Source organism: Choloepus didactylus, chromosome 9, assembly GCF_015220235.1.
Source record: "Choloepus didactylus isolate mChoDid1 chromosome 9, mChoDid1.pri, whole genome shotgun sequence".
NCBI classification, from domain to species: Eukaryota; Metazoa; Chordata; class Mammalia; order Pilosa; family Megalonychidae; genus Choloepus; species Choloepus didactylus.
Genome location: NC_051315.1, coordinates 89237683 through 89753596, shown reverse-complemented (window position 1 = coordinate 89753596; position 515914 = coordinate 89237683). Strand labels below are relative to the sequence as shown.

Genomic DNA, 515914 nt, shown 5'->3' with positions numbered 1-515914 from the left:
ATGGAGGATATTATTGGGACAACTGGAGAAATTTTAAATTGGATATAGAATAATATAGACTATAGGATGATGATATTATCATATCAAGTCAAATTTATTGGCAGCAATGATGATATGTTATTTTGGGGTAAAAAGTGAGAAAGAAATGAACAAATAAGGCAAACACTTAGTGAACGTAATGAAACTAAATAAAGAGTACATGTGTTGTACTATTCTTTCAAAATTTCTGTTGATTTTTTAAACAAAATTATGGAGGAAAATGTATGCACTCCAGAACTAAAATACCCAGACATAGTGGGCCTATTAACATGTTATCCACCTATGAAGCCCTCTTGCAAAGAGAGAAAAAAAAAGGGGGGGTGGTGGTAAATAGAAGCTGAATGTAACCAAGTCTCTAGAATTATCATCCACTCACAGCAATTATGGTGAAAGAGGAAGGAGCTACCTGACACCATAAGGAAGCAAACAGGCAAATCCAGGTTGGAACATCCCTCAGGACAACTGCAATAAGACAACGGCAGGGGATAGTGGTGGGAGGACTGGTCTACATTAAAAGACATAAGAAACATAACAACCAAACAATGTTTGTACCTTCCTTAATCAAGATATGAACAAACCAACAGTAAAAATGATAGCTTTGAGACATGGAAGAAATTTGATCGTAGCCTGGGTATTGGATGATACTAAAGGATTACTGTTAATTGCATTGGTGTGATGATGGCATTGTGGCAAGAAAATGTCCATATTTTAAAGAAATTCCTAACAATAGATAGAAGGGTGAAATGACCGAGATTTGCTGTCAGATTCTTCAGGGAAAAAAAGGAAGAAAAGCAGGATGGGTGACACCAATACGGGAGGGTTTTACTAATGGAGTGATGCTAATGTTGGTAAGCTGGGCAATGGATATATTGGGGTCCATCGTAAATTCTATATTTGTGTCTGTCTGAAAATTTTAACATAAAAAATTGAATACAGTCTACTCAATATGCATGCCACTTAGCCCTTACTCAGCCTTTTTGCCTTATTGAAGTTTATTGTTTTTCTTGAATGAGAAGCATCAACATGAGGGTTGTTGGGGAACATTCAGTATCCAACATCAGGAAAATAAAGTTACTTTCAAGATACTAATATAAAGAGGGATGAAAGATAATCCACCAAAGACAGAGTCTTTTATGGGATTGGAAGTGGGAATGGGCTCAGAAGTGGGAATGGCCTCAGTTTAAAGAGAATGAAACCGTTGTTGACACAAGAACCAGGGTAAATTATCACTTGTCTTTTTCAAGTGTTAGTTAAATAAATCACCTTTAACAAACATGAGTCTTGTTACAGGTATATTATCTTGACTTTTTGGTACTCGGAACCAATTGATTTAAGTTGGGCAAGAATTACTATTGGCAGAAATGCTGCTGGCTGCTTTCCCTAATCCATGTCAGAAATGTGCTCATTTCTGAAACTGTCCCACAGACAACATAAGAGGAGTAGCTTTAAGATGCTGTCTCAGCATTTTAAGGAAAAATTTCCTCTAAGGTGAGAAAGGCAGCCAGATACAATGGAAAGTGTATACAACTAAATTCCAAGCCCAACTCTCCCACCAAGCAGTTCTGTGACTTTGGACACATCACTTATTCCCTCCAGGCCACATGGTTTTTTGTTTTGGTTTTGATATTTAAAAAAATGGGTTAGAAGAGGGATTGTACAGTACCTTCCTACTCAATGTCTCTAATAGAGCTCTCTCAGGACAGAGACTTTGTCATACTTATTGGTCATTCCATACCCAGCATCCAGCCCACTTCTTGGAACACAGGGGTCCAATTTATGTTTAATAAATAAAGAAAAAAGAATACAACATAATTGGTTTAACTTTAGAACAATTCTAAAAAACCTAGTGATCCAGAAAATTTTTGTCTATCTCCTTGCCTTGGATCTTTTCAGTTTTAATCATCTTTCCCCCCAAAAGAGACCAAGTGAGGAATTGCTTATATCACAATTGTACCACTAGAGGGCAGCATGAACCTACCACAGAATCCAGGGATCTCAGACCTGCGGCTCCAACCAGAGCCTGCACAATTGTGCACAATTTTGAGTAATTACTGCTATCCCGGAGGTATCTTTCCATATTCCGCTTCCCTTTGTTTTTAATTATAAGGAATCTATAGGAGTTTCTGCTATTAATGGGAACATAAATGTTCTGTGCTTTCAGCCCTAGGCTACTGATAACTGTATTTTAAATGTCAGTATCTTCACCATGGATTTTTTCCATTAATTTTGATTTTTTTTTAAATATTGCATTAAAATATTATTTTGGTTATTGAGTATTAGGCACCCCTTTTAAGTTTTGCAGAAAAGACGGACTGCTCCAGTGGCCTACAAAATCATTGTACAAAGAGACCAGGCAGTAATAGGGTGGGACACACTGAAAACATTAGTGCACATCAGTGACCCCAATACACTGCACAGGTGTTCAATAGTAAGTGTTTGTGGGACAAGCGAGAAAAGAGGTACTCGTGTCTGGATACACAATAAATGAATGCATGAGTAAAAGATGAGACCTTCCTTTGTTCACTCCTTCTACCTGTTTTCTTCCCACTGCTCCACAATCTTTTAAATTACCTCTCTCTTTGCCTTTGATAGCTTAATCTGCTTCACTCACTTCCACCTTCCAAGCTAGCTCCCACCCTTTTAATAAAATTTGATTTTATCTCCCTTCAATCCTCTCTCTGATGTCCCCTCTTACACAGAGAAGTCTCCCTTAGTTCTCCTTCCTGGACTATCTTACTTTTTCTTGGAGTCCAAAGGAAGTAAAAAGATGGGGTGGTCAGGGGAGTGAATCTCCCTGGCAACGTGGAATATGACTGCCAGGGAGGAATGTAGACCTGGCATCGTGGGATGGAGAACATCTTCTTGACCAAAAGGGGGATGTGAAAGGAAATGAAATAAGCTTCAGTGGCAGAGAGATTCCAAAAGGAGCCAAGAGGTCACTCTGGTGGGCACTCTTACGCACACTTTAGACAACCCTTTTTAGGTTCTAAAGAATTGGGGGAGCTGGTGGTAGATACCTGAAACTATCAAACTACAACCCAGAACCCATGAATCTCGAAGACAATTGTATAAAAATGTAGCTTATGAGGGGTGACAATGGGATTGGGAAAACCATAAGGACCACACTCCACTTTGTCTAGTTTATGGATGGATGAGTAGAAAAATAGGGGAAGGAAACAAACAAACAGACAAAGGTACCCAGTGTTCTTTTTTTACTTCAATTGCTCTTTTTCACTTTAATTATTATTCTTATTATTTTTGTGTGTGTGCTAATGAAGGTGTCAGGGATTGATTTAGGTGATGAATGTACAACTATGTAATGGTACTGTAAACAATCGAAAGTACAATTTGTTTTGTATGACTGCGTGGTGTGTGAATATATCTCAATAAAATGAAGATAAAAAAAAAAAAAGATAGGGTGGGGAAAAAAGAATAAAGAGAGAGACTCAGAGAGTGGGAAAAATCTGTGAGCTGTGCCTGGAATCCAGGTTACAAGCTCCCTGGAGCACACTGGACCTAGCCCAGTACTTTGCACAGAATGGGTGCTCAATGCATGTTAGTCTATATGGATTAATAATGCATTCTTAGAAATAATGAAAACTCATAAAATGAAGTAACTTTAAACAATGCCCTATAAATGACTGCTTCAAGGGCTTAACCAAGTGACAAACATCCATTAATATTGTAGTTTACTTCCTTTGTGCCTCTCCCACCTCCCAGTGACTACAAGAGCTCAACCCTTGAAAGGTGCAAAGGTCAAAGGCTCTGCATTTTCCAGGCTCCCCTTGGGGCTTTACCTAAGGGCCGGTCAACATTAGGCCATGGGTACTGCCACTTTCTTCTTTTTTGTCATTGGCAAAGCATTTACTGTGGATGAGGTCAGCAAGCTGTCTGTCCTGCTCACCCATGCATCCTGTGCCCCGTCTTCCCTTTGCCCCTCCAGATTCACTCTGCACCCTTTCCCCACCTGCTCTCTGATGTAGGAAGCCCCATCAATGGGCTCCCATGCCCTCTGGATTTTGGTGAGGTTTAGCCAGTGGGGAGCCCTGGCAAGCATCAGAAGGAGGAAGGAAACCTATGGTTTCCCAGACAAGTTTGTTTGGGGATGACTATGTCTCTATAAAGGTCACTCAATCAAATTAGCACACTCTACCCATCTCCCTCCAGGCCTAGAGTTGGCACAGGGCTGCTGCTACTAGTAGTATGGCCTTAGATTTGGGCACAGGGGCCCCTGAGCAAACTTTACCCAATCTCCCCAATTCTTGACCACATGCTGTACCCTCAGGGACCAGAATTCCCCATCCGAATAGACCCAGAGCTGGCTTCCAGGAAAGGGAGGGAGGGAGGGAGGAAGGGAGTAAGAGTGGCAGAGACAGAGAGAGGAAGGGAGCTGACTTCTCTGCTCGGCCTAAAGGGTCTTCTCCAGTTGCAATACAAAATTCTGTGGACAAAGAACAGGCCTTGGCAAGTTTGCAGGTTGTGAGGAGTTGATATGCCTAAATGTTTTCATTCAATTATCTTCAACTCCTTTAGTATCTTCTGCTAAATATCATTACTAAGATATTGGTCTTTTTGGCAAAAAAAACAAAAATGACTATTTAAATCTCCATAGTATAGAGCCATGGCTCTAATATAATGAAACAATTCATGTATCAAGAGATTTCTCAGAGAATCTGTTATCTCCAAGGAAGTGAGGGAACAACAAAGTTGAAAAGACATCCTTCTTCTGGGAGCCCATGGCTTTGAAGGAAGATTGGAAGTGCCCGTCTAATGCCCTGCAACATGTTAGACAGTGTCTGGGCCTAAGAGGATTCCTACAGGGACTTTCAGCATAACAAGAACAGGTTAATTTGTAAAAAGTTACCATCCATAAAGGGTATATGGGCAGGAGTTACATTTATTTAAATTCCCAAAATATGTTTGTTAAGCCTATAGGAGCCTATTGGATGTGAAATAAGAAAACACATTTCAATAGTTCATAGACACTTTGGTTTTAGATTTTACAAACTTTGGACAGCATTTCTGCTGTGTCAAGGACTTCAGGAGTCCTAGAGATCTGGCTCCAGAATCTTTGGTGTAAGCGAATTCATTCCAGAAAGGAGCACAGAACACCAGGCAAGCATCAGACACACCTGCCCGTGATTCTCGGCCACTGGCTGACCTTAACCCTGAACGAGCTGTTTCACTCCCAGAGCTCGCCATCCTCACCTTCAACTGGTGTGATTAACTTTATTCCCTCAAAATATCATTGAAGCATTATTATTGAGAAGATCAAATGAAAACGGAGTTACACAAAAATCTCTGTAGATTTTACAAAGTACTATTAAAGTTTAATTATTGTAATTTTATTATTAACATCATAAACATGGATTTGAATTTTGGAAAAAATACACAAGAAAGCAATATAGATCCATATTGGTGTGATTATTAAGGTGATTCTGAAAATGTTTTAGGGCAATGGGAGCCTACTTCAAAATGGAGGAGTCAACTCTCCTTTGGAAGTATCCATTCTGTTTAAAATCCTATAATTTGTATTTGTTTTCAGAATTTATATGTTCAAATCCCCTGCTGGTCACCCTCCACCCCACCCCACCCCCAAAAATTAAGTATCAATAGATTTCACAAACAGACAAAACATGGATTCAAGTATTTAGACTGGAAATACATTAGGAGATTTAATTGTGAAGCAAGGGACTAAAGATGTATAGACCTAGAACTTTATCGCCATAAAAGTCTCTCTCCACCACATGGGAGAAGTGGAGGGCTACTCCCTACATCATCTAAAACTCAGCTTATGTTCTCTACCAGGAAGATGTGCGCACGCACACACACACACACACACACACACACACACACTAGGCTGGGGTACATGCCTCTCCCTCAAAACCCTGTGCAGATCCTTATCTGTGCATGTTTACGATAATTTTCTCTGTTTGTGTCTGTTCCCCCACCCTAGACTGAGAGCTCTTTGAGAGAATTCTAAATCTGATTTGCATTATAAATCCATGATCTCACACAGTGACTGACACAGAGTACATGCCAAGAAAATAATCAATGAATTGACTAATTGATGAATGAATGATGAGAAATAGGAGTCGAGATGGGACAGAGCTGGAGGCAGGAGTAGCAGTGCACTGGCAACCTCTCTACAGTATCTTGGTAATGATGCAGGTTGACCTCTTTCTTACCCCATCTGAAGTAAAAAGAGAGCTGCATGGCCCAAATCCTGTGCCTCTACCAGGGAATGCACTAAAAATATGTATTGATGCAAGACCCTTGGGAAAGCTTAATCACAGCCATCAGGAATAGATGTTGAACAATTGTAACTTGAGAAGTCCGGTTTGTTAAAGTGTGTGTACAGAAGAAATGAAGAATGATCCAGTATGAGCACATTAAAAGGGGTAAGAGGTAAGGGAAATGAAAAAGAGAGAGGGGAGATAACTGTAAGGGGCAGAAAAAGGGAAGAGAATTCAGCCATATTGAACCAGTTGAGCAGCCAGCAACTACACCACGACCCATAATTTTTGCAAGGTGGCAGAGAGGTGACTGTCCTGTTGAAGCCAATCTAGGAAGGTTTCCACCTCCAAGATATAACATGACTGTGAAAGAGTTTGTCTCAGGGAAGTTTCAATCATCATGAATCTGGCCAGGAAAGAGGTCAACTCATGCACTGGTAAATTGTGGTATCTTAGACTGAGCATAGGAACCAACACACCACAGACTCCCATAAATTCCCCTGGGAAAAGAGTGGAATGTCACAGTAAGCAAAAGGTTGAGGGCACCCAGGAATCTCAGCCTATGAACAGTCCATTTGATTCATGTTTGAAAAGTTTTCTAAATAGAACCTTGTGGTAGAAATGTTACGACAGATACTCCTCAAAGTGCTCAGGAAGGGGGTTGGGGGCTGGAAACATCCCACCCACCCACCTACCTGAGAAATTCACTTTTATAAGATGCAGAGCCAGGAGGACTACTATGTTATGTTTGTAGAATGCGATGAAGGGGATTTGCCAAACTCCAAAGTCTAAGGAAATAGTTCCCACAAGACTTCTGTCACTTCAGACACTAGTTGCAAGTTTGGAGGTCTCCAGGACCACCCTCACTTCAGACCAGCTGACTACAAATTTGGAAGTTCCAATGGACTCCCTCAGGTTCAACAATTTACTGGAATAACTTACAGAACTCAGGAAAGTGCTATATTTACAATTGCAGTTTTAAAATAGTAAAAGGATACAAATCAGAACCAGCCAAGGAAGAGACACAAAGGGTGGAATCTCGGAGGGTTCCAAACATGAAGCTTTCATTGTCCTTTAGGAAGTGTTACCCTCTCAGCATCGGAGGGTAAATCCTCATTTCCTCTGTATATTTATCACCAAGATAAATAAAAAGAAGACATACATCTAGATACCATGCAGTAAATGTGCAAAGAGATAGTTCTAAACTATTCCATCTAGAAAACATTTTTTGCTCAATGATCCCAAGGCAATTCACTTATTCCTTTTATATATAAACCGCCAAATTGATGCTGGTAACTTCTAACTTCCCCTGGCCCCCCAAGATGAGTAATGTGGTCTTAAAGTGAGTATAGATTAAATCCTATCAAATCATTTTTTAAACCTGTTTTGGCAAATTATTTGGTGTTTTTACATTTACTGAAGAGTGCTGGAATAAAACAGGTGTGACCTCAGATAAAAGTTACGGTTTACACTTTTATTTTCTTTAAGAGGCAAAAGAGTTTGAATTAAATGTTACTTAGGAATTTTATCTTTTAAATATATCAATCAGATTTTTTAAAATAGAATTTTAATTACCAGTTGTTCGAATGCAGCCAATCTAGCTATAATTTGTTTTGCTGTTTTGAGTCTAGTCATGTAAGTATTAAACTATGTAGCTTAGTTATTAAATGTATGTACATCAAAAAAAAAATGTTACCAGGTTTTAGACAACAAATTTAGTATCTGAAGCCTTTTATCTTGTCATAGCTGAGAAACTGGACATGTATTTCATTCATAGAAGGAAAAATTATAAATATACGAGGATTTTTTTTTAAACCTTTTTGCAGTTTGCTTATCAACTCATTGTGACAATTCCAAAAGTGTTGAGCACTTATCCTAAGCCTACCAGGCTCTGAAGAGCCATCAGTGAAGCCAGTCAATATTTTTGCCCTCATGGTGTTGAAGGCAGGAGGGAAACAAGCAAGGAAATAAAACCGTTACAGATGGTGATAAGTATCACAAAGGAAATAAAGAAGATCTGGAGGGAGGAAATAAAAGTGGTGATGGCGGGAAGGGCTTTACAAAGAGTGGTTGGCAAAGATCTCCCTGGAGATACAGGCCCAAAGGATGATAAGCAGCTGCCCATGCAAAGTGACAAACAGCATTTCCCGGCATAGGGAGGAACAAATGAAAAGGTGAACTGGGAAGAGAAAGAGTTCCCGGTGCACCAGAAAGACAAAAGATAGTGTGTGGCTATAACATACAGGGAGTGGGAGAGGGGGAGGCGCAAGCCTCATTAGAGAAACACCTAGGGACCAGATAGGTTCAGGCCTGATTATCAAGGTAAGGGGTAATGAAAAGCCATTGAGAGTGTTAGGCTGAGATATGGTACTTGTTTAGAAAATATCACTCTGCTGTCACATGAAGAACAGGTTGGAGGAGGACAAGAATGGAATGGGAAGACCAGCTGGGAGACTGTGGCAGCAGCTGGCATGAAAGAAGATGAAGGCTTGGACTAGAGAGTTTTCCATGGAAAAATCACCCTTCCCACTGGTGAGGCTTTGTAAGGACACTATGAACAAGTAGATTGACCAAACGTACTTGCGTTCCTCTTGCAATGGGTTCCACTTTGAGTCAATTTAATTAAAATAAATTAATTAATTAATTTGTGTAGGATGTGGTGTGTGCCTGCAGATCTTTTGCAGAGGAGCTTAGAATCACACTCTAAAAAGTGGAGAAATCCTCATGTGAGTCCACATATGGTGTTAGATAGGATTTCAAGCTATTTTTTTAATGTAAATGATATTTTTAAATCACAAAGAAATTGGAACAAAATCCAGGCCCCTCAGTTCTAAACTTTGATATGACAGACGTTGGAATAGTCCTCAAAGATTAGTTTCTTTTTATGACAATACCAATATTAACCATTATGAATTTTATCCAATAAATGTTTTACAGTATAAGTGAATGGACTTCTTATTCAACTTGTTTACTATATACATACAGAAAAAAATTATTGTGATTACTTCCATTTTAAATATTATTTGTGCAAAAGATCCTTTCTCTATGTTGAACATTTGGAAATGTACTAAATTCTCTCTACATGTTTTTCTTTTTATTTTCAGATTAAGTTCCTCTGATTTCTACAGTACTAACTACTCCCTGATGTCTTGTAAAGATGTGAAAGCAACTTCTATACATAGCCTCAGCTCTGTATTTCAAAGTGATGTGACATGTCATAACAACAATAAAGGATTTTTTCAAGAGTTTGGTTGACAGACAAGCAAAAACATGCAATTACCGTCTTTTCTGATACATATGTGCAATATTTGAATATCCTCTTTCTCTCTTCGTAACCTGTTTAGCAATGATTTCTTTATGTTAAAAATAAAGGCTTGACCTAAGGAATACTTTTAGTCTTTACTTTGGCTTTTCTCACCTCCCTTCTACAGCCTGTGAAAACTTGTAAGTGTATTACTCGATGAAAAATTTCAGAGGGTAGTATTTAATTCTGCTCTGTTCTGAAAGGAACATCATAAAACGATTCCCACCGGCACATGAACAAATAGCTTCCATTTGTGAAACAATACCCTTCTGGTTTTTAATACTCTGACGTCCTAAAAGCTATTTTCCAAGGAAACAAATCTGAAATGTTGCACTCTATTTGTTCAGATTGAATCACTATTTCCTAATGAATAAATATTCAGAAATTTTTACATCTTGTTCAGCAGCCAAAGTTCCGCAAACTGTCCACGTAATGGCAGCAGAAAATGAGAAGACAGAGGGAATGATCTCCACAAATCCTCTATGGACCACTGTGCAACCTTGGAACGCACATTGGGAAAATCTTGCTCTTAATTGAAAGCATGCACACGCTCAATGCTTTTGCCAGCTGGGAAACTGAAGCTTTTCAAATGTGAGTGGAAAAATGTGCTAGATGACTTGTCAGTCGAGGAGTTTCAAAAAGTTGTATTTTCACATGGCTACTATTACACAGCAAATAACTAATTAAATCAATAGTTTCCAAGAGCTCTAAAATGAAACAAATTAGAAGTCCTTTATTGTTGTTGTGAAGTTAACTTCTTATCTGTTTTCAAGGTGAAAGCAGTTCACTTCATTATAATCTTCTGCAATATGAAAATCAAGAACAGGACTTTTTTCTCCCTGTATTTACTTGTGTTTCCAAATGAGACTGATACCGATAAGTATATCCCACCTATGCTATGAGTAATAGTAGTCCCTCTTCAAAGACCTCATAGTCATGCAATTTTGTTCTCAATGAATCAAAAGCAAAGGGAATTTTAGTTTCAAATATATATAAATTGCTTGAAGACAAACTATCTGATTTAGAATTTTACACTAAATATTTGTAAATACAAGAGATGATGTTATATTAATTTTTAAAACCACTAAATTAGTATTTTAATTTTCTATTAAAACAGTGTGAAAATCATGGATTCTGTAGTTCACTTAAGCAGAGGTAAAGGATAGCTTTTGAAGACATCACATTTTAGGACAGCATTTTACATTTTGGCATCAAGATCACATTAATAATAAAGCTAGCTATTTCAAAGCACAAATTAAGTAGCCATATAAATTTCCAGAATTGTGTTTTATAGCTTTTCCAATGAAGAAGAAATAAAAATGGCTCTTTGGCTCTTATAAAAGCCATATAAAAGTTGTACTTCAGTGTGTCTCAGACTCTCATGTGCATATGAATGTCCTAAGAATCAAAAGGCAGATATGGATTGATTAAGTCTGGGACAGAGTCTGACAATCTGCATTTGTAACAAGGTTTCAGAGCCTGCTGTCCACCACAACCCATTATCCAAGTAGAAAATACTATGTATCACTCATGATCTACACCTTGCACATGTTTTAACATACAGGATCTTTACCACAGATTAAGTGAAGAGAGTAGATTCTAACCAGTGTATGAATGCCATTTTTGAAAAAAAGGGGGGGAGGGAGGGCATTTGTATGTGCCAAGAAGAGCTAAAAAAAAAAAAAAAAAAAAAAAAACCACTGCTATTTAAAAAGAACTGTTTCTGCCCACTGGAAAACTGGTGCAATTCTTCTCCAACCTAAAATGCTCTGTTTAGGAAAGATGTCTGAGTAGGCTTGAATGTGGAAGCTAAGACCCCTCCAGATCACAGTCTGGAGAGAACCATCAAAACAGACAGGACATTTTGTTGCTCCCCATAAGGAAAGCCTCGCGATCTAGGGCAGTTGGAGAGCTGAGTGAGGAGACGCAGTGGTTGGGGGAGAGAGGTTTTCCCAACTCGGCAGGGCAGCGAGCAGCCTGGGCTCTTGGATGGTAAGGCATCCTCCGAATGAAATAACTAAAGGACTTTTGAAAATGGAGATGTGTTAAGAGCATGCTCTGTTCTTGTGTAACATTCTCCAGCCCCCCAAGGCTTCAGTAAAGGTCTACTACAGACAACTCCTCTGGATGAGTTAGGGGGCCGGAGTAGGTGTGTATGTGGGAATCAAGGGTAAGCAGCTGTGTTCCATATTGGTCTACATAAGAGATGGACACGAGGCATAACAGCATGGCAGTGGTAGCAAGACATTGAAGCAAGACGTGACTAGGAGAACCTATGTCCATCCCCCCACGAATCCCTAGAGATATTGGGAAATACGATAAGTTTTCTAATGTAAGGGGTAGACCCCAGGTGAATTATATGTAAATTTTTCAGGATAGCATGGCTCCACCAGACTACAGGACTTTGGGCTATCTAAGAAACAGATATTCATGCTATCTAGACAAAGAGAAGTTCTGGAAAAATATACCTCAAAATGTAAATTATATTTATTATTGAGTGTTGGCATTCCAGATGATTTTTTTTTTGGCTTATTTAAATTTTCTAATTTAAATAATACAATTGATTACTTCAGAATTGGGGGGAAAATGGTTTCTAGGTTCCCTCTTCCCCCAAAATGATGCTTAATTCCAACGGAAGTGATAATTGAGCTGAGATCTAAAGAATGAATAAGATTTATCCAGGTTATGAGTGGAAGTGGGTAGGGGAGCAATCCATGGACCATGGCCCTGGGACAGGGAAGAGCTTGAAGGACTAGAAGATCTCAGATAGTGTGGCTGGGGTGTGGTGAGGAGGGGCAGAGTGACACAGGCCGACCCAGGACCAGCAGTCATGAGAGAGAACACCCAGAGCTGTGGAAGCCACAGAAAGCAGTGTGATTTTATTCTGAGTGCAATGGCAAGAAAATGGCAAGGCAGTGATACGATCTCATTTGTGTCTTACAAATATCAGGGAGGGGGATTGGATAGGAATGGACAGAGGTGGTCAAGGGTGGAAACTGAGAGCCAGTTAAGAGCCCTTCACAGCTCCTAGGACAGTGGTTTTGACCACAGTGATGAAGTTTGCAGTGACAAGTCTTCAAGGTAGATGAGTTGAGGGATAGGAAATTATATTTAAACAAAAAGTCTCCGGGGCTTTATGGCTTGAGCAATTAAGTGGATGGAGGTACCATTTTCTGAGATGGAAACTGGGAGAAGCAGGTTTTGGAAGCATAAACCAAAGTTCAATTCTAAAAATGTTAAGTTTGAAGTGCTATACAATATCCGAGGAAAGAAGACTAGTCAAAAATTTGATATATGAGAAGTCATGGAAGAACTACAAGTCATTGGTATCTAGATAGGGGGAATACATACTTTATCAGCCAAACTAGTACACTTTGGGAAGTGAAAGGGGGTGCTATTAAGAAATTTGCTGGGACAACAGGCCTTTAATAGGTCACTTATGAATGAGTGTAGAAGGAGAAGAGGGAGAGGCCTAGCACCAATACCTAAGGAATTCCAATATTTAAAAAACGAATGGAGGAGGAAGAGCTGAATTACAGATGGAAGAGGAAACCCAGGAGAACGTGGTAACATAGACGCTAAAGAAAGGAGTGCTCAGCTACAACCAACAGCTCTAATAAGATTGCTGAGAAATACCCATTGAATTTGCAACCTGGAAATCAATGGTGACCTTAGCTGAAGTACTTTAGGTGGAGTGATGGATGCAGAAGTCAGAAGAGAGTGAGGTTAAGAGTGAGAAGTAGTTGAAGAAGTGAAGAATATGGATATCCAACTCTTTGAAGGGTCTGGGCTGGGAAGGAGAACATAGAGATCAAGCAGTAGTTGCAAAGGAATGTGGGGTAAAAGTGGCGACAGGTGAATTTAGCATAGTAGAAAGTAAAGCATGTATGTGACTATGAAAATGATCCAGTTACCCAAGAGAAACTTTCTTCTAATACAAGAAAACGATTAGGATGTTCATAACAGTATTGTTCACAATAGGAAAAACCTGGAAATAACCCACATATCCACCTACACATGTGAAGATGAATAAACTATGCTATATCCACACAATGATATATTATACAGCAGTGAAAACAAATGAACTATAGTAATACATAGCAATATGTATGAATCTTGACAATAAAAGTGAAAAAAAACCCAAACAATACCCAAATTACACCCATCACAATACTCCTTAGAAAATTAAAAACAAAAACAAAAAAAACTAAAAATTAAAAAAAAAATTGAAATATACCTTTTAGGATTCTAAATACATGCAGTAAATCTATGTACAATAGAAAACAAGGAAATGATTAATGTGGAATTTAGGATAATAGTCAGGTCAGGGAGGCAGGGTAATCAGAAAATAGAGTGGACCATGGGGTAAAGATGACGGTTATTTCAAGTTCCCAGTTTTTGTTTCAAATAGTGTGTTTTCAGGTGTTTACTATATTGTTAAACAATAAAAATTACTACATATTAAAAGAAGCCATGAGTATAGCTATGCAGGGAGTATGTTATGAATCATATTTATGATTATCTATGTCTATGTACCTGAGGTCAAATGATGGAGGAAAGAGTGGGGAGGGCAAAAATTTAGTTGTTCAGTTCAGTTCTACAATGATCTACAAAAAAGATAGGATAATCACAGGATGCTTACATTTACACACTTATCTCCAATATAACAGGTAAAGCAGAGGAAAGGCACTACTTCAAAGGGAAGTAAAAGCTAGAGAGAAAAGTTTGTCTTTATAGGTAAGGCAGTTCCAGGCATTTTCTACAAACAGAGAGACATTGTGTCATCCTCATTTCTGATATTTCTTCCTACTCCTTTTTTCTAGGCATCAGAAAATATTCAATCCATCAATATGAGCTGTTTGGCAGCTATTGTTTTTTTTTTCAAATTTATTATTCTTCTTGCTTCATTTATAAAAGCCACTTAATTGTCCCACATATAATGCAATGTTCTTTCTAAAGCAATTTTATTAGTGATATCTCTACTGACATAAAACAATATACCATTTTAACATGTTCACATGATTCATAATCATTTCACTAATAGCCAAATCCCCAGCCTGTTTGGCAATATTACTGAAGCTAGATTTTGTCCAGTTGAATACTACATTTTTATTTCTCCCTACATGAGCTCCTTTATTAAATTTCCTTTCACTGATTTTGGTCCATGTCTTCCATTTATCAAGATCAAATTCCATCATAAGAACACCTTCTAAACTATTTGCAATTCCTCTAAAATTGTTATCATCTGCAGAGTCATTCCACTAAAATACTTTCCACTTTCATTTCTGAATACCTCAGAAACATATGGGGAAAACATTGCACGAGACACTCAACAGTAAGCAAGTAAGAAATTCGTTAAAAACAAAAGTAAATAGGGTAGGACAGCTTTAAACCACTCATTTCTCACTGCTTGGTTAGCAGCTGCTATGCACACTTGTAAGAAAACTCCCAGTAGCTTGAATCTGGTTCTGTTTTCATAACAACCCCCAAACACTATTCAGACGGGGTGGAGGGACCACTGGTTTCCCAGGAGGTATATTAACTACATGTTTTCCCGAAAAACAGACCTGACCACATTTCTCTCCTCTAGGAATACTTCTGAGTAGAATTAAGGCCACGCAGGGCGGCACTTTGATCGGCATCAGCAGCACTGTTACTCTTCAGACTTTCATCAGACTGCACAGTACACGCAGGGTTGGGCAGGACAGCTGTCAGCCAGATTTTCAACTTTTCTACTGGATTTTGATGAAATCATTGATTTATTTATTAATCTCTTGATTTATTTAAACAATTACAGAGTCTATTATGGGTTAGAAGACACAAGCAAGCTGTTTAAAACTATGATGATTTCACTGTGGTTGTTATCCTCCCCTGTGTTGACCACACCCCACCCCGCCTTGTTCAGAGAGGCAATAGTCTTGAAAGTGAAGACCTGTGATTTTCAAGGTCCAGTATTTTGGAATATTAAAGGCTAATAAGAGAAAAGCTTAGATTCTGTGTCCTGCCCCACACTGGCTGAGGCCTGGGGGAGGAGGAGCACCATAGAACTCCCTTTAAACTTGAGAATCAGAGTAAGGCACCACCTGTGCCTTACCTCCTGGGTGAAACCTAGGGAATGGCAAGCTTCAGAGAGAAAGTATCCTACACCAACAAGGCGTGGAAATAGACCACTTCCATCTGGGACTTTGCAAAGGCAGCAAGCTCCTCAGAATTCCCCATGCTGCCCAGTATGGGAAAGATACGGTTGCTTGGAGTTCTGAAGCTTTGGGAAGTTACCTGGGAAGTCCATGTGCTGGTGATGGGATGTGAAAGGAAACCAAATGTTTTGCCCCCACAGCCAAGAGCAGTGGGAATGGGACGCTGAGAAACAGCAGTCCTTAATGGGTCTTGTGTTCCCAGTGAGGGGTCAGGTCCCAGTGAGAGAGGAGAACCCACATGACACTGGTCTGTGTGAGTCAGGCTCAAAGGGAGATGTGGCTGCCTTGTTGGGTACTAGTGGGGGTCGTTGATTATCATCACAACCACTGGAACAATCACGCTGTCAGAAGATGCCAGGGAGACTGAAAGGACCCTCCAGGCCCAGAGTCCTTCCCACCAACATGGCACGATACCAAACGCCCCTCCACAAGGTAGATGCAACAGAGAAAGAGTGGAGAGAAGCACTCCCAAATTGACTGAGAACATCTTGAATTTGAATAAGAGAAACCACTGAAGGGATGAAGTTTGCCTGGAAATAAGGAGGATTGGTTTTCTGCTTCTGAAATAATGTAGTCCCAAGACAGAAATTAGGTCACTGTAGATAAATAATGTAAAACATTCCACTTTTACATCTCTGGGTGTCTGACTCATTAAACAATAACCACTACACATATAAGAAAAGAAATATTCATTGTACTTAAGGAACCCACAGTCTAGCAAAGAGATAGAAATGTTTTTTCCCAGTACTATCAACATTATAGTTAAATAATTACCAGATCATATGCTTAGTGCTGAACTTGACCATAAACTCCGTAAGGGTGGAGACCACATCTCCCTCGTTCACTGCTGTGACCCTTTTGTGCATGCAAGGTGCCCAACACATGTAGATGCTCGTTAATTCCTAACCATGTTTATTAATGTAATGATTTATTTAGATATATCAATGTTAATTATTGATTATTGAAATCATTATTGACTAGTTAACATTATTTGCAAGTGCCGTCTATGTACTAGGCATTAAACCAAGTCCTTCACACACATTATTTAATGGGTGCAAATGAAGAAACAAGCCAAGAGAAGGAAGAATACCAAGCTGAGTATCTACCATTTGCACCCCTAACCCTTTTCCATGTTGCTCTGTGCCCCAGAAGGCTGTCCTATGCACAGGACATCAACAATTTCTTTGCCCTCTGGTTCTGATGAAGTTTAGCCAGTTAGGAGTCCTGGAAGGAGATCTAAAGAGAGAGGAAACTGAGGTTGGGGTGGGTAGCTCTGACTTCCTGGCTGCAGCGTCACCTGGGTTGTGACCTTCAGCCAAATGTTACAATGCCTCTCAAGATGGCCTGCTCCACATGACTCTCCTTCTGGGTTCCTGTATCTTCTCTCTTTACTCACCCCCATCAGGCTTAGCTGTGTCTAGGTCTAGTTTACCTAGACCCTGTGCCTTTGTAAATAATCCCTTTGTTAAGCCCTCCTCAGGTTATCCTAATTTGGGTGTGCCATCTCTTTCAAGTTGGGACCTGGGCTGATACAAAAACCTCCAAGGCCATAGCTGGTAAGGGTCAATACGCTAGTAAGCACTAGAATTGAAATCCAGGTTTGAATAAGCTATGTCGAGGAAGCTCCTAGCACAAGTTATGTCATTTATTATGTGAGCAAATGGTTGACTCTAAGGCCCATGTCATTTCTACTTCCCCACAGTTCCATAAGTGTTTGCAATGCACCATGAGAGGGACAATGGAAGAGAAAAGAAAGAAGTGACGATGGAGGGAGAGGATGGTGATAGAATGGGAGGAAGGAGTCCAGGAACTAGAAGTTATGATGAGGTCAGAGAAGAGAATAAGGGAATGAGAGGCCTGGAATAAGTTATGATCAGAGAACTGTATTCTGTTTAATATTTCTGAGGTGGAGGAGCAGATAGGGATAACAATATCCAACTATTGTTCTTGGCAGTGGATGACTCCAGGTAAGTGGGAGTGAAAGATATAGAGGTTGAACAGTTCAGGAAATGTGAAGCTAATTTATCAGGAGATTTAGCTCCATGAGCATCAAAGGTGACAACAGGAGCTAAGGTAGGGAAGGTATGAATCTAGTGCCAAAATGCTTTTACAAACCCAAGAGCAAACCATGAAGTTAGTAGATGAACATGTCAAGGATGGCTACAGATGTCTGAAAAAAACAAGGTTTGTTGTTGTTGTTAGAATGGAATGTGGAATGGCCTAGAACTAATAATATAACACAAGAAGCTACAACTCTAACCCTGGACCTCATGGGAGAGCAAATGTTCACTGTCACTCGAGAAAGCAGGCAGCAAGGTTTTTGATCAAACAGCAATTGAGTCCAATGATATTGATAAAAAATCGTAAGAGATACAAGCCCAGCCCTAAGGAAAATGAGTGTAACTATGACATGCCCCATGTCTACAGGGAGGTTGGCTCACTCCAAAAGACTATTTTAGATACCCTAAATCTAAAAATGGGGACATTTATTATGTGAGCAAATGATTGACTCTAAAGCCCATGTGGGATAACTGACAGCCAACAGAACATGTCTCACCTTCCTTCCTTTGTTGTTTTTTATTTTTACAAAATATAATTTTTAGGAGGAAGCATGGAAATCATGGCTCTGCTACCAACTACCTGCATTGTCCTAGGAAATCTCCTTACCTCTCTCTACCCAATATCCTCATGTGTTAGGAGTAACATGGTTACTTCTGTTTTTAAAGTTCTAGTACAAATTTATTTACAAACCCAGTAGATAACAACACCCAATTTTCTCCTCAGGAGCAACATAATAATCACTCATTCAGAAAATGTTTATTGAGCAGCTACTTTTTGCCAGGGCTACTGTGTACCATGTTCTATACTAGATGCTGGGAACAGAGACAGGAAAAAGGAAAAAAACTGACACACTCTATGCCGGCAAGAACTTATAGCCTTACCCTAGTTAGAGCAAGTTAGAAGAAATGTAAATTCCCAGTATCCACTGAATAATCTGTTCATTATTACCCACCTGCTTTCCTCCACTTGCAGAACAAGGCTATTACAGATCTGCAGTAGCTATGGTGAGTTGTCCACTAACAGCCATTCTCCTTCCTTCTTCTATTTCACCAATGAATTCTGAGTTTGTTCAGGAAGGCAATGTGCCAGTTTGGATGTATTATGTCCCCCAAAATGCCATTATCTTTGATGCAGTTTTGTGGAGGCAGACATATTAGTGCTGATTAGACTGCAATTCTTTGAGTGTTTCCATGGAGATGTGACTCAATCAACTGTGGGCAAGACCTTGATGGGACTATTTCCATGGAGGTGTTGCCCCACCCATTCAGGGTGGGTCTTTATTGGATCACTGGAGTACTTTAAAAAGAGCTGCGTAGGCCTTGATGCAGAGCAACTGAGAGTCACATTTGAAGAGGAGCTGTAGCTAAGAAAGGACAAAACACCCCAAAAGCAACACTGTGGAGAATACCATTTTGAAATGCAACCTGGGAGGAAGCAGACGCCAGCTACATGCCTTCCCAGCTAACAGAGGTTTTCTGGATGCCAATGACCTTTCTCCAGTGAAGGTGCCTTTTGTTAATGCCTTCTCTTGGACAGTTGATGGCCTTAAGACTGTAACTTTGTAACCAAATAAACTCCCTTTATAAAAGCCAATCCATTTCTGGGGTTTTGTATTCCAGCAGCATTAGCAAACTGGAACAGACAACAATGTGTCTAGCTTCAGGAGGCAAATAACAATTAGACTAAGTCCATCATGGTTATGCCATTATTGTTTCCCAAATATTAGACTTCCAAACACCTTGAGACAGGAAGAGACCATGTGATCCAAGATGAGCCAATGATATATAAGGTGTGGGCTTCTGAGAAGGCTTTCCCTTCCTGGTAAAAAGAAAGTTCTGGGCTTCATCTCTTAGCTTAGCATCTCCAAACTTCCTTCTGTCTACATTTCCAAGTATCCCCAAGCATCAGCAAGCATCTGGGTCAGCTCTTAGCTTCACCTGGGGGCAAACTCTGGACCACATACCTAGGTTCTTTCTCAGATTCTCTTGGGGCATTTCGTCCACTCTGCTCTCTGTGTCAGCTCTTTAAAGGACTCCAGTGATCTAATTAAGACCCACCCTGGATGGGCAGGGTCCGCACCTCCATGGAAATAATTTAATCAAAAGATTCCACCCTAATCAACAGACTAAGAAGTCTGCCTCCACAAGACAGCATTAAAGAACATGGCTTTTGTGGGGGGGTATAATATATCCAACTGGCACACCTACCCTATTAATTCAGAATAATACCCATACTTTAAGGTCAGCTGATTAGCAATGTTAATTCCATCCATAAATGGAAATGCCATGTAATATAACAAGTTACCGGGATTAGAATGTGGATGTCTTTGGGGAGCTATTATTCTGCCTACCAAAATGTTAATCCCCAAAGAGTAGAAAGTCTTATAATCCATTTATTCTCATGTCTAGCCACTCTCACTCAACTTCTCTTTCCTCATATAACCACAAAGCAGGCACCTCCTGTCTTTCCTCCATACTGTTTCTAACTCACCCTTCAAAGCTTTCTTAAGGAGTCTCTTTCTTATGCACTCCCATATTAATAGTGAACATTTATTGAGTGTTAACTATGTGCTAGGCACTGTTCTAACTGCTTTACATGAATTAACTACTAAGCCAATTAACCATGTGGCCATATTAGAGAGGAGAGAACTGAGACATGCAGAGGTTAGGTAACATACCCAAAGTCATTTGCTTGAGCAAGTGGCCATTGCTAGACAGAAGCAAGCTGGGTTCCAAACACAGCTGCCTCCATAGCCCTGCTAGCAACTACTAGTCTAGAGCATTCAAGCAGGGAAATTACCTGTGGATTCTATCACAATTGCTTGTATTCCTCCCATACTTAATGCTGGGCTGTAAGTAGACTGCTAATGAGATCTGCCCATAGCAGAGTATTATTAGACCTGTTCAGCATTTTTAAACTTTTTTGAAACTCAGTGCCTTTACTGAGCAACAGCCTCAAATTTAGCAGCTGTCTCCATCTCTCCTTAATTATTTTACTTCCCTCCTCTTCAGGCATTTATGTTACCTATCTGATCTATGAGAGCAATGGAATTTTCAGCCTCCACTTCAACTTTTATAAAGGCCACATCTGCCCTTATCATGTTCACCATTGTCTCCCCATTGGTACATAGTGGTAACTGGTCATCAAAATAGAATCCAGCTAAAAGTGATGATGAAAAAACTGAGGGTTAGAGAAGTTACATACTTGCCCAGTGTCTAAGTTTGCCAGGGCTGCTGTAACAAATACCACAAATTGTTTGGCTTAAACAACAAGAATTTTTATTGTCTCACAGCTTTGGGGGCTAGAAGTTCAAAACTAAGGTGCCATCAGGATCAGGCTTTCTCCAAAGTCTGTAGCATTCTGGTAGTGGCTCGATGGCAATCCATAACTCAGTCTCTGCCTCCACCACATGGCCATCTCTCCTTCTGTCTCCTGCTACTCCTGTGTCTAAATTTCCTCTACTTATAAGGACTCTAGTCATGCTGGATTAAGGCCCATTTTGATTTAGTTTGGCCTCATCTTAACTAATGATGTCCTTAAACCTCTTATTTACCATTGGGTTTGCATCTGCAGGACCAGAAGTTAGGACTTGAACATACCTTTCCAGGGGACGTGATTTGATCCATAACACCCAGTTTCATAAAGTTGGAAAGGGGCAGGCTTAGGACTCTTTAGTCCTCAGACTCCAAAGTCCATGCCTTGCTCACTATGACATGATGTGTAGATGATGTTTCTTTCTGCATGTTTATAGATTCAGTCAGTTATTTCAAATAAAGCAGTGATATATAATTAACAATAAGAGACTGGCTTAAAAGAATAACTCAGCTTTGACATAGTCAAACTACAAAATACATCACCGTGATATTTGGCATTTGGAGTCAGGAGAACTGCATAGCTCTGTTCCCTAGGAATTTGTTTCTACAGAAAGCCAGTTGGATAACTTAAAATCCTGTGCAATCTCAATCACAAATGGAATTTCACAGAACAAGGCTAAGAGACCCTACACTCATGAGATTTCAAAGATTGGAAGTCTGCATGGGCTTCCTGCTCTGCATGCACTTTCCCAGGGAACTGACCTTATGACAGAAACAGATGCAAAACAAACCAAGCCACTGACCAGACCATTGCCAGTTTGCTGACCTCGACTACGAGTTCTTAGAGAAAAAATCGTGACAGTTTTACTCAACTATGGGGCTTTCTCTGCCACTTTTTACTGGGAGGTAAAAAGCCATACATGGAGGCAGGATGAGAAAGGAAAAATGGTGACGTTAATGGGGTCTCAACACATTTTTCAGTTAAGTCACTCAAGAGCTTGCAGTAAAATAATGGACTATGAAGTCATCAAAATGGAAGTAATACACATATAAAATCATACAAGCTAACAAGGGCCATTTGTCTCTCTCAAAAGCATTTTAAATGGCACATGCAATGGATTTATACTCTTTTAATCCCAGAATCTGGCATACTCTTAAAAACACAAATTATCTTACAAAATTAGGTCTCCCATAGGATGCTCTACTTCACAGCATTTTGCACAAATGTAATGATTTAGACATTTAGATTTTCTCTTAAATGTCTGTTTGCTTCATTGACAGAGACCCTCAATCCATTCACCTCTTCTTCCTTAGCACCAGAACCCCAACTTTATTCGGTTCATCAGTGCACACAGCTAAAAGATTGCCACTCCAGCCTTCCTTGCAGCTATGCATGACCATGCAACTAAGGGGTCAATGAGATGTAAGTAGACTTCCTTCTGGGAAGGCTGCTTAAAGGAAATGTACTCATCTGGAAGGAGAAAACTTGGTCCTCTCTCCCTTCTTCCTTAGACACTATGGATGGAGACAGAATGGGTGGAGAAGCAAGTAAGATGACAGGGCATACAGGAAGGAGGCCAGAATGCTGATGGCCAGGGAGCTGCTAGCCCTGAACTCCAGACTTCTTGTTTCTGAAAGAGAAAAAGACCTTATGTTGTTTAAGCTAAGGTTATTCCTCAATCACCATAGCTGAAACATTTCCTAATTAATACACCCTACTGGACCATAAGTTTAAATATCAAAACCAAATGTAAGCTTGAATACATCTTTTAACTTGTTTTGCCATTTTTAAGCAATTCATCCATCTCTTTGCTTTACTTGCTGTAATCCAACCACAAATATTAGCTTAGCAAATTGTTGGGAGACTAATCTGGTGGATTGGAGAGAATAACCTCAAAACATGCATCAACTTTCTTCTTTGTCCCTGCACTGATTTCTGACAAGAACCCAGAAATCAGAAAAGTCAGTGTGTGAGCAGAAGCTCTGCTGGGTCCTCTATTAGCAGATGAATCTGTCTATGAATCTTTCAAATTCAGACTCTACATTTTGTTATGTTTTGGTTTGCAAACTCTGGAATTTATAAATGTTGGTATATAGCAACTAGCAATTTTTAAAATATATAAACCTGTGGGACCATAGTCAACTTTTTAAAATCAATTTACTCAAAAATTGAAACTGGGTCAGTTAACACAGAAAATGTTCCAAGTCTGGGTTTGGCTGATGACTTTTGCCAGATATTGTTTAACTGGCTCTATCCCCAGTGTTTCCTATGAGTTGGAAGTTAGATTCCTAATAGCCTAATTAATGTTAAGTCACTTTAGATTTGATTGTCTGACATGCATATTTTGTGGGTGGTGGCATGAACTTCACCCTGCATCCCATCAGGAAGCACATCATGTCTGATTTTCTCACTTTGGGTGATGCTAAGATTGATTAGAAGGTTCAGTTCCCCATCAACACTTTCCTTAATGGTTTTGCCATCTGTTGATGCCCATTACCTCAAGCAGTTATTTCATAAGGGGCTGAAAAACGGTAATTTTCCCAATTTTATTATTCCTTCTACATTTATTAGCTGAATCCTTCTGTTCAGAAAAACTTGCCCTTGACCACCAAGGCTATTAGATTACCTTGAAAAATAGTTTATACCAGAAACCCAAGAAGAATGCTCCTTTTCCTTTAATTATCAATTTTCAAAGTAATGAGCTATGCCCTGGCTCAAACTGCTCTTAGTCAACCTAAAAGACCCCAAGTGCATAATATTCATCATTGCATTTGTCATGAATATTAATGAGTTGTTCAACCATAGCACTTGCTGCTCTCTATACAACCTGTTTCCTGATTCTGTCAAGCTTTTATTTATGCTTAAGGAGTACAGCAATGGAAAGCAAAACAAAAGGCCAAGCCAGGGCCAGTCTTCAAATTGTGAAACAGGTGCCTAACTTCTTCCCCAGCTAAACACCCTACCTGGCCATTCCCCTAATTCTCAGCTCTTATAAAACACCAGTTGGCAGCCCAGAGTTGTTTGCATCATCATCCCTTCCACATTTGCTTCACTATATGATGCCTAACACCAAATTATTGCTCTCCCCATCAGCTGCAATCTCCTGTGACGCCAGCCTCCTTCTTCCAGCTGTCAGCCCATATAAACTCACAGTAGGACTTTAGAGTAGAGTCTTGAAGAAACATGATGTTATCAACATAAAGTAGTCAGAAAAAAACAAAAGTTGTTGGGCTGACTGGTATAAAAAGTCCTTTACCATTACACTTTTGACATCACATTGCAATGATGGCAGGTACATGTTTCACCCTCAACTAGACTGTGAGATTCCCAAGGGCAGGATTTAGTCACTCCTCTTTGTATCCTCTAGCACCTAGGATGTGCTGTATATTATACATATACCAATCTGTTCTAGAGTTTGGGATTGGAAATAAAGGAACATTTACCTTCTTCTCACTAATACCTCAGCCATAGCAAATCTAGGCCACACAGAAGGAAAGGAGAGAAATCAAGGTGTGTCTCGGAGTGTTTGCATCTGTTTAGGATCTGAGCGGAGGAATCATAGCTATCAAAAGATGATGTGTTTAGTACCATATGTACATTTATTTAAAGAAAAATAACATATCAGCTAGCATTCTAATCCTTGAACAGTGGGAAAATTCAAAGTAATAATTATTTCCCTAACTTTAGTGCAGATTTATTATTCTTCTAAATCTCCCAAACTACATAATCCTGTAATACAAAACCCCCAAAAAAGATGCAAGAAAAGTGATCATGCTAAGGCTCAGCTATTAACATTCAACTTCCTTTTATCTCACAGCACTTTTAACAATAAATCTTTAACCTGATTGGTTGCACATTTGCCCTGAACAGGTGGACAGTTTGGGGAAATTTTTGTTTAATTTAGGAAGCATCTAATATTTTTAGCCAATGTAGATGTATGCTGTTTTATGTTCATTCTCAGTGACACTTGGAATCGTTACTAAACTAAGTTTATTGCAATTTCTAGATGTTTGAATCAGCATCCAAGCTCAATATTTCAGTTTTAATTGAGGTTGGTTATCGAAATCATGCAAATTTTTGTTGAATGTACTAATATACACACACCTAGACATTCAGCTCAGCACTAAAACATGTATGGCAGGGATAATATCTCAGCAAATAAGCTGTTCTTTTATTTATTCTTTTTAATTTTACTGGGAGGTCATTTCTCCTTGTGCATGTAGATTTAAACCCTTAAAAAATATTCAATGTCACTTTGAATGGAAAACAAGCATTTTTATCTGTCCATACCCTGAAAATACAAATATACAATTTTCCAAATATTACTTGATTTCCTACATTTCGGACATATCCATAAGACAAAGCCTTGTGGGTCTTAATTTTAAGATCTTTATAACTTATCTCTTCCCCTTACACTCCCAATACACTAGCCAATCATCCTACAATGTCCTCAGTACCAGCTAGGGAACAATGTACAGACATTCCCTGGGAGCACTTTTGCTAAGCACTCCATGTAGGGACAATCGGGACCCTGTCACAGCATCTGCCAAACTGAGATTTGACTCCTTTCTCCAGGCCACATCTGTCTTGATGATTTTTTTCTTTTTTTACATCAAAGTGAAGCAAAAATTGCAAGTTTTCAAGAAAGAGACCAGCCAAAAATATTTCACTTTCCTTTTCATCCCTATCAAAGTCAATGCCAAGTAATGTTTATGTACTTTTTAATATTGCTAATAGGAAATTTGAAATTACATATGTGGCTCACGTTTGTGGCTTCCATTTATTTCCATTGCAAATGCTGGTCTCAATGTTACTTGTCTTGCCCTTGCCCTGCCTTCGCCTGAAGGTGGGATTCTTTCCCCATCCAAATAGTCTTGGGCTTTAGAATTGGCCTTGTCACTCAGTTGTCGGAGGCAGATAGTAGAGGAGTTGCCCACAATTTACACCTGAGCCTGGATGCACACATGCATGCTCGGACAAATGTTCCAGGTGAGGAGGAGGGGGCTGCTCCGACTCCTTTGACTACTTTTCCTGGGAAACTGTGGCCCCATTATGATGTCCCATCACATTGGTTACATCATTTGGGACACTGAGTCAGGCTTCTTTTTTAAAAACATAAAAAAGCAAATGAGCATGCTCACTAAACAAAGAGAAAGGTTCAGGTAGGAACCTTGCCAAAGTCATATGTATTCCTCCTTAACACAGATAATAATGGGTACATTGGAAGAAGACACAGACCTAGATAAACCTGGCCAAAGAATAATAGACCATCTCCACTCTGGGCTAATGGCACTGGTTCCCACTAGAAGCAAAAGAGGCCATGTGGTGATGCTAGTAAACTCAGACACCACATCAAAGGGGACTTTTCCAAGTGTCTTCTCTAAAAGGCTCATTAACTTAAGAGGCCAGTGCTATGCCACCTGCACACTAGACTCTAAATAGCTTAATGAGGAGAAAACAGCACATCCTTTCTCAACTGTTTCCAAAAATAGCTAATCACCAAGGTTACCTGGGCTTGCTTCTCAAGAAACCCTGCAAATCCCCAGGCTCCACTGCAAACCCACTTATTCAGGATTTCCAGGGGCTGGTTAATATAACACGTGGGCAGAGCAGGCATGACACACATGGACTTTTGTCCAGGCAAAGAGAAGTTCTTAAGGGAATAAAATGAGAGGTCACTCTGTCTCTTGATCCTCTGATGAGTCTTTTTCTTATATGGAAAAAAAAACAAAAAGGGAGAAATATTTTGCTAAGACCTATAATTTGGAAATATGCCAAGGAACATGTATACCATAGAATGATTCATGATTTACACTCAATACACTTTTGGTATATAATTTGCCCAAACAATATTAATTAGATACATTTAAATACAACCTGTTGTACTCATAGTGTTTTAAAAATATACTGGTGTCACGTTATGATTTTGTCTTTCAGATCAATGCCTGCAAATGTGGTATCATTTCTGGGAGACATCAGCTCCTTCTGGAGGGGCAGAAAAACTGAACACAAGCTGGAGTGAGCATCTGTTGTTTTTAATCCATTAGTCTCCCTCTTTCTATTTGGAAAGTGCACCACCCTGATCCATGTGATTTGGGAGGAAGTGTCAATTACAGGGCCTCTCCTGACCTCTGGCATTGGAGAGAGCTCATGACCCAAGCCTGGCCAATGTGATTTTCCATACTCTGATTGGTCCATGGGTCAAACAGGCTCAACAATGGCAAATCCCCAGCAAGGTCAAGTCCCCTTGGGTTATTTGATATATGGGGCCTGAGTGACTATTTCTCTTCCCTCTGGAATTGTGACCGTCAGGAACCTTCTAAACCTAGAGCTCCTCAGCATCCTTCTCACCATTTGCCAATTGAGTAGCAGCCAGTTTAGAGGAATTGGCCCAAGTCCCAGCCTGTCAGTGTAATCTCGTCCTCCTGGCTACAGTGACCAGTCCCTGTGGAAAGTGCAGGACTTCTGTTTGAAAGTGCTAGTCTTTTGACTACCTGAGAGAATTCAGCAAAAAAATACAGTCAACACATTAGGAGGACAGAGCCAAAAAAAAAAAGAGAGCTGAGATAGAACCCTGATCAAACCTCACCTGAAAACTATACAAGCTCCGAAATCAAATGCAACCTCTAGTTTTATAATATAAATAACTATTTTATTATACAAGTCAATTTCATTGTATATTCTATCACTTGCAACTCAAAGCACTCAAACTGGCCCAGAATTTGGTGCTCAGGATGAAGAAATAAACCCCTAAAAAGTAGAATTGGCTGAGAGGAAGAAGGCCAGCAGAGGGCAGTGTGGAGTCTAGTGTTCCAGCATGAAGGCTGGTGATCCTGCTCCAAAGGCAAAGCATCCCAGTAGAGAAGCATTTTCATGTACCACTGTCTCTATCAAAAGTAGAAAACTAAAGATAGAAGAAATTACTGCTGGTTTCAAGAAAGAGGAAAGAGGGATTCCTGCATCTGATTTCTTCATTTTATCCTGGTCTGATGCCTATAGGTATTTGAGGTTACAAACCCTGGAGAAGCCTTACACCTGCTGAGTCAGGGAGGCTGCTGGGGAAAGGGCAGAAGCAGAACTACAGTATCCCTGAGGTCTTAGGATTCTATGACTTAAAAAGACTGTGTCTTAATAGCTTCCATTCATTTCTTTAGACTACATTTCGTCATTTTAGATCAAGAGGGTACTTCCATGTGAAAACACCTTTAAAATTATTATCATTTAGCTAATTCAAATCTTCTCATTCTCGAATTATATAGGCTCTATCAAAGTGGCTGTTACTTAGTGTTCTGATTTTTCTCTTTTATTACGGTAACTCTGGACATTACTACATCAAAGCCACCAAAAGTTGTCAAGATCTATATAAGAATACTGTCAAATACAGCACCAAGAAAGAACATCACACAAAACCCTGCTTCAGACATATTGGTTACTATAGAGGTTTTGCAAAATGAGTAGTATGTGACAGTGAGACATAAGGAAATGTAGATTTATTTATGTTTTTATTTAACAGCATAAATTCTAGGAACAGAATACTCAGAAAAAAATTAAGTATACAATTCTCCCCCCCAAACTAAATTTTACAAGGCAGAATATTCAAGTCTAACACAATATCCAGGAGGTGGAATAATGAGGGTTCAGTGTAAGAGCTGCAGTTCTCTGCAGCACATAGTGAGTCAGAATTTCTAACAGCCTGTGTTTCCAATACTTCTTATCTCCTGAGCTAGGACTGGACTGAATCAGTTTTTTTAAATAACCAGCATTAAAATCAGGTGTTTTCAAAACCTTACTAAGCAAAAATCTGTGTGATTTTATGTGGGAAACAATGAAAATCAATCAAATACAAACACAGTTTAATTGATATTTTCTCTTGAGTTGAAAAGAAATAAAGATGAGTACAAGTCTGAGGATGGAGAAAAGGGCCCTCCCAAAGCCGAGCTCAGCTCTGTATGATGAGGCACAATGATAACTGTTAATAACATAGACTTGGAACCAGACTGTCTAGTTTGAGTCCATCGCTATCACTTACTACCTATGAAACTTTGGGCAAGGTACTTAATCTCTCTTCATGTCTAAAAATATGTAATAATAGTATCTCAAAGTTGTGAGCCTTAAATGGATTAATCATGTTAAAGCAGTTAGAACATCTGGTGTACGATACGTTCTCAATAGATATTTTTATGGCCCTGGCACCTAAATGTTGTCATTTTGCAAGATGTCCTGTTATATTATGCTAAATCATGGGTTTCCATAACTTGTTATTTCAATAAAACTGATCATTTTTTTAGAATCAGTTGACTTCTGCTGACCTAGAACTTTGAGGATTTTGAACAATGATTCCCCATACTAACTCTCCACAGTATTTCCTAAAGACGGGTTTCTAAGAATGTCTGAACAATACTTGAAATTTATAGTTCCGCATATTAAGATAATTACTCTTGTTAAACGATTTCATTACTGGACACTTGTTGGCACATGACACAGTATACATGGTTGATGGCCACACTTTGCCCTTTTGCTTTGTAATAAAACTCTCCTTACGATTGTATAAGGAGCTGCTTCCTCAGGCTGAGGGATTTTCCTGTACAAACAGGATATATGTCAAGGCCAGAAATTGGGTTACTGTGTAAATAGGGGAAAAGCAATCAGCACATTACTTATCATCCTATTTTTAGTTCCACTGCCTTCCACACTGCTGCCAGAATTATATCTGAAACACAGATGGGATTGTGTTATTCTACTGCTTAATAGTCTTCAAATGGCTCTTCTCTGCCTAGAAAATGTCCAAATTCCTTAACAAGCCCAAGGCTCTAAACAATCTGGTCCCAATCTGCCTTTTCTAAGCTCATCTCCACTCAGTCTCTCCTTTACACCCATGCTCTAGTTCTAAATACATCATGTACTGCTCACTTCTATTCCTTTACTCATGTGGCTCCCGTGAATGGGACACCTTCCTTGTACGGCATATCATATTTAGCCAACTCAAGTGATATGCTTTTTGTGTTATGCTTCATGCTGGTTTCCAGGCAGAATTAACCATTTCCTTCTGTGCCCTTGTAGCGTACTATGCAAGTATACAATGTAAGGTGAAAACAGGCACCATCCCTGCCCTCATAGAGCTTACAGTCTAGTGGGGAATCGGACATTAATTAATCTCACAAATGCAAATTTAATTATTACAAGAGGAATATGGTGCTATAAGATCATTTAGGCATAGCTCAGAAAAGGCTTTCTGATAACATCTGAATAAGAGTAGACTAGGTGAAGAGGGGCAGGATGATCATTCTAATAAAAAGGAATATCCTGTGGGAAAGTCCTGTTGCAGGAAAAGCATCCAATTGCAAGGGTTGGAAGGTAAGGGTAGCTGGAATGGAAAGATCATGGAGAAGCATGTTACTGGCTGACTCTGGAAAATCACAGCCTTTCTTCTAGAACCTTTATAGCATCTATTCCAATTAATCCCCTTCATCAGTGAGAGAAAGATAATGTGGAATTTCAAGGAAATTTGCTTTCTTCATGAGATGGCTAGAGTGAATCATTTGTGGTAGACTGAATTGTGTGCCCCATTTTGGATCCCCATTCTGGTGGATGTGGATCCATTATAAACAGGATCTATTTATAGCCCAACTGAGTCAGGTTGGCCTTTAATCCAGATTATTGGAGTCATTCATAAACAGTGAAATGTCATGGAGAGAGAAAACCACGAGGTAGGAGAAGCTGAAATTCAAAGGATTTGGGAAGAGGAAGGAAAGGACGCAGCCATGTGCACTGCCATGTGACAGAAAAACTAAAGCCCCAGAACCCCACAGTCTTTGGGAAGAAAGCATTGCCTTGCTGATGCCTCAATTTTGGACTTCTAGCCTCAAAACCATGAGCCAATAAATTCCCTTTGTTTAAGCCAAGCCACTGAATAGTGTTTGTTTTAGCAGCCAGGAAACTAAGACATCATCTTAGAAAACTGAATATACTGTTCTGAAAATAAATTATTTCAAAAATTCCTTTAGAGTTTTATTTTCCAGAGCTTTTTTGTAGTAAAAATAAGACAGGTAGTTGATCTCTCAGGGTTCATTACAAAAACAAGGGATTTTCTGTGTGGTGGGTTGTGGGCTACTTCGTGTATATACATGTGTTTTAAAAGAAGCTCTTTATTTGAACCCTATGTGTATCGCAATTCAAGTTAAAAAATGCAATGGTTTGAATTCAGTTCACTCACTCAATCAACAGATATTTATTAAGTACTGTTGAAATAAAATTCAGGAGGCCATTAGACTGGGGTGACTGACCTTGGCCAGTCCCTGAGAACAAACCCAAGTAGCAAGATTGAAACTTGAGAAAGGCTGCCTTTCCTAAAATGCCGTAGTAAAAAATAAATTCTTAACACCAGATAATTAAAAATATACACCTTAAAACAGGACTTTCCACCAGAAAACAGCCCAAATAAGACAATACAGCTTACATATCCAGAGAATTGCCTCACTTGCTTCCACATTTGCCCTGTATAAGCTTCCCCTATCCACCCTCTCAGTGCACCGCCTGGCCACATTCTGTTGGCAATTGCCTGATTGACGACTCACTTATTGCCCAAGTAAAATTTACAAGGTTTTTAATTGCCTCAGTTTATCTCTTACAGAATCTGGCATCAGAAGCAGAGTCTCAAGGACTCAAACTGCAACATCAAGAATGGTGAGTAACCAAGCGACGGTGCTCAGGGAACCATCTGGCACTCAATGCTCTCTCACTGCGTGCGATTTTGATTCACTGCTTTTTCGTTGCATGCAAGGACATGGCTAAGCTCCTCTCAGATCCAAACCTCACAGCCTTGTGTTGAGTTTGTTTGGACACATTAAAACTACACTGGGTCGAGGGGAGGCCTCAGGTAAGACACCCACCCTTTGGAAGGGAAAGCAAGTGCGGGCTGTGTACATAAAAGAGCCAATTTGAAATGGCTTCCACATATGCTTTCTAGTATAAAATGCCTGTTTTTCTAAAAGATGGCTGGGAGCCTCAGTGGCCGCAATGGAGAAGTTTTAGTTTAGACAAGGTTATACATTTGAGAGAGGCGCTTGAAAAAAGAGGTTCCCGGAATCCACCAAGCAGTGGGGTGGATTCAAAAGCTTCTAAAAGATATGAAATGATTGTAAAATAGGCTTTTAAAAGATACCTTTAAGCATGCTTAAAGAAAAAAAAAAAAAAAAGTGGTACAAGAACAAAATTCCAGCTCTTTTATATAAACTGCTGAGTTTTGTATCTGTGTTTTGTCTTTCTGTGTTTGAGTCAGTTTGACTCACGGCTGAAAATTTTAAGCTACAAGTGTTCTATTTGCTTCTGTCTGTAATATACATTATGTGTATGATATTTTCTTACCTCCAGATGGTATTATCAAATTCACTTATAAAACTCCTTAAAGGAGCTCTATTCTATAGACTTAAAGATAAATAAGTGCTTATACAAATTAAATACTCCTAAAGTCCCAGAAATTAAGGAAACCAAACTTCCAATACTTCAAATGTTCTTAAAAACTAACCCAAATATTTTAAAAATTCAAGTCCATATGATTTACATAAATCTTTGGCAAACAAGACTAATTTAATAGTGTTAGTTTAAAGGAAAACAGCTATGTTTTCTGAGTTACTGTTAAGTGCAAAACTAACATTTTTGGAACATGCATTTTTGGAAATGTTCTTCTAAAACATGTACAGGTTTACTAATCAAATAAGTGAGCATTACATCTACTGAGTGTTTAAAATTATGAAAAATGTAAATTTGCATTTAATCAAAATGAGTCATTATCCTGAGAAGGTTTATTTTAACAGTAATCGTATTTTGCAGGATGCCAGCTTGAAGAGTTTCCAAAATCGTTGTAGTAACTTAAAAATGTAAGGTATACAGTATGTATTGTTATTAAGGTAAAAGAAAAGTTTTACCCTAAAGAAAAATGACTGCTTGGTGCAGAATGAGAAAGAGGAAAATATAGGACAAAGCCTGAATGGACATAGAAAGTTGTAAAATGTTTGCAGAAAAGGAATTTTATTTCTTGTGGTCAAAGATGGATAACATTCGATGGGTCTATCTATGAGACTTTTAAAACCGTAAATATCAAATAGTATACTAATACAAAACTAGAGTTTGATTTTCTCTCTGTTAAAATGACAGCAAAAATTTCTTGGATTATTGGTCTGTTCTTAGTAAGAGGTTGTAAAATTTTTTTGTTTGTTTTGTTTTTGTTTTGTTTTTCCTGAATAATCAGTGTAGAAGGCAGAGTCTGTGTTTTATCAGAATTAATTTCTTATTCTCTATGTTGCCTTTATCATGTCCTTGATTGTTTGAGAAAAACAGGTCTTCCCATTTTTGAGGAAAAAAAAGCACTAGTGTTTTGTTTTGTTATTATAAATTTATCTATGCCTATTTTTATAAATCTTTTATTGTCACTGGTTGAATAGAGACCACGTATTGCTTCCCAGTGACCCATATTCCTAATTAACCAAGTGTTCAAACCTCGTGACAACTTTTGACATTTTGCCTTCTCAAACCCTAAATGATATCTTTTTTTATTTCAAACTGTCTGTAGGATTTTCCAGAGGGCCCCTAGAAGACAACAAAGGATTTTTTCTTTCCTTTTGTAAAAAGAAAGGGGCTAAAAATAGTTTGGTTTATTTGATATATTATAAATTGCACTGGAGGGGCTGTCAAAAGGGGTTTTCTAACCTTCTTTTGGTTGGATTTATATGGATAAAATGCTAATATAATTATTTCAAAAATGATAAAGTTCTTGGAGATGTATCAATGTCCTCACTGTCCATGAGATGTCCTGAAACTGATCTGTTTGCTATTAGACAACAGAGTAGGGTTACTGGTTTACTGGTTGCAGTTTCAGTTATTTAAAAAAAAATGTTACATGCACAAAAATAACCAAGTACCTTGGTGATTAAATTGTTGCACTCTGATGCTTCCCTGAAAGTGCTTGCAATTAGCTACAGGGCAGAGCTTCAGCAAAGGCAAGTGTAAGTCATGCTCCATCTGTCAATAACATAACCCTGATAAAACTGAAAAGGAGAGTTGGGGGTCAAATACCTCAACAGACAGGGCCCTTTAAACATCTTCAAATGGATTTTATACAGTCCTTGCAACCCCCAACTTTAAGCTTAACCAATTAACAATGTAACTTTCTCATTGTGCATCAAAATCAAAATCAAGCATTATGAGTCCTCACTCAAAGACACAGGGTCAACAAAGACCCATAACATAATTCAGCCTTCAGTTGGATGCAGTGGCTAGAACATTCCCACATTGTCTAAAGGCATTAGCTGCCACTGCCAAATTACTTGAGGCATTGGCTAATTTAGGCCAAGGACACATTTTGCAGTTAAAAGCACCACACACTGTTCACCAGTTTCTAATCTAAAAACAAACAAACAACAACAACCACAACAAACAGCATATGTCAGTTGGCAGAAGATTTCTTACGAAATCCTGTTGCTCTCCCTTTCAAATACCCAAATTCACCGCTGGAATATTTTAAACCCCACAACTCCGTTGCCCTGCCTGAAGGAGGTGTGCTGCATGATTGCAAGGGTGCAGTTTCTCAGTTATCCTCCCCACCACCAGATTTACAAGAACCCCCTTGACTAACCCAGACTTAATCTTAATTGTATACAGATCTTATCTTAAAACAGAAACTGGAAAATATCAGACAGCTTTGCAGTAACCACTACAGAAAAAGTAATTGAAAGTTAAACCAACTCCTGAGCACACTTCTGCCCAGCTGAGTTAAATACTTTAAAGAAAACCTGTAAATTAGCTTTAAAACAAAAACAAAAACAAAAAAACTGCTAAATACTGACAGGAGACATGCATTTGGAATAGTTCATGATTTTGGAATGTTATGGAAATCAAGTTAGGAACCCCAATAAAAAAGGGTAAACAAGTAATTGAACTGCTAGAAGATTATACCTGAAGAAAAAAAATAGCCATGATAAAAATTGAGGCTCACACTCACAAAGTTGAACCAAAATATAATGGAAAGGCATTGACTGATCATTATGCAAAATCAGCAGCTCAACAAATTGTACAGACACAAAAATTTGTACCTTGAATATGGTCCTTCATAAAACCTTTCCAAATTATTAAGCTAACAGTCAACTAATGCTTCTAAATTTGAAAAAGACAAGTGGCGCCTGTAGGGTTGTAAAGTAAATTCTGGGAATGGACTCTGCCAACACCCAGATGGCCACCAGGCCCTAAAAGAACCTATAATAAAAAATACTCCATAAAATTACCTATCAAGGAATACAAAAAATGAAAGACCTAATGGCAAAATATTGGTGAGGAGATTGTTCTAAGGTGGCCAGAATGATTTATAATCAATGTCTGGTCTGCCAAACTCACAGTGCAAGAAAAACTATTAAGGACTATTAAGACTGTTAAAAGCGGCACATTTTCACCACCTGCTGGTCCATTTGAACGTTTACAGATGGATTTCATTCAACTGCCCATTTCCACCAATATATACTTGTTACAGTCTGCCTATTTTCGGGATAGATGAAGCTTTTCTTTGCAGGAAGGCATGTGAAATCACAGTGGCAAAGAATCTATTAAAAATAAAATGTGTTCATGTTGTAGGGAAATATCAAGTGATTGAGGAACCCAGTTTGTGGGCCAAATAATTAAGCAACTTAATAAAGTCCTCCTGAAACGCACTGCCCTTACCATCCCAATCATCTGGGAAGGCAGAATGAGCAAACAGTAAATTAGAACTAAAATTAGCAAAGTTGACAGAATCCACAAGATTGCCTGGTTCTTTCCTTAGCTTTAATGGCTATAGGATCAAGTCCTGTGGGAAGCATAAGCTTACTCCTTATAAAATAGTGACTGGAGACCAATATCCTTGATGATAGGGCCTCATATATCACCTGCTCTGATAAACTCTAATATGACTAATTATTATAAAGCCAAAACACATTGTGCCAAAAAAAAAAAAAAATATATATTCCCATCAGGTGAAAAAAACCTTCAGGGATCTACTACTTCTAGAGATTTGTCAAGTGCCTTAGAGCCTGGAGAATAGATCTTCTGGAAATAAAACCAACAACCCTACCAAGTACTCCTCCCCACTCACACCATAGCAACTTCAAGAAACAGATAAAATCATGAAGTAGATGGCTTTCCCAGATCACAGATCAAGTACCTTTTCTATCATCATAATTACTTTTCCTCCAATACTCTCCTTCCCTTTTCTACTATTACCTACCAATATTAGGAAAGATAATGCGGTTATTAACATTTCACAAGCAAGAGCTACAGCAAAAAGCCTAACTGTATGTTAGCTCTGTCATAAAAGACCAAGTCCATTCATGACCTCAGAGACCCTTTCTTACATCGACCTGATTACTAATTTCTCCCTCATTCGAAATGTTTCAATTTCTTTTAATTGAACTGCAACAGTAATTGCATATTGAGTATGAACATACTAGACTCTAGGTCCCTTTTACCCTGTTTTGACCTCTTTTGGACTCATAATCTTACTTTAAATATAAATGGTCTAAAAAATTATCTTAGCAAAACCAGGAGACCATTCTATAATAGTCCACATGCCTCCAAGACCTACAATTTTTTTTTTTTAACAACACATGTTCAATTACAGGCCCCAAATCCCAATTATGCAAAACATTTAAAAGGCTAATATACTTTGGTCAGCTTTGGGTTTGTACTCCCAATGCCACAGACTCATGGTTACTAAGGCATATGATAGGATTCCCAGTATCCCCAGCAATGAATCTGTAAACACCACCACCCTGGCTAGAATTACATGTGACCTACCAGGCTATGTTTTTACTTGCAGAGGCTCTGAGAAAACAGTTACCCCATTTGCCTGGGCACTAAATTTCCTTAATAGTTGGTAAATGACTAGACAATGTGCAGTTAGTCTTCTCCCTGTTCCTTTATCCCTATATAATAAATAAAAAACAGAGCACTGAATTTCTCCTTTAAAGTGCAGTTGAAATTTGCCTGGGGGCATCCACAATTCAAAATTTGCTTCCTTTGATGAGGCTCTTCTCCCTTGGCTAAAAATTAATGCTAATAAAGCTATAATTAAAAATTTATCTGCAGTCCTAAGTGCACTTGCTGATGAAACCTCTAAAAGCAACAGCTACCCAATAAAATGTCTTGACTCCTTTGCTCTGTAGTGTTGCAAAACAAGACAGTCTTTGATCACTTATTGGCTGAATAGAGTGAAGTCTACGGTGGCTAAACACTTCTGGTTCTGTAAAAACTCAATTTCACAAAATACTGAACAAGCCACCTGGCCACAAAAGGTCCCTATCTCCAACTCCTTCTTTGATCTATTCAGCAACAATTGGTTTGGAAGTTTGGGATCTTGGTTAAAGAATCTCCTTCAGTCCCTTGGTATGATCTTCCTTGTAGTCATCATAATAGTTTTCCTGGTGCACCATATTCTTAACACCAGCCAATTAAAAATAGTTCTCTTAAAAAGGGGGCTTTCCACCAGAAAACAGCCCATAAAACAATGCAGCTTAGTATCCAATCAGAAAGACCATTTCTTTGCTTGCTTCTGCATTTGCCCTATATAAGCTTCCCCTTTCCACTCTCTCAGTGGTGCTTCTTACCACGTTCGGTTCCATGCTATCTGATTAACAAATCGTTTATTGCCTGAGGAAACTTTGATAAAATATTTAATTGCCTCAGTTTATCTTTTACAGTAACTTCCATGGCTCTAACACTATGACAATTTTACTTACAAATACTTTGATCTAGATATTTTATTTCCCTAACTCAGATGACTGAAGTGTCATGGAAATCAGAGTAACCCCTATGAGACTCTTTTTATCACTTCATCTTCAAATGCATAAATATCAGATATTAATTTCCACTTTGTGATTGAGGACATTAGCCATGTAGTAACTAATTATAGTGCCATTCACAGAAATGATAGATTGGGCAGCAGGACTTGTGCAGATAAGTCTAGAATCAAAGCACTCCATCACTTTTGATAGAATCAGAACAAGACTTTCCATTCTGCTTATGCAAAGTAGGTTGCAGAATGAAGCATAACTGTAATGGGTCTCTCTAGATTCTAAAAGTAGGGATTTTGTGTTTTTACGAAACGCCTTGTTGGCTGTTCCCTCTAACCACTCAGTACAAGAAGTCCCACAGTTTAAGTCTTAGAAGCAAGGAGAAGATGAATTTATGGCAGCCAGAGCTGTGCCCCATTTGCACAGTTAACTCTGCTCATTACTATAAAAGGAGCCGTCACCTGTTTGCTCACAAGCAGACTGTCCTCGGTTGGACATCAAAGCTCATTGCAACAATGTTCTCCACTAAGTTCAACACCAGTCATCTCTCTGCTGGTTTGAAAGGGTAATTTGGAATATTGCTTGGATACCCAAGACTCCAACTTGTATTGCAGTAGTTCATACTTCTGTCTCCATCTGTCAGGTGTTTAAGTCCTTATAATATCAAACACTCAACCTGGAATTTACAATTATGGGAGAGCTGAATTCCCTCCAAGCAGAAATAGGAGAGCACGCAGTATTTTTATCCCCATTAAATCACTGTTTTAGAAATAGTTGTCTTTGTGATTTTGGAGAACATAAATTCAATATTTGATTCTCAACCAAAGGTTACCCTCTGCTTGTGTTTGTGTGTGTCTAGATTAACTTTCTGAAAATAGTGCATTTGTAAAACCCGATCCTTAAAGGTAGAAGCTGTAAATAAACTAAAAACTCCATTTAAAAACTGCAAAAATACTCTGTCTTGCAATTATAGATACACAGTAACTGAGATTTGTTATTTCTTTGTTCTTGATAATAAAAATATTTAAAAATATTAATCCATTCTCTTTGGGGACAACTTTGCAGCCCCATAAACCCTTATGCTGGCATTATAAATAAGAAGCTAGCAGTTCAGTGTGCTAATGTAAACTGAGTGGAGTCTGAAGACATCGTTGCTTTCTGTTGGGCAGCTGGACAGAAAAATGTTCCTTTTTCCTGTTGGGATATAGTGTACAGTCTGCCTAAAAACAGTCTCTAGGTTTTTTTTCAAAGCAATTTATTCTTATTTGAGCAGAGTCTCTTAGACAAGGTAAGGAGTTGAGACCAAGAAACCTGCGAAAAGGATACTCAGGTTTCTTCAGGTCAGATTGGAAAAGGGATGCAAAAGAAATTGGAGAGAACCTAACACAATTCAAGCATGAACACACTATTAATGGTCTCCATGTGCTATTTCACATGAGACAACCCAGACTTTTTTGTCCATTATGTTCTGAGGTGGTTAACTTATTGAGGCCAAAGTATAAGGCCACACCCTACAGGTAGGGTTGGGACTTTCCTGAAGAATGAGGATATTGCCATTGTCCATCACCTGAGAAAAGGCAGTTCCAGGAAAATGGGAGGAAATCCGTAAACTTACGTTTAAGTGGTAGCACAGGAGATTAGCAGGAGGCAATCTGTGAATGCGTGATGCAGTGACCTAGTGGCAGCAGCAGAGAGGGTGGCATGAACCAGAGTGGGAGCACATGTGCAGTTCTTTTTCTCCCTTGGATTTTGAAGGAGAAAACTTTAAAAAAGGGATCTGATCCTCAGACCTGGATCAGTGACCAATCCAGAGGAGGCTCTGAACCTGTGTAATTTAAGGGCTTAATGATAATGTAATTCACTGAAAGTCACTTACTGGTGAGATCCCAAATTATCCATCACACTTGGCTTGAAATTATTTCTAAATTATTTCTAAAATAATACATTTGCCAGACTAATGAAAAAGCTAGCTCATTTTTAAATGAATATATTTAAGATAAAACTCTTAAGACAATGGATCTGAGCTTAGTCTGAAAAGAGCTTTATTTTTCTGTAATTCAGAACTTTTTTTTCCACATGTGGATGCAGTTTAATGTTTCTGTCATTTTAGGTATGACAGGATACTGTCAGACTTTTGGTCACTTAGCTCTATTTGTTTAAATAAACTTTTAATTTTTGAACACATTTTAAATTACAGAAAAGTTTCAAAATTACAGAGTTACTGTATACCAGTCACCCAGATTGAAATGTTAACATTTTGTATTCCATGATATATTTGTCAAAAATAAAAAAATAACATTGGTACATTAGTGCAATAGGCATATCTCCCCAAAGATGCCTATGACCTGATACCCAGAACCTGTAAATATGTTACCAGATGTGGCAAAAGGGACTCTGCAGATGTGATTAAGGTTACAGACCTTGAGATGGGGAGGCTAATTTGGGTAGACCCAATCGAATCACAAGCCCTTAAAATCAGAGAACCTTTTGGACTGTGGTTGGAGAAAAGTGTCAGAGAGATGCTCTGTGAGAAGTCATTGACCCACCATTGCTGGCTTTGATGATGGAGGAAGGGGCCATGAGCCAAGGCGTGCAGGTGGTCTCAACAAGATGGAAAAGCAAGGAAACAGATTCTCCCCAAGAGCTTTGAGAAAGAACACATTGATTTTGGCCCAGTAAGAACAGTGTCAGACTTCTGACTTACAGAACTGTAACATAATAAATTTGTGTTGCTTAAGCCCCTAAATTTTGTGGTAATTTGTTATAGCAGCAAGAGAAAATTAATACAAATACTATTAACAAAACTCTAGAGTTTATTCAGATTTCACCAGTCTTTCCCATAATATCCTTTTTCTATTCCAAGATCCAATCCAGGCTTTCACATTGCATTTAGTTATTATCCTCCTTAGTTTCCTCTGGTCTGTGGTAGTTCCACCGTCTTTCCTTTTCTGTCCTTGACAGTTTTGAGGAACATTGGCCAGATATTTTATAAAATGTCCCTCAATTTGGATTTGTCTGATATTTTTCTTATGATTAGGCTGGGTTAGAGGTTTTTGAGAATTTCACAGACATGAAATCCCATCTCATATCCTTCTCACCATGTCATATTAGGGGGCACATGATATCAACACAATTCATCACTGGTGATATTAATATTGATCACTTTGTTAAGGTAGGGTTTGACAGTTTTCCACACTCTATTCTTGGAAATAAGTCACTAGGTCACTCAAGGCGGGGCATTGAGCTCCACTACATCAGGAGGGATTATCTATGTACATTATTTGGAATTCTTCTGCAAGGCATATTTATCTCCCTACCACTACTTTTGACAGGGGTGTTACTCAATTAGGATAGACAAAATGAGTTTGGATCCATGACATCAGGCACTGAGCACTTTCCATGCAGTACAATATCATCAGACCTCTGTTGGCTAGGTGCTGTTTTTATTCTTATTTTACAGATGAGAAAGTAAGAATATGCCCAAGGTTAATCTGCTGGTAAGCATAAGGACTGGAATTCAAACTCAGGGGGTCTATCTGATGACTAACCATTTGTAAAATTTACGAGTTGATTTCACCTTCTGTAATCAGTGGAAAACAACTATATCATCAATTACTCATGCCTGCAGTGGGTGCAGAAATTGGGGTATGGCCTGTGTCTGCTGACCCTATTAAGAAATTTGAGATTAGAGATTCCTAGGATTTTGGTAATTGCTAGTTGGTTCATGGCCAACACCAACCTACTTTAGATTATTTACCCTTCACAGTCTAGTGGTTGTCTTTATGTTCCCATTATTGCTCTTCTAAGAACAATAGACTTGAAAAACTTGGTCCTGACTTTTTATTCTCAACTACAAATGGGACTACACTCCTGAATTTGTTTAGAATATATTTACACATCAATGAAAATACAAACTTAAAACAATAGCAGAGTTAAAAGTACACCTCCTACTCTGGGGTTGAAATGTGCATGTAATTCTGCCTTGCTGAATCTAGGAGCATATCAATAAAGTAATTCATATTCTTGCCCTAAATGTACTTCTGGACCTAGCAGTTGAGAATCAAAGGAGGCCACTAGAAAGCTGGAAAGAAGGAGCTAACTATAATCGTTTTCCAAAACTCACATCAAATTTTCGGTAACTCCTAACAGTTGGTGAGTCTACTGTGCTTCAAAAATATGTTCATTATTTGAGAGCTAAGAATGATCAAACACTGTATTCCAGCTGCCCATCTGGAGGTGCTCAGACTCTGTCTCATTATCTCTGACAGTTGTTTTCAGACCAACCTCACCCCCTTCCCCAAACACTGCATGCCACAGAGCTCCTTGGATGCATCACGTTCTTTCCAGCTCAGGGGCTCCATTAACCTGGCCAGATTACTTGTTTTCTTAACACCTAAATACCCCCTCTTCTGGAAATAACTTTCTGATATTCTGGGCAACTGGTCACTCTCTCCTCTGCAATTCCACTTCAACCTTTATTTCTCTGAAAGCACTTACCACATTATACAGTAATTATCTACCCACATGACCATCTCTATCACTAGATCTTCCCCAGAAGTGGCACCTCTTGTGGATCTCTCTTTCCCTTACCTCCTTCCCCCTACCATAGTGACCATCAGGGAAAGGACTCCAAGAGGATTAGCTTAATATATTCTTTGCATTAGGTGACTTAATTTTACTAATGAATTTTGTGCATAAAATCTTGTAATGGGATAGTTAGGGGGCCTAACACAACAGTTTCTAATACCAGCTACCTACTTGATAAAATACTCTCTGATAACCCACCAATTAAGGAAAATCCCCTTTTCCATGACCACTGTTGGTATAGAAGGGATGTGCATGGTCAGTGCTCACATCAAGGACACTGTTTTATTTGAATAAACACATGGAACAGTACCCATGAGAAGTGATCATTGCTAATGTCAGCACTTTGATCACTGATGCCCATCTATGCTTGGCAGCCTCACCTCCATACTGCGGGTACCCCTCAGCATGTCTGAATCTGAGGACGAGTAACGCAGTGTATACAACACAAGTAACTTAGCACACCTGAATTAATCCTCTTTATACCCTTACCTTGCACAATGCTAGGCATATGGACGATCAATGTGTATGTCAATTAATTAAACAACTGTCAAATTAAAATAGTGTAATTCTCTCCTCCATCTTTTCCAAGATTTTCCCTTGCTTCCACCGCTGGGCAAGGCAGCATTGTCTCACTCAGCACACCTTATCACTGACTTTCTGTAGTTATTCATTCTTCTTGAGATCAATTCAGTCTCCACTGCTAGCACTTGATGTCTCAAATAGAAAGGCTTTTCCAGTTTCCCATTTCAGAATTTACTCTGAAATAGTAACAAGTTTGATTTCGTCACACAGAAATAGTCCCTTCTCCTTGGGCTCATAGTCCTCGTGAACTTTGAGTTCACTCTCAAGGTTTTTCTAAACGGTATCTGTGTAAGACAGTCATAAAACTTCTTGACCCCACCTCCTCTCCAGTTTTTTCTTTTTTAAAACCCTTAATATTTTCTTTTTCTGCATCACTTCTCATTAATGTTTCTTCCCCTGAGAACCACTTCTTAGCCTGAAGATCAGTCTCAGTAACGTCTTATGATCAACTTTTACATATTACGGAGTCACCTTTTGTTCTATACTAAAATAATCTTCAGTGTAATCAAGAAATTGGAAAGAAAAATTCTTCATGCTCCTCTTAATGATGAGTCATTTGGAAAGAATCATACCTAAAATATGAGAAATAATTCTAAATATATTTCTCTATGGAGCATTTTAGAGGAATATATATTGGTAGAAAACCAATTTCTAACATAACCCTGTAAAACAGAATAAGTTCTAGATTAAACTCATACAACTCATTCTTCATTTATATTATGTATCTTCATGATTCTCATTAAAATTTGTTAATTTCTGAAATGATAGAATTTTAGACAGCAATATGACTAAGGATAACATGATGGATTTCTTTTATTGTGAGACATTGCTTTGTGAATTTCATTTAATTGCCGTGGACTTTTGCGTTATTTTTCTGTTGAAAAAATAATGGCCTCATACCTATGAAGATGGTTGAAAGTAGAAAGAGTGACATTACAAAGTCTTAATGAAGATATAGAGCAACTGGGCTTTTCATTTTATTGTGGTGATTCTACAATTGGTAGAATCACTTGGAAAACTGTTCAACAATATTTACCAAAACTAAACATATCCCTTCCCTGTCGTTCAGCAATTGCGTTACATTTCTCTTTGGTCAGTATGTCCACCAGAAGACATGTTTAAGATTATTTGTAGCAGCTTCAATTATAAGAGTAAACTGGGAAAATTTAAGAACAAAAACCATCCACAGTAGAATGCATAAATAAATTGTAGTACAACCATACAATGGAATACTGCAAGCAGAAAAGGAATGAATTACTGATACATTCAGAAACTTGGATGAATCTTACAGATGTAATTACGAGAAGAAGCCAAACAGAAAAGTACATATTGTATAATTTCATTTTCATGAATTACAAGGACAGACAAGATGAATCATGACTGATGAACATCAGAATAGTTATCTTTGAGGGCGGCTTATTGACTGGGGGAATGATGAAGGAGTCTTCTGAAGCTAGAAATGTTCTATATCTTGATGTGGGTGCTAGATACACAAGTATATACATATATTAAAATTCCTTGGTTTCTGTACTTAGGGTGTATACACTTTATGGTACATATTATTCCTCAAATATTTTTAAACACTTCAAAAGATTTTTAAAAACATGGTTAAGAAGCTGACCCACATTATGGCCCTGACAAATGCCTGGACTAGGGTAAGTCCCAGGTTTCTCAGGACTAACCCACAGCTTTGACAGTTAAAAAGGAACACCATTAATAACTATTCAGGGGCAACAAGCTTAAACTGGGACTGTGTCGGGTGAACTGGAACACATGGGGTCACATTTTGCATAGGTAGCAAACTAAGCTAGGAAATGATTCACATTTCAGGACAGTTGTTAACTTGGCTAAGGGTGGGGTTGCCATGAGGGAGGGATACGGGAATCTTCTGTTTCTCTTAATCTGGGAGATTTATATACAGGTGCTCATTCTATTATTACTTTTTAAACTTCACATTTTTTTTTTAATTTATGGTTAAAAGCAAACACAAAGCACAGAATTAAGATAAGTATAAGTATAATGTTGGATTGTGCTTGTCATCATGGTCGAGTTCAAATCACTGATTGGTCTTTGGTTACGTTCATATTTTTAGCAATGACTTTAGGGAAGAACACCATTACATGGAGCCACCAGGTGTAGTAGATACGTGGTTATAATTTTATAAGAATAAAACACACTTTTTCAAATAAATCAGGAGTTGTTCTTTGGGCATATAAATGAGAAGTTTTCAGCTTACATATTATAAATTACATATATAATGTCACAAGTGATACTCAGGTAACATTCAAAAGTAGGGTTTTTTTTTTTTTTTCCTCTTCCTTTTCTCTTTCATCCCTTTCTCTTGGAGGCAGTGTCATGGCCCTTGAAGGATGTGGCAGGACCAAGGATGTGGCAATGTGGTTGGCAAATCAATTATATATGAGCAAGTTTAAGTTCATGGATCATAATGGGAGACAGTTTTCTCACTGCAGGATATTCTCACAAATATTTGGAAAGGGGGATGATTAGAAAGAATTTTGAGATACAGGATAGAGAGGGTAGTTCCAAGTGAAAAGCTCATTTCTAAAAATATGTAAACAAATACAGGTCACAGAATAGACTTACATTCGTGTGTGTGTGTGTGTGTGTGTGCATATATTTCTTGACTTTACAGCAAAGGTCTACAAAAAATGAAGCAACCCAATAATAATGACCACTGGGTGGGTCTTCAGAATGTGAGCTCGGACTTCATTAATTAACAGTCCTCTTTGCCTGTCAGGTAGTGGGCAAGCTAGTCACAAATATCCATCTCACTGCCTGTTTTCTGAGACCTCTCCATTTCTGTTAGCATCGTATTAGTTTGGGTCCTTCAGAAAGTAGACACAGGGCAGTTCCAAGAAAGTTTTTCCCAGGAGGATGATAAGTCCTTGAGCCAAGGTCACCCATTAGAGGACTCTGATGCTTGCACTCGTACTACCACATGCTCTGCCATAGGCTAGGGGCCGCCCAGGGTAAGCGTGGGCTCAGTATGGACGCAGTGACAAATCAGCTGGGCTTGTCAGTCAACTGTTTCCTGCAATGGGAGATCTGAGTTGTGCTTTTTTCTGGCTGCTACAGAAGAAGAGTCCTTGCTGAGGGGAAATGTACCCTGGAGTATTTTGCGGTATCGGTCATTATGTTTGCAAATTGTTCTGAAAAAGAAAAGTGTGTGTGTGTGTGTGTGTGTGTGTATGTGTGTGTACAGAAAGATAAAAATGGAAAAATGTGGTAAAATGTTAATTATGGTTCATTAATTTCTTTTGGTATGGTAGGTGTGTATTGGAAGGAATGAAGTTATTTCGGGATATTTGTTTTTCCCATTGCTTTGCTTTGTCTTATTTGGAAATGTTTTTTATTTAACAATTTTACATTAAAAATATGGAATACGGGTAAGAGAAGCACAGTAGTTCTTCATTTTTCTCTTGCAATTTTCCTGAAAGTTTAACATGATTTGAAAACAAAATATTTTAAACATTATTTTAAAACTATTGTCTAAACCCCGAGGAAAAATTAAATGTCCCATATTCAAGGTTAACTACATCATATGAATGAGTCTGTGTTCTCTTTGGATATAAATGAAGTTGGAGGAAGATGCAGAGAGAAGGAAAGACTTTCTTTAATAGGAAAGATTCTAAAGTGTATTTATATGCTAGAAGGAAAGGTCCTGTAGAAAAGGAATGAAAGATAGTATTGGGGGAGTCGTCTTCAGGAAGGCAAGAGGAAAGTGAATCCATCACACATGAGGAAGTTGGACAGTTTATTATAACTAGAAACAAAGCAGGCCCTGATAAGTTACAGTTTTGGTGGTGGGTAGATAACAATTCCTAGAAAGCTCCTATTTTCTCTTAAGTATAAGGCAATGTTATCTGCTTGGGTGGGGAAAGGGGTTAGAGGAAATTTGAGAAGAGATAGCCCTGAAATAAATCATTCGAGGAAGTAGAAAAGCCAGCCCACTAGGGAGGTATAGGACAACTGTCAGATGGTATACAGTAGTCATTTGAGATTTGTACTGTGCATCTGCAGTGAGAACAGTCAGTAAATTTGTGCTTTATTCCAGCCACTGGGTGGGGAAAGGCACAGAGGAAGTAGAGGGTTTGCTTTACCAGGTTTGTAGCTCTGCCAAGTCTGGAGGGAGAAAGGGGTAAAGAAGGCGAAAATAATTACAGTGATGGATCTTAGGATCCAAGTTGGACACGGAAGGAAGACAGGGCATGGTGAGGAGGAATGATTGGTAATGAGCAAGTGGTAAGTCCAATGGACTAAAGGTCTCAGTGAGGTCAAAGAATTATTGGAATGGAGTGCCAAGAGTAGATCAGTGGGTGCTAGAAGTGTGCAACATGTGCATGAGTTCAAAGATGTGACCACGGGAAAGAACGGCTGTTGCAGAGTGAAAAAACACTTAGTGGATGCACAAGAGTCACTCTTTGATTGTTTTATTTAAAATAGCTGAAAAAAGGGAATCCATTGAATAAAAGGGGGTAAGTTGATACTAATCATCAAATGCAACCCATGTAAACCATGGTTAAACTTTTTGTTTTAAATGACTTTTTTCTAATCCTGTAGCTTTGGCTTGTTAGAAAAACCAAAGAACAATTCAGGGGTATTGTTAAATAGAAAAGAAAGTCATTCCTATCCTAAACCTCTTTGATAGACTGCTAGTCGTCTAGGTTATCTAGTTTCCTTTTAGAGATTTTTAGAAATTGTTCCTAATTTTAACACTACTTTAGAAATATAATCTGGAAGGTTATTTCTCTTTAGGCCCTCAAAATTCATTATTCTTACTTAATCTTGAGTTTATGGAATCCTGGTGAAGAGGAAGTGAGAGGTATTTATGTGAGCAGACGAGAAAGGGTAGCTACTTCCCATGACAACCTGGCCTTTACTTGGATCTGCAGGGAGGCCAACTTTTGGTATATGGAAAATGTGCCTGTGGAAAGCTCATCAGCAAGGACATGCAACCAAGTCCTTTCCGTAAGCTGTGCCTGGAAAAGTTTGTGTGAGAGCTGGCAGTAATCAGAAAACACTCTAGGAGTCCAAGTCCTTTCCCTCCTGGTTTCACCACATGTTTTTCTTATGGCAACTTGTTTTCCATTGGCAGGCAAAGAGATTTTTTCATTTTTGAATTAAGGTGTTTCTGCTAAAATATCAAAAAAAAAAAAAAAAGGCAGGAGAAAGAACTTGTATAGTTCTAAGTGGGTAAAAAGTAAAACATGAGAATTAAGAACCTTCTGAAGGATGGCTTGGCAGATTGACCCACGTTCTACTACAAAAGACATTAAAGAGGCAATATTTATCTATTTGGAAATATTACAACAGGAACATAATGTGTCCTTGTGCCGTCCAATTCTTGCTTTTTAGCTACTGTGATGATTAAGTTCATGTGTCAACTTGGCTAGGATATGGTGTCCAGTTGTTTGAACAAGCAAGCTCTGGCTTAACTGTTACCGTGAAGTTATTTTGTAGATTTAAATCATTAGTTGATTGCATCTATGGCAGATTACATCTACAATCAACAAAGGAGATAGCCTTCAACAATGAGAGAACTCTCATCTAATCTGTTGAAGGCCTTAAAGAGAGAACTTATGACTTCAGCAAACAGAAAGAAGAATTTCTATCTTTTCAGTCCGTCAGCTTCTTCTGGGGAATTCATAGAAACCTTTGTCAGAGTGCCCAGCTTGTGGCCTGCCCTACAGAATTCAGACTCACCGAACCCCACGGTTATATGAGTCAATTCCTATAATAAATCTCATAATATTTACATTTATCTATCCTCTTAGTTTTGTTTCTCTGAAGATTCCTGACTAATGCAGTTACCATGACATTAGTTTGTGATAGCTTTCTACCCTTTCTGGTCTTGAAATATTTATGGAAAACACCAAGTTTTTGTCCACCAAGTACCTTGTTGAGATCCTGTAGGAAAAAAGTAGAAGTTGGTCAATAAACATAGCCTGGTGAGAGTCTTGTTGTTTTCTTCCCATCATCAATATGACTCATCATTGGCAGCAAAAGCCTTTTTGAAAACAAACAAACAAACAAAAAAAACCACCACCTGATGTACTCAACTGAAGCAGGCACGTGTGTGGAGAGAAGGCAGGCCCCTGTGACGATGCTGAGAGCAGCCTTTGTGGCACCCATCAAGTAGCACACTCCATCTTTAACTTGCCCCTATAAGGCCTCCCTGCTGTTCTATCAGTCAGTACAGCAGGTACAGGATGGACTCACTCATCCCGAACATGTCTGGATTCTATAATACTCCATTTGACACCCAAGAGGTTGTATATAAACAATAGTCCTGTCAGAAATGCCCACCATCACCAAAAACACATGGCAAGAGTAGAGCACACGTTTGAATGCATACAGCACAGAGTGGCACAAGCATGTAATTTTAAACAGAGTTAAATCTTCCCTTTTTTACTAGAGTCTCCTGCCCTGTTAGAAAATGACCAATCTTAAATGTGTTTCATGAAATCCTAGGACTCAAGCCCCTCATTTTATAAACGAGTCCCAAACAAGATTTTGCTAAAGGTCACATAGAAAATCACCTTGTTTTCCTAATATTTGATCAATCATGTTTGATAAAAGTTCACAGGTCCTATGTCCCACAGGTTCTTGTACAGCAGGTCTGAGCCAGGGCCCAGGAAGCTGCATTTTAACAAGCCCCCCACTGGTGATTCTAATGCAGGCGAGAAATACTGGGATAATTAGTGGTAGGTCTCAGCCAATGCTTTCTCCAGTGGCAACAAGCTACCTGTGGCCTCAATAGCCTGAAGATCTCTTAAGTATAGCTTCACAATAATATTCTTGTCTTAAATCATAAATTTAAGTCTTTGGAACTCATGTTGGGCCACATCTTCTAAAACATGGCTTACAGGTAGTTAAAGAGATTGCGATTATTTATTCAAGAAGCAGTGAAGAATTACTCATTCTATAGTATTTAATATAAATAATAGAGAAGAGATAGTAAAATATCTAGCACTTGGAAAATTAAAACACCTAGGTTAAAGCGACTGCCTCTTAAATAGCCAAAGCCCAAGTTCAGAAGAATTGCTTCCCCTACTTTCTCCAAATCCCCAGATTTAAGCTGTCAGTTGAACAGCAAAATGGAGGTGCAGCAGAGAAGAAAGGACATTGGAAAACCACCAGCCTGGGAGTCAGGAGATGCGACCATTGGCTCCAGCCATTCCCTTGCTAGGTAGGCGGACTTGATAAAGTCACTAAAAATGCTTAATCTTGGCTTCCTGTCTGAAAAAACACAAAAGTTCAGTGTCTTCCAACCTGATAGCCCATGAGAATCACCTTCGGTGAGCTTCAAATCACAGGTTCTTTGGCCATACTCTCGGAGACTTTGATATGGTAGGTCTCCCGCCCCATACATCTAATGCACAAAGAGATTTTGGGATCCAGTGGATCCCACAACACCTCAGTTCTATGTGAATGTTCAAACATTCCTCCGTAGCCCCAGCCTGAAGGTGGAACGTGGGAAACACTTGAGAAAGGGCACCAGAGAATCGCGGCAGTGAAAAATTGTCTGATTCCCAAGCTGAGAGTGAGTCAGGTTTGGAAGGGACCTCTTCTGAAGGGGGCTTTCTGCATTGGCTAAGGATCCAACATTAGTATGCCAAACACTGTGAATTACCTGTATATTTACACATATCTAATTTACCTTCGAAATTATTCATCATCCTCATTTAAATGTGTTGATCCTTAAAGCATCCCAGAGCATATCCCATAGGGAGGTTCTCTTGAACAGAATTCAAGATGTGGAAAACTTGGGCTTTGGGTCATTTGTACCTCAGTTCTTTTCCAAATTATTTCTATATGAATGGACCTTAAACTAAAAATGCACTTATAAACTGCAGTTTCCATTAATGAGAGAGCATCTGATGTTTAGGCTTGTATAAAATTATAATGGCCAAAATAATACACACAACAAATCCAAAAACAAGGGTCAGCTTAAAGAATCACTGACACAGGGCAAATATTCTATACACCAGAATCACTAGACCTTTTCTATAATGAAGTAGACAGACATTCACTGAGCAAGTACTATGTGCAAATCTCTGTACTGTGGGTGGTATAGGAGAATCAACTTCCTCAAATATTTAAGATATTTGAACAGGGGGAATGGATACAGATAGACACTAACAGTGTCCGCTTCACTCACCCAGGTTGCTTATAAATCTTGGGAACTATTTTAATACCATATATATGGTAGGGTAAGCAATAGTGTGCCGAATTTAGCCTGTTATCAACTTGCAGGATTCCGTTGTTAAATTTTCAGGAATTTTGCAAGCCAGTTGTTAAACATAGCCATAATTAAAAATTAAATTATATAAACTTACAATTAAATAAAATATATTTAAAATAAAGGTTATACTCGGGCAAGATGGCAGCATAGAGAGGAGTGGAAGCTAAGTAGTCCCCTTGGAACAACTGAAAAAAACCAGAAACAACTAGTAAATAATCCAGAATAACTGCGGGGGGACAAACGAGACCATCCATTCATCATACACCAACCTGAATTGGGAGGAATGCCTGAGAACACAACATAAAAGCTGTAAGTAAAACCTGCGGATCCAAGTCGCGAGACCCCCTCCCCCATAGCCCGAGCTGCAAAGCCTCGTGGTGCCAGAGAGAAGCTCTCTCCCAGCAAGTGAATATAGCTCAGCTGAGCTCCAACTGGGGTTTTAAGTAGTGAGTGTGAACTGCTCACTACAGGTACGCATCCCCAAAAAACAGACAGAGGCTTTGGGTGACGACTGACCTGGGAGAGCCAGAGGGTCGCCTTGGACTAGGTCTGAAGGGGACTATCTGTTTCTTTTTTGGCTCAGTGGAGAAAGCTCCAGTCATATTCAGTTTCCAGGGCTGTGACTCTGGGAAGGGTGGAGACAGCACAAGCAGAGAGCGAGACCATTGAAATGCTAATGACCTCCACCTGGGGGCTCTGTCTTCTCTAGGAGGAAAGGGGTGGGGCCCTTTCCATTCAGAACCAGACCCCAGAGCCTGGGGGAACACGGCCATACCTCCTCACACCAGTCAAGAATTATAGGCCAACAGGCATCACCTGCTGGGTAGAAAAGCACAGTGACCGGAGGCATCAAAGGGTGGAGCAATTTTCTAAGACACACCCACAGGGAAACCAGATACTGAATATTTCTTCCCTCTGGGACCTGAGCCTGTTCTGATCTGGGAAAACCTGATTTGAATAACCAAGGAAACCATGCCTAGACAACAGAAAATTACAACCTACACTAAGAAAAACAAAGTTATGGCCCAGTCAAAGGAACAAATGTACACTTCAACTGAGATACAGGAATTTAAACAACTAATGCTAAATCAATTCAAAAAGTTTAGAGAAGATATAGCAAAAGAGATAGAGGCTGTAAAGGAAGCACTGGACATGTATACGGCAGAAATCAAAAGTTCAAAAAAACAACTAGTAGAATCTATGGAAATGAAAGGCACAACACAAGAGATGAAAGACACAATGGAAACATACAACAGCAGATCTCAAGAGGCAGAATAAAACACTCAGGAACTGGAGAACAAAACACCTGAAAGCCTACACACAAAGGAGCAGATAGAGAAAAGAATGAAAAAATATGAGCAACGTCTCCAGGAACTCAAGGATGAAACAAAGTACAATAATGTACATATCATTGGTATCCCAGAAGGAGAAGAGAAGGGAAAGGGGGCAGAAGCAATAATAGAGGAAATAATTAATGAAAATTTCCCATCTCTTATGAAAGACATAAATTACAGATCCAAGAAGGGCAGCATACTCCAAACAGAAGAGATATGAATAGGCCTACGCCAAGACACTTAATAATCAGATTATCAAATGTCAAAGACAAAGAGAGAATCCTGAATGCAGCAAGAGAAAAGCAATCCATTACATACAAAGAAAGCTTAATAAGACTATGTGCGGATCTCTCAGCAGAAACCATGGAGGCAAGAAGGAAGTGGTGTGATATATTTAAGATACTGAAAGAGAAAAACCACCAACCAAGAATCCTGTATCCAGCAAAGCTGTCCTTCAAATATGAGGGAGAGCTCAAAAATATTTTCTGACAAACAGACAGTGAGAGACTTTGTGAACAAGACACCTGTCCTACAGGAAATACTAAAGGGAGCACTACAGGGTGACAGAAGACAGGAGTGTGTGGTTTGGAACACAATTGTGGGAGATGGTAGCACAACAATGTAAGTACACTGAACAAAGGTAACTATGAATACGGTTGAGAGAGAAAGATGGGGAGCATGTGAAATACCACAAGAAAGGAGGAAAGATAATGACTGGGACTGTGTAACTTGGTGAAATCTAGAGTATTCAACAATTGTGATAAAATGTACAAATATGTTCTTTTACAAGGGAGAACAAGCAAATGTCAACCTTGCAAGGTGTTAAAAATGGGGAAGCATTGGGGGAGGGATGCAATCAGCATAAACTAGAGACTGTAACTAATAGAATCATTGTATTATGCTTCCTTTAATGTAACAAAGGTGATATACCAAGGTGAATGCAGATAAGAGGCGGGGATAGGGGAGGCATGTTAGACACTTGACATTGGTGGTGTTGTCTGACTTTATTCTACTTTGATTTAAGGTTATTTTTCCTTTTGCTGCTTCCTAGCTGTCATTTTTTTTTTCCTCTTTTGCCTCTCTACCTTCTTTGACTCTCCCTCCTGCCTTGTGAAAGAAATGTAAAATAAAGGTTATAAATACTAGAAATGCAATGCTTCCTAATTGTTTTACTACAGTTTACTGTTCTCTATGCTCTTGAGGTTCTTTATGTCCATGTATCTTATCTATACGGAGGAAATACTAAAGAATAGTGTACATCTCTTTCCAGCTTTGTAGTCAATGACATGTTGATAACTCGAAATTAGCCGTGATGGGAATATTTACACCATAGAAATCAGCAAATGTTACAAATCAAAGCTTGATTTACTATTGTGTAGACTGTTTAGACCAGTTGGTCAGCAAACTTTTTCTATGAAGATAGGCTTTGCAGGCCAAACAGTTTCTGTCACAACTACTTTACTGTTGTAGTGTGATATCAGCCACAGAAAATACGTAAATGAATGACAACTCATTCAAACTTTATAAAAACAGGCAGCAGGCCAGATCTGGCCCACAGGCTATAGTTTGTCAACTCCTGGTCTAGACTTAAAGCAGTGGAGGAAATGTTAATGCGTATCACTGACACTCTTGTGATAATCTTCCCGTTATACTTTACTCTGACAGAGTACAAATATTTGAACCATTAGAGCTGTTGAACCATTAGAACCATTAAATGTTAAAAGCATGTTGTATGTAATGTAACTGTTATATTGTGAATAGCAAAAAAAAAAAAAAAAAAAAAAAATGAAGACGTGTTCTTCCAGTATTTGAAAACATTATCCAGTTCAGCAAATAAGCCTCTCATCTCACTGATGAACCAGTCGAGTTCCAAAATACATTATTGTTGTTTCACTTTGCCTTACTTGTTAACAAAGGAAAATGTCAACCAACATTCATGTCAGAACTACACTTTAAAAAAAATCTATTCTGAAAATAATCAGTGTCCTTCCAGCTTTTTTTGTCAGGTGACTGGTAATATATAAAAAATGACTTAGAATTGACTGGCATATAATCATATAGTGTTTTCCTTTTCTTCTTCTTCTTTTTAACCACTGGGACTTATAACACTTACTTCTAGAACTTATTTTGCTAATTTGCTCTACAAATTAGAATCCTTTGGACAAGAGGAACAGAAAACCCAATTTGACCTGCCTTCTAAAATGAGGAAGTTTCTTGGCTTACATAACTGGAAGTCAAGAGGTTGAGCAGGTTTCATGTTACTGTCATCTGTGGCTCTGACACCATTAAAAAGAAAGTAATTATTGCAAACATTTGGCCAACAGATCCCTGCTGCCTTCATTAAACTTTCTGTCTTCTCTTTCACGCCTTTGTTGCCTGGGAGAGCATGTAGGTACAATCCTTCAGGAAAAAAAGTCAGATTCTTCAGAATGGATTATTTTCAAGGACAGACAAACCTTACTTTTGCTGCTACTGCCTGCCTCTCATAATAAAATTTCAATATACTACTGTGCTAACAGGCTGACTCTTTTCTCAGCACGGCTTCCATCTCTTCTAGGGGTGAGGAGTAGAAGTAAAGAAGTGGCTAGAGAGAAAAATCACACTCTACCAACAGCTCTAATGGTTCAAATATTTGTACTCTGTCAGAGTAAAGTATAATGGGAAGACTATCACAAGAGTGTCGTAAGCAATTGACAGAAAGGTCTTGATAGTCTAAAGTTCTTTAATATATAGAAAGGAGACCGTTTACTACACATGAATGCACACATGGGGAAGCTTCCATGGCAGCATGTCCAAGACTTTTAAGTCCCCATGAATATACCATGATATGGGGGAGGGGGGGAGATGGGGGGAGAAGGGATGGAATCCAGTCAGCTCCTTGGAGAAGTTGGCCTTTACCATCCTCATCAAAGTTTTTGTAACTTTGTGGCCTCCCTGCTATCTGCAGACTCAGGCTACTTGCTTGACTTTTCAGTACATTCAGTGCAGACAAGCAGCTGCTATTGATCACAACACATTCCCCAATGCCTCTTGAGAGGGTGAATTGACTTGAAAGTCAGTTTCCCTGGCATACCACCTCCCTGGTACAATACATCTCAACCTTGATTAAAATCACTGAGGGAGCTTTTCTTTAATACTCATATCTGAGTTAATGACTTGTGTGGAACTGCAGTATCAGCAGTTCTAAATACTCCTCAGGGGCAGCCAAGGTTGAGGATCACTAACTGAAGAGAACCAAGCTCAAGCTCACCAAGGGTTTGTTTCTGAAAGTGCTTCTTAATATGCACACATGGATCTCCCCCTGGTAACCACATCACAGACACTTTGCCTCTCTTCCCCAAAGCAAAGACTAAATGGAATTTTCCAGTTGTTTACTTTAGACACTTTTAAAAGCCATCATGTTTAGCTATTACCCCCACACAAGAGGAGAATTGAAGGAAGCCAGGTCTACTTTGCCTGTTGCTGGGTCCTTTTCTCCCCCACACAGAGTAAGGCGTAGGATTCCACAGATGTGTTGGCATAGTATAGCTTTAATTTTGAGTTAATTTCCAGATAAAACATCCATATTAAAATTTAGGCACTAAATCATAATACAAAAATTAAAAAAAAAAAAGATAAATGAGGGATTATCTGTTGGTTTTAGCCAAAGTTCTGCTTCGAACAATGGGCCCTTAGCTACATCATTTCCCTCATTTCACTAATGGAGAAACTGAGAAGGGGATCACTTTTGTTTTCAGCTTCAGTGTTTCTTCTCCCAGGAAGGAGTCCTGGTTCCCCCAACTTAAATTAGCTACCCTTGTTCTACAGTCCCATAACCCCTCTCTTAGACCACATTTACATTGTCTTACAATGTCTTGGTATTACCCATTAGACTAAAGCTTCTGAGGGCAGAGATTGTGCTGCCTTGCACATCATTATATCCCCAGCGCCAGGTACTACACTACATTTTAGGGGAGATTATAGTTAAATATTCTTTCATTTTCATCAAGTGACTAATTTTTTCTATACGTGGAACCAACTACCTAATTTCTTTTTTACATAAACACATTCTGGTTTAAGGAGCATGATAGGGACTCGCACCCACTCCTTCCGATTTCAGATCCAGGTCACTGCCATCACACATAGTAACGCCTGTGGAATGAACTTGGAAGTTGGGATTGAGTCTGATATTTAAAACAAAAAGTACTAGCAGGCAAATGAGTAGGTCTTTAAAATGTTTTTCAAGTTGTGTCAGAGAGAAATATCAAGGTTTTTACTTCTAGAAAGAAAATACAAATAGAAAAGTAAAGGCAAGTGTGTTGAAAAGTGAGTCTAGGCATTGGGAGCAAGTTGAAGGAAAGCTTGCTGGCTGGGATGGAGGAGAATTTTTAGATGATTACAAGCAGTCTTGGCAAGAATTTACATACTGGTTTGTGAGTGCTTGGAAGAAAATCAACAGTCTTATTACTAAAAAAATAAAATTATAAGATGTGAGCCAACAGCACAAGGTATTAATCTTAAATATAAAATACCTAGACATCTGCCTAAGCTTTTCTGTTAAGAATATTGTGAAAAATGTCTAGTGAAGTGCATACTTTCAAAATCCCATGTTTTCTAATGCTGTCACTTTCTCTGCAGCAGGGCAAAAGTACATTTAAGCCATTAATTTAAAGGAAAGTATTTTCTTGTTAAAATCCTATGTTCTTTCCCAACTTCCATGTCAACTTTCTATACTCTTCAATACATGCATCTTTGGCTTTTGTTTTCTCGTTTTTTAAGAACGACAATTATATTGGTTTTTTAGATACTAAGGGTCTCCACTAGATGACTTGTCTTTAAAAACTATTTCCCCTTTTACATGAAAATAAGGAAAAAAGACCCCTACCAAGTCTCTTTAAAAGAATTCTGTAGAATTTTCTCTTTTTTTTCCTTGTCTTCTTTGTCTCATGCATTACTCCCAGCACCTCCATCTGTCTTGCAAAAATGAAGTTCTGGTATTGCAACTTCAGGGGTTTACCAAAATTACACTTAGTTTTGATAATTCTCTAAAAAGACTCACAGAACTCATTGAAAGCTATTATATCTATGGATATGGTTTTTTACAGGGAAAGGATACAAATTAAAACCAAACAAAGAGACACACAGGGCAGTGTAGGAGGATTCCAGATGCAAAGCTTCCCTTCCTCGGGGTGTGGTACCCTCCTGGCATGGATGTATGACCATACACCCTGGAGTGTCACTGTCTAGAATTTTCACTGGGGCTTCATTACATAGGCATGACTGCTTGATTGCCCACATGGTTGAGATCAGTGTCTAGGTTGACAGACCCAGAACCCCCACTCTAAATCACGCAGCTGGTCTTTCTGGTGTGGCCAGCCCCATCCTGAGTCACTTTGCTAGCACAAACACTCAGGTGTGGTCTGAGGGGCCTACCAGGAGTAACAAAGGCATGTCTACCACTTGAGAAATTCCAAAGGTGTAGCGGTTACCACCTAGGAGTCTAGGACAAAGGCCAGACCTCTCCTTTCCTAGGTATCTGGCAAAAGAGAGTAAGCCACACCTGTCTTCACTTTATCTGTTCTCTGCATTCTCCCATGGGCAGGATGGGAATGCTCTCCCAACTTTCCCCACTCCCTGTCTCACCAGCTGGTCTTCCTGTTCAGCCCTCCTTGTGGGTAGAAGAGGGAAAGAAGGCTGGTTTCTTCACCTAAAGCATTCAGTCAGAAAGAAAACCACTATCAGCAGAGTGCCGTGTTGGTGATAGGAGAGGCAGGCAACTGAGAGGTAGTACTGGGAACAGAAGATTAAAAAACAAAAATAAACCAGAACACTCAAGCATCCATGAGGCAAGTTGGTGGGTTGTGGACCAAGTTGAATTAGGAAATAAAGAATTAGGAGATAGTATGTACAACAAGCTGTTGGGCTTAACCTTGACAGTCAACAGCTGCAGGGCCAATCAGATCAACACCAGTTTATTATCAGTTCTGACCCCAGAAATCCTTTAAGACAAAAGTCTGAGGTTTCCTGCTTAGCCTGGGAAATATGCAGATATAACCAAAGGAATGAACAAGCAGAAAAGATCTCAGCTGCCTTATATCACTATAGTGGGATAACATTTTTAGGTATTAATTGAGGTTCCTCCCAAAACTGACTGTTTAAACAACATAAAATAGCAAAAACTCTTTAAACAAGATAGTTTATCAAATTGGGAATGTATCAAAATTTTATTAAGTCTCGCTGCAAGGGAAAAGGCCTATCGTAGGCCAATTCAAAGATTAAATAGGATAATTTAATAAGGAAAAGAGAAGTTTGGATCAGGGTTTCTCAATGTCACCCCTACTGACATTTTGGACCTGACAATTCTTTGTTGTGGGAGGCTTTCCTGAACACTGTAGGATGTTTTGCTGCATCACTGGCCTCTACCAACTAGATACCAATGGTAACCCCTTCCCCAAGTGGTGACAACCAAAAATGTCTCCAGACGTTGGGGAGCAAAACTGCCTGTTGTGAGAACAATGAGGTTAGATTATCATTTTCAGACTCAATCAGAAAAGAAAAGAATGGTTGGCTAAAGTTTACTGAATTCTTGACGGTCTGCTGGGTAAGTGGGTGACAGGGTTCTCATGACAATTTTTAATCCCATTCAAGTTCCTCAGGAATTCCTTAACTATTTTATCAGGAATACTATTTTTCCCTCAGAAGACAGTTGTGAAGCATATCATAGAAAAGGTTCTGTCCCAAATCAGATTTGGGACAGTTTATTTTATAGTCTCCTTGGACACAATTCTATATATTCATTTCCCCTTCCTCAACTTTGAGACAATAACAATGACAGCTTTACATATGTGCTCCCCTTGGGGAAGGGAGGTGGGGCTGGAAAAAAAAAATAGATGAATTTCTAAATATTATTAAATGCCTAGCAAGAACAATCATGAGAAACTCTAAATACAAAAGCCAGACCTCCTATTGTAAGAGCCAGACCTTTAAAGGACAAAACGTGTTGAGCTCAAGTTTGAGAATCTAGAGCATTCACAGTAAGACAGGATGCAAATTATTTAGTAATAACAGTATTCCCACCAAAAATAAAATGTTTGGAATGCAGAGAGATAGAGTTAGACACAAGGAATTATTTCTGAATGAGCTTTATTCCTGATCCCAACCAGAGTTAAAAAATGGAGATGGGGGAAGGTGAGATTGGGATGGCAGGGTCCATCGAGAGAAACACCTAAATCCCCAAAGCAGGAGACATTAGGATACTCTTCCATCCTAGGACCTTAGTAACCAGCCTAACATGGGGAAATTCTAATTGAATAGCAATAGGATGAGGGCAAGACTGAACAGAGGATCTAGGAAAGTTGACAATGCCATGTCCACCCCTACTTTGCTGCTTCAACTCCCAAGTTGTCTGAAGCAGGGACTGAAGAGAGTGGAGACTGCTGGTGGACGAGGAAGGCATTACTGAATAGAGACAAAGTAAACCTGTAGCAGAGGTTTGACAGCTAGAGGATTGACAGCCACAGCAAGAACTCGGGGGACCTCCATTTCCTACCAAGAGCCTGGGTCAGCTGAGTTAGCAGGTTGAGACCTCTGGCCGTAGGCCATGCCAAAAGAATAAGTGAGCTGTGGACACTCCACCAGCAAGAACAGAGTGGGAGAGAGAAGAAAGGTGGAATAGAGGAGGCAGATCACAGGAAGTATAAGGTCATACATTTTTTTTTTTTTTTTAAACACCATGATAAGAACAAAAAAGAAAGCCCTAGAGTCATGAAGCTAGACAAGCTATACTGATTCCTCATCTTCCCCTCTTGAGGAGTTCATGAAAACACATTTCACTTGGACATTAGCAACAGAAAAGGATTGTAATTGAATTCCACATAATATTGTTCAAGCAGAAAGTGAGGAGTGATTAGAACAATATTGCTATAAATAAAACATCCGGAAAGTAATGCATAAATTAAAAGATTTTAAAATTAAAAGATTTAAAGAAAATTTTAGAAGTGATAAAAGAACAGCACAAAATATTTTTTAAATCTCAAAAAATGTGATGATTGAGTGAAAGAGAGCTGACAAGAAAAATAAGACATAATGTGTCAGAAATTAAGGCAAACAATAAGGAACACAAAAGCTAATAATAATGCCATAAAAGAAACAGATGCTGGAAAGGGAGAAATTCTTAAAAAAAAAAAAAAAAAAAAAAAAGGAAATGGAGAAAAATAAAAAATATTTAAAAGGATTTGAGACAAGTGATATAGAAGATAGGCATACAATTGGAGTCAAAGACTATAACTCAATAAAAACTTTCTCGAAATAAAAGAAAACTTGAACCTACATACTTCAAGGGCATATTATCTACTAGTCACTGAAAACAAAAACCCAGCTGTCAACATTGAAACACTGTCCAGCAAAACTCTTGGGAATTGAAAAAAAGCTGGTGGGGTGGGGGTATGATGGTAAGGTTGAGAGATCCAGGCAAAAATATCAAGTCACCTTTGAAGAAAAAAAATCAGACAGACATTGAAGTTCTAAATAGCAGTGTTTTATGGCAGAAGACAATTGAATAACATATCTAAGTTGCTCAAGAAACCATGAGCCAAGCATTTTATATCCAGTCAACCTCACCTTTCAGAATCAAGGCCACAGAAAAATTGTAAACGTGTAAGAATTGAGTAAATATTGTTCCCATGAGTACTTTCTGAGAACTCTTCAAGAAAACAAGCTTTTCCAGAAGCTGAAGAGATACTGAAAAATGAAGAATATTGAGCACTGAATATATATTTAACTATAGAACTGGTTTTTGTTTGATTTTTACATGATGATTTTGTAAATTTCTACTTTACTAAATCCTCTTCTGTTTACAGTTTTCCCATTGATTCTTTTGGGCTGTCCAGCTATATAAACATGTCATCTGCAAATAGAGATAATTTTACTTCCGCATTCCTATTCATATACTTCTAATTACTTTCTCTTGTCTAATTTCATCACCTACTACTTCCAAAATAGTGTGGAGATAGACAACTTTGCCTTGTTTCTCATTTTAGCAGGAAATCCTCAAATACCAGCCAACTGACTGAAAGTAGTTTTAGTCTGAGGCATATATATATATTTTACCTTGTGCAGAAAGTATCCACCATTTTCTATTTCACTGAACTAGCATTGAATTTTTTCAAATTATTTTTCTGCATCTATGGAGATGTGATCATATGAATTTATTTCTTATTCCTATTAATATGATAGCTTATATTAGCTGATTTTCTAATGTTGCACTTTTGCATTTTAGAAAACCAACTTCCTTTGGTCATAAAGTATTATGGATTCCTTTAATATTTTAGAGTTTTTAAATTAATAGTTGTACTGGTTTGTATATATTATGTCCCCCAGAAAAAGCCATGTTCTTTGAAGTAATCTTGTGGGGATTAAGTTGGAACTTTTGGATTAGGTTGTTTCCACGGAAATGCGCCCCACCCAACTGTGGGTGATAACTCTGGATAGTTTCCATGGAGGTGTGGACCCACCTATTCAGCGTGGGCCTTGATCAGTTTACTAGAGCACTATATAAGCTCAGAGAGAAGGAGCAAGCTTGCTACAGCCAAGAGGGACACTAAAGAATGCACAGGAGCTGAAAGAGGAACTGCAATTTACAGAGACATTTTGGAGACAGGCTTTGAAAGCAGACTTCTGCTCCAGAGAAGGTAAAAGAGGACAAATGCCCCAAGAGCAACTGAGAGTGACATTTTGGAGAGAAGCTGAAGCCTAGAGAGGAATGTCCTGGGAGAAAGCCATTTTGAAACCAGAACTCTGGAGCAGATGCCAGCCACGTGCCTTCCCAGCTAACAGAGGTTTTGGCCACCCTCCAGTGAAGGTATCCGACTGCTGATGTGTTACCTTGGATACTTTATGGCCTTAAGACTAACTGTGTAACCAAATAAACCCTCTTTTATAAAAGCCAATCCATCTCTGGTGTTTTGCATTCTGGCAGTATTAGCAAACTAGAACAACAGTGATAAATGAGTTTAAAATGTAGTTTTATTTATTGGTGCAAATTTTGTCAGGTTTTGGAATCAAAACCTAGGTATTTCTTACTTCATAGAAATAATTGGATTTTTTTAAACCATGCTCTGAAATGGTTTAAATATTATTAGGATTGAGTGATATTTAAATTTTAATAAATTCCTTTGTGAAACCATCTGATCTTGGAGCTTATAGTGGAATTTTCTTTGATTTTTCTTTCTCCTTTCTTAATTGGTCTATTTAGGCTTTACCGTCTCCACTGGAAGTTGTATTATACCATAAAATTATCCATTTCAAATTTCTTTGCAGAGTTGTGCAGTGTAGTTTTATGATTTTTAAAAGTTTTTCTTTTGAACTTTCATCTTGTCATTCTGATTTTACATGTTTGAGATATACCCTTTATTTCATTAGTTTAGCTAATGGTTTGTATATTTTGTTGATTTTTTTCCCCAGAAATACGCGACTTTGGACTTAGTTATTAGTTCTCTTTTAGTTTTTTTTGTTTGTTTGTTTGTTTTCTAATTCATTATTTTCTATTTTTATCTTCATTAATTCCTTCCTTTACAACATTTTGAGTTTCCTTCCTAGTTTTTCCCCTGGTTTCTTTGTGAAAGTTATATCATTCATTTACTTTCATTTTATTTGCATACCTATTAACACCCTCTGGATCTCTTTTGTTCTGAGATATCAATGGCTATGGAACTACCTTCTGAAAATCTAATCTTATTTAGCAATTTAAAAATACTACAAATGCCATGGGGGACTGGTTGAATTAACTGGGTTACAGTCACACAATCATTCAGCCATGAAAATAAATGAGTTAAATCTATACAGATTGCCTGGCAGGGATTTCTATAAAAACTTGTTTAGTGAGAAAAGAAAGATGCAGAAAAGACCACATAATTTTCTCTAAAACAAATGATAGGACAAGCCTTTAAATATATACTTCAATATGAATATATGAGCATGGAAAAGGAAGGAAGTATAAATACATTAGTAACTTGAGGGAGGAGGAAGAGCAGATGAAGATAAGGATACACAGAAAAATGTTTTTAAAATATGACCAATAAAAAGAACATGGATGATAAGATCACATTTAAATTAAATTAAAAGTATGTGAAAGTAGATCAAGATGGTAGAGTCAGAAGCTTCAGGGCTCTGTCCCCCAACAGAAGCTTTAAACAACCAGCAAGAACAGGCAGAAACATCCAGAAAACAAGTAAAGGACTTCAGTGACAGAACAAGTGCCAAATCAAGAAAAAGACTTAAAATTTTGGTGACGGAGGGTGATGATAGCACAATGTTGTGAATGTAACTAACTCAACTGAATTACATAACAGAATGTAGTTAAAAGTAAAAATTTTAAGTTGTGTATATGTTACTAAAATATTTAAAATCATAGTACTGTACAACACAGAGAACCCTAATGTAAACTATGGACTATAGTTAACACTGTAATTATAATAACAGTCCATAAATTGTAAAAAAAAGGTGCCACACCAATGCAAAATGTTAATAGGCAAAACTCTTTGTATGTATGTGGGAGGGGATACTATATGGGAACGCTATTTTCTGCATGATTTTTCTGTATAACTTCTCTAATAATTTTTTTTTTAATATAGTGGTAGGATCCCATGGTGTTCTGGCGGGCACTTCCCCACCCCTCATGGGTTCAGCATGGAGCTGGCCTGTGCTCCTATGGGGATCCCTGATCCTGATTCCAGAGGGAGCACAGTAACTCTCATGTACATACTGAGAGCCTGTATTTCTAGCTCCATCATCTGGTGGTGGCCTGAGGAGCTCACTGTCTCAGAACTTGCTCTGCCTGTAGAAGATGACTCACAGTACTGCAGAATGCTGTAGGAAAGCAGTCAAGTCCTGCTGCCTGGGGCAAGGTATTACCTGGCTGTAGGAAATACAGTGAAGAGCTTCAGACCATGAAGAAATTGTTTCCTAGGAAGAGAGGACATTTGTACCCCATAAACAGGGGAATTCCTAGGGCCAAAACATCTATACCCAAGAAAATACACATGCAGAAAGGACCAGGGAGGCCCCTACTCTTTGGTCTGGAGCTGTTCTTTAAACTCATTGTATGGATAAGCTCTAAAAGATAGCACTCACACAGGTCAGTATGCAAAGACTGGGAAAGGGGCTTTCTTTTTTCTTTTTTATTTTTTTGTTAGCTCCTGGCATTTGAGTGAAGCTCTGTCATAATTTTAGCTGGATACAAGCTTAAGGAACTGATGACTTCGAGTCTAAATTCCAACAATGGCGAATTACAGCTCAAAATGCCCAGGTTACAACAAAAGATTACAGGAAGTGATGACCCAGGCAAAGGAAAAGATTAAAGCATTGGAAACCATGAATAAGGAGAATCAGACCTGGGACATTCCAGGCAGACTTTTAAAAAAATAGTCCTAAATATGCTCAAAGAGCTAAAGAAAATATGGATAAAGAATTAAAGAAAATCAGAAAAACAATAGATGAACACAAAGAGAATATCAATATAGAGACGGAAATTATGAAAGGGAACCAAACAAAGCTGAAAACCAAAGCAACAGAAATTTAAAATTCCCTAGAGGAATTAATGCCACTGAATGGTATTCTTGGAAGGAGTTGGGATGAGGAAGTTTAAGTTGTATATACATATTTCTGCAATTAAAAAATAAAAAAAAAGTTTAAATAAGGAGATATTGATAAATGTAACTAGATGGGATCTAAGAATGGAGGAAAAAGGCTCAAAAGGATTTATAGGGACAATTTTTTTTTATAAGATTGGAATATAGACTGAACTTTACATCAGTGTTATTTCTTGAACTTTGTATCTGCCCTTAAGGTGATAACACAAGTGAACATCCTGGTTTATAGGAAATGGAAATGGAAATATTTTATGTTCAAGGAGTATGATGTGTGCAACCTGCTGTCACATGTTAAGAAAATGAAAGGACTTGGGGATGGAAGGGGAATATAAAGAGAAGTAGAAAGGAATGATCACTGAAATATTAAATCCTGATGCCTCAAACTAGTATGATTTCAGGTGTTTTTAACTCCCTAATATTTTTTTAAAAATAAGAGAATCCAGCCAAAACTTTTTTTTTTTTTTTTTTAATTTTGGGAGAGCTTCTCACAGTTATTCTCATCCCAAATGATCCTCATTTCCACCAATATATATACATATATTTTCTATTATCTCTATCATATTGCCAACTTAGATGAAAAATCTCTCAAAGAGAAGTTTATTTTCTGCTTGAGTTGATGAGGACTGGTTGCTGGTTTTTTGTCAGCAAAACCATGAAGATTTAAGAGGTGACTGGAGGCTATTTATTTTTTTAATGAATACTGTAGAAAACTAAATAATCCTTTCATTAACAAAAATAAACTGTTCAGAAATACATTAGAGTTCAGTGACAACTTGAATTCTACAATTTTAAAGCAGGATGGTAAGGCTTACAAAAGGTTCAGAGAGGCAAAAAAGATAATTGAAGTACCAGAAAAATAAATTTATGGAGCAAAGTTAGAGGAAAGTATTGTGAGCAAAGTAGCTGAACAAAGATGGAATAATCATTTTCATATATATATATATAAAAGTCACATATATACAGAAGGAGGCCAGCTGGTTCCAATCTTCATTAGTGATGTAACAAAAAGGGGATCAGGGGAGGGCAAAATAGTAACAGATGAGACACGGGTTAACTACGAAGTCTCTGATGGCAGGATCTGTCACACAGGGGATGAGTTACTGAGAGAGGTTGTGGGATTACCTCTTCCCTCTCCTAAAGGCACTTCCCTCATCTGTCTGGAATGGTTTAAATGCAATCCTGCCTCAGGAGGGGTGAGCACCTCTGGCTTACAGGCTCTCCTTGTGTTCCATGTCTAAGACAAATTTGGACAAGGGTAAATTTAAAGCTAAAGTGATTCCATTCCCTTGCACCACTCTCACCCCAGTGCCCAATGGGATGTTTACTGTAAAAGTTTATGAGGCAGCATGGCAAAGATTGGCTCCAGCAGGCAATTTAAGAAGATGGACCATGGGACAGCATAAACCTGGCTCCACTATACATGGATTTTCACAAAGAAATTTTATTGTGTCCTGTAAAACTAATTAAAATGTTTTTGCTCATTTCCAAAACAATTTGTTTTACTTTGGGCTATTCTATTGATATAGAATCTTAAGAGGCCATAACGCAGAGCCGTTTTACAAGATGAATGTCTAATTTTGCAAAGATATTTCATAAACAGTTGCTTTTTATGAAAAAGCACTTGGATCCTGACCGTTGCAAGCATCAAACCAACACTAGTCATAAATTAACACTGGAGATCAAGGATTATCACATAGCCCTGCACAAAGCAACATAGAGAAATCTGTGGAAATCAGGCTGAGAAGTTAGCAAAGAGACCTAAAATGTGTTGGAAATAGCCAGTACCTACAGGCCCTGGTTTTTCAAACGTAACAGTCTTTTAAGAAATATGTGAGTTTTTATGCTATTGTCTGTTGGTTCTGAACCCACCCTTTTATAATCTATTTTATGCTTTTGGGGGCTGAGACTGTGAATCAAATTTCTGCTTTTTACTTGACTCCCTTGGATCAATCAGGAGCACTAGAGAGAGGTTGCTAGGCTAGGGATGGAGGAAGGAATTTGCTCCTTCCAGTTTCTTACTGCTTTTTGTGCACCTGAAGTTCCTCTGTCACCCCAGCAGCATCCTTCAGCCCTGCAGGGCAGTTCACTCCAACCCAATAGCAACAGCTGAATGCCATTCCTGGTTTTTCTAACTTATGCAGGATCATAGCAGGTGCTTCTGCTGCCAAGCACTCTACCAAAGACGCTTGCTTTTGCTGCGGGGGCTTCTTGGTCACTCTGGCCTCCTGGTCCTGGCACTAGGATCTGTAGGAACAGTTTCCCAATTCAGCAGCTCTTTGGTGGCCTAGTTTTGCAGTTTGGGCTCCTACAGCAGTTCTTGGAGGCTCAATCTTCAACTCTCCCAGCAAGAATCTGTAAGTCATTTATTATCCTATAATAAATCTATTTCTGCTTAAACTAAGTTGAGTAATTTCTGTTCCCTTCCCTGATCAAAAACACCATAAAAGATACCTTGGGCATAGCTTTGTCAGGACCCAGGAAAGCAATCTCCATTTCTGTGGCAAAGTAAACGGTGTGAAAACACACTCTTTTTGTTTTGGATTTGGGAGTGGGGAAACGGCTAAGAATAAGTCTTTAGTGCCTAACATGTTTCATGAACAATAAATTTGGCTTAAAAATTAAAGATTCTTAGGAGACATCATCTAACTATATACACAAAAGTGTTTAGAAATATTACCTATCTACTTCACCATACACAAATATGACTATTTATACCAATATGATTAGTGCAAGACTTGCAGGCACCTCAAGGGAAACCTTGAATCATACTGTTTATTTTTATTTTACTTTATAGCCTAAGCTAAAATTGAATACACTTTCCTTTGTTTGTCTAGTTTTACTTTAGCTTATGTGAAAGTAACTATGGAATTTGAGGAATCTTAAGCAAGCGTCTCAGATTCCTTTGCAGCTAACCAACAGACATAGCACTATACAGAATACATACAGTACCCCCTTTTTTTTATTTAGGGCATTTTCTGTTGTCCCTTTCCAGACAGAAACATCAATTTTTAGTATCTGAGGAAGACAGGAACAGAAGTTAAAGCAAAGTTCACAGAAAGGCACAGTTTTATATAGACAGTGCATCCCTTAATACTGCCTGGGCCAGTGTTGGGCCAGCTGGGACCCAAAGATGACCGGGAGGCTGGTGGAGGGAGGCCACCATCGAAGGGCTCCAGTTCCCTAACCACTGTACCTACGTGCAGAAAACTGTGGCCCCAACACCCGCAATACCCGTAATGTGCTGGAACTTTGGCCAGGAGGTACCACGCTTCTCTCACCTCCATCCTAAAAGCTGCAGCCAGGAAGGAACCAGTGGGGGAGGAGTGGAGGGCCAAGAACAAAAAAAAAAAAAAAAAAAAAGCAAAAAGCTGTTCTCATTTGCCAAAATTACATATGGAAAAGCTTAACTCTTAATATTATAGAAAGGAAAGTAACAATACTGAATTCTTAAAACATTGCTTTTAATATTATTTTGTTAAAGGGTGAACTTGTGAATGAAAAACCTACATATGAGTGCCCACACTACTGAGACCTTGGGCAAGGCACTCAATACAGGTTTGTGTTGCTTTGCTGTGGGGATTGTTTCTTTCTGGTCTACTTCCAGGACGGGGGCTGGGGTAACATAAGATCATGTGCATGAAACCTTCTTAAGAACTTGAGAAATTCATGTTAACATCAAGTGTTAGAGCAGATACGTTATATATCCTTGTCATCCATGTAATGACAACCAAGTTCAGAAAAATAGCATCTGTTCCAAAAGCTGTTGCTAATCAACAATGATCATGCTTCTCTTACCAGGCATAAGCATTTGTTGAATGAATGTATGTATGAATGAGTACAGTATGCTCCTAGAAAGTGTGATTGATCGTGTGCATAAGAGTGCTGCACAGAGCCGGGAAAAAAAAGAGCAGATGCTTCTTTGCCTAGTCATCTGTACTTTCACTCAAAATATAAATAATGTAAGAACTTTGGAAATCCCTCGCAGGTGTTTTACTTGGCTCCTTTGCTCTAGCTCTACTGACTTTCCACATACTAGAATCTGTGGTAATGGTTAATGATAAGTGTGATAGTAATTAAATTAGAAAAGGGAGGAAAATGTGTGCCATGGCCATTCTCAAAGACTACAAAACATAAATCTTGCATCTACTCTAATATTAGAGCATTTCAGTACTGGGTGCTTTAGTAATACCCAATATCCTAACACATACTCACTGATGTTTTTCCAGTGTCACCTCACTAGGCTCATCTATGTTATAACTTGCACAACCCTCTAATGCATAGCATGATTGTCAGGCCTATGAGCAGCATAAAAACACTAAACAATGGGGAAACTGCTTCATAAGATGCATATCAAGCATTTTCTCTTTTACTTCTTTTTCTAGGGATATTGATACGTTTGGCTTTAAAGGCAGAAGATTCTCAAATGACACTGAAATGTGAATTCAATTGTATATTTTATACTCATCAGAAATAACTATTTAAATTTAATTACAGTAGTGACTATATTTGTAATACATTGCTTTTTCTTATATACTTGAAACACTTTACAAGTTCTTGAGGTTATTTTTTAGTATTAATATTTTATAAAAGATTTCTTAAGACTTCACCATCCCAAAGCAAATAAAATTAGAATGAGAAATCTTGTCCAATTTATAATTTCTGTATTTTGATTTAAATTCTGTCTGAAAAGTGTCCTTCTAAAGATCGCATGAAACAGATGCTCTTTCACTAGTCCAAAAAACTTCTAACACATTTACCAATCTTTGGTTGGAAACTATTTTTTAAGAAAACTTTTTCTCCAAAAGCATATTCTTAGCCTGTACCCCTGACCTAATAAATCAAACTCTGGGAGTTAGGGCCCAGCAATTGTGTTTTAACAAGAATCCAGATGATTCTGTTGCAGTGGTTCTCAAGAATTTGCACATCTAAGAAGTTAGCTGGTGGCGCTGCTGCTGCTGATCTGGGGACCAAACATTGATAACCACAGTATTTTTTAAATCCCATCATCACTCTAAGAGCCTGACAAACCAAACACGCCTTTCCAAGTAATTTGATTAAACTCATCTGTCTTCTAAAAATTTGTTTGTGGTTTTTCTTTCTTTCATAGAGACAGTATGTAGTCAGTAGACAGCACAACAGTGTTGTGCTTTACCAACATGGCTGGGTTTTGAAACTTCTAGTCTGTTGCCATTTTGGTGTCTCTTAGTGAGGTATGTCTATAGAGAAGTTACTTAAAGCCATTCAGCTCTATCACCTTCTCTGGGTAGGTACAGAGAGAGGTAAAACTTAATTTCAGGATCACTCCAGCTTTGTGATACATGATTGTTAAATGCAATATGAGTTATGCCAGGGCAGAATAAGTCCTTAAGCAAAGGTGAAAACAAGGCTGCCACTTAGTAAATCTCCAAGGGAGCATCATTCCAGTTGTCATGGATTGGCAGTGCCTGGAGTTGTGCTACACACAGCCTGCCATGCCCTCCCTTACTCAATAAGCCTGATTGTGAAATAGACAAAGGTTTTTCCACCACTTCTGTGATGGTTAGGTTCATGTGTCAACTTGGCCAGGTGATGGTGCCCAGGTGTCTGGTCAAGCAAGCACTGGCCTAACCATTACTGCAAGGACATTTGTGGCTGGTTAATAAACCAGAAGGCTGGTTTATTAAATCAGTCAATTGATTGCATCTATGGCTGATTACATTAACCATGGGAGTGTCTTCTGTAATGAGAGAATTCAATCAGCTAAATTTAACCCAATTAGTTAAAGACTTTTCAGGGAGAAAAGAGATAACTTTCACTTCTTCTTCAGCCAGCCTCTCCTGAGGAATTCATCAAAGACCTTCATTGGAGTTGCCAGCTTGCTGCCTAATCCATGGAATTTATACTCATGACTCCCCACAGTTGCCTGAGATACTTTTATAAAATCTCATGTTTACAGATATCTCCTTGTTGATTCTGTTTCCCTAGAGAATCTGGACTAATACAACCTCCGTATACATATTTAGTATTTTTATGCCGTAGTCGACAGTGTCTAAAGTCGACCATCTTACCCTCTCTCCTAAGGAGAGAGCTCTGATAGTGCGCTAATAGCTTCATATACTATAGGATAACTCATCTTACATTTGAGTAGATAGCACCTTTTAGAGAGCCTACCCAGCTAAGGCTCCCTCTCTGAAACTGCCTTCTAACCCAAAACAGTGGATCCCTACAGTCACATCCATAGGATGTGATCTTAGCCGCTGCTCATGGATAATTAAACCAGGGGTGGCACCTGACCAGGGAAAGCCAATTAACTAGCTGACCCACAGAAAATAAAATTTTTGCCAAGAATTTGAACTAAGAGATTTGGAGAATGAGAATATTAGTGCAGTAGTGGTAAAATTAAATGAAGTGCTAAGGTTGCTGAGACTGGCCTGATTTCTACTTTCTGAACCTGGTAGTTCAGCTTTGGTTCTATTAGATACCCATTCTGCTGTGCTGGTTAATTTCCATTTATCCCCATTCTCCAAGTCCATTTTGCTTGTTTCCTCCCTTAAATTACCTGCTCTGAACTCCAGGAGCTGACCCAGACACACTGCATTTCTCTGGCCCTCTTACTGTCTGGTTTCCAGTGGGAGTTGGACAATGGGAAGCACATGTAGGTCAAATGGTGAAGGAGAGAAAAGCAATAGTATTTCTTTCCTAATTTCCTCCTCCACACTTCAGTGCCCTCTTTATTCTGCCAATAGCTGTACCCTCCACAGCTACGGTTCCCACCAGGCATTCCTTCCTCTAAGGTTTCAGCTCTCATCAGTCCCTGACAACACTATATTGTTTATTCTTTTAGTCTAAAATACGATGGCTTCCCACTGCTGCTTGTCACTGGGTGCCTCACCAAACCTTTTAACCCTGTCCATACTTCCTTTCATTAAAGTCAGTCTATTTGAACCCTCTCTCGGGATGAATTCTGTTGCCTGCTAGAACCCTGACCTGCATGTTCAATAAATTTTCCTAGAAGTAGTATTTGTTTAAATTGGTTGTGATTGGACTTGTGGCACTTGTAAACAAACAGTACTTAACTAAAATATGCTAACCCTTATAGGGGAATTCATAATTCAAACAAAAGATATCATTTTCAGGTAAACATGGTAGATTACCCACAGGCATTTATCTTCTAAAATTCCATTGGATGGCAAAATTTTAAAAATTTAAAGGTTAAAAAAAACACAAGAAAAGAGGTATGGGAGAGAAGGCAATAGCGAACTAGAGACGGCAAAATACTAAGTTAGAGGAAGAATGATGACTAAATTAACTCAGCAGAGGAAATAAAGTCTGGCAGAGGGGAATGCCAAGAAGAAAGCTGATGCCACTCCCCACCTTCCCCCCTCCCCTGCCAAAAGAAAAGCTGAGGACTTAGAATTACAGGGAGATATGTGGGGCAAGATGGCAGCATATGGAGGTGTGGAATTCAGTCCTCTAGAGCAACTAGTAAATAGCCAGGAAAAACTAGGAAATTTTCTGGAACAACTGTTGGGGGACATCCGTGACTGGACACACATCATACACCAGCCTGGAATGGGTGGAATAGCTGAGATTGCAGCAAAGAACTGTAAGTAAAGCTCCCCAAGCTGCAGAGCTGGCACCCGTCCCCCACCAACACAACAGGCTGAGTTGGGACACTTCCCTGTGGAAAAAAGAAGCAGTCTACTAGGAGCCAGGGAAAGTAACTCAACCAAGCTCCAATTTTGGTTTTAATTAACAAATTTGGACTACTGAATACAAACTACAAGCACAGATAAATTCAGAGCAAGCAGGAAAGGAATCCTGAGCTCTCTCATGAGAGAGAGGAGGCAGGAATGATGGAAAAAAAATAATAAATAGAGGCTTTTGGAGACAGCTGAGCTCAGAATACTGGAAAATGGCTGTGTCCCAACAAAAGGGACACATAAAACTGAGTACCAACCCTAGTCTACTGGCAAAACTGGGGGCTAGGGACTGGCTCTGAAAAGGGGAGTTAATTATTTTTTTTCTCTCATTCAAAGTAACTCAATACAGAAAGCCTCGGGCATTTTCATTTGTCAGTGTTGACCCAGGCAAGGCTGGAGATAAGAGAATCAGAGACAAAGGAAGAAGTCAAGTGTAGAAGATAATTCCCTAAAGGGCTTATCTTCCTTAGGAAAAGGGGGTGGGGGGGCAGCTCAAGTGGCTGCCCTCCCTCAGAGAATTCAGACCCAGGGCCTGGGGAAAATCAACAACCAGAAACAACTTAAGCTTGGCTTCTGACATGCTCAGCCCCTGACCAGGAAGGGTCTGCTGAGAATTAAAGGGACCACACTGCTTTACACCAGTGGGAAGTTATGGGCTGACAAGCACCTCCTGCTGGACAGGATAGGAAAAGCACAGAGTCTAGAGGCCTCACAGGAAAATCTGACAATCTTCTGGGTCTCATCCTCAGGGAAACTTGATACTGATTACACCCTGAGACCAGGGCCCATCTGGTCTGGGAAAATCAGATTGGGGTAATCAAGGAAACCAGATGCCTAGAGAACAAAAAATTATGAGTCACACAAAGATATGGTCCAGTCAAAGGAATAAACTTACACTTCAAATGAGATACAGGAGTTGAAACAACTAATTAAAGATGTTCAAATAAATCTTCTAAATCACATCAATGAGCTGAAGGAAAAATGTGACAAAAGAGTTGAAGGATATAAAGAAGACACTGGGTGACCATAAAGAAGAATTCATAAGCTTGAAAAAACAAATGGCAGAACTTATGGGAATGAAAGGCACAATAGAAGAGATGAAAAATATAATGGAGACCTACAATGGCAGATTTGAAGAGGCAGAAGAAACAATTCATGAACTAGAGGATAGCACATCTGAAATCCTACACACAAAAGTACAAATATGGAAGAGAATGGGAAAATATGACCAGTATTCTCAGGGAATTGAAGTCAACATGAAGCACATGAATATACATGTCATGGGTGTCCCAGAAGAAGAAGAGAAGGGAAAAGGGGCAGAAAGAATAATCAAGGAAATAATTTCTGAAAATTTTCCATCTCTTATGAAAGACAAAATTTCGGATCCAAGAAGCACAGCATAGCCCAAACAGTGTAGATCTGAATAGACCTACTCCAAGACACTTAACAATCAGATTATCATATGTCAAAGACAAAGAGAATTCTGAAAGCTGCAAGAGAAAAGCGATCCATCACACACAAGGGAAGCTCGATAAAACTATGTGCAGATTTCACAGTAGAAACCACGGAAGTGAGAAGGCGGTGGTATAATATAGTTAAGGTACTAACTATAGTTAAGGTACTAACTATATTATACTTTGGTTTCTATGTAAGACCAAAGGAAGAGATACTTATTTGGTGCCAAAATATATATTTTCTGTAGCACCCTCTATAATTGAACTTGTATGGTCAGTTTATTCAAACACTGGAATTACATGGAATCTTGAATGGGGAGTGAGGTCTGGTTGGTTTGTACAAGCTAGTGTGAAACCTGATACATCCTAGAGTAATTCTGGCAGAGAGTAAAAATTATTTGCTAAGCCCCCTTGAGGGACTGGGGAAAAATGTGGAAATAGGAAACTTCCCCAGCTGATAATTGCTGATACTAGCAATTATTAGTAGGCTGAGCCCTCAATTTTAGAGCTTGCCCTTTTGAAGCTTGTTACTGCAAAGGAGAGGCTAAGCCTACTTATAATTGTGCTTAAGAGTCACCCTCAGAGAACCTCTTTCATTGCTCAGATGTGGCCTCTCTCTAAGCCACTTGGCAGGTAAACTCACTACCCTCCCCCCTAAATGGGACATGACTACCAGGGGTGTAAATCTCCCTGGAAACATGGGACATGACTCCTGAGGATAAGCCTGGACCCAGCTTCTAGGATTGAGAAAGCCTTTCAGACCAAAAGGGGGAAGAGAAATGAAACAGAATAAAGTTTCAGTGGCTGAGAGATTTCACATGGAGTCGAGAGGTCATTCTGGAGTAACTCTCAAGCAGTATATAGATATCCTCTTTTAGTTTTTAGTTTGTTAAAATAGCTAAAAGGAAATATCTGAAAGTATTAGACTGCAAAACAGTTTCCTTGATTCTTGAAAATGATTGTATAGCTATGAAGCCTATATGGTGTGACCATGTGATTGTGAAAACCTTATGACTCACCCTTCCCTTTATCCAGTGTATGGACAGATGAGTAGAAAAATGGGGACAAAAAGTGAATGAATAATAAGGAGGGAGGAAGGGTATGGGATGTTTGGGTGTTCTTTATTTTTTATTTTTATTTTTTGGAGTAATGAAAATATTCAAAAATTGATTGTAGTGATGAATGCCCAATTATATGATGATACTGTGAACAATTGTACAGTTTGGATGACTGCATGGTATGTGAATGTATTTCAATAAAATTGCATTTAAAAAAAGAGTACAAGGAGTACCATGGAAGGTAGGAGTGAGCCCCAGGCTCCAAACAAGATGACTGGCAGAAAGTCTATGTAAGCAGTTATTGAACTCCTTTCATACAACTGGGCAACACCCCAGAGGATTTCGCTCTGAAGAAATGTAACCAAGAACAGTGGAGGATGGGTATATAAAGTGGGGGTGAACTCAGGGGGATTATGTGAAAGTCTAACAAGCTCACCCACTCATCCTGGCCCTTTTACCTTCTCTGACTTCCAGAATGCTAGAAACCAGAGGGATTGAAGAATTCTCCTCTAGAGAAAATGACCTACCAGGAGAGTAATGTATGAGTGCTGGCAACTGTGGATCCAACAGAAGACCAGATTCATGCCTGTTCACCATAGAGAGGAGCCTACAAGTTGACAAGCCCCACTCTTACACATAGAGCTACCACTTGTTTTTTAAAATAAACTTATTTTAGAACAGTTTAAGATTACAGAAAAATTGCAAAAGTAGGTTCAGAGTCAACACGTACCCCACACCCAGTTTCCCCTATTATTAACATCTTGTATTAGCATGGTACATTTGTTACACTTAATGACCCATTATTGATATATTATTAACTAAAGTCCATACTTTATTTGTATTTCCTTAGTTTTTACCTATTGTCCTTTTTTTTGTTCCAGGATACCATACTGCATTTAGTTGTCAGGTCTTCTTAGGCTCCTCTTGGCTGAGACAGTTTCTCACACTTTCCTTGCCTTTTGTGACATTGGCAGTTTTGAGGAGCACTGGCCAGATATTTTATAGAAGTTCCCTTAATCAGGATGTTCTTCTTGTGGTTAGAATAGGATTGTGTGTTTTTGGAAGAAGACAGAGGTAAAGTATCATTTGCATCACATCATATCAAGAGTACATACTATTAACATGACATAACTGTTGATTTTAATCTTAATCACCTGGCTGAGGTAGTGTTTGTCAGATTTATTCACTGTAAGATCACTATTTTTCCTCCACGACATACCGTACTCCTAGGAAGAAAGTCCCTATGTGCAGCCCACACTTAAAGAGTGAGGAGTTAGTTATCCACCACTTCTTTGAGGGCAGAGAATTGACAAGTTATTTGGAATTCTCTGCATAAGAGGTTTGTCTGGTCTACATTTATTTAATCATTTATTTATATCTGAACATGGATATGTATTTTATACTTTGGGTTATAATCAATACTACTTTATTGTGTTGCTCAAATTGTTTCAGCTTTGGCCACTTGGAGTTTTTTTAGATTGATCCTGTGTCCCTCTGATATCCTCTCACCATTTTTTAAAAGCACTTCCATACTTTCTGGCTCTGCAGGATGCTCCAGGATCAGTTTGTATATTTTCTGCTTCAGTTTTAGAAACAGCTATTTCTCCAAGCAGCCCTGGCTCCATTTTTAGAGAGTGGTATTAAAAGCCAAGAACTTGGCACTAGCTGTGCTCTTTGCTACTAGGGTGACATTATTTCCAGGCCTTCTCAGCTGACGTAGTATTACATGTATGTACATACTAACTTGTATATATATGCATATTAATATTTTGTTATATAACCATCTGTATCTATATTAAGCTAAACATGAGTGCATACTGATGTCTCCAACTGTAATCCTTTACTAAATGGATTATTCTAACCTCTTCCTTTTGTATATCTAACCTGTCCTTCCAACAATGCAAAACCTGGTTCCCATCAACTGCCATCCACTTCCTTTTTGTTCCACTCCATTATGCATATATAATGGTATCAGAATTGTTAACCCAACTAGAGTACAGAATTATGTACCCTTTCTTTTGCCTATAGTCTAACAGTCCTCTCATTTCTAAAGTTACTTAGATCAGCATCTTTTTCTTTCACTTCTTTCTATGAGGTTGTTTCATACATTTATAATAGTTAGACTGTTTTCTCACATTCTGTATTCCATTCTTGGATCTATTGACCTATAAATGATTTTGTTAAATTTACATACACTTAGGAAGACTCTAACCTATAGGTTTTGACAAATGCATGGTGCCATGTATCCACCATTGAAGTATCATACAGAATAGTTCCATCACCCTAAAATAAAATAAAATCCCCTGTAATTCTACTATTCAGCTCCTCTCTCTCTCAGCTCCTGGAAACCATTGCTGTGTTTACTATCCCTCTAGTTTTGCCCTTTCCAGAAGGTCAAATATTTGGAATCATAAATTATGTAGCCTTTTCAGATTGGATTCTTTGATGTAGCAATATGAGTTTAACATCCATCCATGGCTTTTTGTGGCTTGATATCTCAATTCTTTTTTTGCTGAATCATATTCCATAGTTTGTCTATCCATTCACCTATTGAGGGACATCTTGGTAGATTCCAGATTTTGGTCATTATGATTAAATAAATAAGCTATCAAGTCATGAAAAGACATTGAGGAATCTTAATGTATATTGCTAAGTCAAAGAAGGCTACATACTGTATGATTCTAACTATATGACATTCTGGAAAAGGCAACAGTATACAGACAGTTGCCAAGGATTAAGGTGGAGATGGGGTTGGATGGAAAGGTGGAACACTGGGAATTTTAGTGTAAGAAACTATTCTTTAAGACACTAATAGTAGTTACATGACATTATGCATTTATCAAAACCCATGGAACTAGACAATACAAAAGTTGAATGTAAATAATGGACTTTAATAATAATGTTAATATTGGTTCAATTGTTACAGAAGTACAATCAATTGTAACAAACAAAAAGGGAAACTGTGTACAAGGGGATGAGAGGGAGTATATGGGAACTCTCTGTACTTCCTCCGTATTTTTTCTGTAAACCTAAAACTGCTTGAAAAAATGAAGTCTGTTAAAAGAATAAAATTTAATTTAAAAGTCTCACATTAGATTATCAATGTCAAGAGGTGTAAAGGATGTGAGCCGTACTCTACGTACAAGCCAACAAGTAAGCCTAAACTTGTTTCATAGATGCTGGCACAAGATACAAGACATCTGGGTCAGAGACAAAAGACTATTTCTCACAGCATCTAAAGCACCACGAGCTTCATATTAGCATCAGTTTCCTTTGACATCCACTTCCTGCAGCTGCAATACAGAGCATCATAGGTGGATGCCACACATGCACTGGTTTGTGTCATACCTGAGGGACCCTGAGCTTAGGAAATCCCGGTGTTTTATAACCATCTGCAAGCAAATCTACCCAAACATTGCCTGGAGGAATATATTATCTTTATCATACTAGACAACAAACAAACCTAACCTTGTTCCAGAGGAAGATGGTTTATCTTCCAGGCTGCTTCTCTATACAAATATCTTTGAATCCAAAACAGAAGGCTTTCAGTGCCTCTGTTCACAAGACATGCAGAGATGTTAGAAACCCACGGAGAATTGTCTCTATTCTTCCTTATTTCTGGTTGTTAAAAAGAAAATTCCAAACACTTCCACAAGGAAAAGGCAGGTCTAGTCAGAATTTAACACAAAACTTAGAAGCTAGAAGAAAATGAAGCAATGTCAAAATTGTGAGAAAAATTATTTTCAACTTAATTCCATACCCAGCCAAAGTATTAATCAAGTATAAGATAGAATAAAAACATTCAGATAGGCACAGATTTTTAAAACTTAACTTGTTTGAACCCTTTCTCAGAAAACTGTCACCACAGCTATGCACGAAATCAAAGGAATAAAGAAAGAGAAAGATATGAGATAATACATGAGATACACAGATTATAAGCAAAGAAAAATCCAAAGTATGTGGTGAAGAAATCTCCGAGTACTTGTACAGTAACTGTGCAGCAGGAAGAAAGCAACCAGCCTAGCTTGGGAGAAGAGAAGAGACGACTCTGAAGGAAGAAATTAGGGTTGGGGAGGGGATGGATGGAGATAAGTTATTTTTAATAGGCCATTTGGAAAATAGTATTGATAAGAGTCGACCGATTTGTTCAAATTTGGAGCCTAATTAGTAATAAGTATATTTTAGAAACCAAGCAAGTGGGGAAAATTAAGCAGTTATTAAATCCAGGAAAAAGCAGAGTTATGAAAAATGTAACAGTACTGAACTTGATTAGCAGAGATTATTAAATTGGCAGAGTAATTCAAGCACACACTGGCAATTGAATAAGTGTGTTGAACTACATTGGGAATTTGGGTAGAGAATAATTGGAGGTGACAGTTATATAAATGTTCAAATCTTATCTACCAGTAAAATTCAACAAATGTCTAAAATGAACAACTAGAGAACTAGCAATTCAAGCATATATTTTAAAATGTGAAGTAATGTAAGAATAGATAAAATGTTGACGTGGTTTCCGCAAAAGGGAAGAGGACTGGAGGGAGGGGGCGAGCATGGGTGGGGCAGAGAAATGGTGTCTGGGGACAGAGGTAGTAATAGTAAATTTTTCCCTGACTTCAAACCTACTTTCGTTATTTACCTTTAAATTCTATTTGACTTTTAAAAACATGTGCTTATTTGACAGTTAAAAAAAAATGAATTAAAAAAAAAGATACCTAAAGACCTCTAAATAGTCTAAATCCAGTGGTTTCTAAACTATGTACCATAGATCTTGAGGTTTATATGGAGGTGTCTTAGACCCCACTGTTCCCTCAATCCACCAGAGTACCTCTGTTCTTATTTTATATACCATGGATCTATGTAAGTCAACTTCAAGACAGTTCTAATGTAATGGATAAAATGAAACTCAATATAAACAAAATTAAATAGTGAAAATAGAATAAAATCATAACACATTAAAGTACATTTGGGGATTACTCTTTAACCTAAAATAAGAGGGGGGAGAAACCCAACTGGACAGATTCTTCATACTTTCTCATTGGATACTGATAGGATTTAGAGGTGAGCTGGGCGAGGTGAGTCTTTCAAGGTGGAGAACTGGCTGAAATTGGGCAAAGTTTTTGCACAATTGTTTTGATTTATGGTCACAGCAAAATGCAGGTCTTGAAGTGAGTGTTGAAATAATCTACGTTAGTCTTATCTTTTAAGAGCAAATGTACCCTAGAATAAGCAGCAGAGTGTTGTTTAACTTAGCAACAAAATAGTATGTCTAGTCCCGGTACTGTTTAAACCAGGGACAAGGAAGATTGGTCTCAACTTCCACCTCTGATCAGTTCTGTTAGTACACAGTAACTGTGATGGGGAGACAGGAGGGTAAAGATGGAGAGAGGAGAGAGGCAGCAGAGAGAGACAATGAGGAGGAGGCAGAGAAGAAATTGAAGGCAGAGAAAGATAAGAAAAAGTTTGTAAAAATATTAAAAACAGTCATCACTGAGGTAGTAACCACTGTACTTCCTCAAGAGGATCTTAAACTCATCCTGACCACAGCAGGGGTTCTAGAACCTCCCATCCTATTTCCATCACCTTTCCAATCAGCATCCAGGGCCTCTACTACAACTGGATTATAATACACAGAAGCAGCATGTGCCTGGCATGATTCTCTTCCACCTGCCTTAGAGTGGACAATTGAGAACTAGCAGTTAACCAAGAGGGACTAACATGTTGAAATATTTTGGCTATTGAAACCAGAGATTTGATCATGTAAGAGCAAGTTCCTACCTTTGGCATGTTTCCAAAAATGTGAGAGAACTCTGGGATTGGAGAAGGGAGAAAGACACATCCCAGTTCTCTTGTCAGCTTTATTTCATTTTACCTACTCCCTTTTAAATCTATGGAAGCGACCCTTGAATAACCTTTCATCTGGGACATTTCTACTCCTTTTCTCTTCATTCTTACCCTTCCAAAAATCTGATTAGTAAGCAAGGAAGAAACAAATAGAAGGAGACAGCCTGAATCTGCCCTGTTTTTTCCCCTCCTTCCAGCTCCGATTTCTTCACATGCAGCATGCCCAACATGGCTGAAGTTAAAAGGTTTATGTTTAAGTGGCCTCCAGTAAGCTCCTATCACTACAGGGTTCCTGAAACAAAATGAGTAACCATGTATTGTAGTTAGGATTCTAGTGTATGACCCACCCCAAACGAGAACTCCAAATAAGATATGGTGCCTATTCTCGGAAAATTTCTCCGAAATTAAATTTTTCTGAGCACAGGAAAAAAAAATTACAGCCCATTCCTTACTTAAATTGTTGTACTATTACGAACATGCTCCCCTTCATCCTCAACAGGTCTGTGACTTTTCTGACAATATTACTGAAGCCAGCTGGGAATAAGGAGAGTTGGAATGATGCTAGATAAGAAAAGGTTAATAAAATTAATCATCAATGTAAGAAGAATAAACAGTTGATACCACCACTCTGGCTGCTGCAGCAAGTTCCCCATGGTCACTGAGGCTGTGAGCTTTCAGGTATCATTGTTTTAGTCAGGTATCATTTTCGTTTTCTGGCTACTAAAACAAATACAATACAATGGGTTGACTTTGACAATGAGAATGTATTGGCCCACAGTTTTGAGACTAGGAGAAATCCAAAATCAAGGTATCAGAAAGGTGATCCTTTATCCCCAAGACTGTGGCACTCTGGGGCTGGCTGCTGGTGATCCTTGGTCCCTGGCTTTTCTGTCACATGGCAATGCACATGGTTGTGTCTTCTTTCTCTTCCAGGTTCTGTTGACTTCCAGCTTCTGGCCGCTCCCCATGGCTTTGCTCTGTGTCTAATTTCCTTTGCTCATAAGGACTTCAGTCATAATGGATTAAGGCCCACGTTCCTTCAGTTTGGGACACCTTAACTAATAACATCTTCAAAGGCCTTATTGTTTACAAGTGGGTTCACACCCACAGGACCAGAGTTGGGACCTGAACATACCTTTTGTGGGGAACATGAGTCAATCCCCAACAGGAGCTTTATGTTTGTGACTTTTTCACTTCTCCAATAGTCTCATTTTGTAAGGGAAGTACGATTAGCTCCAATTTTTAAATAAGGAAACCAGTGTTCAGAGAGGCCAATTAATTTGCACAAGATCAAATTACTATATGTAGCAGACATATTACCTTATCTATGCTTTGTCTACTATACACACAGACACACACACACACAGATACTGAGTTATAAGGTAGTCTCCAGAATATAAAAAAAAATATTTAAAATCATTAAAAGTACGGAGAAATAAATATGCAAATCAAAGATTTACCAAATACATGAAACTAAATGACTGCAGAATATATTTTCTAAAGATCACAAAATTACTTGGATAAATTAAGAGTTGAGTTAAGGGTAAGAGTGGGTGTGAGGACAGAGAAAGCTAGAAGCTCATTTTATCCTTTGGCAACTTAAGTTTGTCTGATGTTAGCCATAACTAGAATAAAAAACAAATTCCGACAAATACTCAGAGTCAATGGGTCTTAGATTACAATCAAATTAGATTTACATATTAATTGTCCATTTTGGCAGTGACTTGTGCCACATAATTCCTCCTACCATAAGCTCAGTAGCCATAACATCGCATAGCACCGTAGGAGGAGACAGAGGAAAAGACGATAAAGAAAAGAGGGCTGATGATCTCTTTGAGGACAGGGACTTTGCCCAATATTGGGAAATAAAATAACATCTTTGCCCACCACACAGAGTCATGGAGGAAAGCAACAGCATCATAACCATTGGTAATGTTACTTGCACACTTACTGTGTGCAAGACCTTCTATATGACTGTCATTATTCTGATTTTTATAAATGAGTACACTAAGAAGCAGATTAGGCAACTAGCCCAAAGTCAGTGAGCCATCCTTTAAATCTTGGCAATCTGAGTCTAGAGTCCCTATGCATAACCAGGACTTTACTGCCTTGCAAATAAACAGGAACCATAGTGCTCCATGCAAACTGCCAAAGGAGCAAAAAGAAGGGATATTCTGCACCGGTGGGAGAAGTGAGGTGTGTGGGTGGGGCTCAAACCTGTTGGTTGAGAAAGGTGGTTTGTCTTAGTTTGTGAGAACTGCTATCACAAATACCACACAGTGGGTTGGCTTAAATGGGATGCTTAAACAATCTGGGGCCCCTTAACTTGCATCTATGTCTCACACCACATAACCAAGTCCCTTCTTCTTCTGGGGTCCCTCTGACTTCCTGCTTCTGGCTCCTCCTTGTGACCTTTTCTTTATAAGGCCTCCTGTATTCCAGATCAACGCCTCCTCTGGCTCAGTTGGGCAACATGTTAACTAAAAATAACATCTTCAAGAGGTCCTATTTGCAATGGGCTCACATCCACCGGAATGCAGATTAACATTAAGAACACATCTAAATTAGGCACATAATGCAAACTATCACATGGCTAGAGATGAGGTGATGTTTGGGCTTCATCTTGAATGACAGGCAGGGATTTGCCAAATACTTTGTGGGATGAGAGAAAGTTGAGGAAAGGCAAACAGGCAAAAGGAAAAAAAATTGCCCCAAATTTCAGGAATCTGGAAGTATATGTAAAGAAGGTAGTGGAGGCTGGGGAAGCAAGGAATGGCTAGGGAGTCTAAAAGAAGTTTGAGAACGGATTTTCATTTTCACTGAATCAACAAATATTTATTTATTGGACACCAACTATATGTGGGCATTCAGCTGTAAATAAAACAGAGAGAATACCCTTTGTGATACTACATCCTGGAGTGCGGGGTATGAGATGGTAGACAAACAAATATATACATCATGTGGTAACATTAAGAAGGAAAATAAAGCAATATAAGGGGGCACATGGCAAAGGAGTGGGTGCTATTTGAGACAGGTAGGAAAGGGAAAACTTTCTCTTAAGCATTTGAGCAGAGATCTAAATGAAGACTTCTAAGCAGGAAATTCCATGAAGAATTTTAAGCTCAGTGTGACTTGTTCAGATTTCCTTTTCTTAAAGCCAATTCTGGCAGATGGTTTGGGTGCAGGGTAGAAGGAGTTAAAGCTGACAGGAGGTAGAGTGATCACTTAGAAAACTACTACAATAGTTTAGATGAGAAGTCATGATAGACTAGACTATAGCAGCAGCAGGTGTGTAATTTTAAGGTAAGACTCAGTTCCAAGTGTGACCTAGAATGCTGAAGAAGTCTCTTTCCAGTAACTTGGACCAGAGGCAACCGTAGATGTGCTAAAAGCCAGAGGATGTTGGGAAAGCTGGCAAAGTGGAAAGCCAAGAGTTATTTATTGCTCAGTCTGCAGCATCAATGGATATGGACCTGAATAGCCAAAGAGAGAAGCTGGACCATTTCCTGTCTTCCAAAGGCAAGTCGTCTTTAGCTTGCAAGAGTGGTATCATCCAATGTCTTTATTTCCATGAATGAAAATGGGAGATAATTCTATTGACTCCTAATTCTATCCCACCCTCACAGACATTAAGCTTCCTATGCGATCCCAAGCCAGTGTTTGTGTGCCTACCACGGGGGTCAGCAGCACACCTCACGGATACAGTGAGGCTAAGTCCTACAAGGCAGCACAGACAAGCATGGGCTGATACATGGCAGTGGAGTGAAGGAGGGGGGAAGATGTATGCTATGCAGATGGAGAAAAGGGCAATGTTGGACCTGGGGTCGCCCTGAACTGGCTTCATCAGTCCTACCATTAGAGGATGAAAAGAACTGAGAGAAAACAACCCACGATAAAGGCATGCACCAAAGACCACCATATAGATGGGCAAGAGGGGTTTCAAGACAATGCCCAGTTTGGAATTAGAAGGTGGCATGAATCCTCTTTCTTTCCCCTTCCTTAAAAGTCACAGGGCTGGGGCTGGGGGTGAGATTCGGGAGAAAAGTAAAGAATTAGTTAGACCAGAACTTCTGCAAATAGATGACAGGTATGCCACAAGATACTGATGACTAGACATCTTTTTAAAGAGTGATAACCAAATTAAATTTTAAAACAAGTGTTCACAAATTTACAACAGTTGAAATCATGCATGATGAGTATTTTTAACACTCTGTATCAATTTCCTGAATTCATGGACTCTTTTTTCCCTTTATTAGAGAAATTGTGGGTTTACAGAACAATCATGCATAAAATACAGGATTCCCATATACGACCCCACCACTAACACCTTGCATTAGTGTGGAACATTTGTTACAATTGATGATAACTGTACCATTCAAGTCCATGGTTTAACTTAGGACTCACTGTTTAGTGTTGTTTTGTGGATTTTTAAATTTTTATTCTCTTACTATATATACACAATCCAACATTTCCCTTTTAATCATATTCATAGACATCTTTTTCAGTACTGTTAATTGCATTCACAATGTTCTGCTACCATCACCACCATCCATTACCAAAACATTTCCATCATTCCAAATAGGAATCCTGTATACTTTTTAAGCCTAAACTTTCCATTCCCTATTCCCACCCTGTCACCTGGTAACCTATATTATAGATTATGACTGTTTGCTTATACTAATTATTTCAAATTGGTATATCATACAATATTCGTCCTTTTGTATCTGGCTTATTTCACTCAACATGATGTCCTCAGAGTTCATCCATGTTGTCACGTGTATCAGGAATCCATTCCTTTTTACAGCTGAATAATATTCTATTGTATGTATATACCATATTTTATTTATCCATTCATCGGTTGATGGACACTTGTGTTGCCTCCATCTTTTGGCAATTGTGAACTGCTGCTATGAATATTGGTATGCAAATATCTGCTTGAGCTCCTGCTTTCAGTTCTTTTGGGTATATACCTAATAGTGGGATAAAGGCTTAAGATGTACCATCATATTTAGTTTGATATCAACTTAACTTCAGCAGCATGCATATACTTTTCCTATACACCACTGTCACCCACCTTTATTTTCTTATGATATTACTTATTTCTGTACATTGTATGCTCAAAATCATAGATTTATCATTACTTTTTATGCATTTGCATTTTAGCACCATAGGAAGTAAGAAGTGGAGTTACATACCAAACAAGACACTGCAATAATACTGGCATTTACAATTACCCAAACGGTTGTCTTTACAGCAGGTCTTTATTTCTTTATGCTGCTTTGAACCACTGTCTAGTATCCTTTTATTTCAGTCTGAAGAACTCCTTTATCATTGCTTGTAGGGCAGGTCTAGTGGTGATGAACTCCCTCAGCTTTTGCTTATCTGAGAATGCATTAATCTCTCCCTCATTTTTGAAAGAGTCTCGCCAGATATAAAATTGACTGGCAGTTGTTTTCTTTCAATATTTTAACTATTTCAAGTCACTGCCTTCTTGCCTCTATGGTTTCTGATGAGAAATCAGTACTCAATCTTTTTGGGATTCCCTTGTATGTAACATGTTGCTTTTCTCTCACAATTTTCAGAACACTTTCCTTGTCTTTTCCATTTGATAATGTAATCAATATGATGGGATGTGTTTTTCTTCATTTTATCCTGTTTGGTGTTCTGAGCTTCTTGGTTGTGCACATTTATGTCTTTTACTCAGTTTGGGAAGTTCTCTGTCATTATTTCTTTGACTATTCCTTTTGCCCCTTTCTTTCTTCTCCTTCTGGGACTCTCACAGTGCATATATTGGTGTGCTTGAATATGTCCCATATCTGTCTGAGGCTATTTTCACTTTCAATATTTTGTTTCTTTCTGTTCAGTCTGACTCATTTCAGGTTCACTGATTCTTTCTTCTGCCAGCTCCATTCTGCTCTTGAAACCCTCCTGGGCATTTTTCATTTCACTTATTGTGGTCTTCAACTCCAGTAGTTCTGTTTGGTTCCTTTTTAAAATTTCTATCACTTCAGACTTTCATGTTGTTCATTCATTGTTTTCTGATATCCTGTAGTTCTTTCTCTGTATTTTCCTTCATCTCCTTAAGAATTTTTAAGAACTTTAAAGGCTTTGTTTGGCATGTCCACAATCTCTTCTTCTTCATAAGTGATTTCTGTATTTTTATCTTCTTTCTTTGGAGGAGTCATCATTTCCTGTTTGTCTGGTACTCTTTTTGCACACTGTACATTAATATTTTTAAATGTACACTCTGGGATTTACTCCCTGGGATGTCTGCTTCCTGGTTTTGTAACCAGCTGGTGATAAGATAGGGGGTCTGAAGCTCAAGAAAATCTATGAGAAAGTTCTGCCCAAGGCAAATACACTCTGCCGGATTTTCCTCTCTTACTTAGCCTCTGCCTTATCCTGGGCTTTTGCTTGTTATTTTGGAGTTCCCGTTTAGAGGAGTTTGGTTGTCCCTTCTGTTTCCCAGAAGATAAACCCCCCAATCCCAGGTACCTGAAGCCAGCAGCCTTTGTCTCAAGACTACCCGCCTCTATAGTTTTTTACACTCCTTTCGTTGTCTCACTTTGCTTTTGCCTGGAAGGCAAATTCTGGAAGGACTTTCCCAATTCCATCTTTCCCAACCAAAACAGGACCAGGGACCCACGAAGGGGACACAGACTGGCTCCAAAATGCCCTGTGGAGGGGGTTAGGAAGGATGCCAAAAACTTTTCCAAAAGTTCCCCAAAGCTGAGCTTTCCTGGCCTGCCCAGCAAATGCAGCCCCCACAGCCCTGCAGAAGCACTGTGTCTTTAAATACCATTGCCTCCACCCTTGTCTGAGGAGGTTTGAAACAATGGCTGCCTCATCTGGGACAGGTTGAAAAAGTAGCTGCCCTCAGAGCCGGGACCCAGCAATCAGAATTGAGTAGTCAAGAGCTGTAATCAGTGATCAGCTGTGCACACCCCGGTTCCTGGGGAAGAGGATTTTTATATCCAACTGCTAGCGAGGGACTGGACTGCATGGCAGCCTGTCACAAGAGTGGGGAATGGGTGCTGGTAGCTGCCATGCAGAGAACAATTTACACTTCTTTACCGTAATTCATCAGCGTCTTCCTCCCGTTCTTCCCTGGATGCCATGCCGAGTTCTTCTGGACTCTGGGTTTCAAAATAGTTGTTTCAGACAGTTCCTGCCTGTTTAACATGTGTTTTGGTGGTGGGACTGTGTCCTGGAGCTCCCTACTCTGCCATCTTCCCCTGAAGTCCTGGCCTGCATTCTTATTTTGCTGGTTAGTTTGTATGCATAGAGCCCTCTGTAAAGGCTATACCATGGAGCAATTCTCCCTAAGTGTATAATACAAGCATAATTTTTCTATGTGTGCCATGATATGCAAAGACTGGTGGCATTGGGTTCAACTTTTGTTTGAATTATAGCCAGGACATGATTTGTAACTAAGTTTTGTTTATCACGCTGCCCTTGTCATGTAGTACAGAGCCTGGCACCATAAAGAGTACAATAAATGCTTGCCAAGTGTGAAAAAGCTTATTTAAGTGCCCTGGGAATTGGTTTTAGGGTCTCTAGTGGCCACTTTGGTGGCTGGAGGCCCACTGAAGGCTGGAGATTCCTTCAGTTTGTGAGGTATTTTTGGTCCTGTAGCCTTAAGAGAAACCAGAGCTGGGCAGAGAGGAAGGGAAGCTGGCTGCTTTCCAGACTCAAGAGTGCTCAAGGGACTTGGAGAGTTTTCCTTGAACATGTTCAGCCCAGGCTTTCCAGGCAGGAAAGATACTTGGGGGTCATAGCAGGGTTTCTGTTCACATTTGCTCAGAATGCCCCCTCCAATACAATAGAGTTGAATCATGTACACATTTTACTCCCAGGTATTCACCTATTCCAGGGATCAAAGGAACTGGTGGGGAGAATGATGAGAGATAGAGGAGAGGGATGATGAGAGATAAAGGGATGGGGGTCAGAAGGAGAGAGGAAAAAAAAAATGAGAAATAACCACATTGTTTTCCCACAAATAAGAGAAAAGGGTATGGGGGGTGGGGGTGGGGGGTAGGAATCAATTCTTTCCTTAGACAGTTGATACCTGCATGCCCCTCACATTAACATATTTCTCAGCTGTGCTAGTCAAATGTGTCATTTTTTTTTCTAGAAAGACAACTAAACACATACCAGTGACTTTTATCTGGTACTCAGTTAAAGAAACAGAGATTGGTTCCAACACTTTGTTAGACCTATGAGAGGTAGTATATTAGTCCCCACCATCTAGCTTTTCAAAGGTTATTTGACTCGATTTTTTGTCTCATGGGCTACGCTTAGTAACTAACCCCAGGAGAGGTGTGACATTGTTGTAATGCCAAAGGATCTGTTCCTGATGAATTGATTAAAAGCAGGGAGTAAGTACTGCCATTTTGAATAATAACTAAGTTTTACATTTTAGCACCATGATAAAAGGCACATATGTGACAAAATGGTTTACAGCCAGATTTAGCCTGGAATTCCTACTAGTGAAGAAATGAGTATTGTTTCTTCTTCCAATTAGGAAGTCCCAAACTTTTGCTTCTACTTCATAAACCATCTTCCTCATATAGTCCTCCAGGCACAACTTGTCTAGCTCCAGACCATTTTCCTTTATCATATACTTTCACGTTCTGGAAACATTATCCATGCTGTTCCCCATGGTGTGGAAAATTCACACCCCCTTGCCCTCCTCCCCCCATCCCCCCCACCATTTCAACTTAAATAGAAATCATACCGTCCTTCAAAGCTCTGCTCTAATAGCCCTTCTGTGAACATCTACCTTGCTCTAGCCACCTTCTATATTTGCCTAGTTGCCTACTTAAAATTCAGAATATAGTTATCTTGTTCTTTGATGAGATAACAAAATGGAAAGGACCCTGAACACAATTGCTAGATACATTTACATCAATTCTACTTTATATTAAAATTATGTCTTCCTGTATTAATTTCCTTTTGCAGTTGTAACAAATTGCTACAAAACTTAGTAACTTAAAAAAACACAAGTTTATTAACTTACAGTTCAAGATCAGAAGTCTAAATGGTTTGGTGGGCTAAATATCAAGTTGTCAGTTGGCCTGGTTCCTTTGGGAGGCTCTAGGGGACAATCTATTTCCTTGTCTTTTCCAGTTTCTAGAAGCTGCTTGCATTCCTTGTCTCATGTCCCCTTCCTCCATCTTCAAAGGCAGCAGTGGAGCATCTTCAGATCTGACTCTGAACTCCACTTCCGTTGTCACATCTCCTTACATGACTCTGAACCTCCTCTCTTTCCCAAGGAACTTTATGACCACATTGGGTCCACTGGGATAATCCAGGATAGTCTTCCCATTTGAAGTTCCTTAACTTAATCATATCTACAAAGTTCCTTTTGCCGTGTAATGTAATATACCTGCAGGTTTCCGGGATTAGGACATGGACATCTTTGGGGCCATCATTCCGTCACATTTCCCTGTTTAGTTATGACTCCCCAGGAGTCAGAGACTGTGCCGTATTCATCTCTGTATCCTTAAGAGCACACACTGCAGTGCCTGTCAGATGCTGGAAGCTCAGTAAAGGTGGGTGATGGACACTGCCCTTTCTGCTTTTCCTATTGATGCTAACCATACTATAACCATACTTGCCTATTAAAGTATAAATTCAAGTAAATAAAGTTAAATATACATTGGCCAAAAACAAATGCTATTTAGTAATCAGATGTTTAAAAAAATATACTTGAGGAAAAATTGTGTGTTCCTCACCCTCAGCAATGTTTAAAAAGCAGTCAGAAAAACTTCTAATCATCTAAGCTTGAAGACTTAGGTGCTGACCAATTAAAGGAAGGATCAGATATGATATGAAATACCTCACTGACTGGGGAGCAGACATTGGTCACAGACCCAATAGGCTTCATTCTCGCACACAGGGTATTGTTAATCGTCACTAAGCCTAAGGGGCTTGTCCTTCAGTAGAGGTAATTCCCAAGCCTCAGGCAGGAATCATGATTCATTCTTGGTCATTTCATTCTCTCGCCAAGTAACTGATTTAGGTATGGACGTACAGTACAATTCCATCCAGTGAGAAGTGAGGGGAAACTCACTAGGATGCTTCTAGGGAGGTTTCTTCACTCTTTCAAAAAGCCAAAGACAGGGACATTCCCTTTTTCTACCTCTCTATATTGTTGTCTTTATAAGACTACCTGGTTCTGTGGTAGTCACCTTGGGAATCAGCAAGAAAGGTTGGAAGAGAAAATGGAAGGGTATTCATTGACATCTTTGAGCAAATCTTAGAACTGTCATACCCTCAAACTTCTAGATATAAGAAAGTAAGTAGTTTTATTATTATTTTTCTCCTGTGGAAAGGTGTTGTCTGATTTCTCTCCCCTTAAATCTGAGCTGGCCCTGGGAACTTGCTTGATTAATAGAATACAGTGGAAAACTTATGGGGTTAGATCCTAAGAAGCCTCCAGCTTTCACACATTCCTCTTGAAATGCTTGCTCTGAAGGAAGTTAGCAGTGATGTGAAGTTGGATTATTCTGAGACCACCATGCTGTGAGAAGCATTGAGAGGCACTGTGTAGGCACTCCTATGGATAGTCTCAGCTGAGTTCCCAGCCAAAAGTCAGTGGCATGAATGACCATCTTGGGTGTCTAACCCAGTCAAGCCTTCAGATGACTCCAGCCTCCACTATCACTTTTCTGCAACCACAGGAAAGATCCTGAGCAAGAACCATCCAGCTGAGCCTAAACTCATTGAACCTTCAGATAATAATTGTTTGAAGGCACTAAGAGTTATGGTGGATATTAAGCCGCAATAGATAACCAGAACACACCAAAAGCATTCCAAATGGTACAAAGTTTTAGAAGCTGAGAAAAAATTTCTTTGTACACAGTGGGTTTCTGAGTAATTCAAGTGTTGAAGTGAGGTAATGGAAAGAATGCCAGGACCATGGAACTCAAAGGGCTTGTTCTGCCACACGAAAGATGGTACTCGTGGTGGTTTTGAGCTGTGCACACCAGAGAAACATGTTCTTAAACTTAATCCATTCCAGTGGGTGCAAAACCAGTTAAGATGGGGCCCAACTCAATCAGTATGGGTCTTAAGCCTACTGAGTCCTTCTTAAGCAGAATGAAATTCAGACAGATAGAAAAATAGCCCTGGGAAGCAAGAATCTGAACGTCAATAGAACCTGGAAGAGAAGGGAGAGGCCAGGGGAGGCTACCATGTTCATTTACCATGTGACAGAGGAGTCCAGGACCGAAGATCACTGGCAGCCAGCCCCAGAACATCAGCCCTTGAGAAGAAAGCATCACCTTGATGATGCCTTGATTTGGACTTTTCCTAGTCTCAAAATTGAGAGCCAATAAATCCCCATTGTTTAAGCCAACCCATTGCATGATATTTACTTTAGTAATGAGGAAACTAAAATAGCACTGATAAGACTTGAGACAAAAATCAGGAACCAAAGGGTGGCTAGAAATTAAGATTAGGCATGTTTTTGGACCCTCCCTGGCATCATACAAGAATCTAGAAGCTTTAAATAGCAGCTGGAAAATTCACTGACTCATTTGTTTTATCTTCAAAAAATGCATATTGAGAAATTTACTAGGGGAAGGAGACAATCAATGACTAAGTGAATACAACAAAACAGAACAGGAGTTTGATAGTTCATGGTTATTGCTGTCAGACTCTTTGTTACCCATCATAGTTGTGTTGTGCATTGCCTATTGCAATCCCTCTTCTGAACACACTTAAGTGGCACCCATGGTTCTCTCCTCAGTATAAGGTTTGTCCATAGAGACCCTCACTGCTGCTTTCAGGGCTCCACCACCTAGCCTACAATATCCACAGCCATTGCCCTGCCATCCCACAACAGACCACCGCACGCAAGTCAGCATAGTGCTGCCACTTGAGGAAACCCTCAACCTCTGTCATCCATCCTTCTTCAGAAGCTGCTTTCTATCCCCTGCGTCTGTCCACTTCTGCCTTATCCAGTTCCCCAAACCCATCTACTGCTGGGACATCCAAGCTAATCCCTCTCAATGATTTAGAAACTGATTATTCTACCCTGGAGGCTAGAGGTGAGGCTAGGGGAAGGAGGTAGAGAGGAAAAAGGAGATCAGCCTCTAGGAACACAGGGTTGGTCTCTCTTTCCTGGAATGGAGGGTGGGGGGCAGCGGTAAAGGAAGATATTTATTTTTCCCTGGTGAGTCCTCATGAAGGAGAAAAATGGGATTTATTTTCTTTTTGTAATAGCTCACCCTATTGCAGATGGTATTTGAGGAAGGAGAATTTGGCATTCTAGTACAGGGGGAAAAATTATTCTGAACTTTCATAGTATATATAAATTTTTTCTTGTAATAAAATGATGAACGCCTATATCAGAGGAAATATTTGAAGGTAAAAAGTTCACAGGAGAGATTTTATTTATTTATAGCCCAGCCTTCTCTTGAAATGAACAGTTTTCAGTTCTTATCAGGGCTAATAGACTTGAGAAAGCAGTATTCCTAACAAAGGTGATACTTAAAAGTGCCTATTGCATTAAAAAGCAAATTATATTACATGGCATAAAATTGTCCTTTTGTCCATTTTATAAATTCAGTCTTTCCAAAAAGATAAAAACATCTTAAGGCCCAGCATCTTCAGAAATTAAACATGAAACTAAACGTGAATTATCAACTAAACATGAGAGTAGGTCTCAATATTGAGATTAAAATGTCAATTTGGAGCACTAACATTTAACAAAAAATGTGACAGCAACTTGAAAGGGGTCATTTCCAAGGTATCATCCATCAGTCAACCAGTTTCTTGCAATATATAGAGAACAAACAACATGGGAGTTGTGACTCCTCTTTCCATCACTAAGGAGACACCTGTGGGGAAGTTCCTTGCAATTAGAAAATGACCTGGCTCATGATCTAGTACTGCAAACATTATGTTGTGTGACTCTGGGCACATCTATACCTTGAGGATAATTTCACCCACACTGCCTGCTTCCCAGGGGCTCACATGGGAAAAGTGTGAAAAATATGTGCAAGACCTTTTTAAATCTCTATGCAAATGCTAATTATCATTGTTGTTGTTGTCAGTGGCAGTCTTGCAGTAGTTGAGATTAGGTTCTAGACAGGATAGAGGAGATTGTGCTCCAAGAATTTAAGAGTGCTTCACATTACAATGATGTGTGTGTGTGAGAGAGAGAGACAGAGAATCATGTCAAGATAATAGAAAAGCAACACTTGCATGAAGATATACACAGAATCATTTGTTTGGCCGGAATCTTTCCCCATGTTAGCTCAAGTACCTTTATCCTCTTTAATATTTTAACTTTTTCATTATGGAAATGTTCAAACATGACAAAAAAGTAGGGAAAATATATGGTGATCTACATGTGCCCTTACCAGCTTTGCAATGATCAACATTATGCTTTCCTGTTTCTATCTCCCTCTATTATTTTATTATTACCTATTTAGAGCTCTTTAGTAATTTGGCACTGATAAAAATACTGCCCTTTAGCTCAAAGGCACCCTGTGCCCTGGCCTGAAGAATTATTTAAGGCTGTGTTCCACAAGAGCCATCTCTGAGGCCCCAGGGCCACACAAACAGCCAATGTCTCATGGGAGGACCTGAGGTTGGTACCCGGAGAAGCAAGCGAGCACAGCCACTCATGTTCATCCAAGGGGACAGGATCCTGGGTCACTCCTCCTTGACCAGGGACAGCACCTCCATATTTTCTACTTCAAATTTTATCTTTATATATTATTGGCAAATTTTTACAAAATATATTTCTGCAAATCTGGAGGCACACCATCATAAATTTGGGGCATCCTTGAGCTGTGCTAAGAAATATTATTTTAAAGCTTACACTAAAATAGAAGGTAGAGCATAACATCTCCCAAAAAAAAAACAAAATACACTTGACAATAGGAATCTGTTCTCTTGTAGGGATGTCAGCAACAGGAACACACTTGGTCAGCCTGGATTGGAATATAGCCAGGCAGCCACTTCACAGATGAAGGTCAAAGTCAGAGTGAAATGAAACACCATAGCATTAGTCCAGACTGGAAAGTTATATGCTGCAGGAGAGTTGGCACTCACCAATCTTCAGCTGTGCAATCCAGTTAGAAACATTCCCAGGGGCTATGGGCCTGAGACTGTTTCCCCGAAGTCCTTCGAATTCCAGAACTACGAATATGGCAGAATTCAAGAAATATGGGTTGCAAGAAAAAGAGGAAATAGAAAAGAAATGGGTCCCAAAGAGGAGGACAGAAAATCCTCAAAATTAAAAAAAGGCCAACTAATGCAAACAGTATCACCAGAGTGTGATTAATGGTCTCAGGAGAGGTGTCGCCTGCAGTCTCCTTGGGGTCCACCCAGCCTTGCCAGTGTGACAAGGCAGAGCCAGCAGGCCTATGTCGTTCCCTGTGGGGAGGTCGGGAGTTGGTGCCTAAGAAAGCCCATCCCTGCCATCATTTTCCTAGGTAACAAATGTGTGCTCCAGCTAGCCTGTCACAGGAACTCCAGCTGTCTGCTTCCTGTCTTTCTAGCTCCAAAACCAGCAGAGGAATTACCATCAAGTGGTACTAATTGGTTCCGCTACATATTAGAACTCTCAGCTCAGTTCACGCAACTGCTTGTATATCTTTTTCTTTCACTTTTATTGTGATATAACATATACAGAAAATTGATAACTTTCAAAGTACGATTTAACAAGTAGTTAGAAAGCAAATTTCAAAGAATGTTATGTGTTACAGTTCCATTGTTTCAGTTATTGCTTGTGTATCTTTTTCTGTACCTCTTAGTTACATCTGATTACAAGCCCTGCAGCAGCTTCTTTTCCCCTACATGTCAAGGTGGTATCACCCTCCCCCTCCTCACCCACCTCTCCCTTCCCCCTTCCTCTCCAGCTCTTAAGACATGGGACATTTGGCAACACAGGACAGTGATCTCTGAGAGACTGGATGTAAGTGAGATGAGTGAATGCCCAAGCTTACTACCTGGAGTAAGTTTTCTGGCCATGATGTAGGGAAGACAAACCCAGGCAGAACCCAGTGATCTTCCTGAGCTGAAAATACAGAGCTCTGAATCTAGGGAAGCCAAGGTAGCTTAATTTTTCAGGACAGAGTACTAGTGAAGTGAGAACTACACAGAGAGAAAACCCTAAAGATCTGCAGGGTGTTATCCACCAACTATTCATTTGAGTCCTGATCAGCCACATGCTTTTGAAGAAACTGAGGCCTGTGGTGGGGTGTGGGTGGGGGATGTGGAATTGATTGGAGGGAACCACATCCAGAGATTACACAGGACAAAGAATAGTGCCTGGTATTAACAGCTAGAGTGGAAACCTAATAATTCATGGAGCATTGGTTAGAGAACTAATGAGGCTCTTGCTTAAGTAGTAGGGAACATTTAACACTTGACTAAATACTCTAATGAAGCTTAAAGGTAGGGTACAAAAAGATGAAACTCTAAGTAATTTAACTGCATTACAGAACACAAATCAAGACTATTTAAAGGAATACAGAAATATCTGGCACCCAAAGTATACTGTACAATGTCTGGCATCCAATCAGAACTTGCTAGGCAGGCAAAGAAGTGAAAACTACAACCCATAAGGGGGTGGGGGGTGGGGAGGAATCAAAATTTACCATGAAATAATATTGGTAAAAATAGTAGATAAGGACATTAAAACAATTATTGTAATTGTATTCCATATATTCAAGAAAACAGAGGAAAGATTACACATGTTAAGTAAAGACATGGAAGATATGAAGATATAAATTGAACCTTTTAGAGATACCTGAGATGAAAAATACACTAAGTGGGATCAACAGCAAATTATACACTGCAGAAAAAAGGATTAGCAAACTTGAAAACATAGCAATGGTAACTGTCCAAAATAAGCCCCTGAGAGATAAGACTGGAAAAAAAAAAGTGAACAAAGCATCAGTGAACCGTGAGACAACTTTGAGTAGCTAAATAGATACATGTGTAATTGGAGTCCCAGAAAGGTAGAGAGGAACAGAAATTTATTTAAATAATGGTCAAGTTTCCCTAGTTTGATGAAAATTGTAATACTAGATCTAAGAATCTCAAACTTCAAACACAAGAATTGGGGGGGGGGGGGGGCATTATACCAAGACATATTAAAGACATTAACACATTATAATCAAATTCTCAAAATCACTGATGAAAAGAAACCTTAAAAGCAGCCAAATTAAAAGACATGTTCAGAGGAAAAAAGTTAAGGGTGATAATAGAAATCTTATGGAAAACAATGCAAACTAGAAACAGTGGAGAAACACCTTAAAAGTACTGAAAGAAAAAACAAAAACAGCAAAAAAAAAAAAAAAAAAAAGCCATGGGCAGCTTGGAATTCTTTACAAAGAAAAAAATCTTTCAAAAACGGTGAATGACACTAATCCTACACAATATCTTCTAGAAAAAAAGACAGTACTTACCAATTCATCTTACAAAACTTGCAATATCAAAACCAAAGACATTACAAGAAAGACATATATAGGCCATTATGCTTCATGAACATAGATGCAAAAATCTTCAGCAAAATATTAGCAAATTAAATCTGGCAATATATAAAAGAAACAATATATCACAAACAAATGGGGTTTATCTCAGCAATGCAAGCTAGTTCAACAATAAAAAAAAAAGAAAAAAAGAAAAAAAAAATCAATGTAAGCCACCATAGGAACTGAATATAAAAGAAAAACTACACGATAGTATCAACTGAATCAGAAAATGCATTTGAAAATTTTCAACATTCATTCATGGTAAAACTTTCAGCAAAATAGAAATAGAAGGAAATTTACTTCCTTGATAAAGGACAGCAATAAAAACCACCACCACCACCCTACAGCCAACATCCTTCTTTCCCAATGCTTTCTAAGATTGGGAAAAAGGCAAGGATGTCTATTTAACTCACTCCTATTCAATATAGTGCTGGAAGTCCTAGCTAGTGAAATAAGGCACACACATAAAAAAAATAAAAACATACAGATTGGAAATGAAGAAATAAAACTCTCTCTCTTTGCAGATGACATGATTGTGATACAGAAAATCCCAAGGCATCTACAAATAAGCTCCTAGAACAAACGAATTTATCAAGGTCATAGAAAACAAAGTCAGCATATAAAAACCATATTTCTATATACTGCTGATGAACTATTAGAAATCGAAATAAGAAAACACTTTATAATAGCTCAAAAGATGAAATACTTAGGTATAAATCTAACAAATCGTGCAGTATCTGTACATGGAAAACTACAAGATGAATTTAAGAAGACCAAAATAAATAGTGAAACATACCATCTTCATAGATTGGAAGACTCAACATAGTTAAAAAGTCAATTTTCCCTAAATTGACCTATCATGTTTAATGCAATTCCAGTCAAAATCCCAACAGAATTTTTTCTATAGATAGAATCAAGCCATTTCTAAAATGTATATGGAAAGCCAAGTATAAAAGCAAAAACCATTTTAACAAAGTTAGAGGATTCATACTACCTGATTTTAAGACATTATAAACTTACAGAAATCAAGACAATGCTATATTTGCAAAATGGTAGACATATAGGTCAATGGAACAGAATAGGAAATCCAGAAATAGTCTTGCACGTTTACGATAAATTGATTTTTGACAAAAGTGCACAGACAAAATGGCGAAAGGATAGTCTTTTCAATGAGTGGTGCTGGATCCTTGACTTACACTTCACAACTTACACAAAAATTAACTCAACTGATCACACTTCTAAATGTGAAATGTAAATCTATAAGATTTTACACTAAAATATTAGAAAATCTTTGATCTTTGGTTAGGCAAGGAATTCTTAGCCATACCAACAAAAACAGCCTGTAAAAGAAAAAGGAAAAAAAAAAAAAAAAAAAAAAAAAAAAAAAAAAATCGACAAATTAGACTTCATTAAAATGTAAAACTTTTGCTTTGCCAAAGTTTGTTAAGAAATGAAAAGACAAGCTATGTATTGGAAGAAAATATTTGCATATCACATATCCAACAAAGAACTTACATTCATGATACATAAAGAGTTCTCAAAATGCAACAAGATTTTTAAAAATGGGCCAAAAATTTGAACAGACTTCAGAGAAGGTATACAGATGGCAATTAAGCATATGAAATATTAGCCATTACAAAAATTAAATTAAAACCACTGTAAACCTATTAGACTAAAATTATAAATAAATAAAACCATCAATACCAAGTTTTGATGACAAAGATCAACTGAAACTCCCATATGTTGCTGTGAGATTGCAAAATTGTAGAGCCACTTGTGAAAACAGCTTAGCTGTTTGTAATAAAGTTAAACATATGTCTCCATATGACCCATCAGTCCCCCTTTTAGGTATATACTCTAGAAAAGCAGTCAGCAAATTTCAGCTTGTAAGCCAAATCCTACTTTCCATTTTTGTAAAACTTATTTTAATGGAACACAGCTACATATATTCCCTTGTATAATGTCTATGGTTTGTTTTCTACTTAAGTGGTAGGGTTGAGTTGTGACAGAGATTGTATGGTCCACAAAACCTAAAATAGTTATTATCTGGCCCTTTACAGCAGAGGTTTGCCAGTCCCTTCCCTAGAGAAACTAACACACACGCTCATGCATAAACATGCACATGAATGTCCACAGCATCTCTTAATTGCCAAAAATTCTGAAACAATTCCAATGCCCTTCAGTGACTGAATGAATAAACAAACTGTGGTAAATCCATACAATGAAAATTTACTTGGAAATGAAAAGTACACGGAGGAACACGGATGGATCTCCAGATAATTATACTGAGTGAAAGAGGCCAGACAAGAAACAAAGAGTATACGCTGAATGATTCAGATTATACAAAGCTCTAGAAAATGCAAACTCATCTATAATAACGAAATGCAAATCAATTGTTGCCTGTAGATGTGGAATGGGGCGGGGAGGGGCAAGAGGGAAGGGCTACAAAGAGGCAAGAGAAAATTTAGAGGATGATGGATATGTTAATTATCTTGATTGTAGTAATGGTCTCAAGGGTAGATACATATGTCAAACATTTTAAATATGTGTAGCTTATTGTATGTCAATCACATCTCAATAAAGCTGTTAAAAACTCAGACCTGCTTGAGTGGGACACCCATACTTGTAATCACAAATGCTCTACCTTCTCTCTCCTGAAAGGAAGGGGCTAAGTCATGAAAGCCTCAACCACTGACACCAGGTTGTAAGAAAATAGTCTTTTACTCCTAAAGGCTCTAATCATGGGGATGGAGCTAGTCAGGAAGACTCAGGCTGTCTCCTTAAAGGGCTCCTCTGCTATCATCAGAGCCACAGATGCCCCCATGAATCAGCCTGCAGGGCTCAACCCCTCCTGAGTGCCCCACTTCCTGGCCCTGACTGCCTCACCTGGCCCAGGTGGACCCACTCAGAAGTCCCGAAAGAGGCTTGGGTACCTCTATCGTTTTGAGACTGGAAATAGTCACTGAAAGAGCTGGGGTACAAGAAGTTCATTCGGGATCAATCCATCTGAAAGGAAGAGGAAAGAACTATGATTCTGACAGAGGGAAAAGTTAAACCGCAATATAAAGCGCTGGTCAACGCGTATTGAGAATTGTCCCTAGTCAGGTTGAGGCGGATGGTGTTTGTATCCTTCCCTCCCTCAGTCCCTGGATGTGGGCTGGGAAGGGTGGGGCATTGGCAGAGCAGCTCTCTGCAGCTGCAGCAGACCCTGAAGGAGCTAATAATTGAATGCTGTCGTGTCTATCACCTCATCCTCATAGTCACAAGAGTGACTTAAAATAGATGTACGACACTCATTTATCATTTTTTAAAAGTCACATGTAAAAAGAAAATCAGTATGCAAAATATAAATCTAGCTATTATATCGTTTTGCTAAGTGAAAGCAGGAAACCCAAGAAGCAAGATAAGAAGTGAGAAATAAAATCTAGTAGGCCCAACCAGAGGCACCTGAGCTCAGCCCCTTGCTAGCAACATCAAAATCTAAATAAGTTTCTATTCCCTGTAAATGCCCAGCTTGCCCAGAAAACAGAATTTAAAATCAGCCAGTCAGCTATCATCAACTCCCTATTCTTACTATTCTTACTCCAGCTAACTTCCTCATTGCTAAGCAACTGCACGCACTAACCAGATTAGGAAATGTAGTGTGCATTAACCAATGGAATTTCTCCGAATGTACTCCCTTTTTCTGTCTATAACAGCCCGTTGCTCTCTATGTTCTATCTCACAACAATTGGAACCTCCCCAATTCATGAATTAATTTAATAAAACTGAGATCTGAGATCAGTTTTATTTTGACATTAGTTAGGTCCCATAATTACAAGAAGATCAGCATCATTGATTCACCTCTTGTGCCAACTGCGCTACCCAAGAACTCCAGTCCTCGTCTCGTTGTGAGAGGGGGGACAGGTTTCACAGCTAGCTAAAAATGATTTTTTAGAAAAGCAAAACCAAATACTTGATCTATTAGGAAAAAATAGCATTGTGTATTCAGAAAGAGAAAGAAGAGAACTTATACATTAATTACGAGTATGTTTGATCGGTTGTAGGAATTCAGATAGGTGTAATGCAGTAAGAAATTGGATGAAGATAATGAGGCAGTCAGCAGGAGCTGAGAATCCTATTTATGGTGCACTGAGCTTGAAATGGGTATCAGCAAAAGCAGCAGGAGGAGCGTGGGCTGCCAGCTCTGTGACTAACAAAAGGAGAATTTCAGGGAACATTTGTTGCAGTAGTAAGGTTTTGCCAAATACCGAGCGCAAAAAGTTGGTATGCTACAGGGTCAAGAATAGAAACAAGTGACTATGAGTTGGTAGTTCTCAAAAATGAACTGTCAGGAGTAAACTTTTATTAATCAAGTGACAATATTTTGCTATTGAGCGATACTGTTTGCAGAGTGTGGAAAAATAAATCGGAACTCTCAGAATATTTGAAATGCTGGTCTATGAAAATAAAATGCATTGCTTTTGTTGAAGGAAAATGTCTAGAATTTCCATGGAAACTAAATCAGGGAACACATATAAATAGTACTGGCAATGGAACACATGATGAAGTTAATTTGTCTTCTCCCCTTTACCTGTCTCTTCCAGGGCCTTTGTGCTCTGGCATCGAATGGTTTCTCTACCTCTTCGGCTCCTCTTTGGCTCACTCTCCCCTGCTCAGTGTCCACTCACCAGCCCCTTTCCAACATACCTACTGTGTATATTTTATTCTTGATGACCTTAATGGAGAGCTGGAGGGCGTACTGCAGAGAGCCACAGGGTACTGTTATTCATCTCCAGTGAGAGAAATGAACCCTAATGAATATTATCTTTCTGGAAGTATCTGGACTTTTCAAAAGGACTCCAAGACACAGTTTTCAAAGCTTAATGGTGGGGGAAACATGTTTTTAGATTGTTTAGGATTCTTTCAAGGATTCTCAAGTCACACCATGCAGACAGCAACCTCTCTGCATAGGTGTCAAGCACACCCAAGATTTAACCTTCACTGAAGTTCACTTAAGCATAAAGAACTTCCTGTCTTCTCCTATCCTAAAGGCAGTATTTTCTTTCCATGATTCTTTCTGCATTCTCCCAATGTTAGATTCCTTCCAACACACTCAAGAGGAACTATGATATAATGGAAAAAACAAGATGACCTAACTCTAAATCCCGACTTTCCCAGATGAGGCCTTGGGCAAGTTACTTAAACATCTTTGAGTCTGTAATTCATCTGTAAAAATTGGTGATCATACCTACTTTATAGGCAACTTGTAACAGGGACTACTTGAACATGTCTGGCATGTGATTGGCACTCAAAAGTTCGTTTTTCCCCTCCAAGCAAGAAAACCGTGAGCAGATATCTAAGACAGCCACATGTTCTCCTTTGCTTGCCAGCCTATCAGTGGCAACCAAATCTAGCTATTCCTTTAGAAATAATCCCAGATATTGAGTATATAGGAAAGAGGCCACTGGTTCTCCCATTACTAATGGCTACCCAAGGGAAAGCACCAGATTTGGAACCCAGAGTCCTGGCCACAAAGCTCAACTCTGCTACATACAAGCGGCGTGATCGTGGACACTCGAGGGCCTTCCCGAGCCTCGGGGTCTTCAAATGTAAAACAAAGGTAACATCAATGGCTCTTTCTATTTCAGAGGACCATATAAAGATAAAAATATCAATTAATGGCTTTGTAAGAAGTTATAAAATGTGACACTACATGTCTAGAAATCCCTTGAGTAGCATAAAGAATTTTACTGAACTCTAGGAGCAGATATGAGAAATCATGGTCCCAGGGTCAATTACTTGATTTTTATCTATCCTACTTTCCTCCCGATATAAAATTTAAGCTGGCTTCAGACACTACTAACAGTTACAGGGTTGACTTTCCTATTTTAAGTTTAAAGAAGGCAAATAATTTAATAATTTTTGAAGAGGAAAATATCAAATATTGAATAAATTACTGGTACTTTATTTATATACACATTCAGCACCTTACAACATATAACCCTGATTTCTTAAATTAGCCAAAATACTTTTAGATGAAATCTACACTCATACCACATCCTATAACTCAAACTAAGTTTTGTTTTCCAAAAAGAAATCCGTACTGAACTGACCATGGTCATTGTGACTGTGTTTTCATGTGTTCCACTATGTCATCTCATGCTCCCAGAATGCTTGAAAAGAAGTCAGAAAAGACAACAATATGAAAAAGGGATTTATGAGCATGGGTGAAACCCCTTGAAGACTCCCAGAATCACTGGGTAAGGTTTTCATCAAAATGGGACTGCAAGTCTCATGAGCTATGAGGGCAAGAGGCCGGGAAGCATCCTGCCGTCTATAGATATCCCAAACAACTAGAACGCAAAGAAAAACTACCGATCAAAGTACTCCCCCCCACCCCTGCAAATTAAACATTTAGAAAGTCACCTGAGGTTCCTTAACAGAAGACATCGAAAGAGATTTGGCTCAAATCCTTTCAGTTGCACTTTCCTTGAATATATTTTAATCAGGAAGAAAATATCACTACCAACTCTGAATCTTGATATGATAATTAATACACTAACAGAAAAACCTGTACTTTTTGAACTCACAGCATTATCTTAAGTTTTCATTTGGTTTAGATTGTCTCTAACAAGGCTATTAAAAGGACACCATTACAGACAAGCGGAAACACATGTGCAAATGAACATGCAAGGGGAACTCGGTAGTATGGAATCTTACAGGTGGAGAGGTATGTGGCATGGGAGGAGAAAGATGGGTGAAACCTTAGGAAATGTAGACAAGTTAGGGTATTTCCTTAACCGTGACTTAAGTCATGAGAACATCACTGGTACACAGAAACAATCTGTAATTGCTTGACTTCTAGTTAAATAAAAGGACAAGACCTTTTTGAAAGAAATTGTATTCTTAAGTTATTTTTCCCAACTAAAATCTTTTTAAAGCAAAATTTTTGCTTAACTTGAAAAAGCAGAAGGTTTTGAGGAGAGAGAATTGTGGTACACAAACACTTCTGTTCAACTGCAGAATGGAAAAAGATCACCAGATCCAGACACAACTGGTTCACATCCATGCCCTGTACAACTACTGATAAGCTGTTGGAACTCCCTTTGAATCATCACCATCAGGTGGTAACCTAACCTTACCTAGCAATTGGTGAAATTATGCCTTTTGGGGTTTATAGGTCTTGGAGGACATTCAGTCCTATCTCAAACACAGCATTTCCAATTAGCCAGAGCAGTTCCACCCCTCTCCACCTTCATTACCTCCCAGCGAACACCTGTCTTCATGGAGCAGCTCTTCCCCCTGAGGATGGTAACAGATTTCTTCCCACCCACCAACACTGAGTCCCTCCTACACTCCAGGGAACAAGGGACTTCTCTTACCTCCTGTATAATCCAAATCCATCCTTTGAAGGAAACTTCTGCAACTACAGAGCTTAAAGTCCCCAGGGTGCCTTGACATTGTTTTTTTTTTTTTTAACCTGGTCAAAATCTTTATCCCTGCCTCACTTTCTTTTTCTGTTGAGGGGAAGTAGAGGCTTACCTGTAATTAGGATGATTCTGAGAATTTAACAAGGTAATGTCTACAAGTGCTTTGAAATATTTAAAAACTACCCAGTGCATCTTCATTAAAACAAGGAATGTAGTAGACCCATGTCAGAGTGATATGATGCAAAAGGAAACATTTATCAAATTAAATCCTAATAATCTTAAAGTCATTAAGCTGATCAGTCTTGGTAGCATATTGAAATCACCTAGAGGGCTTTGTAAAAACACGTGTCCCATCCCAGACCGGCCTCCAGGGCTGAGGGAGGCTTTGTGCTGCTGGTATTGTTGTGTCTAAGGCCCTCTTTTTTGCAGCCTTTTCATATTTGTTTCCATTTCCCAAGACATGATTCTTTTAATAGATTATGTGCCAATAATTTGCTTCTCTCATGTCACATCACAGAAAATGTGATAAAAGAATGAGGGTTCACTCAGAAAAATAGTCATATGCCAAGCAGTGACCCTTGCTAATATCCTAATAGCACAGACACTTGGGATCGATACCACTGATGATGGCTTCCATCTCCATTACGCATTTCACAGTCAAGATGACTGAAAATAAACTCTTCCACGTGCTTAACTATGGAGAGTGGCTGTTATACCATGGTGTCTAATATTTTGTTTGTCTTCTGTTGTTTGTGTGTTCCAATTTTCACTGCCTATTGTGTTCTTTTATACTATCCCCATTCCTTTTGCTCCTCCTGTGCCTAGCCATACAAAAGCTTCCAATCACACAGCACTGCCTCCATCCCTCAACAGAACCCATATTCTCCTTCCTTAGAGAAGAGACATTGATTTCCTTCCCATCCCAAGCGTCATTTACTGTAGTCACAGTGCATCCCAAAATAAGTATTAAAGGAGATAGCATCGATTCTCAAATATATAGCAAGTCTTCTTGAAGAGAAAAGCAGTGGCCTTGGTGATAGAATTGCCTGTTGCCATGGGAATGGATCTAAAGATTCCGACATTTCCCAGGACCACATGAGCTCGATGGAAAGGATGTCTTTTAGAAACCAGCCGCATGTTCATATTTTACCTGGCAAACCCCTTGGAAAGGAAAACTCAAGAAATACATAAGTAGTCACTTTTGTGGCTCAGGCTTTACAAGATTTTTATCTGAAAACTTATTTTTAGCTGATACACAGAGTTCAGTTTTTAAAAAAAGTGAGAAAATAACAGATCACGTAAGTTTTAAGCCCACTAAACCCAGAAGGATAATGTATGGGATAACAAAACTCATTTAAGAAACCTGTGGACTCTTCAATTTCATGTCTCTAACTCTAGCCCAAGACAAGTAGTACTAAACTCTGCTATTCACATACCCATGGAGCCTTTAGGTGCAAGTGTGGTAACACTGTTGTCAAATTTTTCCTCAATCTGTTTCAAATAAGCATCCTAAGTACTGTGTGTATTTTTTCCTCATTTAATACTTACAACAAGCTTAAGATGGATAAAATAATTCCCATTTTACAGATAAAACTGAGGCCAAAGCAAATTCCAAGAAACCTTCGTGATGGGAGCGTTCATTCATGTCAGTATACTCCCTCTTATCAAGCTTTATATTCTGTTCCCCTAGTCAAATACTTTCAAGATTGGATGGGTTTTCCTGATTTCACCAGCGCATATAGCCAGTTCTTTCGGAGAGAAACCTATGTTTTCCTGGAGCAGGGACTCACTTCCTTCCCCTCCTGGGCTACGCCACGACCTTACCTTAGTTATACGTCTGGAGGCAATGGGGCAAAGTGAAGGTAGCTCTGGAAGAGGAAGGCATCATCTTTCAAGGCGTCTTCTTCAGGCAAGATTTCTGAATGTTCTCCAAGGAAGGGAAGTCTGCTTTCCTCCAGCAAGATGAAGAAGGCTGCTTCTACTGGCCCAGAGAGTTCAGAGAAATCTGGAAGTCCAAGGTTTTGGACTCATCCACCCAAATGTCCCCACCTTAGGATCCCTCCTTCCTTTGCAGGGCTCTCATCTTAGCAGAGGAAACCTGCTGAGCCTGTGCATTCAGTCTCTTGTTACCTCTACCACACAGGTCTGCTTTGCACCACGGTAGAGCCTGTGGCTTCAGGAGAAGAAAATCTCTTTAAATGCTACCTCGGAGGACCATCGGCTTTTACAGCTTTCCCGGAGTTTGATAGCTGACCGAACTGAGCCCGTTTTCTTTCTTGTAGACTTCCACAGCCAATCCCACAATTCTTTAAATGACCGTTAACGCTATACTGTTCAGGTGCTACAGCTACCAGATTAGCCAATCATTTGCATGCCACCTATACCTCATCCTAATCTACCACAGGTGAGTCTTTTCTGTGCCGCTTCAGCATGCTACAGGTTATCATGAAGAGTCGTCCACTTACCACAGCAATGGGTCTTTGTTGCTAATTGAGTGATTTGTTCCAGAATCCCATCTTAAAGTCTGCTTTCTAGAGCTATTCCTGATGCCAACTGGCTTAGTCTGTCCCTCCAAATCAGTGTCTGAGATGAGACTTGTGTTATGTAGTTTACTAAGGGACTTATTCCAGAGAGAGGAGTGAGCCACTAGGAAGAATGAGGGGGGTGGAGAGAGGGAGAGAGAGAGATGGGGTGGGGGTGGGGGGTGAGTTATTGAAATCGCAACTGTGGGCAATAAAGGACTTGATTTCCCCAGGACCACAGGAGCAGTGTGGAAAGTGACTCCCCCCATTGTCTCCCTGAAGAATTAGAGGCAGAAGCATTAGCCACTAGCTCCCATCTGCCAGTGATTGTAGTTTGCCTGAGGGCTGTTAACTTCTCCACACTTCATCTGCATGCTGAGCTGCCTGAACAAACTCTCACCCATCTTGGGGCATCAGAGGAGCCCTGTTGCAGGGAGTGAAGATGGCAGTGTCTGCTTGAGGCAAGTCTCCATCAGGGTGAAGTGAATCAGAGCAAGCATGGAACCGCTGCTTCATAGCTGGAATCTGGTCGTGACCAAAAAGTTGAGAAATAGGGCTCTAGGGGGCATCTGATACACATGCTAAGCATTCCTTCCTCTAAATTTTTTATTTCTGTATCAAGTCATAGCAGTAGAATTACCTAGACTGCATTATGTTTACACCTCTTTAGAAATACCTTCACAGAAATATAATTTAATATTATGCCTTTGGATTTTATCAAAGGATTAACCCCTAAAATGAACTGCTCTGAGCCTTATGAATTAATGTTGCAGATATTATCATATTACCCCATCCTGAAACCCCCCAGAGAAGTTCTATCCACTCCTTTTCTGTTCAAACCTAGTACAACAGCACTAAGTCAAGCCAGGTAGCCACCTTTCTCAGAGTATAACAATGTCTACTCTAGTTACCCCCACTGTATGCAGTGGCAGAGACTAACACTCAATACCTCCTTGAGCTCTGTTCCTTAGGGATTCCACCTTTGGAACTCTTCTCAGGCTCTATATTCTTCCTGAGCGATTTCCCAATCCCAAGATTTCAACTCTATTATAAATTCATTTAACACCCAATCTTCACTGTAACACAATCCATGCCTCTTTCCTAAGCTCTAGATCAACATATCTAACTGCCCCCTGGATTTATCCATTGGAACCTCATCATGTCTAAAAGAAAAATTAATATCTTTCCCCCAGACCTGCTCCTTCTCCTGTATCACAATCAGTTTATCAAATCACTGTCCATGTAGTCTCTCAAGCTGGAAATGTGGGAATTATCCTATTCTCTCTCCCTGCCATCACCAACACATACAATCTCTTAGTCTTCTAAATTCCCAAATCCTAAAATCTCCTGTAAATCTGTCTGCTCTTCTCTGTCCACACTGCCACTCACCATGTCTAAATACCCATCTCTTGGCTAGATTGAAATAGTGTTCTCACTGGACTTTCAGCATGTGGTTTGTCTCTGAGGGCCCTCCCTCCACGTACAAACCCTAAATTATCCCCCTCAGCCCAGAGGGACACATCTAAATCCATGCTTCGTTCGTCAGCAATCATCTCCATTCTACATGGCAGCCATTCAAACAGACTTTGTTCACGTCAAACCGTTTATTTCTTAAGCTATCCTTTCAACTCCCATTTCACAGAGAAAGTAGAAAACTACCTGTATTAGTCAGGACCCCCACCAAAAACAAACAAACAAACAAAAATAAAAAACAGAACCAACAGGATGTATGTCTATATTTTAAGAGGTTTGTATTAAGGGATTTGCTCCAGGGCCTAGAGGGCTGGCAAGTTTGAATTCCAAAGGGCAGGGAAATTCCAGTAAGAGTGATGTTGACGTCTTCAGTCCAAACTCAGGCTGGAAATTCAGAGAGGAAGAGAGCACATAACCCTGAAGCAGAATTTCTTCCCTCTGGAAGCCTTGGTTCTTTGCTTTTAACACCTCCATCTTGGATGAGGTACATCCAATTTATGGAGGGTAATCTCCTTTACTTAAAGTCAGCTGATTGTAGATGATAATCCTATCTACATAATACCTCCACAGCAACATCTAAACCAGTATTTGACCAAACAAATCACCACAACCTAGCCAAGTTGACACATAAAATTAACCATTACACTGGCTAAAGAGAAATTTTCTCATATTCTTGCCAAAAAACAATAAATCTTACTTGCATGTGTACCTATTCATTGTCCTTCCCTCCTTTTGCAGTGGAAGAAATGGAGCTCCCTTATTTTATCTAAGGTTAATCCCTTCACCTGTGCACTAGGTCCTATATAATGGTGAAGATATTTCTTCATTATCTGTTCTTACTATGTCTTCAATTTTTCCTTCTCCAAGGGATCAATCCTCTCATGATTTAAATATACTCAAAACTCTTTAATTTTTAAATATATTTTATTGAGAATTTTTTCACCTACCATAAAATTCACTGTTCTAAAGTAGTTTTTATTGTATTCATAAAGTTGTGCAACCATCACCAATATCTAATTCCAGACCAATTTCATCACCCCAAGAAGAAACCCCATACCCATTAGCAGTCATTCCCCATTCACCCTCTTCCCCCACCCCCCAGAAACAACTAACCTACTTTCTGTCTCTATCAATTTGCCTATTCTGGACATTTCATATAAATGGAATCATACAGTATGTGACCCTTTGTGTCTGGCTTCTTTAACTTAGAATAATACTTTCAGGGTTCATCCATGTTGTGGCATGTATCGGTACTTCATTCATTTTTATGACCAAATAATATCCCACCCTATGGATATACCACATTTTGTTTATGCATTCTTCAGTTGACGGATGTTTGAGTTGTTTCTACTTTTTGGCTATTATGAATAATGCTGCTATGAACATTTGTACACAATTTTTTGTGTGGGCATATGTTTTCATTTTTCTTGGGTAGATACCTAGGAGTGGAATTGCTGGGTCATATGGTAACAGTATGTTTAATCTTTTGAAGAAGTGCCAGACTGTTTTCTGAAGCAACTGCATGATTTTACATCCCCAAACACCAGTTTATGAGGTTTCCAATTTCTCCACATTCTCACCAACACCTGTTATCAATTGTCTTTTTTATTATAGACATCCTAGAAGGTGTGAAGTGGTATCTCCTTATGGTTTTGATTTTCATTTTCCTGATGGCTACTGTTGAGCATCTTTCCACATCCTTATTGACCATTTGTCAGATCCTTTGCCTATTTTTAAAATTGACTTATCCCTTTTGTCATTAAGTTGTAATAGTTCTTTGTATAAACTGATAATTTATTTTCACACAAACCCTACTTCAATCCCAGTCTCTTTGCCTGGAACACTCTTCAGTCCCAACCCCCCTCACTTAACTCCTCATCCTTAGCCCTCAATCTGAGCTCCCCTTTTTGTGGGATGTCTTCCCAGACCCCCTTTATATAAGTTTTTAAGATGCTCATGATATTTACGAGAATTCACTTTAAGCGCTTACTATGTGCCAGACATGACCCCTATTTAATTCCCTCAACAAGCCTATTATTATTCCCATTTTACAGATATCAAAGCTCCATTTCATAATAAGTAGAGAAGCTGTTTTATAAACCCAGTAAACCTGGTTCCAGAGCCTGTACTCTTAACCATTGCACTGCATTGCTTCCCTTTATTGTATTAATATACTTTGTCAAGCAAATTTATAGTGCTAAGCTGGGGTGGGAAGAACTCTACTGAAATTGCCCACCATTGCCTGCTGTATCATAGTTCCTTAATAGATCATTATTGTATTAATTAATTAGTTAATAAATTAACAGCATATAAAATCATGCCTCACTCCGCTTATAGACTTTGTTAACTTTCCACCAATCAAATCTAAAACATTTTCAAGGCGTTGGAGCACTTCTAAGGGCTCCTTCCTAACTGAAGCAGCATCCACCCCTCACCATTCCCTGCCTGGCTACATACAGCAGCATCCTCTCCTCGCTTTTCTTCCCCTCTATATACCCACACTCATTACATTCCAGCAATATTCAACTGCTTATAATCTTAGGCCTCTGTTTTATAGTATAAGCCATTGCCTGAAATGCTTGCTCCTAAAAAACTCTTATTCATCTACTGAAGATTTTTGGGGGGATAACTTCCCTAATACTCCTGCCTTTCCCCCATGCACCTCTCCAGTTCATCATCCCCTCCTGTGTGCTACTTTGACTTTACATATATTTTTACATTGCATTATAAAAGTGTATTATAGCTTTATTTACTAATATGTTTCCCTTACTTGACTGTAAACTACTTAAGGATATCTTTATCCATATTTTTTTCTTTTTAATCAGAATGTCTTATAGTTAATATTTAATTGACAGTATTTTTTTTCTTTCTAAGTGTTACATATAATAATGGTATATCTTATAATTTATGGTGCCTTAGATCAATGAAATACAGTACCTGATGCAGTGTAGATATTCAAAAGTACATGTTCAATAAATGTACCTAGCATATAATAGGTGTTCAATTAATATTTTTGAATAGTATTGAATTAAGACTTTGGTTCAGAGCTGTAAAAAAATTTTCTCTACTAATGAATTGTTATGTTTCTTTGCTTAAATGAGAGCTTTGTTATTTACTATGTTACACTTTTTATCCAAGTTATCTGGAAGCTCAGAGCTCTTACAATCAAAGTAGATTCACTTGCCAATGTTAGCTGTTGTTCTGAGAGACCAATTCTGTAACAAAGGTAAAGAGAGTAGGTTATTTGTTTAAATAAACATTAAAAAATACCAGCTACCCTTGCTCTAGAGGGGCAGCCTGCTGTGTTGAACTCAGATCATAACAGCACACTTTTCAGAGATAGGATACAAAGAAAAGGCAGACGTGGTAAGGAAGACAGGAAGTCAGTTTAAAAATGTAGAATTATTGGACTTGGGAAAATGTCTCAGTGGAAATCAACAAATTCCAGAATGAATCCTTTAGTAAAAGTCAAAGATTTTCCTGAAGCAATGAATATATTATCTTTCCTATACAATTCCTGTTACCTAATTTATGAGCTGTCAATTGCTTTATAACATTCATGAAGCAGATATGTATAGAGAGCTTCCTGCGTACTAGGCACTGTGCTAGGAGCCAGGGGTGCAGGGGTAAGTAAGACAGATGAGGTCCCTGCTCTCCTGGAGAAGACTGGTAATAAATAAGGAAACCAACAAGAAGCAAGGAAACCAACAATAAACACAATGTTCCAAAAGAAAATAAAACACTGATGGACTGAAGAGTATGTAGGGACTCTGCTTGAGATTTTGTGGTCAGGGAAGGTCTTTCTGAAAAGATGACATTTGACTATAGAATGCCTTGCAGGAAACATTCACTGGAAGAGAAAAGATCCAGTGCAGAGGTGGACATAAGCGTGTAGATCTGAGGTCGGAATAGAGGGCAGCGGGGCAAGCAGAAGATAAGGGCAGCACGTCGGCAGGGACCAGAGCTTGCATACCATGAGGATCAATCCTGGAAATGTGTGTTTTAAATGCAATCAGAATCTGTTTGAGAGTTTTAAGTAGAAGTATGATGCAATTTTATACACACACATATGCACACATATACACACATATATACACATACACACACACAGGGAGAGAAATACACATGTATACTTTTTTTCTTCAATTGTTCTGATCACTGTGGAGAAAACTAAACTTAAGGGTATTTCATTGGAAGCTATTTCAGTAATCCTGGCATGAGAATGGTGATAGTAGGTGGTAGAGGTAGGTGATAGAATTAAAGATGGAAAGAAGCAGGAAGATTCCAGATATATTTGGGAGATGACGCTAATAGGAGTTGGTTAAAGATTGGATATGGGAGTGGAGAGAAAGGGAGGAACGGAAATGGACTCCTGGGATTTGGGCCTGAGCTCCTGGGGAGATGGCAGTGCTGCTTAGGAGGAGGCAGAAGATTGGGGAAAGAACTGTAAGTGGCAGTAAGTGGGAGGGATTGAGAAATCAAGACGTTTTGCATGATAATTTGACTTTAAATCTCTCCTAGTTATAATAGCAGAGAATACTGCAGGGATGTTTATAATTATAAAAAGAAATAAAGCATTATTTCATAAATTGCAACAAAGAGGTATTGGTATATTATGATTCCTTGCACATATCTTGAGGAAAGAACACAATCTATTCATCACTGACTGAAAAATGAGCTTGTGATCCATAAAGCTCTATTCTCTCTGTGGAATATATTTTTCACGATTATTTAGAAGCTGTTTAAGAGGACAGAATTAATGAACAGTATTTTCTTATTCAGGAACTTATTTTAAATCTCAGAGTGTCAAAATGTTCTCTACCAAAAAATTGGTTAAAAACCCGACACTATTAACAAATGAACAAATACAGAAACCAAGTTTAAAAGCATATTCTTTGGCAATTTGATTTTTAAAGTAGAAGAATTATAACTTCTTAAATTGTCATGTTGAATTCTTCCTCACAACTAAGTTGAATTTATGGCACAGAGAAATTAATTGATAGTAAAGAAGTTTATTGTGATATTTCAACTAAAATTAATAAATAAAAAGAAAACCTCCTAATTTGGTGCCTGCTACAATACACGGCTGCAGAGAGAAAGCCCTTTGTTTTGACAATGGAGATGGTGTACTATGGAACGTTTGGCCCATAGAGCAGGCTCAGATCACAGCCTCACTGAGTGAATAGAATTAACCAGTTAAGATGTGGGAATGACACATAAGAGCCCAAAATCAAATGAAGATAGTACAAGGGTAAAGGTGGGTTTGATTTGGAGGAGGAGGCTAACTCAGAGTCTTTTTGTTCATTCATCTTTGAGCAGTGGCCTATGAGTGAGATTTTAAAAAATTTTCCAGAAAGCTTGGTATTTCTCTTGCTTGAAAGGCAGATTGAAAATCTGAGCACAGGAGGAAAGCAATGAACAGATCATGAAAACAGAAAACATCCAAAGGATCATGGGGAAGCAGCAGGAAAACTGCCACAAAGAGAGAGAGAAGAAATTCAGATGATAAGGCAATAATTATAAATCTGGATCCTTTACTATATATTAAGACATTTCCATGTTTCCCTATTGCACTGCTAACAGGAATAAAAGCCTTAATAGGCTCTATCCATTAGAAATTGATCCACATATGATAAAAAATGCAAAATATTATTAAGGCACCAAAGTGCTATGCTTCATATACTCTCCTGGCCCCATGTGCCTGGCAGGATTGTATTTTATGAAGGAAAAATCAGAAAACAGGACATCCCAGGTATGGATATAGTAATGAAGGACAGTTGTGCAGAAAATCTAAAATCTGGACTCTCCAACTTGCAAGGTCAAATTACTTATTCTATATATGCTGACTAGCAGCAGCTATAGCCTCTAAGTAAAACAAGATAAAGAGAACTTTAAGAATATAGGACATTAATATCTGCTACTGAACAGTGCTTCTAATCATTGAACAGTTATAGTACCCTTGAGATTTTACTTGTATAACATTCTATTCCATCAGTTGTGCCTCAGGACTTTAGAGATAAGAGATGCTGTACAATATTCTCATAAAAGCTATTGTTATTCCTTTCATATGTCAGTGGTTTGTTTTTACCCAAGTGATTGCCAATTTCTTGTTGAGAAATGCTAAAATTTCTGGTTACATAAATAAAAGAAAGGTTTTAAAAGACTATTGAGCAGAAGGTGTTTGTATGTTTGTTTTAACAATCTTAATAGCTAAACATTTATATACTGTACTTTTAAGAAGACATGGTACAGAAGGATTGACAATATTTAGGTGGCACATTAAGAAATGGACAAATGGACACAGGAAAAGTCAGTATGGCAGCATTGTATCTATCTACCTTCAATCAAAATTAAAATTCTGCATATATAAAAAAATAAATATATATATAGTTACAGTTTGCTAGAGCTGCCGTTATGCAAAATACCAGAAATGGATTGGCTTTTATAAAGGGGATTTATTGGATTACAAATTTACAGTTCTAAGGCCATAGAATTGTCCAAACTAAGGCATCAACAAGAGGATACCTTCACTGAAGAACAGCAGAAGACATCCGGAACACCTCTGTCAGCTGGGAAGGCACGTGGCTGGCGTCTGCTGTTCCTTTGCTCCCAGGTTGCATTCCAAAAGGGCATTCTCCTAAATGTCTCTGGGTCTCTCTTAGCTTCTCCGGGGCAAACTCTGGGCTTCGTCTCTTAGCTTAGCATCTCCAAATGTCCTTCTGTCTGCATCTTCAACCATCTCTAAGTGTCAGCAAGCATCTGGGGCTGTGTTGGCTCTTAGCTTCTCTCTTAAATACTCTAGTGAACTAATCATGACTCACCCTGAATGGGTGGGGTCCTCACTTCCAAGGAAATAATTTAATCAGAGTTTTCACTCTGATCAACAGACTAATCAGTCTGCCCCCACAAGATTGCATTAAAGAATAAGGCTTTTCTGGGAGACATAATATATTGAAACTGGCATATATATTTATATAATTGGGGCCAAGGGATTTAAAAATATTAAAGAACTTAGAACCTAGAAGGCTGTTTGTTCCTAATGCCAATAACATGATCACCAAGAAATTCCCTTGAGTGTAAGCTTACATCAACTATGACATAAATATATTCTGAATGACTTACTATTCTGGTTTCCTTTATCTGTTGAAAAGATACTGCTAAAATTCCTGTAGGGGAATGAAGTATTGCCAAATTGAGAGTCAGGAAGTATAATTTCTAGAACCCACTAGGCAAAGAAATATTCCTTGGTTTCTCCAATGGTCAAACGAGGACTACAAAACCTGGCCTAAAACATAAGAACACTGCAAAATAAAACACTACACCATTTTGGAATGAAATTAATGAAATCATGTAAAACATTATTCTTTACCACACAGCTGTCTTTTTATTAGTAATTGGAACAAAAGTTCTCTTTTCTAAGTCTCAAATCCTTACTCCTGAGATAATCAGGTCACCAAATAAGTCATACCAGATCCTGCAGCTTAAGATCAAGGATTCATACCCCCACTTTAAATTTTAAGTGGAAGTTTGTAACAACATCCAAGCTGGAAGTAGGGAAATCTAGCAAGAATAAACTCCTGCCATTTCTTAAGAAAGCATCAGGTTTGGATAAAACATTGCAAGAGTAATCAGGGAAAAAAAATCAGTATGGACCTTATGAAAAGATTCTGTAACATAATGGGAGAGATTATATTATGAGAGCAAGCAATATAAAGAACCATGACTACAACACAGGAGTCATGGAAGATCACACTTGTAATCTTTAGAAATTTTGAGATAGCACCTCTTTTATACTCAATAAAATTTAAGAAGACTTGATTTCTATGAAAAAATTTCTAGCTCTATTATTGTCATGGGACCTTGGGAAAATGACTTAGTTGCTCTGAAGAAGACTATTTTTCAAAAATGTCAACAGCAATCTTTCTGGTCTCCCATGCTCTGCCAGAACTCTACCAACTCTATTAAGAGTTGGACTCTATCCAACCCCTCCTTGATACTGGGTGGGCTTTGGGGCTGCTTCAGTGAAGATAAAGTGATGGAAATAATGCATGTGACTTAGCAGGCTAGTTCATAAAAGGTGATTTGGTTTCTTCCTGGCTCACTCTCTCTAGCAAGACTCACCCTTGGAACCCAGCCAGCATGTTGTGAGGCAGGCCAGCCACTTGCAGAGGCCACTTGAAGGTCTTCCAGCCAACAGCTGGCACCCACTGCCAGCCTTCAAACGATTCAAGCGCCCGACCTTCAAATCACCCTTACCAAAGCCAAGTGGAGCAGAGATGAGTCCCCTTATTAAGCCATACCCAAGTTGCAGACTAGTGAACAAATTAAGGTTCTTGCTGTTTAAACCACTAGATTTTGGTATGATTTGCTATGCGGCAATAAATAACTGGAATGTTCTCTAAGCCTCAGTGGGGGTAATAATTATATCAATTTATAATATTGTTTTGAGAACTAAATGAGATTAGGTATGTAAGTGCTTAGTACAGTATTGGCACATAAAAACAATAAATATTAACTATTAATGTTGTGATCAGACAATAGATCATAAGGGAAAAAAATGTCTGAGAGGCATGCAGGAATTTGAATGAAGAGTTGGATGAGATAAAGAAGAAATGCTTTGAAATGAAAAATACGATCACATATTAAAACCCATTAAAAGAGTAAAAAGCAAAATTGACAATGCATAAAATTAATTTTTGTTGTAAAGACAAAAGAAAACCTCCCAGAATACAAAGGAAAGTGCAGAAAAATAACATGATTACAGAAAAGATGAGGAAAAGGACATGATAATATGGTCAACTGAATTTCTGAAGAGACAAGAACAGCTGCAACAAAAACAAATATGTCACTAAAGACACTTACACACACACACACACATATACATACACATTTAAAATATGAAAAGAATTTTTTTTATAACTAAAGACCACCTAACTCTACAAACTCACTATTTCCCAGATAAAAGGAAAATTGAACTACCTTAAGATATACAGAGGCGAAGTCTTGAATATTAAAGACAAAGAAACTTCAAACATACAAGCAGGGGAAAAGATTACTTATAAAGGAAGAAAATCAAGGCTGCCTAAAAATTATTATTAACATTAGAGACAATATTGTATATTTTTTAACAGCTTCATTGGGGTATAATTCCATGTAATAAACTGCACATATTTAAAACATACTACTTGTTAAGTTTTTATGTATGTATGCATGTGTGAAACCATCACCACATTTAAGATAATGAAAATACACATTATTTCCCAAAATTTCCTTGTGCCACTTTTTAATCCCACCCTCTATCCCTTCTGACCCTCCCCACTCCACACTGTTCCCAGGCAACAATGATCTTCTTTCTGTCACTATTCATTAGGTTGCACTTGCAAAAAGTTTATATAAATGGACATAGAGTATGTAGTCTTTTTTGTTTGACTTCTTAGTTATTTTGAGATTCATCCATGTTGTAGGGTATATCAATCATTCATTATTGCTGAATAGTATTCCATTGTATGGATATATTATATTTGTTTATACATTCACTTGTTAATGTACATCAGGGTTGTTTCCAGTTTTAGATTATTAAAAATAAAGCTGTTATGAACATCTGTGTGCATCTTAGTATGATAAAAACTTTAATATCTATTAGGTAGACACCTATGGGGAATGGGTCATATGGTAAGTGTACATTCAACTTTTTAAGAAACTGCCAAACTATTTTCCAAAGAGGCTGTACCGTGTTACATTCCTGCTAGCGGTACAGGAGAGAGTGCCAGTTTCTCCACATTCTTGTTAACACTTGGTATGGTCATCCTTACATGTGTCTGGTCATAAGTCATTGGGGTTTTAATTTGCATTTTTCCGAATGAATAAAAATGTCGAGTGCCCTTTCATATGCTTATTTGCTAACAGTTTATCTTCTTTGGGGACGTCTCTGTTCAAATCTGCTTATTTTTTAAAAAAATCAGGTTGTTTGTTTCCTTATTAATGGGTTTTGAGATGTCTTTATATATTCTGCATAAGAGTCTTTTATTAGATACAGGATTTTCATATATGTTCTCCCATTTAGTGACCTGTCCATTATTGTTGCAGTGTCTTTTGAGGAGAAGAAAATTTTAATTTGTATTAAATCCAGTTTACCTATTTTTTTTTCTTTTATGGATTATGCATTTGGGTTATATCTAAGAAATTTTGCCTGTCCCAAGATCACAAAAAATTTCTTTTATGTTCTCTTCTAGAAGATTTATAGTTTTAAGCTTTGCACTTAGGTCTATAACCGATTCATTTTGAGTTAAATTTGTATGGTATAAAGTTTAGATCAAAATTGTTTCAGTACCATTTGTTGAAAAATTATCCTTTCACCACAGAATTGCCCGTGCATCTTTATCAAAAGTCATATGTCTGTGTATGCAAGGGTTGATTTCTGGACTCTTCATTCTGTTGCATTGACCTATTTATGTGGGTCTATAATCTAGAAGTCAGTCCCTTACATACCACTTTTCATATATTTTGCTTGTTCTTTGGTTATTTCAGGTGGGAGAGTAGATCTGGTCCCTGTTACTCCATCTTGTCCAGAAACTGGAAGCTTCTCTATTGTGTGTGTATATGTGTGTGTGTGTGTGTGTGCTTAATATTGATGAGGAACTTTATACCCAGCCACGTTATCATTCATATGTGAAGGCATTTACCGATATGCAAAGGTTTAGAACACATATCATATACATACATTACCAAAAAAAATATTCCAAGAAGCATTTTAGCATACCTAGACAAAACTCAAGAAAATAAGAATAGGGAAATTACTGTATAAATAAATTGGCCCTTTAAATACAAGTATACAGAAAAAATGAAAGTAAAATGATGGAAAAAGATACTCTAACCAAAAGAAATTTCATGTAGCTATACTCATATCAGACAACCATATTTTAAATCATAAACATATTTAGAGATAATGGGGGAAGATTTCATAATGATAAAAAAATCAATCCACTAGGGAAATATAATTCTAAATTTGTATATACTCAAATAACTTAGATTCAAAATAAGTAAATCAAAATTTGACAGACAAAAAAAGTGAAATAGACAAGTCCATAATCATATAGAGAAACAACTGATAAAACAAGCAGGAGAAAAATCAGTTAAGATACAGAATATTTGAAAAATACCCTTAACTCATTTATATGGAACACTACAACCAAAGCTTCATAACATATATTCTTCTCAAGTTCAATTGTAGCATTTACCAGAATTAACTGTGTACTGAATCATGAAGCAAGTCTCTACATTTCAGAGGACTGAAATCATACAGAGTAATTCTCTGACTATAGTAGAATTAAGTTAGAAATCAATAACAAAAAAATAATTAGATATTCCACAAATATTTGCAAACAAAGCAATAAACTTCCATATATAGCCATGTGTCAAAAGAAACGGTAATGAAATTAGAAAATATTTTTAACCAAAAGATAATAGAAATATGGCATAGTAAAACTTATGAAATACAACTAAAGTCATATGTAGGGAGAAATTTATTACATTAAGTGTATGAATACAGTAAGTGTATGTACTCTCATAAGAAGTTAGAATATAAAAAGCAAATTAAGCACAAAGAAAAAAGAAAGGTTAGAAATTAATGAAACCGAAAATATATGTAAACTAGAAAAAAAAAAGCCCGAAATTAGTCATTTTAAAAGATTTTTAGCAAATAGTAAATTTTGAAATATTCTAACTCCCCAATAGAATCTACAAAAACCTAAGTAAACATCATACATAATGATAAAATATTGGAAACTGCCCCCCTCAGATCGGGAATGAGAAAGTATATCCACTCTTATCACTTTTGTTAAACATTGTAGTGGAAGTTTTAGCCAGTTTAACAAAACAAGAAAAACAAACAAATAAAACATATAAGGATCGAAAAGGAAGAAATGAAACTGCCATTTTTAAATGACATGACTATGTAGCTAGAAAATCCAAAATAATTTATGGATAAACAATTAAAATTAACAAATGAATTTAGCAAGTTCACTGACTATATGGTCAACACAAAACAATGTATTTTATTTCTGTATACCATGACTAAATATAGACATTTAAATTTTAAAGTGTGTCCATTTATAACAAAAATGAAAAACATCAAATATCTAGATATAAATCTAATGAAAGATGTGCAAAACTTTTACACAGAAATCTATGAAAGTGTTTTAAGAGAAATTAAACACTTAAATAAATAGAGAAATATGCCATGTGAATGGATTGGAATATTTAATAATTTAATGATGTCAGAACCCCCCAAATGATACCAATCAAAATTCCAGCAGGGTCAGGTGGAAATTGATGAGCTGATTCCACAATTTATAAGGAAATACAAAAAGCCAAAAATCACCAAGAAAATTTTGAAAAGAAGTGGGAGGACCTATACTGTCTGTTATGAAGACATTATAAAGCCATTGTAATTCAGACAATGTGGTAGTGGTGCAAGGACAGAAATAGATCAGTGGAGCCAAATAGACATTCCAGACACACACATATATTGATGCTTGATTTTTGACAAGGGTGGCCATTACACAGGGTGTACAAAGGATACTCTTTATAATAAATAGTCTGGGTCAACTAAAAATCCCTATTGGGAAAAATGAAATTGGACATCACCTCACACTACACACAAAAATCAGTTCTAGGGGGGATTTGTTGTAGTGTCCTGGCTGCTATGACAAATACCATACAATGAGTTAGCTTCACAACAGGAATTTATTGTCTTACTGTTTGGGAGGTGGGAAGGCTTGCTTCCTCCTTGGGTCGGTGGCATTCTGGCTGGCAATCCTTAGGCTCTTTGTCTTTCCCATCACATGAGGATGTCCTCTCCTTTCTCCTCTGGTTCCAGCTGACTTTCTGCTACGGGCTCCTCCCCGTGGCTTTCTCCTTTCCCTCTCCAGTTTCCTTTGCTGATAAGGACTTCAGCCATATTGGATCAAGGCCCACCCTCATGCAGTTTGGGCACACCTTAACTAATAACAGCATCTTCAAAGATTCTATTTACAAGTGGGTTCACACCCACAGGTCCAGGGTTTCAGAGCTGAATGTGCCTTTTGTGGGTGATGTGATTCAGTCCTCAACAAGATTGTAGATGTAAACAGTGAAAGGTAAATCAAGAAAGCTAATAGCAGATAATGTAAGAGAACATCTTCATGACCACAGGGTAGGCAAAGGTGTCTTGACAGTATTAACCATAAATGAAACAGTACATATATTGGATTAAATTGGGCATTTCTGTTCATCAAAAGACACTACTAAAGAAGGAAAAGCTAAGCTCCTTAGTGGGAGAAGATACTTGCAACACATAACTGATTTTTTAAAAAACATATCTAGAAAATATACAATCAATAAGAAAAAGACAGGAAAGCCAATTAAAATGGACACTTCATAAAATGACCAATTAACATACAAAAAGATTCTCAAAAACAAGTCATCAGGGAAATCCAAATTAAAATCACAGTGAGATACCACTAGAACTCACCAGAAGGGTTGACATTAAAAAGTCTAACACTGAGTGTTGCATTAATAGGGAGTAACTGGAACCTTCATACCCAACAGGTGGAAGGTAACTTATTAAACCTTTGGAAAATTAACTAGCACTATTTAACTAAAGCTCAACATTTGCAAACTGTTCAACCCAGCAATTCCACTCCCAGAGAAAAGTAACAGTATTTGCTTTATTCTTAAAGCAGATCATTAGAGAAACATATTCAGCATATGAAGTGGGAAAATTTAAAGGTAACCAAAAGCAGAACTGGAAACATGATGTAGAGGTTCCAGATCACTAGGCAAGCAAACAATAAAACAAGATCCACAGTCAAAAGAAATTCTGAAGAGATTAAAGACTTAAAAGAAAATATAAATTTTTTAAATGGCAAAGGGAAATATTAAATAATGTTATATTATCCAGAGATGGGAAAAGTCTTACAAATCATAACCCAAAGCACAGAGCCATATATAATATATTTGATAGATTTATCTACTTAAAATGTTTTAAACCTCAAAAATCCAAATAGGAAACATAAACTAAATTGGAAGGCAAAGGGAACTAAGAAATGATATTAGTAACACATTTGACGAACCAAGGGTTAAGATTCTTAACCTTAAGTAAATGCCTCATCTTAACAATCAAAAGTAAAAGGACAAAAATTACCACTCCACCCCAAAATGGGCAGAACACAAAAATAGACAATCCACATGAGATTATTTATAATCAATAAACGTAATAATGTGTTCAATCTCTCTAGAGATTAAAGACAGAGAGAAATAAAAATTTTTAATCTAGTAGATTGGCAAAGATGAAAATAAGAAAAATTAAATTTATTATTAACAAGGATTTGAGCACTCTCATAAACTCCTGGTGGCAATTTAAATTGAACAAGTTTTCCAGAGACTATTTGGCAGTGTACCTCAAAATCTATCCCCCATACAAAAACATATGTATCCTTTGACCCAACAATTCTACTTCTAGAAATTTATCCTAAAGAAAGAGTTGAACAACTTTGCAAAAATGGATTTTCATCACTGCAATCCTTATAACAAGAAATTAAGAGGGTAAAGTCTAGCAATATAAAAGACACGTAATAAACACTAAGTAATGATTGTAAATGATGAGTTAGATCAAGAGTCACAACCTCAGATATCCACAGGGAGAGATGGAACATAAATGAGTCAAGAGGTTTTTGGGCTCTCTGGACAACCCATGCCCCATTTGGAAAGGCAGCCAATTACATAGCTCTAACCAACAAGCAAGAAGTGGGGAGGGTTGAGTGTTGTCAGAATATCCAACTTTTTAAAAGAAACAGGAAATTGAATTTTTTCATGTGAAATCTCCTGATTTTCAAAAGTTGGCTATTGGTTAAAAAGATTCAGTGGCTAAATAAAACGTGTCACCTATGGACTGGATGCAATCCAAAGGCTGGGACCTCGAATGTACTCGAATGTACATTTATTGACAAGGAACAATATCAATGATATTGTTAAAGTTTTAAAAAGCCTCTTACAAAACAGTTTATATAATAAGGTCTCATTTTTGTTAAGAGTGAAAGTATATATGTATGTAAACTCTAAACAGTGTCTGAAGGGATGTAAATTAAAATGTTAACAATGAGTGATTCTTATTTTCTTTTTTATCCATTTCACAATTTTTGCACTTTATATTGATCATTAATATTTTATTATCCAAAAAAAATCATAAAGCTCTTCATTTGTGCTTATAAGAAAGAATTAATAGGAACAAATTAATAAAAGGAAAGAATCAATAGTTTGGTTTAAAATATTGAAAATTACATTTAAAATCAAAATCACTGAATAAATACTCCTGAACATAAAATCAGACAGACCTGAATTCAACATCAATTCTTCCGTTCACTATGTCAGTGGTCGTGGGCTTTCTCAACTGTGAAATGGAAATAGTACCTACCAACCTTGCTTCAATTCCCCCTGGTGAGATGAAAGTAAATAAATAAGAATAGAATGAATATCTAGCATGCTGCTTTCGTAGTGTCTCCAAAAATTAAGTGGATAGAGGGGGCTTTTCTACTGCAGCTCAAGTCTCAAAAGGAGGATGACACCTATAGAATGTAGCATAAATAAATGCTTATAATAAATAAATAATAATAAATAAAATGCTTTGTTTGCTTGTTTTTGTTATCCCATCCAGAGACAAGATCATCATGAGGACTTTGTCCCTTTCAACTTCTTCACTCAGAATCTAAGCTCCTCCCTGCCCCCCGCTCCATTCCCTGTCTACTCAGAGGAATGGAGCAGAGAATGACTAACAACCCATGGCCAGACATAGGGTTAGATGCGATGGAATCCGTATCATGTTCTCAAGAATATATGGGTAAGTCCCATGACAGTGAGTGGAACTCTGGAACAATTGTAATAAACAAGAGAAGCCATTTCCAAGGATTGAATTCTCCCCAGAAGTAAAGAAATGAATAATACTCTCAAATGTTCTTTGAGAGTTTGCCACCCTTGATCCTTTCTTCCCACCCCTCCATCTCCTTTCTCTCCCTCGTACTCACTGAAAAAGTCTTGGAATATTCCCCAAGTGGAACGGAGGGAACTGAAGAGGTCCACAGGTGAGACCGACCAACTGGCCTATGTAAAGTGGATTTTGTTTCTGTCTATCACCTCGTTTTCATCATGAGGGGCTTAGATGCCTGCATTCTATTATTCTTTCTACCAGCAGGTTAGGCATCACTGAGGGGTAATGGAATTTTTCAGGCCATTGTAGTCCTATTGGAAACCTGCCTTGAAAGGAGCTCACATACTTCCCCAAGTGCTCAGCTTATAACCAGGGAGTAATTGCATCATATCTGATCCATGGAAATAGAATACCATTTAAGATATTTTTTATATAATAACCCATTTACATTATCTTTTACAATTAAATCACAATAAAGAGAACAATAAAAGTGTTGTTTTATATCTTTACTCTTTCAGTAATGTGCAACATGAACGTAATAGTGTTAAGAAGAAGTCAGGAATAACTTAACACAGTAGCTATAGAAGATTTTTAAACTTGCAAAATTTCAACAATTCTCTTCCCTAAGTTTCCCCAAATTAGCATATTTGTTAATCAAATTAATTAAGAAGCTTTTCAAAATAAAAGCAATGCCTTAAATAAATATATTTTTCCATAACCATAGAACATGTAGTTCTGTTGGAGGTAACAAATATATCATACTCAAGTACTTTATGAAGACATTGGGATGAAAATGATCTAGATGCAATTACAAATGTATCCTAATTAGCATTCCCTTCTTTTTGTGTGTATGTGGATTTTTGCATATCTTAAAATTATATTATAGATGTTTTATAATCAGGTAGTTCTTAAATCATCACAAAGTTGTTCTCTGACCTACAAAATTTATATTTGCTCAACATGATGATATGGATTGTTTGAACAATATTTTTACATTTAAATTTAGTACTCTAAATTAAATCCATTCAGCGCTAAGACCTCTTAGCTGCCCATGACTATTAAAAAAAAAATGAATGCTAGACTCTGAGTTTGAAAGAATAAAACTTTTCTACAGATCTCAAGCCTAAAATTTCACAACTGAATATTATTTTCATTTCAGAATCCTAATTACAAAAAGTTTACACTTGTGATTCAGAGTTTCATAGGTCTCAAACAGAGTTTCATCAGCATTTCTTAGGCAGGTATAAATTCACTTATGATCAATTTTTCTACTGAAAGCAGATCTGTTTAGTAAACTACTACAAAAAACTTTCTAAAAATTGATTTTATTTAATAAATATTTTAAAGAGTTCCCTAACTGAAGGAACGGTTTTGCTGATCTTTCCAGAATTCTGATCATTTGTTCACTTTCACTCACTTTTATGTCTACTGTGATTTTTAAGAATTTTTCTAATCTATATTTAACCTATCAGGACATCTATGCATTGGTGCATTTAGGTTCTTTCAATAGTAAGCTATGTTAAGATCTCTAAATTAAATGACAAAGGCAGAGAAGTAAAATTAAGTATGATAACAGTATTACAGTAAGTGCTCTTCAGAATTTCAAATTAACAAGTTTGTCCCAAAATGATAAAGGAATAACTTACTAAATGGATAATGGAACACAGAATAGATTTTATAGGATTCTCTCTCTCTCTCTCTCTCTCTCACACACACAAACACACACTTACACATACACACTCACCACGCATGTGTACACATCTCAGATTTTAAGACACTGGTACTAAGGGTTTTAACTTAGATAAATTAACTGCATTAAAATACTGACATTGTGAAAATATCTGTTTATGACGAACACCCTATAGAGGGCATCCTTTATGAATTTCTAGAAGCTGAAAGAAAGAAGAAAAGAAAGAAATGGCAGAGTTCTTGACAGGAAGGGTGGATGAACATGTTGGTGCTGAACTGTTCAGGCTCATGGCTTCCCGTTCTTGCCATTCTCCTCACCACTTTCCTTTTCTTCTATCGCTTCCAGGCTGCGCTTGTTTTTGGCATCTGTGCTGCCGCTGGGGCCTTTACTCAGTCCACAGGACAAGCAAGCAAGCTGGATCTGCTTCATGTTTTCTAGAGCTTCATTCTTAGCATTCTTCAGCAGATCTCCTTGGCCCTACAGATAAGTGGAAATACACAGCAAAGAAGAAAGTTATGGGCCAAGTGTATCCCAACATCACTCTGTGTCCTTTATGCTATTGCTGAGTGAGGGAACAGCCCCAGAACCACAAGCTCACTTTTACAGGGTTTAATCAAGGGTTCCTTTCCAACATTATTGGTGGATTTTGCTCTTTAAACCAAGGGCCTCAACCTAAGCCTTAACTATCGGCTCCGTGATTGCCAGCAGTCCCTTGAGATTCCTACTGGCCAAGAACAACTTTAGGGAGGACCCTTATCTGAATGTACTGAGGACAGTCAACCCTCCACCACCAGGGTTTGCAAAGACTTAATGCACTGCTGTAACTCCCACCCCACCAGACTCAAGGCCTGGGGGAAATCAAGGAAAGAAGCTCATCCTCAATGAACTGGGAATTAAACCAGGCCCTCAGTGTACAAGAGCTAACAAAGCAAAGCATCTTTTGTAAAGTAAATTACATACTTTAATGCTTGGTGAGCATGTTTTTAGCAGATTGGGTTACTGTTGCAATTTGCCTTTTGATAAATTACTGGTTACCCACAATCCTTCTGCCTTTTCCACCATCCTGCGGACAATGTTCTCACCTGGCTGGTAGAAAAAGAGAGTCTCCAGAGGCCCAAGATGTCAGTCAAAACAGAAAGTGAACAAGGATCTCAGGAATACATTAGCTGTCGGTTACATCGTTGCCCAACAAAGATCTTTTCCTGATATTTTTATTTAGTATTTTAATTAATCACTATTAAGATCAAGTGTATCCTCTGATTCTGGCCCAGGGGCATAAAGGACTAAGCGTGGGAAAGCCAGAGCATGTTACCACAGTGTATAGACAAAAGAGGAAGTAGCTACTCCTCTCTTCCCACTCTCCATTCTCATGGTAGCGTCAGAGAGTGTGACCCTGAAACGGTGAAGAACAACACGGGGGAGGAGATGGGAAGTTTTGCTGATTGCTGGGGAGTTCTTCTGTAAGCAGAGACTTCAAAAAAGGGTAACTCACTTATTTTATGCAAGGTACTTATTTTACACACGGTACACTGTTTTACCTCTTTAATTTGATGAATGCCTTTTCCTTAGGTATATGAAGAGTCTTGTATTTTAAATCACCTTAGAATATTTCATTCCTCAAAATCTATAACGGCACTCACCATTTCTCTCCCATGTAATAATAGCTATACCCTTCTAATAACAACTTTAACTACATGGAATGAATAAGTGGGCTTTGCTTAATATATTTGTCAAAGTGAACTTACCCTCAAATACCTCAAACACAGAATGGAATTTTTGAAAGCAGACATGGAAGTCTTATAGTCCAGCCTTCTCATGAGAAGAAAAGCTGCGTCTGATGGGGTTAACTAACTGTAACTGGCCCAAGGTCACAGTGGGTTAATGACTGAGCTGGGACTAAAGTCCACGTCTTCTGCCTCCTGGTCCAGCACCCTATTCCAAACACCACATTCATAACCTAGCCTAAGACGAAAAGCTAAAGCCTTAAGACCCTGTCCATGAGAGACGGATTTCCAAGGGGGAAATGTTCACTACACCAGCAGAATGTGAGGAGTCTGTCATTGTTAACAGTACAGAAATAATGACTCCCCTCTGGACACTGAAAAATCAAGTCGCATCCATTTTGAAAAGTGCAATTCTTAAATAATAATAATAAAGTGCTTACTCTGTGTAGGCACTCTTCTAAGTGCTTTAAATATATTCACTCCTTTAATTGTCACAACATCCCTATTAGATGGGTAATTTTATTATTCTCAGTTTACCAATGAAAAAACCAGGACCCAGAGAAGTTACCTTTCCATGTTCTACACCTACTAAGTGATAGAGCTGGGATTTAAAGCCTAGCAAGTGGCTCCAGGGTCTGTGGTCTTAACTATTACATGATAATGCATTTCTTAAAGGCAAGTTGCATGCTTGATTCATTAGCCAATGGGAAAATGCAAATTAAGACCATAGGAAGGTACTATTTCATACCCACAAGGATGGCTATTATTTTAAAAAGAGGAAAAAAAAAATGTTGAAGAGGATATGGAGAAATGTGGAGAGAAACTGGAACTCCAGTGCATTGCTGGAGGGAATGTACAATGGTGCAGTCACCAAGGAAAGCAATATAGCAGTTCCTCAAAAAGTTAAATACAGAATTACCTTTTGATCTGGCCCACTTCTAGGTATATATCCAAGTGACCTTGACCCACTTTTAGGTATACACCCAAAGAGAGTCAAACCAGGGTCACAAACAGATAATTGTACACCGATGTTTATAGTAGCATTATTCACAATAGCCGAAAGCTAGAAACAATCCAAACGCCCATCAACAAATGATTGAATAAACCAAGTGTGGTACATACATACAATGGAATGTTATTTGTCTATAAGAAAAAATACAGCTATGAGACTGCTGCAACATGGAACAATCTTGAAAACATTATGCTAGGTAAAATAGCAAGACACAAGGGCAAAAATTGTATGATAGTATTCAAAACAAATGATGAGAAATAGCAAATTCACAGAGATAGGAAGCAGATTCAATGTTGCAAGGGGGAAGGAGAGGGGGTTTTTGTAAAAAAAAAATTTTAAGTAAATAAATAAATGCAATCTACAATGGAAAAAAAAATTTTAAGAGAAAGAAAAAAAACGCAAGTTGTGCTCTCTCTGTGAAGCACATTAAAGTGTCCTATTCATTTTTACCTATGAAAGCAACACAGACAAAAACAAGATCATTACCAATGAGACAGAGCCTGAAAGAATTTAGAGATGGGGTCTACAGAGTCAGAAAATAAGGTGCAGCGAGAACAAGCTGGCACAAAAGTCAGGGTATCTTAGTTCTGCTTTTGCTCTATCACTTCCTCCCTACATTTTCTCTTCTTTAACATGATAAAAATACCCTTCTTCCTTTCTTACAGTTCTAAGGATTAAAGGAGATATGTTGAAAAGCTGTTTGTGATTAAAATAAACAAAAGTAAACTCTGGTATAAGGTGATATGGAAAGCAGTTAACATTGTCTACTACCATAATACATTTCTTGTTACTGTATGTATTTTAATATAAATTTGACTAGTTTTAAAAAAATCCATTTACCACAGTCTGCTTTACAGAAATATGTATTTTGCTACTGTTTTTGCAAATGGAAAGATTCCCTTAAAAACAAGCTATATGAACAATGAGATTATACTCACACTCATTTTCAGAGTATTACTTTGTATTACTTTTAAGTGTTCTCTTTTCTTTTAGTTTTGGAAATTTTATCAGGCATCATAAGAGCATAACAGAAGCAAAATTGGCATCCTCCCTAACTGCAAGAGAACAGCAAAACACAAAAATATCAAGCCTGATCCTACTAATGCATAATGCTCTCACACCCCCTTTTCCTACAGCAGGTTATGAAACATATTTAATTAATCAGTCAGAATGTCATCTCCTCGTTTGCCGAGAGGTGGCATCCAAGCCTAAACACCAGACTGTGCCAGTTCTGGTAAACAGAAGTCAATCTATCTAGCAAACAATGGCCAATTGGAGAAAACAGTTTGTACCAGTGCACAAGAACACAACTACATCATCTCCTGACAACCCAGGAGACAACACGTTCTGGAGGCACAACACAGGCAGAAAAAAATAAGAAGACCAGAAGTTAAACTATTAACTAATAGAGGATGCAAAAATTAAAGGCTAAGTTATGAAGAATGTTTTCAATTGAAATATTTACATAAAATTTCATTTTATATTTTCTTTAGAGGGAGCAATAGAGATTGTCTTTCATGGTTCAAGGGATCACACACTGCCCCTCCTCCCTGGGCCCTCTGGATTAAAGTACCAGAACCAGAGTTTTTTGTTGACAACCCCATGCTGACATTCCTCTCCCTCCTAACTGGCCAGTTTACTCCAGATCCAATCCCTGCATATTATTTCCTCCAAAATGCATGAGGTATTCAGGTCAGCTAAGCCATTTCGAGGGATTAGTATGTAGTTTGCATTTAAGGAGTATTCTGTCAGGGGGTACTAAAGAATATGCTTTAATCCTAATTCTCCTAAAACTGAATTCTTGGGGGAAGAGAAGGAAGGAGAGCAGCCCAGGAGAATTCATTTTACTTGTGGTACATAAATTGAAACACCTCTTGGATACTAAAATAAACCCAGAATTTTTATGGTGTGGAATACAGAATTTACATACAATTTGAACACTGAACACTCAACTTCAAAGAAATGTCAAGCTACTGCCAGCCCTTCAATATACCAGCAATCCTGTGGGAGTTCATAGTTTCTCTCCTTTGCTATTAGGGATGCTTCGGGGTAAAAAAAAAAAAAAAAAAAAAAAATGAGAAGGACTGCTTTAACACAAAGGAAACAGGTAATAAGGGTATCTTAGGCAGACTGATGCTGATGGGACAACAGAATTATCAGAAGTCCCAAGAGCATAGGCTATTAATTCAACCTCCACAGTTATTTGGGTTCTAAATGTAAGATTACATAGCAATCTCAACATATTTAAAGAGTAACACTTGGAATCACGGGAAACATGTGGGATCACTATGGAAATTTTTAATCTAAATATTAGTGATGATTAATTAATTAAAAAAACACATTCAGCATTCTTGACTAAATCCTTCCAATTGCATTAAATTGCAATTAAAGTACATTTTCTAGAAATTAAGAAATACCTGATGAAATTTAGATAGTAAGTTGGGCTGCTGTAAAATAGCACCATAATTTTGATGACTCCTTATAAATGCATTATTAACAGTAAAATGCTAACACAACACTAAACTGCAGCTAACATTTATTGAACATTTAATATATCAAGTATAAATCAATTTGCATATATTATCTCATTATATTATAACCATAAAAGAGGCTGGAATTCTAAATGTAAGTTATCTATTAATAAATGTTTGTAAGTTTTTTAGTTACATATTTTGTAATCTATGAAAAGACGTATGATTTTTGCTATTTCTGTTCTTCCTAAGAAATGCAGTTTATTCCCACTATTTGAAAATAGTTTGGGCAACATCTGGCAGAGTAATTCACAAAAGATATCCATGCCTTCTTCATACTGTTTTTCCCAGGAACTGCATTATCCCTTGTACTATTAGTGCATCAAAGAGCAGGAGAGTATAGTAACTAGTGTCCTCATCACGTGTGAAGGAAATGAGATGGTTGTCTCAGAGCACACCACAAATATTTAAAGCAGCTAGTTGAGACTCTGGGAATGGAAAGACCCTCACATTTACACAGTTTTACACATAAACAACTGCAGCTCTGTCTCTACGCAGACTTGTGTGGGTATCTTTGAGCACACACTCAGCAGCTGACTGATTTCCCTGATATTCTTTCCATGTAGAATCCACTCCCACAGCTAGAGTCACCAACAGACACCACTACAATAAAAGTCTACCACACAGGGGAACTAAAGAGATGGAAAGATCTTCCATGTTCATGGAAAGGAAGGCTAAACATCATTAAGGCGTCCACCCTACCCAAAGTTGCATACAGATTCAATGCAATTCCAATCAAAATTCCAACAGCCTACTTTGAAGACTTGGTAAAGCTAGTTATCAAATTTATTTGAAAGGGAAATGGGCCTCAATTGCTAAAAACATTCTAAAAAAGAAAAATAAAGTGGGAGGACTTGCACTTCTTGAGTTTGAAGTCTACTATAAAGCTACAGTGGTCAAAACAGCATGGTATTGGCACAAAGATAGACATATTGATCAATGGAATCAAATTGAGAATTTGGAAATAGACCCCCAGATCTACAGTCGACTGACTCTTGATAAGGCTCCCAAATCCACTGAACTGGGACAGAACAATCTCTTCAACAAATGGGGCTGGGAGAACTGGATATCCATATCCAAAAGAATGAAAGAGGACCCCTACCTCACACTCTATACAAAAATTAACTCGAAATGTATCAAAGACCTCAATATACAAGACAGTACTGTAAAACTCCTAGAAGATAAGGTAGAGAAACATCTTCAAGACCTAGTATTAGGAGGTTGCTTCTTGGACCTTACATCCAAAGCATAAGCAATGAAAAAAAAAATAGATAAGTGGAAGTTACTCAAAAACAAAAGCTTCTGTACCTCGAAGGAATGGGAGAAAATATTTGGAAACTATGTATCTGATAAGAGACTGATATCTTGCATATATAAAGAAATCCTACAACTCAATGCTAATAGTACAAACAGCCCTATTATAAAATGGGTAAAAGATATGAAAAGACATTTTTCCAAAGAGGAAATACAAATGGCTAAAAAACGCATGAAAAACATGTTCATCTTCACTAGCTATGAGAGAGATGCAAATCAAGACCACGATGAGATATCATCTCACACCAATAAGAATGGCTGCCATGAAACAAACAGGAAACTACAAATGCTGGAGAGGATGTGGAGAAATTGGAACTCCTATTCATTGCTGGTGGGACTGTATAATGGTACAGTCACTCTGGAGGACAGTTTGGCAGTTCCTCAGAAAATTAGATATCAAGTTACTTGATGATCCAGCAATATCACTTATTGGTATATACCCAGAAGATCTAAAAGCAGTGACATGAACAGATATTTGCACACCGTTGTTCATAGCAATATTGTTCACAATTGCCTAGAGATGGAAACAATCCAAAAGTCCTTAAACAGATGAGTGGATAAACAAAGTGTGGTATATACATATGATGAATACTATGTAGCAGTAAGAAGGAATGAGGTTGTGAAACATATGACAACATGGATGAAACTTGAAGACATAATACTGAGTGAAACAAGCCAGACACAAGAGGAGAGATATTGTATATTACCACTAATGTGGACTCCATGAAAAATGTAAAATAAGTGTCTTATAATGTAGACTATAGGGGACCTAGAGATAGACAGAAGCTAGTGAAGGGGAAATGATAATCTAATATGTACAGATATGATAATGAGGGTGAAGTTAATGTGACTTTGGTTTGTTAATGAGATTATAAGTATCAATGACACACTGAAGGCACACATGTTTATAAATGGTTGTTTAAAGGCATGTAACCCACAGAGTAGCACCACAAACCTAAATAAGTGTTAGCATGATATACTTACAAGGTATGACACTGGTGCAGAGGGTTAACAACAGAGTGGTATATGGAAAAACTACCCATTACATATTAAAGACTATATTTAATAGGAATATCTTACCAACACTACACTAATACTAGGGATGAATAATTAGCAGCTGATAAGAGCTCTGGGATGTATTATGTTATAATAATTGTTTCAAGTTGAGAGTGATGACGATTATACAACTAAGTGAAGATAATGTAAGAGGCTGGCCATTTATCTTGGGATAGAATATATATTAAGTAAAATTAGGAACCCACTACTTAATAAATCAAGCCCTCATCTTGAGGCTTGCTCTTGTGAAACTTAGCATTAAATGTAAATGGGAGGCTGAGCCGTCCTATAATTATGCATAAGAGGCACCTCCAGGGAACCTCTTTTGTTGCTCACATGTGGCCTTTCTCTCTCTAAGCCCAACTCAACAAATAAATTCATTAACCACCATCCCCCCACCACCCCCACAAGGGACATAACTCCCAGGGGAATGAATGTCCCTGGCGACATAGGACATGAGTCCCAGGAATGAGCCTGGCCCTGGCAGCAAGGGATTGAAAATGCCTACTTGACCAAAAGGGGGAAAAAGAAAGGCAATAAGCTGAGTTCACAGTGGCTGAGAGATCCCAAATAAAGTTGAAAGTCTATCCTGGGTATAAAAATGTAGCTTATGAAGGGTGACAACGTGTTTGGGAAAGCCATATGGACCACACTCCACTTTGTCTCATTTATAGATGGATGAGTAGAAAAACAGGGGAAGAAAAAAAAAGGAGAAAAAGGCACTCAGTGTTCTTTTTTACTTTAATTGTTCTTTTTCACTTTAATTTTAGTCTTATTATTGTCAAAAATTAATTTTGGTGATGAATGCACAACTATATCATGGTACTGTAAACAACTGAATATATGCTTTGTTTTGTATGACTGCATGGTATGTGAATATATATCAATAAATATGAATTTAAAAAAATGGGAGTAAACTCACCCTGAAAAAAAAAAAGAAAGTCAGTCCTGGAGGTTTCTCTTATGCAAGCTCCAGCTAGACATCCCAAATGACCACAGTATGACATGACCTTATGAAAATTAGTCCCCAAATGCCTAGGTCTCTACCTGAGATTCCATAAAAGATTCACTGACTAAGTTTTATCTCTCAGAAACTTAAATCCACCAGAGAGTTCCTATGCCAGACAAGTCCTAAAACCCAGAGGCAATAGCCTCTTTAAGAACAACAGTCAGATGCAGCCCCCTTCCCCATGCTGTCGACACTCCATTTCAATATGAACAAGTTAGGGTGCTCATTGCCTAAACACCCCAAAGATGGAGAAAGGGATTAAGTGAGAGGAAGAGGTAGCAACAAACAAGGTAAGATTTAACAAAGGTCTATAAATAGTGAACTTTTATATATATATATATTTTTTTAGATGCTGGGGTGTTGGAATAGCTGGCAGGAGGTAAATGACATGGTGGAACTGTAACCTATAGCATCCTTTGGAATTTGCTCTGTAGCTACTCATTGAATTGTGCTTTGAAAGTCTTCACCTTTCTCTATACAACCTATATTGCATAATAAGGAAAGAACTGAAACTGCAGAATTGTAACCCATAATAATTTTTGATATTGCCTACATAACTGCTTGTTGAGCTGTACATCGAAAGTTAACACCTTTCTGTAGGTATGTTATATTTTACAATGATGGAAATAGCTGAAGTTGTGGAACTGTGACCCATGACATTCTCTGAAATTTGCTCTCTAACTACTTGTTAAATCATACTTTGAAAGTCATCATTGTTATGTATATATGTTAAAGTTCACAATTTTAAAATGCATTAAAAAAAAAAAAAAGTCTGCCACAGCCATCATTTATTTATACCAGCTACAATTCAGTGAAACAGACTATATAATACAGTGAGGCTGTGCATTGTGGAAACCATGGTTTGCAATATCTTACTAATTCAAGAACCAATGTTACATGCTTTTTTGGGAATTTCTGAATCATTTAAAGAAGTTAAATGCTTTATTCCTAACAATGACTACAATGTCCTTTGGGAAATTAAAACAGCAGATCAAAAATGTGTTGATGTTAGGACAGATGTAATTCTCTTGATGTTACATTTCTGTTACATTGCTGCATTTGGAATATTGAGTAAAACTATTCAAAGATGGTCTGGGATTCTTGCCCTCCAGAAAGCAAGCCTGGGTGTGTAGGGAATGCCTATGAGATGACTGGAGCTACAGGGCACAAAGCTGTAAGTATCAGGGGATTATATATAAAATAACTTAGTTGCACTAAAATAGAAGTTTCTATTGCATTTAGTTAACAGCACTCAGATTTATTATTGTTCAATGACTTGGCAACCAACTACTGTAACTGCATTCTGCTTGCTAGTTAAAGAGGTGAATTTTTATTCCACAACCACTCGAGAAACATGGATGAAGAGTAGAAGAGTAGTTCTGATCTAATAGCCTTGGCTCAATGGAGATTTTTCTGTTATTCTTGTCCTGACACTCTGAACTCAAAATATATGAAACCTTGCTTTTCAAATCTTCATTATATAATACAATTAAATTATTTAATTTTTATAGCAACAGTAAGGGAATCACATTGGACATGCTCACTTGAGCCAGTTGATTTTATAAATTTATATAAAGTTCAACTTTTTAAAAGTTAGTGCTATAGGTTTTGTGATTCATACTTTTCAGTATTAGACATATACTCCAAATAAATCAAATGTTTATGAAGATTATAGAAACAGATCACAAATAAGCCCTTTTAATACCTCAAAATCCAGTTCCCAAGGAAAAGTAATTTACAAGCTGTGAAAGATATTTTAAAGAACTTTTAAGAATAATATAATGCTGAAGAGACCACACAACCTTGCAAAATGCAGCAGAATGACATGATTAATTAACACAACCACACAAAAGGCTCTAAGAAATCTGAAGCCATGCTCTGTTAAAAATTCAACATAATGAAAATTAAATTTGGAAGTTAAATTTGAAAGCCTTGTTTCAAGGTCTGACAAATAAGATATTCTTTTTCTATATTACCTTCTCAAATAACATCCTGCATTGTTAACAATTTCTTTCTCATCATGAAATCTTGATTAACTTCAATGTTCAAGGAATGAAGGGTCCTAGTTACATCAAGATGGTGATTAATTGCATCTTAAGCAGAAAACCTGCTGAAGATGTACCGTGATTTTTTAAAAATAGTTTTTAATGTATAGGAGACCACTTTTCCATCCTTGTATATATAGAATACTATAAATGGATGAAATAGTTTAACATTATTTAAATATTACTCACTAATAATAATATAATAATAAAATAAATAAGCCAGAGCAACAGTTCTAATAACAAGCAAAGGTAATAGTAAGGATGGTCAGCATCTGAATTAAACAATAAAATCTACCGCATTGAGAGGCACTTATTGACCAGAGCTTAAAAAAGAAGTATGAAGTTTAATGGCTCACTTTCCCATTTGGAAAGCACTTCACATTTTGCTGTTGTAGTTTGTTCTAAGCTATGAACAGTATGTGAGTTGAGACACACTCACTTCTCCCTTTGCTTTAAAAACAGTGATCTCCTTCAGCCACCAGTGAGGACTCAGGCCTTCATTTTTGCTTTATTCATTTATCTATACATTAAACAAATATTTATTAAACAGTATGTACTAGGTTTTGTTTTGGGCCTGTCAGTCTCAACTCTATCAAAACAAAGGCCCTTTAAAAACAAACATTTTGAAAGGTTCCATTTATTATCCTACAATGAAATTCAAAAATAATATAACCTATTTATAGATATTTTTTAAAAATAAAGTAAATGCAGTCCTCCAGTTACAATATAAGGGGGAAATAAAAGAATGGTCACTAGAAATCCTAATGAAGTAGGCAGAAGCTTGCACTTTCCTAAAATGAATTTATTTAGATTTAAAAGAAAAATAAGATCAAATACCCTTCTACAAATAAAAATATAGGAAAATGAAAATACAGAAGTACCAGATAGAAAGTAGAATAAAGAATAATATTAACATAATGATAACAGACCAGACATATCTGCATATAATAAGGAAGGAAATAACTGTAATTAAGGTAAGGATAACATGCCAAGACAAGTTACAGACTCTCACCATGGAGAAAAATTATGATAATCCTACAAGTAAGGAAGTAAATAATGTCCATAGTTGCCAGATCTTCAAAAGTACCTCAAAGGACATTTTTCTTGGGATTGATATCAGCTGCTACCTTCTGGGACACTGTGGGATGCCTATCATGGATTGTCAATAATAACAAGGAAAGCATCAAATTAAAACCATTGTCTCTCACTTTCTAGTGTGTTCCAATATTATAGCATAGCAATTATACAGTCAAGGAGACAGAATGCCCAAAGTGAATAAATTATTCATAATTTGGAAACAATATCTGTATTTCATTTAGGCTTCCCTCTCATTAGCTACTGGATCTTTCACATAATTTTTTGCAAAAAATAAAGTACTCTGACTTGTATTTTAGAGGGTTTAATCAGGCAGGATTTTAAAAAGGCTGGGACAATTCTTCATTATTTGGCACTGTGGTACACAGTAGGGCATCCACCACTCCCAGACCCTCCCACTAATGCCAAGAGAATTCTCCTAATCCCTTCTGTAATTTTCCAAAACACCCCCTTGGGGGCAGTACTGAACCCACTGAGAACCACAGGACTAGACTCTGGAGGTACAACAGTGAGCACAGACACCACCCCTGCCTCCACAGAACTTAAGTCTAGTGAGGGATACAGGCATAAATCAAATAACCGCAAAAATAAAATTGCAAATAATCACATGTTGTGCTAAGTTCTTGAAGGAAAGAAATGCAATGCTGTGAGAGCATGTAGCCTAGAGGATCAGGCAAGACTTCCCTGAGAATGTGGCAACTGAGCAGTGATTTGAAAGATGAGGAGGCATCTTCATTTCTTTCTTGACATCTTTCAATCAGTGCAATACAGTATAAGGATATTTTGATACTTGCCTTGAATCCTCAAGCCCCCTAAGTTTTACAAAAATAGATGTGGACGGTACGGGAGAAGGCCTAGAATGATATTGCCTCTATGACAAAGTACTGAAATTGCCTAATAAATTCCATTTTCCCTTATATTTTATCTACTTAGACTTCATCTTGTTTCCTTGAAATTTGTGCCAAAAAAAAGAAAACCTACTGAAAATGATTGCTAAATAGTGATGCAGCATAATTTAGTTCTGCTGAAGAAGAGCTCTTAGTAATTATTTCAAATTTTTGAGACATTTGAAGGATAGCTATAATGTTTTCATAACTTTACAGATGAAGAGATAGACCCAAGAAAGCTAATAAACATATTGCCCAGGTTCACAAAGGAAATAAATGTGAAGGAAATAACTAATAACACCTGCTTCCCAGACCAAGAGATACTCTTTTATCTTTGTTTTTCTTTATATTTAGGTACATTACATGATTTGTTGCACGTGTCATCTAACAGATCTTAGAAATGTAGAGAAAATAGCTTATAAGCTCTTTGGTTCAAAAATTAAATTTCCTTATAATAGAACCCATGAATGTTCCAGATATAAATACTACCTTTGTGCTGATACTTTGATTATTGACTTTTGTCTTCAATGTAGGTACAGAGTTTGGAAGAATTTAATAATTTTAATCTGAACCAAATTTTCAAAAATCTGAAATATGAAAAGAATGGTAGAAGACTAATGAGTGGGAGGGGACTGGGGAGATGATTGATTTTCATTTTAAAGATATCATCATAGGCCCTGATAGATGAGGTAAAAAAAAGGAAGATTATAAAAGAATCAAATTCATTACAGGTACCAGCTGAACACTGTAAAGGATGCAATTAATGTGAGGAGAATGCTCAGTTAATTCTCAGATTCCTGGGATACTGATTCTCCTTGCAGGACCTTTGAGCCCCTAAAACCCTCCACATAAGTGGGCTGTCCAAGATGGCAGCACACGAAAGCTGAGGCCAGAACCAGAACTCCAAGAACAGTGAAGGAATGAATCTGATACTAAGGATCACTTGTTTCTCCTCACATACGTAACAATCTAGCCTTGAGTAACCATATTGCTCTTCTATAGGTGCACCTATAACTGTGAGGTCCATTGTCAGATGACGTGGGTTCAAATCCTGGCTCCACCACTGTGTAGCCTTGGGCAAGGTCACCCAGTGCCTCAGTTTCTTCATTCATAAAATGGCTATAATATTTGTACTCATTTCATAGGCTTATTGTTTGATTAAGAGAGCTGATATATTTAAACCATTTAGAACAATGACTGGCATACATGGAAAATTCTAAAAACTATTAGCTGCTGTTAGCTTTAGTGCATAAACTGAAAATTAAAGGTATCAGTAAATGCAATGTTTTGCTATCAGTAACGACAATGTTATAAGTAAGTCTATTGTACTTGATTTTACTTGAAAAAATGCGAGGAAACAAAAAACACCTTGAAATTAAAAAAAAAAAGAATTTGGTAAAGTAGGGAAAATAAACTTACTGAGAATAAAAGCCAGGATTATATCACCTATTAGTCCAATGAGAGACCCATAATGTTTAAAATCTAACAGAAACAATTGCATTGACATAGGAACTTTCCTCAGAAAACCCCAGAGCATGTCATTCTTCCCCCCAAGAAAACTTATTTTCTTATTTGTAATTTAGAGGTTACAACATTGTTCACTGTAAAACACTAAAACATTCATCTCTACTGGAACAAAATATTTAAAACAGCTGTTTCATTTAAACCAGATGAGAAAGTAAAAATAAGCTGAAATCATCTGTCACAAAAAGAAATTAATGACAAACATTATCTTTTGTGACAGGCCTGTTACATTTCTGAAGATACCATAAGATACATTCCTGTGAGGATGCTCTATGTAAGAAGCCATCTGTCTGCATTGGGCAAATGACTGCAAGCCTAGTCCACTTATAGAAAATGTCAACAAAATTGCTTCAACACCAGTGAGCTGAATAATAGAAAAATACAAGCTAAATTTTAAAATCTGATTCCACTGCAAAAAGCTTTATGAATCTTGGTTTGTGTCATGATACTGGTATCCTCAGAAATTCTGTGCAGTCATTCTGACAAAGGAACGATTCAATAAAACAAAAGTCACCGTTTGTTGATTCCCCTGCTTTCTGCTCTTTCTTCCCATTATTGTGATCATCTGCCTCTATGTCAACAGATCTAATAAGAAAGGACAGAAGACTAATATCAACCTTTAGCAAGGTGACATAGCAAGGTGACAAAGGTGATTAATTGCATTTCAAAGAAAACTTTAGTAATGGATGATCAACGGCATAACAAACAAATACTGTTTAAAAGTTTCAATATCTCACTTTTCTGACCCCACCCCACTCAAGATGGAGACCTGAGATGCTTCAGGGCTTTGTCCCTCCACAGAAGCTTTCAACAACCAGTAAGAACTGGCAGAAACTTCTTTCTTAAAGCTCCAGAAAACAGCTAAATAGACCCATGCCACAGCCTATTATAATCAAACTGTTGAAAGCCAAAGATAGAATTCTGAAAGCCACAACAGAGAAGCAACATGTCATGTACAAGGAAGCTTCAATAAGATTGAGTGCCAATTTCTCATCAGAAACTAAGTAGGCAAGAAGGCAATAGGATGACATCTTTAAGGTGCTGAAAGTAAAATTTGCCAGCCAAGAATTCTGTATCTGGCAAAACTGTCTTTCAGAAATGAAGGAGAGATTAAGACATTCCAAAGTAAACAGAAGTTGAGGGAATTCATCACCAGTAGGCTGGTCCTATAAGAGATGCTAAAGAGAGTTCTGCAGGTTGAAGGAAAGGACAATAGATAGTAGATCAAAGACTTATGAAGAAATAAAGATCTCTAGTAAGGGTCATAACATAGGTAAACATAAATGCTAGTACTGTTATATTTTCACTTCTTACAGAATCTAAAAGGCAAATGCATAAAATGGAATGAGGAATCAGTGGTGTTGGACTGATAATCTATAAACTTGTAATTTGCGAAAAGAACTACATAAAAGTGGGGGGCATAGAAACATAGTGTGTATATACTACTGAAGTTAAGTTGCTATCAAAGCAAATGAGATTGTTATAGATATAGAATGTTTAATTTAAGCCCCATATTAACTTCAAAGAAAATACTGGGGACTATGCAATCCTATAGAGACAGAAATTAGGGTACAAGTTGCCAGGGATGGGGTAGGGGAAATGGGGAGTTAATGCATACTGGATAGAGGGTTTCTGTTTGGGGAGATGGGAAAGTTTTAGTAATAGAAGGTGGAGAGGATACTGTAATATTGGGAATATGATCAATCCCATTGAATGGTATGCTTGGGAGTGGTTGAGATGGGAAAGGTTACATTATATATATGTTCCCACAATTTTAAAAGAAAGAAAAATCAGTGAAAGAGACAATGACAATTAAAAGCTATATATGATCCTAGAGGGGATTTAGCAAGGGAGGAGAAAAGGCTCAAAGGAACAGTGTCCGTATATATGAAAAAACTGCAATATAGACTATTAGCTTTATAACAATGTTAAACCTATTGAACTTGAAAACTGCACTTAAAGTAGTTACATAGGTGAATATCTTGTTCCTAAGAAATGTACATGGCGGTTTTAAGTGTTCAAGGTGCAAGCTATATACAACCTACACTCAAGTTTCAGAAATAGATTGTTCGACTGATCAATTGATTGATCAATAGGTAGCAGGTAGGTAAGTAGATAGTACATAACAGACTGATGTATAGATAGATGATAGCTAGCTAGCTGGCTAGCTAGCTAGAATGATACAGCTAATGTGGCAAAATGTTAATCTTGGTGGATCTGGGTAATAGGATGGGGTATCTTGGAGTTCTCAATATAGGGTTAGTATTATTTTTCTAACTGTTCTGTAAGTTTGAAAATATTTCAAAATACAAAGTTTAAAAAACTAAAAATAAAATACTCCAGGATCTCAAATTAACTTTTCTTGGATAATAAAAGGCCCTGAAACCTGAATTCATACCCACCATCATGAGTGCCATAAGCCAAAACACAGAAGGAGCTTCTATATAAACTAGTACTTAGCCAACTCATGCTATTTCCATTTCAAAAAGATAATTTACAACAGTTTTAAAGATGTATGATGCTCCAATCCCAGAGCAGACAAAGACTACAGAGATAGTACTAACATTAGGATATTTCAAAAATAGATTTTGGTATTTGCTTGCTAAGGTTTCACTTTTTAAAGTTACTGATTATATTACTCAAATTATTGGTTACTTGAGCTATCCAAAAATAATTCTGCAAAAATGTCAGAATCAAAGTGCAGATGCAATAACTCCTGTCCACAGTAAGTGAACTGATCACAAAGTGGCTTCATCTGCTTAACAACCTCCACAGTGAGTGAGTTTCAGCAGGCATGTGGCTTTTCATGGCATCTGGTCCTGTGCTGCACAACTCCAGGGGCACCATTCACAGGCATTGTAAGTGAATGGCATCCCCTGCAGCCCTACAGCAGTGGTACTGCATCTGGTCTAGACATGTCCTTTTACCAAGGACATTTATTCTTTATTCTCTGCACGTTCATAATGCTTTTAAATAGGCTGAAATCTTCACCTCTGAAAGTGCATCCGGTGGCCCTGTAGACACCACTTACTCTGGCATGAGTCCCAGGGTCAGCACCAGTTGGAGTGGCAAAGAGTCATCAGCAAGACAGTGTCAAGGGGCAACTTCCCCATACCCTTCACCCAATGAGTCATTTTTAATGAAAATCTTCACACCTACACAAAAGTTGGGAGAACAGCATCTAGATGTCTGAATTGTTGATAGTGTGTCAAAAGGTTTAATCAACCCATCTATCCCCATCTATCTATGTGCACTGCAACCTAATAATTTCTGTATGTATTTCATGAAAATGATATTATACATAATGGCAATACCATTAATACCCCTAAGAAATTAACACTTATTCAATAATTTCATCTGATATAAGGTACTTAATTAAATTTGCCCAATTGTTCCCCAAACATCTTTTATAGCAGTTTTTTTAAAATTCAGAAACCAACTGTCCTGCTATGGATGTGTTATGTCCCCCAAAATGACATGTTCTTTGATGCAATCTTGTAGGGGCAGATTGAGTAATCCTTTTTGATTAGGATGTGACCTTTTGATTGGATGTTTCCATGGAGATGTGATTTAATTAACTATGGTTGAGACCTTTGATTGGAAAATTTCCATGGGGGTGTTATCTCACCCACTTAGGGTGGGTCTTAATTCAATCACTGGAGTCCTATAAAAGTGTTCCAGACAGTAGGAGCTGGTGCAGTTGAGACAGACACTTGGAAGACAGCCATTGGAAGCTGATGCTGACATTTTGGAGAATGCCATTTTGAAATGCAACCTGGGAGCAAGCAGATGCCAGCCATGTGCCTTCCCAGCTAACAGAAGTTTTCAGGATGCCAATGACCTTTCTCCAGTGAAGGTACCCTATTGTTGAAGCCTTGCCTTGGACACTTTATGGCCTTAAGACTATAACTTTGTAAACAAATAAACCCCCTTTATAAAAGCCAATCCGTATCTGGTGTTTTGTAAAACGGCATTAGCAAACTGGAACACAAATCAAGGTTCACACATTACTAGCTCCTTTTAAACTAAAGATCCAGTTATGTGAACTTAGAATATAAGCATGAGTGGTAGAGAAATGCATTGGGAAACTCAAAAGCCAGTTCACAGCCGTAAATACCACTTACTCGATAGACATGTATTTCCACAGCTCCACTCCTGTTGACTTTATGGAATATGCACCATTAAACCATCACACACTTGTCAAAACATTTCTTCTAAAAGTCAAATCCTATCATTCTTACATTCTTATTTTTAAATCAGCTTTATAAATATATATGCCTGGAAAAATTCACCATGCATTCACCAAACCCATTCAATTTTGTGTCGTTCTGACACCTCCCTACACTCTCTTCCTCTTCAGGCCGAGACACTCGGATTTCTTCCCAGAATAGCTAGCTGTGAAAATCAAACTAACAGAAGCTGGTGGGAGAGAACATTCATATTCTATTGCTTGATCCTTCTCTAGCTGGTATTTTTTAGGCCTTGGATATGTGGACCAAAAAAAAAAAAAAAAAACACATTTTTTAGAGGGACTTTAAATTATCCTCATGTAGAAAATCCAGAACTCCATTCAACGAAAGGCTTCCATGATGCTTTCCATGTCCACAGATCCCTGCTAAAGAAAACAGCCCCAGACTGGCCTTTGCTGGGATGACCCTGCTCTGTAACATAACAGCCTCCCTCCCTGGCCACAGCTGGTGGGACTGTGGGTTCACACATGGAAATCAATAGCTGGCCACTGACCTACGAGGTGGCTTGAAGCCAAGCAATAAAGATAGTCATTAGTCAAAACAATCAGATTAGCATCCTCAGAGATCTGAACTGGGAAACTCAAAGAGGTTAAGTCGGTTGCCAGCAGAAAGATGCCCTGGAAAATGCACAAAGGAAAGAAAGACAGAGAAAGGATCAGGGCTGAGCCTCTCAAAAGCCAGAGCACCAGAGTGAAAAGCCACAGATTCTTGCGCTTGAAGGAGAGGAAAAGATAAGTCCCCTAAAGCCTGCTTGAATTGTGCATGAGCTTCTAGCCAGAGATTCCACGAGGCTGTCCATTCTGTGGTTCTTCTTCTTCCCAGGTGTTTCCTGTATTGTCACATATATTCTTACCTGAAGAAGGCTGAATGAGTCCCTACTCCCTGTAACTCATGTAAGGAAAAAAGGTTTTACTTTAAGTGAGAAATGACAGGTCTCTTACTATACATATACATGAAATTGTAGAGTTACAGAAAAATCATGCAGAAATTAATAGAGTTCCCATGTATCTCCCACATAAGGTTTTCTCTATGATTAACACTTTGCATTAGTGTGGTACCTTCATTACAATTGACAAAAGACTATTATTATAATTGTACTATTAATTATAGTCCATGGTTTATATCAGAGATCACCATTTGTGTTGCACAGTCCTATGGTTGCTTTTTTTTTTTAATTTTAATAACATATATACAACCTAAAATTTCCCCAATCTGTTACAATTTTAATCACATCATTTGATTGATGGTTAACCAAAGCAAAATAGAGTTTAAACTATGCTTTTTTCCCAGCTAAGGTTTTTTAAGCTTCTTGTAGAGAAATAAGTCAAAATGACAGAAAGAACACCAGTTGTGGCTGACATCTACAGCAGGAAGAATCATTAACAAATTATGAACCAGCTGTGTGACCTTGGGAAAATCACTGACCTCCTGTGGGTTGTAGTTTCCCTATTATTATTATTATTATTATTAAACAAAGGGATTTAGTGACATGTTCTTTGAGTTCACCTTATATACTAAAATTCTATTTATTGATTATAGTTCAATTTAAAATTAACTACTTGATTGTTTTAAATGAGAGAGTCTGTCTAATGGGAAAGAGATAAGGAAGCAATTAAAGTGCTTGGATAGGGGAAGAACAGGATACTGTGAGAACACATGGCAATGATACCCTGTTGAGTGTGCTGTGTAAGGGGTGGAAGGGGGATGTCAGTGAAGGTGTCCTGAAGACTTAATGTTGGAGCTAGCACCTGAAGCATGGATAAAAGTGTTCCTGATGCAGTGTGTAAACCACATGGTGGAGGCTCCCAGAGAACAGGAATACGAGACACATATGTGAGGTAGAAAGAACAGCTTGTGTGACTTCTCAGGAAAACTGGTACAACTGAGGAACTGGAAAAAGTTCATTGTGGCTGGAGTAGCACATAGAAGAGAAAGGTGATAAGAAAAGAAGCTGAAGAGGAAGGAGGAGACCAAGGAGGAGCAGGTCACAAAGTTGAGGAGTTTGCAGGAGCAATGGGAAACCTTTGAAGGGCTTTAACCAGGCAGGATGGCATGGCCAGATTTACATATGGAAAGGTCACCCCGCTGCTGTGCTGCAGGGTTTGGGGTGGGGATGGGGGAAAGAGGGGAAAGGAAACATTTTCCACTAACTCAGATGATAAATGAAGATAACCCAAGGGTGGCTATGGGAATGGAATCTCTTAGGGAGATATTTAGGAGGTTGATCCAACAATATTTGGTATTTGATAAGAGGTGGAGGGTTAGGAAAAGAAATGGATCAAGGATAACTCCCAGGATTCTAGCATGGGAAACCATGTGATGCCGTCTATTCAGGTAGAGATACCAGATGTGTAGCTGGGGACAGGCAGGGACACGGATGGAGATGAGCACAGTGAGACATTCTGGAGACGATATGGCTGAGAGACACAATGCCTGGGGGTAGGAGATGTATGAAGTGTTGGAGGGAGTCAGGGGTGAAGGACGGGGGTCATCTAGAGATTAAAGATTAGGAGAGATCCTGAGAAGAAAGAACCAGAGATGTGGGAGGAAAATCAGAGAGTGTGGTGTCCTAGAAGTCAAGGAAAGCCATGTTGCAAGAAGGAGAGAGCGGTCATCCATGTAGAATGTTCCTGAGTAGTCAAGTAAGATAAAAGCTGAAAAGTATCCATGAGATTCTGTGGCAAGGAGGTTACTGGTGACCTTGGTGAGAATGATTTAATGGAGTGTCAGAGGACGATGACAGATTAAAGATGGCTGCATAGTGAGTGGGAGGTAAGGAAGAAGATACAGCAGTATAAACAACCTTGTTAAGAAGTTTGGCTGTTTCAGTGAGGAGAGATAAGGCAGTAGCTGAAGAGGGCTGAAGTCTTTTATAAAAGATATATATATATGAATGCAGTTAGTCTGAACTCTGAATTGTGAAAAGAAAAAGCCAAAATATTTGATGGAATAACTACAAGCTTCTACTTCTAAGATTGATTGTCCTTCTAACTTGATTTGCATAGTATATTAATGTTCTTTCTCCTATTTTGGAGCCCTTTTATTTGCAAAAAGTGGGAAAGTTATTCAGCAAATAAAAATGTAATGTATATTAATTTAAATATATAAATAAATCTACCTAAACTTAAAAGTGAAAAAGCAGGATTTCGTATGCTTTTATGAGCACGTTCAGAATAATGAGGAATTCTAAATTGTCCACCAGGGGGCTCCCCTGTTTTAGGCAGGGAGGGAATGCACATCTGTCGACAAAAAGCTTGTGCTCCAATGGTTAGAAATGGCGTTTGGTTTACTCCTCTGCTTCCACGTAGATTTGCACCTAGCTTATCCTAAGTAAGCAAAAAAAATTCAAATAAATTCTGAAAACTAACAAAGTCATCAACAAACATTTGTGTATCAACAACATATATAAGTATTTAAAATAGAAGTGAACGTACGTACACAATTTTTTCTTCTTACCAAAACCTGAAATAGCCACGTCTTTTCAAAGGCAGAAAAAGTATCTAGCTGCTTGCTATCACAATTTGATGAAAGAAGAAAACATGGTGACTTAAAAATACGTTCAACGAAATTTATTTAATAAAAAACAAATAGGTTAAAATGTTAATGCTTCATTTTTGTATAAGGCAGTATCTTTATACTTGCTGTTGGGAGAATTTTAACATGAGCAACTTTAATATGGTGTTAAGTTCTCTGGTTTAAGTAATTTGTTGAGAGTTACAAGACACAAAGATCTTTCCTCTGCTTAATAGGGGTCATTAGCATGATTTAGCTTGTTGAAATGTTGTCATTATGTACTTATGAATATTCACTGAAGGAAGATAGGTGAGTAGAGGGGCAACTCGAAAGGTCCATGCCACAGACACCTCCAGTTGCCCGTCTCCCATCCTGCTGTGCCTGAAACACCCACTAACACCAGAAATGAAAGGGGAGATAGAAAGACAAAAGTCAGCTTTACAACTATCAGTGTACAAAGGGGCTAAGAGAACACACACACACACACACACACTCACCCACCATACCAGCTAAAACCAGCTTCCCTCACTTGACAATCTGCTGAGGAATCCCTTCTTTCTTTTTTTTTTAACTTGCTCATTGGGCAGAGTGAATGTTTGCACCTCAGGTTTGGAATCCAAGTGGGAAGGAGACAAGTACCAAGGTAAGGATGGCCCCTCTACACGGCAGCTTGCGAAATCTCCGAAACCTCAGGTCCTGGGCAGAGGGCAGCAGGCCATTTTACCCCTTACTCTTTCCATCTTTCCTCATTTTCTGAAAAACTTGAAGACAAAGAAAACTCACAGATTAGCCACTGAGCAAAATCATCTCAGGAGACATGGTTTTCTGAGGAGATGGGCATAGATTTAAAATCAGAAGTGTAATTCACGTTTGAAGAGAGTCTGGGCTGCTGTCTGGCTGAGATTGTGGAGGACTTGGAGTGGGAAAGCAGAACAGAAAGAATGCATGCAAAGAAACAGAGAAGAACCACTGGAACAGAGGGGGAAAATGGACACATGCAAGAAAAATGAAACCATGTCGTTGAGGAAAATGGCCTACTTCAGAAGATGGACCAACCTCACTAGAAACAAATTAAAGGAATTACATACACCCAGATGGGGTCTTAAAATTTTTGTCTTAGAGACTTGAAAAGCTATATTCTTCTAAGGAAAATATTTGTTTATCAATATTTGTGTATTTCATGTGATCATGTTGTTGTGCTGCTTCCATAATATAAGGAAAAATTAAGGTTCATAATGTCTGCTTGGCACAAACTGAAGCATTCTAACCAATCTAGTAGCAGAATTCCATGGACTGCCTTTCCTTTTTCTTTAACTTTCCAGATTTATTTGTTCAAACAGCCAGACTGACATCTGCCAGAGGATGTTTCAGTACTAGAGAGAAATCAATAGATCCTGGCGGCTGTCTCAGCTCCCTTCAAAGGGTGACCTTTAGGTGTGGCTGCAAAAGCATAATTCCCACCATGATATGGTATTTTTTTTAATCTTCAGCCTCAGGTTGCATATTTTAAATGAAGTCTTCCACTAATGTCAACTTAAAGGGTATTAAACCATCACAGCTGACTTCCTTTTCCTCTACCTGCAGAGTATTTTCTTTCTTTTTTCTCTTGTACTGGAAAAGAATGGGGAATGGCTGTACTGCAGTCAAGGTTAATTCTCTCAGTCATGGAGAGTCAAAATGCTGCTACAGTGTTTTAAAGTAACACTCTCCAATGACTCCTCAAATAAAAACCACGCATTTATTTTATATAATCATTTTTCTTGTAATAAAAGGGAAAAATTAAAAATGGTCCTCTAGTTACTGTAGACAAATTGTATCTAAATACCAAAATGAATGCTCACAGAATACAAAACCTCAATATTCATAATATTAAGAGAAAAGGAAAACTGTCTCTAGTTTGAAATCAAGCCTCATTCCTCACTGTGAAGGCCAGAGTAAGATGAGATTTGTACTATAGCCTGCAGCCAATACTGGACTATTTTTGTACATCTATATCTATATATCTTTATTCTCCAAGGAATTAGGAGTGAAGGGATATCTTATTTTACTATACAATTCTGACACAACTCTATAGCCTAGACAATGTTCTCCAAAAGAACTTTCTGCAGTGGTGAAAATATTTGACATCTGTGCAGCCTAATATGTTGCTAGTGAGCACTTAAAATGTGCTTGGTGCAACTGAGTTACTGAATATATAATTTTATTTAATTCTAATTAATGTTAATTTAAATAAACATATGTGGCTAATATGGACCATATTGGGCAGCATGGGGTAAAAGATAGTGCCAACTTTCAGCAATGTAGTGAATTAAATTACTTTTCACTCTCTCCATCCTCTCCTGACAGGGCACCTGTCATGATTACAATTAAATAACTAACTATGGCTTGCATTTTTTTGAACATTTGCATCTCCTACAAAAATATCAACTCCTTGAGTGAAGTGGCTGCTCTGTCATGTTCACACCCGTATCCCCAGCAGGTAGCACAAGGCCTTGCCCAAAACAGGGTTCCAAAATATTTGTTAAATGAAAGAAAAAATTGGGTGCTGCTGACAATGCATTTGCCTCAGCATAGAATTTTCCAAGACTACTGCCACCTACCCCCAGCAAAATATCACTTTCCAACTTCTTAGAACCCTCAGTATTAGCAAGGCATGGTCAACTCACCCCAAACCTAGCCCATCCTGTGTTGCTCCCTACCTTTTACTCAGATCTTTTTTCATGAGTCTTCTGGAGAAAATAACCAAAGGACTGACCATGATGTTAGGAGCAATTTCAAGGTCAACTGTAGTAATAACAGGTATGCTTGGAGGGAGGTGTGAGTGAATGGAACAATAACTGATATTATCAGGGGGTGGAGGTGGGGGGTGAGAGCCAGTGGAACTCTTCCATTCCTGCCATTATCATGTCTGCCAGCGTGGAGAACAAGACGTGGACATGGGCACCCACTCCACATAAAAATTCATTCTGAGCAAATTATATTTTCAACCAATGATTACTAAAAAATTGTGTTTTTTTTTTTCTTTTTCTGATGCATTTTGTATCAGGAAAAGTTTCAGCTTTTAGTCTCTTTTCTCCTGAGTCTCTCCTCTCCCAATGTTCCAGTCTCTGTCTCAAGTTAGCTCATTATCTATATCCAACCTCAACAGAAGCCTCTGTGTTTAAAATGTTGAGAGAGTTTGGATTTGGGAATGTGAATAACAAAACTTTCCCTGCCTCTCTGATGCCTTCCTCTGCATTTATATGTTTATAAGTTTAGGATTTTAATTATTATTATAAAGTATGGCTTTCCCATTGTGAATGTGCTTTTTCACACATTATATATAAAATAAATATGTGGTGGGTGGGGCAGTGTGTCACACTGAGGAAAAGGACTCAAGGTCCAGACTCTGAGTTTCAGTCCTGGCTTTGCCACTCATTAGCTGGCTGGCCTTGTTAAAGGTTAGCTGTTACCTAATCTTACTATCCCTTGGTTTTTTCATGTATAAATAAGAAATATTAACTGAACCTGCATCACATGGTTGTTATTAGAATTAAATGACTTAAAAAGTATGAAGTACTTGGAACAGCATCTGGCAGAGAGTGAGCAATTTATAACTGTTAGCTGTTATTTTTGTTGGTGTCGTTAAAGTAAGCACATTCCATATTAAGCACAATATTAGAAAAGAGAATCAAATTCATTGGTTCTGATCAGATGCATGTTTGGTTCCAGTTTTAAGGTAAATATCCTGATTTTCCCTAAAGTGCCCCCTATCTTTCTGGTGTACCCAGTTGTTTTTCAATAATTATTTGAGTTATGAAATAAAAGTAAAGATAACCTCAAAATGAGAGGATTATTCCAGAAGTGTAACTAAGACCAAAGGGAGAAGATTTGCCAGTTTGGGGCATAAGTAAATTCTAGAAATGAGAGCAAACTCTCAAGGCATTTTCATGTATTTATAGCACAAGGTACTCAATGAGCTCCTGGTAAGTATTTAAAGAGTGACAGTGATGAAGATGGTGATGATTCACAAAGGGAGGAAGGAACTCAAGGAAAAAAGTTACCAGATTTTAAAAAAAGATCATGTAAAAAAAAAAATTCCAAAGTTCAGTCACTTGATTGCTAGTGATGTCTAAAGCATGCTGGTAAAGGACAAGAAACCTAAAGATACTTAAAATATCTATTTTCAGTTGTCTTACAAATAACTAAAGGCAACAGTGACTAAAGTCTTACTGCATTAGTACATTGTTAATATTCTTTTCTAGGTTTATATTCATATCATTCAACTCAACAAACACATCTTGAGCACATATTTATTGTAATAAGTTAAATGTGGGCACAAGAATTGTAAAATGTGACAAGGGCAACAAGAGACTGTGCCTAGTGCACATTCAGAGTACATATGTGCACACACTGCATGAAATGAGAAATATGGCTGGAGGTAGCTGAAGTAATGAGCTGAAAACCTGCAGAACTCCATAAAATTACCCTGGGGAAAAGTCACCGGTTACCTGACTGTCAAAAGGTGGGCACAAGGAGGAAGAGAAAGATAAAGGGGTGCCTTGGTCCTACTGAGAAGGAAGACTAAAACCAAATTACCAATCGTCTGTAAATGCAAGCCTGCCTATATTCTGTGAAGGCAGAGTACCGTGGCAGGAGCAGATGAGACTGAGCACAAGAGCAAGCTGGGGAAAATGAAATGCCCCAGAGAGAGGAGGAGGAAAGAGGAGGACAAAATGTCAACCCATGAACTGCAGGAACAATGGACACTGACCATGGAGGTTAAAAACAGCCTTTGGAGTCACACAGGTCAAGGTTTGCATCAAGTTCCACCACTTACTATTTAGTTATGTTATCTTGGACAAATTGCTTAGCTTCTGTTATCCTCAGTTTTCTCATCTGAAGCTTAGAACCTTCTAAGACATAGTCCTCCCCCTGAAGGAACTCAGTCTAGTATGAGAGAAAGATATGGGGAAAAATAATTATAATATAGTGAATCAAGTGATGAGCATGTGAATAAAATTGTATATAAACTACAGAGATAGCAGTAAAAAGGAGATTATTTGCTTTTGATGAGATTTGAGGATGGGAAGGAGGCATGGACAGAAAAGAACAGGGAAAGCTTCCCTAGAAAGATAACACCTGTGGTAGACGTTGAGTGATAGAGAGGAATTGGCCGTGTGACTGAGGAAGGAAAGAACATTCCAACTGGCAGAAGTAGCCTGTGAAAAGGCAGCGAATCTTGAAACCGCCAATATATTCCAGGAACCACAAGAATTGCGGGATTGTGGGATTATGAAATGAGAAGGTACAGAGCTATGCAAAGCCCCATCACGAAGGACCTTCTGTCCAGGCCAAAAACTTGGAATTTTATCCTTTAGCTGACAGTTCAACTTCAAAACATTTCTCTCACTCAAGCCTACTTGGGCTATTAAAAATGGTTTGTTTGTTTTCCTATTCTCCTAAAAAAAAGTTTGAGCATTTTTTTTTTTTTTGAAGATTAAAAGAATTTCATTAAATTTGCTCTTACAAGAAGGTTGTATTAGATTTTGTGATGGTTAATTCCATGTGTCAACTTGGCTGGGTTATGGTGTCCAGTTTTTTGGTCAAACACTGGCCTGCTTGTTAACATGTGAGGGCATTTTCACATGGGATTCTATAATTAGTTGTTTGCATTTGTGATCAACAAAGGAGACTCCCCTCAGCAATATGGGGAGTCTTCATCTAATCAGTTGGAGGTCTTAAAAGTCAGAACTGAGGACTTCAGAGGTCAGAAGAGGAATTCCTACTCAACTTCAGCACTGGCTCTTGCTGGAATTTCCAGCAGCCAGCCAGCCACTGCCTGGGTAATTTATAGTAAGGACTTCAGTATCACCTTTACTGGAGTTTCCAGCTTGCTGCCTGCTCTACAGAGTTTGGACTTGCCTGCCCCCACAGTTGCATGAGGCAATTCCTTTATAATAAATGTCTCTCTCTTTCTGTCTCTCCTTATATACAATATATACATATACACACATTTTTTATCCTAAATGTAAACCTTAGTAAGGAAAATCACTATACTAGACAATAGTAAAATTACTATAAGTAATAAATAGTTTGACACTCCCCAAAACTATGGAAAGCAGAAGGCTAGACATAGAAAAATTCTTAGACTGACAAATCCATGGCCACTACACGACATAGACTCCATGTGAGTGGTGCCTCCCATGTTGTACAGTGCACAGTTTGCAAGGTAGAATGTGGCAACTGTAGCCAATTCAGGGGTCAGACTGTTAAACCTTCTGCTGCAAAAAAAGAAATTGCAGTGGTGTAGAAATATCTAATCAAGATCTCCAGGAAAGATAATTTTGGTTGGTTGGTTCAACTTCAATTAAATTCATAAAGTTTCATGCAATTAATTATCAGGGCCAGCTGTAGTTCAGAGGCCCCTGTGAAACTTCTTCCTGAGTATCCTTGGCAATGAAGCCAAAGGAAGTGACCTTAGGAGTAGTTATTTAAAGAGCAAGGACACTAGTGATCACTTCACTCATTGCTCCTGCTCCCTATGACCAGAGAAAAATCTCCAGAACAAACTTATACTTCCTAAGATAAACCAAATAACCTGTAAGATGGTGAAAGATAACAGAAATGATTCAGTCTGAGTGGTATAACTGTGACAGTAGCAGAGAAAGTAGTTTCTAGAATTCAGAATTGGAATTCCAATTCTGGAAGTACTTGCCATTATTATATTGCTTATACATTTTGATCTTTTTCATGAGAACAACTAAGAACCATTTTAGATGAACAAAATCTCAGAGGAAGATGCCATTGCTCCATTATTATTATTGTTATTAATATTATTGGTACTATATCTACTTAAATTTTTACAGAGCTTACAATGAGTGGGGTTAATAATAAGATTGTTTAATATACAAACCACAGGACTGTATTATAACACACACACACACACACACACACAAATACACACTATGTATATAATTGTTCCTTTCAATTGCATTCTTATTCTCCCAGGCTAAATTGTATTATAGATACAAGAGAATGGGAAGGAAGTCGCTGACTTTTTTCTCCTCATTTGAGATTATAACATGTGAAGATTTTATAGGCTGACTCAGAGGATACACAAACATACACTGGTAAGAATCTTTAGTCCCATTCATTCAGATTTAATATTAGGAAATGGTTACTATTGAAATGTACTTTTTCAAATGCAATTTATAAGCCAGCTTCATTTTAAGCAGTCTTAGATATGTTTTTTGTTTGATATGAAACCCACATTAAACAAGAGTCTGTTTTGCACGACATATGTGATAAGTTTAAGAGCCATCTTGCAGGTAAGGGAATAAAGAAGTGGAGTGCAAACCAGCCATGATTTCACCAACAAAGTGTCTGTAGCTGTGGGATGTCAATATGACTGTTCTATCTTTTGTTTAAAATGTACTTATCCAAGGAGTCTGGAGGAATAAACTACTGATTCAATAATGTAGCAACAGAGAATATGAGTAACTCTAAACATTTAACCTTCCTTCTACATATTTTTTGTTTTAAAAATAAATGAAGCATGATTAAATTTGGATAAACAAAAATTATAGTGAGAAAGACCAATATTTCCTACCCAAGTAATTAGAATTTGTTTGAGGAAGCCCACACCATCTTTTAAGGGTATCTAGTATATTTTTAATGTATATGAGAATTGCATTTTTAAGAAAAAAAGCTCAACTTTCTGAAACTAGATTAGTTAGTAATCAGTTTTTTGGGGTTTTTTTTTTTTTTTTCTTGGCTCAAAAGGTCGATATTCCTCAGGCAACAGGATCCACAAACCAATTTTTATACTAGTTGTTCCATAATGCCAGCTGATGAGTTCTAGCTGATTAAAGGATACCTCTGAGAGATTTGGATTGCAACCTTTTTTTCTTCCTGGAATACATTGTAAAGCAACTTTAGAACATTCCATCCCTCAGTACAATTGACTCAAAAGTCCATTGAGAATAGTATCTTTTAAATAAACACTCAGAGTTTGGCTATTTTTAGAATATATAGCTCTGTCCTGGCAGACTTACAAACTGAATCAAGAGGGGTTAGTGTATTTTCCTGCCTCCGAAATAGTCTCTTCAGTTAGAAACTTACGTTCTTCTCTGTCTCTAAAGGCCCACTTTTACTTAATAACTTGCTAACCCTTTCCACGAAATCATCTGATAATGAGAAATTGTAGGACTCAATTCTAAGACATAGTTCTGTGATAGGAAATCTTTTCTTTCCAGAAGTCACCCTCTTTTAAAAGATTAATATGATGATGATAATAATGATAAATATTTCCTTCCTTATTCAAATACTTTTCTGAACAGTTACATATAAATTTTTTATAAATCTAAACTTATTTTTAAAAATCCAAGAGGATTTCTTTTTCAAAGAATATATAATTTTCTCCTGAAACCATGAATTGTTCCTTAAAGGGAAAATTTACTTCCTAATTGTTCTATCATGGTAAACAGGTATCTTCACTTACTACAAATACTTACAGTATCAATAATTTATGTGAAGTAGTTAACAATACAAAATTGTTTTATAAGAAGTGGGAAATAAGGGGAAAAAAGACTCCCCCTACCCCCTGGCCTGTTAGTATGAGTAACCGGAGTAACATCTCCTAATGGTATATATTTTTGAGTACAGTGGATCTATTTGAAATAAGAGAAGTGTAGTAAATTGGAAAATAACCTCTTCTAAAATTGAGGGGAAATTTGCTACTATCCATTATGGACCTTTCATAATGATTTTAAAAAGGGTAAAATCTAATTTCATATTCTTCACCCAAATATCTTTTACATATTTAATTTACATGCATGTATTTACCATTTATATACATACACATACTTTTATGTATACACATTTAAATGTGTGAGTGTGTATGTATGGTGATGGTGTTAAATTTTTCTTGGGCCCTATACTCTGGGAAAACAGCAATAAGTAAGAAATAGCTTCACCCATTTGTGTTCTGGGAAATAACTTACTGCCAATGATTCTTCTGCATATGATTTAAATAAGACTCATGGATATTTTCCTTGTTTACCTATGGCAAGGTGAGACACAGACCTTCCAAATGCCCTTCCTTTGCTTCCTAAATGACTAGGTGTACTGTTTGTACCCTCTAATCAATCTGAACAAAATATCTGCTACTATGTCTTGACCAAACTTTAGTTAGGCTTGATTTACTTACATATCTTATAGCTCAGTGGGAGTATTTCCCCTATTGTAAGAGAACCCTCTCCCATTCTAATAGTCCACTTCCCATTATTACAATAATCCTTTCAAACAAAGTCTGTACCTAAGTCCAGATTTGTTTTTACTTGACAATGTATTCATACACATGTATACATGCCATATATACATACACCTTCAGAGAACTGAGCTCATTTTGCACTGATTTGGGTTAAGAATAAGGAAATCAGTCAGATGTGCCTGTAAAACCTAATAGGGTTAAAGAAACTAGAATGAAACATTTTTGTTATCAATGCTTTCTTTCCATTTATATCATTGTAGCAAATAGTTAACACAGATTTAAGACATCAAATTCACCTTAGTTAAATCTCACCTTAGACTAAGAGCACACATGTAAAAGACAAATTTTCTCTAAAGAAACTTCTCCTGAAAGAAAAGTAACACCTTCCATAACCTCACAAGTTGGAACCAAGTCCTCCGGTCTGTGATGCATCTATTCATTAGGATCCTGCCACTTTTGAATTATTTAGAATCATTATAAAATGCAGCTTTCATCTGGGGGAGAAAAAAAAAGTGTACCTCCGAGAGATACTAAATTTAGTCCTGTTGGAGATAAAGTAAAGTGGTCCGTGCTTCCATAATCATGTCAACAGCCTGGCTTTTATCGCTACTAAACTCCTGGGCAGCACAGCTGGGATGCAGCCACCCAAGGCAGAAATCTGATCGCCATGTAACCAGCTGGCTTTTTGCTAAACCATTAACATTCCATCTAGCCTTCTAGAACTGTCCCATATCACTGGACAAGATGTGTTTGAAATAATGTTTTAAATTTGTGACTTTTAAAATTATTATAGATGCATTAATTACACTTTTTTTAAAAAAAGAATTTATTCTTTTCTCTAAAGCGAACACAGCTACAGTTCTATATCGTATAATTCTTTCTGCATCTTTTCAGTTTTAAATAGCAGAAACTTCTCAAAAACCAACTTTATAGCATCTTCCTCTGCAACTAAATACAAGCTGTCAAATGGATTTTACGGATACACATAAAATTTTGCCACAGATCATTTTTGAGAAGGTGGGTGATTAAATTAACTTGTAATTAACAATGTGATTCACGACCAGATTTGATATAACAAATTGGCTATGATGCTAATGGGTGGTAACTAAGTGAACGAGGCAGAAATGTTAAAACTCCCCTGACCATGTTGAGGAGGGCTAGCACATCTTTATTTTGATTTGTTTTCTTTTCACCATTATTTGCAGACTGCCTTGGCAACCACACTCAAGTATCAAGAGAGAAGGCAGGGTTTTGGAGTCTATGAAAGGTTAAAGATATTTACTTTCAGCTCAACTGGTACTTCCTCTTGGAAAACTTCACTTCCCCGGCTTCTCAGACTAGGTTCAATCACAATGCAAATTTAATACTCATTGTATGATTATTAAATGACTGCATTGCCACCCCCTGCCTCTCCCCACTCTCACCACTAAGATCAGCTCCTTGAAACCTGGCACTGGATAGGGACCTAATAAATGTTTGTTAAATGAATTTGGTTTCACACACACAAAAACACTGCTTGCTAATTTATGAATTAGAAACCACTTTTATGGTTTGCACCTTTCTACTTATAAACGTAGAAGTGAAAATAAATCAACTTCCTGATGTAGGGAGAGAAGGATCTCTATTCTGTATCCATAAGCCAAGCAAATAGCAAGTTTGCAAAAAATGTGTCTAGAAGTACTTTCTCAAATATCTAGTCCAAGTATAAATACATAAACCTTAAATTACAAAACCCCAGGAATAGATGCTATGCTTTCCAAATGTATACTCTCCACTTCATTATATTTTTTGTAAATAAAGATAATGGTACCAACACATGAGATTTGAGTGGTTTTTCTTCTGGAACTGATCCTTCCATTCTCTAACCTACCACTCTCTTCCTGGAGATCAATGACATGCATTGTAAGGCAGTTGGCTGAGATTATAGGTGAGTCTAAGGTTTGCCTTGGTTGAGTGAAACTAAACTGGCTGCCACCAGACCCAGACCCCAATTTTGGCATCATCACTATTTTGCCCTCTCCAGTTGCATTCACCAGATATTTCCAGCATGACAAATGCCATAGCTGCTTACCAAAATTTAAATTTATTTTAAAACATTAAATGGACAGATTTTTTCTGGAAGCAGAACTATGGCTATCAAGGAACTGGGTGGGAGGGAGGAATATGAAAGGGAGCTTGTCCTTTGCAAAGTTTTTGCTGGAGGCATGGCTCTTAAACTTCCTCTAATCCCATCAAGAAGTGGAGGATGGCAATGTCTAGACTAAAAGCCAACAAACTCCTGTTTGTCCAAGACAAACAAGAGGGGACTGCCTGGGTTCTCAGGGTGGGTCCAAGGTCTGGCCCTCTGCTTTGTTTTGTTTTGTTTTGGTTGTTTTCATGAGCCCTGTTATCTGTTCAGGGGCTCAGATCAGGCCCTGGGGAGCTGATTCATGCTAAGCAAGCTCATGGGAGATGGACTGATAAAACAGAAAGTTTAACTGATTCACTTACAAAGAGAAAATATGACAGCCAGGCAGACAGGGACTAGATATGTCACTTGATCAACCCATTATATTCACACTAGACAGGTATACTTGGGAAACTAACTTGAGAACAGAGAGTTGCTTCATGAATATAGTGTCAGAGTAAGGGGAACTGTTGATCTCAAGCTACACTCTCTTAATGTACCTTTCTGCAGTGTTGGAATATACTTCCAAGGTGATTGGAATACCCTGGTAGCTGGACAGGACACTTACTTCCTTGGATTAAATAAGATAGTAAATATAAAGCATTTAGTAAAATACTTGATACACAGAAAGCACTCAGTTAGTATAAGTTATCATTATGGTGTTATAGATACTCTGACAATATATCAATATGGGCCAACAGTATGGGCTTTGGGATTAGATCCTTGTTATGTCACTCACTACACCTACATGACCATGGGAAGGTCACCTAGCCTCTGAACTTCTGTTCCCCAATCTGTAAAATGGGTATAATAACAGTAACTTTAAAGACTTATCCTTAACATTAATTAAGCTGCATGAAAATTACCTAACTGCTCATAGTAAGCAGCGAATGGCTATTCTTAATAATAAAAATGGCACTTATAACCGATAGCACTGTTCATATACCAGACTCTGCTCTATATATGTTAACTCATTTAGTCCTCACTATAACCCTATGAGGTGGGTATAATTGAAGAACCTGTTTTGGTAGATTATACATACCAATATGCTTCTCTTCCCTGAGGAGGTTTACACTTGCCCTACTCCACTGAAGTCAGACTTGACCATTTGGCTTGCTTTGACCAGTCAAATGTGAGTGGATGTGACACATGACACTGTTGAGCTGCTTTTAAAGCCAATTTGTGCTTCCCTGCCTCTGGGACTGTAGAAATAGATATTGAAATAGATCCCTATTAGCTTGGGTTCCTGCAGGACTATGACTGAGCAAAGACCCTTGCTGGGCCACGATGGACATGAAATGTGAGCAAAAAATAAGCCACAGTTTTAAGCCACTGAGATTTTCAGGTTTTTGTTACCACAGCACAACCTAGTCCATTCTGATTGATTCAGAAGCATAGAGACAAAAATAAACGTTCCCCAGGCCACACAGCTAGAAAGCACTTGGCTCCGGAGCCTGTACTCTTGACCACGTTGCTCCGTGTTTCTCAATAATTGATATTAGTAACAATGTTAAGAATAATTTATTTTTAAGCATGTGTCGTTACGTGGGAGTCTGTTTCTAAACTTCATAAATAGCTGTTTTTTTCTGAATGAGTTGCCTCAGAAGGAAACCTAGATTTTTCCAGTATCAGCAATAGCCAGCAGCAGCCAAACACACTAATAGAGAAGTTCTCAGTGGACAGCACAGATGGTGCTGGACACGTTCCCTCTTCATGTACCCTCAGAGTGTAGTCATGACAGCTGCCAGAAGAGCCTGGTTTGATCCCCTGACAATATCTCATAGAATTACTTAAAATATCTATGGCCACTCAGGTGAGGGGTGACCCCATTCTTGATCACACTCATTCCTTCAGAGACGGATGCTCTAACCTCATACTATTTTTTCCATTAGCTCATCATCTTGTTTCCCTTATTTTCCTATCTTTCAATAATGAGCAGAGACTTCAAACAGATATGAAGGAGGTGATCACTAGAGTTTTCCTATATTGATACCCATGTCATTTTCACTATGAAACAAGATGCTCTAGAGCTGTGAGGGCCTGAAACTTGGGGAGTTAATGAGGGAATCTTCTTGGGTTTAGAAACAGAAGTATCCAAGGGAGAGAAGTAAGAAGTTTCAGCCTCTGTCCTCCCCAAGGAAAATGAAACTGTTGCCAAGATAAAAATAGAAGGAGCAAAAGGCCTAAGCAGTGATAAAATGCAAAAAGTTAGGTAGAAGGTTACTCATTATCTACTGAATGGAAATCTACTAAAGAGACACATTTTAACTGCACATGCTGGAATACATTAAAGTATAAGCTGGGAATCTATCTAGGGTAAGTATAAGTGCATATCATTCAATAGGGGTGCCTATTAAGGAAGTGATAGTTTCATTTGTTTATTCAGTGCATTCAACTAGTAATCAATGAAATTCATAAACAAATAAGAAGCCTACCCTTAAAACTTTTACTACTTCTTTAAATTCTAGTGATCACCTACTTCATATCTTTTTCTTTATAATAAAACACTTACTAATTTTATTTCTCCAATATTATTTGCTATGAACCTCTATTTGACACTTCTCCAGCCTACTAAAATTAATTTTTTTTTCTACCTTTTAAAAATATAAAGACAATGGAATTCAGTTCCTTAAAATAGCTAACAGGCCAAGCTAGAAAAACATATATTGGGGAAGCTTACTAAAGCACTATTCTAAGGGTTCATTCTAATTATAGTTTTATGGATGTGACCACCTTACAATGAAGTTATTTTTGTACTTAAAGAGCCAAATACTCTGGGTTGAATCCAAGGCTTTAGTTCTACTTCACAACAAATAGTGTTTTTTTTTTGCAGTGATATAGTATAAGTTCACATCTCTTTACCAAGAGAAAATCTTCAGAATTCTCTGGAGTAAAACACTTCCAAAATTATTAAGAATTTACCACAATAGGTTGGCTAGGCAAATGAAGTTTTAATATCTCTTTCTAGACAGGCTTAAAGAACAGGAAAATTCTCATTGTGAATTTTAATATTATGTTTATAACAACAACAACAAAAAACAAAACCCATAAAACAAACAAACAAACAACAACAACAAAAAAACCACCTTCATTCCTGAAGGACTTGGAGAAAAGACAGATGGAAGGAGCTGCTAATGTGAGAGGGTGGAATGGGATGGAGCTATCTTGGTTCAATGATTCTCTTGTGAAGGCACTTAGGACTGACTCACTGAGACATGCATCATCATATCGTCCCAAACACACACGGTGGCTATTTTAGGAGTTCAGTTTTGTACTCAGCAGTCACAGAGGAAGAGAAGGAGAGGAAATTACTATTATAGTTGGATACTGACATATGGCAAATGTGTAGGGAAATGCAGAGATCTGTTATGCAAGTCCGCCACTCTTGACCCTTGCATGTTGGTAGACTATAAATTAAAGGAAAACACTGTACGGGAATCTCCGGAACAGTCGGTAATTTCAGCCTTCTTGCTGAACTCTAAGTTCTGATCTCTGATTTGGAAAATTTAGACACTATAATTAAAATTCATATTCTACTCATCTTTCTCATTGCAAATTTTTCTCGAGTTCCCTTGTCATTAATATCAGACCAATGTAAAACTGAATTTCAGAAAACTGAAGTTAAAGAATTTATTTTTAGTCTCTGCTGAATTTGGCTTTAAAGCTAGTCCCCCTTTCCACCAGTCCATGCTGTCAACCTGCCATTTCCCCTGGGGGCACATTTCTCATTTTTTTCCAGCTTACTTATTGGAAATTATACTGGAATTAAATATTTTTAGATACATGAACCCACATTTAACTAGTATTCACCAATTTCAACTCCCTCCCCATAGAGAGAGGATAATACAGCAAATAGTGCGAAAGGAAACCTTTTCAGTAAGCAATGCAGAAGATGATAGTGATCCCTACCATATCCTACTAATTTAGTGGTTATGTCTTACCAGCATAGTTATTACTAATAAACCTGTTATAAGTGATGTAAATTGAATTCAGTGAACTTAAGCAAAATAAGCTCTGAAAATCAACAGGAAGGCTGGAGAACCAAGTAGGAAGTAAGACATGTACAGATCTAAGACGCAAAGTAGAGTCTCATTAAGAAGAATCTGTTCAGAGAAGCACCACTGGAATTAACAGTCTCTAACAGACAGATTGTTTGGCTCTCAGCTAAAAACATGAATTCCAAGGAGGGAGTGGCTACTTGACTTGGTTTGTCAGGCTCTTGGGGAAAGGGCACCATATTAGCAGGTCCACCAAACCCAATAGGGAGAAAAAGGAAAAGTTTTGAAAAATTTGGAAATATCCACAACTCTTGTTTAAGTTCCTGGTGCTAAAGCTGAAGTAGCAGCAGCTAATACATGAGCTATAAAAAGAGAAGATCCATTCCGTCTTAGAAAGATGTGTACAGCATTTGCATTTGTTTGGTCACTTCTAGCATCAGCATCTGTAGCTATACCAAAACAAACCAATCTGAGACATAGTAAGTGAACTTAAATCAGAAGTCAAACAACAAAATTCTGTTCCTCCAATGCTCCTCCTCATCTAGCAAAATAAAACAAACAAACAAAAAAGTAATACCTAGCACATGGAATGTCTGGTTTTGTGCACTGTGACTTAGATCTTTTGCCTATATTATCTCATTTAATTCTCACAAAACCCTGGACATAAGTATTATTATCACACCCAGAGAGATCAGATAACTTGGCTAACATCTCACAGCAATCAAGCAATGTGTACACAAAGCATGTGTGGAAGGGGACAGTCTGAGAGCAGTCTGCCACCTTTTCCTGTGACCCACAAATAAATCCTGTACTTGGCACTAGCTGTGTTAGCCTGATGCCTAGGACAGGATGGTAAATGTGGGCTGACTCCCTTCTTGGGAGTGCCTTGAGGTAAAACACATCCCCGACACATATGCTTTGTGTACACACTGCTGGCACATTCCTTCTCCCTTTGCCTCCAGCACATATAAGCATTCTGGAGACTGTCTGGAGACTGGTCAAAGTAGGTACATTCTGGCAAGTTTTATGGCATCTGGCTCACCCCTGCTGGTATATCTCTTCCTGGTGGGGAGGAAGCAGAGTCCTTCCACTATGACACAAGCACAAGGTGTGCCAGACCATCTCCCTGCATGGGGCATGGATTGAGATGTTCCAGCCATAGGGGACGAATGCCCACTAGTGAAGCTGACCTTGTTTTGCCTCTTCTCTAAGTGAATAAACTCTCCATCCGGTGCCTGTGTGACCCCAACACCTGCAAACCATGAGTAAGCAGGAATCCAGGATTGCTGTCCCTGGTGGTAGGCATTGTTGTGGTCTTGCTACCCTCTGTGCAGTGAGACTCCTGGCCTGGAGGTGGTAATGGGTGTCTTCCTCCTTCTGACCCACAGATTGGTGCAACAAGCAGGGTGCTGGCAGCATGCACTTTATCCCTCCTCTAGGCTACCTAGATCAATTAGGATGCAGCCACACTGGATTTAATTCTATAGGAGGCAGGACAGGATAGTGGTTAGAATCATGGGCATGGGTTAAACTCCTAGCACTGTCATTTACTAGCTGTATGACTCCAGGTAAGTAAGAAAGGTCACCTCTCCAAGCCTAAGTTTCCTCATCTGTGAGATAGGGAGAATAATGTCAGCGTCAGCCCATATTGTTGCAAGGAGTAAATGTGAATTGTATATAGAGTACTTACTTGTGTTTGTCACATATTAAGCGCTAAAAAAATCAATGGCCTTATTAGTTAGGTTTCTCTCTTCCCTTGTAGACTAGACTTTGAGACCCAGGGAAGGTTATTTTGATATTTGTATCCCTAGCCCCTTTCTTAGTGATTGGTACATTATCAAGCCTGCATAAATGTCTGCTGAAAACAAAATGTATCAGGGCTCTCGCTGCCATGTTGTACTCAGTACTGTTATAATAAGCTCGTCGTTATATCAACTTTATAGCTCTTCCCTCTCCCTTAAGCAAATGATGGCCATCTTTCCCACTAGACTGTTCACTTCTTGAGGTCAGGATTTGTGCCTCTTTTGTTTTCTATGTATTCCCAAGGCCTAGCATAGAGCCTGATACATAGTAGGGGCTTAATAAATATCTGTGGACTGACTTTACAATAAGCATATGTGATATGGTTTACAGTTCACCTAACACTTTCACATAAATGTGTGCAGCCTCTTTGCAGAGCAGGTTAAAGACCCAGGCTCTGGAGCCAGATTGCCTGGGTTCAAACTCCAGCTCCACCATATATTAGCTGAGCGACTCTGGGTAATATATACAAGCTTTCAATGCCTCAATGTTTTCATCTCTAAATTGAGAATGGTAATAGGATTGGGCTGTTGTGAGTATTAAATTGTTAACTCACGTAAACTTTGTAAAACAGAGCCTGGCATGTAATAAATGTTCTTTAAATCTTAATTAATAATTTTGTTTGTGGCTGTTTTTCTCCCATCACATTGCTAACAGCAAATCATTCTAACTATGTAAATCATTTCTCCTTTCACGTAAGAAAATAAAAAAATGGAATCTTTCCTTCACCATTCCAAAATTAATTTGCAACAGAGGAAAACTCATATACAAGAAACTGACTTTCAAAGCTATTCGGAAATTAAATGCATTTATAGGGACTCTTCTTAAGGAAAAATAATCCTAAATGGCCAGCTACTTTGTGGTTTAAGTCCCTTCCAAGTCACTTTGGTTGTATCCTTACCCAGCAACATTTGGATTTACTCTTTCCACAAACAAGAACAACCATATTGGCTTGAACAGAAGTATTCATTTGAGTAAAAATACACATGCACAAACACCAGGCAAGGGAATCAGAACTCACACCATGCTTTCCTGTGCCTCTTACAAGGGCAAAAAACTTGTCCATCCCAATGTGCATCTCCCACCTCTCCCAAAGCTGAACCAGGTAATCAGGCCACAGATTACTTAAAAATCTAAAAACACCATATTTAAGCACTAAAGCTTCCCCACTCATTGGAGAGGTAAGGATAAAAATAAAGGTAAAGAGAGCACCTGGATGTTTCATGTACCTTCAATACTGTAATGTTCCAAGCAAAACTCTCAGTTGCCTTATTAAGTTTTCTTCCTTTCAAGCCTTCTTTTGCCCCCAGATTATGAAGTTCTTCGTGGAATTCCATCCCTTTGAAAAAAGAACATATAAGAAATCTTAGTATGAATTTCAGAATATGGGCATTTCTAATCAAAATATTGTCAGTGACAATGTAATTTTCCATTCCCATCCTTGTCTCATAAATTACAAATCTCTAAATTGAATTCTCCATCCATTATGTTCATCCCCACCAAGTGGCTATTCTTAAGGACAAACTAACAATAATCAGTGGATTAGGCTAGATTGCATTGTAAACAGCCAGGATCTATAGATAAAAACACATGATGTTAAGTGCAAATTCTTACAACAGGTTATATCTATTTAGTTTATCCTCTTCTGATTTTTGTATGAAATGGTGTGGAGAGTGAATGGCAACCACATGTAATAGGTACATGTCTTACTTTTGCTTATTCACCAACCATATGGCTTGATGGCAGAGGTTCTAGAGACCACGTAGACAACAATTAGAAATTAGTAAATAGTGATTGAAATTGAAAAGATTTTTTAAAAAAAGCATTCCCAGAAATAGTCTACTGTTTCAGATTTCAGAATGGCCTTACGGTACTTTTAGCTCTACCATCATTCAAGTTTGGACACTAAAAACAGTACCAACATCGGTTTCTTCAGCCTTTATCTCAGCACTTCAGGAATGGGAAGCACATGCTTTTCTGGATAGCTCATACCCTCTTTGGAAAGTTATGACAGATTTCAAGCCAAACTCTCTCTCCTCAGAACTTCTACTCCCTGATGCTAACCAGACCTCTACTGACAAGGTCTAATCTCTTTCCCATACAGCAGCCCTTTAAATATTTGAAGAAAGGTATCAGATAAAACTCCCTTGAGTCTTTTCTTCTCCAGATTAAACATTCCCTATTCTAGCACATTCTAGTTTACTAATATCCCCTATGTAAGGATGGCATCCAAGCAGGGCCACAGCATTGCACAGCTTCCCGGAGTCGAGCCGTGTCAAGGGCCCATATTCAGGATTGAACATAGTACTTGTAGTGGGCTTGAGGCAGTGATTCATGATCCCTTCCTTGTTATAGTTACTATACTTTTACTTATGCAGCCTAAAACTCCATTAACTTTCCTGGGGCTAACAGCACACTGTGTTTCCAACAAAAAGGGCAGCACAGCACAAGGTTAAGAGCATGACTCCAGAACCTGAGCTTATATTCTGGCTATAGTTATATACTGTAACCTAAACAAGTTACTGAAACTCTCTGGGCTTCAGTTTCCTCATTGGTGAAATAGTAATAACAAGAGTATTTACTTCGTGGGTGAAGATTAAATGAGTATATATATATCTCGCATATAAAGCTTTCAAAGCAGTGCCTGGTATATAGTAACATCATGTAAACACTGTGTATTATTATTTTTGTGCTTCTTGTCAACTGAAACATTTATGCCTGCTGGTCAGTCAGTGAAGAACACCATTTTAAAAGTCTAGTGTGAATTCAAAAATCAGCTTCACTGCGTGTTGGTGTGGGATCTTGGGTAATACACATTGCCTCTCAAAATTTACACTTTTCTGTAAAGTGGAAATAGTAATAACTATCTTGCAAAGATGTAATGATGACTAAGTAAGATAGTGCATATGCTTAGTACAGCATATGCATATACATTAAGCAATGGTCAGTGTTGTCATCTTCCTCAACAAAATCATTGTGTGTGCAGACAAAGGTGCACATGGATCCAAGGGATTAAAAGCACAAGGGTGTGGATGAGGGGGAACATAAATAAGCAGAGGTGTGCCCTCGAGGATATGTGACCCATCCCACATTTAAAGAAAGAACAGAACTAAAATGGAACAAAAGTTAGAAGGTTAATAGGATTATGGTTCAAATTATGAAAATGAAATGGGTCTTAAGGAACATTGTGGAACCATATTTTCCATACCACTAGTAAAAAGTTTTGATAGATGCCCCAAACTATGTAAGTAGATTCAGAAACCCTCACTACTCTAAATCTTCAGAACCCACCCTGCTTCCCAAACCATATCACCTCAATTTCTATTTTAAGACTTTTGTGTAACTTAAAATTTAGGCAAACTAAATCATAAAATATTTGAATTCCAAGACAAAGAACAGAAACTTTAAAAAAATATGCCAAAAAGTATCATCATGGTTTCTAAACAAAATAGGAAAAAAAATGATTACCTGCTTTCTGACACTGTACAATCTTTTCATGGACTGTGTCTGCCGTGTCTATGAGAAACCGGCTCTCTTGAATCATCTGTCACAAAATAAACATTAAAAATGTCATTGTCAGAAATCCTTAAAATGGTTCACTGGGAAGATGAGACATACAGAGGGACCCCATGATTCTTCCAATTATGGGAAACCCTGGCCTCAACCCCAAGAGATGCTCCAATCTCCATTCATTCTAACACCATGGCCAGAGCCACCTTCCTTATGACTGCTCTAGTTACGTAACATGTCTGGCACACAATGGTGCCAAATAACTGTAGAGTAAAAGAATACTCATCCTTTAAGTTCAGATCATATCACTTCCTCCCTGAACACCTCTGATCCCCACCCTCTCACCCCAAAGGTTACTGCAACATCAAGGCAAGTGGTATTGGAACAATAGCAATGAGAAGCAGAATAGGGAATCATTTACTGATGAACTGAAGGACTACCAGTCACATCAATTAAGTCAGCATCTTGGATTTGGGTGGTCCAAAGATGCAGCGGGTCTGGTTCCTCCACTGGCAAGAATGAGGAGTGGGTGAAATGTCAGGGCCAGGTACTTGGCAGAGCTTGTAAGTAACAACACCAAATGTTCGTTCCTGCCCTCCATTTGGATAGAAAGAAGATACGTTCAAGAGGTAATCAATATACTGAGTGAAGCAGTGGAAATAAGACAACTCTTCTGCTAATGGAGAAAAGAAGAATCTTTAAGCGAAGAAGTTGATAATAGGTAAAGAAGTTGTGATCAGAGACAAGATGATAGGGTTTTCTTTGGGAATGCAAGAAATGAATAGAGAAAGGCAACCAATAAGCAAACTAACAATTCCTCAATTTCCAGCCACTCTTTTGCTTTCAATGACTGTCGTCCCATTTTATTGGGCTATTCCATGTTTATCTGTCTCAGTGATATGAAGGGCAAAATTGATTCAAGGTAGAATCCAAAGTGGGCATAAAAGGTCTTCAGTAAGACATTTTCCTGCTATCACAATCAATAGACGTTATTGAACAGATTGCAGTCTTGAACAATCACTTCCTGACATAAAGTCATTTATGACTACAAACATTCAAGTGGAAAAAAACATTAAGTCACAGATTCTCAAGCTAATCCATAGGAGTAAAATCATATGTTCATTCATTGAACAAATATCTACTTAGCAGCCATTATGCAAGCACGATGCAAGGGATATGATGCATTGATGAGCAAACACAGACATGCCTCTAGCCCCACGGAGATCACAGCTTAGCAGGGAAGTATATTCAAATGAGGAATGCAATATGATGATAATCTATTCAACCAAGCAAAATTCAATTACTCATATTTGAAATGATATTTTAAAAGTGAAATGATATCTTAAAAGTGATTTATTCAGAGGGCTAAATTGACTACCAAAACCATAAAACTGACGCCCGTGTAGATCTAGACTGGGCCAAACTTTTTAGCTGCATTAACTATTTCAACTCCCAAGAGGAAACAGAATGCTTTTGAACAACAACTTATCAAATGGACTTCAGTAGCCTGAATTACTGCAGCTGCCAAATGAACAAATCTAAAAGGCAGTGTATATTTAATATGAGCTCAGTTTGATTTAGTATTTTCTAGACTTTGCATCCATACATGCAATATCAATTGAATTTTTATATTACTTTATATTTTTTATATTTATATTATTTCAAAATTTATCAGATGTTTCAATTAATCAAGTAGCAAACAAGTATTTTCATGCAATTCAGCAAGGGACACATTTTCAGAGAATGGATATATTATGTGACTTTACCCTGTGCAAAATAGGTAAAATACTATACATTTTTAGAACCATTAAAATTTAAGATTAAAAGAATCTTAGATGCCATGACCACCCCCTTCTTCATTTTGTAAAAAAGGAAACAAAAACTTTGAGGGTTAGGCTAATTTCTTGTCCAAAGAAATAGAACTAATTAGTGACCGAGCTAGAATTAGAATCCCAATTCCCTGGCATACCACATATTTTCATGAAAAGAAAAAGTTCCCTCTAATTTTTGTCTGGCCTGGCCAAGCCCCATGAGAGCACACAGGCCTGCACAATCTTTTGGGCCCAAAATGTAGTATTCTGAACTAACATGGCCCAGCCCCTTGGAACAAACATGAGGGCAGGGCCACCATCAACCCATTTAAACCAGATCCAAATCTAATAAGAAAAACTCAAAAAAGGAATTCAATTGATAATTTCCTTAATATCTTGATTAACATTTTACACTCCTCTCTCTTGGTTTTGCTCTCAGAAGAGAACACATACCATTCGCCGGTATAAAGCCATTTATCGATTGACTTGTGGCCAGTTTTCTTTGTAGCATTTTACCATCACCTCAGTGTTGAATAACAAGAGGAATACACTTCCTGCATCCAAAATTGGCAGAGCCTCTTTGTAACAACCTGAGAAGGAAATGTCCTGTTCACCAAGGCTAACTCTTCCACCTAGACTTTCAGTCCTACTCTCTCTGCCTCCTGCAGGAACACATTCCTAATGACTCCTTCCTTCTCTCATCTACAATCTCTACCTCTCTCCTGGCTTCTTCTCTTCTGCCTACAACATCTCATACTGAAAGTAAGCAAAGCGTAACAATAGCAGAGCATTGTATTGATCTTTGAGTTGTCCTCATCTCTCCTTCCTTAAAAAGTTCACTCACGCACCCTGCTTTGACTCTGTGTGGGACTCCTCAAAGTTTAGCTTTGGCCTCACCATCACCCACTCCCTGGTCCAGGCTCAGTTATCATTCTCCTCAGCTCAGCAGTTGATGGTGCTAACCACTCCCCTTCTTGGGTCCCCTTACACTGCCCATTCCTAACCCTGGTTGTTCCCCACTTTGCCCTTTCTCTGTCCTCACTGCCTCCTTTTCCTTTCTTTAAAATTTATTACACATGTAGTTATCCTCCAAACTACCTGGTCTCTATTTCCCTTCACCATAATCTCTCTTTTTGGTAATTTCACCCATTTCTAGAGATATCAAATATTGCACCTATGCAGATAATTTCAAAGCCAGTGTCTTCAACCTCAGAATCTCTCCAAAATTCCAGGTCCATATTTTCAGTGGTGTACCACTGTTGCTTCCAAGGAGGGGAGGTGGACGTACCCCAGGAAGGGTACAACCGAGTCCACTGCTGTGTGAGAAGATACAATGAGAGCTTCTATTCATATTTATTTCATTTGTAAATTTAAGAAAGTAAACTTTACAGATTGATCTCTGCACCACCACCACCACCACCACCCCCTCAACCCCCTCACTAAATCAGGATCATGTGTCACCAATCTGGTTAATGAGCTATTATAAGCAAAGAAGGGAATTCCACATTGGAGAAGGGCTGACAGCAGCACTCTTATTACTTGCTTCCAGAATATTTCAATTTACTTATGCCTGTAAGGTAAGTACCATTTATATGATCTTGTACCAAACCCTCTAAAGGAAAACTTCCCAAAATGGATTCCTGAAAAGACAATGAAGATAACAATGGCAGCACAAACAAACGAAATGGTAATAGCAGAGCAGACACTCCTCTTACTCCTAACATAACTTCTTCCTCAGATACATTGAGAAGTGAAAACAATGAGAGTCTAATCAGGTATGGCATATTCAAGCACACTAGGAGAGCAAAAATATTTTCATTATTTCTAAATAAATAAAAATATCTTAAAATCCCATGCTAGTTTCTATTTCAGATATGTTTTATAATGTATGTATTGATGTATTAGTATGTATAGATAGTTTACAAGTGAATAAATTCTCAAATCATTTTTATTGAAGAGCTACTCTCTCTTTGACCCTTCAGATCAACTCTTAACTCTGCTCTCTTTTGAGGAGGATGGTCTTTCTGGCCCTCTCACTTCTAGCTGGGATCAGCCAAAGGGCAAGTGGAGAGAGGGTTTACAGAAGTTATTCTTCTGACAGTTCCCTGCCTGCTGGGCTGTCGTTGGATAGCTTCCTCTAGGCAAGGCCACAGCTCCTGTCAGGTGATGCCTCTCTGACAGCTGCAGATATCACTGACAGTAATGCCTCCTCCCTCTTCCCCCTGTAGCCCTGGGGTTGTTGACAGCTCTCCAATGTTGCTAATCTTGGGCTGCTTCCTATCCCTTTTTGGTTCCCTAACCCTCGGACATACTTTTGCAAATGTCCGTCCATTCACTTTGAAGTGACCCTTGACGGTACCATCTACGGAGAGCCAGATACAGGGCTCAGCCAACTCAGTGGAGATACCTAGGCTACTAGATACCTGATGGTCGCAGCCTCAGTCTCACCCAGACACCCAGGCTCAAGCTTCCGAAGTCCTCTTTGCCTCCACCCTTTCTGTCATTCTTGCCTATCCTGCTTCTTCAGAGTCTCTCTCTTTCATCCCTTCACTTTCTTCCTCACTGCAACCACTTAGTTTAAGTCCTCATTCCCACTCCGCAGGACCATCTCCATCTTTCAATTTCTAATTATTATTCAAGAAGCAACTCAACTATCACCTTTAAAAATGTTTTCAGTCCCATCTCATCCTCCCTCACCACACTCCATCCCTTGGTCCCTCCCAAAAAAATGCATCAAAAAAAAACCAAGAAGTATACTGTATCTGTATCTTTTCCAAATTCTCACAAAACTCCCTTTGAGGCATTCAAAGGTGGGTCTGATTCCCTATTCTGCTACTAGCAGGTTCTGGTTCTCGCTACCCCACTCCATCCTAAATGCTACTTTCAGAATCATCTTCCAAAAGCACAAAGCTAGCTACTTTTCGGCTTTGTCATTTTCTCCTTTGCTTACTGAATGAAATAAAAGTTTTCTAACCTAGGATTTAAGTTTTACCATGCTTGTGCCCACCTGCCTCAGAATCCTTTGTCCCTAGTGCGTCCCCTCCCTACTAGGTCCCATTTAACCTGGATGAGCCACACTTCCCTAACGTACCCTGCTTTTCCTCCTTCTACACATTTTTTTCTACCAGCCATCTTAAGCCGTCTTCTCTGGTCAAACTCTTACAAGGACTCAGAGCTCACTTCAATGCCTCCTCTTCCACTGGTTTCCTAATTTCCCCTCCCCTTCCCACTCTTCCTCCAAATTCTAGAACATTCTATATTTTAGTCTGTTTATGGAATTTCTCATTATCTATCTTAAATTACAATGATCTGTTTACTTATATTATCTCCCACTCCCTCATTTCTCCAGCAAATTGTAATTTCTGTAAAGCAGGGGCCCTATCTTATTCACCATTCTATCCTCAGATTCATCTATCTATGTACATAATCACCCTTTTCCTATTTTATTTTGGTGCTACTTATTTCTTCTACCTGTCTATTACTCACACATCTGTAAAACAATAAAATACTATGTTTGTTACTGTTCTAGTTTGCTAATGCTGCCGGAATGCAAAACACCAGAGATGGATTGGCTTTTATAAAAGAGGGTTTATTTGGTTACAAAGTTACAGTCTTAAGGCCATAAAGTGTCCAAGGTAATGCATCAACAATAGGGTACCTTCACTGGAGGAGGGCCAATGGTGTCCGGAAAACCTCTGTTAGCTGGGAAGGCACGTGGCTGGCATCTGCTCCAAAGTTCTGGTTTTGAAATGTCTTTCTCCCAGGACATTCCTCTCTAGGCTGCAGTTCCTCAAAAATGTCACTCTTAGTTGCACTTGGGATATTTGTCCTCTCTCAGCTTCTCCAGAGCAAGAGTCTGCTTTCAATGGGCATCTTCAAACTGCCTCTCATCTGCAGCTCCTGTGCTTTCTTCCAAGTGTCCCTCTTGGCTGTAGCTCCTCTTCAAAATGTCAGTCTCCGCTGCACTGAGTTCCTTTCTGTTTGTCAGCTCATTTATATGGCTCTACTGATCAAGGCCCGCCCAACATCTCCATGGAAATTATCCCGAGTCATCACCCACAGTTGGGTGGGGCACATTCCATGGAAACACTCAAAGAATTACAATCTAATTAACACTGATAGGTCTGCCCACACAAGATTACATCAAAGATAATGGCATTTGGGGGACATAATACATTCAAACTGGCACAGTTACTGATCCTTTTTCAAACCTGTAATTGTCTTTTGGAACTCTAATCTCTGTTTCCAGGCCTCTGCACTTTTGTTTTGTTTTGTTTTTTAGGCTTCTCCATTTTTCTATATTATTACATGTTGTTAATTTCCCTTCAAATTAAATACTGAAAAATAAACAAAGCTTTTAACAGGATTACCTCAGCTGAAAATATAATGCTCACATATAAATGTTAACACTTTATTAATTATTTGAAGTAAAAAAAAAAAATGAGGACCAAAATATACAACAAATCTACAACTGGAGTCCTCTTCAAAAGCCCCAAGTATATATTTGTTAATACCATTGTCCTAGTTTGCTAATGCTGCAGAATGCAAAACACCAGAGATGGATAGGTTTTTATAAAACAGGGGTTTATTTTGCTACACAGTTACAGTCTTAAGGCCACAAAACGTCCAAGGTAACACCTCAACAATCGGGTACCTTCACTGGAGAATGGCCAATGGCGTCCGGAAAACCTCTGCTAGCTAGGAAGGCAGCTGGCGTCTGCTCCAAAGCTCCGGCCTCAAAACGGCTTTCCCCCAGGACGTTCCTCTCTAGCAAGCTTGCTCCTCTTCAAAATGTCACTCACAGCTGCACTGAGTTCCTTCTCGTCGAGTCAGCTCATTTATATAGCTCCACCGATCAAGGCCCACCCCCAATGGGTGGGGCCACGCCTCCATGGGAACATCTCATCAGAATCATCTCCCACAGCTGGGTGGGGCACATTCCAAGCAAATCCAACCAACACCAAAACTTCTGCCCCACAAGACCACAAAGATAATGGCATTTGGGGGACACAATACATTCAAACCGGCACAACCATAGTAGAAGAAGTTTCTATTTTTCCTATCGTCTAAGACAAACACTTTATAAAGAGGTAGCCACATTAGATATAACCTTCAAGACAGAAGCTTCTTTTTCAGGTTCCTCAGAGGAAAAACTTATATCTTATAGTAACAAAAGTTCAAAATTTGTCTTCACTTGTTAATATTCTCAGAATTTAAAACTATTGTTCATAGGTACATTTCTCAAAAGAAACTGATCTTCTCTATGATAACAACTTCTGTTGTATTTAAAAGAATTGATTTAACGTATTTTCCACAGTCAACTTTCATTAGTAGTAGCTGTAGAGAAAAAAAAAATGTATTTTTGAAATGTACTGAAAATTCACTCAACAGTTTCAACCTTTCCTTCCAGCTAAGTAATTCATCTAAGTTGTTAGGAAGAAAAAAATGATTGACTTGAGCTTTATCTCTTTCCTCAGTCTTTACAGATTCTAATGGAAATGAAATATAAATTGCAAAAGCCAAGCAGAGAAGATGAGAAGCATGTCTTCAGATAATCCACCAGCTGTACAGTCAGGACTTTCAGCCAACCAAAGCTGGGTTCACTCAAGCAATAGAATCTGGCGGAGGCCTGATTTACATATCCCATGTCTCAGCCTGTGCTCCCAGGTGCCTTTGCCTGTTGTAATAATACAAAGAGCTTTTCTTTAGTTCTGTCACATGAATATCTCCTAAGGGATCTTATTTCCTTGCCAGAACTTTGTATCTAAAAGTATAGAGGACTTACCCAGATAAAGGTTAGCATTACCTTATGCATTAGATATGTCCTGAACAATAGCATATAAAATCATCAGTGAAGATCAAAACCCTTTATTTTAAAAAGGATACTTTATTTAAGGGAACAGTAACACTTTTACTTAGAAATGGATAGGATTGTTATAACCTCTGTGAAAAAAAAAGCTGTCCTTCCAGTTCTCCTCAATATTTAACTAATTGCCTAGGATCAATGCAGAGTCAATATAAATATTTAATGGTACTGAAAAGATGCACTTTCATCATATCAGGATACAAACACCTTCCACAAATTCCAATTTTCTTTTGAATTATATCTAAATTCCTGGAAACACAGAACTCTGTATTTGGAAGGCACCGTAAGGACCTCCTATCATGGACAACTCCCTTTTATAGATGAGAAAACTGAGCCCAAAGTTGATTTGCCTAAAGCCACACAGCTAGTTAGTGAAAGAGTATAGACTAGGTATCCCTGAGGAGCAGACTGAAGCTTCTAAGTTGTTCTATGATACTGATAATATTGAAATTTAGAATTCCTATTGCTAGTGCAAGTTGGTAAGTAAACATTTTTAAAAAGTAGCATTTATCAAGTATGGCATCATGCAAATAAATTTTGCCAAGACTGCCTCTCCCTCCATGTCTAATTCCAACACATATCAGCCGTTTAAGATAGTCTTCCTACATACATCCACTACTTTTTCAGGAAGGAGTTAGGAACTGTGAACAGGCAATCACTTGAGAATATGTGAGTCAATAAAAAGTCAATCTACTTTAGCCCTATTTTTGTCTCCCTTCCTTAAGAACACTGAAATAGTTCATCATCTCTTACCTTCCTTCTAATCAAAGCACTGGGTTTGAGTTCTTTGGTTCTGTAGTGGCCTATCTGTTTATATTGTTTAAAATAAGAGCAGAATTTCATTACACTTGGTTCCTTTTAAATCTAATTGCTGTTACAAATATATTTTCTAACTTGAAAGAAGATAATTTCCTTTAATTTCTAAGTTCCTTAAAAAGTTTAAATGAGACAGGAAGGTCACACTTCTACAAGCATCGGTAATAGATTGGCATCTATTTTTAACAATTTTTTATTCTAGTAACATATGTACATCTTAAAATCTCCTCTTTCAACCACATTCAAATATATACTTCAGTGGTGTTAATTATATTCACAATGCTGTGCTACCATCATCACCGTCCATTACCAAAACTTTTCCAATACCCCAAACAGAAATCTGTACCAATTAAGCATTAACTCCCCATTCCCTACTCCCACCCAGTCCTGGGTAACCTACATTTTAATTTCTGACTCTATGAATTTGCTTTCTAATGGTTTGATATCAGTGAGATCTACAATATTTGTCCTTTTGTGTCTGGCTTATTTTACTCAATATTGTATCTTCACAGTTCATTCCTGTTGCTGCATGTGTCAGAATGTCATTCCTTTTCATGGCAGAATAATACTCCATTGCATGTATATACCATGCTTTGTTTATTCATTAATCTGTTGGGTTGTCTCCATCTTTTAGCAATTGTGGCATCTTTTGTTTTTAAACAAAGTCAATCTTACAAGACTGTTAAATCTTGGTCAAACTCAAACAAAACACTTTCAAGCTTACTGCAAGTTCATTGCCTTTAGTGAGTACAGCAAAGTGCTCTCCATCCTGAGACTGGCTCCAAGGCACATTTCCAAGCCTGATTATAATGGTGCTGGACAAGAGAGTTCATGCAGAACAGGTCAAAGGATGTTTGTCTCCACATTTATGATAGTAACAGGATCAACTTCAGTGGGCTGTTTTCTGTATAGAGGAACCATTTTAACTTTTCTTGACTCCAGTTGTCCTGCTCCCCAAAATGTTGTCAGCTGTATCTTGAATAGTCACTAGAAATGTTTGTCTTTATTCAGCCGTGATTACAACTTAGCCAATTGACAAAATCAACAGGTGACTAATCTTTGTGAACCTTCTCCAGAATTTTCAGGCAAACTTGACTAACCTCACTGCCATTAATTAAAAGTGTTGCAAGAATTTTAATATTCAGGAATGCAAAGTGAACTTTAGGATGCATGCACAATATTCCCCAAAGGAGTCACCCTGAAACACTTGCTTATTGATCCATCTCTGATATCCAATGTTCTTGGGACCCAGGTACCAAGTGGAAATTTTGTCAACCTTCAAGATGAGGACATTTTCTCTATTATGCAGAGAATGTGTCAAAAAAAAAAAAAAAAAAAAAAAACATTATCACACCCCAAAGTGAAGAAAGTCTCAATGCACTAAGTGCACAACATCTTATTTTTTTCAATAATCAGCTGTGGTTGGGCACATGCCAGCAGCCTGTTGTTTTCTGGGTTCCATTACTATACAAGTCAATATACTTTTTGAAATGTAACTAATATAAAGTCCCTCACAAATATCACAATGAGAGAGAGTGATGGAAGGAGAGTATCTTTGACTTATCTAATTTTAATTCAAATTGATTTCAATAAGCAAAGTTTTATGGAAGCAGGGGGACTGTAGACAGAGCTACAACTTTTTTTCCATCTGAGGCTGAATATATCTTGGTAATAATACTGATAAAAGAAAATGTATTTAATCAAATCCATTATGTTTGATTTAATGGTGATCCCTGCCAGTCGACTGGTACCACTGATAGTGTGATTAGACACCAATTAGCTCTTTTTTGCCGGATTTCTGTTCACACCAGCATAATCAACTGCATGCCAAATCACTTCTCCAACTGACTTAGTAAAAGATTAAATAACCCTTGACTCATGTTCTCTAGATTGTTTTGATGCCTTTTTTATCTTCAGAAAATCCATGGCCCTTACCATAGTAAAGTTTAACTTTTATGTTAATGTTAATAACTCAACAGAGAAGTCATGATTTGGGGTTATTTTTTATTATTGTAAATCTTTTTTTGATTGTCAATTCATTCAATAGTTCTAGATATCAAAACTTTTCCAGAATCAAAATTAGAAAGGAGTTAAGATGGCAGTATAGAGAGGTGTGGAATTTAGTTAGACCCTTGGAACAACTAATAAACAACCAGGAACAACTAATAAATAATCTGGAACAACTGCTGGGGGACAACTGTGGCTGCCTACACATCATACACCAACCTGAATTGGGTGGAAACACTGAGATCACAGCATAAAATCTGTAAGTAAAAACTGCAGACCTGCTCTGGGGGCCCCCTCCCCCCACGGCAGGCCAAGTGGCAGGAACTCCCTGTAGGAGAGAGCAGCATTCCCTGAACAGGCGAATATAGCTCAGACCAGCTCCAACTGGGTTTTTAATAACTAATGTGGACTGCTAAATACAAACTACAAACAGAGACAAGCAGCAAAGTACCCTGAGGTTGCTCCCATTGGAGAGGAGGTAGGGCTGATGGAGAAGAAAAAATTAATTAAAAATAGAAAAAATATATAGACTTTTAGAGACTGACCTTAGAGAGCTGGAAAACACCTGAGCCCCTGGAGGGGGAACCCAGAGACCAGATGCTCTGTCTGACTGATGGGCAAAATTGGGGGGCCATGGACTGGCTCTGAAGGGGGGGTTTCTTTCCTTTTTTCTCTCTCTCAACCTGAGTGGCTCAGTGTAGCCTCAGCCATTTTCAGTTCACAGTGCTCTGACCCAGATAGGGGTGGAGGTGACAGAGCCAGAGAGACAAAGAAACTATTGAAATGCAGAAGATAGCTCCCTAGAGGATGTATCTTCCCTAGGAGGAAGGAGGTAGGGCCCAGCTCAAAGGCCTGCCCCTCCCTCAGCAAACTCTAAGACACACCCTCAGGGAGATTTGAAACTGAATATAACCCCATTCTGAGATCTGAACCCATTCTGGTCTGGGAAAATCTGGGATAATCAGGGAAGGCAGAGGTCTAGACAACAGAGGACTACAAACTACACTGGGAAGGGTGGAGATATGGCCCAGTCAAAGGAACAGACTTACACCTCAATCAAGATAGAGTTGAGATATTGTTTCACTTTAATGAAACAGTCAATTAAAGATTTTCAAAGAAATATGCTAAATCAAATCAAAAACCGAATCAATGAGTTCAGGGAAGATATGGCAAAAGAGATGAAGGCTATAAAGAAAACACTGGGAGAACATAAGGTAGAAATTGAAAGTTTTAAAAAACTACTCGCAGAATCTATGGAAATGAAAGTCACAACACAAGAGATGAAAAACACCATGGAGACATAGAACAGAAGAGATGAAGAGGCAGAAGAAAACACTCAGGAACTGGCAAATGAGACAGCTGAAATCCTACACACAAAAGAACAGATAGGAAAAAGAAAGAAAAACATGAGCAATGTGTCAGGGAATTGAATGACAACATGAAAAGCATGAATGTGTGTGTCATGGGTGTCCCAGAAGGAAAAGAGAAGTGAAAAGGGACAGAAGCAATAATGAAGGAAATAATCAGCTAAAATTTCCCATCTCTTATGAAAGACATAAAATTACAGATTTTACACCCCAAAGAGAATAGATATGAATATGCCTATGCCAAGACACTTAATAATCAGATTATCAAACATCAAAGATAAAGAGAGAATCCTTATCAAGGAAGCTTGATAAGACTATGTGCAGATTTCTCAGTAGAAACCATGGAGGCAAGAGGGAAGTCATGCGATATATTTAAGACACTGAAAGAGAAAAATCACCAACCAAGAATCCTATATCCAGCAAAACTGTCCTTCAAATATGAAGGAGAGTTTACAATATTCTCTGACAAACAGACAGTGACAGAGTTTGTGAACAAGATACCTGCTCTACAGGAAATACTAAAGGGAACACTACAGACAGATAGGAAAAGACAGGAGTGAGAGGGTTGGGACACAATTTTGGGTGATGGTAGCATGACAATGTAAGTACACTAAACAAAGATGACTGTGAGTATGGTTGAAAGAGGCAGGCTAGGAGCATGTGGAACACCAGAAGGAAAGAGGAAAAAATAAAGACTGGAACTGTATAACTCAGTGAAATCTAGAGTGCTCAACAATTGTGATAAAATGTACAAATGTGTTTTTACATGAGGTAGAACAAACGAATGTCAACCTTGCAAGGTGTTACAAATATTGTATGATCTCACAGATATGAACTAATTATAATATGTAAACTCATAGACATGAAATATAAGTTACCAGGATATAGAACAAGGCTAAAGAATGGAGAGCAGTTGCATATTATGAACAGAATGTTCAACTAGGGTGAACTTAAGTGTTTGGAAATGGATAGAGGTGACAGTAGCATGTTATTGTGAGAATAACTAACAGTGCTGAATGGTGTGTGAATGTGATGGAAAGGGGAAGTTTAGAGTCACATATGTCACCAGAAGGAAATCTGGAGGTTAAAATATGGAAATTTATAAAACAGTGAATCTTGTGGTGGACAATGTCCAAGATTAACTGTACAAATATTAGAAAACTCTTTCATAAACTAGAAAAAATGTATGACACTATAACTAAAAGTTAATAATAGAGGGGTACTTAGGGAAAAAATATTCCTATTGCATACTATGTACTACAGTTAGTAGTATTTTAAATTTCTTTCACCAACAGTAACAAAAGTACTATACTAATACCATGAGTCAATAATGGAGGGGAGAGAGTGGTTAGGGGTATGGGAGGATTTGAGTTTTCTTTTTTGTTTTTATTTCCTTTCTGGAATAATGGATGCACAGCTGTATTATGGTGCCATGGGCAGTTAGTTGTGCACAATGGATTATTGTATGGTATGTGAACAATCCCAATAAAATTTAATTAAAAAAAAAAACTTTTCCAGAAGTGCATAGTGCATTGTAAACTGTTTATCCTAGTCCATGCTTTGCCTTACCATTCTCTTGAGGCCACCTTTTTTTTTTTAATTTTCAAATTCTTTACTTTGGATTGTTTTTGTTTTGATTTTTTTATTTTGAAATAATTTCAAACTTACAGGACAGTTGCAAAAATAATGCAAACTCCATAGAGAGAACTCTGACATACCCCCACACCACTGATACCATGATCCACCAATTTTAACATTTTGCCACCTTTGCCATATCATTCTATCTATCTATCTATCTATCTATCTATCTATCTATCTATCTATCTATCTTTCTATCATCTATCTACCTATCTATCTATCTATATGTGAGGGCAGGTTGCATATATCATGCTCCTTGAACACAATACTTCCATGCACATTTCCTATGAACAAGGATATTCACTTATGTAATCACCTTAATTCAGTCACCAAGGTCAAGAAATTTAACACTGATAAAAAGCTTACATTCTATATTCCAATTTTTTCTTATATCCCCATGTCCTTTTGAGCCTTTTCTCCATTCAGGATCATGTATTGCATTTAATTATCATTATCTCTACAATTTTTCTTTTTTTCTTTAATTGTGGAAACATATATACAACATAAATTTTCCCATCCCAACCTCTCACAAACATACCATTCTTTGGGCTTAAGCATATTCACAATGTTGCAATTCCCTCACCACCATTTATTACTAGAACTTTCCCTTCACTTGAAGTAGAAACCCTACTCTCATTTTGCTTAACTCCCCAGTGTCCCTGCCCTCCATCCCTGGTACCTTCTGTCTCTATGACTTTCTATATTCCCTGATATTTTCTTTGTGGATACCATGGGTCTTAAATTTAACATTTTAAGCAATCTAATATGCTTTGACATCAACTTAACTTCAGTAGTATACATGAATGTTTTTATAACCTTCCATCCCCTCACCATTATGTATTTCTTATCACAAGTTACATATTTATACACAATGGGTCCAAAACCATTGATTTATTATTACATTTTATGCATTTGCCTTTTAGATCCTGTAGGAAGTAAAAATGGTGTTTCAAATCAAAAATACAATGGTACTGCTACTTATATTTACCTACGTCATTATCTTTACTGGAGATCTTTATTTCTTCAAGAGGCTTCAGTCAATTGTCTAGAGTCCTTTGCTTTCAACCTGCAGAACTCCCTTTAGCAATTTAGTAGGGCCAGTCTAGTGGTTACAAAGTCCCTCAGCTTTTGTTTATCTGACAATGTCTTAATCCCTCACTCATTTTTGAAAGACAATTTTGCCAGATATAGAATTCTTGGTTGGCAATTTTTTTGCTATCAGCACTTTAAATATGTCTTCCCACTGCCTTTTTGCCTCCATGGTTTCCAAGAGAAATTGGCACTGAATCTGATCAAGGCCCCCTTGTTTGTGACATAGTAATTCTTTCTTGTGGCTTTCAGAATTCTCTGTTTTTGGCAATCGACGGTTTGATGATAACATGACACAGGTGGGTCTATTTGGGTTTATCATGTTTGGAGTTCACTGAGCATCTTGGATGTATATATTCATGTCTTTCATTTAATTTGGGAAGTTTTCAGCCATTATTTCTTATAATATTCCCTCTGTTCCTTTTCTCTCTTTCTTCTTCTAGGATTCCCACACTGTGTATACCTGATGGTATGCCACAGGTCATTCTTTCCTCTTTCTGTTTCTCAGACTGAATGATTTCAATTGTCTTCTCTTCAAGTACTCTAATTCTTTCTTCTGCTGTTGAACCCCTCTAGGGAATTTTTAATTTCTGTTACTGTGGTCTTCAGCTCTGTTTGGTTCCCTTTCATAATTTCCACCTCTCTATTGCTATTTTCTTTGTGTTCATTTATTGTTTACCTGATTTTCTTCAGTTCTTTGCCCATGTTTTCCTTTAGCTCTTTGAGCATATTTAGGGCCATTTTTAAAAGCCTTTGTTTGGAATGTCCCAGGTCTGATCCTCCTCACTGAAGATTTCTGATGCTTTAATCTTCTCCTTTGCCTGGGCCACTGCTTCCTTTAATATTACATAATATTAAACAGGATATTACAATATGTTTTGTAATATTTGGCTGAAATCTGACCATTTTGATATTGTAATGTGCTATTGCATGAAGCATCTGTTCTTTAAGCTTTAAATCCAGCTAGCCAGGAGCTAACAAAAAAAAAAAGAGAGAGAGAGAGGGAGAGAAGAAAACATTTCCTAGTCTTTGCAGATTGACCTATGCATGTGTTCTCCTTCAGAGCTTATCCACACAATCAGTTTGGAGAGTAGCTCCAAGCTAAAGTGTAAGGGTCTCCCTGGTCTTTTCTGTGCATGCATCTTGTTTGGAGCATGTGCATTTGGCTCTAGGGATCCACACATACACACACACACACACACTTACATGGGTACAAATGTCCCCTCTTCCCTAAGAAACAGTTTCCCATGTGTATTCTACAGCCAGTAATCCCTTGCACCAGGCAGAACAACTTGTCTGCTTTCCCACAGCATTCTGTAGAAGAGCTCTGTGAGCTGCCTTCTATACACAGGGCACATTCTAGGACAGCGAGTCCTTCAGGCCACCACCAGTCAGACTGGGCCAGACATACACTCTCCCAGTATGGTCACGAGGATTACTCTTCTCCCTCCGGAACCAGGACCAGGGATCTGCCCTGGGAGCATTGCTGGCTCTACGCCCAGCTGGTAAAGGGTAGGGGGAGGGCCAGCGAGGGCACCACGAGATCCTACTGCTTTGAAGTGTCTTCTTTCTTGATTCAGCACTCACCCTGTTACTGCAATCCTTGAACTGTTTTCTGGGGCTTTGAGAAAGAGTTTCTGCCAACTCTTGCTGGTTGTTTAAAGCTTCTGTGTGGGATGATTATTATATCTCAAATCTGCTGTCACTATTCCACCTCTGTTATATTCAAAACACTTACCTACCCAAAAGCTTTCACATGAATTTAAAACACTTAAAAGGACCAAATACATTAGGTAAATATTTCTTGACTACACATGAAAAATTGGACAGGCAAGAACATTAGAAAAATGAAATTTCAACTATCTAAAGAAAAAATTACATAAACATCATATGATATTTATTTTTCTTTAAAAATTATTTCCAATAAAAATTCTTTTATTATTAGTCACTGTAAAAAGTCCATCATGGGACTCAAAGATCTTGGACTCTAGCTCAAGACATAAAATAGCATCTTCATTACTCTCTGGACACTGTGCATCACTGCTCCTTTCTTTTTCCCGTTCCTTAAGGACAGAATATTTGTCTTGTACCACTTATTTCCCCAGCACCTTGCACTGTGCATTTCATGTAAGAGGTTCCAAAACATATTTGTTAATCTGACTAATCAAAAGCCTAAGGACATTTACACAAATGTATGTCAAAAGAGAAAGGATATTTTACAAGGGGCAAATATGTGTGTTCCCACTGTATTTTACTTATATTTCTCTTGAGTCACAAAGTTTTCATGCTGTACCTTATGGTTATTGCGGTGATATCTGTCTCTGTTTACTCCTCTCTGTATGGCACAGAATCTACCAAAGTTCCTTATATATTGGATGTACAAAATGCATGATAAATAAAGTCAATAAATGAATGTTTTCTTAATAAGGTCTGTTTTGAGAGAAGTTAGGACAAAACACTGGACTTAGATTGATGGGACAGGGGATTAAGGCTAGGAAGGCATTCCAGATGAGGTGGAATGGAAATGCAAAGGAATGGAGGATGAAAGGGGTAAATTGACTTGACTGAAGGAGAGGGTTCAAGTAGAAGGAAATAAGAAACAGACTGGCAAAACAGGCAGCACTGGTGTGTAAAGGACTTTGCAAGACTAGTTAAAAGTTACAAATAGAATATGAGGAAGATTATTTCAGTTGTTGAATCATGAAAAGGTAGAGACTAGATGGGGGATTTTTGAGTATGTTGAAAAATTCAGGCAGGAGAAGAGAACTTGGGTACAAACCTTGGCTATGTCAATGTAAGAAAATAGATGTATATGAGCGATACCATGAGGAAACAAGCAATAGATCTCATTAATATTGAATAGTAAATAAAAAGACCTTATTTGAGTTAATATGGAGAGAGAGGATTTGAAAATGATTTGAAGGAATTGGGGATCATATGCATGGCAGTATCTTTTGCAGTGGTCAAAAAGCGTTGACGAGTACCTAGGGAACAAAAAAGATGAACTCAGTTTTTGACATGTTAAATTTCGGTTGTTTGTTTTTAAGACAATCAAATTTAGAAATGTAACTAAAGTAGTAAAATTTTAAGCTAGGATTAAAGATGAGTTTGGAAAATAATATTAAATATGTGTATATAAAAACACTACTATAGAAAAAAAGTCACAACTATTCAAACATACTGATTGTGATAATGTCTGACTGAAATTGCAAAGTATTTTCAAATTAATCACCCACCATTACAATGTCATGTTAAATGATGAATAATATATGCAGATTGCCAACCATAGACTCATGGGACTGGGTGGGGCTTTAATAGATGGCATCTCGCACACTGTCTGCTGTACCTTCCACAGCTTTTAACCCAGTGACTTGCTTATGTCAGAGCTCAGTAAATGTTTGTGAAAATTAACACCTCTAATCCCTGGCTCTAAAATTCAGCAAACCTCTTAGCATGTTTTAATTTTTAACAACCCCAAGATTAAGATGTATCTCAATTGAGAAAATAAAACAACACATTATATTATCTTTATTTGCAAAACACAGTTCTACTACATTAGCCTTAAAACAGTTAGCAGTGACTCTATGAATTGAAATAAGCTGACATGTGCTCAGTTCTATGAGTATTACCCACTCCGGGGGGATATTTCCTCAGAGAAAGTGAAGAGCTCGGGTGGGGAAGAGATGCTTGCTCTTTCAGAGACCTGAGCCAAAAAAAAAAAAAAAAAAAAAAAAGCAGTGCAATAATGGGACAAGTCAACTAAAATGATTTTCTGACTTTAAATTAATTTCTATGAGCAGTGTAAGAAAATTGTCCTGATGACTACAGAGCCAGCGAAAATGGCACTATGGCAAGCAGACTAACACTAACAGCTCTCCTCTGTGTGTCTTTAGCCAGGGAAGGAGGCAATAATTACACCTTCAATTTTTAGAGCCTTTTCTACTTGCCTGAGTTATCGATTGATAATGTTCCCAGGTCACTTTAGAGCCTTTTCTAGAAGCTGTCATTTCCCACCTCTGGCTGTGACATGTGTTTGATGTCAGGCAAGTCACCTCTGCTTCAGTTGCCCTAAATATCAGACAGGTGTTTACATCCCTATTCAGAGTAGTAAGGATGATAGTAAACAAACTTGCTATCAAGCAAAACTGTAATTCTTTGAGCAACCTCACCATCCCCTTAACCCCAATATTAAGGTACCCGTTATCATTTGGAGCTCTTCCTTTTCCCAGGTTTTTAGAGCACAGCAGTTCTATTAAACTCATTCAAAAATACAAAGTACTGATAACTCAATGTATTACTACTTCCAGAAATGTTTTGCATTTTAACAGTGATAAAAAGTCTTAACAGTAATGAATTAGGTGTAATTTTGAAATTTCAAGACCTGTGACCAGATAGAAAACATATATTTTAAATAGGATGTGGAATAGAGGGTGTGGTGGTATCCTCCTGAGTCATCTGAAATTATGTGTATAACAGACCCACTCTACTTACAGACATATTTCAGTTTTGGTTTCTTTATTTAAATACAGTTGCTATAATAGAATTATAACTGCACTATCAATATAAAATGGTTTTTTAAGACTGAATTTTAAAATCCCTCATGAAGAAATATTTCCAAATATTGTATTAGTGATTTTTAGGAAATAGGAAACATCTTAGGTCTCTACAGAAAAGTTAAATTTAGAAAAAAATCTGGACAGATGAACTCAGAATTCTAGAATTATTCTTCTAGAATAATTTTGTTTAATTTTCATTTGATAAATCGTATAGTCTGATATGTTCAGGATGACATTTAATATATTCAGACTATCTGGTACTTAATTTGTTTTTCCTGATATTGAAATAACCCAAACAAATGAAATATTCATTGGTATTTTTTTAATGGTTACAACTTTTCCTCCTGGATGGGATCTACTCAGCCCATTACCACTTTTTGAGAATCCACATATTTAAGCAACTTGAGTCTAAGTTGGACACCCAGGCTATTCATTTTGGTATACCCCATCCTCCAGCCCCACCCTAGCAATAAACATTGCATTTATGGTTCTGCCTTTTCCTCAAAATCAGTTTTTATTAATAGGCTGTAAGCTTCTAACCATATAAATAACATGGAGGAATTTGGCTATAGTGATGTCAGGGAGGCAGAGCAAAGAGGACTTAAAGATTTACCAAAAACATTCACTTATGGCATGGAAACTACCATTATTTTCACCAATAGACACTAAGGTTTCCATTTTTTTTTTTTATTTAACTAACATTTATGGATAATATACTAAGGGCCAGCACTGTTCCAGGTACTGGAAAAATATGGTAAAAAGCAAGACAAACAGGATCCCTGCTCTCATGGGGCATACATTCAAATTGAGGCATAAACGAGAAGGAGAGAAATTAAACAAAAGATCAAACAAAATAGCTTTCAATACTGCTACAAAGGATGATGGAAATAAAGGAGGGATATGTGATAGAGTGTCAGGTGGGGACAGTGGTCGGGGAAAGTTTTGATGGGGAAGTAACACAAGCTAAAAATTAAGAGATTGAAAAGAAACTATCCATGGAGGGGAGGAACATTCCATGCAGAAGGAATAGAAAATGTAATGATGCAGAAATGGGAACAAGAAGCTTGTTATGATGGAAGGAAAGAGGAAAGAAGGAAGGAAGGAGAGGAGGGAGGGAGGGAGGGAGGGAGGGAGGAAGAGAAGGGTAAGAGAGAGAAAAGAAGAAAGAAAAAATATGGGGCTGGAGTGGCATGAGCCAAACATGTGTAGGGGTGAAGCTGAAGGGGCAGGTGAGGCTGAAGAAGCACTTTCACTTGCAGAGGCAGGTCAAGTTAGACCAGCAGGTGAGACTCGAGAGGCTGAGGAGGCTGGGGAGTCTGGGGAGTTCGGTGACCCTGGAGAGGAAGGTGAGTTAGGTAGGCAGGGCCATACCATAAATGGCCTCATATGGCCACAATAAGATGTTTCTATTTTATTTTCATGGGAAGCCACAGCAGGATTTTAAATAGGAAAGTGGTGTGATAGGATGTAAGTTTTTAAATGAGCACTCTTTATCTGCAGAGTGTCTTGGACTTCTTTAAAACAAATACTAACACTAATCTATCATGAGCATTAAAGACGCCAACCAATATGGGCAGATCCTAGAAAGTGAAAGTGGCATTTTGTAGTTTCAAGGCCAATATCATCATTATGTGCACCTGTTGCCACCCCCACCCGGAAAAGAGATACCCCCATGCAGGCAACAGTTGTGTCTGCAATCACTTCCACGGTCTGCCAAGTTTACCACTGGGAACGGGAATATTTTTACACCCAGTCCCTTACCAGAAAGAAACATTTTTCCACAGGGAACTAGAAATGACAACTTTATTATAAGTATTTCTGCTTTCTACTGTAGCCTTTTATTTTAAGCGTTGGAAAACCATGATATGCACACAATTACAAGTTGCACTTTAAAAATGTAAAGAAGAAGCTGATGTTCAGATTTGGATCCAGCAGACAAAAATGAAAAAATGAAGCACTGTAGGACACTTGGGATGGTAATGAAAATTGCCTAACAATGATCCAGGTGCTTTTCTGTCTATTACAGGCCTGACACCAAGGGATTGTGCTCCCCTCTCAGTGAATGATTTTTTTTTCTTGGTTTAAAAGGGAAGTGGAGAAATAAGTGATTTCCACTGTCTGTCTCTATGGCAACTAGTACCCTAATTTCACCTCTTAGATGGCAATTATACCTATTCACTGAATAGCTTTCAGTCCCCACGTTTATGATGAAAAAAATTGATTTCATGGAAAATGAGATATAGGCAATAGGTGAACTTTTCCCCTGGCAACTATAAAGTGCAGTTTGCAAAAGGCATGGTCATTCATAACCAGAAAACACTTTGTAGGCTTTTTTTCTTCCAATTGCAGGATTTTTATTCTAGTTATTTTCTAATGATAAAATATTATTCCTTTCTTCCTTTACATTTATTTTCATTCAATTATAAAATTAATCAGATTCATTGTAAAGAGTTTGGTAAATACAAAAAAAAATTTTAAATAAAATAAAATCACTCTCTTATCTAAAAATAATCACTGTTAATATCCTGTAGCATTTTTAGATGCATACATAAAAATATGATTTAAATTATATTGTACATATTGCTTGTAACCAGACTTTTGCACAAAACATTATATTATAAGGAGTTCTCCATATCATCAAATATTCTTCTAACACATGATTTCAATAGCTTCAGAGTAGTTCCTAATATGGATTACTGTATTTTATTTAATCCATTTACTGCTGAATAATATTGAGCATAAATGTTTAGGCACATCTCTATTGGCTTAGGATAAATCTCTGGGAAGGAAACATATAGGTCAAATGGAATAAACATTTAAAATTATATTGACAAATTTTACTACTCCCATATTGTATAAATTTCTTTTCTCACTAGATGCAGATGGATGGAAGTATCCATTTCCTTAATCTCTTGACCAGAGGTACTAATTTTTTAAAAAGAGCCAATTTGATGGAGGAAAAAAGTATCTCACTACACTTCTTTAATTAAAACATATTTTAAGGTTAAATGTGTTTTTACATTTTCATTGTTTTTTGGGGGGAGGGGTGTCACATGAACTGCCTCTTCATCTCTTAGCAAAGACTGTAGGTTGTCTCCTAATATTCACTCTCCCCCTTTCTCAGAAGCGGAAGAGACAGCTTTCATCTGAGCATATAACCCCTTATAATAAAGACATTTCCCATTCTACTTTGTACATAAGCATGGCTGTGTCAATTCCAGACTGATGGAATATAAGTAAAAGGGATCTATGCTATTTCAAAGAAATGTCCTTAAAGAGAGTGAACATGCAAATGTTATGGATGCAGCTTCAGCAGTCATTTGTTCCTAAGGACTTTGTAGAAGTGCCATACTAGCCCAGGATAGCTGATCTCCAGATTTTTATGTGAGAGACTAAAATGGTGTTTTAAAGTCACAATTGGTTTGCATTTTTTGATGGCATGCAGCTGAACTTAATCCTGATATTGATATAAGATGCTTTGCCCGTCTTTTTCCTTCTTGTTGATTTTTATGCACTCCTCTTATTTTAAGGATATTTTTACTTTGGCATATATGCTACAAATTTTTCCCAATTTGTCTTTTGCCCCTAATTATGTTTATGGAATTAGAAGATGCAAAAATATAGTTATCCTTAAATTTAATTACCACATAAATTCCACATATATTCAGAAAAATCAGACAATATTAACTTAGAAATCTAGTATCTGGAGGAATAATATTGTGTCTCAACCACCTTAAGGCAGTCCTTAAGTATAAATTTACTTCCTATAGGTATACAACTAAATGCTATTTTGTAGGCTAAAGTCATCTGGATGATGAGAAATTGTGTAGAGTTTTGAGAACTTGATACATAATTCATTCCATGCTAAAGCGGAGATTTTCCATCTGCAGTCTGTAGAGTTATGGGTCCACAGGGGCTTAGGGGTAGCTGAGTGGGCCAGGCTCTGCCCACTACTCCAAATCCCTGTTTCAAAGGCAGTCACTCTGTGTTACATATTAGGGTTTCATAAAAGGGCCCCTGCCATTAGTGCTTCCCCTATCATATAAATAAGGAATATGGAGTCACAATTTCCTACCAGATCATAAGCAGTCAGCATCTTCTTCTGCACATCTGGAATTGTCCCCAGAGGCTCTAGATAAGGAAAGTTGTCTTTCATCACAAGAGAGACTGAAGGCGTGTTGTCACTGGTGACGAGCCGAGAGGACAAGGTCAGCAGGCACTGCTTCAGACTGGCAATTGGAGGGAGTCCACACAGCTCCTTAATAGACACTATCGCATTCTATGGGAAAGAAAACATGGCATCACAGTTCTTGCCCAGTGGCACAGCACCCCCAGCACCCTCAGGTTTATGCAAAAGAATATACATTAAGAGTATAACCTTAAATGTATATAATTTGAAACAAACTAGATTACAATCAACCAAAAATGCTATGATGTGCATGGAGATAACACAGAGAGCTATAAACTATCATGCTTCATCGTTCTCAATTTTTGCCACAAATATGCCACAAAAGATTTTGATCCAAGGTTACAGAGTGCTTTTTGAAACAGAGTGCTGGAATATTCACAGAAATCAGCACTGGCTAGTCGTGAATACTTTATGTGATTTGTATCACGATGATCATGAAAATATCATGGAGTGCATCTCCTTTGGGCATTTCCCCTCAGATAGCAGGCTGCCATTACTAAGCACCCTCCATTTCACTTACCGTCAATGGAATTCCTTTGTTATCCCATCAGAAATGCCCCTGACAGACACACAGAAACACCAACAGACACACACACTGAAAATGCATTTCACGTAGAGTTACATTTGTCCATGTTACAGGCTTAAAAAAAAAATTTATTTGAATTGGGAATTATGACTATTTTACATTCCATTAATGGTGAACAATACCTAACCTATCATGTGTGTCATGAATTTAGTGACAATGAGGGTATTCATTTTTCTACTAATTAGGCTCCAAATAATACTTAATGCCAGAGACTTTACATTGAGATGCTGTAAATTTTCAGTTCTACCTGTAATCCAGAATCTGCATTCTTTCTTAATTTCTTTAATTGCCACATTTCTAAGAGAAGACAGTTTTCAATAAGTATAAGTGCTAAGTTTTTTTTGTTTAATTTTGTTCTGTTCTTGTGGGGAATACTTTATTATTGTTATCACTATTGTTATACATTTAAGCATCTTAAAAAATACTGTATTAAGCATTGCATTTGTTTTTTATGACTTCAAATTCTCTTCCAAGTTCATATCTGCAAATATTTTTACATAGGATACTTGTAATTAGTATGTATATGTTTGTATATGAAATGTTTTAACTATCACATACATACAATATTTTATATTCTATATATATTTACATTCTACTTTTTTCACGTTTCATATGCACGTTCCCATATGTCAATTTGGCTACATACTAGGGATATATAATAGATATATAGCATTTTAATTTTGTTAAATTCTAATACATTTTGAGGGATTAGATTATTAATAAAACATAATGTACACTAGTAAGGGAAAGGTAGGGAAAATGGGGGAGGGCGGAGGAGGGATTTTTCCTACCTGCATATTTTCTCTCATATCTATGGCTTCTCGTAAGGGATGAACTGCTATTTTAAAGATGTCATCTATGATTTTAAGACCGACATTCCTGAGCATGGTATATTCCCGAACTTTCTTTCCCATTCTCACTGAAAGGCTGCGCTTCTGTGCCTTTCCTCCTCCACTTCGATTTGTTATTGCTATGTGGACAAAAAGGGTTACATGCTCCATGATGTCACCCACAAAAGAGCGCAGGGGAACATGCCGGTACCCAAGCTGCAAACATTCAAATGGAATTGTATATTGTCCTATAAACTCATCTCCAATGTAATCATCATCGAGAACAACAAAACGGATCATGGCCAGCTCAGGTAGGTTAACTTGAAACTCAAACGTTTCATCAAAAATAGGATTATCACTGTTTTGTTGTACAGTTTTAGTTCTTTGCTCTGAGCAGTCTGCAGGAATTCCATGAATCTCTATACAAACGTAGGGATCAATGACATCCCCTTTGGCACAAGCTCCTTTGGGCTTTGGGAAATTCTGACCACTGATGATCTTGATATGAAGTACTAGAGGAGACACTCCAGGTACAATGCCCTTTGTATTTGCACTAAAGTAAGAAACTTCATCTCGCATGATAGAAGGCCTTAGAACATAACCACATCCTCCATTCTGAAGAAACCAGCCTGTGTGAAGGTCCATCATGGGACCCGGGGTCTGAAAATTCATTGCCACAATCTGACAGCCACAATTCCAAAAGTCCTGTGGATTCAAGTTGCTGGAGTCAATTCTCATGGCACTGGGATAGATTCTTGATAAGAACTTCTTATTATAATTTACAAAATCCTCTGGGTATTCATTGGCAATTCGGCTGGCCTCTGTTTCACTAAAGGAGCAAATTTCCCAATAGTTTTGGCTTTTCATGGACAGTTCAAAATCCCTGTACTGAACAGATTTACAAATAGATACCAAATCAGAGAGCTCCTTACAGAGCCAGATTTGTTTCTGCTCACCATTGTAGTCTACTGACATCCTTCGAGACATTTCAGCTTCTTCATCTTCATCTGTTACTTCTCCTTCCAAAACATCTGGATCAGGAGGCAATTTCTTTCCTTTCACAATGATCTTCCTTCTCAATTTTTCTGGCGATGGGAGGTAGGATTCTGACGGCAAAGGTGCTTCAGTGTAGAGTTTATTGCCAAAGACTTTTTTCATCTGTTGAGCCATTACCTTCTGCTGTGGCAGGGAGCAGTGATTACCCAAGCAAAGAATGAGTGGGTATTCAAAAGCAACAAAGGCAAATTTATTTATCACCTCAATGACACTTTGGAAAGAAAGGTGTGTTGTCATGTTATTTCGATTACAAAGGATTGGTTCATTGTCTGGACCATCACTTACATCCAGTTCAATGCTTCGACAGCCCATTTTCAAAGCTCTGACAAACCCATTAATATCAACTGGCCCCCTAAACTGGTCTTCTGTCAGATAGGTGTTGTGAGAGGCGTTGATGTAGTAGTGAGACAATGGCCGGGTCATATCTTGGGCAACTTTCTTTTGTTCAGGATCGAAAATGTCACATTCTGGTGACAACAAATACTGGGTAAAGCCATCGATTGCAAGAAACCCTTTTTGACGTCCCTCTTCAGAAAGTTCGTGTCTCCGAATAATGTCTAAGCACATATCCTCAGTGATATGAGTGACTCCTTGCTCAGCTTCTAAAAAGAGCATGAGATCATTGGCATCCAAATATTCTTTGTTTTTAGAGATCTGTACAAGTAAGAAATACACTTCTGGCCTGGTGCAAAGTTCACAAAAAGCTTCACAAAATTCCTCCTCTGTCACTCGGGTAGTTAGTTTTTCTTTGCTCTTCTGGATTTCTTTAAACTTTAACCTGATCTTTGATTCCTTCAGAGTAGGGTTGAGTTGTTTTATTAACTCTACAGAGGTGTCTTCCAACATAATCCCATTGCCGTCAATATCCGCTGCTTCAAATACTGTTTTCAGCCACATGAACCTTGGTGTGTTCTGGTTGTCCTCCATAAAATCAAGGGGTTGCTTACTTCGAGAAACCAGGTACCGTAACCCTGACACCCAAATGTTTGCTACGTCGGCTGAATTGGCAACTAGGTCCAGAGGCTCATAGTTTTCCCCGTGAAGTATAGAAAAGGCACAGTCCTCACAAATCTGGTCAGCAAGCCCATTGTTTCTAAACGTTTCCGTATTCTTGCCCAGTCTAATCTCTTTTATGGCAGAAATATCAAGCTTAGCTTTCTCAAGGTCTTTCTTGGAAGGTTCCCAGCGAAGAGCTTGCAGGTCTGTGTCTAGAGTAAAAAATCGGTTGTAAATGCGAGAGTTTGGCCGGACTTTCTTCAGTTCACAGCCAGCTTGCATGAAGCTGATGCAGTCGCTCGCACTGCTAATTTTCTTTTCTGATGGCATGCTGCTGAAAGACACAGTTTTCTTTCTTCCACCACATTTTTGATTTGAAGGATCCTGCAAAATAATTCGAAAATAATCAATTTCCTTTAGAAAATAGACAAATTCAGCAACACTCTACGTACTCCTCAGACTCCAGTCATAGATTGCAATTATTTGGACAGGGGCAGGCCTAAAATTTATTTTTTACTTTTTAAGTAAAGGGAAATTTCTAAGAAACCTGGAAACACAAAATTCAGAAAAATCGATTTTTCAAATCCTTTGTCTCCTTTAAGAGAAAATCAATTATTAAGATTATTAAAGCATACTTATTTGTTCATTAAAGCAGATTTCTTACGATCTTGTTGGCACTTTGACAATCTAGCTCAAGTCCCTGTAGGTATGCAAAAGAAATAAAGCTGGATTTCTTTAAAAATTTTTCTTCATTTATACTTTTCAACAATTTAAAGAGGTCTCACTTAAAACTCATTCAAATAAATGGTTTTACTTTAACATACTTTACATTGCAAAGGACTTATAAAGCAGCTTAACTAAAAATCACTTTTTTTCTCAAACTATTTTGAAGAATGTAAGTGTCTTAAAAGTCAGATTGAGAGATTGAGAGCTAATAATAGCCAAATGACTCACTTGAGCAAATTTTCATCTTGTAAATGAACGCTGTGGGAATTCACACTGCATTTGAAACTAATGCTTTTAGCCACCAAAGCTTAGAATCAAACAGAAATATGAGTTTTTCCACTAACTTTTAAGGTTCTCCTAATGTAATTTAAATTTCAAAGCCTTTTGCCAGAATATTTCACAGGGAACAGTTGCTTTACAGGTATTATGATAAATAAGCTGACATCTACTTAATAAATAGTTCCCTGAATTTAAATATAGATACGGAAAATTCCAGCAAATTTTAACAAGAATTACATTGAGCTAAAGTCTGTTGTTGTTTTCTTAAAGTTCAATGTTAATTATAGAATAGTGTTTAGTACATAGTATGCGGTATAGAAGTGTTTGTTTTGTTAAATAAAATACTATCCTAATGCAAATCCTCTGTTTCTTCCTCCTATCTTTACCAGCATCCCACCCTTCCACTCTGGAATGGCTGTTGGATTCTGCAAGAGTTCTTCTCCTACCTGATTTGCTCTGGCTTCACACTTCTTACTTGCACCTTGCAAATGCCCCCTGTACCCATTTCTGGAAGTGTCATCAGATCTTAGTCTCAGAGAATTGCAGCCATTTCCCCCCTTCCCTGTCCGATCGCACCAACAGGCACCAAACGTCATCTCTTCAGAACAGTTTATCTTAAGCAGATCAATTATTTCTTTCTTATGACCGTTTCCTTCTTGGGTGAATCTAAGCCTTCCTATCTATTGTCCTTCCTGGTCTGAATACTCATGACTAGAAAATGATGGATTCTATCTTAGTTCTGGACTGTCCACTGTGTCTGTTATTCCTAATTCATTTTCATCAGACATCTGACCTATGCCACTTAAAACTGGGTATCTTTTTCTACTTTCCTCTGTTCTTTTCACAGACTCAAGTTAACAATGCTCCCAACCATACATTCAATTCAGATATTCCCCCCAGGAGCCAATTTCCCAGAGGTATCTTAATGCATGTTTATATTAAGAGATTTTTTAAACATGCCAAGGAGGCAGCAAAGTGTAAAGGACAAAGGGTATTGTCCTTAGGACAGGAATAACCAATCTCAAGTTATGATTGTTCTGTTCATTAGATATATGACCTTGGTAATTCACTAAACCCTCTGAATCTCAATTTCTGATTCTAAAATAGGAATGAATCATCTTTATAATACAGTTATTGTGAGATTCAAAAGAGAAAACGAACATGAGTGTTCTCTGTAAACTCTAAGTGCTTGTAAGGTTATTCTTTTCGAAGGAAGAAGAGCCTTCCCTCCTATACCTGGTCACTGTGAGACCAGTGTTAGGTACTGACCAGGATATTGGGGGTTATCAAAAAGTTACTTCCTACCCGACTTCTGAACATTTAAGACAAATCTACAGTGATAAATTGATAAATTGAAAAACAGTCACATGGCAAAATTATTTCAGGCAATGTAAACCCTAATCAAAGAAGTACGGGCTGTCTTCTTCTTTGGCATCCTTTTAAAATAGGATAAATCTCCTCTCTAGAGCCTCACTTGAATTTGGTCCTGCCTGTAAGAGCCTCCCTAAGCCTAGGATTCAGGAAAAGGCAGGATGATTTATTATTCAATTGACTAAAATCTTGCCTGTGAAAAGGAAACAAAATTTGCTTTAGTTGTGGGTTATTGGTGGGATGATTCATTGACTCAAATATATTTCAAATCTTCAAGTGACAAAGATATAAATTACCCAATTCAGATTACGGAATATTGCCTCTTGGTGCCCTGGCATTTAGCAATTTAGTTCTTGCTTTGCCAGAGAGTTGTTATTTCTAATTAGCCCATAGTGGTCATTTTCCTTATCCTTAAGTTAAAATACAACTATAAATCTTCAGTTGCTTATGCACAGATGCACTGTTAGAACAAATTTAAATTCATCACTACCTATATGCTTAGAAATATCAGATGCTTGTGTGTATTTTTCCACAATATCAAGGCAGGCACTTAATGGCAATGCTGGACGGGATTAATCTACCAATTAAAATAAAGAGGGAAACTGTGAATTGTGATGTGACTGTGACTCAGCTTTTAAAGCTCACCATTTGACTAGTCTTTTAAGCTTATGAAAGCTTTCAAATTAAACATTATTTTTATAAGTATATATATTCCCAATATAATTATTGTCAGCAAAGTTATAAAATCTCTAATAGCTCCTAACAAATCTTAAATGGGAAATTATTGCCTCTCTAAATGCATGTATGTAGTTCCTGAGCCCTATACACTAACTTTCTGCACAGTGCAACACTCAACTCGACTTGAGCACTGTTCATTTATGAGAAAAAAACTGCTGTCAGAATAACTCTCTCTTATAAGCCTCTCTCCTTTGTGATGATATTGCCTTAAATCAAAACTTATCTTCCTAGTAGGATAAATCTTTAAGAGATAAATGTTTTAGCCTAGTAAAGAATCCACCTGCTTTTTGGTTCTTATTTCTTGCTTTGACCTGCAACTCCTACATGATTATAAAACTTATCCCAAAATGCCTTAAAACATGGAAACACTAAAGCATATGTGATCTTAGATTGCCACCTCACAGGGGACAAAATCCAAAGCTATACTCAAAATATGTTGGAAAAGTTTCAGGATTCTGGTATTTCTCTAGTTCTGCCATAGGAAAATGAAGAATCTGGATTCGGAGAACAATCGCAGTGTTCTTTCAGTGGCTTTGCTACACAGTTGCGCCAAAAGGCCTGGGAGAAGGGGAGATGGAAATGGTGTTTCAATGGACAGGGAGGATTGAAGATTCCAGATCTCCTTCCAAGCTTCTTCCTCACCGAGGCCTCTTTGCCAGAGCCCTACTCCCCCACATCTGTATTCCTATCAAGAGATCTTGGTAGGTTGGGAGAGAGGGGTTAAGCTAAACAGACAGGTGATACTGTCAACTGAAAAACAGTTGAAATGTTGCTTATGTATCTTCCTTATTGATAAATACAAAAAATGTTAGATGGTGAAATGAGAATTGCATTGCAGTTACCTCTATATTGGGAAGGTAGGTACTTTGGGCACTTCCCAGCAGAAACCAAGTTTATTGTCGGTTAGCTGTGCTCTTGTCAGCTTCTAGCTCATTAGATGACTGAACTGGCTCCAACGACCATAAAGTATATCCAGGACATTGTTATAAAGTACAAAGACTTTCAGTTTATTTCAAAGCTAAAGTCCTCACTCTGGAATGGGGGAAAGGGGCTGAAGTACGCTACCTCAAAATTTTTCTTACAGCAGCTTACAACTTAAAAAGTTTAAATTTCTTAGAATGAATAGCATATTTTAATGTGTCTGCCTAGCCCCTAAATTAAAGTTTGGCCTCATAGTCTAGTGAGGTCCAAGGATTACTCAGACATTGAGCTCAATCCTTCCTATTTCATAACATTGTATGTTTAAGTTTCCAAATTATCACTTCACAAGAAGGGATAATAGTTCAACCAGTTTAATAATGAAACAAACAAGCCAAATTATTGGGTTAATATAGTCCCTGAACTTCTCCAGATAATACCTGCCATTTAGGACCTACTGTTTTCTTAACTTAATCAGTATATTAGAAAGGATTTAATCATCAGATTCAAGAAGAATCTCATAAAACAGTAAAGCAATAAAACAAATGTTTTTTTTTCCATTAAAACAATACAAAGCATTATTTTTTCTGTAAGTACTGTTTCTAAATTACATTCACATCACAAAGATAATTTTTATATAATCTTATGCAATAAGGGCTGATTTCTAATCATAGAAATAATTTCAAAATACTAGGGGAAAGTGGTCAAATGGTGTTTTTTCATTATTTTCTACAACATCATTGTTTATTCGCTGTTACAAATAAGATGCCAATCATGATTAACTGAGATTCCTATGCAGCAGTAAAAGCTTTACAGTTCCCTTAAATATATTCTATTAAACTAAAATTAGGGTTAAAAAAAAGTTTACATAAGCCAAATTAATAAACCTGTTTCCATAGATTCCCACTTGCATTTGCTCTCTCTGAGCCCTAAAGAGATTGGATATGCCATGAATTAACAAAAAGAACTGAAGAGTCATTTTGTTTTTCATAATACACTTATACATCCCATATAAACTCTGCCTATTCAATGTAAACATTTGGATCTCAATAATGAAATTCTGAATTATTTCAATATAAAAATTACAAGGCAAGAGTACACTGAAAGACTGTATGAAAACTAAAAATGAGTTAAAAAAAATCATGCCAAATTTCCCTGACTCTGACCTGACAAATAGGTTTAAACATGTAATTTTAGCATCACATAATCTTTTGGCTCTTTGGCAAGCTATTTTTAAGCAAAGAATTATAAGATCATTCTTTGTTAAAACAGAACGTATTTATAACCCCCTAAAGAACAGAAATAAAAAATACACCAGTTGTCAAACTGATTAGAAGGAATATTTTTTTCACATTATAAAGAAACTCAGCTTCATAAATGCAGATATACTAAGGTGGCATTCACTTTTCTCTTTTAATGTAAGGGAAAAAAAACTCATTTGTGAAGCATTCTGTTAAGAAAGTCTTCACATAATAATTTAATAGTTTATATAGTGCTATGCTAATGTTAATCATTCTGATTTTATGAACTTCCAGGCAAAACTTAGAAACAAAAAGTTTGGTTGATACATGAAATCTTCAAAGGACTGTGGACAATAGAGTCTAGAATCCATATGCTCCTATACTCTCAATATCCTATAGTGGATGTTGAGAGACCTCTGGTCTTCATCCTTCATTCATTCATTCAGCAAACAAGTACCTATTCTTTGCTGGGTCCTGTACTAGGGGCTAGGCATACTGTGCAGACTTTTGGGGAAATTGCCAGTCTGATTTTTACTTTAGATAGACCATTCTGGATGTGTGCCAGAAGAATTTGATATGGGCAAAACTAAAGATAGGTGGCTACTGCAGTAATAAAGGAAAGAGATGATGGCAGATTATTAGATTGGTAATAGATATAGATTAGTAATAGAAGGGAGGGATAGGAATGGGCAGCATCAAGAAATAGGAGGTAAAAGCAGAAGTTCTCAACTGAATGTGGGTGGAAAGGGAGTCTAGGGTGACTCCTTGGTTTCTGATTTGAGTGAGAGGTGAATGGAAATATCACTAAATAAGATATGGAACCAGGGGAAGAGAAGGTGAAGGAGAGGCTAAGTTTGCTCTTGACTGCGGCAGATTTTAGATGACTATGGACCATCAAGGTGAAGATAAAATCCAATGAAAAGTTGGATATAGGAGTCAATCCTCCAGGGAGAAATCTGGGCTAGAGTTTTGCAGTTGGAAGTCATTGCTGTAAAGGAAAAAAACTGAGTCCTGAGCATGAATAAAGTCACCCATGAAAAAGGAGCAGTGGGAAATGGGCTGAACCCAAAGAAACACTGGTATTTAGAGGACGAGCAGAGGAAGGAGACCTAAAGAGAAGTCAGAAAGGAAAAAGAACCAAGAGCATGGACTCTCTCAGAGGCTGAGAAATAGGCTTGAAGGAGAGGGTGCTGGAAAAGAAGACCTGAAAATGGCTTGGTGGATTCAGCAGGCAAGTTGTCTCTAGTAACCTTGATGAGTGGAAGTCTTACGTCCCCTTGAAGACTGTGAGGACAGTGATGAGGGTGAGAGCCAGACTGTAGCCATGATAAGAGCTGAAAGAAGAGGGTTCCAGGAAAGGAAAACAGCAGATATGAAGATCCTGTGGTAGGAGAAAAGACCAGGATGGCTATAGTATAATAAGTGAGAGGTAGAGTAGCCCAAAATGGGACTAGAACAACAAGCAGAGTCAGAGAATGACAATGCAGGAGAGGACGATACTCAAAAATGCTGGCTTTTTTGACTTGGATTGGTGTTAGCTCAAAGAATGGTACTCAGTCCTGATGTGTACACTTTCTCTGTCCAATGGGCTATAACCAAATCCATGTCCATGTTCAGCAATTAGGTTATCTAGAGGACCCTCCTCTGCCTTCCCCCTTCCCCACCACAAGGTATAACTCTTCACACACAGAATCAAGGAAGTAGAGGAGGGGTATCGCCATTACATGTTGCCTTCAAGTTGCAGATAAGGGAAGTTCACAACAGAATTGTACTACTAATTCCACATTAAAATTTGCAAAGTTATTTTCCCAGAGCAGACTCACATTATTTAATGTAGGGTCATAAGCAGGTGACAAAACTTATTTATTGTAATGTCATGTGACCCACCCAGTGTCTCCCCTGATATTTACCACTGAGAACTATCTGAAGCCTGACCCAAGGTCTGTGAACCCTTGAATCTCCCCAGACGCTCCATAAATGTAGTTGGTGAGAAGCTGAATAGCTGTTTTATTATCCATAAGGAAAGCACTCATTCTCTGCATCATCTTATGAGTCAAAAGAATTAATTAAAACAATGCTAAGTATATGCATGTACATATCTCTTGCCACATTAAGTTTTATGTCTGTATTTGACATTACATTTCATTTATAAAAGGTGGTACATTTAATAAAATGCACTAAAGCCACCACCTTTAGGAAACCCACTCCACAGCGTTTGTATTGGGGCTGGGATACTAACTGGAACAGAGGAAGCCATTGACCCTTAAATTTTGTACACTTTGCCTTAAATGACTCCCCTCACTTGAAACAAAAGTGATGTTCTACAGGGATAGCCAGGTGTAGAGTGCAGAAAGAGCCCATTTCAGAGTGGATTCTTAGTACCATTGATTTGTTTTGTTAAACAGAGGAAGCCTCCATTGTGCCATATCTCAGGGCAATCATTCACTCATTGGAAACTCATTAATCAATAACAGTCTAAATAAAGTTGATTATTTCAAGCCCTTTTTCTGCATGGTTTCTATCCAGTTAGGGTTTTTCTGCAAGTATGACTCTTATTATTCATGGTCTATGTATTATTTCAAAATACAATATTCACTTATTCAAAGACTGACTGATAATACTATGTGCTAGGCATAGTACAATTGATTTGTTCTTTAAAAATCAGAAACCCCAACACTAACATTGCCAGGAATAAATGCTTTCTTTTCATCTCTCTTTAAATGTAACAGATTTTTGTAACTGATGAAATTAGTAAATAGAATAATGACAAAAAATCATCAAATAAGAAGAACATGTATAAAGAATATTTTAAGTAAAACAAAGAACCCAGCTTTTTCAGTCACAGGGTTTTGTGAACCAAGAGCACAAAGAGGCATGAAAAGCTGATGAGACATATTTTTAAAAAGTGCTATAGCAATTAAGTATAGTTAAGTTATATCTTTAACACTAAGACCTTTATTGAGAAAACCAGACAAGAAACAAACTAAGTATTGAAATAATCAAAACCTATGAGGATGGTCTTAGGAAAAATAATTTCTAAATTATTGCCATTTAACAAGATACTGAAAAACAAAATGACTTCCACATGGAGCATCACTATAATTTTATCTGCCATGATAAAGAATCTTAAATTGTACAACTCTACCTGGAACTCCATTTTCCCCAGATGTTTTAGGAAGACCTTGCTACTAACAGTATGACACCTGTAAGCTTGCTGCAGAGACCCAGAAGATGGCATCAGTGGGTTGAGTCACGCCACTGTTCTGTTGCCATGCTCTCATAGTAACTGCTAACAGTGAGAATGGAAAACATATTATTAACCAGAATGATACTGAATTTTCGATGTTAATAATTTTATAATGCCTCCTAAAATAACTGAAATGGCAAAATCGGGATTAAGAAATCACATTCTATCTTTTTCATTTTTGAGCTGAGAGGTTTCTTTGTTTCTAAACAAAAGAGGGAAGCAACCAATTCAAGGGAATGGTGAGAATGACACTAAAGGACACCAAAATGTCTTTTCTAAGTAACAATTTAAAGACATTATTTCTAATTTAAATTTTTACATGCTATTTATTAAACATCTGAAACAAGCCTACTTATACGATGTTTATTAAATAACCATGGGGTAAAGTGGAGGACCACCTACCTCTCCTAGAACACTTTTCTGTATTTGTTCATCTCTGTAGTAGTTCATTCAAGAACCAGTTAAAAATCTAAGGAAAATCATTGGTCTTTCATTGCAGATCCACTCTCACAGGTAGAGTCAAAGACTGTTTCACCTATTTGGACTGCTTTTTCTTTTTTAATGAGGAAATTGAAGTCCATAGAAAACTGGCCAGAGGAAACAAGATAGATAAAATGGTTTTGAAAGTCGAGTCTCCAGACATCTAATTCATTCTATTCTTCCATCAGTTCCTGTCACTTCTGTTTTCCTTATAGCATCAGGGCACAAACCTTGTGACTGTTTATTGTGACACCCTCAAGTCCAAAAGCTTTGATATTCCTTTATAGTGTCAACCGTTTTCATGGGAAAGACCTTGTTTCCCACTTAAATCTCACCACTCTCCTCCTGCATCCTTCACAGTCCATTACTTTGTACACAGCTACAAGACACATTAATATTCCCACTTTTCTGGCAACAACATGACCTCTTTCAACCAACCAAACTGCTGCATGCAATGCACGGTTTTGCTTCCTTTAAATCCCAGGAGAATATGTTACATTACTGGGCCACCTTAAGTGACAGCAATATGAATACAATGATGTGGACACCAATAAAGGTCACCTGACAATTATTCAGTGGCCTCTGAGGAATGACTTGCCACTATCAATCCTGTTCCTGTAAGACAGATGTCCACCTCACACTCAAAAACACTCCATTTACAATTAATGGGGTAGCCTATGCAACAATCAGCAGTGGTTCCAAGAACCAAGTGGGCCTGGAGACTGAGATATGATTCTGCCCCTTCTCAAGAGATTCTCTGCAGAACAGGGCCCAGGATTTCTGGCTGAGCTCTTTCCAGGACGGACTTTGTTGTTTCTTCTGTGTAAGGATGAATCAGAGGTGCTCTCTATGGAAAGCAGTTGTCGTGGTCCCTTTGAAAAGCAAGTCCATAATGAAGAAAATCAAAATAAACAATTCCATTACTATATTGCTAATAACATCTCTTTTAATTTATTATCATAAAGAGTAAATGTAATGCCTCAATTATGTCACATGTATGCAAATAACTGGAGGCTTAATTAGGTCATTCATAAGAAATTGATATAAAACTAGGCCTGCTTAGTTGTTTCTTATTCTAATGTTGCACATTTAATTAAAATGCTTTATCTAAAAAATTAAAAAATTAAAATACCGACAAGAATGGAACATTATAACAGAGTTCATTTTATATATGTCTCTAACAAAAATTTTGCATGTTTCCTTTTATGTGCTAAAGAGCCAAGTAACAGAATAGTTCCACCTTCATTGTGAGTTTTCAATTTTTTATAGTAATAATTACCCTCAAATATGAAACATTAAGATATAATTTAAATTAATTTCAGTTGTTTTAGAGTTTAAACGTATTCTCTAGTTATCAAAATTTGAATGACACATTTAAAACTGAAAAGGAAGTGTTCAATATGTTTCAGTACTATGTGAGTTCTACTGTTTGTCATCATAGTCTTATTAGAGCTGAATTTTAGAAACATGTGATTTACAAAAATAATAAAATAATTTACAGTTATACAAGCTTAAATGGAAATAAAAGAGATAACCAGCCTTGCTTCAGAGCATTAAATTTTCGTTAATAAGAGTTTGAAAAATGGTCAGCTTCCAGGAATTAATGTTTGGTAAGAACAACTTCAAAATTATAGGCATCACTTATAAATTACAATCAGGCATCAAAAATATGTAAATATTAATGCTGTTTCTTAGAAAAGTAATCAGTACTACTGTACTCTACAATGAAAGCCACATGTAGGTTTCTCATTAAGAAAAAAATCTTATGGGATATTTAAAAACAATGAATATACTTTTTAAAAAACATTTTGTAAATGTGTGTGAGTTGGGATAGGATATTAAATTTAAATTTTAGAAAAGCCTCATTCTATTCAAATTTAAGAAACAATTCATTAATAGTCTAAATCCTTTCTCTAAACCTGTAGAAGTCTAGTTTACATTTAATAAATAGATGAATGTCTTAACAAATATACCCTCTCTTGCATTTGCATTTAATTCTTTAAAGATTCTAAAATTTACATTTGAGTTATTTTGAACTGTCCAACTGAACATTTTTTCCATAACAAAACCCTAAGAAAAATCTCTGAACTTTCTACAAGGTAGATCCTTGAACAACATACAAAATTGAATTTCAATTCTCTTGACTTATCATTAGATCCTTAATATATTTTTTATTATGGTGATGATTTAATATTCCATTCAAGGCAAGTTACTATAGAGATATAAAAGCTTCGGCTGAAATAGTCAACTTTACTTGAACATCAAGTTAGATCTGATTCAAGTCTTCAAGTTTTACCCATAACTTCTGGGATGGGTTAGAACAATCTAACAATTTGACCCTTATTGCATTTTATTTGATTAAGTAGACATCAGCACCTGTCCACATGCAAGGCAGATCTCAGAGAATGAGTTTCCTTAGCACAGAGACACATTTAGGGTAAATTCTTCCCAGTGACAGCCAGTGGAAGCTCCATTGTCAAAGTGGAAACAAATCCACTGTCTTATTTTAGAGCAATGTGAAAGGAAAATGTGTAGAGATAGTTTTTATTCAAGATAGTAAAACTCAATTCCATAAATGCCCTAGTGATATAAATTATTAAAATAATTAAACTTCTTCTGCCCAATTCATTGGATTAGGAGTTAATGGATTTTAATCTCACCATCAATACCTACTTGTGTGACTTTGTGTCAAGCAAATAGTTCTATGTCTATTGTTTTATACTTGAAATGAATATAATAATTCCTGCCCTAATTCACAAGGCTGTCTCAAGGATCAAAGGAAATAAAGCATGCTAAAACACTTTGAAAAACAAAAAATAATCTGATAAAATTCTAAATCAGTAAATAATACATCTATCTCTTTTATAAATACAACTAAAATACAGCAGTATATTAAAAGAAAAACAAATCCTTCAACAAGTCACATTTATTCCAAAAATTTAAGAATGGATCACATTAGGAAACCCATCAGGTAATTCAACACATAAATAGGTTAAAAGAGAAAACAGTATGATCATACTTATATTTCCCCAAAGGCATTTGATAAAATACACCATCAATTCCCAATAAAACGCTAAACTGGGAAGAGAAGAAAACTTTCTTAACATAACCAAAACTATTTTAGAATCCTTGAGCAAATGGTGAAGATTTAGAAGCATTCTCATTACTCAAGAAGAAAATAAAACAAAATTTTCCTCTTTCCTCTATATTTGGATATTTTTGCCAAGGCAATAAAGAAAAGATCAGAAATTAAGTGTAAAATATTGTAAAGGGGATGAGAGAATCATTATTATTTGATGATAACATAATTATTGACATAAAAATTTTAAAAATTGAAACAATATTAGAACTAGTAAAAGTGGTGGTGGTAAATTACAATATAAATATAGAAAAAATAATAGCTGCTTCTAAAATAATAGCTGCTTCTAAAAGTAATGGCAGGAAGAAAATCCCAGTAAATTAACAACAGTCATTGTAAACAAGCCTGAAATAATCTTAACAAGATATGGGCAAAATTTCTATATAGAAAATTATTTTACTTACAGTCAAAGAGAAGTATCAAATAAATAGAAACATAAAATATTATCAATGGGAAAGATAATATTGGCAAAATTCTCCCCTAATTAGAAGACAAATTCCATAAAATTGTAATGAAAAGCCCAGTGAGATTGTTTCAAGGGGAGGGAGTGAAGGTGACATTTCAATTAAAAAGGGAAACAATACATTATTCAATTATTAGTACTGAAAAAATTGATTATCCATTTGAACAAAAAAATATAAATAGATTTCTGCTTCACATCAGGCAAAAAAACTAAGTTTAGACATAGGAGGGTTGCAATAACTGGGCAAGTGCCAAATCAAGTAAATGCAGCTTCAAAAAGGATAGGAGAAGCTCAAGAAACCCTAGCTGGTCCCTTTCCTAGCCCCTCTCCAGTGTGGTGTGGAGCCAGTCTGTGCTCCCATTTTGGCTCCTGGCTGCTTTCTGAGGAGTTACCCTCACGTGCATACTGAGGTGTCTGTATAATGGTGCCAATCTATCAGGTGGTATAAAAGACTAAACAAAGAAAGTTTTCTCTGGCTCACACTCCCACTACTTGCCATGTAGACAGAACCAGCTTGCAGACTGCTAAAGCAATGCAAGAAATAATTAAGTCAAAGTGGCTTGAGACAAAGGACTACTGGCTTTAAGATAAACAATACCTTAAATTTATATGGAAGAGTAAGGGGCCCCAAATAGCCAAAACCTTCTTGAAAAAGAAGGACAGAGTTGAAGGACTCACACTTTCCAATTTTAAAATTTAATACAAAACCACACTAATCAATCTGGCATGGTACTGGCACAAGGACAGACATATAGACCAATGGAATAGAACTGAAAGCTCAGAAATAAAACCCCATATCTATGGCCAATTGATTTTTGACAAGGGTGCCAAGTCCTCTCAATGGAGAAGGAAAAGTCTCTTCAACAAATGGTGCTGGGAAAATTGGTTGTCCATATGCAAAAGAATGAAGGTAAACCAATACTCAAACTATATACAAAAATTCACTCAAAATGGATCAAAGACCTAAATATAAGAACCAAAATTATAACACACCTAGAAGAAAACATAAGGAAGCATATTCAGGAGCCTGTGTTAGGCAATGGTTTCTTAGACTTTATACCAAAAGCACATGCCACCAAAGAAAAAATAGATAAATGGGACCTCATCAAAATTTAAAACTTTGTGCATCAAAGGACTTCATCCTGAAAGTAAAAAGACAACCTATAGAATGGGAGAAAATATTTGGAAACTACATATCCTATAGGGGTTTAATATCTAGAACATATAAAGAGCTCTTGCAACTCAACAACAAAAAGACAAACAACCCAATTGAAAAAATGGGCAAAAGACTTGAACAAAAACTCCTCCAAAGAAGATAAATAAATGGCCAAAAAAGTATATGAAAAGATGCTCGACATCATTAGCCATTATGGAAATGCAAATCAAAACTACTATCAGATACCATTTCACACCCACCAGAATGGCTACTATTCAAAAAAAAAAAAGAAAAGAAAAAAACAGAAAATAGTAAGTGTTGGGGAGGATGCAGAGAAATAGGAACACTATTCATTATTTATGGGGAATATATAATGAGGCAGCCACTGTGGAAAACAGTTTAGTGTTTCCCTGAAAGTTAAGTATAGCATTACCATATGACCCAGCAAGCCTACTTCTAGGTATATACACAAAAAAAATTGAAAGCAGGGATTTGAACAGATATTTGCACAGCAATGTTTATAGAGGCAATATTTTCAATTGCCATAAGATGGAGTTAAAATTATCCATCAACAGAAGAATAGATAAACAAAAGGTGTTACATACATACAATGGAATATTATTCAGTCACGAAAAGGAATGAAGTCCTGATAAATGCGGCAACATGGTTGATCCTTGAAGACATCCATATTGGGTGAAATAAGTCAGACACATAAGGACAAATATTGTATGATCTCATTGATATCAGATAATTAGAATAAGTAAAGTCATAGAGTCAGAAACTAGAATACAGGTTACCAGGGGCTGAATGGGAGTAGGGAATGGGGAGTTAAAGCTTTTGGTACATAGTTTAGGTTTGGAGTGATGGAAAAGTTTTGGTAATGGAAGGTGTTGATGACAGCACAACATTGTGAATGTAGTTAACACCATTCAATTATATATTTGAATGTGGTTAAAAGAGGAAATTGTAAGTTGTATGTATGTTACTAGAATAAAATTTAAAAAAAAAACCCATAGAACTATATAATAGAAATGGTGAAAGTTAACAGAGACTATGGCCTATAGATAACAGTATAATTATAAAAATATTGTTTCATCAGTTGTAACAAGGTAACACACTAATGCAAGGTGCTAATAAATAGGGAAAACTGTGTGACAGTGGGTATATGGAAACTTTACTTTCTGCATCATTTTTCTGCAAAATCTACAACTTCTCTAATTTAAAAAAATGTATAAATTAAAAATAAAACTAGGACCAAATTTATTTTTAAAAAGTCAAACTGGAAAATATTTGCACTATGTACCTTAATTTATAAAAGTGCTTACAAACTAATTTCAGAAAAGATAAATTCACGGAATTATACAATTGCTTGGTAAATATATTTTTTAAATGCTCAAATACAAATAATTTTCCTTGTGTTTGCGTATATATGTATGTATGTACACACACACTTATGCATGTATATACACACATATATGCAAATAAAATTATTACTTTTGTCTATTGGATTATAAAAGTTAAAAATGTGAGGTTTGGGGGAAATGAAAGTTTTCATACAATATTTTGTTGAACATGAACTGGTGCAATTTTTCTGGAGGACAATGTGGTATATGTTTCAAAACGCAAAAGGTGTACCCCTTTTGATCCAGGTATATCACTTTGGGGAATTTACCTTAAGGAAATATTTTACCAAATGGGCAACAGGTTCATTGCTACTCTTTTGATGATATTTCAAAAAAAATTAGAAATAAAATAATAAATTAAACATTCATCCCCCAGAGGGAATTAGCAAAATAAATTATGGTACATTCATGTAAAGGGATTGTATGCAGCCCTTATAATGAGTAATGTAGATTTATAAACCTTACACAGGATACTGTGTGTGTATGCATGTGCAAGTGTATGTGCATGTTTTAAAAGAAGGTAACAAAAGGGTACACATAATATACAACTTCATTAATTACACATAATAATTCTGAAATTATATATTCCAATTTCAAACAGTGGTTATCTCGGGGGGAGCAGAATTATGGAAAAGGAAACATTAGCTTTCTCTGTATTGCTCAAATTTTAAAAAATTAACAAACTAGCATACATTATGAGGAAACATATGAAAGTTATTTCCAAATAAAAAAATTACAAAGCAATAGTCTCATAATTACCTAATTAATTCAAAAATATGCACTTTGTAGAGGTAATTAATGGTATCTGTTCTTAAAATTTTTTAAAAACTTTTTATTTTGAAACACTTTCAAACTTACAGGACAGTTATAAAAACAATACCAACCAATATAGAGAATTCCAAATTACCTCTATCACCACCCAGATACCCAGATTAATCAATTTTAACACTTTGCCATATTTGCCATATCATTCTATCCTTCTATCCACCTATCTCTCTATCTACCTGTTTTCTGTCTGTCTATCCATCTGTCTGGCTACATGTCCATCCACCCATTTTCTGAACACTTGAGTGTAGGTTGTATGCATCCTGCTTCCTGAACACTTAATACTGTCATATACATTTCTAAGAACAAGTACATTCACTTATGCAACCACCTTAGGTAAAGTTATCAAGTTCAAGAAATGTAGCATTGATATAATGTTTATGTCCATATTCCAATTTTTTCATATATTCCAGTAACGTCCCTTTGAGCCTTTTCTCTTCTATTGTAGATACCATCCAGGATCATGTACTCCATTTATTTCTCATTGTTTCTGTAGTTCCTCTTTCTTTTAAATTGCTGAAACACAGATACAACATAAATTTTCACATCTTAACCACTCCCAAACATACCATTCAATGTGATGAATCACATTCATAACACTGCAGTATCCTCACCTTCCTCCATTACATAAACTTTCCCATCTCCCAAAATAGAAACCCTACATCCACTATATATTAACTCCCCATTCCCCACTTCTCCATTCCTGGTATCTGTTCTCTAATTTTGGTCTCTATGAGCTTGCATATTCACCAATATTTTCTTTAGGGTAACAACAGGGCTTAAATTTAACATCCTAAATCCATAACAATCTCATTTGCTTTGATATCAACTTAATTTCATTAGTATACAAAAACTACATTCCTATCCTCCTGCATTCCTAACCTTTACATAACATGTTTACACATCATGAGTTCAAACCTACTGATTTCTCATTCCATTTTTTACATTTGCCTTTTAGATCCTATAGGAAATAAAAAGGGGAGTTTCAAATAAAAATTACAAAAGTACTGGCATTTATATTGACTTCTGTTGTTACCCTTACCAGAGATTTTAATTTCTTCATGTGTATGTGATCTATTGTCTATTATCCTTTCCTTTCAACCTGCAAAACTCTCTTTAAGCATTTCTTGCAGGGCTGATCTAGTGCTGATGAATTCCCCCAACTTTTGTTTATCTTGGAATGCCTTAATCTTTCTCCAATTTTTGAAATACAGTTTTGTCAGTTAGAGAATTTTTGGTTGGTAATTTTTTGCCTTCAGCACTTTATTTTTTTTTTTTTTTTTTTTTTTTTAAATCATCATTTTATTGAGATATATTCACATACCACGCAGTCATACAAAACAAATTGTACTTTCGATTGTTTACAGTACCATTACATAGTTGTACATTCATCACCTAAATCAATCCCTGACACCTTCATTAGCACACACACAAAAATAACAAGAATAATAATTAGAGTGAAAAAGAGCAATTGAAGTAAAAAAGAACACTGGGTACCTTTGTCTGTCTGTTTCCCTCCCCTACTTTTCTACACATCCATCCATAAACTAGACAAAGTGGTGTTTGGTCCTTATGGCTTTCCCAATCCCATTGTCACCCCTCATAAGCTACATTTTTATACAACTGTCTTCGAGATTCATGGGTTCTGGGTTGTAGTTTGATAGTTTCAGGTATCCACCACCAGCTACCCCCAATTCTTTAGAACCTAAAAAGGGTTGTCTAAAGTGTGCATAAGAGTGCCCACCAGAGTGACCTCTCGGCTCCTTTTGGAATCTCTCTGCCACTGAAGCTTATTTCATTTCCTTTCACATCCCCCTTTTGGTCAAGAAGATGTTCTCCGTCCCACGGTGCCGGGTCTACATTCCTCCCTGGGAGTCATATTCCACGTTGCCAGGGAGATTCACTTCCCTGGGTGTCTGATCCCACGTAGGGGGGAGGGCAGTGATTTCACCTTTCAAGTTGGCTTAGCCAGAGAGAGAGGGCCACATCTGAGCAACAAAGAGGCATTCAGGAGGAGACTCTTAGGCACAAATACAGGGAGGCCTAGCCTCTCCTTTGCAGCAACCGTCTTCCCAAGGGTAAAACTTATGGTAGAGGGCTCAACCCATCAAACCACCAGTCCCCTATGTCTGTGGTCATGTTAGCAACCATGGAGGTGGGGTAGGCGAATACCCCTGCATTCTCCACAGGCTCCTCAAGGGGGCACTACATCTTTTTTTTTTTTTTTTTCCCCTTGTTTGTCTTTTTTCTTTTTTTTTTTTTTTTTTTTTTTTTTAACTTTCCCTTCTTTTTTCAAATCACCTGTATGAAAAAAAAAGTTAAAAAGAAAACAAACATACAATAAAAGAGCATTTCAAAGAGGCCATAGCAAGGGAGTAAGAAAAAGACAACTAACCTAAGATAACTGCTTAACTTCCAACATGTTCCTACTTTACCCCAAGAAAGTTACATAATATAGCAACATTTCAGTGAACTTGTTCCTACTACAACCATCAGAAATTAACAGACCATAGTCATTTCTGGGCATCCCCAGAACGTTAAATAGCTTATCTGTTCTTCCTGGATTATTGTTCCCCCTTCCTTAATTGCTCTCTACTGCTAGTTCCCCTACATTCTACATTATAAACCATTTGTTTTACATTTTTCAAAGTTCACATTAGTGGTAGCATATAATATTTCTCTTTTTGTGCCTGGCTTATTTCGCTCAGCATTATGTCTTCAAGGTTCATCCATGTTGTCATATGTTTCACCAGATCGTTCCTTCTTACTGCCGCGTAGTATTCCATCGTGTGTATATACCACATTTTATTTATCCACTCATCTGTTGAAGGACATTTGGGTTGTTTCCATCTCTTGGCAATTGTGAATAATGCTGCTATGAACATTGGCGTGCAGATATCTGTTCGTGTCACTGCTTTCCGATCTTCCGGGTATATACCGAGGAGTGCAATCGCTGGATCGAATGGTAGCTCTATATCTAGTTTTCTAAGGAACTGCCAGACTGACTTCCAGAGTGGCTGAACCATTATACAGTCCCACCAACAATGAATAAGAGTTCCAATTTCTCCACATCCCCTCCAGCATTTGTAGTTTCCTGTTTGTTTAATGGCAGCCATTCTAACCGGTGTTAGATGGTATCTCATTGTGGTCTTAATTTGCATCTCTCTAATAGCTAGTGAAGCTGAACATTTTTTCATGTGTTTCTTGGTCATTTGTATTTCCTCTTCAGAGAACTGTCTTTTCATATCTTTTGCCCATTTTATAATTGGGCTGTCTGTACTATTGTCATTGAGTTGTAGGATTTCTTTGTATATGCAAGATATCAGTCTTTTGTCAGATACATGGTTTCCAAAAATTTTTTCCCATTGAGTTGGCTGCCTCTTTACCTTTTTGAGAAATTCCTTTGAGGTGCAGAAACTTCTAAGCTTGAGGAGTTCCCATTTATCTATTTTCTCTTTTGTTGCTTGTGCTTTGGGTGTAAAGTCTAGGAAGTGGCCTCCTAATACAAGGTCTTGAAGATGTTTTCCTACATTATCTTCTAGGAGTTTTATGGTACTTTCTTTTATATTGAGATCTTTGGTCCATTTTGAGTTAATTTTTGTGTAGGGGGTGAGGTAGGGGTCCTCTTTCATTCTTTTGGATATGGATATCCAACTCTCCCAGCCCCATTTGTTGAAAAGACCATTATGGCTCAGTTCGGTGACTTTGGGGGCCTTATCAAAGATCAGTCGGCCATAGATCTGAGGGTCTATCTCTGAATTCTCAATTCGATTCCATTGATCTATATGTCTATCTTTGTGCCAGTACCATGCTGTCTTGGCAACTGTGGCTTTATAATAAGCTTCAAAGTCAGGGAGTGTAAGTCCTCCCACTTCGTTTTTCTTTTTTAGAGTGTCTTTAGCAATTCGAGGCATCTTCCCTTTCCAAATAAATTTGATAACTAGCTTTTCCAAGTCTGCAAAGTAGGTTGTTGGAATTTTGATTGGGATTGCATTGAATCTGTAGATGAGTTTGGGTAGAATTGACATCTTAATGACATTTAGCCTTCCTATCCATGAACATGGAATATTTTTCCATCTTTTAAGGTCCCCTTCTATTTCTTTTAGTAGAGTTATGTAGTTTTCTTTGTATAGGTCTTTTACATCTTTGGTTAAGTTGATTCCTAGGTACTTGATTTTTTTAGTTGCTATTGAAAATGGTATCTTTTTCTTGAGTGTCTCTTCAGTTTGTTCATTTCTAGCATATAGAAACATTACTGACTTATGTGCATTAATCTTGTATCCCGCTACTTTGCTAAATTTGTTTATTAGCTCTAGTAGGTGTATCGTTGATTTCTCAGGGTTTTCTAGATATAAGATCATATCATCTGCAAACAATGACAGTTTTACTTCTTCTTTTCCAATTTGGATGCCTTTTATTTCTTTGTCTTGCCGGATTGCCCTGGCTAGCACTTCCAGCACAATGTTGAATAACAGTGGTGACAGCGGGCATCCTTGTCTTGTTCCTGATCTTAGAGGGAAGGCTTTCAGTCTCTCACCATTGAGTACTATGCTGGCTGTGGGTTTTTCATATATGCTCTTTATCATGTTGAGGAAGTTTCCTTCAATTCCTACCTTTTGAAGTGTTTTTATCAAAAAGGGATGTTGGATTTTGTCAAATGCTTTTTCAGCATCTATTGAGATGATCAATTGATTTTTCCCTTTCGAGTTTTTAATGTGTTGTAATACATTGATTGTTTTTCTGATGTTGAACCATCCTTGCATGCCTGGAATGAACCCCACTTGGTCATGGTGTATGATTTTTTTAATGTGTCTTTGGATTCGATTTGCAAGTATTTTGTTGAGGATTTTTGCATCTATATTCATTAGGGAGATTGGCCGGTAGTTTTCCTTTTTTGTAGCATCTTTGCCTGGTTTTGCTATTAGATTGATGTTAGCTTCATAAAATGAGTTAGGTAGTGTTCCATTTTTTTCAATGTTTTGAAAGAGTTTGAGTAAGATTGGTGTCAGTTCTTTCTGGAAAGTTTGGTAGAATTCCCCTGTGAAGCCATCTGGCCCTGGGCATTTATTTGTGGGAAGATTTTTGATGACTGATTGGATCTCTTTGCTTGTGATGGGTTGGTTGAGGTCTTCTATTTCTTCTCTGGTCAGTCTAGGTTGTTCATATGTTTCCAGGAAATTGTCCATTTCTTCTACATTATCCAGTTTGTTGCCATACAGTTGTTCATAATATCCTCTTATAATTTTTTTAATTTCTTCAGGATCTGCAGTTATGTCACCTTTTTCATTCATTATTTTGTTTATATGGGTCTTCTCTCTTTTTGATTTTGTCAGTCTAGCTAGGGGCTTGTCAATCTTGTTGATCTTCTCAAAGAACCAACTTTTGGTGATATTTATCCTTTCTATTGTTTTTTTGTTCTCTATGTCATTTATTTCTGCTTTAATCCTTGTTATTTCTTTTCTTCTACTTGGTTTAGGATTGGTTTGCTGTTCATTTTCTAGCTTCTTCAGTTGATCCATTAGTTCTTTGATTTTGGCTCTTTCTTCCTTTTTAATATATGCGTTTAGTGCTATAAATTTCCCCCTTAGCACTGCTTTTGCTGCATCCCATAGGTTTTGGTATGTTGTGTTCTCATTTTCATTCGTCTCTATATATTTAGCAATTTCTCTTGCTATTTCTTCTTTAACCCACTGATTGTTTAGGAGTGTGTTGTTTAACCTCCAGGTATTTGTGAATTTTCTAAGTCTCTGATGGTTATTGACTTCTAATTGTATTCCATTGTGGTCAGAGAATGTGCTTTGAATGATTTCAATCTTTTTAAATTTATTGAGGCTTGTTTTATGTCCCAGCATATGATCTATTCTGGAGAAAGTTCCGTGAGCACTAGAAAAGTATGTGTATCCTGGTGATTTGGGATGTAATGTCCTGTAGATGTCTGTTAAATCTAATTCATTTATCAGATTGTTTAGGTTTTCAATTTCCTTATTGGTCTTCTGTCTGGTTGATCTATCTATAGGAGAGAGTGATGTGTTGAAGTCTCCCACAATTATTGTGGAAACATCAATTGCTTCCTTTAGTTTTGCCAATGTTTCTCTCATGTATTTTGTGGCACCTTGATTGGGTGCATAGACATTTACGATTGTTATTTCTTCTTGCTGAATTGCCCCTTTTATTAGTATGTAGTGGCCTTCTTTGTCTCTCAAAACATCCCTGCATTTGAAGTCTATTTTATCTGAGATTAATATTGCTACACCTGCTTTCTTTTGGCTGTAGCTTGCATGAAATATTTTTTTCCATCCTTTCACTTTCAATTTCTTTGTGTCCCTGTGTCTAAGATGAGTCTCTTGTATGCAACATATTGATGGTTCATTTTTTTTGATCCATTCTGCGAATCTATATCTTTTAATTGGGGAGTTTAATCCATTTACATTCAACGTTAAAACCGTGAAGGCATTTCTTGAATCGGCCATCTTATCCTTTGGATTATGTTTGCCATATTTTTCCCTCTCTCTATTAATATCCTTTATTGTACCCATACCGAATCTCTTTAGTACTGAACCTTTCTCCAAGTCTCTCTGTCCTGTCTTTGTTTCTCTGTCTGTAGGGCTCCCTTTAGTATCTCCAGTAGGGCAGGTCTCTTGTTAGCAAATTCTCTCAGCATTTCTTTGTCTGTGAAAAATTTAAGCTCTCCCTCAAATTTGAAGGAGAGCTTTGCTGGATAAAGTATTCTTGGCTGGAAATTCCTCTCTCTCAGAATTTTAAATATATCGTGCCATTGCCTTCTCGCCTCCATGGTGGCTGCTGAGTAGTCACTACTTAGTCTTATGCTGTTTCCTTTGTATGTGGTGAATTGCTTTTCTCTTGCTGCTTTCAGAACTTGCTCCTTCTCTTCTATGTTTGACAGTGTGATCAGTATATGTCTCGGAGTGGGTTTTTTTGGATTTATTCTATTTGGAGTTCGCTGAGCATTTATGATTTGTGTATTTATGTTGTTTAGAAGATTTGGGAAGTTTTCCCCAACAATTTCTTTGAATACTCTTCCTAGACCTTTACCCTTTTCTTCCCCTTCTGGGACACCAATGAGTCTTATATTCGGACGCTTCATATTATCTATCATATCCCTGAGGTCCATTTCGAGTTTTTCAATTTTTTTCCCCATTCTTTCTTTATGCTTTCATTTTCCATTCTGTCATCTTCCAGGTCACTGATTCGTTGTTCAACTTCCTCTAGTCTTGTACTATGAGTGTCCAGAATCTTTTTAATTTGGTCAACAGTTTCTTTAATTTCCATAAGATCATCCATTTTTTTATTTAGTCTTGCAATGTCTTCTTTATGCTCTTCTAGGGTCTTCTTGATTTCCTTCATATCCCGTACTAGGGTCTCATTGTTCATCTTTAGTTCTTTGAGTAGCTGCTCTAGGTGTGTCTCTTCTGGTCTTTTGATTTGGGTGCTTGGGCTTGGGTTATCCATATCGTCTGGTTTTTTCATATGCTTTATAATTTTCTGTTGTTTTTGGCCTCGTGGCATTTGCTGTCCTTGATAGGGTTCTTTTAGGGTTTGTAGACCAGTTGAAGTCCTTATCTCTAATTTATCAGATCTACAGCTTCGTGGAGTACACTTTCTCTAACTAACCAGCAGGTGGCGTCCACGAGCCACCTGTTCTCCACAAGCCAGATCTCCCCTGCTTAGCCTTTTTGGTGAGTGGGGGAGTGAGTCTTGTGGGGCCCAATTGGTGTCCCAAGCTTGCGTGTGTAGTTGGTGTTGCCTGCCCTGTATGTGGGGCGTGTTTCTGGGCAGTCGGGGAGGGGGGGTGGCCCTAACAATCAAATCTCCCTGATGATCCTAGAGTTTTAAAGCTACTGCAATAGTCTAATCCTTCAGTTCAGTCCTGCCACAGTTTGTCTCTGCCACTGACCCACAAGTCTTTGGTATTGGCGTATGGCTCCTGAGATTTGCAAGTGGGCCCCTCTTCCAGGCTGTGCACCCCGGGTCCTCTGTTGAGGGATGACTGTGCTATGTCACAGGTGAGTGCCGTCCCCCCAGGGCAGTTCTGGGCTGCTGGGCTGTGTTGGGAGGCTCCCGGTCTGCTCAAATGATGGCTGAATGGGGCTCTGTTAATTCACACTGCTCCCCCTTCCCAGCTCTGGGACATTCAGCTGAGGTTGCAGGGAAGGCTAATGTCCACGCCCAGTTTTGTGGTGTGTGCCTGTTATTTGAAGCACTTCCGTCACACTGGGTTGTCTGGGGCAGCTCTGGGCTATGGGGCTGGCGATGGGCAGGAGTGTTTCCTGTCCACCAGGATGGTGGCTGTGAGCGGACACCCCCCTTTTCTTGGGAAGTTGTGTTGTTTAGTGAATTTTCTCAGCCACTGGATTATTGCCTTTTGTCTCAGAGCTCTCTTATTTCTGCTCTTGACTTGACGTGCCCAAATTTCAATTCTTTGAAGCTTTCTGTATTGAGCTTCTTAGAGTAATTGTTTTAGGAAAAGCAAAAAGGATTTAAAAAAAAAAAAAAAAAAAAAAAAACGGCCCTCCTCAGAGATCTAATGGGTTATTGAAATGCTAATAGACAAAGCAACCAGGGCCATTAAGGAAAGGTGCCCTGGGCAGAGAGATCAGCCTTGCTTCGGGATTTGCATATGCGCCTCAAGGCCTGATCTCCGCCCTTCCCCTTTCTGTGTTCACCAGAACTCCAAAAATCCTCTGCTTTTACTTTGGAGCTTCTCGTGTTGTTTTCCTTCTATGCCCGTCTCCTCTCTGCTGGGCTGGCTGCTCTCAGAGTCTCTGGTGTCTGGCCTCAGTCTATCTATGGTTGGAGTTTGAATCAGTAGAATGAGTTTCCGATGAGAGCAGCCACTGCAATTCTCCCTTCTCCTTCCTGGAGCTGACAGCCCCTCCTCCCCCGGGACTGAGCCTGGCAGGGAGGGGCGCGGGTCCCCTGGCCACAAAAACTTACAGATTTCGCTGATCTCAGCAGTTCCACGTTTTCATGAGTGTTGTATGAAGTATGCCCAAAGACAGATTGCTCTGTGGTGTCCAGTCCACGCAGTTCCTGGCTTTTTACCTACTTTCCTGGAGGAGTAACTAAAACATACAGCTCACCAGTCTGCCATCTTGCCCCGCCCTCCGCCTTCAGCACTTTAAATATGACATCCCAGTGCCTTCTTGCCTCCATGGTTTTCAATGAGAAATTGGCACTTAATCTACTGAGGCTCCATAGTATCAGGCACATTGCTTCTCTCTTGTGGCTTTCAAAATTCTCTCTTTATCTTTGGCAATCAACAATTTAATTAAAATAGGCCATGGTGTGGATCTATTTGAGTTTATCCTGTTTGAAGTCTATTGAGAGAATCTCTAGATGTGTATATTCATGTCTTTCATTAAATTTGGGAAATTTCAGTCATTATTTCTTTGAATATTATGCCAGTTTGGATGTATTATGCTCTCCAAAATGGCATGTTCTTTGATGCAATCTTGTGGGAGCAGATGTATTAGTGTTGATTAGGTTGGAATCTTTGGATTAGGTTGTTTCCATGGAGATATGACCCACCAAACTGTGGGTAATACCTTTGATTAGATTATTTCCATGGAGATATGCCCCCACCCATTCAGCATGGGTCTTGATTAGTTAACTGGAGACCTATAAAAGCTCAGACAGAAGGAGCTCACTGCTGCAGCCAAGAGAGACATTTTGAATAACACACAGGAGCTGAGTGAGGAGCTGGAACACAACCTGGGATCAGCAGATACCAGCCACGTGCCTTCCCAGTTAACAGAGGTTTTCCGGATACCATTGGCCTTCCTTCGGTGAAGGTATACTTGGGTTGATGCCTTCATTTGGTCATTTTCATGGCCTTCAGACTATAACTTTGTAACCAAATCAACCCCCTTTATAAAAGCCAATCCATTTCTGGTATTTTGCATAATGGCAGCATTAGCAAACTGGAACAAATATTCTCTTTTGTTTCTTTCTTCTTATTCCAGGACTTTCACAATGTATTAGGACACTGATGGTGTCCCACAGTTACCTTAAGCTCCTTTAACTTTTCTTCATTCTTTCTTCTTTCTGCTCCTCAGACTGAGTGATTTCACTTGTCTTATCTTCAATTTCTCTGATTCTTTCTTGGGTCAGCTCCAATCTGCTGTTGAATATCCCTAGGGAATTTTAATTTCTGTTATTGTTATCTTCAGCTCTATTTGGTTCCTTTTCATAGTTTTCATATCTCTAGGGATATTCTCTTTGTGTTAATCAATTGTTTTCCTGATTTCTTTTAGTAATTTTACCATGGTTTCCTTTGGCTTTTTGAGCATATTTAGAACTATTTTTTAAAAAGTCTTTTTCTGGAATGTCCCAGGTCTAATCCTCTTCATTGATGGTTTCTAATGCTTTAATCTTCTCCTTTGCCTGGGCCATTGCTTCTTGCTTCTTTGTATGTTTTGTAACCTTTGGTTGAAACCTGGGCATTTAAATACTTTGATGTATTATCACTGGAATTTAGACTCTGAGGCTTCTGTTCCTTAAACTTGAATCTCTAGTGTTATAACAGAGCTTTTCTTAAATACCTGGAGTTTACCAGAAAAGAAAGAAGGGAAAAAATAAAATAACTTTTCCATTCTTTGCAGATTGACATGTGCAAGAGTTCTCCTTCAAAACTTGTCCATACAATGAGTTTAGAGAATAGGGATTTCTAGGTGTCTCCCTGGTCCTTTCTGTGCATTCATCTTGTCTTGGGCCTGTATTTGTGACCCTAGGAAACCCCCCTGTTTGCACAGGTACAAATGTCCCCTCTTCCCTAGGAAACAGTTTCCTCGTGGTCCCAGGCACCGCACTGTTGTCCTACAGCCAGCAGTCCCTTGCCCCAGGCAGCACAACCTGACTGTTCCCCCAGGCATTCTGTAACAGAGCTTGGTGAGTCCTCTTCTACACCCAGAGCAAGTTCAGGTACAGCAAGTTCCTCAGGTCACCACCAGATGGATTGGTCCAGACATACGAGCTCCCACAATGTGAACAAGGGTTGCTTCTACTCCCTCTGGAATTGAGAATAAGTATCCGAGGGCATGGGGGAGGGACCAACCAGGGTGCCACAAGACCCTACCAATTTTAAATGACCTTTTTCTTGATTAGGCACTTGCCCTGTTACTGCACTTGCCCTGGATTCTGGAAATTTGAGAAAATTTTGGGGTGGGGGGTGGGGAGGCAAAGCCCTGCAGCATTCTACTCCTCATAACCTTAACTGGGATGGGACTAATATCTATTTTTTAAAAACTTATTTGAGAATTAATTAAAATGGCTAGAAGCCCAAAATGCATGAGCCTATTTTTATTAAAATAATTACACATTTTATTTTAGTTAAATACAAATTTTTAATATTTATTATTCTTGGTAATGGTTAGCACATCCCTAGTACAGTATGGCAAAATACCCCTTAAATATCATAACTAACCCTTCAGTGGAAATTATTTTAGAATCTTACACTTTAGAACTGCTGTCTTCAGCCTTGGTGAAAAGAATGTCCAAAGCACAATTCAATTTTATAATGTATCCATGAAATTAATTTCGTAAGTATTTAAACAATTAATTTAAATGAAAATGTACAGTCTCCTCTTAAATGAAACCTTCACTACCTCTAAGCTTTGAGAGTAGATATAAGTAGATGAATGTTCCCTGTGGAAGAAAAGGGGATTAAACTGAGATTTCCTAACAAGTTGTTTAAATCAATTTGATTTCAATTAAATGCACTCCACTGATAATGAGATTCAAATCTTCTATATTAAATTAGGTCTTAAATAAATTTCAAAGAAATTGCACTCAACCAGGATTTTGTATAATGCTAAGTAACAGAACTTTAATCTTTCAGAGCACATATCCTAATTATAAAATTTTAATCAAATACTGAGTGTAGCCTTAGCATCTCCATCAGGTAGCCTTGGGCTGTCCTTCTGTTTTCATGTTTAGATTTGTAACTGTATATTTGCCTCTGCATTCTTTCCTCCTTAACACACTCCCAAGTCTTTGGAAAATATATTATAAAACACAAAAAATGTTTTTCATTGTCTCCTTACACACATTCCTTTATTTCTTTAATTATATCCATAGAGTCTCTTCTTTAATATTCTTTATCTAAACTCAATTAATCCCAACCCACAAAATAATTTCTGTCTATTTCTCCCCCTTAAAATACTCTTCTACCAATTGTATGTAACTCTTGACATTTAACTAATCTTGGGAAATTCCCAACAAAGAAACCCAATATCCCATCTTGAATTTTACTTAAAATAGCAAATATCTTTCTGAATCATTTTTATGCTCTCAGAAAAATGGTTGTCAATAGACTGAAACAAACTAAATCTGCTCAATTACCGCTAGGATTATTGCCTCGTGAAAATACAACCTACAGAGGTCCTTCGTAAGAAATAAGAAAAGGTAACTAGAATAAAAATACTCCCATATCCCATATAAATCTGAGCCAAATTCAGTTGTGATACTAACAGTCAATTCTGATGCATATTCTTAAGCATTTGTCTCACTTTTTCTTTAACTGCCAGGAGGCTTGTATTTTTGGCACTGAGAGAGGTTTTAAAATACTTACGAAAAGTGAAATAGAGGGAAGTCCCCTCTAGTGTTACACAGGAAGATATTTTAAAACATAAAAGGAAGCAGCTATTGCTCATTTAGCCATTTTTAAAGTGGGGTGAATGACAATAAAGTCTTCATAGGACTATAATTTAGCCCGTGTTGATCTCTGGGCTATCAATTTGTCTGAACATAGAGAAATTTAAAATACAATATGAGTTGTTTGTTTTGCTTTGTTTGTTTTTAATTATGTAAGGTCATCAGCTTTACTAAAGGTTAATCCCTATTTGTTGATCAAACTGACTGGCACAACCCCAGAGAGGATAAATTTATAGTCAACTTACGTTCTTTGAAAAGGATAAGATATTTCTCAGGGATTGTGAATCCCATGGTGAAGAAATAAAAGGAAAATATTCACATTACAGATTCTTCTGTAGTATTTAATCATAAAGGGATCATGGGCAGCAAGGATTCCAAACCATGCTGGGTCAATTAAATTAAGCCTTTTTCAAAATAATGTTTCATCTTTTAGATCTCATTTAAATTATCAGTAAAAAGAATATTAAAGTCATTTATTATCATAGAACTGGTAGAATGACAGGGAAATAAAATACTTAATGAAACCATTTATAAATCTATAATCATTTTCCCAAAACATTTCCACTAAACATTTTACAGTGAAAAAGTATAGTAATTTACAAATAGTTTAGAGGCTAATCTCTAATTAATCTCTTAGAGAAAGAGACTTGACACTCCAACATATTTAAATTTAATTAGCACTGCTATCAGAAAAGCCTGTAAAGAATTACAAAGGAAATCCATAATGAATTCACCACACTTACTTTCATATTCCCATCCCTGGGTGGTTTCTTAATAACAATTTGTACGAATTGAAAGAAAGTGACAGCTAGTCCTAGTCTATGAGAGTGAGTAAATTCATTATTCCTTTAAGAAACTTCAAGTAAAGTCACTTTATGTTCATAAATGAAAATCATAATAAGAAGAGTGAGAGCATCTAAAATCCCTAAGAAATTTTGTACCTTTTAATGGACTGCCGCATTCATTTTCTCATGAGATCCCTGTAAGATTTTGGAAGTAAGAAAATCCAAGACAAAAGGAGACTAAATAACTTGCCAAAGACACCTAAACTAGTGGCAGAATTAGGCACCAAATCCAGATTGTCCTTTTCCTGGTTGAATTTCTTTCTATAAGCTCACACTATCACTGCATTTTACTACTATACTTTTCTAGCTCCCAGGGTATTTTCTCACTCCTTCATTATGGTAAGGAATGCAAGTTTTACAGCTATAGCGATCTTCCCCTAATGAATAAAAGGGACAGTTACTTATACTAGTTACCTCTTCCAATTACTTGGCAAAAATGCTCTTTCACCTTTTGATTACACAGTATTTGAAAGATTAGTTAGGACAGGGGCCTGACTGGAACAGATCAAAAACATCCATGAAAAGATGATGTGATATGGAAAATTCTTCTGAATTTGGATTGATTTGGAAAAATACATATTTTAATGGTCACATACATATCTTCATATAGATTGACTCCTAAATGATGTGCTTGTCTTTTATATTCCATAAAATAGGAATGACCATGTGTCCCAGTTTGCTCAGAATAATCTCATTCATGCCTTTTGCTCTCAGGCTCAGCTCAGGTTGAACAATAAGTCATATTGCCATTGAATTCATAACATACTGACTGTTCATTTCACATCTTTCAACACACATCTATGGAGTCCCAATGCCAATACACAGTATGTGTACTATACTGGCACTTGTAAAGGAAAGATATATTAAAGGATAATCACACAAACATGTAACTAAAGTTGTAAGAAATGCTCCAAAAGAAAATACAGAGTATTCTAAATGGAAGGGGGCTAATTTGGATTGGGGTGGGGTCCTATAGGTCCCTTGAGGGGTTAACATGAAAGCTAGGCAAATTGTCAACCAAATAGTATGGGAAGAATGTTCTATGCAGACGAAACAATATGGGAAGATTCTGTGATTAACTGCACTAAAGGCAGAACAGTGTAGTAGCTAAGACAGAGTGAGGGAAGGAAGAAAAATGAAATGAAGCTAGCGGAGAAGCCAGATTAGGAAGGGCTGTGACAGATGTTTTAAGAAATCCAGAATTTATCCTATGGAGGTTTTAAGGCAGAGAAGCAAAAAGTTCTTAAATTTTCAAACAAACAACAATAACAAAAAGCACTCTATCTGTTGGAGAATGGATTGGGGGGTACAAGACTATTAAGAGTGAAACCTCTTAGTTGGTAATTACAAGGGAGCAAAGTGGACTGAATTAGGGTGGGCACAAGAGAGAAATGGGCTTATTGAGGACTTGATGTATTGGGGGACAAGGAGTGGGGTCTACAGGGAATGATCAACAGATTTCTGGTGTGAACAACTGAAAGACTGGAGAGGCTACTTCTAAAAATAGAGAGGACTAGAGAAGGAGCATATTTGTGAGTGGCTGTGGAGGTGCTGCAAATGCACTTGCAAATAAGGGACTAGATGTCAGGATTCAAGATATAAATTTGCGAGTTAGAAACTCTCAGTTATTAGTGGTATCTCAAGTCATCGGGCTGGATGAGAAAACCTAAGGAGAAAAATACACAAAAAAAAAGAGAGGAGGATCTAATACTGACTCTTAGGAAAGGAGAACATTTTGAGATCAGTTAGAAGAAGAAAAGCTAGCATAGGAAACAGAAGACAAAATCCAAAATAGTAGGAGGAAACCAGAAGAGAAGAGAACATTGCAAGAAGAAAGGGGAAGTCAACTGTGGTGAATGCTGTTAAGAGGTCTAGAAAGATGAAGAAAGGTGTCTATGAGATTCGATAACATGAGTGCCACTGGTGAAAAGGACAGTATCAGTGGAGAAGTGGAGTGATGGATATAGATGCTAGAAAGTAGTAGGCTGATGAATGAATGTGTAGAGAATACTTTAGAAAAGCTTGGCTGAGGAGGGGAGTTGAGAGGCAGAGCATTGGATGGAGAGGGATATGAATCAACACAAGTCTTTAAATTTGTTTTTAAATTTGTTAAGGGGAAAGAGACAGGACAACTGAAGATAAGGAAACAGAGGCGATAACAAAGAAGAAAGAGGAGAAGATCCACAGCTCATGTGGAAGGAACAGATTTGATAATTCAAGTTCTTCCTCCCCTGTAATTGGAAGGAAGAAGGGATGAGTACAGAATTAAGCAGGTGAGAGGAATGAGTGATGGTAAAATGAGGGAATTCCCATCTGGAGGCTTCTAATTTATCTCTAAAGAATAAGGCAAAGTCATTTGACTTTTGAGGGAGAAGAAAGAGGTAGAGGCAATTGGAGGTTTGACAAAAGTGAAAAGGAAAACAACAGTCTTCTGTTGTTCATGCTGGTCAGCCTCCGTTCACATTCCTTCTATAAATAGTGTTTTCCTTAGGGAATCTCCTTTCCCTATTCTCAGACTGGTCCTGAGATGCAACTGACACTCGTCTCCCCTCACCCCATCAATCCCACCACCAACCTAGAGTCTTGGGTGACATGCTCAGGTCTGGTCACCAGAAGCATTCACAACACTTGCATTAGTCATTGCTTCAGTCTGGTGGAGCCCAATCCCAGAACTTTGATAAAGCCACTGGGAAAGAGATACACTTTTTCCTCTTAGGCTTATGGACGGTAGGATGAAAGTCTAGAACCACTGGCACCCATTGTAACCTCCTCCTGGAAGCAGACCTGAGAAAGACAGAACTGAAAGATGGAAAGAAAAAGAAGTCCTAATGACTTTTTGCCACCTTGGATTCAGCTAGATACTCCTGCACTTCCAGTTACTGGACCTTTCTGCTTGAAAGATAAGCTGAACTACTGATACTTGCAACCAAAGGCATCCTACCTACTAGAGAGTGATATAATCCTTGTGGAAATGGGAGAGTGTTTGACTAGAGAAATGATTGTCTGGAATTGTTTACGGTAAACTTGGCTGCTGGTTATTATGATTTTACAGCAATATCAGTAACCTCTGGATTTTCATGAACTAAAGCATATTCTCTAAAATTTTCAGTAATAACAATAGTAATATTGCCTAACCTTCTAATATTTAATATGTACCACTTTGATAAAATTACTATTATATAACAAAACGAACAAGTTATAAAAAATTATTTGAAAAATCGTTTCCCCTGTCTCAGCCTTAAATTGAAGAGCTATTCAGTTTAAATGTAAGCAGTGTATATTATAAAATTCCTCAGCATCTTACCAAACCTAAACTGGCAAAAGGCAAATTAAGAAGATAGCTCTCTTCCTGAAATTTGTATCCAAAATGAGACAAACACTGATATTTACCTACAGTTTAACCAAGGGAAAAAAAGGCCCTAAAATTCTATTACATTATTTAAAAGCCACAAATAGATGCAATAATTCATTGTTGGTGAAACAAATTGTTTTCTCTCTTCTGTCCCACCAAACGCTTGCAGGTGCTCAATCAGCATGCATCTTTGCATAAAGTCAAACAAGGCAACCCTTTTATAAATGACAAAGGAAGCATACATTAATAGGATGACAAAATAATGAGTCATTGGCAGGCCAAATATCTGGAGAAGTTAAAAAAAAAAAACTACTCTGAGTGATATGGAAAATTGTTTTTACTGAGACTCTAAATCTAAAAGTCATTTCATAGAATTAACATTTATCAGGCAATTTTTCGGGGAATTTGTATAAGAAGAATTTGATTACCAAGATCTGAAATAGTCTTTCTGACTTTCTTATTCATTTAGACTCAGATAGCACTCTCCTTTCGGACTAGGAAACTAATTTTACCTAAATCACCAAACAAAATAAGACTACAAAAATGATGAGATGTATAGGAATCAATAACCTCCTAGATTTTGTATATCAAATTTGCTCCCAACAAAATGAAAATTTCTAACCTATGAAGACTGAATTCTGAAAAAAATTGTAAAGTGAACGTAAATACATATTTTTAAGTATTGGTTGTGTCATAGATAATAGCCATTTCAAGTAGAGACTAAAACAGAAATTTCATTGTTATTTGTTGTGGCAATATGGACAAAACCCATTAAACCTTAAAGTATTTTTTGTTATATATGTCAAGACCATTTGCCACCGTTTATCAGTAATACGAAGAGGAATGAAAATGAATAAATTTTTAAAATTGCAACCTAACCTCTGTTAAATCATTGAAGTTATTAGGAGCTTGGTCTGATGGTAGAATCAGAAAACTCTAGTTGGGAAACCTAAGCTCTGTGCTACCCGTAATGAAGCAGTATACTGTGAACGAACTTGAGTATAAAGCACTACTGTGATGTAAGCTCATGAAAGTAGGTTTTTGTTCTGTTAATTGCTCTACCCTTATTCCAGAAATTCTACAGCTATGTGCTATAATAATAACAATAATAATTATTATTATTGTCATTATTATTATCTGATTACTATATTGAGCATTTACCAAGTGGCAGAAACAAGATTTGAACCCTGGCATCTGACTGCAGTACCCTTGCTCTTGACAACTACTTCAGGAGTTAATTTTCATGAAAACACGTTCTCTCCATATAAAATAGGGTTTCTACATAAACATTGGATTTTTTTTCACCCAATTGGCTTCCCTCCCCCCACCCCATATCATGAGAAAACAAATACTTACATTCATGAGAAACTAATGGAAGAAAGTACTCATATTTAAATAATGATGTTTGAATCATGAATGTAATGGCTGTATTTCCTCCTTAGAATTCAAATAATATTACAAACATATCAGTAATTAATCGTGTGTAGAAGGAGAACAAGTAGTGGTGATATTATCCTCAAATGACATGAGAAGCAGCTCCCAGATTATTGGTTTCTCCATTTCAACATTATTTTCCTCTTTTCAGTATTGAATTTACAGAATGGCAACAGTAATGACAAACCAAACATCAAATGAATCAATTTTACCATACTCATACAGCCAAGTGACCTTTCTCTCCCCTTGCAAAGTTAACAGTTGGCTTGACTTTGCATTCCTAAATTGGCTTCAGATTCTGTTGTTATACCAAGATCTGGTTATTACAGCACACATCTGCTACTTTGCTGCCACTCACCCTTCTCTCTTACCAATCAGACCCTTCTCTTACTCTCATTTCTGACTCCTCCTCAATTTCCATCTATACACCATTATTTAACCAGAGTGACCTACATCACACTTTCAAAGCATAATTTATATGTTTGTGTGCACACATTTATTCAAATTGAAATATATGCAAAAAAAATTAGAAATATAGAAAAAAGTTCAGGGTTATTAGGTAACTATCCCAAAGCTTCCCAGCTAATAAATGGTACTCACTACTGGGATTGGGACTCGGATGTATCTGGTCTCAAGTCTACATCTTTTCCACCACATTAGGGGTTCCCAAAAAGTCCCGACACCAGCAGTATCAGCATCACCAGGGAACTTGTTAGAAATGCAGATTTCCAGGCCCTACTCAGGTCCACTGACTCTGGGGGTAGAGCCCAGACATCTAGGTTTGAGCAAGCCAAGAGTGATTCTGTTGCTCCCCAAAGTTTCACTGCATTACATCATTGGTCCCAAACTTACCTTATCATAGGAATCATCAGAGACTGCTCTTAAAATAATATACTCCCAGTCTCTGCACATTTGATTCAGTAGGTCTGAGGTAGGGCCTAAAATTACATATTTTTAATAAATGACACCCTCCTACCCCAAATGATTTTTATGACCAGGGAAATCTGAAAGCATGGCACCAAATCAGGATATTCAACTTTGTACGTTTATCAAAAAATAATAGTAGACAGTGTATTTAATTTAGTGATAATTAGTTTCATGTTAAGAATACTCCAGATATTGAAACCACATATTTTCCAAGACTTTAATTTTAATTCTATAGTTATATCAGGAAGAAGAATACAAAAAAGTTAAGAAAAATAATAGGGGGACAAAAATTGTTAAGAAATACTGCTTTACATAGCAGATCTAGAGCATTAATACAATTCCAGAGTTTCAAAGAATTTGTATAGCTGTGCATAATTGTAGGCAATTTTGAGAAAAACCCAATATTCATTCAAATGTATAGAAATTAATAAAGGAGACATATCTGCATGATAAATTATTTCTTATTTTAAGAAAGAATTTATCTCAGCAATCTTCCATAAATCTGGAAGCCTCCTAGTATAGCTAAAACTTATTTTAATGCAAAAAATTTAGCAGAAAAAGATACTACTTAGCCATTTCAATAATAATTTATGTGTAAGTGAGGCAAACTCTATTGTAAAAAATAATAATAACTTGAAGGGCTGGTTTGGGGGAGTTTGGGGCTTTCTTTTTAACCTCCACTTTTATTTCTTTTTGAATAGTAAGCTCCAATGTCTCACCATACTGTAGATCCTGGTTAATGGGTTGGAGATGTAAAATGTACTCAGATGAAGAGAAAGGGAGCTGTCATTTATTAAAGACCAACCACTGCTATGCTTGACATGGTGAAATACTTTATCTCTCAGTATCATGCAATATGTATGGAGTGGAGAAAGTAATAAATAAACATTGACCTTAATGCATTCTCAAGGTGGTGGTGATCTGAAAGTTCCTAAACCAGTGTTTCCCATTCTCCAGAGCATACACCAGTGAAGCCAGTTTCACCAGTTCCCATTAACTCCCATCTCACCCTTCCCCTCTTCAGTAACAGCTGCTCCTCTCCTCCTACTCTCTTTCACTCTTGGGGCCATTATAGAAGATAGGAGTGTTTCACATCCTTTATAATGTGTACATAGCACAAATTACACTGGAAAACATTATTTGCAACCCAAGCATTTTCCAGTGTTCAAGAAACAATGGCATTCTAGCTGCAGGATATAAATGTTTAGAGAGTCACTAATTAACAAAGTATGCTCCAGATGAAATTTTCCAAATAAAACTTTCACTTTCCCTGCCCCCCCACCATGATCAGTGTCATCCAGCAATCATTCCTTTCACATCTAATCCACTGCCACACACTGAATTCCTAATTATAATTACCCACAATCCTTTTTCACGAGCAGATGGAAAGAGAGCTCTACAAAGGGACATACCCAGTGCTAATCATTACAATTTCTGGGTCGAATGTAGAGTCCTTAAATCTAATTGCACTCATTCATCACACAAATGAACTGACTAAAAAAATTAAATAAGGAAGTTGATATATTTTTAAAAATGGGCCTGGGTCTTCTGTACTCAATAGCTTTGATAAACACTTTCTGCTAATAACCACAATATTCAACACATCAATTTCAATGCATTGATATAAAAATGAAAAAATTCTGTTAGCATTCTTTATGTTCATTTTACTTAATGATACTTTCAAGGATGATGATGTAAGAGAGACATTTTTCAAGTCACATCAGGAAGTGAAATCTACCCCTAACTCCTAACAAAGAATTTAACTTTATTTTTTTTAACAAATAATAATGCAAAGGTAGAAAGCTCTGATCAATATGATATAATTCATCTATTTTCAAAACGTAATTTGGAACGTATTAATCAAAAAGTTCTATACAAAAGTTTGGGGGATGGGGTAGAGAAAAGAAAAGGACTACACCAATATTTCATCTGGACCATACATGTGTCGATGTATCAGCTTTTCCTAAACTGGCTCATGGACAAATTGACAACATGATGGTGAACTGAGGGCTGAAATGCTCCAACTTATCCCTAACTACTGTTGTAACTCAGCAGGAAAATACATCTGAGACTAACTCAACAATCAGCTTATTTGAGAGGGAGTATATTTAACATTACAATATTCAGCAGTCTCCAGACTTTGGGCATTTATTTGTCTGTTCTAAATTTAATAGCTGTAGTGATATTTTCACAGAAATAGCTTCAACATACCAACTAACCCATGTGCCTTTATCAAAATGGGACCATGCATTTTCTGCTAAATATTGAATTTGGATCCATTGCACTTACCTTAATTGCTTAAATTTGTTACATTTTTCTGTTGTGAAGATGACAGGAAATGAACTAATAGAACATCAAGGGCTTTATTTCTGTGCATTTTAAGTGGAGTGGTAGTTTTTCATTTCTTCATTTTTAAGGAAATAGAAGGCAAGGAAAGCTGACTAGTAAAGGGTTCAAATCCAGTGGGATATTAGAGGCTGTGAGTGACTCATGCTGCCCTGAATGTGTACATGGGGAGAGCACATCCCCTGCTCATAACACTGTGTGCAGCCAGACCTCCTTGACCAGCCCTGCCAATGCCACGCTACACCTACACTCTCAGAGGTCAGACTCAGCACGGCAGCCCAAGGCAGCCCAAATCTCCTCTTGGACTCCTGCTCCTAATTACCTGGGTTACCGCTATTCTAGAAGGTCCCTGCATGTAAAACAGAATGCAGAATCTTTCTCATTTTCCTCAGAAATCACACATAAATTTGGTGATTTTACTTAAGATTCCAAATTGTACCTAAGATTCTAAATGTCTCATGAGCAGAGGAGACAGAGGTCTTAGCTGACAGCCGTTTCATGGGCTCCAATACCCCTGTCCAGCTTTGACTTTCTCCCTCAAAGTTAAAACCACTTTCTTCCAAGTGAGCAGCTACTTTCTTCCTACTTTCTTCCAACTCCTTTCTCCCCCAAACAAAATCCCTTGCCCAAGTAAAAGTGATATGTAAAACACAAGATATAAAACTCACCTTTATTGGCAGTTACCATACAGAGACCAAACAGCTAGATTTCCCAGAAAAAAAAATCCTGATTTTTAATAAATGAGATTTGTTAAAAGCAAAACTTTAACTTTCTTTTTATACATTCTAAGACTTTTCATATGTATCAATTCACAAATTAGAAAGAGAATTTTGCCAGCCCATGTTGCCTATTTTCATAGTTATATGTGTCCAAAGGAGAGAGCTCGCTGTGGCCTGAAAGGCTTGAGCTGATTTCTGATGAATAAATTCAGACAAGCACTGGGGAGAGCATTCTGGATCTGGGGACTTATCTAAGGGACACATGCTGCTAGCACTACTCATTGTTCAGGGGTAGTAGTTGCATGAACTCTGCTAGAGCTCATGATTTGTGTTGAGGAGTTGTGGATAATGAAACAGCATTATATTAATGACACCACAGGCAGTTGTACCCAGGAGTCTCTTATGCTAGTTCCCTGAAAATCCTTCAGAAAAAGACAAAAAAAAGAAAGCTATACTCTGCCCTATTATCTATTTTCACAAGAATATGTAATCTGTATGATTTCATTTGTCTTTAGTCAGTCTTATTGAAGAGCTGATAATGTAAAATAATAAAATAAAACAAAGCAGTCATATACCTTCATCTTGATACTAATATCTAAAGAGATTAGACTATTTTAAAAACTGAGCCATAAAAGACATGTATTTGAGTGAGTAAAATAGCTATTTTTCAGACTTCTGTGAATTTGACAAAGGGACATACAACATCCTGCTTACACAGAATATAATTAAACTATTTTATTATATTTAATTTATTAAACCACTTCCCTTAAAATAATTTTTTTAACACTAAAAAAGCCAAGCAGTCTGGTAACTGCACGTGTCTAATACTAGAAAATGGCTCTTTTATCCCCCTCAGCTTTTTAACGTATCAGAAAACACACACCAAAATGAATGTTTCTTCCTTTACCATAGACACCTCAAAAAGGGATATACTTATTTCGGGATGCAGTATTTGCTTAAAGACATTAGTTTATTAAAAACTAAAACAAACTTTCTGATTATAGAATTGTAGGGAAAAATGTCAAACAATATAGAAAGACATAAAAAAGGAAGTAAAATTCAACCAATATCTCCACATGCAGAGATAACCACTATTAATGTTTTAGCAAACATTTTTCATGCAAACATATTACACAAACCAAAAATTTACAAAAATATTATCATTCTATATATGCAGTTTCATAACCATTTTTAACTCCACAATATATTATACACATCATTCAAAATAAGTAGATTTTAAAATCACATAGTATTTACTTATCTAATTCCTCTTGGATGGATACTTCCATTTTTTTCCAATTTTTTCACTCTTATGAACAACCCTTCTCAATGCATTTTCAGAACACTATTTTGGAATTCTCTTTTAAGTCTAAGACCTATGCATCCTAGGTTTTAGGAAACTGTCTTCATCTGAGTGCATCTTTCCTTGGAAATATTCAAGTCTTTCAAAGTCAAGTCTGGTTACTATTTCTGGCCACACCTAGCTGTAACAGATGGAGGAAATGCCTTGTTAAGCACTTGGAGTCCCCATCCTTCAGATGCTTTCGACACAGCACGACAGAGCAAAAAAGAGCAAACAAACAAACAGTTCTGTTTGGTTTTGCTGTTCTTGTTGTTGCTTTTTAAGTAACTTTGTTATGAATGTGTAACATGTATACAGGAAAGTGCGCAGATTACACATAAATCTTGATGAATTTTCACAAAATAAATACACAGTGTAACCAGACTTGGGATTTTTCTTCAACTTTTAATACTGTATTTCTATTCACTATGGACAAATTATTTCTCTAACCCTATGAAATGGTCATAAAATATGTTCCTTTAAGATTAATTCAGTGAACTAAATGAGACAGTGTACGAAAAGCATGTAGCACCCAGTTAGCTCAATAATGCTAGTTTCCTCCCTACCTCTCCCCACTGTAGGGAGCATGCCCTGGCCATCTCCCAACCATCTCCTCCTCTCTTTCCACCCAGTTCCATCAGGAACCCAGCATGCCTCATTGCCCAGGTACCTTGAATTGTGAGCCTCTCCATTGAAAATGTGTTCTTAATAATGCTTGAGGGAAATAACACCACATCAAGGATGCTAATTTAGAACTAAAAAAGAATTAACTACTAAAAGGTAAAGAGCCCCGTCTCCATTAAGAAAAGCAGGTTGTTAGAATGATTCACAAATTTAATAGTGCTACTTGCTAAGTATGATTGAAAATATGGTGAAAATGGAGAAGCAAAGTCCCCTGGGTTTTCACCAGGGCACTGGTGCCTGCTGGGTGCAGCCTCACGCAGCAGCTGAAAGTGTGTTGCATCTTCAAGCAGAAAACTCTATTTTTATTCAAAAGGCCAAAAGTGCAACGATTGGAGATAGAAGTGATTGAAATGGAACTGTACTTTTTTGCCATTGCAAATGAAGACATAGCTGCAGCATAAGATATCCAGGGCGGCCAGAATGAGAGTCAGCAAAATTCAATACTTCCACAATCCTACCTAACCCAATAAGTCCCAACTATCATTCAGGGGCTCCTCAATGAAGACATAAAATTAGTAGATTGCCAAATGCTGATAGTCACAAGAGCAAATAAACAGCATGATAATAAAATTGGCTACTATGGTTTGTACCCTTAGTAGCTGCCAGGCTCTGTGTTGTGTTAAGTCCTTCCTCATAGTAGGGCTTTGAGATGTTTTCATTCTCTATTTTGCAGATGAAGAAACTGAGACTTAGAAAGATTAAATAACTTGCCCCAAATCACACAGCAAAGAAATGACTGGGTCAAAGGAGAGATTTAAGCCTGGGTCTCTTTGACTTGGAAGTCTTTGTATCTAAAGACCGTAAGGCCAGAAATATTGCCTTTGTCTCCACTGATGATTGCATCAAAAGCATTATGCTTTTTCCCTGAAGTCTGTGGCAATTCAAAAGATTAATCCATCCTTTTTAGGTAGAAGAACAGCTTGATATTGTGAGGATAGGAAAAAATTATTTAACCAAAAGACTACCTTGATGAAAACTTTTGTTGCTAGAATTTTTCCAGTTATTTTGTTTTTAATTAACTGCAATTAATAATGGAATAAACACCATAAAGATGGGGAAACATTATTGAAATGGCTGCTGTTACCATTTATAAAAATTTCTGCCATTTCTTTGAATGCTTTTAATTTCAAAACTGAGACAAAGGCAGCTTAGTATAAGCTACCACTGGAACTGAAGCCAAGAAGTGGTGGAAATTTCATATGGAAATTTTAATAATCCCTTTCTCTCCAAAAACCAATTATTTTTCTTTCCTACTTGGAACCATCCCACTCCATTTGACTTCCAGCCATGGTCTCGGAGGTTGGTTGGAAAGCTGTAATGAGCTGAGGCTGCCAGGATGTCAGGTTCCAGTATGTTTGTGTGACCACTGATCAGAGTGATGAAACAAAGGTAAGCTTCCTCCCTATCACTATAAATAAATGTGATTTTATGACAATACTGTGGCCTTCATCATTTATTTAAAAGGAAAGAAAAAGATGTAAAGGTGGCTATACAACCCTTATTTAAAAAAATGTGCTTTCTCTCAGAGGTCAGCAGTTGATTTTAATTTTATATTATTCAGGTTGCTGTAAGATAAAAGGTTTTACTAATGTAAACACCACGCCAAGGAGAACCGTGTTCATCTCACCATATTTTGGAGGATATAGCATGAGTGGTTTTCTCCCACCAAACCTAATTCACTCAGAGTTGAAAAGCCCATAGACAATAAGAGGTCAGTTTGAGAAACTATAGAATAATCAACTTCACAGGCAAATGAATCAAGTATCTAATTAACTGGAAATTATCTGAAAGTTAGATATAATATAACACTCCAAAGACTTCTAGAATAGATCTTTCTCCTCTCATAAAGCCTTGAGGTTTGTTAATATTATGAGTTTAAGTGTATAATTCAATTGGTTTGTTCATCTTTCAGACCCAAGTTCCTACAAAACAGGAAACATTATATTTGCAGAATGCAGGTCAGAGAACTAGCTGTTTCTTCCCAGAACCTTCGACCTGCACAACATGACTATGAAGTGTCTGGGAAGAGAGTGGAAAGGGTTTCCTGTTTGTCTTCACTTATCAGACTCTTCTCTTTCCCAACACACATATATAAAACATTATGAATGCCGTATAACGTGCTTTCTGATTTGCCAAAATGTTTTTATGTTTGTTTTTCACCTGAGGTCATTTCTTAATATATCTAGACATTGTTCCTGAAGATGCAGAATCATTTCCCTCCCTTGGCGACCATTATTTTCCATAATGTCCCAGCACATTGAGGAAGTAGATTCCAGCCTGCTGTAGCAATGCTGACCATCCCCACTATGAACTAACTTAACCCGTGGGGAAATCAAAACCTCAAGTATCTGCTGTTTTGCTTATTAAGTCTAGACCTAAAAGCTGGTCCCCAAAATGTCACTGGATTTCGACAAGCCATTTGGAAGTCAATTTTTATCTCCTCCCACGGCTCTTTCTTGCAAATGTTGCACTGGCAAGAGGAGCAGCCTGCTCATCTCGGTCCCTTTGGTGAAGAGCTGCTGCCCAACTGGCAAAGACCGGGATCTGAGCAGCCAGCCTCCTACTTCACTCCATTAAAAGGTTACAGCAATAGGGCTGGAATCAAGGCTTTGGACATATGTTCCAGGCTCAGCAAAGCACGAAAGGGCATTTCCTTCTGGGTCTCACATTGCTCTCCCCTCTTTCCTCTGAACGTGTCCTCTTCCCTTTCCCAAGAGAGAAAGGCAACTCTGTAAATAGTCCTGCAGCTGCAATACACTTAAATGTGAAAGGTAAAGGTTGCAGAGAGTAAAGTTGTGAACTTCAGCTTTTCTGTTATGCTCCTCGTCAAACCTATAACCTTCTATTCCAAAACCAGCTGCCCTTCCGATTGCTTGTCTCTGTTAGGGACAGACACAATTATCTGAACTGCCTGGTTTCTCCTCACTTTGCCTCTTCCATAGCAGCTCTGTCCCTTTTCCTCTGACACATTTCTCCTTCCTTTCTATTCTTTTTACAATCTAGCCTGGTTGAAGCATTCCTCAGCTCATAGCTAGATTACAGAAATGAACTCTATCAACGAGGCTCCAAGGAGAGAAATAGAAACCAAGAGATGAAATTTAATACAGGGAATTGGAAGAGCTGAGAAGCCAACAGAGAACAATGAGGCAACCCAGAGATTTGCAACAGAAGGTAGCCACTATCACCTAAGACATGAAGGTCAAAAGGAGGTGATGTCACCAGCACCCAAGGGCTAGAGTCATGGAAGAAGCTGGAACCACAGTGGATCTAGCTTGCAGAAGCTGGAGTCACAAAGGAAACAGAGCTGCCACACTCTCCCATCTCCCATCACAGCTTCCCATTGATAAAAGCCACCTGGAAGGCAAAGTTAGGAACTCAGCCTGCAGGGTTTACCCCCAACCACCCTAGTCAGAGAGAGAGAGTGGGTGATGAGGAACAGATCAGATGGCTTAAAGGCCAAGGACCAGCTCATAAACTAAATACATTCTGTCATATTTAATTCCCACAATAGAAAACTGCTATTCCCATTTTATATACTAGGAAATCAAGGCTTAAGAGGATAAGTACACTAGCTATTTTTTCCCAGAACCTTTGACCTGCACAACATGATTGAAAAGTATCATGCCTGAGGTCAAATGCTGGAGTCAAGATCTAAACACTTATCTTTCCAACTCTAATCCCCAAGTTCTTCCCAAGCTCCCACTGCCTTCTCTTATCATTTACTCTTCAGTTTAACATTTATTTCATAATTGTACATAGTATTTGAATACATTGAAATGATGGGTAGAGAGATCAGAACTCTAATCTTGAGGCTCTGGTCTTCTCCCAGGTTAAGAATGAAAAGTGGGGACCTCATCTAATTTTAGAGACCCCCAACACCTTGAGATCCTTGCCTTGATCTACCCCTTCTCCTTTCCCTGGTCAAGGCCCCAAACATGTAGGGAGTGATCAGCAGAGCCTGGCTTACCTGGAATAAGAAAACACTTCCTGAGTGGGACTTCAGGAGACACAGGGATGGCCCTACATTCCAAAATAATACTCCATCTTTTCATTTATTTGTTTATTTGATAAATATTTATCAAATGCTGAAATGTTCATATTCAATGATATCCAGTAAGGGAGGTTTAATCAGCCTCTGGTGTAGATGCAATTTCTTTTTATGTTCCTCAAAAGGGAGATGAATTATAAAAGGCTGAGGAACCTTTACTGGTTGGTTGATGCTTAAGTTTCTTCCCTGAACTTTATGTCAGTTAGCTATGGCACTAGTTTTCCAGTTTGTTTGTTTTTTTTTTCCAATCTAAATAGCCATAAAAGCAAGGCAGAGTGAACTCTTACCTCTGGGGTCTGCAGACCATTGGAGACCACCGAAGAGTCCTACTTTGAAAATGCATTAACTGTGCCTTACACTCTACAATATTTCCATGTGTATTTTATTATAAAAATGAGATTTTACCTTGAAGGTTCCAATGGAAGCAATTTTCTAGGATAATGTGTCATGGTAACATACACATTAGGGGCACTTGGGCATAAAGATTTGCATAACTGTTAAAATTTAAATAACCCTGGGGAAGGGTGATTTTTTTAAGCTCTTAGGAGGTCTCGGGTTTTTTCTTGATATGAATGTAGTGAGAGCCTTTCCTTAAAGCAAGTTTAAAAAGCAGAAAAGAAGAGAGTTTAACTGTGGAGGTGGGAGGAGCCACCATCAACAAGTGGAGAAGGTACAAAATAGAGAGGTCAAGGCCTTAAAACAAACCCTACCCACTTTACTCCCATAGGAAGGTGAGGGCAGAAGATATGTGGCAGAGTGGAAAAGGCAATTTTTCCCTCCCCAAATTGTACAGCTCACACCCATAGTCACCAGGAGCCCCAGGACATATTATATACTTTTAAAATGTAAACAAGAATATTCAGTTTTGTATATAAAATTCTTCATTGCTAGTTTCCTTCTAATAATACAAGAAAGTGGTAACATCTATAAACCATAGACTCATGTTTATTATAACCATTAAAAATACAAAACTGTAAGATGTTGACATTATGGGAAGCTGGGTAAAGGGTATACAGGAACTACCTGCACTCTCATTTCAACTGTCCTATTAATCTAAAACTATTGCAAAATAAAATGCTTATTTGAATAAACACATACTGTATGTTTAAAGTCTCCGTAGAATCTATAGAATGTTTTTGCATTAATATGGAAGTCCTCTGTGTTTGTCCTTCTTGTTATCCATTTTTCAATCCCCTGTCTAATGACTTTGTTCTCCTCCAACTTTCTTGCCATCCCTGATAACTTTTGACAACTGATTTCATTTTGTGTTCAAGTCAGGAAATTCTAGCAATTTGATCTTGAAAGAGACAGTACTCAGCTTAATTTCCACTTTCTAGGTTGTGGTTGTGCCATTTTTAAATGTTCGCCTTTAAATAATTATACTGCATACCACCTCCAAATATGGGGAAAAACAATTTCAGAAAATTAAAAACTGTTCATAAAGGTAACAAACTGCTTAATCTAGGACAGTATGCCTCTACACAGATAATTGCCAGGTGTTTTTTAGCATGTTAGAGAATAAAAAGTTAAGAAAGGACAAGTGAAGGAGAGCAAAATAGTATAAGAAGACAGGCACTTTTTACAGGCAAAGGTAGAGAGATGTTTTTTTTTATTCCAGATAATTTCCTATCAATCAAAATGGCCATATGAAAATACCATGTATATGTAAGTTCTTAACTTAAATACCACCATCTATCCTAAAGGAATCGTGTGAGACTTCTGTATTAAAATCTTTCATACATCAGACAATATAATGCTTTAGCATTTAGGTTCAAACTAAAGAGTTTGGTCAAGTGTTTTCTTTTCTTGTTTTTATCATCTCCAAGGTTCTTAGAAAGTATTCTTACTAAATCATCATCATTTCATACACTCAGATAGAAGACAACTTTCTTTTCAATACTTCCCCTCTCCACCTCAGTCCTCCACCCCTGCCACTGAAGGAAGACAAATTAATCTTCAAGCATTCACACATCGGTCATGTTATTGGACACTAATAAGAGTTACTTTTTCTTTTTTGGTCAAGTATCTTTTCCTTAAGTTTTTAATTTCTTGAAAATAATGCCTACCACTGTCTATAAATAGTAACCAAGGGACAAACAAAACAGGACTGGCAGACAGAAGGCCCTGAATTTTAAGGCAGAACCATTTGCATGCCCCCAACCAGGCGTCTGTGAGCCAGAATTCTTTTCACATTAGACCAAACACTACAGGAGGAAAACTATCAAGGAAAGTCAGAAAACCTTCAAGGAAAGTCAGAAAACCTTACTTCCTCACCCCTCCCTAAGCAGCCCGGCCTTCAGAAACCCACAGTCTTCTGTGGTGCTGGGGCATTCATCTTTGCCAAAGCCTGTCTCACAGATTTCATACAGGCTAGTCTAGGATGCCATGGTGCACTGTGGTTGATGGATGTGCCCAGCAACGCTCCATATTTATCAGCATTTAGTTATAAAAAGTCAGGCTTCCTTGGCATCCTCTTGCTCTCTTTTCTGCAGAATCTTGCAGCCTCCCAATCCATCATACCTGGTGCAGGCCTGTACAGTTTCATCATTCAATGGAAGGTGCCATCTATTAATATTGTTGATGTCGGGGACTGTGTAACTACAATGCAGTAGAAAACTAGAGATGCCAAGTTTCACTCAACAGGCATGAAGTATGTTGTGATTTACAGCAGTCCTAATGAGCTTGGGATTTCTGGGCCTATGAGCACCTGCTGCTTCTGCAGGCTCTGCCAGCTCTGCCACCATGCCTGGGGGTATTAGACAGCAACCCTACCACTTAGGAGAATTTATGGTTAACTACAATGAAAAACATGTTTTGCTATCCACCTTCATTAAAAAGGTAACATTCATTTGGAAAGTGGGATGTGACAAAGGGGTTCTTGTCTTTGCTTCTTTTCTTTCTCTCTTTGACTACTCACACACACAAAAAAACTAAATGTAATGAAACAAATTACAGATACATCATCTCATGTTGCTCAGTTTGGTCTGCTTGTAAGTTCATACCAATTTATAATTGCTTCTAGTGCCCCTTCCAAATTCTGCCTTTTCCTCACATGTGTTCAGTCGTGTTATTACTCAACACATTAGTCACTGAAGATAGAAATCCACTGACTTGAGCCCAAGTCTCCCAACCTAGGTCCTGATTAAAATCACTTCCTTCAGAAACAGTTGTGATAACATCCCCATATACTAGTCACAGAATTGGTCTGAAATAGCTACCTCTTTCTTAGCCCCTACTCAAGAAAGCCTAGTACATCATCCTTTCTGATGATGATCTGATCTCCTTTAGAATCCTGGCTAACCTACATCTAAATATATAACTTTGTGGCAAAAAAATTGATGCCTACATTTTTAATTATCCTAATATATTAGTGCACTCACATTGTAATTTTGAGGACTCTGGCTCTGACCAGACTGAAATGACTTTCAATACATATATGTTTATGGTACAGAATGTGAATTAATTGCTCACACAATTTAGCCCTTGATTATAAAGTGTCATATTTTTCTCTGGTTATTTTATTTATGTATGTCTTATCTGAAAAGTTCTACAAGGCAGGGAATGGGTTTCTTACTTCTTTTATATCTCCCTTAGCATCTTGTTAATTTGATTTGGCAATCCATACTGACAAATAAATAATAGGCCATCATCAGGTTTAAAGAATTACTATAAGGAAAAAGTTTGACTTAAACCAGGGATGGTGAAACTTTCCATAAAGAGCCAGAGAGTATTTTAGGTTTTTCAGTCCTGGGTTGAAACTACACAACTCTGCCATTGTAACATGAAAGCAGCCATAAACAAGAAAAAACAAATGAACGTGACTGTGTTCCAACGAAACTTCATTTAGAAAAACAGATGGTAGGCTGTATTATGCCTGCATCCATAATTTGCTGATCCCCAGCTTAAACTATAAAACATCGAAAGAGAGAAATCACATAGTACCACTTCACCAGTCACCATTTTAATTCAAACATAACGCAACAAGCAGTTTTTGACTGTTCATTAAATTAAAATTAAGGGAGGTAACACAAATAAAACTTAATGAAGATCTCTGTTAGATTAAGTGGTACATTTGTACACTGATAGGGCTTACTTCCAAGATTTGTGTGCCCCTTTACACACCACCCCATTCTGAGTCTTTCATACTGGAAATAATCATAGCTAAAGTCTAATAGGGGATTATATACCACTATCGGCAATTTCCAGTTGCTTTTATGTTTCATCTGAGTCCAAAGAAATCAGTTCCTAAGTAAATGTATATTCATTAAAAATTAACATTTGAGTCTTTGCCTGACCTACTGATTTCTGAAAATTAAAATTCATTACACCAGAAAGAATATCCATGACTGCCTTCCCCCTTCCCTTCCATTCCTGGTTACTGCTCAGGTGTTTATTTTAAATATAAATTAAATCAAAATAAATAATTATTTTCATTATCAATTTCAAAACAGAAATTCTATAAAGTAACATAACAATATGTCAAATATTTTCAAATTAAAATAACATTAAAATAGTTTATGTAATAAAAATTGTGGCAATATATTCAAATTACAAACAGTTCAACTTTCCACCTAAAATGACGTGGTATGTTTCATATTATTTATACTCCTATGATTCATAACCCTCAAATATTAAATAGAACTGAATAAACACAGGAATATCAAAGCAAATCTGACTTAGTCAGTTGATTCATTCTAGCAGACTCTTGATTTCCATTAGAAAACATAATGCAGAAAGCCAAATATAAATGTTAAAAGGAAAATAATCTGACTACATAATAGGACTTATCATTCCCAAAATAATTCCTGTATTTTATGTTGTTAGTGAATAATTATAATCAAGATATAAGACTACGATTTTCTATTTTTGGAGTTAACTCCTAAGAAGAATACAGCATAAATCATAATAAAGTTAGACCATTCTTTATCCTCTAAAAATTAAGGGCAATGAAACCTTTACTCAAGGCAACCACATTTCTCTGAGTAGAAAGCTACTAGATGTCAAAAATTAGTCAACTTTTCGATCTTCCACAGAAATTAAGCTTTCTGCTAACTCTTACATGTTACGTTGTTACCTCCTTCTAACACCTTTACTTAGTGACTTTACAGAGGCAGCCTCAGTTTCCAGAAATGAAACTGAAATTAGAAGTTAACTGGCCTACTGAAGTAGAAGACAAAGTATATTTAATATAATTTTTAAAGCCCCTCCCCTTGCCAAAAAATGCATTAATAGTGGTTATTTTTAGGAAGTTGAGATTAAGAGTATTTTCATTTCTTTTCTACTTTCCCCAATTTTTCAAATTTTCTACCACGATAATGCCTCATGTTTAAAATTTTAAAAAACTAAGACTTTATAGTCTTATTAAAGTTCTTATAATTTGCATCTATTATTTTTACCCCTTAGGTTCTATGTATAGTTCTGGCATAAAAAAGCTGATGCACATATATGAAAATAAGTCTCAATATAGAGAAATTGTCCCTTTATAAGTTAATATAATCTTGGATTTCACAGGATTCCTCCTGAGTTGAGAGCAAATCCTTTATATAGTTCAATTACAGTGTGGAAGTAACACCAGCTTAGGAAATCATGCCATCTGCCATCTCATTAGAGTAGTATGCTTTTTTAAGGACTTTTTTTAAAAAATGTGTTTTGTAGTGATCACTAGGAAAAGCCTAGTGAATGGATGGCAGGTTTCAATAACACTGTAGGAAAACTAAGCCTGAGTCCAGGATGAGTGTGGTTGAGTACGTGGAAAGAATTGGGACACCAATGACATTTTATTTCATGTTTAGGAAATTTCACCAAAAACTCATTAGTTTTGAGCTTAATTTTTACTCAGCCTAATTGTATTTCTAAGTAAATAATGCTTATTTATTCAATATAATAATATTATTTATATTCAATATAATATGAATATAGACCGTGTAATTTTGTCCAAGCTTTTTTTCATATGTATATATTTTTTTCTAATATATATATTAGAACAGGAAATGATTCTCTACCTAAACAAGTCACTGTGTTGAGTGTTAACAAGGCCTCACTATCTCAAGGCATTGCTCCAAGTCTGAGATCTGGATTTACTCTTCCCACCCCACCACTCCTTTCTCAGCCACACCTACCTCCACACCTTCCAAACCTGTTCCGTGTTCTCTGGAAGATCCCCCCACTCCCCTAAGCCATTAGCCTCTTTCTGAATACCCTGGGCTCCTCTCCCACCTCTCTCCCCAGGAACATTGTTCTAGGCTCCTTCACCCTCGTAACTCCCCATAAAACCTCCACTTGATGCTCCCTCTTATCTTTCTACTTAGGAACTTTGACATCATATGGCTGCTTCTCTCTTTCACTGAATCATATTGCTTCCTCTCTAGATGTCTATCCCCCTCCCTCATCCCCTTACCATGAGTCTTGTCCTGAACCTTGTCACTTCAGGTTTGTATTGCTCAGACATCCACTTCAAGTCTTACGTTCTTCTACCCTCCTTGCACTCCACTGCAGATTAACCTCCCTAAAATAATGTTAAAACACTAACACCTAACTAAAACCCTGACTTAGAGTGCTTTGCATAAATAAAGGTGTGTTTTTCTCACATAACAGAAAGTCCAGAAGTGGACAGCTGTTGGTGTGAGTTTAGCAGTTCAGTGGTGGCAGGGATAAAACCTCTAAGCCTTTGCCTCATAATACAAAGGTTGCTATATGGCTCCAGACTTTTCATCAGCATTCAAGACAGGAAGGGAGTGGGAAGAGGGTTCCAACAACTTATCAAGAGAGCAAAAGCTTTCCCAGAAAGGCCATCAGCAGTCTTCGGCTTGGCCAGAATGAGGTTACAGAGCCACCCTAGCTATAAAGGAGGCTGGGAAAGTGGGTGTTCTGGTTTGCTAATGCTGCCATTATGCAAAATACCAGAAATGGATTGGCTTTTATAAAGGGGTTTTATTTGATTACAAATTTACAGCTCTACAGTCATAAAAGTGTTCAAACTAAGGCATAAACATGAGTATACCTTCACTGGAGAAAGGCCATGGGCCTCCAGAAAACCTCTGTTAGCTGGGAAGGCACGTGGCTGGTGTCTGCTGATCGCAGGTTGCGTTTCAAAGTGGCATTCTCCAAATGTCTCTAGGCTTAGCTTCTCGGGGCAAACTCTGGGCTGGTGTCTCAAAAGCATTAGCAGAAGTCTGCTTTCAACAACTGTCTCCAAAACGTGTCTCTCAGCTCCAGCCCTGAGCTCCTACTGTCTGAGCTCTTACATAGTGCTCTTGTAAACTAATCAAGACCCATGCTGAATGGGCGGGGCCACATCTCCATGGAAATAATCTAATCGAAGGTATTACCCACAGTTGGGTGGGTCACATCTCCATGGAAACAACCTAATCCAAAGATTCCAACCTAATCAATACTAACACGTCTGCCTCCACAAGACTGCATTAAACAATGTAGCATTTTGGGACATAATACATCCTTATTAGCACAGTGGGGAATAAAATTGTTATGGGTAAATTGACCAGTCATGATCTATCACTGGAGAATGGACACAAAATTGAGGTTCACTTATCAAGGAAAAAGAGTGGAACAACCAATTTTATCTTTCTACACCTCCTGTATACTAACCTTGTACACTTGTCCATCTTGTCTCTTCCCCCACTGTCCCCAACACATGTCACACTCAAGTCCACCTTTTTACCTTTGCTTTCTTCACCTGAAGCATCTTGTCACCTCCACTCCCTTCTATTTGTCTCTTCACTCCCTTCTATTCATCCTTTATGGCTCTACTCATATACTATCCACTTCATGACACATGCCAGCCTACAATGATCTTGCATTCATTCAACAAACATTTAACCATATTCAGTATTTACTTACATATGGTTCTTATAGTGAATACTACATAATTGCACACTTAAGTTTTCATTGTTTCCTATGACTTGGTTTCATTTCTTTATGAATAACACCATAACCAAAGACATGAGTCATCCCTCAGATTTCTTTCATAGGTTACATTTCCTAACACAGAGCTAAAAGCATGATATGTGCTTATAAAATTACTGGCTAACTGAAAATTTCTATACTCACCAAAAGTAAAGCAATCCATGAATTAATGAATATTAAAACAACAAAAACAACCAAACCATGGTTGGGACTTTGAAAACAGCACATTATCTACTTATTTCAGTCAAAATATATTCCACACGACAAGAAAATAACAATGATTATATATGCACTTCAGTGAGGAAGGTAGCAAAATATAATCCATTTCCTTTAGAAAGGTAAAAAGACCAGCAAAGCCAAATAAAATTCAAAATTGTCAAATAGAATAGCAGTTTGCAGACACTTCAAAGCTGAGTGTTAGTCTCCTAAGTCATCCTCTGCAATGTTAGGCAGAATAAAGTGATTTATTTTAGAGCAATTCTGATCTATGTGAGGATTAAGAGATTTCAGCCAAATCCTGCTGTCAGCCATACAGCAACCTTAGGTGTGTCCTAAGAAGATTTGAAACTGGGAGCAACTTATGCAAGACACACAATTCACTCAGCCCCTGCCGAGCAGGTTTAAACAGCCCTAGTTGTGATATGCCTGTTGTCATTTTCCTTGTCCTATTTACCGAGTAGACACAATCGATCCAGCTCTATTCACATAGCACTACGACCCACACATTTTGGTTAAATTTGTTATTCCATTTATGTTTCTGTGTGAAACTCTAGCAGACAACCAAATAAATGATGGTGTGCCTCAATTCATACATTTCTGACATTTCTTCTCAGCTAACCTAAAGTGTACCCGAGCATGCTTTCTGGAAACCACTGGAAAACCTGCAACTTCACCACTCAGCTCACTGAGCCCAGAGAATAGAAAGCTTTGCTGCATATGCCTCATTCCTGTCAAGGATGAATGAAGAAAGCTTTTCAGGAATTAGAAAAAGAAAGCAGTTACAGTAAGGCTCATAAATCTCATGAGGTCTCATCAGGAGTTGAAATTCCACCTAGCTGTTGGTCGCTAGCATCTTTCTGTTTCCTCACCTGTCTCCACCAGAAAGAGGGAGCCTCAATGATAAGTCACGGCGGGAAGCAGGCCATGACAAGAGCAATTAGAAACATGAGAACTTCCCAAGCAGGAGGTGCAAGAAGTGTTCAATTCACTGCACCCCAAAACAGCAGGATACACATTTTTCTCAAGTGCTCATGGATCATTCTCAAGGATAGACCACCTGTTAGTACATAAAGCAACTCTTGATAAATTTAAAAAGATAAAAATTATACAAAACACTTTCTCAGATCATAATGCAATGAAGTTGGAAATCAGTAACAGGCAGAAGGTTAGAAAATTCATAAATATATGGAGGCTAAACAACACACTCTTACACAAACAATGGGTCAAGGAAAACATTGTGAGAGAAATCAGTAAATATCTTGAGGCAAATGAAAATGAGAACACAACATATCAAAACTTATGAGATGCAGTAATGCTGAGAGGGAAATTTATTGCTCTAAGCACCTGTATTAACAAAGAAGAAAGGCAAAAATCAAGGACATAACTGCTCACCTGATGGAACTAGAGAAAGAATAGCAAACTAAACCCAAAACAAACAGAAGGAAAGAAATAACAAATATTAAAGCAGAAATAAATGAAATTGAGAGCATGAAAACAATAGAGAGAATCAACAAAACCAGAAGTTGGTTCTTTGAGAAAATCAATAGACTTGACAGACACTTAGCTAGGCTGACAAAGAAAAAAAGAGAGAGGATGCAAATAAATAAAATCAGAAATGAGAGGGGGGACATAACTACTGACCCCAAAGAGATAAAAGAGATAATGAGAGGATATTATGAGCAACTATACACTAACAAACTAGACAATTTAGATGAAATGGACAACTTAGAAAACATGAACAACCAACACCAACTCAAGAAAAAACAGAAGACCTCAACAAACCAATCACAAGTAGAGAGGTTGAATCAGTTATCAAAAAACTCCTAAAAAACCAAAAGTCCAGGACCAGATGGCTTCACATGTGAGTTCTACCAAGCATTCAAGAAGGAATTAGCACCAATCCTGCTCAAACTCTTCAAAAAAAAATTGAAGAGGAGGGAAAGCTACCTAACTCATTCTATGAAGACAACATCACCTTAACACCAAAGTCAAAGATACCACAAGAAAAGAAAATTACAGACCAATCTCTTTAATGAATATAGATGCAAAAAACTCAACAAAATACTTGCAAATCAAATCCAGCAGTACAATAAAAGAATTATACACCATGACAGAGAGGGTTTTATTCCAGGTATGAAAGGGTGCTTCAATGCAAATAAATCAATTAATATAATATACCACATCAATAAGTCAAAGGGGAAAAAACACAATCATCTTGATTGATGCAGAAATGGCATTTGACATAAATCAACATTCTTTTTTTTTTTGATGAAAACACTTCAAAGGATAGGAATAGAAGAGAATTTCCTCAACATGATAAAAGGAATATATGAAAAATCCATAGCTAACACCATACTTGATGGGAAAAGACAGAAAGCTTTCCCTCTAAGATCAGGAACAAGACAAGAATGCCCACTGTCACCATTCTTATTCAACATTGTGCTGGAAGTTCCAGCTAGAGCAATTAGGCAAGGAAAAAGAAATAAAGGTATCCAAATTGGAAAGGAAGAAGTAAAACTTTCACTGTTTGCAAATGACATGATTCTACAAGTAGAAAATCCCAAAATACCTACAGCAAAGCTACTACAGTTAATAAATGAGCACAGCAAAGTGGCAGGACACAAGATCAACATGCAATAATCAGAAGTGTTCCTATGCAAAAGTAATGAGCAACAGGAGGAAGAAATCAGGAAAAAAATTCCATTTACAATAGCAACCAAATAAATAAAATATTTAGGAATAAGTTTAACCAAGGATATAAAAGCCCTATACCCAGAAAACTACAAAAAAAAAAAAAATTGCTAAAAGAAATCAAGAAATACCTAAATAAATGGAAGGACATACTGTGTTCATGGATTAGAAAACTAAATATAGCTAAGATATCAATTATACCCAAATTGATTTATAGATTCAATGCAATGCCAATTAAAATCCCAAAAACTTATTTTGCAGAAATAGAAAAACCAATAATCAAATTTATTTGGAAAGGCAGGGTGCCCCTAATAGCTAAAAATATCTTGAGAAAGAAAAATGAAGTAGGAAGTCTCACACTACCTGACTTTAAAGCATATTACAAAACCACAGTGATCAAAACAGCATGATACTGGCATAAAGATAGCTATACTGACCAATGGAATTAAATTGACTGTTCAGAAATAGATCCTCTCATTTATGGACAATCAATCTTTGATAAGGCACTCAAGTTGACTCAACTGGGACAGAGTAGCCTCTTCAACAAATGGTGCTTGGAGAACTGGATATCCATATTCAGAAGAATGAAAGAGGACCCCTATCCTATCTCACACCTTATACAAAAATTAACTCAAAATGGTCAAAGACCTAAACATTAGAGCTAAGAACATAAAACATTTAAAAGAAAATGTAGGGGGATATCTTAATGATCTTGTGATAGGAGGTGGTTTCATAGACCTTACACCCAAAGCACAAGCAATGAAAGAAGAAATAGATAAATGGGATCTCCTCAAAATTGAATCCTTTGTGCATCAAAAGACTTTGTCAGGAAAGTAAAAAGGCAGCCTATGCAATGGGAGACAATATTTGAAAACCACATATCAGATAAGGGTTTAATATCCAGAATATATAAAGAGATCCTACAACCCAACAACAAAGACAAACAACCAAATTAAAAAATGGGAAAAAGACATGGACAGACACTTTTCTGAAGAGTAATACAAATGGCTCAAAAACATATGAAAAGATGCTCAACTTCACTAGCTATTGGGGAAATGCACCAAAACCACAATGATATCATCTCACACCTACTAGAATAGCCATTATCAAAAAAAAAAAAAAATGGAGAACTACAAGTGCTGGAGAGGATGTGGAGAAACAGGTACACTTATTCACTGTTGATAGGAATGTAGAATGGTGCAACTGCTCTGGAGGCTAAGTATAGAATTGTTGTATGCTCCAGCAGTCCCATTACTAGGTACACACTCAGAGGAACTGAAGGAAGGCTAGGACATGAATGGACATTTGTACACCAATGTTTACAGCAGCATTATTCACAACTGTCAAGAGGTGGAAACAGCCCAAACGTCCATCAATGGATGAGTGGATAAAAAAAAACAACTGTGGTATACACATATGATGAAATATTACACAGCTGTAAGACAGAATAAAGTCATGACGCATGCAATAACATGAATGAACCTTGAGGACGTTATGTTGAGTGAAATTAGCCAGAAACAAAAGGACAAATACTGTATGGTCTCACTAATATGAACTAACTATAATGGGCAGACTCAGAGTCAAAGTTAAGAACACAGGTCATCAGGAGGTAGAAAGAGGGTAGAGATTGGGCATTGGATGCTGAAGGAGTACAGAATGTTCAACAGGATTGATTGTAATGATCCACAAATGCATAGCACAGTACTATCAGATGGTAGCACAATATTGTAAGTATAATGAACAAAGCTGACTGTGAGTATGGTTGAAAAAGGGAAGCGAGGGGCATGTATGACACCAGAATGGAAATAAAAACTGGGACTATATAACTTATCAAAACTACAGTGGACAATAAAGGTGATTAAATGTAGAAACGTAAGAAAGTTTTTACATAAGGGAGAACAAGTGAATGTCAACACTACAAGGTGTTGAAAATGAGATGGTATATGGGAAAAAATACAATCAATGCAAACTAGGGTCTACAATTAACAGTAACATTGTAATATTCTTCCATTAATTGTAACAAAGGTGATATACAGAAGCTAAATTTCAATACAGGGGGGATATAAGGAAGTGCTATGGGATACTTGATGGTGGTGGTGGTGTTTCTCCTTTTTTATTTTTCTTATTCTTTATTCTTTCATTTTTTTCCCTCTTCTTTCTTTGCAGAAGAAACAGAAATGTTCTCATATAGATTGTGGTAGTGAATGCATAACTATGTGATTATACTGGGAGCTACTGACTGTTCACTTAGGATGGATTGCATGGTATGTGAATAAAACTGTTTAAAAAATAAACAGAAAGATACAAGTGCTGGAGAAGATGTGGAGAGAGAGTTATACCTATTCACTGTTGGTAGGGAAGTACAATGGTGCAGCCCCTCTGGAAGGCAGTGTGGTGGTTCTACAGGAGGCTACATATAGGATTGCCATATGATCCTGCAACCCTGTTATTTGTTATATAGTTGGAAGAAATGAAAGCAGCAGCATGAATAGGCATTTGCACAATAGTGTTTATTGCAGCAGTATTCATGACTTGTAATGGAAGGAGGTGGCCTAAGGGTACATCAATGGGTAAATGGAAGGGCAAACTGTAGTGTATACATACAAGGGAATACTGAGCAGCTGCAAGAAGGAATGAAATTGTGAGGCATGCAACTAGGTGAATGAACCTTGAGGACATTATGTTTAGTGAAATAAGCCAGAAACGAAAGGACAAATATTGTAAGACCTCACTAATATAAGCTAACTATAATGAGCAAATGCTGAGAATTGAATTTGAAAGTGTAGGTTATCAGGGGATAGAACGTGTAAAATCCCTTTGAGAGACTAGGGGAAAATGTGGACACATTAAACTTCCCCACCTCGGGAATTCCTGATATTCTCACAAGCATTAGGGACTCCCAACTTGATAAGTCAAGCCTTTGATCTTGGGGCTTGCCTTTATGAAACTTATTCCTGCAAAGGAGAAGCTAACCTACTTATAATTATGCCTAAAAGTCACCCCCAGAGAACCATTTTGTTGCTCAGATGTGGCCTCTCTCCCAACTCTGCAAATAAATTCACTACCCTCCCCCCTACTTGGGACATGACTCCAGGGTGTAAGTCTCCTTAGCAACCTGGGATATGATTCCCAGGGATGAGCCTGGCCCTGGCATCATGGGACTGAGAAAGCCTTCTTAACCAAAAGGGGGAAAACAAATGAAACAAAATAATGTTTCAGTGGCTAAGAGATTTCAAATGGAGTCGAGAGGTCATTCTGGAGGTTATTCTTATGCATTATATAATTATTCCTTTTTAGTTTCTTTAGAATAGCAGGAAGGTAATACCTGAATCTGTTGAACTGTAATCTAGTAGACTTGATTCTTGATGATGATTGTATAACTATATAGCTTTCATCATGCGACCATGTGACTGTGAAAACCTTGTGACTGACACTCCCTCTATCATGTGTATGGGCAGATGAGTAATAAAATATAGACAAATATATATATAAATAATAGGGGGATAAGGGGTATGGGGCGTTTTGGGTGTTCTTTTTTTTAACTTTTTTCTTTATTTTGGAGTAATTAATGTTCTAAAATTGAATGTGGTGATCAGTGCACAACTATATGGTGATACTGTGAGCCATTGACTGTATACTTTGGATGGACCATATAGTGTGTCAATATATCTCAATAAAATTGTACTAAGGAAAAGAAGTGTTCAATTACTATAACACAAAAATAGAAGTCATCACTCCTTCATGGGACTTACAAAATAAATAAAACAGAGCACACATGGTTTTACCAAGTGACCAGAAAGGATTTCATTGCCATAATAACAAGCCCTGAGAAGTAATCATGCTTCAATTTGACAAGTGGTTTAGTAGAAAATTATGCAGATAACCACAGGAAAAAGATTTCAACATAATAACAAGAAGGCTGCTAAAAAGTGTATAGTTATTGATTGCAAAGGATCCATGCTGTTCAGCATAATGAATGGGCAGAGAGAATAATTTTTCCATGTTGCATCTATAACAACCAAATGTAGATCCCAAAAGATGCATGCCAACTACCCTTTTGGAGAGTGATAAGCCTTTGTTCAACCACTCCTCCCTCCCTAGTCTCACTACAGTCTAACATGTTTACCACCGCCCCTCCAAACATACAAAGAATCTGGCGTAATGAGAAGACACATGCTGGAGTTTTTTAAAACATTTATTCAATTGCTACCCTAACCTAGAGGCTTTCAGTGTTTCAACAAAGCAATATTCACTGGGTGGAAATACCCTTTTCATATTAAAATAACAGTGCTAATATGTAATTTGACTATTTACTATGTTATCACTCTGTTTCTGGTGTTTGTGAGAAAATGTAAAATAAAAATTTGAGTGAATTCCAAATTTGTCTAAGCATTCCTTTCTTTTCCTTTTTTTCTTTAATGAAGGGATAAGGCAATGTTCTCTCTTTGTCCTGCTAGTTTGTGTGCATAAAAAATCATTTCCTTGCTTCACCACTTCTATAAGCTACAGCTATCTGTACAAACACAATCTTAATTAAAATTGAGAAATGACTGTTGTATTATGCATTTCAAAAGAAAAAAATGGTCCACAATAAAATAACTGTTTTGTTTATATAGCACATATGAGTACATACATTAAAAATTCTTAAATAGCAACATAACTTTAACCTTAAGTTGTAGGCTGCATGAGACCAAGCCTAAGAGAACCCAGATAGAAATCAAATATTATTTACTGCACATTCTTTCAAGAACTTTTACTACAAAATAACACTGAAATAATCCACTAGTAATAAAATAAAATTTGTTCCCAGCCACCAAACCAAATACACGAGACTGAATACAAACAGTGCACCCATGCATATGTTTGGATCACTTACAGAGAGAAATTAAGATTTTTAACCCTCAGGTTTTTTTAATAGCATGAAGGGCACTAAGCAGTTCCACAGACTTACAATAAAGTTGGGAAAACAAATCAGCAAACCAATGGTGGCAAAGGTCCTAAGCACAACTGAGCCTGGCTAGAGGAGACACTGATGAAATCTGTGCTGAATATTTTAAAACCTACCACAGAGTATAAATACACTTCCCTTTGTAAAGTCTCCTCTTTGCTTCTCTCTCTCTAGAACACAATCCTTTTTATTTCACACCCACAGAGCCTGTAATTAGTCACTCAATAAAAAAAATTCTGTTAAAACAGGAAATAACAAAAATTAATTTAAATTTTCGGTTGTTTTTTTTTGTTTGTTTGTTTGTTTGGTATGCTCCACTAATACAAGTTCTCCACTTGGTCTTTCCCAAATAATAATACATTACAGTTTCTTTAAAATACATCAAAAATTTCAAAAGGCACCTGCAAAGCAATCTACATAAGGAATCCTTTCTCATGATGTTTGTTTCCAAATATTTGAAAGCTGTCCTGTCCTCATCAAATTTAACACTTTCAGTAATTGTCCCACACTGAGTCTTTTCAAAGCATTCCATTTATTTTTCAAAAGAACAATAACTCTATATACACACTCAAAATTCACAGGATTATGTAATATTTAATTAATTTATGTAATTGTAATTACAAGTACAAATGGAATAAACAGGTTTTGGAAAAATCAATTGACTCTTTGTAAGCATACAAGTCAACTGATAGAAGAGCATATGAGAGAGGAGCCTATTAACCTCAAGTTTGGGGAAGGGAATACTGAGTGTTAGAAAAGTGGATGTTGATTAAGAAAGTTTCTTCCATGATCTCTAAAGCACTGTTTTCTAAAGCATGTCCCAGGGAAAACTAATTTCAAGAGTGCAATGAAGGGGAAAAAAAAGGACTCTATGGCAACTAAGTTTGGGAAATGCAGGATCGAACAAAGCTAAGCAGATTTCTTTATTGCAGGACATTAACCTCTAAATAGCTAATGTACATTTTTAATTTCCAAGCTGGTGCTATAGTATGTAGTAGTTTCCCAATGCATTTGATCATGGACTTCGTTATCTTGAAGAATCTCACAGGACTTGAGTTCGTAGATACATCCTAGTGCTTAGACCCCCATTTCCTCCTCCTTCAATTCCATTACAACTTGTTTAGTTTATTTTAAAGACTTCAGCACAGACAGTGTGACACTCTGTGCATGCCAGTTAGTTCACGTTTTAACTTTGGGGGCAGTGGGCTGCTGTGCCGGTTTGAATGTATGTCCCCCCAAATGCCTTTATCTTTGATGTAATTTTGTGTGTTCAGACCTATCAGTGTTAATTAGATTGTAATTCTTTGAGTGTTTCCATGGAGATGTGCCCCACCCAACTGTGGGTGATGACTCTGATTGGATAGATTCCATGGAGGTGTTACCCCACCCATTCCGGGTGAGTCTAAATTAAATCACTGGAGCCATACAAATGAGCTGACAGACAGAAGAAACTCAGTGCAGCTGAGAGTGACATTTTGAAGGGAGCTACAGCCAAGAGGGACACTTTGAAGAATGAATAGAAGCTGAGAGATTAGCTGCAGATGAGAGACAGTCTGAAAATGGCTGTTGAAAGCAGACTCTTGCTCCGGAGAAGAGAGGGCAAATGTTCCAAGAGCAACTGACAGTGACATTTTGAAGAGGAGCTGTGGCCCAGAGAGGAACGTCCTGGGAGAAAGACATTTTGAAACCAGAACTTGGAGCAGATGCCAGCTACATGCCTTCCCAGCTAACAGAGGTTTTCCGGACACCATTGGCCATCCTCCAGTGAAGGTACTCGATTGCTGATGTGTTACCTTGGACACTTTATGGCCTTAAGACTGTAACTGTGTAACCAAATAAACCCCCTTGTATAAAAGCCAATCCATTTCTGGTGTTTTGCATTCCAGCAGCATTAGCAAACTAGAACAGCTGCCCTTATCAAGACTCCACACTCAGCCAATATTTTATTAGAAAGACAATACTCCAGAAACAATCACTATAAATGAGTGCTTCTATTATCCAAATCTTTATTAATACCTAAGACTTTGATAATCAGTATAATGAATATTAGCAATGGATTTTAATTGATGAGATTAGTGACATTAATTAGTATGAAGAATCTAGAAATTAACTCTCATGAGTAAAATTACAGATAGTAGAGAATATGTGGAGTAACAAAAATTATTTTAGAGACACCCTCAACCCTTGTATGAACAGGTTATAAGGAAATGGACTTGAGGTTTGATCCCTAAATGGCTCTGTGTCCACCCTTTGTTTTAAGAGGATTCGGGGTTGCCTGATGGCTGAGATAAGAATCCAGCATCTGGAATGTCACCCTCTCTGCCTTGAGGGAAGCTTTATGCAAGATAGTGGGACTGGGTCTTCCTGACAAGTCATTGAAGAAATTGTATAAATGGTTTCATGCTTGCTTGCTAATAACTGTTTATTTAATAAATGTCTCTCTGTGTGGCAGAATTTAGTCTGACTTGCTTTCGTTATAACCTGGTAGCAGAATTATTGACCAAGGGGAAAAAAAAAAACATGCAAAAAAAAAAAAACCCACCAAAGGTTGTGCATGACCAAATCAGCTTAGGTTAAGTCTCAACATTTTTCTCCCAAGGCCAAATGAAGAAATATCTACCAATCTAACATGTGAAATAGAAGGAGACCCAAGAAGGCTTATTTGCCCTCCAACCAACTCCCTTTTCTTTGCTTCTGAGACAGGTATCCCCCTCTTACCTATCTAGATTTTACCAACAGAATGTTTAAAACTAAACACACAGGGAAAGATGCTTTTATGGGTCTTCTCTAGCCTCTCATTTTGATACCAACTAGTATCAAATATGCTAAGTGTCTCCTTGCAAAGCTTGAAGAATCTGAACAGATAGGATATTATTCCAACAGCAAGAAAATAGTGTCTGATCTTAGATACTCTGACACATGGTGGGAAGTGGGACAGTGAGGAGGTTGGCTTAAGAACAGATTTGATATAATAGTGATGGGAAAGCTGTAGACTGGATGACTGGTCGGCCAGAAAGAACGAGTCTAACTTACTAAAAGTGGAAAAATTTATTGATGATTCTTGCCTGAAACATCATCACTGTGGTGGTTCCCAAATGGTGATTTTCATTTGATCATTCCATCTACATTTGTTTGTTGGAATTCTTTTATTTTATTCATATTTATTTCTATAAGTATAAATGCATAGATTTTTATTTTATTTTATCTGTTACTATCATTTATTTTCATGTTCAAACTGGCCAGTGGGAGTCCCATCAAGCTGGCTGCTGTCCTTTTGACATATTTCCATCATTCTTTGCTCACGTCTTCACTTGCCAGCAAAATAAGTTTCAGGCTCATCTTGTTCTTTCCCTGCCCTAGCCGGGAAGAAGACTCAGTTTTTTTTATTGGAGAATGGTACTTAGACACCAACAACTAGGTACTAGGTTTGCTCATTGCTACTAAGTTTTCATTGCTTCTTTCTCCTTTCAGAGGATAGACCTAGGAGATACATAAATAGATTACATAGATATCAATAGATTCATATCTATATAGATATAAAAACTACGGGTTCATACTGATATCTCCTATAACAATCCAACACCACAGGGGTTCATTCTAGCCTTCCACTTTCCATTTTTATAACTCCCTTCTTCAAAAATGAGAAAATTAACCCTCTTTCCAAAGTAGATTATTTATTTTCATAGTCTCAAAGTATCTCTCCACAAGACAGTTATTAATTACAAGGGGGAAAGAGTAATTTTACAGTGGAAAAACATGACAGGTACCCCATTAACCAAGTGACCACAAATAATGGCCCAAATAGATATCATGTGCCCCTCAAGGCACTAAAAAAGACACATCATGTCTCTAATACCCTTGCCATAAATACATAATCTAAATCTAATCATGAGGAAACATCAGACGAACCCAAAATAACTGCCTGCACTCTTCAAAAATGTCGAGGTCATGAAAAACAAAGAAATACTGTAAAACTGTTCCAAATTTAAAAAGACTAAAGAAATGACAGCAAAATGCAATGTATGATCCTAGACCACAAAAATTGTTTTCCCCCCCTTGGTATAAAGGATATTAGCGGAACAATTGGCAAAAATTGAATAAAGTCTATAGATTAGATAAAAGTACTATCAATGCTAATTTTCTGATTTTTATAATTGTATTGTGGTTATGTAAGAGAATGTCCTTGGTTTTGGAAATACACACTGACATATAAAGAAACACTAAGTCTACAACTTACAGATATTTCAGGGGAAAATATGTATACACCACATACAGACATACACATGGTGTTACTGGTAGGTGGAGAGTTGAGAAGGGTATCTCCCAGGTAATTCTAACCAGCCAACCAAAGAAAATAAACAAGAGCAAAGGGAACAGAATCTTAAGAAATGGCCAGCTTGAAAGAAAGGGGGCTGGGACTCAGAGAAAGAAAGAAAAAATGGCAACAAATCATGTAAAAGAAGAATCAGGGCACAATGTCAGGAAAGCTGAGAGGAGAGTTTCAAATAAGAGAGAGGGATTGGTGATTTCCCCATGCTGCACAAAGAAGGTAAGGGAGATGAGGATGGAGAAAGGGTCCTAATCCTTGGCAATCTGGACATAAGGGTACTCATCCAACCAGGTTGAATAAGTGCAGAATGTGCATGCATGACAGAAATACAGAAATTCAGATGCTGTTTTCAGGGGCTTACATTGTACTGGCTCCTTATGAGAAAATAATATCAGTAAAATTGGTCACATTTCAGAACACCTGATATGTCCCAATCTCTATCATCCCAGTACTCTTACACAGAGCCTCCTTGAAGATAGTAAGCTCTGGCCCTTCTATCTGGGTTTCCTCCTCTAGGGAAAATTTGGATCACTTTCATTCAGCAAAGTCATTTCATGTGACCAGGTTTAATTAAAATAAGACCTCAGAAAGATGCTAATGCTACTCTTGGTATTTTTGTGTATTAAATGCACTGACTAGTCTTCAGTGCTTCTCTGATTGCATTTTATCTTTAAGGTTCAGATTCTAGGTTTGTCTTCATCATTAAAATTATTCTTTTGTCCTCAGTTAATAAGAATCAAAATTTGCCTGTTTTGCAGTAAAACACATTTCCAACTTGGCCCAGAAACTGAGAGAAAAGATAACATTGCTCTTTATAAGCTGCCTGATGAGCCTGTTTTTATTTGATTTTGTATAGTTTAGGAGGCTGGACTAGGGATCCTTGGGCAGCAAACCCCACATCCCAGTCCTTAACTTCTAAATACATGTGCCAATGAAAATTCCCAATTTCCTCATACAGTAACTGGCCATGGAGGGAAGTGTGTTGAAATAACACATGCATTCTACTATTTTGTCTGGATAATAATAATTAAGATGATAATAAGTAATATTTTACATTTTACAAAGCCCTTTCAAGCATGTTTTCATTTGCTGTCACAACCTTGTAACAACCTGAATAATAAAATTCAAATCAAAAGCTACTGAAAAAAGTGATTTCTGTTTCCAAATTCCTTTATCTCTCTAAAACAGCCTACGGTGGAAGAGTCTAGCACACACTAGTTTAAGCCCCCACACCACTAAATCCATTCATAAATAAGATTTGGAATTGCAATAACCTAAAGAAAATCATGTTGATCAACTACTAAGTTGGTTCATCTGATGTTTAGCAAACAGTTTCTTTTGGCAAAACTATCTGGCTATTTGTTTTCTTGCATACTCTTTTGCCTTCATAAAAGCCAAAGATAAACACAGTCTCATTTTATCTTTCTGGAGTAATCTCTTATCACTGATGACACACAGAAGCTTTAATTAAAACTGCAATTAACACAGGGATTTGAGGGGGGCTTTTCTTTTCTTTAAGTTCTCATTTATTTTTTAGCTTGCTTTAGAAATGCTAATACCAGTGTGTTTGCCTAGTACAGCCATATCTCAGAAAAAAATGTCCAAATATTTAAAGGCTGACTTCTCTTGGCTTTAGGGATTTTTTTTTTAAAGAATGAATGAAAGAAAAGCATTTGCTAGGTTTACACAGTCTGATAGCACACAGACAAATTTGTTCTTAGAAAATGATTAGTTTTGGAGACAAATGTGATAAAACTGTCATAAAGACCACAACGAACTTTTAGTCATTAACTTTTCTTTTTTTTACATAGAGGAGAATCAATATTTTATGTGTCTCCAAATATACATAAGCTTTCCTTCCACTGAATTTCTTATGGATTCATATTACATGTTCTAATCTATAGATGCCATCCTTACAAGCTATATTTATGACAAATACTGCTGGATTTGTCTTCAAATTTCTTTTGATACAATAATTATCATCAGCTATTTAATTGTCACCAAACATATTCAGAGGTGCAAGTTTCATAGTAACAAGTAATATTCACATTTATGGCACAAATATTTATTAAGGGCCCCTGAAATGAAACATCCTCGAAGACTTTTGAGTTGAATAGAGGGAATAAGACATGTATATGAATAACAATAAAATAAAGTCAATACTGGTGTGTAAGAAAAGAAAGAAAAAGTACTGCTGAATGGTTAATCCATACAGTTGATAAACATAAACCCTCGCCCCTTCCTTTAGTGTTGCTGATATTTCTAAATAAAACAGATATCATAATTAAAAACCAACCATTTATAATACTGAAAATACTGTTTTAAACAGAATACCCACTTTCTCAAAAGATTCCAACAATTTCACCCGAGGAGGAGAGTCAATCCCAAAATCACAGTATTGAATCATAATGTTGAAACCCAATTATATTTCCTAAAAGTTAATAATGATCCAATCACAAAAAAATAGAAAATATTTAACATTTTATTACTAAAACAACTAAGGTATGGTGTGCCAAATTTTATTTAAAAATATTAGGGCACTTTATTAAGGAACTGGCATTTTAATTAAGGTTAAGAATTTTGACCCCTTCAATAAAATGTAAATGGAGCAAAAAAAGGAAATCTTTGGCAGAATCATGTTCCCTTTGACCATGGGAAGTCTGTTCTTTGTTATAATACTCATTAATTCATGCAGGGCAGCCTACCATCCCTCATGGGTCAAAACAGAGACAGGGAGTAGAAAAGGCTTTGGTTAGAATTCTGCTTCCACTCTGTACTGTGTAAACTTGGATAAGTTGTTCCATTTCTAAGCTGCAGTTTTTTGAGCAACAATGCACTTATCTCAGAGGGCTGGTAAAGAAATGAACTGCAATAATGCATATAAAGCATTTACACTGTGTTAGGCACATAGTAAGTGCTCAATATTTGTTAGTTATTATTCTCAGTATCACCCATATGATCACTAGTATGTGCCATATATACATATATTCAAATAACCACAGGGTTCTCATACAAAGTGGGGAAACATATTAAAAGCTTACTACTACCTTCTCTGCTTTCCAAACTTCTTTCATCTTCCTTCCTCCAATTTGAGGAATGCCACTTTCATTTTTAGTAAATCTGGGATCCAAAATGTTGGAGTTACAGAATGAAGTGAAAACACTATCACCAGATAGTATTCTCCAACCCCTAGCTCAACAAAAGCAAGGAAGAATGGATCCGCTGCTCCAGCACTGGCTGCAGAAGGCTTCAACTAGCCTGTACTTGGCAGAAGATCCCCAAATCTCTGTTTGGTGATGTTAAGTGTAGCCTCAGCCCAGATGTTACAGCCTACTATCATATCAGCCCATTTCCTTTCCCACTTGAGAAGTTTTTAAAGTCTTAAAAACACACAATCTATGTGTCTATCAATAGGCAAACAGTTGAATAAAATATGATATGACCACAGAATAGGGTACTATGTAGCTCTAAAAAGAAGTGAGCTTAAGGATCTACTGTTAAATTAAAAAAACACAAGGTCCAAAATGCATCTAGTACACTATCCTTGTGTAAGAAGAAGAGATTTATGAATAAGTATATAAATATATGTATAGTCATGTGTTATATTTTATTCATATACACGTGTATGTATTTGCTTGAAATATCAAAGAGAAACAATGGAAAGAAAAACAAAAATTAATATTAAAAATTAGTGTTTTTCTAGGGCTATAAAGTGGACAGGACTGAAAGTCAGATTTTTCTGAATGTACTTTGTTTTATAGTTTTGGTTTTGGAAACATGTACATGTACTATATAATTAAAAAACAAGGTTAAGAGGTGGGGCAAGATGGCAGTGTAGGGAGGTGTGAAATTTAGTTAGCACCTTAGTGCAACTAGTAAATAGCCAGGAACAAATAGTAAATAGTCTGGAACAACTGCTTGGGGGACATCTGTAACCGGACACACATCGTACACCAGTCCGGAATAGGTGGAATGGCTGAGATTGCAGCATATAACTGTAAGTGAAGTTCCCCAAACTGAGGAGCTGGTCTCTCTCCCCAACTGGCATGGCAGGCTGAGTTGGAACACTCCCCTGAGGGAAAAAGAAGTGATCTCTGCTGGAAGCAAGGGAAGGTTGCTCAACCAAGCTCCAATTGTAGTTTTAATTAATGAATCTGGACCACTGTATACAAGATATGAGCACAGATAAACCCAGAGCAAGCAGGAAAGGAACCCTGAGGTCTCTCCTGGCAGAGAGGAGGCAGGGCTGACAGGAAGAAATATAATAAATAAAAAACAGAGGCTTTGGCATCTGCTGAGCTCAGAATACTGGAAAAGGGCTGGGTCCCAAGAAAAGGGGTACACAGAACAGGGTACCAACTCCATCAACCAGGAAACCTGGGGGGCTGGGAACTGGCTCTGAAAAAGGGGATTTCTTTCTCTTTTCTTTTGTTTTCTCTCATTCTAAGTAACTCATTAGAGAAACCCTCAGGCATTTTCAATTGTCAGCATTGACTCAGGCAAGAGTGGAGTAAGGTAGTTAGAGAGACAAAGGAAGAAGTCAAGTGAAGGAGATAATTCCCTAAAGGGCTTATTTTCCCTAAGAAAAGGGGGGGGGGGCAGGTCCCAGCACAAGGCACTGCATTCCCTCAGAGAACTCAGACCCTAGGGACTGGAGGGGTGGACAGAAACAGTTCAAGCTTGGCTTCTGACCTCCCTCCTCCCGAGTGGGGACAGGATCTGCTGAGAATTAAAGGCACTGCAACTCTTTACGCCATTGGGGAGCTGCAGGCTGACAAGCTCCACCTGCTGGGCAGGATAGGAAAAGCACAGAGTCTAGAGGCCTCACAGGAAAGTCTGACAACCTTCTGGGTCTCATCCTCAGGGAAACCTGAAACTGATCACATCTTCCTCCTGAGACCTAGGCCTGTCTTGTCTGGAAAAATCTGATTGGGTTAATCAAGGAAACCAGATGCCCAGACAACAAAAAATTATGAGTCACACTAGGAAACATGAAGATATGGCCCAGTCGAAGGAAAAAAACTGCACTTCAAATGAGATACAGGAGTTCAAACAACTAATTAAAGATGTTCAAACAAATATGCCAAATCAATTCAAAAATCAAATCAATGAGTTGAGGGAAGAGATGAAGCCTATAAAGAAGAAATTGTGTGAACATAAGGAAGAACTCAAAAGTGTGAAAAAAAATTGGCAGAACTTATGGGAATACAAGGCAAAAGAGACATGATTGAAAAACACAATGGAGACATACAACAGCAGATTTGAAGAGGCAGAAGAAAGGATTCAGGAGCTGAAGGACAGAACATCTGAAATGCTACACATAAACAGATAGGGAAAAGAATGGAAAAATATGAGCAGGGTCTCAGGTAACTGAAGGACATCATGAAGCACATGAACATATGTGTCATGGGTGTCCCAGAAGGAGAAGAGAAGGGAAAGGGGGCTGAAAAAATAATGGAGGAAATAATCACTGAAAATTTCCCATCTCTTATGAAAGACATAAAATTATAGATCCAAGAAGCGCAATGTACCCCAAACACAACAGATCTGAATAGACCTACTCCAAGACACTTAATAATCACATTATCATATGTCAAAGGGAATTCTGAAAGCAGCAAGAGAAAAATGACCCATCACATACAAGGGAACCTCAACAAGACTATGTGCAGATTTCTCAGTAGAAAACATGGAGATGAGAAGGCAGTGGTGTGATATATTTAACATACTGAAAGAGAAAAACTACCAACAAAGAATTTTATATCCAGCAAAACTGCCCTTCAAAAATGAGGGAGAGTTTAAAATATTTTCAGGCAAACAGACACTGAGAGAGTTTGTGAACAAGACACCTGCTCTACAAGAAATACTAAAGAGAGTGCTACAGGCAGATAGGAAAAGCAAGGAGAGAGAGCTTTAGAGAAGAGTGTCAAAATGAAGACTATCAGTAAGTGCAAAGAGAGAGAGAGAAAAAAAAAATGACGTATAAAATCCAAAAGACAAAATGGTAGACAGTAGACTTTATTTTGAGTGAAATTAGCCAGAAACAAAAGGACAGACACTGAATTGTCTCACTAATATGAACCAACACTGATGAGTGAACTTTGAGAGTTAAAGTTGAGAACACAGGTTATAGGAGATAGAAAGAGGTTAGAGATAAGGCATTTGATGCTGAAGAAGTACTGAAAGTTCAACAGGATTGATTGTATAGATCCAGAAATGGTTAGCACAGTACTGTGTGATGGTAGCACAATATTGTAAGTACTCTGAACAAAGATGAATGTGAGTACAGTTGAAAGAGGAAGGCTAGGGGCAAGTATGACACCAGAGGGAAAGATAGAAGATTAAGACTGTGACTGTATAACTTAGTGAAACCTAGAGTGGTCAGTAATGGTGATTAAATGTACAAATATAAGAATGTTTTTTCATGAGAGAGAACAAATGAATGTCAAAATTGCAAGGTGTTGAAAATCAGATAGTATAGAGGGAAAAATACAATCTATGCAAACTAGTTAATAGTAACATTGTAAGATGCTTCCACTAACTGTAACAAAGGCAATATACCAAAGTTAAATGTTTATAAAAGGGGGATATAAGGGAAGGGTATGGGATTCTTAGTGCTGTTGTTGTCTGACCTTCTCATTTTATTTTATTTTATTTTATTTTTCCTTCTATCTTTTATTCTTTTATTCTTCATTTTTTTCTTCTCTTCCTCTTTCTTTGTGGAAGAAATGGAAATATCTTCATATAAATTGTGGTGGTGAATGAATATATGATTATACTGGGAATTATTATTTGTTTACATAGGATGGATTGTATGGTGTGTGAATAACACTGTTTAAAAAATAAACAAAAAATAAATAAATAAATAAATAAATAAATAAAATAAACAGAGGGACAGAAGTGCTGGAGAAAATGTGGAGAGAGGGTTGTACATATTCCATGTTGGTGGGGAAGTAGAATGGTACAGCCCATCTGGAAGACAGTGTGGTGATTCCACATGAAGCTAAGAATGGGGTTGCCATATGGTCCTGCAACTCTGTTACAGGGTATTAATTGGAAACACTGAGAACAGGGACATGAATGGACATTTGAACACTGGTGTTTATGGCAGCAGTATTCACGATTTTCAATGGATGAAGGTCGTATAAGAGTACATCAACTGATAAACAGAATGGTGAACTGTGGCGTATATGTACAATGGAATATTGATCAGTGGCAAGAAAGAGTGAAGTTGCAAGGTATACAATTAGGTGAATAGACCTTGGGAACAGTATATTAAGTGAAATAAGCCAGAATCAAAAAGACAAACATTATAATGCTCTACTAATATGGACTAACTATAATGTGCAAACTCTGAGATCTGAATTAGAGAGCACAGATTATCAGGGGAAGACTTATTGTAAAATTTCCTAGATTGTAAGTTCTTGCAGCAGTCACATCCACTCATGAGTTGTAATGGTTATTTCTAAATTCTGAGATGTTAAGCTGTTTATGTATAACCTGGTAGGTCCCTGGAACTTCAGGTATTTGTGTGACACATGAGACTCAGAGTCAGGGTTCAGCAGCTATGAATGTCAGCTTTACCCCAAACAGCAAATGTTTTTTAAAAAAGCTGAAAACGAGATCAGACTTCAATTAGAGATATGAACGAAATGGATTTGGTTGGGACCAAGGTAAATCAAACTGAAGGGTAAAGGATAATACTGACTGTGTTTTAAAACTTCAACTACTATGTGAGACCAAAGGAGGAGATGTTTATTTGGTGCAAAATCTAAATTTTCTGTAGCACTCTATAGAATTTAACTTGTATGGTCAGTTTATTCAATCACCATAATTACATGGAACTTTGAATAGGGAGTAAAATCTGGTTGATTTGTACAGGTTAGTGTGAAGCCTTTTCATTACATCCCAGAGTAATTTGGGCAGAGAATAAAGACGTATTTGCAAAGCCCCCTTGAAGGACTGGGGGAAAATGTGGAAATACTAAATTTCCCCACCGGGGGAATTACTGATATTCTCACAAGTGTTGGCGAGTACCAATTTAGAAGGCCGAGCCCTCAATCTTGGGCCTTGCCCTTATGAAGCTTGTTACTACAAAAGACAGGCTAAACCTACTTACAATTGTGCCTAAGAGTCACCCCCAGAGAACCTCTTTTGTTGCTCAGATGTGGCCTCTCTCTCTAAGCCAACTCAGCAGGTAAACTCACTGCCCTCCCCGCAATGTGAGACATGACTACCAGGGTGTGAATCTTCCTGGAAATGTGGGACATGGCTCCCAGGGATGAGCCTGGACCTGGCATCATAGGATTGAGAAAGCCTTCTGGACCAAAAGAGGGAAGAAAAAATTGTAACAAAGTTTCAGTGGCTGAGAGATTTCAAATGGAGTCTAGAGATCATTCTGGAGCATTACATTCTTGTGCATTATATAGATATCCCTTTTTAGTTTTTAGTGTATTGGAATCGCTAGAAGGAAATACCTGAAACTGTTGAACTGCAACCCAGTAGCCTTGATTCTTGAGGACAATCATATAACTAAATAATTTAAAAGGTGTGACTGTGTGATTGTGAAAAACTTGTGGCTCACACTCCCTTTATCCAGTATATGGACAGATGAGTAGAAAAATGGGGACAAAAAGTAAATGAATAATAGTGGAGGAGGAGGGGTATAAGATATTTTGGATGTTCTTTTTTACTTTTATTTTTATTTTTTGGAGTAATGAAAATGTTAAAAAATTTATTGTGGTGATGAATGCACAACTATATGATGATACTGAGAACAATTGATTATATACTTTAGATAATTGTATGGTATGTGAATATATCTCAATAAAATTGTACTTAAAAAAAAACAAAGTTAAATCAAAAGTGAAATAACAAAGCAATCCCTAAAAATAGAAAGCAAAAGCAAACAAATGAACCTAACTGTATATCAGACTGACTTTAAAACACATATATTGACTATACATCCCAGGGAGAAATCGCCAAGTCACTAAGAATTATTAGGAAAATAGGAAAACGCATTTACTCAAAATTTCATATGATGCCACACAAAGGACATATTAATGTAAAAATATTTTAACACTCATTGTAGTAATTCCCTGCCATTAATTGCTTCAATATATGAAATTATAGTGTCCATATAATAAATAATTATAAGGACTTAGCAAAGACAAAAGCTCATTTATCTTTGAAACCCCACACAACTTAGAAGAGTATATAGTGTGCATTTAAATGCTTCCTGTTGCATGAATGAATGTTTGGCCAGGGTTGCTTGCGGATGCATATAAACTTGGCTAAAAATCTTATCTCTGGCTATAATTTTGCAGAATAAAGTTTAGCATTCTGGACAACAAAGCTATACCCAAAGCATTAAAGAGAAGACTGTTATCTGTCCATCTATTGTCAGATGCAAAGATTTCTTTAGAGTTGAGAAATCAACAAGCAAAATATCATTATGAGGTAATACCTGGGTCTGTCCAAACCCTTATGATGTGTTAGATTTATGTCTAAAACTGTTTCAGGTGTGTGGGCAAAGGCTTGCAAATGTTAGCGTTACATAGAGACATACAAGGTGAACGTCTTTTCTTTTTTCTTTTTTTTTTTCCTCCTTATTTTCATTAAATAAGTATTGAGTGCCTGCTAATATGGAAGATTTTCCTGGACCCCTTCATTATGTAAGTAACTTTGCAGTGCTGACAAGGAAAGACTCCACCATTTGGATAGAACGTGACCTTTGCAGATTTAGCGGGACACGAGCATTGTCACTCCACATGTTCAGCCAACCTGAGTCTTTTCAGATATTATAATTTAAAGGAGGCCCTCTGATCCTTAATCTTGTAAGATAATTCCAGACTGTCTCAGGAGGAAGCTGATTTCTAACATTGGCCAGAATCCAAGGTCTTTGCCTCACTGGCCTATTATTCTTTTTAAGGGTGAATTCCCATTGTATTTTGGAGCATACTATATGGGTATCACACATTTTCTTGTGGGTTTCAATCATAATAAAACACATTAGGCAATTTCAGCTACACATAGGCATTGTCAAACGATAGGGCACATTTAATTTTCCTAATCACCATCAGGATTTTAAGAGTTGATTTTATATGGCACCACCTCCTTTCTTCCAATACCACCTCCACCTTCCAAAGCTCTGTGGGCAAAGAGTGTGAAAAGCCCCAGTTTCCATGCTGTTCATGGTCTTTAATTTTAAGACAACTTTTGAAAGGGCCTAGAAAAAAGCAATAAAAACATTTAAGTGCTTACTTGGTGCTGAGGATTCTGCAAGGTGCAATGGGGTAAAGAGAGAGACTTACAGATGAAACAAAAGAGAATAACCTGACAATGAACTTTGAAACAGTAGACTCAAGTGTTTTTAGAGTAGAGCTTTAAGTATTAAGCAGAACTAAGTGCCAGGTACTGTACAAGATACCTTACCTATGGCCGCCTCATTAATCCTCATACAACTCTATCAAGAGGGTTTTGTCTTCCCATGTTAGAGTTGAGGAAGCTGTAGATCAAGGAACTTAAATAACTTACTCAAGTCACACAGATAGAGAAAGCCACAATCAGGGGCTGAAATCAGAACTATCTAATACCTGCAAAACATAACCACTCTGATGCTTACAGTTTGTACCGGGATGAGTAGTGTCCCCCCAAAAGTCATGTGCACCTGGAACCTGTGAGTGGGATCCTGTTTGGAAACAGAGTCTGCAGATGCAATCAAGTTAAGATGAGGTCACACCGGATTAGGGTGGGCCTTAAAGTCAATATGACTGGTGTCCTTTTAAGAAGAAGGAAATTTGAATACAGAAACACAGACACATGGGATGAAGGTCATGTGAAGATGGAGGCAGAGATTGGAGTTATACAGTTACTTGCCCAGGAGCTCCAAGGATGGCCAATAAACATCAGAAGCTAAAAGAGGCAAGGAAGGATTCTCCTGTGTGTTTCCGAGAAAGCATGGCCCTGTCAACACCTTAATCACAGACTTCTAGGCTCCAGAACCATGAGAGAATAAATTTCTGTCTTCTTGTACCACCCAGTTTGTGGTACTTTGTTACAGAGCCCTAACAAACAAATACACAGTTGCACAGAACTTTGCAGCTCATAAAGGGCTTTCATAGAGGGGAGAAATCCATAGGGGCTTGAGGGGAGGAGGACCAAAGAAAGTTACAGGGTGAGAAAATTCTTAACGCTTTCAAGTTGGGGAAATACAATTTTCCCATACAAAACCAGTTTGCTTTTTTCTGTGAACAGCAGAAGTAACATTAGCTTGTAGAACTTTTACCCTTTTTCCTGCCTGCTCTTCTCTTACTATCTTGACCCTGAAAGTGAAAGACTCTATTGATGCATCAGAACTTCAAATGTGCTGCTACCAACTGAAGCCATTCATCTGTCCCTCCCCAGAAGCATCAGCCTCCCCATGGACAGAAGCATTATTTTACATGATATTGTACAGGGCCTGTTAGCAATTTTGAAAGTAAAAGAGAATGTTTTTTCATCCGAATGTCATACTCATTGTACATTTCATGTAAGTGTTTGCCGACACATACAAACCATTGTTATTTAGAAAGACTCTGTCAGGTACAGTTGTAAAATAAGTTTACCTTCAAAAAGAGCATATACTTTTTAATGCATTCATCTGAAGGGCAGTTCCTTTACCATAAAAAGTATTTTTGGACAACTACTCAAAATCCTGACTCCAATAATTTAAATATACTGTAATGACTTAATTTATCAAGCACAATGCTCTGACTGCCCCATTACCACCACCACAGTGACTGCCCCTCATTGTCTTACATTATCTTATCACAATATATAATTTTGTTCTTACTCATTTATTAACTTGGAACTGTCTGACTCCCCCATTAGAATGTAGATGGTTTTGTTCACGATTTGTATTACTGTTGTTTTGAACAGTACCTGGCCCACTCGATAAATATTTGTTGAATGCATAAATTGTTTCCACACGAACAAACACAGTTAATAAATCCCTTACTTTGGACAGTTAATAGCTTAGAGGCTATTAACTGATTTTTTGCCATTATTTTGAATTGGTTTTCTTTAGACTTTTACAGAAACTGGATTAGAGTTAAATTGTATTTGTAAATTCAACAAACCAACTAGATTTAGGCCAAGTAAACTTTGCTTTCTGGTTTTTCAAGTGACTACTTAGATCATGATGAGTTTGTGAAAAATTATGTCTGATTACATATATTTTATATTTCTTTTACTAGGTAGTTACCATTTCCCACTCTTATAAACATGTCTTCCAGTGACACTTTCTATTCTGCTTTTGAGGTCCCACTAAACTCCTCTTTGTATACCCCCAAATTAACAATGTAGATAGGGTAGACAGGTAGAAGGATAGATCAGTAAGTAGGTAGGTTGGTAGATAAAAATATTAATAGACAATATGTAGGTAGACAAGTAGAGAGAGGCAAGAACAATAAAATACTCAACATCTAGCAGTAGTTCCGTCCCCCATAAGGTTTCAGATTTGATGAAATAAAAGGAAAATAGGATATATATCTTGTCACTTTTTCTTACTGCTCTGCTTCTAGTGGGGTAGGAATCAGAAAGTTCCTTCATTTTATTTTCTTCTAAATCTCTGAACAACTAAGTGCCAAGGGCAATGGTGATAATAAGTTCTGAAACATAAAGACAAATTGGCTCAGCAACTATTACAGAAAAAGCAATAAGGATAACTTTACTGGCTATACCTATGCATTATTGCATGAGGTTCAAAATCTTTAGGGGAAAATTCATGTAATCAACATATGTTATCAGAATTGACAAAATAAAAAGGAAAGTAATTTGCACAGTTAGACTACCTCTGTACACCTCCCAGATATTAAAGTCTTTCAAACAGTTGCCACATATTATAGCTGGTATTACATGAATTATTTGTACAGGCTAAGCTATTTGAACTAAGCCATGAACCTTTCATTTAAAATGAATTAAGCACTTGGGGAAAATACAAGAATTGATTATGTTTTCATTACATACGCTATGACACATTCTCTGCCGAACATCCAGTATCATTTATTATTTGGCATACAATTTCCCATGCAGTAATAATGAAGATATTATCAACAACAAAAATAAAAATAACAAAAAGAAAAGAAGAGCTAACACCTATTTAGAGCTTACCATATGCCAGGCACTGTGCTTATCACTCCTTTACACAGACTAGTCCATTTATCCCTAACCAGACCCATTACATTGTGGTCCTATCATTGGCCCCATTTCACAGACGAGGAAACTGGTAATCGGAGGAGTAACTTGACCAAGGTCACACCGATGGTAAACGGAGGAATCTGAATTTGAATCCCAGCAGTCTGACACATAAGCCAGAGCTAAGCTACTAACCTACCAGCTGTAGTTACACCCTAAGAATTTCCATTTCCTTTAAAATAGATGGGACTTTTCTTTCAAGCCTAAATTCTTCTACCTAGAATTGCCAGAGAATCATTAAACCAGAGCACATCTTCATATGAAGGATGCGAGTTCACTGTACCAGATTGTCAGGCTTTCTATTAAAAAAAAAAAAAAGTGCTTTGTTAACCCATTGTTGGTATAAAATATGCTCTGAGATGCTTTTCTAGATGTGACATATCTACAGTCTCTTGCCTGGTTCAGCTTAGGAGTGGGGATAAAAGGTTGACACAGGTCAAGGAGAGTTACAGACAAAAGCTGTGGCTATGAAGAAAACAGAATCCTCTGCTTCACAGTCCATTACTGCAGTCTCACTTGCTGAACTGGTCACATATAACAGCTAGATCTCAAAAAAAAGATGTGAATTACTTGGGCTGAAAAATAGTAATTATGCTATTCCAAATCCCCATAGTATTCAGCCTCAGGAAAAAAAGTTTAATGCTCACACAAAATATTGTTTTAATTTGGTTCGACTGCATAAAATGATACATTAAGCTCACTTAGATATCTAAATCTAACCAGCTGTGCTGGTTTACTTGTGTTTAATAATCATTCCTCTTATACACAGTCTCACAGCTTCCTTACTCATTTATCTATAATTGGTCTAGTCACCACCCTTATGGTTAGACCGTCTATGGAATGCTTTCTCAGATTTTCTTAGTGGAAGTCAAAAGTTTTTAGTTAGCTGAATAAAACAGCAATCCCCTTCCCAGTGTAATCATGGTACATAGACACAGTTAGAATATCCAGCTAAGAAAATTTATCCAAAGGATGCATTAGTCAACTAGAAATGAGATTCAGCTAGAAACAGAAAGACCTTGAGAGAAAAGCACTACTCCTAATAAAATGCTCACATTTAAAGGATGATGATGACAGTCTCATTTAGTCACAGCACTTACAATGCCACAGATTGATTTTCAATATCGCTGTATAAAATCTAAAACCAGGCTCAAAAGAGTTATGCAAGAAAATGTTGTTACATTTTACATGGAATGGAAAATTGGAAGAATTCACTGTGATTTTAAATCAAAATTAACTATGCTTCTGGAAATAATAACCAAGACTACAGCTGATCACTAACATTTCTATAATAATCTCAGTGGGGGGAGGGGCATTAAGGTAATTATTGAAATATCAAGCATTATTTTATGATGCTGGAGTCTCCATTAGCCTTGGCTGCCAGGATTTACCCTTGGGAAGACGGTTGCTGCAAAGGAGAGGCTAGGCCTCCATATAATTGTGCCTAAAGAGCCTCCTCCCGAATGCCTCTTTGTTGCTCAGATGTGGTCCTCTCTCTCTAGCTAAGCAAATTTGAAAGGTGAAATCACTGCCCTCCCCCCTACGTGGGATCAGTCACCCAGGGGAGTCAATCTCCCTGGCAACGTGGAATATGACTCCCGGGGAAGAATGTAGACCTGGCATCGTGGGACGGAGAACATCTTCTTGACCAAAAGGGGGATGTGAAAGGAAATGAAATAAGCTTCAGTGGCAGAGATTCCAAAAGGAGCCGAGAGGTCACTCTGGTGGGCACTCTAACGCACAATTTAGACAACCCTTTTTAGGTTCTAAAGAATTGGGGTAGCTGGTGGTGGATACCTGAAACTATTAAACTACAACCCAGAACCCATGAATCTCGAAGATAATTGTATAAAAATGTAGCTTATGAGGGGTGACAATGGGATTGGGAAAGCCATAAGGACCACACTCCACTTTGTCTAGTTTATGGGTGGATGAGTAGAAAAATAGGGGAAGGAAACAAACAAACAAACAGACAAAGGTACCCAGTGTTCTTTTTTACTTCAATTGCTCTTTTTCACTTTAATTTTTATTCTTGTTATTTTTGTGTGTGTGCTAATGAAGGTGTCAGGGATTGATTTAGGTGATGAATGTACAACTATGTAATGGTACTGTGAACAATCGAATGTACAATTTGTTTTGTATGACTGCGTGGTATGTGAATATATCTCAGTAAAATGAAGATAAAAAAAGAATAAAGAGAGAAATAAGTAAAAAAAAGTAAAATAAAAAAATAAAATAAAATAAAATAAACAGAAGGAAATACACACAAAAAAAAAACTCAACTATGCTTCTGGAAATAATAACCAAGACTACAGCTGATCACTAACATTTCTATAATAATCTCAGTGGGGGGAGGGGCATTAAGGTAATTATTGAAATATCAAGCATTATTTTATGATGCTGGAGTCTCCATTAGCCTTGGCTGCCAGAAAGTTTTGAAATAAAAATTACTACTCAATATTAATGAGTGTTAGCTTAGTTTTGGGGCATATTTATTTCCTCCACCCTCTCCCTCTACAATTGCCTGAATTTCTAATTGTATACATCTTTCACTATAGCTACTTTATATCATTTTTTTGAGGTAGACAAGGTGTAAATTATAAATAAATCAGGAAATATCAGTGGTTCTGGAGGATGCAGGAGTGAAATCTGAACTTTAAACTACTTGATGAAACCAGTTATACAGACCTTTAGTATATCCAGATTTTAAAATCTGTTTCTTTAGGTTTCTAAAGAAGTCAGCATAACTATCTGATAAAAGAGAGAGTGAACGTTCCACTAATACAATGGCTTCCTTTACTTTGAGAATCAGTGACCTTTAATTAACATCTTTTCTTTGTACTATTTCATTAAATCTTCACATCAGTGGGCTCTTTGTGTCTCTAATATTCTAAACTTCAGTATTTTGAATTCATGTACTGAATTACACACACATGGATTAGTTCTCACTATTGAGACTGATAATTCCAGCTATTCTGTATGGATTCTTGACCCCAAAACCCATTTTATAATATAACTAAACAGCCAGTAAGTTAAAAGACAAATGGTGGGAGGAGGGAGGATTGAACACTTTTTGTTTCAATTTCTGTGTTTCCAAGAAACTTTATTTCTTTAACATACATAATGGACTCAATGGTGTCCCCTAAAGTACCATGGAAAATGTGAATATTACCTCATATGGTAAAGTTTTTGCAAATGTGATTAAATTAAGGATTTTTAAATGGGGAGATTTTCCTGGATTATCTAAGAGCATTCTAGATGCCATCACAATGTCCTTATAAGAGAAAGGCAGAGAGAGATTAGACATGCACAAAAGAGGAGGTAATACGAAGGCAGAACTGGAGTTAAGAGTGATGCAGCCACAAGCCAAGACATGCCAGCAGCCACCAGAAGCTGGGAAAAGCAAGAAACCAGCCCCTACTTTCAATTCTTTGGGGTATATACCTGGTAGTGGGATTGCTGGGTCATATGGTTATTCTATACTGAGCATTCTGGGGAACCACCAAACTATCTTCCACAAGGGCTGCACCATTTTATATAGCCACCAGCAATGAATGAGTGTTCCTACTTCTCTGCAACCTCTCCAACACATGTTATTTTTTGTTTTGTTTTGTTTTTTTTAATAGCAGCCAATTCCAATGGGTGTGAAATGGTATCTCATTGTGGTTTTGATTTGCATTTACCTGATGGCTAATGAGGTTGAGCATCTTTTCATGTGCTTTCTGGTCATTTGTTTACCTTCTTTGGAGAGATGTCTGGTCAAATCTTTTGCCCATTTTTCACATGGGTTGTTTATCTTTTTGTTGTTAAGTTAAAGGATTTCTTTACAAACCCTGGATATTAAACCTTTAATTGGATATGTGGTTGTCAAATATTTTCTCCCATTTTGTAGGTTGTCACTTTACTTTAATGGTAAAATCTTTTGAGATATAAAAGTTTTTATCTATTTTTTATTTTGTTTGTGCTTTGGATGTAAAGTCTAAGAAACCATTGCCTAATACAAGGCCCTGAAGATGTTTCTTATGTTTTCTTCTAGGAGTTTGATAGTTCTGACTCTTATATTTATGTCTTTGATCCATTTTTTATTCCTATTTTTATTCTTTCTGGTGTAAGGAAAATGTTCAAAAATAAATTGGGGTAATGAATGCACACTATATGACAGTACTGTGAATAGTTGATTGTACACCATGGATGATTGTATGGTATGTGAATATATCTCAATAAAACTGAATTTAAAAAAACATCAGTTGGTCATAAATGTGAGGATTGATTTCTGAGCTCTCAATTCAATTCCATTGTTCTATGTCTGTTCTTGTGCCTGTACCATGCTGTTGTGATTACTGTGGCTTTGTAATAAGTTCAAGATCAAGAAGTGTGAGCCCTCCAACTTCACTCTTCTTTTTCAAGATGGCTTTAGCTATTTGGGGCTCCTTACCTTTCCATATAAATTTGATGACTGGCTTTTCCACTTCTGCTAAAAATGTTGTTGGAATTTTGATTGGGATTCTATAAATCTATAAAATGCTTTAGAAAGGATAGACATCTTATCAATATTTAGTCTTCCAATCTATGAACATGAAAAATGTCCATTTCTTTATATCTTCTTTGATTTCTTTTAGCAATGTTTTGCAGTTTTCTGTGTACAAGTCCTTTACAACCTTGATTAGATTTATTCCAACATATTTGATTCTTTTAGTTGCTACCACAAATAGAATGTTTTTCCTGACTTCTTCTGATTGTTCATTGCTTGTGTGTATAACACTACTGTTTTGGGGGTGTTGACCTTGTACCCTGCCACTTTCCTGAATTCATTTATTAGCTTTAGGAGCTTTTTTGTGGATTTTTCAGGATTTTCTGTATATAAGGTCATGTGTTAAGCAAATAGGGAAAATTTTACTTCTTCCTTTCCAATTTGGATGCCTTTCATTTGTTTTTCTTTTCTAATTGCTCTGGCAAGAACTTTCAGTACAATGTGTTAATTTTGCTGTTTGCTTATAGTTGAATAAAAATAAAAACATTGAAAAAATTTTTTAAAAATTAACAGTTGTGACACTCAGATATCTGCACACTGATGTTCATAGTGGCATTATTCACAATTGCCAAAAGATGGAAGCAACCAAGTGTCCATCAACCAATTAATGGATAAATAAAATGTGATATATACATACAATGGAATATTATTCAGCTGTAAAATGGAATGAAGTCCTGATACGTGTGACAAATGGACGAACCTTGAAGACATCATGTTGAGTGATATAAGCCAGGCACAAAAGAACAAATATTGTATAATCTCACTGATTCAAAATAATTAGAATAAGCAAACTCATAGAGTCAGAATCTAGAATGTAAGTTACTAGGAGATGGTGTGGGGATAGGGAATGGTAAGTTAAGGCTTAAAGAATATAGGGTTCCTGTTTTAAATGATAGAAATGTTTCGGTAATGGATAGTGATGATGGTAGCATAACATTGTGAACATAATTAACAGCACTGAAAAATATATATCTGAATGTGATTAAAACAGGAAATGTTAGATTGTATATATAGTAACAGAATAAAAATTTTTAAAAAATCCATGGTACTACACTACATGAACAGCGAACCCCAAGTTCAACCATGAACTATAGTTAATAGTACAATTATAAAAATATGCTATCATCAATTGTAATGAATGTTCCACACCAATGAAAGATGTTAATGATAGGGTGGTAAATGGGAATACTGTATATTATGTAATGATTATTCTGTAAATCCACAACTTCTCTTATTAAAAAAAAAAAAAGAAAGAAAGGAATGGATTCTCTCCCAGAGCCACTGGAGGGAGTGTGGCTCTGCTAACACCTTGGTTTCAGACTTCTAGCCTCCAAAACTGTGAGAAAATACATTTCTGTTCTTTTAAGTCACCCAGTTTGTGGTAATTTTTTACCATAATCTCAGGAAACTAATACCCCTTTGAACTATAACTTGCACTCTATGTGAAATATACTAAATAACAAGTTCCTTGCATGAAAGTTTCAAACACATATTTGAGGTCACGTCAAAACCGAGGTAGCACAGTAAAGTAGGAAGAATACTAGAGAGTTTATTTGGATATGTGGATCCTAGACCAGGTTCTAATCAGTCAGAAACCCTCAGACAAGTTGCTTCCCCTTTCTGAGCTTCATCAGTGAAATAAGAAAGCCCAGCTGATCTTTATCACCCTTTGCTAGCTCTGAAGGTCTGTATTTTCATTCAAAATGCCCCAGCATGTAAAGCAAAAAATTTACTCACTTGGGGCTTTATTAATTCTAATAATGTGTTACTTTTAAATTGTAGGGGTGTAAGTACTTCATGGTTTTCAAAACATTTTTATGGACAGTGTTTCATCTGACACATCAATCCCCATATTAGTAGCTCATTTTTATTTTTAAACTTCTACTTTCCTCATTAGAAAAGCAAATGATTACGCATTATACATATTATAGCTGCTTCAGTGTGTCCTAATCTAATTTTTTAAATTAAATTACTACACATCATCAATATTGTGGAACATTTTTAAATACTGCCATTCAAAGCAATAATTGTTTTCATTTGGATAGATTACCTTCTAAGTCTCATCTTCATGAATCTGTCTCTATTTCACTGCACCTACACAGTGAAATATTTATTTGGTATTACAGAGCTATAGGGGTTCTTGATGCTCACCTAAAAGATCTTACTAAGGAAAGGAAGCAGGTACCTTATGAAATTTATAAGAGTCTTTGGGGCACAGCTCAGTTTCTAGAAGGCAAATCAGCATTCTATGGGTCCCTTACAGTGAAGGCAGGCCTCTGTTTCAGTGCTCCAATGGGCACCAAAACCAGCAAAATACTCCAGTTTCTTTCTTGTAACATTAACACCAGAGACACTGAAGCCCAGAGCAGGGAGGCAGAGTCTCAGCTATAAATCAGCAAGCTCCTGGGGACGGGGGTCTTTTGTCATATTACTGTGCCCTCTCCAAAATTTCCAGACTACTGGGAAAATTCAGGTTGTAAGTATATATATGGAAGGAATGAACTGAGAATAAATAAACATTTATAAACATCATATATATGTTCTTTGAGGAAAATGCCACTCTTATAGAGGATTTGGGACATATGCTAAAAAGTATTCGTCATTTATCTGAAATTCAAATGCAACTGGGCATCCCATATTTTTATTTGCTAAATCTGGCCACCCTAACCTCTTGCACTGAAATTTAATTTGGCCTCAAGTATGCATGTGCAAATACACACACACACACACACACACACACACACACACACACACACACATCCTTCCATTTAAAGGGGAAATGAATTGCCCTTTAACAATTACGGTATTAACTTACTTCTGAATCATCACATCACAAACAATTTTTTCATGTTTTCTGTCATCAGACATTTCAACCCCATTTTTAAACACTCCTGTCCTTTTATGTTGCTTCTGTTGAAGGGAAGAATCTACTAAAATGCCTCTCCTCTTTGTTTAAGAAATTCTTTTCTAGACACCCAGGAATCATCTCTGAGTATGTTAAGCATTCAGCTGCTGGCCTCGATGCTTTAACTGGTTTTCCTATCTCAACAGGTGTTTTCTAAGCACTTACACACATGGGCTATTTACTTAGTGTCATTGCTTTCTCCTTTTTATTAGAAAACAAAGAGTCTGAGTTAAGAAGTGTGCATCCTTTGCCTGGCTATGGAGACACCCTCCATCTTTGTCATCACCGTGTCTAATAGTTGCCTCTCACCAGGCTCCCTGCCCTGCCCACCAGCTCTAACTCTTCCTCCTCAGGGCATCTGCCAGGAGCTCTCTTCCTCTGCCTCCTTTGCACAGTTAACGGGTCTCAGGCGACCCTGCCCGTCCCTCCCACCTTCTCATACACCACATGACTTTTCTTCAAAGCATAGTTCATAGCTTGTCAACTGATATTTGTGTGAGTCTTTCACTAATATCTGCCTCCCCCACAAGATTATAATCATGGGCAGGACCCAAGAACGTAGCAGCTTCTAACATAAGATGGACACTTTCTTGCCTACTAATGTAGAGGAACCCTCAGGGTAAACAAAGTGCAGTTTCCATTTAAGCCCCTTCAAGGGAACTTTCCGTCCCTATCCAGAGGGTGGGCTTGTTCTGCTGCATTTGGACGGCTGGAGGTCAAATTAAACCCTAGTGCAAGAAAGGCATTGTCATTATTGAATTCTGATGGTGAATTCACTATAATTTCCCATCTTTTTCACTCAGTTCATATGCAGGAATAAAGCATCACTGCTCCCATCACTTAGCACTGGCAATATCTGGAATGGCAGGTTTTACATTAACATACATGCAGAAGGAGAAAGAAAGGAGGGAGGGGAAATTGAAGGAAGGAGAGCAGGGAGGAAAGAAAGCTTAAAAAAGAAAATAATCTAAAAACTCCTCTCCCTACCCTGCCATGTCTTAATATTTTATTTTCACTAAGCTATCTTAGGAACCAAAGGCTAGAAAATGACTATTTCTAGAAGTGTTAATGGCCTCATGATTTCCTCTCACCTTCTGCAGCAGCAGCTGAATTAGCAGTAAGCGCTTTTATGTTCATTGGTTAAGCCCGACCTTTTTAAGAACCTGAAATCGGAAACAGAACTTAGATTTCAAATAATCAGTCATACATAGCAAATATATTCTCTTTCAAGAACCCTCTGTATAGAAGGATGCAGGAGGTGATTATGCTAATAAAGCTATAAGTTTAGGCTTTGTGGCTTTTTGTTTTTGTTTTGTATATAAGACTGAAATATGTTTAGATACTTGGGTTTTAAATATTGTGGGATTAAAAAAAATCTCTCCTTTATAGTATTTAAGATTTCTTAACAAAAACAAAAAATTTTATACCAGTCATCATCTCATACTTACATTTATCATTTAAACACTACCACCTTAGATTAGAAACAATACTGACTGCTAAATTCTTGTATTTTTTCCATGAGCCAGATAGATTCTTTGACCAACTAAATCATAGATTTAACTTGAACAGACATTCTATTAATAAGTTAGCCAGAGCCTCTAATGAATTAATATGGAAACAAGCCAAAATAGTATCAGTGGAATACAGTCAATATAGTAACAGCATTCTTTCAAAGCATTCCCTCAAATGACAATTTCATTCAGAACATTTATTTTAAAGAAGATTTATTGAGATATATGCACACACAATACAATCCACCCAAAGTGTACAATCCATGGCTCACAGAATATTCAGAGCTATATATGTATATATATATATATAGGTATCCTTTATACCCCCCTATTATTTACACTTAGCATTGGTGTGGTACCTTTGTTACAATCTATGATAGAATATTAAAATATTACTGACAAATAGAGTCCATGGTTGCATTAAGAGTATTTTCCCCATAGACCACCCTATTATTAACATCTTGTAATACTGATGTACATTTGTTCTAGTCCATAAAAGAATATTCTTATATTTGTGCTATTAACCACAGTCATCATCCACAACAGGGTTCACTATATTATACAGTCCCATGTTTTACCCTCTAACTTTCCTTCTAGTGACACACATGACCCTAAGCTTCCCCTTTCAACCACAAACACATGCACAATTCAGTGCTGTTAATTACACTCACCATAATGTGCTATCATCATCTCTATCCATTTGCAAACATTTACAATCAAACTAATTAAAACTGCTGCACAAATTAAGCATCAGCTCCCCATTCTCTACCCTCATTCTATCTCATGGTAACCTATATTCTAGATTTTAACTCTATGACTTTGCTTGTTATAATTAGATCATATTAATGAGACCAGACAATATTTGTCCTTTTGTGTCTCGTTTATTTTATAATATCCCAAAGGTTCATCCATGTTCTTGCATGCATCAGGACTTCATTCCTTCTTACATCTGAATAATATTCCATCATATGCATACACCACAACTGTTTATCCATTCATCGGTTGATGGGCACTTGGGTTGCTTTCATCTTTGGGCAACTGTGAATAATGCCACTATGAACACTGGCATGAAAATGTCTGTTTGTGTCCCTGCTTTCAGTTCTTCTGTATATATACCTAGCAGTGGGATTGCCAGACCATATGGTAGATCTAAACTGAGCTTCCTGAGGAACTGCCAAACTGTCTTACACAGCAGCTGCACAATTTACATTCCCACCAACAGTGAATGAGTGTTCTTATTTCTCCACATCCTCTCCAACACTTGTAGTTTTCTGCTTAACAGTGGCCATTCTAGTAGGTGTGAAATGATACCTCATTTTAGTTTTGATTAACATTTCCCTAATAGCTAGTGATATTGAGTATCTTTCATGTGCTTTTTAGCCATTTATATTTCCTCTTTGGAAAAATGTCTATTCAATTCTTTTGCCCATTTTTTAATTGGGTTGTTTGTCTTTTTATTGTTGAGTTGTGGGATTTCTTTATATATTTTGGATATTAAACCCTTACTGGATATGTGGTTTCCAAATATTTTCTCCCATTGAGTAGGCTGTCTTATAACTTTCTTGACAAAGTCTTTTCAAGCACAAAAGTTTTAATTTTGAGGAGGTCCCATCTATCTAAGATTTTTTCCACTGCTTGTGCTTTAGGTGTAAAGTCTAAAAAACCATTGCCTACCACAATATCTTGAAGATGTTTCCCTACATTTTCTTCTAGGAGTTATATGGTCCTACCTCTTATATTTAGGTCTTTGATCCATTTTGAATTAATTTTTGTTTAACATGTGAGATAGAGGTCCTCTTTCATCCTTTTGGAAATGGATATCCAGCTCTCCCAGCACCGTTTGTTGAAGAGACTGTTCAGTCCCACTTGAGTGGACTTGGTGGCCTTGTCAAAAATAAATTGACTATAGATATAAGGGTCTATTTCTGATCTCTCAATTTGATTCCATTGGTCAATATATCTATCTTTATGACAGTACCATGCTGTTTTGACCACTGCAGCTTTGTAATACCCTTTAAAATCAGGAAGTGTGAGTCCTCCAACTTTTTTCTTCTTTTTCAAGATGTTTTTGGCTATTCAGGGCACGTTACCTTTAAAATAAGCTTGGTAATTGGCTTTTCCATTCCTGCAAAGTAGGCTGTTGGAATTTTGATAGGAATGCATTGAATCTGTAAATCAGTTTGAGTAGAATTGACATCTTAACAATATTTAGACTTCCAATCCATGAACGTGGAATGTCCATCCATTTATTTAGGACTTTTTAATTTTTTTTAGTAATGTTTTGTAGTTTTCAGTGTACAAGTCCTTTACATCTTTGATTAAATTTATTCCTAGATATTTGATTCTTTTTGTTGGTATTGTAAATGGAAATTTTTTATTGATTTCCTCCTCAGATTGTTCCTTACAAATATATAGTAAAACTACTGATTTTTGCCTGTCCAATCTTGTGTCCTGCCAGTTTGCAGAACTCATTTATTAGCTCTAGTAGCTTTGTTGTAGATATTTCAGGACTTTCAAAAATAGGATCATGTCATCTGCATGTTCTTGAAGTGAAAGTTTTACTTCTTCCTTTCCAATTTGGATGCCTTTTCTTTTTCTTGCCTAACTAGCCTAGCTAGAATTTGTAACACAATGTTAAATAACAGTGGTGACAGTGGGCATTCTTGCCTTGTTCCAGATCTTACAGGGAAAGCTGTCAGTCTTTCACCATTGAGTACAACGCTATCTGTGGGTTTTTCGTATATGCTCTTTATCGTGTTGAGGAAGTTTCCTTCTACTCCTATCTTTCAAAGTGTTTTTATCAAGAAAGGATGTTGGATTTTGTCAAATGCCTTTTCTGTGTCCATCAAGATGATCATGTGGTTTTTCCCCTTCAATTTGTTAATGTGATGTATTACACTAATTTATTTTCTTGTGCTTAACCACATTCGCATACCTGATTGATCATGGTATATAATTCTTTTAATATTCTGTTGGATTTGATTTGCAAGAATTTTGTTGAGGATTTTTGCATCTATATGCATAAGAGAAATTGGTCTGTGATTTTCTTTTCTGGTACTATCTTTATCTGCTTTAGTATTAGGGTGATATTGCCTTCATAGAATGCATTCTGGTTTGCTAATGCTGCCATTATGCAAAACACCAGAAATGGATTAACTTTTATAAAGGGGTTTATTTGGTTACAAAGTTACAGTCTGAAGGTCATGAAAATGTCCAAATGAAGACATCAACACAAGTATATACCTTCACTGAAGGAAGGCCAATGGCATCCAGAAAACCTTTGTTAGCTGGGAAGGCACATGGCTGATGTCTGCTGATCTCGGGTTGTGTTTCAGCTCCACCCTCAGCTCCTGTGCACTCTACAAAGTGTCTCTCTTGACTGCAGCTTCTCTCCAAAATGTCACTCTCAGTTGCTCTGAGGTCCTTCTGTTTGTGAGCTTTTTTTATAGGGCTCCAGCAATTAAATCAAGACCTACCCCGTATCGGGGAGGTCTGTATCTCCATGGAAATAATCCAATCCAATGTTTCACTCACAGTTCATTGAGTCACATCTCCATGGGAACACTCAATCAAAGCATTCCAAACCTAATCAACACTAATACATCTGCCCCCACAAGATTGCATTAAAGATAATGGTGTTTTGGGGGACATAATACATCCAAACTGGCACAGAATGTCTTAGGTATTATTCCCTCCTCTTCAATTTTTTGGAAGAGTTTGAGAAGGACTGGTATTAATTCTTGTTGGAGCAATTGGTAGAATTCACCCATGACATCACCAGGTCCTGGGCTTTCCTTTCTTGGGAGATTTTTGATGACTGATTCAATTTCTTTATTTCTAATTGGTCCGTTGAAGTCTTCTATTTCCTCTAGAGTCGGTGTAGATTGTTTGTATGTTTCTAGGAATTTGTCCATTTCATATAAGTTGTCTAATTTGTTGGATTACAATTGTTTCTAGTATCCTTTTTTTTTTTTTAATCTTCATTTTATTGAGATATATTCACATACCACGCAGTCATACAAAACAAATCGTACTTTCGATTGTTTACAGTACCATTACATAGTGGTACATTCATCACCCAAATCAATCCCTGACACCTTCATTAGCACACACAAAAAAATAACAATAATAATAATTAGAGTGAAAAAGAGCAATTGAAGTAAAAAAGAACACTGGGTACCTTTGTCTGTTTGTTTCCTTCCCCTATTTTTCTACTCATCCATCCATAAACTAGACAAAGTGGAGTGTGGTCCTTATGGCTTTCCCAATCCCATTGTCACCCCTCATAAGCTACATTTTTATACAACTGTCTTCAAGATTCATGGGTTCTGGGTTGTAGTTTGATAGTTTCAGGTATCCACCACCAGCTACCCCAATTCTTTAGAACCTAAAAAGGGTTGTCTAAAGTGTGCGTAAGAGTGCCCACCAGAGTGACCTCTCGGCTCCTTTTGGAATCTCTCTGCCACTGAAGCTTATTTCATTTCCTTTCACATCCCCCTTTTGGTCAAGAAGATGTTCTCCGTCCCACGATGCCAGGTCTACATTCCTCCCCGGGAGTCATATTCCATGTTGCCAGGGAGATTCACTCCCCTGGGTGTCTGATCTCACGTAGGGGGGAGGGCAGTGATTTCACCTTTCAAATTGGCTTAGCTAGAGAGACAGGGCCACATCTCAGCAACGAAGAGGCATTAGGGAGGAGGCTCTTAGGCATAACCATAGGGAGGCCTAGCCTCTCCTTTGCAGCAACCGTCTTCCCAAGGGTAAAACCTGTGGTAGAGGGCTCAACCCATCAAACCACCAGTCCCCTATGTCTGTGGTAATGTTAGCAACCATGGAGGTGGAGTAGGCGAATACCCCTGCATTCTCCACAGGCTCCTCAAGGGGGCACTACATCTTTTTTTTTTCCTTGTTTTTCTTTTTTTTTTTTTTTTTTAACTTTCCCTTCTTTTTTAAATCAACTATATGAAAAAAAAGTTAAAAAGAAAACAAACATACAATAAAAGAACATTTCAAAGAGACCATAACAAGGGAGTAAGAAAAAGACAACTAACCTAAGATAACTGCTTAACTTCCAACATGTTCCTACTTTACCCCAAGAAAGTTACCTAATATAGCAACATTTCTGTGAACTTGCTCCTACTATATCCATCAGAAATTAACAGACCATAGTCATTCCTGGGCATCCCCAGAACGTTAAATACCTTATCTGTTCTTCTTGGATTATTGTTCCCCCTTCCTTAATTGCTCTCTATTGCTAGTTCCCATACATTCTACATTATAAACCATTTGTTTTACATTTTTCAAAGTTCACATTAATGGTAGCATATAATATTTCTCTTTTTGTGCCTGGCTTATTTCGCTCAGCATTATGTCTTCAAGGTTCATCCATGTTGTCATATGTTTCACGAGATCGTTCCTTCTTACTGCCGCGTAGTATTCCATCGTGTGTATATACCACATTTTATTTATCCACTCATCTGTTGAAGGACATTTGGGTTGTTTCCATCTCTTGGCAATTGTGAATAATGCTGCTATGAACATTGGCGTGCAGATATCTGTTCGTGTCACTGCTTTCCGATCTTCCGGGTATATACCGAGAAGTGCAATCGCTGGGTCGAATGGTAACTCTATGTCTAGTTTTCTAAGGAACTGCCAGACTGACTTCCAGAGTGGCTGAACCATTATACAGTCCCACCAACAATGAATAAGAGTTCCAATTTCTCCACATCCCCTCCAGCATTTGTAGTTTCCTGTTTGTTTAATGGCAGCCATTCTAACCGGTGTTAGATGGTATCTCATTGTGGTCTTAATTTGCATCTCTCTAATAGCTAGTGAAGCTGAACATTTTTTCATGTGTTTCTTGGCCATTTGTATTTCCTCTTCAGAGAACTGTCTTTTCATATCTTTTGCCCATTTTATAATTGGGCCGACTGTACTATTGTCATTGAGTTGTAGGATTTCTTTGTATATGCAAGATATCAGTCTTTTGTCAGATACATGGTTTCCAAAAATTTTTTCCCATTGAGTTGGCTGCCTCTTTACCTTTTTGAGAAATTCCTTTGAGGTGCAGAAACTTCTAAGCTTGAGGAGTTCCCATTTATCTATTTTCTCCTTTGTTGCTTGTGCTTTGGGTGTAAAGTCTAGGAAGTGGCCGCCTAATACAAGGTCTTGGAGATGTTTTCCTACATTATCTTCTAGGAGTTTTATGGTATTTTCTTTTATATTGAGATCTTTGGTCTATTTTGAGTTAATTTTTGTGTAGGGGGTGAGGTAGGGGTCTTCTTTCATTCTTTTGGATATGGATATCCAACTCTCCCAGCCCCATTTGTTGAAAAGACCATTATGACTCAGTTCAGTGACTTTGGGGGCCTTATCAAAGATCAGTCGGCCATAGATCTGAGGGTCTATCTCTGAATTCTCAATTCGATTCCATTGATCTATATGTCTATCTTTGTGCCAGTACCATGCTGTTTTGGCAACTGTGGCTTTATAATAAGCTTCAAAGTCAGGGAGTGTAAGTCCTCCCACTTCGTTTTTCTTTTTTAGAGTGTCTTTAGCAATTCGAGGCATCTTCCCTTTCCAAATAAATTTGATAACTAGCTTTTCCAAGTCTGCAAAGTAGGTTGTTGGAATTTTGATTGGGATTGCATTGAATCTGTAGATGAGTTTGGGTAGAATTGACACCTTAATGACATTTAGCCTTCCTATCCATGAACATGGAATATTTTTCCATCTTTTAAGGTCCCCTTCTATTTCTTTTAGTAGAGTTATGTAGTTTTCTTTGTATAGGTCTTTTACATCTTTGGTTAAGTTTATTCCTAGGTACTTGATTTTTTTAGTTGCTATTGAAAATGATATCTTTTTCTTGAGTGTCTCTTCAGTTTGTTCATTTCTAGCATATACAAACATTACTGACTTATGTGCATTAACCTTGTATCCCGCTACTTTGCTAAATTTGTTTATTAGCTCTAGTAGCTGTATCGTCGATTTCTCAGGGTTTCCTAGATATAAGATCATATCATCTGCAAACAATGACAGTTTTACTTCTCCTTTTCCAATTTGGATGCCTTTTATTTCTTTGTCTTGCCGGATTGCCCTGGCTAGCACTTCCAGCACAATGTTGAATAACAGTGGTGACAGCGGGCATCCTTGTCTTGTTCCTGATCTTAGGGGGAAGGCTTTCAGTCTCTCACCATTGAGTACTATGCTGGCTGTGGGTTTTTCATATATGCTCTTTATCATGTTGAGGAAGTTTCCTTCAATTCCTACCTTTTGAAGTGTTTTTATCAAAAACGGATGTTGGATTTTGTCAAATGCTTTTTCAGCATCTATTGAGATGATCAATTGATATTTCCCTTTTCACTTGTTAATGTGTTGTAATACATTGATTGATTTTCTTATGTTGAACCATCCTTGCATGCCTGGAATAAACCCCACTTGGTCATGGTGTATGATTTTTTTAATGTGTCTTTGGATTCGATTTGCAAGTATTTTGTTGAGGATTTTTGCATCTATATTCATTAGGGAGATTGGCCGGTAGTTTTCCTTTTTTGTAGCATCTTTGCCTGGTTTTGGTATTAGGTTGATGTTAGCTTCATAAAATGAGTTAGGTAGTGTTGCATTTTCTTCAACGTTTTGAAAGAGTTTGAGTAAGATTGGTGTCAGTTCTTTCTGGAAAGTTTGGTAGAATTCCCCTGTGAAGCCATCTGACCCTGGGCATTTATTTGTGGGAAGATTTTTGATGACTGATTGGATCTCTTTGCTTGTGATGGGTTGGTTGAGGTCTTCTATTTCTTCTCTGGTCAGTCTAGGTTGTTCATATGTTTCCAGGAAATTGTCCATTTCCTCTACATTATCCAGTTTGTTGCCATACAGTTGTTCATAGTATCCTCTTATAATTTTTTTAATTTCTTCAGGATCTGCAGTTATGTCACCTTTTTCATTCATTATTTTGTTTATATGGGTCTTCTCTCTTTTTGATTTTGTCAGTCTAGCTAGGGGCTTGTCAATCTTGTTGATCTTCTCAAAGAACCAACTTTTGGTGATATTTATCCTCTCTATTGTTTTTTTGTTCTCTATGTCATTTATTTCTGCTTTAATCCTTGTGATTTCTTTTCTTCTACTTGGTTTAGGATTGGTTTGCTGTTCATTTTCTAGCTTCTTCAGTTGATCCATTAGTTCTTTGATTTTGGCTCTTTCTTCCTTTTTAATATATGCGTTTAGTGCTATAAATTTCCCCCTTAGCACTGCTTTTGCTGCATCCCATAGGTTTTTGGTATGTTGTGTTCTCATTTTCATTCGTCTCTATATATTTAGCAATTTCTCTTGCTATTTCTTCTTTAACCCACTGATTGTTTAGGAGTGTGTTGTTTAACCTCCAGGTATTTGTGAATTTTCTAAGTCTCTGATGGTTATTGACTTCTAATTGTATTCCATTGTGGTCAGAGAATGTGCTTTGAATAATTTCAATCTTTTTAAATTTATTGAGGCTTGTTTTATGTCCCAGCATATGATCTATTCTGGAGAAAGTTCCATGAGCACTAGAAAAGTATGTGTATCCTGCTGATTTGGGATGTAATGCCCTGTATATGTCTGTTAAATCTAATTCATTTATCAGATTGTTTAGGTTTTCAATTTCCTTATTGGTCTTCTGTCTGGTTGATCTATCTATAGGAGAGAGTGATGTGTTGAAGTCTCCCACAATTATTGTGGAAACATCAATTGCTTCCTTTAGTTTTGCCAGTGTTTCTCTCATGTATTTTGTGGCACCTTGATTGGGTGCATAGACATTTACGATTGTTATTTCTTCTTGCTGAATTGCCCCTTTTATTAGTATGTAGTGGCCTTCTTTGTCTCTCAAAACATCCCTGCATTTGAAGTCTATTTTATCTGAGATTAATATTGCTACACCTGCTTTCTTTTGGCTGTAGCGTGCATGAAATATTTTTTTCCATCCTTTCACTTTCAGTTTCTTTGTGTCCCTGTGTCTAAGATGAGTCTCTTGTATGCAACATATTGATGGTTCATTTTTTTTGATCCATTCTGCGAATCTATATCTTTTAATTGGGGAGTTTAATCCATTTACATTCAACGTTATAACCGTGAAGGCATTTCTTGAATCAGCCATCTTATCCTTTGGTTTACGTTTGTCATATTTTTCCCCTCTGTCTATTAATATCCTTTATTGTACCCATACCGGATCTCTTTAGTACTGAACCTTTCTCCAAGTCTCTCTGTCCTTTCTTTGTTTCTCTGTCTGTAGGGCTCCCTTTAGTATCTCCAGTAGGGCAGGTCTCTTGTTAGCAAATTCTCTCAGCATTTGTTTGTCTGTGAAAAATTTAAGCTCTCCCTCAAATTTGAAGGAGAGCTTTGCTGGATAAAGTATTCTTGGCTGGAAATTTTTCTCACTCAGAATTTTAAATATATTGTGCCACTGCCTTCTCGCCTCCATGGTGGCTGCTGAGTAGTCACTACTTAGTCTTATGCTGTTTCCTTTGTATGTGGTGAATTCCTTTTCTCTTGCTGCTTTCAGAACTTTCTCCTTCTCTTCTGTGTTTGACAGTGTGATCAGAATATGTCTCGGAGTGGGTTTATTTGGATTTATTCTATTTGGGGTTCGCTGAGCATTTATGATTTGTGTATTTATGTTGTTTAGAAGATTTGGGAAGTTTTCCCCAACAATTTCTTTGAATACTCTTCCTAGACCTTTACCCTTTTCTTCCCCTTCTGGGACACCAATGAGTCTTATATTCGGACGTTTCATATTATCTATCATATCCCTGAGGTCCATTTCAATTTTTTCAATTTTTTTCCCCATTCTTTCTTTTATGCTTTCATTTTCCATTCTGTCATCTTCCAGGTCACTGATTCATCGTTCAACTTCCTCTAGTCTTGTACTATGAGTGTCCAGAATCTTTTTAATTTGGTCAACAGTTTCTTTAATTTCCATAAGCTCATCCATTTTTTTATTTAGTCTTGCAATGTCTTCTTTATGCTCTTCTAGGGTCTTCTTGATTTCTTTTGTCTCCCGTACTATGGTCTCATTGTTTATCTTTAGTTCTTTGAGTAGCTGCTCTAGGTGCTGTGTCTCTTCTGGTCTTTTGATTTGGGTGCTTAGGCTTGGGTTATCCATATCGTCTGGTTTTTTCATATGCTTTATAATTTTCTGTTGTTTTTGGCCTCGTGGCATTTGCTGAACTTGATAGGGTTCTTTTAGGATTTGTAGACCAATTGAAGTCCTTATCTCTAATTTATCAGATCTACAGCTTCGTGGAGTACACTTTCTCTAACTAACCAGCAGGTGGCGTCCACGAGCCACCTGTTCTCCACAAGCCAGTTCTCCCCTGCTTAGCCTTTTTGGTGAGTGGGGGAGTGAGTCTTGTGGGGTCCAATTGGTGTACCAAGCTTGCGTGTGTAGTTGGTGTTGCCTGCCGTGTATATGGGGCGTGTTTCTGGGCAGTCAGGCAGGGGGGGGGTGGCGCTAACAATCAAATCTCCCTGGTGATCCTAGAGTTTTAAAGCTGCTGCAATAGTCTAATCCTTCAGTTCAGTCCTGCCACAGTTTGTCTCTGCCACTGACCCACAAGTCCTTGGTATTGGCGTATGGCTCCTGAGACCTGCAAGTGGGCCCCTCTTCCAGGCCGTGCACCCCGGGTCCTCTGTTGAGGGATGACTGTGCTATGTCAGAGGTGAGTTCCGTCCTCCCCAGGGCAGTTCTGGGCTGCTGGGCTGTGTAGGGAGGCTCCCAGTCTGCTGAAATGATGGCTGAATGGGGCTTTGTTAATTCACACTGCTCCACCTTCCCAACTCTGGGACAATCAGCTGAGGTTGCAGGGAAGGCTAATGTCCACGCCCAGTTTTGTGGTGTGTGCCTGTTATTTGAAGCACTTCCGTCACACTGGGTTGTCTGGGGCAGTTCTGGGCTATGGGGCTGGCGATGGGCAGGAGTGTTTCCTGTCCACCAGGATGATGGCTGTGAGCGGACACCCCCCTTTTCTTGGGAAGTTGTGGTGTTTAGTGAATTTTCTCAGCCACTGGATTATTGCATTTTGTCTCAGAGCTCTCCTAATTCTGCTCTTGACTTGACCTGCCCAAATTGCAAGTCTTTGAAGCTTTCTGTATTGGGCTTCTTAGAGTAATTGTTTTAGAAAAAGAAAAAAGGATTAAAAAAAAAAAAAAAAAAAAAAAGGGCCCTCCTCAGAGATCTAATGGGTTATTGAAATGCTAAGAGACAAAGCAACCAGGGCCATTAAGGAAAGGTCCACAGGGCAGAGAGATCAGCTTTTCTTCGGGATTTGCATATGCGCCTCAGGGCCTGAGCTCGGGCCTGGGCTCTGCCCTTCCCCTTTCTATGTTCACCAGAACTCCAAAAATCCTCCGCTTTTATTTTGGAGTTTTTCGTGTTGTTTTTTTTCTATGCCTGTCTCCTCTCTGCTGGGCTGGCTCCTCTCAGATTCTCTGGTGTCTGGTCTCAGTCTATCTATGGTTGGAGTTTGGATCAGTAGAATGAGTTTCCGATAAGGGCTGCCACTGCAGTTCTCCCTTCTCTTTCCCGGAGCTGATAGCCCCTCCTCCCACGGGACTGAGCCTGGCAGGGAGGGGCGCGGGTCCCCTGGCCGCAAAAACTTACAGATTTCGCTGATCTCAGCAGTTCCACATTTTCATGAGTGTTGTATGAAGTATGCCCAAAGTCAGATTGCTCTGTGGTGTCCAGTCCACGCAGTTCCTGGCTTTCTACCTACTTTCCTGGAGGAGTAACTAAAACATACAGCTCACCAGTCTGCCATCTTTCCTCGCCTCCTCTAGTATCCTTTTATGATCCTTTTTATTTCTGTGGGATCAGTAGTAAGGTTGTCCCTCTCATTTCTGATTTTATTTATTTCCAAATTCTCTCTATTTTTCTTTGTCTGTCTAGCTAAGGGTTTGTTGATTGTATTGATCTTCTCAAAGAACCAAATTTTGGTTTTGTTCTTTCTCCCTATTGTTTTTTATCCTCAATTTCATTTATTTCTGCTCTTACTTTTATTATTTCTTTCCTTCTGCTTGCTTTGGGATTAATTTGCTGTTCTTTTTCTAGTTCCTCCAGGTAAGCAGTTAGTCTTTCATTTTGGCACTTCTTTTTAATGCAAGCATTAGGTCTATAAATTTCCCTCTCACCATTGCCTTCACAGCATCCCATAAGTTTTTATATGTTGTGTTCTCATTTTCATTTGTCTCAAGATATTTACTGATTTCTCTTGCAATTTCTTCTTCAACCTACTGACTGTTTAAAAGTATGTTATTTAACCTTCATATGTTTGTGAATTTTCTGGTTCTCTGCTTGTTATTGATTTCCAGCTTCATTTCATTATGGTTAGAGAGAGTGCTTTGTATAATTTCAATTTTTAAAAATTTATTGAGACTTGTTTTGTGACCCAACACATGGTCTATCCTGGTACGATCCATGAGCATTTGAGAAGAATGGATATCCTGCTATTTGGTGATGAATATTCTATATCTGTCTGTTAGGTCTAGTTCATTTATCATATTAGTCCAGTTCTCTCTTTCCTTATTGATCCTCTGTCTAGATGTATCTATTGATGAGAGTGGTTTGTTGACATATCCAACTATTATTGTAGAGGTGTCTATTTCTTCCTTCAGTTTTGCCAGTGTTTGCCTCATTTATTTTGGGGCACCATGGTTAGGTGCATAATATTTATGATTGCTATTTCTACTTGGTGGATTTTTTATTAATATACACTGTCCTTCTTTGACTCTTATAACAGTTTTTCATTTAAAGTCAATTTTGTCTGATATTAATACAGCTACCTGTGATGGTTTGAAGCTATGTACCCCAGAAAAGATCATCTTCTTTTAACACATTCCTGTGGGTGTAGAATTATTGTGAGTGGGACCTTTTGATTAGGCTATTTCAATTGAGATGTGACCCATCTCATTCAAAGTGGGTCTTAATCTTCTTACTGGAGTCCTTTATAAAAGGATATAAGATAGAAAAAAACACCCAGAGGAGCTGAGAGAGGACACACAGAAAACAGAGAGGAAGTCACTTGTGCCAGTTCAATGTATTATGTCCCCCAAAATGCCATTAATTATGATGCAATCTTGTGTGGGCAGACATATTAGTGTTGATTAGATTTTGGAATCCTTTGGGTGTTTCCATCGAGATGTGATTCAATCAACTGTGGACAAGACTTTTGGTTGGATAATTTCCATGGAGGTGTTACCCCACCCATTCAGGGTGGGTCTGAATTAAATTACTGGAGCACTATATAAGCTCAGACAGAAGGAGCAAGCTTGCTACAGCCAAGCGGGACACTTTGGAGAACACACTGGAACTGAGAGAGGAGCTTCAGCTTACAGAGACATTTTGGAGATGGTCTTTGAAAGCAGACTTTTGCTCTGGAGAAGCTAAGAGAGGACAAATGCCCCAAGAGCAACTAAGAGTGACATTTTTGAGGAGCTGAAGCCTAGAGAGGAATGTCCTGGGAGAAAGCCATTTTGAAACCAGAACTTGGAGTAGATGCTGACCACGTGCCTTCCCAGCTAACAGAGGTTTTCCGGATGCCATTGGCCATCCTCCAGTGAAGATATCCAATTGTTGATGCATTACCTTGGACACTTTATGGCCTTAAGACTGTAACTGTGTAACCAAATAAACCCCCTTTCATAAAAGCCAATCCATGTCTGGTGTTTTGCATTCCAGCAGCATTAGCAAACTAGAACACCACTGAACCCAGAAGCTGCAAGCAATGAAACCCAGGAGAGAAGGGAGGTATCAGCAGATGTTGCCAAATGCCTGGCCATGTGACAGAGGAGATGAGAATCACTGGTAGCTGAGCTTCAGAGAAGATATCAACCTGTTGATGACTTAATTTGGACATTTTTCATGGCCTCAGAACTGTAAACTTGGAAGGTAATAAATCCCCATTGCAAATGCCAACCCATTTCTGGTAGCTTGCATTTCATCAGCTTTAGCAAACTAAAACACTATCCCAGCTCTTTTTTTTTTTTTTTTGGTTTCTGTTTGAGTGAATGTCTTTCTCCAACCTTCACTTTCAAGCTATTTGTGTCCTTGGGTTTAAGGTGAGTCCCTTGTACACAGCAAATAGGTGGACCACACTTTTTTATCGATTCTCCTAATCTGCATCTTTTGATTGGAGAATTTACTCTATTAACATTCAATGATATTACTGTATGGGCAGTACTTACTTCAACGATTTTATCCTTTGGTTTTCATATGTCATATATTTGTTTCTCTTTCTACCTTTTTGGCTACCCTTACTGATCATCTTCATTTCTACACTCTCCACCAAACCTCTCTCTCCTATCTTTTCTTTTCAGCCTGCAGAGCTTCTTTTAGTATTTCTTGTAGGGCTGATCTCTTTTTGATGGACTCTCTCAGTTTCTGTTTTTCTATGACTATTTTAAACTCTCACTCATTTTTGAGGGATAGTTTTCCCAGATAAAGAATTTTGGGCTGACAGTTTTTCTCATTTAGTATCTTAAATATTTCATACCACTGCCTTCTCACTTCTATGGTTTCTGATGAGAAATCAGCACTTAGCTTTATTGCATTTCCCTTGTATGTGACAATTTGCTTTTCTCTTGCTGCTTTCAAGATTCTCTCCTTATTTTTGGCATTTGACATTCTTATCAGTATGTGTCTCTCAGAGTAGGTCTATTTAATAGATCTATTAGGATTTATTCTGTTTGGAGTATATTATGCTTCTTGGACATGTATATTTATGTCCTTCATAAGAGTTGGGAAAGTTCTGGCCATTGTTTCTCCAAATATTTTTTCTGTCACTTTTCTCTGCTCTTCTCTTTCTGGGACAACTATGATGCATATGTTTGTTTACATATGTAAGCATATGCTGTCATTCAAATCCTTGAGACCCTGCCCAATTTTTCCCATTTCTCTATCTATTGTTCTGTCTATAAGATTTCAACTGTCCTGTCTTCTAGCTTGCTGATTCTTTCTTCTGCCTGTTCAAATCTGCTGTTGTATGCCTCTAGTGTATTTTAATATCTTCTCTTGTGTCTTTCATTCCCATCATTTCTGTTATGTTTCTTTTTATGTTTTTAAATTCTTCTTTGTGCTCACACAGTGTCTTCTGAATATCTTTTATCTCTTTAGCCATATTTTCCTTCATCTTCTTGAATTGATTTAGGGATTTGTTTGAATATCTTTGATTAGGCATTCCAAATTCTAAGTCTCCTCTGTAGTTTTAATTTATTCCTTTGACTGGGCCATACCTCCTGTTTCTTAGTATGGCTTGTAATTTTTTTTTGGTGTCCAGGCATCTGATTATTTGATGAATTTACTCTAGAGATCAGTTTCTCTCTCTTGCCTAAGATTTTATTATTGATTGGCTTTGCACTAAGGCATTTCTTTGACATTTGCTTTACCTTATTATAGGCCTTTATAATAGCTTGTATTTAACTGATCAGATTGTCTCAGCTCTTAGTCTTCTGAAACTTGCCCTGGATATACAGTGCAATTTTTGAGATTGCACTATTTGGGTTTCCTTTACCCTGTTCCTTCTCTGGGAATGTCAATCTGTTCTATTTGCTTTTTATTTTCTTCTGTAGTTTTTAACACTTCTTTTGTTGTCTCTAGCTGCTTCTGCCTGGAGGACAAATTCTGGGAGGAGCTTCACCTCGGAGAAGACTTTCCCAAGTCAGTATTCCCTAGTCAAAACAGGGCCAGGGACCCATGAAGGGGTTGTAGATCAGTTCTAAAGTACCCTGGGGAGACAACTGGAATGATGCCAAACTCCTTTTTGACAGTTCCCCAAATCTGTTTTCCTGGCCTACCCAGCAGATGGCACTCCTCAGCAAACTGCTTTAAGTTGTACCTTTAAGTCTCAGCTGACTCCACTCTGTTGGGGGCATGATTGAAACAGTCACTTTTGTCCAAGGCAGGCTGAAACCCTAGCACAGACCCAGGACCCAGCAATCTGAATTCGCTAATCAAAAGCCGCAAACAGTGCTGGGCTGTGCACCCCCACCCTTTTCTTGGGGAAGAGCCACCCTTCAGCAAACTGTCCCCCACAGCTCTAAGAAGACCCTACGACTTTAAATCCCACCCTCACTTCCCCCCACTTACACCCCGGTCCGGGGGGCAGTGGTTAGAAACAGAAGTTGCTTATAACTGTTGTCCAGGGTGGGTTGAAAATGTAGCTGCCCTCAGACCCAGGACCCAGCATTCTGTATTCACTAGTCAAAAGGCCCAATTGTGCTCCCCTATTCTTGGGGAAGAACCAGCCTTCAGCAAACTGCTCCCCACAGCCTGAAAAAGGCACTGTGTCTCTAAGTTGTCTCCACTTCTGCCCATCAGGGGTGGGATTGAAACAAGGCTGCCAGCTGATTTTTGTCCTTGGCTGATTGAAACTGTAGCCACCCTCAGAGCCGGTACCCAGCATTCCTAATTTGCTAATGAAAAGCTGTGATCAGTGCTTGGCCATGTCCCCCTCCCTTGTTGGGGAAGAGGACTTTTATCTCCCATCAGGGACCAGATTCCGGGGCAGTCTGCCATGAGAATGGGAGATGGACACCAGCCTACACAGTGTGGAGAGTTTTACTCACAGCTCGTCATCACAGGTTATCAGTCTCTTCCTTCTGCTCTTCTCTGGATGGTGTGCAGTGTTATTCTGATCTCCAGAGCAGTCCCTGGCTATTTACTAGCTGCCCTGGGAGACAAACTGAGTCTTGAAGCTCCCTACACTGCCATATTCCATTTAGAACATTTTAATCAGTTAAATGTTATCTGGCATTGGTACATATGAATGATCCATCAAGGAATTGGATGACTAATCCACTAATCTTCCTTGTAATTCTTCTCAATCTTTCTTGAAAGTAAAAAAGAGCAGTAATTTAAATGAATCAAGTGTTTAAAATCTACTGAGCTTCAAAAAAGGCTAGCTACTGAGCAGAACATTTATAGAAATGGGTTCAGCTTTCAGACCTGCTTAAAAAAAACTCATGCTAAATATATTACATTGAAGCTTTAAATGATGCTTAAAGTTTAATTTAATTTACAGGAATACAGTAGTGAAACAATATTTTTGTTCAAATTTTTAATTACCCTATTAGTTGAAAAACATTAGAATAAGAATTTCTGGTCCTTTGCATGCACTAATATTAATCACTTCACTTACTGAATAGTATCACATATACAAATTAAGCTACAGGCTAGGTCAAGTTCCTTTTAACAGAATCTCTAATTAGGATCTTCAGTTCAAAGACAGGATAATAATTATATCTGCCTATGGTGGAAAGAGGTGTTGAGAAGCAATCTCAATTCATCAGAAGCCTCACCTTTCTGACCACAATACTTTGTAATGGCTCCACGTCCAGTTCAGAAGTGCTATGGAAATATTTGTATAGGTACATAAAGAATTTAAAGTAGGAAGCTATTTGTGTAGGCCATATATTCTTCTACAAACCACTTGGGTGACAGTAGAATGGGCATTATCTAAAAATATTAAGCATAAGTTAGACCAAGCAAGTACCCAGGGGAAATTGTAGAAGATGAATGCGGTGAAATAGATAGTTCCTCTGAAACAGAGTCTGAAAGCTGGAAGGGTACGTTTTTGGCTATAACTTCCCACATCACAACTAAATCCATTCAACTGATAAAGGATGCCAGCAAGTAACCCTTCGATGTGCAGTTCCAAGAATGGATTTCACATCTGAGTTCCACAAGGAATGCCTCTATTATCCACTCCTTTGCTCACAAGCACAGAGCTACGTGGACCTATCTTACTCGCTTGACCCTACACCATAGTGGGGTCCTTTCTTGACCAACACTAGTTGAACCAACAGAGATGAAGTTAGCACAAAATGGCAAGCCTCGCCTCTTGTTTTTTAAGCTACAAAGATCCATAAAATCATTAGTACACAGTCTTAGTACAGGTCTGCCTTAAGTATTAAACGTCTATTGTCAAAAAAAAAAAACACAAATTATTACTTCAAATAACAGTTGCTTAAATTTTCTTACAATTTCTTATGATTTTATGTAACTCATTTAGATCTAGTATAAACAATGGTTATCTATCACCCCCTGAATCTAGTAGGATAGTCAGTACTTGCATCTGCTCCTTGGAATTTGATGTGAGCAGGTAGCTTTCGGATGCTAATTGGCTTAGCACCTGGTTAACTAGAAGCTGGAAGTCCAGACAAACGATTGCATAAAATGAATGATTCCCCATGAGCAGAGGTGATAATCAAATATTTAGACCAATCAAGCAGAACAGATGCCAAGTGAGTCAAAATGGATACTGACCCATGGCAGTTCCTTGTGGTACCTGCCGGCCGAATACTGGCCCAGCAAAGATGGACCGCTCCTCAGGATGCCGGACAGGAAGAAACAAGCCTAAGGAGCAGAACCCACAAGATCTCACAGCCTGGCTGTATTGTTCTGACCTTTCTAAAGCTATGGAAATCAGCTTTATCTAAGTTCACATGCATATGAATCTTTATGATAAAAACTCCCCAACCCTGCTCCCCAGGCTAAGTTAATGGAAACGATTACCACAAAATCTAAGATAAATAGGATAGCAACAAAAAGAGAAACCACATACCCATTTTTCACAAGATCCAAACTGTATTTTTAAAAGTATAATCCTATGATGGATGTAACATAATTTTACAGATGTTAAATAATACTCTATTTGTGGAAGTATAAATTGATAAAATAACTCTGGAATATTATTTATGAGTATCTATTAAAACTGAACATATGTATACCCTATCACCAAGCAATTTCACTCCTAGATATATACCCAACAGAAATGTACATATATGTTCTTAAAAGACATGTAAAAGAATGCTCATGGCAGCACTATTCATGAAAGCCAAAAATTGGAAACAATGCAAATATCCATCAACTGAAGAATGGTACATAAATTATGGTATATTCATACAATGGAAAACTCTAAAGCCATGGGAATGAACAAACTACAAGTAATTGGAACAAAATGTATCAACCTCTCAAACATAATAGTTAGCCAAAGAAGCCAGAGACAAAAAGAACATTCTATGTGAGTCCATTTATAAAAAGTTCCAAACTAGGAGAAAGTAATTTGTCGTGTTAGAAGTAAGAATATATATCTTTGAGGGAAGGTAGTGATTACAGAATGGTTCCATGGGACATCCAATGATGTTTTGTTTTGTGGCCTGGTTACACAGGTATGTTCGCTTTGTGCACTTATGATGTCCATAGCTTTCTGTATGTATGCTATACTTCTAGAAAGCTTATATTAAAATAACTAAATAAACCCCCAAAAATTGCTCAAAAAATGATACAATGGATAGAGGGCTGCACAAATGGATATTAAATGTGAAAGCACTTTTGAAAAATGAATAATGCTATTATAAGTATTACAGCATTACTTTTGCACCTTTGGTCCAACTTAGCCCAAAAGCTCACTATATTGGCCTGGGGAGAAGGGAATATCTCTAATGTAAAACAACCTGAGTCTTGCTAATATTTGCTTCTGAAACTTCAAGCTAAGCAGACATCTCTGCACTCACAAGTATCTATCAGGTGCAAAGCACTGTGATTATAAATCTACTGAACGGAAAAAAAAAAAACCCCAAAGCCTCACTCCTTTACTAGTGTAGTATCACCCTTCTTTTAGGTAATTTAAGATACAACACTATGGGCAAAACAAAAAAGAACTCTACTTTCAGCATAAAATTTTCATCGGAACTGAAAGATCAAAGGCTATTCAATATAATACTTTGCATAATTTTAACAGTGAAAATGGGCAACTCATATGTTTAATAATTTGCAGAAATTTGCTCCAGACAAAAGTAAAATTAACAACTATGGAGTCTTTAGCTAGGAGTGGCTGTACTACCCAAGGCATCTATCTGACTGTTTTCTCTCTCATACCCACACATTTTGTGTGTGTGGATATATGGAGAGAAAGAAAGAGACAGAGAGAGAGAGAATTTGTTCTGTAGAATTTCCATAGTCACATCTATACATTCAATTTAAAGTTCATGTTCCATCCCCTCCTTGCCAGAATCTCCACTGAAGTATAAATTGAGAAAGCAACAGACTGGTTTTTTTTTTTGTTATGAGTATCCATTAGGGCTACAATGTCCTATACATCCAATCTACAGAATTCTGTAAAGCTGAAATTCTGTGAAGTTAATGTTTAATAATTAAATTACAACTCTGCACAATTCCATCTATCCAAATTAGAAGGGCATGTTGCTGTAAAGTCACATCTCCAGGTATGACTGTGACAAAACAAGCAAGTCTTAGTTAAGCTTACTCCATAACAATGTTGGTATATGAAAGGAAAGTTAATTATTAGAGTGTGAGGAAAGCCACATGGGGTGGTATAGCGGTTAGTGGTACGTAATGAAAAGCTCCTACTCTTCCACTCAACTTTATGCTCTTAGGTTGCGGTTGTTTCAAGGGCTGCATGCTGGATAAACTAACAGCAGAAAAGAAGAACAAAGATAGCAAATTTAAAAACAGGTGTCTGACTCCCAACGCTTAATTCCAATCATAAAAGTAACTCTCGGTTGGAGTGGCAATTACTAGCCATGGTCAAAACAAGAAATTATGAAAAATTGATAATGTAGCTACTGTCTAGACAATAGCTACTCCCACCACTACCATTACTACTTCTGCTGACCTACCCTTATAAGGCATGTTAGGCTAGGTGCCATGCTTAATGCTCATACAGATAATTATATTTAATCCTGGCAGTTTACAGCTTTCCTGGCTATTTTCTATTTGCTCCTCTGAATCCATTCTCTACCCTTCTCTGCCCAGCTCTCTGCCTCAGGGGCTGACCTCTAAGGATTGCATCCTCTGAATTGCCTAAGGTCCTGTTTCTCTTGGAGCTCAGCCAAGGGGAGGTTTCAAGGAAGAACAGAGGGTGGGGAGAGAGGAAGGTCAGGGTGCTGAGTCCACCCCCACTCGATGGTCTTGAAGTGGTTGAGTTCTTCTTCCTACGACACAACTCCTGCTGGGAGGCCCCTCTCCCAGAGCTGTAGCTCTCACTGATGCTGGGAGGGTCTCTCTTCTGGCCCATTCAGGCTGAGGGTGGGCAGTGGTATCCCTCTGTTGCTAACCCTGGTGCTTCACCATCCTGTGTGGTTCCTTCCCCACCCACTCCTTTGTGAACTCTTCAGTTACCATTTTGAGTGGGTCATCCATTTGACAATGGGTGTAAGAGGATGAGGGATGGAAATAAGGGAGTTTTACACCTCAGCTTGGGAGAATGACTAGATCTTAATTGGGACGGGCTGGGGTACCAGGGACAGGACAGGTTGATTTTAAGTCACTGTGATGGTGCTATGCAGCCAGCTCCTCTGTCAGGCTTAAACCAAGTGGAGATAAAAGCTTTTCTGACATAATATCATCCACAGCCTGATTTCTTATGTTACCACAGAAACAGGAGGCCACCATGACAAGAGGAAGTGGTTTGGGTGGGCAATAAATACTTCGTTGTGTAACAGGCTACAGATCAAGAAAAGACAAATGGCGATTTTACAAAGAGGTGTTTGGGACACCCGTGAAAGCATCACTATGCACTGCCTGCCTCCCCCAGCACACAAGCACATCTCATGGACTCAGCGCCATGATCATAAAGTCCCCAAGGGACTTATCATCCTTCTAAGAAAATGTGTTTTAGCTAAGAATAAGTTAGATGTCTGATTCTACCCAGCTATCATTTCCCATTCCAACCCTCCTACTACACCCTTAAACACACACACACACAGAATGAGAGAGAGAGAGAAAGAGAAAGATTAAATGCACACACCCTGCTCAATTCCTCTCAAGGAAACTCCCAGGGAAAAATATTTTTAAAAAGCAGTTTCTTTTCCAACAGCCTCACTTTTCAGTTTCGGTATCCCTCAGTCTCACTCTCCCTCACCTGCATCCAAATCATGCTTTCTCCTCCATCTGCCTTGTCAATATCTGAGCACTTATCAATTCATTCACCTTAAAAGGTACGACTGAAAAGAGGGTATTTATGTTTTAACATGGGGTATTTATATTTTAACATACACAAAAATTCTTAAAGTGTTAATAAATGAATTATTAGTTGCAGAGTTAAAGGAACCAGCAATTAGTGTACTTTAATGCAAAGGGACTCTTCTAGAAGGTCCTGAAATCTCACTGCATGGGCTACCACCTGGCAAACTAACACAAGGCCTTGGACTGTTTGTTTTCTCCCTCTCATGGCTCCACTCCGAGGGTTCACAAAATGGAAGATGAAGAACATGAATGACACACTTCTTAAACCCACAATGCACTTGGGGTCCTATTCCAGTTAAATTCCAGAAACCAAGTAGCCCCTTCACCCACAGAGCTAAACAGAATGGGATCCCTGCCCTTCTGGAGTTGTCCACCCTATCAGCATGAGAAGGGCCGCGGAAAGGCCTCTCTTGGATACGAGTCCTGGAGACCATCCACTGCTAAGAAGAAGTTCCATTAACAAATGACTATTTCTTCTACTGATTATTTCAGAACTGGAGAAAGAAAAGATAGTCATCACCTATCCCTTCTAATTACTAAAGACCACAAGAAAACATTCAGTAAGCACTTGACTTTCCACACTGAGACCAGAAAAGAAAAGAAGTGGGAGTGGCCTCCTTGGGCTGCACAGCCTTCATTGTGCACAGATGGGAAGGGGAGAAATGCTGGAAAGCCCCCCTTTAGCTGGTTCCCTCCTTCCCACAGTAAACGCAGAATGGGTACTCAGTACTCAGTGAACAAAACATTTAGATAGATAGATAGATAGATAGATAGATAGATAGATAGATAAAAACAACCTATACTAAAAATGTTTTACAGTTGAGTCTAATTCAGGTAATGGAACAAAACAGTCTCTCTCCCTACACACCTCCCTCCCTTCTTCCTCCCTCCTTTCTCTCTCTGTCTCTCTCTACTCAAGATTCCTTCAACATGCTAGAATTTGGATGGATTGAGAACTTTCCAGTGCTCTCAGGGGGCCCCTAAGAGAGTTAATGCAGCCCTTGGATTGCTTTACTAGTAAATTAGAGGACTTAGAAAAACAGGATGTACTACAGACTGCATTCTGATAACTACCGATTTGTTCAACTGATTATTTCTCTTTGAGAGGAGTGTTATTTTTCTTTCTTTTAACTATATTATGTAAGAGCATGCTCACCAAAGAGATTCTGCAGAAGTAAAGTTGCCACGCACATAACTAATGTTCACAGGCAAAATATTTACATGCATACTAAAGTATTCAGCACCGTTTACCAACAGGCTGTGAGGCATAGTAAAAAGAGTATAACCTCTGCCACTTAGCTGTATGACCTTCAGCAAATAACCCAAACTCAGTTTCCTAATCTGCAAATGGGGGCAGTGGTATAGTTTAAATGAGGGAATATACATGAAAGGGCATAGCAACACAATGCCTGCACACAGGGATAGTAAATAAATGGTAACTGCTATTAAAATCAAAATATTTATAACAAATCACATTCATTACAAAGTCACAGGCTCTTAATTGGGCTAAGGCAAGTTTCTTCCGGTTTAAAAAAGAAAAATCTCTCTCAGTCTTTCCCCACACCTCATCTACTATCCAACTTTCTTCCAATTTTCCTATTTTTTCTTCTTCCCTTTTTACCAAATGTTTTAAAGTGTAATCCAAGGTACATATTTCCCATTCATACATTTTCCATTGCAATTAGGTATTCTCCACTACAATTTCATTGTAAATGCCTTTACTAAGGTCATCAATGACCTTGTTGTTTCCAAATCCAACTTACACTTTTCATTACTATAAGTAATTCTCAAGGAACAATTAATGATTTTGCTTGACATTCTCTTTCTTGGCTCCTGTGACCCACTCGCTCTTGGCTTACCTCTCTGGCCATTCATTCGTGGTCTTTCAGTCTCTCCTCCAGTTTCTTCCTTGGCCCTCTAGAGTCTCTGTGCATTCTCCCTAAATGCTTCATCCATTCCCATGGCTTCCACCACCATGCAGCACCAATGATTTCCTAACCTATATTTCTGGCCTGGATCTCTCTCTGCCTGCCAGACTTATATATCCAACTGACAGGTACCTCAGAACTCATCATCTTCCATTTTATCTCCCCACCTCCTTTTCCTTTCCCAGCTCACCTACACCCTGCGCCAACCTGCTCCTCTTCCAATATTCCCTATCTCCTCGAACAACAAAATGCATGCAGTGCCCCCTAGGCAGAAATCTTGGAGTCATCCCTGTTTGCCAGACATAATAAAGTATGCATAGACATCTGCACCTATTTTCCCCCAAAACCACATTTGCACCAAGTCACATGTTTCCTGTGCATATACTCATTTATGTTTTCAGCTCACATATGGCCATTTTCCTCCAAGGCACAATGTTTTGCATTCATTTCATGGGAGACTCTGCATCTATGATGGCAAGACAAAGACAAAGCTTACTAGGCTCATTCATCAGCTAAGTAACTTGTTCCTGCAAACTGGCCACCCAGAGTGTGCCTTTCAAATTTATGCCTCAGTAAAATTACCTTTGTTCCATGCCATTGGCATAGCTAACTCTGAAAAATGTCGGCTCCTCATATGCCAGGAATCTCTTGTCCTGACCCTCCCATGCTATACTCCACCCAGGGTGGCCCTTCCTTTCCTCAGATGTGTGGCTAATATCTAGTAAGCCCTCAAGACCCATCTTGAGTCATCCCTTTGGGCCCCTCTCATTGCACCATGTGTCTCCTATCATACATATACCATTATGTGAGAGTTTTTATTTACCTGTTTCTCCCTCATGTTAGACAGTAAGCTCCTTGCACATGTGGACTTTGCCTTTCATTTCAAATTCTCCAATACCTGGTATAATACCGGGCATACAGAATAGCAGGTATTGGAGAATTTGAAATACTTCTAGAAGAATGAAAGGAATAGAGTAAGAGAAGGGAAAGAATTAACAGTCTGGTTCTCAAAAAGGGTCCATTCTGGAGATTTCATAGGAGAGAACAGGAAAGACTTTACCCAAGAAGGTAGCCACATGAAACTGTATCAGTAAAATAGAGAAGGCTGTCTGCTTATTTAAGGCTGAAATAATAAAAGATAGAGCAAAATGACAACAGATCTGCACTGGAAGGGACAAAATTAAATATTTGCATTATATTAAAGTCATGGATATGTGTCACAGGTTAAAGCAGTCCAGAGTTCCACTAAACCCATTTTAGAACCTGAAAATTATAGGGCAAACTTGAGGAGAATGCTTTGACAAATGACAGCTTAATACCTTATTTCTGAATACAGGTGACAGGATCTTCTTTTCTCCACTCTTACTCTGATCAGATAACGAAACAAGTTCCCTAGAACACATCTGCTTCAGGTGATCATTTCCATGAGAATGAAAATGGCTTAAGACTAATTATAAAAGAAATTCAGAAATTAGGCCTTCACAATGAGAATAAATTTAAAAGTATCAACTAATTATGTGAAGTTAATTATTCCAAGGAAGATTCTCTATTGAACTTGCCAAGTATTTAACAATATTTCTGGTATGAACTTAGTCTCACCTTACCAAATTTTGAAATATTTTCTTTTACCTACTTTAAGTTTTAGCTATTTAAAGCTGAAACCAGAAAAATTTTCTAAGAAAGCATATCATATATCTCCAAATATAAAGTAATCCAAATATAAAGCAATCCTCCCTATTTCTCACTGAGAAAACTTTTGAAAAACTGTGTTTGTGCTAACCCAAACAGACAAACTTTTAGGGATACAGATTGCATACAACATTTATAAGAAGACGTTCAAACAGAACTAATTTGGTCCCATTTTCTGCTGAAGTCCCCAGGCCATAGCTGGTACATTCCAGAAAGAGGCATGAAACCACTGGGCAAGAATTGCAGTTTCGTGGCTTTTAACTCCTCCTCCTAACCCACATTGAGGGTATAAGGGTAGGTAGTTGGAGATATTTGGAGAAAGTTATTGGTACAGTAAGTCTTGTCCTCCATACAAGAGAGAGGGGTCGGGGGAGAACTTGCCCATCACCTCAAGCCTAGGGTACCAAGCTTCAGTGAAATTACTTAGAGCTGTTTTGTTTTTCCTGGATGCTTCAGGGTCAAGGCGGAATGGTGACAGATGGCCTCACACTAAGGAGAGAGCCTGGCTGAAGCAGCTTGGGGCAGCAGAGGAGGGTCTGTGGCTTAGGAAATAACTGCACTCCCACTAGAAGCGGAAGGTCCTGTGGACCAAACAGGAAGCCAACACATGAGCTATCTTCTAATGACCAATCCAGACCCACTCTCCACTGTTTACCATTCTGCTCTGTGCCTCAGGGGCTGACCTCTGTGGACTGCATCAACCAGACTCCAGGCTAGGTTTGGCTAAAAGGCATCAGCAGGAGAGCGAGGAGGGAAGAGAGAGAATTCGGTACTAATTCTCCCAACTTCTTCCTTATTGGCTGACAGTTAGCAAAGGGTCTCCTGAAGGCCGCAGCTCCAGCTGCACAGTCCTCTCCTATAGATCCAGCCCTCTCCAGGCTCTCTACCACCTTTCCTTCTCTTTGTCCCCTCAGACCCAGGGTCAATAATGGATCTGCACTGGTAATAAGGGGTGGTCCAAATCCCTTCTGGTTTCCCTTAACCTTTCCCTTACTTCTCTTAAGTTCTTTACCAAACTCTCCTCAATTCTGCTGTTGGAGTGTGCTGTGTCCTTCGGGACCCTGCTAATACAGCACAGGGGAGCCAGCACAGTGTCACCCTGGATCCTATCCAGGAATCCTGGTGAGCAAGGCAAGGGCCCTCAGCAAAAGGGAACTGGAGGTAAACTGCCAGAAGCCTGGGAGCTGAGAAAAGGGTCATGAGGGAACAGCCAGTAGAAATTCATTCATTCACTCATGTAAGAAAATTACAGATGAGAGATCCCTGGTGATAAAAAGATTTCCAAAACCCAAAAAGACAATGAGAAATTTCCTGCCCCAAACTTTCCTCTCCAATTACATGCCACACTCTGCTTCAAGGTTAGCATGCTGGGAGAGGAGTAGAGGTCATAGCGCTGAGTGGGGAAGAGAAACTTCTAGCATCTTTCCCACTGCAGACCACCAGTCTGCAGCAGGCCTGCCCTGGAAGAAAGGGGAAGTTCTAACTTTAATAAAGATTGAAGTTTAAGATAAATACCCTGGACCGGATATAGTAATTACTAAACAGAGACTGTGTTTCATGACCTACCACCAGAGGATTTTTTTTTTTTTTTTTTTTTTTTGCCTTAGTGTGATTGGCCGAGTTACGAAGTTTTACCTAACTTTCACACAAGAGCAAATAGAATAACTAGGAGCATGGAATAAATTAAAAAAAAAAACAATGGGTAATGAAAATAAAATTGTTTTATGATGATCATCCATGAATAATACTTGTTCAAACTCAATGGCTATATGCTTGTGCATATTTTAAAACACACATTCTATAGTCATATATTAATTTTGAAGTATTACAAATTTTCTGAAACAATTTTATTGACTCTCCATTTCTACCCAAATTTTAAGTTATCAAAAACTTTTCCAAAAAGCATATCTTGACATCTGTCAATCTGTTAGACAAACATTTTCTGAACCTACCTTCACTGGAAATTTTATCATAAGCCTTGAGTTCCCATCACATAAAGTTACAAAAGCTGTTTTCTGTTTGTCCTGATATATATATACATGATGTCCACAAAATAAGTACTTACTGTACTGCTTTAAAAAGCATATTGAAAATTATATCCAGTACTTGAATTGCAAACTCATACTTCAGGATTAGCAGAAACTGAATTACATTTCTTTGCCTACTTTTATACCAATCATGTCATAATACTTCTCTGAGCAAACAAAAATAGCACTAATCAAGGTCATTCAGTCTAATGTATCTTCCCCAAACAGTACTTTGCTGTTCAAAATAAGGTAACTGAGCAAATACCCTGTAACGAGAGACTTTATTAAGACTCCAATATAAGGTGATTCCCAAAGGTATAGACAAAAACTGAAACTAAAATGACATTCTAGACTCAACACTATCTTTAGCAAAATAGCATTCTCCAACTATCACTTGTCAACAGTAGACATTCCCTTGTACATTTATCTTGCATGTGTTTCTTTAGTCTCTGCTCATCCCATGTTGTAGCTAAATTTATAAGAGGTCACCAAGTGGACTCCAGATGAGAGAGTCTGGGGAGTTATTGCTACTTCAGAGGGTTTTGATTCTTTCCTGAGCAAACTCTCTTCTAAGTTATAACTATTTACAAAGGCAGTTTACAAACCCCACCAAGAATTATGCATTCACAAATACTTTAAAATGTCTTCTATAATCTTGGCACCAATTCCCTTGGTCAACTACAGAAACCATATCTTTAAAATACAAACTCTCTACCCTGGGAGTTGAGTCCCTTCACAATTCAGCACCCACTAACCACGTTCTCTCTCCCATGCTGCCAGGAAGTTCACATACTTCAGTCACATTTGTCTCTTTACAGTTCACTATCACTGTGCATTTGTTCTGCTATTACCCCTCCCTAAACAAAGTTCTACGATTCAAAACCCACCCAAGCTTTAAGGTATTTAAGGTGTAGTTCAAATCTCTAGTCCTCGTTCCTCAGACAGTCTTTCTCCAGATCACACCAAGAGAAGTGGTGTATCTTTCCCTAAACTGCCAAACTATCTACTCACATGGGTTTGTCTTGTACAGAACCCTTCAAATCTTCATATTTTACCTTCTAAGTAAGGTACTACTACCTTTGGATACTCCCCACTGCTTATGGTAGCTTACACATAGAAAACTGTCATAAATAACTATTGAATGAATGAATAACAAGAACAATAATTGTAATTACCTGGAAATGTTTTTGTTTAATATTTGTTTTATGCATTTTAAAGCTTCATTCAAAACAATAATCTCAACAATTCATTGTTTATTGTGGTTATTTTTTGCAAGTCCCCCAGTTAGTTTTTTCACTCAACAAGATGTAATTAATCCCCTTCAGTTCAAACTACATAATCCATCCTAGAAATTACACTTCAGAAAAAATAACTGATAAACATTGTGCTTCACTCAGCCCATCTATATACCTGACACCCTTTCTTATCAGTAGATAGGTCCCACCATCAATTTCTTCAAACCACCTACACTTAACTCAGTCTCATATTTCTCCTTGTGATAGAGCATGCCAGTCTGCATCAGCATTCATTTCTCTTTCTAGTCTTTCAGTCTATGCTCATGATTATTTACTGTCACCTCTCCTCTCCTCATTTTCTCTTTGACCTATGTTATTGCCCAGCATGAGGTCTTCCACTAGGATATATCTATCCCATGCCTGATGACACTTCCAATACACATAAGGTAGAAAAATGTTTCCACTTCTAAAACTGAAACTCAGTTTCTGGGTTTAAATTCATTCTAAAATGCACCCTCCAACCACTTCTCCAATATAAGAAAATAAACTTCATTTGTTCAAGACCATGTCTTCTGAACTGAAAACTAAAATTCATAGCCTGATGCTTAGTCTGGTAATATGTGAAATCTGGCTCACATGGTATTAATATGAAATATATAGCAGACCTCACAAAAATATTTTTAAAAGTACACCATTCCTTGACTAACTACTACTCCCTTGCTGTTCCATTATTCTTCAGTAATAAGGAATAATCTGGATGTGGTGCCAATGACCCAGGAAAGGGTTCTGTCTTAGGAAAAGAAGTCCTAACCTTAGTATTTCCAAATTATCTTACTAATTTCAACCTCATTTCCTCATCAGTAAAGCTAGTACTAGTCTAGATTGGGGATCACAAACTCAAATGCCTATAGGTGCTAGGAAGGTACTATAAAATGATTAGAGTAGTGTTTGGCTGGGATGAAACTAGGTAAAATCCACTCAACCCAGAATCTCTTTATAATGATACCTGGTAGCAATCTTTTCACCCAGGATTTAGGATGATATGTAGGACCTGTTGAGAATGACTGAATCCCCATGGTATTGTGAGCACTCTGAACAATTTCCATAACTATAGACTGACAAAGGATTCCAAATGGTGGGATCTGACATCAGTTCTTAGTTCCTCCCCACTCTGAACTGAACCTCAGAAAGAGTTTTGGTCCTCTTCTGAGTGTCCTAAATTTGTTATTCCCAACTGTCCTACCGGGAATCTCACCACCAATCACAAATAATTCTTAGACTTCTCTTGTCTAAGAGCATAGCTAAGTAATCCTGTGGCAGTCTACTCCTATAGCACCTCACTTAAAGTGGATCCTTCCATTTGTGCAAACCATGACATTTAATAATATCAGTTAAACAACCACAACAACAATTTCAAACAACAGTAGCTTAGACTAGGGGTTGGCAAACCATTTTTGTAAAAGGCCAGAGAGAAAATATTTTAGGCTTTGAAGGCCATACGGTCTCTGTCACAACTGCTCTGCTATTGTAGTGCAACAGTAGCCATAGACAATATGCAAATGAATAAATGAAGCTGTGTTCCAATAAAACTTTATTGACAAAAACAAGCAGAAGATCATAGTTTGCCAGCCCCTGCTATAGGAGTAGACTGCCACAGGATTACTTAGCTATGCTCTTAGACAAGAGAAGTCTAAGAATTATTTGTGATTGGTGGTGAGATTCCCGGTAGGACAGTTGGGAATAACAAATTTAGGACACTCAGAAGAGGACCAAAACTCTTTCTGAGGTTAGACTATTCACTTCATCCTGTGAGCTATATTCAATGTCAGATGGCATTGATCTGCTGAACAAGACTTATTTTTATGAAAAAGGATACCAAGTATAACTAATAAAACACCTTGTGAGACATACTACTTAATAGATTTCCCTTTCTTCTTGAAGTAACCCTGTGGTGATTTCATTCTTCATTTTACAGGTGAGGAAATTGAGACTTAGTGAGCTTAATCAAATGGCTCAAAGTTACCCCATTAGTAGGCAATGGATCCAGGATTTCACCCTAGATCTCTCTGACCCTACTCTGCCCTCCACCAAAGCACTCAAATTGCCCACATGGTACATTCATGAATTTCTGAATGCCTCCAAAAATTTGTGAGCTAATCTGAGATACAGACATTCATTAAACTTTCATTAAAAAATTAACTCAAAATGGATCAAAGAACTAAACATTACTGCTAAGACCATAAGACTTTTAGAAGAAAATGTAGGCCAATATCTTTAAGATCTTTTGATAGGAGGTGGTTTCATAGACCTTACACCAAAGTGCGAGCAAAGAAAGAAGAAATAGATAAATGGGACCTCTTCAAAATCAAACACTTTTGTACATCAAAGGACTTTGTCAGAAAAGTTAAAAGGCAGCCTACCCAATGGGAGACAATATTTGGAAACAACATATCAGATAAGGATTTAATATCCAGAATATACAAAGTGATCCTACAACTCAACAACAGAAAGACAAATAACCCAATTTTTAAAATGGGCAAAAGACATGGACAGATGCTTTTCTGAAGAGGAAATACAAATGGCTCAAAAATATATGAAAATATGCTCAACTTCACTGGCTATTAGGGAAATGCAAATCAAAACCACAATGCAAATCAAAAACCACAAATGCAAATCAAAACCACACCTACTAGAATGGCCATCATCCAAAAAAAACCAAAAACAAAACAAACAGAAAATTACATCCCTGGAGAGGATGTGGAGAAAGAGGCAAGGGAAGACATGTTTATTTGGTGCAGGATCTATATTTTCTGTAGCATACTAAATAACTTAACTTGTATGGTCAGTTTATTCAAACACCATAATTACATGGAACTTAGAAAAGGAAGTGTGATCTGGTAGCTTTGCACAAGCTAGTGTGAAACCCCAATATAGCCCAAAGTAATTTGTGCAGGGAATAAAAATGTATTTGCAGGGCTCCCCTGAAGAACTGGAGGAAATACAGAAATATTAAACTTACCTACCTGAGGAATTACTGATATTCTCACAAGCATTGAAGACTACTAATTTAGTAGGTGAGCCCTCAATCTTGGAGCTTGCCCTTATGAAGCTTGTTACTGTGAAAGAGAGTAATTGTGTCTAAGAGTCTCCCCCAGAGAACCTCTTTTTGTTTTGCTCAGATGTGGCCTCTCTCTCTCTCTAAGCCCATTTGGCAGGTAAACTCACTGCCCTCCCCTCTACATGGGACATGATTCCCAGGAGTATAAATCTCCCTGGCCATGGGGGACATGACTCCTGGGGGTTGAGAAAGCCTTCCTGACTAAAAGGGGGAAGAGAAATGAAACAAAATAAAGTTACAGTGGCTGAGAGGTTTCAAATGGAGTCAAGAGGTCATTCTAGAGGGTATTCTTATGCATTATATAGATATCCCTTTTCAGTTTTTAGTGCATTGGAATAGCTAGAAGGAAATACCTGAAACTGTTGAACTGCAACCCAGTAGCCTTGATTCTTGAAGAAGATTGTACAACTATGTAGCTTACACAGTGGGACTGTGTGATTGTGAAAACCTTGTGGCTCACACTCCCTTTATCCAGTGTATGGACAGATGAGTAGAAAAATGGGGACAAAAATTAAATGAAAACTAGGGTGGGATGGGGGTATGGGATGTTTTAGGTATTCTTTTTTACTTTTACTTTTACTTTTATTCTTTTATTTTTTTGGAGTAATGAAAATGTTCAAAACTCGATTGTGGTCATGCATGTACAACTATATGATGATACTATGAACAACTGTACACTAGATGATTGTATGATAGGTGAATATATCTCAATAAAACTGAATTTTAAAAATGAAAAAAATTTCATTAAGCTTGTTGATAATGAAAGTGTGTATTAAAAAAATTTTTCGCTGAAATGAACCATGCTTAGACACAAAAGGAAGAATAAAGCTATATTCTATTCATTACACTTTTTTTTAACTGGAATGATAAAATTTCATTTATAAACTCATTTGTAGAAGAAGCCAATGAAGTAATAACAGGCCCATTTCTAATGCAGTAGAATTTCTAGCCAAGATAAATAACTTTCCTGGCATCTTCACTGAGCTGTCTCACTTTCCTACTCCAAACAATGTCACTAAAAACATGCTTTGCTTTTTCTTTTGCTTAAATTGCAATACAAATCTATTCTTCAAATTGAACAAAGTTGATATTATAGACCACCCAAGAGACAACTGTTAAAGGGAAAGAAGTCTATTATTTAAAAATCCAATATTTAACTGGCAGAAATGATGAACATAATACTGTTTCTGTTAAGATTCTGGTAGACCATATTTAAACGGTTCGTTTTAAATGTATTGTCTTAAATTTTGAAACATTTTCCAAAATGTATTTTCAATCTCCTTGAAATCAAAGCCAGACACTGTTGAAGGTTTTATTCCACATCTGAACATTGCCATTTTAGGTGCTAAGAAAAATTGGTTCAAATGTTTTTAAGATATCCAAAGTTCTCTAACTATAAATTACCATGAGGGATAAATGTAAAATTTGTAAAGTAATGAAAAAGAGTTTCTCTAATCTTCTAATCTGTTATATGCCTTTACCTTCTAAAACACAGAAAGTAAAACTTGTTGAAACAAACCATTAAAACATGTTTAGATTTTCAGAAATTGGAAAGTACTCATTTTCCACAGATCTGCCTAATCAGTATTCTGGCTAACAAAAACACATCTAAAAAGTTCTTCACAAAGCAAGATTTATGCTTTGATAACTAACTAGATGAAGCTTAATATAAATAAAAACTGGTAGTTGGGTTCCAGTTATGCTTCCTTTGAAGGGATCTGGACGACAGTAAAGGTAAAACAGAATCAAAAACCTGGGAAGCACATAAAACATTTTAAACTAGAGGATGCTGGAATTTAATGCTATGTCATGATGAAATGCTGCAAATATTACCTTTTGTTCATTCTTTCTGTAACTCTTTGCTCATTTTGTACATCTAGGTATTATTTTAAAGAATAGATGCATATAGACCTGGAGTATAAACTGGCAGAAGTATCTGAATTCAACCTAAAAAAAACAGACAAAATTCTACCTTCAGAGAACAACTCTAATTGTAACTCCATCCCTACAGGCTCATTACCAGGCTTTGGACCCTTTGAAATAGTTTCCTTTTATCTTCTTTTATCTTCAATGCCTAGCACAGGGTCTGGCAAAAATAATAGGAATAACAACAACAACTAACATTAACTCAGTCCTTTCCATATGCCAGGTATTGGGCCAATAAGCCATTTATATCTAATATATATTTAATGCTCAAAACAGCCTGATATTACTAAGTGTTCAGTAAATTTTAAATGAATGAACAAATACATTAAATCATGTATTTGTAAATCATATTTTAAATGAAATAAGGGGTTCACTGTTGCATGGAGCTCCTGAGCAAGGCCATTCATTAACTCAGGAGAATCTTTAAAATGCAAATAACCACTACCCTTCCTAACACCTCACTTAAATGAAAGGGTAAAGAGGAAGGAAAAATATTTTACAAATGATACATTAAAGTCTACCCTATTGTGCCGGTTTGAATGTATTGTGTCCCCCAAATGCCATTATCTTTGTGGTATTGTGAGGAGATGTTTTGGTGATGTTTGGATTTGCTTGGAATGTGCCCCACTCAGCTGTGGGTAATGATTCTGATGGGATGTTCCCATGGAGGCATGGCCCCACCCATTCGGGGTGGGCCTTGATCAGTGGAGCTATATAAATGAGCTGACTCAGAGAGAGGGAACTAACTGAGTGCGGCAGGGAGTGATGTTTTGAAGAGAAGCAAGCTTGCTGGAAAGGAACGTCCTGAGAGAAAGCCATTTTGAGGCCAGAGCTTTGGAGCAGACGCCAGCTGCCTTCCTAGCTGGCAGAGGTTTTCCAGACGCCATTGGCCATCCTCCGGTGAAGGTACCCGATTGCTGAGGTGTTACCTTGGACATTTTGTGGCGTTAAGACTGTAACTGTGTAGTGAAATAAACCCCCATTTTATAAAAGCCTATCCATCTCTGGTGTTTTGCATTCTGCAGCATTAGCAAACTAGGATTTTGGTACCAGAGAAGTGGGGTGCTTTTGCTGCTGAGTTTGCAAATACCAAACATGTTGGAATGGCTTTTTAAGTGGATATGGGGAAGATTCTGGAAGAATTGTGAGGACCTTGATAGAAAAGGCCAAAACTGCTTTAAAGAGACTGTTTCTGGAAATATGGAGTCTAAAGATACTTCTGATGAGGACTGGAGCAGAAATGATGAATGTGTTGTTGCAAACTGGAAGAAAGGCGATCCTTGTTTTAAAGCGGCACAGAATTTGGCAAAATTGAGTCCTGGTGTCAGATGGAAGGAAGAATTTGAAAGCGACAACCTGGAATACTTAGCTGAGGAGATCTCCAGACTACATGTGAAGGAGGTACCCTGGCTTCTCCTTGCAGCTTATAGTACAATGCGAGCAGAAAGAGATAAACTTAGAACTGAACTCTTGGGTTCAAAGAGACCAGAAGCTAATGGCTTGGAAAATTACGAGCTTCCACGGGGTGGAATCCCAGAAGCTATAGCCCAACATGAGGATGTAACCAAACATGGAACTCAGCCGCCATTTCAGTACAAGCCAAGATTGGAAAAGGAGTTAAGCAGAAAGGATTTGTGGAAAGTCCTATTGTCTGATGGCTTCGACCCCTGCGTGCTTCATGCAAAGCCAACAGAATTTTTGTGAGATCTTTATAGACAGAGCCATTGCCGGTCTGGACTGGAGGAGACAGACAAGGAAAAAATTAAAGGAAAAATCTCTTCAAAGACAGAGCCATGGAGGTTGAGGTCTGGAGTCAGGAGGTCTCGGGCTGGGAAAGGGTGAGTTTGCCCTGGAGGTCAAGGGCGGGCTTTCCGCCTCGATGCTCTGGAAGAGTTTTGCCACCTCAGGTCCCAAAGAGGGTGGAGCACATTTCCAGGGAATTGGGGAGAGCCTGGCTGCCACCCCACTGTTCTGAAGGGGTTGAGCATGTGCCCCAGAGATGGAAAGGAATCCGGGAGCTGCCCCAAAGTTTGAGGAGGGTGGGGCCAAGAAGGTGGTCTCCCCAATGTGTGGATATGTTGGAGCACTCACCCAAGCATTTGGAGAGGAAACAGCTGCCAAAAAGGCCCTTGGGAAGGGTTAGGCTCCCGCTCTCTCAAGCCCCAAGGATGCAACGTTGTTCTGTTAATGACTCTCAGACTTTGAAATCTAATGGAGTTTGTCCTGTGGGTTTTAGGAACTGTTTTGCTCCTGTTAACCCTGTTTTCCTTACTGTTTCTCCTTATGGCAATGGAAATGTTTATCCTATGAATGTCTTTCCTTTGTATATTGGGAGCACATAACTTGTTCTAAGTTCACAGATCCACAGCTAAAGAAAAATTATGCCTTAGGACTGACCACGCCTAAATTGATTTTGATGGGATTTTGTACTTAACTTTTGTTACTGAAATGATTTAAGTTTTTGTGATATTGTGATGAAATGGATGTATTTTGTATTTGGAAAGATAATGTCATTTTGGGGTCCAGGGGGTGGAATGTGCCAGTTTGAATGTATTGTGTCCCCCAAATGCCATTATCTTTGTGGTCTTGTGAGGAGACGTTTTGGTGATGGTTGGAATTGCTTGGAATGTGCCCCACTCAGCTGTGGGTAATGATTCTGATGCGATGTTCCCATGGAGGCATGGCCCCACCCATTCCGGGTGGGCCTTGATCGGTGGAGCTATATAAATGAGCTGACTCAGAGAGAGGGAACTAACTGAGTGCAGCGGGGAGTGATGTTTTGAAGAGAAGCAAGCTTGCTGGAAAGGAACGTCCTGGGAGAAAGCTGTTTTGAGGCCAGAGCTTTGGAGCAGACGCCAGCTGCCTTCCTAGCTGGCAGAGGTTTTCTGGACGCCATTGGCCATCCTGGTGAAGGTACCCGATTGCTGAGGTGTTACCTTGGACGTTTTGTGGTGTTAAGACTGTAACTGTGTAGTTAAATAAACCCCCATTTTATAAAAGCCTATCCATCTCTGGTGTTTTGCATTCTGCAGCATTAGCAAACTAGGACACCTATCAAATGGTTAATCTGTAAGTCAATTTTTGAATATTTCTACTTTAAAATTAAGCAAACAGCCCACTTAGGTAAGATAAAGATCTAAACTTAAAAGTTAGACTAGCAAAATTATTAACATGTAAAAATATTGGTATTCAAATGGCTTGAATCAGAAAATTGTTACAGCTCTTCTTTTCTTAAGAGAAGCCAGCTGACTTGGAGCTAAGGATGGAAGCAAGGCTTGTGGTATACTGGGCATGTCATTCAATTCTCATCTTTAGGTCACAGCCTCTCTCGCAACAGCACAGGCTACCTCACAATTATATCACAGAAGAAACCAAAACAATTGTAAGGCCCACTTAAGGACTGCTGTGACGGTTAGGTTCAAATGTCAACTTGGCCCATTGCCCACTTTTCTGGTTAAGCAAGCACTGGCCTAACCATTACTGCAAGGACATTTGTAGCTGGTTAATAAACCAGAAGGCTGGTTTATTCAATCATCAGTCAATTGATTGCATCCATGGCTGATTACATCAATGAAGGAAGTGTCTTCCACAATGAGAGAATTCAATCAGCTAGATTGAATCCAATCACTTGAAGACTTTTAAGGGAGAAGAGAGAGAACTTTCATCTCTTCCTCAGCCAGCCAGCCTCTCCTGGGGAATTCACTGAAGACCCTCATCGGAGTGCCAGCTTGCAGCCTACGCTACAGAATTTCTCTTTTTCAGCCAGCCTCTCCTGGGGAGTTAATTGAAGACCTTTATTGGAGTTGCCAGACTGCTGCCTGCCCTACAGAATTTAGACTCATGCATCCTGCCCTACAGAATTTGGCTCATGCATCCCCACAGTTGCATAAGACACTTCTGTAAATCTCATATTTACAGATCTCCTGTTGGTTCTGTTTCCCTAGAGAACCCTAATACAAGTGGTATCCTAAAGTATACACATGTAAGAGACCCATAACTGGTTATTATCTAGAATGGTGAGTGGCTCCCAAACATTTGAGATCCATAAACTTCTGGAACAGTATTTGTATTAAACTGCAGAAGGAGTGGCAAGAGTTGACCAAGTGCCAGATGAAACCTACAGACACAAAGAAATCAAAAAAGAGAAATAGAATATTAATTTCTTGGGAAGCATAGAAGAGGTCTAAAGACAGTTAAACTACAACTTTCTCTACTATACTTCAGCAAAGTCCTAACTGTTCTCTGGAATTATGCACTTTAATTTGCAAAGTAATTTGGCAGAAATGGAAGTGGAATTAACATGAAAATAGGAAGTAAAAAAGATTGTACATGCATTGTTGTTCTATTTTGTTTGTCCATTTTTGACTTCTATATACATGCTAATTCTGTTAGTCAAAGCACATCACTTTTAACAAAAATTCAGACAGAAATTAATTTCTTCACCAATTTGATAAGCCAAGTAGAATAACAGGAGTTTTTACTTTCCGCTGCCTAAACACTTGCTCACCATTATACCATTGCTTCTTAAGACAATAGACTATAATAAAATTTAAGACTTAAAACTATATTTCAAAGCCTCCTTTTAAATATGAAAATGATAAAAATCTGTAGCTAAGATTGTATATGCAAAAGACTGGCAAATTGTCATCTGCCAAAAAAAAGAAATGCTGCCCAGAATCCTATCACATCAAGGTTGTGACTTTGGGTAAGACACTTGATCTTTCTTCATTTGTAAGCAGAGGCAACTAGATTAGAAGATTCCTTCTCAGCTTTCCTGTAGTAGCTCTAATATTCATCATGTCGCTCGTTTGAGAGGACTTTCCATGTGGATGTATTTTACTGATTACTCTAGGAAGGTTTATTCTGGATGATGGAGTCTCCTTTCTAGAGCAGACAGACATTTGAGCCACTTGATGAACTCCTTCTTCTCTCCCTGTAGCCATCAGAGTCTCATTAAAGACTCTTGAGAACAGGAAGGGAAATAAAAACAAAATTGTGAGCTAGTCTGATCAACTACTCATAATTGCCCTAAATGGTTGACGATGAGTAAAAATGTATGTGTTAGTATGATGTATTGCAAATTACCCACACAGATGAGAGAAAAATGAATAAAAAAATAAATGGCTTATAATTGCTTATAATGAGAACTTTCTCATTAAAAATTTAGCATGAACAAGTAAGCAGCTAATGCAAGTATACCTGTATGATTTGCAGTTTTTGTTAGTGTTTACAAGCCAATGTACTTTAAAAGACTCATTCTCACATAATTTTCCTGGAGATTTTTATCAAAAATTAACAGAACCAAAAATGAGATATAATTTCCCAATCCTTGTCCACAAGAGCTGAGGGTGTGTTTTAATGTAAGCTGAAAGGTCTTTTGCCTTAACCTCAGATTATATGGGCATCAACTATTGCTGGTTTGATTGACTAAAGGTGGATTGACATGTGCTTTATGTGAAGGCTGTTGAATGCCACTTACAATGAATAAGAAAAGGCTTTATTCTTTTAGTATTTAAAAAGACAATTTTTAATTTACTTGAACTGTGCACAGAACATTCTTCCTCTAGATCTTCTTGTGGTTTGCTCCTTCACAGTTCAGTCCAAATATTACCTCAGAGAGCCTTGTCTAACTATCCTAGCCAAGGTTCTGACCCACCACTCCTAAGTCACTTGCTACTGCATTACTGTCTAATTTCCCTCATAGAATTTATTACCACCACCACCTCTTATAGGAATTTGAAAGGATTAAATTTTAAAATCCATGTGAAATGCTGAGAACAGGGCCTGACGCATAATAACGACTCAACAGTTTTAGCTACTGTCATTTATATTCTCTGATATTATCTTGTTTCTTTACTTTCTTATTGTCTCCAACCCTATTACTTTCACTGTTGTATTTCCAGTGACTAGGACACTGCCTAGTATATAGAAAGTTCTCAATAACTAAATGAATTAATTACATTCTTCTCTCACCCATAATTAAGGCATGGTCAAGTGAATTCATATATTCATTCACTCATTTAAAACGAAATTTTTATGTGCAGAGCAGTGTAATAGGTACTGAGGATACAAGCTGAATTAATAAATGAGTCTATGTCCTTGTGGGAGAATGAAAGCACATCAACAAATAATTATAATATAGTATGGAAATAAAATAGAAGTTTAAATAGAATACCTGGTGAGTTCAGAAGTCTCCCTCACATCAACTGCCATTTGCTTGTTGGGATCTCCCAGAAATGCATCTTCATCTTGGTCTTCTCTCCCAATCTCTTGATCCATATACCCCAAACTCGCATAGCCAGAGAGGTATCCTAAAGGTGCCTCAAAAATGAACTGATTGTATTTCCCACCAGGACTGCTCCTTTCTTTTACTTCCTATCTCCATGGATGTCCACATACCTATTCTCTCTTCTCAGTTTCTGCATTCCCCCACATCTAATCAAGCACTGGGGTCCCCAATAATGTAAACTCAGGCCTCTCCATTCCCTCTCTACTGTCATTTGTCTGTACATTTCCCTCTACAACCCCTTACAGTTCAGGGGTGGTTGTTTGTGTGTCATTGTATCCCCACACTTTGCACCACCTGGAATTCAAAACATGAATGAATGAAGGATAGATGGGTGGATGGATAGATGGATGCTATAGGAACACAGAAAGGGAGCCACTCTCTGATGAGGTGGGGAAAGCATCACAAACAACATGACATTTAGCTGGTCTTAAATGGTCAGGATAAGAAACAAGGAGAATATTTCAAGCCACAGAAGAGTGTGGGCTTTTCTGGGCGTTGTGAAAATCTCAGTGTGGCTAGGGCACAGGAGACACAGCCAAGTAAATGGATTTGGTGGGGGGGGGGGGGTTGAACCTGGGGGAGGCAACAGAGATCAAATCTAAAGGAAGCTGGAGACTCCATAAGTGCACTTGGACTTAATTTTAGAAGCAACAGGGAATCAGAAAATGTGTATGAGCAGAGGAGTGGCATTGCCAGATTTGTTTTGGGGGGAGACATCTCTGCTGCAGGACACATGGCAAAGGAATGAAAGTGGCAGAGAGAGGGCACAAGAGTCAGAAATGAGGCACCAGCAGTGGAAATGGGGCATAGGGGATAGATTCCAAAGGTATTTTAAAAGTAGAATCAATAGGATTTGGTGATGTGGGATACAATTATATTAGCAAAAACTGTGTGCCTCAATGTTAACTTGGCATTACTTATTTAAATATTTTTTTGCTATGTTTCTTAATGAAAACAGCTGTGTTAAAACTGAAAAGACACAAACAGCCTCATATCGATTGAACTAAATACCCAAGGGGATGATTTTAGTTACAGTGTTTGGGCCTTTTCCAGGCAAAATTATGTACAGTCCCAGAGGGCCCCAGAAGCCGGATGTCCTAGAGCACATATCAAATACTATTAGCTTTGGTAGAATCACAGGCCAGGGAAAAAATGTCTAAACAACAGCTAAAACAACCAAGCATCAAGCACTTGAAGAAGTGTTCACATGGTATTAGTGGAAAATATGAAAACTGGGGCTAACAAAGCAATCAGTAGTGGATGTATGTGAAAATAATAAAGATAAAAAAAAATGACCTAAAATAATCTGCAAAATTCAGAAGAGACTATAATTTCTTTCTAGGAGTGAAAGAGATCAGGAAATCTTTTAAAGAAAGCAACATTAGAGCTAGACTTTAAAGTAATTAACATTTGCAGAGTTAAGGGGGGAGTCCTCTTCAGAAAAAGAGAACAGAGACAGAGGTGGGAAAACCTGGGGAGCATTAAAGGAATAGCCAGGGGTTTCCTGTTAGATTATTGGGTGTGTAAGCAAAAATACTAGAAATGAAGACTGAAAATGTAGTGTGAGGCCAAGTCATGATGGATGGAGCTTGAATGCCACAGTAAGGAGTCTGCACTTTCAGAGACCCACTAAAGGTGACTGAACAAGAAAGTACCATGCTCAACACAGTGCTCAGGAAGAGTAATCTGGATGGAATGGAATGGAAGCAAGGTGAGCAACTGCTGGGTAGAGTTGGGGTAGGAGGAAAAGGAGCAGATGTGGGAGAAAGAAGAAAGAAGTAGGTGGGGAGTGATAAGATTGCAACTGGGAAAGACTTACGATAACCCTAGTGAGGAACACAATTGGGAAGTAATTCATGACGAGCCTATAATAAAGTCAGGGAAGATCTAATTGTGGGTTGATATTTGTGGTCAAACCAACCAGACCAATTTTTCTGCTGACAATTGTGGTGTCTGCGTGACCCCTGGAACTGCAGCAGCTGTTGGTAGCTATAAAGAGACTGAAGCTCAACTAATAAAGGCAATGATGGAGAAAATGGAAAGAGCCCAAGTCCTTGATGATGGTTAATTATTCAATGAATTAACCAACCATGGAACTTTTTCCTATATGCTAAAATGTTCTAATAAATTTTCCTTATTGTTACAAAAAAATCAAACTGGGTTAATGACTTTTTTTTTTTTTTAACTCAGCAATGTGAGAGCGGGAGTAGAGAAATCAGATAGTGGGGGTCTACCCAGAATTGGAGATTTGCACAGCAAATAAAATCGGACATGGAGACCAGAGCCTGAAGGCCATGGAACTAGCAAGAACAAATTGAAATGGTAACCAAAGAATCCCTATGGGTAGAGAGGCAAGTCAAAGCAATGGATAGGGCAAGAAACTATTACACTAAGAATAAAGACCAGATTCAGTAGGAAAGACCGAGAAAAGGTGGAACCATAATGGGATATCATCAGAGAAGAGCATTTCAGAGAGGAGGGGCAGCTTCAAAAGTTGAGCAGGTCTGGGGTGTGGCTGTGCCTAGAAGGAGCAGGAGTATCACAGAAATGAAGGTGCTTAAGTTCCAGAGGCCAAAGATCTCTGAGGCCAGAGATTGGAAAGGTCACCAGATAAGGGTTCAGTTTCCTGAAGATGACAGAAGGGAGAGAGGGAGTCAGCAAATGTAGGCTCTTGATGAGGTGAGAAGTGAGCAGATGTGTGTTGTATATAAGATGGAAAAAGCCTGCTAAACACGGACAGAGTGGAGCTCAAAACACGAGTTCTTGAGAGATAATGAACAATCATCTGGACGTGATGGTGGGAAGCAGGAAATTTGTTGACCCTGCTCCTCTCCCTGAGAGCCAGAAAAAAAAAGTGGAAGAAGTGACCACTAGTGAAAAATTTGGCTTGGGAACTTATAACTTAGAGTAAAGCCAAGATTCAGTTTTGGCAAGAGTGTAGGGAAATATTGAAGGGAAAGGTTAAAGAATGTGAGGTTTTTGTAAGTTTTAAAATACTAGAGTGTAGTTGGAGGGCACAGTTGGGGAGAAAGTGGACACTGCAGGGGAGAATGGGGCCGAGATGTTCAGACAGAAAGCAGAAGCATCAAAGGGTGGCCATGTGTACCTTGGGTGATTGCTTTTAAAAAGAGAAGTGTAGGTGGTAGGCAATTAAGTATTTGGCTAGAAAAACATCGAAGGGTTGTAGAGCAAAACACGGCTGGGAGAATAAACTAAGAGGAATGTTGATAGTTTTACAGCCTGGAGGAATAAAAAATACAGAGAAATTGGGGACCACAGACAGACCTAGATCTGAGTCCTGGCTCAGAGAGATCAGGGAGACAGGCAGGCATGAGTCAGGCGGGCCTTGTAGCCAGGGGGAGAAGTTCAGATTTCACTGTAAGAATGACTATCATTCTTTCCTTTACTCACTGCCCTCTGCACTGTGGGGACCCAGGGCCGGGGCCCCCTCCCCTCCATAGTGATTTCATGCATCCTAGTCGCCTACTTCATCTGGACAGACTCATCAGACCTCCCCAAGGGAGGAAAAACTGTATTGTTAACAAAGCAGTGAAATTCCCTATCCCCTGATCACTGTTGTTAACAGAGCTCCACACTCTTATGTCACAAGACCCTGCTGAAACTCTATTCTCACACCCTCCTTGTCCTAACCCTTATAAACCACTCCCTGGTACCCCCTGCTTTTGTGAAGCGCTAACTTCCATCTTTCCTGGTCCTCTGCTGCTATGGAACTGTCTCTCCTGTAAGTAACTCTTATTAAACTCATGTCTAACTCTGTGCCTGGCATATTCTTCAGTCTTGGGGCTAAGGTGGGTTGTAACAGCACACGGCTAGTAAGCCATGTAATTTAAGCTTTTGTTTTCTCATCAATAAAATGGAAATGAAAATACCTACTCTGCAGGGCTTCTTATAAGATTTAGAGATAATCTATGCAAAACAACCAGCATCATGACCAACATCTAGTGGACACTCAATAATGCGGAACATCATTCCATAACCATAGGTAGCTTCCAAGCTTCTAACAAACAGCTTTCAATGGTGCTGCTCAGATGAGAGTGAGTGAAGGATACGAATTTTTCCAACAGCCCCACCCCACAAGGTACACAATACTGTTAGAGAATAAAATTATTGATTTAGCAACAACAACAAAAAAAAATGAAAATTCTGAATTAAACTTTGCAATAATTCAACAGCCTAAGAAGACTTTTAAAAGGAACTTCACATTATCTGCTTGTGGAGACAAACTGTGTTCTACATTTTGTTTATTGGATGTGTCAGACCATTGTCCGTACTTGCAAATTAACTCTAATGATCAGATAAAAGTTACATGGTTATTCTAACTGCCTGATAATCAACCACTACAAAATTCTAAGTAATAAGTACCATATCATTTCATAAAGGAGATTTTTTTTTCCTGACTGAAAGTAGCACCTGCTCAAGCTCAATTACAAAGATGGTTTAAAATTTTTCTTTAGATTTTCACAATTCACAGTAGGTCCATGGCAATGATTTCCAAACATAAATCTCCAGCTCAGGCCTTTCCATTGAGGTCCAAGCTACTTCTCCCCTTCAATATCTGACAGGCAGCTCAAACCTAACATGGCAAAAGCAGAAGTCTTGGTATTCCTCCAAACCAGTTCTTTCCCAGTATTCTCTTCCTCAGTAAATTGCATCACCTTCCACCCAGTTATTCTAGCCCAAAACATAGGAATCATCTTTGATTCATACTCTTCCTTATTCCCCTACAAGTATCCATTAGCCACCACCTGTAGACTCTACTCCAAAAATATGTCCCCAAACCAAATCACTTCTCTCCTTCTCAGTTTCCACTAACTGTGTCTGAGTCACCATCATCTCTCCCATAGATTACTACGCCAGCCCCTAACCACTCTCCCTGCTCCCCTACCATCTGTTCTCTACCTAGCTGCTGGAAGAACCCTGAAAACCACAAATCAGATCATGCCATTCTCTTGCTTAAAACCCTCCAATGGTTAATTGCTCTTACAATGAAATTCAAACTTCTCCCCCGCCTATAAGACCCATCTGACATCACACCTGCCCACTTCCCTGACCAAAGCTCCTGTCATGCTCCCCCCACCCCCCCTGCACCCTTGCCACACTGCCTTCCTGTGCCCCTTGAACACATGGAGCTCATCCCCACTTTTTCCCTTGTGAGTCCTTCTGCCTGACACCAGACTTTTCATTGCTGACTCCTTCTTTTCACTGACTAGGAAATGTTACTTGGTCAATGAGGCCACCCCAATCTTAGTTCTTTCTTCTAGTCTTTCTCTATTGTATTACACTTTTTTTTACATCTTTTCATCACCAAGATGGCATGTAGTATGCACTCGATAAATGTAGAATTAATGAATAAATCATACAAATTTTTCTCTAACTGGAGTATGGTAAACACATCAGGCAGACCTAAAGCATCATCCTGCTTGGGACAGTCGGATCCCAAGGTCACATGGAATTAACCTTCAAATCAGAAGTTTCTCAAAAATCTGCTGGGATTGACTACCATCAGCTCCAAAGCTGATAAGGAGGGATGGAACTAAACAATCCCAAAGTAAATTGCATTATACGTACAGCTTTATAATTCACACCTGCATGCACTGTCTGGCTAGGAGCCTCTCAGCTCAGCCAGGAATCATCTGACAAAGACCCAGATTGTCCTTCAACCCTATGCAGCCATGAACCTGTTACCAGTTGGATTCTCCTTGTCAATCACCACAACTTTGTGAAAACCATGCAATTCTTTCAAAGAGCACAGAGAATTTGAAGGGAATTTGGGGAAGATTATAGTTCTGGGTAATGCTATAAAGTCACTCACAGTGCTTTTTACACCACAGACACATCTAAATCTAAAAATTTTAGATCTAAAAATTTTGCTGACATACATCAACAATTACTTGAAAATGTCAAAAACCATAAAATGGAGTTTGCATTTTCTTTTAAAAATAAAATCTGGACAGGACCACAGCAGTTTTTAAAATTAAACCCCTCCAGATTAGACAAATGAGATCAGAAAGATTAAATTACTTCCTTAAGAACCCTCAGCAATTCAGAATGTTTTCAGATACATAACACTTTATCTTTTGCACATTTTTTTTTTTTAATGGAGAAAAATGAACTGATCATGAAGTGATAACTTCTTGAGTTTGCCCTTCCCTTACTCAGGGGTTTTAGTATAAAACCTTACGAGGTTTTTAGTATAAAACCTTACGAGGATGTTTTCTGTGAGGTTATCAGACGTGAAATTCATTTCAACAAGCTCACAATCTCTTGAAGAAAAAAAAAATCTATTCCCAATTCAAATCTTGTTATACTTTGTTTTTCCTTTCTTCTTCCTAAATGTAATTTTTTAAGGTAGAATGCCTTCAAACTGAATTTATCTTGGAATGATTTTCTAAGAAATTAAAGTTCCAAGTTTTCCAGATACTGCAAAAACAAACCCTGTACTTGCCTTTCTTTGACAAAACTTGGCAATCTGCCTTGAAAACTGACATTCCTCAGCATGTGCCCTCATGGCATAATTCTCAAATCCTCCATAATCTTACAAAAGCATTTTTTTTTCTTTCTGAAGAAATGTTCACTTTCAGATAAGATGCTTGTAAGATCTGAACCAGCTCTTTTCCTTTGTCAGTTAAAAAGTAGATTGGAGCCTAACTTAGGGAGCAAGCTAGCACTTCTATTAATATATGCATTTATAATGTTCCCTAATAAGTGAAATGAATGGGTTCACTTATGTATTTTATTAATTCTCTTATTTTTCATTTGTAATAATTTGACACTTATTTTAATAGAATGCCAACAACATAGACAGTTTTGGGTTGGGTTCTTAAACTTTGCCCTGATGTTATTTATAAATGCAAAAATGCTAGACCATGTTACTTAACTGATCATACAAATGATGAATTCTCATTGGGAAGAACATTCAAAATGTATAAGACCACCTTAAATGCCACCCTCCAGAGAAAGAATCTCCACTAATATTTTGGTAACCACCCTGTCATGTATCTTTTTATGCACATACACATAATATATGATTTTATGCAAACAGAATAGCATATAAGTTGTTTTATGGTCATGTCTTTGCTTATTTTACAGTATTTTGATGGAGACAGCTATATCCCCCTGCCCCTGTGCCACCTCTCCCTCCCCTCCATTGCCAATGGAATAGTCTATTGTGTATCCTTCCATTTTTAAGTACTTAATAGCTAAAATGTATTAAGTGCTTAAAAATTTTTCCAGCATCTTTGCTACTTCATGACCGCCCCCCACACCCCCGGTATATTTTAAAAGCATGCTGTTAATTTCTAGGGCTACTTTCTATTCCTGTTTTGCTTTCCACCTCACTCATCTAGAAAGTGAAAGAGCACTCACTCCTCATCATATGTAGGGTTCCCATGCCTGACATTGCAGAAGGACCTCATGGCTGCTCTATTTTCCCCTTTCTGTTTCTTCTTGATTCACAGCACAAGGCCTCATACAAAGGGCAAGACAATATAATAAATAACACAAATGGTTGATATTGGCAAATAAATAAAGGTCACAATTATGACTGAACAAACAGGGATTTCTTGGTTATTTTTACAAACATAAGAAAATGCTAACTATAAGGAGTGACCTCGCTAAAAATTTGATCAGGGCATGTATCTAATGAGCGTAATTCCAGCATTCTAACAGAGCATAACATTTCAAAAACATTAACATAACATGGCTATAACATAAAAACATTACATTCAATTTTTATGGTTTCAAAAGATCAAGAGTTTTTTACTCTTTAGCTAAAGAATAATTCCTAAAAGAAGGAATTATTAGATATGCAAAAAAAAAATTAACTTCACATTGAGGTCATATTATTATTAAAAATAGTAAACAAAATACAAATGGAGACATGGTTCATTCATTAAGCTTATACTTATTTAACATATCCCATTTCCCAGACACTGTTTGATGTTGCCCTGTTCTCAATAAGCATATAGTCCAGTGCAGTGCTGTCCAACAGAAAGATAGTGAACCACTTATGTAATTTGAAATATTCCAGTAGCTACATTAAAAAGGCAAAAAGAAACAGGTGAAACTAATTTTAACACTGTTTTATTCAACTCAGAGTATCCAAACTCTTATCATTTCAACGTGTAATCAATATTTAAAAATTATTGAGATATTTTACATTCTTTTTTTTCATGCTAAGTCTTCAAAATTCAGTGTATATTTTATACTTACAGTAAGTCTTAATTTGGACTAGCTGTGTTTAAAGGACTCAATAGCCACATGTGCCTCGTAGCTACCAATTTAGGCAGTACAGGTCTAGCGTATCTGTCAGGACAAGCTAGATTATGCTACGCACAAACAACCATACAATCTCAGTGGCTGAAAGCATCTTGCTCAAGCTTCGTGTACTTTACAAGTCAGCAGAGAGCAGTCATTCAGGGACCCAGGGTTCCTCTCAACACTTTATCCCAGTAAACAGGAAGGGAAAGGAGTTGATCACTAGCTATTGCTTCCACCTGAAAGTGACACGCATTACTTCTACTCACATTGCATTGGCCAAAGCGAGTCATGTGGCCAAAGGTAGTGGGAAATACAATCCTACACCCTGCTCGAAAAGCAGAAAGCTGGAAATATTTGCTGCACAACACCAGTGTTTATGCTATCCATTAAGTGAACATAGTGAGTCAAGCAATGTGAAAAGCAAGAAGAGAGATAAAGAGGTAGATAGCTAGAGCTACAACATGGGTTGGAAGGTGATGAAAGCCCTCAGCATGGGTCAGAAAAAATGCTGCGGGAGTTCAGGGGAGAGCAAGGTTACTTCTGGCACCAGTGAAGGAGTGTTCATAAACAGTACTTGTCTGGAATCTATCTTATATGTCTGGAAGATGGTCACACTTAATTAACTCAGAAGCTAGCCTTGAGAAAATAGATTCCACATCTCATAATAGAGCACAAACTGCCATTGCACACATCCTATAAAAATGTACAGTACAATGCATTTTGGGGGTAATTCTGTGTAAATTGTCCTTTTAAAGTACTCACTTTGAACATTTAAAGCAACCGTCTCTGAACCAGCCATCAGATCATCCAGACCATTCGAAGTTCAGAAAGGGGGCAGGGGTTGGGAGCGGGAGTGGGGGTAATCTGCAGCAACTAACACACCTGTACTATGTTCTAAAAACACTCAGGAAACCTCCAGAAAAATGAGAAATGTAGTGAGAAATGAAACATACTATCAAGAACAATTTCAATTTCCTATGTCCTGCATTGTTATTGACAGCCTGTTTTGTTGGGAAATGTTCTCTCTTGCCCCGGAAGGCAGGCATCCCTGACCATTTGGAAAAGTGCTAGCTAGGTCTGAGAATATTTTACATATTATAGTGTTGTGAAATTATTGGGTTAAAAATAAAGAGAGAGTTGTGGGATTATTGGTTATGAGGAATATAGAGTTGGTGAGTGCCACCCTCCCCAGAAGACCTCCTAGAAAACAGAAAACAACTTTTCATCAGATGTCTGCATAAGTGAGTGGGTTCAGTAATATAGTATTCAGAAAAAGACAATTATGACTGTAGAACATCTACCAATTTACCATAAATTGCATAAAATGCATCCTGTCTTGTCAATTATTGAAGACAGCATATTATGTATGCACAATAACATAAGTATTTCTCATCAAATACAACTTTGTCTTCTGAATCATATCCTTACCCAGAAACCAAATAGTGGACAATTCTCCATTAACCCGGAAATGGCAGGGTCACTAATGTACAATCCAGAAAAGGACAATAATAATGTGCAGAATACCCACCAATCTACTGTCTCACATAACATGCATCTCATTCTGTTCAACATTTAAGCATAGTAAATATTCATAATAATCCACTGAATTTCTCTATCAAATGAAACCTTATCCTCAAATTCTTTTCACATGAAGACCAAATGTTAGTCAATTGTTCATGAAATCATAAAGACTTTATATAAATATGAATATGGTTGTTCTTTAAAAATGCAGTAGATACCAGGATTTTTAACATACTTAATACAATCATCAATAAGGTCATAAGAATCTACAGAAACATCATCATGGAATACCTATACCACCTATGATCACCTCCTATATCTCAAACACAGTCAAATCATAACATTTTGAAGAATGACAGAATTACAGGGCCAATTAAAACCCATTGCTCTTCCAGCCTTCCACTGACTTTTACAGCAGCATAAAGTGGCACTGATCAGTTGACACTTTGAGAGTCACAACAGTCATAAGACAAAGTTCCCCATTTCCACCTCTATAGAGAGAAACAGATAAATACCCCAAAAAAAGATAAGACAAGAGAGATCACCTTAGGCAAAGGTAGTCAAAAAAGCATTTCAGAAGAAGCAGAAGGCAGACTGACTCCAAGGATTTCAACAAGCAGAAAGAAGACAGAAAAGCATTCCAAGTAGAAACAAAAGTCCAAAATGCAAGTTGCCGGTATGACATGGGGATTGCTGTCCAGACATGGACATGTTGGCTCTGACACAACTGGCACTCATATTCACATCGGAGATGGCTCTTTAGAGGATGCCACAAATGGGTGGCTGAAGGCAGTGGAGTCTGTCATGCTGGAGGTGGCCTGCACATTGAGCCCCATTATAAACAATTTCTTGAGCTGACCAGATCCTGGGTGACTCAGGCTGAGTTTTTCAGCACAACCATGTGGTTCTGTATCTTCTGGAATTTTTGGCATGATTTAGATGTTGTGCTGGGTCACTTTCCATACCCAGATCCTTCTTAATGGACATGTGAAGAATTAGATATACCTCCTGATGATGAAGACTGAAAATGTAGACTCAACTCTACAAGAGCCAAGCAAGAACTTCAAGAAGTTACAGATATACTTTAAATTATAGTCATAAATTAAAGTGGTTTGATGAAGAAAGAAATAAAAGCAAGGTGTGTGCTAAAACAACTGGATATCCACATGCAAAAGAATGAAGTTGGAATCTACCTCACACCACAGGCAACAATTAACTCAAAATGGATCAAAGACTCAAATGTAAGAGCTAAAACTATAAAACCCTTAGAAGAAAACACAAGGATAAATCTTCCTGACCTTGTATCAATAATGGTTTCTAAGACACAACACCAAAAACACAAGTAACAAAAGAAAATAATAAATTGGACTTCACCAAAATTAAAAAATTTTGTCCTGCAAAGGACACCATCAAGAAAGTAAAAAGACAACCCATAGAATGGGAGAAAGTACTTGCAAATCGTATCTCTAAAGAGGGACTTGAATCTAGAATACATAAAGAACCCTTACAACTCAATAATAAAAAGACAACTGAATTTTTAAAATGGACAATGGATCTGCATTATTATTCAGAGGACAAACAAATGGCCAATAAGCACATAAAATATTAATATATTATATGATAACCACTTACTGTATTATTCCATTTATATGAAATGTCCAGAATAGGCAAATCTATAGAGACAGAAAGTAGGTTAGTGGTTGCCTTGGGCTGCGAGAGTGGGACAAAGAGGTCAAGGGAGAAGGAGATTACTTCCAATAGGTATGAGGTTTTTTTAGGGGGAGGGGTGATGTAAATGTTCTAAAATTGATTGTAGTGATGGTTGTACAACTCTGTAAATATACTAAAAACCAATGAATTGTACACTTTAAAAAGGTGAATTGTATGGCATCTGAATTATAGCTCAATAAAGTGATTCTTCAAAAAAAAACACAAGGTGTGTGTGTTGGAAATCATAAATAGACCATTTTGACTGGATAAAAATAATTTTGATAACAGAGGAATGAAAACTAAAACTGGAAGGTTAAGTTGTCACCATGGTATGCAGGAAGTTCTTCAATGCAAAGAAAGGATTTTGAACTGTATTCTTACATTCCTGATTGGTTGTCTTAGGATAATGCATATAGAGAGCCTGAAATCTAATATATTATAGCTAAATAATGAATATTCTTGTTATTATCATTATTAGGGGTCTCTGATAACACTGTGCTAACTTGTGCTCACCTTGCAGAAGTTTCAAATTCTGTATTGGCCTCTTGGAGCCTCCATTATTTTGGGGTTTTATACAATCATTCGGACTCAGCTCTCCCAAGGCCAGAGTCTCATCCATCTTAATCCAATTTACTTGTGATGATTAAAGAAGTTGAATGAAAACAGCTTGATTTTTGGAGCCCTAAAAGGCAGAAAATAATTTCAGAACCCTAAAATGCTAGAGCATAATGTAGTGCACAAAAGCAATATACACATAGGTAAATTAGACTTCTAAGTTATTTTGAGGCAATAGAATGTCACTGGAACAATAAGTGAAAGACAATTAAGCTCCATAATGGCTCTGCTCCCTATAAGCTACTCAGGCAGACACACATCACCAGTGGCAAGTTCCTGGAGAATATTAGTGTTTGGAAGGGAATGGGTTTTACGAGAACAAGGGAGTAACTGAATATCACCCAAGATGACTGTAATTTTTCTAAATTTCATGGCTCTGGACTTTGAGCTACATGAAGAAGCATATAATTTCTTTCTACACTTCTCTTTTTTGAACAAAACAATTCAAAGTATATGTGCATTATGAAATTCAGCACTTAAAGAGCACTGACATTTTATTAATATTGAAACTAAAGCAAGAGAGAAGATGTCATTTTTCCTCCGGGTTTCTTACCTTTTCACTGAGGACCATGAGGGAGACATAACTTTTCTGATCAACTTTTTAACTGTCAGGTAGACAACAAATATGCTTGAAAATCATTGGAGAGTCACTAAAGAAACTCCCTAAATAAGCATACAAAGATAAAATAGAAAGCAGTGTCCCTACCTTTGAGTAGACTAATTATTTTATTTCTAATTACTCAGACGGCTCTAATGATAACCAGGCTACTTCTAAATTTAGGATACAGTTACCAGTAACTGTGCAAAAAGTGAACTGAACCTGTAAAATAACATGGTGATTCTCCTACACAGTAGGAAAACAGGTTTTATAAATACCACAGAGATAGTCTTCTTTGGGGTTCCTCAATGTCAACACCCACTCGACTCCACATCCCTCTAGTCTCCAAACAGGAGCAGCAATCTCCTCTCTCATGATTGGAATTGCCCCAGAGTCTGGCCTTAGTCTGCCTCTAGGGCCTAGGCTGGTATAAAAAATTAGTTGGCCTTATTCAGCACACAACGACAGGTAATCCAAACAAACTCTGGAAGATTTGAAGAAAAAATATCCAAAGATTTAAAAACCACCCAATCCACAAATGGTTAATCAAGTGGTTACACAGACAAACTATTTGGGTTTTACTCTACTTTAAATGTCCCCGGGCATCAGCAGTGCACTCCTGGATATGCTGGGTGGTCTTTCTACTGTCTTGGTTTGCCTGAGCTGCTAGCACAAAGACCACAAACTGGTTTGAGCTTCAACAGTGGGAATTTCCTGTATCATGATTTTAGAGGCCAGATGGCTTGCTTCCTCTGAGTTGGTAGTGTCCTGGAACTGGCTTTCCACAATCCTTGGTTTCCTTGGCTTACATCTCTGCCGCATGTGCAAACCGCCATGTTTTCTCCTTCCTGCTCTTCAGGTTTCTACTGACTTTCAGTTTCTCTTTATAAAGTTTCTAGTAATCCAGATCAGGGCCCATCCTGGTTCAAAGGGCCACAATTGAACCAAATATAATATTTTCAAAATGTGCTATTTACAATGGATTCATACCCAGAGGGATGCAGATTAAGATTACAATATATATTTGTAGGGGTACTTAATTCAACCTACCACATGCCCTAAATAACCCATCAATACAGATGCTGTCTTTCCTTTTGTGTTTGTATCTGTTTAAAGGGAGTTAGTGGAAAAGAATAGAGTTGAAAAGCTTATGAACACAATCTGCAAGCTATTCTGAGGGTATGAAGTCTTTTATAATTTATTTTTCTCTAATTAAAAAAATTTCACTAGTCATGTAAATTCCAAAGATGCTCTGATTACTTATATTATTCAAATGAAAATTATTCATGTTTCCAATTATAATAGAATGAGTAAACAGACACAGCCTTCCTCCAAACCCATTTGTTTATTTTTCTAAAACACAATATATTTCTTGTTACTTTCCACCACCATAACCTGAATTGAAGAGGCAGGAAGTATCTCAGCCTTTGGACTAAGAGAAAGCCCCATATCACCTAACTTTGTAGATCAAAAATAACCCCCTAAGGCTGAAGTTTCATTTCCAAAACCAACTGGAACATAGAGTCTATTATCTGGTTGGAGGAAAAAAGATGTTAACTGCCATGGCCCTAGGACTTAAGCTTATTTTGTCTCTGAGCCAAACAAGAAAAACCATTCCTAACAGAATGATACTATAAGCAATCTTCCAAGAGCAACAGTTAGTAATTTACTAAAATTACTACAAAAAGACAGCTTAGGAAACATAGAACTTTTGTTCTTTCTTTTCCTATGAGTTGAAGGACAGTACTTTATAAATAAACTACTATATGAATTAAAAAATAAGAAAACCACAAATCTATTCAAGATGAAAATAAACACTAGCTAGAGTTAATGAAGGTCTCAATACATTCAAAATTAAGAGAAAGTAATTGGAAATGTTCTAAGAATGGAAAATTTAGCAGCAAGTAGATGTCTCCTGAGCAGAAAATCTAACATTAAACATTAAAAGCTATGTATCCTCTTTCTCAGAATGTCCTTCATACAAATTATCCACAGGAATCCAAGAGTATCAAGGAAAAAAAGTTTGCATACAAAAATCAATATTTGGATATACACTCTGGAAAAAGAAACAGCAAAAACATTCTCGCTGAAATGGAATATGGCAACTATTCAAAGTTGACATGTTTAAGTCTATTATAAACTATTATTGATTGGAATTATTAAAGAATAACCAAATGCTGAGTTCCAAAATAAAATCTGGCAACATTCCAGAACACTTCTAAAATTGCATGTCCTGTAGAGCATGAATATATAATAGAATTCTATTTGCCAAGAAACTGACAAAGATTCTAACGTTCCTGAACTACTTATATGAAGGATGACTTCTAGAGAAACCATAACAATGCAATACATCTGAAATACATTTTTAAGACACAGAAAAGAGTACCATATTTGCCAAACCACATGCCTAATGGAATTAATTTTCCAGATCCTGAAGGCAATTTATATATATTATTGTTAAAAAAAAAAAAAAAAAAGTGGCCATAGGCATGTTAATTGAAAAAAAAAAAAAGTGGTGTGGGTTGGGCGGGCAGCTGCCAGCCACACTGAGTAGTCTGTAAAGTAGATCTTGGTCTTCTAAGTTTCTCCCTTCCTGACCCCTTTAACCCTCTGCTATTTTCAGACATATAAGCCCCTGGTCCCTGATCAAACTGTATTTGCAATAATGAATCTAATATCAGCACTTTGTTTCTGTGTCAATTTAGGCCATGTGTTGCCACTCCCAGAGGTCTCTTTATTATGAACTCTTTTTTTCCCATTATAAAATGAAAGTCTTTGTCCTGGTCAAAGTGATTTCAGCATTCAGAGAGCAACTGGGACAGTTATAAGGTTATTTTACCTTCAAAAGCTTACTATTAAACAACGGCCGGTTCTGTTTTCCCATAAAGCCAGCCTCGCTATAGGAAAGGTAACTCACGTTTGAAACTGCTTCATAAAATAATTCAACAACATGCAAAATTAGCAGGTCCTATTTTTACATCAATGTTCCTCCACATTTTTTTCTCTGGTGACCCCACTCAGTGGATCTGAAGAACCCAGTTCACAATTTCTACCACCTCTTACCAAAAAAGTGTGCAGGAATATAAAAGTAACCCTTTTATTAATTCAGGAGGTAGTGCTCAGGGGAGCTCAGAGAAGTGAACTCTGGAAAAGGTGATAAACCACAAGGCACACAATGAAGAAAGAACTCTATTTCCCAACCCAACACACAGAAATTCATTATATGTCAGAAATCCTTGTTCTTCCCTTTGTCATTTTAATCAGGGAGGAGAAGCTGCCACAGATGTTTAGTAGTAATCAAGGCAAGGGTCAAAAACTCAAAATGCCTGAATCGCTCAGCAGCTCAAAAGCAGTGGACCAAGTGATGAGATATGGGGAGTGGCAGGGAACCTGAGGACAGTAAACCCCTTCTACAGGTGGCACCTGTGACTCACCTATACAGTGATCATGCTGTGTTGCCAAAACATCATTGTTTTTTTTTCCCCTAAAGAAACCAGAAATACAGATTTTCATGTTAAATTTCTTAGTAACTACCAATAATTTAATTTTTAAAAAAATACTGTTTGGGACAATTTGGGGTGAGCCAAACAAAAGCCATTAGTAGCCATGATAGGTCAACAGTTTGGTGACTTGATTATATAGTTGTGGTCAACTACCCCAATTCCAAGTAATTTTACCAATGAGATTTTACCCAGGGACCCAGAAGGACTAAGGTACTTGGCCAAAGTCTCACGTACTTTGGTGGAAAAAAGAAAATTGTTTCCTTTGATTAGAGTATGTTTCGGTATACTGTACTGTAGCAGTATTCGTGGTGGAGCGGGATATGACATTACAGATATGTCTAGGTGAATGTATACACATTCTAAAAACCTGAGTACACACAACATGACAAAGAAGATGCAAAAGAAGTTTCACCAAAACTCTTGATCCACTGGCCCCATTCAACCTTATAGTTATACAGCTATATGTTGCCAATCCAGTGCAAGGTACTGTTCAAAAAAAGACACGGCCCTTGTTCCGATTTGCTAATGCTGCCATTAAGGAAAATACCAGAAATGGATTGGCTTTTATAAAGGGGGTTTATTTGGTTAAACAGTTACAATCTTAAGGCCATAAAGTGTCCAAGGTAAGGCATCAACAATCAGGTACCTTCATCGAAGGAAGGCCAGTAGCGTCCAGGAAAGCCTCTGTTAGCTCAGAAGGCACGTGGCTGGCGTCTGCTTGCTCCTAAGCTGCGTTTCAAATTGGCGTTCTCCAAAATGTTGCTCTTAGGGTGTGCAGCTCCTCTTCAAAATGCCATTCTCAGTTGTTCTCTGTTGGCTGAAGCTCCGAGCTCCTTCTGTCTGAGCACTTATATAGTACTCTAGTAAACTAATCAAGACCCACACTGAATGGGTGGGGTCATGCCTCCATGGAAGTTATCTAATCAGAGTTGTCACCTACAGTTGGGTGGGTCACATCTCCATGGAAACAACCTAATCCAAAGGCTCCAACTTAATCAACACTAATACGTCTGTCCCCACAAGAATGTATCAAAGAATACGGCTTTTTCTGGGGGACATAATATATACAAACTGGCACAGCCCTACTGCAAGAAGTTATAATCTAGTAAGAGTATATAACATAAAGAACATATAAGAATTCATAATAATGCAAAGGAACATACAGTGCTTTAAGAGAATTTCAATGTCCTATCAGAATAGAAGTAAAGATTACTCTTAACAGAAATTAATTGGAAAGAATGAATGGAGGTAAGGGATTTTGAGAAGGCCTGAAAAGTGGGCTTTATTTGACTATAAATTCGGAAAGAGAAGAATATGTAAAGAAGTGCCACAAGCAAATGCCTATGAAGGAAAGAACAGAGAACAACCAAGTAAAGGCAAGTAGTCTGATAGACTAGGACTTAGAACAGAGTTGTGACTGGAGAGTTATGGGGGACAAGGAATTCTACCAGATTGTCAAGGAACTTCACCAATAAGCAAAAGTATTTGGGCTTTATTTGCTAGGCAATAGGAAGTTATTGAAGGCTTTGACCTGATCATAGCTGACTTTGATCTAGCCAATGAACATCTGCAATGTGGTTTCTAGAAAAGAATGAGAGCCAGGAGAAGAACAAAAAGACTACTACAATAATCCAAAGAGTGGGTAATAAATCTAAACTAAGGTATTGGGTATTGAAATGGGGAGGAAAAGATTAATGGAAGTGATACTTACTCTCTAGGCAGTGTGTATCTAATTAGTAGCAGAACATTCCACATTTCAGGAACAAGTATGTATGTATTACACCCAGTGGAATTAGAGACAGTTCCTATTTTCAGTACTATAATTTTCCACATACCATTCTCAAATTTTTAAAACATTTCTTTCTCACCGTTCACATAATCATGTACACATAAATACACAAGTGCTCAAAAAGAAAATTAACTTTAATACCTTTTAGCCTCTAAATTAAAATAAATCACCATTGCCACTGATTTCCTGGGTTCTGTCAGAAGTTCTTCTGCCATATAGAGAAACCAGCAAGGATGGTAAGGAACAGCACACATCACAGAATGCCAAAAACAGTCCCTGCCATAGTTAAGCTAATGAGCTGAAACATGAAATTCATGTAAGTCTGGAGTTGTTGTCACTTATAAAGCTCCTTCTTTCTGAATATAATCATACTTCAGCAAACAAGTGCCTCTAAAACTATTATTCTCAAATACATACACATCACATAATGCTATGGTATTATTATAAATTGCCAATAGTTCTTAACGCCCACTATGATGCTTGCTTGTGAAAGAAACCACAGATGCTGAAACACGATAGAGATTAAAATCTCTCCAAACCATTTTGAAGGAAACAGGAGACAAGCCAGCTGAGAAACAACGTGAAGCTTTTTGCAGGCCTTCCTGCCTTCAATTTCTATCCTAACACCATGAACAATATAATTTGTGGTATATTTCCCAATTCCAAAAGGTCTTTGTGATCAGGCACCAAAAAACAAACCTTCAATTATCTAGCATTAGAGAATTCCAGCTTTTAAATTAAAAGTAAACCTATAGATCATTTAGCTCAATCATCTCATGCTAAGGCCAAGAAAACCGAGGACCAATGTTCTACAGCTGCTTGTGGCAAAGCCTAGGTCTTTCCACTGCCAGTTTAACTTTCTTTCCACTACCCTCCACATGGTCTCTCAAAAGCCTTCAGTTCTAAATATGTATGTACCCAACTGATGGAGTGTCATCCACAGTATTACATACTGAATCACAGTCAAGGCAGAAAAACAAAACACCGGTGATCATGTAGATCAGTACAAATTCATGCAGATTTATTCCACTGTGGCACTGGTGTATACTTAAAAAGTTAGCAAACATAAGGCAATTTTTAAACAAACAAAAAAAAAGCTTTGGAATACACAAAGTAAGAAAGTTTACAAAAGATTTTTATTTTTATAGATCTAATTCAATTTTAAAGGAGAAAATCAATATATTAATCAATCCAAAGACTTCTATAATGGAGTAAATGAGGTGTTGATCAGTGATATATTAACATATAAGCAAAAGCATGATTCTGGTCCACCCAAAACTTTCAGGACTGAACTATCTCTGATATATCTCTAGGAATCAGAATTATAGGAAGTTATTAAGATATCTACAGGTTCTCAACCAGTAACTCAGCTATCATATAATAACTCCTAGTAACTCCCAATAATCCCAAGGAATTGATTTCTGATCAAAATGGCAGGCAAGTAACCTGGACTCAGGTTGTATATAATCATTCATTTGATTCCTGGTTGGTATCAAGGAAGACTCTTCCACAGCTGGTTACCTCCAGGGGCTTCCTGATCTCTTCGGATTACAATGGCAAACACTGCCCACTTCATACCTAAAGGCAGGTAAGACAGTAACTCACAGAGACAAGAAGTTCAATTTGAACCAAACAGCAATGGTGAGTGTCTTCTGGGATTATCAGAAAGGTATCGGTCCAAAAAACCAAAGTGTGGAGATCATATAGCAAACAAAAAAAGTTTCAGAGTCAGCAAACCTGAATTATGCTGCCATTAGCCATATGACCTTAGCCAAGCTGCTTAACTTCTCTGTGCTTAGTTTTCCTCACCCATAAAATGAGGATAATAATACCTACCTCATAACATTTCTCAATATTAAATTTAATAAGATAAAGTGTGAAAGTACCTAGAAAATGGTAGCGCTCTATAAATCATACCTATTTTTGTACTACCTAAAGGTTTGATCCATCCATATAAAAGCAATGATGTAGGATTACTGCCAGAATATACATAAGAGCTAAAATGCTAACTACTTACCAAGAAAGGTTGTGCTCTATGAGAAACTCACCACTAAGAGCAAAAATAAACATAATGGTTTCTGCAGCCAATAATTGGGCACTGCCTCCACAAAAAAAAAAACACAAAAAAACAAACAAAAAAAAACTCTTCTTACTATAGCACCTTAATTCAACAAGTAACTCACTCCTCTGAATTAAAAGTTAAGTACTAACTGGAAAGGGCAACAAAATAAGCCAATATTCATAAATTTCACTTCAGCATTGAGTAGTTTATCAAATTCATTAGCTGACCACCAGCAGAGCCCTGACTCGGGGATGGAAAGGTTTAAGGCTGGACACAAATAAAGTAAAAAGTCTAGAAGGTGTCACTTGATTTTCTGGAAGAGTACTTTTTTGAACATCCAGGGAATCCCATAGAGAAGAGAGGATATAGGGAGATGGAAGGATTGTAAAGACAAACTTTCACTACTTGGTTATTTGCTGATAACAACGTCAAGCATTTACTCCAAGGTTGTCCTGAATAAAGGTTCAGAAAGAACCTGACCTGTTTACTCAGATGACACAGAAAAAGGGTCTAATTATCATAACAAATTAATCAAGAATGCTCATCCTGAAGACAGAATGAGTATGGACAACTCCTGACTGACCAAAAGAGACCAGTTAGTCTTTAGGATTGTTGACTAGTGTTATGGGCCATTAAAACTTCAGAAGATTGAATCAACCAATGAGCTCTCTACCAATATAAGTCCAAGAAGAGAAATTTATCTGTTTCTCAGTCGAGTCCAACAACCAATCAGTTCAGAGTCTTATGAACCCCAGGATTAATTTGATACCAACAGCCTTCTAGTTTAATAAAACATCTTTCATGACCCTGTACAGTGCTTATACATTAGGATTCTCTTTGGTAAGTGACAAACTCCTAGCTTAGATTAGCTTAAGCAAAATGAAAATATACAGGAAGAATCTAAGGTATCTTATGTTATCAAAGGACTAAGCAATCAAATTGCAGAAAGTATGCTCTGCATCCTCTGATCTTCTCACTGCATGCTGGCTTCCTTCTCTGGGCAGCAAACCTGGCTACCAGAAGCTTCTGAGTTTCACATCTTACAAATTCTACAGCCAAAGTGCCCCTTTCCCAATTTGTTTGAAAATTTCAGGAGAAGGACTTTGAGAGGCCACCTTAAGTCAGTTGCCCACTCCTGGCCACTCCCATGTGGCCAAGATAAGGGAACAGGTGATAGTAGAGAAGGGGCAAGTCATGCAAAAAAAGAGACAGTTCCCATGGGAAGCTCCAGATATTCTCAAAGTAAGAGGGGTACTGTTTCCAGAAGAAACTCAGAGGGTAAAGTTAGAAAGACAACAAAATTAGATCACTACAAGTAATTGTATATAATCTTCATTTCAAAGATCAGCATAGTATTAAAAGTGGCAATATATGTTTGTTCATTTTGTAAATGAACCTTCATCAAACTTTACAAAGGACCATAAATTTTATAGCCATTGAAGCCCTGTAACCCTTGGGTCCATGACCTTCTAGGCCTTCTATTTCTACCATTTTCACCTCCGGACTCTTAGCTGGAACACAATGAACCTCCTAAATAGCAACTTCTACAAGAAGGAAAACATTACAATGATTTCACAACCATGTTTCTCCCACCTCTAGAGAACCCTCAGGCCAGAATTATTATTATTATTTTTTTTTTTTTTTTTTTTTTTGCTAGTCTAGGTATCTAATTTTGGCTTCAGATAACCTAAGAAGTTTTTGCAATAAATTTTTTTACTGGAAACATCTTTAAAAGAGAATATGAAGCAACTGTTATCTTGAAGTCAAAAGGTCAGTATACACATATAAACTACATTCCTATCTTAACAATTCTGCCTACTTACATTCAGCAAATTCTGAAATAGCCAAACGTACTGTTAAAATATTTAAATGTTTTAAAATATATTTTATGTAAGAATTTGTGATTATTTCCTCCAAAAATGTGTGAACTGACTGCTGTTTTCAGAGAATTTTCAGATGGTTGTTCTGGGGTTTGTAATATGGCTAATAATGAATATTTTGTTGATTTCTTTCTCTCTTCAGTGAAGTGATCTTTTTTCCAGTACTTGGTATGCGAGAAATCCTTTCCTGTTTAAATCCATGTGATCATGCAATACATGATCTTTGATAAACAAATATTCCACCCATTCTCATGCACATGCTCCAGAAAACAATTTCCCAGAATACTAGTCACATCTGACCTCCTTTCCTGGGTGATTGGGGGTCTCGCTGTGCTCAGTTTCTGTGGAATGGAAGAACTAGTTTCCCACAGGCCATGGGAGCAGGAGAGGAGAAGAACCAGATCCAAAACAAAGGGAGATTAGACAAAAGAGGCCTCACTAGTTGAAGAATAAAACAGGGGAGAGATTGACATCAAGTCATATCAGTTCTCTGAGACAAGTCAGATTTGTTATCCAAATTTTAGAATTCAAGTGCAGTTTGGAGGTTGGGTCTCCCACAAAGCTTTACCCCAAATTTCTGAGTATTCTTTGGGTGTTATAGGGTGGGTGTGAGGCAGAATGTCCATTGTCAAAATCAACTCAGCTCCTGCTTCCCCAGCCCTCTCTGTTCTCTACAATCAGAGGAGATATGAAGGTCAAGCTTTCTTGAGTTCCCCACCCATATACCCCACTCACACAAAACATACCTACATATAAAAGGAGTTTACATGGCAGCAAAGTAAATAATTTCAAATTGAACACTGAACATCTCTCTTGTTACATTATCTTTCAGCCATCCTACTCCTAGGTTATTTCCAGAAGTCCCTTCACCCAGCAATGCGGCATCCACAAACTCTTGGCTCTTTTTCCCTTCTCTATTCACCTCCTTAGAAAAAGAATAACAAATTCCCCTCCTCTGTCAGAGTGTCAGCTTAGCCATCCTGTTCTACTGGTTTGGGTCTTCACTATAACATGTTCTCCAGTTTTGCTTGTAGCTCTAAATGAATTACCAAGGTATTTTCACAAATACATTTTTCCTCCCTAAGAACTTGGGTGACAGCAGTTAGTCTCATAAATATAACTTTTTACCTCATTACACAAGATTGAAGTGGGATCACTGGCCCCTGAATGGGGCTGATAAGGGGAAATGAGTGTGAAATGTCTCTACTTCACAATCTAGGGAGCAGTTTAGTCTAGGGAAAGACTCCACCTGTATATTCACAAGTCTAGGTATCAGTTCTCTGATCTCTCTGGTTGTACAACTGACTCCTTTATAGAAACATGGATTCTGACTTTTTTTCCTCATAAAATGCACTCATAGGCAGATGTTCATCATCTCTGAAATCTCAAGTAAGTTCACAATGAACCCAGCTACAACATTCCACACTGCACCAAGCTGGCTTATAGGAGCTCTTGCCCCTGAACTCTGAACCCTTTCCCCACCATGGCCTACAGAGCCCTGGCAGACAGAATAGGAAGATTTTCTGCTGAAATCATACAGATTATACTGGCTCAAGAGAAACAGCAAAAAGATAATCAGGGACATTGTTCCAGTTTGCTAATGCTGCCATTAGGCAAAATACCAGAAATGGATTGGCTTTTATAAAAGGGTTTTATTTGGTTACAAATTTACAGTTCTACAGCCATAAAAGTGTCCAAACCGGCATAAACATGAGTATACCTTCACTGGAGAAAGGCCATTGGCATCCGGAAAACCTCTGTTGACTCAGAAGGCACGCGGCTGGCATCTGCCTGCTCCCAGGTTGCGTTTCAAAATGGCATTCTCCTAAATGTCTCTAGGCTTAGCTTCTCAGGGAAAATTCTGGGGAGTATCTCCAAACCATCAGCAAAAGTCTGCTTTCAACAGCCATCTCCAAAATACATCTCTAAGCTGTAGCACCAAGCTCCTTCTGTCTGAGCTCTTATAGGACTCCAGTGATTTAATTAAGACCCACGCTGAATGGGTGGGGCCAACCTCCATGGAAATAATCTAATCAAAGCTATTACCCACAGTTGGGTGAGTCACATCTCCATGGAAACAATCTAATGCAAAGATTCCAACCTAATCAACACTAATACATTTGCCCCCACAAGATTTCATTAAAGAACATGGTGTTTTGGGGGACATAATACACCCAAACCAGCATAGACATGTAACTAGAAACCAAAAGATCCTATTTACTGTCTTTTTGCTCTGGATAATACAAAGAGCACAGCACTGCTTACACCAAAACCCTTCTGCCCTTTTGGATTCAGTGGATTTAATTGACCAGTTAAATACTTTATGATAATCTAATTGAGATATAACCTTTAACCACTGGTCATTCGACATACCCAATACAATGTGATCCATATCCATATCTCCCATCAAAATGATTAATGGGCTTGACATATAAAAGTGAATTCATCCATTCATTCATTCAACAGACAGATACTGAGGATCTTAGCGTAAGTTCATGGGTTTAAACCTCTATAAAGTTCCTGCCCTGACATCCTTCACCCATTTAAAAAGCTTCATGTTATAAGAGAGAAGTTTATATTTTCAAAAATGCACATGAAATCCACATGAAAAATAAACTTCTCCTAGCTAGCTATCACAATGAGCCTGTCACAGAGCAACAAGCCTCTCCATCATCAGTCACACTCCCTTTTTCTAAAAACATCCTCATTCTTAACTATTCATGAAAGGCATCTCAAAGTTAGCATGTCCAAAACAAAATTCTTGAATATTCGCCTAAACCTGCCGCTTAGAAGCCCCAGTGTTCTTAGTTAATGTCATAGCCTTTTGCCCAGTTGAAAAGTGACCTTGAAGTCATCTTTGAATCCTCTCTCTTCTCTCCCACTTCTCATATATAGTCCATCAGCAAGTACTTTGTCTACTCCCAGAATCCCATTTATCAGCCTGTATCCCATATCTCACCATCCCTACCACTACCAGCTAGACTGAGCCAATAATTCTTTTAACTCTGGAGAGTTATAATATTTTCTAACTTGGCTCCCTTATTCACTCTTACCTATTTACAAAATCCGTTCTATATCCAACAGCCAGAAACTTAACCCAATTATGTCCTCTACTACTCAGTTGCTTCCCATCATACTTAAAACAAAATCTTAAGTTCCTGTTCCAGTTTGCTAATGCTGCCATTATGCAAAATACCAGAAATGAATTGGCTTTTTTATAACAGGGGCTTATTTGGTTACAAATTTACAGTCCTAAGACCATAAAAGTGTCCAAACTAAGGCATCAACAGGAGGATATCTTCACTGAAGAACAGCTAATGGTGTCCAGAACACCTCTGTTAGATGAAAAGGCACATGGTTGGTGTTTTCTGGTCCTTTGCTCCTGGGTTGCATTGCTTGTAGCTTCTGATTCCAGTGGCATTTCTAAGTGTCTGGGAGTCCTCTCTTAGCTTCTCTGGGGCAAACTCTGGGCTTCATCTCTTAGCTTAGCATCTCCAAACTTCCTTCTGTCTGCATCTCCAAGCATCTCTAAATGTCAGTGTCTGTGTTGGCTTCCAAGCATCTCTTGTAGGACTCCAGTGATCTAATTAAGACCCACCTTGAACGGGCAGGGCCACACTCCCATGGAAATATCTAATCAAAATGCCTCGCCTCCAGTTGGATGAGTCGTATCTCCACGGAAACACCCTTATTAATCAACAGATTAATAAGTCTGCCCCCCCACAAGATTGCATTAATGAAAATGGCTTTTGTGGGGTTCATAATATATCTAAACTGGCACAGTTGCCATGGCCCCAAAGGGCCTACAATCTTAATTCTCAGCCTCGGCTGCCTGTCAGAATCACCCAAGGAGCTTTTAAAATAACCTAAGTGGCATTCCAATGAATTAAATCAGTCTCTGGGGGTGTTCACTCAGTGGAGGGAGCCACTGCTCTCCGTGTCTTCCCTCTGTCTATCTTTCTGATTTCATCTGCTGCCGCTGCCCCTCACCAGCATCTCTGTTTCTTCATACCACAGACAGCAACTCTCCTCTTCCTGCAAAGCTCTTCGCCACTCCACCTTTCACCTCCTACCACTGATCTTCACACCACTGGTTCCTTCACATCATTAGGGACTCTATCCAAATATTGCCCCTTTCGAAAGGCTTACTCTGACCACATGATGCCTTACACCAGTAGTTCTCAAACTGTGGTCCCCAGAATACCAGCAGCAGCAGCATTGTCCAAAAAATTTGTTAGAAATGTAAATCCCCAGGCCCCAGACCTACTGAATCAGAAATTTTGGGGAAAGGAGTCAGCAATCATACTTTAACAAGACCTGACTACTTTCACCTCTCCATCCACACTCTAATTGCCTGATTTTATGTTCTGCACAGCTGCCATCTGAAATTCTTATTTAATTAATTTTTTAACTCTGTCCCTGATCCCCAAAATATAACTTCATGGAAGCTTATGTTCATCCCTCTATACCCAATGATTAGAATATCATATCACCTGCCACACAGAGAGTACTTAATACATATTTACTGAAAATCAATCTAGTCCCTTTCTCCTCCAGAAGTCCTGAGGGTTTTTTTTAAATTTTGTTTTGTTTTATTTTGCTCTAGAATCAGGGCCCCCGGGAAAGATGTGAACAGAAATCTACAGTATCAATATGAAAACCCAACCAGATGGTCACATACTGCCCAACCTTAGTTCTTGTCACAAAGGAGCCTTTCTAAAGGTTGAGCATGCTTGGTTCAAATGAATGAGAAGTAATTGCAAATCTGTGACTAATGCACAGAGGGAAGGCCTCATTATGTCACAGGTAACCTGCCAGGCATTTTTCCAAGGGAACAAAATTGCCACGGAGTCGCACACAAGAGGCCACATCTGAGCAACAAAAGAGGTTCTCCAGGGGTAACTCTTAGGCACAGTTGCAAGTAGGCTTAACCTCTCCTTTGCAGTAACAGGCTTCATAAGGGCAAGCCCCAAGATCAAGGACTCAGTCTACTAAATTGGCAGTCCCCAATGTTTACCAGGCAGGTAAATTTAATATTTTCACATTTTTCCCCATCCCTCAAGGGGGCTTTTCAAATACTTTTTTATCCTCTGCCCAATTTAGTCTAGGATATATCAGGATTTCACACTAACCTGTACAAATAAACCAGATATTACTCCCTATTCAAGGGTCCATGTAATTATTGTGTTTGAATAAACTGATACAGTGCTATCTTTTTAGCTTTAAATCTTTGACCACTTTAGAGTTCACTTTGATGTGAAGGATGAGGAAATGATCTACTTTTATTTTTTTTTTTCCAAATAACAAATCTATTTGGGATACTTTGTAACCTCAGAATCTAGCACAGTAAAATTGTACATGGTTGACACTCAATGGATGTTTGTTCAATTCAATTATCAGAAAGACAACAATGCTACAAAATAGCTATGGACTGCACCCAAAAGCATATCTCAATACAATGAATGTGTATAATTTTAATGTGATATTGATGTGTATTACTGTATATTTTAAAAAGAAAAGTGGACTGGTATTAAATAACACAAGGTTATCACTCATGTTAACAACAATAACAATAATATTTACTGCTTATTGAGCACTTCATACACAGGTGCTTTAAAGGTGTTAACTCATTTAATCCTCAAAACAAGTCTATGAGGAATTGTTATTCCTATATTAATTTTACAGGTGAGACTCCTGAGGTACTAAGGGGTGGAGAAACTTGCTCAGTGTCACATACCAGCAACTGGCAGAGTCATACTTTGGAACTGAAGCACTGAGGGATCCCATGCTTCATCCATTGTGATCCTGCCTCACAGAACACCAATGACCACAATATAGAGCAACAGGCTGATTGTGCTATTAGTATCTAAAAGGTGAATGCATTTTATTCGGACATCCTGTATTTTTAATCTCTAAACTGAATGAAGTATCACAACCAACCTGCTCCCATCCCCAGCCTGACCCTCACCCACCTCCTAAAAGAATTGGTCCACCTGGGAATTCAAAGCACTCAATAATGCCTTTAGTTAACAATATCTGATAAAGGACCTATGAGGTCCAACCAAGACAATTCAAAACATGTTTTCTCTTTCTATCAACCCATTTTCCTCCACATCTTTATGTTCAAGGTTCCACAATGAACTGCTCTCTGTAATTTCCAAGCATGCCCTGATCTGAAATGTGTATACTACAAAGTTACACTGAGTTAATTAGTCTTTATAGCAAAGTCAAAATTTACTTCTCATGGTCTTACGGTATTAATTAGGTTTTTAAAGATTTAGATGAGATTATTCAAAATCTTACTAATTACATTTTATAACGCTTAGTTTTTCTTCAGAAATGTGAGTAGAATTGTTGGTTTCATGATAGCAAAGTTAAGACATTTTTGCTTGCTTCTGTTGAAATTCAAAAGTAAAGACATTTTTGCATGCTTATGTCAAAATTCCAAAGCCACAAAGACAACAGGAAACAAAAATGCAAACTTTAACTTCAATGAAACACAGAGGTGAAAATAACCCAATATTTAAAAAAAGAAAGCTGAGAGAAAGGAGAAATGTCAAAGCAAAATGCCTACAAGAAGAAAGCCAAATCACCCTAGAAGTGCCTAGGAAATGGAGACACTGGGTACCTTGGAAGATGGAGGTAAGGGGTGGGGGGTGTCGTCACTGAATAAGGGGTACTTAGACTCACAAGCAGCAGTGGGCTGAATCTAGCTCATGCTAGCTTATGACAGCCAATTCAGCATCTCTTACCAACTCTACACTCAGACCTCATGTTAATAACTTGAAATCAGCCACAGTGAGAGTATTTACCCTACAGAAATTGGGAAATGCTACAAATCCATTTTTATTTGTTTTCAGAGATCTAGTTGTAAACATACCAGCACACCACTGGCCCTAGTCCTAACCTTCACCACCCACTAGAACCCTGAGTTTTATTCTCTGGAGAAACTGAATCATGGGGATTCAGGCTCAACTGCCACAGAGGGGGCAAGTGAGAGGTACAGGGCAAAAAGGGATATTATGTGAAAATATGTATATTCATCACCGAGTTCCTTTAAGCCCAGAACATTAGTATTCTTACACTTGCCTATGGGAGAATGGAGACTCTTCTTGGGAGAAACTAAACTGCCTAAGAGAAAAGATATATGTAGAGTGATACTTTTGGGAAGGGGGCCCTCAGTGAAAATCCCAGCTGACTGCCTGATCATCCCACAGTGATTAGTTTATTAGCCCTATCCTCTCTGACAGGCAACATCCAAAAGTTTCATTTCCACACACTCTTTCTCAAGAAGCCACTAGACGATATGCCCCAACAAAACAAAGCAATAAACCAAGAAAGAAGTGGATTTAGGAAACACAGGAAAGAGGCAATGAGCATTCCCAGAGTGACAGCTGTGCCTCAGGCCTAGACAACACAATGTATACTGGAGCAGGTGGCCAAGGGCTTAAAGAAGCTGGAATAGAAAAGGAACTGAAAATTATCTCACTGTTTGACCATGTGGAACACAGCACTGAGAAGTATTTTACAGAAATGGTAGAAGATGTTGGAAGACTTAGACAGTCAAAGAAAATTAAACAAAGGAAAAAATGAGGCAATTATTAACTCCAGGAAAAAAACAAACAATAAAAAAAATAAGACAAGAAGTGCAATCATACAGTAGATCACTCAACAGTGAAAAGCATTGACCTAGACATATTAAAATACCGTCAAGAGATGTAACCAAAAGTTTAGATATAAATAATTATATGGGAAAAGGTGAGAGGAAAAAGATGTTTAAGTAAGTAAAATTCTTAACATACTCTAATAGGAAGTAAATTGATAAATCAAGATGCAATCGTTTATGCATATTATTTTTAAATAAGGAGGTAAAAATAAGAACAAATGGCTAAAAATGTTGAAGTGTTCCATTAAGTTGGAAAAGGCAGTGAGAGAATAGAGAAAAGAATATTTTTTGTTATACACTTTTTTAGAAGCATTTTGACTTAACTGTTTTCATGTACTGTTTTATCATTTTTTAAATAATCAAGAAATAGTGAAAAATTAAAAATAGTGTGTAAGTTATGGGCAACTGAAGAGAATGTGGAAATTATCTTCAAAGTCTAGCACTAAAGGAACTGCCACATTGTAACAACAGAAAAAAATTTCCACCATCTCACAAATAAACTATTTGCATATCCATCACCAGGAACTATAATCAAAACCTTCCCTACATACGGACCGTTATACAAGAGAACCGGAGACGAACACGTCAAGGATAAATCAGGACAGTAGCTGTTCTGGTCTCAAGTTTTGGGACAGGCCAGAATCTTTACTGAAGCAACCACACTTACCCATCAACTGTTTGTAACAGATAAGGTTTATGTGTCCCTTGTGTATTTCTAATTTCATTTTCTACAGATGATCAAGAAAAACATTTTCTTTTCACAGTTCTCTCCACAATTTTTATTTCCTGCTTTGAAACACCAATGTAACTTCTGGAAAAGAAAATTGATTTCATAATTAGAGGAGGAAATTACTGACTCGGGGGAGAGGGTTAGGATGATAAAAACTAGAGCCTCAAAACTTAGTGGCAAGGAAGAAATAAATTATTCTTTCCGGAAGTTTGATGGGGAAAAATGAGGAAGTCGATGGTAGCTGGGGTAAAGGGAAACAATTTTCAAGATAGGGGAAATCTGCATTTATTCAATGGTAAAAGGGGAAAATACAATAAAAAATAAATTAGATGGCACTGTGAAGGGAAGCTAAAGACAAATGGATAAACTATAAGTAGAGAAGTTTGCCATGAAGGAGCCCTTTCCTGTGAAATTCAAAGGAAGACTATGACTCTCTAGACAAACGTTTCTGAAGTGTTTACTTCTTTTTTTTTTTTTTTTGTCTTAGTTTATTGATGAAAGAAAAAAAACCCAGTTGTCTTTCAAGGGGAGAGTTAGGACTAGGGGCTTGTGAGAGTGGAAGGAATGGAGACTAGCCATCCTCCGAGGGTGGGCTCCCAGGAGTCCATTTATTGGGCCAGTGAAAGGTGGTACATCAAGAATAACCCAGAAAGGGAGTCAAAAAGAAAGAGTCCCCAGCCCCATCTCAGAAACTCTGGTTCAGTAGATCCAAGATGAAACTAGGGAATAAATTTCTAACATGCTCTCCAGGTGATCTATACAACTAACTATATCTGGAAGCCATGGGCTAGAGAGTCCCCAAGATACCAATAAAAGAATTCCATACAGTATTAAGGGCACCACTAAGGCTAAAACGTAAATGTTTGTAATGGGACATATCTATGTGTGGTAGCTTGGAGCTATGAGCCCCTGAAAAACATGTTCTTAAACTTAATCCATTCCAGTAGGGTGAATCCATTGTAAATAGGACATTTTGATGAGGTGACTTCAGTAAAAGTGTGCCCCAGTTGACTCAGGACAGGTCCTAATCGTATTACTGAAGGCTTTATAGGGAAGGCCACAGAGAGAGAGAGAGAAAGCCACAGGGGGAACCAAAAGCTGAGTCAACAGAACCCAGAAGAGAACAGAGAAGCCAGGAGAGGCTGCCGTGTGGCAGAAAAGCCAAGGACCAAGGATCGCCAGCTGCCAGCCCCAGAACACCATGGTCTTCTGGAAGCAAGTATCACCTCGATGATGCCTTGATTTTGGACTTTTCCTAGCCTCGAAACTGTGAACCAATAAACTCCCATTGTTTGAGCCAACCCATTGCATGGGATTTGCTTTAGTAACAAAAAAACAAACTTAGGAGGCTTTATTTTCTCAACAATGGAAGAAAGAAATAGAGAAACACAATGACTAGGAATTACAGTGACATTAAGTTGTTCACCAAATCTCACCTTCTGCTTCCATGGTAAAAATGATTACGACAAAACATAAAACTTCACTTCTCACTTTTTTATTCAATCCATTTTCAACCAAATTAGCTTCCTTCGTTGAAAAAATCATATGGGCACTTGTTTGAATAAAAGGAAAATAAATTTAGGTTACTCTCTTTGGATACTTTGCTAGTAGACTTCTAGGGCTTCATTCTTAAGTGGTTTTAAACAAAATATCTAAACTTATTGATATATTTAAGTCTGGTTTAATCTCAGCCTTTGGAATTCTTGCATAACTTTCAGTAAAACATGGATACCCTTCAACCTTAGAAAGTGATTACTTATTATAGTTGTAAAAATAGTTTAACAATAAAAATTAAAAGTTAAAAGCTCACAACAGCAAAATTCTATGTCATAAATCAACAAAGAGCAAATAAAAACCAACTACTCTCCTGGAACTGCATACTAATATGGTTTGATGCTTTCCTGATCCTAATAAGTCTTCTAAATCACTTGATTAAAGCTAAATAATTCAAATTAAAAATTGTAGTATTTAAAAGTAATTTTCAAAAAATATTGAAACTGAAAATACTATTGAGGTACAATGGAAAAGACCGTGCATCTGTTATAATATAACATGATAAAAAAATCATCTTGTGATTGAAATGCTAATGTTGTTTCCTCACCTGTTCCAGTTTGCTAATGCTGCCATTTTGCAAAACACCAGAAATAGATTGGCTTTTATAAAGGGGGTTTAATTGGTTACACAGTTACAGTCTTAAGGCCATAAAGCATCCAAGGTAAGGCATCAACAATAGGGTACCTTCAATGGAGAAAGGCCCTTGGCCTCCGGAAAACCTCTATTAGCTGGGAAGGCATGTGGCTGGCATTTGCTTGCTCCCAGGTTGCTTTCAAAATGGTGTTCTCCAAAATGTCAGCATTGGCTTTCAACAGACATCTTCAAAGTGTCTCTCTAAGCTGCAGATCCAAGCATGTCTAAGCATCAGTGTCAGCCAGCAGACATCTGGGCCTGTGTGGGTCTTTTTAAAGTACTCCAGTAAAACTAATCAAGACCCACAACCTCCATGGAAATAGTCTAATCAAAGTTATTACCCACAGTTGAGTGGGTCACATCTCCATGGAAACAACCTAATCCAAAGACTCCAACCTAATCAACACTAATATGTCTGCCCCTACAAGACTGCATTAAAGAAAATGGCTTTTTCTGGGGGCCATAATATATACAAACCAGTACATTACCCTATGTCTGCCCCTACAAGACTGCATTAAAGAAAATGGCTTTTTCTGGGGGCCATAATATATACAAACCAGTACATTACCCAAGTGCAGCTTTCCTTCTTTTAAGCTCAGAGAGTGAAGAAATGTACACATAATCAGTTTAAGCAAATTACAAAGGAAGCTGATCCATGGCTTTATAAAATAATCTCTACCACAGCACTGCATTCTGGGAGCTAGCCAGTTATTGTCAAGCCTTAATGAAAGCTGCCAGATAAAATGGCTTTACTTCAAAATACAGAAATTGGCCTGATTAAATCAATGAATTTCTATCAGATTTAGATATCATCTGGAAAGAATAATCTAGCCTTCTGAAAGCTGAAAAAGATCATTTCTTTAATCAAGAAATTTGCTCACTAAAAGTTATGACATTTTAGCCAACTAAATCATTAAAAGTATCAATATTTCACTTAATTTGATCTACAACTGATATGCTCAGTCCTTTGATTTACTTTAGTAAACAGAGAAAAGAACTCTGTTGCATGCAAAATTATATCACAAAACCCATGCTTGACATTTGAAACTATACTACCTTAGACATATCTAGCTCTTTTTTATAGATCCTAATACTATATCACTGAATACACATCTTTAATATAAAGGGGCTGTATTTCTTTAGAAATTTTCAAATAAAACAACTTAGAGAAAAGTAAGAAAACACATTTTCCTTTATACAGTTAAGGAAAACATACTTTAGGCAGTGATAGTCAACTCTGGCTACACATTAAAATCATCTGGGAGCCTCTGGAAGCTAACAATACCCCACCCCAGAATGATGAAATCAAATCTCTGAGGGTGAGGCCTAAGCATTGGTATTATTTTTTAAGCTACCCAGGTGATTCTAATGCAGCCAGAATTGAGACTCCTATGTAAGGCACTGACTCGAAATTTGGCTGCACAAATCAGTTGGGGGAGAGGGGAAGGCTAAAAAATGTTAATAATTTGTTCCTATCCCCAGAAATTCTGACTTCATAGACATGGATGTAGCCTAGGAATAGGGTTTTTAAATGCTCCCCAGGCAATTCTAATGTGTACTAAGGGTTAAGAACCACTGCTTTAGGTATCCGCTGGTCCAATTTCACCTGTTCCTACTTGATACTAACGAAAGAGTAGCTATGTACACTTTGTAATAATCTCCCTTTTGAAGCTATTAAACGGATGTAACCAAGAAAATGAACAAAAACAAAGATTTTTTATTATTATTTTATTGAGGACTTTACTTTGCCCCAGTTAAGAACTCCCACAAGACATGGCACCACTGACACTCTTTCTCACTTCCATCCCCACACCCATTAGCGGAAAGTGAGATTTTTCATATAGTGGTGATATGTGTCTAACTTGTGCCCTATCATTCACATATGTAGTCCTCAGTTTTACTTATTTCTATTTCATCTTTTCACTCTTAAAGCTGCCTTTTTCTTGTCTTTATTTGAGATTGACGAAAACTTTTAAATAATTATTTCAAAATACAGATTTTCATAGGCTCAATGATAGCTTGGAATGTGATGGCTATGTGTTTTATTTCTTTCCTCCCTGTGCTGGTTTGAAACTGTTATGTACCCCAGGAAAGGCCATGTTCTTTTTACACAATCTTGTGGGTGCAGACTTATTGTGGGTGGGTCCTTTGTTTAGGTTGTTTCCATGGAGACGTGACCCACCCAATTGTGGCTGGGACATTTTGATTAGATTATGTCCATAGAGATGTGACCCCACACCCATTCAAGGTGTCCTTAATTAGTTTACTGGCATCCTCTATGAGAGGATAAAAGACAGACACATTTTGAAGATAGTTCAGAGACGCCTGGAGATGAAGACAAAAAGTTTGGAGATGCTAAGCTAAGAGACGAAGACCACAGTTTGCCCCAGAGAAGCTAAGTGAGATCCCACAGATGCTTAGAGAGAAGGCCCTGGAATCAGAAGCTGAAAGCAATGCAAACCGGGAGAAAATGACCAGCAGACAGACGCCAGCCATGTGCCTTCCCAGCTGAGAGGTGTTCTGGATGACATCAGCCTTTCTTCAGTGAAGGTATCCTCTTGTTGATGCCTTAGTTAGGACACCTTTATGGCCTTAGAACTGTCAATTTGTGAACTAATAAATCCCTTTTGTAAATGCCAAGCCATTTCAGATACATTGCATTTTGGCAGCACAGTAAACCGTAACACCCCCTAAGAGTGATCTCATGGCTTCAGAGTCATACAAAACTCAGCATCAATCACCACTAAATAGCTACGTGATCTTCAGGAGGTTATATAAACTCTCCATGCTTCTAGCCTTTCCCCTTAAAAGGAACAGGCATTGTATTTCCCTGGCCCTTTCCCACTACCTGCTGGTGGAAGATGGCAACAAGTAGTGTGTTGGGCCCAAAATAGAAACCATGTGTTGGGGATGGTAGAAAAGCCCAATAAGCTGAAGACCCTCTGCCTAGTTCTAGACATTACTCAAGAGAGAATGAAATGTCTGTCTTCTCTGACACACACTCTAGTTTGGGGTCTCTACATTACAGCAGCTTAGCTTGTACCATAAACAATATATTCTAACCATTACGTGGACAAGAGTTTGAATAAATGAAACCATGACATTACAAGATCAGTTAGGAAGGTACAACAGAAGTCCAGGCAAGAATTGATGGTTTGGACTAACTCAGTGGCAATGGAAGTTGATAGAGTAAAGCTACACTTTGGAAGTTTGATCAACATAAATTAATGATAGACTATATGTAAAGGGAGGCATCAAAGATGCCCCCCAAGATTCTAAGAAGACAGAGACATTAGTATTGTAGAAAGACTAAAAGTGAATGAATACACCTAGGTATACACACAAAAGAATTGAAAGCAGGGACTCAGATACTTGTACACCAATGTTCATAGCAGCATTGTTCACAATAGGCAAAATAGTGTCCATCAACAGATGAATGGATAAACAAAATGTGGCACACACATACAGTGGAATATTATTCAGCTGTAAGAAGGGATGAAATTCTGATACATGCTACAACATGGATGAATATTGAAAACATTATGCTAAGTAAAATAAAGGCACATAAGGACAAATATTGGATGATTCCACTTAAATGAAATATCTAGAAAAGGCAAATTCATAAAGACAGGAAGTAAGCTAGAAGTTACCAGAGGTTGGCAGGGCAGGAGAGAACAGGGAGCTACTGCTTAATGGGTACAGGGTTTCTGTTTAACGAGATAAAAATAGTTTTCATAATGGATGGTGGTGATGGTAGCACAACATTGTGAAAGTAATTAATACCACTGAATTGGACACATAAAAATGGTTAAAATGGCAACTTTTATGATATATATCTTACCACAACAAAAGAAAAAAAGAAAGAAGGAAAGGTAGGAGGGAGGAAGCAAGGGAGGGAGTGAGGAAACATAAGTTTGGGGAAAAGTCAATGTCTGAAGTTTATTTCTAAAATGCCTTTGTCCAAACAAACTCTGTAAAGTTTAGAGGCCAATCAATGGCAGAGAACATCATAGGCTACTTGGCGACTTCAATCTGTAAGATTTGGTAGGGTACATGAAAAGTGGAATGAGAGGGGCTTGACAGATTTTATCCAGAGGTCAGAATTTCAACTTATACCTCTCCTTTCTGAAATACCCCTCAAATAGTATCAATCGCCTGAATTGTGTTTTTGAATACGAAAGAGAGAGAGACAAGCCTCCTACCTGATTCGATCGCTATGGTTACAGAACAGGTGGTGTGGTTGTAGATGTGGCTGTGGATATGGACTTGCAATCATCACAAAGTCAAAGTCTGAACTGTAACCTCCTCCTCAGCACTAATGAACACCCCCCCCCCCACTACAGCTGCACATTTACAAACGTCTACAAACTCAGTGAAGCTGAATTTGGACATGCATTAGGCATTTGATCATATTGTACAGTATCCCTTGCTCACACTACTTTTAAAACAGATGATGAAAGAAATCTCTTGGAAAAGAGCTTCCTGTCCATTTATAGCTCAGGAGGGTTCCTTAAAAAAAAATCCACTTGCTGGAAAGGCAAACCATCTTTCCTGAGATAAGAGAAGGAACCATAAACACATTTACTTCAAAGTACTCATCTTTTAACTGTAGCTGCTAATATTGAATGACAGTTGCCATAAACTCTAATTGGCTGAGATGCATTAGAATTAAGTGTCCCAAGGCAAAACACTTTTGCATTTGTCTCAGGGATTTCTGGAAGCATTTCATAGCATGTATCTCTGCAGCTATAACCATTTTTAACCCAACATGCCCTTCCAGGAAGTTTATTTTAGGCTCAGAAATTAAACACTGTGTCTAAAAAACACTAGAAATGTGCCAAGTAAGATTTAACAAAATCATTATATAAGACAGGCTGTAACTCGCAACAGTATGTAAAATAAGAAAAACTATGAATTGCATCAGATAAAGGATACTTCTCCCATCCTATTCAAGACACACCCTGATCCTCTCTCAGCTATACAGTTCCACTGACCTCCATCAGCTCTCAAATATCCATGATGATAATGGACCAGAAAAAATAACATTCACCAATTACCCTCCTTTTGCCCAACCATCCCAGTCTTTTCCCAAACCAATCTTCTAAAGATTTGCAATTAATCTTTTTCTTTACATTTCTACCAGTCATGGAGGTATTAACATACAGAAACGATATGAAGATGGGATGGGAGGCAGGAAGAAAAGAAGGAAAGGGGGTGACTTGAATAATTTTCCAACTAGAAAATTAGCTCCTGAATAATCAAAATTCAGCTAAGAAATAGTGTCCACTTTGCTCACTGAAATTTAAAGAAATTCTCTTTCCAAAGACCTAAGTCAAGGTCAAGCCTTTAATAAAGCAGAGCACTAGAGAGCCAATAACTGCTCCACTCACACTTGCATTGTTTCTGGGAGCAGCTGCTTGAAAATACTTCCTTTATTGATTTCTCACTTTTTATAGATTTCCCTAAACCTCTCAAAAGAGAAGAAGGGAGAGCGGGAGGGGGTGAAAGGAGAAGGGAAAGAAAGGTGGGGGGGAGCTGTTGGAGGGAATGAAGGAGCAGGATGAAAAGGCGACAAAGACAAAACCAAGCCAACACCTCAGAAATCAGCATGCCTCTCCTAATATATGTGATGTCCTTTTCCTTTTAACATTCACTGTGAGGTGCTTAAAATGCTTTGTTTTCTGTTTCATCACCCCTGACTAACCCATCTCCTCAGCCCACTTTAATATTAAGAACTTGAGGCCTTGGCCTATGTCTCACTTACCTTTGAACCCCCAAAATACCTTCAACAGCATCTTTCTCAGAGTATGTGACTAATAAATAGCCCTTGAATTGAACTAAATTGAAAACCTCTTTCTTCACACACATACAGAATAATGAGTTATCAAGAAAGCATAAGTACCTAGAAATAGGGTGTGTCTGGTGCCAATGGATAGGTAGATGTGCCCGATGGCAATTCCTAACCCATCACAAGCTGAGGAACATATCCAAGTTCCTGACACAACCTCGTTTCACAGGATCATGGTGCTGCAATCAGCCACGTCCAGTCAGGTGGTAACTGCAGAATGGGTAACAATATCAGAGGACCCTGCAATGAATATGTGTCACAGTGGCAGAAGAGAGGATCACAGAGGTCTCAAAACAAAAACTGGCAATTCTATGGGTCCTTGGGTCATACCACATCTTACTCAATAACCTTTCAAGAGAATTTTTTCTAAAAGAGCCTAGTCCTGATCCATGCAGGATATTTGATAGTCTAGCCCTAAACAAAATTATGAATAAATGTGTAGTGTGTAAAATGACCACAGTCCTCCAGTTTCAACAACTTCCCGCCACCCCTTTAATCTCTCCATTTCCCCTTTCTTGTTCAACTCCCCTGTGTAGTAATAAAAACATTCAAAAATAATTTTGTCATAGTTGTTTATAATTTAGTATGAATTTATACCTGGAAATAAAGGGCTCTGTCCTGTGGTTTAATTTTTGTTCCCATTTTTCTACTCATCTGTCCATAACACCCAAAATGTCCTGTCCTGTGTTTTAAAAAAAAAAAAAAAAATTCAATTTCTTGAGTGTTTCGTTGGCTGTTTGCTTGCTTGCTGGGAGGAAAAAGGCAAAAGGCCCTTCCTAGTGTCCCTGAAATCATATTCCATACGGCCATCTCTAAACAGGAAGACAGAAACCTCACCAAGACCATTTAGGTAAAGGTAATAGTAGCTACTAAAATGACAGGAAAGAGAATGGGTGGAATTTGGATGAAGAGTGAGTAATTCAATTAAATAACCAGGCAGTGCAGACTGTCTTATAAACTGCTGCCACTCAGCAACAGCTGAGCCTCCCTGTAATTCTAGCCCAGGTAAATGATTTTAGCCTTAAAAAAAAAAAAAAGAAAGAAAGAAAAGAAATATCCTCAGAATATTGTAAATTCTAGCAATCATTCCAGACTGCTGCTCTGAGGTAGGTGAGGAAATGGGAGTGTATAATGAAAATGCTTCCCATTGACCAGATAGCAACACTTCTATAAGGACAATGGAACCAGGCTTGGCTACCAGCCACAGACCCCGCTTGCGCTGTGTCTTCCCTTCTAAGACATCTCCCACTTTCTTTTCCTGTCAAAGTGGCCCTTATTTTCATTCCAGCCAGAATTTACCCAAGTGAAATTTAAGAGGACGAGCATAAAATGTGACTTGTCCCCAATGCCTCTCTCATCTTCCCAGCCATCCTCCAGCTGGCGCCTCCCTCTTGACCCTGCTGTCCACAGCCCCATCTCACTCAGAGCTCTGATACAGAATGAGGCATGAATATCTTAAAGAGTAACTTTCTACACCATTCTGCAGAGCATCTTCATAAAAAAAAGAAGAGAATAGAAGGTGCAATACACCAACTAAACACTTGTCAAATGGAAAGAAGATCTTTGGTGGCAGTGGTCTCTTTTTTCTCTTATAAGAACACCTGTAACCTACAAGTGCAATTAATTAAGCTAAAAATGTGCCCCTCAAGATGTGTCCTGGCAGGAGCAAGATGGTTCACTGAAAATTATGGAGGCCAATGACCCGCTGGATTACAGATTTCCACTAAACATTTACACTTCGTAGCTCAGCAGACCTGGCCACTGATAAAAGCAGCTATTTGGTACAAATCAATAGAGAAGAGACTTATGAACATAAATCACTTTTCCTAAACTTATAAGGTGATGAAAAGTAACAAAGAATGAGTCATAGTAGGGCAATTAAGTATCTTTACATAGCAAACTACTAAGAAGAAAAATAAAAGATCCAATTATTTCATTTTCTTTTTAACTTCTAATTTTTTATATATCAAAGACATCAAATATAAAAGGATCCAAACATCTTTCTCTCAAGATACTTTCAACAAATAGCTTGACTGCCAAACACAGTAATACATGTCTGAGGTTGGCTTCAGTCACATCATTTGCAAGATTTCTACTGTGTGACGAACGGACCTCTTTAAGTAGTGTTTCTAATGACCAAAATTGTTTGATTTCTGGAAGGAACGTAGTAATTGAAGATTCTCCTCAGCTGATAATTCAAAATCATGTATTTAAAGTGGGGGACTTGGATATACAGCAAGTCTTATATATTAAAAGGCCACTGTTTTCTCTTATAAAAGCATGTTCTGGTTAAAAGAACCCAAATGGTACATATTCCATTTCAGACTGCTTCACTTCCTTTTAGGGTGTTCATATTTACTCAGAGCAGTAGTAATGGATTTTTCTTCACTCTGGAAGTTCTATGACTGGTGTCATTTGCACAAATACTGCACACTTTTCCATGTAGATTCATCCCATGAAAATGACTTACACTTCCCTCTCAGTATTTGACACCCAATGAGGCATTTGTGTATCACAGAGGGAGAAAATGACAACTGAACAGCCTTAAGCAATTAGTTTGATTCAATAAGTGGATTGGTATTAAGTATCCTAATTTGTTTTCTTTTTCTTTCCGTTATTCTATAACCTCACATTGGCTGAGTAGAGAAAGGATGAGAGATGATACAAGCCAAAAAATGAGAAACAAAGATGAAGGAAGAGGCAAAGGAAGAAATCTGTATTACTCACTTTGCTAATTACCTGGAATTGCTTTCACCTCCCTCATTAGAATTTGTACCTGCCAAGAATTTGCATGAGTAGCTTTCCAGTCCTCTCTCCTACAATTAAACATAGAAGTATTCAGCCTTCAATTATTCCGACACAATACTTTTTGTCACCTACATCCCTTCTACCTAACATCCAAAACACCTGAAAGCAAACAAGAGAAGGGGAAGAAACTTTTGCTGAAGATACCAGTGAGTCACTGTGAGTCACAAAGATGGGTCAGGCCATCCTGATGGTCTGTTAATGACAGAATAGCAATCACTTCACATGAAGAGGGGGAAACTTTCTGGCCACCAAACAAAGTCAATGAGAGGATGCATCTTCATTTCCTGGTCAAGAAACCTGCTGTACCTCATTGCCTAGAAGGTGGAGCTTCCTTCTGGAGTGTTTTTAAGGGTGCTATTATCAATGTATAAAACCAAAAGATGGGAAGATGCATATAATAATTGTCACCATGGCACAAATGGAGCTAGAAAAAGACTGACCTAAAAACTTTTTCTCTAATCATTTATTCATGAGCAGAATTTTAAAAATAACAATTCTGCTGAAGTATAAACATTAGAGAGTACAGGGTCTTATTTAGTTACCTGACACTTGCCCATATTGAAATGTTCCCACTACAGAAAAATTGAAAAATTTTTTAAAGTAGAAAGAGAAAAGAACCACCCCAAAGGGTGAAAAAAATCATCCAAACACCTAAAGACAGTAACTACTGACAGGTTGGTGTATTTGCTACAGATATTTTTCCGAGCATACTTCTTTTTACATGTTGTAACCCAACGTGTACATAACTATGGATACTGTTACCTCATTTAATATTGTGACAAAGTCATTAAAAGCTCTTTGTAAATGTCATGTTTATGACTGAATTTAATCTTGGTATTAAACAAAAGTAGAGGCAATGGCTCATCACTGATTTAACATTAAAAAAAAAAAAAGGGTCCAAAGACACACTCCATCATCAACATTTCATCAGATTGTTCTCAAAAATATTATTTGAAATGTGGGATCTAAAGTTTTAAAAGACAGGCACATCCCTAACGATGTTGAACAACACCAATCCATTTAAAAAATCTTAAGCGCTACAAACAATAATTCAATAATGTATTGTAGATTCCACTAACAGAGATTCCACTCAGAGCATCTCAAACATTTATCCAAACATATTCCAAGTGTTGGCCAGTTATCTATGTTGCTTCTTTAAAAATTTTCTGATTAATGGAATCGAGAGAATTTTTTATATCAACAACAACCTAGGAGTTCTGATAGATCCTCGATTGGTAACTTGCTATAAAATAAGCAATATTTGCTTGCTTAATGCCACTGAGTGCAGAGCCAAGGAGATCTATATTCAACAGTAAGCCATTTATTCTGAGTGATAAAGTAAATTAGAAGGCAATGCTCATCGAATGTGAAAAGCTAATATGTCATTCTGTATGTTTATTCACACCATAATATATTGAGTAATGTTAAAGGAAAATTTGACACTTGTATGAAAGGAAGTTTCAGAAACCGCAAACCATTAGTTGAAATAGTATAACATATATTGACTAGATGCCTAATACAAAGCAACATGCCAATCCAAAAACAAATTTGTACCATCAAATTTCAATAAAAGTAACCCTGTTTCCAAATGTAAGCTTTATAGTTTGTGTATTACTCATAAAATAGACCTTTCTTTGTGCTTTTCTTGAAAGAGAAAAAAACTACAGCCTATTTGTCAATTTTCATGTGCTCATTCCCTAATTTCACTAATGCTAATTATAAGTCTCTGTTCAGGTTATTCCTGACAAATGACATACTCTTGAAATTTTACAAAACACACATAGATTTTGATACTTAGGAACAGAACCACATCATCTAACCTCTGGGAAAATATTAATATCTCACCTGTGCATACTTGAATAAGAAACAGATCCATGATGAAAGATATTTACTAAGAATCCCTCCTCCCAAATAGTACTTGCAAGTGAACCAGAGAAGTTTCTAAATCTGGAAACCAGTGAAGCCATTTCTTCAGAATTTGGTTAAGATGTTCTCTGAGTTGACCTATGTAATACCTGGATGTTTACCTTGGAAAAGCTAATTTTATTCATTACAATGCTACTTTGTGCTTTCTGTCTCCCTTCTCTGCATTACTAACTGAGCAAAAGGCAGAATGTAACTCTCAGGATCAGAATGTGAGGTCAGACCAGCCAAATTCACACCTAAAAACCCAAAGGCAAGAGACATGAGGATGAAAGTAAATATACTGAGGGGCCCACTGCCATTGGCATTATCAGGATGAGTATTGGTGATGCATAGGTAAGAATTGAATAAAATTTAATCACTTAGTGGAAACACCATACTCCTTTCAGTTCTCTTTCAATCCTAAAGTTTACATCATGGAAAACATCTAAGTTTGGTGCTAGTCTTTAGTACCTCCCTAACACTAGCTGTGGTAGATTAAAACTGGCCACAAATTCTTTGCTTTTTGCCCAGTTGATAGGTGGAGTCTAATTTCCCTCTCCTTGAATCTGGGCTGGTCTTAGTGGTGACTTCTTAACCAACAGAAAGTGATTAAGATGTTTTGGGACTTCAGAGGCTTCATCATAAGAAGCCCCACAGCATCCATCCAGACCTCTCGGGACCTTGTGTGAGAAGGACAAGCCACATGATGAAGTGCATGTGTAGGTACTGTGGAAATAGACGCAGTTGAAATCCTAGTTAACAGTCAGCATCCATTGCCCAGCCAACTGAGGGCAACATAGTGGTCATTAAGTGCAATAAGCCTACAGATGACCCTACCTAGCCACCGATTGCAAATGCATGAGAGCCCCAAGTCAGCCCACAGAACCATGAGACACAGTAATAAAATGTCTATAGCTGCTAGGTTTTGAGGCTGTTTGTTTTACAGCAATTGATAACCAGAACACTTCTGACTACACCTTTTCAAGAAAAAGAGAAAAGGCTTCAGATTCATCAAGTGCACAGGCCAACAGTAGATCAAATATAAAAACAAATGTTTTGTTTTAATTTGATTCATGTTTATGGCAAGTGATAGTAGGTTTTTATCTATGGTTCAGATTAAAAAGAGAAACTTTGTAGGAATATATTTAAATTAAAGAGACAACTTTTTAAAATATCAAGCAAATTATATTTTGAGTTTTTAAAAAATTTGATGGTAGTATGTGAATGGCTGACATTTTGGAAACAGTGCACAAAGACAATAAATAGTATAAACAAGGATAGGACCTAAGAAAGAGATTGGGATCAGGAAACAGAAATCTATTATTTTCCTTAGGAAATAAAATGGCATTGCAAAATCTAGACTTGGTTCAGCCATGCTTGATACATTCTGACGTTCTCTGTCAGTATGTTACCACTGATTCCCAAGTCTCCTCTGTAGGCTCTGAGGGCAACTCTGCTCTCTCCCATAGGGCTAGTTTGGGGGCCCAGTAGTATTCCTACCATGCTTTGGAGTTTTTGTTTTTTGTTTTTTGCAGCCCATAATAAGTTTATTGTGTCTTCAAGACACCACAGTGCACAATCCTCTCCCAAGGAAGGGTCTTTCACAGATAGAGACATCATCCAGGTGAGTTGCTCATTTGTCACATTCATAGGCAGCAGGATTCTTCCTCTTGGATTTCTCGAACTCTTGGTTCCCCCATGTGTAGATAAGATAAAAGGTACAAACGGCAGCATGACACGAAGGATGGTCGCCCGAGTGCAGCGCAACATATGCGGGGCACCCTTGCTGAAGTAGTGCGGGAAGGCGCACTGCTCAAATGGCGACAAGCTGCAGGTGATCACATGCAGCAACACTGACTACCCTGTGTTCCTTCAATATTTTTTTTTATGTAGAGGTTTTAAAAGAAATCACAATAAGCCTACTTTGACAAGTAATTTGCCGACACACTGTGTGAAAAGGAAGTTACCCTTGTTATAGAACAGCATGGAAGAATTCATAAAGATGGGAGGGAAAGCCAGGCTCTCCAAAGACAAACCAAAAACCATAACTGTCAGACAACATACTTCAAATAAAATGAAAGATGACCTTCAAAATAAGACTGAATTTCATTCAGAATGTATTTGGGATCCAAGGGAAGAAAAAAGGACAGATGTGCTATCAGAGTGACATTAAATATTATTGTACTTAAGGGCATTTGAAACTGAGTAGAAAAATCAGGCCGTCAGTTAAAAGGCAGATCAAAATAAGAAGATGCTAATGACAAAGGCCTGGAAAGGGTTCTGCAGGAGGCTTTTACATATTTCAGTCCCCACCAAGGGGATAAGCACCAAGGAGGTCTCAATAAGTTTTAGTGCGTGCATAAGTGAGTGAAAGAATGAATGGAGAAGAAGTGTAATTTAAGTACCATTAAGATTTGAGATGGAAGCCCTTGGACTTTTGTAAATGCCAGAGCAGCATATGATTTCCTCCTCCAATACACACTTGGTAAGTTGTGGGTACAGGCTTTCTCCTTGGCTGTGAGTGGTTCCAGCCAACCAGCCTTGCATTCTCAATGTCATATTTATGATTTCACAGAATTATAAGTCACCACATCACAGAGCTTAAGGCTCATTCATCTCCAAATACTAGAAACTGAAAATGTTAAATCTGGGAAAGCCAAGAATTTACTGTATTCACTTGGGAAGAAATTTCACACTGGTGACTGATTAAGTAATCCCCTGACTAGAATTGAGCCACCCCATCCAAAATTTAAGCTGATTTTTTTTTCAGCTAACTGGTTTTGAAACTCCCCCAAAACACTTTTATAGCATAAACAAACCCTCCACAACTGTGAAGAACTGATTTTATATTTTTTCCTGAAATTTTGCTCTAAAATTTTAATTTATAACCAGATAAATAAAGATTTTTTTCTAAATACTTAAATATTTTCAGTGTGCAAAACATTATGTGTTGTTGATAATTTCCTAGCCAGTATATTCATAAGGTACAGGCTATGAAGAATTGTATCATATTTACAAAAACACATCAGGAAAATTAAGGAGGGATCCTTAATCTTTTGATTTAAAAAGTCACTTTTTCCATCTTAAAAAACAGAAATAATGTTATGCTACAACTCAAGATCCTCTGATTGTCCCAATTTAGTCAACAAATTGGTTTTCTTTAAAAAAAAAGACAGTGCTAGAAATCTGTATTTCCTTCCCATTATTCTATCTGCAGTTCTAAGTCATCTGCAATTATTATGGAAACTCTAAATGTTCAATCTGTAAATGCTTAGAGTTTTTAGTCAACCACTTAAGTATTCAGAATATAATGAATACTTTTCAACTTGTAACCCACAAAATGAGAAGGATGTTTAATTGTGCTGCCTGCCACACACTCCAGGCTGACAGGCAGTCTTGCATAGTGCTTGAGTGCATGGCTCCAGAGCCAGACTGTCTTCCTTTCCAGTACTGTGACACTTTCATTGAACAACTTAAATACTCTCTGCTTCAGTTGCCTTGTCTTCAAAGCGTCAACGATATAGGTATTGCTCATGTGGTAATTGCGAGCATTAAATAAGGTGATACTAGTAAAGCACTTAGTTATAATGAATGACTAGAGTAAGCACTAAATAAATTTTAGCTACTATCATTATTTTTATTGTTATTCTTAGGATCTGGCAAAAGTTTAACACGAATTAACTCAAATCTAAAGATGAATCTATCAGAGTGTCCTCCACTGTCAATATCAATGGGAGGTTCATCTGAAAAGATATTTGTGCATTGCAATGCAACTGTTTTCAATTCCCCAGCAATTAAGAATTCATCAATACACAAACCAACCTACTTTTGTCTGTATCTGTGCCCAGAATTCTGCTGGATAGGATGCTTTCCTTAAATAAAACAGTCCAAATGCAAAGGGAAAAAAATGAAGACTCATGAAATGTATAGATAATAACACAAGATTGCATAACTAAATTTTAAATGGTCAGAAACCAACTACAAGATTTGTAGAAATTCTTGTAAGAGAAAGAACAGTGTGGGCTGGAGAGGCTGGCTGATATTTTGGAAAAGATATGTAATTTCTGTTGGGCCTTAAATTCAAGAAAGTGCATTCCAGTGGGAAAGGCAGTGTTATCAAAGGTACAGAGGTGGGGGTAAGAGTGAAACTAGACCAAAAAAAAAAAAAAAGAGAGAGAGAGAAATCTTGGTAGGTAAACACAAGTATGCTTCTTCAAGCAGAAACTAAAGGAATGCTTTTCAATACATTTATTAATTAAAATTTCATTCATATTTTTATTTTCACCTCTCATCTGTTTAATTAAATTACATTGTCATTACTAGAAGCTTGTATCTGTCAGAAGTGTGTGAGTAAATACTTTAGCATCCCAATATTTATAATCAAGGCATATATTCTTACTGCAGCTAACAATTTTTCACCCCTAAACTTTGAAGAGGACTCAATTAATAAAGGTGCCTTTTGTTTTGTTATGTTATAGAAATGTCATAAGCCTTTCTAAGCAGCACTCAGCAACTGATAGACGCCTAACATAATCTGAATGACTTGCTATCATTCAATATAAACTAACTTTCCAGAAGAAATACAATAACTGGACACTAGAGGAATAAATACATCTTCATTTCTTTTCTATATTCTTTTTCATTGAGCTGGGAAATAAAACTGCTCATAAATCAAAATAAGAAATGCTTTTGTGCTTTGGTTTTCAATGAACCTTAAACTGGCTTTCAGATAATAATGGATATTTGCCCACTTTTGGAAAACAGTGATAACAAATTCATAGAAAATATACCAACTCATCCCACCCTTAGTTATATATATTTTCTTCTAAAGGGCACAAGAATGCAGCAGGTATAACTTTTTACACTGGACACTGTTAGCAAACTTAGGTATTTTCACCTATTTTATTGGACATTTACACTATTTTGCAATTGTTTCATTAATTTAAACTGTTTCCCTTAGCAAAAATATTGTAATAGAATGAAGGAGCTATTTGGTTAATAATAATAAAAAAGATGAGGATACAAATTCAAGTGCCAGAAAAATAGTAACAATTTCTTGTTCCAAGAAAGAAATCGCAGTCTTCCTCAGGCACTCTGTCCTCCACCCTCACTGATGTAGCATCTCACACTACAGTCTGGTGTCCAGTTTCCTCATGCTATGCAGACCACTCAACATCAAAAGAACTAGAGAGAAAGATAATACAAATGAACTTTCAGGGAGCATTCTGAGATAGTCCGTGAAACAGCTGTTCCTATGACACCATTATGTAAGAATAGCTGTACTGTTCTGAATAGCATTGTGCTTACTATGTTATATTCAAAACTATAATTTGAGGGACTACCAATATATTTTGAGTTATGGAGCCAAAAAAACCAAAGGATAAACAAAGATCAAGTTGATGGTGACCATGTGCCAAGGGACTGCATATATTACCTTATTTAATCCACACAACAATATATGGCATAGGTATAAATATCCTCATTTTACAGATAAGGAAATCAAAGCACACAGAGGTTAAGGGACTTAATGAAGATCATCCAACTAGCAAATGGTATAGCCAGGATTCAAGCCTCCAAGCAACAGAGCCTATATTTTTTTCTTCCAGTGGCTGAACACAATGAAAGTTTGTTTTTCATTCATGCTATAAGACCAACACAAGTATAACTCAGACAATCAGGCATACAGAAGCTCTATCTGGACACATATTTCCTCACTCATGGAGGCAAGAAAAGGAAATGTGGCAATGTCACATCAGCTCTTAAAACTTCCTCCTGGAAGGGACACAAGTCATTTCCTCTCCTATTTCATTGGTCAGTTCAAGTCACTTGGCTATGCTTAAATTCAAAGAAAGTAGGAAATGAAATCTTACCATGTGCCAGGAAGGCAGAGAGCCAAAATATTTAGGAAGAAAACTAAGACAACCACAAAGGAGTTCATTGAATGGAGTTTTTAAAGACAAAGGGTACAACATTACAACTGGCAAAGAGGTGTGAGTGAGCTCCCAGGAACTATCTCAATATTACATAGTTGTGTTGAAAAATCGTTACCACAAATGGTATTGAATAAATATGCAGTAGGGAAAATTGTGCACTGTCTAGAAAATAACTCATTGGGTTATCCGATTCTGATTCTATGAAGGTTATTTTATAACTCTGTAAACTATAGATAACTGGCTGTAATGCAAAATAATTCTTGTCTATAGACGTGCAAATTCTGTCCTGTCTAGTTGTGGTTAAACCGATTTGCCTCCCCCACTGTGAAACAAACTAGTTTAGCCTCCATTTGTACATTAATTTCAGTATTCTTGACTTATTAATGTGTCTGAACTTTGGATTCCTTTTTAAACTGCTTATAGCATTTGCCTGGTTCCCTTACTGAGAAATATGTAAAACCTTGAAAACTATAATCATTTTTATGTCTGTTTGAGTCATGATTTTACTTTTTTAAATTATCTTGTAACTGGTCATTTTTTTAACAAACTTTACTCTTTAGGACAGTTTTAGATTTACAGAAAAATTGCAAAGATACAGTACAGAGAGTTCCCTTATAACCCACACTCAGTTTCTCCTATTAACATCTTAGTATGGTACACCTGTTACAACTGATGAACCAGTATTGACATATTATTAACTAAAGTCCACACTTTATTTGTATCTCCTTAGGTTTAACTTACTGTCCTTCTACTGTTCCAAAATCCCATCCAGGATACCACAATACATTTAGTTGTCATGTTTCCCTAGGCTCTTCTTGGCTATGACAGTTTCTCAGATGCTCCTTATTTTTGATGACCTTGACAGTTTTAACTGGTCAAGTATTTTGCAGAATGCCCCTCAACTGGGATACGTATGATGTGTTTCTCATGTTTAGACTGGGGTTATCGGGTTTGAAGAGGAAGACCACAGAGGTAAGGTGCATTTTCATCAAATCATATCAAAGATACATACTATCAACATGACTTCTCACTGTTGATTTTGGCCTTGATCACTTGGGCCAATGTTTGTCAGGTTTCTCTACTGTAAAGTTACTTTTTCCCTTCTTTCCATATTGTACTCTTTGGAAAGAAGTCATATATGCAACCCACACTCAAGGAGTGGGGAGTTATTCTCCACCTCCTGGAGGGCAGTGTTTCTTCATAAATTGTTTGTAATTCTTCTGCTAGAGTGTCTGCATAAACTATTTGGAATTCTTCTGCATGTGAGATTTGTCTCTTATTCCCCATTTATTTTTTTATTTATCCAAACCATTTGCATCAGTATGGACTCAAGGATATTTATTTTATATTTTGGGTTACACCCAATACTACTTCTTTTTGTTGCTCAAATTGTTCCAGCTTTGTCCATTGGAAGCTCTTTCAGTTGGCTCCTGTGTCCCTTGACATTAACCCCATCATTGGGAGAGTTTTGTTTTATTTTGTTTTGTCTTGTTTCGTAGAGCACTTCCTTACTTTCTGGCACCACTAAATACTAATGGCTTATCTTGTATATTTCCAGCACCAGTCACAGAATCACCCATTTCTCCAAGGAGCCTTGGTTACTTTTACTGGAGAATGGTATTAGAAACCAAGATCTGGGTGCTAGGTGTTCTCATTGCTCCTAAATTGTCCTTCCTTTAAGGATCTCTCAGCTGAGCAAGGAAGTGTGTGTATACTAACTGATGCATAGACACATATCTAAAATATTTCTATATGTATATGTCTTTATATTAAACTAAATATGACTTTATACTGATGTCTCCAATTCTAATCTATCATCACGTGGCTCATTCTAGCCTCCTTCCCTGGCTTATCTGTAAACACCCACATCAAAAGTAAGAACTCTGGCTCCCACCATCCACCTACTTAATTGTTCAATTCCAGTATACATCTCTAGCAGTATCAGAATTGTTAACCCATACCTCCCTGGGAAACAACCTTATCAGCTAGAGTACAGTGCTCAGATACTTTCATTTGCTTTTAGTCTTCTGAAATCCACTCATTTCCAAAGTTACTTAGGTCCACAACATATTTCCCTACCCACTTCAGTAAGGGTATGGCATACATTTGTAATACAGTTTGATTGTTCTGTCATATTCTGCATATCAGCGTGGGATCCCCTAACTGCCTAAATGATTTTTTTTATTTGCATACATTAAAGTTTACTCTTTAAACTGTAAAGTTCATGGGTTTTGACAAACGCATAGTGTCCTGTATCTACAATTACAGTATCATACAAAATAGTTTCACTGTCCTAAAAAAGTACCCCTGTTCTTCATTCATTCAACCCTGCTCCCCTGCCTCTGAACCTCTGGCAACCACTGACCTTTTTACTACCACTGTAGCTTCACCTTTTCCAGAATGTTATATAATTGGAACCATATAGTAAGTAACTTTCACTTATCTTTATTCATTTAAGATTCATCTATATATTTTAATGGCTTAAGAGCTCATTTCTTTTTATCAATGAATAATATAATATTCTATTGTATGGATGTACCACAATTTGCCTATCTATTCAGCTACTGAACATCTTGCTTCCAGTTTTTGATGATTCTGAATAAAGTTGCTATAGGCATTCATGTATAGGTTTTTAAGTGATGTGGTGGTTTAAAGCTGTATGTACCCCAAAAAGGTATGTTTTTAAATTTAATCTATTCTTGTGGGTGTGGACCCATTGTAAGTAGGACATTTGACAAGGTTACTTCAGTTAAGGTATGACCCACCTCAAAATTGTAAGCTAATAAATTCCCATTGTTAAGCCAATACATTTTATGGTATCTGCTTTCAGCAGCTTAGGAAACTAAAACATGTAGAAATAAACTTTTTAATCAGTTGAGTAAATACCTAGGCATATGATTGCTGTATTATATGGAAAAATTTCATTTAGCTTTGTAAGAAACCATCAAACTTTCCCAAGAAATCATATTATTTTTTCATTCCCAAAAGTAATGAGTGAGAATTTTGTTGCTTCATAACCTTGCTAGCAATTGGTGCTGTCAGTTTTTTGGATTTTAGTCATTCTAACAGATTTGTAGCAGTATCTCATTATTGTTTTAATTAGCAATTCCCTAATGACAAAGGATGTTGTATATCTTTTCATATGCTATTTGCCATCTGTATATCTTCTTTAGTGAGGTGTCTATCCAGATCTTTGCCCATTTTTTAACTGGGCAGGCCATTATTTTGTGGCATAAAGTTTTTCCTTGGGCACTAGGTATTAGAGCTCATCTTTGATTTTCCCTTCATTCTTATTTTTCAGAAGTATTTACTATATAGTTTGAGTTCGCCATCTCTAAAAACCTGTGCTTTTAACTATTACTCTGTCCTATCCCCTAAGCTTCTGTGACTAGTGATGGTGATGTTTGCGGTGATGATGAAGATGATGACACCAATGTGTATTGAAAGTGAGTCATGTGCCAGATAGTCTGAATGCACTGCATGCATTATTTCATTTCCTCCTCAAAACAACCCTAAAAAGATATGTATTTTCAGTATCCCTGTTTAATAAATGAGGAAAGTAAGACTTTGGGAACATAAAGAAACTTGCCAATATTTACAGTTAATAAGCAACTAAGCCACTACTTGAATTCAGGGAGTATGAATCCATAGGCTATTATCTTAGCCATTATGGTATAGTCATACTTCCAAGAGGCTAGAAAAGTAGACACAATTTATATTCTTTCCATTGAGTAGTCATACAGAAAAACTGTCCTGCTACAGGGTAAGATACAGAGAAAAATTAGGCATAATGTTTTCTCAAGAAAATTACAGTAAGTTGAGATACCCCAAAAACGTTTTACTGGTAAAAGAATAAGCTCCTCAATCTCTTCCATCACCAAGCCCCTCCAGCCACTTGAGATAGAGCATTCGATGAGGGGAAATCGCTGTATTATCAGACCCAAATAGCGGTCAGTGCCATATGGAAGTGAACGTTGTTGGGCTGTAAGTCATCGTAGGCTGTCCAAAATATTTACTAAGTTAAGTCAGCCAGTCTGAGAAATGAGCACATGCCGTGAAGAAGAAATATGCTCCAACTTCTTCTGCTTAATTCCCAGCACCACTAAACAAGACATTTCATATCCTGTGGTCACAGGGATTTTTCTTTTTTTTAATCTTCTTCTGGAAAGTAAAATTTCAAGTTTGGAAAAAAACTTCCCTTATCCAAGGAAGAAAGAAGATGGCAGCACAGAGAGGAGTGGAAGTTAGTTAGTCCCCCTGGAACAACTAATAAACAACCAGGAACAACTAGTAAATAATCTGGAATAACTGCTGGGGACAAACATGACAGCCCACATATCATACACCAACCTGGATTGGGAGGAATGCCTGAGATCACAGCATAAAACCTGTAAGTAAAGACCATGGACCTAAACTGAGAGCCCCTCCCCAATGGCAGCCCGAACTGCAAAGCCTCACTGTGATAAGAGAGCAGCACTCTCTGAACAAGTGAATATACCTCAGTCCAGCTCCAACTGGGGTTTTGATTAACAAACGTGGACTATTCAATACAAGCTACAAATCCCCAAAAAGTAGACAGAGGCTTTTAGTGACAACTGACCTTAATGAGATGGCAGACTTCTCTGTGCTGGGAGGGGAAGCCCAGAGGACTGGGTGCTATCTCTGGTCAGTGGGTGAAGCTGGGGGGACCATAGACTAGCCCTGAAGGGGGGCTTTCTGTCCCTTTTTCTCTCTCAACCTGGGCAGCTCAGTGGAGAAAGTCAAACCCATTTTCAATTTGCAGCTCTCTGACCCAGACAAGGGTGGAGATAGCAGAGTCAGGGAGACAACAGCCTATTTAAATGCAAATGAAACTCTCTAGGGGTTGTATCTTCCCTAAGAGGAAGGAGGTGGTGCCCAGCCCTACTACCAGTCTCCCATTCAGACCTAGACCCCAGAGTCTGGGGGAAAACAGCCAAAACAGAAACTAAGGACTAAGGGGGCCACATCTCCTTATTACCAGTCAGGAGCTACAGGCTGACAGGCACCATCTGCTGGGAAGGTTAGGAAAAGCACAATGGTTTGAGGCCTCACAGGGTGGTGTCAATCTTCTAAGACACACCCTCAGGGAGACCTGATACTGATATTGCCCTCTTCTGAAAAACTGAGGCCTGTTCTGGTCTGGGAATACCTGATTGGGGTAACCAAGGAAACCAGGTGCCTAGACAACAGAAAATTACAACTTACACTAAGAAAAAGGAAGCTGTGGCCCAGTCAAAGGAACAAACTTACACTTCAACTGAGATACAGGAATTGAAACAACTGATGCTAAATCAATTCAGAAAGTTTAGGGAAGATATGGCAAAAGAGATGAGTGTTATAATGAAAACACTGTGGCAAATATAAGGTAGAAATCAAAAGTTCAAAAAAAGCAACTGGCAGAATCTATGGTAATGAAAGGCACAACACAGGAGATGAAAGTCACAACGGAGACATACAACAGTAAATCTCAAGAGGCAGAATAAAACACTCAGGAACTGGAGAACAAGATACCTGAAATCCTACACACAAAAGAACGGATAAGGAAAAGAATGGGAAAATATGAGCAACATCTCAGGGAACTGAATGACAACATGAAATACATGAATGTATGTGTCATGGGTATCCCAGAAGAAGAAGAGAAGAGAAAAGGGGCAGAAGCAATAATGGAGGAAATAATCAATGAAAATTTCCCATCTCTTATGAAAGACATAAAATTACAGATCCAAGAAGTGCAGCATACCCCAAACAGAATAGATCTGAATAGGCCTATGCCAAGACACTTAGTAATCAGATTATCAGACGTCAAAGAAAAAGAGAATACTGAAAGCAGGAAGAGAAAAGTGATCCATCACATACAAAGGAAGCTTGATAAGACTATGTGCAAATTTCTCAGTAGAAACCATGGAGGCAAGAAGGAAGTGGTGTGATATATTTAAGATACTGAAAAAGAAAAACCGTCAACTAAGAATCCTATATCCAGCAAAACTGTCCTTCAAATATGAAGGAGAGTTTAAAATATTCTCTGACAGACAGACAATGACAGAGGTTGTGAACAAAATACCTGCACTACAGGAATTACTAAAGGGAGCACTACAGACAGATAGGAAAAGACAAAAGTGAGAGGTCTGGAGCACAATCTTGGGTGATGGTAGCACAACAATGTAAGTACACTGAACAAAGATGACTGTGAGTATGGTTGAAAGAGGAAAGTTAGGAGTATGTGGGACACCAGAAGAAAAGAGGAAAGATAAAGACTGGGACTGTATAACTCAGTGAAACCTAGAGTGCTCAACAATTGTGATAAAATGTACAAATATGTTTTCACATGAGGGAGAATGAATGAATGTCAACCCTGCAAGATGTAAAAATAGGGTGGTTTGGGGAAAAATACAATCAATATGCAAACTAGAGACTATAGTTAACAGAAACATTGTATTATGCTTCCTTTAATGTAAAAAAGGCAATAGGATCAAAGCTAAATGCATACAAGAGGGGGACATAAGGGAAGGGTATGGGACCTTGGCATTGGTGATGTTGTCTGACTCTTATTCTGCTTTAGTTAATGCTATCTTTCCTTTTGTTGCCTTCCTAGCTGTCATGTTTTGTTTTGTTTTGTTTTTTCTCTTTCTTTTTACTTTTCCTTTTGTCTTCTCTACCTTCTTTGACTCTTCCTCCTCTTTGTGGAAGAAATGGAGATGTCTTTATATGGATAGTGGTGAGGGTTGTGAATACATAAATACGTGACTATACAGGGAACCATCAATTGTTGACTTAGGACAGAATGTATGGTGTGTGAACAAAACCATCTTTAAAATAATGAGTTGATGAAGAAAACTTGAGTACACTACATTGAGTGAAATAAGTCAGACACATAAGGACAAATATTGCAAGGTCTCACTGATATGAACTAATTATAATATGTAAACTCATAGACATGAAATATAAGTTACCAGAACATAGAACAAGGCTAAAGAATGGGGAGTGGTTGCTTATTATGAGCAGAATGTTCAACCAGGTTGAACTTAAGTGTTTGAAAATGGACAGAGGTGATGGTAGCCACTTTGTGAGAACAACATAACAGTGCTGAATGGTGTGTGAATGTGGTGGAAGCGGAAGCTCAGAGTCACGTATGTCACCAGAAGGAAAGTTAGAGGTTAAAAGTTGGGAATGTGTAAAACAGTGAATTCTGTGGTGGGCAATGTCTGTGATTAACTGTACAAATATTAGAAATCTCTTTCATGAGCTAGAACAAATGTATGACACTATAACTAGAAGTTAATAATAGAGGGGCATATAGGGAGAAAAGTATACCTATTGCAAACTATATACTACAGTTGGTAGTATTTTAACATTCTTTAATCAACAGTAACAAATGTATTATACCAATACTATTAGTCAATAATGGATGGGGAGGTGGTTAGGGGTATGGGAAGATTTAAGTTTCCTTTTCTTTTTTTTTTTTTTTTGTCTTTATTTCTTTTCTGGAGTAATGAAAATGTTCTAAAAATTCAAAAAAAATTAATTGTGGTGATGGATGCACAGTCATATGATGGCACCATGGGCAATTAATTATACACTTTGGGTCTTTGGATAATTGTATGGAATGTGAACAATCTCAATAAAAACAAGAAGAAAAAAAAAAAAAAAAACACCTTCCTTTATCCACAGAGTTCCTAGAAGTCTTGTGACTCTCATTTTTTTCACACTTGACACTTAAAATCTCTACTGAACTTATTCCTCATTTAAATATGGTAGGAAAATTTGGACAATGATCTATGACTTCTTGTCTTCCTGTAAAACAGGATTATTTACATACAAATCCTGCTACTTTATTTTGCATTGTTGACACTGTCATTGCTTCTTTTGCTAGTTGATCCCTGAGATCAGCTTTAATCATGTGAATTATTACTGTTTCCAAATATTTAAAAAACAAAAAAGTTAGCAGACTGTTTAAAGATTAAATCCCTTCTGAGCTCCAAGTTTATTAACCACTTCAATCTCATTAGGAAGACGGAATTGTTCTTACCTGAACTGAAAGCTACCTAAGAATGTGCAGCCAAACCAAGAATTGAGGCTCTCTGGAACTCTAACTGGTATTTTGGCTCCTTGGGAAGAGTTCTACATCCCTATAAGTGTTTTAAACAAATATTCCTTTATCCAATTCTTAATTCCAACAAGATGAATCATGTTCCAGGTTATTTTAGGAGGAAACAACAAGCTCTACTCAGCCACTGTGTTGCTCTCTCCCAGGCCACTGCTTTGCACTACTCCAGGGCCCACCATTCACTTGTCATGAATGGCACCCCTGGAGTTGTGCAGCACCAGACTGCACAGCCTGATGTCGTGACCCTGCCTATACCATTAAAATTGGGCTTGAGGACAAGAACCGTGCCCTTTCATCGCTGTACCCCTGGCACACAGTAGGTACTCAATAAGTGTTTATTAACTGATTTAATAAATCACTCTGAGACACAAGTCTCTTATTTGACAAAGCTGTTTAACAGTATTTCTTCCATGTGCTGAAATGTTTTCAAAACATTTAAAACATAAAAGAAAAAATGCAAAAACAAATAGGATTCTACCCACTTTTGCCAAAATATAAATCAAATATTCACTTTTATTCACTTTTTGCTTCTTCTTTATACCCCATGTCATGAAGTTGGTAATTTACTCTTAAATGCTTCCGCAAAATTAACGTGTAAATTAATTTAAGTTACACTAAGGAGTGTCAGCTACCTCAATCATGTATTCACACTCCTGGATGTTACCTAGTATTTACTCTGAAAGGTCACACTATCAGGGGCTACTACAAATGCTTTACCACTCTATCTCAAGTCATAACCAGAGAGCTTTATTAATTTGCATAATGAATCTTAGAAACGGGTTTTCACATGTGAAAATATGGCCTTTTAATATAATGGACTCTCATTGAAAAATTAATGGTATTCAAGATGTGAATTGGTCAAAAATACTACAGAGACCCTACCAATACTTATACGAAAAAAATGCATAGGAACATACACAATCCTTCGCCTCCATCCTTAAGGATGGCATCCAAGGCTGATCCCTAAACAATCCTGTGTCCAGCCATAGGTTTGGTGAATTCTGATAAAAAGTTACCTGAATCCTGCCTCTAGAATATTATCTTATTTGCCTTCAGAAAACCTTTCATGCAATATGCAGACAGCATTTCTTCCCTGTTCACTTGTGACTTCAAGTTTACAGAACGTGATAAATGCCTATCTAAAAACATCCAAAATTGTTGTCAGTTTGACGGAATTTGGCCAAATGGAATTTGGTCCAGTCTTGCTTTCATTGTAGCCTGGTAGGGGGTGGTAATGGAGTAGCTAACCCTTGCCCAACTCTAATTATTTGTAGCTGTTATCTATCAGAAAAGAACCTAATAGGTCTGCATAACACAGTGGCTTAGGTCAGTCTGCAACTCCCATGTACACTAGCTGGTTTTTTGGGTTGGTTGGTTGGGTTTTTCTTTTTGTTTTGTTTTGTTATGCTTTGCTTTGCTTTGCTTTGCTTTGCTTTTGCTGCTTTTATTTTATTTGCACTTTATGCTCAGAAAAAATTTAATATGAAGCAGCCTTTTCCACAGCTGAATATCACTGGTGAGAATGCAGTTAGCAACCTCATTAGGGAATGGAACTCTGACTTGACAAAGTGGCACCCAGAGGACCAAATATGATTAACAAATACTTAAAGATCTCCCAAGTCTTTTCACATAGTCATTTTTTGCCTAGTAACTAAAGATACATCTGCTTCCAGAAGGAAAAAGTGGGAAACACCCATGAAGTCGCACCACAGAGAAAGCTGCTCGCATCCTATCCTTTATGCCAAAGTGCACTGTTGCAGCTTTGCTGTCATCGTTTTACCTCTGCATGTTTCACCTTACGTTGTTGAAGTCAAGGGACCTTCCCAAACCCAAATCTGAAGATCCATCAAAAAAGAAAGGTTTCAGTATTCCTTGTCTAGTCAGAAAACCAAGTTGATGGTTCACGAACAGCACCCCACCCTCTTCCTTCAACCACCTAACACTTTGTGATAGCTAAGGCAGGTGACACAGCTTCAAGGCCGCCTGTAATAGTGACCAATGCTGCAACTCAGATGTATTTTTAATGAGGCTGAGAGGATATTACCTTAGGAAATGACCCTGAAAGTGTTAAAATGTATAAAACTGTAGCACCTTTCTCTATTTTCTTCAAAAATATAGCTTTCCAGAGACTCCTATGCATGCAAGGAATGCATTCCAGGGGAGGCCTGGAATGCTTTCTTCTCCCGTGTTCTGGCACTGACTCAGGAGCAGCAGATATTGGAGCCTGGAATAAAAGGCACAAGCTGTGTTACAGGTCATTGAACAAATACTCAATGTTTTACTTAAAAACTGCTCTTGATCTGTTGCTCCAATCAGTGTCATATTCTAAAAACGTTTAGGTACCTGATTCAGGATATTATGCATTCCACATAAATTGACCAGGAGAATGGAGAAGGAAAAGAAGGAAAAGACGGGGATGAAAGAACTTGATTAACAGTATTAGGAACTCCCAGATCTGGCCGACCTAATACTAATGATACCGGCAATCAAAGGATTATCTTCAAAAAGGCAGAAAAAAATTCATTGCTCCATGCTGTCCTAATTTGTATTTTGACATTTAAACATGTCTGTAGCAAACCTGAATTTTTCCTATTCTCAAAGCAAATTTGGTTTTTGGATATTCTCTTAAAAATGTCTCTTTACAAAATTACTAGGCTATCATTAAAAGATGACAGAATCAATATCATAGATATGTGTATCCAGGGCTTCTGAATAAGATGCATTGTACCCAAGATATCAACATTCTGGACTGTGATTCATTTCACAATGTACTCAGCATAGTTCGTTTTAAATGAGCACCATGTCCGCTGATGTTCTATCAAAGAATAAAGCTTTTCATTTCCAGATAGTCAACTTATTCTTGCTTCTCTTAAAACTTTGCAGAGCAACAGGGAAAGCACTAAAGTTACTGGACTTTGAAGTAAATACCCAAATGTAATATGCAGTACATTAAAACACAAAACTATTCACCTCTCTAGTAATTACTGCAGGATATTTGAGTTGGGCAGAAAACATTAAGAAAATTACTTTGAATTAACCTGGAATTCAAGTGTGGGGTGGGGGGGCTTCATTCCTGCCTATTCAGAGTGAATCTCCCTTAGAGTCTCCATCAATTTCAATGGCTGCCCCACTGCAAAGTCCTAAGAAGAACTTCAGAGAGAACATAAAGGGTTACCACAGTGTTTCATAAGGAAGTGAATCTGCCTCTAACAGAAAGAGCAGATAGACGTCCTGCAGGAGTCTGGAAGGCATGCCAGTGTCCAGTGTGAGAAAGGACCATAGGGGAAATTGCGAAACACTGTGCTATCTTTTTTCTTTCTGAGATAAAAAATAAATACACATTGCAAACAAAACATTTTTGGGTAGCATTTAGGTTCACCCCTGCCCAAAGCCAAGGGTGAGAAATGTGGGGCTGGGGGTAGAAGGATGATGAGGGGGATTGACTGATGTCAATGGGGTGGAAGGACTGAGGTAGAAAAGAAGGACCAGAACTGGCCCTCCAACAGGAATGTCAGAAACTGGAAGAACACAAGGCAAAGACTAGATTTACCTGATCTTACTTGGGTACTAAGGGTGCTGTATAAGAGCTGAGCCTATGACTTGGGTGAAATGGGTGAGTTTGGTTTATTCTTTATTTTTTTCTCCACTCCTCCTGTGGGGGAGTGGCCCAGGAGACAAATGCTGCTTACTTCAAAGTCCTACAAGTGGGGTTTCTCTCTGTTCTCCCTCTCCTTTCCCTGGGCATTCTACAAGTGCTGCCCATCTGCAACTCCAAAAGGCCTCTGGAGGAGCCAATTGTAGCCAGAACTGTCCAGATTATAATGTTTCTTCACTTGTAGCCCCCCCTCTGCACTATCCATGAATACTCCTTTCACCTTTCCCTTATGACAGGACTATCCTCTCACCTTTATAATCTGTATAGTAGTCAGGAAGTGGGAAGGAATTTTCTCCCAGGGTTTCTGGGAAGAAAGGAAATTGGTTTCAACATTGGAGGCCTATGGAAACAAAATGAATAAAATGAAGACTACTTCCAAGCAATTGGCCACCCAAGTGGGGAAAAACAATAAGAAACATAATGAAACAAAGTTATGAGGTGAGGTTATAAACCACACCTACAAAAAAAAAAAAAACTGAAAGGGCAAGGATGATACAGTTTCACAGAGGATGAAGTCTGAGGATACAGAACTTAAAGCTTAGGTGTTTTAAGTTAGAAATCATTCACCTAAGAAAAAGAGAACCAGGATAGAATTCAGATGTACAAGTTTCCAAAGTCCATGCTCTTTTGACTAAAATCACTCACTTTCTAAAGGTACAAAAGAACAAGCTTCCCATTTCCCTGTACTGATGCCTGGAGGTCACAGTACATGCAAATCCAGCATTGAGGGTTTACAGGCATTGAGGGTTTCATTTCCCAAAGAATATTTACTACATCATACGACCTTTATTAAAGGGCAGACAGCATAAACTTTAAAGCTGACTGGCTACCAGCACAACTTTTCCCTAGAGAACTCCACTCTCTCCAAAATTCCAGGCCACCATCCAAATTCCTAATACCCCTCTCAGAAGGGGAACTCTGAGGTAAACAGATCCCAATGTCATAAAGTAACCAGGGAGCCTCTGGCCATTACTCAGGGGATTAGACACCGTGTTGTTTCTTCTATGCAAAGGCTGCCCTTGGGGCTTCACAGGATGACAAGTAGGAAGTGGGCCAGGAAGGAATCAGCAGCTGCCACCCACAGTTTGTCATGTAAGTGCACTGCTGCAGCTATGAAGGGAGTCACCTGACTGAGGGCACCTAGGAAAGGCTCTCAGAACACATAGCCTGTTCCTGATGTTGGAGCAAACCTTAGTTCTCCCAGGCGTGAATTTTTAGTGCCCACTGTTGTTCCTTGGCAAAAAAGAACTCAGGCATGAACTTTGAATAACATTCTCTCAAGCCAGAATGGGAGACAAAGGTCCTTCCAGCTATATATGGAAACATGTCCTGGCTCTGCCAAGTACCTAGAGGAGACTCCAGTTCTTCTCCGACAGTATGAATCATGAGCTAAACAGCAAATTCCAAGCTCAAAACAGTTTCTGAGGGAAGAAAAGGGAGATCGGTTATCCAAATGTGTGCGTACCTTCTGGAATAGAAACAGTGGGAAACTGAATGCCACATGTATCCTTGAAGATTAAATCTTCCACAACAGAAATAGCGAAAGTCTCATGTTCGGCTTTCTTAAAATGGCTATTCTCTTCTATAACTTGAGAGAGTTTTAAATGACCAGTATTGTTACTCTTGAAATAAAGAAGTCAAGTATGTGCTCACACTGAGATAAATTCTTAAAATATTTGTTATATTTTACTCAACAAAGTGTAATGTATTTTTACATAAATTTTCTGTCTTTTAATTTCAAATTTCACTCCTTTTTAAAAAATATAATGGGGCAAAGAAAGGAAAGGAAACATTTACTTTGGAGACAAATATCACCTCTTCTACATAGAGTTTTTTTTTAGAGTTATGTCATTAGATGAAGACATGATCAGGAAATGCTCATTCTCTTAATCAAGTTTAAGGCATTTAACATTCATGTTTTAGCTGACTTCATAAGAAGATATGGTAAAAAGCATGACTATAACAAGCATGTTCAATGAGGAACTATTAACCATGGGCCCACAGAAGAGAATACTTAAGAAGAAATTTCTTTTTGAAGCTTGAAGACTATCATGTGGCGTAATCTGTGAACTGCTGTGAGTATCTGCAAAGTCAGAGAAAGAATCACTGGACAGAGGTTACAGCAAAGCAGAATCAGTGTCAATATAAGGAAGAACCTCTGAACTATTTTTGCTGTCCAAAGATGGAGTGGATAATTCACTCCCTATTCTAGAAATACTTGAGCAAAATCTGATAAGCGCCTGGCAGAGATGCTTTAATATTTCTAGCAATAGAGAATAAACCACCCATTCCATATCTGGTTAGCTTTAACATTTTTGAGGTTCTTCATTATCTCCAAATAGATGTCCCATAAGTTGCTCAAATTCTCATATCCAAAACTGAATCATTATTTTCTCTTCCAAGCAATGTGCCTATTTTTGCTATCTCAGTATGGTACCATCATCCACCCATTGCACAAGCCTAAAATCTAGGCAACATTCTACAAACATCCATCTTCTTCAATCATGTAATCACTCCCTAAGTCCTACCCAATCTCCCTCTCAAATATGTCCTACATCAGGTAATAGGTTAAAACAGATGACCCTCTTGAATAAGAACAGTGATTCTCAGTCTTAACTACTCATTAGAATCATCAGAAGAGCTTTTAAAAAGATAATATGATTGTAAAATGTCGAGGTTATACCCCAGACCAATAAAACAAAAAATCACTGTGGAATGGATCAGGCATTAGTATCTTTTAAAACTCTCAGGTGATTGCAGTGTACAGCTGTGAACCACTAAAATAGAGAGAAGACCAGATCAGAAGATATTAAAGTAATCAAAACACGAAATGATGAACTACGGTAGTTGCAGTTGGAATGGAAATTTGAAAAAAAAATTAGATATTTGAGAAAGATATAAGAGCATAGTGCCAATTTCTAATGGCAAATCCCAATTCTTTCATTCCATGGCATGGACACAGAGTATAACCCAGCAACCAGCCATCTTGTAGAGGGACCAGGTAAAGGTATGTGGATGGATCTGCCTAAACTTTTCACTATCTCTTGGGAAACACATACTAAGTCAGACAAATTATCTAGATGTAAGAAAAAGAAATTAGAGGATTTGTATAAGTTGATCATAAAATGCTTTATTTCAGAGTCACCAAAGGCAGGCCTTGAAAAATTAGATTCTAAAAAAGTTTCGGGTACCTAGAAAGCAAGGAAATGCATACATGCAAATCACATTCTATTCACATATCCACAAATATTAGAACTAATTATGTTTTTGATTACTGACCAAACATTATGCTTAAGTGTGACTTTTTTTATTTATTATATGCCACAAACAAAATTTTTCTTTAAAAAAAGACCTCTAATATAACTTAGAAATGTCATGGCATTTAGTTCAAAAATAAAAATCATCATCACATCAACAGACATTGCCATTCCTAGAAATGGCCCTGATTTACCACAAGCAATTTCCTCAGGAAGGGTGGTGGGAGTAAAAGCCACTAAACTCCTACACCTGGGTCTGCTGGCCCATGACATTCTCTGCTTTAGCATGAGAAACTCAAGAGTAAACCATGAAGTGAATTAAAGCCAGACACTGTAGGCACTCTGTTTTGGCTTCCTGGACCTTCTTATCATATTGCTATGAAATAACCAAAAAAGAAATCTGCAAATATAAATTATGCAAAATTTCACTACCTTTTTCTAAACTTTCTAATACTTAAGAAATGAACCATCTAAGAATAACTTTTAAAACCTACAAAAGAAAATAAATACATGGGGTGAACCTATAAAGAAAAACAAGTGAATAAAGGGCCCCAATCCAGATTATGACTACTTCTCAGGTGGAGAGAGAAAGGGAAGTGTTTGGGGAGGGGCAACACAAAGAGCTTCAGAGGAAACGGTAATGTTCTATTTCTAAACTGACTGCAAGATGTTTATACAAATGTCCATTTTACTGTTGTTCTATATACCTTCTACATATCCAAATACTTTTATTTAATTAGTTAATCATTAAAACAATTTTTTAAAGAATTTTTTTAATGGAGTAGAAAGGAAGACTTTCTAGATTTCTGTCACAAGCTTGCCTGTGTAACCTTTAGCCAAACACTTCACTGGGATTCAGTAAAATACAGGCATTGGACTAGAGTGGGAACTGGCAAACTTAGGCCCACCACCTGTTTTTATAAATAAAGTTTTATTGGAACACAGCCAAGGCCCATCCATTTATGTATTGTTTATGTCTGCTTCATGCTACCACTGCAGAGTTAAATAGATGAAACAGAGAACATCTGACCTGTAAATCCTAAAATATTTACTATCTGGCCATTTAAGAAAAATTTTCCTGACCCTGGACTAGAGGTTTATGATGGTTTCTCCTAATTAATAAAGACTGACATTTTAAAAATGGTAGTATCAAAACATGCTTACACCAGTTGGCCCACTAATGGAATTTTCTTCATAGAAAGCATAATTTCTTTTTACTTTTCATAAGTGTTCTGTTTCGGTTAACTGCCCCACAGTCTGTAAAGTCTCATAAACCGTGTCAACATATCTTAGACATGTATTTGCATAAAATGTAGCTTCCTCTAGATCAATAGTAATGCAAATTCAGCAATCTCCTGCCCTGGATGTGGAGGACTGTCTCTGAAACTAAATTTCATAACTAAAATCCTGGTTGGCATATTTCAGAAGCCTAAAATACCCCATCTTGTAAAGGGTTTAGCTAATTTAGAATCATAGAAGTTCATTCCCAGGACTTGATCCAATGTTTCCCTATCTGCTGGCCCAAGGGCTATAAACTCAAGGAGATTTTCAGTCTCTTAGCACACATGTGTACACATGGAAAAGCTTGACATTTTCTATTTATAAATGCTGAGGGCAGTTAAGTTCATCCTGCCCTTTGTCATAGTAAGTTCATTTTTATATCTGTGCAAACAATCCTTCAGCCTACAAAACTATTGGGAAACTGCCTCTGCCAGAGATAAAGAAGTGGGATATATTATCTATAAACTTAACTCCTTATTCTTTTCTATGCCCTCATGTGATGCCAATGCTACAACAGTGCATTCATATTTGAGACTGACAACTGCCAACCCCCAACTTGCCATGTTACATGAAATCCAACAATTACTGATGTCACCATCCCATCTTTGGTTGACCAAGGGGAATGAATGCCCAGAGGCCATTTTGAGCATCTAACTTCAGGTCTTCAAAACTTATGAAACTATGTGAAACTGAGGTTGGTTGAAATTGTAGATTTCAGGACACATATATAAGCACACACATGAGCCGCAGACCCTGAGTTCCAATTCTTGGCAGTACCAGGGTAGCTTTGTGTCAGGCCCACAAAAACAGTGTGGTAGTAAAGAAAAGGGGGTTACTTATTGAACCCCCATAATCTCTTGACCCACAGCCAGGACCCTGTCCTTGTCTGATGCATACTGTGCATCTATTGTGTTCCTTCTGTCAAAAGCACTAAATCACCTTTCTTCTGTCAAGGAGAAGTTCATAAGGGTTCAACTGATTTATATTATAGCCTGCATTATCTCATTTACAGATCGCAGTTATTCATTTGATGCGATGTACTTAACTTAGAAAATTATTTTTGGTAACTAGGTCTTCGGGGGATTTTGACTTTTGCCAAGAAAGAAACAGAAAGAACACTGGAGTAGAAGGCAGGGACTGGGTCCTATTTTCTTATATCATACTAGTACCTTGGACAATGCACATAACCTCTCAAGACTCATATTATCTGTGAAGTAAAGGTCTTGAAAGAAAGTCCTTCTCCTTCCTTGCCTCCTAATCAAATGAGCTTGAGTCTATGGAAGGATCTCCTCCACCCCTCCATGTCAAATTGCCCTGAATCTTTATCCTCTAGGTCTTTTTTCTTCGCTCTAAGTTGAAGTGCCCTTCCTTTTTATCATGGTTAATCCACTCTGGCTCTTGACTTCATCCCCTTCTGTTTTTTTTTTCTGGAATCTTTCTATTGCCTGCACATGATCCACATTTTCTACCTTTATGCCTCTGCTCATGTTGAATTGCCATCCCACCTCATTGGTAAATCTTATTCAAGAGCCAAAAGAAATGCCACTTACTGCCTCTTGCTTTTTCCATATCTTGACTAGGAGTGATCCCTTTGTCTGTGTACCTCACTAGTTTTTATTTTATTCATTTCTTACAGTACTCACCTATATTGAAGTGATTGTATACTTGCCTTATCCTTTCTGCTAGATTATAGTCCTAATTTCTTACTGAACTCTGCATACCTTACAAGGCCTCTCACCTAATAAGCATTCAATCTGTCTTGAGTAATGATAAACAAAATAGATCAAAATTCTCCTCATAAGTGATTCTAGATCCTGATTAGTAAAAACTTAACTTCCATTTTTGTAGTTCCTAACATGAAAAGAGAAAAGGGACTTAATTTAGAAACATATATCTATATTATTGAATAAATTACCTACTAGTCACAGATTCAATTCCAAAAGACAACACTTCTGAGTGTATATTACCTAGTTCATCTTTCTGCTTCCCTAATTCAGAGACTTTTCTCAAAAATCCCAGGTAGTAAAGTTAAGTAAGAGAAAGTCTGGCAACAGGGGTTTTAAAAAAAATGTTTACAATCATTGGAGAAAAATCACTGTAGAAATGGAAACTTTGGGGAGCAGGGGCAGAATCTCCACTTCAACCCACTCTCTCTTGCTCCTTCCAGCATGCAACCTCCAGTAGAGTCCTTAGGTTTCACTAATAGTTAGAAATGAGGATTTTTTTTTCTTGATTTGAAAATAAATCACCTATGACAACTCTTTCACTTTGTAAGTAATCAATAAATATTAGAGTAAAGAAAAACCTTAACAAGAAGAGAACAGAAGACTAAGAAGTAATGATAAAAACTGAACTGAAAAGCCAATTGCTCAATTTATCTTGCCCAGATTCTTTAGGGATTTTTTCCAGGGCTAAGTTAGACTGTGATCCTAAGTTCCAAAGACTATGTTCTTTCATGAACTGGTGAGAGCCACAGTATTTTCTGTACACAACTTAAATCTTTCTGAACATTTATGCTCTTGGACAATACATTCAAGTAAATAACATTAAATTCCTTTTCTTATTTGTTTCTTAAATTCTCCCAACTAAGATTTATTTTATTTCCTTCAAGATTCCATCCATTTAATATTAATCATTACCCCTTTTAGGATTGTTTTAATCATGATCTTTAGGTCCATTTCACCTAAACTTAGAAATTTGCCTGTCATATTTATTGCAATCTAAAATATTTCCTCTGCCCAATCAGTTAACTCTTTTGCATTGATTTATTCATTCAATGAATATTTTTTGATCACTTAGTATATGCCATGCACTATTCCAGGTACTGGGTATACACCTAACAAAACACAAATTGCTGCCCTCAAGGAGCTTACATTTTAGTCAAAGAGACAAGTAATAAACACATATATGTCAGGAAGTGTTAAGTGTTACAAAGTAAATGAAGCAGAGTAAGGGGCTAGAAAGTGCTAGGGAGAGAGCACTATTTTAGAACAGTGAAGGTGAAGGGTGAAGTGAAGTTGGGGAGCAGACCTTACAAAAATCTAGAAGAAGAAGATTCCTGGAAGAAAGAATTTAAGTGCCAAAGGACCCGAGGCAGACATCAAGAAATTATGATGGATGCTTAGGAAACTTCATAGCCCATCAGATTACATCAGCTGAAGGTTTCATTAATTAAGGTTCATAAATGTTCTACTAATTTTAAAAATTACTTTCTCAATATAAATTGCCATATAAAATACAAAATAATATAAACTACACTATCCCCTTGAAGTAATTATTGCTGAGTACAGTAGGTATTCAGACAGTTCCAGATGGGCAAAACCAGATGCTAGCTCTAAAGCGTCTTGGATGTGAAATATGATCTCGTGTGATAGTAATTCAGTACCTCCAAATTCTTCTTATTTATTCTTGGTCTTAGTCTATCCGAGTAAATGACAACCTAAATGCATATAAATAACATAACACGTGTCTAAGAATTCTTCATTGTACTTCTCACTACTAGCATTTTACTTACTTATGTACTGTTTTTCTCCTTCCCTAGAATGTAAGCTCCCTGAGAACGGACACTCTGTTTTGTTCACCAGTGCCTACAAAACAGACCCTGATCTGTTTACTATACTCTCAATAAATGCTTGTTGAACTAATAAATGACTTCTTAAAGAAATCAAATGTAGGCTAAACTTACTAAAGTCACAGCCAAAACACTTAAGTTGACATTTAAGATAAGAAGTTTGCCAGAGAACTAGATGTCTGCCAACGTGAATCCCAGGATAAGGGGTGGAGATAGGAAGACAACCCGGGAAGCTATGGAGAACAAGGTGTGGGTCAGGTCATCCAAGTTCAGTGGCATGGATTCTATCATAGACTTCTCACTCCTCACTTCCTGGCTTCAGTGGCTTATCATATAGCACTCTATCAACAAGGCTAGAAAATACCAAAAAGAAAAAAAAATAGTGAATTCAGTTTTGAACATATTGAATCTGTGATGCCATTATATCAGGTGTTTAAAAAAATATGTTTGCCTTGTAAGTATGTATTTCATAATAGAAGCTAATGGAATGAACAAGATCTTTCAGGAAGAACATGGAAGAAGGATCACAAATCCAGATGCTTACAGGCAGCTACGTAGAGGACGCTGACAGGTGAAGCAGGCTTGGTAGGTTCACACCCCATCTAAAGAGAGCACCCTTTTCTCCCATCAGCCCATTATGACCACAAGGGAACATGGCCCAGAGTACTCTGATCTCCCAATTTTTTTTCTAAGAGAAAGTGAAATTCAAATTATTATATGAAATTCATCAATTTTGTAAGCTGAAAATGCATTAAAGATTTTTTTTGAAACTCTGTTCAGGCAAAAAATAAAGCACAATAGCATGGGTTTGATGCACAGGACACTAGTTTACAATATCTGAGAAAAGTAAGAGAAACAAAATGGATCAAGAGCAGAATTCTAGGGGATAATTTAAATGGCAGGCTGAAGAAATAAAACAAAAAGTCCAAGGGAACAGTCAGAAAGTTAGGAAGGAAATAAAAAGAAAATGTGGTATTATAGAATTCAAGGGAAGAGAGAGTTTAAAGACAGGAAAAATTAACAATTACAAATATTACAGAGCATCAGATAAGAGCAGGACCAAAGACTCCTTTAGATTTGGCAAAAGTCACTGGAGATATCTGCTGATACAGTTTTACCAAAGTAGAAATAAAAGCCTGATTGCTTGAAAAGCAAATAGGAATATGAGAAAAAAAGTTAATAGAAGTACACTGTTCTATGTTGGTCAGAAAAAAAAAATAAGTTGATATGATGATGACAAGAACAAAACTAGTAATATTTTGTTAGTCCTTAAAGGATGGCAGGCACTATGATGAGTGCTTTATAATACAGTATACAATAGCTTATCTAATATTTACAACTTTATGAAGTAGGTACTATTATCATCTTTATGTTATAGTTGGGGCAATGGAGGTTGAGAAAGGTGAAAGTGATGCATTTGGAAGCACCAGAGCTGAGATTTGAGTCCAGGCTATTTGGCTGAAAAAAACAAAGAAACAAGGAACCCTCTTGTGCTGGTTTGGATATATTATGTCCCCCACAAAAAGCCATGTTCTTTAATGCAATCTCGTGAGGCAGACTGATCAGTGGAACCTCTGACTGAATTATTTCCATGAAGGCATGGTCCCCATCCATTCAGGGTGGATCTTGATTAGTTCACTGGAGTATTTAAGAGAACTCAAGAGCTGACCCAGATGCTTGCTGATGCTTGGAGATGCTTGGAGATGCAGACAGAAGGACATTTGGAGATGCTAAGCTAAGAGATGGAGCCCAGAGTTTGCCCCAGGAGAAGCAAGCAGAGAGCTGAGAGAAGCTAAGAGAGATGCCTATAGACATTTTGGAGAAAGCCATTTTAAAACACAGCCCAGGAGCAAAGGACCAGCAGACACAAGCTATGTGCCTTCCCAGCTGACAAAGGTGTTCCAGATGCCATCCACCATTCTTCAGTGAAGGTATCCTCTTGCTGATGCCTTAGTTTGGACACTTTTATGTCCTTAGGACTGTAAATTTGTAACTTAATAAATTCCCTTTAAAAACACCGATCCATTTCTGGTATTGTGCATAATGGCAGCACTAGCAAACCGGAACACCTCTCCACATACACACATGCACAAAATCTTATTTTAGTAAGTAATAGATATTAGAGGCAAAGTCCTATCAGGAACATGAAACTAACTTAGAAAAAGGACAAAGTTAGGAACGAACAGGGCAAAACATAAGGGTTCTCTTGGGAGTGATGCCAAGATTAGCCTCACTGTACATTTTATAAAGGGACTAGAAGAGACTGAGTAATCTGATGCTTCAAATTTTGCAAGACACACTAAGTATCTCTGGAGTGTGAAATGCCAACCTGACAAAAATAAAGCAAAGTACACTTAAAGACTGACAAGCTATATGTTCACAGGACTCAATAATGGGATCTGGCAGCTCCATGAAGCAGGTAGGTGTCTCTTCAATTTCCATTTCAATAATTGCTTCCCTTTCAATGTGTTCCACTATCCTCTGATCTCCCCACATCCTCAGGCATGGTAAACTATCACTTGGCAGAGATAAGGCTAGAAGGCCCCAAGGACTCAGAGGGCCAGCCAAGACCTGAAATTCAACCTAACTACAGGATTGGGATTCAAGAGAGGATGGATGTCAAGCCCTGTGGACTAGAAATAGCCCAGTAAGACCCAGTCCTCAAGGGAGCAAATACTAGAGCATTACAACTAAGCTGTGCCTCCTAAAAGTAGACAGAGGCCTTTTCAGCTAAGTGCCTGGTTGGAGAAAGCCATTTTAAAAACACAGCCCAGGAGCAAAGGACCAGCAGACACCAGTTCAATGAAAGCCTGGCACAAGTAGGTCAAAGTCGCAGGTTTAGTTTTTATAGGGCTTTCTTTGCCCTATAAGTGCCTGGTTGTTCTACACAGAGATGATGAACTTGTTGAACTCCTTACTAAAACACATGGCACAAACCAAAAATATAAACATGTTTAAAAGCTTCTTAAATGAATTCACAATCATGAGTCTAAATGGGATTTAAGATAAACTAGGGCCACTCTGAGGTGACAAAGAAGAGCAGCTTCATTTCCCTTCACATGCTTCTTGAAGCTACTAGTGGATATGCAATACTAGAGCTGAGTGGATCATAGGTCTGAAGTATACGAAACTTCTCATATAGAATACTTAGTAGCTACCAGACCTTGTAATACCAATCTTGCCTCTTAAAACTTTTGAACTTATCACTCTTTAATGCACAAAAACAAACAACCCTTATATTTTAGGCCACTACACAAATAATTACAGCATTTAGAAAATGTTCAGTAAAAAAGAAATAAACTTAATGAACTTAACGTCAAAATGAATGACAAGTTCTGCAATTTTTGTTTTTTAGCTAATAGTGAGCATTCTATGTGCTAGATACTTAAAATACATTATCTTATTTAATACACACACACACAAATAGGATGTAGGCACTCTCATTATCCCAGTATCACAGGCTTCGAGAATTATGTGACAGCCAAGGCTACATGGTTATTAATTGGTGGAACAAGTACTCAAACCCTGGCAGTTTACCCCCTGAAGTCACACTCTGAACCACAAACTACTCTGTATTGTCCCCATTCCCTTCAACAAAAATGAAACTTTATTATAATGTATGTCCAGGCATATTAATCTGCAAATCCAACTAGATACTACATACAACAGAAAAAGGGTCATAGTTCTGTCCCCAGTAGTCTCCTTATGAAGACGTTCAACAATATGTTGTAGCTTAACCAGGAAATATCAAAAGCAACATACAGTTTTCCAAATGAAATGGCAATTCTGTCCTAAACCCCAAATCTTAAATTTAGGCGTTGTATCTTCTTTTCAGTTTGTTCTGAAATACAGGGGGTGATTTCAAGACAGAAGCAGCAGTCTGAGAATTGGTAAAATTACATAAAGTTCTGGGGACCTCTCAGAATAAAAACCATGCCCTACTTCCCCTTTAACTCCCTCTTGGGTTTCCTCCTGATCTCTTTTGAAATTTAAAACCCCACGAAGGCAACTGACACAGATACCCAATCAAGCCCCTAGTTCATTATGTTTGACTCAATACAAAATAAAGCACACTTGACCTAAACCCACCCTTGTGAGACAGATAAACCCTTGTCTGATCAATAGCAGGCAAGCTAACTTCCTTTTTAAGTCTATAAAAATCACCTGCCATTCCTAGAAGCCTGAAGCTGCTTCAGTCTTTGCAAGTGACCTGGCTTCCTTGCTGTGGCAAAACTTTGGTGCCCCAATTAAAATGTTGTAATCTGCAAACTCAACTCTGATTAGCCTTTTGAAAAGAGTCATCAGAGGTCATATAGAACTGTTCTTAGAGATATTATTTCCATGTAAAACAGAAATCAACCACTGTGGATACAAAAAAAATTCATCTGGAAAAAAATCACCGACTAAAGGAAAACAAATGTGATGCTGTCTTAACATTTTAACTACATTACATGTAAACAAGGACCACCAAAATTTAATCAGCAAAAAAGGTAGTTTGTAGAAAATAAGCTTGTAAGTAGACAGATGTGTGAAAACCATGTGAATAAACAGTTTAATATTCCTGATATTAAGCACATTCTCACATTTTATACACCTCCCACAAAAAAAAAAGCCATTTCAAACTGTTTTAAGTTTGGGGAATAGTCTTTATCTTCCAAAGCCACATGCTGAAAATATTCATGAATGAAATTATACGATTTGCTTCCAAGTAATCCAGATTGGGGAAGGTGGGTAGTGAGTGAAGGAGTAGATGAAACAAAATAGGCCATGGGTAGTGAATTGTTGAAGCTGGGGGTTAGGTACATGGGAGTTTGCAATATGATTCTCTTTATTTTTATTTATTCTATTCTATTTCTTTTTTCATATGTTTGACATTTGAAAAGTTATAAAAACAAATGGTTTAAGAATTTTTAGAGTATATTCTACACTTGTGCTAATTTAGTGTATATTAATTCCTGCTAACAATTTAAAACTCAGAGTAAGAGTAGAATACAAATCCCCCTACTAACAAGTGTACTGTTTATAATCTTCTTCCATTAGTTCAATGAAAGCCTGGTACAAGTAGGTCAAAGCCACAGGTTTAGTTTTTATAGGGCTTTCTTTGCTTTCTTCTGTTTCTCAGAATTATCAATCAGCCATTTCAAAAATTCCTTTCCATCTGTAAAGTGAAGGGTAAAAGAAAATCCTTGAAGAAGGACCGCAATTATCAGAAAAGACCTCATTACATATGACAGTATCACCAAAAAGATGACCAATTCAATAGGAATTGCATGGTATGGTTCCAGTAAACCTTAAAACCACCATGCCTTAGAACTTCACTGTTTCATTCTTCCTCAAATCTTCTCACTCAAGGCCCATATTTTCTTTTAATTTTGCTTCATTTTGGTCACTCTGCAGCACCAAACCGTGAAGTTCCAACCTATGCCTCCACTAAATACATACGCCCCTTGTGTGGTGAGAACCAACCTGTTACTGATGTGCTTCCTCATTGCAAACCAAAAAAATAATGATAACATTTTCAAAGTGAACTGTTTAAAGTATATATAATGGATGTAATGAAATCATCTGCATTTCTCACTGGAACTAGCAAACAAAGGGATGGTAGTATTTAATTATATTTTACAACTTCCTTTGTAAATGTAAAAAAAAAAATTCTCTGAAAGTAGACTTCATTAATGATTACATGAATTTCCATATATAAAAATTTCATTACCTGTATTTGAAAAACATACAACAAAAAGAAAAATAGAAATGACTGACCTTCAATTTATATTTATTCTTCTTTTATATGCATACATCCAAATTAATAGTTTCCTTTCAAAATGACAGCAGAATGACATTTTTACTTTCTCTCACTCAAGATAGCTTACTGGGGTGGGATGGAGAGAAAAGGAGGAAAAGAGAAGATAACAATGGGTTCAATTTTGAGGCAGCGCTTTTATTCTGAGTAGAGAGTATCCTTGCTCCAAAGTTGATAATTTATGAAAACTGGGTACTTGCCTTTCCTTCATTAGACAGGACTGCAGTGTATTTAATCAGAAGGGAAGTTCAATGAGCCAAAATTTCTAAATGACTTCCCTTTTATGTAAGGAATAGATAAACTGCTTCCAAGTTCAACAAGCCAATGTGTTGTAAGAGAAGCAAGGAACAAAACAGAAAAAGGGAAACTAACAGGCAGTGAATGTCTTCTCTAACCCCAGTTCTGCAGTGCTGTCGGTCACATGTGTGATGTCATGAATCCTCATGGCTTTCAGTTGAGTACCTTACCCTCACTTGAAAAATGAGGAGACCGTGGTTAAGGAGGCAATCAAGGATTATAACATGTGTCCATCTGACTCAAAAACTTCCTGTCCTATTCCACTAACCTGGAAAAAAATAATGCATGTCATCACTTTCCTACAACTCAAAGTAGCTTCATGAATAGGCCTGTGCTTCTTCATAAAACCACTCAGCTCTAGGCAAACACATAATTTAAGGTTTAGCCTGCTCATCCTACATAACAATTCTTACAGACAAGAAACTACTCTTGTTTTTACTAATTTGCAAGCATGCATAAAGCAAATTTTACAAAGGATGATAAAGTAAGTATATAACTATCTCACAAATACTCTCATGAAATAAATATGCTGGTAAATAGGTACTGAGCAAAAAACAAAAAACTCCCCAAACCCAACTTCCCCCAAAATCTAATTCCACCAAAATAAATGATGGTAGTTATTTAAATTTGACTTTCTCATGGAGTGATCAGAAAAAAGCTGCCCAGCACTCAGAAGCAACAATCATAAAATTCGTACTATGGCAGGAATGTATAGGGATGCTCACTTGAGGTTTATCCAGTGCTGTTTGCTCCAAATAGAATTACAGTAGGACTGTGACACTCTGTAGGTTGGCTCACACCAGTACCCACTGTCAGCTATCTTTCTCCCTTATCTCCTTCTACTTTAAGGTTGACAAAGCTAAATATTCACTTTCCCTGCTTCCTTTGCAAGGGGAGGCGGGGGTGGGAGGGACAAGGGGGCATGTGCCAATTCTCTGGACAGCAGAACTTAATAGACATCAGCTAGTGGAATTCCTAGGCAACTGTTTGCTTTTCTGATAAGAGGGACAGATGAGGTTGGCGTGCCCCACCCCAACTATAAACACACTTTATCGCATTTCTGACTGAAGCTGTGCAGCCATCTTGCAACTGTGAGATGCCAACCATGAGGATGAAAGTCAAGGACTGCAAGAATGGCAAAGCAAAAAGTCTGAAAGATCCCAGGTCACTACAGAGCAGAACTAGCACTAGCAATGGAAAACCTCCAGCCTTCTAGTTATATGCAAATATTACATTGAGGACATGTTTAGCCAAGCTTTTTGTGGCTTGAAGTTGAACATTCACCTAACAGATAGAAATAACGTCAGTGGTTAAGTATTCAGCTGACTTAGAGCATTAAAGCACCTACCTTACTTTGAGTTTCAATTTTGCATACTGCGATGAAAAATACACTAGACTCTAGTCCAGACATTGCTACAGACTTACTTTTTTTTTTTTTATTAGAGAAGCTGTGGGTTACAGAACAATCATGCATACAATACAGGATTCTCATGTACCACTGTATCATTAACACATTGCATTGGTGTGGAAAATTTGTTCCAATTGATGAAAGCAGATTTTTATAATTGTACAATTAACTATAGTCCCTGGTTTAACTTGGAGTTCATTGTTCGTGTTGTGCAGTTCCATGACTTTTTTTAATTTTTATTCTAGTACCACACACACAACTTAAAATTTCCCCTTTTAACCACACTCAAATATATAATTCAGCTGTTGTTAATCACATTCACAATGTGCTACCATCACCACCAACCATTACCAAAACTTTCTATAATAACAAATAGTAACTCTACACATTTTAAGCCTTCATTACCTATTTCCTACCCCCAACCCATCCCTGGTAACCTGCATTCTAGCTCTGACTCTATGAGTTTGCTTATTCTAATTATTTAATACCAGTGAGATCATACAATATTTGTTCTTTTGTGTCCGGCTTATTTCACTCAACATGATGTCTTCATGGTTCATCCATGTTGTCCTATGTATCAGAATGTCATTTATCTGTACAGCTGAATACTATTACCCTGTGTCTATATATCACATTCTGTTTATCCATTCATCAGTTGATGGACCCTTGGGTCGATTCCATCTTCTGGCAATTGTGAATAATGCCAGTATGAACATCAGGATGCAAATATCTGTTCAAGTCCCTGCTTTAAATACTTTTGGGTATACCTAGAAGTGAGATTGCCAAGTCATATTGTAATTCTATACTTAACGTTCTGAGAAATGACCAAACTATCTTCCACAGTGGCTGCACCATTTTCCACCCCCACAAGGAATGCATGAATGTTTCCATTTCTCCAAATCCTCTCCAACACTTTCATTTTTCCATTTTTTTAATAGTAGCATTCTAGTGGGTACGAAATAGTATCTCATTGTGGTTTTATATTACATTTTCCTAATGGCTAATGATGTTGAGCATTTTTTTCATTTGCTTTCTGGCTATTTGTATATCTTCTTTGGAGAAATAGCCATTTACATCTTTTACCCATTTTTAAATTGGGCTGTTTGTCTTTTTATTCTTGAGTTTCAGGATTTCTTTACATATTCTTGATAGAAACCCCTATCTGATATGTGGTTTCCAAATATTTTCTCCCATATGTAGGTTGTCATTTTACTTTCATGATAAACTCCTTGAGGCAAAAAAGTGTTTAATTTCAATGAGGTCCCTTTTATTTATTTTTGTTGTTGTTGCTTGTACTTTGGGTGTGAAATCTAAGAAACCATTACCTAACACAAAGTCCTGAAGATGCTTTCCTACATTTTCTTCTAGGAGTTTGATAGTTCTGGCTTTTGTATTTAGGTCTTTGATCCATTTTGAGTTGATTTTTGTATATGGTGTGAGGCAGGGATCCACCTTCCTTCTCTTGCAAATGAAAATCCAGTTTTCCTACACCATTTGTTGAAGAGACTACTCTTTCCAAATTGAGTGGTCTTGGGCCCCTTGTCAAAAATCAGTTGGCCATACTTGCAGGGCCCTCCTGAGGAACTGGGGAAAAATGTGGAAATATTGGCCTTCCCCACCTAGGTTATTACTGATATTCTCACAAACACTGAGGACTAACAATTTAGTAGGCTGAGCCCTTGATCTTGGAGCTTGCCCTTATGAAGCTTCTTACTGCAATGGAGAGGATAAGCCTACTTAAAATTGTGCCTAAGAGTCTCCCCTAGAGAAACTCTTTGCTGCTCAGATGTGTCCCCCCAAGCCCCCTCAGTAGGTGAACTCACTGCCCTTCCCCCTACGTGGGACATGACTCCCACGGGTATAAATCTCCCTGGCAATGTGGGACATGACTTCTGGGGATGAGCCTGGACCTAGCATCATGGGATTGAGAAAATCTTCTTTACCAAAACAGGGAAATGAAATGAAACAAAGTAAAGTTTCAGTGGCTGAGATATTTCAAATGGAGTTGAGAGATCACTCTGGAGGGCATTCTTATGCTTTATATAGATATCCCTTTTTAGTTTTCGTGTATTGGAATAGCTAGAAGGAAATACATGAAACTGTGGAAATGCAACCCAGTAGCCTTGATTCTTGAAGACAGTGGCTTAACTATGTAGCTTACATGGTGTGACTGTGTGATTGTGAAAACCTTGTGGCTTATATTCTCTTTATCCAGTGTGTGGACAGGTGAGTAGAAAAATGGGGACAAAAACTAAATGAAAAATAGGGTGGGATGGGGGTGATGGAATGCTTTGGGTATTCTTTTTTACTTTTATTTTTATACTTATTTTTATTCTTTTTGGAGTAAGGAAAATGTTCAGAAATTGATTGGGGAGACTCATCTAAGATGGCGGCATAGAGAGGAGTGGAAGCTAGTTAGTCCCCCTGGAAAAACTAATAAACAACCAGAAACAACTAGTAAATAATCTGGAATAAAAGTGGGGGGACAAATGTGACCATCCACTCATCATACACTAACCTGAATTAGGAGGAATGCCCAAGATAGCAGCATAAAATTTGTAAGTAAAAACTGTGGATCCAAGCCAGGAGCCCCTCCCACCATGGCCCAAGCTGCAAAGCCTCATGGAGCTAGAGAGCAGCTCTCTCCAAGCAAGTGAATACAGTTCAGCAAGCTCTAACTGGGGTTTTAATTAGCAAACGTAGACTGCTCCATACAAACTACAAATCCACAAGAAGCAGACGGAGGCTTTGGGTGATGACTTAACTTGGAGAGCTGAAGGGTGGCCATGGACTGGCCCTGAAGGGGGCTTTCTGTCCCTGTTTTGGCCAGTGGAGAAAGCCTCAGCCATTTTCAGTTCCCAGTGCTCTGACCCAGACAAGAGTGGAGATAGCACAGGCAGGGACTATTCAAATGCTAATGACCTCTCCCTAGGGGGTGTATCTTTCCTAAGAGGAAAGACGTGGATCCCAGCTCTACTACCTGCCTTCCATTCAGAACCAGACCCCACAGCCTGGGGAAAACAGCCACAGGCCACAACTCCTTACACCAGTCTGGAGTTACAGGCTGACAGGTACCACCTGCTGGGCAGAAAAGCACAGTGACCTGAGGCCTCACAGTGAATGCCAATTTTTTAAGACACACCCTCAGGGAAACTGGATACTAAATAGTTCTGCCTTCTGGGACTGGCGCCCATATTGGTCTGGGAAAACCTGATTGGGTTTTCCCAGACCCAAGGAAACCATCCCTACACAACAGAAAACTACAACCTACAATAAGAAAAACAAAGTTATGGCCCAGTCAAAGGAACAAACTTACACTTCAACTGAGATACAGGAATTTAAACAACTAATATAAGTCAATTCAAAAAGTTTAGGGAATATGTGGCAAAAAAGATGAACCGTATAATGAAAACACATAAAAGAACTGATAGGGAAAAGAATGGAAAAATATAAGCAACATCTCAGGGATTGAATGACAACATGAAGTGCATGAATGTATGTGTCATGGGTGTCTCAGAAGAAGAAGAGAAGGGAAAAGGGGCAGAAACAATAATAGAGGAAATAATCAATGAAAACTTTCCATCTCTTATGAAAGACATAAAATTACAGATCCAAGAAGCACAGTGTACTCCAAACAGAATAGATCTGAATAGACCTATGCCAAGACACTTAATAATCAGATTATCAAACGTCAGAGATAGAGAGAGAATCCTGAAAGGAGCAAGAGAAAAGTGATCCATCACATACAAAGGAAGCTTGATAAGATTATGTGCAGATTCTCAATAGAAACCATGGAGGCAAGGAGGAAGTGGGGTGATATATTTAAGGTACTGAAAGAGAAAAACCACCAACCAAGAATCCTATATCCAGCAAAACTATCCTTCAAATTTGAGGGAGAGCTTAAAATATTCTCTGACAAATAGACTATGACAGAGTTTGCAGACAAGATAACTTCTCTACAGGAAACACTAAAGGAAGCACTGTAGACAGAAAGGAAAAGACAGGAGTGAGAGGTTTGGAACACAATTTTGGGAGACAGTAGCACAGCAATGTAAATACACTGAACAAAGATGGCTGTGAGTATGGTTGAAAGAGGAAGGTTAGGACCATGTGGGACACCATAACAAAAGATGAAGGATAAAGACTGGGACTGTGTAACTCAGGGAAACCTAGGGTGCTCAACGATTGTAATAAAAGGTACAAATAAGTTTTTAAATGAGGTAGAACAAACGAATGTCAACATTGCAAGGTGTTAAAAATAGGGTGGGATTGGGGGTAAAATAAAATCAAGATTGAATCTAAGATGGCTGCACAGAGAGGAGTGGAAGCTAAGTAGTCCCCCTGGAACAACTAAAAAAAAAAACAGAAACAACTAGTAAATAATCCAGAATAACTGCAGGGGGATAAACGTGACTGTCCACTCATCATACACCAACCTGAATTGGGAGGAATGCCCAAGATCACAGCATAAAATCTGTAAGTAAAAACTGCAGATCCAAATCTGGAGACCCCTCCCCCACAGCCCGAGCTACCAAGCCTCATGGTGCCAGAGAGAAGCTTTGTCCCAGCAAGCGAATATAGCTCAGCTGAGCTCCAACTGGGGTTCTAATTAGCGAGTGTGAACTGCTCACTATGAGGTACGAATCCCCAACAAGTAGACAGAGGCTTTGGGTGATGACTGACCTTGGAGAGCTGGAGGGTTGCCTCAGACTAGCTCTATTTCTTTCTCGACTGAGTGGAGAAAGCCTCAGCCATTTTCAGTTCCCAGTTCTGTGACCCAGACAAGGGTATAGCACAGGCAGAGAGAGACCATTGAAATGCTAATGACCTCCCCCTAGGGCATCTATCTTCTCTAAGAGGAAAGGGGTAGGGCCCAGCTCTACTGCCTGCCTTTCATTCAGAACTTACACCAGTCAAGAATTATAGGCTAACAGGTGCTTCCTGCTGAGCAGGAAAGCACAGTGACTGGAGGCATCAGAGGGTGTACAAATTTTCTAAGACACACCCTCAGGGAAACCGAATACTGAGTATTTCTTCCTTCCGGGACCTTAGCCCATTCTGGTCTGGGGAGGCCTGATGGGAATAACCAAGGAAACCATGCCTAGACAACAGAAAACTACAACTTACACCAAGAAACATGAGGTTATGGCCTAGTCAGGGGAACAAACTTGCACTTCAACTGTGATGCAGGAATTGAAACAACTAATAAGTGAATTCAAAAAGTTTAGGGAAGATATGGCAAAACAGATGAACTGTATAATGAAAACACAGGACGTACATAAGGTAGAAATTGAAAGTTCAAAAAACCAACTGGCAGAATCTATGGAAATGAAAGGCACAACACAAGAGATGAAAGACACACTGGAAACATACAACAGCAGTTCTCAAGAAGCAGAAGAAAACACTCAGGAACTGGAGAACAAGGTACCTGAAAGCCTACCTACAAAAGAACAGATAGAGAAAAGAATGGAAAAATATGAGCAACATCTCCGGGAACTTGAAGACAAAACAAAAAGCAAGAATTTACATGTCATTGGTGTCCCAGAAGGAGAAGAGAAGGGAAAAGGGGCAGAAGTAATAACAGAGGAAATAATCAATGAAAATTTCCCATCTCTTATGAAAGACATAAAATTACACATCCAAGAAGCGCAGCATACCCCAAACACAATAGCTCTGAATAGGCCTACACCAAGACACTTAATAATCAGATTATCAAACATCAAAGATAAAGAGAGAATCCCGAAAGCAGCAAGAGAGAAATGATCCATCGCATACAAAGGAAGCTTGAAAAGACTATGTGTGGATATCTCAGTAGAAACCATGGAGGCAAGAAGGAAGTGGGGTGATATATTTGAGATACTGAAGGAGAAAAACCACCAACCAAGAATCCTACATCCAGCAAAACTATCCTTCAGATATGAGGGAAAACTTAAAATATTCTCTGACAAACAGACAATGACCATAAAACAGCAATGTAAGTACACTGAACAAAGATGACTGTGAATATGTTTGAAAGAGGAAGGCTGGGATCATGTGGGACACCAGAACAAAAGATGAATGATAAAGACTGGGACTGTGTAACTCAGGGAAACCTAGGATGCTCAATGATTGTAACAAAAGGCACAAATATGTTTTTAAATGAGGTAGAACAAATGAATGTCAACATTGCAAAGCGTTAAAAATAGGGTGGGACTGGGGGGAAAATACAGTCAATGCAAACTAGAGGCTAGAATTAACAGAAACATTGTATTATGCTTCCTTTAATATAACAAAGGCAATATACCAAAGCTAAATGCATATGGGCTGGGTAAGGACATAGGAGAAGGGTATGGGGCTCCTGGCATTGGTGATGTTGTCTGACTCTTTATTCTACTTTGGTTTAATGCTGTCTTTCCTTTTGTTGCTTTCTAGCTGTCATGTTTTTCTCTCTCTCTCTTTCTCTTTTCTTTTTCTTTTGTCTCTCTGCCTTCTTTGACTCTTCCTCTGTCTTTGTGGAAGAAATGGAGATGTCCTTATATACATAGTGGCAACGGTGCTGAATACATAAATATGTGACTATACAGGGAACCATCGATTGTTGACTCAGGATGGAATGTATGGTGTGTGAACAAAACCATCTTAAAAGAAATGGGTTGATGAAGAGAACTTGAGGGCACTATATTGAGTGAAATAAGACAGACACATAAAGGCAAATATTGCAGAGTCTCACTGATATGAACTAATTATAATATGTAAACTCATAGACATGAAATATAAGTTACCAGGATATAGAATGAGGCTAAAGAATGGGGAGCGGTTGATTATTATGAGCAGAATGTTCAACTAGGGTGAACTTAAATATTTGGAACTGGACAGGGGTGATGGTAGCATGTAATGAGAATAACTAACAGTGCTAAAAGGTGTGTGAAGGTGGTGGAAAGGGTAAGCTCAGAGTCACGTATGTCACCAGAAGGAAAGTTGGAGGTTAAAAGATGGGAATGTATAAAACAGTGAATCTTGTGGTAGACAATGTCCATGATTAACTATACAAATATTAGAAATCTCTCTCACAAACTAGAACAAATGTATGACACTATAATTAGAAGTTAATAATAGAGGGGCATATAGGAAAAAAATATATACCTATTGCAAACTATATACTATAATTAGTAGTATTTTAACATTCTTTCATCAACAGTAACAAATGTACTATACCAAAACTATGAATCAATATTGGAGGGGGGGTGGTGGTTAGAGGTATGGGAGGATATAAGTTTCCTTTTTTGTCTTTATTTCTTTTCTGGAGTAATGAAAATGTTCTAAAAATTGAAAAAAAAATAATTGTGTTGATGGATGCACAGCTGTATGACGGTATCATGGGCAATTGATTTTACACTTCAGATCTTTGAATAGTTGTATGGTATGTGAACAATCTCAATTATATATATATATATATATATATATATATATATATATATATATGTATATTTATTTAAAAAAAAACAAAAAAAACAAAAAAAATTGATTGGGGTGATGAATGCACAACTATATGCTGGCACTGTGAACAGTTAATTGAACACTGTGGATGACTGTATGTATGTGAATATATCTCAATAAAACTGAGTGTAAAATTTAAGTAATAAAATAAAATAAAATAGTTCAGTTGGCCATAAATGTAAGGATTGATTGCTGAACTCTCAATTCAATTCCATTGGTCTATATGTCTATCCTTGTGCAAGTACCATGCTGTTTTGATGAATGTAGCTTTGCACTAAGTTTTAATATCAGGAAGTGTCAGTCCTCCAACTTCATTCTTCTCTTTCAAGATGGCATTAGCTATTCAGTGCCCCTTAACCTTCTATATAAATTTGATGATTGGCTTTCCATTTCTACAAAGAAGGTTGTTGGAATTTTTTTAGGATTGCATTGAATCTGTAAATCACTTTGGGTAGAATTGACATCTTAACAAAATTTAGTCTTCCAATCCATGAACATAAATATCCTTTCATTTATTTAGGGCTTCCTGGATTTCTTTTAACAATGTTCTGTACTTTGCTATGTACAAGTCCTTCATCCTTGGCTAGATTTATTCCCAAATACTTGATTCTTTTAGTTGTTATTGTAAGTGGATTCTTTTTTCTTGATTTCTTTTTGCAATTGTTCATTGCTGGTGTAGAGAATCACTACTGATTTTTGCATGTTGATCTTGAACCATGCCACTTGCTGAATTCATTTATTAGCTCTAGGAGCTTTGTTGTGGATTTTTCAGGATTTTCTGTTTATAAAATCATGTCATCTGCAAATAGAATGCTTTTCCCATTTGGATGCTTTTTATTGCTTTTTCTTGCCTAATTGCTTTGGCTAGAACTTACAGCACAATGTTGAATAACAGTAGTGACAATGGGAACACTTGTCTTGTTCCTGATCTTAGAGGGAAAGCTTTCAGTCTTTCACTATTAAGTAGAATGTAAGCTGTGGGTTTTTTATATATACTCTTGATCACATTGAGGAAATTTTCTTCTATTCCTAGTGTTCTAAGTGTTTTTATCCAGAAGTGTGCTGAATTTTGTCAAATGTCTTTTCTGCATCAATTGAGATGATTATGTGGGTTTTCCTTCATTCTGATAACAGTGTATTAGAGTAATTGATTTTCTTATTCCAAACTACCTTGGCATATGTGGGATAAATCCCACATGATCATGGTGTATAATTCTATTAATGGGCTGTTGGATTCAATTTGCTAGTGTTTTGTTGAGGATTTTTGCATCTATATTCATAAGAGATATTGGTCTGTAATTTTATTTGTTGTGTTGTCTTTATCTGGCTTTGGAATGAGGGTGATGTTGGCCTCATAGAATGAATTAGGGACATTCCCTCCTCTTCAATTTTTTGGAAGAATTTGAGCAGGGTTGGTGTTAATTCTTCTTGGAATGTTTGATAAAATTCCCCTGTGAAGCCATTTGATAATGGGCTTTTCTTTGTTGGCAGGTTTTTGATTCCTGATCCAATGTCTTCAGTAGTAATTGGTTTATTGAGATCATCAGTTTCTTCTTGAGTCAGAGTAGGCAGTTTGTGTGCTTCTAGGAATTTATCCTTTTCCCCTAGATTATGTAATTCATTGGCATACAGTTGTTCATAATATTGTCTTATAGCCCTTTATATTTCAGTGGGGTCAGTAGTAATGTCCCCCTTTTAATTTTTGATTTGTTCATTTTTATCCTCTCTTTTTCTTCATCAGTCTAGCTAAAGGTTTGTCAATTTTATTGATCATTTCAAAGAACCAACTTTTGGTTTTGCTGATTCTGTTGTTTTTTTTTTAATTCTCTAGTTCATTAATCTCTGTTCTAATCTTTGTTATTTCCTTCCTTCTGCTTGCTTTGGGTTTAGTTTGCTTTTCTTTTTCTAGTTCTTCCAGTTTTGAGGTTAGGTCTCTGATTTGAAATCTTTATAGCATTTAGAGCTATAAATTTTACTCCCAGCACTGCCTTTGCTGCATCCCATAAGTTTTGGTATGTTGTATTTCCCTTTTCATTTGCCTCAAGATGTTTCCTAATTTCCCTTGTGATTTCCTCTTCAACCCACTGATTGCTTAAGCATAGGTTGTTTAATTTCCACATATTTGTGAATTTTCTCTTCCTCCCTCTGTTACTGATTTCTAGATTCATTTCATCATGGTTGGAGAAGATTCATTGTTTGATTTCAATATTTTTTAATTTATTGAGACTTGTTTTGTGACCTAAGATATGGTCTATCCTGGAAAATGATCCATGTACACTCGAAAAGAAAGTGTATTCTGTTGTTAGGTGAAGTGTTCCATATGTCTGTTAGGTCTAGTTGGTTTGGAGTATTGTTTAAGTTGTATTTCCTAACTGAACTTCTGTCTAGATGTTCTATCCATTATTGAAAGTGGTGTATTTAAAGTCTCCTAGTATTAACATAGAACTGTCAATTTATCCCTTCAAATCTGCTTCATATATTTTGGGGTTTTGCTCTTAGGAGCATATATATTTGTAATTGTTACATCTTCTTGTTGAAATGACACCTTTACCAGTATATAATGACTGCCTTTGACCTCCTAACTGTTTTTGACTTAAAGTCTCTTTTATCTAATATTAATATAGATATCCCAGCTCTCTTTTGGTTACATGTTGCATGGCAGTTTTTTCCACCCTTTCTCTTTCAGCCTACTTATGTCTTTGAATTTAAGGGAAGTCCTTTGTACACATCATATAGTTAGGTCATACTTTTTTATCCATTCTGCCAATCTCTACCTTTTAAATGGTTAGTTTAATCCATCTACATTTAAATTCACTAGTGATAATGCAGGATTTTCTTCTGTCATTTTGCTATTTAGTCATTATAAGGAAGCATAGTGTCTTTAAGTCAACCTCCACCACCACCTTTGTCCAGGGCAGGTTGGAACAATGGCCACCCTCAGATCCAGGCTCCCAGTGAGCCAAAGTTGCTAATCTAAAGCTGTGATCAGTAATCAGCCTGTGCCCACCCTGGAACTTGGGGAAGTGGATTTTTATCTCTTTCTGGCACCAGCAAGCCATGCCATAGGCTGGACCCCACTGCAGCCTGCTGTGAGATTGGGGATGGTTCCAGTAACTGCTATATGGGGATAGCAATTTACTGTTATTTACTGTAATTTACCAGCCTCTTCCTCCTACTCTTCCGTGGATGCTGTACAGTGATCTACTGGACTCCAGTGGTTAAAAATCATTGATTCAGACAGTTCCTACCTGTTTAATCACTGTTCTGGTGGAGAAACTGATTCCTGGAGACGCCTACTCTACCATCTTCCCACAATACTCTACTAACCAGCTTTTGACCTTGGGCAAATCATTTCACCTCTATGAGCCTCAGTCTTCTCACATTTGAAAAATGGGGATAATGATGCCTGTCCTGCCTACCACACATAATTGTTATGAGGGTCAAATAAAGGACTTAACTGAATAAGCCCCAATGGGCTATAAGAATATAGTTATATAGCATTATGCTCCTTGTATATATTTCATGTCTACCTCTCCCACCACCACCACCTTGCCCTGCTCCCCAGGTCCAGCACCGAGTTCACTGAAGAGCACTGTATTAGTTTCTTAGGGTTACCACAACAAAGTACCACAAACTGGGTAGCTTAAAAAAGCAGAAAGTTATCCTCTCACGGTTCTGGAGGCTAATAGTCCAAAATCAAGGTGTTTCTTGGACCATGTGTTCTGAAGTCTCTAGGGAAGAATCTTTGCCTTTTCCAGCTTCTGTTGTCTCCAGGTATTCCCTGACTTGTGGCGGAATAACTCCAGTCTCTGCCTCTGTGTGTTTCTCTTCGCTGTATGTGTCTCTTTGTCCTTTCTTCTTCTTATAAGGATATCAGTCAATGGATTTAGGTAGGGTCCACCCTAAATCTAGGATGATTTCATTTCAAGATTCTTAACTAATCACATCTGCAAAAACCCTATTTCCAAATAAGGCCACATTCTGAGGTCCCAAGTGGACATGAATTTTGGGGGAACACTATTCAACCCACTAGAAACACTAAACAGGATACTATTTACTGAGTTGTTTAATTGTTCTCCTTTATAGAATATTTATACTATCTCTACATCTCTACACACCAGAAGGGCTTCAAATCCAATAAGAGAAAAGGTTAAGTATAGTTGATATATTTTAAAAAAAGAGGTAAGGTAAAGTTGCAGATATTCTAAATCCTACTTTTTAATTCATCTGTTGGTTGTATTTGATCAAGAAATTTGATGAAGGAACAACGGTACCAAGAAATAAGCAATAGTGGCTTTATAACGCAATAAAGTTAGCCAACTTCAAACTGCTTATTCTGTGAAAGTTCCTCCTACTCAATAGCCTTTTCCAATTTTCTGAAAAGGCTTAAGATTTATCTTGAAATTGGCTCAGAGTTATGAGTATAATGATTGGGTCCACACTGAAGATTTTACATGGTAGGTAAATCATGAGTAAATAGGATATTATTTGCACAGAGAAAGTGGTTAATTGAAATAAAATTTCATTGGGGGTATTAACACAACATACTGCAAAGTTCTAAGATCATAGAGCCCACTCACATCTCACATGGAAAGAATAAAAAGGAAATTCTCATTGAATGGAAAACCCTCCACATCTATCAATCCTAGTGTGTTACCAATCCATGTGCCATTGACATCATCTGGAGCTTGTTAGAAAAACCATATCTCAGACCCAACCCCAGACCTACTGACTAAGAATCTACATTTTAACAAGATCACCAGGTAATTTCCATAGGCACATTAAAATTTGAGAAGCACTGATTTACAGTACCTTAACCCTGCCCAACCAGAACTTAGTTATAACTTATAATTGATAAAAATAACTAGCAAACCAAGAAGAGTTTATTAACTCCCCACAAGAGGGTGGGGAAACACTTCCATGATATTCTGCCTGCTGGATTAGAATACCTAAAACACAGTTCTAACAATGACACTCAAAGCCTTTAATGACTTCCCATCACCTACCAAATAAAGTCTAAAGTCCTTAGTTTGGTAGTCAAGATCCTCAATCATCTGGCAGCAACCCCCTTTTCCAATTTGGTATTCCACCCTCACTCCCCCACATGCTTTATGCTTATATTCTCAAAGTGCAGAAAGCAGACCACCTGCAAAACAATCACCTGAAGCCCCACCCCTGCTCTTGTGACTCATGCTCTCCAGGAGACAGAAACAGGAAGGAGTAATCTTAACCTCCTCTCCCAGCTGATTCTTGGGAAACAATCACTCATCCTTTAAGACTGACATTATGTCTCTCATCCTTGGTCAAGTTTCTCATCATGCCGCAATGCAGACGGGTTACACCAGCCTCAGTGCCCACACTGCCCCATATGTAGCTCTGTTGTTGTCTACCTCACACAGTATCATAACTATATGCTTCCATCTCTATTTCCCCTATGAGTCCCTGGGCTATAGGAAATGCATGCTATGTATCTTTGCATTGCCAACATCTAGCACATCGTCTAGCCAAGTAATTGTTCAATACTTGCTGATTTATTGCAGCATCATTTATACCAGGCAAAAGAAATTAAAACAACATAAACCTCCACCATTTAGAGACAACCTAAATTAATGGAATACTAAACATTCACTTTAAATGATGACATTAATATTTATTGATTGAAAGTACATCCAGTATATATACAGTGAAAAAAGCAAGTTGAAAACATAATTATAATATGATCCTGAAGAATATACACCAAAATGATAACAGTGGTTATCTCTGGGTAGTAGAATTACAAATGAAATTTATTCTCTCCTTTATTATCTGAATTTTTTACAATAAGCATATATAACTTTTATAAGTTTTAAAGCTATTCCCACTTTAAATATGGAAGAAGGTTGTTATAGTAAATGATGGATTAAGTTATTCTGCTTCCAGGAACAGAAATTTTCAAAGATTGGCAAAGCTCTAAAGGTTGGCAATTTTGTTGCTAAGTGTAAGAGAAAATAGAAAATAGGGAGTCCTTATCAGCTGGCTCTTACTGCTGTTTCTTGTGTTATGTGGGATTTAGAAAAATATTTAAATGTCCTTGAACATCTAATAAAAACCGTGCTTCTGGTGGAAAAGTATAGCTCAATTTTGACAATATCATTTAGTCTCAGCATAAAGAAACTATCTGCTGTCAATTTTTTCAGTTGTGAAAATCAGCTCCCAACTTTGTCTCACTTCTCCTGTTGGCTCTTCTCTCACTTTTCAGAATGCTCACTGCCTAAGATGAATTTGTTAAATACTACGTTTTACTCTATTTAGCATGAAGCAAAACTAGATGTGCTAGGTGATATCAGTAACTTTTGGTTACTATCACCAAACTTGGGCACTGCTTCTGCTAGGAGAAGCAGGGATGGGGAGGGTGGAGGGATGCCTTCAGCCTTTTTTCTTCTACTATGAGGAAACCTACAAGCAAAACTCATTTCAATTAATAATAAATAAATTAAAATCACATTTCCAACAACAGGAGAACATGTTAATCTAGTATTTCAACATTCAATCTAAAACAAAAATAAAACTAGGATTTGCAAGAAAAAAAACAGAATTTTTTTGTCACTGGTAGGATTTTATTACAGTTTGGGTGAATTTTGAGAGCTTCAAATATATACATTCCTGCTTGAATAATGTCAAGGAAAAAAAAAAAACATGGTTATAGTCTAGTAACTTGAATACATTTCCTACTTGGGTTCTCCTAAAATATCCTCACTACATGAAAACCTAAAGCAAATAGAAAAAAAAAAATCCTAAAAGTGTTTCTAGAATATGAAAAGTCAGTATAAACTGAAGTATAGGAACTTTAAAGCTTGTTTTTTTAACCTGACTCAAAATAATCTCTCAATTCAATAAAGCAAAATTTAACTCCTTAGGTTAAAGAAACATGGATACTCATTTAACAGGTTTAGAAGGAATATAGCTCTCAAACTTAAAAACCCCAAACATGTAGATTTGCCACCTATACATCTGAGATACCATGGGATGGTGAAGGGAGCCGTAAAAAGGCAGAAGGAACTGAGGAGTTCTTCCCGTTTGTTCTGCAGTAGCCATGCGACTTAGGCTAGTTACATTGCTTCTTGGAATTTCTCACTTCCTTATCTGTAAAAACAGGCATTGGACTAGATGATGTCTAAGGTTCTTTCCAGATCAAAATTTTTAAAAGCTCTAATTCTACACATACTCTCCCACACAAATATGAAGACCTTGTATTTTTATTTTGCTTAGAAATGGAGAGAGGCCACTTCTCTCTAGGTAAAACTCTGCAAATAAACTCATTACCCTCCCACCTACATGGGACATGGTTTTCAGGGGTGTAAGTCCCCCTGGTAACGTGGGACACAACTCCCAGGGATGAGCCTGGCCCTGGCACCATGGGATTGACAATGCTTTCTTGACCAAAAGTGGGAAAAGAAATGTAACAAAATAAGGTTTCAGTGGCTTATAGATGTCAAATAGAGTCAAGAGGTCATTCTGGAAGTTACTCTAATGCAAGCTTCAGCCAGATATTGCAAATTGTCATGGTATGCCAAGTCTCAACCAACGGTATTCCTGAAAACCCTAAAGAAAACCCAGGGCGCTATCTAAGGCTTTATAAAAATTTTACTTATTAAGTTTATTTTCCAGAAACTTAAAGCCTCCAGATTGTTCCTATACCAGATAAGCCCTGAAACTTAGAGGTACCAGTCTCTCCCAGAACAGCAACCAGTTGCATTCCCTTATCCCATAATGTCGACACCCCTTTTCAACATGAAGAAATTAGAATGGTCTTTGTCCAAATATCCCTGAAGAATGAGAGAATGATCAAATGAGAAGGAGGCACTCTAAAAGAGAAGTTAAGATTTAACAAATAATTATGACAACTGAATCATTACATAGATATTTCTTTAGTTTCTAGTGTATTAGAATAGCCAGAAGGAAATACCTGAAACTGTGGAACTGTAACCCATACTATACTTTGAAATTTGCTCTGTAACTACTTGTTAAACTGTTCTTTAAAATCTATCACTTTTCTGCATATATTACGTTTCACAATAAAAAGTGTTTAAAACAAACGTTTCGTGATGCTTCATGATTTAATCCTCAGAATCACCATTCTTTCAACAAGTCATTGAACTCCTACTGGGACTACAATCACAGCTCTCACAAAGCTATATTTTTTAGTTCTGACAGATGCTATAAAATTGCCTTCCAGAAAGGTTTTATCAATACATTCACCACTGACAGTGCCTCTTTCCCCACACCATGGTCAATTCAGCACGACCAAACTGTGTCAAGCTAGAGAAATAGAGTGGAGGCATATATCAAGCATTACATAAAAAATAATTAGATAGTGGAACAGAGGATGACCTGGATATGAGATTAGGAAGAACTACTTTAGCCAGGATGGTCAGCAAAGGATTATTTGAGGAAAGGATGTTTGAGCTAAGACCCAAACTGCAGGAAAGGTGCTGACCATACAAAGATGGAGAAGAGTGTTCCAGGGCAAAGATCTGAGGCAGTACACAGTTGGTATGTTCAAGGGACAGAAAGGTGGTTGGAGCATAAGGACCAGGGGACAAGGCGTAGAAGATGAATTTAGAGAGGCAAGAGCAAACCACGTAAGGCCTTGTAGGTCAAGAAAAGGAGGTAACATTTATTTTTGTTCCAATGGGATGCTACTAGAAGGCCAGGGGGATGATATGATTTCATTTATTTTTTGAAAAAATAATTCTGTTTGCTATGCAGGCATTCATCTGTAAGGAGATGAAACAAGAAGCAGAGAGATTAGTTATGAGGTAACTGAAATAATCTAGATGATAGATTATGGTGACTTAGATTATAGATTTAATAGTAAAGATGGAGAGAAGGTTCAGATTTCAGGATACATTCCAGAGTTATGGGACTTGTTGATCATTTGGCTATGGAGTGTAAGAAAAAGAAAAGACTGATGATAGCTCCCAGACTCTCAGATGGAGCAAAGTGATGAATGGTGGTAGCATTTACTAAGATAGGGAGAAGTGGAGTACGGGGTAGGGGGAAATTCTTTTGTGAAATTGTGGCCAAGACTGCTAGTTGCCACCTAAAATCTATTCTCCACTTCTTCCTAAGCAACTGAATTCCAATTTTATTCCAGCTAAAAGACTACAATTCCCAGCCTTCTACTGCTAAGTGAAACTAAGTAGCTAAGTTCTGGCTAATAAGAAATAAGTGGAAATGGTGTATAGGACCTCAAGGAAAACTGAAAAAGAGGTAATTCAACTGGGAGTTGCACCTTGTATGCCCTATGTTCCATCTTTCTTCTAGAAGGAAGGAAGGATTGAGAATGATGGCTGGAGCTCCAGCAGCCACACTGAAACATGCAGTGACCTTGAGGATGGAAGTCACATGTTGAGAACAGCAGACCAAGGAGTTTCAATGGTGCCTAAATTACTGGTGATTTCATGGAGCAAAAGTACCAGTGCTGGACTGCCTATCTCTAAGATGCTTTTAAGTGAAATAAATTCTTGTGTACTTACTGTTATTTGGGGTTTTCTGCTACATGTAGCTAAACCAAATCTTTACTGATGCACCAGTGTAAAGATAGATATGATGTGTCTTTTAAATATCCAAGTTTATGCAGATACTCTCTTTTTAGTATGAGAAAAGTGGGTGTCAAAGAGGTTCCTTGCCCGTGATTAAACAGCCTGACTGAGATAGAGGCAAGATTTGAACAGAAGGTTTCTGACTCTAAAGTTCATGTTTTTACACCATGCCATCCTAATGCTGAAAGGAGAAGAAAAAACTAATAATGTTATCAAGAGCACAGTTGTGTCTAAGGCCAGCTCTGCACAGACTGAAAATAGCTCTACTGGATGTGACATCAGGTAAAATCATTTCCTATATGAAAATGCCACTATTACATTATTTCAGTGTTGTATCACGTTTGCTTTTACCCTGATTTTTAAAAAAAGACAATACATTCAGCCCCGGATTTGTTTCTATTGTATTCTATTTGTATTAAAATGTTACTTCTGTTTATGCTGGTTCCTTTATATGTTCATACACTCCCTCACAATTAAATATATGCTGAAATTCATTTTGAATTCTTCTTGCCATACTAAGGTAATTTTGTATGGCAAACACTGAGCAACACTGAGGCAGGTCCTTCACTTACATAACTCATTAATTATGTCTCTTGAAGAATAATAATGATAATTTCTAGAAAGAATATCCCCAACGTCAATGGCTCTGACTAGCAGTTCATCTTGACCAAATTTTCAGTTTACTGACGTTTATCTCATGAGACAGAGAAACAAATGCTCTGTACAGTAAAAACGTTATGCGTCTATCACTTCTTCCTCAATCTGCCAGATCTGTTACCCTATGAAAGAGAGAAAATCCAATTAGTGAGACAAGCCTTGTTTCTCATAAGGTCAGACTGACCACTGGCTTGAACTTTAGGTTTTTGTAGTTATTTGCAAAATAAACAGTTCATTCATTTTTTCATTGAAGTATAATATGCACATTCTAAGTGAACAGCTTGATGAATTTTTATAAAGTGAACACCTGGGTAACCACTCAAGATACAGAACACTTCCAGCAGCCCGGAATCCTCACTCATTCTCCGCCAGTCACCACCATACCCCCACAGAAATAACCACTATCATCACTTCTGGCTCCATAGGTTCATATTGCAAACAGAATAATACAATATATACTCTTTCACTTAATATTATTTCTATAAAATTCATACACATTGTTGCATATAGCCTTGGTTTATTCTTTTTGGTTACTGCATAGTATTCCATTTATCCATTCTGTTGCTAATGGACATTTGGATCATTTTTAGTTTTAGTTATTATAAACAATGCAGCTATGAACATTCTTGTCCAAGTATTTTAGTGCATACTAAGGAAGATTTTCACTTTGAGTTTTTTATTCTTGCTTTGTTCCACTCATGTTGTTGTAAACTACATTACTTATACATATGGGAGTAATACATCTAAAGCAAGCACACACTTCAGCTAAAATGTATTATGTCTAATTCAATACCCTGAGCAAACCTCCCATGAGAACTTATGCATTGTTAGGAAAATAATGAAAAAAGAAAAGGGTAAAAAGACTGTTGTAAAGGAGATATAGAAAACTTAGGAAACAGGCAGTAGAAAACATAAAATAAAAAGAATCAGCAGGGTCAAATCCTTCCTATGCAATTTCCAGTTCCCAGTGAGAGAACCATATTTAGCCTTTAGTTTGTGCCATCTACTGCCACTAAAAGATTTCCTCAAGATGCACCCATAGGTTAGATAGCTTCTTGCTAATCTGAACTCTCAGATTTGGCATGTACCTTAATTTCTTGGAACATACTGGGGCTCCCTAGTTATGGGGTAATTACATGTCAAGATGAATGGGTAAAGACGCCCTTTAACATTACACACGACATAAGGATTCCCAAAAACTGGGAGCCTTGGCTCCTCCTCCATTCAAGAAACATAAAGATTAACAAATTTTATTAAAGGTTAAAAATATTTATAATTTTGAGTGTGGGTCGGGGTGCATAATCTTTTTTCTTTTTCCAAGCCACTCATTCATTTATTTAACATCCATCTTCTTGTTACCTAATGTGTACAAAATTCTGTGCTAAGTACATGGGATATTAAAAAACATATAAATACAAAATACCTCAATGACATGTATCTAAATGTTAAATGGCATGTATTTAAATGACATGTATCTAAGATTTGCTTCCAAATAATGAGGGTGAGAGGATAGGGTGCAATAGGACAGGACTGGTCATGAATTGATGGATTGACTGTGGAGCTGGGTGAAGAATCTTTGGTGGTTCATATTCCTGATTTGTCTACTTTCGTGTGTGTTCAAAATTTCCCATAATAAAATGTTACAAACAACAAGAAGAAACACCCCACACACACCAAAAAAAAAAAAAAATGTATAAGACAATCTCTGACCTCAAGAAGCATACAGACTAAAAGAAGAACTAAAACACTCACTCAAATAACCTACTGGAGTTTTAAAGGGAACATAGAAGTTATGAATTGTACCCCAGCATTTTAAAATCAAGACAACATCACCCTGCAAGGAGTGACTATGAGGCCCAGAGGTTAAGCAAGCTGGCCAACTTACAGGGTTGGTGGCAGAGGTGACACTAAAAACTAGGTCTCTTGACAGCCATTTTTTTCCCATCAGGCACTGCTCTTTCTTTGAATCAGACTGCTGTTTATAAAATTACTGCAAAGCAGAGTGGTATATGGCAAGTACCATGAATCACTATTCTAAATTACATGCATAAGAGTTCAGACAAAGCAGACCACCTGAGCCTGAAAACCATGGGCTATTTCCCAAATTGTGCTCTGCCCACAAAGCAAGAGAGCTGGACACCAATTCCATACCTAATCATAAGGCCTTCTGCTAAAAGCTTTATCTACTTTATCTCGGATAACAATTTTATGTTTATTTGCATGATTGTTTGGTTAAGCTCTGCCTCTCCCAGTCACAATTTCTTTACAGAGTGCTGGGATCTACATATATTCATAACAGAAGCAGTAGCAGCTGCTTATCTGATCTCTTGTCAGTCAGACATGACACAGTGGACATTTACTAGCCAAGAAGTGTGTTAGGACTTGAAGATACTGCAGAAATAAGCACAGAGCCTGCCCTCAGGGAGCTCACAGACTGGCTGAGAATTATTAAACAACCCTGATGGAGAATCCAGGGTGCTCCAACAATCTAAATTCTCTATACCTCTAGATCCAGATTTCCTAATCTTTAAAAATTACACTTCTGCATATTTAGACACTTTCAAGTGTGCATAATTGTAAAGAAATAAACCAATATAAGCTACAGTTCTGTTCTAACCAGTAAATCATCTGGCACTAACAAAGTGAAGGCAATAACTAACTTACTGCCTAAAAGAAAACAGAAGCTGTCAGGCATTGCTAAGTGTTTGCTTTTGACCATAATGCCTGCATCTGAATATTTTCCCAGGTACTTTTCCCCTAGTGGAGCTGTATGAATGACTTTCTAGGAAATGTAAATTCTTTGAGGACAAAGTCCATGTTTTAGTCCTTTATCACCCGCAATTAGGACAAACTAACACACAGTATATTTGTATTTAATAAACATTTCATAGTGAAGGAATGAAGCAAGATCAAAATCCACAGACTATTGATGTTCTGTTTTTCTTCTGTACATAAATATGTTTCATCCTAAACACTAGTTGTTGTAGGTAAAATCTTAAGCAGGTATATTCTCAGCCCTAGTTCTTTGGGACTAGATTTGCCTTCCTCTTTATATGATAGGGAAGGAATTCAATTTTTGTCTTGTGCTTTCCATTGTCAAGTAAAACAATAAAATAACTTATTAAAGTGGAAAGAAGTAAAAAAAAAAATTCAACTCTCTTCAGTTAATCTTGTCCTTAATTTTCACATAAAAATAAGTGTCTCCCCTGAGCAATCTGAAAATCACAGAAATAATATAATCTGTACTTAGATCATTCAAAAATATTTCCAAAAATTTCACTGTTGGGGTAAATTTAGCAAGTTATAGTGACAGTGTCTCATGGAGGCATCATTGAGAAAAGAAAGAAAGAAAAAAAAAGACACCTGATTTCATAATCATTAGTAAAAATAACTTATACATAAGAAAAATGCTATTGATTTGAACAGTCATAATTTCATGGAACTTTTATTCCTAAGATTGTGCAATAATTCTCTCCCTCGTTATAAAACATTTATTTGTTCCCACTTTCTAATTCCCTGAGATTTTATGCATTCTATTACATTGCTAGTCTACAAATGTAGGAAAATTAAATTGTTTTGAAATTAACATAGTTGTTTAACGTTAACACATTTAGAAGGTTTTATTTTTTTCTTTTAAAAGTTAAATGCTAATTACCTTTTCATTCATGACATTACTAAGCACCTCATGTTTCAGCCCCTATCAATCTTAATTAAATTGCAGGATTTAATGGGGAAAAAATGGTGTGCACAGAACTTTAAGTAGCAAGATAAAGGTCAGCCAGCCCTCAAACCAGTTTAATATGAGCTTTTAGCAAGGAGATTTCTCCATCTTCACCAGAAAGGGTTATTTGGAAGAACTGGAAATTTCCCAAATCCTCCACCCTGAATAAAACAATTGAATACTTAGAAATTAGAATGTGCAGCCTCGTGAATTAAAGAGACAACCCAAATTTTGTCTAATATGCTTCAAAAATAAAGAAATTATAATGTCTAGGTTCTACAGGTATTGATGTCTTTTAAATGAATCAGTTTTTTTTAAGGCAAAAAATCCATTTTTCATGTTAATTCCAAAACCAGCAAGCACAATTTAGTTATAGCACCACTAAAACTACAGCTTCAGACCAACTTTGACAGACAACAACAAAAACTGGATGCTTGTAAGGAAAGATAGGCATTTTAGGCATTCATAGTCTCTTTAGCTGTACTCCCTGTCTACACCTGAACCAAATTAAAATTACTAAATCTCTTGAACCTGAAAAGTATTAGATTTGATGGCCAGATGTCCATGTAACAATAAAAAGGCTCTCAAGGATTAAGAAGAGAGCTGTATTACAAAATCTGTTTATTAATCAGAAGACTAAGGCAACATAGAAGCCAGCCTAAAACCAGTCTCAAACTCAGATACCTCAAGGAGTCAAGCAGGTAAATAACAGCCTGGGCTTGGTACAAGTGTATATCCATCCATGGTGGGGGGTGAATCAGGATGAACTGCAGAAGGAGCTTGCAACAGGAGCCTGCATCACAGGGGGAACAGGGGCAGCTGCACCTCAACCCCAGTCGATTTTTCCCCTAATCTTCTGATTGTTCAAGACAAGCTAGAAATGCAGATTAGAATGCGAAATCTTCCTATTAAAATGTTGGCACAACATTTTTAAAAGCAATGCATGGGCCAAATAAAACATGTCTGTAGGCAAGATTCAGCCAGCTGGCTGCCAGGGATACTGTACAAAAAGAAAGAAACAGAATATTTCTTTGACCCTCCCTCTCCCAATCTAGTAATGCATTGTCTTGGAGACCATGGCAAGACTCTAGCAAAGGAAGGTTAAAAAAAAAGGGGGGGAGGGGTGCAGTTTAGAGACTTCAGTATGAGTCTAAATGGGAGACCCTGCATTTCTACCATACTTTCACGAACAAATTTTATACACGCACACATATTTTTTCCGAAACACTTCCATCATTCAGTTAAGGGCTATCTTACTTGAGTACACAAGAAAACAGAAATACCTTTAAAACAAATTTATATCCCCAAAGATAGGCTGACCTTAATTACAGTTGTCTTTGCTCTTAACAAAAAGAAAAATGCCCTTAACAGTTGCAAATTGTTCCTGGTGGGTATGAAGTAACTCATTCAAAATCCAATAAGCTCCTTCTCAGTGACGAGTCAAATGCTTGCTGCTATCAGGTCACCCATGCTTTATTCATTATTCACTCTGTGATGTGGTACAAGCAAAGTGTGGTAATGGGAGAAGAATACACAGAAAGTCCAAACAGATTTACCCGTAGCCATGACAATGGAGAATGTTATCTTTCATTGTCCGTCTGCAAAGCAGGACAACATGGCACAGACAAAAATCAAAGTTGTGCATCTCGACCAAGAGAATAAAGTATCTGTGCACATTTTTAATAGCATAGGTGTCATTTTTATAGCATTCCCAGAAATAAGCTCCTTTCATCTCTGTTACCATATACTAGGACTTATTTTACCGGCTTGTTATGTTCCCCAACACATTATCTCTGACACTAGCTAGTTACAGAGGTTTAATCAGCAGTTCTTAACATTTTTTAAGAACCTGATAAAACAAGAGTACCCACCTTCCCCTGAAAAGTGCTTAGATTTACCACATTTGCACACAATTTTAAGAGACTCAAGGATCCCCTGAAGAAGGTCATCCATGGACCCTCATTTAAGAACTCAACTGCAAAACTACTGTGACTTTTTTTGTTTTGTTTATTTCAGGATTTGCTCCAAGAAATTAAAACAGTGTACTTATATTCATTTCCTTTCTAGTTTACATATATTTAAATAAACTTTCATGTCTTAGAATTACATCTTTTAAACCAGCCAGACCTGGGCAGATCGCTATTGACTATGAATGTATTACTCTTTACTTGCTAAAATGTATGCCTTCATTATTTCTGGATCATTCTTTTTCCTTTCCATTATTAGATTGACACAAATATTTAGGTGACATGCAAAAGCAGCAAAGTGTGAGAGTACCACTTTCAACAGATATTTCCCACGGTGACCACGTAAAATGAGCCGTATTTACCATTTTACAAATAAAAAAATGGTAGACTCAAGTTTCAATGTCCACAGTAAAATAGAGGGCCCTCAAATTTACTTTCTTTTGTTTCATTACTAACCCTCTCCCTCACTTGATTTTTCATTTATTTTCCAACGCACTCCTCCTATAAAGAGAAAAAGGGGATTTGAGGAATCCTCTTCATAATACCTAACTACTCTATCAGTGATTATAAAATATTTTAGGAAACCATCTTAGTGGAAGTCATTAGAGATGCCAGGATACATGTATTAGGAAATGTAAAATAATCCTTCTTAATAATGGTTTTGATGTTTTTATACTCTCCTTCTGTAACTGAATCGCATTGCTAAAATTTAGTTAGGTCTGACTTCTGTTTACAAACAAGAGATCATGTACTGAACCTAATAAAAAGATTAAGATGATGCAGACATCAGCTCTGAAAAACAAAAATGTAATACCTTGGGAGGCCACTTTGTTTGGCACTGTATACTACACATGGGATGTTGCTGGCTTATTTAAGTGCCTATAAATGAAATCCATAGCACAGCCTATTTTTAAAAAGTACCATCATTAAAAGGTTCTACATAGCTAAATTGAATTTATCTGTAACTGGATTTTGATATACATGATTTGATAGTGTCAGAATTGGGCTGAAATAAAATATCCAAGTAAACAAGAACCTAATAGTTCAGCACTTAGATTTGCTGACAAATAAGGGAAATATGGTATAAAAATGAAGAAATCATTCCTACCAAAAATAGTCCCTTCCAAAAACAACCACACAATGGATTTAATGAACAGGCTACTGTGCTACTGGATCTGGGGAAAAAAAGCAAAGTGGTAAAAGACAGCTTGCCATCAAGGAACTTACCACCCAGCTACCTTCTTTGAAAATTCAATCTGTTGCTTCAAATTCAGAAAGATGCATGTCTTCTAACCTAAAGTTCCCTAAAATTTAAGGATCAAAATTCTAAGGAAAAAATGATAGGAAACTTAAACAACCTATCTAGTTTTAAACAGACCAAAACAACATATTTATGTATTTGAGTTTTGATTCAGGCATCGCCTCCTTCAGAAGTCCTACCAGATGCTCCTTTTGAATCAAATGGTCACCTGCCCCTCATCTGAAGTCCCACAAAGTCCTGTGCAAAATTCCATTACATTTTATTATCATCATATTTATGGGTCTGTCTCCCCTTCTGGATGAAAGCTCTTCCCTTCCAAGCATAGTGTCTGGCACAATACCCGGCACTCAGAAATATTTGTTGAATCAGTGAGTATCCCCCAATGTGCCTATCCACAGTCCTTTGATAGAAACGTAAATTCAATCTACAAAAAAAATATTTTTTATAAGTAGTGCCTGTTTGTGTCCATGGAAATCTTTTCTTCTTTGAGAGTTCAAGGTTTTTTGAAATTCTAGGATACCAATGAATGAGGCAGTGCTCTGCAATAAGATAGCACAGATGACTGTCAAAAAAACTGTGCTCTAATTCCAGGCTCAGCCAAACGTTTACCCTCCCTGTGTCCACTTTCCAGTCTCAACAATGAAAACAGCAATACAGACTGTCTCACCCATTTGCTGTACACAAGAACTAATAAAATTTATCAACCATCTAGAAAATCCTTAAATGACTTGGAAATTTCATCACAATAGAGACAAAACAAACAGTAGCAGTTCTTTTTTTTTTAATTAACCCCAAGGCATTCTTGAAACCATGAATGATTGTCAGTAAAGCAGATCATATTTCTCTGAGGAAGTAATATAAAGATTGGCTATTACATCACAAGCAAAGAATAAATATCAAATAATATGATTTTAATAATTCTTCAATTTTTTATATTACAGTATATCAAGCATACAACAGAGCTCATAAAACATAAACAAAGCTCAATGAATTGTTTTTAAAAAGGAATACACCTATGTAACCCCGACCCAGGTCAACAAATAGATAATGTTGAGCACCCCAATTGTCCCCTCACACCTTTCCCAATCACTACCCTCTTCCCATCCAAAGTAACCTCATCTTGATTTCTAACACTATGGTTTAGTCATACCTATTTTGAACTTTATATAAATAAAATCATATAGTATGTCTATTATTTTGCATCTGGCTTCTTTCACTCAATATTTTGTTTGTAAGATTCATCCACATTATTGCACATAGCTGCAGTTCACTCATTTTCCTTGCTGCAAGGTATTCTGCTATGTAAACCACTACTCATTTACCTATTCTACTGTTAAAGAACATTGCAGTTATTTTGGCTATTACAAATTTAAATTAATAAAATTATGCTCCAAATCCAAGCAAACAGGCATAAGATATACTAGATGTTACCACTGCATAAGAAGTCTCAAAGTACTATATACACATTGAACACCAAACAAAATTATGCTACATAATACACAAATATAACTGTTAAGTCATAAATTTAATCTAAATTTAAAACATCTGTGTAAGAAACATTTAATAATTCATATGCAAATTGTTTTTGCCTTTTAAAATTTCAAGTGAGATGTTTATTTGTTTGCTTTTTACTGGTTCGGAGGACTCAGACCTCTTTTAAAAATCTATCAAGGTTAGTCTGAACAGATAATTTTATTTTCTGTTAAGATACTTTCCTATAATAAACAGTGATATTAAAAAATCATTTCATAGTTCAAACTTAAATGTTGGAAATGGATAGAAGTGACAGTAGCATGTTATTGTAAGTATAATTAACAGTGCTGAATTGTGGATGGATGTGATGGAAAGGGCAAATTTAGAGTCATGTATGTCACCAGAAAGAAAGTCGGAGGTTAAAACTTGGGAATATATAACACAGTGAATTTTTTAATGAACGATAACTGTGATTAACTGTACAAATATTTAAAAGTTCTTTCATGAACTAGAACAAATGTATGACACTATTACAAGGAGTTAATAATAGAGGGGTATTTGGGGGAAAAATGTACCTATTGCAAACCACAGACTAGAGTTAACAGTAATATCTTAATATTCTTTCATCAACAGTAACAAAATGTACCATACCAGTAGAATGGGTCAATAAATGGGGGAAGAGGTATGGGATGCTTTGGGTTTTCTTTTTTCTTTTTATTTGTTTTTCTGGAGTAATGAAAATGTTCTAAAATTAATCATGGTGATGAAAGCACAACTATGCGATGATACTGTGAGCCACTGATTGCATACTTTGGATAGATTGTATGGTGTATAAATATATCTTACTAAATTATATTTTAAAAAGATCATTTATAAAAACTAAATTTTAACAATGGTTATCTCTAGATGATGAGATTATTAATTTTATTTTCTTCTTTTTGCTTATACACATATTCTAAAAGTTTTAAATTACAACTATTATAATTTAAAAGTTACATTGTTCTTTAATGACAATCACTTCATCAGCCTTCAAATTGCAATATTCAATGGGCAGGATGCAGAGAAACTGGAATTCTTGCATATTGTTGGTAGGAATGTAAAAAGATACAGCTGTTGTGCAAAACAGTTTGGCAATTCCTCAAAAGTTAACACAGAATTACCATATGACCCACCTATTCTACTTCTAGATATATACCCAAAAGAATTGAAAACAGGGACTCAAGCAGATACCTGTATGCCAATGTTCATAACAGTATTATTCACAATAGCCAAAAGGTGGAAATAACCCATGTTCATCAATAGATGAATGAATAAACAAAACGTTGTATATACATACTGTGATGGTTGGGCTCATGTGTCAACTTGGCCAGGTAATGGTGCCCAGTTGTCTGGTCAAGCAAGCACTGGCCTGTTACCGTGAGGACATTTCATGGAGTATAATCATCAATAAGTTGATTGCATTTATGGCTCATTACATCTACAATCAACTAAGGATAATGTCTTCAGCAATGAGAGATGTTTAATCTGATCAGTTGAAGGCTTTAAAAGGAGAAATGATGACTTCAGCAGTCAGAAGAGAGAATTTTCATCTCTACTTCAGTCAACCACTTTCTCCTGGGGAATTCATCAAAACCTTTATCAGAGTTGCTAGCTTGCAGCCTATGGAATTTGGATGCATGCATCCCCACAGTTGTGTGAAACACTTTTATAAAATCTCATATTTACAGATATCTCCTGTTGGTTCTGTTTCCCTAGAGAACCCTGACTAGTACAAATACGATGGAATATCGTTCAGGCGAAAAAAAGGAATGAAGTTCTGACACATGACACGATATGGCTGAAACTTGAATACATCATGCTGAGGGAAATAAGGCAGACACAAAAGGACAAATATTGTTTGATTCTGCCTATATGAAATATCTGGAATCAGCAAATTCACAGAGACAGAAAGTTGATTAGGGATTACCAGGGTCTGGGAGGAACAAGCAATGGGGAGTTATTGCTTAATGAGTATCTGTTTAGAGTGACGAAAAATTTTGGTAATAGATAGTGGTGATGGTAGCACAACAGTGTGAAAGGAATTAATATAATCCCTTGTACTCACAAAAATGGTAAAAATGTGATTTTTTTATTATATATATATTTCCACAAAAAACATGTACATTTTAAAAACTGCAATATTCAAAAGTAATTTGGTTTCCTTTCACCACTGAGTAAAATATGTGTTTGGATAAACCATCAAATAAATGGCTTATCCATTTATTTTTACTTTTGAAAAAGACAAAAAAAATGAAAATATAGTCTATATAATATAATCAATGTCAAGATTTATTTTTAATCTAGAAAAATGAAAATATAGTCTATATCCAGTAAATATTTAACTGGCAAGGTTTGAAATACCAGGAAGGATGTGTGCCTGCATATTGACTACAGAAATGTTATTACAAACCACTGAAATTTGTCATTATTTTAATAAGTAGCCATTTTCCAGAGTAAGTGCTATAAAATGGAAAATTGATTAATAAAATTCCATAAATTTGCTTTGAAATTATGCTTACAAAAATTTTGGTTAAACAACCATTCTAGATGCTATTGATAGTATCATCTTACTCATGTCAATGTTAGCAAATACAAAAATTCTGTTTCCTCTAAGAAGAAAAAGCTATCAGTTAACAGCTGAGTGTGAAGATGAAATGAACTACACTGGGAGATCGACAAGAAATCACAAATAAATAAGATGTTGAGCCACTGAACTTCAAAGGTTTTTTATTTTTTAATTTTTTAGTCTAGTGAAGTCTTGTCCAAGATGTTCCGTATCACAATTTAAGCCCTGATTGGGATATTGGGATGTTCCAAGCATCTGATCTGGTAAAGACTAAGACACTGACTACAGGTCTTTTTTTTTTTTTTTTTTTTTTTTTTAAGATTTTCGTATTCAAGGGAGGTGGGTCTGATACAGCTGCTAGGCACAAGGTGATAAGTCAGTTGCCTGAATCTGAATCCTCTATTGGCCCCTGCCTCCCACGCCCCTCCCCCCTCCATATACACACACCCTGTCCCCAGACTGTGACACTGTAGACTACAGTTGCCCTGTAGACTACAGGATACCCACCAGTAAGCGTTCCATTATTTGCATATCCATAAACTCACAGCCGATAGGTAGGGATAGCAGAGCCAAAGTGCTACTTTGCAGAAGGCCAGTTATAGCAAGGTTGTGAGCAACCATAGCCCAGAAGGATCTCCTCCAGCAAATGGTTCCCCACCACAGGGTGCAAAACCCTGACCATCACAGTTTGACAACACCAGCTCTCACTGCAGGGTCCATGCTATTCCTCTACTGGCCACAGGCACTGGACCTCCTGCTGGCTATGTGGCCTAGGCAGCTGCCAGAGAGAAAGAGAGCACTCCATACCTGCAAGGGAGTTTATGAGACTACCGCAGTCCCCCATGTAGAGATAAAGAGGCTTTTCACCACCACCCAAAGGAAAGTATGTATGCGATATGTGTTTTAGTAGGAATGTTTTTTAATAATTTTGTATTGGACAATTTTCATGTTCAGTAAACATAAACATAGTGTTGAATAATTCTATAATAAATATAAGTAATTTGGAAAGGCTACCTCCATTATTATGACAAAGACAGTGGAGTGATTAGAACACAGTGCATGGTGGGTCTTAGATCCCTGAAACTGACAAACTTTGTGCAAGTTACTTAACCTCTCTGTGCTTCAGTTTTTCTCATCTGAAAAATAGGGTAATAATAATAGTTCTTACCATGCCACAAAGATTAATTGAGATGATGCATCTGAGCCACTTAAGAATAGTATGGTAAGAGGCTAGTAGATGCTAGTTACTATCCAAAGAATTGTACTAGGCCTATCATCCTATAGTCATCAGCTTCTTTTCTATCATGAGTAATCTTTTATTCAAGTCTATTTTATATGGATTTTAAACAAAATAGAATTTTAAAAAAATAGAATTGAGAGCAGTGTTTGGACAATAACAATAAAATTATTATTATTATAATAACAATCATAAAAGTAGCTAACACTTACTGAGAACTTGTTTTGTGCCATGCACTTGATAAGGATTACCTCACTTAATCCTCTCAATTACCCTATGAGGTAGATATTATTATCATCATCATCATCATCATTTCCGTTTTTCAGGTGGGAAAACCGGAGGTTGAATAACTTGCCCAAGGTCATAAACTAGAAAGGGTATAGAGCTGAAATACAAACCTGGGTCTGTTGCAAGCTGTTAGCCATTAGGGTACAATGTCTCCCAGCAAGAAGTCTCAAACATATATTTGGAATAAAACTTATGGTGGTTATTGAAGTTTACTAACAGTTTAAAGAATTAAAATGGAGAGAAAGAGATTGAGAGTATGAAAGGCATTGGGGGTGGGGGTGCGGAGGAGTTGGGGGATTCAAACCCTAAAAGTCTTCCAGACTCAGTATAAAAGAACGTAACAAGATAGATGATTGGTATTGTGCTGATTTTGCTGTGTTTAATCTAAGAACTTCCTGTACTGAATGGAGCAGGAACTTTGCTACCTAAAACTAAATTAAGTTCAAGGAAAGACCTGATGAACTAAGGAGAAAGCTCTTGGATTAGGCCAGGGGAAAAATCCTAACAAACTGTCCCAGTTTGCTAATGCTGCCTTTTCACAAAACACCAGAAATAGATTGGCTTTTATAAAGGGGGTTTATTTGATTACAAAGTTACAGTCTTAAGGCCATAAAGTGTCCACATAAGTCATCAACAATGACTGTATAATGGCCAGTGGTATCCAGAAAACCTCTGTTAGCTGGGAAGGCACGTGGCTGGCATCTGCTCCAGAGTTCTGGTTTCAAAATGGCTTTCTCCCAGGACGTTCCTCTCTAGGCTGCAGTTCCTCAAAAATGACACTCTCAGTTGCTCTTGGGGCATTTTTCCTCTCTTAGCCTTTGCAGAGCAAAAGTCTGCTTTCAACGGCCAACTTCAAACTCTCATCTGCAGCTCCTCTCTTCTCAGCTCCTGTGCATTCTTCAAAGTGTCCCTGTTGGCTGTAGCAAGCTCACTCCTTCTGTCTGAGCTTATATAGTGCTCTAGTAAATTAATCAAGGCCTACGCTGAATGGGTGGGGCCACACCTCCATGGAAAGCATCCAATGAGATTATCACCTACAGTTGGGTTGGTCGCATTTCCATGGAAACACTCAAAGAATTACAATCTATTCAACACTAATACATCTGCCCACACAAGATTGCATCAAAAATAATGGCATTTTGGGGGACACAATACATTCAAACTGGCACACAAACTATTTCAGATCAACTGACATTTTTTAATTTTACCTCTTCCCCACATTGTAAATATTATTCAGAGTTGTTCACACCATGTTTTTAGCCCAGACTGAAATTCAGCATCTACAGCAATAAAACTGCAGTGCAGGTGGGCAAACCAGCCATTAACTAATTTTGCTTTTCACCAGCTGGCAGCACATCCTCAGGCAAGCTACTTAGAAAAATCATGCTGGGTGATTGATTAAAAGCTTCCAAGGCCTTTGGAAGCCCTTTGTAGGGTGCAGGGTGATGTGGTCTAGAGGGGAAAGCACAGATTTCCTCATGAAACACATACGTGGTACAGCCCTGGTTCATCTTATCAGCTGTTTACAACCAAACTGATCAATGCTAAAAGAGAGATTTATGCAGAACACACTGGGAGAGGAGGCCACTAAGGAGTAGCACCTTACCTAATTTAGGCTGTAGATTTTATTATTTTTGTTTTTTATTGTTTGGGAAAGGGAGACAGAATTCCAAGAAGACTTTCTGAGGGATATCACGCCTAAGATGAATCAAGAGTTTGAAGATTGCATGACAGGGTGGTTCAGAGATCTGGCTTCAGTCTCAGAGAGGCCTGGGTTCAGATGCCCACACTGTCACTTACTGCATGCCAATGGCAGTTCCTCAGCCTTTCAAAATGAGACCATAATATCACTCTCTAAGAATAATGCAAATATTAAACAAATCCATGTATATTAAAGCACTTCACATAGTGCTCAATTTTAAATGATGGCTATTATTATAGGAAATCCTAACAATGACTTGCTTTTTCAAAGGTTTATGGTGCAGAGTAATCCAACCTGAGCAGCCCCAGAAACTAATATACCCATCGGTGTCTCTCAAGGTGCATTCCTAAGACCACCTGTATCAGAACCACCTGGGAGTTGGTTTAAAAGCAACTCCCAGTAGATCCAGGGTGGTGCCTGGGGAGCTGCACTTTATCAAACACCCCAGGTGAGTCTGGTACCCACTAATATCTAAGAACCTCTGCCCTATCCTATTCCCTCTTTCCGTAAGAGGGCCAAACTGCTGCTTCTCTTAGGAACTTCATTTTAAGAACTGGTCCAGGAAAGACTTGATCAAGAGCCTCTTCCCAGCCTCAGCACAGGGACTGTTGGAAGCCAGGCCTGCAAGGCTGTAGCTCTACAGGCCTTCACACCCCTCACCTAACTCCCCAGGAGAAAAAGCCTAAATTAGGTTTTAGGAATCTGAATATGTCCCTTCATTCCTTCTGGAATTCCAAACATGGAATTTTATACAAATGCAAAATGTTTACTCTTGTTCACATACTCTAATATCAAGAAAAACAGCTCCTATCCAGAGGTCTGAATACAGTTAGCAGAAATGCTAAATCAGAATGATCAGAATGAGGGAGAGTAAGGGAGACCAGTGTTAATCTGGTCTTTTTTTTTTTTTTTTTAGTATTGTTTAAGACTCTTTTTCTAGGGTGGAGTGTCTCTCTCATCCAGTCTATCTCCATTTCATACTCAGAAGGCAGAGCTCTATTAGAGCTCAAGGGAAAAATTAATCTTCAGTAAAACACACAATCAGTCCAAGGCACATGAGCTTGGAGCTTTGGATAGTAGAATAAAGAGGTTCAAAGTTCTCTACTCTTTGAGGTGATACTTTCTCTCTTGTCTCCCCTGACAAATATGGGGATACACTCCAAAGGTTAGAGGTACCCCTCATTGGGAAGGGGCTATCATGCTTACACAGCCTATGTTGCCAAAACACACATGAGACTCACCTGGGGTTCATATTTAAGATGTACATTTCCAGTCCCTACACCAACAGATTCTGATTCAGTAGGTCTAGCATGGGGATCTAATTCCAGGAAAAGGAAACACAGGATAGATATCTTAGTACTCTAGCCTCCACTTCATGCTAGAATCAAAGAAGGAGGTCTATCAGTTCACCAAGATATAAGAGTAGACAGGGGTTTGGGGCCTGCATGTGCCTGAGTGCACTTTGCACAATATCACTCTGGAATTAAGTGGACTTATTGTAATAAGTGACCAGATCAAACACCCTAAAATCATGAAGATATACCTGAGCATTTACTCCAATATCTGCATGCTTTACTGATTCTAATTCTGGCACAAAACAATTCTAATTTAAAAAAAAAAAAAAAAAAAAAACTCATTTTAGCTGAAGTTCAATTATCTCCATAGGTAAACTTAACCCAGTTATCTCTAGAGAAAAACAAAACAAAACATGATGCTTCACGGTCTCCCAGGCAAGCTGGAATTTTTATTATCCTTCTTGGTTGACAGAGTTTCGTTTCTACCATTCATAATTTCTGATAAATAATATCTATGAAAAAATTCATGCTCAAACTTTTTTATTAAATCAGATAAGAATCTATAAAATAATGCTGTGGTTTTCTTTCATGTGATCCTTGAATTACTTAAGAAGTCTCACCATGAAACTTACTGTTTCCTCTGTTTTTCATGACAGATAAAAACAGATAGCATCAAAGGCTGGGGAGGTATTAAAAACAAGCCCTACGATAACATCAAAACTTCTATCAGTCACATCTGTCCCCATTATTTTGTTCTGCACCAGTGATGGCTCAGCAAAGAAATTACTTTAATGTAACTATTTGTTCTCTTTAATCACCATATCATCAGCAGCAGTTGCCACACTTATCTCAAAAAGGGTTCTGGTCTTGATAACTTTTCTGGCTGCTCCTTCCACCATACAATCTCTTACCACAAATATTTAAAGAACACATATATAACTGCACATGTCAAACATCATCAGGCCTGAGGTGAGAAACGGTATTAGCAGAGTCACAAACTAAACCTACTAAAAGTGAAAGTTATTACAAATATAAACCGAAAAAGATTAGATGTAAATTTAGGGGAGTCATAGGAGGTTTTATTAAGTCCCTCTATGGAGGGCATTGCTCTTAAAATAATAACCCCACTAAGTACATTAGGAATTTATGGTTCATGAAAGCCAGTTGGTATGATGGAAATCAGACACGCCTGGGTTTAATTCTGACTCAGTCACTATTTACTTGGCCTTGAGTAAATCACTTCACCTATCTGATCCTCACTTGTTTTCTTATTTGTAAAATGGCAATAATAATGTGTACTTAAAAGGATGTGAAAACTAGAGAGGGATCAGTCAGAAGAAGATGGCGGCATAGAGAGGAGTAGAAGCTAGTTAGTCCCCCTGGTAAAAACAAACAAACAACCAGGAACAACTAGTAAATAATCTGGAATAACTGCTGGCGGGCAAACATGACTGTCCACACATCATACACCAACCTGGATTGGGAGGAATGCCTGAGAACACAGCATGAAATCTGTAAGTAAAAACTGCAGACCCAAGCTGAGAGCTCCTCCCCCACAGCAGCCCAAACTACAAAGCCTCACAGTGCTAGAGAGCAACCGTCTCTGAAAAATCAAATATACCTCAGCCCAGCTCCAACTGAGGTTTTAATTAACAAACATGGACTGCTCAATACAAGCTATGCATCCCCAACAAGCAGACAGAGGCTTTTGGTGACAACTGACCTTGGAGAGCTGGAGACCTCTCTGGGAGGGAGGGAGAGCCCAGAGGACTGGGTGCTATCTCTGGCTGATGGGTGAAACTGAGGGTGACCATGGACTATCCCTGAAGGGGGGCTTTCTGTCCCATTTTTGGCTCAGTGCAGAAAGCCTCAGCCATTTTCAGTTCGCAGCTCTCTGACCCAGACAAGGGTGGAGATAGCAGAGTCAGAGAGACTATTTGAAGGCAAATGCTATCTCCCCAGGGGGTGTATCTTCCCTAAGAGGAAAAAGTTGGTGCCAAGCTCTACTACCTGCCTTCCATTCAAAAGCAGACCCCAGAGCCTGGGGGAATACAGCCACAGGCCATACCTCCTTACACCAGTCTGGAGTAACAGGCTGACAGGCACTGCCTGTTGGGCAGAAAAGCACAGTGGCTTGAGGCCTCAAAGGGTGTATACATCTTCTAGGACACACCCTCAGGGCGACCTGATACTGAATATGGCCCCCTTCTGAGATCTGAGCCCGTTCTGGTCTGAGAAAACCTGATTGGGGTAACCAAGGAAATCAGATGCCTAGACAACAGAAAACTACCATCTACACTAAGAAAACACAATTATGGCCCAGTCAAAGGAACAAACTGACAGTTCAACTGAGATACAGGAATTGAAACAACTAATGCTAAATCAATTCAAAACGTTCAAGGAAGATATGACAAAAGAGATGAAGCGTATAATGAAAACACTGGGCATGCATAAGGTAGAAATTGAAAGTTTGAAAAAACAACTGGCAGAACTATGGAAATGAAAGGCAGACCACAAGAGATGAAAGACACAATGGAGACATACAACAGCAGATCTCAAGAGGCAGAAGAAAACACTCAGGAACTGGAGAACAAGACCTCTGAAAGCCTACACACAAAAGAACAGATAGAGAAAAGAATGGAAAAATATGAGCAATGTCTCTGAGAATTGAATGACAACATGAAATACAGGAATGTATGTGTCATTGGTGTCCCAGAATGAGAAGAGAAGGGAAAAGGGGCAGAAGCAATAATAGAGGAAATAATCAATGAAAATTTCCCATCTCTTATGAAAGACATAAAATTACACATCCAAGAAGCGCAGCATACCCCAAACACAATAGATCCAAATATGCCTATGCCAAGACACTTAATAATCAGATTATCAAACGTCAAAGATAAAGAGAGAATCCTGAAAGCAGCAAGAGAAAAGCGATCCATCACATACAAAGGAAGCTTGATAAGACTATGTGCGGATTTCTCAATAGAAACCATGGAGGCAAGAAGGAAGTGGGGTGATATATTTAAGATACTGAAACAGAAAAACCACCAACCAAGAATCCTATATCCAGCAAAACTATCCTTCAAATATGAGGAAGAGCTTAAAATATTCTCTGACAAACAGACAATGACAGAGTTTGTGAACAAGATACCTGCTCTACAGGAAACACTAAAGGGAGCACTGCAGACAGAAAGGAAAAGACAGGAGTGAGAGGTTTGGGACATAATTTTGGGAGATAATAGCACAGCAATGTAAGTACTCTGAACAAAGATGACTGTGAGTATGGTTGAATAGGAAGGTTAGGAGCATGTGGGACACCAGAAGGAAAGAGGAAAGATAAAGACTGGGACTGCATAACTCAGTGAAACCTAGGGTGCTCAATGATTGTGATAAAAGGTAGAAATATGTTTTTACATGAGGAAGAACAAATGAATGTCAACATTGCAAGGTGTTAAAAATAGGGTGGGATTGGGGTAAAATACAATCAATGCAAACTAGAGACTATAATTAACAGAAACATTGTATTCTCCTTCCTTTAATGTAACAAAGGCAATATACCAAAGCTAAATGTATATGGGGGGTGGTACTTAGAGGTGGGGTATGGGACTCTTGGCAGTGGTGATGTTGTCTGACTCTTTATTCTACTTTGGTTTAATGGTATCTTTCCTTTTGTTACTTCCTAGCTGTCATTTTTCCCCTTCTTTTTTTTTCTTTTGTCTTTCTACCTTCTTTGACTCTTCCTCCCTCTTTGTGGAAGAAATAGAGATGTCCTTATATAGATAGTGATAATGATGGTGAATACATAAATACTTGACTATATAGGAAACCATCAATTGTTTACTTAGGATGGAATGTATGTTGTGTGAACAAAACCATCTTTAAAAAAAAAATGGGTTGATGAAGAAATCTTGAGGGCACTATATTGAGTGAAATAAGACAGACACATAAAGACAAATATTGCAGGGTCTCACTAATATGAACTAGTTATAATATGTAAACTCATAGACATGAAATATAAGGTACCAGGACATAGAATGGGGCTAAAGAATGGGAAGCAGTTGCTTATTATGAGCAGAATGTTCTACTAGGGTAAACTTGAACGTTTGGAAGTGGACAGAGGTGACGGCAGCATGTTGGGAGAATGACTAACAGTCCTGAATGGTCTGTGAATGTGGTGGAAAAGGTAAGCTCAGAGTCACAAATGTTACCAGGAGAAAGTTGGAGGTTAAAAGATGGGAATGTATAAAATAGTGAATCTTGTGGTGGACAATGGCCATGTTTAACTGTACAAATATTAGAAATCTCTCTCATGAACTAGAGCAAATGTATGACACTATAACTAGAAGTTAATAATAGAGGGGCATATAGGAAAATATATATACCTACTGCAAACTATATACTACACTAGTAGTATCTTAACATTCTTTCATCAACAGTAACAAATATACTATACCAATACTATGAATCCATAATGGAGGGGGAGTGGTTAGGGGTATGGGAGGATTTGAGTTTCCTTGTTTGTCTTTATTTCTTTTCTGGAGTAATGAAAATGTTTTAAAAATTGAAAAAACAATAACTGTGGTGATGGATGCACAGCTGTATGATGGTACTGTGGACAACTGATTATATACTTTGGGTCTTCAGATAATTGCACAGTTTGTGAACAATCTCAATGAAAAAAATGTATAAAAAAAATGGGAATCATGAAAGAACCCAGTCAAGAAGACACAGATCTTAGCTCAGTGCCTCTCAGATTCACAAATGCTTTTAATGAAAACTGTGTTTTGTAAATAAAATTATTTTCCTGTCAAGTTAAAAAAAAAAAAAAAAAGAGAGGACATTGGTAAAGAGCACATTACTTTGGTTGCCACGTAATTGGCACCTGATAAATGGTCAGTTTGAAGCCTTCTACCACAATTGTGATCAGATTTTCAATCAAAATGTACTAAAACCCACTCTCATAAATGTAACAACCTAATTTAAGTATTAATAAAGTATAGTTTCTTAATATTTTTCTCTGGTAGTTTATTCTCTTCCCTCTTATTTGCTACTTACAGGTAATCATATAACTAAACCAAACCCATTTAAATCATGTGTAAAATCGAAAGGAAAAAAAAAACCATCAAGGGGCTCTGCAGTGGATAAAGTACACTAGAATGGTTACTGCACAGACGGGAATATCTCTCTGGTCATCTAAAGAGCCAATTCAGATTCCTACCTGCTTCTTGGCAGGGTTCCACCTAGTAGAGGTTGGCAGATAAGAAACAGCTGATAAGAAAGATGCCACAGTAATCTACCATTAGTAAACAGCCCACCTGCCAGTAAATGCCACACAATGGACTTAAATGGAACGATACTGAAAAAAATACACAAACGCTTGTTTAGCTAGATGCAACTGCAATCTTAGATTTTATTCTGAACTCTCTGAATATTAAGACAAGTCACTTCATCTTTATCTACCTTAGATTCTTCAATTATAAAAAGATATTTTGCTGATCAAGATCCAACTGACTTTAAGTAATATGGCTTGATGTAAAATGGCTCAGATCAAGGTGCAATTAGTATTAAGAGCACTCAAATAACTTGGAAGATAAATACTGTGCACTGTGCTTTCACAAAGAAGACCCTGTTTCTGTAATTGTTGGTTTTAACATTTTTTATGGCTTTAAAATGTTATTGATATACAAATTTGCACAATTAAATGTTTATTAAATTACCGCAGCAGGATAGAAATTATACTTAACAAAGAGAGCCCATTCTTTACAAAATAAAAATGAACAATAGAATAGAGCAACAAAAAATGTTAAGCGTAAATATGAGATTTATTGCCTTCATTCTTTGGCCCTCTGTTATCATGATCTTAAATGCCACCCAGAGGGGCAAGATAAAGGGAAGACAAGAGGAATGAATTTGATAAGATATATCAATTTGATATAGTGAAATTGGCAGGGTCAGGGTCAGGGAACAGTAGCAGATCTCTGTGTTCTTCCATCCTTCCCTGCCCTGTCTGTCACGATGCTACCGAAAAATCTTTATCAGGCATTATTCACATAGTTTATCTTGCATGGTCTAAATTAGTCTAATAGGTGACCAGGGGCATAGTTGGAGAGCTAAATATGTCAACCCAAAAATTAATTCTTCCTGTTACTAAATACTGTGCCATAAAATGCATAATGAAGCAGTGGGACTTTCCAAACACTATCACAATCTATAAGTGTTTAAAATGGTGTTAACTCTTGAGGGAAAAACAGACCCTGCTGAAAAAATCTCATGACTTATAACTCATTGGAGAGCACTGCAGAATAAAAAAGTACTGACAGTGTCTCTCACATAGAGAAGATAACATAAAATTTATAGTTAATAAAAGTTATTAAGATTATATATATACATAGGGTGACTACAAGTCCTATTTTGCCCCGATTATACCTTTTGTCCCAGTGTAATTTTCCCATTTCACTCTCAACAATGTCCTGGTTTGGATGATTGATTCTATGATCACCATATTTATACAGTAACCTTTGACAATAAAAGACAATTTCATAATATGCTATGGTATAAAGCCCCTAAACTTCCTAAATAGACCAAGTTGGTAGGAGCTACATCATATCTGCTTTAAATTTTATCAACAGATAAAATAAATAGGAAAATACATTCTGGTTTTTTAAGTAATATATCAATAGTGTACAAAAAATTATACATATTGTTTCATATGACAAGCTACCCAAAACAATGCAATAAAATATCACATTTATCTACCTGTTATCACACTAACAGTCACAGATCACCTTAAAAAACTAATGAGAGCAAATATAATAAGTATACCCATCTATTTTGAGTACTTTTTTAACACAATTATAAAATTTCCTAGTGGAGAAAACATTTTCCTCTAAAGTTATCCAACACTGCAATCATCAAGCCTCTTCTTCATTCACAGTGTCTTCCATCCATAAAATGGAAAATTATTGTTGCTAAATAACCTGGTGAAAGGAAAAATATCATTAAATGCTTTAAGTAATAGCCTGAGTGCAAATTCTTATCTGTACCTACTGGGTGAAGGACTGAGAATAAAATGACTCCCTAAAAGCTTGATAAGAAAAAGTGCCTAAAATCTCCTTTGCCTACAACTGTCTCTAATTCAGGAAGTATTATTGAGCATCTACTCTATGCCAGAAAAATGTACACTACATTTGTAATAGACCTTAGCTGGGTTTGGGCTTCACCACTATATCTTCACCTTACTTCTAGTAACATTCCCTAATTGTTACTGGGATCCATTCTTCCCCACCCCCAGTCTCTGTGGTTGGAATGAGCATCCCCAGCCTTGCTCCAGAAGAACATGTGCAGCAAGTGAGAGGCCTGAGACAACTGACATATGGGTATTTCATTTTCCTAGTCTTACCAGTTTGTCTAGGGATGGACATACAACTCATGCTAAACCAAGCAGGCCTAACTGGAGCAAATCCTGGGGATTTTGCCTGAGCTATCACTCTTTGTCACTGTACTTGAACCTAGGAAGACACAGACTTTCACTACTGCAGTATCAAGTGCTTGCCGTATCAAGCCTGAGACTGGTGCCAATACAGATGGAGACACAAAATATGGACAGAGAACAACTAGGTCCTGATTATCTACTAGGGCCCTTGTAGCCTGCTGTACCTGAATATCTCCCTCTTGACTCTCCCCTTATATGAGCCAGTAATTTCCCATTTTTTTGTTTTCTGCCCTTTACAACTGAGTCTTGATGAATACATTTGACATCAGCAGAAATAAAGAAACTAAAGACAACAGGAAACTTCTTTTCCTTTTATTTCTATATCTCTTCACTCACTCTTTTCTCTTCATTAGTCAGCAAGTCAAGTCAGTATTCCTAAGGGAAACATTTATTGTCAACTATACAAAGAACAAGTGTTTCAAACTAATTCTTCAACTGATTGTTTTTAGATACGTGACTGATTATTATGGTCATGGCATCACCAAGAGGATCTGGTTGACTCATAACAATTTAACAGGCTTTTAAAAGTGATAGATGCTATCTATATCATTAAACACAGCCTGTCACTTATCTGTCATTAGGCTCTCATTAACTGTCAACAAGCAGACAATTAACCATCACAGAAAAGGCTAAAATCTAGGAATTTGCTTTATTTGATCATGCTAATGACATGTATTTGATTCCTTGAAACTAAAAAAGATGTCATGAGCCTTTCTTAATAAACTGCTAAACATAACCCCTTCTGCATTCTGAATTATTAATTTGCTCATTCCAAAACCAAGCTTTCTTTAACAAATTCTTCATTTGATAAAAACAGAATAAAGGCAAGACATTCTAGTATCTCATTATAAACTTTTTATTAAAATTCCATACAATTCTAAACATTTTGTTTTTTAAAAAAGTATGATTTGGTTAAAACCCAATCTAATTCAAATAACAGATTAAGAATTTACACAATTAGAATCTTAGAACACAGTCTAAGAGGGAAAAAATTATTGCAATTGTAAGCTCTTACAGATTGTAAGCTCTTACAGCAGTCAAATCTATTCCTGAATTGTAATGGCTATCTCCAAACTTTGAGATGCTGGTCCCTTAGTATATAGCCTGACTGGTCTCTGGAACATTGGGTATCTCTGTGACATCTAAAACTCAGAGCTAGAGCTCAGCAGATATGAATTTAATATTAGCGCATACAGCAACTGTTAAAAAAAAAGCTGAAAAAGAGCCCAGACTTCAATTGGTGATATGAATGAAGCAGATCTGGTTAACACTAGGGCAAAGCGGGTCAAAGGGTAAAGGTTGAAACTGACTTGTGTTTTAAAACTTCAACTTCCATATGAGACCAAAGGAAGAGATGTCTATTTGGTACAGGATTTATATTTCCTAAACAGTATAACTTGACAGTCAGTTTGTTCAAACATCATAATTACATGGAACTTTGAATAGGAAGTGAGATACAGTAGGTTAGTACATGTTAGAGTGAAATAGTGACACATCCCAAAGTAATTTGGGCAGAGAATAAAAATATATTTGCAGGGCCCCCCTAAGGAGCTGGGGGAAAATGCGGAAGTGTTGGACTTCCTCACCTGGACTGATGCTGATGTTGTCACAAACATTGAGGACTGGTGGTTTGATGTGTCAAGCCCTCTATCATGGGATTTGCCCTTATGAAGCTCGTTACTGCAAAGGAGAGGCTAAACTTGCATATAATTGTGCCTCAGAGTCTCCCCGAGTACCTCTTTGTCACTCAGATGTGGCCCTCTCTCTCTAACTAAGCCACCTCGGCAGGTGAACTCACTGCCCTCTCCGCTATGTGGGACCCGACTCCCAGGGATATAAATCTCCCTGGCAACACAGGATATGACTCCTGGGGATGAATATGGACCCAACATCATGGGATTGAGAATATCTTCTTGACCAAAAGGGGGAGGCGAAATGAAACAAAATAAAGTTTCAGTGGCTGAGAGATTTCAAATGGAGTCAAGACGTCACTCTGGTGGACATTCTTATGCACTATATAGACAACAACTCTTAGGTTTTAATGTATTGGACTAGATAGAGGTAAATACCTGAAATTATCAAACTCCAACCCAGTAGTCCAGATTCCTGAAGATGATTGCATGACAATGTAGATTACAAGGGTTGACAGTGTGATTGTGAAAACCTTGTGGATCACACTCCCTTTATCTAGTACATGGATGGATGAGTAGAAAAATGGGAACAAAAACTAAAGGAAAAATAGGATGGGATGGGGGCTGATTTGAGTGTTCTTTTTTGCTTTTATTTTTTATTCTTGTTCTGGTTCTTTCTGATGTAAGAAGAACATTCAAGTATGGATTGGGGTGATGAATGCACAACTATATGATGGTGCTATGAACAGTTGATTGTGCACCATGGATGATTGTACAGTATGTGAATATATTTCAATAAAACTGAATTTAATTTAAAAAAAGAATTTACACAATTAAATATCAGACACACCTGTGGAAGTCTTATTTGTGTCCAATTTTTCTCTTATATCACAGAAGCACTCTCTTCAATTTCTGTTTATTTAACCTCAGCAGAAATAAATAAACAAGGAGAAAAGAGAAGGAAGAAAAGAAGGCTAACATATTTCAGCATCTCGTATTTCCCAGGCACAGAGTTTGTGGTAGATTAAAAATGTCCACGAATTTTTTGCAGCTCATTCTACCAATAAGTGGGATATATTTCCCCACCCCTAGCTACAATCAACAGAATGCCATGAGGTGGCACTATGAAAGTTCAAAGTCTGGGCCTCAAGAAGCCTTGCAGCTCTTACCCTCTCTGCGCCATGTGAATGGCTCTGCGCTAGTCTTCTGGAGAGACCCCATGAAGGAGAAACAAGGTGACCCAGCTGACAGGTGAGGCCATCAGTTGACTCTGACCACATGAGTAAGCCAAGGCAAGATCAACAGTAAGAAGTGGCCAAACGGAACCCAAGCCAAAGTGCTAATCCACAGAAACTTGAGCAAATAAAAGATCGTTGTTCTAACCCACTAACTTTTGAGATGGGTTGTTATGCAGCAATAGGTAACTGATACAGTTCTTTACCTGGCCATTTTTCTTAATTTTAATAAGAATCTAATGAGACAAACCAGAGCAGATCTAGGTTTTGTGAGGCATGAAGTTTATACAGTTTAGGGAGCTCTCTTCAGGAGAAATAGAATACCTCATACAAACATAAGAAAATAATACAAAATCACAAATACAAAGGACAAAATTATGTAACACTAAACCCAAACCAAATGCATCCCCCATTCAACTTCCCCTTAGACAGGCCCCAAAAAAGATCCATGGCCACTCCAATACCATACCACACATGGGAAAGTTTGATAGAGGAGCAATCAGGATGGAAAGAGAGAGCTGGCTTAATAAAAACATGTGGCCATGTGAACACATTGCTAGCCACACATATCCTGCCCAGGCGCTACATTAACTAAACTTGATTAACGTCACAGAAGTCGCCTCAATGCTTAATATCACTATTCCATTTTACAAAGAGGAGCTACAGCTCTGAGTGACTGCCACTTGCCTTAGGGAACATGGATGGTGAGCTGAAGAGACTGGTTTGAGCTCAGATCCCTTTGTCGCCAAAACATGTGCTCTTTGCACTACTCTTGCTACCTCTCAGCCATAAGTTATGTTTTCATTTTTACCTTGTGATCAGCTCCACACCAGCTTTTATAATACCGATTGAAAACACCTCTACTTCAATATTCTAAAACGTATCCCCCATGGAAACTGAAGTTCCCTGAAGAGCTGATCTAAGCATTTCTCATCTCACAAGGTATGTTCGCCACCCGGTAAAGCAGAAGCAAGAGAACCTGGTTTCATGTCCATTTCTCTGATGAGATGAAGAAAGTACAGAGTGTATGCCCTAAAACAGGGACCCTTTTAGCTTCCCGTTTTTTGGATTCTTTTTACCATATGCCAACTTCCTCATGGGTAAGGCTGTATAATGCCAAAAACATTAAGTTCAACTTTCTTGCTCTCCTACGGGTTATATTCCCTTGTCTTTGCATTTTTCCATTCATTCCCTAGCATGATCCCCTTCTTGGTCTCCTCCTGCCTGGTCTATTTTCATCGAGTTCCTTCAATCACATATCTGAACTTGCCTACGCAGAATAAGCCCAAAGAAAAGCCAGATTTTAATAATTTCTAATTCTTCAGTGTTCAGCTATAGCCATCACTGCTCCCTCTCCTTTCAAATGACCTCCACTAGAAAACTAGTGAATCATTACTGCAACATAGAAACCAGATTTCTTCTTGTTTAGCATTTATATAGGTTGTTTGTGTGTGAGGAATTTTGACCTCACATAAGCAGATCCAACCAGCTGATCAGTTGTTTTGCAGGTCTGCTTCAAGGTCAGAGTGCTGCAGTAGTTTATCCAAAGTACTTACTCCATCAGAAAACAAACTTTCTGCGTCAAGTTTAACCTTGGTAGAAAATAAAGTTGACAGGGAAAACAGAAGCTCTCCACAGAAGTTGCACTGGTGGTGCTTTTAAAAACATGCCAGGCAGCCTGACAGGACAGAAAGAATGCAAGCAGGGATTGGAGATCACAACCAGCCATGGGCCCTTTCTGGACCTCCATCTGAGACAGCTAGCCTGGGTGACACCTTTTTGGTTCCCTCAGCTGTAAAATTCTATGAATCTACTAACTTTTCCTTTATCCTTATCAAAGTGGTCTCTTTTTAAAAAGTGTGTGATTTTCAATAAATATTTTTAAAATATGAGCATTCTAAAGATACAATCTTCTAAAATTGAACCACTTTGAAAAAACTTCAGTCTCAACAAAATATATTTCAAATAATAGTTTATATAACAGAATAAAAATAATGGGGAATAAAGTAAGTAAAAAATGCTAAGTCACAAATATTGCAAATAATAGCAAAATAATGGCTCATTTCATCTTTATTTACACATTGGTCATAGAAACTTGGCAACAAATCAGTGAAATGTCCTCTAAACTGGTTTTAATATCATAAACATAATATAAACCACTGGCCTCCTGTAATTCCTCAACTCCAATTAAGTATTCCAGATTTGAATTTTAATAAAATTGCAAATGCTTCTCCCTTACTAGATTAAAATATGGTGTTTGGTTGCTAGCCAAACTCATTTTCATATAATTTGTAACTGCATACATGCACTAAATGAAATGTTTTGACAATAGCCTTCTGTTAAAAATTAAGGCTTTTCTTAATATTTTTTTCAAATTCATTCTATATATATGTAGCTTTTGATAGACCTTATAAAAGTAACATTTACAAAACTATCATTGTAGTAACAGTGAGCCAAGCAGCATGAACCCAAGAACCTCAAAACAAAAGAAATTTCGGCATCATTCTCCTCAAACGTATTTCAACTTTCTTCTCATTTATAGATTGTCTTTGCAATAGTGTATGACAACCATGAGAGGGAGGTAAAAGTTCACCACAGCATCACTGTAGCCTGTGGGGCAGGGGACCTTAATCCAGAGTCCATGGCCCTAGAAACTGCATGCAAAATGTACATATGTGTGTTTTGTTTAGAATCAATACAATAGAAAGCATAACTAAACAAGCAAATCCGAATTGCCTGACGTGTTTTAAAAGGTCAGTGCAAAATCACCTTGCAAGGTGAGGCTTACGCAATGGGAGAAACTTGGGCAGTAGCTTACATTAGAGATATGGCTGAATTCTGTTTTAGATCAAAAAGAGGGAGCAGAGCTGAAACAGATGCCCTTATTGAGTAACATCTTCTAATGACATATTTTATCATGCTCAAATGACACACTTGAATAACTGGTTAAGAGGCATAGGTTAACCAGGACATTTACCTTTTAGTTAGATCAAAAGCACAGAGGTTGATAATTTAGCCACTTAATTATCTTGGTTGTCCAAATGGGCATTTGACTGAAGCAGAATGGGCCATTCTGCAGACTCGTCCAAGTGAGTAGGTGATTTGGGACAGGTGAAGGACATCAACTGGGCAAGCCTATGTCAGGGAATGATACAAGTCTAAGTAACTAAGCTCATGACATTACGAATATGTACTGCAGATAAATTTAAACTCAGTCAACTAGGCTGTTCCAGAGATGACTATAGAAGCCATGTAGGAGCCCAGGTCCAGAATAACTGGGCTACCAGACAAGGTAGAAAAAAAGAGATAGATAGAAGTTTGGTCAAGAGAACAAAATAAATGATCTACTATCAGAATCAGACTACAAGGGCACAGCAAGACCAATCAAAGGTTAATTTTGGCACTAAAACTAAAGGGCAAAACCCACATTGTAGGGATTATGTGGCTTCAGCTCTGAAAAAACAGCAGCAGGCCAGGAAAGAGGATAAAGCTAAAATAAGAGCGTGATTTAGTTAGATGGAGAAAAAAGGGAAAGCATGTCAGATAAGAAGAAGCCAGAAGGCAAAAGTCAGTACATTTCTTGAGCATCAAACCACTCATGATACTACTGCCAGGTGCCAGTCAGAAGCATAGGTGCAAAGAAAGGTCTTATTCCCTTGGCAATGTGTGCTTTATCAAAATTCCTTCCCCATTGTCCTTATACTAAATGAGGAAATCTGTTTACTGACCTGAATGATTATAAAATTTAATAAGTTCCTTGCTCCCAAAATATTAGCTGAAAGAGGGCCTCATCTAACACAGGGACATTCTTCCTAGTGCCTGACCAATTCAATTATCCCAAAGAATATTCACAATGACCAGAGGACTAGTTGCAAAAATTCTGTCTTTATCTTAAGACAAAGTTTAAACCAAAAAGTCAAAGAGGAGCAAAAGCATGGCACTATGTTAAAAAAAAAAACCATCCAGTTGAGCCCCTCCATAATTTAGCTCAAGTAGATCCTGAATGCTGGTAATTTCAGGCCCTCAAGCAATTCATGTCTACCCTCCTTTGCTCCTTCACATTAATGCTCAAAAATAATCTTGTCTCTGCTACACTTCAGCAAAAATGAGTCCTGAAATTTTTGTGATATTATGCAAATATAAACTACTTCTGCATAATATAAATGTAAATGTAAATTATGACATCCAGAAAACTATTACAAATTCTTGCACAACATACCTTTTCAAACACAGTAATACTTAAAAGCTAATTCAAAAAGGTTTTCCCCCTGGAAACTAAAGAATTATTAGCATTTAATAGACTGGCATGAAGGTTTCCCTTATGCAAGCTCCAGCTAGACATCCCAAACGGCCACAGTATGCCATGCCCTTACCAAAAGTAGTCCTCAAATACCTAGGTCCCTACCTGTGATTCTATAAAAGATTCACTCACTAAGTTTTATCTCTCAGAAATTTAAATCCACCAGAGTGTTCCTATGCCAGACAAGTCCTAAAACCCAGAGGCAACAGCCTCTTTAAGAACAACAATCAGATGCAGCCCCCTTCCCTATGAACAAGTTAGGGTGGTCTCTGCCTAGACACTCCTGAAGATGGAGAAAGAGATTAAGTGAGAGGAAGGGATAGCAACAAACAAGATAAGATTTAACAAAGTTCTATGAATACTAAAACTTTATATAAATATATATATTTATTTAGATGCTGGGGTGTTGGAATAGCTGGAAGGAGGTAAATGACATGGTGTAACTATAACCTATAACATCCTTTGAAATTTACTCTATAGCTACTTGTTAAATTGTGTTTGAAAGTCTTCACCTTTCTGCATATACCCTGAATTTCATAATAAGGAAAGAACTGAAACTGTGGAACTATAACCCATAGCAACTTTTGAAATTACCTATATAACTGCTTGTTGAGCTGTACATCAAAAGTTAACACCTTTTTGTGTGTATGTTATATTTTACGGTGATGGAAGTAGCTGAAGTTGTGGAACTGTGACCCATGACATTTTTTGAAGTTTGTTCTCTAACTACTTGTTAAATCATATTTTGAAAGTTTTCACTGTTACATATATATGTTAAAGTTCACAAAAAAAATGCATTAAAAAAAAAGACTGGCGTGAAGACTTGTGTCTAGTCAACAGTCTGAGGTAATCTAAGGTAAAAATGGTCCATGTTCTTCCTTTAGAAAATCACTTAGAGACTGAAGCTAAAGCAGAGAAAAGCTCCCCCTCAGCAGGAAGTCAATAAATGTTTAGAATGACTGGATTGACTTGCTACTAAGGTAATGTTAATCTCCACCCCCTACTATTTTGGGCCTTGCCTACTGCGGGACCCAGAAGGAGCTTGTCATACAAACCCCATTTCAGTCCAGAACACCCTCCTTTTTCAACAGATATTTTTTTATGCCAGGAATTATGCTCGGTGCTGAGGATGCAGTGTTGAACTTAAAAAGAGCCTGTCCAAATGGACTTTCCTAACTCACAGGTCAGTGTGCGTAAGAATCACCCAAGCAAATGTTAAAAACTCAGATTCCCAGGCCCAGGGTCTGAATGGGCCCCCAAAGATGCCTTTTAACATGTTTCCAAGTGATCTTTAGATCACCTGGGTTGTCTTTAGATCACACCCTGAGAAACTGGTCCAAGCAGAACTCCCTGCAGAAAGATTCTATGTATGTTTCTGTCATGACCAAACCCCCAGCACTAAGCACATAGCAGAGATTTCAGTATGTACTGAATGAATCAATGAACAGGAGATAGAGGAATGAAGGAATGAAGAGAAACCCTATACCATGTGGTAGGTGCAGTAAGAGAAATGCCACAAAAGCATAAAAAGGGGCATGTAGTACAGCTTGGAGAGAAGTGGAGATGGCTTCCTAGAGAAGCAGCCCTATCAAGTCTTAAAGGATTAGCAGGAGGGAGCCAGGCAAAGAGGGAGGGGATATTACAAACAGAGGACAGTATGAGCAGAGACAAGGTGTGCTATAAAGATTTAGATTCAAATTACGTGTTTTATTGCTGCAATGTCTTGAGGCAAGAAATAATGCTGAATCTTCACCTACATTATTTCTAACCCTCACAACCCACATCAGAATATCATTATTCCTATGTTACAAATGAGGGAATGAGGCTTAGAGAAACCACATGGCTAATGGCTGCACTGGGATTCATCTCCTGGAGGAAGAATTGGTTTCATGCACAGGGTCAAAATAGGAAAGGTTTAAAGAAGCGGTTTTGGCCAAAGCTATCAAAAACACACCACCACCTTAGAATCATATTAATCATCTGCGCCTGGCATTTATCAATATCTCTGTACATATCTGAACACTGAAGAAAAATAAATCAGTACAAAAAATTTTAATGCAAGAAACAATGTGATACATTAATGCTGAAAACAAAGTGATTTAAAAGTATAGCTACTGACTTTCATCCCCTCCCTTTAATCTACAATAAATGTAAATGAATGAAGACATTAAGTGCTTCCTGCCTCGTTTCAATCCCTTATGCAAACAGATTTTTAAAAGGTGAGGCCAATGGGACTCGGGCAAGATGGCGGCATAGAGAGGAGTGGAAGCTAAGTAGTCCCCCTGGAACAACTACAAAAACCAGAAACAACTAGCAAATAATCCAGAATAACTGCGGGGGGACAAACGAGACCATCCATTCATCATACACCAACCTGAATTGGGAGGAATGCCTGAGAACACAGCATAAAATCTGTAAGTAAAACCTGCGGAACCAGGTCGGGAGACCCCTCCCCCATAGCCTGAGCTGCAGAGCCTCGTGGTGCCAGAGAGAAGCTCTCTCCCAGCAAGTGAATACAGCTCAGCTGAGCTCCAACTGGGGTTTTAAGTAGCGAGTGTGAACTGCTCACTACAGGTACACAGCCCCAAAAAACAGACAGAGGCTTTGGGTGACGACTGACCTGGGAGAGCCAGAGGGTTCCCTTGGACTGCGTCTGAAGGGAACTATCTGTTTCTTTTCTGGCTCAGTGGAGAAAGCCCCAGTCATTTTCAGTTTCCAGGGTTGTGACTCGGGGAAGGGTGGAGACAGCACAAGCAGAGAGAGAGACCATTGAAATGCCAATGACCTCCACCTGGGGGCTCTGTCTTCTCTAGGAGGAAAGGGGTGGGGCCCTTTCCATTCAGAAACAGACCCCAGAGCCTGGGGGAACACAGCCATATCTCCTCACACCAGTCAAGAATTATAGGCTAACAGGCGTCACCTGCTGGGCAGAAAAGCACAGTGACCCGAGGCATCAAAGGGTGGAGCAATTTTCTAAGACACACCCTCAGGGAAACCAGATACTGAATATTTCTTCCCTCTGGGACCTGAGCCTGTTCTGGTCTGGGAAAACCTGATTTGGATAACCAAGGAAACCATGCCTAGACAACAGAAAATTACAACCTACACTAAGAAAAACAAAGTTATGGCTCAGTCAAAGGAACAAATGTACACTTCAACTGAGATACAGGAATTTAAACAACTAATGCTAAATCAATTCAAAAAGTTTAGAGAAGATATTGCAAAAGAGATAGAGGCTGTAAAGGAAGCACTGGACATGTATACGGCAGAAATCAAAAGTTCAAAAAACCTACTAGTAGAATCTATGGAAATGAAAGGCACAACACAAGAGATGAAAGACACAATGGAAACATACAACAGCAGATCTCAAGAGGCAGAAGAAAACACTCAGGAACTGGAGAACAAAACACCTGAAAGCCTACACGCAAAGGAGCAGATGGAGAAAAGAATGAAAAAATATGAGCAACGTCTCCGGGAACTCAAGGATGAAACAAAGTACAATAATGTATGTATCATTGGTGTCCCAGAAGGAGAAGAGAAGGGAAAGGGGGCAGAAGCAATAATAGAGGAAATAATCAATGAAAATTTCCCATCTCTTATGAAAGACATAAAATTACAGATCCAAGAAGCACAGCATACTCCAAACAGAAGAGATATGAATAGGCCTACGCCAAGACACTTAATAATCAGATTATCAAATGTCAAAGACAAAGAGAGAATCCTGAAAGCAGCAAGAGAAAAGCAATCCATTACATACAAAGGAAGCTTAATAAAACTATGTGCAGATCTCTCAGCAGAAACCATGGAGGCAAGAAGGAAGTGGTGTGATATATTTAAGATACTGAAAGAGAAAAACCGCCAACCAAGAATCCTGCATCCAGCAAAGCTGTCCTTCAAATATGAGGGAGAGCTCAAAATATTTTCTGACAAACAGACAGTGAGAGACTTTGTGAACAAGACACCTGCCCTACAGGAAATACTAAAGGGAGCACTACAGAGTGACAGAAGACAGGAGTGTGTGGTTTGGAAAACAATTTGGGGAGATGGTAGCACAACAATGTAAGTACACTGAACAAAGGTAACTATGAATACGGTTGAGAGAGGAAGGTGGGGAGCATGTGAGACACCACAAGAAAGGAGGAAAGATAATGACTGGGACTGTGTAACTTGGTGAAATCTAGAGTATTCAACAATTGTGATAAAATTTACAAATATGTTCTTTTACGAGGGAGAGCAAGCAAATGTCAACCTTGCAAGGTGTTAAAAATGGGGAGGCATTGGGGGAGGGATGCAATCAGCATAAACTAGAGACTGTAACTAATAGAATCATTGTATTATGCTTCCTTTAATGTAACAAAGGTGATATACCAAGGTGAATGCAGATAAGAGGGGGGGATAGGGGAGGCATGTTAGACACTTGACATTGGTGGTATTGTCTGATTCTTTATTCTACTTTGATTTAAGGTTATTTTTCCTTTTGCTGCTTCCTAGCTGTCATTTTTTTGTTTCCTCTTTCTTTTGCCTCTCTACCTTCTATGACTCTCCCTCCTGCCCTGTGGAAGAAATGTAGATGCTCTTGCTTAGTATGAGCAGAATGTTCAATTAGGATGAACTTAAATGTTTGGAAATGAACAGGGGTGTTGGTAGCAAGATGTGAGAATAACTAACAGCACCGAACGGTGTGTGAATGAGGTGGAAAGGGGAAGCTCAGAGTCATATATGTCACCAGAAGGAAAGTTGGAGGTCAAAAGATGGAAATGTATAAAACTGAATCCTATGGTGGTCAATGTCCATGATCAACTGTACAAATACTAGAAATCACTTCATGAACCAGAACAAATGTATGACAATACAATTAGAAGTTAATAATAGAGGGGCATATAGGGAAGAACTATATACCTATTACAAACTATATACTACAGTTAGTAGTATTTCAACATTTTTTCATAAACAGTAACAAACGTACTATATCAATACTAGGAGTCAACAATTGAGGGGGGTTGGTTAGGGATAGGGGAGGTTTAGAGTTTCCTTTTCTTTTTTTCTCTTTTCATCTTTCACTTTATTTCTTGTCTGGAGTAATGAAAAGTTTCTAAAAATTGAACAAAAATTAAGTGTGATGGATGCACAGCTGTATGAGAGTACCCAGGGGCAACTGATTGTACACTTTGGATCTTTGGATAATTGTATGGTATCTGAACAATCTCAATAAAAATGAAAAAAAAAAAAAAAAAAAAAGGTGAGGCCAATGGATAGCAATCTTGGAGCCTGGAATGGTCCTCAGGAGCCAATAAGCCTGGCAGCCAGGGCAGGCTGCTGTACTCAGTGGTGCCACCCCCCCCACCCCCAAACTTCCTGCTCCCTCCCCTGGCCCCCCACATCACAGCTGTGCAGCAAAGGTTGCCAGGAAATGAGAGCCACACCACCTTGAATGACATTTTTGCCCCCAATCCGCATGCTGTTACATCCCTCCAACCATCCCCTCCAGCCATCACCATCCAGTACATCTACAGGCCAAAGCCTGTCATTGAATTCATTTACTACATTTGCTGCAGCTTTCAAAAACACAGCAAAATTAAACGCCAACATTATTTATTTATGCATGAGAGAAGTGTCATTTGGAAATTTTTCTATCTTCACCTTTTACAACTAACGGCAAATCCAAATGCCAGGCCACAAGCGATTTACCATGTAGCCTCACACAAGTACAAAGACCATCTTAATATATAATCATCACGGCTTGGGTGAGGTGGAGTCAGGTGAAGGGGGCCGGTGCTATCTCTCCTTCTATTTTACCTTGTGTGGTTTGAATGTTTCTTGAATCTCATCTAAAGCTGTACCCTCCTGCCCTCCTGGTCCTCTGTGATTCCTACTTCTGCTCCAGGACCTCTGGAAGTTAGAGGAGTCAAGTCAATCCCCATGGAACCCATGGAACCCATGGAACCCATGGAACCCTTCTCTTTTCTCCCCCATTGTCTCTGCCACTTATCACCACTTTTCTAGCACTTGTACCTAAATGTAGAGTTTCATGGGAAAAGTCTTCTTTCTCATTATTTCTTGGCTCATGAGAGACATTTTCTTGAGCAATAACATTTAGCCTGTTGGTTCAGACACAGGCCTTCCCATAAATACCAATCACTTCATGTGCCTCTTCAAATAAAGACACCTTCAACCAATTATGGTGCTGCTTTTTCTTCCAAGCAGCTAAGTAATCAATATTTTGGTCACAGTGCCACAGAAAAAAATCCTCAGGTTCCAGGCCAGTTGCTGCTTGATAATCACAAACATCTGTACTGAGATGTCTATCAAAAACATCTGTACTGAGTTTTTTTTTAATCTATGAATTTCTGTATGTAGAACTGCTCCCAAAGTCTGATGTTTCCAGAAATCCTATCTCTAGATAGCAAAAATTTTATTCACATACAACAAAAGATGAAAACCTTGAATAGCTAGGTATATAGTTGTTGTATAAAACTGTATGACCCGTTTTGTATAATATCGGAGGGAAGAGAAAAGTACAAGTAATAAAGTAACTCTTCTGATGTGTATATGTGGCCTTTGGGTTTATTCTTTTTATGAAACTCATCTTCTCATCAAGTACTACACAATTTTAATTTCTCTCATTCTGAATATTACTAAAAATTGTGAGCTTGCTCATTTTGTCCCCATCTCCTACCTCACATAAACACACATTGATATTTATTATGACAATTTGACAATCACATGTTCTGAATTCCAGGCAGGATTCATATTTTCTCAAATCATTCCTGCATTCCTGAAAAGCACTTAGCTCACTGCTTGCATTGGGAATGGTTTAATTACCTTGGGGGAAAGGAAAATGGTGGATTGAAACAGAGAGAGAAAAAGAAAATGAGATCAATGTCTTATAACAGAAGAGTTAGAACTGGACGGAACCTTGGAGGAAATCTGATTCAATCCTGTCATGCTACTAATGAAGGAACTGTTAAACCTCAGAAAGATTAAATTACTTGTTGAAGGCACACTGTTACCTGGTGCTTGAGCCAGGCTCCCTGACTGCCAATCGTGTGTGTGTGTGTGTGTGTGTGTGTGTGTGTGTGTGTGTGTGTGTGTGTGTGTGTGTGTGCGTGCTTCTAAGAGAAGCACTGAAAATCTGCTTTAGAAAGCAAGTTCAGATAAGTGCTTCAAGTCAGTTGCACTTTGGGAGTACCTGAGCTAATTTAAAGCAGTCTCTCAAATGATAATCCACTCTCATTCTAATGATCTCTCCAGGTAGATTTCCTCTTCGTAGATAAAATCTACATTTTACAGAATTGATTTAAGGTCAGTTCATAATCATGTGTCTAAACAGTTTTCTTACTCTTAGAACCCTCTTGCTTCCCTAAAAGTCTGTGAAGAGTTTATTTCCCTACCATCCCACCACCCTACCCACCATCCCTACTGTAATATTTTTAAAATGTTAAAAATTAATATTTTTAAGATTAATTTAAAATGTCACTTTTCTACTTTTATATTTCTCCAAATTTCTTGCTTTGAGCCTATATTACTTTTGTAATTAGAAAAAAAAAGCAATACTGATATATTTTTAAATCTCCATTATTCTGTGTCTCATAATTCATTTGATCACACAGATTAATAAATGTTCCTTTAAAATTCAAGGTGAAGTTAAAGAAAGACATCCCCCCCTCCGAAAAAAAAAAAAAGCCTAGTTTCTTTTCTATTATTATTTTTTTGTGGTTTTTAAATTACACATATGACAGAATGTCAAGTGTACCACAAACCTGCTATTCCTTACATTTGCTACTCAAGTGATTAAAGAAGGGAGAGAGTAGGGCTATAGCCTACAGACTGGCCTTGGGAACAGAGCTCCGTCTGCCCCTTAATTCCTTCAGTACTGAATTTTTTAGCTCCCACTTAATCAAGCACCTAGCACCAGAAATAGACATAGTAACAAGTACACAGGTGGGTTGCAGAAACAGCTCTCTGTAGTTAAGGAAAGGAATATTTTTTCTCTTTATTTCCTATTCTATTCCCAGGGCTGGTAGCACCTCTTCTCTCAACCCCATGGCCCTATATTTCTCACAGTAAAGTCTAGTTTTCCAGACACCTCACTGGGATCAGGCCCAAACCGATCTCCAGGCAGCAAGTCTGTCCCTCTTGCCAAGAAAAATCTTGACTTGTCTATTTCCAAAGCCATTTGTTCTAGTTTATCTTCCCAATCTGCCTTTCTCCAGGATCTACCTTGGATAACTTTTCCACAAAGTTTTTATTTTTTTTTCCTACCCTGTTTCTTTTGTTCACAATTTTCTCCCACAGCAGTCCATTTCAGGTCCAAAACAAATGATTGTCCATATTTACATCAAACATTTCTAAGCTTGCCCTTGTCTCTAGGTAAAAATACACTTATACTTTTATAAATTAATGAGGAAGCCTCTCAGAATAGGGAGCCTATGAACAAACCACCTATTTCTCCTTTTACAAGAACCAATTTTTAAGTTTCAAACGTTGAAGCATTTTCATTTTACAAGAAAAGTTGGATTTCTATATTACTCCTACTCTTTCTTTTTAGAAATCCTAGTCTCTCTCCTTGACTTGTCATCATAAACATGTTTATGTCAGAACTTAGTTTCTAATGAGTGCCAACAACTTACTTGTATCAGAGAAGTCATTATGTTCCCAACCCCATGTTTTACCTTTCAATGAAACTGTTCAGAATTTTCAGTTTGTCTGTTTACACCAGGCCTACCTAGTTTTGTCAGACCTAAATTCACTGACATACTTTAGTATATATGTGTTTGTGTCAAAATCCATCTGCTTAGTTTCTATTTTATGGGCTCTAAATAGTTTGATCAACCTAAAACTTTAGAAATCTGATTATAGTTCTATTTTATTCAGCTTTCTCTAGAGGCTAGAATAGGAAAAACCATCTTAAGATGCACAGCTGTACTCTCTGATGCAAGCTACCTAGCAACTGTCAAAATACAACTTAAACCACAAAGGTGTTTGAAGCTGCATGCGAAAGCTTATTCTGAGGGAGATACTGCCAACTTTTCCACTATCTTATACATGGTTTGTAATCTCAGCATAAATACAAGGAGAGTATGAGAAGTGTTCTACTCCTCTAAATTGTTTGCATAATTCAGAATATAATGTAAATATATAATTAGAGCCAAAGCTTAAAACTTCCATGTTTTAGCAGGAGGAGAAAGTTATTACTTCCAGTTCCTCCAAATGTCAGCAACAGTGGGGACTTGTCTGCACAGAAATCCAAAAATATATGTCTCTTAGGTTACGGTGCTTAATCCTACTTTCCAAAACTCATGTTTCAAAGTCTGTTTGGAAAAAGAAGTTAAAGATCATTTACTAGCTGCATTGCAGGAGGAACTATAGTTACCTTTATGCCTTCCAGAGGTAAAATAAAAATCATTTTCACTATGAGAATAAAAACATCCAGTGTGTGAAAGACCTACTAGAAACTGTCAACGGTGGTTGTCTCTGGGGTGCTGGGGGCTTACTATTCATTACAAAGTCTTTTATATTGTTTAACTTCTTTTTACGGTCACTTGTTACTACAATATCAAAACTTGAGCATTAAGGAATAAACTGACTTGAATGAGGCACAGGTTTAATGAGATTATCCTCCTGAGCTCAGGGATGGGAACATATGTATGCTAGTGCCTACGGACAGTCACAGATTCCTACAGTAAGCACTCCTCCCCCAAGTGCCTTCTGACCATATTTAAGAAATATAGCTTTTCTCATTGGGACTACTGAGAAAGTAAACTGGAGTTCTATTTTGAGAATTCAAAGTACATACCATTCATGCAAACCAAAGAACACAGACTTGCTCAATGACCCAGCTCACTACTTCATAGTTATAAAATGTGGAGAAGCCGTAAATTGCATACCAACAGTACAGCTGTACCACTGCCCAAGTCCTTCCCTAAAACCAGGACCTATTTTTCATCACCAATATATTAAACCCCAAAAACATTCTTGAGAGTCTGATGGCTCTGTCTTACAACTTTAACTGTCAAAACTATATTTGCACCACTTCTTTTCTCTCTTACCCTAAATATTTGCACTATTTTCTTACACCCATGTCAAGTTAAATTAGAAAATTTTTTAAATAAATTTCTGGGCACTCAGCTATCACAAATTTTTATTGAATGAACTATTATTGTTATCCTAATCATCTTTAAGTTCTTTACTGTGTATAATGTCAGTTTCTTTAGGTCTGGGAAACTCCATCTTATTCATACTTGGAGGCCCATTACTTAGCACATAATAGACCCTCAATGAATGTGCTTTTGAATCTGAATTAATTCTTCCTCAAAATGATTTCTAATACTGGCTTCCAAATACACACTCCGAGTGATCTGCCTTCTAGTCATCAGAATATTCAGACAGAAATCCAATATTTCCTTCTCTCTCACTATCAACAGTATTTATTCCCTTGGGATATGGTCAGCAGGTCTCTACAAAGAGTCCCTTAAACATAATTCACCTTCATAATTTTAATGATCTCTATACAAATGATTTCCAAATTTACATCTCCAGTTCTGTTTTGTTGTTTTTTTTTCCTCCTTGTAACTAGTCATTTGTTCCTTCTAAATGGCTAAGACAGAACACTCCATTTTCTATCCAAAGTCAAAAAAGACCTGGAATAGGTTTACATATAATGTACTAGATTCTTAATACTCCATTGTAGATCTTTGGAAATAAAAATTCCAGTATTTTTGCAAATTTTTTTTCTTTACATTCTATTCCATCCTCATCTTCCTCTCAGAGTAGACTACTTGTTATTTTAATGCTCCTAATTCACTGAACTTCTAGTCCATGGACCCTAATTTCAATTAGTCCCAAATGCACTGTGGAGGGAGCCTTGTCTTCCTCATCGTTTCTTTTAACTATGCCACTTGCCCTTGGTGATTTTCAAAGGAGAGGGGAGTGGGGGTAATGGGAAACTACATAAGTACAGAGAGGCATGTTAGAATGTCCTGGGAGATGTATGTAGTTGTTTATTTTTAATTCAATATTCTGATATAATTTTATATTTTGAGGGAAAAAACACATTCTATAATATAAAATATAGAGAGTAAAACTCAACAAAATCATCTTGGCTGGAGATACTGAATACAGAAAACAATCATCTACATACCATGGAGGTGAGGGTCAGCAGGTAATATCAGAATTTGAGGATGGAGTGGTGAGAATATGTATTTATACAAAAGAGACACAGGTTTTACAAAGATTGAGAATCATTATGTTGGCATTCTATTACCTGGAACCTAATTCAAATTTATAAGAAAAGACTGACCATTCTTTGTGCCCTTTCCCTCCACACCAGTGAGTTTGCCTTTCTTGCCCAGTTCCCTTATTCCCTATTCTTCCATGTTTCTGGTTTTTACCACTTCATGTCCAAACATTTCTTCATTTAGCTCATTCCTTAAATCTTCAAAATCTAGCTCAGAGCTCCCATCTTTCTTCCTAGTTTACTTAAAAAAAATGCTCTATATTCTTTCCTCCTTACCACTCTCCAATCACACACACTTAGCAGGTGCATGTAAAAATAATTATTTTAGTATCTAATAGTGATACTTCTAGGATCCTTGATTTGGTATTTTCCTTACGAAATTATATACTGCTCCTCAAGGACAGGAATTCAGAGTTCCTGTGTCATTTTTTCCCCACTTCTAGACTTTTTAATTTTATGGATGTTATATAAACATTAGTTGATTCAAATCTGAAACCACAGAAATAAGACTGAATCTGCTATAGCTTATACACACAGCACCAAAACACTCACTCACCTAATGCTGCCTTGAGCAGAACTGGTAAGGGAAAAAAAAATTATATATATATATATTTATTTCTGAAATATGCTGAAGTCTGGCCTCCAAGATCCTTGAACTGACAGGAAATCACCATCCTTCTTTTTATTGTCCTGAATGAACTATAGTTTCTAATGTCTAAACAACTTCCTAGGGGATTTCAGTCATACCAAAAAATACCATACATGGAGTTATAAGAACAGGACACAGAGGTTTTAATCCTACAACAAACCAAGTTTTCCAGACAATATTTACTTTAAAAGCTTTTCCAAAGGACTTCTGTATTGAAATCACTCTATTCAAAAAGCTTGGATACAGTCCTAGAATTTTAGAGTTTACATTAGAAATCCTTAGGCATAATTTCCATAAAATAGATTAAAATAATGGAAATGATGAATAAGTTAAATATCACAAGGATTTCTGTAATCACAGACATTTGTACACTCAACCTTTCAAACTCTAGTTTAAGAGTGACCTAACAGGGTTAATGGGTCTTTTAAAATGCAAGATGTGGTATATATTTATTCAATGGAATACTAAACAGCAATGAGAATTAAAAAACTATTGTTTCACACCAGAACATGGATAAATCTCACAAATATAAAGGAAGAAGCAAGATGCAAGATTGCTTACTATGTGACTCCATTTAGATAAAGTTCAAAAACAAGTAAAACTAATCTATGATGCCAGGAGTCAAGAAAATGGTTCTCTTTAGGGAGGGACACTAATAACCAGGACAAGGCATGAAAGTGGTTTCCAGGAGGCCGGCACTGTTCTGTTTCTCAATCTGGGTAATGGTTACACAGGTGTGTTCATTCTTGGAAAATCCATCAAGTTGTACAGTTATGATTTATATACTTTTCTTAGTATATACTATATTTCAACAAAAAGTTTTTATACCAAAAAGAAGTTCTATAATGTGCCATAAGCTTCATCTTAATGAAGAATTATTCTACATAGTATGGGTACTTCTTTAATAAAACTCATAGGTTAATTTCTAATTACATGAAACTTAATATGTTACAAAATTAATAACACAACCGATATGTATTCCCCAAAAATTAGTAATGTAAATTCTATAAGTAAATAATAGTTTAAAATTTATATAGATTGCTATTTTAATTCATTTCTTTTTAAAATAATATATTCTATTATTTGTGCACTTACTTATTGCCTTTGTGTATTTTTTCACACATACACATAATTTGGTAGGGAAAACTGCTTCCCCTCTAGTTTCCCTCCTCACTAGACTTTTTGCTGATTTGTAACTATCTTCCTTTAGATATATTTAATAAATGCTTATGAACTAATTCAGATATGGACCTTTCCATTCACCTTCCTTCATATTTGCTATTAATTTCTAATCGTAGGCTTCTCAAAGACACCTATTCAGCCCAACTAGTACAAACATATACCAAACTTTTTTAAGTTTCTCTTGTTTAAGAATAGATTGCACTGTGAGAAAGCTAATTAAATAGGATTCTGTATTGCCTAGTAAAAAGACAACAAACCTGACTCAGGAATCCAGGATTAATGTTGGCATTACCTGTGAGACTGGACAAGTCACAGATGCACTTTGGCTCTGTTTCAACTATTTGCAATAAGAGCAAATTTCTATAGTCTTCAGTAGACCTACACACATTGCTCCTTCTCCCTTCACAGGACTGGAAAATTTTTCAACTTGGAACTATGGAAACTTTTGGATAGCACAACCATATAGGAAGGCACAGTAGCAAAGCCTGGGATGGACACCTCCTCCATTTTCCATCTGGACCCTTATTTTAAGCCTACCCAATAAACCAAGTGCCCATAAAAGTGAATATAGGATACCCCATTTGTGTTCATAACAACCTTTTAATATATTCCTTATGGATTCTCAACCTGCTTCAGTTGTGACCAGCTTCCTCTCTCATTCATTTCTGTCTCCACTCATGCCCTTGGGACTTTGTTCTAAGTCATTAGTTTTCTAGGTTTCTAACTCTCAAGGATGCTAGTTTGAATTAAAGCTTCAAAGGGCAGCAGAGTAGTGTGCAAGTTAGTATCAAAGTGAATATACGTTTTCCGCTCTTAAGGAATAAAATTCTAATCTAATAGGATGGGGAAGAGAAACAAAAATGTAATTGTCTCTTTCATCCATCCAGCAAATATTTACCAAACATCTACTTGTACTACCTATAAGACATTACGCAAAGCAAAATGGGATGATTAAGAATTGGCTGTAACTTTTAGGAGTTAACCACATAGTAAAAAAGATAATACACATCTTCACATAGGGGAAATGTCTAAAGTGATATTATAGTCTAGAGAAAGAAGATACATGGAATAAAAAGTTTTTCTTGAAGTAGCAATTGACTTGAACTTTGAGGAATGTGTAGAATCCATACATAAAGAATGCAAAGCAGGAAGGAAAAATATGTGGCAAATGCCTGGCAATGCCCAGCTAAAGTGTGGTCCCATCATAGTCCTTTCACCTTCCACACCCATGGCAGACATCACTAGTTGATCATTGCTTCAGAATTCTTCTCAACACAGACCTCCTCATTACCACAACAATCAATCAGAGCACTCATGTAAGATAACATATATTTGCCATCCTTGGTGTAAGATAAGGCACACAGATGAATAACAAAGCAGGAGAGGCATAAACATTCCAGTATAGGCTTTACAGAAAGCCTATAAAGGAGTGATGGGATACAAATACAGAAATTTATGTTAAAGCCAGATCATAGTGTGACCTGAATGCCAGGATTAATTAATTTGGATTCTTTCCTATTCGTTCACAGCTTAACAAAGAAATTCAATGTTAAATATCACTTTGTGTATGGATGAAAAGGTACTAGTCTAGAATTTTCTTCAGCAAAGGAGGGAACTAGCATAGAGAAAGCCCATGGCAGATACGGCAACAAGCAAAAGGAGACAAGCAGTTTTAGGTGCCAGTGATAGCCTCCTTGATAGGGTTGAATGTGACTCTGGGAAAGAATTAAAAAGGGCAGAAGGGCACTAACAGTCTGGGAGAAGACAGAGGCATTGAGAAACTGAGGACCATGAAAAGGATGTAAAGTACAGGTTCATTAAGTGTGAGAGAGGATAAGCTAGAGTGATGGACAGATAAGAGAAATTCAACACTGGCAACTTTGGAGATGGAACATTATTTCCAAGAGATTAAAAATCCCATGGAGAGACAGTGTTTAGAGGTTCCTAAGTGGAATAAGGATGAATATTATTAATGTTGAGAAGACTGAACAACCATGAGGCTAGTGCTGGAAGGGTCATTAATGTAAATGCTGTTGTCTGATGACACTTTTGAAGAATGAAGTGGAATAAACATGGTAAAATTGAAAACTGTGTGTTGGGGGTCAGGGAAAAACAGTAATGTAAATGAGACAGGCTGGAGCTCCAGTTGTCCACTGACCTTCAGAGAGGAGTCAGGTTCTAAGAGATGGCTCTGGAACAACCGTTTAAAACTTTAGAAGGAGGCAACCAGCAGAGGTGTGCTCACTCTTCCTCCCCAAGACTGGAATGAAAGGTAGGGGGATAAAAGAGACTATTGAGAGGGCCTATAAAAGGACAGATGGGCTATGGTTTTGGTGAAGAAAGAAAAATCATGATAAATAAAAGGTAAGGATATAGGGAGTTTAAATACACAGTACCTACAAAAGTTAACAAGCACTCCAAACGGGCAGTTTCAAGCTCCTATGAGGCTAAATGATATATCCTGGACTAACTGGCACCTCTCTTTTTTTGCCCCACTATTTTAATAAAAATACACTAAAACATTTTGAGAAGCTTTAACCTGGAATAAGAATGGTGGAGATAGGAAAGATTATACCCATATGCATCCAACAAAAAACTGAGCTGGTCCAGTTAGCAACAGACTACATATTTCCAGTAGATCTCAAGGTGCACAGCTCTTGGAGACATTACCATTTCTGCTCTTTTTTCTTCTTCTTCTTCTTCTTCAGACTAACAAGTATTTACTGAACACCAAAAATTACCCCTGAGGCACTAAGACAATAAGATATAACTATTTTCCAATAATTTATTTCTGACCTATACCAAATTTTGAAATACACCTCATGATCACAAGTGGCAGTTTTTCTCATGATTCTCCACCAGAAGAGTAGCTGCATATGCTGTTTGTTCCAGTGACCGAGAAATAGACCATCTCCCTCAACTTATAAAACCAAACAAATGGGACTATAAAGGAAGGTTATGGTTCTTTCAGGCTCCACTTAAACTGTTCATTTGGCCACACCACAACTTATAAATTGGACCCAGAGGCCACGGCCTCTCTTCTATCATTCCTTACCTTGCATATATTTTAGGAGAGTTTATTCATCCTATTTCCCTAGAAGAAGACTGGTGTTCAGAGTAGTACTTGCCTTTTCATCAAGATTTGTTTGAAATAAAATGGAGCAGTTTGAGGTGAGCCAAAATATTTTACTCACCCACCAAATACCCCCACAATACACAAAGCAAAGCAGTTAGAAGGGGTTGGCTACAGTTGGCAAACAGGAGAGGCTAACAAACAAGATTACATAAAAATTCAGATCTGAAAACATCTCACCTGTGGTTTATGTGGACAAATCTCCAAAACTGAAAAAAGTGAAATTATTTTCTCACCAACAGGGTTGCTATCTGCATTTTAATCAACCAGTAAAATTTTGCAAGATCTCTGAAGTCCCTCACTGATCAGACATGGGAAAAGTAAACTGGGTACAAATGAACTTCTGAAGAAGAGGAACAAAACATCTTTAATTTGCCTCAAAGTTTCAAGCTCTGCTGTAGAAATGCTGCCAGGTTTGAGGGTGGAATAAGGAAATTTCCCTTCTCCTCTAGCAATACTATTTTATTTTTCCTCCTTAAGATACATTCTTTCCTTAGAAACCTACAGACTTTTGTATTTAGAAATGACCTTGAGAAAGATGAAGAGAGGCGGGGCAAGATGGCAGACTGGTGAGCTGTATGTTTTAGTTACTCCTCCAGGAAAGTAGGTAAAAAGCCAGGAACTGCGTGGACTGGACACCACAGAGCAATCTGTCTTTGGGCATACTTCATACAACACTCATGAAAACGTGGAACTGCTGAGATCAGCGAAATCTGTAAGTTTTTGCGGCCAGGGGACCCGCGCCCCTCCCTGCCAGGCTCAGTCCCGGGGGAGGAGGGGCTGTCAGCTCCAGGAAGGAGAAGGGAGAATTGCAGTGGCTGCTCTCATCGGAAACTCATTCTACTGATTCAAACTCCAACCATAGATAGACTGAGGCCAGACACCAGAGACTCTGAGAGCAGCCAGCCCAGCAGAGAGGAGACGGGCATAGAAGGAAAACAACACGAGAAGCTCCAAAGTAAAAGCAGAGGATTTTTGGAGTTCTGGTGAACACAGAAAGGGGAAGGGCGGAGATCAGGCCTTGAGGCGCATATGCAAATCCCGAAGCAAGGCTGATCTCTCTGCCCAGGGCACTTTTCCTTAATGGCCCTGGTTGCTTTGTCTATTAGCATTTCAATAACCCATTAGATCTCTGAGGAGGGCCGTTTTTTTTTTTTTTTTTTTTTTTTTTTTTTTTTTTTTTTTTTAAATCCTTTTTGCTTTTTCTAAAACAATTACTCTAAGAAGCTCAATACAGAAAGCTTCAAAGAATTGAAATTTGGGCACGTCAAGTCAAGAGCAGAACTAAGAGAGCTCTGAGACAAAAGGCAATAATCCAGTGGCTGAGAAAATTCACTAAACAACACAACTTCCCAAGAAAAGGGGGGTGTCCGCTCACAGCCACCATCCTGGTGGACAGGAAACACTCCTGCCCATCGCCAGCCCCATAGCCCAGAGCTGCCCCAGACAACCCAGTGTGACGGAAGTGCTTCAAATAACAGGCACACACCACAAAACTGGGTGTGGACATTAGCCTTCCCTGCAACCTCAGCTGAATGTCCCAGAGCTGGGAAGGGGGAGCAGTGTGAATTAACAGAGCCCCATTCAGCCATCATTTGAGCAGACTGGGAGCCTCCCAACACAGCCCAGCAGCCCAGAACTGCCCTGGGGGGACGGCACTCACCTGTGACATAGCACAGTCATCCCTCAACAGAGGACCCGGGGTGCACAGCCTGGAAGAGGGGCCCACTTGCAAGTCTCAGGAGCCATACGCCAATACCAAAGACTTGTGGGTCAGTGGCAGAGACAAACTGTGGCAGGACTGAACTGAAGGATTAGACTATTGCAGTAGCTTTAAAACTCTAGGATCATCAGGGAGATTTGATTGTTAGGGCCACCCCCCCTCCCCGACTGCCCAGAAACACGCCCCACATACAGGGCAGGCAACACCAACTACACACGCAAGCTTGGGACACCAATTGGGCCCCACAAGACTCACTCCCCCACTCACCAAAAAGGCTAAGCAGGGGAGATCTGGCTTGTGGAGAACAGGTGGCTCGTGGACGCCACCTGCTGGTTAGTTAGAGAAAGTGTACTCCACGAAGCTGTAGATCTGATAAATTAGAGATAAGGACTTCAACTGGTCTACAAACCCTAAAAGAACCCTATCAAGGACAGCAAATGCCACGAGGCCAAAAACAACAGAAAATTATAAAGCATATGAAAAAACCAGACGATATGGATAACCCAAGCCCAAGCACCCAAATCAAAAGACCAGAAGAGACACACCTAGAGCAGCTACTCAAAGAACTAAAGATGAACAATGAGACCCTAGTACGGGATATGAAGGAAATCAAGAAGACCCTAGAAGAGCATAAAGAAGACATTGCAAGACTAAATAAAAAAATGGATGATCTTATGGAAATTAAAGAAACTGTTGACCAAATTAAAAAGATTCTGGACACTCATAGTACAAGACTAGAGGAAGTTGAACAACGAATCAGTGACCTGGAAGATGACAGAATGGAAAATGAAAGCATAAAAGAAAGAATGGGGAAAAAAATTGAAAAACTCGAAATGGACCTCAGGGATATGATAGATAATATGAAACGTCCGAATATAAGACTCATTGGTGTCCCAGAAGGGGAAGAAAAGGGTAAAGGTCTAGGAAGAGTATTCAAAGAAATTGTTGGGGAAAACTTCCCAAATCTTCTAAACAACATAAATACACAAATCATAAATGCTCAGCGAACTCCAAATAGAATAAATCCAAATAAACCCACTCCGAGACATATACTGATCACACTGTTAAACATAGAAGAGAAGGAGCAAGTTCTGAAAGCAGCAAGAGAAAAGCAATTCACCACATACAAAGGAAACAGCATAAGACTAAGTAGTGACTACTCAGCAGCCACCATGGAGGCGAGAAGGCAATGGCACGATATATTTAAAATTCTGAGAGAGAGGAATTTCCAGCCAAGAATACTTTATCCAGCAAAGCTCTCCTTCAAATTTGAGGGAGAGCTTAAATTTTTCACAGACAAAGAAATGCTGAGAGAATTTGCTAACAAGAGACCTGCCCTACTGGAGATACTAAAGGGAGCCCTACAGACAGAGAAACAAAGACAGGACAGAGAGACTTGGAGAAAGGTTCAGTACTAAAGAGATTCGGTATGGGTACAATAAAGGATATTAATAGAGAGAGGGAAAAATATGGCAAACATAATCCAAAGGATAAGATGGCCGATTCAAGAAATGCCTTCACGGTTTTAACGTTGAATGTAAATGGATTAAACTCCCCAATTAAAAGATATAGATTCGCAGAATGGATCAAAAAAAATGAACCATCAATATGTTGCATACAAGAGACTCATCTTAGACACAGGGACACAAAGAAATTGAAAGTGAAAGGATGGAAAAAAATATTTCATGCAAGCTACAGCCAAAAGAAAGCAGGTGTAGCAATATTAATCTCAGATAAAATAGACTTCAAATGCAGGGATGTTTTGAGAGACAAAGAAGGCCACTACATACTAATAAAAGGGGCAATTCAGCAAGAAGAAATAACAATCGTAAATGTCTATGCACCCAATCAAGGTGCCACAAAATACATGAGAGAAACATTGGCAAAACTAAAGGAAGCAATTGATGTTTCCACAATAATTGTGGGAGACTTCAACACATCACTCTCTCCTATAGATAGATCAACCAGACAGAAGACCAATAAGGAAATTGAAAACCTAAACAATCTGATAAATGAATTAGATTTAACAGACATATACAGGACATTACATCCCAAATCACCAGGATACACATACTTTTCTAGTGCTCACGGAACTTTCTCCAGAATAGATCATATGCTGGGACATAAAACAAGCCTCAATAAATTTAAAAAGATTGAAATTATTCAAAGCACATTCTCTGACCACAATGGAATACAATTAGAAGTCAATAACCATCAGAGACTTAGAAAATTCACAAATACCTGGAGGTTAAACAACACACTCCTAAACAATCAGTGGGTTAAAGAAGAAATAGCAAGAGAAATTGCTAAATATATAGAGACGAATGAAAATGAGAACACAACATACCAAAACCTATGGGATGCAGCAAAAGCAGTGCTAAGGGGGAAATTTATAGCACTAAACGCATATATTAAAAAGGAAGAAAGAGCCAAAATCAAAGAACTAATGGATCAACTGAAGAAGCTAGAAAATGAACAGCAAACCAATCCTAAACCAAGTAGAAGAAAAGAAATAACAAGGATTAAAGCAGAAATAAATGACATAGAGAACAAAAAAACAATAGAAAGGATAAATATCACCAAAAGTTGGTTCTTTGAGAAGATCAACAAGATTGACAAGCCCCTAGCTAGACTGACAAAATCAAAAAGAGAGAAGACCCATATAAACAAAATAATGAATGAAAAAGGTGACATAACTGCAGATCCTGAAGAAATTAAAAAAATTATAAGAGGATATTATGAACAACTGTATGGCAACAAACTGGATAATGTAGAAGAAATGGACAATTTCCTGGAAACATATGAACAACCTAGACTGACCAGAGAAGAAACAGAAGACCTCAACCAACCCATCACAAGCAAAGAGATCCAATCAGTCATCAAAAATCTTCCCACAAATAAATGCCCAGGGCCAGATGGCTTCACAGGGGAATTCTACCAAACTTTCCAGAAAGAACTGACACCAATCTTACTCAAACTCTTTCAAAACATTGAAAAAAATGGAACACTACCTAACTCATTTTATGAAGCTAACATCAATCTAATACCAAAACCAGGCAAAGATGCTACAAAAAAGGAAAACTACCGGCCAATCTCCCTAATGAATATAGATGCAAAAATCCTCAACAAAATACTTGCAAATCGAATCCAAAGACACATTAAAAAATCATACACCATGACCAAGTGGGGTTCATTCCAGGCATGCAAGGATGGTTCAACATCAGAAAAACAATCAATGTATTACAACACATTAAAAACTCGAAAGGGAAAAATCAATTGATCATCTCAATAGATGCTGAAAAAGCATTTGACAAAATCCAACATCCCTTTTTGATAAAAACACTTCAAAAGGTAGGAATTGAAGGAAACTTCCTCAACATGATAAAGAGCATATATGAAAAACCCACAGCCAGCATAGTACTCAATGGTGAGAGACTGAAAGCCTTCCCTCTAAGATCAGGAACAAGACAAGGATGCCCGCTGTCACCACTGTTATTCAACATTGTGCTGGAAGTGCTAGCCAGGGCAATCCGGCAAGACAAAGAAATAAAAGGCATCCAAATTGGAAAAGAAGAAGTAAAACTGTCATTGTTCGCAGATGATATGATCTTATATCTAGAAAACCCTGAGAAATCAACGATACACCTACTAGAGCTAATAAACAAATTTAGCAAAGTAGCGGGATACAAGATTAATGCACATAAGTCAGTAATGTTTCTATATGCTAGAAATGAACAAACTGAAGAGACACTCAAGAAAAAGATACCATTTTCAATAGCAACTAAAAAAATCAAGTACCTAGGAATCAACTTAACCAAAGATGTAAAAGACCTATACAAAGAAAACTACATAACTCTACTAAAAGAAATAGAAGGGGACCTTAAAAGATGGAAAAATATTCCATGTTCATGGATAGGAAGGCTAAATGTCATTAAGATGTCAATTCTACCCAAACTCATCTACAGATTCAATGCAATCCCAATCAAAATTCCAACAACCTACTTTGCAGACTTGGAAAAGCTAGTTATCAAATTTATTTGGAAAGGGAAGATGCCTCGAATTGCTAAAGACACTCTAAAAAAGAAAAACGAAGTGGGAGGACTTACACTCCCTGACTTTGAAGCTTATTATAAAGCCACAGTTGCCAAGACAGCATGGTACTGGCACAAAGATAGACATATAGATCAATGGAATCGAATTGAGAATTCAGAGATAGACCCTCAGATCTATGGCCGACTGATCTTTGATAAGGCCCCCCAAAGTCACCGAACTGAGCCATAATGGTCTTTTCAACAAATGGGGCTGGGAGAGTTGGATATCCATATCCAAAAGAATGAAAGAGGACCCCTACCTCACCCCCTACACAAAAATTAACTCAAAATGGACCAAAGATCTCAATATAAAAGAAAGTACCATAAAACTCCTAGAAGATAATGTAGGAAAACATCTTCAAGACCTTGTATTAGGAGGCCACTTCCTAGACTTTACACCCAAAGCACAAGCAACAAAAGAGAAAATAGATAAATGGGAACTCCTCAAGCTTAGAAGTTTCTGCACCTCAAAGGAATTTCTCAAAAAGGTAAAGAGGCAGCCAACTCAATGGGAAAAAATTTTTGGAAACCATGTATCTGACAAAAGACTGATATCTTGCATATACAAAGAAATCCTACAACTCAATGACAATAGTACAGACAGCCCAATTATAAAATGGGCAAAAGATATGAAAAGACAGTTCTCTGAAGAGGAAATACAAATGACCAAGAAACACATGAAAAAATGTTCAGCTTCACTAGCTATTAGAGAGATGCAAATTAAGACCACAATGAGATACCATCTAACACCGGTTAGAATGGCTGCCATTAAACAAACGGGAAACTACAAATGCTGGAGGGGATGTGGAGAAATTGGAACTCTTATTCATTGTTGGTGGGACTGTATAATGGTTCAGCCACTCTGGAAGTCAGTCTGGCAGTTCCTTAGAAAACTAGATATAGAGCTACCATTCGATCCAGCGATTGCACTCCTCGGTATATACCCGGAAGATCGGAAAGCAGTGACACGAACAGATATCTGCACGCCAATGTTCATAGCAGCATTATTCACAATTGCCAAGAGATGGAAACAACCCAAATGTCCTTCAACAGATGAGTGGATAAATAAAATGTGGTATATACACACGATGGAATACTACGCGGCAGTAAGAAGGAACGATCTGGTGAAACATATGACAACATGGATGAACCTTGAAGACATAATGCTGAGCGAAATAAGCCAGGCACAAAAAGAGAAATATTATATGCTACCACTAATGTGAACTTTGAAAAATGTAAAACAAATGGTTTATAATGTAGAATGTAGGGGAACTAGCAGTAGAGAGCAATTAAGGAAGGGGGAACAATAATCCAGGAAGAACAGATAAGCTATTTAACGTTCTGGGGATGCCCAGAAATGACTATGGTCTGTTAATTTCTGATGGTTGTAGTAGGAACAAGTTCACTGAAATGTTGCTATATTATGTAACTTTCTTGGGGTAAAGTAGGAACATGTTGGAAGTTAAGCAGTTATCTTAGGTTAGTTGTCTTTTTCTTACTCCCTTGCTATGGTCTCTTTGAAATGCCCTTTTATTGTATGTTTGTTTTCTTTTTAACTTTTTTTTTCATACAGGTGATTTGAAAAAAGAAGGGAAAATTAAAAAAAAAAAAAAAAAAAAAAAAAAAAAAAAGAAAAAAGACAAACAAGGGAAAAAAAAAAAAAAAAAAAAAGATGTAGTGCCCCCTTGAGGAGCCTGTGGAGAATGCAGGGGTATTCGCCTACCCCACCTCCATGGTTGCTAACATGACCACAGACATAGGGGACTGATGGTTTGATGGGTTGAGCCCTCTACCATAAGTTTTACCCTTGGGAAGACGGTTGCTGCAAAGGAGAGGCTAGGCCTCCCTGTATTTGTGCCTAAGAGTCTCCTCCTGAATGCCTCTTTGTTGCTCAGATGTGGCCCTCTCTCTCTGGCTAAGCCAACTTGAAAGGTGAAATCACTGCCCTCCCCCCTACGTGGGATCAGACACCCAGGGAAGTGAATCTCCCTGGCAACGTGGAATATGACTCCCAGGGAGGAATGTAGACCTGGCACCGTGGGACGGAGAACATCTTCTTGACCAAAAGGGGGATGTGAAAGGAAATGAAATAAGCTTCAGTGGCAGAGAGATTCCAAAAGGAGCCGAGAGGTCACTCTGGTGGGCACTCTTATACACACTTTAGACAACCCTTTTTAGGTTCTAAAGAATTGGGGTAGCTGGTGGTGGATACCTGAAACTATCAAACTACAACCCAGAACCCATGAATCTCGAAGACAGTTGTATAAAAATGTAGCTTATGAGGGGTGACAATGGGATTGGGAAAGCCATAAGGACCAAACACCACTTTGTCTAGTTTATGGATGGATGTGTAGAAAAGTAGGGGAAGGAAACAAACAGACAAAGGTACCCAGTGTTCTTTTTTACTTCAATTGCTGTTTTTCACTCTAATTATTATTCTTGTTATTTTTGTGTGTGTGCTAATGAAGGTGTCAGGGATTGATTTAGGTGATGAATGTACAACTATGTAATGGTACTGTAAACAATCGAAAGTACAATTTGTTTTGTATGACTGCGTGGTATGTGAATATATCTCAATAAAATGATGATTAAAAAAAAAAAAAAAAAAAAAGAAATGACCTTGCATTTTTTACTAAAATACTTAGTAGACATGAGAACAATCTTTTGCTGCCAGGTTAAGAGTCCTTGTTGAGAATAAAAATGAATTTAGCCTGAGTTTCTATTTACATTTATTTTCCTATAATTTATCTCTAATAGATATTTCTAGCTGTATTCTCCAAAGGTTAAAATCACAAAAGAAATGAATGCAGCTTTAGAAAATACTATTGCAGTTTTTTCATAATATATGAGTAGTTTTTCTGAATAGTCTGATGGTTTAAAGGTTTCCCTAGAGAAATGAAATATAAAACCTGTTTCCTTAAACAACATTTTACTCCATCATGTACAGTATTCTTGTATTACCTATTAAAGTGGCTTGTTAGAATTATTATTTAGAGTATAAGTCTGTTTGACATGAATTGTGAGTCTGGACTATTCCTAAAGGTTATTTTTAAAGACTTTTATAAATCTACTCTGTACAATGTTGACAGAGAGAGATGAAAAAATAAATATTTTGTTAGTGAAATGCTTTCTTTTTAAACATTGAGGGTAATCCTGAGAACAACAGACACAAGAAGAAATAATGTGGTCTTAAATTCTTCTTTTATGAAAGTGGACAACAGCATTAGAGATTCAAAAACTGAATAAGTGGGTATATAAGGCAATATCTTTTCCATTGAACAGTCTTCAACTTAAATGCATATGCAGTTAAACAGTGTATTGTTCAACTTCAATATTTTACTAGTAGTCCTATTTCCAAGATAAAGTACGCTCCTAAGAGAATTCCCCAAGTGACCTTTTTAGATGAATCAGATGGAAAATCATTCACAGGTCACTTACAACTGAACCATTGATTCTACTGTGGGTCAGGGATGGTGGCCAATTCTGACTCGTGTTCTTGACACATTCATATAGAACCAAGTCAGTTTCTCTACTGCCAGTTTTCATTCTTTCCCTGTAAAACAGAAAGGATACCCAGAAGAAGTTCTACTTATTCTGTGAACAGGGCCCCCAGACATAAATCCTAAGGGTATAGCAGTGCTAGCAAAAAGAGAAGGATGCTGGCTTTTAAGACTTTTTTAATTCATGATTTTTTTTTCTAAAAAAATCCGAAAGTATGGTCTTTGTGATCCAATACTTCTCAAGTTAGAAAGTCATTCATTTCCTGAAAATCTTAGCTTTATCCTTCCCAATGCTAAAACTGAGTAAATAACCATTATCCATAGCCACTATCTAGACGTTTCTATCTTTACAAAGGAATACTTAAATATTAACAAGGAAATGCATTAGGACTTCTATGATTCATAGTTGGTTAAGTGCTTTTCTTTTGGAAAGCTCTTCAAATGTAGAATTACATGGGACCTCCCATCTAAGCAAGGAAAACTGAAGGCATTTTGTCATACTCAACCTCTTAATATCACCAAAGAGAAGCTAAAACCCTGAAAGGTGAGGAAGTGATTGGCCAGTGTCAAGAGTAACAAGAGAACCAAAACAAACACAGGGCACCTGGGTGTGGTGTTCCTCGGAAGCGTTACCTCCTTCAAGACCAGTTTAAAATGTCAGGTATTTTCATTTTTAACTCAACTTGACATTTTCAGCTACTGAGGAATGAAACCTTATGCATTACATACAAATTTGAGAATACAAGAATTAGTAAATGCACGGCTGAATTCAATTTACTAATGACTTTTTGCTCTTTGAAAAAAATCATGGATTATAACAATCTTCGAAAAATGTAAATGAAAAAAATGAGCCCCCAATTTCAATGATGTTGAACTGCATAATATTCTAATTAGGTTGCATGTTTTTCTTCCATTTTCAATAAGGACAAAATGAGTCCTATGATAATTAAGGACTGGCATAGTTTTTGGAAGTCCCAAACACTTTTACAGAAACCTGAATTTAGCTAACAATGTTACCCTCTAACTTTGTGTATTGAAACCATCCATTCACCTAAATAATTGATTCAATGGTTCATCCCTCTAGATATTACAGGATGCCTTTCCACCCACCCCACTCAATCCTAATTATCCCATCTGTGGTGCAGCCAAGTTGGATTTTTGGCTTCCATCTCCCTTGAGGAAGTGGTGAAGATACGTGGCCGGGAGTGGGCTGAGCTTGAGGTGAAATCCTAATACATTCTTGATGCTCTTTAAACACAGATTATTCTACCTTTAAGAAGCCAATAATTTCGAAAAAATGGCTAAGCAGCTGGAGACCACAGAAAGAGGCAGCAACTGAAAACTATTATTAACTTGATCATTTTGTTGAACATTTAAAATATACTTTCTATTTAGGGAACAAGATTTAGAAATTGTGCCAAGATTTAGAAATTGTGCCAACATTCCTCCTGTTTCATTAATGTGTACAAAACTCTTTGTGTGGGTAATTCTCCAGTTCTTTGTCCTGAGGTCCAAAGCCTCATCTAAATCAGGATATCCCATTTCACCTCAGATACAATTCAGCTACAGCTTAACTCATCATCTTTCTCCCCAAACCCATCTCCCCTGTTGACTCGACTTGCTTACCATCATTCTCCCAGTCGCTCAAACCTGTAACTTTGGAATTACCATGAGCTGCTACTTCTCAGGTTCTCAGTTTCTAATCCTGATTAAGTATCCTTTCCCATTGTTGCTCAAATGCCTTCCTTCTTTTTCATCCTGGTTCAGGTAGCTGTGTAGATTACTAAATTGTTTCCTAATTGCTATCTGTCCGACTAGTTTCTTCATTCTTCCCAAAAACCATTACTGACAAGTCCTCTTACAACCCTAAAAGAGACAGTTTGTTTCCAAGTGAATGGTCTGACCAGGTAGCTGGTTCTACTTGATTCTGAGTCTGCTTTTCTTCTCAATAACAGCTGCCCTGTTTTCCTCAAGCATATAGTTCCTAAAACATCACTACCCAATTCAGAAGCCCCATCATCTACAGAATACATCAAGTCTGGCATTCAAGCCTTCTGAAATCTTGTTCCAATTTAATTTTTCAACCTTACCTTGCAGTAGTTGATTGGACCTAATCCTGCAGGTCTGTTGGGATCCCAATTCACACCAATCATCTGGTCAAGAACTACGACCCCCAAATCTCCATCAGCCTTAACATTTACCATTCACTCATAACTCAGCTTGTCCCATCGCTCCCTTGAAAATTTTCCTGATAACCAGACCAAGTTGATTTCTGAACTCTATAAAAACCTCTCATTTGGACTTAATGACCTATAACCTTAAATTTTAATACATAGGTGGACTCCTTTTCTAAAGAGACTATAAACTCTTTGAGGGCAGAGACCATGACACAGATGTTTTTAAAATTCCTCACAGAAACTAGTCCATCACACTTTACACTTAAGAAAGTGTTCAGTAAATATTGTGTAGTGGTTTGAAGTTGTATGTACCCCAGCAGAACATGTTCTTAAGCCTAATCCATTCTTATGTGTGTGAACCCATTGTAAATAAAGACCTTTTGATGTGGTTCCTTCCGTTAAGGTGTGGCCCACCTCAATCAGGTTGGGTCTTAATCCTATTACTGGAGTCCTTTATAAGTGGAATGAAATTCAGACGGAGAGAAAGCCACAAGCAACAATGGAACCTAGGAGAGAAGGGAGAGTACAGGAGATACCACCATGTGCCTTATCATGTGACAAGCTAAGGACCTAGGATTGCCAGCAGCCAGCCAGCCCCAGAAAGCCACAGTCTTGGGGTGGGGGGGTGGATATCACCTTGATGACGCCTTGATTTGCACTTTTCCCAGCCTCAAACTGTGAGCAAATTCCCATTGTTTAACCCGAACTATTTCATGGAATTTGCTTGAGCAGCCTAGGAAACTAAAACAATTTGTCAATGGATAAATAAAGAATAGTTAAATATAGAATTTAACAATGAAAGTATTTGACTAATCTGCACTACTCATTTATTTGGCTGGTTTAACACACTGTGCTTTATAAATCCTTACCAGAGCTAAAAAAAATATTGGTAGACTGAAAGTAAATCTCCTTTGTTTCCTCATATGCTCTAACAGAGAATGACAAACAATGAATTAGATAAAAGAATTTAGATTGTTTACCAACAAGATCATTTGAATAGGAAAAATAGAGAATGATGAAAAACACTGGCCAAAAATAAAATCCATGAATTAAATCACTACTTAGTTTTCTACTGAGAATAACTAAACATTTTATTTCTACAAATAAAATGTTATATAAAAACACTGTTTCAAAACTTCATTTTATAAAATGCCACAATTTCTAATTTCTACATTCCAAGATGGAAAAAATTTCACTTGTAGCATGGCGTGATTTACCTTGGGAAATAGGTAGATTTGAATTCACAATAACCTATATTAAGCTATTTTTATATTACTGGCTCCAGCAGAAGTCATGAAAAATCATCTAACTGAAAAAAGTGAGTTAATATTTTGAGAACATTGTATATTTGTAATAATATTATCATTTATTGAATGCCTATTGTGAGCCAGGTGATTTACATACATTATCACATGTAAACCTCCCAACAACACTAAATTATTAGTACCATTTTAGAGATGAGGAAACAGAGGTTCAGAGAAGTAAACTATTTGGTTCAAACTAGAAAATGGCAGTGTTTGACTCTACTCCCAGATTTTTCCCACCTTGTGCTGTGCTTATTAATAGTAGACATCAATTTTTAGCACTATTGAAAACAGACTTCAATGTCATACCCATTTTATTAGGTTCCTACAAATTCTATGTACATATAGTGTTCAGAAGTCTTTAAATTATTGACATTTCACTTACATAATTGCCATAGTGGTAAATTCCAAGATAATTTGAAGTCGCAGATCAAAACAATGATAAAAATAATTAAATGCAAAATTTTTATCATTTTAATTGAGAGATTTTTATACCATTCTTTCACAGTGTTTGTTCTTAAAATATAAAATTTAGATTTAAAAAACACAACTCTAAAAAATCTATTTACTGCTATAGGATAATGTCAGTATGTTCAATTAAATAAATTAATTAGTAGAAATGCTCTTATCTTCTTTCTAAATAATTCCTATTGTGTTTTTCTATTATTTAATCACTGTCTCCTTTCATTTGAACATTCTAAGTTGGTATTACCATTGGGTAGCCCTATAAGGAAAGGTTTCATTGTAGCAGAAAAGATGAAAAGATGTTAAAATAATAATAATAATAATCAAGCTAAGTCATTTCAGCCATTCTCGGAGCTTATTTTTAACTTGATGGAGCTTGCAATGTTTTCATCTTTGAATTTAAAAGATTCTAGTTTCAAGTTGTAAATTATTTACATTTACAAATGAATGAATGCAGATCATGAATTATTGCAAGATCTCATATGTGGTACCTTAAAAAACTGAGAGCCCTGCCTAATTATTAATGAGGGCCAAGTCATAAAAGGCAACCACCAACACTCATGGGAAAAAATATATACTATTGCATGCAAAGAGCACTATATGACTGATGGTTACAGCAGAAGAGACAGAGGCTGGGCTAACTAAAGAAACAAGCAGAGCAGCTGCTTCCCATTGCCCAGAGCAAACACAATAATTTAGTCTTAACAATAAAATCAAAAGCAAATCAATATTAATCATGCAACAAACAAAAACATTAGGTTAAACTAATAAATACCACTTAGAATAGAAAAGCAAAAACCTACTTGTTTTTCTAAAATTCTCAAGTCAAAATGCCTTTCTTTAGAAAAGAAAAAATTTCAATTTATTAACTGTTCCAGTTTGCTAAAGCTACCATTATGCAAAATACTAGAAATTGATTAGCTTTTATAAAGGGGATTTATTAGGTTACAAATTTACAGTTCTAAAACCATAAAAGTGTCCATACCAAGGCATCAACAAGAGGGTACCTTCACTGAAGATAGGCCAATGGCGACCAGAACACCTCTGTCAGCTGGGAAGGTACATGGCTGGCATCTGCTGGTCCTCTACTTCCAAGTTTTGTTTCAAAATGGCTTTCTCCAAATTGTCTCCAGGCTTCTGTCTCTCTTGGCTGCACTCAGTTCTCTGCTGAGTTCTCCCAGGGCATTTCTCTCTAAGTATCTGGGGGTCCTCTCTTAGCTTCTCTGGGGCAAACTCTGGGCTTCATCTCTTAGCTCAGCATCTCCAAACGTCCTTCTGTCTGCTTCTCCCAGTGTCTCCGAAAGTCTGGGCCTGTGTCAGTTCTTAGCTTCTTCCGGGGGCAAACTCTGGAACATATATCTTAGCTTCTCTCCAAAATGTCTCTCTCAGCTTCTCTGGGGCATTTTGTCTCCTTTTCTCTCTGTGTGAGCTCTCTTTAAAGGACTCCAGTGATCTAATTAAGACCCACCCTAAATGGGCAGGGCCACACCTCCATGGAAATAATCCAACACAAAGGTCTACCCACAGTTGGGTGAGTCACATCTCCATAGAGACATTCAATCAAAAGGTTCTACCCTAATCAAAAGACTAATAAGTCTGCCTCCACAAGATTGCATTAAAGAAAATGGTTTGTGTAGAGGTCATAACAGATTCAAACCAGCACATTAACTACGTTAATTTCTTAATGTAAACATAAAATGAAATAATGTGGAATGTCAGAATTACTTTTAATTTCACTAATGACACAAACTCCAGCATATGAGAGGCACTGATAGGGGCTTGGGCTCTTCATGTTAACTCCCTGGGTTCAAATCCCAGCTCTGGACATCACTTACCAGTGGGGAGACCAAGATACTCTTTACTTGATTCAGGAGGTATTTTAAGGAAAAATTCTGTTCTATCAGAAAAATCTGTTCATTTACTGTTACCTATATTCTTCCTAATCACCCACAGCTCGGGTTACCAGATTTAGCAAATGAAAATATACGTTGCCCAGTTAACTTTGAATTTCAGATGAATAATGAATTATTTTGCATGGAACATACACATATTAAAAAATCATTTATGTTTTTCTGAACCACAAATTTAACTGGGCACCCTGTGTTTTATCTGACAGCCCTATCTGCTACTGTACTTACTATTTTTCATTCTTCTATTTAGCAAGCACACCATAACAATATCATAAATCAGGCTTTGTGCTATATGACAAATCAGCTGGCAGCTGTGTAAAGAACTGTAATAGATTCAAAAGGATTCCTAACTTTTGAAAGAAAGTGGTCACCATTTATGGAATTGTTTTAGGACAAAGACACTCTGCTTCCATCTGTACTTGAAATGCTCCTTAGTGGGATATAATAGCTTTTAGTATTTGCTTTTACCCAAATGGCACTAGTTAGAATATTTAATTATGGAATTATGTATATAATTATAAAATTGATTACAGCCATAAATTTTCTACCCATAATAGTGCATTTCACATCACTATGTGGATGCTTTTACAAAGGTTCCCTTGACACAGCAAAACTATAACAGGTTTTAAAAGATTTGTTCTAAACTTCCAAATCAGCCTTCCTGAATGTTTTTGCAAAAGCCATACTTGATTGCTAAATTCTAGTTATCCAACATAAGAATTTTTAAATCCTATGCTAGATAACAAATTCTAGATATGTTATCTATGCTAGATAATCAAACATTTATACACTGAGTTTTAAAAAAAAATTGAAATTTTGAATCCAATTTAAAAGCACAAAAGCATTAAATAAAATGTTTTGAACTTTTTAATGTCAGTTTCCTTAAGATTTGAAATCAAAGGAAGTTTTGATAAACAAACATCTCAACAATATAAGAAAGTCCTCTATATAGTCTTTACACTATTCCAAAGCAATTTGACAACATATATCAGATGAATCAACTAATCTCTTGCCAAAGATTTCATTAAATAAAAACACAGTTAATATGAACATCACTGAAATACTGATATTTTCAAAAGAATTATTTATCCCAAACTAATGAAAATAGATCTTTCAACCCAAATTATAACAATACAATAGAAAAACAGTAGTCACAAACTGTTCCTATTCATCTCTAAAGCATGACCAAATGGCTCATCCTCAAGTTACTAATATTTGTCATGCTAGACACAAAAGTTAATTAAATTAAATCTGATTTTCTCTCTTACAAACAAACACATTTGCTAATCTTTTAGAGTAACAGAAATATTGACTTTTGACCATGTGAAGATAAAAATCAGTAAGTAAAAACAGAAAAGTTGCATTCATTGTGAGTCATCATATTCCATTGACTAGAAATAACAATTTAAGGAAATTCTGTAGCCAGCTAAACACTTAACAACAGGGCCATGACCATTTGGGGAACTTGGGAAAACAAAGTAAATCTTGAAGAGTGAATATCTGGTGACTTTTCTAAACTAGATCATAATCTCAGGAAACAACAAATTTAAGAGTCAACAGAGACTCCTTTTTCATCTGCTACCTTGAATTATTCAAGACCATCCAAAGAAACTACTTTTCAAAAGTATAATGGATTTAATAATTTCTTAATCTGGATTAAATTTCTTAAATTGGGTAAATTTCTTAAATTTGACAATTTAAATTTCTTAAATTGGAAAATGGTATCCATTATCCAATTTAATTACTGGCACCTAGATTGTATCCTCTTGTCAACTTTGAGCTTCTCTCCCTTCCAACCTCCCTTGTTTAATGCTCCTAAATATTTTTCCAGTTTTGCCATTTTCAGAGAAGTCATATCAAGAATAATAAAAATAGCTAACATATATTGGAATAGCTGTGGGTAGGGCAACATGCTTTATATACAGCATCTCATAAAATAGAATGGGACAGGTAGGAAAAAGTAGAAGATGGAGCTGGAAAAATAAGCAAGGTCCACATTGTACCAGTCCTCCTAAAATCTCCTAAAGGGATTTGTGCTTTATTCCCAGAGGAGTGGGTAGTCATCAGAAAATCTTAAGCAGGAAAATGATACAATTAGATTTGTTTTTTAGAAATAAGATTCTAGCTGCTCCTCTGGAGAATGGTTTAGGAAAAAAAGAGATTTGGAGGCAGGAAGACCAGTTAGGAAAATATGATATTAGAGGCCAAGTGTGGAAGTAACCTGAACTAGAGTAGCCATGAGAATTATTCAGAGGGTAAAACCAAGAGAGCATGGTGATAGGTTGGATATGACAAGAGAGAGAGGAAGAGGGAGTCAGTGATGATGCCCAGACTGCTAGCAATAACTACTAGGAAGATGTGACGCTATTCATGAGTTGGGAAACACAGAAGAAGGGCAAATCTGGGGACTTAGGGTTATCCAACAAACAGATACACAGGCCTGGATATATTCATTCATACAATAAACATTTTTCAGGAGCTAACTTGGACCTCAGATCTATACCTTGATTATAGCACCTATTTTCTCTATGGTATTATAATTTTAATACATTGGGTATAGTATATGTCTGCCTCATCTTTGAATCTCTGTATTGCTAAATATAACCTTGTTATAAATAGTAGACGAATCAATGAACATATGAATCAATCAATCAATCATTAAAACTTACTTTGCCAAATGTACAAATGTAGTAAGTAGAGTGTGAAAAAAAAAAATGATTAGCATTGCCAAAAAGGCTGTTAGTCAAATCAAATTTCAGTGGCTCTGGCTCCACAACAGAGATATTAAGCATACATTTAAAGATTTAATATAAAACATAGAATAACCAGAAACAAAGCCTGCATCCTTCCCCTACCGTCATATAGGTACTACTATATATAAACTCAATTTTTGATATTTGAATGAAAGAGCCAAAATATATCATGACTAAGACATCTTTATATTTAACATACATCATTTCTTTAACTATAATATATAATTTCTATATTTATATATTCACATATATACCATAGTCTCCATATATATTATTTATATATAATGTTAGTTTGAAGAGTTAACATCGTTTTGATTTTAGACAAAAGTAACATTTTAGATGAAAACAAGATGAGTTTAGGTAGAGGTTTAGAAGCCAAGCTTTTACTGGCAAGGATCTTAAGATAACTGAAGGGTAATTTGACTTAACGCATATCATACATGGTTTAAGACACGGTGGCACCCTGCCCTGATCAAGCAGGTAGAGTGAGACACTCCAGAGCTCTGCCCTCCCACAGAAGCCTTGAACAAGCAGCAAGAACTGGCAGAAACATCTTTCTCAAAGCTCCAGAAAGCAATGAAGAGGTTACAATAACAAGTGAGCACCAAATCAAGAAAAAGGCAACTTAAAAACAGTAGAATCATGCGGTCTCCTTGATGGTCCCTCCTCCATCCCCGCACTGTCTTGGTGTGGATCCAGCCCTTGCTCCCAGTGCAGGTCCCTGGTCCCAGTTCTGGAGAAGCAGAGTAATGCACGTGTCCATACTGGGAGCATGTATGTCTGTGCCAGTCTATTTGGTGGCAGCCTGAAGTACTTAATCAGAACACTCATCACAGACTTGCCATCCCAGAATTTTCCCTTCTTGTAAAGGCAGCCAACAGAGGTCTGTTACAGAACACTATGGGAAAACAGTCAAATCACAGCTGCCTGGAGCAAAAGGAAGAGGGGCCATTTGTAGCCATGTAAACAGGGGAATTCCTAGGGTCACATGCACATATCCAGGACAAGACACATGTACAGAAAGGATGAGAAGGAACCTGTTCTTTTGCCTCAAGCTATTCTCTAACTTCATTGTATGGCTAAGCTCTGAAGAAGAGCACTGGCACAGGCCAATCTGCAAAGACTGGGAAAGGAGTTTTCTTGTGTGTGTGTGTTTGTGTGTGTGCGTGTGTGTGTGTGTGTATGTGTGTTTTATCTACAGGAATTCAAGGAAATCTCTGTCATAACACTAGCTGGATACAAGCTTAAGGAACAGATATCTCAGAGTCCAAAATCCAGCAAATGCAATTAAATTATCAAAATTAAAATATCAAAATGTCCAGGCTGCAAGAAAATACTACAAAACATACAAAGAAACAGGAAGCATTAGCCCATGCAAAGCAGAAGATTAAAGTATTAGAAACCACCAACGGGGAGGTTCAGACCTGGGACATACCAGACGAAGGCTTTTTAAAAATGGTCCTAAATTTGCTGAAAGAGCTAAAAACATGGTGATAGCCAATGGGACTGCTTCACCTAGCATTGTCACACTGCTATTGTGAAGCAAGTTGAGAAGCCACCCAGAAGGACACAAGGACATCAGCTCCTGGGACAGTATTTAAACCCTGTTGTAAAAAAATTTATAGTACTATAAAATTTCCTTCACTAGCTAATATGCAGTATTTTCATTAGAGGAGCTGCTAGATAAGTGGTTTGTCAAGTCCCCTATCTTTTAGGTACAATCTCTCACTAAACAACTGCTACTGGCATTTTATTAAATGCTTACAGCATTTCAGATATACAGCATTTATCACCTCCAGGCCTTATAGAAAACTTGCAGGACAGGTATTATAATTTCCATTTTACCAGGGAAGAAATTGAGGCTCTGAAAAGTTTTAAAACTTCCTCATGACTACACAATTAGTAAGTAGCAAAGTCAAGATTCTCAAGTCTGTGTCCTCTTCTCTGCCCCAAGCTAAGTGAACCCAGTAATAATAGACTACATAACTTAGGTCAAAGATCCTTTTAGGAATGTGGAAAAAAAAGAGTTATCTTGTTTCAATTTGGGGGGGGCAGGAAATAAAGTATATGCCTAGAACTTAAAAGGAGTATAGAACATGCAAGAAAAGTCCAAATGTGTCCCTTTCTTTACAATTTGGTGAGATGAAACAAATAAAGAAAAAACAAGGGACACTACAATTTCCCATTGTTTATAGAATAGTGTCTAATTTATTTACTTCTTATCAAAATCAAGGTAATAGCTGATAAACTGAGAGAATATTGTCCATGTGTTCTACCATAAAAGGTTTTTGCCTTTAAATTTCCAGGAATACAGCTCCTCAATTAAGTTTACTGTGGAGTTCTATGATTGGGCCCAGACTCATCCAACAGAAATACTTGATCTCTAGTTCTTATTACAACCTTTTCAATTGAATGCATGATTTGTTTGTACAAGGATTTCAGCCAAAATTCCAATTCTTTCAGGGTGCCTTACTAAAGGAAGCTGTGTTTAAGTTTAATGGGTATAAAGAAAGAGATAGAAAATGTTACAGCCTTCAAATCCTCTTCCACCCACCGACTTGGACCTCACCCATAAGAACCTGGCAGATGACAAACACCTATGTGAAAAGACCAGGACGCACCTCTGATTCTCAGCAGCCTTGGTTATAAAGGCTGCAGGGAAACAAATAGACAGCATTGCCTCTTAACCATATTATTACTCATAATAAAATTAGTAATGGCTGCCAATTTTATGGTTCACTCCTTTCCTTAATTTTAAAGGTTAATTTTAAGATTGGTCACTATTTATTTAAGGCCCCTGTTTTTGCAGAGCATTGTATACTGTCTTTGGAAGGAACACAAAACCAAGCAGTTTCAATAGTTCTTGCTTTTATGAAATTTACAATCTAACCAAGGAAACTGGATTTAAAACAAAAAAAAAGGAAAAATCTGAGTCTGAGTAAGATGTGATTTTTAAAATACTAAGACAAGCTTTCATTCACATTTCATACATATTCCCAAACTTTTCCCAAAATGAGCAAAAATCCAGGGGAAAAAAAAGGAGTCTAAAATAATTGACTGCAAGAGGACTTCTGTACAGCGAGAAGCAAAATTCAGAGAGATAGTTGAATTGTAAGGTGAAGTTAGTTCAGGTAAATTAAAGAAACTATTCATAATAGATGTCTTTACCAAAGTTTTAGGTGTCCCTTAAAGCTGAGTTATTAGGAAGGTAGGGGTTATAAGGATTTTTTCTAAAATTTCAATTAACTTAAACCAAGAAAAAAAAAAAAGCCCCATAAAACACTATTCACTAAGATGAGATTTTAGACAAGAGCACAGTGTCAAATACAGTACGTATTTAAAAATCATCTGCTGAACTAAATGAAGTACACTGAATTCATATATAGCTAATTATTTTACTCTAGAATTTGAGGAAGTTGAAAATCACCTTTTAACAAACTTGACTCCCTAGCACAAACTGTACAATTGTTTGTTGAGAAGGAACAGAGAGGGTAATAGTTACAAATACTGCTGGTTAGTTTACAGCATTTTTTGGTGGAGATGGAAAGCGTTTTCTTTTTAATAACGACTGACTGTATCAACTAAAATCAAAGTGTCTGGACTTATTCATTCGTAATGTTGCAAGAAATCAGAGGAAAACAAATGCTACTAATCCCTACAACTCCAAAGGGCAAGAGCAGGGACTGTAGAGTTGCCTTGGCATCTAGGAGGTGACGGCTCCAACCTCAACCAGGTTATACATGGTAGCCAGAGGACAGGGTTTTGTTCCATCAGTCAAAGACACCACTTTCTTCAAAGCCCTCCATGATCAAAATCTTACAAGAGTTGTTTTTATTTGTCAATTCCTTCAAATCTCTAAAAAGTCCTGATTTTGTCCAGATTTTGTCTTTACTATTTCCAAATAATAATAAGATTTACTGAATATCTACCATGTGCATTCCTACTGCACTAGGCATCTATATATATTATCTTACTTAGTCCTCCTAACAGTCCTAAGAGGTAGGTTCTACTATGATGATGAAGCTGAGGAACAAAGGTTAAATAACCTGCCTGACATCACACAGTTAATAAGTAGAGAATAAAGATTCCAATTCTGAGAGTTAAATCCTAGAGTCTACACCTGTGAAGTCAATGCTATACCACCTCCTGGACCTAGCATCTAATTCTAGAACCCTCTAGCTGTTCTCTTAATCCCTAATTCATCTCATTGTTTCACACAGTCTGCTGTTTCACATAGCTACTATTTTTTTTTTTTAACAATTACTCCCCTATTTAAGAAAATACAATGCCTTTACAAATCGTATTAAATGTAATCCAGCTGTCTATCAAACCTGCTTTGGTCAACCCATCTTATTCCCTCATATTTAGGAGCAAAGCTTCTTAAATGCAAAGAGAACTTTGCTGAACTTCTATCAATGAAATTTGCAGCTTATTTTCCCCAAAGTAAAATTCTCCTAAGGGTTACATTCATAGAAATATATCATCAAAAGAAGAGAAGTAAAACAGACTACTCTAGTAGAACACAGTACATTCAACATAGCATGCTATGTTCTAGGAACAATATTTAAAAAGAAACGCTGACAAATAAGAACATGCCACTTAATTGCTGTGGGAATCTAGGCAAGTTATTTAAACTGTCTATGCCACAATTTCTTCAACTATGAATTGGGGTAAAAACTCCCTCTTCATTAGGTTAGTAAAATTATTTGAGTTAATACATGTAAAGTATGTAGAACAGTGTGTGGAATATGGTAGGCACTCAATAAATGTCAGGGATATTGTTGTGGTGGGGGTGTGGGAGGAGACACAATGTCAAGAGCCATCACGTGAGGACTAATTCTTTCTAGCTCCTGGAGGTAAAAATAGGACTACATAGGAAATATGTCAGGGAAGAACTTGATTTGGGTGCACCATAAGCTTTCTTTAAACAGCAAAGGCAACCTGAAAATGAAACTGGCTCCCTTGTGAGAGAATGAGCTCCCTGCTGATTGGAGGTCAACAGCCACACATCTACAGGGGCTCCCACTCTAATGGCACCCAATGACCTCCAAGGCTCTCCTAAGATGGTCCACAGATTCTCTCACACATTCTGTACTGTTCTTATTTGTGGTTTTTCTGTGACTCACATATGGTATGCATTTGCAAGTCAGGATTAAAAGAGCAGTCCATGTCTGTGAGACATAATTTTGAAGTTAACTGGTTCATATAAGTATTGAAATATGGACCTTGTAGTTCATGAGCCATGTTCCAATCAATTGCCCAAATTAAAGCAAATAGTGTGAACATCAAAACATATCAGATTAATACTTGACTCCTCACATTAAAAATTATTTGACTCCATCTCCAAGTTAAGAATATATCTCATGACTAATTATTTTAAAACCCAACAAAAACTTACAGTCTCCTCTTCTTCATTTTACTAAAAGAATCTCCTAAACTTCGGCTGAGCACATGGCCACCCAGGTAAAGACTACATTTCCCAGCTTTCTTTACAGGTGCATATGGCCATATGACTAACGGACCAATGGGATATGAGCAGAAGTGGTATGTGCAACTTAGAGGTCACTTCCTTAAAAGGCAGTTACTCCCCCACCATTTTCTCTTCCCCCTTGCCTATCGGCTAGAAGGAGGATGAAGTGGTGGTGAGTCAGCTTCATCAAAGGGGCAAGGACAACACCCAAGGCCCAAAAAGAAGACAAAAGGAACCTGGATCCTTGCATTACCTTATATAGCAGAGCCACCTACCTGACTTGTAACCATGTGCCTACTATAGGAATGTTACTTATGAGAGAAATAAACTTCTATCATGTTGGAGGCACTATATGTTGGGGTTTCTTTGTTAGAGCAACTTAGTCTCATAAAAAATGTGAGTATTTACAGATATGGAAAGTGAATTCCTTTGTTTCAAGGGCTCAATGATTCATACACACACACACACACATATAAAATACATATATATATGTAAAATTCTCAGAGCTAGATTCCACCTTTAGTAAAGATTTTTGTAATGAACCCTTAAATTCTGATGTAGATCAAGCCAACCATCTTAAGCAACCAGTACTTTGGAGGGCTGGGTACCATCACCAATGGAATATACTTCTTGAAAGCTGGAAATGGAATAGCCTGAGAAGGAAAATACCCAAATGATAGGAAAAAAACATGTGAAGAAAACTACAAAGACAGCTCCTTGGAAGGGTGATTGAACCATGATCCTTATAGGAATAAGACAAATAATCTACCTTAATCATCTATTTGATCTTTAAAATGCTTAAGCCATTTTCAACTGTAAAAACTAAAAATCAAAATTAGAAACATGAATAAGAATGCAGAAGGATCTAAGGCATAAGCAGATAAACACAAAATTAGGCTTTTATGTCTGTAAGAAGCCTCAGAACAGTTTTTGTACCTTGTAAAAAAGCAGATTTTTAAAAGATAATAGTTGTTAAAGGACTTTAATCACAGTTTAGCTTTCTCCAGACTTTCCTTGAAGGAGTTTAAATAGCAAAAATATCCTAAGCAAAGTTTTCATTTTATATAAATAAGTATCTAAGACTATATCCAGTATTTTTTATAATTATGACTAACTTTTTTCTTATCTTATTTAATGCCACTAAACCCACCACATTCTCAGTCAATCCCAATGTCAGTGGAGAATACAGTTTTCTCTTCTGGCTTTTAAAAGATTTATACAATGGAAAACATTCCATAAGCTAGTGTTATTATCGCTGACACAGGAGAGCAACAGATTCTCCATGACATGAGCTTGCATGGAAATTATCCTTTGATATAGGCAGCACTGAGGAAACTCTGAACTTTATTCTTATTTTAAACATCTTACATTGCCACACAAGCTGGAAACCCCATTACACTGACAATGCATACATGAACACAATTATGACTTCTATGAGGCCCAGGTAAATGTGTGCTTTGTGTACTGGTATTATAAATAACTTTTACAATATAATTTTTCTTACAAAAATTATTCAATAAATTTGAAAGAGGAAAAATAAATAATTTTACACACCAGCCATCAGGACACACCAAATTACATCTTAATGGAAAAAATTAAGATAGAGACTCATATCAAAAAAAAACTACCCACCACCTATGGCTACAGAGAATCTTCCCATGTCTCAAAATTCATCTTCTTTTCTCATTATGGTTTGGGGACATTTTATAAATTGAATAGTGAGGGAAGAAGTGGACATCTGCCCAAATATAGAGATCAATTGAATCCATTTTTCAGGAGAGTATTCAGTGGTACATTCTACTCACAGTCAATACAAATGCATGAGAATGTCATTAGAACCTAAAAATCGTCTTCAATTCTTGTAAAGCATATACTAAGAATAAAATCCAGAAGTTTCTTTTTAAATCTCATCAGGGCATAAAAAGTTGGAAAATGTCAGTATCAGTTTACAATTTGCCTTGAGATTTGAGGAAGTCAGTAATGTCTCTGAGTCTGTTTCCAAATCTGTAGAAGGGTGGGTTCACCTATTATGAGTTGAACCCTAAGAATCCTTTCAGTTCAATTTTCTGTGACAGTATAAACTATAAGAAGTAGGTCACATACAAATTCAGATGCAGTGGAAATGAAATGCTCCTAAAATCTATAAATTAATTGTTTTTCTTTAAAACTATTACCAAAATCCGAAATCTTAACCCCATGAGATGCTCAGATTTGTCAATGAATTCTTTTTTATTTGAAGAATCCACTAAAATTTATCTAGAATTGGGTAATATCATCACTGTAGCAAAGACCCAGTTCTTAAACAAGGGTGAAATTGACAGAATAATGACCACCACCCCTCCAAAGATGTCTATAGCAAAGGGGAATTACGGTCACAGATGGAATTAAAATGGCTAATCAGTTGACCTTAAAATAGGGAGACTATTCTGGATTATCTGAGTGGGCCCAAAGTCATGATGAGGATCCTTAAATGTGGAAGAGGGAGGCAGAAGAGTCACTGTTGGAGTGATGTTGAGGTATGAGAAGCATTTGATCAGACATTGCCAGCTTTGAAGATGGAAAAGGGCCACAAGCCAAGGAATGCAGGCAGCTTCTAGAAGCTGACAAAGGCAAGAAAACTGGATTCTCCCCCAGAGTATCCAAAAAGGAATACAGCTCTGCTGACACCTTTATTTTATCCCAGTGAGATCCATTTTGAACTTCTAACCTTACTTCTAACCTTGGACTTCCTACTTCTAACAGTAAGATAATAAATTTGTGTTGATTTAAGCTACTCAATTTGTGGTAATTTGTAATAGCAACAACAGGAAACTAATACATAGGGTTTCTGACATCTCAGTTTTAAAGAGTAACAAACCCAAATCCCCCAATTTAGGAGAGGTGCCAAAGCAATCATCTCAGATTTTTTCTTGTTTTTTGATTCCTCTGCCTTCCAACTTAAATGAGATGATATATGTGCATCTAGCTCAATAAATGATTGCTTTATTGTAGAATGATGCAAGGTTGAACCACCTTAGTGTATTTTCTGCCCTGCCTCATTCAAGTCAGATTAATATATTCTGAAACCTTTGCTTGCTTTTGGGGTTTAGGGATTAAAAAGGAAATAAGGAGTAAAATTCTGCGCTAAAGATTTGGTGATTAGGAAGGACAAGGGAGATGGTGAGAAGACTGTCAAAAGATAAAACACACAGCAAACTTCTGAGGAGCGATGTGATGTGTTCCAATAACCCTGGGTTGGAATCCAGCCCCACTTCACTTCCCCAACACACACATTTAATAGGTCTGAGATTATGAGTATTTCCTTACCTCTCAAAGCCTCTGCTTCCTCATCTGTAAGGTGGAAATAATAATAATGATACCTACATCTTATAAGAATTGTAAAATCTTGACAATAAATGTTAGTACCTATCATTATTCTATAACACGAATTTTTAAAATAACCCCCCATTGCCTATCCATGGTATCATAAACAATTCTCTACTGGCTTCCTGAAAGAATGGGAGAAATAGTATATAGCCATCCTTAGTAAAATAGAGGAGCAGAATTAGAGAATGATCTCTAAGTTCCTGTCCAGCTCTCCAATTCTATGAAATGTAATTGTATTATTAAGCAGTCTCAAGTTGTTGGGGCGTAAACATGAAAGATTAATCTTCACTATAACTGCCCCTCCCAACTCTTCCATTCTCAGATCCCCTTTCCCCTGGTACTGGAACTGATACTGACGGCTCATTCTGATTCCATAACATTTCAGTTTTTCAGTTATTACAAGAGTTCTTCAAAGTCCTTAAACTGTCAGTCTGATTTATTTTAAAACTTCAATCTTAAGTTTGATTCAAGGTCCCCTTCCCTACCCTGCAGCATCGCAGGCTAGAATGCTGGCTGTTGTGGCAGGGGTGGGGATGCCTCTGCTCTACCCACTTCTCCCTTTCTCTTCCCCCTGAGCTTCCCTTCAGGGGTTGGGTTAGGAAGGAGGGATTGGACAGGCCAAATCTCCCCACAAGAGAGTCCCATGGGAATGTCACAGTACCTCTGGGCTCGTTTCTCTGTTTCTTTGGTTAGCACTGAACTGAGAGTTGGTTCTCTCTGTGAAGCAGGCATCCAAATGCTGACTCTCTTGAGGGGATGCTGGTTTCTTCCCCTTCTTCCCTAGACATCCATCATCCTGCTGTTAAAGATCTGGCTTGAACACTAACGTCTTCCTCCCAATCCCACCCCACCGCTACCTCAGCCTTTGTTACTAATGCTGCCTTTTCACAAAACACCAGAAATGGATTGGCTTTTATAAACGGGGTTTATTTGGTTACAAAGTCACAGCCTTCAGGCCATAAAGTGTCCAAGGCAAGGCATCAACAATCGGGTACCTTCACTGGAGGATGGCCAATAGCGTCCGGAAAACCTCTGTTAGCTGGGAAGGCACGTGGCTGGCGTCCGCTCCAGAGTTCTGGTTTCAAAATGGCTTTCTCCCAGGACATTCCTCTCTAGGCTGCAGTTCCTCAAAAATGTCACTTTTAGTTGCTCTTGGGGCATTTGTCCTCTCTTAGCTTCTCAGGAGCAAAAGACTGCTTTCAAAGGCCATCTCCAAAATGTCTCTTTAAGCTGCAGCTCCTTTCTCAGCTCCTGTGCATTCTTCAAAGTGTCCCTCTTGGCTGTAGCAAGCTCGCTCCTTCTGTCTGAGCTTATATAGTGTTCTAGTAAACTAACCAAGGCCCATGCTGAATGAGCAGGGCCACACCTCCATGGAAATTATCTAATCAGAGTTATCACCTACAGTTGGGTGGGTCGCATCTCCATGGAAACACTCAGTCAAAGAATTACAATCTAATCAACACCAATACATCTGCCCACATAAGATTGCATCAAGGATAACGGCGTTTTGGGGGACATAGTACATTCAAACAAGCACAGAGGGGCACCAGCAAGAGACCTGGCCATCTTCTACCATGTCCTCTTTCCCCAGAACAGCATCAGAGCTTTGACAGTCTAGTCACTCTGTACCCTACAGAGAAGAGAACGGTGTCAGTTCCAATTTACAGGAAGGCCTGGATGTCACCACCACTACTGCCCAATCTTTACACAAGATTCTCTTGAGTCCTTTCTCTCTCATCCTCAAAAAGTGTCATGAACCTTCTCTCCTGGCACACAATGAGGTAAGTGGGAAGGAATAGGCACTCTTTAGGAACCATAAACCATCTCCTTCCCAATGCTACCACTTCTCTCCCAGTCCATGGGGTGTGGTTGAAGGGTGAGGAATGCTGGGAGGGTGGCTGAACACAACAGTTCATGGCCCCCTGAATATGCGAATGCTGAGAGGCTTTTCTTCTCAACTCTGGTGACTAATTCCAGCACCCACAACTACTTCTATCTTGTTACTCCAATTTCAATGAATACTTTGTTTGTCAGAAACCATTTCTCCTTATAAACTTGTCATAAGGAGTGCAACCATGAAGAATTCCCTTGGATTTTTCTAGGGATGGGCCTAAAAAAACAGCAAATTAGATGAAGTTTACCTTTAATGCCAGGAATTTTCACCAACAATTCAGGAAAAATGCTCCCTAAATCTTTCCCAGGAATCTCTAGGATCAAAGGGCTTTTTGCCCAGCAATTGCCATCATCCTATAGTTAAGGTGTTCATTAGTTAGAAGGGGACCCAGAAGAGCCAAAAGCCATCAAAAGCCAAAAAAAAAAAAAAAAAAAATTGAATTCTAAAATTTGTAACTTCTGGCAGAATGATCCAGGTGAAGAGATATTTTGTTAAGCCAAAAGATAGTTATTTACTCTGTCCATTTATAAATATGGCCCCACCTACTCTATTCTCCATCTAGTTCCATTGACCTTTGGCATACCTTGAACCTTCTCTTCCTCTTCTCCCTTTTCCCTAGAAACCTCAACTTCTATTCAAACTTAACTTAATCGCACTTTTGAGTTTGACTTCTCACAGTCCATACAGTTACTTTTGTGATGGTCTTTGGATAAAGACCATCATGCAAGCTGTAGGACACAAAGCTTGAGATTAAAGGGTCTCCTACTGTTGAAGCGAGGCTTCTGACTTCCAATGTGCTAGCATGTGTGCACACATACTCACACACATACCCACACACACCACTACATTTATCACAAAAACAGCTTGATCCCATACTTATGTACTGCAAAAAATTACTGTTTTAAATTTCAGACACTTGAAGAAAGTCTCTTTTTCTAACTAAAAAAAATCCACTCTAAGAGAATGTGCCCAAATACTTTATTGTGCACATGCCGCAACAGAAAAAGAGAAAGAAAGAAAAAGCCAAAGTTGCATGTCAATTTAGTAATTTCACATAACTGCAGATAGATAATTAAAGCTGACATACGTATCTCAACAAGAGGGTCAACCGTGCCTTTAACACCTGCCAGTTGCCAAGTGATGTGGACAAATCTCTGGGTACCATTCAGCTCATGGTATGATAACTCTGCATGGCAAAGTGGGCTCACATTTAACATGATAAGGCAGCCATGAGGACAATTTCATGACATAATCATACATTTGAATTTCCCATATATTGACTTTGGAACTTCTACCAGAAAAAGGAATTAAGTGGTTAGACAGACTTTCTCATCTCTTGGAATGGAACTTGACAAATATTGACCATGCTATGCCTATAGATGGGGGAACTATGTCTACCTCAAAACTAACTGGGAAGAAATCTCAATCATACAACATCATACCCACTACTACTTAATGACAACACTGCATCTTCCTTGAATCAGAAATTCTGATACTTCTTTTTGGTTTATTGATGCTGGGAGATAAATTATCAAACTACAAAATATGTTTTTCATAATAGCAAATGCTTATATCATTTGTACTATGAATCAGACATTGTACTAAGTATTTCATGTGCATTAACTAATTTAATACAGTTCTCACAATAACCATATGAGATGAGTATTCTTATTATTATCCCCATTTTTACAGAGTTAACATTTTGGTCTTTATTGTTACCAGTTTGGTATAATTATTAATTAAAATAAACTCTTTCCATTGTCCCTATTATAGGAACTGGGGTACAGAGGTGAATAAGATTTGATAGAATTACATATAAGCCTTTTCTCATTGTCAAAATGCTTGTCAAAAATATGAGATTTTGTAGAACTCACAGATTTCACTGCAATACAATTTGATTTATTACCTTAGATTTAGCTTGCAAATCCAATCAAAGTATTCTCTCACCCATTCTTATAACCGATAGTTCATTCAGTGGTGTTGAGATTCCCAATGCAAAATTCAAAAAGTAACTTTACTCCTGCCTCTTACTTCTGTTTGGTTCTTTTAAGTTGGATAATTTTTAAAATCTTACACACATCTCAATTTGACTATTGATTCTAAAAATTAAATTATTTTCAATGTTCACAGTTACTAAAGTCAAGCTAAAATGACTAGAGGAACAGTGAAGACTGCTGCAGTTCCTTTACTAAGCTACTTCCCCCCCTGCCTAATCAGTTGCTCCTGCATTACCCATAAGTTAACTGACTGTTCAGTAGCAATGAAAGTAAAGTCGGCTGTATCCTAATGCTCTGCTCTGCCGAAGGTGTTATTTGACAATAAATGTTCTATTGATATTTTACTGCACAAAATGTAATTATCTGTTTTCTCTACTGTAAAGAGGGAAAGGCTGACAAAACTATTCAGGCTTAATTGCAATGTACATTTAACGCCTCCAAAGCTTATATATTAACCTTAATATATTTTTCCAAGAAGGAAAACAAATGGTGTAAATTCTAATAATAATAGCAAACAATGATCAGTAGGCACTTCTAAGCACCTTTCATCAATGTGCCACAAGGCTCTTTATCTAAATTTCATTACTAAATCTCTTGAGAGGTCCTATAATAAATCACATCAGAAAGGGGTACCACAATGAGAAACAACCACTTCTAAGGTGAAACGGGACCATGTTTCTATGATAATTTCATAGAATACAAATAAATGTTCTGCTTAAAGATGCTAGGATAGTAAACCAAAACTACTTAAGAGGTTCAATGCTATTCATACAGCTGAATCATATCTCAGGAAGAACACCCCCAATTGAAAGCACCAGGTCACACTCAGGGCACCCTTTACAGTAAAGACTGGCCAGCTCCACTGTATGATCAGGTTTTTTTTCCCAAATTCATCCCTAAGTTGATTATTTGGTACTTTCAACACACATTTCTACAGGGAAAAAAAAATCTATGAATCCCGATTAGTTCCAGGCCAATGTACAAAAGCCTATGTTACTCAGAGTGGGCCTAATATTTTTAAGTAATTTTTCAATTATACTTAATTTCCCTTTATAACTGTCTCTATTAAAAATGCTTTCAGAGCTTTGACTTAAGATCCCATTTTTCTTCACTCCCCTAGAATAGTACCTATTCCTATGCCCTGGGTACTTGTTGCCTCTGTGTATCAGCGTATAGAACCCTCCCCAAATTCAGCTGTCTGCAGGGGAAAGGGAGAAATGGGCCTGGTGTAAACAACAGGTGTGAGCTCCACTTATTGACACCCAGTAGAACATCTGCCAAATTGCCCTGCCTTTTAAAATACAGCCCAGGCCTAAAAAATAGCCTCTGACAGAACGTTTACAATCCCTTTCTAGAGTTATTGCTCAGAACTGGGGAGAGGGCAGTGAGAAATGCTTGTTTACCCTACATGCCTTGCAGCCCAAGATTCAGTCCTGCCATTCTCTTAAATATTCAGATTGTATCTTAGTTTCCAGGCATCTAAAACAAAGACCATATAATGGATTGACTTAAACAACAGGAATTTATTGACTCACAGTTTTGAAGCTAGGAGAAGTCTAAAGTCCAAAATCAGAGGTGTCGGCAAGATGATCCTTTCTTCCAGAAAACTGTGGCATTCTAGGGCTAGCTTCTAGCAGTTCTTGGTCCTTGGTTTTTCTGTCACATAGCACTGAATACGGTGGCCATCACTTCCTTTCTCTTTTGAGTTCCTTTGACTTCTAGCTTCTGGCTACTTCCCTTCACTTCTCTTTTGTGTCCAATTTCCTTAGCTTATAAGGACTTCAACCACACTGAGTAAGGCTCACCCTCATTCAGTTTGTGCACACCTTACCTAATAACAGGAGTTGGAACCAGAACATGCCTTTTGTGGGGGACATGATGCAATGCCCAATAGTTTGTTTCTAACCTAGAAAGTGTTCATAGAGTGTGGACTCCCAACCTCTGAGAGCACAAGCCATAGCAGACATGGCTTTAAATCCTAACTCCACATTTAATCAGTAGCTCTCTGTGCCTCCCTTGCCTACTTTAGAGTGTTTGCTGTGAAGATTAAGTGATATAATGTATGAAAGCACCTAGTTCAGTAACTGACTCAGAGTATACTCTGAGAAATATATTAAGGAAGCACTTAATAAATGGGAATTCCACTCCCTTTTCCCTCTGAGGAGAGTCAAAATTTTGATGTGGGTCAATCGGTACCCAAGGCACATCTTTGAGGCTGCAAGTCAGAAACCCACTCCACCACCCCCACAATGAAAAATGAAGAGTGAGACTGGCCTTTATATAAAATAAGAGACATGAACAATACCAGAGTTAAGCTGATTCAGCGAAGATCTCAGTATCTCATTACTATCTCCTATCTTCATCACCCCACACCATGTCCATTAGATCCAAGTGACCATTTCTATTCTTCTTTGCCTAGAGAACTCATACTTTGTAGAATAAAAAGAACATGGGAAAAAGCAAAACCCTTCAACATGTTTCATACGATGGAAGAAAAATCAACCACTATTTTGAAAACAGGTATGTACGTCAGTTCCACCACCTAGTATAAGAAATAAGCTGTACTGCTTTCAATTTTCAGAACATTACAGAATTATAGAGCTAAAAACTATATTCTACAATGTTAAACATTGTAAGCATTAGAAATTTGGTATCAAGTACTAGATAGAGAAATGGTTCAATTTCTTGATTAGAAATATATTAAAAGTAGAATAATATGTAACTGTTAGATATTATCAATCCTGCATGAAACTAACTTGGCATTATAAATCATAAGTCATCAAGAAGCAAGTAAGGTGAACTCTATTGTATTGTTATGGTATATAATAGTGCACTTACAAAAAACACAGAATTTATCAATGTCGATGCTATTGAAAATAATCTCACAGTTTAAAAAGCAGAAGGATTAAAGAGAACCTAGTTTAACTCTAACATTAAATTTTTTAAAAACTAGGAACTGGGCATAGAAGAAACAAAATAACAACAGTAGAAAGAAGACTTGCAGAAGATGTGTAAAGATAATATTGTCATTGTTTTCATCAGCTGAGAAGGAAATTGTTTTCTCAACTAAACACATGTTTTCACAAATTATAGAGGGAAGATTTACTGAAAACATTCCTTTTATTAATATACAAGACAGTCTGTTTTCTGGCATGACAGAGGAATGCACTATTCTAATTTATGTAATATTCAAATTAATAATTACTGTACAAATAACTAGAATGGAATAGAAACAATACCCTAAATTAAGCTGAAGGGAATTTAATTTTAGATGATTCAGAATCTTTCAGCGGCTCAGAGTTGTGATCATGCATAACAATCATGATTGTACTATGAATGTTTGGAACAACATTTAATGGTTTTGATTAATATAAATGTTCTAAAACCTTTCTTTTGTATGTATGTTTCAGTGCCAAATAAAAACAACTATTAAAATTGTGAAGAATGCATTTTCTCTCAATACAAAACATGTGCTACGTATTTCTTAAATGACCTAGACCTTTTTTAGAAATTCTCATTTGTACTGCACAAAACCATGGGCAACAGACTCAAGAACAAACCATGGGCAACAGACTCAAGATGTCAACAGAATGGTGTTTGATCTCAGGGAGGGAGTGGAACAGAGTCCACCACCTGCTTCTTTAGCCCCACTGTAAGAGATTGAAGCCTTCTAGGAATAGACCCCAAGGACAGCTGCCCACCAGTACTCTACCTGGTTATCCTTAAAGATTAACCAGCTAATCACAATGACCAATTACACAACCCTCTGGGTTATCAAAAATGTTTGAAGCAAATTTGAAGATATGAGTCCTGTAAAACCTTAGCCTAAATCTTATTACATAAATTAGGAACTTCAATAGTGCACCACAGATACAAATATACACATAAGCTTATATATGCATAGAATATTTCTGGAAGGAATATAAGAAAGTGTTAATAGCTATGGGGGGTGGGCTATGTGACGGGGTGGGTATAGAGTGGCTGTGAGTCACACTTTTGCCTTCATACTCCTTTGTAATGTTTGATTTTTTATTTTTTCTCAGTAAAACCAAATTTTAAATAACAATTCACTTCATTTTCTAGTATCTTTACATTTTAAAAACTATTTACTAAATGTTTATTATTTACTATTAAACAGAGAAACGATCAAGTTGATAGTCTGTTGCCTGCCTCCTTTTTTGCCACAAAAACAGAAACTTCAAAACAAGAGAGACACCATTACTCAGCAACCACCTTTCTGAGAATATAATCCAATATATTGTACAATTCAAGAATGGCAAACAGTTGCAACAATTTGTATATTCCTTATACTCCACTACTTTTATTTTTTACATTATAAAGCCCACTGCTTTTTTATCACCATAGCTTTTCAACTATCTTGATGATGCCTGCTTTCACACACACAAGACCACATGTGATATCAACATCTTAGAATCTAAAACGTGTGTTTTCTTTCTAATTGGGATGTTTTTAAGTTTCAAAATAATATGCTTGCTGACATGTGGGTGCCCCCCCCAAAAAAAGTGGTTGTTTCTCTTTTATCCAAATTCACACCCAGAACAGGGTACTCCTTTTCACAAAATCCAAAAGCCACAATATAACAGAAACTACTACAAGTCATTTGCAACTACCACCCCCTCTTCTTTTAATATAGAAATCTCTCTGCTGTTTTAAACTTCATGTGCCAGTGTTGGGAAAAAGCCTAAGCCATACATGGAACTAGGTGGATGAACTGTGGGTGCAGTCTACCCACACTGTCTCTGGAAGCTCCAATTTAAAGTTTGACAAAGACACTCATTATGTCGTGGTTACACAGCTTAAACCTGACCAGGGGTTTCACATGTATCAGCACATCAAGTAAGGTGAGGTTCCAAGTCTGCCTCTCACTGCCATCACTGGCTTTTTTTATAAGTAGTCTCACACTGACTCTGAGAGTCGGGCTCTTCCACCAAAATCGATTTCAATCTCACATACACTTGATTACTCACATGCATTTATGTTAACAGGCCCTTTTCCTGAGCCAGTGGAGGGGCTCTTCCGGGAGACCTTTCCCCCAAGTCACGCTCCCCAAAACAGAATCTGGAACTGAGGTAACAAGCCCCAAGTGGAAGACAGAAAGAGACTGGAGCCTAGCTGAGATTTACAAATCCCTTGCCCAAGGGATGGAGAGAAATCCTCTCTGGTGGCTTTTTCCCTGTATGTGGTGACAAACCAAAGGACCGAGTGGAAGCTTGAGGGATTGCTCGCTTTCCAGTTGAGCTTTCTGTAACGCAGAAACTATGGGATCCTCCATCACTCGACTTTGCTGCTAGGGTCCACTGAAAACTGCTTGCCTACAGAGAAAGTTATCGTTTTTTGGGATCTCTGGATCTTTTGAGTCTGGAAGGGATTTTTTAAAGCACTTGAGAGTAAACTGCATTTCCTATACTGTGCGGGACAAACTAATCCTTCCTAGGAAAGCAGTGCGCAACTGTCCCGTGGTTTCTGGATTTACCCTCCCTTCCTCGCTTCATCAATGGTTTAGTGACTCTTTCAAAGAAAATGAACAAAAGCATCCAGCAAAACGCAAAGGCGCAGAGCGGAACTTCTCCTCCGCTGTCAGGAAAAAAAAAAAAGTCACTTTTGCTTCTCACAGCCAAGAGCTGAGTCTGGGAATCTCCGGACGAGGAAGGAAGGTTTGGTAATGAGGTGGGTGGAGGAAGAAAACAATGCTGAGCCTGCGATGTCTCCAGGGACTGCACATCCTGCCCGGGACTCCGAGTCACCCACCCAACACCGCCACGCTCCCCGGGACCCGGCGGCCTCGCTTACCTTGATGATGCTGCTGCGTCGGGGGGTCGCCCGCGCCGCCTCCAAGAGGCCGGCGTCGCTCTCAGCGGGGGTCCCCACGGCGCCGGGTAGTGCTATACTGCTGCGACGGTCCCTCGTCCTTCCCGCAAAGCCAGCCGTCACACCATCCCCGGAGGCGGCGTCCGGGCCCACCCGGGGGTCATCTTCAGCCCCCGCCGCATCGGGCGGCGCCGGACCCTCCTTGCCTGCAGCGCCCTCGGCCATGGCCGGACGCGTTTCGGGGTTCCCGGCGGATGACTGCACGCCCGGGAACGAAGTCCAGCCGCCAGGCACAGGCGCGCTCATGCACCCGGAGGCGGCCCCTCCAGACTTTGTTTCACCGCCCGGAGGCGGCAACGGCGGCAACTTTCTGGAGAGGAGACATCGCTTCAGGCAGAGACGTCCGCGGGCTTTGGTCCAGGAGGCCGGCAAGCTAACGGCGGCGGGATTGGGTTGGAGATTTTAGCGGGAGGGAGAAGAGGCGGAAAGGAGAGGGAGGTGTCCAAAACGAGATGCAAACGCCCGCTCTGCGCCGAACAAAAGGCACCCGACCCTTGGCCAGGCGGCCTTCTGGGTCAGAAGGCGCGCGGTCCAAGGGTGGCCGGAGCGGGGCGACTGTAGCCCGGCGCACCACCACTTGTCCTCGGACGTTGACGCGGCGGTCCCAGGAAGTGCGGTGGCGGCAGCGGCGGCAGCGGCAGCGACCTCCACTCCGCTGTGTTGTGACTGGGCGGGAGGCTTGTTTTGACAGCCCGTGGGGATTGGCAGGCGTCTGGGCCTCTTAGGAGCCTTACCTTACCGAGGGGGGTCGGTCTGACCAATCCTCACTGCGGAGGGGTTGTGCCTGTGAGCGAAGAATGGAATGTGTTCTGTAACTGGGAGCCAGCCCAGCAGGGCTCGTGTACTCCGGGGTGTGTTCGCGCGCGCGCGCGCGTGTGCGCACCCGCAGGCACTCCGTGTATATTTTAGGAAGTTTACATATTCGATATGAGCCGAAGGTACAAAAAAATCCGGAGGGAAGGAGACTTTCGTCTGCAAAGCAATTGGAGAAAAGGTGATGCTCAGTATTAATGTCAAAGCGTTTGGGATGAGTGAGTGCAGCTTTGCACGATCAGAGGTTAATTGCAACCCTTAGAAGTCAAGTCCATGCAGAGATAAACGAGGGTTTACTGGGACCCTGGAGTTGAATATTTTGCTTCGGATTCCATGAAAGGATTCTCAGTTCGCCCTGCAATGTGAATAAATAAAACAAAGCGGAAATCAGATAAAAGAGATGAGGGTAATAGGAAACGGAATCAACTCAATCCTTCAGGCGAGTTACTCCTAACAAAGCACAGATGATGGAAGTCTGCTATGGACAAGGGACTGGGGAGTGGAGTAGGAAATTTAGTCCCTATGGTAAAACATCCCTATTTGACAATGACCCAACTTTCTTTCTCTAGATTATTCCATATAAACCTATTTTGTTCTTTCTAAGCAAGCTAGAAACCAAGGGAGAGACGTCTTTGGGTGATGGATTAAGTCCCTGAAATTAACCTTAGAATGCTCAGATGCAAATGATGGCTCTGAGCTCCCCGGTTTCTAGTACCTCCAGAAGCAGCCCCAGAAGGCTGGCTCCATACAGAGCTGACTGGCAAGATTGGCTGTGAGCTCCAGATTTACCAGAGCTGCCACAAAAAAAGAGGACAGAAGACTTGGCATTTTAATTTAAAGGTGTTTTGATACTACATTCCATAATAAACCTCCATTTACAAACATTATATTTGATTTTAATTATTAGTAATTTAATAAGTTGAGTTTTTACTTGTTACTTCATTCTGGCCAAGAGCATGAGAAATTCTTCAGCATTTAAAAACCAAGATTTCAGAATTTTATAGGTGCAAGGAAACTTAGGGACCATCTAGAGCAGCCCTTTTCTTTCACAGATGAGATGAGGGCCCTGGGAGCTTTAGTTTCTTTCCTACTAGCTAATGCAGAAGCTGAAATGGAATCCACCACCCAACTCTTTCAGTCATCTCTTTACTACTTTATCTGGCTCCTCTGCACCAGTCAGAACTGGATCAGGCCCCTGGGAAGTTTCAGATTTGACATTTACCAACTATTCTTTAAATATAAATGCAGCCCAGTAATGAACGTATTCTAGATTAGCAACCTCTGGTTTTAGAACCAATACCACCCTCTAGTGAGATCTTGAGAAATGCAACAAAAAATTCCTTCCAAGCAGCAAATGCTTTTTTTTTTCCCACCCTTATAAAGGAAAAAAAAAAAACCTCAAAATTTCCTTTTCAACCCTACGCTAACGTAATGTCTTCCCTTATAATCCACAGAATGGAAGTAAAATGGTACCCATACTTAAAACAACCGTACATGTCCTCATCCCCATTAGTTCAGGAAATTTCCATTTAGCTTCTATAGGAAATATTTTTTTATTCTCTATACTCACAAATATAATCTATTTTAGGCCTGGATCATATTTTTCTCTTAGATATTCAACTATTACTATATTTAACTCCTGTCTTTTACAGTTGCTGTCAGTGCCTCATTTTTCTTTGTTACCCCAATAGTCTCTGGAATAAAAAATTCCATTCTTGGGCTGTCCTTTGAGAAATGTAAAAATGCAGTTACCTCACTCATTCTCTTTTCTGTGATATTAACATAATCTACCAGGATTTCACATCATACAGGTTTATATTCCATTTTTATAATAATTTGTTTTTAAAAGCATTAAAATAAGTGTCACCTAACTAATGTTTAAGGTCACAGATCTTTGGGGAAAAAAGAAAACAGAGGCCAGAAAATACAGCATATTTGTTATGCTTCCAGTAAAAGTGTCCAGTTGGACTCTTCTCTTATCTTTTCCATACCTTAGCAGACTCTTACCCTAATGTCAAGGCAAACACACACACACAGAATCTTCTCTCCCCACCCTCCCTTCTCTTTCTCTTTCACACACACACACATCTCTGAATCTTTTTCTCTGAGCATCTATGCATAAAACTTGCTGTCTAATTCATTCTGCTTTGAGAAAATGGTTGGCCTCTAACCTAGCAAGTTTTTCATACTGTTGTCTTCTAGCATAAGCTCAGGAGGCTTTTCCTGATACTCAGTTCTGCAACTTAAAAAAAATGAAACAACCCTACCCAGGAACAAATTCTGCTCTGTGGACCACTCCCAAGAATAAGACAAAATTCTAGCTAGTTTCAGTTGTCAGCAGTCATGATCACATTCCTACCACCTCCATTTACACCCCCTTTCCTAATTACTGTAACACACAATTTTTGCCTCCCAACCTTTCTCCAAGTCATGGTGGCAATCATTAGATTAGCAGATTGGAAATTGGGGGGTGGAGGTGGGGTGTGTGTAAAGAAGAGTAATGAATAGACCATTTAATTGTCACCACCAAAGAGAGACTTCTCTGACCACAAATTCAAAGTTGCCCCTCCAACCCCCACCCCCCGCATACTATGCTACTCATATCATTCTGCTTTGTTTTCCTCATAGATTTTATCACTGTGAATGAACTGACCTGTCCATGGAATTTTTTGTTTATATATTCTGTCATAATGACCCCCTACCTCTGCCCCAATGAAATACAGAATGTAATCTCTATGTGCATAAAGATCTTATCTATTTTGTTTGTCACTGTATCTCCAGCTTCCAGAAATGTTCCTGACACCAAGTAGGTACCCAATAAATATTTGTGAATGGAATCTTCACCTTTGCAGTCCTCTGATTGAATAAAACAACCACTTCTAATTTAAAAAAAAATGGCCATGTCACTTTTCATCCTTGAGGACTTTTCATTCTCAAGGATCCTAGAATTACATTCTAGAGCATAAATCAGAATATTCACTGAGCAAGCAGTTGCAAAAAATAGAATAAGGGTGCTTATAATTTGGCGTAACGTGAAATCTGGAAATTAGACTGAAAGGCAACTGATAGGAACCTAGAATGTCCCACAAATCTGAAAATATCTAGCCCAGAATCAAAGATCAGGTATGTCACTGCAGTCCTTCCAGCCCAAGGAACTCCCTCCAGAATGCTGGGCCTGAGAAAAGTTCAGTGAGAATATTAAGATTTTCCATACAGGAAATCACGGAGGCGGGGGTGTGGTAGTAGGCAGCTGTCATTTTGATAACTGTTTTCTATGTGCCAGATAATCCTCTATGAAGTATTCTAATCTCCACTTTACAAAAAAAGGAAACTAAGGATCAAAACAGTCAAACAGCTTAGTCAAAGTCAGGGCCAACCAGGAAGTGATGAAAGCAGGATTTGAGCCCTAGTTAGTGGCTTTAAAGCCTCTGCTATTCCTGTTACAGGAGGTTCTCCTAAGATGCAAGCCCAATGGCCATCCTAGAGACTTCACCTTTTCTGAAGAACCACTCCTTCAGATCTGGAACCACTAACATTAAACACAAGGACCTCTTCTCTTGGCATCAGCATTACATCTATGTCACCACGATGGAGTAAGAGTCTGACTGATTTATCAGTGTGTGAGAAAACACATTTATCCTCTCACCCATGTATATATAAGAAAGAATATTTTGATATTATGAGCCAGTCTTCTGATAAAGAACATCATCAAAGAAGAGCACAGCATTTCCAACTGAGTCACACACATCTTTATATTCAGTCATAGAACTCCCTAATACACATTGTAGTCATTTTAATTTGCTAGTTCAAGAAAACAGAATTTGTAGGGCAATTTTTAGTGTAAATATTATATTAGATTAAATATATACAAAATAAAAGATAAGCAAAACTTAAATTCAGCCTCTTAAAATTCCATTTAAAAAAAATTACCCTGTTCCCTTATTTTAGGAATTAAATAGGAAATTTCAGTAAAAAATAAAAATCAGCTTACTTTATTTCAAAGTATAAGTAACTCCACTATATGATAATAGTGCTACAAAAAAGCAAAGTTACAAATTGTCTAGAATAGGTCTAGATTCCTAATTTTATAAATCTTCAAAGTACCAAAAGGCAGTAAGGTTGAAAAAGCTTTAATTAATTACAGCTAATCTTCTCCAATGTTTAATCACTGCTGCTTCTTTCAGGTGCTGGGAAACATCTACTACCTGTAGGAGTGCAGAATACCTGGATATGTCATTTAACACCACCCCCTCAGGAATTACCCTATGTAGACCCTGAGGCTAAGATGTAGTATCAGGAAGCCCAGGCCAATCATCTGGAAATGTTCTGTACGTCTTTTAAAAACAGGCAGTTGATCTTGGTTTATTTTGTATATATTGACTTTCTTTGACATGAGTCCAGGAGTTGGAGCTCATGTCATGGTTATGTTCCCCACTGATGCAGAAGCCACAGAAGCACTTATGAAAAGGACCACTGAAATAGGGCCAAGGAGGCCCCTACGAAAACTTGTTACTCTATTATATTTGAGTTCTGAGATGTTTTCTAGGTATGACGTTATAACAGAAACCTCTTTAAATGAGCACACATCCCACGCTTGACACTTGCAATGCAGGAGTGAGTATATGGTAGATTTCTCTTCCCCACTCCCCAAATCCCAAGTACATACCCTAAGTCTAATTCACCTGTATATAGTGGGGGATTTTCCTCCAATTTATACCAAGACATGTTTATTAATGCTTTTCAGCATCATAAGACCCATTTGAAGAAACTATGTTTGTTTCTTTTTCTAATGCATTCCTTCCCTTGGTCATGATGTGTCACTTTTATACCTATTTTGTTAACCTTTTTTATATACATTTTGTATTGTACCTCAACTCTTTTCAGGGAAAGAGGCATAAAACAGTATGGTATCACTGAGAACCTAAGATGGTGGCTAGGTGAGACAGGGCAAAAAAAACACCTCTGCGAAAAATACTAGATAAAAACCAGAAAGTGACCCAGAACACCAGTTTCAGTGATGGCACCAGCTGGACAAGTTCTGCTAAAACCACAGGGACCGTGCACTTGGTGAAACCGGGAGTCTGCATTCTGAAACGAGTGAGTAAGCCAGCTGAAAGTCCCGCGGCCGCGCTGCGGTGTGGGGAAACTTGGGATTGGTGTTTGGAGATGGACTAGTTCTTTAAAAAAAAAAAAAAAAAAACCCAGGAGCAATTGCAGTTGCAACGGTGAGAACCGCACAGTGAAACACAGCAGGAGTGGGCTGTGCCAACCTCTCGGTGTCTGGTGTGGAGGATAGACCACTGCTGATTCCCTCAGGGCCAGTGGGTAGAGAGGAGAGCCAAAAGGAGAAAGAAACCTCGCTGCTTGCAGCTGGCTCCTCGGCGGGCTGGAGACACTCCTGCCTGGGGCCATACCCACAGCCCAGAGCTGCGCCAGGAAACCCAGTGTGATGGGGAGTGTATCCCACGGCACCGCGCACACACCACAATATCGGCCGTGGATGGTGGCCTTTGGTGCACACACAGCTAGTTGTCCCGGAGCTGGGAAGGCGGAGCTGTGCAAAAAGTGGGGGGTTGAGACAACCCATTAAGCCATCTTTGCATCAGGCTGGGAGTGCCCCTGCACGGCCTGGTGGCCCGAGGCTTCCCTTGAGGGACGGCGCACACTTGTGACGTAGCACAGCCTTCCCTCAGCAGAGGTCCTGGAAGAGCACAGCTGAGAAGGGGGGCCCACTCAGAAAACCCAGGGTCACTACATCAATGCTGGGGTCTTGTGGGTCAGCAGCAGAGAAAATCTGGGGCAAAACTGAAATGAAGGCTTAGACTCTTGCAACAGCCTTGAATCTCCGGGAACACCTGGGAGGTTTCATTATTAAAGCTGCCCTGCCTCCCTAACCACCCAGACACACACCCCACATTCAGAGCAGACAGCACCAGCAACACACCCAAACTGAGTTCACCAATTGAACCCCACAAGAATCATTTCCCCACACACCACAAAGACAAAGTTGAGAACTGACTTGAAGGGAATAGGTGACTCGCAGATGCCATCTGCTGGTTAGTTATAGAAAGTGTATGCCACCAAGTTGTCAATCTGAAAAATTAGATTGGTATTTTTTTACAACTTGAAAGAACCCCATCAAGCAAAGCAAATGCCAACAGGCCAAAAACAACAGAAAATCTTAAAGCATATGATAAAACCAGATGATATGGAGAACCCAATCCCAAACACCCAAATCAGAATATCAGAAGAGACACAGTACTTGCCACAATTAATCAAAGGACTACAATCTAAGAATGAAAGCATGGCACAGGATATAAACGACATGAAGAAGAACATGGCACAGGATATAAAGGACATAAAGACCCTAGAAGAGCATAAAGAAGAAATTGCAAGAGTAAATAAAAAATAGATGATCTTATGGAAATAAAAGAAACTGTTGGCCAAATTAAAAAGACTCTGGATGCTCATAATACAAGATTAGAGGAAGTTGAACAATGACTCAGTGTCCTGGAGGACCAAAGAACAGAAAATGAAAGAACGAAAGAAATAGTGGAGAAAAAAATTGAAAAAATCGAAATGGATCTCAGGGATATGATAGATAAAATAAAACGTCCAAACTTAAGACTCATTGGTGTCCCAGAAGGGGAAGAGAAGGGTGAAGGGCTAGAAAGAGTATTCAAAGAAATTGTTGGGGAAAACTTCCCAAAGCTTCTACACAATATAAATACACAAAGCATAAATGCCCAGCAAACTTCAAATAGAATAAATCCAAATAAACCCACTCCAAGACGTCTTCTGATCAGATTCTCAAATACTGAAGAGAAGGAGCAAGTTCTGAAAGCAGCAAGAGAAAAGCAATTCACCACATACAAAGAAAACAACAGAAGACTAAGTAGTGACTACTCAGCGGCCACCATGGAGGCGAGAAGGCAGTGGCATGATGTATTTAAAATTCCGAGAGAGAAAAATTTCCAACTAAGAATACTTTATCCAGCAAAACTCTCCTTCAAATTTGAGGGAGAGCTTAAATTTTTCACAGACAAACAAATGCTGAGAGACTTTGCCAAAAAAAGACTTGCCCTACTTCAGATACTAAAGAGAGCCCTACCACAGAGAAACAAAGAAAGGAGAGAGATATAGAGAATTTTAACAGACATATATAGAACCTTACATCCCAAATCACCAGGACACACATTTTTCTCTAGCGATCATGGATCTTTCTCCAGAATAGACCATATGCTGGGACATAAAACAAGCCTCAATAAATTAAAAAAAAAAAAAAAACAATTGAATATATTCAAAGCACATTCTCTGACCACAATGGAATACAAATAGAAGCCAATATTTTTTGATTTGTAACTCCACTATTTACTTCCTACATGATATAAAATACACAAACTCTAATGACAAATCGGTGGTTTTGGACTCAATGTAAAATATGTAATTTTTGACAAGAACTATATAAAGATGGGGGAATGGAGGAGTATAGGAACATAGTTTATGTGTACTATTGAAGTTAAGTTGGTATCAAAGAAAAACAAGATTGCTATGGATTTAAGAGGTTAATTTTAAGCCCCACAGTAAACACAAAGAAATTATCAGAGAATATGACCATAGAGATGAAAAGTAGAGTATGGGTTTCAAGAAATGGGGGAAGGGGCAATGGGGAGTTAAGATATGAGTGTAGGGTTGCTGTTTGAGGTGAAGGGAAATTTCTAGTAATGGATGGTGGGAAGGTGATAGCATTACAACATTCTAAATGTGATTAATCCCACTAATGGAATGCTAGAGAGGGGGTGGAATGGGAAGATTTAGGCTGCATATATGTTTCCACAATTGAAAAAAAAAAAAAAAGACAGTCTAAATAGATGATAACTGAATGCCAAGGATGATCCTGGATGGGATCTGAGGATGGAGGACAGGAGGCTCAAAGGGACACAGCTGAGACATAAGGGGAAAAAAAAAAGGAAATATAGAATGTAAGCTTTGTATCAATGTTGAATTTCTTGAACTTCTTAGCTGTGCTTAATGGGATTGCATAAAAGAATGTTCTTGTTCATGGGAACTGTATAAGTGAATTATAGTGTTGTTCAAGGATGTGTGCAGCTTTCTCTCATATGTTCAGAAGACAGAGCAATATATGATGGATGATAGGAAGGAAGGGAGGGAGGGAAAGGAAGAAATGGCAGTGTGACAGCATGTTAAAGTTGGTGGATCAGGGTATCGGGGAGGGGGGTCAGGGTATCCTGGAGTTCTGTGTATGGGGTTTGTATTGTTTTTGCAACTGTTCCTATAACTTTGAACTTATTTCAAAATAAAATTTAAAAAAAAGATGTTAATATATAGCATTAGAAATTATAAAATATTTTAAAGGAAAACAAATCATGTAGAACAAACCCAGATACAATTTTTATTAACATAGGGCTCAGTATTCTTTTTCATTTTCTGGTTTTAAACATGTGTTTTTAAACATTTAAGGCTCATTCTATTACAAAGTTTGCATTGGCTTTTTAAAAAACTTTAGGCATTTTACATGGTATAACCACTTCTCCCTAAGAATCAGTCTTAAGGACAGAATTGCATATTTCATTTCATAATGATTACATTTCATAACCATTATTACATTTTCTTATTTAGAATGTTTCCTATCTGTCTTTTTAAATAATAAATGCTGCATTGTAGAATAAATAAAATCATTCTAAATTAAAAAGAAAATAGTATTGTATCTTTTAAATTAAAATGTAAGACAAATAGAATTAGAATCTAGAATATAGGCTACCAGGGGCTGGGCTGGGGATAGGGAATGGGGAGTTAATGCTTAAAATTGTACAGAATTTCTTTTGGGATTGATTGCAAAGTTTTGGTAATGGATGGTGCTGATAGTAGCACAACACTGTGAATGTAATTAACAGCACTGAATTATATGTGTCAATGTGGTTAAAAGAGGAAATTTTAAGTTATATATATGTTACTAGAATAAAAATTAAAAGAAAAAAATATATAAGACAAGAGTAAAGTATAGACTGTTTTTTGTTCCAAGTAAGTTTTCAGGTGTACATAGCTCTTTCATAAGCACAATCAAGTCCATCTATTTTACAAAACTATGAGATCTTTTTTAAAAGCAAAACCTTTCTTTAAAAACAAAAATCCCACTTGAGGTCAAATTTCTAATGAAAGCTAGATTGCCAGCATTTTCTCTGCCATTAACCCCTGTGAGAATCCCACGGTTCCCACACTCACTGAGTCAAATAAGTCACCATGGATACCACTGCCTCTACCCTTAATCACAGTAGAGGAGCAACAGCTGTTGAACCACGCTTGGGATTTTTGCCATCCTCTGTTCTATATAAGTTGTACTGGTGAAACTGTTAGATAATGTCACAATTATTTTTGAAAGATTTTTTAAAAGTATGCTGCAGGAAACAGCTGAAATACCAAGAAGCACCAGAGAACTTCATTTAACCTATGAAGTGAGAAAATAAGGAACAAGCATTGTACAGCAGTACCTTAGCTCTTAAATCTATGTCACTGATTCATTTTGAGTTGATTTTTTTTATGTGGTATGAAGTAGGGGCCTACTTTCATTCTTTTGTATGTGGATATCCAGTTTTTCCCAGAACCATTTGTTGAAGAAACTATTCTTTCCCTATTGAGTGGACTTGGCACCCTTGTTGAAATTCAACTGGTCATGATACGAGGGTTTATTTGTGTCTTCTTTTGCCTGTTTTCCACATTTCTTTCCTCCCTCTCCATGCACATCAACCCTCCCAACCCTTGCAAGGTAACTAAAGTTAACAACCTAATTTGCATCTTTCCATCTTTGCTCCACATTCATATATGTAAATATACACATGCAAACGGAGTGTGCTTTTGTCATTGTTTGATTTGCCCCCCAAAAAGTGGGGACAATATTTTATACATAATATTCTGCATCTTCCTTTTCTTACTCAGTGATAACTGGTAAAATTGCCACCACCTCATCTGCAATAGCTACTACTTCATTCTTTTATATAGCTGCATAATATATCCATGATATGGATATGTTATAATTCATTCGGGCACTGCCCTATTGTTGGGTATTCAATTTATTTCTAGTTTTCCACCACTAAAAACAATGCTGTAGAAGGGGCAGCAAGATGGCAGCATAGAGAGGAGTAGAAGATAGTTAGTCCCCTGGAACAACTAATAAACAACTAAGAACAACTAGTAAATAATCTGGAATAACTGCTGGGGGACAACCTGGATTGGGAGGAATGCCTGAGATTGTAGCATAAAATCTAAGCAAAAACTGCAGCACCACCTGCTAGGCAGATTAGGAAAAGCACAGCAGCTAGAGGCCTCACAGGGTGTGTCAATCTTCTAAGACACACCCTCAGGGAAACCTGATACTGAATTTGTCCCCATCTGAGACCTGAGCCTGTTCTGGTCTGGGAGCCCCCTCCCCCCACAGCAGGTGGAACAGCAAAACCTTGCTGTGATAGAAAGCAGCACTCTCTGAACAAGCAAATATACCTCAGTCCAGTTCCAACTGGGCTTTTAATTAACAAATGTGGACTGCTCAATGCAAGCTACAAATCCCCAACAAACAGAGAGAGGCTCTTAGTGACAATTGACCTTACAGAACCAGAAGATTCCGCTGTCCCGGGAGGGGGAGCCCAGAAGACCAGGAGTTACCTCTGCCCAATAAGTGAAATTGGAGGTCCATGGACTGATTCTGAAAGGGGGCTTTCTGTCCCTTTTTCTCTTTCTCAACCTGAGCAGCTCAGTGGAGAAGACCTCAACCATTTTTGGTTCACAGTGCTCTGACCTAGACAAGGGTGGAGATAGCAGAGTCAGAGAGACAAATAACCTATTTAAATGCAGATGATAACACCCTAGGGGATGTATTTTCCCTAAGAGGAAGGAGGTGGTGCCCAGCTCTACTACCAGACTTCCATTCAGAACCAGACCCCAGAGCCTGGCGGAAAACAGCCAAAACAGAAACTAAGGAGGCCACACCTCCTATACCAGTCACGAGCAACAAGCTGGGTTAGGAAAGGCACAGCAGTTAGAGGTCTCACAGGGTGTGACAGTCTTCTAAGACACACCCTTAGGGAAACCTGATACCGAATATTGCCCCCTTCTGAGACCTGAGCCTTTTCTGGTGTGGGAAAACCTGACTGGGGTAACCAAGGAAACCAGATGTCTAGACAACAGAAAACTACAGCCTACACTAAGAAAAACAAAGCTATGGCCCAGTCAAAGGAATAAACTTACACTTCAACTAAGATACAGGATTGAAACAACTAATGCTAAATCAATTCAACAAGTTTAGGGAAGATATGGCAAAAGAGATGAAGGATATAATGAAAATGCTGGGCAAACATAAGGTAGAAATCAAGTTTGAAAATCTATGGAAATGAAAGACATAACACAAGAGATGAGAGACACATGGAGACATACAACAGCAGATCTCAAGAGGCAGAAGAAAACATTCAGGAACTGGAGAACAAGACACCTGAAATCCTACACATAACAGAACTGATAGGGAATAGAATGGAAAAATACGAGCAATGTCTCAGGGATTGAATGACAACATGAAGTGCATGAATATATATGTCATGGGTGTCTCAGAAGGAGAAGAGAAGGGAAAAGGGGCAGAAGTAATAACAGAGGAAATAATCAATGAAAATTTCCCATCTCTTATGAAAGACATAAAATTACAGATCCAAGAAGCACAGCGTACCCCAAACAGAATAGATCTAAATAGACCTATGCCAAGACATTTAATCAGATTATCAAAAATTAAAAATAGAGAGAGTCCTGAAAAGCAGCAAGAGAAAAGCGATCCATCACATAAAAAGGAAGCTTGATAAAACTACATGCAGATTCCTCAGTAGAAACCATGGAGGCAAGAAGAAAGTGGTGTGATATATTTAAGATACTGAAAGAGAAAAACCACCAACCATGAATCCTATATCTGGCAAAACTGTCCTTCAAATATGAGGGAGAATTTATAATATTCTCTGAGAAACAGACAATGACAGGGTTTGTGAATAAGATACCTGCTCTACAGGAAATACTAAAGGGAGCACTACAGACAGAAAGGAAAAGACAGGAGTGAGAGGTTTGGAACAAATTTTGGGAGACAGTAGCAGAGCAATGTAAGTACACTGAACAAAGATGATTGTGAATATGGTCAAAAGAGGAAGGTTAGGAGCATGTGGGACACCAGAAGGAAAGAGGAAAGATAAAGATAGGCACTGTATAACTCAGCGAAACCTAGAGTGCTCAACAATTGTGATAAAATGTACAAATATGTTTTTACATGAGGGAGAACAAATAAATGTCAACACTGCAAGGTGTTAAAAAATAGGGTGGTATTGGGGGGTGATATACAGTCTATGCAAACTAGAGACTATAGTTAACAGAAACATTGTATTATGCTTCCTTTAAGTAACAAAGGCAATATACCTAAGTTAAATGCATATAAGAAGGGGACATCAGGGAGGGGTATGGGACTCTTGGCATTGGTGTTGTTGTCTGACTCTATTCTACTTTAGTTTAATGCTATCTTTCCTTTTGTTGCTTCCTAGCTGTCATTTTTTTTTCCTCTTTTTTTTTTTCCTCTTTCTTTTGTCTTTCTACCTTCTTTGACTCTTCCTCCTTCTTTGTGGCGAAAATGGAGATGTCCTTATATAGATAGTGGTGATGGTGGTGAATACCTAAATATGTAACTATACAGGTAACCGTCGATTGTTTACTTAGGATGGAATATATGATGTGTGAACAAAACTGTCTTAAAAAAAAATGAGTTGATGAAGAAAACTTGAGGGCACTATACTGAGTGAAATAAATCAGACACATAAGGACAAATATTGCAGGGTCTCATTGATATGAACTAATTATAATATGCAAACTCATAGATATGTAATATAAGTTACCAGGATATAGAATGAGGATAAGAATGGGGAGCAGTTGCTTATTATGAGCAGAATGTTCAACTGGGTTGAACTTCAGTGTTTGGAAATGGACAGAGGTGACAGTAGCACATGGTGAGAATAACTAACAGTGCTGAATGGTGTGTGAATATAGTGGAAAGGGGAAGCTCAGAGTCATGTATGTCACCAGAAGGAAAGTTTGAGGTTAAAAGTAGTGAATCTTGTGGTGGGCAATGTCTGTGATTAACTGTACAAAATATTAGAAATCTTTTTCATAAACTAGAACAAATGTATGACACTACAGCCAGAAGTTAATAATATAGGGGCATATAGGGGAAACAATATATCTATTGCAAACTATATACTACAGTTAGTAGTATTTTAACATTCTTTCATCAACAGTAGCAAATGTACTATACCAATACTATGAGTCAATAATGGAGGGGGGTGGTTAGGGGTATGGGAGGATTTGAGTCTCCTTTTTTGTCTTTATTTCTTTTCTGAAGTAATGAAAATGTTCTAAAAATTGAAAAAAAAATTAATTGTGGTGATGGATGCACAGCTGTATGATGGTACCATGGGCAACTGATTGTACACTTTGGATCTTTGGATAATTGTATGGTTTGTGAACAATCTCAATTTAAAAAAATTGGAATCTTAAAAGAACCTAGTCAAGTAGACACAGATCTTACTTCAGTGCCTCTCAGATGCAGAAATGGTAGATTACTGCAGCATCTATCTTTCTTATCAGCTGTTCCTGATCTGGCAACTTCTACTACGCGGAACCTAGCCAAGAAGCAGGTAGGAATCTGAATTGGCTCTTTAGATGATCTAAGAGATATTCCCCTGTCTGTGCAGTAACTATTCTAGTGTACTTTACCCACTGCAGAGTCCCTTGACGGGTTTTTTTTTTTCCTTTTGATTTTACACATGATTTAAATGAGTTCGGTTTAGTTATATGATTACCTGGTAATAGCAAATAAGAGGGAAGAGAACAGACTACCAGAGAAAAACATTAATAAACTATACTTTATTAATACTTAAATTAGATTGCTACATTTATGAGAGTGGGTTTTAAAACATTTTAATTGAAAATCTGGTCACAATTGTGTTAGAAGTCTTCAAACTGACCATTTATCAGGTGCCAATTACATGGCAATCAATGTAATGTCGTCTCTAGTTTTTTTGTTTGTTTGTTTCTTTTTGTTTGTTTGGTTTTTTTTTTTTTTTTTTTGCTTTTGTTTTAACTTCACAGGAAAAGAATTTTATTACAACATACACTTTTCATTCAAAGCATTTAACCTTAATTTTCATATAATGAAATGTTTCTCTTTCTCTTCTTAAGAGTTTTGGGGTCTCCAGAATTAACTAAGAAGCATTTTCCTACCCCTACATTATACATGTAATGTCTAGATCTTCTTGTAAGATTTCTACTTTTTGTTTTTCATTTAAGTATTTGGTCTATCTATAACCTATTTTTAAATTTGGTTTATATGTGTATATAAGTGTTTACATGGTGTGTAAGTGTTCAATAAATTAAAAAATATAAGATGGGGTCTACTTTTATTTTCTTCCAGATGCATAGCCATTTGTGCCAATAAACACTATTTATTAAATAATCTATTCTTTTCTCACTGAATCAAATTATCCCTCTTTTCATAAATTAAATTTCTGGATTGCATGTTCTGATTCCCACCCAGTGCCATATTAATTTGATTATAGTGACTTTGTGGTGTTTTCTAATATCCATTCTCCCTTCACATTGTAGCTAGAT

The 515914-nt window shown here is 37.8% G+C and overlaps 1 protein-coding gene across 2 annotated transcripts; it reads right to left on the bottom strand.

Annotated features, from left to right (window-relative positions):
- Positions 1–125751: 125751 nt before the first annotated feature.
- Positions 125752–501089, bottom strand: PLCL1 (phospholipase C like 1 (inactive)). Of its 2 annotated transcripts, XM_037849838.1 has the most exons (6): positions 500327–501088; positions 194355–196829; positions 192864–193067; positions 169597–169672; positions 167358–167467; positions 125752–127427 (listed from the first exon to the last, which is right to left on the bottom strand). In XM_037849838.1, the coding sequence occupies exons 1-6, from the start codon at positions 500648–500650 to the stop codon at positions 127236–127238; spliced, it is 3381 nt and encodes a 1126-aa protein (XP_037705766.1). In that variant the 5' UTR covers positions 500651–501088; the 3' UTR covers positions 125752–127235. The 2 variants fall into 2 exon arrangements, with proteins under 2 accessions (XP_037705766.1, XP_037705767.1); XM_037849839.1 differs by lacking the exons at positions 125752–127427; positions 167358–167467; positions 169597–169672 and adding an exon at positions 188179–188300 and having other exon boundaries at positions 500327–501089.
- Positions 501090–515914: the final 14825 nt, after the last annotated feature.

Bases quoted from the DNA above. Each gene is read 5' to 3' on its own strand.
- PLCL1 (XM_037849838.1), bottom strand. From the start codon at position 500,650: ATGAGCGCGCCTGTGCCTGGCGGCTGGACTTCGTTCCCGGGCGTGCAG. The intron at 167,468-169,596 runs GTAATCATTTTT...CTTTTTTCAAAG, and splicing joins TGTACAGTGTCAGAAAGCAG to GGATGGAATTCCACGAAGAA. The intron at 127,428-167,357 runs GTACATGAAACA...ACTTATCTGTAG, and splicing joins GGAACATTACAGTATTGAAG to GGCCAAGGAGATCTGCTGAA.